This window comes from Corvus moneduloides, chromosome 6 (assembly GCF_009650955.1).
Source record: "Corvus moneduloides isolate bCorMon1 chromosome 6, bCorMon1.pri, whole genome shotgun sequence".
Classification (NCBI taxonomy): Eukaryota; Metazoa; Chordata; class Aves; order Passeriformes; family Corvidae; genus Corvus; species Corvus moneduloides.
The window spans coordinates 23887442-24464157 of record NC_045481.1 but is presented as its reverse complement, the minus strand read 5'-3'; the positions used below and the strand labels follow the sequence as shown (position 1 = coordinate 24464157).

General features: G+C 39.6%; 15 protein-coding genes and 3 long non-coding RNA genes across 43 annotated transcripts; 9 read left to right on the top strand and 9 right to left on the bottom strand.

Annotated features, from left to right (window-relative positions):
* Positions 1–32861: 32861 nt before the first annotated feature.
* On the bottom strand, positions 32862–55347 carry LOC116445646. Its single transcript, XR_004240849.1, has 2 exons — positions 55265–55347; positions 32862–36417 (listed from the first exon to the last, which is right to left on the bottom strand). It is a non-coding gene; the product is annotated as an uncharacterized LOC116445646 (long non-coding RNA).
* A 101-nt stretch (positions 55348–55448) lies between these two features.
* Positions 55449–58872, top strand: SSTR1 (somatostatin receptor 1). Its single transcript, XM_032112498.1, has one exon. The coding sequence runs from the start codon at positions 55513–55515 to the stop codon at positions 56707–56709; it is 1197 nt and encodes a 398-aa protein (XP_031968389.1). The 5' UTR covers positions 55449–55512; the 3' UTR covers positions 56710–58872.
* Positions 58873–67064: 8192 nt separating this feature from the next.
* CLEC14A (C-type lectin domain containing 14A) lies at positions 67065–69226 on the bottom strand. Its single transcript, XM_032112497.1, has one exon. It carries the CDS (start codon positions 69224–69226, stop codon positions 67841–67843), a length of 1386 nt encoding a protein of 461 aa, XP_031968388.1. The 3' UTR covers positions 67065–67840.
* Positions 69227–74788: 5562 nt separating this feature from the next.
* Positions 74789–79125, top strand: LOC116445645. Its single transcript, XR_004240848.1, has 2 exons — positions 74789–77671; positions 77820–79125. It is a non-coding gene; the product is annotated as an uncharacterized LOC116445645 (long non-coding RNA).
* Positions 79126–290401: 211276 nt separating this feature from the next.
* Positions 290402–318909, bottom strand: SEC23A (Sec23 homolog A, COPII coat complex component). 2 transcript variants are annotated; one of them, XM_032110709.1, is made up of 20 exons: positions 318826–318909; positions 315164–315405; positions 313341–313398; positions 312998–313084; positions 311597–311833; positions 311418–311497; positions 310384–310528; positions 309892–310050; positions 308977–309092; positions 307455–307578; positions 306230–306310; positions 304422–304511; positions 303063–303169; positions 301928–302081; positions 301117–301194; positions 299983–300144; positions 298433–298519; positions 296810–296965; positions 296171–296236; positions 290402–291928 (listed from the first exon to the last, which is right to left on the bottom strand). In XM_032110709.1, the coding sequence occupies exons 2-20, from the start codon at positions 315382–315384 to the stop codon at positions 291839–291841; spliced, it is 2298 nt and encodes a 765-aa protein (XP_031966600.1). In that variant the 5' UTR covers positions 315385–315405; positions 318826–318909; the 3' UTR covers positions 290402–291838. The 2 variants fall into 2 exon arrangements, with proteins under 2 accessions (XP_031966600.1, XP_031966601.1); XM_032110710.1 differs by lacking the exons at positions 313341–313398; positions 318826–318909 and having other exon boundaries at positions 315164–315230.
* Positions 318910–320104: 1195 nt separating this feature from the next.
* Positions 320105–330204, top strand: GEMIN2 (gem nuclear organelle associated protein 2). The gene is given in 12 exon segments (XM_032112042.1): positions 320105–320133; positions 321778–321964; positions 321966–322183; positions 322698–322782; positions 323964–324053; positions 326011–326070; positions 326242–326352; positions 326935–326979; positions 327675–327743; positions 329041–329151; positions 329361–329419; positions 329743–330204. Coding segments are annotated over 12 exon segments (1104 nt in total). The 3' UTR covers positions 329783–330204.
* A 2245-nt stretch (positions 330205–332449) lies between these two features.
* TRAPPC6B (trafficking protein particle complex 6B) lies at positions 332450–338137 on the bottom strand. Its single transcript, XM_032110712.1, has 6 exons — positions 337438–338137; positions 337288–337355; positions 336108–336225; positions 334554–334637; positions 333419–333512; positions 332450–332632 (listed from the first exon to the last, which is right to left on the bottom strand). The coding sequence occupies exons 1-6, from the start codon at positions 337516–337518 to the stop codon at positions 332601–332603; spliced, it is 477 nt and encodes a 158-aa protein (XP_031966603.1). The 5' UTR covers positions 337519–338137; the 3' UTR covers positions 332450–332600.
* A 284-nt stretch (positions 338138–338421) lies between these two features.
* Positions 338422–348506, top strand: PNN (pinin, desmosome associated protein). The gene is made up of 9 exons (XM_032112437.1): positions 338422–338587; positions 338881–338952; positions 339621–339689; positions 340824–340896; positions 340980–341074; positions 343026–343107; positions 344728–344883; positions 344966–345104; positions 346118–348506. The coding sequence occupies exons 1-9, from the start codon at positions 338475–338477 to the stop codon at positions 347401–347403; spliced, it is 2085 nt and encodes a 694-aa protein (XP_031968328.1). The 5' UTR covers positions 338422–338474; the 3' UTR covers positions 347404–348506.
* A 6452-nt stretch (positions 348507–354958) lies between these two features.
* On the top strand, positions 354959–391431 carry MIA2 (MIA SH3 domain ER export factor 2). 3 transcript variants are annotated; one of them, XM_032113575.1, is made up of 29 exons: positions 354959–355230; positions 356714–356847; positions 358123–358209; positions 358529–359660; positions 362845–363060; positions 363203–363303; positions 366270–366401; positions 368889–368910; positions 369028–369116; positions 369508–369579; positions 370280–370390; positions 370714–370785; positions 371200–371304; positions 374840–374962; positions 375532–375655; positions 376473–376519; positions 376705–376795; positions 377986–378124; positions 379732–379833; positions 381125–381185; positions 381505–381540; positions 382471–382538; positions 383110–383192; positions 383550–383687; positions 385211–385363; positions 386719–386850; positions 389329–389405; positions 389820–390054; positions 390866–391431. In XM_032113575.1, the coding sequence occupies exons 1-29, from the start codon at positions 355116–355118 to the stop codon at positions 391015–391017; spliced, it is 4149 nt and encodes a 1382-aa protein (XP_031969466.1). In that variant the 5' UTR covers positions 354959–355115; the 3' UTR covers positions 391018–391431. The 3 variants fall into 3 exon arrangements, with proteins under 3 accessions (XP_031969466.1, XP_031969467.1, XP_031969468.1); XM_032113576.1 differs by lacking the exons at positions 354959–355230; positions 356714–356847; positions 358123–358209; ... (1 more) ...; positions 362845–363060; positions 363203–363303 and adding an exon at positions 364632–364778; XM_032113577.1 differs by lacking the exons at positions 354959–355230; positions 356714–356847; positions 358123–358209; ... (1 more) ...; positions 362845–363060; positions 363203–363303 and adding an exon at positions 365155–365242.
* Positions 391432–395029: 3598 nt separating this feature from the next.
* Positions 395030–414126, bottom strand: FBXO33 (F-box protein 33). The gene is made up of 4 exons (XM_032113578.1): positions 413597–414126; positions 407242–407352; positions 401057–401742; positions 395030–397013 (listed from the first exon to the last, which is right to left on the bottom strand). The coding sequence occupies exons 1-4, from the start codon at positions 414109–414111 to the stop codon at positions 396742–396744; spliced, it is 1584 nt and encodes a 527-aa protein (XP_031969469.1). The 5' UTR covers positions 414112–414126; the 3' UTR covers positions 395030–396741.
* A 4410-nt stretch (positions 414127–418536) lies between these two features.
* ZNF410 (zinc finger protein 410) lies at positions 418537–438068 on the top strand. 3 transcript variants are annotated; one of them, XM_032111678.1, is made up of 11 exons: positions 418537–418618; positions 419767–419968; positions 429001–429136; positions 429430–429663; positions 429949–430140; positions 431005–431140; positions 431460–431641; positions 434317–434406; positions 435469–435594; positions 436150–436287; positions 437814–438068. In XM_032111678.1, exons 2-11 carry the CDS (start codon positions 419936–419938, stop codon positions 437885–437887), a joined length of 1341 nt encoding a protein of 446 aa, XP_031967569.1. In that variant the 5' UTR covers positions 418537–418618; positions 419767–419935; the 3' UTR covers positions 437888–438068. The 3 variants fall into 3 exon arrangements, with proteins under 3 accessions (XP_031967569.1, XP_031967567.1, XP_031967568.1); XM_032111676.1 differs by having other exon boundaries at positions 418538–418618; positions 430981–431140; XM_032111677.1 differs by lacking the exon at positions 418537–418618 and adding an exon at positions 419076–419098 and having other exon boundaries at positions 430981–431140.
* On the bottom strand, positions 437257–447166 carry FAM161B (FAM161 centrosomal protein B). 4 transcript variants are annotated; one of them, XM_032111673.1, is made up of 8 exons: positions 446835–447166; positions 445089–445651; positions 442576–442913; positions 442054–442181; positions 441593–441760; positions 440999–441098; positions 439507–439637; positions 437257–439377 (listed from the first exon to the last, which is right to left on the bottom strand). In XM_032111673.1, the coding sequence occupies exons 1-8, from the start codon at positions 446981–446983 to the stop codon at positions 439191–439193; spliced, it is 1764 nt and encodes a 587-aa protein (XP_031967564.1). In that variant the 5' UTR covers positions 446984–447166; the 3' UTR covers positions 437257–439190. The 4 variants fall into 4 exon arrangements, 2 of the variants coding, with proteins under 2 accessions (XP_031967564.1, XP_031967565.1); XM_032111674.1 differs by having other exon boundaries at positions 437257–439281; XR_004240718.1 differs by having other exon boundaries at positions 439191–439281; positions 440961–441098.
* Positions 447167–447307: 141 nt separating this feature from the next.
* On the top strand, positions 447308–456598 carry COQ6 (coenzyme Q6, monooxygenase). The gene is made up of 12 exons (XM_032113404.1): positions 447308–447468; positions 449235–449369; positions 450064–450122; positions 451227–451350; positions 451789–451919; positions 452282–452389; positions 452479–452541; positions 452858–452965; positions 453345–453547; positions 454652–454767; positions 455172–455338; positions 456440–456598. The coding sequence occupies exons 1-12, from the start codon at positions 447309–447311 to the stop codon at positions 456467–456469; spliced, it is 1404 nt and encodes a 467-aa protein (XP_031969295.1). The 5' UTR covers position 447308; the 3' UTR covers positions 456470–456598.
* On the bottom strand, positions 456025–479885 carry ENTPD5 (ectonucleoside triphosphate diphosphohydrolase 5 (inactive)). Of its 5 annotated transcripts, none has more exons than XM_032113409.1 (16): positions 479320–479677; positions 477377–477490; positions 474168–474445; positions 472872–472951; positions 471460–471603; positions 471026–471101; positions 469387–469422; positions 468478–468566; positions 465814–465893; positions 464543–464604; positions 463057–463158; positions 462067–462207; positions 461673–461729; positions 460055–460170; positions 459765–459889; positions 456025–456187 (listed from the first exon to the last, which is right to left on the bottom strand). In XM_032113409.1, the coding sequence occupies exons 3-15, from the start codon at positions 474382–474384 to the stop codon at positions 459803–459805; spliced, it is 1287 nt and encodes a 428-aa protein (XP_031969300.1). In that variant the 5' UTR covers positions 474385–474445; positions 477377–477490; positions 479320–479677; the 3' UTR covers positions 456025–456187; positions 459765–459802. The 5 variants fall into 5 exon arrangements, with proteins under 5 accessions (XP_031969300.1, XP_031969299.1, XP_031969298.1 ...); XM_032113408.1 differs by lacking the exon at positions 456025–456187 and adding an exon at positions 457118–457369; XM_032113407.1 differs by lacking the exons at positions 456025–456187; positions 479320–479677 and adding an exon at positions 479801–479885 and having other exon boundaries at positions 457118–459889.
* Positions 479886–479988: 103 nt separating this feature from the next.
* BBOF1 (basal body orientation factor 1) lies at positions 479989–485053 on the top strand. The gene is given in 5 exon segments (XM_032112037.1): positions 479989–480282; positions 480514–480612; positions 480737–481081; positions 481083–481225; positions 481709–485053. Coding segments are annotated over 5 exon segments (996 nt in total). The 3' UTR covers positions 481824–485053.
* ALDH6A1 (aldehyde dehydrogenase 6 family member A1) lies at positions 484573–495054 on the bottom strand. 2 transcript variants are annotated; one of them, XM_032113402.1, is made up of 12 exons: positions 494983–495054; positions 494743–494799; positions 492582–492656; positions 491045–491206; positions 490383–490461; positions 489528–489830; positions 488695–488816; positions 488261–488450; positions 487376–487557; positions 486785–486964; positions 486495–486593; positions 484573–486091 (listed from the first exon to the last, which is right to left on the bottom strand). In XM_032113402.1, the coding sequence occupies exons 1-12, from the start codon at positions 495034–495036 to the stop codon at positions 485987–485989; spliced, it is 1608 nt and encodes a 535-aa protein (XP_031969293.1). In that variant the 5' UTR covers positions 495037–495054; the 3' UTR covers positions 484573–485986. The 2 variants fall into 2 exon arrangements, with proteins under 2 accessions (XP_031969293.1, XP_031969294.1); XM_032113403.1 differs by lacking the exon at positions 486495–486593.
* Positions 495055–495268: 214 nt separating this feature from the next.
* On the top strand, positions 495269–537002 carry LIN52 (lin-52 DREAM MuvB core complex component). Of its 6 annotated transcripts, none has more exons than XM_032111270.1 (6): positions 495269–495376; positions 495459–495533; positions 495713–495750; positions 496220–496286; positions 497300–497383; positions 516834–516930. In XM_032111270.1, coding segments are annotated over exons 1-6 (285 nt in total). In that variant the 5' UTR covers positions 495269–495357; the 3' UTR covers positions 516836–516930. The 6 variants fall into 6 exon arrangements, with proteins under 6 accessions (XP_031967161.1, XP_031967158.1, XP_031967162.1 ...); XM_032111267.1 differs by lacking the exon at positions 516834–516930 and adding an exon at positions 513314–514345; XM_032111271.1 differs by lacking the exon at positions 516834–516930 and adding an exon at positions 510487–511798.
* On the bottom strand, positions 516998–572675 carry LOC116445116. 8 transcript variants are annotated; one of them, XR_004240656.1, is made up of 7 exons: positions 572573–572675; positions 568621–568776; positions 563387–563978; positions 545179–545237; positions 537553–537733; positions 518168–518356; positions 516998–517981 (listed from the first exon to the last, which is right to left on the bottom strand). It is a non-coding gene; the product is annotated as an uncharacterized LOC116445116 (long non-coding RNA). The 8 variants fall into 8 exon arrangements; XR_004240652.1 differs by lacking the exons at positions 516998–517981; positions 518168–518356 and adding exons at positions 534501–535259; positions 550570–550683; XR_004240654.1 differs by having other exon boundaries at positions 516998–518356.
* Positions 572676–576716: the final 4041 nt, after the last annotated feature.

The following is a 576716-nucleotide window of genomic DNA, read 5'->3' as shown; positions in this document are numbered from 1 at the left end:
AAGGAAGGCCTGACTCTGGGTGCCCACTCAGAGTCAGGCCCAGGTTTCTCAGCACAGGCTGCTAGTTGGACTGCCATGCTGTCTGCTGCTGAAATACACAGATGTGCTCTGATTGTGCCTACCAAAGCATGTCTATCCAGTTGGGAACAACAGGGAGGCAGAAAAGGGACTGCCTCTGACACCTGAAATCCTAGTAAAATAACATTTAATACTGATATTATTTCATATTATATATGTGATATTATATTTCATACAGCAAACTTTAACTTTGTTCCTAATATTTTTATTTTCAAGATTAGTTATACTTCTTGATATATAACCATTCAGGCTCTTGTGTTGATTTAATACTCATCACTGAATATTCAGGAAATTTTATTAACTTGGCATTTTGTTCCAGTGTCTTTACAGAAAATGTTAAAGAGACTCAGTGCCTCCATCTACCCTTGAGGAACATCAAAAGTAACCCCATTTTAACAAGAGTGCTCTCTTTGTGATGCTTTGCTGGTTTTGTCCCGAGTAGTGTGAGGAGCCAATTCAGTTTGAATTCAGCCTCAACTGGTTGGAGTTAAACCACAACAGATGCCTCTCATTATTTCCCAATTAAGTCTTACCTTGCTTTACCTTTTAGTCTTTGCACTAATCTTTCCAGTCCAAGTTTTGCTAAATTAATAACCAGCTTTGTTTTACTTAGCTTAGGTTACTACATATCCCCAATCCAGAAGATCACTGGTGTTAGCAAAAAAAGCTAAAGGTAGTCTCCTTTCTTAGCACCCTTATGAATTACTTTTCCATGAGTGATAAGCTGAGATGGTGGCATAAAGATTACTTACAGCATAGCTCTTAATTCATTTACAGGTCAATGTTCTCTGTAGTTGTGATATTAAGGATATACTGTCTATTAGCTTTACTGACCTCAGACTTAATACTACAGATTTGTTTTCATTAAATTGCATTTTCCATTTCTAAGCCAAATGATATAGGAGATCAAAATCTAGCCACAATATTCCTTAATAGTAGTTGCACCTTCAATTTATTTTTGCTGAATTTGATATATGCTTTAGATAGCTGCATGAAAATAGTTACACATTTTTCATATAGGACAGGTTCTCAAAATGACCTCAAAAAGCTACAGTTAATAACAATGAAAAACTCCCACACCTTTCCAGCGCCATAAGTTAGTCACTGTTATTATACAAGTCCTTTCTTTAAGGTATTTTAACCCTCAGGCAATTTTGCAGTGTTATCATTAGAGCTGAGCATTTTTTCTTTCAGCTAAAACTAAGCTTGTGGCAAAATTTAAGCTGTGCTGTTTAGTTACCCTAACATCATGATATGACGTGGTATTTGCTATGTAAGTTGGAATATATTTTCTGGGCTAGAATTACAAAAATGGTGGAGAAGTTCTCACCTTCCTTTGGTCCAGCAGAAGATGCAATTCATGATTCTGTGCAAGACCTAAACCTTACCTGCAATTCCCCTCCAGGGAACAACAGCTGAGCTGCAAGTATTCTGGTGTTATTAGCAGATGAAATATATGGTTTCTCACTGTTGCTTGTTTGAGCTGTTTTATTTAGTAAATACAATTAAACATTCTCTAGAGTACTTGGGTGTTTTGTCTCCTTGTTGAATGGCCGATCTTTTAGACTTTTGATAAATATTAGAGACAAAGTCAGTATTTTGTACCAATCAGAAAATATGTAGCAGCTGACGCTACCCCTTTCCGCCCAGCTGCTCAGCAGTTAGGGCAATCATTTAGGCAGTAAGAATTGTGTTTGGGTCTCCTCAGCCTGCAACCAGCTCAGAATTTCTCCTCTCTGGTTAATCTTGCTCAGCCTTGAATGATTGTTAACTGCAAAATATGGCATTTCCTTCAACAGTTTTGTGAATGTTAAGCATGATTTCATTTGCTTATTTTTCTCCAAACATATACCTGAAGTGATTCTTGTGCAAAGTGTCAATGAAATGAAATATTTTTTGTTGATTTTTCTCAAAAAACAAAATAAGCTTTGGAATGAAGCTTTCCAGGTTTTTTTTTTTGGTTCATTTGATGCATTGTAAAATCAGTTATGAGTACACTGTTTATTACTTTTTGGTACAGGTCTGTGCAGTGGTGATGCTCATACCATTTGCCATGGGACTAGTAGAACACTTCCCCATTTCTTTACAGGTTAGGTAGATTTCTCTTTGCAGAATATAATTGTATTTCCAGAACTAGATACCACAGAAGGGTGAGGACAAAGCCTATTAAATACTAAGGGATAAATCCAAGTCTTTTCACTGTCTCCATGAATTTGAGGAGGCTTTCAGAAAAGGAACTCACCCTTGTAGATCTGTTTGATCCCCTCACTAGGATGTCTAAAGGCTGGGTAGAAGTGGAGCATGGAAAAACAGAGTGAAAATTACGTCAGAGCCACTGTTTTGCCCACTCTGTGGCTTCCTTGGAGAAACGGAGAATGCCAGGCCATTCTGGAATAAAGGCATTGTCAGTTTGCACACCACTGTCTCTGAGTCATGCCTGAGTTCTTGAAGTTGATCAGTGGGTTGGCACCAAGCAGCTAGAATATTTGTTTTCTATCAATTAATTATCATCTTGCAACACCCTAGATTTTGTATTTATTTAACCAAGGAAAAAACTGTTTAACTGTTCCACAGAATCACCAGAGGTTTGTGATTGTCATGTGTCATGTTGTATGTGTCACTACAACTGTAATATTGTAGTGTAAAATAGATGTCAGAAAAAAAGGAAAATAGTTTTAGAAGAACAATACTCCCCATTTTGAAAGCCTAGTGTAACCTCGACAGAATATGCTAGAAAACAGGCAAAAAAACATTGAAGATGATCATAGTTTTGGAAGACTAAGTCACCATTCATCATGAATAAGGGAGGTAGTATGCTAGACAATGAGTTTTTCTAATTTTGTGATACTTTAGAGACTGTTTAGGGGACCTGTAAATAGGAAAGTATATTAACTGCAATAAGCCTTTCACTGGCTGAGCTCTTACATATATAAATTGAAACCTGAAATTTTCTTTACAAAGAGTTTGGCTAATGGCACACTGTACTAAAGATGTTTTCAAAAGGTAAACAAGTGGCTGCCCACTTTTACTTTCAGCCAGGGAGTGGAAAATCCTCCTTGGCTACTCTTACTTGTCTGGTCTCTAGAAAAAAAAGCAGTTTTAAAAATGTTTCACATAAAATTGCTGTTTGAATGCCACCCAACCCAGGGAATTCACACCACGCAGGTCTCAAAAAAAGGTCCAAGGCAAACCTTTTACCACCAATGAGCAAGGAAATTGCTAACAATCTAAGCCAGGCTCTCTGAGGCTTTGTTCGTTCATGCATTTTCCTGCTGTAAGGCATGGGTAGTGATTTTTCTTTGGCTCCTACAGGAATGCTTTTCTCAGGAAAGTGCAAAGTAGAAAAGGAGGCAACAGATTTGCTGCCTTCTCCTGCTTGAAGAATCCTTGCCTCTTTTCTCTTTTGGGGTTCTTTTCCCTCCCTTTCTCATCTGCGGACTGCATTGGGGGGGTAGCTGCCCCTGTCATGGACCTCTCCTAGCCACCTTCCTCTGCTACTCAGGTTTCAGAGAAAGGAATGAAAGGGAAGAGGGCTGTAACAGAAGTCTGAAGGGGAACCAGGAGTGGGACAGCCGGATGTGATATGAGGGTACATTAGCAAGAATTAGCTGCCAAGGTTAGAGTAGAATTAGTACTTAGGTGGAAGGCACACACATAAAGTTGAGATATTCTTCTCTCTTGTACATAACCCACATACTCCCTCCTACATTTTTAGGTCTCTTCAGTGTTGAGGTAGAATGTTCGGAAACCAAAGTGCATCCATATCTCAAGATGCAGCTCAGAGTGTGGTTCTATCACATGTCTTCTTCAGCTGGAATTCTGGTTCACAGACTTCTCTCCCCTCTCCTCCTCTTCTGCCAGCTGGAACATTTTTTTTTTTCTCTTTTCCTATACTGCTTCTCACTACTGCATTATTTGGATCAATACAGCTATAAACTAAGCCAGGGAGATAACTCAAGATAAAAAAGATAAAACTCATGGTTTGAGCAAGCAATGGAAAAGGGTTTGCATCCTTCATGCTGGCCAAGGCCTGTGACAGTGTAGCTGAAAGGCTGTTACATTTGTTTTAATATTTATTAAAGGTTTCTTCCCCTTTCCCTGTAACTGTTTCATAGGGTTGCTGTTATCCTCAAAGAATAATTAAACTCACTGACAACTAGCTCGCTGTTAACCAGAATGCTGTTTTTAAATTATTTTTGCTTTGGAGTCTTGGCCTGCCATTGCAGGTGGATGATGGGTAACATGTAAATGTATAGATGATTCTGAAATATAATGAGGGACCATACTCAACATTTTAAAGAGGTAGATGGAGATCCTTGATTTATCTGTCCTGAATTTGATAGGGAATTCACTTGCCCCCACCCATACTGCCATTTCACAAAGCTGAGCCAAAGATAAAGGTGATCAGGCAAACCTATAAAGAAATATATCAAAACCCAGAAAGCAGCGTTTTTTGAACATCATGAATTTTCATTCCAAGGAGCACAAACTTCTCTCAATACAAAGCTCAGCAAACCTCAGCACATATGACAGAGCCTTTTGAAATAATTAGCTGAGGTTTGATGTTGCTGCTCCAAGTTATGACTGCAAAACAAAGCAAACAAATGTTTTTATTTTAATTACACCACATTGTATTTCCAAAATTCTTACTTTTTGCTACTGATTATACCTAGATGGTATTTGCACATTCTACAGTTTCCAATATTAACATTTATTTCATTATTCAGGTTTGGAATATATACACCTTATCTTTGGTTTCGTACATTTCAGTGGCATGCTTTGAGCAAATACTTTTAGTATTACTATGAAAATGAATTATAAATCTAAACTCTTCACTGTTTACAAAGGGAAACCTTTGTAAAGCTGCTTAAAGAGCTTTACAGTACACTACCTCCCAATGCAGGAACAACTTGGTTGTTCCCATCCTATTAACCATGTTCATATATTTAACCTGATGAACATAAATTGGTCCTTTGGGACTATTCTGCTACTTGAAAATGTTTCCAGTGCAAGTACTTGTATTGAGGTTAATACATAATGTAAAGGAAAATGAAAAACCTGTGGCTAAGCTACTGATCTAGGAGACAGGCTTTCCTCCTGCTCTTTGATTAGGCTAATTTATGCTAGTTTTAATTTAGAGCTAATTTCTGCTAGTTTTATTTTTGGAGCATTCAGAAAGGCTATATTACTGCAACAGTAATTCTCATCTGTGCAGGGCACATGATAAATAAGATTGTTCTGTGCAGGTAGAGTCTTTTACTCTTTATATACTTTGTATATAGTGCAGATAATGACCCAAAGAGAGCACAGAGTCACAGTTTCTGAGTAGAGCTGACCTTGGCAGTGTTTTGAAGCTTACAAAATCAATATTGTTGAAGTCCTCCAAGAATCTTGGAACAAAAACCCAGTACTCTGAATGATGATCATACTGATTATTTCTGTTAAAGTTTATTTCTTTGGCACCTCAGCTAAAAATACCCTTTGATGTAAGTGTTGGCAATCTGAATAGAATCTAACTTCTTTCTTCAACAGAATGTATTTAACTGAGTATAATTATGCATGTCATCCTTACCATTACCTGTCCAATACAATTCTGTTCTTTCAGAAGAAAGTTCTGTTCTTCTGTTCTTTCAGAAGAATTGGGCAGTTACACCATTGAAGATTTTATAAAGCTAAAATCTTTTGCTATGTTCTTTGATGAAACTGCTAATGAAACTGCAGCCAAGCACTGAGAATATCCTAAAAGACCATTAGAAGTCTATGTGTTCTTTATTAGCTATAGTGGATTTGGGGTTTTTGTTGGGTTTGGGTGGGTTTTTTTTTAATTTTTGTTACCACTGAACACATCTGGGCAGATTGCTGATGCACAGAAACCTGCATGGAGATGGAGGCTAGAGCTAAAGAAAGCTGTATTCCTCAGCACTTCAGAAGCTGCTCTTTGAGACAAAGGTGGACTTGAAGCCCAAAATGGGCTATAGGAACATACAGCCTGAACTGTTATCACATATAGTAATGCATTCCCATACAAACCACTTTATTGAGAACTCCTAATATCTTCCCTGATTCCTCTATCACTCTGAGGTCTCTTCTATTTTGCTCACCTAATGACTTCTGCATAATTTTGGTATCTGTCACATCAATATTTCTTAGCATTAGTTAGCTGTCTTTCTTTCCTTTCTGGTCAAATAGAATCCATATTATCTACCTATGGATATCTGCTATGAAGGCATGTACTTCTAGGCTAACCCTCTCAACCTCTTTTACAGTTGCAGAAAGGAGACATGGAGCTGTTTAGTTACTGTGGTTTTCTTTTAGCATCACATTCAATCTGAATCTGAGTCACAGGGCTTTTCATCCCTTCTGGACCTGCACAAAATTGGAAATGTTCTACTATTCCCAGGGCAGAGAAAACACATTAGCTGAAGTCTAGGAAATGTGTGAAAAAAACACTGAGATGTTTTTGCCATATGAATAACACACTGTTCACAAAATGATTGCAGAATAGATTGCACGGCTGCCAGAATTACAAGATAATTAGAGGCTGAATTGTCAGATTTTGCTTAGCTTGACTGAATGCACTCCATCTCCAAGTACAGATACTGTATACTTAATTGACTCATCATAAACTTTAAGTAAAAGCCACAAAATTATGTAAAAAACTATACTGGTGTGTCCTTTGTACTTAGTGCTTTGAGAGCTCATTATAGTTGAAAAAAAAAAACCCAAATCTATGATTAAAAAACTTAAAGAAGTATCATCTTTTCAGATCCAAAATGCTTACCATATATATGGAAAATTATCTCAGGTACTTATAGAACAAAACATAACTAGCAAATGGTAGCAACACCCTGGAATTAAGCTTCAGTCTTTAAAGTTCATTTTCATGCAAGATGTGATTACAAGAAATGGTGCAATTTGAAATGTGTATTTCAAAGAACAGGGTTGTAAAAACAGAAAGCTGTCAGGCAATTGCATCTTTTGAGTCACAACAAGGATAAAAGAATTGTTATCATAAAGAACTCTCACAGTTATTTGGATGCATTAAATGGTTCAGAGTAACTGAGAATATTTCTTATTGCATGCTGGAGCAGTACAGTAATGCTTTATCAATCCATCTTTTCATGCACAAGGGGTTAAACTCTGGTGTACCAGCAGAGCTTCCTGCTGTGAATGGGTTTGCTGAGTATCATGCAGGAGACAGGTGCTGCTCAAGTGCCAGCAGCTAGTCTAGGTAGGATGTTATGACCGCAGGTGCTTCACAAAGCTGAGGTGCCATTCAGCCTTTTAAAGACACTGTTAGCAGCTGGAGGATTACTCGGAAAGAAGGCTGAATTGTTGCACTGAGTACTGTCACAATTCATCTAGATTTGTTCACCTCTAGCCAAAGGCAGGAGAAAAATCAAACCATGCTTTACATGTATTTTTCACTTTAAGGCAGAAATTATGTGCACATTCTGTATCTAGAAAATTGCACAAGATGAAAACCCATGTAGTTTGATGGTTTCATCTTGCCTTTGGTATTTGTAGCAATCATTCAAAAGAGGTTTTAAATATTTCCAGTAGGATATGTATTTTAATACATAGTACTTGACATTGCAGCATGCTCTGTGCTGAATTCAGTAAGATCTAGACTGTAAGATATAAATAAAATAAATTTGCTGTGCCATTATTCCTGATTCTGTGTGGGTAATGCTCTGAATATAAGAGAGTGTCAGTCTTTCATTTTCATCTGAAATTAAGTGGGGATTTTTTGGTTTGGTTGTTTTGGGTTTTTTTTAATCTATTAAAAAAACATGATTAAGTAATGGGCCTGCAGTTCAGGAAGATTTCTCAGTATTGGGTTGTTCTGCTCATATTGTGATTAAATAATCTACAGACAGATGGAATCTTTGCTATTTGATTATTTTCCAGATTAGTGGACTCCAAATTTTTGGATGGCCATCACAAAAAACAGATCTTACTCATTTCTCTTAATTTCTTGTAAATGTGAAGTAGTTTGAAGATTTTAATTGGAAGAAGATGATAAATTTTCAGCAGTAATTCCTGGTTTAATTTTACAGTTTTTTTCTTTTACACTGTTTATTAATAGCCACTCTATGATTAACTTGCACTGAGACCTAGAGCAGGATATACAAAACCGGGGCAGTAAGGAAATTAAAGTTATGTGAACTGCAGAACCAAATTTTCTGCTCTCTGTAGTTACATAGTTATTTTCCTTTGATATGAGGACTTCTGGCTGTGTTGAATATTTATGCACCAAAGTGTTTCCTAGCAAAACTAGGTGGTCAGAGGTGATATGAGGTCATTTTACAGTATTGTTCTCAAGATCAACATTTGGAGCTGAGTACAGGACTGCACCAGTTGTCAGTGTGGTTATATGCTGGGAGCAATCAAATTCCTCTGAAATCAGAGTAACTGTCAGTGCTAATTAGCAGAGGTGTGAAATAATGATGTCTTTTTAATCAAGAGGTCTCTCTAGGAGCTGAGCTTATGCACATATTTTATAGTATTTACATTGTGTTTAATTGGGACACCTCTAAGGCTTCTCACTGGGTAACTGGGACAGTTGGAATTGTATCTGGTGGCTGATTAACTCCCACTTAGTGGTAATTATGAGAGTAAGGCCCAAGCGTTCAAATAAGCACTGCACCACACTGTGCTGTGATGCGCTTTGCCACACATCTCTCACTGTGCCCTCAAAGCATGCTGCATGTTCCTCAGCCAAAAATGTTGAACTGAAAGCTGAGGGAGCTTTACTGCCCTGGCTGCAGCTGCCAACACTCATGATGTTTTAGGTGCAGTGGTAAAGGATGAAAGTATTTCACTTCTTCACACATCCTACCCCTTCAGAAAGACTTTTTTGTGTGTGTGAAGTCTTTATTTTTACCCTTAGAGTCCTAATTGGTGCTGTGTTAAATGTTGGTCATAGGCTTTTGGCTGTCTACGGGAAGATCTGCTGATCAAGGAAAACCAGGACCAGAACATCTGGGCTGGCAGTTGGCAATGGGAGATGGCAGAAGATACAAGCAGCTAAAAGAAATGTGTGAATGTGTTTGTGATATTAGAAATCTGCAACTATGTGTGGGCAAAGCAGCCGGTGCAGAGAGAGCAGTACAGCAGATGTGCTCACACTGAACTGGGAGGTGGCCACAAACCCTACCTAGGGGTTGTGACTGGTGGAGAAAATCAGAGCTGGTAAAGTGACCCAGGGCAGGTTTTCTTAAAGACAGGGGCTATTCCATCAGAAAAAAATGAAATAGGAAAGGACTTCGGGAATAGATGAAAGAGGTTTTAGTGAGAAGTGTGGACTGCTCTTGGGAGACCCAGAAATTGGATTTGGGAGTGGTGAAATGCTTTTGAGAAGTCTGAGAAGCTCTGGGTGAGCTGGGAGGCACTGAAGAGATCTGTGGTTGTGGTACAGCTTGCTAAGAAGATAAAAGAGTCCATAGAGAGAAATTAGAGGGAAGAGGGAAATTCAAACATCTGGCGTTAGGGGTACACAGGTACCTACCTGTCTGGTACACAGGTACCTGAAGAATCACCATAGGACACCCACCCAGCAATGTATCTGTGAGTGAAATTCCTCTCCTCATAAAGAGCTTAAATCTGTCCCTTTAATGCTTTAATTTAATATGCACCTGAATTTTCATGAACATGTGGTAGGGAGAGAGAAGGTTAAGCTAGACAGAAGATGGAGGATATAACTGTGCCATGCCAACAAAAAAGTAGTCACTTAGAAGTGTTTTTAACAGGAGACTTAAAAGTGTTTTAACTGGCTTAAATAATTCAGAGAAGTAGAGTTTAAGCAGCCAAACAATGCAGGGAAAGCAATAAGGAACGTGAGTGATAGAAAGTCCCTCTATCTGTTTCAGTGGAAAAAGTACTCCTACACAGCTCTCTGGCATGTCTTGTAGGAGCATAAAATGTTAGACAAAGTATGTGTGCCAAAACTGCAGTAGGCAGGATGAACCTCTGCAACCAGCAGAACAGAGAACTGTACAATGCACTTACTCCAAAATAGAAAGTCTTCCTGGAACCTGGCATGACGTCCTGTTACACCACTGCACTGCTGCCTTCATAGAAAGTAACAAGAATGGTAACATTTTACCTCACAGAAAGGGATGGGAAGCAGATTTCCTATGGGGTAAGGCTTTTTATTTCTATTATGTACAGAGCTAATATAGGAAATGTCACTGAATTATCTTTGGCATCATCTACTTATAGCTGATACATTAAACCTATGGCTTTCATTTATGTATATTAATTCCTATCTTTGCGAAATACGTGTGTCTTAAAGTTATTGCTTATAGATGAGTCAGTTCTCCATTTTAAACCAGATTTTTTGTTTTTATTGTGGTTTCCTTTGTCTGTTTTTCAAGGTTTCTCTGAGTTTTGTATATTTTGATCCTAATTAGAGGTTAATATTCCAAAGAATTGTGTACTCCTTGACTTTGGAAAGTAGTGATACTGTCAGTTACTGTCAGTCTTGTAAGTCAGATTCTTCTATGCCATGGATCTGGCTAAGATCCCTACACTTTCTTAAAATTTGAAATATTTTATATTGGAATCAAACTGAATTCCTTGAGGCTTAATCTGTTTCTCTGTACCTCTTCATTCTTATAATTGTGTAGAGTGTTGTGCCGAGAATATTTCTGTACAGTTTTTAAAGGATGGGCTCTCCTGACCCCCAGTCATCTCAGAAGAGTGAAGCTAACTGCTGAGCTGCTGGCCTGACAGAGAGGACAGGCTGAAACACAACCTCTCACTTCGGTATTACAGATATAACTACTGCTGTTACTAAGTATATAACCAATGCAAATGAGTGGGAGCACAAGAACAGGTTAAATACTTTGTGCATGTTGTTGCTTTAGGGTTTTTTCCTTGAAAGACTGTTGAAAAGCTATTCTACTTATCCCCCAATCTGTTGTTTAATATCATTGTATGTGGTTTTATGTTCCATACCCTGTTTAATAGACAAGTGAGCAGCAGATGATGCAGAAACCAAAGCAGTAAATATATGTCCTCTAAATTTCTGAGCTTTCTCAAGGTGTCCCAGACTGCAACAGTAGTCCTAAATGAGGACAGTGGAAAAGTGAGGTTGGGAAAGGTAAAAAGAAAAGTGGATCCAAACCTCAGGTTTTTGTTTCTGTTATTCAGCCAGAACTGTTTGTAGTTAAAACATAACAACAGAAACCTGTTACCAGATCTGGCCTAATAACGCAATGCAGCCAGTACTAGCTGAGGTCTATTTCCAAAGGACAAGATGGAGAGTCCCCTCATGGTGTTCACATCTCCACTGTTCCACAAAACAACTCCAGAGGACTGCCCTGGAAAAGACATTCCAATCCAAAGTTCGCCGCAACCATGCGGGTCTACCATATTGTGCACAGCAGGAAAAGCTCTCCTTCCACTTCTCCCTGCCTCAGGCTTGTTGAAACTGTGACACTACCTCACTGTCCTATACCAGGGATTCTACTGAATGGTTGGTGTTGTATGGCAGTACTTAAAAAAAAAATCAATGGGGGCTGGATCCAGATCTCTCAGGCTTTTGGGACTTCTCTGCAAATTGTCTCTGCATGAACCTCACAGCCTACATACAAGGGACAAAGAGCATCTGTTCCTAAAACACATAGCTAATACTCATAGGACTTTCTCTCAATCACTCCATAAGGCTTGACAGCATGATGGCTTGTTGTCCTTCACCTGTACCATGCTGTTTTCCACAGAAAGGGAACCAACGTGCTCAAGCTGGACATCAAGGGGATAGCACTGCTATCCCCTCCCCCTCTCCCTTCACAGTGAGGCAGATTTACCTTGGCCATGCACTCAGTTTATAAACAGGCCCCACTTCAGCCCATTGTTGGTCTGCAAACAAATGTTTGTTGAGGTAAAAATAAGAAAGGTACTTGTAACTGTGTCATACGTCTCCCTTTCTTTTTCAATCCTGTTTTTGGCCAACTGAGCACTAAACAAAAACCTGTTTTGAATTCTTTGGCCGTATTTTAGCCCATGTCTGTAGCGTGGTGAAGCATAGCTGAGCCAGATTTTCAGATGTATTTAGCCAACTTGGATTCTGTGATGGCACCACTGCCTTGCCTCTGGGCAGTAATTCAGGCACTTTAAGTTACACAGAGCTGTGAGACATAGAACCACCTTTGCTTTCTGAAGACCCCTTCTTGGAGGGAATGACTTTCTTTGAAAGCATTTTTTAAGGTTTAAGTTTGAAAGTATAACTTATTGTATTTATGTATTTAATGTTTACTATTGTAAGCAGAATTTTAGAAAGCCTTCTTTTTACTGTATTTATTTAGTAATTCCTATGAGATTAGTATCTGAAAAAGAAAAATCAATAGCACTTCACTACAGAGAATTAAAGACAATATAATGCTTAACAGTCTTCATACTAAGCCAAAACACCTCTGAAATGCACCTTTGCCTCTAATACAATACCTTCCAGCCTTTTTTAATAACCATATTTTCTGTACTGGGAATGTTGTAGCAAACATTTTAGGATGAATTTAGTAGATGAAAAGATAATAAAAATAATTTTTCTACGTCAGAGCATTTTGAAAAATGTGAAGAACTACAGAGCAAGTGCTGTTTTATGTCTAACCAAGCCCAAAATTTAAACCCCCCTTCTGTTGTATTGACATTTAAAATGGGCTAGAAATAGAACTGGGGGGGGTGGGAGGGGGGGGAAACACACAAACAACAAAAACCACTTCCATAATGCAAGCCCGATCAAAGAGATATTGCATTATAATCTTCTGATGAAGGCAGTTTGGTCTGAGGGTTTGCTGAGGTATTTGAACCATTTAGAAAAGTAGTTCTTTATTTTGAGCATTCTGATTTTTTTTTTAAGAAGTTGGCGCTGAAGTTAGTAATTCACACAAAAAAACTCTCAAGTGATTGTTTAGAAGGCAAAACTTCCCAAAGCAGACAAAAAATTACTCCTTAGGAACAGTAAATTTGCCTATATCAAATGAAAGAAATACATGGAAATCTCCACAAAACAAAACAATACTTAGTACAATGACCTTCTGCATAGGCTTTAATGATCACTTGCACAATTGAAAGTGACCTTTATTTCTCTTGCACTATCCTTTCACTAATGTCTTTGCTCATAGAACTATGCAGTCTGAAATTTTTTCATGTTTCTGACAAAGTGATCACCATAATTTTATTTCCAGTGTCGTATTTCCTTTCTGCTGTGCCTTGTGCTATAGCAATAGGACAGTGCTGCCTGCCATTGTTTGGATGAGAGTCAGCCACCATGCAGTCTGCAGCTGGGCAGAGCCCTATTGTTCAGTGGTGTTCACTTCCATCATCTGATTGTACTTGTAAATTTGGATGCAGCAAAAACTTGTTGTTCCCTTACTGTACTTGGAATTGTACATATCAATTATCTGAAGGGATTTATTGCTTGAATTGTCATCATCTTGAGCTATTCAGTAGGTCCAAGATACAGAGAGATTTTCATGAGGGAGATGAAAAATACATCTCATATAAAAGCAACCCCTGCTAAATTGCATATCTCTGCTTCAACACACAGGATGAGCAGAGCCCTTCAAAGAAAAAAGCGGACAGAATTTGGAGTGTCAAGCACTTTATTTTCACTATCCTTAGTCTCAAAAATAGTATAATAAGGGAAAAATTCTATCACCTCATTTTCTCCTGGTACGTAATTTTCTAGTAAGTAATTTTTTCTTTCTGGGAATAATTAGAAAGAAAGTTAGCTTTGGTCTGTGAAAATGCAGCATTTTTCTTTGCATTGAGAGACTCATTCTAGACTATGAAGAGTCAGAAAGCCTTTTGCTTTTAAATTATAGGAGAAAAGGAAATGACACTGGAAGTCTGAGTGCCGCTCCTTCCTGCAAGCTCTTTGACTTTGCTATGTTGCGCAATCTGAGATCTTGGCTAGCACCTTCACTTCAACCCTCCCTCTAGATCCATACATCTCTGTATATAACACAGTGCAGTTTATTACCATTACCTTACACAATTCAAACATTCAAGATGAGACTGACCTCCCAGCTTAGCATCACTTCTGCACACTCTTAAAAGTCGGTCTGTGCTCAGATAAAAGATCATGAGTTAGCCTCAGTTCTAGTAATTATTGGCCTTACCTAATGCTGTTAAGTCAATGGGAACTTCTAATGAGTTTCAAAGGTCTCCAGGTCAGGATTTTTGTGCATAGTAAATCCAATGATGCATTAAGACACCCCTTAAGTTTTGCTTTAAAACACTGACATTTGGAAAGGTCAGTCTGAACAAACACTTGAACTGGTGATTAAGAGTAAGCAGAGCTAAAATAATATATTATTATCTCACAAGGAGATTGCTGTATGCTTTAACATATTCAAAGTAAGATATTTACATTCTTCAAGGATGGTAAATGGAGAAATAAAATACCTCATTGCTTATGTTATACCTCTATGAGTGTTTTCAGAGTGTTATTATAGTTGTTGAGTTTTCCAAGTAAAAAGCCTTAATAGCTTTTAACCTCAGTGATTTTTGGGAAAGAATGGTTCAGTCCTTCAGCTGGTACTTTCCTCTGACACATTTAAGGAGTTAGCACAGCCAAGAAAATTAGGAAACAAAATAGCTCAGCTAGGGCACTTGCCTAGTCATTGCTTAATGAGAGCCCCAGGCAAAGACAGAGCAGCTCTCACTACCTATGATAAGATTCTCTAACATTTACAATTCACTACTGCAGTTGCTGTTCAGTCAAGACCTCCCATTTCAAGTTTCAGCACTTAGTCCATTAATGTATCATGTTTAATTCTGTAAACTCCAGAAATAAGCTGATTTTGTTATTGTGATACTGGGACATGCAGTTACTCTGCCCTGAGCCAGTCAGCATGTAAAAGCATGTTTAACTGGGTGAAAAAAACAGTTTGTCTTAGGTCAGTAAAAAGCACAGAGGAGTGATAAAATTCAGCCCCTGGAAGAATGCAAAAACTCCTGCAGTGTTTGTACTGAATAAAGTTGGCTTTCTCATATAAATAAACAAATCAAAGGTGCTAGACTCCACACTTACGAACATCACTGTCCAAGACAAACCAGATAAAACAAAACTTAAGTTTTAGTTGATGTTACTATGCAAAGGAGAGTAAAATGACAAGTCTTTACAACTTGCACATGGTGTGATTCTTGAGCTGTCCTGTGCAGGGCCAAGGGTTGGCCTTGTTGATACCTATACGTCCCTTCCAACTTGGGATTCTGTGATTCCAGTTTATACTCACTAGTTAGTCCTTCAATTCCATCTGTAACCAGAGTGAGTTTGCTGTGAGGGAGAACACTTAGTCTCTTCTTCAGCCTCATGGCTGATGAATGCCTGGAAGAGAAGGGATAATGAAGGCATGAAAGTAGACTTAAACTTTTTTGGTAGCCACTAAAACCATATTTAATTAACTTTTAACTCTCTGTACCTTAGTGTCCTGGTTTCAGCTGGGATAAAGCTCATTTTCTTTTTAGTAGCTAGTACAGTGCTGTGTTTGGGATTCAGTATGAGAATAATGTTTGTAACACACTGATGTTTTGGTTATTGCTAATTGGCCCTTACCCTATGTCAAGGATTTTTTCAGTGTCTCATGCTCTGCCAGTGAGGAGGTGCACAAGAAGCTGGGAGGGAGCCTGCCTAGGACAGGTGACCAAACTGGCCAGAATGATGTTCCATACCATAGAACATCATGCTCAGAACATAAACTGGGGGGAGCAGGATGGTGATTGTGGCTCAGGGACAGGCTGGTCATTGGTCAGTAGGTGGTGAACAGTTGTACTGTGCATCACTTGTTCTTTGGTTTTATCGCCCTCTCTCCTTCTGATTTTTATTACAATTAATGTTATGTTTGTTTCAGTTATAAAACTGTTCTTAACTCATTAACTCAATTTCTTTTTCTTTCCTGATTCTCCTCCCCATCTCCTTTGTGGGGGTTGGGCAGGGAAAGGGAAGTGAGTGGGTGGCCGCAAGGTACTTAGGGTACTTATTTGCGAGCTGAAGTTGAACCATGACAATTAATTGCCTATATCATTGTAGAAAGGGTGACCTTCTAGAGCAATAAACTGGATGCATTCCTACAAGTAAGCTCTGTCTGATAATAAGCATGGCCTCTCAGGCTGAAGATTGCTGCACTGCTGTGGGAACAGCGGATTACCACTGCTGGCTCTGGCAGGAGCGGTTACCCAAAATATGTGACAGGGTTGTAAAGAGCTGAGATCTGTATTTTTCATGGAGCTGCAAGAACCAGTTCAAGGACTGATGATGTGAAATGCTGCATATGTGGGGGAAAATTGCCATTGTCAGATGCAATCCAGTGACTTTTGACAAGTGGAAACAAGGGTGTGATATAAAAAGTGTTCTGACACACTCTTACTAGTCACATTCCGGAAAACCACTGTGGTGAGGTAGGAACTAGTTGGAGCAGAATTTTTGATACTTAACATGCTACAGAGTCAGGGACTGTGCTTGACTATGGAAAATAATGAAAAATGTGTATGCTGGCTCATAATACCATGCTAATAATATAATGAAAACTGAACTGAAAGAGAAAAACAGATTTCTGAAGGTTTGTTTGCTGCTTAACCCAAGTATAACTTTCTTCCTGAGAATGCTGTGAAGTTCTTCCCACAGGGAAGTAACTGGAAGTCAAGGTATAGAAAATGGAACATACTGCCATCAAACGAAATTTGAAATCTTAAGCAACTGCATGATGGAAATAAATGTTTAAAATCATCAAAGAAAACATTAAATGAAGAGAGGGTAAATCTTATGAAACCTCAGAAAATAGCTACTCAGAGCTGACCAAAAATGTAAAAAAGCAAACACAGATGCAAGAAAACTGATAATTAACTGCACCTCTGAGTGAATCACACTTACATTGGGTTACAGCACTGCAGAATTATTCACCTGTTACAAAGTTCATTTTCTGCTGTTCTCTTTCATGTAAGCCCTGTTCATCCCTCACATATCATCAGACAGAGGTTGCATCTGACAAAGGAGGTTTCTGTCTAAGAAGGTGCTGCATCTTATGCTAATAAGTCTTGATTTGATCCTTGTAGACCACTGGAAAATTTGCCTGACAACTACTGAGTAGACTCCTGCTTATTTTGACTAATACTTCTTCTTGGAACACCTATGTTCACCATGATTGATGGTCCCTGGCATATCTTTTCTGAAGTTAGTACAGTCAGATGAGATATTTAATTGGGAAAAAAAAAAGTGTCTTTTTGAATCTCCACTGGTTTATGGCTCATGAGATGTCACCTTATTCGCAGACCTATATGTTATAAGAAACAAATTCAGAACTATAATTTTCAACAGTGTAAAAACACGTTTTGGTACAGCTGGTTCAGGCAAACTTGGCATCTAGTGAGCATTTTTATTATGGAGAGAGCATCACTTGTTATCAATGTAACTGAGAGAAGTGTCAGCCTTTACCTCTTAACCAGTGCAATAGTAAAGTTAAATATTTACCATAAAGGCTAATTTGGGTAAAAAACATCTGACTCGCTGTTTTATTTGCCCTTCTACTGTTGTAATTCAGTGGGTCTATCAAGTATGTTGACAGTTTTGCAACATTAGGTGGGAGGTAGTTCATGACAACTGTTTTGTACTTCATCAGATAAAACTCGTAGGTAAAACTCCTGCTTCAGTAAGTGCAGGATGGATCACAGATGGCTTATGAAAGTGCTCAAAAACACATGGTGAGGCTTTGTCCTGTCAGATGATCGCCTCTCCTGCAAGCAACATGACATCCACCTAGGAGGTAACTGGATCCTTGTCTGTGTCACAGCTTACCAACAGATACTCACTCACCATGTGACATGCTCCTCATGCAGTTGCTCTTCCCTAAGATGCCGATGTGACAATGGCACTATATGATCAGGGAGCAAGTAAACATCTGGTCAGATGAGGTGTCTTCCAGTGCCAGAAAAAATCCATATTTTGGTGTAATACAGGGAAGCCCCAAGTCAAGGGAGAGAATGGGCACATACCATCTTTTTATTTACACTACTGATCCTATTTCATACAACCAGTGAGTAAGATCACAGTCTTTGAGAGCCTAAACCAGTGAAGACCCCCCACTTCCAGCTGCAGTTCACATCTAATCTCCCTTCATTAACCAGTGCAGGCCGGTGTGGGTTGAGTTGGATTAATGAAGTTTAATAGCAGAGAACCTTGCTTTTGACATACAATTGTGATTTTAGAATCAGTCAGGCAAATGTAATTCATTTGTTCCCACTAAAGCTAACACAGCTACACAGCAAGACCTGGAAGCATAATTGAGACCATTATCTCTTGTTCTGTCGAATGAAAAAGCAATGCTCTCCAACATAAATTGTGTCTATTCTGCTGTCTTAGAGCCATAATTGTTCCCCGAATATCTACCTGTCCAGCTGGGCACAGCACCTAGTTCTAGAGTGTTGTGGCTACTTTAACTCAGTCGTATAGAAACTGGGCATAGATGGCTTCACCATTTCTGTTTACATAAATCTGTGGGCATTTCTAATGAGTTTATCTTCCAGCTGGTCTGTAAACTAAGTCACACAAGGCCAAGCGAGTTGTCATGACATCAGGCTATATTTGAACACTCAGCATATGAGGGGATCAGACAGACTTTAATTTTAAAAGTCTCGGCACAGAGTCCATTAAAACATCTAATTGGTTATAATGTATTCATTGTTTAATTCCTTTGAAAGGGAGCCTTTATAGCATGTACAAAAAGCCAATTAAAGGATAAAACAAACCCAAAAGTCAAAATTATGATGATGCTGAAATTAATTCTAGTTCAGAAAAACTGCTCAATGTTTTGAGGACTGTCACAAAGCCATTGTGGGGGGGCCATGGAGTTATGCTTGCATGTTCTTTTGACAGCCTACAAACACCAAGCAAGTGATGTATTTTCTCTAGCAGGAAAATACAGAAAAATTTTACCTTAATCCTTCTTGGTTTTGTCCTTCAGATGAAAATTATGAAGTGGACAGTATTCTGAATTTACAAGAAGCATTGAGTCCATTCTGCATGTAAGAAAGTGTAACAAAGGTAAATGTGAAAACTTGTGCGGGGAAAGTAAACATTTATTTTTACGGTATCCAGGTAATTTGATTTTACCAACTTTCATGCATTTGGTCTCAGATTTTATTCCCTCACACTCTCACATCCCTACACCCACAAATACCAGGACATGTGTGCCCAAGTATTCTGGCCAGGAGCACCAGCATAGAGGACATGACCTACTGAGTCCTTATACACCTCTGATGCTCTTCTGACTGGCAGTGGTAAAACACTTTGGCAACAGATTTTTTACACTCTTTATGAGCTATGGGACAGTTTTTTGCTTCAGAATCTTGCTTATTTCAGTCTCTATAAATTGCAAAAAAAGCCATATCTCATTATCTGTTCTTCCTTGTCTGTTTGAAATCTGTGTCTGTTTTTCTGGTGGACTAATAAGGTAAGTGTATGTGATTTGGTGTGAGCTGGCTACAGATGTCCAGTTGACAAGTCTTCCATGCTTTGGTCTTATCAGTGCACAGGCTTTCAGATCTGTGCCTCAATTTTGCTTCTGAGAAAGGTTTTCTGGGAGCAGTGTCCTGTGAACAGTGTCACAGTATAGGTGATTCCCTTAAACCTTTTCCTAATGTTTCTTCTGGAGCTCTCACGCACACATAGAACCATAGAATCACAGAATATTAGGGGAAAGAAATGAACCTCAAAGATCATCTAGTCCCAATCCCCCCTTCCATAGGTAGGGACATCTCTTACTAGACCAGGCTGCTCAAGGCCTTGTCCAACCTGGCTTTGAACACTGGTAGGGATGGGGCATCCACAACCTCCCTGGGCAATCTGTTCCAGTGCCTCACCTCCCTCCCAATAAAGAATTTCTTCCTGATACCTACCTCTCCTCTTTCAATTTGTCCCCATTGCTCCTTTTCCTATCATCCCTCTCTGACTTCCCTGCAGGCCTTCTTCAGATACTCGAAGGTTGCTACAAGATCTCCATGCAAGCTTCTCTTCTCCAGGCTGAACAGCCCCAACTTTCTCAGCCTGTCTTTATTGGGGAGGTACTCCATTCCTCTTATCAACTCTATGGCCCCACGACTGCATGTTTGAACTATGAATGGGCATTTGCATTCCATGTTCATTTATACCATTCTTTTATTTCTGTTACAAAACTTTACAAGATGGTCTTACAATTTTTTTGTGCAGGGTTTTTACATTTTACATTTTTACATTTTCATCTCCAGTTCATTACATTTCCAGTTCATTAACATTTGTAAATGGTGAGTTCTTTTCTTCTCCTTATTTACTTGCTTGCAAAACACATTAGAAAAATATTTTTTCTCACCACTTCTCACTCAGATGCCAGCACTAATGTGTATTACCCTCTGCTATGACTCAGTCATTATACTGAGAAACAGGAAAAACTCCTACATGTCTGCAAGTTTTGCCAGCATGCCAATAGAAACGCTGCCTCCATCTGAACTGTAATCAGCAACTTCAAACAAGCATTGGTGCCAGATGATCAGATGTTAATTTAGAATTTGAACTAGATATGTCAGAAAGTTGGAATAAAAAAATAAAACTATTTAGAAGAGATCTTCAACATGACTTATTTTGAGATCTGTCTTCCTTCCCCCCTTCTACTACCCATTTTACTGTGAGGGTGGTGAGACACTGAAACAGGTCGCATAGGGAGGTTGAGTGTGCTCCAACCCTGGTGATGTTCAAAGCCAGGTTGGATAAGGACTTGAGCAATCTGGTCTAGTGGGAGGTGTCCATGCCCATGGCTGTGAAGGCTGGGACTAGATTATCTTTAATATCCGTTCCAACCCTGTAATAGTCTATGATTTATGGTTCTATGATTTGCCCTCCCAGGCTGATGAATTAAAAAACACAAACTACAAAACAGGCACTTAAATTTAAGCAACAACAACAAAAATGTATAAGTATTCTGTCTACATGGATTAATGGATACTCTCTAATGGTCACTACGTCATTGCCTTTTGTCTTTTTCATGCAAAGGGTTTATTCAGATAAGAAAACTTATCAAAATGTCTTAGAGTGAAATTCACTACCCCATTTAATACCTGTTTGATGATGAAGTTCCACAGTCAATATGCTAGACAAAGAGCAAAATTCAAGGACACATTTTCATATAGTAATGTTAGAAAACTGGCCATGAAACACTTCTCTTTGAACCTGTACTTCTAATGACAGCCTGATTTTCCAGCCCAGTTTGTGCTGCCTTATGCTACTTGTAGGCACCTCTGCATTGAGGTTGCAAGAAAAGCTCATTCTTGGCAGTTCACCAAACTCCATAGCTCAGAGAGGAAAGAGCAGCTGAGAAACATCTATAAGACACCTCTCATTCCTCCCCATGTGGAAACCACATTGTCAATGAAGTACAAAATAAAGAGATGTTGGGATGAGCAAAGGCCAAAGCAGATTGAGCGATGTTCTGCCCAGCCTGGAGCCACTTCAGTGACTTCAGCCATGCCATCTCCTCACAGAGCATGGTCATGGATGCAGTGAGTCATTTAAGTGTTTTTGTGCCAGTGCAGGACAACCTGCACACAAGACCTTTGCCCTAACTAGCAAGAGTAATAACAGGAAAGACTAGGTCAGTGCTGGATTCACTGCAAACTTACACAAGCAGTCCTACATCCCTTAATATATTCTTAGACTGCACCATTCCCTCCATGATTTCTCTCTATTTTTAATGTTAATCTGATGTAGCTGAAGATTGAAATCTTTATTTACCCATCCAGCCAACTGGGACTTATCTATTAGATGATGGTTGGAACTGGGATTTGTATATATCCCAATGAGGGTTAAAAAAATAAAAAACATGCAAGGGTGCGTGAAAGTAATGATTTAAGAATCAAAGAAAATGTTAATTGTAGGTATACTATATAACAACTGCACTGCCTATTTTCCCTTTGCCTTTAGAAAACACATAATAAAGCTATATAATTACTAACATGCTGTACTTTCATTGGATCAAACCCTAGTTGTCACCAATTGTGCCTAATAAGGTGCTTGAAATTATAAGAGTAGGACCGTATAAAATGGAACAAAAGCAAAGTTCATGACAGTCCACAAGCCAATAATACAAAATGGCATTTTCATGTAAAATTTTAGAAGTCCTTGCCTCTTATATAGTCAAATTTGAGAAGATCAGAACTGGGGTCTCAACACCAATGCAACAGATGCACTTGAAGGGATATGTATCAGCATAAGTGAAATCAATCTCTATGGCAAAAACAATTGGAACACATTTTTTGAAAATCTAAGCATAGAAATGCCATATTTTATGATCATTTACATGTGCAAAGAGGCATCTGAGCTCAAAGCAAACAGATGCATGTTTGATTGTTCAGCCTGCCTGCAAAATAAAGTTTCCAGATATGAAAAGCTTGTGTGTAGGAAATTATATTTGTTTAATAAATTTTATTCAGAGTTGTGAAGTCTTTTTAAAAAGTGACTCTTTTAGATTAGCTCCTGCTTCCTTAAAAATCTTTTAGCAGAATGAATTTCAGCCTCACAAATATGACATATAAAATGAAGGAGATACTACTGAACAGAGAAACTCTTTATATCAAGATGCCAAAAATGAATACTGAAATTCTTGTTGCAGTAAAATCAGTGGTGTTTCCCCCAGTGGCTTCTATCCTGATAGAATATAATTTTTAGATCTTCTTTTTCAAATCAGAATATCTGAAAGGATGCTTAGAATGTTCTCCTGGAAGTATCTGTACTATGCCACTCTCAGCTGGGTTGCTAAGAATCAGCTCAATTTTTGCTTTTTTCAGATGGCTGATTAAAGCATTTGTACCTGAAGGGGAGACTGATGACTGTGGTCTGAAGAGAAGTGGGATATTTTTTTTCACAGGCAGCAAGTTCTGCACCGTATGTTTTAAAAGACCAATATGTACATTTCCCTGCAAAGTGACATGCACAGCTTTGCACAAGGAGCTAAAGAATATAAAATGCCTCTTTTCTTTATGTTTGTTATTCTGATTTCCACCTTCTAACAATTTTTTTCATTCCTACAGTGTGAGCAAACCATCATTTACAGGTGACCTCTAACAAACTAGACATAATACACTCCCAATATTCAGATACCTGAAACCATTAAAAATATACTCACAGGAGCTTATTTCTGAAGATTTTGTAGCTATATCCACACAAGATTTTAGTAGTGATAAAAAAAAGTAGACTTTTACATGCCCGACTGCCTAGTACAATCTATAGAATAATGGGCAATGAGGATCCCTATACAGTATTCAAAGTACCTGAAGGAAGGGATCAGCAAAGCCAGTGTCATGGGGGGGGAGGGGGGGGGGTGACAGCTGATAGGAAACACTGAAGAGACAAATAGCTTATCTTTTCACACCATTTTCAGTGATATAAGTTCCTCAGGCAGTGAAAAGGCACTCTTTCTGATATTAAACAGTTATGTTAATTATGTTTTACTTCTTCCAGTTACTTATTTTTGCTAGCAAGGTGTTCATCACTGTCCCTATAGACTGCCTGGGAGCAAATGACACACTCGTCTCCTTTGAGAAATCAGACAGCTTCATTTAGATCATCTTCACTGACTTCACAATCATATTCCTGACTGCATGAAGCAAACACAGCAGTCTTCACAGAGCTGCTTCTAGTGGCAAAGCTGTAAAGACAAGTTTATCCCCTGGAGAGGGAGTACTGGAGTGCTCCTACCTCCATTAGCAGAGCTATTGAAGGAGCTGTTGATTGTACAGTCATTCATCAAACATTATGTCCACTCAGGAAATTATCTATTGCTTCCAATCACATTCTGTCTCAGAGTTTGTTGCATCACACTCCCCTTCAGATGTGGGTTTGGGATTCTGTATAGGCAGACACAGCACGGCTCTCCGTACCTGCTGTGCAGAAGTGCCACTAAACATACGAGGTGATGATTGCCTGAAAATTAAGAGAGTCATCAAATCAGCAATTTTGGCGCTCTCTTCAGATAAGCCTTCGTAATTGGATTTCTCCCAAAAGGGATGGTTAGACAGTATGTGGAACCCTGAGTTAATGGACAAGTCCTTGGTGTGTGTTCAACATTTTTGCACATGGCTTGAGAGGAAGAAATCACATGTATCTTAAGGTTTCCTGCAGGTTTTTAAAATACTGGATGATCTTAATTGTATTATTTGTGATGCATGTTTTGATCAGAGTGAATTCTTTCATAAAAGACTCTTTCTTAAGACTTTTAGGAGGATATGTTGTTGGCATAGAGTGCAAGCTGTTGTTTATCAAAAAACCCCAGAAGGATATTTGTGTGGGATAGAAGGAAATGCTCTTTGTCTCTCAGCCTACTATTTCAGGTCTCTATATCCTTCAGAAGCAGGTGTGAGATGGAAGAATCTTTTCTTCATTTTGGAAAGCAAAAGAACAAAGTTATAGTGTACCATTTACCTAAATGTTATGACTAATGTTATTTACAAATTTATATTGTACCAATATCACAATTTTTTATCATGAAGATAATTGTTCTGAGACAGTCTTTTAGTCATGAATAATTTTATATTTGGCTGACTCATTTTGTCTTGCAATTAAATAAGATATGTGTATGTTTTGATCTTTAAAGATGAACACTGGGTATTATGCCAAGAAGTAATTGAATTATTTTGCATATATTATGTTTTTGTAATTCAGATGTGTTTAGCTAAATAGACTTAGTCTTGTCCTCTAGTGGACTTAATTTTGGTTGTTTTTTAATGATTCTTCTATCTCCTTGATAGTGTGAGGTGTCTCTTTTTAGGAGGCTAAACACAGAGGTAAAAACATTATATTCTGGTTCTTAGGAAACAATCACCTATTGGATTAACAAACATGTAGCTAACCTTCGTTTTGAAGGTTGTTTCTAACATTCTTAATCACTTGTCACTACCACTACTAAAGCTTCAACCAGCATCTGTCAATGCCCTTACAGTCAGGTCATCTGTTGCAGTAACTTGGCATGGTGTATCAGACCAATAAATATGTTCTTTTTCACCGGCAGGTCTGCATCATACCTTGCAGTTTTATCATACTAAATTTTTGCTGCAGCTCATGCATTATTTCTATTGAAGTCAACTACTTAACGCTCAAGTTTTATGTTCTAAACATCCTTCATCTGGATCCATTTTCTAAGCTTTCAGGTGTATTGTGTAGCTGTAGCATCTCTTGATCGCTTCCTCTTTTTAGAGGTATGTTATAACATCCCACAGTGCAGCTCAGTCCAAATCATGATTCATGTGTCCATATTTTGTATAAAAGCAAACACCATATTAGAGTGATCTTTTTCATATTCGTTTTCATTTGTTTCCCAAACCTTTCTTCTCTTTACACTTACCCACTCGTTAATGGGTACTATTGCATAAAAACACACATAGTATTTATGATCTCATGGTGAAATCCTGCTAGACCTTATTGGCTTCTGAAAGAGCCTGACCCTGAGCAAACACCAAGTCAGAACCTCAAAAAGGTAAGCAAATGGTTTAGACCCTCCAGATACTTTACACACAGAAAAAAAAGTGGAAGTGTGTTCTTAGGGAAATTGGGAAGAAACCCAAAGTATTTAGGCACCTTAAATGAAAGGAAGACTGCTGAAAGTCCAGTGAAAACTTAAAATCCACAGTTCCCAAGGGGTTTATTTTTATTTTTCTTTCCTTTTTAATTTGTTTTTTTAAACTGAAGGTACTTCACCTGCTGAAAGTTCAGTCTCCTGGAAGAAAAAACAAAGCTCAAAAGCCAAAACAAAACCCAAAACAGAATCCAAAACAAAGGTTGCCTGATCTGTATGGCTAAGTACCTGTCTACTATCTGAGCAAATATAAAGTACACAATAATTATGTCTGGACACTATTAGGAGGAAACATACAGACAGCAAAAATTCTCCAATCTAGGAAGCCCAGGTAGAGTCAACAGCTGGAAAATGAAGTTGCAAAAATTGAGGTAAAAATAAGGTACACATTTTAACAACAGAGAAAATTAATCTTTGGACTACCTTACAAATCTTATGTAACCTTTACTTGGATACTTTAAAATCATTGTTGGTTTCTCTGGAAGATACATCCATCAAAAAAATATGGGAAGACATATGGCATGAAGGACAGAGTCATCAGAGGCCATCAGTTGCGATAGTCCATGTGTGACTTTTCCTCACAGGCTGTCCTGAAATTGCCAAATGTGAGAAACAGAATATTCTGTGTGAAGTATTTCCCAGCACATGTTCTTTTCCCCTTCTATATTTTATTGGTTACTTTAAGAGATGTGTGTTAACCTATCTAATAGTACTTATGTTCTTAAAGAGATGAAATACAAGAAATTAAGAGAAGAAAAAGGAAATTCTATTGCATGTTTGATAGATTCACTCCACTAATTGCTGTAACAATTACATCTGGGCTTCAAATGTCTGAAGAAAACTTCCTTGTGTTGTATGAAAATTGCAACACTCTTGAGACTCAGAAAATTCGTTCATTAGCCCACTTTTGAAATAGGTCCTGATATAAATTAGATGGTCTGTCTATAACTGTAAAGCGATAGGACAAGAGGTGGTGAGTGATAATTGCAACTCAGAAGAAAGGTAATTTTAAAAGGCTATCTCTTAAGAATATTCACCTGGTTTTAGTGCAGAGTCTGAGAACACACTAGGAATTAAAGCCAATGCAGAAGGGTCACAATGACTTCCCAACAAATCAAAGCACAATCAGCTAGTCCATCAAGTAAGCAGGATTTGGGAAGGAATGACAGTAACACCATTCTTGAGTTAACAGTCTTTGGCAGACAGGCATGTGCAAATTACAATGGTGTGTTGACTCAGGACATATTTCCCCACAGAAGACATGAGTGCTAAGGAGAACACAAAATAGCACTAAGTCACTGAGGTCAAATGTATTCTAAAGATTGATACAGAATCATTACCTTCCTTTTCCACTAACCAAAACAAATAGGATCTGTGGTCATAGCAAATTAGTGCAGGCACATGAAAAAAAGAACTAGGTATTCAGTTCTTTTGTTGAGATGAGACTGTCAACAACTGCACATGAATGTCAGGCATATTCTAACAGCTATTTATTCTATTTGTATTATCTGTAGTGTAGTTACCAAACTAAAAGTGTCCCAACAGCAATTTGTAGCTCCTGTCCAATATGTTGGAACAAATGTGTTTAGTATGAGGTTCAGAAAGATTAAATTTCGACTGTGAGAAATAAAGCAAGAAAGCCATGTGTAAAAATTCAGAATGAAAAATCACTATCCTCAAAATAGTGTGCTGGATTTAGCACAAGTGGCCAACCTGCACATTTTAAGAGCAGCAATACATACCATGCCAATTGGTTTATAAATTAATATGAACTGCGGATGGCAAAAAAGATAATATGAATACATTCATTTCAAAAGAAATTAGGGAAAGATTGGAAGGTGAATGTGTAACCAGCTCTCACCTCCAGTTTTGAAATCCTTAAATGCCTTTCTGCTGCAGGGAAGGTTAGGCTCAAACAGAGACAGATGCTGCAACAAAGAGGCAGCAGTGAGGCTGTACAGCAGGACCCTGCTTGGATACTAAGGCTAGGAACATCCATGGCCAAGCCCAAGCAGGCAGATTGTCCTGTCCTGCTATAAGCACTATGGAAATAATAGGTGAAAGCAAGATCACCAAATAGGAATTATCTTGCTGCATTTTGACTTCAGCTTTCCCCTTTGCCAGGAGGCCCCTTTCCATTTTCTCGTTTGTAGGAATGGTTGTAATCACCTTGTAGGGAAGACTCCTTCTATTTATGGTTATAACTGCATCAATTAATGCACTGTTGTCTGAGACTTGTCTGAAATGCCTTCCTTCCCTGTTACTGCAGAGGAAGTCTGGAAGAAGGTGTTACAGGGCTTAACTATTCTTTCTTTTACTTCAACTTCTGCCTGGCCATTTGTGAATAAAGCACTGACTGGACTACACGCTTAACTAACTCTTCCACCCTTCCTCTCTTCCATTGAGCTCCACCTTTTACAGGTTACAGTGGACATGGAAAGATGAATATCTTGCTCTCCATTAATGCCCCAACCACTGAGGCTGTTTTAGTCAGAGCATGTTTCCAATCTATCTGTAACATTATGAAATGGTTTTCATTTAAAGACAAAGTTGACCATTACTGTTTGAAAAATATTACTTCATGCTGTCAAGAGGATCTCACTAATGCTATAAAATGAAGTAAATAAATAAATGGAATCAATAAACTAAGGAAATGCTTATTTTATAAACTTTGCAGTTACAGAACCCCTTTTCATTTACAGTGATCCCCCTGGATTGCTGATGAACTTTTCACAGCCTTTGAAAATCATCAATTAATGCATGGCACATCAGTATGAGAGGAAAAAATGGCCAGAATGCCTATGGCCATTGTGGGTACAGAATTTTATGTGACTGTTTTTCATCAGTGATAAAGAATTCTGACAGATGGAGAAAGAAAACAGTTGAAAACCAAGGCATTTCCTCAGAAGTGTGCACATGCACATTCACACACACGTTGCTCTTTTATCTTTTCTGGCTTGCTGTGGATTTTGTGCTGCTCCAAACTTCTGAGGAAATACTTCTAAGGGATTTGCACTCTTTTGTTCTTTCTCTTTCTTTACTGATGTCAGCAGTTTTTTAAATCCCACATTATCAGAATGATATTAGAGAGAAGGTCTGGCATAATTAAATGCTCTATAACAAGTTTTCTCATTTTTATTTCACTTGATAATGTTGCTTTTTTGAACTATTCACTGTAACAGAAAGAGAAAAACCCAAACTGCAGAAAAAACCAGACCAGACACATTCTCTTTCTTCACAGATGAACAGAATAATCATCCACTTTGAAGTCATGTAAGTGAAAAAAAAAAAAATTTGCTTAAATATGCTTATCAGTTTTGATTAGCTAATGACTTCTTTCTTTGGACAATATATATTATCCTAAATATGCATCATGTCAGTGCTATAAGTCAGAGGGTAACAAAACACTAATTAAGTATAGAGCTTGAAAGAAGCAGCAGTCTTTTGAATTTGCTGATGAAATATTTTAGAAAATACCAGTGAAAAGTCTTGACAATTTTCCCAGGTTTTTTGTACTTACACATTTGGAAACCAAGTAGAATCCAAGATCTCACAGTGTCCTGAACACCCATGGGAGCTTACAATTCAGTGTCTGATACACTAGAACTGTTAGCAAAGGGTCAGCAAGGACAAGTGGCTTTTTCAAGACATACTGTTTTAAATACCCTGACTTTTCTTTTGGGATGAATAACTTTGCCTGTACTATAATTAAGGTGAAAACTACTCAAATTTTCTAAAAAACTTTGGTGAAAGATCTTACTTTAGACACTGTGAGTTCTCTCACAGCATTTCATAGTTATCTGGAGTAGAAAAAAAGGAAAGAAGAACGACTCTAGACTGTTTTACCTACTAGGAGGAAACAGACTTGATTTTGAAGAGTTTAGAGAATTTCAGACTCATATTCATAGCAATATGTAGGCACAGATAAGATAAAAGTCCCATTTTCAGGAGCTTCAGAATAGCATGAAAACTACCTTTTGGAGGCTCTGGAATAGTTTGTGCTTTTTCTTGCTTTGAAGGGCTTCTTGACAGATTTTTATAAGGTTGTGTTGTTCTTAACTAACTCAGACAGCAACACTAAAACTATGATTTTCTGTGATTGAGATTGCCTGTTTCTTTGAACTCAAATCCCAAGAAATTGTTTGTGCATAAAAGTTCTATACCAATGCCATTGAAAATGTGGCCTAAAAAGAAAGCTCTTTGTAAGTAGGAGTAGCAGACTCCATTTGATCAGCCAAAACCCCAAAATTGAAAAAACAAGAAAAAGAAAAGGTTAAGGATGTACTTTTACCACTCTGCTGCACTGGGCCAGTTCATGTGGATTTTCCACCTTTGCCCTTTTTCAGGGCCGTCTGTAATATGTGGAAGCCTTGGGTACTGGTTGTCTGCAGTCCGGGTGGTGAAACAGAAACATGGAAGAAAACACACTCCACAAGCAATTAAGATTGGCTCAGGAAAATGGATAATATAGGAATGGCACCACTGCTCTTTGTTTTTCTTGACCTCAGGGACAAAGTTCCCTGGTTACATCTGGAAACACGCAGCAGTAAGAGACAAAGAGCCACATCAGATTCTTGTTAGTTCTGCTAGTGTGTGCACGAACCCTTTGGAAGTCTTTGAACAAGTTACAGAGAATTTTCTCTCTTTCCTCTTCATTATAAATAGGTAGAACCATGAGAAACTCTGCAGTGCTAAGTCTGTCCCACACCTCTGTGGATGATGGGCAAAGGATGTACAGCACGGGCAGATCAGAGAGGTGGAAGAGAATTTATCTTCATTGCTGGCACAGGAACTGGGGTGATCAGCATGTAGAGGTGGAGTACAGCCTGTACTGGGGCTGGCTGTTGTCTGAACTCCATGGAGGAGTTGAGGCAACTGACTCTCCATCATATGGAGCCCCTCATTATCCCTTTCCTTGCAAAGCACTAAGGGAACAAGGAGAGAAGACTGCTATGTTCTGTGCACATGTGTGTCCTGTTAGAGGCCACCTTGGTGGCTGCTCCTTGTTTGTACAGTGTCTAAACCACAATCACTTTGCAAAATGAGTTTCAGCTTCCTCACTTAACACAGAATTGAAATTTTGAGTAATGTTTATAAAATGCACATTCTTGCATTTAATATTTGTTAGTTTTATTTAATTTATCTAGATAAAATCTCATGCAATAAATCATATCTAATCAATGCTGAACGGTTCAAATGATTTCTGCAGTAATTTGTGCCTGCTGATAAATGAGTTTGGGGGCATTTGATCTGCAGGTTCCATTAGAGAAAAGGATTCAGCATGGGAGTCCGGTATGCAATCTGTGCTGTGTCTCTTGCTCAGTTTCTGTAGAGGGCTGGGAGCCCTTGGCACAAGAGCCCTCTGCACTCCCTTGGAGGAGGGAGGCCTAAGGGCAAGACAACCTTCCCCAGAGATACACAACCTTGGGTCATGGTGACAAAGTGAACCACCCCCACCATGCCTTGATTCTATATGGTAATAACCTGTACCCAGTTGGCTAATTGGTTTCTACCCCACCCCCTGCCTTTCCCATAAAAAGCCCCTGTTTCTGCCCCTGGTCAGGGAGCTTTTGTCCCTGGCCTCCCCATCCCAGGGGCTGCTGGACAATAAAAGCTACCTTTGTGGAATAGCCAAATGAGGCTCCTGTCTCTCTGTCCCCAAGTTCTCCTTGGGTGATTTCACAAAGGGCTGAATCACAAGAGCTGGAATCACTTGTAGCTGAGAAATTGCTACACTTGCTGAAATCATCTGCTGCCCAGGGAAGCCTGCCATCGTCCCTGGAAGAGTTGTTCCTTGCAGGACACTCTTTCTAGGAAGGTCATGGCACACCAGGTTGTCCACCCTCGTCTCTTTCTGGAACCAACAAGTTTCTTGATTCCTGTATAGTGGGCTCTAAAACTCAAAACTTTAAGTTTTAATTTAATGCAAGCTGAATTTCTTAAAGGGTTTGCAATGTTAATTTAGCATTTTATAAACTGCATTTGCGTTAGCAAGTTCCCTGCAAAATCACTGATGTTTGTGTGGAGCAGGGGAGGTATCTACTCTACATTTATGTTTAATATAGAGAATGGATCCTCCCCAGGACAAGACCTTTCTGCCTGTTTTTTAAACTTCAACATTGTGACAAATCTAGCTTTGGCTAGCAAAGCAGTAGTGTATTGCCTCTGAATTTGTCAAGCTGAGAAACTGAGTGGACTCACAAGCTAAAATATTTGTTTGGTTTACCTCATTCTCCTCTCCAGAGTATCATATTGCAAATAGAGGTGACCTACTAGCTCAGTGGAACAAGAGAAAAGGTGTGGGTTGGATGAAATCTCAAGAAAATACTCTTTTGGCACAGATATTTCCTCATAAATGATAACAACAAAGAAAGCAACAACAACAGAAGTCCTAATTGCCAAAAATAGAAAGGTACAGGCTTTTCCAGGATGAGGTTTAAAGTGCTGGACTGTTTCCTTTTCTGTAACCTTCAGCTGCCAACATGAGAATTTGTACATGCAATTCCAAGGAATGCTGGCAAATGGACTATGTGTGGTTGGACTGATTGGAGTCAAAGTGCCTTGGATAACCAATTTTAACCTTCTATCAAACCAGTCAGCAGGAAATCTGAAGTTAAACACCAAATTTAATCTTGTTTTGCAGATAGACCTTTCTTTCATATTCCCAGGAAATCAGAGAATCCCTTTTTTGATTGGTATTAACTATTAATAACTGTCAGCTGGAGATTAAATGCAATTAATTTGCACCAGTTTAAGAATTTTCTCATGATAACCAGCAAAACATACAGAACTCTCCCTGTACCTAAGTAACTGCCACCCTCATTCTGGCAATTAGGAGTTTCAGAAAAGTCTTTTCCCTGCCTGAAATTCCAGATAGGTCCACTTACGAGAAGTTGTATCTTCATCACTGACACCTACATTGCCAGCTCCCAAACTGCACAGCCACGGTGGTAGTGTGAACCCTCTTGCCCTTATCACTTTCACACGGTTGAAGAGGGAACTGCAGCACCTGCTTCCTGGAAACTGTGCCAGTGCCCTTAACTGTTTACCAGCTGTCTTAGAAACTCCCTGAATGAGACACAAATCAAAGTGAAGTTTTTATTTTTGCAAGCTCAAGGAAGAAAAAAGATCCAGCATGTTTAGAAAAATGTAAACCAAGATAATAACAAAATCACAGCCCTTGAATAGCTTTTACTGGCATTTTTATTCAGTCCAGTGTATTTTTCCTTCTATGCATTGTCATTCTGCACTCATAATTAATTTATTTTTTTTTAATCAAAGCTTTTGTGGTGTCATGTAGACAAGATTTTGCTTTCAATTTAAAAAGCACAGAAACATAATTGAAAGTATTTCAGACTTTTTATTAGATGAAACTGAAATATACTCTGTATATAAGAAAAACACCATTAAATACATTTTATTTAAGAATAAAGGGTTATTCATTGCAATTTGTGAATGGATGAATTTTACCTGACCAGTGATGAAATTTTTAATAGTACCTAGTAGGGCCTTCACATAAAGTTCTACAATTCCTAATTTTAACACAATTAATTAAGTTTTCACAAAATATCTGTTTTTCAGTTACAATTATTTTTATTCACTTTACCCTGCATTTGAGAGCTGTGATGCTATGGTCCTACTGGGGTATTCCAGTGCTGGGGAAACTTTAAAAGGAGCAAGACTCTCTGAATTTTTGATGATCAAAAAATGTATCAATGGTAAAACTTTCATTGTGACAATTTGAAAGTGAAATTGGCATGCGAAACTCAGAGGAAGAAAGAAATAGGACGGATGTTATAAGGAAAAACAGGAGTAGAAATTAATGTGTGGAATTGGGTCTCTACTGGATTTGACAGAACGTTCACATCAGAGCCCTGAGAGCACTGGTGACCCTAATGATGCTGACCAGACTCTCCTGGGACTCCCACCCATGTCTTCTGCCCATGGCCTTGAAGCCCCATTTTAACTCAGGCCTGAGCCCCCAGTCCCTGCTGAAGCTGTGCTGCAGCTGTCTGTTCCCTGTCCCATTTCACACGAGACCTTCGGACCTGCGTTACAGTCATGTGTCCAGTCTTGTCGGCAGCCCCGTCTCCTGCTGCTTCTGATGGAACCCTCTGGATAAGGCTGTGGATGGATCCTGTTTCCAGCACCTGTCACTGCCTTGCTGCGCTCAGGTGCTTCAGGATTGTGTCCTGATCAGTGAGGACACTGTCTGGGCTGGACCTCCCTCAGCTCCTGCCTCACTCTTCCTTAGGATCCTGTCCTTGCTGCTCCCTGACAACCCAGGACAGGAAAATTTTTTTTGCTTTCCTAAATTGCTGTGTGAGCTATACATAATACTCAGAAAAGGATAAAAAGCTGAGTGTAAGTACTTCAAGGATGCCCAATGCTCGAGGGAAAGGCAATCCACTCACTACTTGGAGACTTGGAGTCTGCAAGTGATAATACGGTGTCTGACAAAAAAGAGAGAATCAGGATAATCCTCTCAACTGCTAAGAGAACTTTATCGTGTAACATGAGTACTCCAAACAGCAGGAAATGTTCTTTATTCTTGGTTAATGTTTAAAGGTTTCAAAGTGTGATACTGCTATGGCTGTGATTGAAAAGGACAAATTCTGCTCACAAACTTAGCTCCAGGTTTTCTCTCTTATTTTCTATTCAACACATTTTTTCCTCGAAATACTGAAAAATTGTTATTTTGAGAGACAATGACAGCAGCTGAAAACAGTTTGGTCGACTTCATGAACTCAGGTATAAACTGCCTTGCCCTGTGTGGGTTGTAACACTTATGTGTTTGCCACTTTATCACTACTGGAAAAACACTCACTGGTAGTGTAAAGGTGGGAGCACTCCAGCCTGCACAGTTGTTTCGAATGCCCAATTTCCGTTTCCAGGAAACCCTGATATTAGCAAAACTATAGCTTATTTGGGAACCAAATGCATCAGTTTTAAAAAATTTCACACACACACAAATTTCTGTGAGTGCTCTGTTTTAGAAATAATTTTTTTTTATTAGTTGGGGTATCTCCCTAAGAGAACTGAAATAGCTATACTTATTTTTGGATGCTGTTGGCTGGGAAAATATTTTAGATTGCTTATGATGTTCCTCACTCCTGGAACAGCCCTGGATCTGGTTCTCTACAGAGGAACTAGGAATCTGAGCTTTGCTGTGACACCTCAGGAGCAAGTAAGTTCAGAAACTCCCTGGAATCAGCTTGCATTTCAGCAATGATTTAAGGAGGTAAAGATTATTTGTAAAGCAGCATATCCTTAAAGAAGAAAATAAACCCCAACAACACTGACCAACAACTCTCACTGCACTGTGCTTTCTTCAGTGCTGGCATAATAACCGCTAATTTCTTAGATGTTAAGGAGTAGTTAATTATTTATACAAAGTGGGATGGCTTTAGCAGGATATATTCTGGTGTCAGAATACAAGGTGGGACTTAGTCTGCATTCCAACATAAAGTTTGGAAGGTTTGAAAATGGGTCTCCTGCTTTCCTGTGACACACTTAAATCCTGTGAAACAGGATACTCTGGGGAGGATCGAAACTTTTTTGAAAAGGAGCTTTTCTCCTTCCAAGAAATGTATTTTGTAGGTGGTGCTTGAGCAGAAACAGGTATAACCCACAGGCTTGGAGGCAATGTGTACTTTCATTCCAGAGGCACAACTTGCTGAAATTGTTCTTGAGCATTCCTGGCTGGCAATGCCAGAGTTTCCTCCTCAGCTCCCTGGGTTCTGGAAATCCTCTTCTTTGATTGCATGTGTTTCATTCTCTGTTGTCCAAGGCACATGAACCTTTTCTGAATTCCACTAAACACCACAACAGCAGCTCTATTGGTCTCAAGCACCTCCCTGTGCTATTCTGAGAAACTAAGCCCAGGGCAGAACAGTCTCGGACCAGACCAGCAAAGGAACAGAGAAAATCCCCAGGGGAGTCAGGTTACTCAGTTGAGTCTGGGAGAGCAGTAACTCAATCATTAGACAACCTCCTCTCTTGGGTACAATGCATAAATGGATAATGTGCAATAGGTAGTTGTAGATTAATGAGATTCATCTGGAACATCAAAGAGAGGATTTTCCCTTGAGGATTCTGATTAGAACTTGCATACTTTCAGTGTAGCAAATCTGTACCACTTTACTCTCTTAGTATTGACAAAGTCTAATTTCGGCAATATCGGGTTGTGGTAGCCAACTGGGTAAGAAGTACATCTCTCTCTCTATATATATATATCTGTACAGTTACTTTTCCCGGAAAAAAAAATCTTTCTTGTCCTGTTCCATTTGGTTGTCCTTTTATAGAAGTCTTATTACTCTTATTTGCACTTTTCTCACAAATACAATGAATGCCACCTTCACAGTAAGCTGCTACTGCCATTGTTCACAGTACTTCTTGATATGTGAGAAAAAAGATTCATTATTAAGATAATAAAATAACATCATAATTATAGGATTTAACATCACTGGGTAATATTTCATGCTTCAGAACACTTTATGTTTCTTTAGTTGTCTACTTTCCAGGGTGATTTAGTTCATTTTTGCTCTTGTATTCCAGTAGCAACTGTAGCAGAAAAGCCTTTTACTATCTGGGCAGGCTAAAGGGCTGCAGCTCTCTTCTTAAGATGCAAAGTTACATACACGGATTTATGGTGACGTCTTTGTCACAGGAGGTAGTGATGCCTTCGAGGACCAAGCTTGCAGGATTCCTGGAAACTGTAGCTGATTCAAAATGCAGTGGCCTGCCAGAGAAGATAGAAGAAAAACATTATAGTAATTTCTAAATTGTCCATTTGCTACCCATTGGAGCCCAGTTTTAATTCAGCACACTGGTCCTTATCTCTAAAGCCTTAATATTGGGTTGACTCTGAGGACATCTATTTTTTGCCTGCTTGCATGAAAGCTGCAGCTGATGAATTTTTTAGACTTTTCAGCTTTATACTGAAAGATGAAGGGGGCAGGGGCACAAGGTATCAGTTATTTCTTTCCATTTCCCAAGTTTATATTTTTTCCCTTTCAGACTGCAATATACCAATTCAGATTTCCCCATCACAGGACATGATCAGCAAAATCCTCCTCCATATGTGGTTATGACAGTTTTTTCATTACTTTCCTATCAAAGAAAACCCCGTGTTGGCATTGGTAAATGTATTTAGCTCTTTTCATGAAGGATTGTGCCAGATATGATGCTAAGAAATGTTTTTAAAATATCTCTAATAATAAAGAAGCAGAGATTAAAAAGAAGCATTTTCGTGTGTTTTAGCTGAAGTCACAATAAAGCCTAGTGTTGATGTGTCTGATACATTTATGCCATCCAGCAGCTCTTTTATTTCATAAAAAAAAGTTACCAACTGGATGTAGCAAAAGGGTAAGTGCACCTCAAGATTTTTTTTGGCAGAAAATACACCTCGAATGCCTTACAAATACTATACCTTTTTTCTGCAAGAAATGATAGATACTAATGCAGTTGTGTCATTTCTAGATTTCAGCCTCAGTCCTGAAATTATTATATATGTGATTAAATTTGTTAACAGTTATAATCACAATGAAAACAGTGGACTTATTAAAATAAATTACATGCTTAAATGGTTGCAACAGCAAAGTCTTAAACATCAAGAAGCTGTTTATTATATCTATTTCTTCAGGTTTTTGTCATAAAGTGTCTTCAGATACTGTTTATATGAATAAATCTTTGTTTAGCACAGTTGTTTGTGCATACAAATGCAACAGTATGCTACAGCAGCGACTAAAGAAGCTAAGAGTCTATATAAAATGGATAAGGAAATGGATTGGGGTAGCAGCTCACATTTGTATTTATCAACCATTTACCTTACTAGTTGAACCACATTAATATGCAGAAGAGAGAAGGCTTTGTGTCAGAAATAAAACAAACTGCCGCCCCTCACAGTTCCTTTTCTATAGATTGTGCTGAAATGCACTGAGATTACAGCAGTGATTAACCATTGGCTTCCAGGCATCCTAAAACTGAGTGAACAATCTGAAGTGGAACTTGCCCTATCCACAACAGCAGGTATCCTACACAGGGTGTCTTATTAGAAGATGATGGTTCATATGAGTCGAGACTCAAGATAGAGGATTTCCACTTCTTGTGCAAGAATTTTGTCAGTATGGCCATGTTTTAGAGCAAGGTGGCCTCTCTGAGGAAACTCAGTCTTACAGCACATATTAGATTTTTCTCTCATCATATTGACATGATGTCTGTGTCCTTGCTGGGAGATCTCAGGAGGACAAGGTAGGGGAACTGCTGAGTTGTGGAACCCTGCCAGCCTTGACACTAGGTTGGGCAATGGACTGAATAGGTGGGACATTTCTGTACTTTTGCATGGAAAATGTTCCATGTATCTGGAGAATGTTAATCACTATTTGGATAATACCTACAGATTTTTCATTCCGCTACATAGTTACAGAACAACTGGAGGAACTCAATCCTTAAGTCTGGCCTTGCTGGTATATTTTCTACTTTTAGATTCTGTTTCAGCTTTTGAACCCTTTCCTTTGTCAAGTACTAAATTCAGACAACAAAAGCCCTGCTTGGTTGGTGCCTAACTGTGAAGAAGCCTAGATTTTATGGAAAAGTGAGTTTTTATCATTAAATGTCTCCACTGTATCCCATGAAGCTGAGCACACTCACTCTGTGCTCCCTTTAACTGGTGACATTTGGTGCTAGTCAGGTTTAATTGTAACTGCTTTGGAAAGCTGTAATCTTTCCTATTTCATTTAGCTTGAATTAATCTCCCTTAACAAGCACTCAGAACAGCCCTCTTCCCCCTAAGTATGTTGGCCACAGAGCCATTGTTGTGACTTATTATAGAGAATCCTTTTTCTGCTTAGCAAAATTGAGACAAAGGAATGCCTCATCAAGTTTTTACTGTTCTGCTGCCTCACATTTATAAAGCGCATATGAATGGACTAGATGCAAATGTCCTTCCTGTAGAAGGTCACCCAATTAACAACTAGTGCACAGAACCATTAAATTTTATTAATACAATCCTTTGGCTTAAACTATTTGCATCTAAAAGCTTTTTTAAAATGCTAGTAATATTTTTGAGTACAATTGCAATTAATTTACAGTAATTAGAGAAATTGTGGGTCTGAGTCATATTCCTATGTATATTTAGCTCACCAATATTTCGATGTATAAACATCAAAATATCTTTAAATATACAGTGCTCATTTACTCACTTCTTGAGTAATTTGTAATGCTCTTTTTCTATCTGCTTTCTGTCATTTTGGATTGTAAATTTTTGAGGTTGAGAATTCTGTTTTACCTGTGTGTCTATGCAGGATAGCAGGAAAATGTTTTTTCTCAGGCTCACAGGATGTTAGTATAGTCATTACTAAAATAATTAAGATAAGACCCCAAACAGAGGCTGTAATGAATGGTTGCTCACTTTCTTCTGTCTGGATCATGTGTTACCATGGAAGGTGGAAGGGGATAAGGCTCACCCACTTCCTCCCCTACCTTTTCATCTCTATTATGGTGGGAGCTCAGCACAGGAAGAGAGAGTTGATGCTGTTAGAGATGACAAAGATGTTCTCATAGATTCATACAGATTACACCTCACAGGGATCATGCAGTCAAACCTCCTGTTGAACAAATAAGTTCTCTATACTCAAACCACAACTCATAATTAAAGTGGTGTTTCTTTGCGCAGAAGGGTTAATTGTTGTATGCTATGGGAAGAGAACAGGAGACCACCAAGCACTGCCAGTCCTTGAGTTTACAATAGTTTTGTATCAGGGAGATATTGATGTGATCAAAGAAGGTAAACAACACCTTCAGCATGTAATGCGGAGAAAAGGGAGAATTTTCCTTTTTCCTGCCACTTCTGTGAAAATACTCTATCAATTCATCAGGTATGACCAGAACACAAAAACAAAGCTGATAATCTCAGGTCTTGGGAAAGCCGTGCTCTTCTGCTCCGTGCTCTATGTCTTCATACAGATGGCATAATATTTTACAGAAACATGGGGAAAAAATTGTAGAATGAATGTAGACTCTAATGGGGGAAAAGGTTATAATTTCTGATCTTTGACTAGAGGGACTTGGTAAGAGTTAAGCTTTTCAGGTAATTTAAAAATATATTTAACTTCTTATTTAATTGGCAAGTCATAAAGATCACTTGAATGATCATACAGTGCTTACCTACCCCAACTGCCCTCATATTGATAACACAATAGTAGAATATAGTCAATCTTTGTCAGCATTGAAGCATGCTGTGTTTTATAATCATTATTTATAATTAAGGAATTGGTGAAAGAGTTATAAGGGCATGCTGACAGCAGTTAACTTGGTAGCAAACCTGAAATTGGCCATAATTGCTGTAATAAATCAATTTCACCAGGATTATTGCTACTGTAAAACTAATAGTCTGTAAGAGCAGCATGTGATTAAAGACAGCTCCCTCTCAGATCTTAGTGACTAGAAATTTAGAATGTGAAACTAAATTCCTAATATAGAAATTAAAACTAATAGAACTGCTGATAAAAACTGAGGTTAAAGCTCTCTCAAAGTTTCAACAATCAAGGAACAAATGAAGATGAGTAACAGGAAAGCTTGGTCAAATTTTGGGGCTGACAAGAAAACACAAACCAGTATGCATGCTACCACCCGAATCTGGCAGCCTGAATGCCTAAAGCAGTCTCAGTGTCATTAAGCTCCCTGCCCTGACCGTGCTGTGGGAGCTGTGTTTTTACATCAATAAGGGAAGAACAAGGGAGACTGCTGGAACGATACCACAATGAAACAATAAACATTGCTCTTTCAGCTGTTCCAACCAGAGCACTCGATTAAAACTACCATCAGGATCAATCAGCACAGTAGACAAACTGTATCTTCAAATTTCTGTTTTTTTCCAAACAAACCTTTTCATCACAATATCTGCAATTAGTGCCAGTCATGGCTTCTGCTCTCTAAAGTATCTGTAGGACTTTTGGCCAATTTTGTCATGTGAGTATGCACATCACTCTTGCCTTCAAGAAAACATATTCGAAAGCAAAGGATGGCTCCTCTTGGACCATCCTTGTCATGTTCCTTGCATGTAACCTGACTAAATTGTGAAAATACACAACTGATTCTCTTGCAGACTCTGTTCTGTTTCACATGGCCCAAGCAACACTGGATTTTTTTCTTGTAGTGTAAAGATTTCCAAACTCCAAATATGCCAGGAGATGAGTGATGAACCAGTGACAGATCCATGAAAGTTTACACTACATGTTTCACAGACCTATTTTTACCCTACCCCTTAGAATACAGGGTACACTTCAATGTATTATCAGTTTATAAAGAGAAGAAGGGAAACTTTTTGGTGTGTATTTATTGGTCTCTAAACACCAGTAAGTCTTCCTGCATCCATGTACAAGCCCAGAAGGTCTAGAAGTTCACCAAAGAGTTAAAAATGTTAAGTAAAAATTCTAAAAGTTTTTAAAAAGTAAAAAGGTTAAAAATACCATTTCCTATATATATATATCTTTAAATACTTTAAAAGTATTGACACGTTGGTTTGTAGTGTTTGTTGTATATTCATTTTCAATAAGCTAACCCATAGTAAAGGTTAAATTCCTTTGAGTAAGCCTTTCAGACAAGTACAACAGGAAAATATTAACGGGTTTGTACATATACGTGAATTCAAACTGCACTAAGGAGGATTATTTACTGTCTTTCTTATGAGAAAGAAAATAAATTCATGCAGACTATAAAATCATAAGAGCAAAATCAATGCTAAAATTAGGGGCTGAATGTATAAGAAATACATATAGAACAAAAATTACAGTGAAGCAAGAACTCACTACAACAGTGTTCAGCTGATTCATAACCAACTTCATTAAACTGCTGAAATGAGAAAGAAGGTCAATGGTTGTTGTTGCAAAATCCATCTCCCTTTTACTTTCTCTTCACATTATCAGTTGTTACAGGAGCACATACCTTTCTATCTCACCAGCCCATTTCTGTGCATCTTAAAATTCTGACACTGAGAGCTTACCATCCATTCCAGCTCAGAATAGAGGTCCACAAATAACAAGACTACAGGACTAACACCACACAAGTGCAAGGAATATATTGAGTTTAATTAAAAATTTACAGATGATGAAATAATTTCATTCTTGAGACAGGATAGCAAGTAATGTTGTTGCAGCTACTTCCACCTTGTTTTCTTGAAGGAGTGGCCACAAATGGAAAGGATGGAAAGCCTGCAGTCCACAGGGAAGCTTATGTGAATTATGACTGCTGAAACTTGCTGAGCAGGAAATTTGGACCCTGGCAGAGGAGAGCCTGGGTGTATTCACTGGATATCTGCATAGCTGCAGAAAGAAACAGCATTGCTTCACAATGACTTTTAATTAAACAGATCTGAAACAAAGTGCAATGTGCCTTTTAGTAACTCTCCAGGCCTGTAATCTTAGCAGAGTAGACAAAAATTAGGACCAAACTGGGAAACATAGATAGGTCTGTGAAGTTAAAGATGTTTGATGATGATTTTATCCATTAGGATGTCAAGTACTGGTGTCACTCAGTATTGGGCGGAAATGTGATTCATCAATACATAGCTCACTTTGATGACATTGAAGGTGGTTATTCCTCCACAGAGCTATATGCCTTAAAATAATGATGCTGAAACTTTAGGACTGGTATTTTATTTCTAAAAATACCATCCAAATAACACAGGTTTCAGGCAAAATTTTTGGCAAATTGAGTCTTAGCAGCTTATGAGAAGTTAAAAGATGGGGTAGGCTTCTGTAACAGTCTCCTGCATCTATTTTATATCTCTTTTATAGAAGGGATTTTATTTAAAGGTGGTAAGACAACAGATTTTAAATGATCACGTCATATAAATGTTAGGAGTCTCCAAAGTTTTTTATTTTTCTCTCCACATCAGAAAAGGAGTCTGATAACGCTTTGACTGAAGTCAGGAGAATTGCTCCCATTCAATTACACCCTAAACCTGCAATGGGATTTGCTAATGCATAAAAGTCAAAGCCAATGCAATTGGTATGCAAAGGGTTTTTATGATGCACAGTCAATAATGAACATTTTCCTTTCTTTTTTTCTGGAAGGCCTAATTTCAAAATCAGGGGGAATATCCAATACCAAATACCTATTTGGAAAGGGAAAATTCTGCAACCAGTACTCAAACTAAACAGTCAAAATCTGCTTCAGACCAGCTTCTGTGGCATTAGATGATACCTGAAGTGCATGAAGATTGCAGCATCAGAGCTGATATGAGTAAGGGCCATCAATGACAGAAGGAAACAAATAGAGGCCATTCAGAAGAAAAGCCTTCAGAAAATTCTCCTCTCTCTGGTCTTCTGTAGTTAATATTAAATAAAATCCTCACTTTCTGATCAACTCAAATTCATGTCTGAAAATAATTCTGCCTATCCCACAGCATGACAGAGGTCATGAGACCATGATTACCAAGAACTAAAAACTCAGAACTTTGCTGTCCATCAGACCACCAGGATACTGCCCACTGTTCCTTTAAACTGTTCCAGAAACAAATGCTGAGAGAGAAATGGGAAGGAACTGCAGTCACAGTTGGTTTTTTCACCACTATTAATGGTATACTCTAGTTCAGACTTTTCTCCACACATTCTCCCATATTTACAGATAGCTGTTCAGTCTAGGGAAGCTAGAAAATCTGCAATGTGGTATACAATATCTATATTCTGTCTAGTCTAATTAGAAAACCCCATCTTTGTAGTCATGGTTTTATTACCTGACAATCATGTACTAGCATAGTGTGATGTGTTTATTTCCATCAGTAGAGGGAATACTGAGTTGTTTGTTCATCCTCCACAGTCTGCCTCAGATAAAATATTGGCTTCAGTTAATTAAGTGAAAATTTTACCACAGCTGGACCAGCATATCATATATTGTATTTTTAAGAACTTTAAAATTATAAACATCTTTTAGTCATTCTAGGTTTTATAAGAGAAAAAAATAACGACATCTAGGTTTATTCCTCTCCTCTTGCATGGGAGTCTTTGTGGAAATCCTGAAAAACCACAAAACAAAACAGTGATTCTTATCTGGATATGCCTGTTTGCATTCTTAAAAACAGAGCTGTCTCCCAGTTCTCATCTCCTGTGTAGGTCTTCTGGTGTCTGAGCTGTAGGGTAAAATTTAAGAGCCTTGGCCATGCCTAGAAAACACATAAAGACCTCTGTTCCCACAGTCCAGCCCTGTGGTTTCCCCTAGAACTTAGAGACTGGCAGCAGGATTACCCAGCAGCTAAAAGCAGGAACTGCTGGCTACTAAAATGCACACTGACAAACCAGGCACGCCCACAGCCCCCATGGCTTAGTTCACAGACCCTGCAGTAGTGATTGACATTACTCATTCAGACAGCAAAATATTAGATTACAGAGACTATTCCTAAGGCATCTTGAACACTGCACAGATCTTAATTTCCACAGTTATTCATGTGTTTGATCTCAGAAGCACCAGTAGCAAAGTCATCATTTGGGAGAAAAGAGGGCCTAGCATCCTGTGGACAAGCAGGTTTCACAGGATAAGAAGTACGTTAAATATACACTTTGACCTCTTACCCACTAGATGCAACAGTACAAACCCCACAAACTGTTTGACATGAAAAAGGGAATAATGCAAACTACTGGAGAAGAGATGCACAGCATGATAGCAAAAGAAGAAAAGAGAAAAAATGAAAGTTTCATCTGAATGGTGGTCTAAAAATTTTGTTTCTCAGCACACACTATTTGAAAGATTGAGGGGAGCAGAGAATGTATTCTGTCCCTTCTATAAATGCCAACAAACTTCCTGCTCAAAATAGTGTTCTGTATGTATAAAACCCAGGGTTTGCCTTTAATATCCAGTGGAGCATGACCCACCATACCAAACCTCTCCGGGCATGTCTACATCAGTGGTTCAGTTTGGATCACTTTTCAAGTGTATCTCTTAATATCACTGTTCAGTTCTGTTTTATCCACATGGCGGAGTGGTGCCTGCGTGCAAAAACTGGATACGTGCCCTGCCAGCACAAACAGGCACTAAATCAGTGGACTGTATTTGTGCTAGTCCAGGCTCCATCCCACCACCAAAGGATGAGTTCTGAAAGGAGCCAAAAAATGAGTCATTGTTATTATAGGAGGTAAACATGGATGCTGCCTATAATATTTTTCTACTTTTCATACCTTCTTGCTAATCCAAGAGCTCAAGACTGAACATCTTCTAACAAATGCAAGTATTTAAAAACTGCCTTCTTTTCTGTATTTCATTCACATATTATCACACTCAGCTTGCATTCTGAGGTGATATAAGGCTCATTATTGATTGTGACACAGAGATTAAATGGCCGTTTACCACCCCTGCCTTCTTCGTGACCTTGGCCTAGGCACCTTCTCCTTAGACAATTTTGGAAGCTGCAAAATGCATTTCCTGTTGGAAAATTACAGCAACTGGCTAAATAAGATGGTAACTGGCATGAAGAAAGTGAAAACAACTTGTGTTTTGTATGTCGAAAGAAGATGATATGCATAGATAAGAAATGAAAAACAAATACGTTGAGTTTTAAATAGAGGTGAAAATAAAATTACGGAAAAACATGGACACCTACATTGGGCAAGATGCTTGTGGAAATGACTAATAGTACCTTTACTCAAAACATAGAGATGTCTTCATTCCCTTTGACCCCTGACCACACTATGAGGCAGCAATGTGTATATATATGTTACATACCATGGTACACTTTATTGTTTCACAGTCTGTCATGATTTAACCCCACTCAGCAACTAAGCATCACAGAGCTGCTCACTGACTGCCCATCCCTCCAGTGGGGTGAAGAATTAAGTAAAAAAAAGTTAACCTTGTGGGTTGAGATAAAACCAATAATTGAAACAAAATATAATATAATAATAATAGAAATAATGATAATGATTGTGACAATAATTGCAATGAAAAGGAGAGGGAGAGAAAGGAATAAAACCCAAGAACAAATGATTCACAATGCAACTGCTCACCACCCACTGACTAATGTCCAATGCCTGTCCTCAAGCATGGTTCAGCAGCTCCTGGATAACTTCCCTTTTTATATACTGAGCATGGCATTCTATGGTACAGAATATCCCTTTGGCCAGTTTGGTCACTGTCCTGGCCAGGCTCCCTCCCAGCTTTTCATGCAGCTCCTCACTGGCAGGGCATGAGACACTGAAAATCCTTGACTCAGGGTGAGCAACACTTAGCAACAGCTAAAGCATCAGTGTGTTAACATTATTCTCCTACTGAATCCAAAACACAGCTGTGTACCCTTTTGCAGTAGCATTGGTGGCTACCTAAAGCACAGGACATGAGAATATCAGTAACAGATTAAAAAAAAAAATTTGAAATATTTTCAGTGATTGCTAAACGTATAAAATAATTTTCCCCAAATGCTGAACCATTTACAGAAATGTACAAATAATAGAGATAACCAAAGTTAACTACAGGATCAGGCTTTTCTTTAGTCAGTCTTGTGCAATTGGACTTCAACATCGGGCAGCACAAACTAGACCGGTGCTGTCACTGTGTGACATGTACTGCTACTTCAGTTGTTAGTAGCAATATTTCCCTTTAATTGTGTGTCATCATTTCTATTATAAAAATAGCTTCCCATTACTCTCAAGTTAAAAGAAACAATTACACACCAGAATATGATGAAAATCAAATTTTAACAAGACTAGTGATTTTAATGATTGTTTGCTGTATAAATATGTTTCAGAAGGCTGAGAAGCTATTCATCAGGAAGATCTGTATCATTTATTCATATGACATTTAAATGAAAACTCACACACTGAGGACTCTTTCCACAACCGATATGAAATAGGTGATAAAATTGAATTGGGTGCCATACAACATCTATGGTTATCCTACAAATTTACTTTGCTCTCTTCAGTCATAGAAATATCTATTGATTTGTTTGATGTTATTTTCTTGCAAAGAGCAACCCCCCTTCTCTCCTGCCCACCCCATTTATAATTTATCTCTCCTCATTTTCCTCTTACATTAAGTGCAATGTTTATACTGCCAAAAGAAATACTTAGCACTGGAAAACAGTATCCAGTCAGCATACATTTAAATGTAACAATTACTGTAAAGAGTCTGGTGAAGACTAATAACTGAGCCATTCCAAAATCAGGCTGGATGAAGCAGCAGAGAACAATATCCGCTGTAGGGAAACATCTCACCAAAAGGCAAGGAGCAGAAAACCTAACACCTTTTTCTTCAACAAGCTTTTGCCCTGATCCAGGCACAATTTAGCTAGGCATGATGAAAATCTGCTAAATACAATTTGTCCTTGGCTATGTTTACAGCCAAAACTTGCTCAGTAGCATTTCAGTTGCACCTGCTGCTATTGACACTTGTCACTGAGTAACTTTTTGAAGGGAGACAAGGGATAAAAACTGAGATCCACCACTTACACATTTATACAAACCTAGTTAACCACCAGTAGACAGAATTATGCAGATTTGAAAAAGTGTGTCTGAGATCAGATTCGGGTGCTATGTAATATCTTGTTTGCTGGGGCAGCTACCTTGCTTTTGAGAACTTGGGAGTGTGCTGTCAGCACATGTGTTCGGCTGTCAGCCTTCCTGAAAAAAATAATGACACAAAGCAGTTTGTTGTATGACTTCTACATAATTGAGCTAAATAATGGTACTTTGTGCCAGTTATTGACTACTACAGTACAAAACTGATGAAGTGGGAAGAATTGCAATGTAATACAGGTTTTATCAGCCATCTGATTTGAACTTTTTCAGCAGCTAGGTCTGAAATAGATGCAACTGGATAAAGACACAAAGATTCATTTTTACATTCTCTAAGCAACAGCTTGATTCTTTCTCTGATGAATCTTGTTTAACACATCTGTTTTTACAGAAGAGTTGTTAATTTGTCAGTTAATTGTAAGGTATAAATGACAAAATTTTTCTCTTAGGAGAAAATGCTTTCTAACATACTACTATAAAGAATCACTTCCATCTGTCTATTTGCACTTCATTTTCAATCATAACTAAAATTGATGTAAAGTTTAGGCACCCTGCTAAAAGTAAAATGATAACCAGAATCATGATATCTGAGATACAATATCTCTATTAAAAGGGAAGCTTTTAGAAACATGTTGACATTCTAATGAAAAGTTAAAATCTCTGCTGACTCATAGCAGATCCAATGATATCAGTCAAAAAGTAAGAACAAAATTTACATCTGAGTGAGCACAAAATTTTCCATCTTAATCAAAAGGTCATGAAAAATGTATGACTTCCAAAGATATGCAATTGAAATGGGTACTGAATGATTTTTAACAAAAACTATTACAGGCTATAATTCAATTGATTACCCAGATTATATCATATTTTGCTATTCTGTAGAAATATATGGTTGTAAAAGAGTGTTCACTCATTAATTTCTCAGCAAGATTTATGAAACATTTAGTTTGAGTGGTGCACAGGGCATCCACAATTTGAATAGGAGACTCTTTACTGAATTAGTCAGTGGGACCTCACTGAAATGACTTAGCCCACAAAACCTCTTTTGAATTTACTTAGGGTTCATGGTGTATGCAAATTAAAGCAGTCTCATGCATTACCACATCACTGCTGTGCTCAAAAGTTGAAAGACACTGAAGAAAACTATTTATATATTGTCTCAGGTTTAAATATTTAATGAATTACCATAGGCTTCATTTTAATGACTGTTTCCTTTTTCTTGCCACGATACTCGAGACATAGTGACACTAGGTGAAATGTATCTTGACAGAGAGAAAAGGTACCATGTGCCTTGTGACCTGTTTGTAGGCTTTTTTAAGTGAGAGATTTTGAGTGTCAGCCTTACCCCACCATCAGGAGAAATGTTTGTCAGGAAGCTACTCTAATTGCCACTGGCACTCTTGCCTCAAATACTTCAGATGGAGCTGCTGGGCTAGCACTCAACTGTAGGAAGAAAATAAGGGCTTGAGCTCTGATTATCAATGGGAAGGGCTTCATCATGTGGAGCTCTAGGCTTTGCCTCACCTCAGTCTAATCCTACAATGTGCTTGGAACGGACCTTAACCTGACAGCCTAACCATGTCCTGTAGGATAATGTGGACAAGAGAAAAAAGATTGCAGTCTTCTCCTCACCCTTTGGCAGTCCCTCTTAAAGTTCAACTCCCTTGGAGCTCTTGGCTTTGTCTCTTTTCTTGCCCCAGTTCAAGGGTTAGATAAAAGTAGTCGAAAAATTTACCCTATCCAGAGTCCCCAGCCTATAGCACAGAGGAGAAAATTGTTAGGGGATAGCATCTGGAGTCTTCCCCTACTTTATTCAGCTTTTAAATCCTTTTTCAACCTCTTTCAGCAGGAGCTGTTGGCTTTTTGTCTCTCTCCTGACCTCAACATAAGCCTAGGCATGGGATGAACTGTAGCCTGAGATGTGTAGTGTTATCTCAGTGGGACAAACAAGTGTTCTGATATGAGGTCTTTGCACAGACTACTCCATTGATCCTCTCCCTTGCATCCCCACTGCACCTGGAGCTACGGGCTTCTTGTCTCAACCCTAATTCCAACCTCAGGCATGGCCTAAGCCTTAGTCCTAGACTTCCCAGCATGGCCCAGAATTTCTTTTGGAAAAAAAAACAACCTCTTTTTCCTCCCTCCCATGAGAGGCAAGTGTTGCTACAAAAATGGGCAATTGGAAATTATCTATGTATGTCTCAGGCCAACCTGCAGACTGTGTTGAGCAGGTCAAGCTGCCCTTCCCCACTGAGTGACAGGTGGATTATAAACACAGGTTTAGACCTCTGGTCTACTCCTTACAGATAAAGTCCTTAGGCAAAAGAAAGAACTCTAAAAAAAAATAGTAGTTCTAAGCATGTTCCCTAATTTTAATTGGTTTCTGTTAGAATTTCTGCTTTAAAGGAATCTTTGATTGTTGAAACTATGCCAGTGTTGGTGTTTATAAAGGCAGTATAGCATTATTGGCATAATGGATTGCATTATTTCCAATCAAACATTTATACTTTATCAAATAGTTGAGGTTAGAAATCTTGAGCAACACTGAACATGTGTAAAGATCAGCAGCTATGAATTCTTGGTAAATTAATACCTATAACCTTTTTAGAGGAATCGATCTAAGTGACTAAGCAGGCACTCAAACAATTCCTTTTTGGAAATTGATATTATTCTCTATTGTGAAATTTTCCATATCCAAAGGAAACTTCAGTGAATGGAGATATCAAACCTTCTGAGTGTATGCTACAGCACAGGGTACATTGTTGGGGTCCCTCCCCTGCCATGGAGCCCTGGGAGAGGGGCCCTGAGGGCACAGACACGGGGCTTCCCTGCCCCTGCTCAGCCTCGTTCCCATTGGTTGGTTTGTGTTCCCTGCGCGGGCAGAAGGACCCTCGGGTCCCGTGATTGAACAGTTCCTGGGCAGAGCTCCGGCCATGCGGCTGGAGAAATAAACATCTCTGAAACAGCTAGCAAGAATCTGTCTGTCCATATATATTTCCTTTCCACGGGACTCCTGGTTTGATATATGCGTGTTGCAGTATCCCCACTGCAACAAATGGTGGAGAATGCGGGCAGAACGATCCCTGATCCCTAAGCGACTGATTTGTGTGAGTAAACCCTGGAAACTTTGGATTCCTCTTCTTGGTTTTGCTTTGCTATTCCGTATCTAAACTATGGAGGAACCGTGGGAAGACTCTTGGCTCTCAGAGCCGCATATGGACATTTATCTTAAACTTAAAATGATTCTTGAACAACGATTTGTAAATTTTAGCTTGATTCAAGCTCAGAAAGAACTGAAACACTTCCTGGCATGGTTGTTTAAGAACTTTTTCTATGTTTCTTGGGATTTAATTCTTACCAAGGGCTTTTGGAAAACCGTTTGGACACAGTTAATACTGGAGTCAAAATATATGCCGATGGAAGAATATTTTCGTGAATATTATTTAATTACCGAGACTGTTGAGCAATGTCAGCTGTGTCCTGGCGAAGGGAAGCCTGGCGCAGGGACCGTGCGGCCCAGGCCACGTGCACCGAGCGCTCTGCGAGCAGCAGCGAGGCAGTTCCCGCGCGCGGGCGGAGCCACGCGAGCCGCAATGTCGGCGGCGGAGCGAGGAGCGGCGGGAGCGGCGGGACCCGGCGGTGCCCGCACGGCCGCGCGCAGCGCGTGGTGGAGCGAGCCCCGGGAACGCCCGACTGAGAGGGGCGGCGCGCGGGCGGCGGCGGGCGGCAATGGCGGTGGAACGGAGCCGCGCCCAGCCGAGACGCGCGCTGGAGCAGGGCGCGGGGGCGTCATCGCTCGGGGGCCCGGCCGAGACGTGGATGCAGCGCCCGGCATTGGCAGCGAAGCTGCGACCAGAGGAGGCGACGCGCGGAGAACTGAGCGGCGCGGCCCGGCCCGGCCCGCGCAGCCCCGAACGCGACCCCGGGAAGAGCGCGCAGGCACCAGCAGCCCCGACAATTCCAACATGGGAGCGACCGAAGGAGAGAGCAAAGACGCAGCGAGACAGAAAACAGCAGCCACTCGGAAAAAGGAAAAGATCATAGAAACTAAGACCTTAGGGATAGTAAAATGGTATAATGTTAAGCAAAATTATGGTTTTATAACAAGGTGTGACAACCAGCAAGACATATTCGTGCATAGAACTGCTATTAAAAAGAATAACCCTGAAAAATGCATCCCAAGCTTGGGAGATGGAGAGGTGGTGGAATTTAATATTGTACTAGGGAGAAAAGGGTTACAAGCATCGCAGGTCACTGGGCCTGATGGTGTTTCTGTAAAAGGCAGTATATATGTAAAAAATCGTAGTCATGTTAGACAATATCTCCATTGTAAGCCCCCCCTACAGTTTCCCTTTCCTAATCCCACCTTTCCCTTTTACCCTATGTCCTATTACCCCCAGTGTATTCCCAATCCGTTTTTTCATCCATGGTTTCCCTCACAAAACCATGCTTTTGCCAGTTGTTTCCCCAAAAATCCCTTTCCAATGCCGAGTGGGGGATGAAAAGGGGGAGGGAAGAAGTTAAACCCTCTCCTGCCTCAGTTTCCCCACAAAGCATGCTCAGAGAATTCTGTCTCCCTTCTGTCAGCCCTAAGATGTTCCACAGAATCTGATTGGACATTTAAAGACTCAGGAGGGTGGCTTGTTTTGTTTTGAAACTGTTCTTGTTATGTTTATCCAGTTGTTTTCATTCTCCTCTTATTAAAATAAAACGGGTGAGGTGTTGGGGTCCCTCCCCCGCCGTGTAGCCCTGGGAGAGGGGCCCTGAGGGCACAGACACGGGGCTTCCCTGCCCCTGCTCAGCCTCGTTCCCATTGGTTGGTTTGTGTTCCCTGCGTGGGCAGAAGGACCCTTGGTCCGGTGACTGGAACAGTTCCTCGGCAGAGCTCCGGCCATGCGGCTGGAGAAATAAACATCTCTGAAACATCTAGCAAGAATCTGTCTGTCCATATATATTTCCTTTCCACGGGACTCCTGGTTTGATATATGCGTGTTGCAGTATCCCCACTGCAACAGTACATTATCATAATTATGCCTACAATGGTATTTCTTTTTCCTGGGCACTTTTTTCCTGGGCACTGGTCAAGCAGGTATGTGTGTGATGCCTAACAGGGCTAGTACTGTTGCAGGAATTACAATTTATAAGGAATTTATTTTGACTAAATGCAGTAAGAGAGAACACTATGCCCACATCTACTTCAACAGAAGCATTTTTACTGACCCTTTTGGGTGCAAGGCATGGCCAAATCCAAACATGGCAAAGTAACATGAAATGGGCAATAGCATGAATAAAATGTCTAAATGCCAATTTATAACAATATGAAAGAAGGAAACCCTTTGATTCATGCTCCATAAGTAAATGACCCTTAAAACAAATGCTCATGCAAACAAAAATTGAATTATATCTGAACTATAGGTTTTCAAATGGACTAAAGTGCTGACATCAACCAGATGTTCTTGTTGATGGGTTTGCAGCTATTGACTTATGCTCCTTCTCATATCAATGACTGAAAGCTGATTCATGTTCTCCCAGTACACATATACAAACTTTAAAGAAGGTAATTCTTCAGCTGAATTTATGTAATAGCAGAGATTTGAGCAGTGTCAGATAGCACAATGCAAGAAAAGATTTCCCATGGTGTAGTTAAATATAAATATTTTTTTTCTCTGTATGCTGGAAGCTCTGATGCGAACACATCAGAGTATATAACCTCTAAAACCCCAAATGTAAGGATAAATTTTAATTTGTATAACATCCCCAAGTGCTCAAACATCCAGCTAAAGCCCTCGTACACAAAAACAGTCCTAGGAATGGTAAGATCATTTGCAAAGGCTGCTCAATAAATGCATTTCTATACTAGAATATAAATACAAAAAGTCCTCAAAAGTTACAAAGAGTATCATCCAAATAGAACTTGTGTGCAATTACCAAAAATTGAATAAGGTTATTTTTATAGTGTGTAGGGGTGTATATATACATCTACATGTATTCACAATCTGCTCTTAAACACAGAAGAAAAGGAAACAGCTTGATAAGGGTCGCGCAAAAGTATGCATGTGCTAAATGTAGTACCCTTGACAAGGTGTCAAACAGCACATGCTCATCATATGGGAGTGTCTAGGTGTGTATGACTGGAGGTGATGACTGGTACGAGGAAAGTCATACAGTCAGAGAGGTTACATGCATGTATTTCAATAGATGCTGGTGTTGATGAGGGGTATGAGGATATATATGGTTCTAGAGAGAATAAATTCGTGATGATGGGTTGTAATCAATTAATGGTAATGCTGCATGTATCTGCATATTAAAGTGGTGGGTAGTGATAATATGCATAATTGTGATAGTGGGCAGACAGTGATAACAAGATGTGTGAACAGCAGGAGGTGATGGGTATGCATGGTAAAATGCGTAGGTTGTAAGGATGCATGTGTGATGCTGAGTATAGTGGTGCTGTGGGGAGCATATAGCAGCATAAGCACCGTGCTGATATTTGTGTGATGTGGACCTGCTGTTCTTGACAAAAGTAGGTGGTGCTCTTAGGAGGCAGTTTATGTGAAGAGACAGGTTGTTATCCATACAGGTGCGGTTTGCTCACACAGATGGGGGGCTACAGCCAACAGAATAAATAAGCAATTACTGAGTATTTTGTGTGTATGCCTGAGGGAGTGCTGACACAGTGAGCAAGTGTGAGGGTCTGTGTGTACTAGTGAGTAACCATATCTGATTAATACAGAATGGTCAGGTGGTATATACAGAACGGTGGTGCTGGAATACGAAAATTGATTAAGTGGTTATGTTTAAGTATGTAAGGACAGACTGTATACTCAGAAGAATAACATATAGGGAGATGATACATATTGACCAGAAGGAGAGATGTATGGGAAGGTTTTTTTTAAGAAAAGTTTGCTTGCCAGAGATGCAGTATTAGGACTATCTGCAGTTGTTCATGTGTGTTGTGAACTGGTAGTGTGGATGAGGTGTCTAAGGTGTCAGTGTCTGCCTAGAAATGACAATATGAGGAACTACTGGTATATGTGGGTTCATCTAGGATCAGGATGTGTGTGAAAAATAGCACAGTATAGGTCAATGTATAGAAGTGGTTGGTGGGTATTGCATGGAATAAGTTATGTAGTGACAGCTACATATATGTAGTGTATGAATAGAGATGGTGCCAATGGTTTGTGTATGGGCTCAGGAGGGCTTATAGCATATAGATATGCATCTGGTTTAATTACAAATTAAGGGAGGGGGTTGTAACACTGGTGAGGCAGCACGTGGTGGTTGAGCTTGAAGTGATCCTGTGAGTGGAAGCAGATGTGTGGGAACAGAGGAATGCACAGCATGACATGGTCTTGGCACCACTGTGGTGTAAATAGTCATGGCAAGCTGTAGCGTGCAAACTGGTCACTGCACTTTTGGATGGGACGGACAGAAACAAAACATGCGCAAGGGTGTTAGAATACGATGGCGGGGGGCGGGGCCGGAATCTTTCAGGACAGAGTGTGTGGAGAGGAGCAGGGCTGCTCGTGAGTGGTCTCTAGTGGTGATGGTGGGACAGGACAAGGTAGGGGGCATGGAGCTGCGTGGTGGTAGGAGGCATGGACAGCGCTGTGTGCATAGGGCTGAATGTTGCGTGCTTTGTCAGTCAGTGCCATGCCTGGTGCCAGCTCTGTGGGGTGGGCAATGTACATGGCGCAGTGATAGGAGAGGGTTACAGAAGCTGCGTAGACATGAGGCATGCTTGTCCAGGTAACACTGCCCACCCACGCAAGACTCAGGCTTTTTTCTTAAAGGAGAAAGGATAGTCCCTTTGCCAGGGGTGCCCCTGATCTGGACCCAGGTGCCGTGGAGGGAGAGCAGTGAAGAATAGAGGGGGAGGAGAGGATGGTGGACGGGGAGGGGACCAATGCGATGTGGGGGAAACAATACTGGGTGGGGAGAGAAGTGCGGGATCGGGGGGCACTGGGTAGTGTGGGGCAGCGGGAACAGGGGACAGGCAGCCCTGGAGTTGCCGGATTTGCGAACAGCCGGAGGGCGGGATGGGAGGCGGGCAAGGGGAGTGAGGGGTAGGAAGGGACACCCACTTACGTCTCCTCCTGCATTTTTTTTCTTTCCCTCCTTCTTTCCTTAGCTGGTGACGCGCCGCTGCTATTAATCATTCACCAGCCGGGGAGCAGCAATTGCCGCCGCTCGGAGCGAGCGGCGCCGGCAGCCGCCTCTCTCCCGATGCCCGCGTCTCGCAGCCGCCGCACCGGGATCCCTGACGGGATGATGCCCAGTGCGGCCGGCGGCGGACGCCTGCTGCTCTGAGCCGGGGCGGGGGGTCCGGGCAGAGGATGCTCCCCAATGGCACCTGCCCCAGGCTTCCGGGCGGCGCAGGCAGCGACAGCGGCGACAGCGGCGGCAGCGACAGTGGTGGCTGCGGAGCCCGTGGCGCCTCGGAGGAGGCGGCGGCGGAGGGTATGGACTCAGGCGGCAGGAACTCCTCTGGCGCTCCGAACACCACCCTGAGTGAGTCTCAGGGCAGCGCCATCCTCATTTCATTCATCTACTCCGTGGTGTGCCTGGTGGGGCTGTGCGGCAACTCCATGGTCATCTACGTGATCCTACGTTATGCCAAGATGAAGACAGCCACAAACATCTACATCCTCAACTTGGCCATCGCAGACGAGTTGCTGATGCTTAGCGTCCCCTTTCTGGTTACCTCCACCCTGCTGCACCACTGGCCCTTTGGCTCCCTGCTCTGCCGCCTGGTGCTCAGCGTGGATGCCATCAACATGTTCACCAGCATCTACTGCCTGACTGTGCTCAGTGTGGACCGTTACATCGCTGTGGTGCACCCCATCAAGGCGGCCAGGTACCGCCGGCCCACTGTGGCTAAGATGGTCAATCTGGGTGTCTGGGTGCTTTCCATCCTCATCATCCTGCCCATCATCATCTTCTCCAACACAGCAGCCAACAGTGATGGAACAGTGGCTTGCAACATGCTCATGCCAGAGCCCACCCAGAGATGGCTGGTGGTATTTGTGGTCTACACCTTTCTGATGGGCTTCTTGCTGCCTGTGGTGGCCATCTGCCTCTGCTACATCCTCATCATTGCTAAGATGCGCATGGTGGCCTTGAAGGCTGGCTGGCAGCAGCGCAAACGCTCAGAGCGCAAGATCACCCTCATGGTCATGATGGTGGTGATGGTCTTTGTCATCTGCTGGATGCCCTTCTACATTGTGCAGCTGGTCAATGTCTTTGTAGAGCAGGATGATGCCACCATCAGCCAGCTCTCTGTCATCTTGGGCTACGCCAACAGCTGTGCCAACCCTATCCTCTATGGTTTTCTCTCGGACAATTTCAAGCGGTCCTTCCAGCGGCTGCTCTGCCTCAGCTGGATGGACAATGCTGCCGAGGAACCCATCGACTACTATGCCACTGCCCTCAAGAGCAGGGCATACAGCGTGGAGGACTTTCCCCCAGACAACTTGGAGTCAGGGAGCATGTACAGGAATGGCACTTGCACCTCCAGGATTACCACCCTCTGAGGAAGCATTCCTGTCCCCCAGCTCCCTCACTGCCCCCCAGCTGGAGGGTGAGCAAAGCCAGGGCTGTGGCATGGGGTGGCTGGGAGGGAGAGGTTTTGGTCCTGCCTACTGCCAGCAGTGTTTGGCACAAGAAAGAGCAAAAATAACCCCACATCCTTGATTTGCTGCCCCCCTGCACCCTGGCTGCCCCCCTTGAGAGTGGATGCATTCTCTGATGCTTTGACATCCACTTAGTGAATTGCAGCTCTCATGGGTTAGCTTAGGGTCTGGTAGCCTGGCTCTGCCACTCCTCTCTGTGTCTGACAAGTGGCTGTAAAGGTCCTGCAGTGACTCTCCCTCCACCTTTTGTACAGTTTGCCCTTCCCCTTGGCTCGTGGGACACCCCAGGCCACTGAGTCGAGCCTGCCTCAGTCAAGCCCCAACATTCAGGCTCAGACTCCCCCCAACTGAAAATGACCCTGCTCAACATCTGTCAGTATGCACCTCCCCTTCAGAGATTAGAAATGCTGGAAAAATTCCCCCCAACACTCACCTTGCCCTCCCCCAGGAAGGAGCCAGTAGCCTCTCTCTGCACCTACCCTTCCCTCTCACTGGAATCAAAAAGAAAGTGGAGAGCAAAAGGTCCTTGAGAAAAGAAGCAGCATAGTCACGGAGATGTTTTTTGCTTTGCAGACAGCTTCCAACTCATTGGGGCTTTGGCTGCCTGTGCTACTTGACAGAAGCAGAGCAGAAAATATCTTAGGAAAAAATCTGATTATTGCTGTGCTTTGGAGCTGCACGGCAGGTTGCTGATAATGGGATATAACCAGTCCCGTGACACACAGGGAGCAGAGAGCTGGGACTCACTGAGATGGGAGCCGGGGAGACCACTGAGCTGGGAAATGTTTGAATTTGTCCACACATACAATAAAGTGTGCTGATAATAAAGTTTAAAGGGAGCGCTAGACTGTGAATCTGCTGTCTTGAGCCTGCTCCATCAGCTGTGAAACAGTGATGAAGGGAGCTGAGACAGCTTTTGAATGATCTGGGTGACGGCAAAGTCACTTTAGCCTACATGGAAAAAGGGGTATTCATTTGAAAATCTCCATCCGTCTCTGAAATAACTATTTGACAGAAAAAGTAGCTGTTTGGCAATAGCTATTACCCTAGTTCCAGTTTCTTCTGTTGCACTAAAAAAAAAAAAGAAAATGGATTTCATATGTTGTCAATGTAATATACTGACCCAGAGCTTCTTAATGTTTCATTTCTGAGAATTCTTGTTTTTAATGTGTGCCAGATGTCTTCTTGTTTTGATTTTTTTATTTGATTCTAGTCACTGTGTCGTGAACGTGTTTTTCTGAAGCAATTTATACTGTGTACTTATGTCTGTGATGGCTACTTGCAAGGTTGCATTTAAAATGGGTGATGCTGAAGAAGGCTCCTTTCCAGATAAAAACATTGTCATTTTCTCTCTTTTATTTACATTGTCTCCTCCACAAAAATTCTCTCTTGAATTTTCTCTCTTCTCCTCTTATGACAAAATAATTTTCATATAGACAGATGAAGCTTTCTTTGATAAATGAGAGCTGATTAAATGAAACCTTTTATCCCTACTCCCTCTTATCGCAGACAGAAGAGTCGGTACGAACTGTGTTGAAATAAGCAGCTATGTTTTTTGCTTTCTACCACCTATGCTAACAGTGTCACACAGTGGCAAGTGTCCCTGTAGCTGTGACAAATCACTTCTCTAGCACAATCCTGTGGTTGTATTAATTATAACTACTGGCAATTTGAAGTAAGAGACTGGAAAAAATCTCTAGTAGCAGCATACCCGTAGCATTGTACTCGTAGCTGCAGTGCTAAGTGTAAGGTTGACAGTTAAAGCATCTAGTATTTGTGGTGGTGGACTTATGACAGGTTTTTTGTTAAATTATACCCTTTAACTTTTCTCAGCAGTAAAAAGCAGGATGCTACTTTGTACGTTTCTTTCACCAAAACTTAGGTACTGTTAAATGAATGTATAAATTTAGTATTTCAAAGTTGTCTGGTTCAAAGTCCATCAAAATGGGAGAAAAAATCTTAATTCACTTCAATGGACTGTGAGTCAGCTCCTTTTAGTTTAAAAATTGCTAATGTGGAAACTGTTACATCCTTATTAAAATATTTCATGAAAAGCTTTAACAATTGTACAGTTTCTTTTCTTTTACTTCCTAGTGGACATGATTTAAAGAAAACTTCCAAATATTAAATTTGGTAATATTTTACATGTACGTATGGGGAAATAAGGATGAAATCTCTCTATAAGCTTAATTAACTTTTCACAAAAATCAAACATCTGTCAAAGCAGTAAAATGCCCCATGATATCCATGATGCTATTTCCAGGGCTTCACTTGAATTCTCACTCAAAATATCTTCAAAATGGCATAAATCTCATAATCTTATGTGGTCTTTTTCACCAAGGCATATTCTTATGTATGGTCAGATTAAACAGAATACTTTTCACTGTTGAATTTGTTTAATGTCAGACACGATGACGCAAAAGTGAAAAGCATAAAGATTCATTCTGCATACTCAGCTTTGATGAAAAGTTGAACTGGGTTTTGTTCCGTAATCTTTTTTTTCTCTTTGCCTTGTGAATGTTGTGATGGAAGCCTGCATATGCACTTTAGTTTCAGTTCTCCCAGGCACGTCGCAGAGGCTGGGTTGGGGCCTCAGTAGATGGCAGGCTTGCCTTCGGATGGATGGGCTGATTCACTCCCAGGCAGCACTGCCCCTATCATTACTGGCTAAAACACTCTGTGTAGTTTCAGCTGGAAACAAAATCTGTTTATCCCAAACTAACTTCCTGCTATTTTTCACCCTGGGAGAGGTGATCAACACCAGTAAATCATTCAATTTAGCTAGAAGGAAAGTTAGTTCATTCTGTGTTATTATTCTAAATAGTAGAACTCAACCACCAGGAAGAAAAAAGTTTTCCTCATGAAATAATGTGTACCAGAAAAGAAACAGAACTCTTCTTAATAATGCTTTCCAAATGGCAAATAAGAGTATTCAGATTTCATATGGAAATTATTTTAACTAATGCTTAATTCACTGATTAAAAAAAGAGTACAGCGATGTATTTCTTGGTGACATTTTGACTTTTTATCCAGCTGTGAATTGTAATTTGCAACCAGTAGGGGGTTTTTTTGGGTTTTTGTTTTTGTTTTTGTTTTTTTGCTTCTTCCCCATGAGTTTTGGGTTATATTTTAAAAATACTGCATTCAACTTGTCATGGAAATTGGCCTTGCGGCCACTGAAACCCAGGCAACTGTTGCTCTTTGTTGAGCCTGAGACCTACACCCAGCAGTGGGATAGTGCCAAACAGCATCCAGTCAATGCACTAGGCTGTTTCCTGTGGCAGGTATACCAGAGAACGGTCTTCACCTGGAACACACATCAGGTGTGCAGCACACATCAGCTGCAGCATTTTCCCACTCAAAGAAGGGTGCACAGGAAATCACTTTCCTTCCTCACCAGGCTTCCCAGTGCAGTAGCAAAGACAACACATCTCATAATCCTGAGGCTGACTGCTACCTGCTGTTAGTGGACTTGAACAAGACTGGTCACAGAGGCACATTATATCTGGGCTGTGGATGAAAAGGGTGATGGCTGCATACAGATATTCTGCCTCTTCAGATGGTCTTTACAGCAGAGAACATTACACAGAGTATGGTTTCTTTGCATTCAACACGTAAAGAACACATTTGATTTCTTCACAGAGAATAAGGTTTCTGAATGTGATGTAAGAATTTCCGAAATGCCAGGTTTCCAGTGAATCAGAATTTTGAAAAAGGCTTTCTGGTTGTTTCTGGAAATCTAAAAAGCTGCATTTCTAATGTATGTGGCATGATCTATTAACACTGTGATTATTCACTGTATTTTAACCTGTTTCCAAAATCAGCATCCTAATTCTAAATATTAAACTAAGTCTTACTGAAATAAAATAACCTAGTGATGACATACATTCATGTTATATAAGGTTTGACTTTACTCTGCCATATTTCTAGAACAGTGACAATTTAATTCCTATAATCCTGATTAAAAAAAGATCCAAGAAAAATAATTTTAAAAAATCAGAAGAAATTAGCCAAGAAAGAAACATCAATCTAGTGTTCTAAACTCTGTGATTTCAGCCCCTAGGAACCTTACTTGACACCAGGGCTCTACAGACAAGGATGTGAACTATGACTCTCTAGAGGAGAATAAAATATTTCTACTGAATTGTGTATTCAGTATTTCCATCCTCTTCAACATAGCCTTATTTGGCTGATTACTTCAGGCTAAGCCACAGGAAGAAAGGATGGTTTACTAATTAGATTTCTCTTTAAGTAAAATGCTTTTAGATATTACATTTTGTGGAGAGAAATGGCCAAGAAAAATAGGTGAACCTGAGAGTATTTCAAAGTATATCATTAGACAGGTACAAACCAAGCACAGTTTTGACAAGAAAAATGCTTTTCAATAAAAGCTAACTATGCCCACTCCCTTCCAACTTTGTTTCTCCAAAAGCCTAAAATCTGGTTTTGGCAGAGCAGTAAGCAGCTATGAAGCAGAGATAGCAAGGTGCTGTATCCTGCCTGAGATACATAGGGTTTTGTGTCCAGTCTGCATGGAATACATTTGTCATTATATGATTATCATGTCTATTATGGGTAGAGTCACCTTGAAAACAATATAAAAGTACAGAAAATTCCTTCTACTCTCCATTCCCCTCTCCCCCACACCCCCCCAAAAAAAGTCTTTTCTATACAGGTTCTTACACTGTTTAATATGCCTAAGGGTTGCTCTGTGGGTCCTTGAGCTTCCTAACTAGAAAGGCTCAGATTAAAGTGCCCAAATTCACAGCATAGGGAGGTTGTAGGACAGATAACAATTACCAGATTTCTGACTTGGGATCTGAATTGTATTGTATTTATGACTTGGAACTGCATTGTATTTTCTCCACTTACCTTGTTGGTGACGGTACTGTTGTCAGTGCAGGTGTGGGCCCTACCAACCCAGGGGAAGCTTCTGAAGGGTGCTGGACTGCACTAACTCCTTAAAGCTGAGCAACGCCGGGCAACGCCAGTGCTGCTGACACAGCCTGAGTACAGCACAAGCTCAACTGATTCACACAGCACTTGCCCATGTCAGATCCACAATGGAAAGCCCAAGTGATTGCTGGTTAACTGGAGTGGTCCAAAACGTGGCAAAGGCAGATATTTGGGGGAGAATGGATAGGAAAGAGGGCAAAACTGGTGGATATTTGATACTGAGCAGCCTGAGAGAGAAGGAATCAGAAATGGAGAAAAATCAAGTATGTGATGGCCAGGAGAAGCCATTTTGTTAAGAACAGAGGAAAAGACGTAGAGCCTAGTACAGGCATTGTAAAGCAGGACTTGGCTCTTTCATGTAATTAACTTTCATCATTTAGAGTACAGCAAATACATAAACTCCCAACTCAGCAAAAAAGATGAAGTTCTGCTTTTTATGTCAGCTGCTATTTTCAAGGCTGGCTGATATTTTTGAAGGTTAGAAAGTATCTAGGCATTTTTTCTAAGAACCAAATGATAATTTATGTACTTTATGGAATTACTAGAAACTTGGGAAAACAAGGCAGAAACAGACAGATAACAGATTTTTCTGAATGTTAATTTATTTTGGATTTTTCAGATGCTTTGAATTTCTCAGATTTTTTTTCCTTTTATCATTAAAATAGAGAAAACACCTAACAAATTTTTGCTCAACACAAACCAAGAACTCCATATTGACAAGACAGAAATGGAATACAGAAGAATTTTCACTGCTCCTTCACTGTCATAAAGTAAAATTTACAGAATTTCTTACTTTAAAAGAATCTTCAGTAAAATGTCTGGGAAAATTCCTTTCCATAAGAGGAAGATATACTCTTAAGAATGAAAAGTAATGTTCATGAATTTCTCTCCACAGACATTACAGACTTAGATCACTTATAATCTCACTCAAACTATCTGTACTTAAGCTTTTATGTTATGTTTCAGGGAACAGCGCAAACCATTCTTATCAGTCCAAAACACAAGGCCTGCTGGTTACATTCCAAAAACAAAACCATGCTTTTCTGACAGGTTATAGCCCATGTGCTGTTCCTGGCTTAATGACTGAAAATGTTTATTTGTTTGCAAACCACCACATTTTGAATAACACCTGAAAAAATATGTAGCAAGAGGACGGTAGGAGAGATACATCCTGGTAAAGATGAATGCTTGCCTGTCTTTCTCATCTTTCCCTCCTCAGCTCATCCTCTCCCTGGACCTGCAGTCTTCTTTCTCTTGTATTACCCATAAAATACATAATAGTAGTTATTTTCCCATTTTTATGACTCAGAATGCAAAAGGACTGGCAAGTAGAAGGAGGGGAAGGACATAACAAATGTAGGACCACCACCACATCTTTTCCTTCCCCAGCTCCACTGCTGCCTCCACTCCACCTGGAGTACTGTTTTCTCCTCTGGGGCTCCCAACATAAGAAGGATGTGGACATGCTGGAGGTCAGAGGACGTCACCAAGATGATCAGATGGTTAGAACACCTCTCCTACGAAGACAGGCTGAGAGAGTTGGGGTTTCTCAGCTTGGAAAAGAGAAGGTTTCCAGTACCTACAAACAGCCTTCCAGTACCTACAAGAAAGTTGAAGAGGAACATTTTCCTAGGGCATGTGGTGACAGGCCAAAGGGGAATGGCCTCAAACAAAGAGGGTGGGTGTGGATTAGGTACGAGGAAGAAATTCTTTGCTGTGAGAGTGGTGAGACACCAGATCAGTTTGCCTAGCAAAGTTGTGAATGCCTCATCCCTTGAAGTGTTCAAGGCCAGGCTGAGCAATCTGGTCTGGTGGAAGGTGTCCCTGCACACAGCAGGAGGGTTGGAACTAGATGATCTTTAAGGTCTCTTCCATCACATTCTATGATTCTGTGATTCTAGTCAGCAATATAGCAAAGGGAAAATACTTGCTTGCCAACAGACGACTCCCTTTACACCTCCACTTTCAAGTCTTCTAGTCCCAGACTACAAGCCCAGAAGAGAAAGACAAGGCTACATATTGGGGTAAGAAGGAAAACCACTAAGTTTAATGTTTTGAAGCCCTGGGAATGTGGTTACTTCTGCTGCTGCCCTGCTGTGTCTGCCTTTTGAGTCAGCTATGTATCTTTAGTGAAATACATGAATTGCCACACTACAGCCTTGGTAAGTGTCCACATACTGAAGAAATAGGAAATATTATTTCTAGAAGGAACGACATTGCATCTACCAGTGATTAACCTCCATGTAGTAAATGAGAAAAGGTAACTGGGATTTAAAACATGAAAAAAATTAAGTGACAAGAAATTCCTAGGGGAAGCAGAGAATCCATTCAATTTTTTAATATTCTTTAAGCTATATAGTACACTTAAACAAGGAGAAATATTGTTAGAAGTATTCAAATTTTTCCCATGTCCACTTATAGCACACCTAATTAAGTCCTTAGCAGCATAAATAATTATTTTTTAAAAATGTGGAAATTAAAATTTTATTTCTAATTATTTGATGAAACAAACCATTAAAAATTCATCACTTGTTCATAAATAAAATGTGCAACTGACAAATCATATGCCTACCAGTCAAACTATCTCTGTAGAAATTAAGGAAACCTAAAATTGGCAACATGGGACACTTATTGGATAACTTTGATGGAAAAGATCTGGACATTCCTATTCTTTGCAGGAATCACCATTTTCAAATGTAGACTCACAGGTTCTTGCTATCACCATTTAATTATAAATGTAAGCACTGTAAAACAGATACAAACTTTATATATGATTTATATGGCTTTAATATGGGATGAAATAGTATTTTTTTTCTGTGCTGGAAAAACAGTTGGAATATAATATGCTTATATAATTTTTAGTCAAAGGACATGTATGCAACGTGAGGGAAAAGTCAAGATTTGTCTCCATCTCTGCTATGTTTTGGAAAAATACTTGCATTTGATTGTGTGTTTTATATATGGTGTTACAGAATAATTTTTTTTAAATCCATCCACTTTCATAACAAGACACTTTTATTATCTCAGTACTTTCTATGGCTATCTGTACTCATTATGATCTTACTTATTCTCCTTCTGTAGATGTAAACAGCAAACCCTGCTCTGAATCTGCCTTGCAGACCAGTGAATCATGGTTGAGATATGAGCCAATGGGGGCACAACAGATATGTGTTTGTTTCTTATTCACTAAAGACCCAATTTAATCAAGAGTGGAAAGCAAAGATGTTCTATCCTTTCTCCCAAACCATCTTCTTTTTGGTCTGAACCATTAGAGAATGAGAAATTTATGCATTTCAAACCTGCTCAGGTTCCAAACAAATCCAAATGCTATTTGTTTTGTATTCTACTGACCGCAAAAATAAGGTAAAGAATACCAAGTATACTAAATAAGAATCTCTAACATGTAAAAGTAATAAAAGCTATAATAAAATTATGACCATTTAGCCATGCCTTGAAGAGACAGAAGGCACCATGAGCTTGCTTTTAGAAAAGTGACTTGCACAGCTGATGACTTAAGTGAGCTGATTTTTCTGACTTAAAGGTGTATTTTACAGGCATTTAAATATGAGTAGCCTCCATATGCCTTCTTTACTGCGCATATAGAGAAATGGCACTTTCAGACTGTAATTCATCGGTCCTGTTTTCAGCATCTAATCTAAAATGAGATTAATTGCAAGCACATATTTCTCTCTAGAGACAGTAAGGGAGTCTAGGTGAGTAAAAAAGTCTAGGTGAACTGTTAGAGATGTCTACACATGTTAAGATGGATCCCATCCTTAGATGCAAAGTAGTCTGGTTTCAGATGAGTCAAATTAAAAGCTGGGGGAATATAGTAGAACCCTTGTGTAGGCCTTTAGACAAATGTCTAATGCTTGATCCTGAATTGTATGAGAAAAAGAACTCTCAAATCAAAATATGATTTCACAGGAAAATGGGAATAAATGAAATGGGAATAATGAGACAGGTGAATGGCTTGCAAGGGCATGAACTTGTGTATTTTAACTTAATAGTCTGAGTCACCTACTGAGAGATGCCAAAATAAGTAGTGAGGTGCTTAACTCAGCGCTTAACTGTGTGCTTGGTAAGACTCCTGAAACAGAGAATGAGAGAGTTTCTAGAGCTTATAATAACACACCTGGACAGTTCCATTAAGAGTTCAGCTATTTGATACATGGGAAAGGCTAAAATATTGGAAAAATAATTTAGGGAGGCTCTCATTCATCTTAGTTGCTATTTGCTTATACAGCCCCTGATAGAAGAAGAGAGCTCCATGTACACCACCCCATAAAAGAAATTACTTACAGTGACAGCAACAGGAGTGTTATTAAGAAATAAGGCATTAATGGCTAAGTCATTTTCCAAATCTGTGCACATCTGAATGTAGAATCAAACCTCCTGCCCAAGCTGAAAAATGCCTGCCTTCTGAAATACAAAGGTCAGATAAACAGATTAGAAAAGTATGCAGATTATGAGTCACCTTGTAATGAGTAGCATTCTCACCTAGCTGGATTTAATTCCTGTATGATACAAGAGAATTTATGCTTATAGACAGTCTGATGGCTCACAAATATCAGTGCCTACCATCATTAAAGGGAGAGAGACAGAAAAAGAATAAACTCCTACTAAGTAATTCTTTATCCTTAGCAGATATTTACACCATATTTATCATCAAGTCTTTGCTTGAAAGAAAAATAGGTAATAATAACACACATTATTTTTTGAAACAGAGTTCTTCAAACTCAACAGGAAAGTGTCAAAATTAAAGCAGTAGTCAGAATGTCAGCCCTCAAGAGAGGAAAACAAACAAACAAGCATATTTAAAGAGACATTTCAAAGCTTAAAGTTCTCTTAAGGGAAGAAAATATTTCCCTATTCTCCCTGCACCCCAAAAGGCTTGGATGAGACCAGTTAGTTGTGTATAACTGCACTCAGAAAACCTTGAATCAATATTTAATATTACAACTTTAATTGAAAACCAACACCATAATAAGTGAGCATCAGCACTCCGAACTGCACAGAAAGCAAGTTCTGCAGCCAGGATGAATGCTCCTCTACAGGAAACCCCAAGGGAAATCACAGAGGAAGTGTTTACCTCATTTAGAAAAGGGCACAAATGGTGAATTTTTCCTTACTCTCAAGGGACTCCATGGAAAACAACATATCTGACTAAAGAGAATGAGATTTGCATTACGTATTTGGACTCATGTTAATTCCTCTCGCAGTGTGGTGTGTCAGCACCATGTCTGATTGTAAGGGAGCCGCATACTGCATACAGAAAGCAAGTTTTGTAACAACACACCTTAGGAGAAAAACTGTAACTGAAAAATTTATTCTCTGCTACAATAAAAATGAGCATGAAGTAATGAACAGGGCAGTGATTTACATCATCCTTTATTATTTTCATCAGCTGAAGTATAAAACTGACTCCCCATTAACCTCTCACTTCCTCAGCAGTTTAGTGACTTTCTATGTATAGAAATACACTTTCACTTTTTAAGGTCAGTACGAAAGCATATGGGTCACAGTTTCATTCAAAATTATGGCAGTTCACCTCTCCAAAAGTTCCAGCAATTAGGCTGAAAATGAGAGCCTCCAAGTACCACTCAGGCAAAGAGTGACTTCCAGATTACAAGATTACAATTCTAGATCTACAAATCTAGATTCTAGATTACAAGATGCAAGTGCTCAAAGTGGTCCACTTTATGCTTGCTCCAAGTAAGGCACCCAACGAAGAGTTTCTGAGAGGATAAAAATGCACAATTGTTGCAGCTGCAATCGCTCTGTCAGCCAGGCTGATCTATTTATATTTTACTGAAGTCAGCACCTAAATAACTTTTTCAGACCGACAAAAATTCCTGACTGTCCAAAGGCTTCAATCACCTCAAAAGAACGTCGCTACGCGCTCCTGCACCTGATAATGTGCAAGCCCTGCCCAGCCAAGTCCCGCGGCGCCTCTCCCTCGGCTCCCCCCGGCAGCAGGGCGGGGGGCAGCAGGGACGTGGGGAGCCAAGCTCTGGCCCGGGTGGGAGCTGCCGCTCAGGGCAGCCCCGAGGGACGCGGCCTCGGCCGTCCGGGGCTATTCACCGCCCGCTGCTCCGCTGGGCTCCGCTGAGCCTGCCTCCGCCTTGCTGCCGGCCTCCGGCGGCTCCTTGTCCCCGTGGCCCTCGGATTGCTTGTTGAAGCAGATTTTGAACACCCCAAGGACGGTCATGACCAGGATGACCAGCACCACCACCGCGACTGTCACCAGGATGAAAACGTAGTTGGAAGAGGAGGAGGGCGGCGGAGCAGCCGTCTTCTCTCCGCCGGCGGCGGCCGTGGTGGTGGCGGGAGGCTCCACGGAACCGCCGGGTGCAGGGATGGAAGGACGCCGCCCCTCCGTCCTGGCACCCGACGGCTCCGCGGGGCCGCCTGTAGCGGTGGGGGTCGGCCCCGTGCCCGGGCAGGGAGTCCCGTCCGGGCCACCCGGGCCGTCCGGTGTGCAGGCACAGGCGACGCCGCCGGCGGCATCGCGGCACCCGGCGGCCTCGGCGCACCGCCCGCTGTCGGGGCTCCTGCGGCCGAAGGGGCAGGGGCAGAGGGGCTTCTCTGCCGCCTTCCAGGCGAAGCCGCCCGGCTCGGGCTGGCAGGTGAACCGCACCTCCCCGCCGGGACAAGCCACCGTCAGTACGGTGCCCGGCGGGCTGAAGCCGGGGCCGCTGCTGTGCTCCTCGAAGGGGAGGCGGTAGTTGAGGTCGAGGGCGCCCGCGGGACTGAGGTCGGGGCAGGCACCCTCGTACTGATACCTGCAGAGGTAGCCCGGGCTTTCCAGCTGGCAGACCCGCTCCTTCCAGCCCCATCTGGGGCCATTCCGGGCCAGGTGCAGCCCGGCGCAGCGGGCGGTGAGGCAGGACCGCAGGGGTTCCCGCACCCACCGGCCGAGCGCCGCCGGCACCTCCTGCGGGGCCGTCCCACCCCCAACGTCCTCCCAGGAGAAGCCGCGGAGCGGCTGCTCCTCGTGGGTGCAGGCGGAGGCGTTCCTCTTCAGCCCGACCCAGAACAGCGCGGGCGTGGGGACCCCTGCCTCCGCCAGCAGCCCCAGCAGCAGTCGCAGCTCGGCCTCGCCGCTGACCCAAGCGAGGCCGCCCTGCCGCTGGTCGCAGGCACCGCGGGCCTCGGCGTACGAGACGTTGGCGAGGTGGGCGCTGAAGCAGGCGCCGGCGGGCGGGCAGCGCACGGCGGCCCGCGGGGGTGGCGGGGTCCGGGCCAGGGCGGAGGCAGCGGCCAGGAGCAGGCACCAGGGCCCGGCCCGCCTCATGCCGGCGGCGGGCTGAGGGGCGCGGCGGCTGTGGTGGCGTTCGGACCCGGCTTGGGCTGGCGTCTGCCGCCCGCGCCGTCCCTCTCCAGCGCCGACCCCGTTCCCACGGCCCTCCCCCAGACCTGCCGGAGGAAACGTGTCGGGAGCCGGGGCTGACCTCGGCATCCTCCGTTTGTTGGAGGGCCCGGGGCAAGCAGGTCCTGGCGCCGCCAGGAAGCGCTTGCCCAGCCCGGCGGGCGGGTGTCCAGCCGCGGGGAGGACGGTGCCAGCTGCGCTGTCGAAGGGGCCAGAGGGTGGCGAAGCCCAGAGCCGCAGCTCTGGGACCGGGGTCACGGGCCCTGTGTCAGGCCCGTGTGCCCGAGATGCCCGGGCCCGTCTTGTTAGCTTGTTGCTTAGCGCTTTCCGGAGAAAACTGGTCCAGCTTCAGTTATGTCTTCCTTGAAGGATGGGGGTTTCTTGGTTAGGTGAGGCTGTGCAATCAACCCCCTAGCTCCCGATACAAGGGGCGATTTAACACTCACAAAAACTGATTCAGTTCGCGGTTTTCCAGCAGGCTGGCCTAAATGCATCATACATCAGGTGCCTGCGTTGACTTCAGTCACTGTTCTTGAATGAGTTTAACTGATCCACTGCAACTGTTCCTCCGAATGCAGTCCCCATGTTGCTCATTTTCATACTCCTGTTATTTCTGTGTGCTGTTACCTGACATGTACATTCAGATACAGCACACATATGTGCATTTTGTTTTCCAGATTTTACTTTGGAAAAACCCATGTCAGTATTTTTGGTTTTGTGAATAAAAAATAATACAAATTTCTAGTATTTGAATACCATGGAGGGAAAAAAAAAATATGAGAAAAGAGCAGAAAATAAATAATTGATCTGAGGTTTTTAAAACATAAGGTTTCTCAGTAATTGCAATCCATTTGTGTACCAATAGGCTTGGTTTTATGGAAAATAGATTTTCATAACAAAACAAGAACTTGTTGCTTTAATTCTAGATGAAGTCAGATTTTTAGTTAATCAAGGTGTCGAGGTGCTAACACCACCGAAGTCAAAGTCTACAGTGTTGTAGCAGCTGTGTATTCAGAGCTCTGCTGCCTACTGGAATTGTCACTCCTGCATTCCTTCTTCTCCATGGTGCATCAGGGCAGAGGCATCGAGCCACCTGCCTGTATGGGTCAGTACATGGAGATTCTCACTGCCTGCCTGCATTTTAAGCCAGAAAGATGAAATTCATTTTGCATCAGGAAGCTTTATCACCTGCTGTTCAGACCCCTAGTTTTTCACTGGATCTAGCTTTAAATGTACCCAAACTAAATGAATTGTTCCTTTAGCCCCCTGGGGGTTTTTTTTTTATGATGTACAAAAGCTATGCTTCTGCACATACTTGTCAAGTTAGTATCTTGAGCCATTTTCCCCAAATCTGATTGATAGGTTTGAGAGAGAAGAGAGGTTGCTACAGCTTTGCTATTGCTATCCTACTGAGGAATGCTTACAAGGCTTCGCCTAATATTCCACTGGAATCCTACAGCTTCACTTTGTTTTCTCTTTCAAAATTGAGTTTGTTTATTATAGCTGAATAGAAGATAAACTTTATAAATAGAAGGGATAATCTAGAAGCCCCAAAATTTTCATGTTATTCTTCAAAGCTAAGACTCTGTCCCTGAGGAGGAGAATGCAGCTCAGTCCATGAAAACATTTGCTCCCTTGCTTCTCTTCTCAGCTATTAGCCAAGGGCATGATTTGAGCTATCTGGGCTTGCCTCTCTACCAGGTAATTGATGGTTATTACCGGCTCATTTCACACAGGCCATGACTTTAATTTCCTAGGCTGTATTTGAACCAGCAAACTGGCAAACCAGTTCAGAAAAACAGGTTAGCCACCAGTGCCCTGGGCAGTCCAATCTCATCGGAGGAACTTGTACCGCACAGAAAGATGAAAACACTGTGTGCCAAAACTGAAGGCTTTTGTCAGCTGTAAATAGAGGCAGTTGCTGTACGTCTACTCGACCTACCTGTATATCTGCTCTTTTGTCCTACTGCTGCCTCTAGGAGTCCTGCAAAATATTTAAAAATAACAGGTCTGCTTGATCTCCAGAAAACAGCTCTTCCTCTTTTTTTTATTGTTGTTTCTAGTTCTTTCATTTATATAAATAAGAAATCACTCATGAAGCGTCTTCATGGGGTTTTTCCTGAAGAAGTCCTTTTTGAAAGAGAGGATTAGCTACTCCCACACAAATGCTGGTACCAGTCCACAGGTGAGGCAACTAAACTTCTACATATAAAGAAGTCTTTATTACACAAATGTGGATGTTATAACTGATGAATGTATAAGCTGTAATGTAGCTTTTGCTGTCAATAGTAAAAGCCTTATTTAGGTGTAGTCATTCCTTAGTCTTTTTCCTGTAAGATCTTAGCACTTGAAAAAACAGTGGCTTGCTTCAATGGTATTTTTATTAAGAGCCATTGGGATTTTTTTATTTCATCATGTAACTGTATCTATCTTATAATAATATGTACATTTTTACTAAGGAGTTGTGAGAGGAGTGCTGAATTAATAAAACTACTTTTCTCTTTTAGGGTGGATTCCTTTTGTATTTTCATAAGGTAAATTACAACTATTCTTTTTGCAACTAACCAGGAAATATGTCATCCTTATATCAGCACATACTTTGCTACTGCTAGGGCCTAAGGGGGTGTATTTTCATTAGTAGTAGTCTTGTTGAGAGATACAGTATCCTGATCTTGCTAAGAGCCATATTTTACTTCTCGGAGGTAGATGGATGATGCAGTGAAAAAGATCTGCCTTGCTTCAAAGGGGACAAGTAAAATGATCATGTCAAACTAAAATGTGTAGAGCATAAGGAGCGTAAATTTCTCTTTCCCAAAGGGAATACAGGAAAATGTCTGGAAATAGATCTGTCTACCCCATTATGCCACAAAACCTGGAGACAGTATCTAACATATAGAAGCAGCTATCTTTTCTGCTAATGTAAAGGAGGGCTGCTGATGTGCAAGGCCATTTATCACCTGGCCTGTACAGGTAAAATATCATATTGCGGTTTGTTGCATGATACAGATTTGTTTGGAGTTGGAAACTATGGAGAGGCAGCAAGGAAGGAAGATCTATATTCTGGCAGCACTGCCTGTTTGCACAGCTGCAGCCTTTTAGCTTGGTGCAGCCTCACGGAGTTTACACCAGTTGGCTGTGGTCAGGCTGTACAGCCCCTATGAGCTCTCCCCTTCCCTCTGGTCCCAACTAGGATCTCTACTGGATCCAGACATCTTTCTGCTGAATTTTTTGTGGGTAAAGTCAAAACTTACTCCCCATCTTTCAGTATTTTGCTAAATTATAGGTAATAATTTAAATAACCCAATGTAAACAGGTATTTTAAACAATTGCTGAATTGAGAATTGCTGTCACTTGGCAGTGTGCCTCAAAAATTATGCGCTAAATCCTCCTTTTGTCACTAAGTGCTTCATGAAACAATATCTATATTATATAAATATATGTATGGTATATTGTGGTATAATATATAAATATATATATGGTTTATCAAATAAGGCAGCCCTACATTTCGCATCTAACTTGTGTTTAGACAAAGTATTTTCTCACTAAACAGTTATATTATTCTTTAAGAAAATACCGAAGTTTTAAAAGACTCTCTTGAAGTCAATGAGAACTGTCTCATTTCAACAGTGTGACAAGATTTCTTATTAATTTCTCTATATTCAGTCACACAACTTGCAACAAGGAGTAAAAATGCCAGGGGGAATCCAGCATGCTTTTGTTACTTTTCCAGGGAACAGGATAGGAAACGAAAATAGGAATTTCTGCCCTATTGTAGCAAATTGCGTGATCGTAAGAATTTAATTATTCATCTCTCAAAAGGTCTTTGTAGATTACAAGGTTCAGTTACAGAGTTTGGAAAAGACAACCCAGCAGGGGTCATGCAAGTCCCTGTCTACTATAATAATAATAATTTCCAATGACATTATCACGTAGCTATGGGACTTAGTAACAAGGAATGATATTTAACTGCTGGTATGAACACAGTGGTATATCTGTTACATTTATGACATGGACATAAAATAAAACTAATCCTGACCTGCTAAGGGGACATTTAGTAGATGAACTGCATTGATGTGGCTGTAGCATTACCCCATATGCATATGTTCCCCTTAAAGCCTGATCAGTTTATATGTTCATGTTTCCATTGCTAAGTATGCAAGAAAATAATGTATTCTGTTAACACTTCCACTAATCTTCAATGAGTTATTAAGGAAGATTCCAATTCTGTAATTAGCTAGGGGAAATGATCTCCAGAACTCTCAAATTAAACACACTAAATCTTTTCCAAAAATACCATAGAGTATAAATAATTTTTATTCTCACTCTAGCTCACTCCCTTCCTTTTGTTGACTGGATAATTCATACTAGTTCCATCCCAGCCTCAAAATTCTTCACATCTCCTGTATTATGTAGCACTGTCTGGTTGCCCCATATGAGCCCCTTTGTGTTGAATATACATCGGCATGAGGGGGTCCACAAGAACTAGAGGCAGGTATGGCCATATGCTCTATTTTGCAGCAAACAACGTCAAAAATAGCAAAAGCCCTGAAATGCATCGTGGTATCAAACCACCCTTCATTATCTTCTCTTTTCTCCATACATTGAATAATAGACACCCAGAAGCGGTCAGAGCTTTGACTGGTTTGGCATATCCTATAGGTCCATGTGAAGTGTCTGCATACTGCAAAATCAGAGCTTTCAGTTGTGTTTTTTGTTTATGCCTGTATTTCAATATCTGATTATATATGAAGAGGAGAGAGGAGAGGAGAGCCCCCGCAGCAGCCTGATGCCAGGTGGTGCAGGGCTGTGAGCACAGAGCAAAGGACAGCCACAGCCAAAGTGAGAGGCAATTACCACATAAAGTCAGCACATGGGTCTTCAAGCATGTTCTTTCAGGCAGCTGCAGGAGATGCACTGTGTCCTGAGGGATGTTCGCAGCCTTGAAGCTGCTTTGTGGCTCGAAGGATGTCCTTAAAAAGCATTTCTGTCGTAAGTTCAACACCACCTTTATGCAATTTACTTCCTGGTCCACAAAAGTACTATCAGTAGCCAATGTAAACCATATGTTTTGGAGGCCTGTAAAAGTGTTGAGTTCTGATGTCCTCTCATCCTAGAAAAAAAGCAAACAGAAGAGAAGAATGAGAGACTAATTCATATCTACCCCCAATCCTATTGCAGGTTTCTGGTATTTTATCAGATTTTGACCTAAGTAAAAGCATTTTTGGAAATCGGTGAATTTCCATTTGAAGTGAGAAACACCCACATTTATAGTAACTTCCTATAATATTGTAATTCTACAACAAACTTCTACTACTGGAAGGCTTTTTGGTATGAGACAAAATTTCCTAGGGAAATAAAGTAAAATAGAAGGAAATCCATTGGTAAAGAGTTGATTTCACTTCCTGGCCTTTTGCCCAGATTGACCATTTCAGAGAGAGTCTTGTAGTATTTGCTTGAAAATGGGTAAGGGATACAGACTAGTAAGAATAAAAGCAAGAAGGAGCAGCTGTGAGATGGAGAGGCAGCAGATGCTTGTCTACACAAGCAGCTAATTCAAGATGAAAAAAATAAAAGGAAGGAAGAAAATTCTGAGCCCAGTGAAATAATTGTTGTCATGGAGATTATGGGAGGTAAACATACCTTTTATGGAAATATTTATTGTCATTCTTTTTGTGAGACTAGACAGACTAAAAAGGCTTTAGTTCACTTAATTGATGCATTTTCCTCCTTTCCCTTTTTAAATAACGGCAATTCTTAAAGCATTTCCTTCTCAAGAAAGTCTGTTTTAAATGTTCCTCATTTTTTGCTTGCAAGACATAGAAACAGAGTATCTGTATACTGTTGAAGAGGGAGAAGAGGATCTTGCTGTATGGCACATGGCTTTTTTCCTTTCCTGTTTATCATAGTAAAAAGGCCAACAGTGCCGTCCTTTGCACTTGTGTGTTAAATGTGTGTTCAGCAGTACTTACTCTTGCTATCCTAAATGGTTGTATACTCATCAGATGGTACCTAGGAGCCTGAAATTTTACAGGAAATAAAGACAAGGGAGTTCTTTATGTGCTCTGGAGGAAGTGCATTTTGAATGCAGATAGGCTCAAGAAAAAAAATTAGTGTCTTACTTTGGACTTCCCACACACCAGGATGTGGAATATTTAGGACTGGGGTGTTACTTTGTGTCTAATTAAAATAGGAAAATTAAATTCATATCTCAACTTTATTTTTTAGAAATTATTCATGGTCTAAGTAGTGGATGTGTCTTACCTGCATTTCTTTCATGTGAAGGTTAAAATCCTTGCACCTCTGACAGTTTTTCCCAATTTAAATGAAACAAATATCTCTGTTATGACATATGAGAATGTTATTTTTCAAGGATTGAGGTTTACCAACACTAAAAGCATCAAAGAACGCTCATTTCAGAACACAGTCACATATTCCATACATTAGCAATTACACATTCACAAGGTAGACTTGATCTACGTTTTCATCCACGAGTAGGTTCTGTTATATTAATATAGTTTTTTAATTTTTGTATTATGGTTGCGTGCCATAATACAAATTATGTATTATGGTTGTGTGCCAGGCCCTGGTTTAATTGACTTATTATTTCTATTAAATTATATCATACAGTAGCAGCAATGATACCATTCTTGTACTGCACAAATGAATATCTCAGGGCTGCAGAAAACACGTGAACATCCTGTGTCTCCTGTAGATCTGTGTAGATTGAGTCCCACCTGAGCCTGTCATTAATCTGTTCGGTGGTGGGTGTGTGTTTGTGAAAGGAAAAGTGCTCATCTGCAAACTGTGTACCCAGTGGGTATGTGTATGCCCATTCTGCCCAATTCTGGACACTTGTGGTTATTCTTCCCCTAATATTCTGGGAACCCTTGAGAAAGACATGCATCTATTCATATGATAAAGTAAAGCCCTAACTACTGTTTAGCTGAAGACAAAAAACAACCCTAGAATCCATATAATCATATCTAAAACAAGCCATGAATAATAGGATGTGAAAACAAAAAGTGGCCTCATTTCCTGGCGTCATTTAGAGTGATACCAGCCACAGGCTGCCCTTGAAGATCACCAGGGTTCAGGGATTGTCTGTGAAGGGAGGGACTGTTATCACTGCTCTGCTGGTTTCAGATTTCAGCCATCATACACTTTGTCTACTTCTATGTGGTATGAAAACACAGTGACAGTAATTTGTGCTTGGTGCTCACCAGACACACTGTAATGTAGGGGGATAGGTTAGGGTCTGCAGGAATCTAGTTTAGGTACCGATGAGCTCTACCAACAGGCCAAGTTACCGGGGAGGTTGGTTCACGTTCAGCAGCATTTTCCCAGGTAAGGCACGAATGAGCAGTGAAAAGTTGTTGCTTTAGCTGCCCATTACTCGGGACAATAGATAGTCTGCAATCCAGCTGCACCACTTGGCACTTCAGTTCAAAGGTCCTTGGTTTCATATTAGTTGAATAGAAAAGGTCAATAAGAGGTGAGAGACAATTGAATGTGGATAAATAATACAGGAATGAGAGCTGCAAGTGTTTGACTCATCTCTGCTGATGTGATATTGATCTGAACTAGAAATGTCAAACCCTTCTCCGCCCAGAGGTTTAGAAATGCTTCTGATGTGTGTCAGTAAGAGATAAGAATCAGACCAAGAATATATTAGCAGATGCCAGAGGGAATAAAGCATAAACAACTCAAGAACAATAGTTCCTGTGTGTCAGCTACAAATAAAGTGTTCTTATTTGGCAGAGCACGTTCTGCTTATGCCTGATCCTTCAGGGCAGTCTGGGCATGCCAAAGACATGGGAGGAGAGGTCAGGTACAAGGAGACTGCATAAGGGTGAGGTGGCAGGTTCATGGGACTGCACCTGTGCCCTCACATGCAGAGGTGGAGGAAAGGATTGAAGTCAATGGACTTGCTCTACACTGAATTTCCACCCCATTTATTTTATGACTGGCCTTCATATTTTACCCTGAGAGCACCCAACTGCATTTATAAAGGATTTTAGGCATCATGCTCCAACTTCCAATTAAAGACTGGGTCTTCAAAGCCTCTGCTATGCCATGATTTAACCCTCTAGAGGCATCTCCCCAACACACTAGTTTTCCTTCCTGTAAATTACTTTACATTTTTCCCATTAGACACATGTGCAGCTTGACTTTACACTTGACAAGAATTGTCCCTTCTGTATAATGCTTATTCTTTGATCTCAGATGAATAAAATCAGCTTAATTCGCCTAATACATAAAGCCTTGCACAAAATGCAGTCAGATCACAAAAGGACAGAGAAAGGAAATCCTGTAGCCTGAAGGTTAAGGCATTTTTCATGACAAAGCAGAGTTACTTCTGCTGCAGTGATTATTTCTGTATTTTATATCCACTGAAAAAAAAAATTGTCAGGAGAGACGGATGCAGAAACCCAGCTAAGATTGACTGATCTTCTCCTCAAGCACAGGGTTTTGCTTCACATCCCTGCTCCACCGTCTGACAGAAGAAGGATTTGAACATACATCTCTGACATTCAAGTAAGCATATTAATCACTGAGCTGTCTTACTTTTTTTCTTTTTCTTATTTAGAGAGACTGACTACATACCAGTTTTCTGATGTATTGGAAAGCAACCAATGGAGATTTGGACTAAACAAACCTCTTTTCTTTCCTTCTTCCTTGACAGGAAGGGTGTCAGTATGTCTCCATCTTCAAACAAGCTGGAAACATGGGACATTTGTCACAGATTTTTCCTTTGAAGTCAATACTAAATTGAGGCCTGTCTGCAATGTTCAATCTGTATTCCAAAGGAAAGAGCTCTTACAGAACTATCTAGAGAAACAGGTCTTTTGCTGAAATGTTCTCTGTTCGTCTCTTGCTGCATCAGGACCAAGGTGGCAATGTTTGCTGCTATAAAACCAGTGAGAATCATCCACTTATTTAAATGTACTAGTTTCAGTCTTACCCATGCTTTATACCAGTGTACAAAAAAGGGGATTTGTATTCTTCAGTATTTCAATATTAATGAAAAAAAGTAAAAAATTACTTACTTCAGTAATTCTCAAAGAGTTTCCATGTCAGTGTGAGAAAACTTAGGGGACTGAATGTAGTTAATCTTAGCTAAAATCTCAACACTATGTTTTAATAAAGATTCCCAAGTAATTGTGACTTCAAGTCACTGCTCACGATGGATAACATTTCCAGAGAAACAGGAATGGTGCTGCATCGGTGTTTTTGATTTAGCCAGACTCCTTTGATGGGAGAGAAGCAAGGGAGAGAGAAGATGAAATAAACCTTTAGACTCTGAATTCTCTTGCCACACTGGTCGTATGAGTCACTACAGAGAGAATTTATCCTGTTCTTCTGACAGTGTAAAGATTTTACTAGTTTTATTGTAATTGTTCGTGCAACATACACAAGTTTCTTTCTCTTTTTTTTTTTTCCTTTTTGTTTTTTAATGTGAAGGGACTATGCCATAAGCACAAGAAAAGTCTGTAACAGCCACGAGATTTTCCTTTTCTCTCAGAAAAATGCATTAAACAGGATTAGGGAATCTTAAAATAATTTAAAAGGCTTCTTTCTAACTCAAGAAAATGTTATATGAAACATGCTTCCTTGAAAAGTAGGCTTTATGTAGACGTTTAACTTTAGACTTTAAATTTAGACCTGTATAGTCACACATATTAATACAAGAATCTATGCAATGACAGTTCAGAGGTGTGCTTGAATGCATTCATTGCTGATATGCTGGATTTATGGCAACTGGACCAGAGGTCTGTGAAAATTTGCTTGTCATTCCCAACAGGATTGAAATGCTTCTGCTGTTCAGTAGTCTTGTATGCTTGTCACCATTAATGTTCCCTCTAATTTATTTCTCTGTGTGTGACAAATGACCTCCTGAATACCAATGTGAAACTTGTAGCCCTAATTCACATGATGCTGGAAATGGAACAGCAAAATAAATGAGTTTGCAATCCTCTTTCTTCATTTGATATTCTGGTACTCAGTTCATGGTGTAAGTTTCTACAGATTTATGGCTTCTTCATCATGTTAGAAAGTAAAAATAAGTTATTTTTTGCAGTGCATTTTGTGCAGACCCTCAAATTACACAGTGTCCAAGGAAACACAGCTGTGTCACTGGTAGACATCTCATGTGAAAAAACCTAGAGCAGACTGAAAACATGCCCTCCCAGCCAAGTCTTCACTTCAGGTTCTGTCATTCCAGTAATAGGTAAAGAGAGAGAGAGAAGAGAGGCATTCAGAGTATTCAGAATTGTCCTTTACATGGCTGGGACCAGTAGTGCACCACCTGCTCAGGAGCAAAATCCCCAAGAGAAGCAGTTTGCCAATCTGGATCTATCTCTGTGCTCCAGAGTTCTGGGCAAAAGATACAAAGGAGGCTGATGGAAGTGGGTTTTGGGGCTGTGAGGGCACCAGAGCATCTGGAAGACGTGACACATCTCAACATACCCTGTCCTGGTCCCTAGGTTTGCAAGTTAAGGTTTTGCAGATGGACTTACAGGAATCCTGAACTTGTGTTGACCTGAGGCGTTACCACCCTCCATGCACAGCCTCCCTTTTGCTCACTGCCCAGGGGTGATAAGCTCAGGGGCTGCCACAAATCAAGGGGTGCTGGTCATACCCCTGTCACATCCAGATTTCCTGGCCATTGCAGTGGTCACTAGTAAGCCTGTTTGTGGCTACAGCTGTGCCTGGCTCAGACTGCTTGCTTTCATGGCTCCTCTGTTAGGCACAGCTGCCTGCTCAGAGGGTGGAAGCCCATGGCTGTGTGAAGCGGCTACCCGCAGAGTGTAATACATCTCAAATAGTCAGGCGTGCAAGCACAAAATTAAACTTTCCAGGAGTAAAATTTTATTGCTCCAGCGATGACATTAGGTGAATTCAAAGAGTGAGCAGGCTTGGGTGGAATGGCTTCATTCTGAAGCCTGAATGGAGAAAATCAAATATTTCAGAGCCATGTACCATTCTTTTGCTATAGTGCCATTTTTTCTAAGGTGACTTATTTGACCCCAGTTTGTACTCCAGGGTGTGGTTTCTAGAATATTGTGATGACCCACCCTTAAGGGGAAGGAAATTCTCTGGGCCTCTACAGTTATCCTTACTGTGCCTAAGCAATAGATCGTCTGTCTGATGTCACAGGGTCTCCCTGCGTGTAGATTGTGCCACTTAAAACAACAACCCTCTGTGTCTGAAAAGCAGGGTAAGGGGCTGAGTGAGCAGGGATTCTGGAAAAATGATACTTGAGCACTGAACTGGTCTACTTAAGTGTGTGGCCTTAAGAACATCTGTGTAAATATGCATACATAGAAAAGAAAATCCTTACTCCCATTGAAAGCAGTGGGAATTTTACCACTAGATTCAGAAAGGCTTGAATGCCATCTAGGGCATATTGAAAAGTATAAATTAATGGTTTCTGGAAAAGACATTGAAATGGAAAAGACAAAATTTCCTTCAAAAAGAGAAAACAGCATTTTTATTTTAGAAGAATGCATTTGAAAAAAAAAATCTCTTAAACTGACATTTTCTTGTTACTACTCACATCAGAAATGAAAAGTGGCTATTATCCAGTGACATAGATGTAGGTTACTGAAATTACTGGGGCTTTAGTGTTCCAGCTTGCCTAACACTATGTGTGATGTCTGTTCTTTGGATGAAAAGATTTGATATGGCTCTATAGAGTGACAGGCAACTTTCTTATTATCTTTAGATTATGAGCATATGCAGATTATAAACATTAAAAAACCCCTATCTATACAGTCTGGTGGGAGACTCTTACACAGTATTGATGATAGCCTAAGACTCTTCTGCTTCATTGCCCTAATGTCATAAGTCTAAAATTGGATAATCTCAGGATGTCCCGCCTATGTCCAGGCAGGAAATTGAGCCTAATTGTCATTCCTGCAGTTTTCTGCATGATAATGGCTGGATGAGCATGGAGCACAATGCACTGCAGTTACTTGTGATGTATAAGTTCTGCTGAAAAAAGCACGCACTCATTTTCGCAGCACTATCTGCTTGGCACATACCTTCAAAAAGAAACTATAAAGAGAGGAGACAGACAAGAGTCGCATTTATTGTCTTGACTTTATGTGTATCAGCCCTTGGCAGGACTAAATGACAGTGAAATTAACAGTCATAAACAGATCAAGAACAAAGGTTCATTGTATAAGCTGTTTCTTTTGTTCTTTGTTTGCAATTCTTGTGAATACAAAATTAAAACACTAAGCAGCTGTTACCTCCTGTTTGTGGCTTAGAGCAAAAGCCCAGCAAACCCCAGAATTTTACATAGTTCCACATCAAAATCATGATTCAAGCCCGTTCTGATTCAAACAAAACTCACTCCTTCCTCAAAATACTGATGCAAATGGGACAATTTTTACTTCTGGATTTTCTGTTGTCTTTATAGGTTGGGTGTACTGATAGCACCACAAACATTTTTGGTTATCTCCTCTTTCCCTAGCACAGTCTGAAACCCTTAGCAGAATCCTCATGGGCTATTATTTAATAGTATTACCCTTGAGGAATACATTCTATTGCAACCATGTTGTCCATTTGTCATTCTATCTGTCTTTTAAGTTGAAACAGCAGAATTGCTGTCTAGCTTTCTTCATAGTCTTGAAAAGCACTGTGAATAATTCACAAACCCGTTGAGACCTAAGGCAGCTGTACTGATGGTCTGTGAGGGGTCAGAGAGAAAGCCATGCTTTGCTTTCTATGTTCAGAAAGCAAACCAAAGAGTCAGTCAGGAGGAAATCATTGCTTTAGCATGGTCATGTTGAAAGTTGCTTAAGAGCTCATGTTCTGGTTGGGTCTAAACAACCTTGGTAAATGTTCCTCTAGAGAATGCTGGTAAAAGCTTTAACGAGTAGATCTGCAATCCTTATTCAGCTGGTCTTCACAATCTGCGCCCTTTGAATCCAAGGTTCTGCAGGTATCTAATAGTTTGTTGCTGGGTGATGGTCCAAAACCAGTTTCCTAAACTGTTTCAAATTCTTTTAAAAATACAGTGAAGGAAAATACTGCTTTTTAATGTTAAAATTCAAAAGGCAATATCAGAGAGAGACGAGACAGAGTCTTCTGTCGCCTTAGTAGAGATGTATTGTAATAGAACAGAATTCTGATTGCCAAGTTTAAGTGTCTCAAATACTAATATCAACAGATTTCCCCAGAGATCATAGGCAGATATATTAGCTAAAAGACTCTTTCTGGAAGATGCTGAATTTCCCTCAACTCCCTTTGAACTCAGAGGGAAAGATAAGGGTGTCCAGGGCAGGAGAAATTATAAAGGTATGGGATAATGGTGTTCATCATCTTGCTTCCTAAAATGCCCTTTGGGTTTCTTTTTGTCTCTCATCATTTCTAGATTAAAGCCTAGGGAGAGGGTAGAATATTAAAATATCATCCAATTTATAATTGCTTACTAAAGTCAATTCACAGATGACCTTGAAAAAAATTAATCCAGCAAGCTTATAAAAGAGGATGACCCAGTCATTCTGATTAACATCAGAGCAGGTGATGGAACAGCAATGTGATGGGAGTGAAAGATGATAGTGAGATTAAAGCACCCAGTATAAGAAAGGATTTCTTTAGGAATTTCCTCTTCCCTTGTATCCTGACAAAAATCTACAGATTCAAGTTGACAGTATAAATATATTATAAATTCAGTATCTGGTCAACAGCTCTTGCTACATGTAAAGCAGGCAATTTAAAATTCTGTCAAAGTATTATTAGCTTGGATTTTTCCATATTAGACTCTATGAAAAAGTAAACCAAATTCATAAACGTTCAAGAATCTAGAATTTATTTCTAGGTTTATTTTCCTTGTCTTTTAAAGCAAAATTTTATTGTCACTTTACCTTGGGCAAAGACTGTGAGGAATAACAGACAGACGGTGGATGGTGAGAGAAACAGGTTTCATCAACATTGTTAAAAGCAGGATAAAACTGTGTGTCCTTAAATGATTAATACTATTTTTAAAATATGAAACTTTGGAGTTTTTCTTCGAATCAAACAGTTATGCATCTTCAAAAGTTTCTTTGCTGCATATCTGGAAGGGATTGACTAACATTCATGGGTTTGTACAGTCTAGAAGTTTAGACATTTAAATGGACGGAAAGGAAAGAGAAAAATCTGAAACCAGCTTTATAGGCTGAAACAGAGTCTTGAGGGAACTGAAGACCGAGGGGAGCTGGGGTGGCCAGCTGTTATAGAATAGCTGTAGTGCAGATGCCATGGCAACCTTAGTCAGACACTTTTAAACTTTCTTACACTGAGGGACTTCCTGACAAAACTTTTAAAATAAACAGGGGAAACTTCGGCTGACATGAAATGGTTGTGCTCTGATTTCGTGTATTTGCCAGGTGACTGCAGACAGGGAGTATTTCCAATTCTGAGTTCTACAGCTTCTTACTAGTGGTCCCCAAGGGCAAGAAGACAGCTGTGTTCAAACCCTTAGAAGCTACATACTGAGATTTACCTTCAGGGCAAAACCGTGAAAGTTTAGTGCTGACTTCCATAACCCTCATGTTAGATGTAATAATGTGGTGCTGTATAACAATAAAATCAAAGAACAGGAGCAGTAGGCACACATCTTTTTAAAATGAACAAAACACTGAACCAAACATTCAATTTTTTCCTCAAAGTATGACGAGTGACAAATGATTGTTATGTTTCTTAACGTACTCCTGGTGGTTTTCCCATTAAATATGTAAAATTGGAACAGAACTGACAATAGTCTTGCAGAAGTGAAAACTTTGTTTCAAATTAGAAACAGTATACCTGCTCCAGTGAATTTTAACCTAGTTTTAATCCTCCATGGCCAGACAAAATCTCTATATAGATGCTAGAGCGGGAGAGGCACAGGGAGTTACACCTGTAGCTGAAACACCAGAAGAGAAAATAATCTGTAGACGAAGGTATGTCCAACACTCAAGGCAAAGATTTTGTTAGATAGAGCTGTGAATGCATAAATATGGGTGACTGAGGAAAAGGTTTTAGTCCTGAAATAGTGCCATTTTCACTTAAAATTTTTATGTCAATATTGTCCCTAATTAACAGGAATCATTATAAAAACAAAATTAACAGAGCCAAACATCAGACTGTTGTAATTCTCTGTGACTTTCTCAACTGTTACTTATTAATGTTTATTTAATTACAGCAGTGCATACAGTTGTTACAAAGCTTAACTCGGTTTGCTCTTTACAGGTGCAGCAATCCTTCTCACATTAGTAGATTGAATACGAAAATACAATGTTTAATATTAGATTTGATGTTGTTTTGTAGTTGATGCCCATAAAGAGTTCTGCCTTTGGATTTTGCAGAAATTGTTATTCCATATTTTTAGCTAACATAATAGTTAAGTTTATTATTTGATAGCGAGCCATTTTATTTTGCTCTGTGTCAGTTAATGAAGTGGTTTAATGCTGTGGTTTTAATTTTAGAAAAGATAAGCAACAGGACAATCTTGTCAGATGTATTACTTAAGCAGGCAGATAGTGAAAATTAACTTTATGGTTATTAATTCATTACTGTTCTCATATCCTTCAAAATCAAATCACTTGGAATTGTTTTCTTTCATTAGATACAATCATTGCATTTAACTACACAGAACTACACATTCAGGAGAACCCAAGCAATTTTTCTATGTTACTTTAATTACGTGGTACATAGTAAAAGCAATTTATTACTGGGACAGGTACATCACACTTATTTGAATATAAGTCACACCCACTCCCTTAAACTCCTTTTGTTTTTGCTTTCAAAAAAGGGAACACAGAAACACGTATTATCTTGTTCAATATCCTATTTCCAACAGCAGCCAACACCAAATGCTTCCAAGGGGCAAAAAAGACCCTTCAATTAAAGGCTAGTGAATCTACTGCAGAGATTTCTGCAAAGCCTACCTTGTTGGACTACATGATGTGAGGTTCGACTCAATTATCCCTCAGAGGTGTCTTCCAGTCCAAACGTTTCTATGATTCTATGAATATAAGGAAAGGTAATATCTTCTGACACTATTTCCTTCAAATCTGGAGAGTTTACTTCTTCTTAGATTTTTGGACTGTTCCAGAACAATCAAATACATAATATTTTACATTTATTCATACCTCACTAAGGCTCTATCCACTAGGGATTTGGGATATCATTAACAGTTACAGCTCTTTCTAAGTTTCATATTTGTACAGTACAAAGGAAAAGGAAAAGCAAAACTTAGATTTAATTGTGCCATTGCCTGAGGCATTAAGGAATTTTGTTAAATACCAATTCATCATGCTCTAGTGGTACAGCTGGGGGATAAGGCTCTTCTTCACACTGGTGATGTCTGTCTTTCTTCTCATGCTTGACAAGCTTAGAAACAAGCACTAATGCAAAATTTCAGAAGTGTCAGCTCAGTTACTTTGAGGTAACAAACATGAAAAGTACAATTGGAGAAGCTTAAAGAAAGATCAGCTGAAGTTTCAGAGTAGCTGCTCTGAGGAGAGCTTAAACTCACAGAAAGGTTTGCGATGGTCTGGTCAGATCAGGGAAACACAGCAGCTTCTCTTCAGTGTTATATTATTTTGTATAAGAAATTGTCAGTTTGAATGTCTAACCCACAGTCACCTTGTACTTTCAGCTTATAGTCTCAGGAAAACTGTTACAGTTTGCATACATGCATTTTCACTTCTGAGTCATTGACAGTTCCCTCTACACAACAGGGGTGCTTAGGAGCAGATAAACATGCAGTGCTTTAGGAAGTATATGTTATTAAGAGCTAATTATTATGTTACCACAGGTGCATTATCAAAATTGCTTTATAACAGTCCAAACACACTAGAACAAGAGCTGCTCTGGAGGTTGGGTGGTGGAGCCAGGTAGGCACCAGGCTCTGCTCCCTGACACGGCTTCTGCCCCAGTGGACTCTGCCACCTGTGCTTGGCTTCACAGGCAGCTTTCCCTTCCTCCCACACCTCCCACTGCCCCAGCACAGCCTACCAAGTAAGTTGCTATGAGTTCATAGTACATCTTTAGCTATCTCCCTCTGGAATCCTGAGTGAGCATGTGAAGGAAAGGGGTCTGGCTAGACCTCACAGTCTGTAATTTTCTTGCTGCTTTTGTCATTGCTTTTCCCTTCCTAGTGCCATGTGATAAGGTTAAGAAACCAGGAGGAAGGACACATTGTAGGTTTCATTAATCCTTTCCCTCTGGAAAGCTGGATATCAATTCTTGCTTACATTTCAGTCTCCATTTCCATCCAGGTACAGCAGGATCCCAATGGGTTTAGGCAGAAGTGAGCATTTTCAGCAGTTTCTGAGTCCCAGTCTCAGATTATTGCAATGTTTCATCTGAGAACAACTATCTTGTCTTTGCTTCTGAAATATGGCTGGGCTCTGTTACAAGCTCAGTGTGCTGCTTAGAGATGCCTTGCCAAGGTTTACACACAGGTCTTCTGTTGTTTCTGGTGCAGCTAAATAATTCTCCCTGTTTCTCTAGTTTCTTATCTATGGATGAGCTTGGTGAACAAGAAAATGTGTTGCTGTCTAAAGCCCTGATCCTGATTCCAGGTGAGAAATGCCCTCAATTCTTAATAAATCATCACTCCAACAAATGCTGAGATTGCCGATACGCTGTAGGACCAGAGATAAGCACGTAGCTCCATATTAGTCACTAGGCAGTATTAGACAGGCTGCTGTTCTAAATCCAAATGCTTTCTGGAGCTGCATCAGCAGCTTCCATAGCCCTGGCAGGAGGCTTTCATTTCCATGGTGGAGGTCACTGGCCTTGACCTTATCCTGAAATCAGGCTCCTGGGAAAGAGGTGATTACTTTTCCAGTCCTTGCCTAAAATGAATATTTTGTTTTACCAAATGGCTGTTTAATGTAAAACTCAAACACGTTTAGAAATAAGTTCCCAATGCTATTCCTTCTCTAATAAACATCTGAACTTCCAGCATGATGTCTTGTGTTCAGCTCTTAAATGTTGTCTTCCTCTTTAGTTCTTTGAGTTCTGCAGGGAGGGTATATCAGCTTCAACTGAAAGCAGCAAAAGCACTTTTGTATGTTTTGCTTAATTGGAAGCCAGATGGTTATGAATTCTCTGCTGGGAGAGACACAATAATGAGTGCCCTCCTGAGGGGGAACTGAGCTGATTCCTTTTCCCTGGATGACACAGTGAGTTGTTCCCACAGGGCCTCCTGAGGCACCATTTGTGGCACCATTTGTGGTACAAGCAGAAGCACATGTTTTTGATTCTTTTCTCCTGATCAAATACTTAAGCGATTTAAGCAAAGTGATATACAAGTGATAGGCTCTATGGTATTTTAACACACTGCAACAAATCTCTTTATGATCATAATTTGTATTAAAAATGGAGTGAAATCAGAAACGGACATGTAAGTTTTCAAGTTTGTAGCTTCAAATAGCACTGAAATACTTCATGCAGATTATCTGATTTCAAATCTGTTTGTGGTGATTAATAAAATGTGAGCATAGGCATGAACTGTTTTCAAACTGCCATTTACACTTGCTCATTTGACAGATTTTCTGAGCAAGAGGGTATGAGAACACTGCCACTTGTGCTAAAAATGTCAGAATTTACATTATGTTTAACATTCATGCTATAGCACAAACAATTTATAACATCATGTCCTTTTTACTCAGTAAACACAATCTACTAATATTGTTTTGCCGTAAGTATTTCAAATTCCTTTGCTGTACTAATAACTGCAGGAATATTTAGAAAAGCAATCATCATTATAACACATTTAATTTAAGGAAAACTAGATGTTTTAAACAGCTGCTCTTTTACTCTGTGATTAGACTACATATAAGTCTTATCAGAATTAAGAAGGGAGAATTGAAATGTTCAGAACTTGACACCCTTCAAGCCTCATCACATCCTTTTCTCTGCTGGTTTTAGGGAGAAGCTATGTTGAAAAAAAAAAAAGAGGAATTAAATCATCCTCCTTTTTTTCCTCCTTCACACAAGACATCACACATCTTTGAACTCTTGGGCAGACCACCCAGATCCCAGCCCAGAGATGTGCAAAACAGTTTTGGGGTGTGGTGTTATGTAAAGGGTACTTCTATAGGATTAAGAACTGAAAAGAGGTTTCTTAATTGTCATGTGCTGGTTAGCAGCTGATGAAAATCCTCTTTGCACAGGACTGGCAGGATGACAATTCCAGCTCAGAGAGTCCTGGAGCCAGTGTATAACCCTTCAGTAAACTCTTTCCCCCTTGAAGTGACTGAAATCACAACACTTGCAAGGGGAAGAGGGGGAAGGCAAAGAAGAAAATAGTAAAGTCTTCAAACAAATCTGATTTAAAACCCAGAAGTGCATTTTCCTAGAAATAACAAAAACAACGACAATGGGACTTGAACTCAGCTACCAGGATTTTATAAAGATGAACGATATGGCTGTGGTATCAAGGGTACCAGCTAGCAATAACACTCCTCACTTCCATGCTCTGAATACAAATGAGTATTTCCTCTACTGTTGTCATTACAAATCTCTTTTTTGTCTCAGGTATTACTTTCCCAAGCTCAGATACATTCTTAATTAAAATCAGGTAGAGAAAGCTCCAAGGGCAACCTATAACAAAGACCCAGAACAAATAATAAAGGCTTCAGTAAGTGTAGCACTGAAGATTTTTCCAGTAGGTTTAGTTCAAGGGACTAATCAGCTGTTAAAGACAGAAGACTGTAGCTTAAGACTTTTAGTCCCATAAACTGAATATCTTCAGAGCTTTACCATGGAATTAATTTGGCTTTACTGGTCTTGCTTCAGCCAAATTACCAGTGAAATTAACCACCCTTAGAGATGAGTCCCCATCGACTACAGAATTTTGCCAGTTGTCTGTCAGCTACAAGACACTGCAGGGCAATAAATACTCAGTATTACAACATATCTTTTAGCTAGCTTTATCACTTTAATCTGTCAGACCAATCCTCACTGCATCACTTTGTGAAAAGTCAACTGAGGAGTCTTTTATTTATATCTGGTTTTAGAGCTTCACCCTGCAGACTGCCAATAACATCAGCTCCCAGGGAAGTCCTGGTGAATTGAGTCACTTTGTGCCCTTCAAGACTAGCTCCTAAATTGAATTATTAGCTATACAGTCATGGGCTACCTTACTTTTCTACCTGAAACAAGCTGCAAGAACAAGTTACTTGGCTTGAATCGGTATTTCAGCCCAGGCAGCTTTAAGAAATCATCAGTCAGGGGACAAGCTCTTGGGGCACTGAGCCCTCCTGCTGTTGCTGACCTGGCTGGCTCTAGAGCTGCTCAACCCTTCACTCCCTGGCTCAGCACTAACTGGATTCAGCCTTCGAGGGTCAGCAGCTGCCGTTGCTTTCAAGGTTAAGAGCTGTAAATTGCTGCTGAAACGTAAAAAAGCTGTCAGCCTTTGTCTCCCCATGCAATTGTAAAGCAGCAGTTCTTGCTGTAGAAGTCATGAGTAGATCAGTCATGATTTTTCTCAACATTGTCTTCAAATGCCCTTGAAAACTTGCCAGTAAAGAGAAGAAAGGGGGGAAGCTGGGGGGAAGCTTGGCAAGAACTCAGTGATGAACAGAAGGCAAATATGGGAATGGTGTTTATTTATGGTTAAGGGAAAAGTAAGTGGCAATAATTCTGCTAAACTGGTGAACAATTATGAAATTAATTCAGTCATAGTATCCTGGTGGATGGGAAGCCTCTGACACAGCTGATGGCTTAACAGTAAGAAGATGTGAGTCTTAACGAAACATATAAAAATGTAAATTTTTTCTTGATGGATTCTCCCTTTGAATTCATAGGTGAATTATGAATGGCCTAGACCTTAATCACATAGAAAAGAGGGAATGAGCCTGCTCCCAAGAGTCTTACTTGCTTGGGCTGTGTGGGGTTTAGTGCTGTTGCCTAAATGTAAGTGCCATTCAAGACATCCCAGGGGTGTCTGAGACATCTACATGCAGATATTACACAGGACCCAGGAAATATTTGAAGAGACAACTTACTGCCAGACATCTGTCTGAAATGTTTACATTTCACTGTAAGACTGCAGCCAGAAAGCAATGGGCTGTGGTAGAGCTGGCCTCAGCCAAAAGCACATCATTTGGGATAAAAAAATGACACAGGTATGCAGCAACTATCAACTCCTGGACCTTCCTATTTTTTCCAGTATTTATTCCTAAATGTTACTTTTATTGCCCCAAGAAACTTAAATATGTGTATGAGAGAACATACAACCAATGGCAAGGGAAGGTTTTGTTACTGTAGTTTGATTTCCCTGTGCTGAATGCTTTGATGTCCCACGATTCCAGCTGTGGTGGGTTGAGAATGACTGGCTGCCAGACCCCCTTACCGCCACTATCTCACTTTTCCTCCCCAGCAGGAGGAAGGAAAAAAATGTGATGAAAAAGCTTGTGAGTTAAAGTGGCTGGGGATAAAAACAGGGAGATCACTCAGCAATTACCATCATGGGCAAAACAGGCTCAACTTGGGGAAGATTAATTTAATTTACTGACAATTAGAAATAGAGTAAGATAGTGAGACACAAAGACAAAACTAAAAGACAAAACTAAACCTGCCTTTCCCCACCTCCCCTTTTTCTCAGGCTCAACTTAACTCCTTTGTTTGTGACTCTTCTTCATTCTCCCTCCTGCAAGTGGAACAGCTTTTGAGGAATGGGGGCTGCAGGCAGCTTACAACACTTTGCTGCCCTTCCTCCTCTTAATTTCCCCCAGCTCCAGCATGGGGGATACAGTCCTTCATAAACTGCTCCTTTGTGGAAGCAGGAATAACCTTAGTGCCTAGAAGGCTGTTTCTCTCACATTTTTATCATTCTGTTCTCACAGCTGCTGTGAAGTGGTTTTTACCCTTAAAAAAATGCTTTTACAGAGGTGCCACCAGCCTGACTGAGCTTTGTGGAGCCAAAAGTCTGTTTTGAAGCGAGCAGGAGCTGGTTCTGCCTGGGATGGGGCAGCCAGCTCCTGGTCCCTTCTCACAGAGACCACCCCTGCAGTCCCTCCTAACCCGCACTCCCCTCCCAGTATAACCTTGCCGTGGAACCCGCTTCATCAGCATCCCCCTTAAGGAGTCCCAACGCTGTGTAAAACTCAGAGATAAGGGCGTGGTTGAGCCCAGCTACTCAGGATTATTGTGACAGTATGTGCTTTGCTTGAAGTTCCAGTGAAAAACCCAAATGCACCCAAACCACCCAACATACAACACTAAAAGACCACAATTCATTTCAGGTCCCTGAATAACTGAACTCCTTTCCAACCTTTCAGGTCACCCTGGAAAGAACCTTTTCAGAAATATATGTCAAACTGAAAACACTTCCCTTAAATTATAATAACTGGTTTGGAACTTTGTGTAATGAAAACTTGAGCAAGTATTCAGTTAATGAAATAATTTGTTACTCTGTTAATCTTCCCTTTTACCTCTAAAATGTTAAGCAACAACTTATACATTTTCTCAATTACATATCTGCATTTATCTCTTCATTTTCCACCTTCACTATGACTTGTGAAGATGTCACAAGAAAACTGTTGTCCAAAAGAAACTGGTGAAATAATTCAAAAGTGGAGTATTCTATAGTGTTTCTCACATGTTTAGATCCTCACCAAGGATCTGTTAATAGAATATTAATCTGAATAATTGGGGTCTAGATGACAATTTTTTTCTGTCTGGAGGAGTCACTTTACAATTAAACTCACAGCTGGTTGCTCCAGTAGGTCCTTGCAATCTTCTGGCTGTACACTGGCTCTTCTCCAGTGTCTTATTTCTGTGATGCAGAAGTCTGCTGAGCAGTGCAAAGGAGAGACAATATACCCTGCCTCATTTCCTTGTGTTGAGCTTTTATGGAAGGACAGAACCTAAAAAACTTGTCTCTGCCAGTAGGAATATGTTGAAGGAGTCTCAAGGTGTAAAACCAGGTTTGAACTTTTCCTTCATTCAGAGCAATTACAAGTATCTCTCATCATTAGCATAATGATAATAGAAGCTTAAATATCTCAAGACTTCTGCCAAATGTGAGGGGAATTAGGTGGTGTGTTCAGAAGTTGCTGGCAGAGATGTTCGCTTAGGCCGCTGATGGGACTGCATGGAAAATGGCACTCTTGGAGATTTCAATTACATTGCTAAGTATGAGTTTTATATAAAATAATTTGCTATAAATTTTGCAGTGTGACCTACAAGGCAGGGCTTTGGACTGGGCTTAGAACTGGAGTCTGTTTCCAGTTCTGTTGCAGGTCTGCACAGTGACTATAGCAAAAACGTTGGGTCTCTCAGTTTCTGCATCTGTTAAACATCTTTAGAGAAGATCACTTTCAAGTCGTACTTTGAAATTTGACTTCAAATGTCTAGTGCTATTGAGGACCTTATTATTATAGGGAGGATAGCAGGCAAACTGTTTGCTTCTGAGTTTGACAAGATCTGAGTTACAACAGGTCTCATTAATGTTGTAACAGAGGCTGATCACTAGAAAAAGGACTACAATATTTTTACTCTTTACTAATATCAACCTAAGAAAAAGGCATTTTCTACACTGTTGTCACAAGTGCTGCGTTACTGCAGAAATCTGTAGAATTTATTTCATAGCCATGACATTGTTCTTCTGAAGTATGATTTTTGTAGCCCAAATCAAAGGGATTTTAATTTAAATAAGAAATAACAAGTTTTGTCTAAACATGAGGTTTTACTTTCTGTAAAAGAATTAAAATATAAGAACAAGCTTCACCTGTAAAACACTTAATTGTTTCAAAGTCCTAGTAGCTTATCAGACTTGTTTTCCTTTCAGGTTCTCCCTATTTCTATTAAATTGTTTAATGTTATTTTCTTAATGCCTTCAATACAGTACTGAAAACAACCCTGCACTGTCAAAATGGCAGATGACCAGAAACCAGACAGCTTTCAATGAATATGTATAATTCTGGGCCATATGCACTCTTGATAAGGAAAGTAAGTTTTTCAGATGAGTGCTGAAAAATAAAACATATGTACTGATGTCTACACTGCCCTAAGGACAGGAATAGAACTTGTATCATGTTGTTTCTTAGGCTAAGTTCCTGTGGGAAGGGTTTTAAAAGCCATTTGTTTAGACCTGTATTTTTGAAGATCATTGTCTTGGGGTGTGTCTGACTTTTTCCCACTGACCTCTTATCATGTCCTGCCTAGTTGTTGAAAATTTCTGGAGACAACTGTCTTGTGACATTAAAAATAAATGCCCAGATAGATCCACCGGGGTTCCAGTATACAACCAAAATGAAACAAAACCCCAGAAGTCCATGTTTCAATCTGCTGATGCCATGGCTATTGGCATGTATTACTGATACGTAAAAGCATCTTACTGGGCATGAAACCTAACATTTTCCAAGAACTCTTGTTTGTTTTGTGCAGAATAAGATGGCTCCCAAACTTTCCCACATTGGTGGATTCTCTTCTCATCAGCAAGAGAGGGGCATTTGTGTAATTTCTCTTATTTGGAAGTGGCTGTCCAGGTCAGGTGAAGCAAAATAATTTTTAGTGGTCACAAGGGTGTGTTTTAGCAGCATTTAGTCTTAAAATGGGAATTTATGTTGGTGACACAAGCGTCTCTGTTACAGACTTTCTTCAAATTGACTTGATCTTGGAAAAGTTTTGCTGAGTCTGAGTGCCATTTCTAATCATGCAGATATATTTTAAATTTATAGATGTAGACATGCATTAATATATGGATAAACTACCTGGTTCACATGCACATGTGGTTTTGGTCACCTTTGTTCAGAGACACTGAGTCCAATAGCCTGAGAGAAACTGAGCTGGAGCAGCTCCATGGCCAAGCTTCGTTGGTCAAGCCAGTAGCATGTATTCCTTGTGAGCACACCTGATACACACACATAAGTATGGATAGCCACACAAATTAAGACAGACAGAAGCACTCATGCAAACACAAAGATGTTCTGTACAGGAAGAGATAAACAACATTCTAGGCGCTCAAGACAACAAAGAATTCACTGTACCTTTAAAATGAACCAATTTTTGGTAATTTAGATGTGAACTTTTAGAAAATAATTTCACGTTCTCCACTTTCACAAGGTTAATTTTTTCATGGCTACTTGATCACACAGATATCTAAAAAGCCATATTTAGATTTTGATGACATTTACTCACCCTCTTGTTTCCCTCAGTTATTACAGTGTGTAGTTTAAATCTTCTTTAATCTACTTCAATTCTGGCAGATTGATTAATAAACATTAATTATAAAGGTGCTGCGTCGGCATCATGGAAGAAGAGGATGAAGAGAAGGTAATGGCTGGGGAAGGGAGGATAAAATGTAATGTTCTTTCCAGTCTGATATGTCACTCTATGTGAGTATGTCTTTATGCTCCCTGTTGTACCAAATCTAGCAAGCGTCACACATAACTAAGTCCTGACTTCTGCTGCCACACAGCTGGAGCTTCCTCTCTCGCATTTGCATCCCTGTCTCAGCCTCTACTCTCCAGTGACGGAATTTTACAGACCTTGTCCATCATGGGTTTGCCATCTGGTTATACCTCACGCTCAGCAAGGCCCTGCTCATGAGCACACTCACCTGCTGCACCCCTGAGCTTGGATTTTTCTCCTTACCCGATACACTGGCTGCATCCTTGAGCTCATAAGGCAGCACAGCATTGCTTCATGCATCCGAGATGACATGACCTGAGCATCCTTTGTGCCAGACCCTGGCAGTGAGAATGGGCCTTAGTGGGAACAAACTAGTCTATCCATTTTTGTTTTCTTCTCTGTGAGTTTTTTGACTCTTGGTTGAATAAAATTAAAAACAAGAAAGTTTACTTAACTAAACATAAAACCTCCAAAACCCATAAGTTTGTGTCCCTGAGAGCTCAAGGGATAGCGTCAGCAGTGGAGAGTGATGAGATAGAGCAGGGTCTGCTGTTTTGGCAGAAAAAGCCAGGGAGAGCCCAGAAACTTATGGAACAGGAGAAACTTATTTTCCAAGTCAGAAAAGGGAAATAAAGGTAATATACTCTGGGAGTAGAAGTGGAGAATAAAATTCCTGCTAATAGATCATATTCATTCAGGAAGATATATTTAGATCTGCTGAAAAGTAGTAACAAATATTTATGGGTACAAATTGTGATTAGAAAAAAGCACGTCCCTAATTTCTCTTACTTGATATATTGAACTAATACAGCATACAATTTCCATATTTATTCATTGACACTATGATTGTGTGGATGAGCTGGTGGATTAACTTACTGTTGGTCTGACAAACCCATTAAAATAGGGTACTGTGAGAGACTAATAACTTCAATTTTGGAAGCAAAATCCTGTGCTGTTTCTACTATGATGATCTGCCAGATGGTTTCCATGTCCTTTCTATGGTCACTGTTCCTTTAGTACATCAAAAAAACCCTTCTCTTTGCTATGTGAAGCCATTAAGTTGTTTTTCTAAAGTCTCACTGAGCAGAGTGATATCAGTCACTGAGAAAAGTAGATCTTTCACCAGGCACTATATTTACCATAAAGACCTAAAATCCTGCAAATGGTTACACAGTCATCCCTTGGCTCTGATACTGGAGCAGGCTTAGGAAATCAGATTCTTCTCTTGCTCCTGTCAGGAGTTTAATCTGTTGTGTTGGGCAAGTGGCTTAGGCCAAGAGTTAAAAACATGGCTTCCATTGATATGTCTTAACTTGAAAAATCTTAAACTGGTTTTCCAAGAAAAGGAGCTAAGGATATGCAGAAGGCACCAAATAATTTTTAAAAGCTACATTTTCCTTCCCATCCTTTCTTTTTTTTTTTTTTTTTTTATTTCGATGCCATGGTTATTAGCATTTGTAATGAATGGAGTAGCTACAAGAGCTGAGAATTCGAAGTTTAAAAACAAATCTCTTTCAGGAAGCCCTGATTTAAACCCTTAAGCTTGGTGTTCTCAGCGTTCATTAGTCACTTTTGGACCTCTTAGTATTCATCTTGCTGAGTCTCAGCAGGACAGGCATAGTACAAATATATTTGCATCTGACAGATGTGTGCCGTAGAAAGACTTGGAATGAAACAGACCCCTGAATTTCAGAGATGACTAAGTGGCAAAAGTTTCTGTCATCTTTCCACAAAGGATTTGCTGCAGGGTCATTATCTTTCCCTTTTCTATTATATGCCCTACACATTTTAGAAACAGACTTCACTGTATTTTAATGTCTTCTAATTTGTTTATTTTGTTATGAAAGGACATATCTATAGACAGCTGCAATGACTGATTGCTTTTTCTGTGTTATTACACCGTAGTGTTTTACGTTTGTATTTTCAATTTCATGGTGGATTAGAATATATTTCTAGTTCACTAGCAGAAATTGGCATCTGTTCAATAAACTATCCCACAGATATATTCCTTTTTATGGAGGTGATGTTCCAACAATTCCCTCTATTTTCAAAGCTATATTGAGGCATTCAAAGTCAGCTTTATTAAGCTGATAGATCAAGACTGGGGATTTAGGCACAGAAAAGTTCAGCACTGCTGAACCTAACATATGTGTCTAGCCCTCATAGTGGCATTTACACTGCTGAATTTTGTATCTAAGCATAGTATTTCATAAGGCTCTTAGCTCCTCCTGGCTTCATCCCAAAAACCAGAACTTCTGGAAGACAGTTTTTGTTCTCCCTAGACCCCATTCTATTGTACTCATGGATACAACTCTGTGAAAAAGCTTCTAGTCTTCATGAAATATTACTTTCACATCCTGGCTAAATCTAGATTAATTAAGAGGCACTGTAAAAAATTCACTCCTATTCTTTACCTGACAGAAAATGACTAATGATTGTTTGGCAGTTATGGCATTTAAATATTGATAGTCTTCCTTTAAAGTTCTTTTATTACATTGATATTTGATTGTTTTTACTTTGTATAAATATGCAAGCAATTTGCACCTAGTTATACACTTGTCACTTAACTCCCACTTACAGTTTTCCACACTGCTCTTCCGGATAAGCATGAATTAAAAATTTTTAACTGTGTTAGATCAACTGTTTTTAGTTGAAAATTCTTTGTATCCAGAAATATTGATGCAATAATAATAATGATAATGATGATCATAACAATAACAATAATAATAATAAGAAGAAGTAGTAGTAGTAGTAGTAGTAGTAGTAGTAGTAGTAGTAGTAGTAGCAGCAGCAGTAGAAATAGTCATCTTCTAACTAAATAAGAGTAATAATGCAAACAACTGATGAAAGGTAGTAGCCTCTATTCCAGCTCTTACATCCACATATCCATTGTTTTGGAGGGAAGCTGTGATGTCAGAGTTTCATATGAGCCTTTAAAATATTGGCATTGAAAATGGAAATTAAAAAAGCACCACTGGCTAGACAGGCCTCTGACTGGAAGTTGGAAAAGGATTATCAAAGGCAGGAGTTTGTGAGAAAGCATACAGAAGCTTTTGAATGAGGAAGCATGGTAATAGCATGATAATTACTCCATAGTAGTTCTGGTACACTAAATTTTAATAATACTAATGTATTTTTATAAGGAGTAGGCAAAATAATAACAACATCCTCAGCACAGGAAGGACATTTATTAAGTGAATTAAGTCCAGAGGAGGGCCAACAAGATGGCTGGAGGAATGGAGCAACTCTCCTATGAGGAAGAGCTGAGGGAATTGTTCAGCCTGGAGAAGAGAAGGCTTCCAGCTGACCATATCGCAGCCCTTCAGTACCTAAAGGAGGACTGCAAGAAAAGGGGAAGAGTTTACAAAGGCTTGTGAAGGTATAACAGGAATTAATGTCTTCAAACTGAAAGTTAGGATTAGATTAGCCACTAGGAAGAAAGTAGTTGCTGTGAGGGTGGTAAGGCACTGGAACAGGTTGCCCAGAGGAGTTGTGGATGTCCCTTCCCTGGAAATGTTCAAGGCCAGGCTGGAAAGGGCCTGAGCAACCTGGTCAAGCAGAAGGTGTTCCTGGCCTGTATCAGGAATAGGGTGGCCAGCAGAAGCAGGGAGGTCATTCTTCCCCTAGACTCAGCACTGGTGAGGCTGCACCTTGAGTGCTGTGTCCAGTTCTGGGCCCCTCAGTTCAGGAAGGACATTGAGGCGCTTGAGTGCGTTCAGAGAAGAGCAAAGAGGCTGGTGAAAGGCTTGGAACACAAGCCCTATGAGGAATGACTGAGGGAGCTGGGGTTGTTCAGCCTGGAGAAAAGGAGACTCAGAGGTGACCTTATCGCTCTCTACAACTTCCTGAAGGGTGGTTGTAGTCAGGTGGGGGTTGACCTCTTTCAGCAGGCAGCAACTGACAGAACGAGAGGGCACAGTCGCAGGAAATATAGGTTGGATACTAGGAAAAAGTTTTTTACAGAAAGGGTGATAAAGTGCTGAAATGGACTGCCTGGGGAGGTGGTGGAATCACCATCCCTGGATGTGTTTAAAAAAAGACTGGATATGGCACTCGATGCCATGATCTAGTTGAGGTGCTAGGGCATGGGTTGGACTCGATGATCTTGAAAGTCTCTCCTAACCCAAACATTCTGTGAATTCTGTGAATTCTGTGTCCCTGTCCATGGCAGGTGGAGTTGGAAGTAGATGATCTTTAAGGTCCAAACCATTCTATGATTCTATGATAATAGAGAATGCAATTCCAATTAACCCAAAAAGCATATGAAAGTGAGAGATTGTGTCTAAATTTGTTCGTTAATGAGTTTTCACTGCATATGAAAATATGTGAAGACACAAATGGTACTCAGAGTCACAAGGAATGCCTCAAAAGACACTGCAGTAAAGTATGAATAGCTAACACATGTAATGTTAAGAAATAATAAAGCCAAAGATGATTTAACTTTTGATCCAAAAGCCATTGTGCTCTTTAAGAAGAAAGAATTGCAGGACTCAAGGAACTGTGAATTAGCTGAGACTTGCTAGAGTACAAAAATATTTCTACTGCTGCCTAACCCTGCTTGCTGTACAGCAGCAGGAGAGCCAACATCCCAACCAACTTGCTGAGCAGTTGAAGCTGAGTTCCCTGAAAGGGGAAAGGTGTCTTGGGGTGACTTTATGATGCTGTATCCCCTATTGCCTGCTCTATGCCAGACATGAGTTCTGTACCTTTAAGAGAGGCAGGGTGAGAAGCCTCTGGAATTCCTTGGCAGCTGTGTTCAATGAAAACACAGATAGCTTGCTTGCTTTTCTCCCCAGCTCTCTGCAGCAGGGAAGAGTTGTATTCTCTTGCTTTTTAGCTAGCTTCTTGTTGTGAGCTGAAGCAAGGAGTTTTCCTGGGACGGTGGCTTCTTCTTTTTCCTTCTGGAGCTGTTCAGCAGCACCAGAACATCACCGGGAGGTCTTATACCATGGCCCGGAGGGGCCCACACCACACCCCAGCTCCAGAAAGAGCAGAATCACACCTACAGACAGGACTCTGAATTTACCAGCTTTTCTCCACAGCGAGAGGTTTTATTATTTAATATTATTCATTTGGTTTTTTTCTTCCCTCTCTCGTGCCTGCGTGCACCCTGCTTGTTAAATAAACAGGTTTTTTTCACCACTTTCCTCCGAGAAAAATTCTTTCTGAACCTGTTGGGGGGGGGCGGTGCTGCTGAAACCTGCCTTCTATCACAGGCTGTTCATTTCGGACATTCCTCCAAAATTGTCTCAAACTGGGACAAAAGGGAAACTTCTGAAATGTGAATGATGTTTAATATACTCTATCTGGAAGAAACCATATATCCATTAATAACTCAAACTGCATCTTTCAATATTTATTTTGGGAACTTTAGCTAGGATTACTGCTAGATGTAACTTTTGGGTAAGGTGTATTTATTACACATTTATGAGTGGTCTGACATCCCTCTGTGACTTCTGTATGTCAGAACCACAGGAAGCCTGTGTATGTGGTTGTGCCTAGCATGGGAGTTATTGCTTCCATCCCATTTTGTGTTTCTCAACACAAGAATGAAAGTCCCATTGTGCCCTAGAACTTTATTTAAACTGTGTTTCCCACAAAAGCAACAACTAGCAGTTTGTACAGAAGTGCTTGCAGTTTAGTTGATAATTAGTAATGTGGATGGCTCTTTTGGCTTTTCAGCCTTTTTAGAGCAAAGATGTAAAAGCATTCTTGAAAATATTTTCATGAGCCTAGCCTTTGTTTCAGAATTTGGACTGCAAAGAGCAGAGCAACAACTACTCCCATGGCATTCCCTGATTTCTGTTTTTGGTTGGCATTGGCAAGTTCAGAAATATAAATAGTGCACTTTTGCATGGTCTTCATGATGAGACATGATGTAGCACCTCCGGGGAGGTGATTCCCCATGTGCTGAGTTCAGTACCTGTTGAATTATTCTGCGGCTTTCACCTCAGCTGTGCACCTGAGCTTTCCTCTCATAGAAACCAGGGTAGAGGAGCAAATGTGTGCAGCTGTGCCTTGTCCTGAGGTGGAGGTGGGAGGCCATCTGACCCACAAGCAAACTCACTCAGAAACTGTCCAGGTTCCATGGGCTGATGTTTTTCCTGTTAACTGAAGAGTGTTGGAGCAAAAAGGTGATAATAAAATCATGTAAGCACAGAAATCATAAAGCACTGGGGGGTAAAGAAGAAATAAAACAAACTCAGAGGGATCTAGGAGAAAGAACTATTAAAATGCAAAATGAACTTCATTCAGTATGTAAATCAATTTGAATCTACATTTGGTTTCTGTCTTACAGCAGTCTGTAATTAGAACTGTGCTGACTACTGTTTGTTGCTGGCACAGGAGCCAAGAGAAAATCTAGTTAATTGCCTAACATTGCAAAAGCCTTATGGCTCAGAGAAGAGTTTCATTTAACGAATCAAATTCTGAACTTGGCCCACTGATGCTCCAGGAGCTTTTATTCATTATATTTTTCATACTAGAACATTTCTGACTATCCCAAAATCCAGCTGAAGATTTGAGAAGGGATATTATTAAGTTAAAAGTTTGAGCCTGTCTCAAATTAGAGAAAAAGGTACTTAATAATGCAGTGAATGTATTTGGTATATATCAGTTCAGTTTCTTATAAATCTCCATAATAGCATAATAGTATATTTTTTGGGCTATGGATGCCATTACTGGTTAACATTTAAAAACACCTTCTAAAATAGAATTTACAAGATATGTGGCCTTTAAAGACATTTTCAGCTGAAGGTCTTCTCTGATAGCTGCTAGTCACTTGCATGTCCTTGGCTTATAATATGTCTGGCAGGTTGCAGTGGAATAGCTTATGATAAGTCAGCACATCACTTTAAAGAAGTTACTTAGATTTGCTTTTTCTTTTAAATTAACCCAGCCTAATAAAGACTGTTACCTTAAGGGACAGAAGAGGTCTGAATTACCTAAAAAAATGAAAATATTCAGATCACTCAGAGATACAGAAATTAAGTCTAAAGGACATGAAAAGTGAGGATGTCACACAGCTGGACTGTCACATAAATAGCTTTAGGAAAAGATCTTGAGTCTTTAGTGAGATGTGCAATATTTATAACACAGAAGGCTGTCATGAAGATATCAGGCAGCCCAGATTTTATCAGAATGTGAGTTAAATATTGATGAATCAGATTGTAACCATTCTTTAACACTCAAAACCATGTAATGGCCAGTGCACAAATATGTTGCCCAGTTTAGTTAATGAATTAAATCAGTTAATGTACTAAATAGTTTGTTGGATCTATTTTATTTACTAATTGTGCTTACAATAATTTCCTGATTCCATTCCCTTCAATATTTCTTAGTGAGTTTTAGCTTCCCTCAATGAGCTTCAGGAAATTCAGACTAAGACTTAATTATTGTGGCAAGACTGTTATCCAAGGTGTAAAAAAATTTACCACAGAATTTCTTACCTGCTGTCACAGGGGTGAGATCTGGGTTTATATCCTGTATTTTAAAATAAAAATAAACAAGAAATTTTAAAAATTCCAAATACAAAGATAAAAATTTACATCAAAACAAAATCTGGTATTACATGAAAAAATTAAACATTCCAATCTAACATGGAATCTCTTCGGGACAAATTCACAGGACCTAAATTCTACCAAAACCCATCTAACATGGAATCTGTTTTTGACTGGCTCTTCTTTTGAGAAGCCTAACCATGAAAAATTGTGGCTAATCTCAACAAAATCTTCCTAGAAAAACAAATCAAAATAAGCCAGTGTTTTGGCAACTGGTTTTCAGTCTTATTTTTTTAAGAATTTCCATCCCTCTTAACCAATAAGCTTTCTTACTTCCCTGTCTGGCAAGTTTTTCAACCAAAACTGCCAGAAGTGCAGGGTTCTGTGAGGTGATGCTGTAAGTGACAAAATCCAGGCAAAATTCCCCCTCTCTTGCTAGTGCTCTTCCTGTGAGAACGAGGTGGCACTGGGGTGGTCCTTGAAGCCTCACAATGAATCATTCTGTTGTAATAGCATTTAGAAAAGCAGCATATAACCTGATGTGACTGTGTGCCAGCAATGATTCATTTCTTCTCTTAAGATAATAAAATATTTCAATTATCATATATTATCCCCTCAGGTTATAACAGAGATGCAGCATTCACTGCACAACTATCTATAGATTTCTTCCACAAACATTTACAATAGTGAAGGTGAACGTCACAGTGCTTAACAGCACCTTTGTCAGATAGAAATCAATTCTGTGAGAGGCAAAATTCACAGCTTCCATTGATTTCAATAAAAATTAGATATTCATTTTTTCACAGAATTACATGTAATGAGTGGGTATGTGACATCTCACAGATGCTCTGTTATTAGTCTTGAATAGCTTCAGTTGAAAAACTCATCTTTAGTAACACTGAATTGTTCTAAAATACATTTTAAGCATTGACAGTATGAATGTAAAGTTTTCTCTGCAAAAATCAAATGCCTTCAAACATTCCCTTATTCTGTAATCCCAGCAGCTCATAGTGTAATTGCATTCAGACTTATTGATGCACCTCTAATCATGCTGATTTTCCTCACTTTTACTGACCACAGTGGTATGATGTCCTTTGTGCACATCTCTCTGTCTTCTGAGAATTTTTCTTCTTTCCTTCTTAAATATATGATTGTTAGCCTCACTTTGCTTGCCCTTTCCCACTTGCCCACAGAGCAAGTCACACTTACAGAGGATCTTTCCAAAATTGCTCTAAATGCTTGTGCCAAGACCAAGTATAGAGGATTCACAAAGTAATTTTACTTTCTTCCCTTGAGACCAGATGCATGAGACACCCTAATCTTTGCTTCTTCTGCAGCAATATGTAACTTATGGCTATATTGTTACATGCACTTTTCCCACTCTCCAGTGACATGAATAATTTGTAGCACAATAAGAACGCCATGGCACAAACCCTGCAATGAGTCCATGATGCTTGCTGTGCCTATATAATTAATCTTGGACATCATCCTATGACTGTAGTATAAACTGCTCAGCTAAATAAGATACCAGTATCTCTTATGGGCAAGCCTTTATTGTCATTTGCAAAGAAATCAGTATTTTTTTTTTTTAGATAAATGAAAACTTCACCCACCTTCATTTTATTTTGTACAATGTGCAAACCTGTAACCATCCCTGACTCACATTATCTTAATACTCCAGCTACAGATCCTGAAAATGAGCCATTAACATAACAAGTCTGAAAACATCCACAGTTTTCATAGTTTGGCACAATTGCTGAAGAAGCTAACAAAAAAAAAAAAGTATTTTAATTCTATACTGGCAGAATGCTAATGGCAATTACTGTATCCATCTATTAAAAGTTAGTTTAGTTTTCATGCATGGAGTCCTCCTTGTGTACACAAATATGGATAGGTGAACTAACTGGCACAGAAACTTTGAAAAAACCAAAATAGGTTTTTTTAGATCACCTCTGATACACTTGTTGAGACAAAACAATGCTTTGAATTATATTTGGAAACTGTTGGGCATTACTTATTCATATCCAGAGAATTCAAGGGTAAGTCTGCTCTTTTATTCAAGCAAAATTATCAGCTATATTTACCTAACCAGTGAAAATCTCTCCTCCTGTTACCATGCCAGAAAGGAGAACAAAACTGTCCTTCTGCTTGTTGAGGACTCTGTCACAGAGCTGTGCAGAGCCCTGTGTTGTGTTAAACAATTACCTCCACTCTACCTGTTATTGGCTTTTGTGAGCCTGCAGATGAAATGTTTACCTGTTTCAGAATACGGTTCTAAGGTACTAGGAAGATTTGAGGTAAATACCAGTTTTATGCATACCACTGAGACTTCTATACATACCTCTGAGCAAGATGTGGTATTTAAATTGGACAGCCTTGGGATTTGAGTGGAAGACTGCTACAACTCAAGCACACCTCTGAAGCATAAAGTCTTCCTCCTGATAGTACCAATTCGCTGTCAACCAACCCTGATAGAATTTCATAAATGTTTTCTTCCTAGGTTAGCTACTGGTAGAGAAAGATAACAAGAACACTATTTCTCATCCATTTCCTTCCCTCTAGTCCTGCTTTCTTTCACTCAGACACTATGGGTGTATGCCCACATATTGTATACACTCTCATTTACTCTACAACAGTGTTGGCTCTGAAAACTTTTGTATGTCAGTTGTTAAAGCTGCCTGCATGCTTCAAATGGGAAGCAAGCCAGTCTTGTTCCTGTGTTTCTAGAGTCAATTTCCAGTCTCAGTTTGTTTATAACCTGGCCAGGGTTGTGCCAGCAGCTAAGGTAACTTTCTACTTAATTCCCCATATGTTGTCACTGTCTCTGATGCTGATGAAGCTTCTTCCTTTTTTTGAAAATCAACTGCATTGACTTTCTAATCTCTGTAAACAAGTGAAAAAAAAAGGAGCTGAAGAAGAATTCTATCCCTTGTTCCATTTGCAGATGTATAAATCAAGCCACAAATAGCCAATATCATTCTTATGATGTTCTGCAGCAGAACCTTCTTACATAAAAAAGTACAAAGCTCTTGCATCAATTAAAAAAAGAAAAAATAAAAGCTAGTAATTCTAGGCTGAAAGTAATTTGACAAGCCAGTGAGAAGCATACTGGACTAAATAGTAAAAACAAGCTCTCAATAGCAGATCAACCTTCATGACACTGTGTTTTATTGAAAATATTTTTTGCTTTAGATATTCTCCTTCATTTTTAAAAGTAGATGATTACTGTAGAGGAGATGTGCAGGTTCAGAAACACCAATGCTTCATGCAACATTCAGCCCATCAGTAGCTATCTTGCTCATTAATGGGCCTTTAAAAACCACTTCTTTTATTTCATTTCAGATAGAAATGGTGAATACTCTCCTGCAGAACACATACTAACAAAAAAAAAGAATGCATTGTACTAGACTGGCAAAATGATTTGGATCTTCTTGACCTCTGAACTAGTATGTCCTGTGTGATAATCTGTGATAAGCAGATGGAAGGAAAGAAATTACTCATTCTGCTAATTGTTAAATATAGACTCATAGAACCATGGAATCATAGAATGGTTTGGGATGGAAGGGACCTTAAAGATCATCTACTTCCAAACCACCTGCCATGGACAGAGACACCTTCTGCTTGACCAGGTTGCTCAGGCCCTTTCCAGCCTGGCCTTGAACATTTCCAGGGAAGGGACATCCACAACTCCTCTGGGCAACCTGTTCCAGTGCCTTACCACCCTCACAGCAACTACTTTCTTCCTAGTGGCTAATCTAATCCTAACTTTCAGTTTGAAGACATTAATTCCTGTTATACCTTCACAAGCCTTTGTAAACTCTTCCCCTTTTCTTGCAGTCCTCCTTTAGGTACTGAAGGGCTGCGATATGGTCAGCTGGAAGCCTTCTCTTCTCCAGGCTGAACAATCACAATTCCCTGATAGGAGAGGTCCTCCATCCCTGTGACCATCTTGGTGTCCCTCCTTTGGACCTGCTCCAACAGGTCCCTGTTCTTCCTGTGCTGGGGATCCCAGAGCTGGATGTAACACTGCAGGTGGAGTCTCACTAGAGCAGAGCAGAGCAGAGCAGAGGAATCCCCTCCCTTGTTCTATTGGCCACAATTCTTTGATGCAGCGCAGGATAAATTTGGCTTTTTGGGCTGTGAATGCTTGTGGCTGGCTCATGTCCAGCCTCTCAACCATCAGCACCCCCAAATCCTTCTGGGCAGGGCTGCTCTCCATCTGTTCATCCCCAGCCTGTGTTGATACCAGGGTTGCCCCAACCCAGGTGCAGCACCTTGCTCTTGACCTTGTTAAACCTCATGAAGTTTCCATGTGTTCACTTCTTAAGATCCCTCTGGATGCCTTACTTCTGACAAAGTTAATAGTGAGGTCTTAAACAGAGTTGTGTAGTACCTGCTTGTGTGGCTGAGCACTCAGCCATAAAAATAGTGTTACTGGAGCCAAGAAGTCTCCTCCCAGGGATCAGCCTTCACACAGCTGAACAAAGAGTCTTTATCTGGGTCAAGGGTATTAGAATTGTTTCTATTTGATCTTTTGTTTGAGATTGAAAGAAGCAGTCTCTTGTTCATTCTGAATCTGTTCCCCGTCTGAGGAGAAATGTCCTTCCAAGAAAATGATGCCATGGGAGGGTTTATTCTTTGTATGTGATTTATTGCATTTATGTCAGGTTGTTGTATGATTACCTTGGGAACACTACAAAATTTTCACACACAATTACGTTTCTGTTGTGTACTGTATCAAGAATTCATTAGTTAAATAGAACAAGATGTATATATTTTCCCTCAAAAATATGTACTCTATTCCACCAGCTGTAAGCCCCTCCATTCTCTTTCAGAAAAAGCAGACAGGGTGGGGAAAGGATGGGAAAGCAATGCATTCAGTGACTGATCCTAGAGCAGACTTGTAATCCTGCTTGCCTTTCTGCCTCAAGTCTATTAGTGTGGAAGCTCTTTGGAGCTAGCATTTCTTTTTCTATAACATAATTGATTATTCTTGAAAAAGCAGAGTTGGGATCTGAGTTAGAGATTCTAGAGAGGAAAGGCTGCAGTGGGAAAGTTCGGATTCTCTAAACTGAATCTGAAGTCAGACAGGTTCATCACTCATGAAATAACTTTTATGTTCAAGAGGAAATGTAAAAAGAATAGATACAATAATTCTTCTTAAATTAATTCTTTAAACTTTGAAAGCACACAGTAAGAGGAAGGTAACACTGTGACTTCTGTGTAACATTAGCTGTTCTATTCTTCTTCAAATTCAGAAAAGGCTAAAGAAAAATAATAAAGGTAGATGAGGATTGCCCTTGTTTTATTTATTGCCAAGGAAAAGAAAATTCCAAGCAAAATTTAAATGCTGTTTTCACCCCATGGAGTCCAAATATATTCAAGTACTAAAGATGATTAATAACAATTCAAGTCAAAATTAGGGTAAATTAAACTGAAAATCATTAAATAGTAATGAAAACAATAATGAAATAAAATCAAGCCTATTTGCTTAAGTCAGTGCTAGCTAAAAATGTATCCGAGTGTGCTCTGCCAAATATGAATTAAATCAAATCAATTGTGTGCTGCTGCTCTCTACATTTGTCTTCTCTGTTCACAATGTATTAAGCTATATGGTTAAAAAGAAAAAAAAAAGGCTTGAACTAATAGTTTATTAGCCTTCAGTTAGCACTGGACATGCAAGGGGGGCACTCTGAATGTTCAGTTAGTGCTGCAAGGGGATTAACAGCAATGAGGATTGATGACTTTGACAATGTGGTGGTACAAAGAACAAAAATTACTGCCAGCATTTCCTGTGTACAACTACTAGACAAGTTTAACAGGAGTGTTTTCTTGCATAATAATTGATTTACTTTACATACATAAAGCATTGTAATTTTACAAGGTTCTCCAACATACCTTTGAACTTGAACTGAGCACAAGGCATGAACAGGATGAATATGTTTTGGTAACTTACAGTATAGTAAAAGGGATGCCTTCCAGTTGCTGAAATGTTTTCTTTCTGGCAGTGTCAAACATACACTTACATAATACTATTATCCCTCTCTTTGGCAGAATTCCTGGGTCCATTCTGTTTACGAGTGTCATTCCTGTTTTACTGAAAGTAATTTGTCCTAAGGATGGCTTTAACAACATAAAATCATGAAAATTATTTTAGTTATCCTTTTCCTAAGTTGCCCCCTCCCCATGCATTCAGTATATTAGTATAGCTTTTCCTATTAAACACTTGATTTTATATCAAAACTGTGTCAGCAAGTTTATGTCCATTCTGCCTCTGCCATTGTCTTGTCAGGGACTTTTTTGCCAACATCCTCTATTATGAGTTTCTAGATATACACTACTACACCCCTTGGAAGCTGAAACTTGAGTCAATATTATGCTAATTTAAAGTTTCTCGTAGTCTGCCCTAAGCAGAGTTGTCAATTGGCATCTCAGAGTAACATGACCAAACTGTTCTCTTCTCACATCATTTAGGTTCTGATACCCAAATATATGACAATGTTATCTTACTATTTGACAATAATGAATTAACACCTGGACACTGAGTATGGCTCTTTCCCTGTCCTCTGTGCTCCCCTGGCTCCTTGGAGTTGCATAAATATTGAATAGTTCATGGAGGCAAGCCTCCCAAGACTCATTTCACAGTCAAAGAAGTCCTGTGCAGTATGGCATGGCAGGTTATAGGCACAGCTGCGAATTCATCCCACAAGATCTTTCAGTGCCCTGGAGTCCTACCTACAAACCCATTGGTCAATGACTCATTAGTCAATTGCTCTTCCCATTGCTGCCAGAAAGTGTTGTGGGGTGGTGTGGGGGTATTGTTGTTGTTTATTTTTTTGTTTGTGTTTTTTTTCTTTCAAGGCTGATATATTTCCAGATAACGTTTCTGGTTTTATGAAACATCACTTTTCAAGAAAGAAAAAAAATTCTGCATCATCTCTCATAAACATCTTCCTAAAACCCCATTCCTTTTCCAACAGTTCCATCTTTGTTATCTTCTTGTACCTGCCTCATTCTGAAGCTGCCTATCTCTAAGTGGCTCCATAGAACACAAGTGTCTCCTCTCAGATTGCTGTAACAATGTCTGCTTTCTCTCAAGCTGGCTCTGGGCCAGTCCAGCTCCTCAGTTCAGCAATTCCTGTTCCAGTATAATAGGTAAAATAAGCCACTATCAGTCTCTTCCAGCAAAGTCTCCACAAATTCCCTTACTTTAGAAGGACTCCATCTCCTTGCTGTCTCACATAAAGTTGTGGAGACTAGTTTGGCTAAAAAATATTCCCCAAGCACACATTGCATGGCATATTACACAAAACCACTGCCTGTTTACAAACATTTTAATTAGACATTATGACAAGAAAACCATGCTCCAGAAATGCATATATGCAAATGCACATTTAACACAGTTCATTGTATATGAATTAGTTATTATTAATTATCTTTGTATAGACACAAAAGTATTGCAGCTCTTTCCTATATAAAGGAGGTCATTCAGATCATGGTTACCCTCACCATGCAGCAATAGCTCCTTTTGTATCAAAGCCTCACAAATGCTGAGCAGAATCTACCAAGACAAAGCAATGGGATGATTTCTTATGCAAGTTTCAACACAGTCTCATTTTTCCTTGAATGTAAAGTGATCCAGTCACTGTCTGTCAGGAAACAGTGTCTGATGATGGCTTAAGAATATATGTTCAGGGAAATATATTAACTCTTGTTGAAGTGATAGATACAGTCAAATGAAAAAGTTGGTTTTGGCATAGGGGATATTGTTATGGTCTGAAACAGAAATAGCAAACTCCACGGGATGGAAAAAGGTGTTTGGCAGCTGTGAAGCAGAAAGGGATGTTTTCAAGAGCTGAGAAGGCAGCTAACCCCTGTGTTCAGAAGAAGTAGAAACAAGTATTTATCACCCCCAGATCACTGAAAGTTTGATTGTGGGAAAATTACAGTAGGAGGTAAAACCAGTATATTGATGGATTCCTTGATTTTAATATCTCCTAGACATATTTTAAAATTAAGCCTGGATTGCAACAAGACTTCCTCCATTTGAAACTGGTTTGTTATGATGACAATTTTTTGCTTTAGGAACTCTGTCAGGCTGCATAACCACATCAGGTTTGCCTCCACATATTTCATGAAGGTATACGGTGTACTGAATAAGGAGTGTGTATTCAGTGATATGGGAAATGGATTATGTGAGGGGAAAAGCATGCAAAGGAACCTAGTAACACCATACTCTCTCATTTTGTTCAATTAAAGAAAAAAAAAAAGAAGACAGAACTCTTTTTTCCAATTAAAACTTTTTTTTTCAAAGTGAAAAATTCTTCTTCAATACAGGTGGATTAACTCTATAGAGTGAATGCCTCAGAAACACAATGTCTCACAATCTGTAAACTCCACTGGAATGATTATTTCAGAGTCCTTGGGTTTAGAACTAAAAGTAAAGATTCTAATGGAAAAGCAGCATATATTACGATTTGTTGTTTTCCAGCTATGCTAGTGACAATTCTTCAGTCATTTGAAACAATTTTGCCTGACAGGATTCTCTTTTTTGCAATTGTAAGGAGTGTTTGGGATGAATTCTGCAGGTCTTGTGCTTCTTTCTGCTGAACAGAGCAGGAGGATCAGTGCAACATGATTTTATTCTTTCTGCAGGTCCATCTTTATGGTCCAGTTTGTTATAGTCAAGGTCTTGAATAAAAATATAGTGGGAATTAAAATGATTGGAGTGGGACAAGAGAACAATAGCTATACAAGACTGTGTGCTATCCTTTATAGACTGTAGAGACTAAAAGACATGAAAAGACGAGACATAATTGTTGCATAAGACAATATCCAAAATGACATTGAGCAAACAGGAAAAACTGGGCAGATGTGTAAGAGAGCAGTGCTGGTGTTCTTCCATAAATCCTTATAATACTGTGTTGGGTTTTTAAAATTTATCTTTCCTCACATGCCTTTAACTCTGCCAAATGCTTTCTTTGATTGGACATTTTTGTTATGAATGTTCCATGGCAAAAGTCAGTCACTTCCTATTTTCACAGTTGAGCTTTACCCTGTGATACAGAAAATGGCTAGTTATTTTTGGAACAGACCTGGCTGCTACTGCAAGGTGGAACAGATTAACTTCTGTGATTTTATCCAGTGGAAATCTTTTCACAGGCACAGCTCCAACTAAAGCAAAGCGTCTGACTGTCTCCAGTCCTATTCCAAAGCTGAGAAGCTAGTTCTGACAGTGGAACACTGACTTATAGTATCCAAACCAATAGAATGGCAGGAAAAATGTGCAGCTACGCTATACACATAAAAGATAAACATAATTTGCTATTTAAAGTATGCTCAAACCTTTCTGTCAAAATACCATTTTACCAAGAAGCTCTGTGGTAGATTAAGTGAAACTACAGCGCAGTAAGTAACACGTTTTGTTCTACATGCATCATAAATGTGGTATAAAACCTCTACTAACCTCTTTTTACAAGGGCTCACTGATGTACTCAGCTTGGATGGCTGATAAGACAGTGCAAAGATGCAGAGTTGTGGCCTGTGAAGCTGTGGCCTCAGTATCCAATGCTTATCTGGTGTTGGCAATAATCATGAAACCTTAAGGAAAACTATAAGGGCACTTAAAAACCCCATTATTTTAGTAGAAACTTTCCTAAGGCATAAAGATTAACGCAAATTATTTAGTTGGCTATGAGACTGTAGAATGACTGATTTTCTTTGTATGCTTGAAAAGTTCTTGTCAATGTGAACAAGGGTTCCCCACGAGGATCATGGTTATCAAATGCTCCTTTCCACAGTCTTGAATTGCAAGTTTGCATTTTAAACTGAAATTTTAAAATGCTGTGAATCTATATGCTTATAGCTATATACATTATGGGGCAAAAAAATGCTTGCCACAGATGTATGTTTGATGTTAATTTTGTTTGCTAGATGCTCAGGGGAGGCTATTTCAAAACAGTGCTGTTTTCAATAAAACATCAAAGCTTTTTCATTCCTTCAAAATAACTCTCTTATTGAAAAGCTGTAATAGCTTGGTTAAATTGTGTGTAAATGTGTGTATCCACCTTGCAACACACAAATTACGGACAAGAATCAGTTTGTAGTCCCAGATGTTATATACGTTACCAAATCCCAATCCAAATCACCTTATTTATTCTATTAGCTTATTCTTTATCTGTAAATGTTGCAAACCCCACAAGTTTTCCCATTTTTAGGAATCTAATCAGGTCTTTAAATTATTTGACTGGGGTTTTTTTTCCTTCAGTTTTATGATCTAATCCACAGCATTGTATGCTGGGAAAAATTTTTCAATGTTAAAGAAGAAACTAGTGAAGTATTTATTTTCTAAGATGAAAAAAAATTTTTGACAAATAAATGCCAAGGATATATAGTTTAATACAAAGAGGGTTGGGGTGGGGGGAGGTTTGAGAAAATTTTTCCATGGCACAGTTCTCCAAGTATATAACCTACAAAACACAGACACCAGAAAACTCCACTAATTCAGATACTTCTTTGCCAGGATGAGTTGAGGTGAACATCTACACCTGATCTAGGTATTACTTTTATAGATGTTTAACTGAGGAACAAAATATGATTATCATATTCCCATAGCTACAGCTGATCAATAGATCAAGACTATACCAATACATTTTATTATGTTTCTCAAATTAACGTATTAATCAGAAGATTTCTTTTCTCATTCAGTAGAAAATTCATCCGCAGCCCACAAGCAGACTCCAGCTGGGCCTCAACTCAGTGGGATGAACCGATGGCCATGTTGTTTTGCTTAAAGGTGAAGTTAAGCTGCTTTTTTTCTCTTGTGGAGGGGTTGTGTTATAATCTTACTAACATTGTGTCAGTGACCATGCATTTATGTTGTTAAAAGGTCAGTTCTTAGGATTTCTTTTCAAAATGTTTTCATGAGAGGATTTGGTGTAGTCTTGTAAACCAATCCTGAATTCAAGGGAAGGTATTATCAAAGTAGTAAATCTATTTATTTATATGGAAAATTTAATCCTAATAAGCAGTTGGTTATGCTAGAAATGTCATCTATGACTTTCTTTCTTCCATCCTGATCTGACTGCAATGCTGATCTTCATTTGACAACTAATATGTACAGAGTCACCATTTATGTCAAATACCCATATATACTCAGTAGAGAAATCTCCCTGAAACTTTTAACTGATTGCTGCTAAAAACAGAGGCTTTTAATCCTGCAGTCTCCATCCTGTAAAAGTCAGGATAGCTGATCTGGGTACCAGCTGTCTCTTTTCAATGAGACAACCATTTGGGATACAATTTTCTGTAGTTCTATACAAGTACCAATTATTCAATGCCACAATGGGCCATTAAAGACCCATCAGTCAATGATTCATGTATGCTAGTTATTTTAGAAATCTAAAAATCAAAAAAAGAAAAAAAAATTCTTCATAATTCCTAAATTCAAGGCAAATTCTGCTTATAAAAATAATTATCTCCAGTGAAGGAATGAATTAAACTTTTTGGAAGGTGCCCCAAAGGATATCAGCAGTTAGACCTATAGAGCCAAGCTGGAATGAGAAGGCAAGGTGTCATCTGAAACAGGATCTGAGTCTGCTAGAGGAGAAGAGCACTGAGCCAAGCTGCTGAGCGTTGTTATGTGCCAAGTACAGTCAGGAGTGAACCGCGGCTCAGGAAACTGGTCAAACTGGGATGCACCAAACTGAAGAGCTGAACAGCAGCACTACAAGAGACTGGGTGAAGGCCAGAAAGCTGAAGCCTGAGTAAGACAGGGAGATGTGAGAGAGAGAGCTTGAATGACATTGGACAAGACAGTCACCATCGGTGCTCTGCCAGGAGTAAAGGGATCAGAATTTAAACAGCAAATGGCATGAGGAGCCTTAACCAATGTCAGGAACAAAGACTGTGGAGGAGAAGACTCAAACAAAGCTGCAGATGAGAGGTGCAGAAACAAGAGAGACAAGAACCTGATGCACAGCAGTAACAAAACGAATAACTGGAAGCAACCAATAGGATTGTCTGACCTCCAGTAAATGGGGCAAACCACCAGCCAGACTCAGGATGCCTGCTCTCCCAATCCCCCTGGATCCCCAAGTGAGAGTCACTGTTCCTGGAGCTTGACAGTGTGGCTAAGACTGAGACAGATGGAAATAGCTAGTACTTGGGATTTGTCCGGGCAAGCAAGCAGAATTAGATGTCCATTCATCACAAATTAAGGTAAAAAAAATTAATAAAAACTTTCCTAGTCTGCTTCCAGAAAATAGAAAAAACTTTGGTGAAAAGATGCACTGAAATATCCTAGAAGTCACATAAAGATGGAGCAAAAGGCTGTGACTTGACTAGAACTAATACTGCAATACGGCCAAAAAAACATTTTTTACTCATGAGTGAGATATTTCAGTAGTGGGGGGTTGGAAAAAAGTTTACAAATTTTATAACTTGTCACTAAACATTTCAGGCTGTAGTGGAGTGAAGTTGTGGCAGTACATGTGCCAGCAATGTATGTGTGTATATACGTAAGTATGCAAACTGTTGGGTTTCCCTACCCCCAGCAGGTCTAATCCAAATCATTGCACAATTGTGTCTGATAATATGCTGCCAGTTCTGTCTACACAGAGCCATCAGAGGACATCAGGAACTCTGATATTTTACATAAGCATTTCTCAAGCTATTTTTATGTCATTTACTGCTATCTCAGAGAAATTCAGCTGTTCACATCTCCTGCTTATTAGCATCAACACAGAGCTGTACTGACACAAATATATGGCTAATACTCCTAAAAAAATGTAGCTCAAAGTACTGCCTTTTCCAATTCTCATTTCTTCCATGTAGCTCAAGGGAAACACTTGGAAATGCTGATATCCCCTGCTTTGAAAAGATAATTTGAATAAAGCTGGTACCGTGCACCCCCTGACACAGTCTGGAAAGCAGATTACCTCTCCAAACAGCTACCTGCTATTTATTTTAAATCATTAGCAAATAGGGTTTCAAAGAAAGCTCTTCATTAGGCATGAACTAGTTATGGACATTTTTCTTCTTGTTCTTAAAGGAGTAGGCAATTATTATCCTGATTGCCTTAGAAATAAAAATAAAGAAATAAAAAAAACCCTAGAACCCTAAATCTCAGACTCTGAATAAGTATATTTAATCAACCTTTCTACTGGACCAGATCCAATAATTAATAAGCCTTTTTTTGAAATCAGTAAATTGATTTAAAAACTGCTGCTCTACAGTGATAGCAAATCAGTCTTTTAAGAATACACCAATCTGAGTGACTTGCTAATAAAAAATTGTAATAGTGATGCTAGCTTAAAGTAGATTCCATATGTAAATTTTTGTCTTACATAACATGCTCAAACTATGGAGAAAAAAGATCACAGTTAAAAAATCTCAGAAAAATCTTGTGTGATATCTATGTATGTGAGGGAACATTTCTCCTTCATTTCTTTACAAGGCTATGCAAATCTATCTACAAACTGATACACTTTCACAGGGATCTAAAATAGATAATATTTTTTTGTGGCTAAAATTCATGTGGAATTTAAAGAGCACCTTAGTCACACATGTTCTCTTCAGGAGCTAAGATGTGTTTAAATAGCTGTGTTTTGCAAAATGCCATATATTACGTATATAATATATTACCACCATATTTTTATCTTCACATATATATAAAATAACAACATTCTTTGTTCATTCGATGAGATCATTTAATATTGAGAATAAAAAGCCATCAACCACTATGCAGTTCTTAGTTTTTTGAAATAGACTTGACTAAACTTTCAGGTAAATTTGTTTAGTAAAGTAGATTTGGGAATATAAAATCTTCATGCAGCTCAGAAAGGATCCAAAGATCATTATAAAATCATTTTTACTGGAGAAGTTACTTAGAATGCTCGGCTGTGAGGCTGGTTCAGTTATCTGACAAGTCACTTTTCCTTCTGAGAGCATTAATTGCTTGAGGGCTGTGATAGATAGGGAAAAGTCTGATTGTTAAAATTTAACTGCAAGAGAGCAGGGACATTACATCTGCCAAGGAGCTAATGAATAGCTGAATGATCAGAAAAGGCAGCACTGACATTCATGCAATAAAACCAGAAGAGATGAAGTCGAATTATGAATCCTTCAGAGTAAATATCTTATTTTCCCCAGTGTATTAGAACTAGCAATTAAACAACTGGTATTTCCAATATTAGATTTTATCTTTGACCATATGGTACAGCTTACAGAAGTAATTTGAGCAGAACCTGATGTGGTTTTTTTTATGTGCTTGCTAAGTTTTTTCTTGGTACAAGCAGATGCCAGCATTAAAACCATATCATTGGGTACTATTAGAGTACGTACATTAGCTAGACATTAAAAAAATGAGCCAGTCTATATTTTCCTCAATGAATAAATATGCAATTCAAACTGCTTTAAATTCATAGGTCTAAGCCACTAGCCTTTATATATGATAGTGATAAAGGACGTATGTCTGAACCTGTAGTTTTACCCAAAACTTCTCGTATCATCTGAACAGCAGAAACCTGCTGATTATGTGATTTGTGGGTGCATGAACAGCTCAGGTGGAAAAGCAAGAGGCTGCTTTCAGAGACAAGGACATTTCAGCACTGCCTGAGACACACTGCTGTGAAATGCTGGCAGAAGTATAAATGAGTCGTTGCATAGGGTGATGCCAAAAGAGGATTGATATTTGGATCAGAAAAAAAAATTATTGCATTTTTTTGCAAGATAACATGAATTTCACTACCTTATAACTAGCAATTTCCAGTTTCTGCTAAAAAGCACAACAAATCAGATGTTGTGTTTGGTAGGTTGGAAGTGTTTGCAGCACTTTGTTCGATGCTGCTGTATGCAGTAGTGCTCACTCCTGATCACAGGTAGATTAACTCGGTTTAGCTGATGTGGCCACTGCCCCCCCTGCCTCCCCCAGACTCCTGCCATCCCTCCAGCAGATACTAAATACAGTGTAATGAATTAGAGTCCAGATCCAGAGCCGCTAAATTCAATAGGAGTCATTCCTTTCTCTCCAGAGAAAGTGAACTAGTGCTTCGGGTTTCTGTGCTAACCCCCTCGGGGCATGGGAAGATGCCCTCCTACGCCCCTGGCTCCGGTTGCTTGCCGAACACAGCCCATCAAACCTCAGCATGGGCAGCTACAGAAATCAGCACTTTAGGCAATGGCTGTGGGGAAGAAGATTGCTAGGGACAGCCTCACTTACAGCATTCCAAACCTTAATATCACCAGGCTTTCTTCCGTGCCCAGCTCCGTGCTGGCTGCACATCCACCTGCGCCCTGCTGGGAGCAGCATGAGGGAGCAGCCAGCGAGCAGGCACGCTCCTGCAGAGCTGGAGAGCGGCAGGAGGGGCTGGCTGCTAATTCCTTGCTGCTGGACCAGCTGCTGGGCCAGTGATGAGCTGTTTTGCCCCAACAGTTAAGGTGCCAGCTAAGCATGGATAGCTGCAGCAGTAATGATTAGTTTTGCAGTAGCAACCAGTGTTCAGTTGGCATTGTTCTAATGTGATAGGAAATATATAAACACCTGGGAGGCAAAGATCTTCATTACATCAACTGGCTGCCATTTTGCAATCCCTTGTTATGACAGCTGGAAAAATAGCCCTTTCTTTGGTATATGGAATTAGAGGGTTATATACTATATGCAGTGTCATTTTGTTGTGGTACTTCTAGTAGGTATATTTAGGATATAAAAGGGTAATCGTCAGAGAGAGTTTTAACATATACTGCTCATTTAAAATCTAAATGAAAGATACAATTTTCCATCAAACAGAGAACATTAACCATAATGTAAAAAATATTTCCCTTTTATTACAAGCTAAATGATCTAATCTGTGTGTAAGCCAAGAAATTTTATAGCTGTTTCTCTTCATGCAGGTCATTAATGTCCTGTTTATATAAGCAAATTATGGAGGTATTTATGTAAAAATGGCATCGAAAGCTTTAAAAAAAGACACTGAAAATCTAAAATGTTGTATTACAAATCTGCCTTGATTCCCATTAAAACCAAAAAAGTTACATTGGGAAAAGCAGAGGAAATTAGTTAATTCTAACTCAAAAGTATTAGCCACACAAACTAGCACAAAGTAAAAAGTTACCCTATATCAGCCAATGTGTAAAGACTTCTCATCTGCATGCCCTTAGCAAATTTAAAATACTTCAAATTGGCCAGGTTCTTTGTAACTGAAAGCCAAGGTAACTGAAATTACCTGACATTTTCTGTAGGCTAAACAAGTCACTCCTGCTGAGTCTGAGTTAAGAGCAATGGTTCTGTAGGAGAGTCGAGTAATTCTACAGCCTAATTTCTATTTCTAAAATTAGTTTCTCTGAATACTCCTTTTTGGAGTGCACAGATGGCCATATGTATGCTTTTGCGGGTGGATTTTTTTGTACCTTTTTTGCTTCTGATCTTTAAGTCTGTGTTCTTTACTCAGAATACTCAGCCCTAAGAGCTGAAAGAATTTTTTTTTCCAGTTTACTTTCTCTTTCCAGCTGCATTTCATTACTGTCTCCTATGCCAAAAATGTTTATTGTTCCATTGCATCCTCAAAAAAAGGTCTTAAGAACTTTTCAGCTTCTTGTATGGTTGGCTAGTTTCTCAAGAGAACTGGGATATACATACAAGTTACAATGACAGGATCTCTGTGCAATTGCACAGAATTTACTGGCATAATTGGGTCATAGAAGTCCTTTTCAAAAATAAGAACTAGAATTTGCTACATTCAGACTAGCAACACAGAAATGATGATTCAGATGTGCTATGTTCTTTGTTAATTTCCACAAAGGCAACACTTTCCAAACAAGTTATTTTATATCAACAATTGTAAAAAGAGGATAAACATCACACATTTATGTTAATTGAAAAACACGTCTAGTCCCCAGTTCACAAGTTTGCATTAGAATGATTAGTGTCAGGTGAATTGAACTAAAGGAAGAGTCCAACCGGCTCTAACTGGTCATACTTTGAGCAATGGGGTTAATCTAGACCATCTCTAGAGGTCCCTTCCAACATCAGCAATTTTGTAATTCTCTTAATCTGATAGTGAAATATCTGCCTTGCCATTTAAGTTCTGAAATGCTTCTGAAAGGTGCCAGCTGACAGCAGTTCTTAAGCAGAGACCTAAGTTAGGCTTATTAGCACCTAATATTTTCTTGTAGCCATGGCCATCCTAACTAATCAAGCAGCCTGGGCTCTTCTGAACAACACAGCACTTTTCGGCAGGGATAGTGAACAAATCCTAGAAAGGACTGCGTTGCAGAAAACATTTGTTTTGCCACTGGGGGCAAGCTAGCAAAAGAAATGCAATTGGTTGACCCTGTCTGGATTCCAGGTGCTCTCCAAAGCTGCTCTATCACTCCCCTGCTCAGGTGGGCAGGGGAGAGGAAATACAATGAAAGGCTCATAAGCTCTCTCCCTCATAAGTGTAGGGAGAGATCCCTCACCAGTCATTTTCAGAGGTAGAAAAAACTTGACCTGGGTGAATTAGTTTAATTTATTGCTAATCAAATCAGAGTGGGATAATGAGAGATAAAACCAAATCTTAAAAACACTTTTCTCCCACCCCTCCCTTCTTCCCAGGCTTAACTGTATTCTCTCTACCTCCTCCCCACCCAGACAAACAGGAGGATAGGAAAGGGATTTATGGCCAGTTCATCACACATTGCCACTGCTTCTTCCGCAGGGAGAGGACTCCTCACACTCTTCCTCTTCTCCAGCATAGGGTCCCTCCCACGGGAGACAGTCCTCCATGAATTTCTCCAATGTGAGTCCTTCCCATGGACTAGAGTTCTTCAAAAACTGCTCCAGCTGGGAACCTTCAATGTGGTTCAGTCCTTCAGGAACAGACTGTTCTGGTGTGGGTCCCCCACAGGGTCACAGGTCCTGCCAGTAAACTTGCTCTAGCATGGGTTCCTCTACATGGGACCACACAACCTGCCAGGAGCTTGGTACAGCACAAGGATCACAGCCTCCTTTGGGCACATCCACCTGCTCCAGCGTGGGGTCCTCCATGGGCTGCATGTGGGTATCTCTTCCACTGTGGATGTCCATGGGCTGCAGAGGCTACTGGTTCTCTGACCTCAGCTTTCTCAACTTATGCAGGTAATGTTGAAAATAGATGCAAACTGAAACAGAAAAATAAAGGCATACTTTTCCTGATTAATTTCATTCTACAGGGGTTATGACTTCTCCTCCCTTTTTGTTTTCCTGAGTTCCTTTACAATCTTTACAAGTTTGGGCTGGAGGAAATAGGAGAAGAATGGCTTCTAACGTTATTTCCTGGAGATAAAGCTCATATCTATAATGTGAGACAGATTAAAATGGTGAACTTTAGGACATTGATGGATGATCTTAAGCATGGAGCAGGTTAGGTGTTTTGGATGGAGCCACGGAATTTCATACTAAATCATGCTCAAGGCATATTACTTAGTGCTGTATCAAAGCAAAACACACTTATCTTGCTAACCATGCCATCACTGGAGAGATGACTGAGCTGAAAGCCTTTTAAAATCGTACATCTGAGGCTGGGTTTCACAATACAGCTCTGAGGAGTTTGCAAGGCAGGAGTCGCATAAAAAGCCTTCCTTGCCTAGCCAAACAGGATCTCACCCTGACCAGCACGGAGATTCTCCCCAGCCATTCCCACATCACCTGCACAAAGCTGGTTCCTATAAGAGCTCCACTGAATGGCTGGTACCTAATTTCCTTAAACAGAAGTCAGTAGAAGCTTCAAATCTGGGGTTTTGATAATCAGTCCAAGGCCCTCACAATGCAAACCCCAAACCAGAAACTTGATGTGGAGTGCAACTCCTTTCAGGCAGTAGATGACCCCAGCTACTGTCATCTTGAACAATGTATAAAATGAAATATGTTTTCCACTGAAAATAATTGAAATACTCAAAAATCCCTGCAATGTCTTTTCAAGCTTAGTGAGCTTTCACTATGCACTTTCTTTTAACATTTCTTTCCCTTGAAAAACAAAGTTATAAGACAATGATTTAATGCACTGTACATATTCATGTGTAATATCCCTCTACTGTTGTATGCTATTTTCAGATTGCTCTGCTTCTTCTATAGTTTTTCCACAACACAACAATATTCAGAGCCCCTATCTACATATTTCCATCAGCCCATTGCTCATTAAGTAAGTCACAAACATGTAGAGTTTTGATCAGTTTGAAACAAAACCAGGGATATTTCTAGCTAATTTTCCTGCAAGATTTCCATAACTTCATTGACAAACCAGTTGGCTGCACAAACAAGTGAGAAACTCTTGCTTTAACAGTCAATGAAATCTGGCCCTGCTCTCATTTTTTATTAACTATAAAGCTGGCAAAGATGTATTATTACTGAAATAAAACACAGGTGGAAAATTTAAACATGATTGTAAGTATATCTGTACTGGGATAGATCTTACTTTGTACACCTTAAGAAAAGAATCAAGCTGGTGATATTTATTCCACATGCTTACTCCTAAGGGTTTAGGACAGAGTGATCACTGCAGCATAGAGTAGACAAACCAGCCACATTTAAACTAGTTGTTCGGAGAATAGTAGTAGCTCTGTGCAAACTTGTCTATCGTGTTTCTCCAACATATTTTTCAGCTTATATTTATCTATATTCTATCATGTCTGTATCAATATAAATACTGGTGTTAAACAGTTCAAGGTTAATGGTAGATATATGCTCAATTATTTGTTATAGAATAAATAGTAGGGATAAGAATTTTCTAGTTTAAGTGAAATAGGACTGACTGTAGCACAGATATAGAAACAACACCGCTGGACTCTTCATCTAGAACCACACAGGATTGCTGAGGCAGAGGTTTCAACTTAAACAAAGAATGAAAGATTAATTCATATGCTTTGCATTCAGGATAAATCAGTATTCAAACCCATGTTCTGAAATAGTTTTATGAGTCACATTTCCAGGATGGAACAAAGGCCATACAAGTGAAATATATGGTAACACATAGCTAGGACAAAATATCTTTGGCAAAATACAGGGCAAGGAAAATTAAACAAGTCCATTTGTATTAAGCCACAGGGAATAAACATTGACACAAGATTGCAGAAAGAGAAAAGGATGTTTGTAACAGTGAAATATAATTGCTTCCCTAAGATGAAATTCTGCTTTTGTTTACAAAAGTCAAGTGGGATTCTCTTTTATATAAATGAGAACAAACTATTTGATAATGAGCATTTTGTCTTCATTCCTAATGCATCTCAGGTGAGCCCTGCTCTTGCCAAATACATAATTTGTCATCACAAATCTGTGGATGTTCTGATTTCCTTGGGTGATGAGCAGCGTTCCGGATGAATGTATTCATATGAATATGCTAGTGTAATACATCATAAGAGTACCATTGGCACTGGTAAGATTTATTATTCAGAGAGCAACACTGACCATCAGATCAGTGGGGAACATAGTATATTTTATTTGTGTTAACTTTAAAACTTGACAAGGAAACAGAATATTTTTCATTAGGAAGGAAAATTAAAGAAATGTAAAACGAGCTGCAAATTCTGCTAAGTTTTGTCAACCTTTGGGAAAATTTTTGCATTATTTCTGATTGTTAGGAAATTATATGAGAAGAGGTAAACTATAAAGTGCAGTTACAGTAGTCCAAACCTAAGCAAATTGATATTAATTCATAAAGTATGTTGAAAATAGGAACCCGTTTGATTTGCAGCAATGATAGAGTGAGATAAATGTGCAAAAGGAATAATACTATGATTTAAAAATAATAGGACCCTTTTGTGTTTTGGAAGATTAACTTAAATATCTTACTCAAGGACTATATGTCAAATTTGATAGAATGGATATATTGCTATGAGCAAAGACAATCCTCACACATGAGTTAAATTTCCTTCAATACAGATGGGCACAGGTGCCCTATTATTGAGATGAAATTTGCTGACCTTGCTTTACGCTTGCTATGATAGTCCAGATAAATTTGGTTAGGTGAAGCTATCGTAATATTAGACTGTGGACATTTGTAATAAGTAATTAAATAGTGATTAAATAGTGATTAAAATAAAGCAGGGGCAAAAATAAGGCAAAGAATCTAAAAAGGGAGTGAAAACCTGGAAAAAATTACAAAGTCTTTTTCCTTGGGTGCAGATGCCTGAGTACATGCACCTTCATCACACAGTGCTATTCAGAAAAAAGGCACCACATAAAAGTGCCCTTTATCTCCCTACTCTGCTGGCCCCTGCTACTTATTTGAGCTAAAGGTCCTTCTCTGCAACCAAATGAACAGCAATGAAAAAGTGATGAGAAACATTGCTGGTAAACAGGTGTCACGAAATAAAGAATGGAGAAAAGTACAGGAGCTGAAATACTGCTACAGTCTGAGTTGTTAGAAGCTGAGTGTTTCAACAGAGACACTATTTAAGTGTGTTCTGGCTTACAGCCAGAATATAAAACTTCTGAGTTTCCCCCAAATACTGTATTACTGTTAGCTTTCACTTCTTAATTAGAGGTGAGGAGGATATAACTGATGAGGAAAGCATCACCATCTGCAAAAAACCCTAAACCTGTCTTCCACTTTCACAGATCTCTACTGCTAAATCTGTCAGGGCACCCTTCTGAAGACCTCTCCAGATTTCTATGGGCTGTCTTTCAAGTTACAAGCTTGTAAACCCCACATCTCCTGGTAATGCAATGCCGTATTTCAGTCAGTCTCTGTGCTGCACTAGGTAGCAAAGACCAGCCATCAGTAAACACAATGTCTTGGGCCCTTGCTGGCAATTCCCTTTGGGAGCCTGAGCACATAGCACAGAAATCAACTTCAAAACAGAGCAGAGCTGTTGGGTCAAAGGCTATGCAGTACTCACAGGAATGCATTCAAAACAAGACATATTCTGCACGTTTGATGAGATGTACATTTGGCCTTCACCTCACTCCAGTTTACATCAGTAATGTGTATTTAAAAATCTTCCTACAGCCATGGACAAAGATCTAACAAAGATCGAGGGCAAAACTTAACACCTGAACAAATTTATCCAAGGCTTATTAATTCTAAAAGCAAAACCAGAATTCCAAGAATGGAAAATATGAATCAAAACCTCCAGTTTTGTAGATCTTATTCCACTGCACAAAGGTTTGCCTGTAGGCTTGTGTCAGACATTTCACAGAGCTCTGCTTTCTACTGGAAGCACTTACATTGTATGATTTCCTGGCCAACAAATAAGTTATCTTCTACTTGTTTTAACAAAGTCGTGATACACATAGCATGTCAAAAGAACTGAGAAATACACAGGATGACGTGAAAGTATTTCTTTAACAGGTTATTATTTGTTTTGTCTTCTGAAAAGAATATAGGGAATTGAAGTATTTTTCTTTTGAAATGTAGAAAATTCACCTTTTACTACTGCATTAATGCATTTGTTAACTATAAGCTACTAGAAGTGAAAGAAAAATCTCACCTATAGATTTATAGCGTAAAATGGAAAGATAGAAGGGTGAAGGAGAAAATAAAGATCTGTCATTACTAGTATATCTTGTTCTATATATGCATATTTTTACTAACATAGGACAGTCTTTGTAAATATTCTCTCACATCTTTAATAGTCTGAGAGACAAGCACGTATTTGTAAAGATCTTTCATTTAAAAGGAGTATATAGGTTCTATCAAACTGCATGCTTAAAGCCCACATACCAGACTGTGTGGTATAACACGCAGAGGAGAGCTGGGCCACACAAAAACCCATCAGAAGTGCTACCACAATAAGGAACATTAAAACTTCATACTTTCCTCAAAAAAGACCAGCAGTTTTGTCATTGTATCTTTTCATCTTGATATTTCTTTACAGTGGATTTGACTATGAAATAGATGCAGGTGGTTACATTAAGTTCTTGTGAAAAATTATGAAATCAGATGAGTTTTTGACATCAAGAATAGCTTCTCTGAACCATTGCTTAAATGTGCTGCCACAGATTTATCTCAGAAATTCTCACCATTCTGGTAAAGGCTGGTTTGAAATTTGTCACTAAAATGCTATTTAATAAACATTGTTACTTTCATTTAGGCCAGAACTTACAAGAACCAGTGGTTTTTATGAAGAGTTACATGGAAGATTAAGAATTTTATTTCAAATGTAATTTTGGGGGTATTCTTTTCAGACTATGCTATATATTTATTTCTCGCATGGACATTACTTAATCTTTCTGCTGGATTCTTACAAATATTTTAAGGGCATCTTCTGGTCAGTTCTGCTTGCAAAACATTTTCCGTAGATCAATGTATATCCCCTGTTGTTTACAGAGAAAGAGTTTGCCTATACAAAAGAAAAAAAAGCCTGTTAAATATAAGGATGGAAGCCAATCCGACCACACAGAGAAAAACAATTCCTAACACTTCCCTTCCACTGCCCGTGGCAGATAGAATAGGAACATACCATGGGATAAACAGCTCTCTCTCACTGATTTGTTGTTAGAGTCACAGTTCAACAACTAAACAGATCATTCTAGGAGTAAAAACCCTTAAGTCTGGTTTTATATGAGTATTGCTCAGATTAATGAATGTCTGATAAAGTGCAAGTTCTTCTTGAAGCTTTCCTATGACTGGAATGTTCATAGTGTCTCTCTCCAGGGGAATCTTTTGTTTTTACTAACATAATTGATCTCACTCTGTGGGGTCCCCAAAAGTACAATGCCAATTTGACTCTTCCTCCTCTTCTCAGCAGCCTATTTTCCTGCAGCTTGGAGGAATTTAATATTACTGAGCCCTCCACACCTCTGTCCAGAAGTTTGGTTAAAAGTGTCTGGAAGCCTCAAGGAGATACAGAATTACAGACTGGCAGATACCGAGACAGATACAATGCCATCCCATAGACCTAATTTCCCTTGGAAATCAAGCCAGTGTGGAAGAAAATTCAGCTGCACATTCATAGTAACATTTAATACTAAGCTCTTCTAGCCCCTGCTATTGTGGCTTTACTTTTCAGACCTGTTTCATAGGAGCCATATGTGAAAGGAATGTTTTATATCCTAATTTCTGTAGAAAAAGAAACAATAGGCTTTATCTGAGATTGGGAGTCCTCACCTGTAAAGTACCCTTTTTTTTTTAATCCATAATGCATAATTAACAATTAAATAGAAACTGATCTTTTGATCAGTTTAAACAGAAACTGATCTGTTCTCTGTGTTTATTAATTTTTCCCTGCTGTGTGTTACACATATGTTGTATGAAGACAGTCTGTTACTTTTAACTGTCTCCCCACACAGTAGATTTATATCCTGGTTATGCATCTGACGACTCTGCAGTACCTAAATCATATCTAATAGACAAAGGCACTATAGACCAGTTAGCCCACTTTGCTAACGACCATTTTCTTGTGGCAAGTTTCTGTATCATACAGAAAGTCAGGTTTAACATATTGGTTGTTACCAATTCAATTCCATCTTGGTATAATAGAAAAATATTTTAACAGTGTGTTAACTTTGATTGAGTGTACAGGATTCACAGCCACTAGAGAAAGTTTTTGCATCATAATGATGAAGACAGACCTCACGAAATACTCAGGCACCCTGCTAGGAGGGCAGATGTTCACATTTCCCTCTGGGCAGGAAGGATGTGTTAGGAAAGGATCATTTCATGATAACCTGTAAGTTAATTTCTGCTGTGTCTGCAGTACTCAGATTTTCAGTGCTCAGTCCTTCAGTGAGAACCAAAATTCCAGTGTCCAAGCACCCTAACCAACGCCTCATAGGGACAAGGCAAACAAGCAGCATACTGATCATGGAGAAGACATACCACTAGGAAACAGGGATAACAAAGAGCAAGCAAAAGAATGTCAGCAACCCAGACCTTTCCAGAGATTGTGCTACTAAATCAGGACTGTGAGCAAACACCTACCTCTGTTTAGCACCCCAATCTTCCACAGAGACTAGGCAACTAAAAATGTTTCTGAAAGAATTCTGCAATTCAATCTCTCATGATTTTCTGTAAAAACTCTGGACTGAATAGGAGAGGGTGGGTAAGAGTAGCTGGATAGTCAGTTTTCCTCCTGAAAACAAGACATCTGAATTCTATGTTTAACTGGGAAAATTAAACACATATATTAGATATCTTGGCAACACATCTAGACAAGGCTTAAGATGTGGAAAAAGGCACATATATTATCGGCAACTTGCACACTTGATTACATGGTTTTAATGTTAGATTATTGTGTTCCAAAATACCATATATTTCAACATAATGCATCCTTACAATGCTGCAAGGTCTTTAATGGTTAATTTGTGCTCAATGAACACTTATTAATCTGTAATTGATGGCATGTCAACTTTGTGGGAAGAAAATCCTCTGAAATTATAATGATCAAAAGTATCATATCTAAAATCAGAAAACATTAGCATATGATCTGGAGTCAAAAACTAATGTTGGAAGTTAAATAATTAAAAGTATTTTCCCTTTTTTTTAAGAATTGGTGAGCAGTCTTTGGCCTACATGAATTCTTCCCTCCTTCCTCCTCCATGCATAAAAATTATTTTCTTCCCTGAGGCTTCATACCTATTCTGGAGAAGTAAAGATTAATGTAAATGTTCACATTCATCATTTTGTCTGGCAGAATTCCAAATGGTGGATTTTGATTTTTGGAACCAAAGTAATTCAAGGTTGTTTAGATGCAAGGTTTTGAATCCATCTTTATTAGAAATGAGATTTAATAACAAGATCATTTTCTCCTTTCCACAAACTCTCTTCACAATAGCTTTTTCCTGATGAAATTCAGCATGGATTGGCTTTGGTTGTGCTTCGAAACCTTCTTTTATGCAGCTGCATTGTTAGAGAACTTGTAGTATTTTGAAAGAAGAGTGTTTCCTGTCTTTCCCTTGCCTGCTTGTAAGCTGTTGATCTGATGCTCACAAAGTTCAATTTGACAATATTGAATGTCCTGGAGGATACACAGCATGAGGATCTGAGCATCACTTTTCTTCATTTCATGAAACAAGCAAAGCCTTTTGGATTCAGATTATTAGCTAGCAATTTGGTGATACACATTGATACTATTATTGAATAAAACAGCACTAGAATAATTTTTTTTAAATTAAAGCTATTAAAACTGAATTAAAGCAAAAATCATGTAGACTGATGTCTAAGACTCAGTATATAAAAATATTTGTGGTTCTGTTCTCTTACAGATGTTGCTTCTATTTTCTGCCTTTCAGCAATGGGCTTTCCAAGGGCTTTTCTCACCTAAGTTAAAAGCTGTTGTAGATACACTGCATTAGGGTAAAATATAGTAAATAGCATTGCATGACCTGTTCTGTTTGCTTTGAAAATATAATATTATGCAAATATATGTTGCATCTTGATTTGCTTCTTTTTTTCCAGTTATAAGATTTCTGTTGCCAAGGAAGATAATTATTACGTAGATCTTCATGACAGTGAAACAACATTAAAAAACACCAAAAAAAGTTTCCTTGATCCTGCACTAAATTGCCCACTAAACATTAATGATCATAAATGTTTCCAGATTCTTGTCCTTCTGAAATGCATTAGCCTGGCACACTGCACAAATTCTTCTGTGAGAAGAAATGGCCCCCATGGAGCAGTCTTTACCACCAGTGTTAAACAAGCAAATCTCTACCTGGAACCAACCTCCTGAATGTACTGAGGAAGTATTTTTCAGCTAGCAGCAGTGGCTAATGGGTATTTGGCTTCTTATTCATTTCCCTCTATCCCAGTTTTTTGAAAGATCAGGCAAGATATAAAAGGTGACAAGGTTCTACAAACTCATCTGTATTATCTGTATTTATTTACATCAAGGACAGATAACATGATGTTTGGAGACTGTCTACTCCACAAAGGTGCAGGAAGAGTGTGTTGATACAACTTCTGTAGAATTTTAGTCAAGAGCAGGGGAAATTCTTCATGACTTATCTTCATGGTTCTTATCAGTGTATCCACTAACTCAACATAAAAGGCAGTAGGGAAGGAGCTGAAGATGGCAGCACTTGAGACAATTATGGTAAAGTTAGAAAATCAAGCTTTTCAAGCGCAGCTTTAAGCATTATTGCAAAAAAAAAAAAAAAAGAGAGAGATCATTATAGCTTTCTTAATGTCCCACTTTTGTGTCAGTATCAAGTATATGAGAAAAATTATTTGTATATAGATACAAAAAGATCACTCTATGAAACTCTTTCCCACCCCTGAAGTTTTAAATTGAACAACCTGTCTCTTGGGCTTTGCTTTTCACAGCTCTCTTTCTGAGCCCAGTGAAAATGCCATTTATGATAAAGAAGTACCTTTCTCTCTGCATTATCTCCTTGGCTTTCTGTCTCTTACTGTATGAGATTTGGGGTTTTGTTCTTACCTTCCTGTTCTCACCTCTCCTTTTATTTTCATCCTTATGTAGTGTCACGCAAATGTAGTGTCAATTTATACACAATGGGTTCATTACCATGGTGTAAAACAGGTGTACCTGTTTTAATTTTATTTAAATTTAATTTTAAAACTAATTTTTTTAATAATTTAATAATAGATTAGTAAATATGTAAACCCACTGACAGAACCTACCAATCTAATGTCTTTGTTTAAAAGAAATCCACAACCATAGTGATTATCAAACAGAAGAGCTGTAATGGTCTTGCAATGTTCCTTTTGCTAGTAGGGATTGAAATTAATGAATAAGGTACAAAACTGTATTAATGGATCATATGAAAACATGCAGGGCAAGAAAGAAATCACGTGAATATAAACTGAAATTTCCTAAAAGTTAGGACAATTTAAGATAGAGACAGAATCTGATCATAAACCACAAAACTGTGAGAAAGCAAAAATCCAGTAAGTGAAAAATCATTATTGACGCTCAATGGAGGTGATGCTGCCACCCGTAAAAATAAAATTTCCAACATAAGGACTGCTTATCTCCAGCATCATCTGAAAATCACAGCCACACATTGTGTGATTGCTGGACACGTGGCAAGCAATAAGCTTTAGACTCATTAAACAACTTCTTCAAAACATTTTGTTTCTACTAAGAGTAAATTAGATGTAAAGGAACAAGATTAATTTATAACTGCCATGAAAATCCAGAAAAGAATTAAAAATAAGGAAAAGCATTAAAACAGGCACAAGAGCTCTTCAGGAAACATAGCCATGTGTTTTGCCACTTATCTACTCTACATAAATAATTTAGTTCACAAACTAAATAATTATCCTATAATATGTTGTTGAAATGCCATCATTGACTAGAATGCAGAAATATGCTGTGTTCTTCTAAAGGTAAAGGGTAGCTGACTTTTGCAGATCAAGAAAATCTATGTTTATCAGCTGAAAATGCCAAATTAAAGTATGAAATTATTTCAGTCTAACTTCAGAGACAGAAATTTATGTAGTAATCAGAACTTTTTGAATATGACTCTTCTGAGCAGCAGCACAGATATTGACTTCCCATCCTCATCACAATTTCCAGTATAGCCTGCAGAAATCTTCCTTTTGAGACACAGATTCCGCAAAACTCTGTGCCAATGAATAAGACAGTAGTTATGGAGCAACTGCTAGACAATCCCTCTTCCCCCATATACATATTGTAACTTCTACTGTGGGCTTTGGACCTGAGGAACATAGAGGAAAAGGTGCTTTGGAGGGGAAAAGGTTGGCGTATGAGGCATGGTTTAACATAGAAGAGGACTTGCTTGCAGGCATTTAGCATTTCTTATTGTCTGCCTAACCTGTCTGACTTTCTCCCAGAACTTTCAATCTGTTCCAGTCCTCATCTACTCAGTCTCAGCTTTCATTCCTCAGCCTCCCTCAGCTCTTATCCAGCTCATCCCTATCCCTACTTTGGACTCCTCCCATCTTTTCACCTTGTCCTTAGGGTGTTTTCCTCCACTATCCAGGCACCATTTACTACTAGACTCTTTGATTAAAGACTTTATATGGATATTTTTGTTTTTTCCCCACATCATCCTTACCACTAACTTCTCAAACTTGACCTCAGCAGCAGTGCTATGCTTATGGTGCCTTGTGACACAGTTGTCCCTGCCTCAGCTGATTAGTTATTCCTGTAGCTATGTGCTTCTAAACATGTCCTACTACTTCCTCTCATAATCCTCCTTATTCGCAAATCCTGACCTACACTCATGGTTGTCTCACTCATATTTCAAGTCCCTTTTCCTATGCCTGAAAAAATTAACTTTCTCTCATTCCCTTTCCTTCCTTTATCAATTTGGAAATTAATGAAAAGGCAGGAGGGACAACCCATTGCCCAGCTCCATCCCAGTGATGTCTTTAAGCACAATTCTCGGTCCCTTCCTGTTCTAGTTTTGGCCAGGACAGGGTTAATTTTTTACAGAGCGGGAGGGGAACCTGGCCAGACCCTGGTGTTTTTCAGTATCATCTCATGTCACTTGCCAGGGGCAGGCATTAGGGGCTCTCTCATTTCCCATAGTGGGGGGGCAAAATGGTCTGGTGTTTTACTTTCTGTGTAAATAGTTTCTTTTCCTTTGACCTTTTGTTGTTAGCATTGTTGCTGTTACTGTTAATTTTCTTGTTTCATTGCTGTCTCCAGTAAATTGTGCTTATCTCAAGTCCTGATTTTCACCTTTATGTGCCTCCGATTCTCAACTCCATCCCTGGAGCAGGAAAGGGGAGGGGAGGGAGGGGAAGAGAGCAAACAGCGAGAGTCTCCTCGGGAGAACTAAGTTGGGGAGTACCATTTCTAAACCACAACACTTCCTTTGAGCTCTCTTATAGATGAAAGCTGATGGTATTCTCACCTCTAACCCCTCTTTTGAATGCAAATAGATGCTATCGGGTGTGTTAAGCAGGTGTTGCTTAATACTTATGGAAAGATTTTATATTTTTAGCCCTGCTTGGCAATTGTTTAGGAAGACATGGCTCCAGAGCTGCAGATCATATCTTATTTGGCACACAATCCTGTGTTCTGTGCAGCCTGAGATGAACTTCACTTGAAACTGAGTAGGACTGTTCTGGTTTGGCCAAATTTAGAAATATATCCTCTGAGAGAAAGCACAACTACCCCTCCCCCACCAGGTTCGGGAAAAAATAAATTTTCCTCGAAGGAAAGTGAAAGAGATGAAAACTATTTATTTACCAAACACACAGGAAAAGGAAAATAATGCTAAATAATAAAATCTTTCACTGTGGAGAAAAAACCTGGGAAAGTGTTGGAGTCCTCCCTTTGGTCTCCTCGGAGCTGGGGCTTGGTCCAGGACCAGGCCCTCTGTGCCCGATGGAAAGTCCTCCTGATGTGCTCTGGGTTGAAGCAGTCCAGTAGAAAAGGGAGAAAATCCGAAATTCCAGGGAAGGAAAAGCAAAGTCCGACTGTCAGTCTCTCTCTGGAGAAAAAGAAAACTGAACCACTGGCCAAAAGCTGACTGGGCAGCCGCAAGCCGGGTGCTTCCTCGCTCCCCTGCCACAGCTGGGGAAAAAAAAATTTGCTATCTCTGTGTGACCTTGAACAAGCTGCAAACTGCTTTGAAAAAGTTTTGCTCAGTTTTTCCTTCCCCGTCTCAGGCTCAGTTTAGAGGCATAGAAAAGCACAAAGTTAATTTCTGAGCACAGGGCAGCGATATGGGATACACATCGTAAAGTCACCCCAAGACAAGGACACATCCCCAGATGACCACCAGAGACCCCAAAGAGGCCCACACAGGCACAGTAACACATACTGCATAAGGCTGTGAAAGCTAAATGACTGTGCATTAGGTGGATGGCAACTATGAATTAAGTAGGTGGGTTTATGCAAATTTCAATGTATAAATTCTTTTGCTTTTCACCCCTGGTGTGCTTAATTTGTTGAAAACTTCCACCTTGCACCCTGTGCAGAATAAACAGCATTTCCTCTCTAAACCTGATTCTTCATCTGTGTTTAGAGTTCCTAAAATCTTCCAATGCCTCTTGCAAAAAAGGTCTTCCATGTCATCTGGCTCCTGAAGCCCCTGGCAGTATCATCCTTCATCTCATGTCAACACATGTGAGCTGGATCATTCAGAGCTAGCAAAGGTTTGAGAGCTTCCAGTCAGGATTCTGTCTTCAGAAAATATATCTGTTAAAGTTAAAAAAATATTTGACATACTGAAACAGTAATTTTTTAAAATGCATATAATGAAGCTGAGGTGTTTTCTCCCCAAACCTGCAAGACAACCTTTCCCATGTTCTGGGGACACCAAAGAGGCAGGAAGGCATTCTGGAAAGTTCATGGAACTGATGTAACTCAGAGCTGCTTGAATTTCCTCTTCTCACTAGAAGTGCTGTTCAGCTGCAAATAGAAAAAAACAAACCAACCCCCCCAAAATCACAATTATTACCTTTATGTGATAACGAAAATTTGTTATAATTTAGAAATATTTCTCACTTCAGTTGTTAAAATTGAAAACCAGATGGAACTTGGTTTCGTCAAGTTTGTAGAGGTTTTTGTGACAAATGTATTTTTCCTGTGGAGAATGCCATAATAATAAAAAAAAGGTGTCAAGTTCTAATGTCTATTTTATCTGGTGTGTCTCAGCTTTAGTATTAACAGACTAGGAACACTCTGTCTGTCTGCCAGCACATTACCTTCTGTAGCCATTCAGATTTTCTGTTTTCAGAGAAAAAGGTAGCAAAATGCCTGTCTTCCAGAGGATGAAACTGAATCCGAGAGCTGATTTTTAAAAGACTACACCATTTTTCTGTGGCAAAATCAGTAAAGGAATCCATGTTCCCTCATTCAAGATGAGTACTATAGCCATTGGTCTATGTTATTTCTGGGTGAATTCACTGGAAAAATCATCTAAATAGTTCAGTTACATTTCCTGCACATTTTGCAAACCTTTAATGAAGGTTTAATACAGCTTACTACAGCAGCTTCTTCCCACTGTCATTCACAGTAAATAGAAATCAAGAACTTGAATTCTAATAATTAAAATGTTCAAATAAATCAAGAAAGGTGAAATACAGCCTTCATAGCTGACATTTTTTCATCTCAAGATGTGCAGGTCCCTTCTTTCTCTGTCATTCCAACTTAGTAAACCAAAATGCAGGTAGCTTGATTTAGTTAAGCCAATAGTTACAAAGCCAAATCAAATAAACACAGTAAAGGGAAATAAAAAAACCTGAATCCAAGAAATAAGACCTCTTCTTAAATTAACTGCTTTTTTGGTTTTTTTTTTTTTTCACAGCGCTGTTAATTTGCCAAAAAGGAGAGAAAACCTGAAAAACAGTAGCAAACACTTAGCAAATTCTTCATCCAGATTACACAAAGAAAATGAGCACATTCTGGAAAGACAATGGGTTGAATCTAAAGGCCAGCAACATAGGAGACAATCACAACTGGCTCCTCTCAGGACAGTGTTGACTGACTTCTAGTATTTGAGGAAAAGAATTCTCCTAGGATACAAAATTGTTGAGGCCTGGGCAGATCTTCCTCACCAGGAATGTATCCTGGAACAAGTGGTGGTGTTTCATTGTACTGGCCATGTCATAGCTGAGGAAAGGGCACACATGCTCTGTATTCGCTTCTCACTTTTTGGCATTTAGGAAGGATAAGAACAGGTTACGTTTTAAAAGAAGCTAAGTGGCTAAGGCTGCTGAGGGAGAGAACATCTATTCTTTTATAAGACCATGCTACTCTACCGTGGCCACAGTTACAATAAATCCTCAAATATTACCCTGAAAACTTGCTTTAGATTTAGCCCTTTCACACACTGTTTCTGCACTACTATCTCTCAAGACACGAATCAAACCAAGGGCTAAAACATAATCAAGCTAGCTTGTCAAATTTCCACTTTCTTTTTTAAAGGAGAGAGACTCTTTTGAAACACATGATTTTGTATGCCCTGATTGATCCTCAGACCTTTGCAGTCTTCTAAGCTCTTCTCTGAGATACAGCATAATAACCAGTCAAAAGTCTTGTTATACACAGATATGACACCTGAGTTAAGTACAACAAACAACCTTGTCAATCAAAATTCACATCAAAATGGGAGCGCATGTCAGTTCTGTCTTCCTGACAGCTGAATGCAGACAGAAAATTCTACAGACCTTCAGCACATCTAAGCAATGGACTGTTCTGCTCTCTCTCTCAATTTTCTACATCTGCTAAACCCCCTCAAAAGCCATCAGTCTAAAAGCCTCTCTGGCTTCTTTTTTCCTCCTGTGAGCTGAAATTTTACATGTCTGATATACATCTATGCTCTAGTTCTTTCAGAGGATGTGAACTTTGATTTAAGAATTAGTGCATTGAACTCAAAAAAACCCCCAAAAACACAATGTCTTTTTTGGCCATAAACACTGCAAAAATCTGCCTTCATAGTCATAAAAAGATATTTCACTTCACATGGGAGCTCTTCAACCACTGTCTAATAATAAATCATCACTCACAAATTAGTTTGAGTTATGTATGTTCAGATTAAATCCGTGCAAGTTAGTTTAAATGGAGTTAGAACAAAAAATGGTACTAAGCTACCCATGCTAGTGGTGGTGGGTGGGCAGTTGTGGAGAGGCAATTTCCCACAGACAGATAAACCACTGTATAAGCATTGCTACACTTTAATTAGGCATTTTGGCTTGCAGGGAGCACAGGATTTAGCTGCAACACATACATAGCCACTAGACAAAAAAGTAGGTTTATTCATTTAACCTCTGCGGTGCAGACAAATCCTAAATATACCATAGCATCCACAGAGCTGCACCATGAAGGAATCTTTGCCAGTAAGGCAGAGGAATTACCTTCAGTAGTAGTGAGAAATTCTGGAATGACTAACTCCCATCTTTTCCCTTGTTCCCAATAGAAAATATGCTGACAGGTGAAGTTAGCAAGCAGACCTCTTCTTCCACTAGAGATGTATGGCTCTGTTGTTGTTGCTTTTTTGACATCACCCAGACTGTCATCCATGCTGTCATTCAGCTGGCTCTGGCAAGATGTTTATTGGATGGGAGACCCACAAATCTACTTGCTCAAAGCTTTTCAGTAGAGCTGCAGCAAAGTCAGCATGTGCTTTGAAGGGATGTCACATGTGAACTGTGTTACTGAGGCTCACTGCTCCCTTCACCCACGGTCCCAAAAGCAGAGGCACAGGCATCCAGCTGAGCAGTGGGTGCACATCTGGAGGAGGCTCCATGGAGGGTCGTTACTGTCTAATATGGCTTTGTCTCCAGATGACACTTCAGGACAGCTGCTAGCAAAGGATGATTTTCATTAAGAGGAACTTCATGTCAAGACAAGTGTCATTTTACCAAAAGACAAAATGAAACTTTATACACTCTCACAGCAGAGAAGGAGATTAAAGTTTGAGGAGTCATTTTTTTCTGCTATAATGCCTTTTGTTTGGTCTGCTTCAAAGTGTATGCACCTGTCTGCAAATAGCCATTTGACTATTCTGAACAGAGCTGATTCTCTTCAGAACCTCTTCCTTCTCATTTGTGATCTTGTCTCTAAGGACTGCTCCTGAAACAAGAATTTATGTCCTGTAGCTCAGTAAATCACATCCATAATTGCCAAAAACAGAACTGAAAATTGCATTTACATCCAACGCATGCCTGGATCATTTTGTACACAAGAAATAATTAATTTTCCAGGGAGCTTTTACATCAGCTTAATGGTTGCCTTGAGAATTAAATTCCCCTTATTTTCTTCTAGAAAATCATTAGAGATTAGAGAGATGAGAGAATAAAGTGGACAAGAATCTTGCCTTTCACTTCAGATAACAGTATGTTAGAGCCTTTGAACATCAAAGCCCCCTAAAAGAATTTAGAGACAAAAAGCTGGGTTTCACATGAAATCTGAGTCTTTCGTGATTTGAAGAACTTGAGTGCTTCTTGATTGTGTATTGAATCAACTTTTCTTTTATTAGTTCAAAAGTTATTGTTATGATCATCTGCAGAAAAAAATGCTAAATTAATTCCATAAAATTTTATGAGTGAAATTATACAACATAGTAATGAAATGCAAATATCCTTGTTCATTAGGCTCATCCATTTCAATTGTACCTGCAATACATTTCTCAGCGGGAACTGTTAATCATACAGCAGCATGCAGAAAAGAATATATTATATTAATTAAATAGCCACATTATGCATCTGTGTGCTGAATTGTGCCCATGAAATTCAACGTAGCATGCATTACTATTTTTTTTAGATCAAGAGAATTTTCTGTTTATGGGATTTGGGAGGAAAACACTGTCATTTTGGTGTGTACTACAGGTAGCAAGTGAAGAACAGACCAGTATTTCAATGATAACAGTATTCTCCAAAAAAAACCTCTGCATTAAATTCTCAAAATCATGATCCTTCAAAGAGCTATTTTCAAGCACAGGGAATAGTCCATGCAGACCACACTGAAAGAATGAAGCATGTAGGAAGATTAGAGGGTTGGACAGAGAAAAAAGGATTGGCAGGAATGAGCCATCAAATTCAAATACTCAGCCAACCCCTACTCAAGTTCATCCAACACTGAATACAGTTTATTTGCAAAAGTCGTTTGGCTAACTTACCCACTACCCAGTGCCTTCAAGGACTTTGAGTGATTTAAAGATTAAGCTGCTACGTACACATTAAAAAAACTTGTCATAAAGGCAGTGTATGGCACGTTCACATTCACAGAAAACAACACTGCTTGCTGAAAGGTGTTTAGGAAACTTTTTTCTTCCATCATTACACTGTGCATATCCAGAATGATGTCTCAAAGCTGGTTTCTTACTAGGATTTTGAACATTTAAGGTTAATGGAGGTTTACTTCCAGAATTAGAGGTAATGTCCCCAACACCCTCTTAAGAATGCTGGAATCAATGGCACAAGTGAAGCAGAAAAAATTCTACTTCAAAAAACCTACTCAGTTTAAAATGTCAGTTTTCCTTTACATATAAAATACAGCACTTCACACTTTAGATTATGCTACAGAGAGGAAGGACAGGGCAAATTTATATCTTACAACATGCTGTCAGGTTACTGAAGTCTTTGGCTTCCCTCTAAAACACCATGATGTAAGGCCTGTTAACCAAAAATATTTGAAGAAAAATCAGCATTTGCATTTACAAATGATCAAGGATTTCGGATTCCTTGCAAATTTGTGGCAGTGACATCAGAACACCTAGAAAACAGGCATCTAGCCCTGGCAGGACATTAGGTTTTAGGCTCTTTATCTGATCAATGGACACAGACTCTTCTGGGTCTGGGCAATTCTGTAAGAAATCATGCTTCAGTTCTTGTATTTGGAGGAGATGCTGCAACCTGTGTTTGACAATTCCCAGAAGGCTTTAGCCAGTAACCTCACAAAATTTTTAGCCAGTAGTCTCACAAAATGCTGTTAGCCATACAATTCTATCTCCTTCCTCTATGTTTCTGGTTAAAGTAGCAATGCCTGCTGTTCCTCACGCTGAACCAAAGGCTGACCGTGGACTTTCAGCATCTTCTGGTTATGCCCCAGAAGTCAGGTCCTCTGGGCTACAGAATTGGGTTCTTCTTTATACCTGTTATGCCATGAAACCATTCTTGCTCTGTGAACATCGGGCCACATATGTAACTTCATTTATATGTGGTCTTACTGAACTCAGTCTGTCACTCTGGCCTTGGAAGGATTTACTTTGCACTGAAATTGCATTTATTTTTCCCCGCTGGATGCACAGACGTGCAGCTCCTGTACAGGAAGACACACAGGCATTGGTAAAAGGAAATTAAGTATAGTGTCACTGAGTCCAAGGGAACTGCCTCTCTGCCATTAAGTTATCTGGGACCTTTAGAGACTTCCTGAGCAGGAATGGTGTCAGATTTTGTCCTATTTTTAAATTAATGACAAGACCAAGATGGTGCCATGTATGATACAAGGCAAAACCTTTAAAATTATTTTGAAGCTGCATTTTTTGTTCTTTCCTTGTGTATCAAATTTGCTCCTAAAGTGGCTCTAGTCTTTCACTCTTAATAAACATTTTGATATGCAATGGTTGTAATGCCTTTCACGCTGCAGTGAAGATTTCAGCCATGATAGCCATGTCTAGTTTCTTCACTGATTTATAAGTGAGTTGTAAAGCTTTGTTCTAGTTTCTAAACAAATAGAAAATTTACAGTTGAAAGCAACTGTTTAAAACACAAATTCACATATAAATGTATCAAAACTACATTGTGCCAGTTTGCTGAACTCCCTTTACAGAAAGCATATCTTTTTAACAGCCTTTCCTTTCTTGAGCATTATTGCTCAAGATTGATAATCATCTAAATTAATCAAGAGCTACTCAGACTTGAGGTCTGGATTCACTTGAATAAGATCATTGTTCTGAATAATGTTACCTGCTCAACAGTTAGCAAGATGATTAATTCAATAACTCTTTGCATGCAGGCTCAACACGCTGGTCCTGACAAGCCATAATGATCTCATGATGGATAGAGTATCATTCAGGTCACCACTGTGTGACCCATCTAATCTGACACTTGAATTCAATTCTGATTTTTAACAACAGATCCTCAAAATGAAAAGGACAGACTTTTTGCACACTAGTAAGTCAAAGTAATGTTCTCATATTTTCCCTAGGTTTGTCTTGACATTTGTCTATGAAGAAAACAAGGTACAGCTAAGGATCATTGCAATCACCTGCTCTGAACTTCTACATAAAACAATCCGTAGCATTTAGGGATATTTCCATATCTGTATGTTATAGGACTTGGTAAAGGTTTTTCCCAGACACTGGAGGACAGCTGCTTATCTGTTGTGACAGTCAATCCATTATGATCTCCCTTATCATTTTACTACAGCACCAAGAGCAAATAGAGCAATCATAACAGTAGCAGGGATTGCTACAGGAGGATGAAATTAAACTGCAGAATTCAGATGGGAAGAGGAAAACACACAGCACTATTCCCACAAGCAGCAGCAATTTTCAGTGGAATATCAAAGCACCCCAAAGGACACAAAGGGTCTGCATCTTCAAGACACACAGGTTTCAGAAAACAGAAACTAACATTCTGACATCTGAGAAAGGGATATCTGTTAAACTTTCAACTGCCTACACAAGATTAAAGCTGACCCTTTTGTTCCTACTTCCATAGTCGTAAATCAAACTCAGACAAGGAACTGATTGTCAGCAACTGAAGCCCTTTCGTAATTGTAATAAGTAAACAGATAGATAGATAGATAGATAAATAATCACACAAAACATAACTACATTTCACTGCAATTTTATTAAAGCTGTAAACTAAAACAACTGCCTATAATGTCAGCCAGATTTATTATTCAGTCTGACATGGTCACCCAATATTGGCATGGTCTACTTCAGGGAGGCATTCTCATAATGACAGAGTTGAAAGCCAAGCCATCGATTGTGATTTCTCTTTCTGTGATTCTTCTTTCTATTCCTCTTCTTAGGGCTTTCTTCATATTCTCCCTTGCAGCAGCGGACAGTGTTGTTCAACACACTGCTAAGTAGTCTGGGAAAGGAGCAGACAATGAAGAGGCAGATTTTCCTGAACTACCCATACCAAACAGATCATAGTAGAGCTGAAAATTTTTAGTAAAGACCATAAGGATAAGCAAAGTCAAATACCAGCTTCTGCATCAAAAATAACTAAGTAGAATAGGATTCTTTGGAAGGTAAAAGAAAAGACCGAGGAGAATAAGACAGAGTTTTTTAAGATCAGATGTGTCATGGAGAGCTTGTATAAGAATTGATTTGCCATTAATTCTCCCAAGAAAAAAAAAAAAAAAGGAATGTGAAATTAAACTATGAAGAAGGCAGCCCAGAACAAAGAGAGTTGTTCTTCATACAGTCACTTTAGCTACAGTACTGCTGGCCTCAAGGTGCTGTAGAGTGTAAACATTTACAGGACTTCCAGAAGAGATTAGCAAAGCTCACAGAAGAGATATCTGCTATGCTATAAAATAAAGAGAAACTACAGCTGTCTCCACAAGCCCTTGAGCTGCAAATAACTGGATGCTAGAGGAATAGTTTGGGGAACCATATTTACCTTGTTCTTACACTTTTCCCTCCGCATCTGCTTTTGGTCATTGTCAGAGACGGAATGCTGGGCTATATGGATTGACCTCCAGGCTGACTCTTCATGGGTCCTCTGCCATTCTGAATTCAGCTGGGGTCGACATATTAGATCTACACTTCTGTACAAGGTCCTTACACAAGGTATCCTATCACATGTCCTTCTTTCTGGTCTAAAATTACTTGTCAGATTGTAGCTGCCCTTTCAGCCATTTGAATAGTGGAATATCTAGGTAGCTCCAACATGCAATAGGTAACTCCAAGTGTACTGGCAAAATAAAGAGCCCTTGGTTTGCACTCAGAGTTATTTTCTTCTCTTCAGTGGTAAGAATGCATTGAAAAGCTAGTGAATTGCAGCATGTATTAGGTGTTTTGTATCTTGTGCCTTTTGATATTCTCACATAAAAAAGATTTACCTTAACCCTGAATGGTTGCTGATATACCATACATACAGCACATTGCCAAATACTGAAGCCAGATAAATGCATTTAATAAATAAACTCTTATAAGTCAGAAATTTTGTTTTCATACAAGCTGCAAATTCAAGATTCAATGGAATTGTGCACTCAAAGCAAGATTTTTCAGCATGTACCATTTTCTATGCATACCATTCAAAACTCCTTCCCTCCATAAACATTTTCCAAAGGTCAGAATCACCTGGTAGACTACTCTAGTCTAGTGCAATTATCACAGAAAAGCTTTGAAAGTCTGGGAAAGTAGAACATATTACTTGGGATGTTAAATAGTGAAGAAAATTAAAACATATATGAAAAAATTCAAGGAAAAAAATCATATTCAACAACCTCCACTTATTCAGAACTACAATATCTAAATGTCTATTTATAATCCATAAATTTACATTTCAATATACTACTTTAATATTATCTATTTATCTCTGTTTTGTGATGGACAATGACATTTAAAATAGCAACTGAAAACTGCAAAATCAGATTCTATACCAATTTGCATTGCCAAACCTGTCCTTGGAGATTTCCCCCTTGAAAAGCCATAACAGATGGATAAATTGACAGTGAAAACCTGTAACAAACTTTAGGTCTGTATCTAATTTTCCTGCGCCAGGCTCGATCCTGAATAGTGCAGCTAAGAACAATGTTACTGTTAGAATCATGTGAATGTGTAGCAGCTCTTGTTCATGTCAGGGCAATAGGATATTCTATTAAAAGTGCTGTATGGTTCTAATCAACATGCAGTGTGAGCTCACCTTGGGACTAGAAATCAAAATAAAAATAGAATAAATAGGCAGGTTTCCAACCAACCAACCAACCACACTAAGTTATGGAGTGATTTGTAAGTCATGTTTTTGAAACAGTGATCAGAATTAGTGCTAAGGAAATACTGCATAACACATACAGAACAAAGGAGATTTTAAACTAGCTCATTCTGTTCTAGGTCCATACTGAACTGCTTTTTCATAAATATTCTAATGAATGGTTCACACAGATGAGCATTCAATCAGGCTATTATTGGAAAATTCACCCATTTGAAGACCTTGAACCAGAAAGCTGGCAGGAACACAACATAAAGATATAAACACGAGCATTCCCCTCAGAATTTGAACACTGAGTACCTCTAAATCTTTGCTGTATAGGTATTAATTTCTCATGAGAAATAGAAAGTGGCATTTTATAAACAACGGCTCACAACAGCCGTAAGTGTTTGCAATTCAAACAGATGTCAAATTGCTCATGTTTGCTGGTAATAGGCCTGACAGCAGTGAGACTACATTTGGAAGTGTCATCATGCCTGCTAAAGTCCAGAAGACACTAGAAGTGGTGCATTAGTCTGCTACGACCTTCTAACTAACCCAATAAAATCCTTAGCTCAAAAATCAAAAGTTAATGGAATTAATGGTAAAGGTCTAAAGTCACTATGAGGGACTTGCTCATTCATCTGGCATCTGACAAGACAACAAAAACACACAACAGTTAAAACCTGGCACCATTGAAGCTAACAGTAAAGCTCTGGAGAGCTTTGCTGTTAGGATGGAGATCCCTTTTACATCCAAAAAGAGACATAAAACATAAGATTCCATGAAATTACCTAGTTCTATGCCAAAAAAGTAAATCTACAGAGTGCTTGGTGGTCCTTGCAGATCCAGCTTCTCAGACTGCCAAGGTTGGTTCACTCTGATTCTTTTTTGAGGGTAATCCTTGTTTGGAGACTCATAAATAAAAGCAAAGCATTTGTAAAGAACAGAGGAGAAAATTGGAAGACTAACACCTCATAACTACATACGTATTTATAGTGTTTATAGTATATGTCTTCAATTTTACAGTCAACGCTTTTTAAAATACCTGTTTGCAGTGTTGTTTGACATCCTTACAGACAAAATAATCCAAAATTTCAAAATGCAGTACCAGCTGTAGCTAAAGTTTTGTTATCTCGCTGATTTGAGCTCTATTCAAAAATACGGGACTTGTTCACCTCAGCTGGTAAATTTGCTCTCTGGGACAATTCCCCATAACCCAGGAGACCTAGACTCTCATCTTTCAGCTTTCTCATTAAAACATGTTGTCTCTGTGTGAGAAAATTAGTGGTTAGTTTGTACAAAAGTGGACAACATTTGGCTGCAATTAAGATACCCTTGCTACGATAGTTCTCCACATAATTATTCCCTAGCATAAAATATAAACAAATTTTCACACAGTCCCTCAGACATTTAGTGCTCACATTTTGAAGGTATCGTTTTCATTCCAATGTACCAAAGAACTGCCAAAACCTCACAATTTTTAAAAAAACTGTTTTATTTTCTGGGCAATCCTACTCCAGGGCTGCCATCTGCTAGCTCTGTACTGATTGTCATGTTAATACTTTCCTAGAATGAAGCCACAAATGCTAAACTGCCCCATTAACTGAATCATTCATTCAGCAACTGGATACTGTGCACATTGTGTCAGCCAGGATTATTTTTGGTTTATAAACTATGGATCTCAAGCCACTATCTCTCAGCGAACTATCTCCTTTTTGTATCATTTGTGTTAAATGCAACCTTAAGATAAATCTTCTAAACAGATTTGGAAGAGAAAATTTTGTCAAGAACCTCATCTCAGCTATGAAAACTTGAGGAAACAAGCCAGTTAAAAGAATAGAAGTAGGACTAGTAATGAACAGAACCACACTTTTCCCATCACTGGATCTGACTTTGCCTATTTGTAAACATGTAGAAGTCTTAATTTATTTTCCCTATCCTACACACTTAGGATGTTTTGCCAGCATTATACAGAAAAAAATAATTAGCAACAGGAAAAGAATTCTCAAAAAAAGTCTGACACTGTTCACAGGAAGAAAAGCTCTGTGAGGGAGCTGGTAGTGTGTTGACTTCTATGGAACCAGGATCTTGTCCTCAGTTGTCAGAAGAGACAAGAAAAGCTTCTCTGCTAACACTTCAGATGGCAACAGACCTGTTCTAAAACATGTTGCTGATTCAATTCCTTTACATTCACATTGTCTGTTGCAGTCAAAGGAGAGTTTTTGCAAAAGGTTATGCACAGTGTGTAGAATGTAACTTGTAGAAGATGACAAACAGACCACAGGTGTTTTATTAGCCTGTCAGTGTGGGCCATGAAAATAAAACAGTTCTGCAGAAGAGGCTGTTCTGACTACAGTGCACTGAAAGAACCATTAGTCTTTTAATAAGGCATTGGTTTCTGTACCTCTCCTCTACAGTGCCATCTGTGGCATTAAGATGTGACTAGTTCGGTGATTTTTAATAGGAAGCACTCCATCACCTTCAAGGAATAGGAAACTTCTGGACCTATTAGAAAGGTAGGTGATGAAGTCACCGGCATCAAAACTGCCCTGGAAACTCAGCAAGATACCTTGATCTACTGACAATGTCACCAGACTGTAACATGACCTGGGAGTGGTCAGGGAAAGAGAAATTTAATATTGCTGTTTCTTATTATTCAAAGTACTAAGACTGAAACATGTATCTTAAAGCTTTAATTAAATGAAGCACAGTAAAAAGGGCCAGCACAAGGATTTCTGCATATATAAGTATGCTTTCATTCAAATACTTGTCTGCAGCTTCCCAGAAAGTTCATAAATCCCTCATATATTTCTGCATTAAATCACATGCCAGCATGCACAATGTTTCCATGTTCAGTGAAGAACACTCTGTACTTCAAGCTTTAGAGTTACAGGCAGAGAAGAGAAGTGTTTGTGCTCCTGGCATACTAATACAGTTTGACAAGAAAGAAACAAGAACATTACCAAAAAGTCCTCTCAATCAGCCTCAAGTCCTTACTCCAGGGTCAAATGAACTTTTTCTATGACCCAATTACATGGTTTTTTAAATTTTTCCTAGGTCATTACTCTTTATGTCCAAATCACATCTCTTGACAAACTTAAACTTTGCAGCTAAAGGGAGCAACATTTATTTCTTCCATAATTAGTTACAGAGTTTTTGCTGCCCATTTCTGTGCAAACACAAATTTAACTGGCTTCCTTCCTTTGCTTCCTGTTTCTAATTAGCCAACGCAATAATGCCTTCCCTTTAGAAAATGAGCACTGGACAGTGTTTACTGGAAAAGACTGGTCCTCCTTCCTATTCCCAGTGCAGCTAATTAACCACTTCTTTTCTTGGCCAAAGGTAGGGCATATCTCACACTCATATTCTGTTGTCCAGAATCCTGTTAGGTAAGTTTGCTTGATACTGTAAAATTTCAAGTATCTAGTGCATCGAGCCATTGAGTAAAATCACTCTGAATGCCTTCCCATCTATACTGATAATGAGGTCATTTGCATCTGAAGCAAAGAGAAGCAGGACAGAGAAGAATAGCAAGAAAAACAGGGTTTCTTTAGAAAGAAAATTATCTTGACATGAGATTGTTTGTTATACTTGTGTTATTATCTTGATGGAGCATCTTTTTCATAACTGTTTAAACACTTAAAGTATAATCTTAAAAGGACTGTTCGAGCATTCTCCGTTTTCCATTCACAACAGTGAATACAGGAGGCAATTTTGACCATGATTTGCCTGCATGCTTAGCTTTACACACATATATCCAAAAAGACAGTAGAACCACTCCCAAAGTCCAACTCAATCCTCTTGAAAACAATGAGCAAATTCCTTTACCTCTATTGACATTGTGCTCCATATGTGAAAAAGTAAACTTATGTGTAGGATTTCTGCAAACTTCAACAGCCAAAAAAAACCCCAAATCTTTAACCTAAATTAATCATTGAAGAGTTAGACTATAAACATGCCTGTAAATATCAGGAATTCTTGTCAGCAGTTGCAATCCAGCTACGCAAGATTTTTTGGTACAGTGCTTTGGTTCTTAATACTGAAGCATTATCTAACAATGCCAGAAGACAACCTTTCACTCTAATAATAGGAACAGAAAGAATTTATGTTTTAAGGGCTTTTCTGAGACTTAGAGTACCAGAATGCAGAGCAAAGCTCTGCTAATGGCTTTTCTTGCAAACCAGCTCTTCTGACTCCATTGAAACTATTTGTGGGTCTAATTGGAGCTATCCTTATAGCTCAACAACCTGTTTTATGGTCCATGCAGATACTCTAGGCAATGGTATAGGGCACCCACAGGTGCAACAACAATGGGACTAAGTACCTAGAGACATTATGAGCCACTTTTATCTTTCCCAATTTTTCATCTTTATATGAAGGAATTTCAGAAATATCTGAAATGTCAAATCCAAGTATTTTATCAGTTATCTTTGAAATGATGACAAAACGTTTGTTCCAGATACATTGCCTTATATACTGATATGTAATTGGTCTTTTTTTCATTATTTACAGCCCAGGAGAACATATGTTCAATGTATGAACAGCATTTAAAAAGAAATAATACCTTGAATGAAAACCACCAGAAATACGAACGGTTAATGAACATTTAAACTACTGCTGTACTTTGTTTGTCACTGTATACCAAAAGATCTACAGAGACAATCATCCTGTTTGGGGGCTTGACTACCCTTAGTGTTTCAAAATCCATTTTCTACAGTTAAGCAAGCCCTTTCCCTGGTTCAGTTTAATGAACCTTTTACCTTTTATTACAAGGCAGGGCACCAAGTCTCTGTTGTCTCTTGTTTAGCTGTTAATCTTCTAAAAGCTGCAGATCCTCGTCTTTAGAACTTCAACTTTTCTAGCATTTCCCATCTTGCATGCACATAGCTTATTATAGTCATGTGTAGGAATCTGCCCCTTCTCTGATTGATTTACATTGTGTCTGACTCACCCTATCACTCCAATCAATCAACATTTCACATTCTAATTTTCCCAAGTGCTTATAGTTTTCCTGCTCTTGCTTTTTGGGGTTTTTTTGGTCTGAAAATTTAATAAGGACATTCTCTATTCTGCTGTCCAAACCTTTAATGAAAACAACAAATACTACTTGAGAAACTTTGCTTTGCTCCTCTTTTCAGTTTGTAAACAACAGATAGATACTCTCAGTATGAATTTTCAGCCACTTGCTTACACATTCTACACCAGTTCCCTAAACTTTCTGTATCCGTTATGGAAATGCTGTGCAAGAGAAACAAGTTCTGTTGAAAGTCAAGTTATGTATGCAATTTGCTTCCTTCTCCACAAAGCAGGTCCCTCATATTGTAAGAAGTTAGGTAGCTTGAAGTTCATGAATTCTAAATAGCAGAGATATTTCATTAAATGAAATTAAATTTTTCTTGGAAATGGCCACTCATTATGACTGAGTGAAAACTGGTCTTGAAAATACTACCAGATATATAAACCAAAAGACTTATGTGTTTTCCTTACCTTATCTGAGTTAGATAAAGCCATCTTACCTAGGTACTTAAAAGAGAATTTAAGCATCTGGACAAACTTTGATGGCTAATCTCAGCAGTTGGCATGATTGCCCCATTGATCTGGGGTTATTGAGTAAAATCTTGTCAATAGACAAATGTTGTAGGTGCCTTTGTAATGTAAAAAGTATAAGTCTAGACAGTAATAATTCCAGTCCTTTCATCACACAATTGATTATGTTCCTTTCCTAATAACCATTGACATTTAGAAGGGAGGCATATTGACATATCTAGAGCCATATACTGCAGTAAACTGTTAGAAGAAACAATCAAGTACAATCACACACTTCAGGACTCACTATTAACAAAAATAGTTATCCAACAGATGCCCATGGACATCTGTTTTATCAGCAAAAATACTTGGAACTGCTAAAGTTAGTTTGAGTTGTCTTCTTTTGTCCATTGCAATTTGAAGTTTTTGACTGCTCCTTTCTTCGTCCACAATGTTTTCACAGTTTATCTCTGAAACAGCCATCACTCAAATCTAGGGAATCAGAGAGTTGGCTTCACTTTCTGTCACTGAACTGCTCAGTTTTGTACATCACCCTAAATGAGTTCTGCCAGAGCTTCCTACACATCCATTTGTCCATGAGTGCGTACAACTGCTCCCTCTTTGTGCATGATTCAAGCAATCTCTGAGGCTGCTACTGCCCATTTTTCTTTATCCCAAATTGTGAAAACTCAAGTTCTATTTCTTTAGAGGTCATGGAACTGTTCATCACCTACATCAATCAGTATTATAGGCAGTGAAATAAAGTCTGCATTGTACTGTCCCTGCAAAGAACTGCATATGAAAAGATGAAAGTGGAGGTTCTGTGCAGGGTCAGAACATAGAAATATGGATGAAGCTTTGAAAACTCTTGCTATCAACCTTCAATAAAAAGGATGAAATTTTTTAAAATATTCAATTTCTTGTTTCTAACATGCATAAGGTTAAAAACCTGGTCCCAAGTTTTGAAAGAGTAGCAAACATGAGAAAAGTTTGTCTGTGGAAAGACCCCTCAAACCAGACTTTTTAAAGTCTGAAACTGTTAGACTTTTCTGCCTAGTAATTGTTACAATGCTCACACAGAGAACACTTCATGTGCCTTATCACCTTCACCATGAGGTGCAAACACTTTGTGACATACTGAATTTGGATGACCACTTTAATTACTCATTTTAATAACAGACTGGACACTACAGTGAATAATAATAAACACCTTCCCATCTGCTGGGTTTTTAAGACAAGAAGGCATTTTGTTCCCTCCCAATCTCAACTCTCACCTGCTAATCCATTCATTTTTCTTCTTGTCTTCCACGAGGCAATAATTCCTGTCACTAAAAAGGCAAGATAGGAGCAATAAGGACAGAACAACACTGCTGACAGTGGTGGTAAGAAAGAACCTATCAAACCATCAGCAAAGGATACAAGGTAAGAGAAGGCTCTAGAGACTCACACCTGGTTCAAAGCCAACAGATACGTTTTGATTCTTTCTTCTGCCTGGTTTAACATTAGTTGCACTTCAGTTGAATATGAGTTATAACCCATGTTATACAAAACTTTACAGGTACATACAACAAAATCACCTTGTCTCCAAAGGAGGTAGTTCCCTGCAGTTGTTGCCTATGTTTTTGGCAAGAATTCACTGACCTTGACTGTAACCACCTAGTAGCAAATTGATCACTGCCATAGAAATTTTAATTTTTTTTAAATTTATGTATTGTGGAAGTCTTATGAACTGCCAAGAAAGAATCAAAGTAAATTCATCAAGTTAAATCAATAATATTTACTTTGTCTCTACTACTATACTATAAAAAATAATAGGACTACATATTTAAGAAAAATGGTCTTGAAAGGTCTGAAATCCAATAATTCATACATTATTCAGACTAAGCAAAAGGAAGCCCATTTCAACTTTCATGTATTAAAATAGGATGCAAACATACAACAAGAAAATTGATACTAATTGTGTCAGCCCTTAATCCAAATCCAAGAGGACACACAAAAAAGGTAAAAGAAAAAATACTGAAGATTCAGATTTAAGTATGATTGTTTGTAATCCTAGAATTGTGGGTGTTATGAAGTTATGGTATAAAGTTAGATACATGTAGAAAGATGCTTTTCTCCAAAGATATGGGACTTAACATGATATTGATTTTTTTGGAAGTGCAATCACTTTCTCTTCTCCTTCTGAGAAGATTTGTGAGTTCAATTCTAGTGTTGTATAGCAAGAATTCTGGGTCTATTCAAGCCCTTAGCTAAAGAACTATTAAGCAATAAATCAGATGTCAATCCTGATGTACAATATTGATAATTTAGATCTTCCCTCCTGAAATCCACACATGTTGTTTTTTGATAGGATGCGGATTTTGGGGTTTTTTGTTTGGTTGATTGTTGGAGTTTTTTATTATCCTTGCCCCATCTTCTTAAGTAAAGTAAATGACAAAAAGATTTCATACAAATCCTGCATCTTAAATATTCTGTCTATGAAGTGAAGAAAAAAATCATGTGACGTGTTAACTCTCTTTGGCAAGTGCAACACAAAACATCAAAGTTTAAAAATATTAGATAATTTTCTATACAAAAGATAGGACATGGAACCTTTCATGTCAGGAAATGAGATTAAGATTTTGTCCAAAAACATTACAACCTAACAGCACATCATCTGAAAGTATTTTGAGAGCCTTTGGTGAAGAGTCTTGGTAGCAGCATTGGAAATCACAGCCTCAAACTAGAGAAATTCAGGCCCTGAAGGAAAACATTTTCTTATTTTAACTTTTTCTTTCTTAAGGAAAAAAATCTTTATTTTCTTCACAGGAAAATAGCTTGGGGAAGATGGATCATCAAACAGAGCAGAACTAATGAGCAGAGCAAAAAGGAATCAGGGAGGACTGGAAATACCATGGCAGAGAAATGGAGCAGGTCTCTGTGAGAAAGCAAGATGGAGATTAGGTGGAACATTCTCTGCAGCTGTAACTTGCACAGCATGGGAGAAGCTGGATCAAGAGGGGGAAAAAGAGCTTTTTGCTAATATTAAGTATATAAGTATATACAGGTACATACAACGAAATCACCTTGTCTCCAAAGGAGGTAGTTCCCTGCAGTTGCTGCCTATGTTTTTGGCAAGAATTCACTGACCTTGACTGTAACCACCTAGTAGCAAGTTTGTCTGTGGTCACAACCTGGTCAGCTTGGATGAAGTAAGTGCTCATTTTTTCATCTATCCCTTTAGTACTATTAATATCTTGCTACATGAGTTTTAAAACCAGACTAAAATATCTTCTTTCCTGCACAGACTTTACAGCTGCTGGCTAAGAATCAGACTTCTCAAACTTGCATCTTTCTTCTAATTATTTTATTTATGAACACAGTGTTTCAGCTCTTTCAAATTTCAGATTTCAGGATATTAGGTGGATGAGGGTTGAAGGGTATAAGGTGAGTAGGCATGGACATTTGTTGGTTTTCAGGACTATTATTACCTTACAGACACTTAAAGTGAAGAAGACTGGTGAATTTCTTCTCTACAGTCATGAATTTCTGTCGAAGCTTCAACATAGCAAAACTCACAAAAATGATTGGTTTACTAATGATAGAGAAGTTAAAACAGCATTTTATTCTTCCACATAAATAATTTTTTAATGCAGAAAGTATAAATTCAGTAATAAAGCTAACACAATATTTTGCATTTTTAAACAGAATTGGGGTCACAAGCAAAATCAGGAAGGCTCTAAGTGTCAATACTCCTTCAGCTTTCAGCTTTAATGCAAGGTAGAGCTGACTGCTGTGATGCACTAAGCAGCCCAAAATAGGGGAGGGCCTAGGGCCATTGCTCCTTATTAGCATTTTTTTTCAATGCCATCTGATACGTTTCAATGAACCTCTAACCTCTTGCTGTCAAAGAGTTTGGATATATGTGTTCCTCTAACTTTTATGCAAATTCCTGATCAATTCTAGGAATAGATAACACAGTATGGGGACTGCCATTTCTAGTACTGTATGGCTATCTTTTCAATACTGTTTTACATAATTTAAGGTGAATTATAAGACTGAATAACTATAAAAATCAGAGACAGTCCATGTGATTATTTTTTCCCAAAAAATTACGGAATGAAAATCCTAAGTAATATTTGGCATTATTTATTGGCTCTACCAATCTAAATGCAATACTTGGTTTTAGTTTCAGTCATGTCAGAATTCCTCTTTGAGCTAAGATTGAGATATTTTTATTAAGCGTTAGTGAACCTATCAATATACACAGATATCCATCCGTAGGCAATGTTGTGTCGCACTGTTAGAGAAAAGGGTCCTTTATAAAATGAATCACAGTGATAATATGGGAACATTTAAAACATTACTCTGCAAAAGCTATGTCATAAGCAGCACTATTTCTAGGAGGTGCTTTTGAATTTTCTCATGTGACAGACACCCTGCTCCCAATACCAGAGTGTCTTCCTCTAATTTAAGGTGAGTAGAAATTCGTTGAAGACTTCTGTCGCATATGCAGTAGGTAAAACTGAAACGGCAGTAATGCTGCGAGAATGGCAAGATAAATTCTCTGAATAATAGTTTAAATTGTCTTTTAATGCCATTTGTACAGAATGAGAAAGTCATTAAAGCTCTAATCTTTAATATTGCTGTCACCCTAACTTTTTTCTGATAAATGGTAAGATCCTGGTTCATCTTAAATAAATAGAAATTTTGTGGAATAACTTTTTCATGTATGGTTCTTATAATAGCTTTTTTTTTTGCTGTTTATGTACATTTGTGCATGTGTGCATGCATGTGTAAAGAGAAGAGATATAAAAAGAGATTGCAAATAACTAATTAAATTTCTGAAAAAAACCTATGCATTCTTTCTTGATGGAAGTATCAGATGTCAAAGGTAAATGATCTAATTATCAAATAATTTGGTTGTATATAATGGATAAATTGGGAAACACTAAAATATGAGCTCATTAAAAGCACCATGTTATAAATCAAAAATCATATACTGCCACTACAGACATCTAGTACAAAATAGATAATGTTTTCTTGACATCCATCCAAATATTTTTTATAAAAGTAGAATTCAATTTGTAATTTTAAAAATGCTGATTTTCCTAAAGGCAGTAACAGTAAAAAGAGAAATTTGAAATATTTTTAATTTAACCACTATTTTATGATTAGAAGGAGAAGGAAAAAATCATTTTACATTCAGTAAGAAAACTAGAATTATTCAGATAACAGTGGTGGACAGGAAAAAAATTAATTTCAAATGAAAAATGCTTTAAGTGGTATTTAAAGATCAGAGAGAATGTTTTCTGTTCTAAAGAGTGACATAGATAGAGGAAGTAGTAAATAGGGCATGGAACCATTAATCTGTAGTTTTATGAGCCAATAGTAAGCCAATTCCAATTTTGCACAACTGGAAAGATTTTAACATAAAAATACAGCTTCTACAAAATGAATATTTTATTGTGTCACTAAGCAGAGATGAATACATATTCTAAAATATACTGTATGCTTTAGCTGTGAGAGAGAACTATTCTCCTAATATCATCTGGGGGATTTAAAACACAGTATTATATTTCTAAGATATATAAACAATCAGTAAAGTGAAATTCAATGAAGTTTAAAAAGTGATGGCCATCAAATATAGATTTATCTCCTAAAAGTAATCCATTTGTTCCCTCAGAACAAAAGCCTAAGAACAAAATACTGCCATAGGATGAACTAGTTACTTTTTCAGTCAACTACCATTCACATCACAAACTCCAAACATTTTGGCCAAGTGAGAACAGAGATTTCACCATTCACTTCCCTTCTATGCAGCTGGCTAATTATTCCTTCTGTTTAGATTCAGGAACTGCTCCTCATAAATAGTGAAATGTGCACATCTTTGAGACTCCTGCACCTTTATGAACCAATAGTTAAATTTTTTAACTGTTCCAAATCAGATATTGAGACATGTCTGTCCTGCAGAACTAATTCAATGACAAGTTGGGCTTCCTTTTTTGTACATGTGAATGTTTGAGGAAGCTATACATACTCACAGCCGCATTAAAATGCTTCATTTACTTTCTCAACAAGTTCACAATTTTTCCCCTACAAACTACTTAGAAGAAACATGAAAAATATCATTATTCACTTGCCAAAACTTTTCTCTAATAAAAAAGGATCAATAAGCCACAGTGGCAAATACATGTTAAACCATTATGACAATATCACATAATGACTGTCGTTGCAAAGCCAAAATTTACGAGCAGTAATCACATTGAGGTGTTTGATGACACAAATTGATCTTAAAATTTTAACGATGGGTAGCACTGGTTTGTGTTGACAACTGTTTAAATAGATAATGTTGGCAACTGAAGTAAAATTATTCAATTTTTCATTTTTCTCTCCAGGTAAACTTCTAAACTGACTCAATATTTTCCACCTGTGCATTAGAAATCTTTGAGCAAAACATATACAACAGCAAGGAAGAAGACAGATCAGGGTAACAGAGAGCCAGACTGCCTGACGGCCAAGAGGGAACTGGGAAATCTCATTCATAGGAGCATTGAGCAGAACTGGCACTAAGCTGAGTAACCTGAGCACTTGAACCCATTATCCTAGGTATCCTCTAGTACCAGCGACAAGCAATGGCACCTCTGGAAAATTATCTGCAGTTTGATGACTTTAAGTGTTTGAAATATTCTGATTCCAAAACCCAAAGAATTTGCCAAAAGTGACTAAGACTCTAAAATTAGTTGCGTCAGTGAAATCCCTCAAGCAGACCCACAAGTCCAGCTGATGAAATGGGAGAGGATCTAGCACAGAGCAAATTAAAGGCCTACAGTTTCCAGTTTTGTGCTTTAACTAAGCTAGGCCTGTAAAAATCTGAAAAGTGAACCTTGAATATATCCTAGAATGGCAAAGCCAAATAAAAGGCTATTTTATTTCCACTAAAGAAAAGCTCAAGTTCATCTACCCAAGCTGGTGTCTGGATAGTGGATACTCAGTATTAAGACGAAGGAACTGGCTTTAGGTCAGCCAAGTCACCACAAAGTCAGCAATGTTCTGGATTGCAATCCCTGCTCTAGAGATAGACTTTAGACAGACTAAAATAAACTAAAACAAGCAGCAGTAAAGTGACTCTATTCCACCTAGCAAATAATTTCCTTTTTTTACACAGAATATCTGCACCAATTTGCATCCTAATCACAGTCAATGTAATTTTGGTCCAGTGAGCCACAGAAAGATTTGCACTGCCTGTCCTGAAATGACAGGAATGTCTGGCTGATACATTCTGAAAGAAAAAAACATACAAATAAAACTAAATCAAAATTAAACAAAACAGTTTAATCAAGCTCTGGTCAAATTACAGGGTATGCTATAAATCCACACCATAAAGCTGACGTCCTTTTTGACTGTTAAGATATCAGCCTGGAGCAAAAGAGTTTTAGGACTCAGACATGTGATTCACAAAACCAACATAGTATTTATAGCAGAACAGTAAATAATTGAGAAACAAAATGTGCACCCAGCTAAAACGGTACCCAACCAGCCCCCAGATTTTTTTCGCAGTTAGTTAGAAAATGTTTATGGCTGTGCTTCCTGGTAAAGAGAATTGGTGGGGGGGTGGGGGGGAGAGGAAAGGGCAGGAGGGGAAGGGGGTAAAAAGGGTTTACCATGTAAGTTTAAAAACTTACAAAACCTAGCCACCTCCAGCCAAATTCAGAAATATTCCAGTCCAGGAGGAACCTTGCAGTTCTGTGACATGTACATCTCTTCTAAATAAACAGAGATGGGGATCATGCTGTGATACCTGAGTATCACCTGAACATAAACCTCACTGGTTTAATAGTGTGGATGAGACTGAGACAGCACTTGGCCCCAAGCTCTGCCTTTCTTCTAGTTTTCTGGTACATATTGCCTGACTGATCTGCTGTAGCAAGAACAGATGGAGAAAAAAGCCACACATTTTTCACTAGAAAAATCACTCGAAAACAATGTGTTGACAAGAGACCACAGTCTTCTCCCAGCCCTGTTTGACATCAAAGACCACACCCGATGACACTGGACACTTCTGCCTTGGTGAAGTTATAGGGAAGCAGGTCTTAAAATGCTACTGCAAACCTAATTCTCTTATCCTGGTCTCCCAGCTGATCATTCATGCATGACAAAATGCATCTTAGTGCCATGATTGGCAAAAACTGAGAAGTTCAGAACATGTAAAAGGGGGGATTATTCCAAATAATTATCTTATTCTACAACTAGAGAAAAAAAACCACATATAAACAAGTTTGATTCTAGTTACGGAGTTACACATCAGAGCTTCATCTTATATGATACATGCTCTTTTACTCATGCTGATGGCCCTTCCCTGGACTGACTCCAGTTTGTCCATGTTTCTTGTGCACTGGAAGGCCCAGAAATTATCCCAGCACTTCAGGTAGGGTACAACAAGTGCTACATAGACAGGCATGTTTTCACCTTTCTTGACCTCCTGGGCACATTGTGATGCTATGCCATGTACATCATTCAGTAACAGGCAACTCTGCCAAATTAGTTTTTGGTGCAGCAATTTTCACCATCTCCTTGCATAAGCAATATTTCTATTTCTGCTTTTCTACAGATAGAAATAAAGTATGTTAGGTCATAAAAAAATGGAATAGCTCAGGCAAATAGCTTTTTCCATCTCCCACTTTTCTCCTTTAGTCACCAACATTTTTTAAAGCAACTTCTCTGAGATTCCTAGTCTGTAGCTCTCTGCTGAATGTACAGTTTTAAACACTCAGCTGTTCACAGTTTTTCAGCTCCATGATTATAAAAAGCATATTTAGCTTTGTGAGTCATGTGGAAAGGCTTATCAGCCAAGATTCTTTATTCTTGGGAAGGTGTCTTCAAAATTAAGACTTACCAGATTGCAGGCTGGAGCTTCACTTCTCTGTTGCTCTAGACATGATAATGAAATGCTGATTAGACTTTCCTAGGATTTTGAAAGTGTGGCATTTGAGACCTCCAGAAGATATCCTAAGTTCAAACATAGCGTACCCAGTCATGCAACTTCAAATTAATTATGAGTAATACTACAAAATACGAAGAGATTAGGAGCCCTGGCCTAGACTGCAACTGCAAATCATGAGGACAGCTCTGAGGGTGTAGACAGATGTGCACTCCATGAATAGCTGCGAGGTAGAAGAGGTTGTTGCATACCTCCATATGGTTGCTACTTTCCCCCATCAGATCTACTTATGAGAGTGCTATATTATTTAATTCAAAATGAGCCAACATTTACTTCTTTTAAATAGAATTTCAATTTTAAATATTTCCAATTGAAACAAAAAGAGGAAGCCCCTTCAATTCAAACTTGCCAAGCTAACGCACTTCATAGACAAAAAAGCTTTGGTACCATTTTCATGACCAGCTGATTCAGCAATTTTGCAAGAACAGTAACTTCTCACCCAGTTCCAGCTGCTCCAGCTAATGTGAGAGTAGCAAGTCTACTCACTCCTATTCCTTTGTATCTCACACTTTATATCTCCTGTTCCTTTATATCTAGAAGGCTAGGCATGGGATCCAAGTACATAGATACTGCTTCTAGCAAATGCAGAAGCTCTAGTTCATTTTTTAACCCTTTCCTTCTTCCACTTAGCAGAAAGGATGGACCAGTCTCTGTTAGTGACTTAAATCTAAGCCCTGGCTCAAGATGCTCAAAATTTGTCCTTGTCAGAATAAAGGGGAAGGTGAGGAGGGCTTATGCCCAAACAGAAGCACATGCAATTGAACAACAAAAGATACATTTGGTGACAGTAATATCCCAAGCCAGTCTCAGCATGTCCAGCCCATAGAGGCCAGAAATAGCTCTCTCCCAGGGAAACACCTAGATCTATGAGATATTTTAAAGCATCTGTTCTTCAGAATTTGGTTCAAACCAAGATTCTGTCCATATTAGAAACACTACAGTGCCTGAAGTTCCATGTACACAGTCATAGACTAGCTTTGAGCTATTTGTCTGAGCTATTTGGCACCAGTAGAGTACTACATGATTTAGTACCACGCAACTGGAGAGCAGATACAGAAGGTCTTGAGAATTTGCACATAGACTTGAAATTCTAGGCTAAAGACAATGAAAATCATTGTAATCTAATTCACATAGCAGATTTCCTTCCAGAACCTAGAAACCTGGGCTCTGAGCACTAGGGCGGACACTTGACCTTGCTTCTTTCAGCATCAGCTACCAAAACTGAACAACAAATATATCGTTCTTCAAATATATAATGAGATTGGGGTTTGAGAATTCAGGCTGATTCTAGTCACAAGAATTATAATATTCCTGTGCCATGAACACCTGGTAAATGTAGGTTATGTTCATTTTGCTTTGAGCTGGGATTCTTGCAGCTTTATAGCAGCAGTCTTACAAAATTGCTGAAGAAACTTCATGACTCGACAACTGTAAAGAAGGCCAAATTTCTTAGAAGCAGATCATGTATTGTCAACTTTTGCAAAACTAGTTTGGGGGGGAAAATACTGAAACTCTTAAATTATTACCTGTTACCGTTATTTTGCTTTGAGAAAGTAGATTCTACAGAGTGAGTTAGCTACTGCACAAAGTTTAATCACATTTTCCCTTCTTGTTTTTTTCTTATCTCTCTTTGCTTATTTGTTTGAGGGACTCCTTACATTTTGGTCATCATTTCCTTGCAGCAGGATTTAAAACATCTCTTATAGCTTCAAAATTTTAGTTTGGAATTAAAAGCTATACTGGAGAAGCCAGGAAAAAACAATGCTCAGCAATTGAGATAAAATCATTCAAACGAGTATTCTGTCACCATAGTAACCTTTCTTCCACAAATTTGTGCAGGGAAAAACCTAACATGCTATACAGTCATGAAAGTGCATCTAATTATGATTTATTCGTGATGCCAGTGAGGAGCACTTACACATAAAATGCACTGTACTGATTCTATTTGGGTTTGGTTTTTGAGTAAGGGTCTTATAGACTAATCCTAATATATTAAACATTTTTTAGCAATACAAAGTTTATACCTGTTTTAGAATACATAAAATAAATCATAATATCACATTTGTCACAGTGCATATCTCTATCCTTACAATTACTTTCTTGTAAAAAGCATAAATTTTTCAGCCTAATTGTTCAGTATTATCAAATATTAATTAAGATGACTTCCCTCTCTTACATAATAAATACTGCTACTTTTCCTGAGCCTGCTTCTTTCAGAGCTATTCACTTTCAGCAAGGGTTGTAGAGATAGATTTAGCCTTGATTTGAAACATGGTCTTATAAAGACTTGTGCATATTCTTAATATCATAGATGGATTTATTAAAAAGGTCTGTACCTCCTTGCCACATAGGGCATAAATTAACTAAAGACAAGGTACTTTTCCTCCAGGAAAAAAATGGCAATATGTTCAATGTGCAGAGACAAGTCTTCAAATTAAATTGGACTTTTCAGAGAATTCAACATGTTCTATTAAAAAGGTCATTTGAAAAGGACGTTGCATACTGGCAAAACAGCATTGTTTAAAGAGTATGAAGAAAGATGGCACTGCTTAATATATTATTCAAAGCGCATAAGTACTATATTTCATGGCTAAAACTTTCTAATTCAGCCTGGAAGAAAAACATATTAATTATTATCTTTTAATGTATATTGTTTGCAGGACATCATCACAGCCTAGATTGACACATTTTCGGACTGATCTTTTCCCATGCGAACTGAGAAGTTACAATGAAGAACTATTACAATCTCATAAGAATCACTTATGTCTTTGTGAGCCAAAGTTTTTCTGAACTTTTCATTTGTCAGATTTTTACACTTGCCTTCTGTGCCCATTTAAGAGAAAAGCAGTAAAGTTTCCTACAACATGTCCACAAACTGTATTAAAAAATTCCAAGATTGTTAGAGTCTCATATGGCTTTTAGAAGGAACAAAATGCTTGGAAAACATAAATGAGGTAAATATTTTGAAATGGATCTATAATTTAAATACTGCAGGAGTATAAAACATCAAAAATCTCCAAGCATCGCAGAAATATATTATCTTCTCCCAATGTGCCTAACAAGTCCTTAGACCTGTCAATTATATTTTGCACTTTTCAAAGTGCAACAGAGAGACTGTAGCTCTGTGACATTTTTCTCCCAAGAAATTGGTTAACCACTGCTATATCCAAGTTGGAATGAGAAAAGGAAAAGCCTGGCCAGATTCTAGCACCTGAGCAACTGATATGATTAAGGCTAGCCTCACATCAGAAAACAGAAGGACTGAATAAACAAAAGACAAAAGATAGATCTGTCATGCTCTGAGCTTCAACCAATGACAGTGATAAGAGCTTCTCTGCCATGAGCTTTGTGAAGGGTTGTGGCTGATTTTCCTGTTCTATTTAAAAGAGTGAAAGGACAATTTGGAGGGAAAAAAAAAAACCAAAAGAGCAAGAACAGAAAATGGGTATGAAAGCACAGACAGGATTCTGGAGAGAGGCAAAATGACTACTTTGTGCATAGCTAAGGGAAAAAAAAGCAAGCATTCTGCTGAGATGGAAGATGTGGAATGCTGAACAGTGTGCCTCCAGAGAAGAGAACCTATGTGTAGCCAAAACTTCAGTAAAAATCAAAGAAACTCCATAACACCAGAAGAGAGGAAGCAGGCATTCTTTATTTGGCCAGATGAGCGAGGGGATATCTCTTCCAAAATATTGTGCATGCTGAGTACAGGACAGTTCCTGTTTATATACTGTGCTGTACATACATATTCATTGATTGTCCCAGAATAAACATACATATGATAATTTCCTGAAATCATTAACATATTTTTCCTCACCTTTCAAACACGTTCTTCTGTCCTGGGGGTTTCTTTGAGGGTCTATAGTGGTCAGTCTCTCTGATGAAGTGAGTTCAGACAAAACATGATGAATAGCAAGAAACCTTAGTATCTTAGAAATTTTAACCAAGGAGTTAGGTCAGCAGTTGAAAGAGACTGGATCAACTCCAAAACTAATGATGAAAGCTAGACCATACTGTGAATCAGGTCATTCAGTATGCTAGAAAACAGTGTGGGAGAAAAATGATGCAGTGTAAGTAAGGGTGCAGAACACAGAAGACACCAACCCTTGTGACAGGGATTGGAATATCTGACACAATCCAGATTGTGCCAAGTCGTATCAGCTTGCCACAGCAATGCATTGCATTCCTCCCTAAAAAGAGTCAGTGAAGGTAGTAACACTTCCCAAAGTAAGCATAAAACTGATGACAGTAGGAATGAATGCCACAAGGAGACCAGTGTATCTGCAGATCAATTGAGAGTTATAGCTCTTCGGTAGTAATTTGGCAGTACAGTGTATGTTAGGGAACCTCAAGAATGACATGAAAGCCTACTAAGTGAAAGCCTATAAAGATATTGCAAGGGCATTTGCACATTCATCAGATTGAGAAACAACCCATTGTTAGACAACAAATGACAGCTAATACCTTTAAACTGCATGGTGCCTACTTACAGTCTCTTTGCATGTGCTAAATGACCAAACAGAGCCCCGCAGGAGCAATACTGGCTCCGATGATTACGCACAAGTTCCAAATAGGATGCACGAGGCAGAGGACTGAAGCTCCTGCAGTAAAGTACAAATAAACCGAATGGTAATTGAAATCCAGCCTTGATGGTCCTTTCTAGGAACTATTAGCTAAAATCTTTAACAGGAATTTTAGTTCAAGTCTTTGGTCTTTTGTCTTCATGGGCCAGCTGTTCAAACCCAATTAATTCAAACCCAAGTCTATAGAACTTCAAGAATGGCAAAGAAGAAATGCATTAAATAGGTGAAGATTTCCAATCGTTGAACACCTTCCAGCTGCTCAGCTTTGTACTCTTTTTATTCTACATGAAAGTCTGTTTTCTACAAGGCCGTTTCATTCCAAGTCTTTGTATATAAGAGGTTTCAAATAAGAGTGCTTTAGATAGCCACAGCAAAAACGTACACAGAGCTTTCAGAGGAGGTTCAGTGAAAGCACCAGATGATTTTTCAGAGTCAGTATCTCTTTATTCTAAAGAGCCTGACAAAAAAGTTTATTGTTTTTATTGGCTAAATCAAAAGTGCACAAATTTGAAGTATGCTCTTTACAAAATTTTAAACTGGTGTAAAATCCTTTAATAAAGAGAGCTTTGGATTTCAACAGAAAGCAACAGAAAACTTCTTGAAAATGAATGATACAAAGCACCACAGGTTTTTTGAAACCATTGGATACTATTTACTAGAAACAAAGATTTTTGCGTTGGGTCTATTTGATGAATCAAGGTGCAGTCAAACAAAATGTTAAAGAAGAGATCATCATAGCAGTTTAGGAACTGTTATTTTGAGACAATTAAATTGGGGGGGGGGGTATGAAGTGCTCTAGTTTTATGAAGATTCTGAGATGATACCTTTTTTCCAAAATTAATATTTGTCTGATACCAGCATTTTTATATTTCATGCGCATAAATATTCTAGCAGGACTTGAATGAAACTATAAACAACAGGAAGAATATTGCTACACAATGCAACTACTAACAGCAGTGTCAGCATGCCCTACAGGATGACTGTATCATTAGCAAAATGGTTTTTAAAAAGGCATATATTTTCAAAAAATTTTATTTAAATTATTTTTTCCTAAAATGTTTTCGGAAATCATATTTTTTTGATTTTTTCATGATAAGTTTTATTTTCTCTCTAGACAGGGACAGACAGCAAGAGCAGCTTCCTGAGAAGTAACCATTCTGTCCTTCACTGAGCTCTGGCTGCAAATGCCACTAGAATTACTCCAGGCTCTCTCAGTAACCACCATAAAAAAGGCACTTGGAGCTTCAGAGTCAGAGTGTTAGACCATAAATATCATATTTGAATATGATAAAGAAAAATATCTTATTTGAATATCATCTTCTGTGCCAAAGGGGATAAAGGATGCCTAAGCAGGTGGTATGTAAAAAATTTGAAAGTAAAATTAAAATAATCAGAGACAGTACTGACAGCTTTCTTTCACAGCAGTTAAGTGCTGTGTCTAGTGAGGGAAGATTCCACAGTCTGGCTTTTTTGCAGTTTAGGAATTTCTATTATATTATCATAAATAGTATCCATTTTATGAACTCAGATCTTCATCTCTTTTCTGGAGCAGTGACTGGAAAATCAGGCACTTTTAACATCCATGTTGAAACAGAGGTAGTATGATAGCTTGCTTTTCATCTACCTGAAGAGCATTAGATTCTGTGTCCCCATATTTAAAGGTTATCACCGTCCCTTGTTGAGTTGTTTGAACCAGAGGCTAAGTGCACGCTTTCTGAGCACAAATAGAATTAGGGTGTACTACCTGACACAGTGACTCTTATTGCACTGTTGAAGTCACCAGTCAAAAAAAAAATTACTAGAAATATGGAGACTGGTTAGAAAACAAAAATTTGTTCTGTTCTGAAACAAAAATGAAACCCTTTAAAAATTGAGGAAAAAAATACATTATAATAGCTAACAACACACTGATTAAAAATCACATTCCAGTTCTGCCTGATACATAGCACAAATCTTCTGTGATTTAGCTTCAAAGAACTACTGTTCTAAACATCTCTTGTCCTTGCTCCATCCTGACTTGCAAATTGAAACACATGATTATTCTTCAGCAGTTCTGCTTTATACACTTAAAAATCCCCATATATTCTCTTCTGTTTTACTGTATGCCTCTGATTTTCATTTCATATTAGAACAAAAATTCTGTTTGTCCAGCTAATGTTAATCAGATTTTAACACCTAATACTTGTTAGAATATCCCAAATAATACATAGCAAACAGTGAAATTAAAAAAATTCAAGCTAGTTATTTGCTATACTATAGCAATACTGAGTTTCACTAAGCACTTTTTATTAACACTTTTTCTGCATTTACATAAAAATTTCCCTTCTATTTCCAAATAAATGATAAATGAGGCCTTTAATGTATCTGTATGTACATACCTAATGTTATCATTCCAAGAGGATTTGATTAGAGTCACAGTAACAGAAATCCCTTTATACTTGTGCCAGATGTTACAATGCATCAAAGCCTTCTGATGCTATAAAACATATATATATTATTATGCAAGGTTCTACCATCTTTTCCTACAGCAACATGAGCTCTCTACTGATGGCAAATGAGTACAGCTGAGAGAAAGCTGAAGAGACAGTTTATCTCAGGAGGCAGACAGCACATGCATGTTTACCCATATGATGAGCTGTCTCTGTAGCAAAGCTTGAATTTTTGCTCTTTCAAAAGTGTTCTACTTCCTAAAATATGTACTCTGGCCAAACTGACAACAATCACTTTGCAACCTTGTGTTTGTCTTCCACCAAAGGAACACAAGTTGTCCTCTCTTATTTTTGTTGTTTGTTTTGTTATAACTGCAGAACTGTTTTAAAGCCAGTGCTGGGAGATTCATGTACAGGCATCTGCTGTATTCCTCACATGTCTGACTGACAGCTACAGCTACTTTAGAGTTTGAGATTTTAACATATGTTACATCCAAATATTTAAACCCAACCCTAAAGTCCTAAAAGCATATATTCTTTAATCAATTTTGGCACTCAGATATCATGGTCATTATTAGAGTTTAAAGAAGGACAGTCTTTACAGATAGACTATGGACATTTCAGAAATTTAGAAAAAAAATCAGAAATTCAAGAATAAAAGCTTAATGTTGGGTTGGCAATAATTAAATATGTGTGAGTATGGGATAAGATTCAGAGGTCCTAAAGTAGCAACACAGAACTGAAACATGATGACAAGACCTACTGCTTATTGCTTTCCTAAGCCCTAATTTTGCACCTTGATCCACAGAACAACCTCTTGCACTAGGGTAGATCATAGTTCAAGGACTCTAACTAGAACCTTAACCCCAAGGCCTGCCTTATCCAGTGTTTGTACAACACTTATCATAAAGAGCCTTGAGTTGGGCAAAACCAGCAGAAGTTGTTGCCAGTGTTAATCAGATCTTGAAAAAGAAAAAAAAACCTAGAGACCTCCCAGTAGTCTGTGCTTGTATTGGAGTAGTCTCAGTTACAGATGAGGACTCTGTTGTGCAGACTTAAACTGTTATTACATAATTCTTATCACTTACAAATGTAATTGAATGCATATATGCATTACATGTATGTACATATGTATGTATGTGTGCAGTATGAATATAATTCATAATACATATAAATATGAACCAGGGAAGTTAGAGCTCATAACCCTGAGAGTTTAATCCAAATACAAGTCTTCCTTTCCTCTACTGCATGGAACAGTCACTCCTTATAACATCTTTGGTTTTAGTCACTTGGAGAGCCTGAAATAATATGGGACCAATGTTCAGGCACTATCTGGAGCTACACTCTGGATAAGAGACAAAAATTTACAAAATACAATTTTGATATCCTACGCTTCCCTACTCTGCAATACATGAGTTAAATCTGCAATACTTACTTCATTTGGGAAAGGACCATACCAAAGGTTAGTATGCAGAATATGAGTATAATTTTTAAAGATTTCAAGGAGTTAAAAAAAGAAAAAAAGTGTATTCTTATGGAGCTTTAATGATAACTTCTCTCCAGGCAGTAATTCCCCAGAGGCAGTTCTTTTCAACCTTACAGCTCTGGGTGCAATCTCCCTGATAAGAGTAATTCCTGAAGGGCATCGTACCAAATGTTGCCTGGAAATTTAGAGAGATGGGGGTCATGCCACTGTTTTAGATTAGGAAAAAAAGTCTTTTATCTTTTCAATAAAAAATCAGTTTTTTCTGGCATATATAGAACCTTTCTGCATGTTTGCTTCTCCCACTTGAAGCAAAAGTTGCTTCCCTGCAGTTGCCTTATGATTGTTAACTACCCTTCTCTTTGAAGTTGTCTTTTATTGTCTTTTAAGCCCCTACTTGACTAAACCAAGAGATTGCTATGTCAGCAATTAAAGCTGGTAGTCATTAGAGAGCTGGCCTCACATGTGGAATGTTTTCAATACCTTCTAGGACAAAGTCAATATTCCAGTCTCTTGACATTGAGTACAGCACCTATGGGACTACTGCAGCCCTCATACACAGAATGAAGCAGACATTTTTGCTTTGATAATTTACAAACATTGTCAAGAAGCTTTATGGTTTTTGTATTGTGACAAATCACAAAAGTACAATGAATTTCTTCAGTGTAGTGGCTCCCCGGAGGAAGCTCACAAAGTACTGTATTGTTCAAGAAGGCTCTAACTTTTTTCTTACTGTACAAAAAACCCTACTGTAGTTAAAATACATAATAGCACAACTGGAAATAATAAAATCAAATCACACTCCTAGACGAAACCTCCTATGAACAAACATCATTGAGACTTAGCAAGATTCAATAAAAATAAGCTCTATACGAATGAGGGCTAATTCTCCATTAGAGTATGTACGCTCCTGTAGAATAAATTTGTCATACTTGCCTAAGAAGAAATGTCCTAACCAGTGAGGAAAGCAGGTGAGGAGTCCCCCAGAAGGGACTTTGTTCATTTCTCCTAAGGATATTTCACCAAAATCAGAATTACTTTGTGGTTTGGGGCAGTGGACAGTGTTTCTGACATTATTGCTGTGTACCAGGGGCTATTAATACACAGGATAGGATACAATGAATGAATCTCCATCCTAGCTGAAAAGAAACCATACAACCTTGTTAAAATATGACTGTATTTAAGGTAATATATGCTGTGACTCTGAGGAACACAGTCACAAAACCCAGCCTGAACAGCTAGGTCAGGATCTAATCAGATCCAGGCAGATTAAACATTTCACATGCTGAATAAAATAGAGATGATGAAAATATACATTAAATGTCTAACGACATTAACGATTGAATCTTATTAACACATAGAACTGAAAGTCCTTTCAAGACAAAATGCTGGGAGGAAAGGGTTAAAACCCAAAGATTTTGTGAGGAGGGAATAGTTCTCACTCAAGCTCAAAGTGACCTTGCAGCTGGAAATGCTGAGAATGTTGGTGTGGGAAATCTCCATTTATTATGCCTAGTGTAATCATCCTCTGCCTGTTTTGAGAAGTAGAATTCCTGTGTAGAGATAACACACTCTCACAGACAGGTTTGAGCCTCCTGCTGGGAGAGAGAGAGATCATAAAAGCACAGCCTTATGATAAACTGCATGTGGCAAAGCCCTTTGATATGTTGTGCCCCCCCTGCCACTGCCCACTAGGGTGACCTAAGCCTAACAGAGCCTGTGTCCCTGTGTGTCTCATTTCTCTAGGATGAACTACACCTAACAGAGCCTGTGTCCCTGTGTGTCTCATTTCTCTAGAATGAACTACACCTAACAGAGCCTGTGTCCCTGTATGTCTCATTTCTCCAGGATGAACTACACCTAACAGAGCCTGTGTCCCTGCATGTCTCTTTTCTCTAGGATGAACTACACCTAGCAGAGCCTGTGTCCCTGTGTGTCTCTTTTCTCTAGGATGAACTACACCTAACAGAGCCCGTGTCCCTGCATGTCTCTTTTCTCTAGGATGAACTACACCTAGCAGAGCCTGTGTCCCTGTGTGTCTCTTTTCTCTAGGATGAACTACACCTAACAGAGCCTGTGTCCCTGTGTGTCTTTGCCACCCAGTGCTGTTAGGGAGGTAATGAAATAAATCTTTTTGCATTTCAGCTGTGGTATGGAGGTCACCCCAGTTACCTGTATGTGTTGATTCACCCAAATACCATTACAGTTATGTATCATTTGATAGCATTTGATAGCCCAGATGGAGCACTGTAGTTAGCAAGTGTTATCATTAAGGTCAATTGCTCACATACATAGAAAGAGCAAATTCACTCTAAAAGGATTAAAGCCATCAACAGCTTCAAAAGAACATAAATGTTTAGAAGTTTCCCCTGTATCCTTGGAGAAAATTACTTCTCAATTGTCTCTTTTATAATATTCTAGTATCTCTATATAAAATTTCTTGTTATTTGTGATTTGCCTTTAATATGAAGAAGACTAGCAATGTAGTAGACTCTAGAATGCTTTATTTCACAGCAAAAGATGTTGGCATCAAAAGGAATTATTTACATATTTCTGTGTCATAGTTTATAGCATCCTGTTGCCATCAGCACACAGTTGTTTGTACAGCACAGGCACGTAGGTGTGACCACGTGATTGTGCCAAGTTGTTGTGAAACATAGCATTAGGCCCTGATGATGGAGGAGAGTGCACTCTCAAAAGTGCTGCTGTTAATGCCAAATTGAGAGGGAGAAGTCAGTATGCTGGAGGGCAGGGCTACTATTCAGAGCGACCTGAGCAGACTGGAGAAGCGGGCTGACAGGAAGCTCATGAGGCTCAACGAAGGAAAAATATTGCATCTGGAATATAATAGTCCAGTGCAACAGTACAGGCTGTGGAACCTCTTGGCTGAAATGACCTGGAGGTCTGGGAAAACAAAACCTAAACATGAGTCAGCACTGTGCCCGCACAGCCATTAAGGCAATTGTATCCTGGGCTCTGAGAACAAGTCAAGGAAGTGATTATTCCCTTCTCTGTGGCATTTATGAGACCAGCTCTCCAAAGATTTTCACACAGTGCATCAAGTCCAGGAGTATGTGGCTAGTGAGAAGAGGCTGAGGGAGCTGTGCTTATTCATCCTTAAAAATAAGAAAGCTCGAGGGATATCATATCTCTGTCTACAGCTACCTAGTGGGAAGGTATAGAGAGGATGGAGCCAAACTCTTCTCAGAGATACATTTTGGAAGGAAGAGAGGCAACAGACATGAGATGTGATGGGAAATTCCAATTTGAATAAAGGAAACAGTTATGTTTTGTTGTTTGCTGGGTTATTTTACCATAGGCATTGTCAAAGGAGGCTGGACTAGGTGCCTTCTGGAGACCTCAATGAATCTATGACTAATAATATGCCACCCTTGTCCAAACACTGCTAAAGACATAGTTTGCACTTTATGCAACAGTTTGAGGCTTCAGCCAAGACCACAGCCTGACTCTGATGTCTGCTGAACATACAGAGTCTCCTCACTGCAGCATTGGCCCACTGAAATTAAAGCCCATACAGGCATGACTACAAGGTTCATTAGAGCTCCGAACTCTCAAATCACAGAGAAATTGACTAACCTGTTATTTGCCTTTAGATGTCCCATAAGCAAAAGAATTAGAACTGAAGAAGAATTCTGTTACCACATCAAATAGTTAAATGCATTAGAAACCTGTTTCAAATTATTTCTGATTTAGATTCAACTGTAATATCTTTTTGAATATCTTAACCTTTTAAAATATAGAAATCTGTGAACTGTAAAATATTATTCTTTCATTGTAACAATATTCCCCTTCCACTTTGATTGCATGGAAATATGCATTGATAATGATTCCGTTTTAGGTGCCTTTAATTGGTAAAAAACAGTATCTCTCCTTTTGGATGAAAAAAATATTGAAGTCACTCATACTATTATTTCTGCCTTCCTTTAAAACAATACATAAGTATATAAAAAGGGAGAGAAAGAAAGCAGAAACATAAAAGATGCAACATTTTCTCTTCTGCAAATTTTCATCAACTCCACACTGCTGGAGAAACTTAGATCCATCACAAGCTTTCCATGCTGGGCAAGCGTTATCACTTCCAGACAAAACACATCCTGAAGTGCATCTACTGCCATACTGACTGCTCGAGTGACCTAGACTAGAGCTCCCCACAAGCACCTTCTACCCTCTGTTTTGCCTGTCCAAATACCCAGCTTATGAACCTCTGTACTAATTGTCATTACAAAAAATCTCAGTGGTTAAGACCATGACTTTCTCTGGGACAATCTGATTACCTACAGCCTACCTGTAGATACCTGAAATTAATGAGGTAGCAACTCCTCTCTTGTTATGCAGTTTCATTGCCTTGCTGTCTCTGGTCATAGCTAATCCCTTATTAACTCAACCTTCTGCTGGGGTTTAATGTCTCAGAGGGACTATTGCTATACTCCATAGTTAGATATTTCTTCTGATGAGGAATTTTATAGCCCATGCGTTAAAGGCATTCATTCAGTAAGTTTTCTAGAACTTCAACTCTTTGAAGGTAAGTTGCCAGTGGGAAGAAAACTACCTGTTGAGATTTGGCAGCGGGATTCGGCAATATTGCTCCAAGGTTCTTCACCTAAGAATTGGCTTCTGTTGTTAGCCAGTGAGAACAAGAAAGCTTCAAGGTCTCCATTTTGCACAAATAGGGTTCATGAAACAGATATTACTCAAAGCAGCAATAGTGCCACTGATCTCAGCCTAATCAAGCACTGCACATGCCAGCTAAGTGCATCATCAGTTACCACTAGAAAATCACTTGACATATGACTTCGAGCCAGTGTGATTCGAGTGCACAGGCTGGATGTTCAAAAGTGGCCTGTCATTGTAGAACTTTGTATGTTGTCGGTGCAAACACGGGCACAGTCCCCACCATGGCCTCCTGCTGATTGATCCCTTAAGCAGAAAAGGGCAGCCATTTCATGACTTTTCTTGACTGAAAAGGATTAAGCCAACTGTGACATCCAGGTTCCTCCTCCAACCCTCTACATTAGTTTACTGATCTGAACATGGCAGGTAGGGAGCATTTTCACATTCTGGATCAGTTACAAGCAAAATACCAAAGCAACAGTATAACAAATCCTAAAACAAACCCTAGAGTACATGTACATCTTCTCTGCACTTCAGAGACCATTATCCTAAAATATTCTTATCTAATGCCTCACGGTATTTGCTCTAAGAAAATGAATGCATTAATTGTAATAGGTATGGAATATAACAATGTGTCCTTGGCTTTCAAAGTCACTTCTGATGACTTGTATTAAAACAGTTCATATTCTATTTAATATTTTCATTTCATTTTACTAGCCAAGAAATTAAACTGCCTTCTTCAGAAATATCAATATGATTTAAAGGAAGTTACTTGGGTAAATAAACCCAGATGGTTATTATTAATTTCAAAATTTGCCTTTGCTGCTATAGGCTTTACATTTAAAGAAATCAGTAAGAAATTGAAAAAATTATTTCTGAAATTAATAAAATAATTGTAGATTTTAAAAACAAACAAACAATTAAAAATGCAGTGCATCAGTACTTTCATTTCTAAGAAGGATATACATGAGTACAACACTTCTGAAAGAGTATAATGCGAGATCAAAGAAAGCAGCTCTGGTTTTAGGAGGGCAAAGAGAATTCCTCTTTTAAACAGTTCTGTCTCTTTGGTTGTCAACAGCACTGATTTACAGTGTCCTCTGAAAGATCTTTTAATAGCTATTCAGTTATTGAAGTATGACCTTTTCACATTTTAATAACCTGGAAATTGCATTTTTATCCATAGATTATATACTATCAGATAATGGTCAAATTTCCCCTGCCAGGCACAATGCATTAATGAAAGCTGCTCCAATTACCTAATTTCATATTGGGGTCATTATTGCTTCCTCTTTTAAAATATCTATCAGATTGTAGCCGAGATCTATTTGATGAGAAAATGTTGATAAATCTCCACTGCCATGTCAGAATTGAATTGTCAGGCTTTCTAAGGATACAAGTATGGGGTTTTATCACCCCAGTTTGTGTCCAATTTTAAAAAATGAATCAAAGCATCCAGTAAGAACTGCTGAAAGCAAAAGGAACGTAGAAGAGTTGCACTTCATGATTTACACACCCTATTCAGCATAGGTATGGCAAAGGTCCCAGAACACTGTCTGCATTTCTCAAGGCCAAAGTAAGAGTGAACTATTATAAGGTGAGGAAATAAATTTTTCCTCATGTGATCATTTAAGCATTCTTGAGGGTCAGAGATGATGGAAAGATTATTAACATCAATCTAGAATAAAAATATTTTTAATTGTGGTCAGTGTTTGCCTGCTCATATTGCTGACCTCTATAACCTGCATTCTACTCTCACTCCAACTTTAATGACATGGGGTTTATGTGGATTTCTTTTTTTTCCTTTTAATTATATAGCATATTTTAGCAGGAGGCCTTCGAGGTGATATTTCTCTAGGAGAACTATTATTCGAATCTGAATCTACAAGGATGCTCACTGACATTTTGACTATCTCCTGTCCATTATTAAAATTGCCTCATCTTTGAATATGATAGCATATGGTAATAGAAGCTTAAGAAATCTGATTCTTTTTATACATCAGTATTAGAGTTTCAGAAGTGCACAGTATTTACCCAGTTCTATTGAAATGGATGGCAAAGTGCCCACTCGCTTCAGGTAGAGTAAAGATAGGCCACTGCTGAAGGCCTTCATAAATTCTTCCTTTGAGAACAATACACAGTGCACATCTGTTGAATAAGTGCCAGTCTGAGCCTTTTTTTACCTTATTTTATATACAAGAATGAATCAGAAATGGTAATGCTATGTGAATTTGAAGCCATAAATCCTCTGAATGGCAACTTAGATTTATAAACTAAAGACTTATTCTGTGAATGCTTACAAGCCTAGCTGACTTTACACACATAGGCAAAGCCTATGACTGAGGGTATTTGTAGGATTGTTTTTAATCTCAGGGTTTGCAGTTTTCTTGAGGGTTGTTTGTTTGTTTGTTTGTTTGTTTTACAAGCTAGCAGGCAGAAATAACATTTGATGTGTCCTATTTCCTTGAAAATTTGAATTTATCCATTCCATTGATTTGTCTTATTGTGTCAGATTGCTACAATTATTCTTTGGAAGTGGCAGGACTCAAAAGAGTACCTAGAAGGGAATGAAAAAGAAATAAATTCTGAAAGGCTCATATTGTGCTAAATGGCACAATATAAAACTCCCTATATGGAGAGTAAATTGTGCCATGTTTGTCCATTAGGTACAAATGTCATTAGATGGTGTGATCAATATCTACTTGGCTGTTATACTTTATTTATTTTAACATCTCTATGACTCTTTTGTGGTTTTGCTTTTGATTTTAATGAAGGGGTTTTTTGGGGGGTAGGGGCGGGGATTTTTTATTTAATATGTGTCATAGTAAAAAATAAAAGACTAATTTTGGAAATACCATCAAAAAAAGAGCTAAAAATATGATGGGCAGTAATTTATTTCTTTTCTTTTATTCCTTTTTTTACTATCTAAAACTTAGTAAATAAGTGTACTAATTGCTTCTCCCAAACACATTTGTGGAAGGGCCATTATCCTAGCCCATTTTCACTTGGAGAGTTTAACACAGAGCTTATTTTTACCCTAATATTCAGCAGGCATATTAGAATACCTTTTAATGTCCTTCGGCAAGTAATGTTGCTGAAACTGAGAAATATAGCACTAGTAAAGAAAATACTTTATATGACTGTTTATCTAAGTTTCTGTAAGTGTAAACAGAGATTTCCTTTTGAGGAAGTTTTGGTAGTTACACATATTATGTTAAAAAGTGTAAAAACGCATCGCAATGAATCAAAAATACAGCTGCAAGATTTCAACGTGTAGGAAGAACAAGCAAATGAATCAAAATCCTTTTGAAGATGCCTAAGCTTTCAGACAACAATATTGTTGAAGAATTGTTTTCAAGATGTTGCATGAGAGAGAATACATTTTCCTTTTCAAAATTTTTGAATGCATTTGCACATTTCTTGTCAAATAATGTATTAGTGAAATCTATACATATGGCTTAAACACCTTTATCAACTTTTTTTAACAACTGAATTTCTGATAATCACACTGCATCTTTTCTCAGTAAGGCTTCTTGGGTAAACAGAACTTTCCCTTAGGCTTTGAAAAACAAATTTCCTAGGCTTAGAAACAGCATCTTGTGCATTGTATACGAATAAACACAAGACATACAGCATTGAAAACCTCAAGATTTTGGCTACATTTGGTGTATTTTTCAGTGCTATAAAAGATAACCTGGTGCCAGAGACACTAACTATTAACCAGATGTATAGCAATGCTTCCTAAAATTCCCTACACAAATTCCCTGTTATTTACAGTTCCCCTTTGTTCTGTGCAGTTATTTAATAGCTACATCACAGTATTTGTTTAGAAGGGAAAAAAAAACCCACTTTCAAAGTGTCCAAAGGAGGAACAGAAAATTTTTAGCATTCTCAGTCTCTGAAAAATTCACCTTCTGCCTTTGTGGCTTTTTTAATGTGAGTGTGCAGTAATGATGACAGTGAGTACAGTTAGCAACAGTGAAACTGTGAGTACTCAAACATTCACAGAAGAATCTAAACCTGTAAAAGAATGTATTTTTTGCTGTGTTTGATTGTTTTACATGTTCTATTTCATTCATCTCCAATGTCTACCCAAGGTATGAAGATTCCAGTCTTCTGAGAAAGTGTACATTTGGAATGGCTATCAGTTACTTCTATAAAGAGAATAAAGAAAATAAGTGCTCCATATACCTTCAGGCCAACATTTTTTAAAGACGTGTCTCTATTCCAAGAATGTAGCATAGTGTGATTTTCTGTGCATGTGCTATCTAGGCAAAGAAAATTTTAAGACTGAAGTTGTATCCAACTCTATTATAAGTGAGCTCATAAACATAGTAGAAATCTTTGCAGCAGGATTTGTGATCTTGGAAATTATAATACTATTCTCTCCTCAACAGTGTTATAACCCTTAAAGAGTTTAAGATACAATAAAATGCATCTCTGGCATTCCTTTCTAAATGTCAAGGTCTAGCTGAAAACATTGAACAGTTTTTTTAAAAAATCCAAAGGCCAAAATATCACAACATTTTCTGATTTATCTTTTAAGGAATAATGTTTAGAGCCTTCAGAAAAAAAAAAAAATCAAGGATTTCTTGCATAATTCAGTGAATCTGTGAGGTATTAGACACAGAAAACTGAAGAAAATTAGACTGGTCCATGAGAGCAAATCTGCATGAAGTTTGCTACTCTGGATGGAAAAAGGCTTGCTAGCTGTATGCAGTGAATACAGTTCAAGCAATAAATTATAAAAGCAGCAACTCTGAAGAAAATGTGGGAGAATTTGTGGTTGCAGTTATGTTCTAAAAACAACCTACAGAAGCAGGCACTTGGACAAAGTCTTTCCAAAAAAGTGGTTATTACAAAACTGAATCTGTATTATTGCCTCTTTCAGTAGGATAAATTTGGCAGGCTACAATTAGTAGTTACAGGACTGCCAGCACATCCATAAGCTGTGAGAAGTATACAGGGTAAAAGCCCCACAGCAGTTAAGGCCAATGTGCCTTTCACTCACCTTGTAACAAGCACATCGCTTGGAGTCTGACAACCCTTTCCTCCTAGACTCCTACTAGGATCCTGCCTCCCTTCTGCTCCCAGGTCCTAGTGAAGATCAGAAGCTAGGCCAACATTAATCTGAGAGTTTAGACATCCAAGTGATCTATTGATAACAAAGTGGCTGCCTTGCCCCAAAAGGTTTCTCCCACCATATGTCTTCTTGTGGGGTTTTTCAACTGTGCAACTCAATATGGCAACAGTTTTGTGATCCTTTCTGGAAGATACCTTACTCCTCCCACCACTGAACCGTGGTCCCTGCACTCATCTCTGCTTACAGAGAAAGAGTATGGGCAAACACTTCAATATTTCTCAAGAAAAAGCCAGTAAAAATGTTGCATCCAACTCCTACAGAGAAAGGAGCACCCAAGAGTCATAGGCATCTGTGGTCAAAAAAGAATGGCAAAAGACAAATGAGTCCAAAAAAAAAGCCCCTCAAAAAATACACATTCAACATGGAAAGAAAAAAGCACTCAGGGGTTTTGGGGAGTCTTCATTTTGCTTTTCACTTTTTTTAATCGCTGCAGGCTGCACTTCTGAGCAGAAATTCAGAAGGACGCAGAATTACTGAGTTTACAAGTGACCTCTGGAGATCATCATGTTCAATTCCATGATCAAAGCAGGTCATCTAGAGTAAGCTGCTCTCCAGGAATGTTGGCTCCAGAGCCTCTCTGGGTGCCCTGTTCAAGTGTTAACTACCTTTACAGTAAAAATGGTTGTTTCTTCTCTTTAAAGGGAATTTCTTCAATTATTTTTTCCTCTTTACCTCTTGTCCTTTATCTAGATGCCACTGAGGAGACTCTGGTTCTGTTTACTTTACTTTCCTCCATCAGGTATTTATATAAATTTATAAGATCCCCTCTGAGCTCTCTAGACTAAACAATCCCAGCTCTCTCCTCACATGTCAGCCTCCGCTCAAATGTCAGATGCTCCAATCTCTTAGTCATCAGGTCAGAAATAATCAAAACAGAAGCAGCTGACACAAGTTTCTGAATTGAGAGTAACAGAGAAATGAGAGCAGGGATCCCTATAATACTGCCACCCACATCACATAGCGCAACAGCTTTGTTTTGTTCCTCAGTGTCAGCTTTGAAGACAACAAACACAGAGAGCAACCACGGGATTAGTAGCTTTTCTGAGTGGCCTTAATATGAATGAAACAGTCTGACAAATTTAGAAACTTCACAGCTACTAGGGTTCCTGCCCTGAACTAAAATACTTCTTAGAGGAATTCATTAAGTGACTGTCAATTGGAGTAGGAAACCAACAATGCAAGAGTGAACATGAGCTAAGAGTCCATGGGGAGAGAAGGACCTTATGTTTGATAGGAGAGAGGCACAGTCAGTGAGTGGTTGTGAAGAGATGATCTTTGCAATAACTTTCTGGGTGGATGGGAGAGGACTAGACCACATTTGTCAAGTGTCAAAAGAGAGCAGTACTCAGAACATAAATATTTTGGACAAGAATTTTAGGATGGAGAGTATAAAAGTTGAAATACCTCTGTATTTCAGAAGTAAAAGGCTTATGTCTCAGATGGGCAAATGGACCAAGAAAGAAGACACTCTCAAATAGTGCATCTTCATGACAAGTTTTTTTATTGTTATTAACAATAGTGAGTGAGAAAGGAAGTAGAGAGGGTTTAAGGAAGACATTTAAGAGTTCTGGTTTAGATATTCTGTGTTTATGGCTAGACATCTACAAGAGATCTCTGTCTCACCATCAGCCCAGTTTTCTGCTTGATTTGGATTACTCTGGAGTAAGTCCAGAGCTGAGTGGTAGATCTGTGCAAATATTCAATACAGAGACTGGCACTAAAACTTGGAAAGCATTTCACAGGTAATGGAAGCTATACCCTACAATCTTTACGTAACCATAATTTTGGTAGGAGTTTTATCTGGTTAAAGACCTCTGGGTTGATATCTTGGTTTCGTATGTTTCCATAAAGATACTTCATGTCAAGCACTGCCCTGCAATTTTTATTGAAATTTTTACCTCTGCAAAATGGACATAAACTGTGGATTTTGGCAAACACTTTACAAGGTATAAATTATGAAAACATGTAGAAAGTGCCATGAAATCAGAACAGTAGCTTTCTACATCCATTTTGCAGAGGTATAAATTACAAATGCAATCTGCTACTGAATTGAACCACGAACTAGTACTTATATACAACAACAAACAGTTTCCTGTTTACCTGTACTGCTGTAATAGGCTATGAAAAGAAAGGCAGTGTCCAAGAACCTTCTTACTTTTAGATAAGCATTACGTGTGAGTAAGAAGGGTCACAAACAGCTAATGGGCAGGGCAGAGAGTGAGCCAGGGAGGGGATGGGGTGAGAGGATGAGGAGGGGTAAAAGAGAGAGGGAAAAGCAAATGCCTGTTTAACCAGTAAGTACTTTAAAGGTTTATCTCACTAAACCAGATAATATATGTGCGGTGTGGGTGGGATAGCGGTGAGTGGAAATGTGAGATTTTGCATTACTGAGTGGATATATTTGCAAATATCATGGAAAGAGGTATTAAACCTTCAGAAAATATAGATCATTACCTCCATAGCTCCAAAACTTCACTTAGTGTCTTCTGCCCAGTCAAAGAGTTCTTCATGTATGTGAAATACACAAATGTCTAGCATCAGCAAGTAGCTAAATAAAGAAATCAAAACACCTATTTACAAAAAAAATTATGTTTCAAGGAAAGACCTAAAAATGGCTCATGAACCCAGTAAGTATCTTCTCTGAACGCATAATATAACCTGCACTGGCACTCCACACAAGCCAATCCAAGATTCTTCCTGTTCAAGTGTTGCTAAGCAACATCACTACCCAGCAGCAAGGATGTGGAATGAAGAACTGCCTGGCTTTATAATCATTTATCATCTAATCTATATCTATCTATAAATGCTTTTCTGAAAAATAGACCAGAATTTTTCAGACTTTGGGGGTTGCTATCTGGGTTTGTGGTTTTGCTTTAGAAAAAAAACTATCAGATACAGTTTGGATGCTCTGTCTGCCAGACAGCCTCCCTCTTATACAACTTGCTTTTAAAACTGTCTTCTGTTTATCTTTTCATAATAAAATCTTTCATTATCTTCCCTTAAAATTATGTATTTTACAGTGAATTCTTCATTCTGTTGAACAACTCCTCTTTGTCTGTTTTGTAAAAGAAATGCTGGATAGCAAGTAAATATTTTCAAATTAACTGAGCACTTTCACTAACACAGCACTTTGTATATTTCAGTTGATGTCACACAGAAATTGTGAGGACTCTAAGACACATCAACATGTGAAGAATCTGTTCATCCCAAACAAACAAACGACCTTGCCAAACTCTGTAACCTACTACATGCCAATTATTTCCCAAGGGTTAAAGTACATTTGTTTTACTGAAGTGAATAGCTTTTAAGAAAATTAAAATTCCTAAAATAATTTGCATAAGGAAAATCAGATTTGGAGCCTGGGGTACTTTTACTAGATTAGCATAGAAAGGAACAGAAGGAGCTGGACTTCATCATCTCAGTTCCAGGCAATCCTGCATACAAATAGGTGCACACATCTCGTGATGCACGTGCTGTGAATCTGGACCATTCTATACAGGCGTACTCACATGGCAAACTGACAAGAAATGTGCTCAGAATAGACTGTCACTGCTTACTGAACACAAAGAACTTACTGTGAGGGCAGGTCATCAGTCCATCTCATAAGTTCATTCTATTCCAGATGTACAACACAGACTATACACTTTTGGTCTGCAGGTGAGCAGCAGCTGCCAGATGTATTCCTGGCATTAGGAACACTGAACAGAACCATTGTCCTTGCTTTAATCATATGGCTTATGTCTACTTGCTGTGCCTGTGCTGTGGTTTTACATGCAATAGGTTCCTGCAGGGACAGAAGCCACTTGCCTGTCTTTTTTTCTGGAGACCCTTTGGCTGCATAAGAAGTGCTTCAAATATCTATTTATGTGTGCATATACATTTAGATAGGTTATTATCAATCTCTCAGCCCTCTTACTGAGATAATATTTTGCATTTAAATAAGTATTTTTATTTCTTGCTATTGGATACTTACAGCCATCATCCATAAGAAGACCACATCTACTGAAACCAAAACTGCCGTATTTCTTTACCTGAGATTAAAGACAATGTAACACCATAATGTAAGTGATATCATTCTATGGCTTCTGCTTGGGGCCTTCTATTGCACTATGAGGGCATCCATCTATAGGTAAACCTTGTTTTTCATGATCCAAGGATGTGTGATGTGAAGTTTGCCCCTCAGTTTGATCCGTATGTGTCCATTCTGCAAGCCATATGTATCTCTTGTTTATCCTTGTCTCATCTAGATAGAAGCAAATTCAGGTATGTCAGGTATCTCAGTGTTTTGTGCCAATCAGTGTCTTGGAATTTCAGGACCATCAAGTTTCAAGAAATGGGTAGAGCAGGGTTTGCTCTACCACTGTCCAAGATTTAGGACCTTCCAGATGCAGCAGCTCTAAGCTGTCAGGTTCTCTGTTGTTCCCAGCAGTAGTCAGTTCTACCCAGAACACTGCACAGGCTCTGAAGCTCTGGGGTATGAAAATACCCTTCTTCTCCCTAGTATCTGTGTCCTGCACAACGATATTGTACCAGCCCCTTCTCTCAACACAATCCCCACCTCTCAACACAATCCCCACAAGAACAACTTCAGCTGGAGGGCCGCTATCCTGTGTCTCACAGCTGAAAAGCACAACTTGGCCACCCTGCCAAATCACTCTGCTCTTGCAACCACTTTTCATGGGGTTTAAAGTCTGATATGTAAAAGCACAGTCCTGAAAAAAATTAAACAAAACAAAACAAACAACAACAAAAAAAATCCCACATAAATTCAGCCAACTCAGAAAACACTAAGGAAAACACATTACTTCTATGGACCTACAGAATATGTTGCACGTTTGCACTGCATGACCAACAAAAGAAGCAAAATATGCAGAACAACTGGCTATTTTATTACCATATGCCTTAATGCTCTACTACACTATAAAATATGTGAAATAACTGAACCAGATGTTGTAGGTCTGTGTGTAGATGAAAGCAATATACTGATAACCTTTCTGTAATAATAGGGGAATGGTGCCTGACTACTCTGTCAGCAGTCAACCTTACTGCCTAATGGCTTTAACACCTCACCACTTACTGACCTCAGACTGAGCCTTGTTCCTGAGAAATCAGATTCTCATTCTTGGGGGCTTACATGTAGCTGTAACTTTTGATCCATGCTGTGAGGGTTTCAGGTTTGAGGAATTCTGTACTCTGCATACCAACACACATTTTCTATGCAGAGATTGCTTTGTCATGCTAAGCGTTCAAAGTTAATGGATGTATTGGTTCCATGTTTGAAAATGCTATGTCTACACAGAGTTGACATCAAATTAAAAATTGGCCATGCAAAAGAGTTTGTCTACTGTCCTGGTTACAGAGAAATGGGGAGAGTTTAGTGCTCTGTGTGTGACCGAGTTGTTTATTCTACACCAAGAACATCATCGCTGGGGCTGTGGGTTTCAGCAGGAGGAGACAGGGTGCGGGACCATGAGTGAGTCATAGTGCCTCGCTCTCTCCAGCAAAGGGACTATCACCATCAATTCCTGCAGACTCGGTTCCTCTGCCACCCACCAGCTGGCCCCTCACTTTTCTCCAGCGTGACTACAGACCTTTGGTGCTGAAAGGGACAGTGATGCCACTCCCAGGCATGGTGCTGAAGGGAAAGCTCTGAGACACAGCTGAACCCAGAGAGACCGGGGTGACACGGAGTCAGCACTGGAGCAGGAATATTTCAGAGTGAGAATTAGCAGCTCAAGTAACTGCACGGGTCTGAGCTCAGCAAAGCAGCTGCACGACACCTACTCAGACCACCTTGCTTACAGGGGTTTCTTTGTCCTTGTTTTTCTTGTTTTTATGCTGGGAATGGGGGAAATGTTAGCTGTGGGAGCTCCCCCACCGTGTTGCCTTTGTTTCATGACTACCACACGGGCAGTGCAAGGGAAGAGTCACCATATTGCCTTTTCTTCCCAAATACCACATGCACCAGGGCACGGGAAGGGTTGCCATATTGCCTTTGTCTGGGGAAACCTCATGGATGAATCCTACAGGGAGCATCTGCCATCTTGTTTTTGTTCTCAGTGGAGAATACCTTTTTGTGGATAAAACACCTTCTCATTTTTTGTATACTTTTCCATTAATGTTGCTGTTGTTACTGCATGTGTCTTTTTCCACGGTTTTGTACTTTCAGTAAATTGTTATTTCAAGCCCTTGTATCACCTTGTTTTTTATTTTGTCCCTCACTTACTGAAAGTGTCAGGGAAAGAGAAGTGGCATATTTAGAGTTTAATTCCCTGCTGATCTTAAAACCAGCACATCCACAGAATTCAAATCTGACTCAAGACATCCGTGATTCAGTAGAAATTCCATTAGCTATAACTGTTAGGGAAAGATCACGTATCACCAGCATGCTAAATTTTGCATTATCATATGTGCTGAATAATGCCAAGCTTCTTGGAGACAGACAAAAGTCCTTTCTCCCAAGGGTGCACACAAGAGATATTCAAATTCTGATGGAGGTACTGATTCAGAAACAGTCAATAATAAGCCAGTTTCCCAAGGGGAAAGAGCCTTGTGCAATGTCCATTTTGAAAAGGCCCTGCTCCAGATAACACTTCGACACACATTAATTCCAGGGTTTCTCCTCCCTTATTGTGATTTTTTACCCCCTTCTCCCACTTCACACGTCTGGAAGCATGCTATCACACCTAGGGAACAGCTCAGCTCTGCAAGCAGACCCACACAGGAATCCCTAGCTGCCTTGTTATCGGGACATGCCTGGAAGGACCCTGCAGTCTCTACAAATGTCAGGAATAAATACGGCAGCAAAACCACTATTTTAAGCCTTGTGCAGGTGACATTTAGGGATTCTTGAAGAGGATTTATGAACACATTTTCCCATGTGTCCCCCCAGTTGTTTTTGCTAAGAAGACGCGCAGGCGGCAGGTGCCACAGCCCAGGCCAGCATGGTGTCTAGGCACATCTTCAGAGTCAGCAGAACTTGTTCTTAAACATGACTTAACATGGAGAAGTTGTTACCTCAGCTTCCCAAAGTTGCATCAGCACTTTGGTGAGAGTACAGTTGGATTTAGTGGTGTTTTGTAGAGGTATGCAGAAAACAGTCTGACAGAGCAAGGTACGAGAAAGCTCCCCAGATCCTGTCAGTTACCAGCTATAAAGCCAGCCATGAGCACACTCCCACCTGCTCTCCATAAACCTCCTGTTGCATTATTCATACAACTGGTCCAAGTGCCCTGCTCACAAGTTAAATTTCCAGCTTTGTCTGCCATTTCCTCACAGCCTAGGTCTACACACTTTGGTGCGTTACACTGCGTGTGAGGTGTGAAATGTTTCTCAGGTTATGTAATAGAACTCTGTAGTCCAGATTGAAGCTGCTCCCATCGGGATGATGGGATAACTACAGTCACTTTCATAAGTACAGTCACGGAATCACAGACAAAAACCTGACAATTTTATAGTCCACAGAGCAAGTTCCTGTGTTGCAAACAGAACTGGCAGGAATAACTGAATGTCACTGCCTGCTGGGCAGCCAGGAAAAGCTTTTCATCATGACACACGATGGACAATGTGAGATTATGCCTGTTCAGTCTCTCAAGCCCACTCTCAAGGGTTTTCTTGGAGATGGAAGGCACGCTATTTTTGGTTTTGCAACTTTGAGGACTGTCTCAAGCAGCATCAATCAATTACAGAAATCTTAGCAACAAATTGAAAATCACTAATGGAACACTGCAGTTGATCATCACTATTAGTAGCCAAGAATCATGCATAATTTAGCAGTTATTGTTAATTGCACAGTTACCTGATTATTTAAATAAATAGGTTTTGCAGATATTTAAAATGCATAGCAGGACAGTATAATACACTGAATATTTATCAACACTCTCTCTGAAGTGAATATGTTATGAGGCACTGCAGATTCTTTTTGGGAATGCATCAAAACAAGTCAGAGCTCTATTCTATCCATTCTATTTTTAAAATATATTATATAACATGCCATTTTTAATGGATAAAATAAAGAATCTTTAGAGTGATATACAGCCCTGAAGAAGCATGATGGAAAAAGATCACAGGAAAAGCAGGGGTTTTCTCCTTTTTTTTTTTCTCCTTCAGTTTGCTATCTCTACATTTGACAGTGCTGCAGTTGGTCAGCTTAATTATTTTCTCTTCTGTAGCTAGTCAGTCTGTCAGTTCCCATTCTTGTTTCAAAGGTCATAGCAGCAAAGGAGGGTGGGGGGAAAGGAAGGAAATTGAATAGGGCAAACCCAAAATCTGTCAGAACTCTCAAAGGCAATAATGAATTTACACATTAGATTCATATTTCTATTGGCAAAGACCACACAAGTGTCAAGAAATATAAAGCAAGGTATTTTTCCCTTATTTTGACATGCTTTAATAACATCACCATATATAAATGAGTGGCAGAAACTAATTATTTTTTCAAACCCTGTACTAATGAGGAATGGACCAAGGCGTCAATGAGTTAGTCAAATTATGGAATGAATTAAATCTCACCCTTTATGTTGCATCAAATTATAGCTGATTTAATAATTCTTTTGAAATTCTTGTCTTGCTTTACAACCAAACAGATTTCTTGGACATTAGGCTTCTATTTCATGAGGAGACCCTCATGTCATTAATATATCCAAATAATAGCATGGTCTCTTGATTGAGACCTCACCATGGGTGAACAGATTTTCTCATCAAAACACAAAAAGAAAAGTTGTTTCAAATAGAACACTGACTAGAATCATTTATATTTGAGCACTTCAGGCTACTTTCAAGCACCCTTTCAAGAACTTCATTCCCTTTATAGCTCAAAAGACACCAAGCCTTGGATGGTTCACAGATGTTCATTCTTTAAATTATTGAACACTTCTATTACATGCTCAGGAGTTCCTATTAAGATAAAGCAAAAAAATTCCATCTTTTTAATATTATGCATGTGTTGGATGGAAATGTAATGTTGGCTACATATTTGAGTGGTTATAACATGATGATTATTGAAGTGCTGTGCATAAACATGTTATTGTACTATATTCATTCAGAACCTTATTCCTTTAAATGAACAAGATTATTTGCAGTGAAGACACTGCTACAAAATTAACACATACCTAACTATCATAGCAGTAACTACAGATAAATAAGCAAAAAGTGGGACAGCTGACTTCTCAATAAGAAATAGGCAGCTGGAGTATTAGTCAAGAATAACTAAATGGACAAAGATTCAGTGTAATCCCTAGAAAAGAAAAGAATGGAAAAGAAAGTGTAGCACAGTAACCCAAAACAGAATGAGATGGGAAAAATAGGCAACGAACTTCTAAAAAAAAAGGCAAAAAATGTAACAATTTCTGAATACATTAGAACAAAGCACTTGCTCTTTGGACCTTCACACTCTGAATCAAAGATTACAGCACATCTCATTGAGTCAGTGTCCTGGTTTGGGCTGGGATAGAATTAATTTTATTGATAGTACCTGGTATACAGATACATTTTGGATCTGTGCTGAAAGAAGTGTTGATAATATAGAGATATTTAGCTATTCCTGAGCAGTGCTTACTCTGCACTTTTCTCCTTCTTACAGCACCCCACCAACGAGCAGGTTTGGGGTATCCAAGAAGTTGGAGGGAATCCAGATGGAACAGCCGACCCCAGCTGACCAAAGGGTATTCCATAAGGTATTGTGTCATGCTCAGCTTATAAAACTGGGAAGAGAAAAAAGAGGAAGAAGGGGTGTTCAGAGTTCTGGAGTTTGTATTCCCAAGTAACCACTACACGTGATGAAACCCTTTTTCCTGGGGATGGCTGAACACCTGCCTGCCCATGGGAAGTGGTGAATGAATTCCTCATTTTTCTATGCTTGTGTGTGCGGCTTTTGCTTTACCTATTAAATTGTCTTTACCCCAACACATTCTCTCATTTTTGCACTTCTGATTCGCTCTCCCATCCCACCAGGGGGGAAGTGAGCAAGCACCTGTATTGTGCTTATTTGCCAACTGGGGTTAAACCACGACAGTCAGCTTTCAAAAACAGAATTTTCTGTTCACTGTGGAAAAACAGCAGTAAACATGCCACTTCATATCAGTTTTTTTCCTAAATGCTGCCAGATACCACAGTCTTGCCGCCGAGGTGCATTTAAATAAGTAAAATAACTCTGATATCATATATCTTTATGATAGCCTCCTGGTCCTTCTAGTATATTAGCCCTTTTGCTGAAAATCTGAGTGACTTAGATTCATCTGCTAGAGTTTAAAAAAACTTGCGAGCATTGAAAAATCTCATTCTGTAATTTTTTTTCCCTGATTCCCAGGACACAGCCAACCTAACATCACTTTAGCATGACCCAAGACTTCTAAGCTGCAAAGGGCTTAGTAGAATTAAAGTGCTTGCTGAAGTACTATCTCTTGAGATTTGGGAGCACGCTTTCTAAAACACAGAGCCACCTCTTGCCAGGGTAAATGAATGCAGTTACCCTAATTAAAACTAACAGTTACCTTAAACTAACAGTTAAGCCCTTACTTTATGACAGCTGAGGGCTTAATCTTTGAAGACATTAGAAAATACACTTCCAAATGACTGATATTTTCCAGGTATATAATGATAACTCATGATTTCTTTCTCTGACATTCTGTTAATTTCCATAGTCAAGCTTCCTTTTGTGACTCAGAGTAGTTAAAGGAAAAGGTTGTTACTGATGACTCAGAGTAGCAGAGAAATTGAGCCAGAAATGTCACGTGGAGGCGGTACTGGAAGACACGCTTCCATCAAAGCTACAAGCAACTCCTTTCTGCTTAAATGAACAACCTTACCTTTATTTTAGTTATTTAACAGTAGATTTAGTTATTTAACAGTTCTTTAACAGTAGATCAGTCAGCACATCATCATTTATCTAAAAGTTGTGTCCTCTTAAAGAAGGAAATTACATGCTGTCAGAAAACACAGTAGGAAAAAAAAATTCATAGCAAATCATACATGATCAATAACTATGTTGTCTGGGCCAGCTCATGCACTCCCTCTGATACATCCTTACCTAAACAGAAGGCAAGGTACCAAAGACGGTAGAGTAGCAGTATCACTGAAGTTGGGGAGAATTACCAGTCTTTTATCATCTCTTTCAAGAGGTAATTAGACACAAGGTGTAGAACTATGACATGAGCAAATAATCATCCTTCCTTCAACCGCAGAAATCCTAACATTGTTGGCCACCTCCAGGCAAGTATGAAACACTGAAAGATCAGCTGCAAAATTAATTGTTCTTGGAAGATGGATGTTTTCAGAGTTTATCACCTTTATTTCTCAGGTACTCTGCAAGCCTAATTTCTGTAAATTCATTATTTTTAATAGTGAGAGGAAACTGGTTAGCACTAGCAAGTTCAACAGTACTTAAGCTGGTCTGGATATTCATGTAACAATGCAACAATGTTGACAGCAGTTCTGCCAAAGTAGACCTAATCAACTGTTTCCAGAAACATGTCAGCATAATTTCGAATCTGAAGTATTTAATGCAGATTTGCAATGCCATGAAACTGAGAGAATGGATATTATCTAGTTTGGTTTGTGTAAAGAAATAAAGGCAATTACTTGCTTAGTGTCACTTACTGTCCTAGTTTCAGCCAGGACTTTAGTGTCATTCAGTACCACCTCACATCACTGCCAGGGGCATGGGAAAGGGACTCTCTCTCTCTGGCTTCTGAGAAGAAGGGTCTGGCTTCTGGTCAAAAAAACCAAATGTCAGAATTGTCCACCCCTGTTCACCATCTTGGAGTCCTTGGTGAGCATTTCACATGTAAATCACCCTCTCTTTTGTACACATTTATTAGTAGTATTGTTGTCTGTTTTCTGATCTCATTACTGTTTCCAGTAAATTGTTCTTTTCTCAACCCCTGATCTTTTCCTTTTGTGCCTCCAGTTCTCCTTTCTGGCCACCCTCACAGGGTGGGGAGAGGAGCAGAATGGAGGTGGAGAAAGGGGAGCAAGCAAGCAGCAGCGTGGCTTGGAGTCTTGGTGGGAGAACTAAATTGAGGCAGCGACTTGTGAAATTTCACCAAGGTACTCTGAGCTTTTTATCTACCTAAGTAAAAGAAGGCCTCAGAGCCAATTGGTCCTGAAAGATAAAGAATCAAGAAAGGCCACTACCCCCATTAACAGAAGTTGCAGCCTTAGGGATAAGAGAAGAAACAGCCCAAGTAGAGACAACAAAGGAAACCAGTGGAGATCAACACCCCACACAATAATAGTGTAATTGGACCAATTTCCCATGAGGGGTGGGAAAATTAGATTGTAAGGGTATAATTGCCCAGGGATCCCTCTTCAGAGTCACATGGCTCAAGCTGCTCCTACCACTGTGTCACCCAAATAAATTCTCTTATTGTACTTAAAGACTGAGATTTTGCTGCAGGATACCTGGGGTAGAGAAGCATCATTAACAGTTTGCTTCTTTTAAAGATGAGCAGGCCTAGTGCAATCGTAGTCCTGGCATACCTAAAGAACAAAAATGGCTTTAAATTAAACTGAAAAGTAATCTGGAAAACACTAGTTACGTTTGTTCAAACAAAGTCAGTCAATTCCTCCTCCATTTTATTCCCTATCTCACTTGTAAGAGACATTAGAGACAGGATATAATTTATGACGATGCCCCATAATTGCAATGGGAGTATAAAAGCTGCTTGTTTAAGTGTTAAGAGAGTCAGTCTGGAAGTCTGGAACAGTCTAGGAACAGCTAAAACCTGTGTACTTGAGCAGCTTAAAATCTGCCACAAATCTACAGGATATCATGAAATAAATGAAAGCAATTGCACAGGAGAGTGTTGAGAAATGAAACTTCTTTTTTCATCTAGATTATAGTTTTCTTCTTCTCTTGCCTTTTCCTGCTTCCTTTATTCTTTCTATGCCTTCTTCTCCCTTCCTCACTTAATAGTGGTTTCATGCTCTGTGTGCAAGCTTATTCTGTTTTGTTTCAGCCAACCACTTAGTGTCCATCTGTGTCAAACGGAGCAAATGAAAATGTGAACAGCCCACTCCAGGTTCAGTGGCAGTACATCTTTGCTGCCAGTGGTCTGGAGAGTCTCAATCCAGATTTGTATTGACAGATCATTTAGTAATAAACTCTATTAAAGAGTTTCTTGATTCTAGGACCACAGCACCACAATCACTACCTTCCCTACCTCAAGGGAGCAATTGGCCTCATGTTTTGGCCATTAAACCAGTCAAGGGAGAAAAACAAAGCTGTAGGGCTAGAGCGACCAATCCCATATATCAGTGAGAGCACTAATACTGAACAGCAGATGCAGCCAATAAACACTGTTCACACAAACTGAAATTCATTCTTACGTTATATCCAATCAATAATGAATAGCAAACAAATTAATGAGATCCAAGGTCTGTTTACAAAGCACAAACGAAAAGACTGAAACTGATCATATTAATTATTTGCCTCTTAAGCAAGTTTCTGAACCACTGACTCACCCAATATTCAGGGTTGTGTATCTCCAGTTAGTTTTTGTTATGGAAGAAATGTCAAAAGTTTCAACTGAAAGAAGGAAAAATTAAATCACATAAAACATGAACCTGTTTTCAATCCATTTTTTTTAAATTACTTTTAAAATTTTTTGTACAGTGTTTTGGGATCTGTGGATTAAATATCCTGAATAAGAGTGAGGTATGATTATTAGTGCCTCCTGATTGAAGAAATGTCTTTTATTAGGATTTTTTTATGATGAGTGGAATGACTGGGCTCATATTCAGACTATAAATTCTGGGCATTTCAACACAAGAATGCTAAATGAAAAAAACTGTTAATATGAATATGTCATTCCTTCTCCAAGTCTTAATTTCCTACTACTTCCACATTAATTTATATCTAGGAACTTATTAAGAAAAGACTTTGTGATCACAAGAAGAGATTCCTAAGCATAGCTCTGTTGTCATAAAACAAAAAGGTAGTGATTTCACTACCTTTGATTTGGTTAGAGTCAGCTGCAAAGGACTAAATAAAGTACCCCTCCCTGTAGAGCACAGTGATTTCTAATACAGGTTCACCATTAAATAACATCTTGAGATAGGACTAATCTTTTTTTTTTCTCCAAGGTGCATATATAATATAAAGTGCTTACCTGTATCCTCCCTAATATTTTTCAACGCTAGCCCAGGTGATGTAGACACAGCAGCAAACATATTGGATTTCTGAGCTCCAGTAGAAGTACTTTGTGCTGGTTAAGATCCAGAGATGCTGCTTATCCACCAGAGACGAGCCATCCTCACGTGTCATATAGTGGGCACATTCACCTCTCCCACCACTCTAATTTCCTCTTAGTTCACTGAGGCAAAATAAGTAATAACAGCTACTTGAGTTGACTCAGAGAAAAGTCAAGGAGGGCATCACAAAACCCCCTTCAATTACAGGTGTGCTATGCCACTCAATTTAGCACTCAAATTACGGGTAGCTGAGCTAGAAGAGATGGAACAGTTTAGCCTAAAAAGCAGTGAAAACAGATCCTAAAAATCCACAGATCCTATAAAGTTTTGTCATTGTTCCTTCACAATGCAGCTGTAGTACTCCTGGATCTAGATCAGCTCTCTCTACTACTCAACGGAGTCAGTACATTCTGGAAGAAGCTATGTAGGGAGATAGGATCTGCTTGAGAAATGGTCACATTGTCCTCATATGAAACCCATTACCCAGCCATATCAGGTCAGCATGATCTGAGGGGTGGAAGTTTGTAGACTGATGCCTACCCAGAACCAGCATCCAGATGAAAGAAATTAAATCTCATCCCAAATCTATAGACATGAAGTACTACATAGTAAGTACACCTTCAGAAAACACCAGGTGCCTTTACTTGGAGGGGTAGAATAAGACAAGGGCAAGGGGAATATGAAGATGAAGTTAAGCCTACACTGGAAAATATTAAGATGGTGACTGAAAAGTGGAGACTTGTTATAAAGTATCCAGAACAGGCTAAACTGTGATCTAAGATGTCTGGTTCATTGGCCACATCTTGTTTAATTGCATTACTGCACTTGAAGACTGGGAATTTTGCTGATTACATGGGAGAGATCCCAAGTGAATTTGTTAATCTACACAAACATTGTGAAAGCTATGTTATTATTCTTAGGAAAAATAATAGGATTAATAATAATAGGAATAATAATAATAATAGTAATAGTAATAATAATAATAATATATGTTCAATCAACTATAGCTCCAGAAGTGTTCTTGCAGCTTTCTTGATAAGCTTTCACATCCAAAATTTTATTTTTACCAACAATTATTCTAAGGATTATATTTTATATTATCCCTTTTCCTTGTCACTTTAGCATAAACCTATTAAAAGTATTTCAGAATAGCATCTATCTGTGCAAGTGATAGCCTGCCAGCTTCTAGCTTGAGGTGCACTATGAATCAAAGGTGTATAGAAAAGAAAAAAGATAAAGAGCAAACACCATAGGCACAGTGATAAATCTGCCTGGTTTTATGTAAAATAGATATTAATTTCACTTCAAGCACTAAGATGAATCAAATAGAACTATCATTCATTACAGTGTTGGGAAAAAGAATTTTTAGACCAGCCAATTTCATGGAAATGTGCTGTATGGCTTTTATGTATTTGTATTTCAGTTCCCTCAATAAATTAGACAAACTAAAATGCTAAGTGAAACTCAGCCTCAAACAAGGTCAAGTCTGGTGAAAACATTGTGTTTTCAATGAGCTTTGAATTTCAGATATAATTTAACTCAAATTCACCTATCTTGACTCACTTTCTCTAGCTTGATCCACATGTTTATGCATCAAAACCACAATCTATGACTGTAGGCTGGGAAATGTTGTCAGTGAGCTGGAAACCATTATTAAACAAATCCTGTCTGTGCAAGTGGACAATGAGGTTAAACTGGTCTACTGTGCAAACAAAAATTGCTAGTGATTTTGGCTGTCTTCACTATGGTTACATGATACCAATCATTGGGTATCTACCTTATATACAGAGATCTAATCACTAAATTAGATGTGATACGTAATCTAAACATGATTATCTGAATATCTGGCCTTTTCAGAGAGTCTTAAGATAATATCTCAATTTTAAGATGCTTAAAGTCAACAATCATCTTTGAAAACAATTCAATGTGTTTTATCCAACAAGGTTACAGGGAAAGCTTGCTAAAATGAGAAGCTCACATTTAAATTATTCGTTCCCTGATAGTGTGTGTGATTCTAGATACCACAATAACCATATATTTTCAGGTAGCATTAGCATGCTAACGAATCCTGTCCATCACTGTTTGTGAATTGCTAATGCATTCTTAATATCTGATAAACCAGAACCTTAGGGTGCAAAGTTCTATTAACATGCTAATGTATCTTGTCCCTGCTTGCTTTAGAATTAGAAAGAGTAGGTGTTAGCCAACGAAAGGCTTCATTTTGCTAAAGCCACTAGAACTGAGAACAAGAGAGATGCTGTCTGCCAATCAACATTTCTTATCAACTAAGAGGTAAATATAACAAAAATACTGCCTGTAAAGCAGTACAGGGAAAAGTCAAACTACCATAGCACTTAACTAAATGTCTTTAGAAGCCCCATCAATTATATGTATTTAGCATGTGCATCTGGAAATCTGGCAACTGGCTCTATGTTTCATGGCCCAAAAATCTCGATTATTCTGTCTTAAAACTTCAGTATGATGAATTTAAAAAGGAGTAATGTTGTATCTCTGTTTCAAATTCAGAACTTTCCTTAGCAAATATTACTCCACCCACAGAATTTGCTTTGAATACAATATCTTAGCTCTCCTTCAATTTTCTGGAAAATACAAAGGACTGTTTCTTTCCACTCATTTGAAGGTGAGTTACTCCCTGAAATGACTGAGGCTGCATTGGTTTAAAAACAAGATCAGTTATATTTAAAAGCAGGCAATTGATGAAGAACGAAGTTGCACAGACCATAATTTCAGGCATTTTACAGAGGTAAAAAAGAGTGTCAACACCTTGCTCTATACACATAAGTGGGAAGCCAAAGGAGGAGTAGAATAAAAGGTCTGCACCAACTTATGGATTTGGCTTTGCAAAGGGAAATAAGATAATAGCAACACTGTTCACCAGCTGCCATGTTAATTAAGGGTCATGATACCCTCTGAGTAGTCTTGATGAGCATTGAAAAGCTGTCTGATTTTGGCAATGCATACAGCAAAGAGGTCAAAACTTATGGGGCTAGTGTGTCCCAGTTTCTGCCTGATGAGAGAAATTGTCCTTTCACATACATCCCTTAGGCAAAGAGAGAGACCTGATACACAGCAAGGATTAGAGAAGAATCAGTCCCTGATGCTGGAGACGCACAAAATAGCAAGGCTTTTTACACAGCCTTGCTTATTCTCTGAATCCATTCAAAGAGCCAGCTGCAATCCTGTTTTGGAATTTGTGAGGAGGAAAAGGTTTTGTATATTAAGTAATGATTATAATATTCTCTTCTCATGCGACACATTTCTCTTGTCCCAGTCTTTAACAGAAAACACTGGGAAATGTTTTAGTGAATTGAGTTATGAATCAGCACAGGGCAAAAAGTAGAAAGACACTCTCAGTCAAACCTAAACAAAAGCAAAATTCCTTTTTATTTCTGTTTGTGATCCTCTTGTGAACAGTTTCTCAAGAGCAGTTGAGTATTACCAGTACTTTTGCCATTCAAATTTTCTTGGCTTCAAAACTAAAATCCAGAAATACTTGCCAAACATATACTTTGCACTTCTTATTTGCAGAATTTCCACCTTTCACAGAACTGTTATCTTACCTAAGGCATCAGATAAAAAAGCCATGCATACATTATCTGTCTGTGTTCACTTGCAGTGTTCAAGAAATGACCAATCATTTAAAAATTCACAGATTGGATAAAATTAACAAACCAGTGAAATTCATAATAGGCTAGTGGATAATTCATAAACAGAAGAGGTGACATTGATATCAATTATTCATTGGAAATTATTTGCTTAACTGTACTGCAGTCAAATTTCTACTCAACTTTAGAAAGGAACCATTATACATTCATTCTTGTTTGCATCCTAATTAGTTTTTAAACCTAGCTTAGCAATGCAATATGCCACTACATCATTTATCTTGGTGTAACTTAACAGACATGTGAAAGATAACTGGACATCTTGAGATCATGACAGATGTTGCAACATCTCAGTATATACCAAGATATCAAATAAAAACAGAACTGGTAATTTACAGTTTATAAGGGGAGGAAATATATATCTCCTTTTAAACAGAACATAGATTCTAACATCTATGATCCAATCACTGAGCCTTATAAAATGGCTAGACAGAGTAATACATATTCTCAGGTTTGCATTTGCTTCCTTCACAGATAAGCAATGAGCACAGGCTCAAGCTGTGTTATTAGACTGACAATATCCAATTAAAGTCAGAGTGCAGGGGAAAATTTTCAAGTTATTTTATCATTAGAAAGCCTCAAAGCTTATACATGCATATCTTGCATGTTCAAGTGACAGATACAAAATGGGAGAGTCAATAGCAACAAACACTGTGACTAAAATATAACAGAATATATATGTTGTTTGTAAAGCAGCACATATTCCTAGCCATCTGTCATACTGCACACCTGACCTACCATACACAGGTACAGTTGCTAGCTCTTCCTATCTTATCATAAGCTTCAGAGACCTGGTACTTGTCCAGAGAGTCTTAATCCTCAGAGATTTGTGATGATGTGGGAGTCTCAAGTGAAAGAAAAATACATATGTTCTGCAGTTGAGCAAAGCTTGAAAATAAGCATTTTTTAAAAGCTCAAACAACAGCAGGAAAATATTTTTTTTAAATGAGCATATTGTTTTAAACATCACATGAATTTGTTTTAAACCAAATGCTTGACCTACAGTGGCTCAGATCCAGAAATGCCAGTAGATTATGAAGTGTAGCTCTGGGGCTCTGAGTTGATGCTAGAACCCTGTCTCATCTCACTGTGGTACCTGTCTTCCACACACCCTACAGAGTAAGGGCTTCAAGACAGGAACAAGTTATGCATGGATACTGTGCTGCATCATGGATATAAATAAAATTATAGGTAATTTTTTCAATGTATGACAGGAAAAATATAGTCCATGAAGCATATGCAAGACCAAGTCTTTCAGCCATCTAAATGAGGGACCCAGCCAAGGTCAGCAGGACCAGCCAAGGTCAGCAGTAAATCTTCTCCAGGCCCTGGCCTTGGATTTTCTTCCAGACAAACCAGGGCAGAAGGAGAGGATGATGCAAACATACATCTTACCCCAGCCCAGAATCAAGATGCAACAGGGGTATCTGCCTGGACAACGGAAGGGGAGACTTATCCAGAAACTCACAGTTTGTAAATATCTTACTGAACCTGTAGAATCTTAAGGATTAATGCTGTGTTGAAATCTGTGGTGAGGAATCTAAAGCTTGTCCTTCCCTGTTGACAGAGATATACACACACACAACAAAATCTAAACTGAAGATAACTTTTTCTTGTGTCCTTCATATCCTACACTATCTCTAGATCTCATATGAATCCCACAACAAAATAAGTATTCTTGTCTGTGAAACGATACTACATGGTTTTAAATTATTGCTGGTTTTCTATGCTGATTCTGTTCTAGTGTTCAATATCTCTCATTTAGATAGGATTTTGTAATTTTCTTGTTTGCTTGGTTCTTAGTATGCAATTTTTTTTCACAAACAATTAAATTGAAGAGCAATTTGTATTTTCAATGAAGATTTAAACCCTCATTTCCCTGTTTTTTATCAAAATAGTAATTTCAAATAAATTAAGGTACTTTGTTTATTGATTCATTATGCAATTAATTTGTTTTCGTATTCTGCACACATCCTGATGAAAGATTAACAATCATGTACCACACATACACTAGGGTGGAGGGAGAACATTTCTCCTTCAAATTAGTACACTGAAATATTAATATAAATAAAGCAGGAATGTTTGTAAGTGTTTTCATAAGGTATTATAATGCTGTCTGAGCGACAAGGAATGATTTTACAATGCATGCAGACTATAAGCCACTCAAAGTCTAGAGAAATGGACTGAAAGTCTTTCTGACATCAACAATACAGTTATTTACCTTTTAACTCCGATTTTGTGATATAGTTTCATTCAATTTTCCAGTATTATTACATTGTTTCTGATAAAAGATGAAAATCTTTGCATTTTCAAATACTCTCTTTCCAAAATACATTCAACTGCTGCAGACATGGTTTCTGTTTTATTCCTTTGGTATTATTTTGTGGTACTGACAACACTATCGTAAGATATGATAGTCTAAACTTGAATATTTCCTAACTTTTCTTTCAGTAACCACAGTAAGGAAGTTGTTTTGATACAGGAAACATGAAGTAGAATATTTTTATCAGTTCACTTGTTTCAGATCCAGTCTTTGAAAAGAAAACTCATAGAAGCAGGGCTGGAGATGTCAGACCAGGAATTAAATACCCGTTCATCTCCCAGGAACTGAAATAATAAGAAAACAGTGGTTGGGTTGTGCCAGTCATATTCAAAGAATACAACCTAGGCAAGCTTTGTAGGCAAGGTAGTATCTTCTACCAGATCAATCAAACTTCTTAAGGACTGATCCTGTCAATTGTTAGAAATTATAGGAAGAAGAGACCTGAACCATAAGATTGCTGGCAATTTTTAATTTTTCTAATGGTTATAGAGTTTGACAGTTGTGTAGTCTATATATTATAAAATACTTTAACTGCGGATTCATGCTGAGACTTTGATCAGATTCCCAGATGCTTCTGAGCTTCTGATCTGAAATTCTATTCTATACTCTCAAAAAATGTCATTTTCAGGAAAGGATCTATTTAAGTACCATGATTCAGGCTCAAATAATTCAGGTTTTGGTAAAGAAACCTAAACACCCTTTTTTTGACAGCTTAACTTCTATTATAGTACTGTAATAACACATCCCCTCTGAAGTTTAATTCTTTAGACTCAGGATTTGATAAAGAAACACCAGACACATTTTCACTTTCATCTGCTAAAGGCTTTCATTTTCTCTCCTGTTCTAATACCCAGCTAGGGTGGTGTTCATTCTATTTCCAGTACTGTAGTGTTTGTCTCTATCACTGTGAGCAAAACCATAGGAATTATGATATACAGCTCACTGACTTCAGAGGATGCAGGGGATACTCTTTTGTAACAGCCAAGAGAAGGGTATTTATAGCTATAAATGTCTCTGAAGTAGATCACAACTTTACAACTGAGAGGGCAGACATTTTCAACATGTCCAAAACTAAAATTTTCATGGACTTCAGTGTATAATAAACTAGAGCAAGATACCTCACATATTCTCAGAACTGAATAATCCTTTTTATTCTTAGGTTCTCAGGCTCAAAGTCCTTCCACTGAAAATTGTTTTCTATTTTGGCTCTAGAAAGAAAGAGCAAGTCACACCCCGGATCTGTGTAAATTCCAGTGTAATTTCATGTCAAACTTGACTTTCTACCATTTTAAGAGGCATTGTTGGCATGCAGAAAGGACAGGGAGAACTCTGGACAAGTTTTCTAAATGGAAGCACCATGCTAAGGAATGCAAGAAAAAGTTCCAGCAAGTATAACTTTGCGTTTTCTTATATCTCCCACTAATATTTATTTGTTCTTTAGTCTATCTCCTCAAGAAACACTGCACCCCCAGCCCACAGCCTTTGTCCTCACTGGAGTAAGTAATATGTAGTTACTTACAAACGTGATTTGATACAATTTACTTGTTGAAGCTCATTCAGCGTATTTTGAAGCCAAATGAAGATTTCTATTGACAGTGGTAGTCACTCCATCAATAAGATCAGAGAGAAGAGAGAAGACATTTCATACAAATTACTGTAATACCTGAAAATTAAGGTAACCAGAACTTGGGCTGTTTCAAAGTCCTGAGCAACGTTCTTCATTGCTATGATTGTGGCTAACATGGAGTGAGAAGTGGCTTTCAGAGCTGAAGACAGGGAGTTAAGGAAAGCAAAAATTGTCATGACTGACAAAAATATTCAGGATAAAAATAGACAGCTACTGAAGAGAAACATGTTCTTGCTTTTCAGAGGATTTTAAAACCTCAAGAAACTACACACCTGTTCACTGCTGCAGAAATTGTGTCCATGCTTAAGGACAATAATGATAGTCCCTGTGTTAATTATTAATGTTTTACAATAAAAGTTACTTTTCATAAGTGATTTTTATAGTACCCAAAAAAATTGTCTTCTTCTATAAACTACTACAAATGATGAGAGAACTCTTTATAATAAAATACATCTTAACTTTTTTCTTGCTGAATTGTTTCCCAAGAAAATATGTTAATCAACTGTAGTGCCTTTTCAAGCTTATCAACCACTGTAACTGAAGTAGAAGTAACAACGCAGCTCAACGTAGTTCATTCATGCATATTTTGCTATTTGTTCCTTTAAAAGAGAATGTTTTTAACTAAAAAATAAATAAAAATAAAGAACTGATTTTTCAAAGTTATATCTTTTCACTTATTTCTGCAGTATTTTTCTCTATACGAAACAAGAAATGAGCCAATATTATCAGGTGAACAGATGTAATAGCATATGAAAGGACTAAGCAACTGCCAGTTAAATAGGGGAAATAATGATGAAGCAACAAAATATTTGAAAATATATTTGTTTGTATTATATATCTCACTTCAAGGGACCGAAAGGAAGGAGGGACTAGGAAACTGCTTAGATGATATTCTTCAGCTTTCAGTGCAATATTCCTTTCTATAAAAGGACAACTGCAAAGGGCTATGAATACCATATACCCTGACTTTAAGGGGATCTTTGACATGGTTTTGCATCATATAAGGCAGCAGGGTATAAATGGAATTACTAGGAGACACAGGCAAAGCAATAGTTATCAACTCTCAAACCAGAAAACTCAAGGGCATCTGTCTTTTCTGAGTTTAGAAAAAGTAAAGTAATTCGTTATTAAGTAGTTGGATGAAACAGAGTATACATTTAGAAGATAATGTCAAAAAGGATGTTCTATACATCTGGAAAAGTCAAGGCCTGCAGTTAAGAATAATTTTTAAAAACTAAAGAAAGGTAGGGAAAAGCAACACACAGTTCAGTATTCTGCAGAACAAGATCTGGGTTATGACTTCATGCTGCAATCCACAAACAAGTATTCTGTCAGTATGTTGTAAAAAATAATCTCTCCAGTCTTCAGGCTCCAGAAAGATAATTCTGTTTAATTGCTACCACTGCCCCCAAGAAACGTGTAAAAGACTAGACAGAGCCCAGAAGAGTTCAAGGAGATAATGATCAGATTAGGAGACTTAAACTGTTAGGAAAGAAATTAGAGGATAACTTTTTTAGTTTAGAAAAGGAAAAGCCAGAAGACAATGTAATATGTCCAGGTATGTAAAACATGCGTGCAGATAACTTTTCAAATTAACGGAGAGAAACCTATTTATATGCCCTAAATTAGTAATAAGAAAAAAAAGCTTCAGCAAGTTTAATTATTAAGATAATCTTTGTAGAAGTAAGAATAGAAAAAAAAAATGCTACAATAGGTTGCTTTGGGGAAACTGTGCAGTCTCTATAGTTGAAGCCTTTTTAAAGATTAAAATTCTATGTGGGGTCCGCTAACATTGGTTATATGGACCAACTTTAGTTACATGCTTGTACAGAGTCTTACGAGAGCCTCATTTGCAGAAAAAGATTGGAGCTGCTCCATCATTAAAGGTAAACAGTGATGGATGCCAAGGGGAAAAGGTAGCACATGACTAGGGAGGGTGCGTGAGCTGAACAACAGTTTAGTTTAACAATAAGTTTAGTAAACTTCTGACAGTTTAGTTTAACAATAAGTGATTTCACATCACTGTGAGATATGAAACCATGTGTGTCTCTCTGGTAGTTCATGGATTAAATGGATTGTGTTCTTCTCCAGCGGCTAAGAATTACAAGAAGAAAAGGCCATTTGGGGGAATTCAGAGAAGTTCTTCCAGTGTTCTTCTAGAAGAACACTTCTTCTAGAGAAGCAAGTTTTTTCTAAACTACATCCAGTATAATCTTTTTAAGCCAGAAGTAAAATGGCAGGCAAATGCGTAGTCCGTTAAGTGGCTTGGTAGATCTCAAAAATTTGAGCTGTTCTCTGTCCAGCCACTTCTTCCTCAAAAAAATAGCCCTAAGTTTGGGATCTTTTCCACTCCTTCTCCATTTCCTCATTTGCTCCTCCAACCTTAGAATGCATTGAATCACCTAAATTATGGGAGGCTACTTGCACAATATGACATTGAGGTTGTAATTTAATACACTGGATTTAGCAATAAAAACCAAGGCAAGCCATGCTCCAGAAGACATGGTATAATTGAACGAGAGGACTGTGAGTTGAATGCTGGAATTATTAGGAGAAATACCAAAATATGCTTCACAGAAACAACAGTCAGATCAATTAATTGTCAAAGTCCCTCCTGGTCTCTCCCTGTTAGTTTTTTTGAGCAGCTGTTGCACTCACAACCCCAGATGTTATATCTCAGAAGCAAAATCAGAACTAGTCAGAACCATTTTTCTGCTTTATATCTTTGTACAGCACATTGTCTTTCCTACCACTGACTTCTTAATGGAATATGCTAAATTATTTTCTGGGCCATTGAATTCCCATTGCACAGGTAAGAGTGACATGCTGGTAGTTTAATACCTCATGCAAATCTCCTGTTCCATTTTTTTCTTCTACTGACCATCATACTGCAATGTTGTGAAATATCAAAAGGGGCCTCTAGTTTGGAAAGCAACATGGCAGGAAGCAATAAAAATTGCAAACTACAAACCAAAAAGCAATCCAGCTCCACCTCTATACATACAGAAAAAATTTACTCGATTCTTTATCCCCTTACCTTTGTAGTGTAAAATCATAGAAAGGTTTGAGTTGGAAGGGGCCTTTAAAGACCATCTAGTCCAACCCTCTGCAACGAGCAGGGATGTGTTCAGCTAGACCAGGCTCAGAGCCCCATCCAACCTTAGCTGCTTGTTTCCAGGAATGGGCATCCACCACCTGTCTGGGCAATTTGTGCCAGTGTTTGACAACCTTCATTGTAAAAAAGTCTGCCTTATATCTAGTCTGAATCTGTAAATGTTAATGAGTGAGTTTCATGGGAAAAAAAAAAAAACCAACCTGTCACAATTTGGCTAATTAAATGAAAATTATATCTTGAATAGAAAAGATTGTGGTATCTTTTCAGTTTGAGAAATCAGGGTCAATTTGTAGTTGCTAGAAATGCAGTTCAGTCTTCACCTTTTTATTATGCCATTTACTATGAATAAGCAATGCTAATAGACTTTCCATTTCCTGAAAATTTTTTCTAGACTTTGAAAATAGTAATTCTTATGGCAGAAATTTTGCTTTGCGGGAACAAATCATAGACAGTGAAAGCTACAAGATGATGACAACTTGATTGTAGATTGTATTTCACAACCATCTCCACTCCCCCAAAAGACCGTTTATCTGCAGGTATTTTAAAATCCTATAAGAAATCCTGTAAGTCCATTCTGAGGACTGACTCTTTCACTGCATTCTGAAAGTGAAAGTATGTGAAACGCAGGAACTTCGGAGAGAAAAAAAAATAAGCATAAAAAAGATGAGAAGATAAGCTCTAAACAGAACACCCAAAATCAATATAAGAGTAGTTCACATACCAAGAACATGTGGAAGCACCATCACATACTAAGAGATACTAATGCAAAAGGAGTTTATAAATGAGGAATTTAGATATAGTCAACGATTACAATAGAGATAGTCAGGATTACAAACCTAGATTTCCAAACATACTTAAAAACTGGAAGTTTTCCATCAAGAGCAGTGACAGAGAAGGGTCATCTGAGAGTAACTTTCCTTAAGAAAATTTGAGATATTTTCCTCTGAGACAGGGGTGAAAAATTTAAAAAGCGTTGTGGATTTCGTAACTCTAAAAAAAACTCATCTGATGATCAACTGTCTTGGACTGTAGCAACAGAGGGAAAATAAATAGAAAATCTGTGAATCATTTTCAGGCATTGGATTACTTTTTTCTGAAGTGACAACTTGCAGGAACACACATGAATAACTCATAAAACTGTTAACATAGCAAGGCCAAAATAACAGCATGCACATCTCACTACAAACATGGATAGACAATAAACACTTGAGAAAGCTTAAATAGACACTCCAGTCTGAAAGGCCAGGGTTCATCTTTATGAATATTTCTAGAGGACATAATCTGAGCTCGGAACTCAAAATCCAAACAGTCCCATCCTTAAGGGCACAGTTGAGGGAGGAGACATTTTCAAACCTGAGCTTTAATAGGAAGAGCAGCTAGTTGTATGGTCCTCTCCAGTTCTCTTTTCAATTACGAAGATGAAACAGAAACCAACTAGTGAATGAGTGTGTCATAGCAGCCACTTCTGCATCTGTTGATTGCCAAAGACAGAACACATCTTTCTTCCTCTGGCCTGATGCCTTTCTGCAGGAGATTTTACTACCAAAAGGCTACAGTCTTGGTCTAGCCAGAGTTTATCAAACAGTTGAAAGCCCAATTTTAAAAAGAGTAAACATAAACCTCCACAAAGTCACTAATCTTCCTCTAAAACCACCTTAGCATGGCAGGAAAAGAACATTTAAACAATATAAATTATATTTTAAGGGACGAATGAAGTGAATATTATTGCTTGTTTTCCTTTCTTTAATCAGAAATTGACTATGGAGCTATTGAAAGCATTTGTATTGTACATATGAGTACAACAGGAGTTCTATGTTTAAAATATTTTTCCTTTTTTATGGTAACTGCCCTTCCACCAAGAACTAAGAAAGACAATGATTTAGCACAAAATAGAACAATTATTATTTAATGTTATTTATTGTTGAAAAAGAGAATGTCGAGAGTAAAATAAATGGATTCTAGGGTACACAGTTCTGATGACCTTTATAGTATACTTTCGGTTCTGGAAAAATAGCATAACATATTTTAGATAACGTGACCATTTCTCATTTATCTGATTAGCTTTAGTTATTGCTGTTTCAGGGCTCTTTACTAGAGACGGTTTTTTTTAATGGTGAAAATATGTTTATAATTATTAGCAGTATCGATCCAGTAGGTCAAAGAGTTCCTGCTTCCACATACTTGAAAGAGTAATAAAGAGCTATACAAGCTCAGACAAGCTGTTATTCTCATGACTGCTCTTCAAAGTAAGGATATCCCATAGAGGCTGCAGACTTTGCTACATACATAAATTTTAATGAACCCTCCCATACTCGTACTGGTTAGTGTTTGGTAATAAAAATCCATATAGAGCAGGGACTGTGTTCACAAGGGGAAAGTGAGGTTTAAGGAAGGAGTTAGACACACTTACGTTAACCGTGCACAGGCAAATCAACTTCTAGGAGAAAGCTGTGAGAAAAGGGGGGGCTTTCCTGCCTTTCATCAGAGGCTAGACATGAGCCAGGCTAAAGACATGTCTACCAAGCCTCTTTTAGGTTTGGGGGGAAAAAGGCATGCTAGCAAACAAGAACTCCTATGGTAGCCCTGGTTGTGGCCTTATTCCAGGGTAAATCACAATAGGGAGTATATTAAGTATTTTCTTTCTATGGATAGAGAAGTTGTATTATATCTCAGAGGGCAGGAAAAAAACACATTTCCTCTACAAAATTTTAAGAATTTGCTAATAAACACTTCAGAGTTGTCATTAAGAAAATACAACCACATTTGACTTTCTTTTCACGCTGAGAGACATCTTGTTTGTAACAACTTAAACCAGCCTCTTCTGTTTAATTCATGAAACAGCTTAAACAGCATCTGCCATCTGGACCGAAATTAGATCCCTATGGAAATGGCCCATTATAATCTTAAATCACTATTTCTGTGCTATTTTAAGGAGAATGTTGCCATATTTTTGCCTGTAGTAACATTACTAGAATCTTTAGAGTAGGTAAAAAGACAATTTAAAAGTTTCTAAAGGACAATCACTATACAAGCAAGGCAAAATATGAGCAGAGCACTGTCTTCTTTTATGTCAGCAAAGTTTTAAAGCATAGAATTTCTTTTTCAGTTAAAGAAATCTAATTGCATTTTCGCCAACTGAAAAGTTTTAGCTACAGGAATTTCCATTGTTATCTGAAGACCTCACCTCAAAGTAGATTGTATTTGAAATGACTGCTCACTGATTGCTTTCTTTTTTTTCACTCTAACATTGACTTTGCAGTAAAGCTGTTGCAAGCTAATATAAGACACTGGCCTCCTTGTCTCACCAAGCTCTATATTCTCCATTCAGCATTCATCTTCTTACAGTAAAATAACTCAGATGAAGCCAATGTTTCAAACTGGAGTCCATGATCTGCCCTTGCTCAGAGTATCTCAACTTACAGGACGGAAGGCTTACTAGTAAGTGTTTGTATAAAAGGACCTTATGTCTATATTGCCAGTAACAAACAAAAATAATACAGCTGAATATAAACACAGGTGCAAATGAAGCATGAAAATAATCCATCCTTGCTTCTATATTCAAATGGATTATACCATACACATGCTGTATTTACAGATGGATTACACTAAATATCCTTATTACATGCCTCTAGCTATTGTTTCCTCTGTTAGAAAATAGAAATGTTAAACAATTCAATGAGTTCTGAAATTAATAATTCAGAGAAAGAAAGAGAAGAAATCTTTCATAAATGCTTGTTCATTCCACTTACACTCAATCCAGCAGAAGCTATATTGAGAGCAGCTTCCTCCGCTTTCTGTGCACTGCCAGTTTCACTGGGAGCAGAACCCAAGGTAAACACACCCCATCATCTCCAGGCAAAACTAACATAGTGAGGAGAGGTGGTTTAGTGGGAAAATTGTAGAGATCATGTTGTTTAGGTTAGTGAGCAATATTGCCCATGTCATTTACTGTTACAACAGTGTGGAAACTAATCTTTACCACAGGAAGTAGCATTTTTAGCCTCTGATAGTGCAGCCATATCTAAAATGTCTCCCAAAATAAGTGCTTCAGGAAAAAGATTAGGTATTTAAAAGATTTAATAAAAAGTACAGAGACCATGTGGAGAGTTCAAAAATCCTTGCCAGTCTTTTCTGAAAAGATGAAAATATCTGGGGCAAATACAAAGGACGAAGTCAGAGAATCTGACACAGAAGAAACATGGTGGATCAAGTTGCAGAAAGATGCAAAAAGGGCTGAAAGCATCCTTCTGTCAAATTGCATGTGAATAAGGAAAATATACTAGACTTACTAAAGAGAATTTGAAAAGAGACTGGGCCTGGGTAGGCAGAAATACCTTGTTTATGCACCAGCTCATAAAAGATAGCCTACGATTCAGTAATAATTCAGATACAAATGGGGTTTTGACCTTGCAATAGAGTTCTGAAAATATCTGAAAGCAATTGGATGGGTGATGTAAAAGTGGTATGGCAGAGAGGAAGGAACTAATGATTGAATGTAAGATAATATAAACCACATTTTTTCATTAATGCCTTGTTTCACAACACAGTGATCCCCTTCCCAAACTCCAAGAGAGTTTGGTCTCTGGACTAAGCACTGCCTTACTCTTTCTCTTAAATTCATGCCTGGTATTCATACAGATTTAAGGTATGTGATACCTTTCCACCACCTTTTCAGTGATGGATGGAGTTTTCTCCATTCTAACAGCCTAAAACATTACGGAACTATGTATTTAGGCTAAAATGAAAACAGCTACTTTCTATCCTAATAATAGCCTACTTACTAAGATTCTTTTAGACAATGCAGTGTCCTGTCCCTTTCCTACAGAATTTGGACAATAAATGACAAGACAGAAAAAACATAATATTTAAATTTGATCATTTTAATGCGACAAAAAATAAGTGACTATGAAAAAAAACCACATTGCACTGTGAAACACCAAGAAAAAAATCATATCAGGATTTGATTTTTTCCCCTCTGCTGACCATATATAGAAAGGATTGCTGAGGAGCTATGTTCAGCCCCTGGGTCTTCAGCAAGGCTCTTCATCCAAGGCCTTAAAGTAGAAAGCATTTTGACTTGCTATGGGATACAAACATTGAATTCTTGATATGACGCACCTAATTTCCGTATAATACCTAATACTTTTCACATTAGGTTTTCTTCCTCTAGAAGAAATTACTATTTTGGGATTAGGTGAAACCTCAATGATGGTAAAGGTAAGACAGCCAGTTTTCACTTACCACAGATATCAGCAAAAGTTAAACTCCTTTTTGGAGGTTAGTAGGAACAGCTGACTACGACACAAGCACCACACAGGTCATTTGGAAGCACAGGTATCAGTGATGCAGATTAGGAATGCTGGTACACGGCTGTTTGTTTGTGTCTGTGGCAAGAGGATCACTGATAATGTGACTATGAAGAAAGCCATCAGAGGTTTTTGGCCACTCTGCTAAATGACAAAAGGCTTAGAGCTGGAAGTAAAAGTGCTAATTAGAGGTGTATTCGTGCTTGACTATGGAAATCACAGGCATTATGAGGGCAATTACCTCGGAGTAGGAGAACCTGTTGATGACTAATTATTTCTGTGTGAAAGAACACAAAGAAAAACCAATCAAGGCTCCATATGGCTGCCGATTTCTCTCAGGTGTAAGGACATACAGAATATGAAGCAAGGATGTGCAAAAAGATTATGAACATCCAGCAACTGCAAGCAAAGCAATGATGGAAATAAAAGCAGGTACAAGAAACAATCAAAGTGCAAAATAAGGAGGAAACCATTCTGCTTTCCACACCCCATAGTTTTTCCATTTCTTACCCCTTTCTAATCACATATTTCCCTCACTTTCTGTAGGAAGCTACTTTAGTTATTAAAATACAGTTTTTGGAGAGTGGGATTAAGAATAAGAAACATATGTATCAAATACAGAGCATGTGGAAAGTCCCTCTCCCCGATCATAAATATGTTTACTTTCTCACAGATATTGTGTGCTTTAATTTATAAACTGGGAATGTTGCGAAAAGCATTGTGGAAGTCACTTTCCAATTATGGCAAGGCATAAAGGTGTAATTGAAAAAGTGTACATATACATTACATTTTGTATACACAAGTTGTGCAATATGTTTAATATGCAATCTTCATTCTGGTGGGTAAACAATATTTTGTTTTAAGTCTTCTTACCACAAAAGTACCTGATTAGCAGATATCAAATAAAAATAAATACTCCAGAAAGATTATAAGCTATATCAGATTACTAATAATAATTTCCATGTTTTAAGATTCTCATTCATTTTTGCAACAATTTTCTGTCTTGATACATCAGCTTAATGAGCTGTTGCCATATTTTTACTAATCTAATATTTAACAGCACTTGCAAAGTTTTCTAAATGAATAAGTTAAAAGCAGATCCATGCTAACAGCTAGTTGAAGCTTTTTAATAATTTTAGCAAACCTGAATTTGTATTCTACATCATTTCTTTAGTAGATCAGAAAATAAAAGGGATTAAGGTTCCACCTTGAATATCAATTATTTTAAAACCCAGCTGTCTTATTGTCACTGAATAGTCTGAGATCTGCATATTGGCCATATCTTATTCAAAGTGAGATGAAGGGACATTAAATCTTTCATTAATATATTTTTCTACCATCTCTTTTTCAATAATTTTGGCCAAATTACAAAATAAGCAATTCTATTCTATGCATTTTAACAAGCTTCCATCGAAAATTTTCCATTCCAAAAAAACTACCACAAGCTTTGTTCTATTGCAACTTGTACTGGAATTATTAATACATTCCTTTTCTCTGGCTGTTTCCAGAATCATCCTAGAAAACCACAGTACTTGAGACCTACATTTATTTTCAGTGGTAAGTGAACTTTATGGTAATTTTTGTTCCCTGAATTCATGACTCTACAACTCTGCATGTCATTGTGTTTAATTGTATTAATTATTAACAGAAAGATTGAAGGAAATTTCTACTTCTCAGGCTTTTTCTTTAGAAACCAATAAAGAATTCAAGGACCTTTTTTGAGGACTACAGAAATCTTTGGGAAAGCAATTTTAAAAGCAATAATATTTTTAAGATAAAGGCAGAATGGGAAAATCAATTTCTAAAATGGTAATATTTCCCTTATGGAAAGAATCCAAAATTAGTAAGCTGGTGTAGCCTCAGAAAGTAGGTTAAAAATACTTTCAGGCTTTTCACTCCTTGCATTTATTAATCCCTATGAAGTTAATGCATTTGTACTGAGACTTCTGCAGAAGCTGAAGTGTTTGATTTATGTTGAATAAATGTATTTTATTTGTTGAAAATGAATCCATTAAAAATTTCTCCTTTTATTGCTTAAGGAATTTCTTCTCCCCAGTTTAAAACAGCCATGACAAAAATTAAGTAAAAACAACATGAATACGCTGCCACTGACAGTAAGTACAGAAACAAGAGAACTGACATGGTTTATTTTCTCACTCTGCCACCAGGCCTGCTTATGACACAAACAGTGGTGTATGGACATCAGAAGATTAACCATGAAGGGGTGAATAAGGTGAAGTCGCATGTGTTTGGTTAGAAAAGCTCTCATCTGTGCCATCATGTGAAATTCTGTTGTTAAAGTCAGTCCACTAAACAATTCCAATAGCAGTCCATACCTTCTTTTTTTTTCCTTAATATAGTTCTTATATAGAATGACTCCCTGCTTTGGAGAATCTCCTATTTCACTCCAGTAACATCCTTCATACAGTATATATATTTATGCCTCATTTTTTTATATTACACCAACTTAAGATGAGGTTGAACCCCTTTATGGAAACTCCAGGCATGACACATGACTGGTCATAGATTATATATGTAATAAAACTGACAAAATTATGAGGCAAAACAATTTCCATTTGTATTAAAAAAGCAAATACATCTTTTAGATTTTGCTTCCAAGTATATTGCTTCTCAACATATTGGAACAATGTGGACCTTGAGTTTATCTCATAGCCCAGGCTGGGATTAAGCCAATTTGTGTGATTTAACAAGATGAAGTTAACTACAGAAAAAAACATGGTCTATAACTAGGGTTTGTAGAGCTTATATTTTAATTATAGTTCTTCTAAAGTTTCTAGAGGCTACAGTGGCAGAATTAATTAATTCAAATGCACCTAAAAGTAGCATAATGACAGATTGTGTCTGAAGAATCCTGAATGATCAATCAGAAATCTTTAAACTCTCAGTTACCTTAGCTCTGTTCAGTTAAAGCGATGACAGCTGTAACACCACCACATTAATGCCACCAGACAGAGCACTCAACAACTAAGAGGGGAAAAGGGAAGCAGCAACCCGTCTTTGTCATTTTGAAGGGCTTAGTTGTAGATGGGACGTATAGAAAAATACTAGTACACTGTATACACTCTGACCTCTGTGCAGAATGGACCTGAATTAACATTCACTGTAATTTTCAGGATTTAGTGTTGCTGGCATAATATTTATAACAAATATCACTGCAATAAGGACAACTTGGTTTCTGGAATAGACTCTTTCCAAAGAGACTCAATTCATCCTCTTTTAGGAGGTATTTGGTATACTCCAAGCTTGGGGTATAGTGAGGTCATTCCAGCACTTATATACAAATTTCTGTTACTTCCATTTTGCTTTAATATTTGTGGTTATCAGTGCCACACAGGAAAAAAAAAGTCATTGATTACCTAGGATTAATTCCAAAAAGCAGACAAAGCAGAATAGAAATCATCAGTATTCACAATAATATTCCTTAAATATCTGGCAGGAAAGAGAAGTTCTCTTCACAAGAAAAATGTGGACAGTAATACCTTTCATAAGGAATGTCATAAACTTCCCTGAAACCTCAGGAGACAGAACTAACCTAATATTCACCTTCTGCAATGAGTTTGGAAGTGACAGCCCTATTAGCAAACTAATTAGCAATCCATTTTACATGGCCAAATTAATTTTCATGCCTTAATTATAAACCCTTCATGAACCTAAAACTTTCAGATGCTCCATTTTTAATAAGAAATATTACCTTTAAACCCATCATAGTGAACGACAAATTTAAATTTCTACAGTGAGTGATGCTTTAAAATATATTAATGATTATATTACCATACTCCTTTTAAATAATAAAATACCAACCAAATGCATTCTTCACTGCTTTTATATTACAGTGCAAATACAATTATACTTTAATACAAGTATGCAATTCAATTTTTGCAAGTACACATTGCTCTGGAATCTGCTTGTAATAAGAGGAGACTGGATTGTCAGGATATTACTTTCAGTACTGCAAGCATTGTTCATTCAGCACAGTCTCATGAGGGATATGTCCAGCTAGAAAATAATGTAGACAAGTCAGAGTGGACCTGTAAAGCCAAATAGTTAGTGATAAGGATTTAATGTCCACACTATACTCACTCCAGTAGTGGTGGGGTTTGCTCTTTAAACTTTGGGCTAACTAGTTTGGCCTGAATGAATGATGATTTGCATCTGAAGCTGCTCCTGGACCACATCTCTCAGATCAGTTTCATCCAAAAGAAAGCCGAAAAGGATACTGAAAAGATCAACTGGAACTGCTTCAAAGTGTGAACCAAAGCATAAATCGGGAACGAGCAGATTTGCCTCAAACCAAGCTCTTGATCCAGACATAAATTGGACATACCCTTGAGATCAACAAATTGACATTTTGTCCAGAGACTTTTTGTTGAAATCTGATAATAAAATGGAAATTTCGCACTTGTTACTGCTGAAACCAAAATCTCTGAAACCTCTGAGGACACCAACTGCTCTGTAGAATCAAATAATCAAACCATTCTGATCCATAACCTTTGATCTGGAAAAGAAAAGGATTTGACTTCAAATGGAGGGGGAAGGAGCCCCAACAGACAGACCCCTCAACCTCTTACAGATTCTTAAATGAATGAGCAGTAATAGACTCCCTTTCAAGATAGAAATTCCAACAGTATGGGAGCACAAAATATCCACTGAAATTGCCTCTTGCATATCACTATCATCCTCTGAAGAAAAGTTATCTCTGTGATGGTCTTTCCTAATTCACTCTAAGAGAACAGAGACCTTTGTGATTGGCAATGGACAATTTAGATAAGGTATAGGTCATACTGCCTGGAAGAAGGAAGCAAGAAAAAGCACTGAAATAACAGCACAAAGCGACAAAAGGCACAAGAAAATGCAAAGAAAATAGACCATGGAATGCCCAGGTCAATTGACTCAGTAGGTCGAAGATAAAGATAGATTTGGCCTTGGTCCAGTTCCTCCCTCAGTACTCCAGACTGAGCTAACAAGAAGAGCCCTTAGACTTTCCATTTGTTTCACTACCAGCTTACCACCAGACCCACTTCCTTTGACTGACCCTCACAGCCAAAACAGACAGCTCTATCTACAGCCTCTTCTTGCCTATCTGCTCCTTCCCTGTGGGAGGTTCCTCCAAGCAAACTCATATCAAAGCCTAGGGACTATTTCATTCTTACAGGCAGCATGGTTAGAACCATGATAAATTTGGTATAGTTCTTCACTAGGCCTAATGCCCTAAAGTCTTTGGACAAGTTGGGAAGATGTCTATTTCAAACCTTGTTCATCATTTCCTCTCCTTTGTACATTCTTGGCAAGACTGCCAACACAGTTCAGAAGATTCAGGCAGGGAAGAGCCATTGTTTGCTTACAGTTGTCTAGGAATGTATTAAAGAAAGACATTGGTCCATAGCCTTAAAGGAAATATATGAATGCAATAGATCCTCTGTTCTCAACTCAAATAACAGCCTGATGCTGGGTGAAGAATACTTCTTTAGGACAGTCAACTGTGTTATGACTCAGCCTGTCACCAGTGCAGAGTAAGATGGGCTCTCCCAGCAAGCCCAGGAGACAGCTGTATCACAGACAGCTGCATGTGTGCATATCCCATTCTTCATCCCCAACAGCAGAGTACAGCTGTCCACTCTTTGATCCAGACAGCATTCTTCTGCCCCACGCAGAGCCTTCATCCCCGTTTAGAGAGCTTATTTTACTGTCTTTAGAAGAAAAGCTTTCTTGTTCCTTCTTTTTCTAAGCTGAAAAATGGCCACTTTTTTGCAGGTACACAGAGAAAAACTTGCTTACAAATTTCAGTTGATGATTCCATGAAGTCAGCAAAAGATTTTGAAATTTCAAAACCTGCTGCCTGTGAACTACATGTAAGAAAAATCTGATTTTGTAATCTTAGTCCTCAGAAGTTGTGTCTTGGAAGAATGAGCAATAGAATACAAGTCTTTTTTCACACTTGAAAAATTTTACTTTTCCTTCTCTCAGTCAGCTTCCTCAGTTAGAAATCTGTTAAACATGAAACTGCACATATGAATGTTTTGATATTAATGTTTCTCTTGTGATTTTTCACCTCCTAGCTTATAACTTAGAGAAAGTTAGAATTTTGTAAAATATTTTGCAGTTACTTATTAATTGCTTACCAGGTCAATGTTTCAATCAACAGTTTTGCATTATTTAGCAGCCATAGTTTAGTATGCCTGAAAGGTAGACCTCATATTTCAGAGTGCTAATTCTACATTTTAGTAAACTATAATTATTCATGCAGCCTTAAAGATCTTGACCTTTTCAAGTGGATCTAGGTTTCCTGACTGAGTGACCTCTAGATTTCTCTCTCCCTGGCTTAAGACAAATGACAGAGGTCACTGACATGCAAGTGCATCTTGATGAGCCTGAAAGGCAAAGTTAAGAGCTGGACTTAAACTCTGTCCTAACCAAGGTTTCCCCCTTTGTTGTGAAGAACATGAGAATAGTTTTAATAAAGACCAGTAAAAAAGCAGAAATGTTGATAGTAAAGTTAACTTTGATGTAATTTTGTAGCCCTGTTATTTTCCATCATGTTGTAAAAATATAAAACTGAAAAACTGGTCTGAGAGTCTTACAGCTGCTATGGATACATGGCTGTGGCAATGATGTGTTTCTTTCCTGATGAACAAGCAATATAAATATATCTGTTATTTACAAGTATGTTGCTTCATCTATCAAGGCTGCACAGAACAGACTGTACTAAGTAGGTAAGAGAAGCATGACAGAGAGTGATAAAAATGAAAAATTACTCCCACTTCAGCTATGCTAATTCTGAGCCATGTTTACAATGTTTACAACCCCTTTTAAGGTAATGCCTCCAAGAATACAGCTTTAATGAAAATTGCATCAGAATATTCAAATTAAAGTATGCCTTTTCAGCTTATTTCAATCAAATAAAAGGAATTCAAAAGCCCAACTCAAAACAAAAAATTAAAAGCTCAAAGGATTTTAAATGCTCAACTCAATAATATAAAGTACTAATTTACCTGAGAGGAAAAGGTTTGCATGATTACAAAGCCACAGTTCTGTGACATTAGTTGTATAATGAGAATGACTCTTTGAAGTCAGTACTACAAGTGAAAATCTTTTGATAATTACCCAACAATGGCATGCAATAAGTTTCAGTATTTCCTTGCATTTAGCTCCTTCAGCTCCTTGCAAAGAGATGGGTTCCTCTGGAGGGCAATTTAAAGCAGGAGTCTGATTAAAATGCTTTTAAAAATTGCCTGGAGGAGCTTAAATACCTTCTTTTACAATAAGAACACTAGTCCAACATCTTTCATGCCAGGGTTTGGCAGCATGAATAACCCCAGGCTTTCCCTAGGTATACTTGCACGTTAATTGTTGATAGGCGGAAGCAGCTGCCATCTTAAACATCCTTGATTTAACTAAGGAAGTAGAAACCAAGATTTGTGCCAAAAGCAAACCTTCCAGTAAAATAGGATGTTCTGTCCTGACATTTTATGATGCAATAGGGGGATATTGAAAGGTATTAAAAACTAGGCTACACAGCAAGTCTTCACTGCAAGCACTGGTCCTGTGGTTGCAATAGATTATAGGGTTATAGAAACAGATTACTTCTTGGTCTTTGGTGGATTTTCCCTTCACCAAGAAGACTCGTGTCTGCCCCACCCACTTGGGATTAATGAATGGCATCAGCTTCATGCAGGGAGGAAGAACAGATCTGAAGTTCCCAGTGTGGTCCCCTTCTGCCAAAGACCAGGACAAAATGAGAGCTGGAGGACCTGTGTACTTCTGCTACGATGCAACACACTCAGAAATGGAATTATACTTTTACGTGGAAATTCAGTATCAACCCTATTTTCCCATTGCTGTAATGACAAATATCTGCCTTTTTTTACAAAAGAGAATGTCATGGGTTAGCAAGCATAGTCCCAGAAGTGATGTTCTTGCAAAGGGGTGCTTACAGCTTCCTCTGTAAGCTTCTCTCTGACTGAGAAAAACTTCCTTCAGACAGGCAGACACTGAGGTATGCAGTCTGCTCCAACCCTTTGGTCCAAGAGAGAAGGGTTTCCTCTACTGGAAAAGATGAGAACCTGAGGGAGTGCTTTCTGTGGGGCACGCCTGCCACATGATGAGAAAGGAGTGGGTGGATTTCTGACAAAATTATTGAAAAAGGAACTGCTATACTTGTTAGCTATGTGTACATACTCTGCTCCTGCAATTTTCTCTAACTTTATGATTCTGACTCATTCATGTTAACAAAAATATTTCATTACTATTATTTAGTAAAGATTTTCTGACTCATAAGGAAATACCAGTGGGCTTCACCAACTTTCACACACTTACCAGAAGGGGCTTAAGTTTATAACATTACTTCTTTGTGCAATTCAGAACTATTAAATTCAGGCAGGTTTTCCAAACCCAGCAGATGGGTGACATTTTGGGGAAAGAAAATGTGGATTCAGTGTAGAAGATTTAAAGCGGGGGGAGGGTTCTTGGAGGAGGAGGAAATATTACATCCCTTTTAGTATTTCTTTTATTCATATTAATTTTTAAGGTACAATATATTTTTATTGTTTCCTTATAATATGGGGAGGAAGCAGACTTTACAGAGAGCAAAGCTTTGTGGAATAATCCAAATTCCATTGCAATTTGGGGTGTGGCATGTAGCGTATCTGTCAAATCATACAGAATGTCTTTCAAAGACACTGAAATTTTTATTGTTCTCTATGAGTTCACTCACCTAGGAATTAGGCCTCATGCTTTTACCATTCCTGGGTTCTCTTCTTAAATCAGTCCCTAGGATTCAGTGCATACTGCCAAAACTTTGTTTTTTCTATCCAGAACACAAAAAGTGATAGGCAAGAAAAATTTTATTCTTAGCTAAGAAATTATTTTTATTATTGTTATATTGATTTAAAATCAATTATAAGAGAAAAGAATTATAACAAAATCTGTGTGCATAGTTCCATTTTCTAAAGCATTTACTACAAATGAAGTTTATGTAAGTAACTCTACAGAGATTCTTATCTTGGACAGGTTTCAGCTGAAAAGTTGCCTTTTCTTTAAGCCTATCACTTCTTTTTCAATTGTTGGGTTTGGTCTTTCTATTTAAACCAGATCTGTGGAGGAGATCTAGACAAAATCAGCAGTGTTCATTATCCTTACATTGGTGACTTCTCTGGACAATAGCTCAGAAGACAAAAAGTACTCAAGGTTGTTCCCTAACAATTCTTAGGTACCACTAAACATTTCATAGAGTCTTGAATATCTCCTTCACTATACAAGTATTTCAATCTAGTATTCACTTTGTATCAAGCAGAGGACCCCAGTGACAAATAAAAACAATTCCATAGGGACAAAAAAGAACAAAACCAGGCACTGAAGAAGCAAAAGTGAATGAGTTGTTTTGAAGGTATTTTATATAGATGGTATATTTCATATCAATGCAATCTATAATGATTTGCAAGATCTATTAAGTTTAGTAAATTTAGTGGATTTGTTACTATAAATAAGTTTTCTTTTGGCATATTCCATCCAAACCAATAAAGTTTATTAGAAATGGGCAACTCACTCTGCCTACATAATTTTTTAGACTCTGCCATTACAAACTTTGCTTCAATTACATAAAAAACTAAGATTAAATTATAGCTTATTTCATTGTTTATTTTGTACATAATTAAGACATTAAGCATATTACAGTGGTTGGAGTCATGAAGGCAGTGGTATGTTGTCAAACATTCCCATTCTTCAGAGACATCACATGCTTCAATAACCCCACCTGTACAGACAGACAATGCCTTAAAAAATTGTTGGCCATACACAATGTCAGCACCATCTCTCGGTGAGTTGGCAGTAATTTCTTGTCACCCTCACTTTTCTTGGCTTCATAGACTTAACAACGGCAGATGAGTGGGGCCTGGGATGAGGTCGTCTGCAGAGGTCACAAACAATGAATCACACAATACATAAAAATGAATTAATTGCTGGACTGAAATTTGTGGATATCTAAGAATTGATAACTACAACATGACCTAAATTTTTAAAAGAAGACAGATCTCCATTCCAATGCAAACTAGGTTCTTCAATAGAAGAATTTTCTAAATCTGAGGACCATTATTTTGAAGGAGAATAATCAAGCAAAGATATGACTGCATGTAAGTAGCTACTAAAGAGAGATATTCAATGAAGATAGGAGATTAAAAATATTTTAAATTATATATATTTTGATATAGCAAATGAAAAAGGAGTAAAATGTTTAGGGAACTTAATCTCTGGGAAAAGTCATAGCTAGTAGGTAAAGCAAATGAGAATGAAAGCTTTTTAATGTATACTTAGAGCAAAATATATTGTAATAATCGTATAGTCTCACCATTAGGTTTTGATATTCGCTACAAAGTGGAAAAGTAAAGTGTTTCTTAAGCTTTATGATGTGTGTTTAAAAGGAAAGCAGGATGAGGTATTCTAAAGAAGATCCTGGATGTACATACAGACAGGGGAATGAGATGCTGGAAAGCAGTAATGTGGAACGGGAGCTGGGTGTCCTGAGCAGTAACAAATGGAACATGAGCCAGCAGTGCCCTGGCAGCCAGGAGGGCCAACCCTGTCCTGGGGTGCATCAGGCACAGCATCGCCAGTCAGGCAAGGGAGGGGATTGTCCCACTCTGCTCTGCACTGGGATGACCTCACCTCAAGTCAGGTGTGCAGTTTCAGTCACTGCAATGTAAAAAGGGCATTAAGTAATTAGAGAGTGTCCAAAGGAGGGCAATGAAGATGGTGGTGAAGGGCCTGGAGGGGAAGCAGTATGAGGAGCAGCTGAGGTCACTTAATCTGTTCAGGCTGGAGAAGACTGAGGGGAGACCTCATCACAGTCTACGACTTCCTTGTAAGGGAAGGCACTGAACTCCTCCCTGTGTGACCAGTGACAGGACGCAAGGAAACAGCCTGAAGTTGGGTCAGAGGAGGTTTAAGTTGGATGTTACGAAGGGGTTCTTCACCCAGAGGGTGTTCGGGCACTGGAACAGGCTCCCCAGGGAAGTGGTGACAACACCAGCCTGACAGAGTTCAAGAAGCATTTGGACAATGCTCTCAGGTACATGTGACTCTTGGGGTGTTCTGTGCAGGGCCAGGAGTTGGACTTCAAAGATCCTTGTGGGTCTCTTTCAACTCAGAATATTCTGTCTTTCAGTGAAGTGGTTTACAGTTTGATTTACAGTGCACTAGTAATAGGAAATGTCAAACAGCCCTGTGAAGTTTAGACACTTTTAAAATTGAACCCTTGGTAATTTACACCTCAAAACATCTGGATGAGCATATTTCTGGTTTCAGAATTGCAGGAACATTCAAGAAGCTGGAAAGGATGCTGCTGCTCTGCTGATACTCAACAAGAGTAATGGCAGGTAATTATAGGCTTGGTAGCTTGCCAATAAACCTAAAAAAAAAAAAGTTGATATGAAATTCAATTAATAAATACAGAATAGTAATTTATGACAGCCAAAATAATTTTACAGAATATATGTTTCATCAAACAAATTAATAATTTTTGTGTGAGACTACAAGAATGAAAAAGAAAACTGGATAGATACAGTAGCCTGGAAAGATATTTGAACCTCCATTAACTATCAGTGATCTTTTTTAAGAACTAACACCACAAAAGATCAATCTGTTTTACATGACAGAAACTGAGAACTGTTCAATAGTTACATACCAGAAAGCAGCTGCTTTTGTCCTTCGTCTTATAACTCAATATATTGGCAGCATTCTTCAGGGTTTTTGTTTTCAGGCTTCATGTTATTCACAAGAATAATTAAGATTCAAATGTAGATATACAACTACTTATCATGAAAGTGTGGCTGCCCCCCACTAAATAGCAATAGCATCATTGTCATCAAGCTTCTTTCCTATTTGATCACTCACAAAACAAATGCATTTACAAGTATAGGAAACATTTATGTCAAAAAAATCGCAGAAATGGCAACCATGCTCGGAATAAATAGGATACCAAAACAACTTTTTCCAAATAATGGGTCAGGAATAACTCACCTGGAGTTTCTAATGGGAATGTCAGAGTCTCACAAATAACAGAATAGTGGTCTGTAAAGTTCCTTAGAAATTAGAAAATGAGACAGAAATAAATTGCTAGTTTTTCTCATTAGTCATAAATGAAATTCACAGGGATCTTTACTGAGCCCATTTCCTCTCTTATATATGCATTTTAAAAACTGGAAAAGAAGATGAAGCCTCATGTGAGGCAGTTTGCTGACGAAATGTGTAATCCAGCGTATGAAAGGTGAGGGCTGGCTGCCAAGACCTCACAGTAACAAACATGAGGCCCAATGAAATGTAATGTGTATAAACATAAGGCAAGGTACCAAAGTAGTTAAACCAAAAAACATCAAATTGTTGGGGTGACCCAGCCCACTGCGGGGCTGGGGCTGCGTGATGCCAATCAATCCCAGCCCCTCCCCTGGATCGAGTTTCCCAAAGAGCAGACTCAGAGGGTGGGTTGATGGGCGGCTCAGAAGCCTAAGCTGCACCCTCCCTGGGCAGTGCCCAGGTCCAAGCCACCTCCCCCGGTTCGGGAAAATTCTCGGTTACTCGGTTGTTCATTGGTTCTTTGTTATAACTCCACCTCTCGGTTTCCCCCAGTGGTTCTTGTTAAATTGTATCCTCCCCCTGGCTTGTAACTCATTGGTTGTTTTCCCCTTTCCCTGGGGTTTTCGAATTCCCTATAAAACAGGACAAGCCTCAGGGGATTATCCCATCACATCCCATCCCATTCCATGCCTTCCCAGCTTGTTCGGGCTGCGAAACTTCTAGCAATAAACCTGTTAGAAGCCAGACCAGAACAGCCTCTCTCTTCCTTTGTCTCTGAGCTAACATGAGCCGATACCATTGGCTCCTGCCGTGTTCCCTCTGCCGAGAAGCCAGCGAGCTAGCCCAGCCAGCAGCTCTTTTCCTGATGCAGAAGTTGCTTCTGAGACGGGCAGAAGAACACAGCTGGACTCTCTCTGACCTGGGGCACACCAGAGCTCATGCCTCGAGCAGCAAGAACTGTGTTATCAAATAAAACAGACAACAGGAGCTTTCAACATGAGCAATACTATATACTTTTAATTCTGCCGCCTTAATTTTTTTTCTATGCAGAAAGCTTTGTTTCCAACATTTTCCAAATTCAAGCTGAGACAAGAAAAAAATCCTGAAAACTTTCAGCCAGAAGGATTATTCTATGCTAGAAGTACAAAAACCTGAAAATGGGGAGTGTATCAGGAAGTTCTGAACAGTATGAACAGAAGTTTTCTGGTATTACCTCTGCTCTGTTGAATGTTAGTGATATCTTGCCCATCATCCCAGTATTTCTTGGAGATTGTCTTCTTCTACTAGCTCAGAGTGCCCAAACAGTTTAACAATGTGAGGTGAGCTCTAATTTTTCCACCAACCTCATTCACTTTATTGCATCTTTAAACGGCTGTATAAAGAATGTTCATTCAAACTTTTTAGAAGTTTTCTACAATTCCCATTCACGTTCAGACCTGTTGCTCTGAAGACAGGCTTGTTTTCTTTCCTTTAAATCCTAGCATAGTAATATGAAGTGACAAACATCACCATTTTGAACTACAATTACTATGTCCTGAATCTCCTAGTCAAAAAACTAAATTAAATTTCCTTCATAATAGATATAGTCAGACAGATTGACAAAACAAATGAAGCAGTAAACTGATGCTGAGTATTTAACTTGAACTGCTGGGAGGTACCCACGGTTCTGGAAAAACTGATAATTTACTATGTTGATAGAAAAAAATGGAACACGTGGATTAGAATGTAAGTCACAATACCAGGTCTACTAAAAGGAAAGAATAACTGCAAATGCTTTGGATACTAAAGTGAGAAAGACAATTTGCAATATAACATGAGTCACCTTGGACAGAGTATTAGAACAACTGCAAGAGCTACAGCATGAAGCAAAGCTATCGAATAGCTGTCACCTGAAAAATAATGTTTGGCAAGAGCTACCATGAACAGCATATTAAACCTGAGCTGGCATTGTAAAATGGTAAAGCAAAACACAAGCACAATTGTATAGGAAACATGGAGAAGGCAAAGAATTTATTGTTTCAATATGGGCACATGAACATTAGAAAAACTATCAACACATTAAACTCACAGACCAATTTCTTACCACCCTACCACAGAGGTTGGGCCATAAAAACTTCTGTCACACAAACAAGTCAAACATGATGGTATACAGATATTAACAAGACTTCTGATCAGAAATCTGTGCAAAGACTGCAACTAACAAGCCAATGAGGTCATCAGCACAGGCCCGAAGTGTAGAGACAACTCCATGCAGATATCTCAGCATACTGAACTCATGGAAGAGGAGCAGCCACAGCAGAAACAAGTGAGAGGAAGTTAATGCTAAACTCTGATATGAATAGTCATGTAGCTACAAAATAAATTTGGTTAAGACTAATCTGGATTTCTCTACTTCACTTTGCACTGATTTGCATGAGCTCAACCTTCTGAAGTTGTCGGTCAGCTGAGAAAAAATTTCAGGGTCACATGGAAGGACGGATGCAAATGGAAGGAAATATTTTTTCTCTATTAAGCAAGGAACCCAGCTTAATTCCACCTTCCCAACCTTTCACTACCTGTTAAACCAAATGGAAAATCTTGAGGAAAAGCAACAAAAATGACTGCACCAGCAATTTATAAGGCTGAAGCCCTTTCTCCATAGAAAAGCAGAATCACTGGAATTGTTCAAGCTAAGAAACAGTTAGTATTGATTTCATCACCACATGCTTAGGGAAGAAGAGTGGCTCTGCAGGTTTTCCCCCTATAGATATCCACAGCAGAGAATGAGAGTCAGGTGACAGGAAGAAAAGACCTGTCTCAAGATCCTTGGTGCTTGAAAAAAAATGTGACAGAGGGAAGAAGAATTGAAAATTTTGTGAAAAGTTTAGGTTGCCTCCTGACTGCAATGTTCTGGAGGTACTGAAGCATTAGAAACTGAGAAGGTTCATAAAATCGGGCCTGTAGTCTGCTTTTTTTCCCCACTTACCACAGTTGGCTACACCTGTTTTCCCAGTAAAAATTAATCGCAATTAACATGGCGCAGTGCAAGGATTCAAGAGGGAGCATCTCTCAAGGCAGAGATGGGAGGGAGCAGAAATTAATCAACAGAGCTAGTATTGGTACACATATCTAAGTACACTTCTGTAGCTCTGTAGTTCTCTTTTCATGTGCCTCCCACTGACCCCTCTCTATGCAGGCACCTGTCTGTACAGGTAGCTCTTGCTAATTTAATTGTTGTCTCCAAATAGGTAATACTGTGGGACATGAAACACATGAAACACAACCTGGCTTCGGCTCTGTGTTTCAAAAATGAAAACGTCAATTATAATAAGATATTTAATTCTTTAAAAAAGTGTCATAGCATCTTTTGTGTGGAGATCAAGCATATTTTGTGTTAGTGGTAAGGGATTGTGTTGCAAGGTGCTAGGCAATTTCAGCTCTACCTGTCTTCAATGCTGTAAAAGACCTCAGCACTTACAAGGAAGTTCTTCGCACTTCACAAGGATTGGGACAGAGTGAGAACATGAGGCAATAGTTTGCTTTCTAATATTTTAGGTCTGACTCACCCAGATTTGACATTTACAGCCTTATTAAAATATGAATATCTTCAAGAGTAATTAAGAGAGCCAGTCTAAAAGAGCTATTTATATCAAAGAGAAAAGAAATAACTTTGTGTTGACTGTCTAAAAAAAAGCATGACAAAGCCTAATTACATTTATTCAAAATCTAGCCCAAATAAAATGTCAAGATGATGGCTCTCTTTCAAATTTAAAACTGCATAGGAAACATACAGGGAAACAGACTGTAATAGATATAACCAAATCCAAGTCTGTATTAAACGAAAACCTGTTACAAAAAGAAAGCAAATCACTTTCATAAAAGTAACGTCATGATAAATCAGAAGAAAATAAACATCATCTTCTTGCCTTTAAGAGGACACTTTAATTCAGTTTCACTGGCTAAAGAGGAGTACAGGGACATGAGGAGTGAGGGATAAGGCAGTGGGGAGAATTTCTTAGAAATTATTAACCTTCTTAAACAGCATGGGTTTAAATGGCAGCAGAAGCACATTAACCTAGGTTTTCAGTCAAATTCAGCTTCTCAGGTTCACTCTCAAGATTCCCTGAAGAACCAAAGCTCAAGCTGTTAACTGAAGCAAGAAGCCAAATTGCTGTCTCTTCCCTGAAGTAAAGATTTATTGCCCAAATGATTTCCACTGGTGACGCAAAGAAGAACAAGGGCAAATGAATGAAAAGAGCCCATAAGAAAGTGTTCAGAACAGAAATCTTGAGTGAAGAGAGAGTGATAGCTATAGGAAAAAAAAGCAGAATTTAAGAACAGCTCCTTAACTGGTTCTCAAGTCTCACATATACCTTCGCCTTACTTAACCTCCTACCAGCTAATTTCATCTCTGAATCAATTTCTGCCTGTCCTTATTTCTCTCTCCACTCCCTTCTCCATTGGCAACTGGGTTCAATTTCACAGTTCATAACACTGGCAGTCTCCGAACTCTTTGTGGTTTACCCTTTAGAGGCCCTCAACCATTTCATGTACCACAAATGAACACAGGACCTCCTCAGGGATCAATCCTGCTATCCTTCAGCTGAGAACTCTCCCCATGGAAGAAGTCATGTTGCCTGTTTATCCAGAGAAAGATTACAATGCCAACAAAAATAACTTCAGTGTCATCATTAAAACATGCTCTAATTAGGACTAAAAGAAGTAAATCAAAAGTCATTATAAAGCTGCTTCTTTCTACATACTCTACATGAGTCATCAAAAACATACAAGCATGTTGAATACCAGTATTCAGATAGCATCTCTGCAACATGACATAGTACAGGGAAGTTTTATTAAAACAAGGAACTTGAGATCTCTGTCCAATTCTAATTACAAGCTCACACTTAGTTCTGTAACTGCCAGATGTCAAGTCAGAGCTGCCAAAGTGAAGCAGAACAGATGGCATAGACCCGTTTAAGGCTCTGAGTTTTGAGAATGGGTTTAGGGGATTGCATAGAGGGATTTTTCTTGTGCCAAATAAAGTACTAGGGGATTTTTCAGCATCTATAGGAAAAAGTAATTTCAGGACAAATAAAAGACAATCCAAAGTCTAGAGCAAAATTAGCAGATACTTAAACTCCAATAAATTTTTTCTCTAGTGGGAATTTTTATGATAAATCCTCCTTTCTGAATTATTTGTTGGTTTTATTATAAAAAAAATTTGTAAAACCTCAAGTCATTCCATAATATCTCTTCAATACTACAAAAAGAAAACCATATGAAGAAGTGCTGTAATACTGCAAATGAATCTTGGCTCTGAGTGCAGCTGAGAAATGTCAGACTAAAAACTAAAGAAGTTAAATAAACGAAAATAATTTCCTTTTCCCAGTGCCTGTGGTAGCATTCACATAAAAATCTTACACCTGGTCTTCTATTAGAAAGTTAAAGGATTTTCATCATGGGCAAAGTGACAAAATAAAACTGTTTACCACTGACTCAAGTCCAAAGGAGGAGAAGTTTTAGGTATTTGCCCTCTGAAATCACCAAATTCTTCTTTGCTTAGAAACAAAATCCAGAGTGATACTGAGGATCTAATTCTTCTGTTTTAATGGGAACTGCAGATGATCAACACATCTTAAGGCTGTGTTGTAAGTGACTGTTGAAGAGCCCTTCATACTCTAATTCAGAAGTGACAAGTACTAAGGATGGCTTTTGACACAGGAACAACTTCAGTCCAAGAAACTGCTGTATTGGGTTTGCATGGCAAGGTTTGGGGGCGGGGGTGTGAAAGCTACAGGGATGGCTTCCATAAGAAGCTGCTAGAAGCTTCCTCCATGTCCAGTACAGCCAATGCCAGCCAGCTCCAAAACAGACCCTTCAATGGCCAAGGGCAAGCCCATCAGCAAAGGCAGTAAACCCTCTGTGATAACTTATTTATGAAGGAAAAAAGTTATTGTACAGAAGTAATTGTAGCCAGAGAAGAGAATATGTGGAAGGAACAGGTCTGCAGACACCAAAGTCAGTGAAGAAGGAGCAGATGAAGCTGGAGCGGCAATTCCCCTGCAGATTAATGAAGACCATGGTGGGGCAGGCTGTCCCCCTGCAACCCATGGAGATCTGTGCAGCCTGCGGAAGAGCCCCAGGCTGAAGTAGATAGATGTCCAAAAGAAGGCTGTGACTCTGTGGGAAGCCCACACTGGAGCAGGTTCCTGGTAGGACCTTTGGACCCGTGGAGAAAGGAGTCCACGCTGGAGCAGGTTTGCTGGTAGGACTTGTAATCCTGTTGAGCCCCATGCTGAAGCAGTTGTGAAGAACTATAGCCCATGGGAAGGACTCATGTTGGAGAAGTCTGTGGAGGACTGTATCTCATGGGATGGATCCTATTTTTGAGCAGGGGAAAGACTTCTTTCCCTGAAGAGGAAGAAGCAGCAGAAAAAATGTGATGAACTGACCCACATTCTCATCCCCCCTCCACCACTGAAGGAGAAGAGGGGGAAGGAAATAGAGAATCAGGAATAAAGTTAAGCCTGGAAAGAGGGAGAGATCAGAAAAAGGTGGGTTTAAGATTTGTTTTACTTCTCATTATCCTACTCTCATTTTGATTGGTAATAAATTTAATTAATTTCCTCAAGTTGAGTATGACTTGCTCATGACAGTTTGTGATCTCTCCCTGCCCTAATCTCAACTCATGGGCCTTTTGTTACATTTTCTCTTCCCTTCTCTTCCATCCAGTTGAGGAGGGAAGAGAGACAGTGGGTTTGCTGGACACCTGGCATCCAGCTGGAGTCAACCTACCACCAGTGTGAGAGTAGGAGGCCCATCATGTGCCAGTGTGGTGCTGTTCTAGACAGTGCCTGCTTACAAACATGGTAGCCAACAAGATCATACCATTTTCCCTAAACAGAGTTCCTTCCATTTGAAACTTGTTTCCTTTGAGACCCTTTATATCTTTTCATGTCTGTATCATTGCCATACTGCAGTATTTAACTGCTCAGCCATCTTCCCAGAACAATGCTTGAAAATGGCTGTTTTCCCTTATGAGTCTGTGCAACATCAAGTGCTCAATGTTGCAAACCACACAGCAAGGCTGGGGCAGATGACAAAAAACATACTCCTAAGTGTATTGAAGAATAGGTCAGTAAACTCATATAACATGCTGCGAAAGAATTTAGAGGAAGGATGCACTATATTACTGAAAATAAAACCCTAGGCCTAGTTTTCTCCTGCTCAGCTTTCAATATTTTACTTGGAAACCTGGCTGCCTTATATCCTATTACTATATTTTGCAACCATTCAATCCCTCTGTATAATCCAGTGCAATTCAGAGAACAAGAAGCCATAGAAAGGAAATCCCTCTTCTCAAGAGGGTTTGATTTTAATCCCTTCTTGCAAAGAAGGCATCTATGTACAACTCACATTCTAGGCAAATTCTTCAGCTCTTGCACTCATTCACTTATTCTTTAATAAAACAATTTTAAAACTTCAAACATCCCTTCCACTTTTATTCCCCAACCTCAATCTAATTGTGAGAGAAGGGCACGTGCTCTAGACTGGGAATACAAAAGAATGGGTTGGATCACAAGAAAGAAGTAGAGAGTTATGCAATAGAAATACAAAAAGAGAAAATATTTATTATTATTATTATTGCTGTTGTTATTGTTATTATTATTATTATTATTATTATTATTATTGCCTTTAACAGGGAATAAGTCAGTGAGCCGGGCTGAGGAGCTTCTCAAGCAATCAGCCTCCACTCATGGTTTTCTGCTGTAATTGGTGAAACAGATTTATTTAGGTTCACTAATTTATATCCTCTTCATTATTATTTTAGACCTTGTAGAACTTAGGCCTAAAATGGAGAAGTTTTCCTTTAAAACTGGGGATAGGGAAATCAGGGAGGGTGGTTAACAATGATATATCAAATTGCTGAAACACAGAGATTAAACAATGAAAATACAATCTCTGGAGAAAAAAAGATGAAGGTAGGAGAAGAGGGGAATAAATTAGCTAAATAAATTAGCTCTAAAGGGAGATCTTTTTGCAAAGTAGCTAACTTGTCTGGCATTTTATTTACTAAACTATCAGGCTACAAAGACTATCACACACTTACCAGCTATATACATCTCAATAACACAATCCTTTCTCACTGAGATTTCCAAACCCTTTAAATTTTCCTTTCTTCAATGTCTGAAAGTTATTATTTTTAAACAAGTAAAGCAGCTCAAAAAATATATTTATCTCTGCAAAAATACTGTTTATGAAAATGTGAGATTACTGTTATGAAAATATGATCTTTCAGAGTAGTTACCATTGAAATACGCTTAGACCTGAAACTCAACATCAACTTTCAACCTGTGCATAATGAAGGAACCAAATATACCATCCAGACACCTAGAGGGAAAAAAGAAGAGAGTTGCACAGAAATGCAGGAGGAGAGGAAGTGTACTTCACTAAGATCTGAAGATAATTATTCCCTTTTTTTTTCCTGTCCTACCAATAAATGGAGTTCCAGGAGAAGGAAAAGGTTGTTGGCCTTATGCTCCTTCTCACACCATAAGGAACTTAAGTTTTTTCTCCATAGGTGCTCAACTTCTTCCATGCTGTAGACCAAATTTGCCATGTTTCTGCACTTTAGAGAGCCAATTGCACCATACTGCATCAGCCTAAAAAAAAAAGTCAGTAAGAGGAAAGCCAGTTGCTCTGCACTAGGCTTATGAGCTGTTCCTCTCACTTATGGCAAGACTCATTTACCCCATGTCTTTTCCCATCTGGCGCAACCTAATTGTACCTTATTACCTCATTTTCCTATCTTCTCCCCAAATCTCATTTACAAATCTACTTTGCTCTTGGCCTCTCTTCTTCAGTTTCTCACCTGAATCTTTCAAAGATTTGAATCTGCAGAGCCTTCTACAACAGAGTGGAGTTATTGAAGGAAGGGTGAACAGCATCGAGCAGACTGTTCTCCAAGAGTGTATAGGATCCATTCATAACTCCTGTTTTTAATCTGAGTTCCCCTCAAAGTGGTGTATTTGCACACTGTTCTCATTCTCAGAGCATACATCTAAGGTCTCAGCCCAGTCCTAGACTGAATCTCACAAGAGTCAGCTGGAATATCTCATCTGCCTTAACCATTAAAAACAAAGTTATCAGTAAATAACCAAAAAACCTATTTCATTCTTAAAACCTCTCAGATTTACAGGAGACTTGGATATAATTAGACTCTACTACAACAAGGGGGAAAAAATGTCAAGGCAAAACACGTCATTTTGTAATAACCGTTCAGCATGAAGTTTCTGTTTGTAGAAGATTTTTTCCTTAAATAAAATACATAATGAGGTTGCTGGTAGTTTTCTCCCAGTTTTGCACTGATTAGCTGTCTTGAAGATACTGAAGATATTCCTGATCCAGAAATATTAATCTCTGCATGGGAATAACTTCATCCAAAGTAACAGTTCTTTATTTCTAAAGTCACTTTTATATTCAAGTTTTTGTAACATAGTAGCCAAAACCAGGAGCAATTAGATCCTTAAATGGGAAATTCAGTAAGTAGCTTAAGATTTTACAGATTCTAAAGTAGTCAATACAGTTTCTCCAAAACAAATGTTCACTGAAGGCTAGGATGAATCCCTCAAGATAATGCAAAGTAGTTTAACTAAATCTGCCATTTGCTTTCCTGGTCTCTCACTCAGTTGATGCTTCTGCTGCCAGAACAGTGAAACTGTGAAAAGTCCTCTCTAACACAAAATTTCCAGTCTGCATCCAGAAAAATATCACATTTTGGTTTGTCATGTTATATGATTCCAATAACTGAATATTACGGTGCTTTTTCTTTTTCAGTCAAATTACTTTTTTTTTCATGATGTCAATAGTCAATTACTCTAATTTTGTCAAAAATATGGTAGGAATGATTCAATGAAAGAAAAAATCATACAGAAGTGAAAGTATTAAAAAAATATAAAAATTGTTTAAGAGTTGTCTCGGCCTCCCCTTTTCCTCCACCAATAAGACAAGTGGGTCACAGCAAGTGAAAGTGGAAAAAAACCGTTTATTAACAAAAAAAACCAGGGTAGAACAAAAAAACCCCCTCAAAATACAACAAATTCCTGGAGCGGGAACAGACACACGGCTCGGACCAGCCAGGGCCACCCGCAGGCTCCCCAGACCAGAGAAGAGGGAAGGGAAGCAGTGAGGCAAGGGGAAGGAAAGGGAAAAAAAAGAACAAGAAAAACCAACAGAACCTTCTCCCAGCTAGCCAGAACACTAAAGAAACCCAAAAAAGCAACACAGCGCTCCCGGCGCGCTCCCTCCCGAGCCCTGCCAAGCCCCCAGAGCCGCCGAGCCGTTGGGCGCAGCCGTTCAACCGCCCCGCACTCGGTCCCGTGGCCCCACCCCCAGGGTCCATCTTAAAGAAACAGCATCCTCAGGCATTGAGCAGACAGTTAAGGAATAAAGGGGCTTCATAACGTCACCCCAAGACAAGAGTGATCGTTAAGAAACATGCACTATGATTTTCTAAACTCTAATGAACTTGAAATTAACATTTTCCCTTGAAACTTGATCTAACATATACATGTCTTCCTGCATTAAGCTAGAAGTTGTTGTTCACTTTAAATTACAAAACAGAGGCACTTTCTGCTGAAAACAAAATGTGACCTTTTTCAGTTTTACTGGTTGCCTTGGAAGAGAAATAAAATGTCACTGCGTCTCATGAAATTTGCTGGTAACTCATGTGAATCAGAAAGATATTTCTTTCTCTCAGTGGGAGACTGAGGTCTACGCAACCTGCAGTAGACAAAAAAAACCCCCGACCTTTGTTTTAGTTAGAAAACAAAGTTGTTTGGATGCCGGGTGAAAAAAAAGAAGCGAAGAACTGGTTTTGAGTGCCTTTCAAAAACACCAAAAAAATGAAAGCCTCTCAAAACACCCAACAAAAACCCCCAGAAATAAAATTTACAACTTTCAATTAGCTTCTACAAGTTACAGACTACTTAGTTCAGGGATAAGTTCTACCCCATATCTGCCCAAGTTTTAGCTCATTATTCCAGCATCTCCTGTTGAGGGCTACGTTTGACTCCTGCTTGTTAAAACCTAGCAGGAAGCAGACAGGAGCACAGCAGAAATCAGCATCTCAAAACTGGTTTCAAGCAGGAAAGTCAAATAGATTCATATATTTTCATAAACAAATTCTTTGTTGTGTTTGCAATGAAAATTTCTGACACCACCATATTCTTAATGTAGATTTTACTCTGTGAAAAGATCCACATAAAATCAATAACAATTGCCAGTAGTTACCATCAAGTGACTCTTTCTGGATTTTATTCCTTCATTATTTCCACTAGGTACTCCAAGAAACAAAAGGTCAAGGTATCAATAGCCTCCTGCAACACCAAGATGGAATTAAAGGAAAAAAGCAGAACCATGATCTTGAAGGCATGATCCATAAAGGCTGAAACTCACAAAAAAAATACGTTTATCTCCCTTTCTTTCCTTCAAGAAAATTTTTTATTCAACTATCTTTTCTAGTTATAGGGAAATTGCAAATCTACAGCATTCAATTTATTTAGACTTAAAGTTTTCATCCTGATTCCATTTCTCAAAACTGAAAATTTTCTATCTCCACATTGGATAATTTTTTCCCACCAAGTGGTGGAGTGTATGCTATTCTGTTCAGTGGAGTGTATTCAGCAGTTCCATTCTACTACATTGACATTGCTGTCAAAGTTAAAAAGTTTTACAGTTAAAAAATAAAGAAAAAAGAGAAAATGTGATGATCCTGGATTTTGTCTATTTGATTTAGTGAGGAAGGAAAAAACCAAAATTAATTTTAAAATTACATATAAAGCCCTTTTATTTTCCCTCACAAGGAGTTTCAGAGAGGGAGACACAAGCTCTCTTTAGAAAATGTGATCAGCTCTGAACAGAAAGTTTAGATCCCCTCTCTGGAATATGCTGAGCAAATATTTCTCTGTACCACCTAGGATGCAACAGACACAGTCCTCCTTAGTGATATTTCTATTTAAATTTTCTGGCTGGAGGGTGCACAAAGAGGTTGATTAGTTTTTCAGCTTTTTTTGTTCAGCAATCTTTTTATTCTTCTGCTGACCTATGTCAAGACAGTGCCACATGAAAAATGCTGGAAAAATCCAGTCTTGCCCTAAAAGAGCCCATGTGCCTAATGGCAGAGCACACACCATGCAGAGATGGTCACAAGAGTCCAGTTGCAGCAGCATTCCCTTTTGCAACACACCATGTCTGGTTACAACCTTCTCTTGCTCAGCTTGAAAGCGCACTGCATCCCCATGTGCAGAAACATTATGCTCTCCCTAAGGCTTTACTGTGAAGTTCCTATTGCTGTATGTGGATTTTGGCATGGGAAAAGTATAACAGCCATGGTGAGCCCATACCTGAAATCTAATTCCTTGCACCTCACTTTGCATAAGCTCCACTGACTGTTTGACATGATAAATGTGATGTGTTAAACATTTGTTAAAGGTTTGTAGGACCAAGGACACTGAACTACAACTGAGTGACTAATCCTCTGACACTTAGCCTCTCTTGTATGAGGGTTTATTTAAAAATTTCAGTGTTGCAAAGAAAAATGAAAGGGTTTTGCCAGTCCTTTATTTCTGATTTTTTTCAGAGCTTTGTATTAAGTGGTAAGTGCAGTTCCTACCATAAAAACATGTGTATCATGCTGCTTTATATTACAAGTAAAAGTAATTTTTTCCAATGTAAATTCCATGTGTTCTAGAAAGGCAGGCAATGGGCACACCAGCAAATTATTCTTGACAGATTACAATCCTGGGCAGTCCTAACCACAACCTATACTTACAGATTTGTGAGCATTTCTAGAGAATTAGCAATAAAATAACTAGCATAAATCTTAAACTAATGGTTTACCTACATTGCACACTAGCATATAGCTCGAGATCTCCAAACAAGCTCTCAATAAGCTAGTTTAGTCAGTATCAGATACAGCCTAAGCATCTCGAAGCAGAGTAAATTAGCTCCCAGGAGCTCTGTGCTTCCACTTAGCATGAGCTTTAGTATAGAGATTTACCCTTGGTTTAACACCTGTGCTTGCAGTTTGTACCTGTTTTTTTAAAGGATAATGAATTTTAGGTGTAGGCTTTGTCTTTCTTTAAGATCATGTAGATGGCCAAAATAGCAAACAAAAACGGTTTTAAACCCATCAGACATCTTACCACTGCTGAAGGTCACATTACCAATGAGTAAGAGACAGGAAAAACATCATAAAGTTATGTGTGGTCACATTACTCTTCTGTTGACTTTGATTTGTTTGCAAGAATGATTTACAAAACTGTTAGGAGCTGCATATATTAACCAAACAATCCCATTACAGCTTTCATAATGCTAACTAGTTATCACTAGCAGTAATAACGCAGTTAATGAACAAATCATGATTAAGTATCAATGTGTCACTAGACAATATTAATTCAACCCAATCACTTGTTCTTAAGCATTTTTAGTTCAGAAGCAACATAGCTGGAAATACATTGACTGGTATCATTGTGTTCACCCTTCTCTTCAGATAAATATCTCTGCAAATTTTCTATTTTTCCCATTAGTCTATCAAATCATTCAGTATCAAAAGCTTTTCTCTTACTAGCAATTATATTTCTTATGATAAAATTTGTTTTTATAGTGGAAATGCTTTTGTTCTCTGTAATTTAGAAGACCCATCCCGAAACATCTGCAATGAGAAGGATAATGCAACTAAATTAGTGGCAGCTGTAATCCTTAGCACAGCAAAGATTATCTTAGCCTCTCTGTCAGAATTTCAACCCCTTTTTATCTAATTGTTTGTTCTTCTTGCATTGTCCCTTCAGCATAACAATTGAATGCTGCATTCTCCTAGGCACTCTGCTCAAGAGTTGATTGTGTGCAGATGCTTTATTTGGGAGAAAAAAGGGAATAAACCTTGAGAAATGTGTTGGTTTCACTTATTCGCAGAGTATTACACTAGGATACAGTATGGATCACTTGCCTTCAATAACAATGCCCTTTTATACATTGGTGTGAATCATTACTAGAAGAAGATCAGAATTTATCACCCTCTAGCTGCAGCCCCCCTTTCCCCTTTTTTATTTCCTAAACTGCAGCTAATCAGTTGGGATCAGATCATCCCTTATTTTAAGGCAGTACCCTGAACTACAGATATATTCCTGTGATATTATGAATGTACCCTACCATCTTAACACCTCCTCAGGCGCATTCCTGGCTTCAATTTTAATATGTGGCATGATCCAGTGTTTAGCCTACACACACACCCACTGCACACCTTTCTAAAATAAATGGAAGTTCTATTGGAAAAGAGTAGTTTTCCACTACACTGTGTGGTAAGAGCAACAGACCCCCAGATGAAAGGCTTCTCAGAACCAGACCTGCAAATAAAAGAGGCCTTTTTTACTCTTACAGCTAGTAAGTTTTTCTTAGCTTGTGAGAGCTTAAATCACAAGAACCCACAATTTTTGCTTCACAATTCTCAGTTTATCTGCTTAATACTACTGCCAGAGCCTTCACTGACTGCAGAGAGTCTACATCAAAAAGGGAGCAGAAGCCATAGGACTTACACTACAAACTGGTCTTAAAATTTATAGCCTTTGCTTACAGCCCTTGTGCACTATGTTGTGGAAATACACTTTAATAAATGTTTTTTCTGCTACTGTCTCTCCTTTCGAACAAAATCAGTTAAATTAATAAGTATACAAGCCAAAGAAATGGAAAAATGAGGTGAATGCTATAGATTAGTCCATACTTCCTTTCACTTAGAAGGTATAAAGAGAAAAAGAAATGCAGCACATATTTGAAACTATCTCTTGTAAGTTGTGCTTTACAGGCATATCTGTAACAGCTGTATAATTATACTGTCTGTAAAATTAAGTTCCTTCATGGCATACTTCCCAAACCAGCAATTTTGCATCAACATTTGATGAATTAGCATATGCTGGATCCATACACACTCTCAGAAACAGGTATTGTGCTTCTGCTAGTAAGTAACAAAAGCCAGTTGCCTGGAACACTTACCAGCTACAGGCTGTCCGGTCTGAGGACATCTGTTTTAGACTCACAGCAAAGACCTCAGATTACATCCCCTTCAACATTTTTCCTGGCCACAGATTTCACAAGTACCAGTCAGGTAGTGAGTGTGCTCAGTCCTGAGCTAGAAGCCTTGATCCTCTCAGCCGTACAGCCTGGAACACATGAGACTTGCTACTCAAGCTCTTTGCTGTATCTCACCTTCTGCCCTGCACTAGCCAGCACAGTTGGAGCAAGAATATCACACACCAGTCTCTGGTATTTAACACAATTACCTTCATCTTGGCCTAGCATCTATTTAAGTATGGAAAACATGAGACAAAAACAGCAAGACGCTATTTAACTTTGACATCAAACAGGAAATACTTCTACAAAAACAAGCATATAGGATCTAAAATTTATGTTGAACCAAATGAGAATGAAACAACTCCAAGACAGGGATACAGAAAAGTAGGTAACAAACGAGAAAAACACAAACACAGAGAGTGCTAACACTTGAACAACACCAAAAATCTGTTTCTAGTGAACAGTAAACACATATATATAAATGTGTGCAAGAGCATGTGTGTATTATATGTATATTATAGATATATATGTATATATGTGTACATATAAAAAGATATATGATGTGTGTGTATATATATATACACACATATATATATATAAAAATACAGGAGGGCCACCCTTGCCCTGAGGGAATCAGGCACAGCATCACCTGTTGGTCAAAAGGAGGGGATTTTCCTGCTCTGCTCTGCATTGGTGCAGCCTCATCTCAAGTCCTGTGAGCAGTTTTGGACACCACAAAATAAGAAAGACATTAAGCTATTAGAGAGTGTCCAAAGGAGGGCCAAGAGGATGGTGGAGGGTCTGGAGGAGAGGCTGTATGAGGAGTGGCTGAGGTTACTTGGTTTGTTCAGCCTGGAGGAAAGGCTCACAAGGGGAAGTGGAGGGGCAGGTACCAATCTGTTCACTCTCATGACCAGTTAAAGACTTGAGGGAATGGCACGAAGCTGAGTCTGGAGGTTTACAATGGATATGAGGAAAAAGGTTTTTCACCTGAAGGGTGGCTGAGGACTGGAACAGGCTCTCTAGGGAAGTGGTCACAGCACCAAGCCTGTCAGAGTTCAAAAGGCATTTGGGAATTGCTCTCAGGCACATGATGTGATTTTTGGGGTGTCCTGTGCAGAGCCAGGAGTTGGATATCGATGATCCTGATGGGTCCCTTTCAGCTCAGTATATTCTATGATTCTATGATGTACTTTTGCAGGCAGATGTATTATAGCATGTCTTGGATCTGGTCCATACAAAGTCAGACTTTTGAAGTGTATCTTCACCTGAGAGTTGCTCTTTCTAGTTTTATTCGGTTGTTGTTCTTTACTAGTCTAGTTTTATGGTTCACTTGAGTGCTTGCCAATAAATATATCTTATGGGGCATCTGGTGTCATGGCTTGCATCTGACATAATCAGAACATCTCAAATGCTGGCTTCAAAATGCATTTCTTTTTATTTGGATAAGAATTACAAAAAGGGATAGGCAAGAGCAAGCTTTTTACTTCTGAATTTCTAGTTTCAATTTTCTAGATTACTCCCCAAACCTGTCAGCAAGAGCTGCAGTGATAAATCACAATGAGGAGGGATGGTCTTCAATCTTTGCATGTATTCCTTTTAAAGACTGTATGACTACATCTGGTCAAGAGGATGGACATACTGAAAGCAGTCCTTCATCTGCTCCTGCTTTTTAATGTTGCTTTTATACTGAAAAGAAAGGTAGAAAAATTACTAGGAGGCCTCCTTTTGAAGACTACTATGTTAGCAGATGGAGATATGTAGAAAGGGTCTATTCCCTCTGCCCATATGGGAACACAGCTCGCACACCTGTATGCCAGAAGGGTCATAAGCAGCTGTATCTGCTAACATACCCATAACTGCTGTACACTACCCTAAAACCAAGCCAGCCCAAGGACTAGCAAATTCAGAGCAGTTTAAGACAGTACACTTCAGAAGGATACTGTGGAAGAGCACTGGAGTGTATTTATAGTTTTCACCTCTGTCATCGAACAGAAATTGTACTGAATCAAGTTCTTAGAATCAAACACCCAAAGATTTATCTTTATTTCGTCTTCAAGTGAACTAATACAGATAGAGTGAGACTATTATTTTTGAATAGCAACATCTGCACAGGAATTAAAGGTGATTTTAAGTTGCCCACTTTGAATTAACTTATTTACTTATTCCAAATTAATTTCTATAAATGCTCTGTTGCATAAAAGCCTTTAGACACATGCTTGATGCTGACTGATTTCATCTGGACTCTAGCTGATTTGGCGAAACTGTCTTAATTACTTATCATTGGGTAAGAGTAAGGGAAGGGAACTCAGATTCTCAAGTACAGCAGAGGCATATGAGAAAGGATGTAACAAAAGCAGCAGAGCAGCTCATCCTATAAGAGGTTAAAAGCTACAACTGGTATCATGAAAAAGGGGTCTCACTACACCAAAAGTTTTGTGCGTTCATGGCTTGCCTTGCCCATTCCCTCCACAGCATTGCCATCCACCTCCCTGAAAGGCACAGAGCCATCACAAAAACAAGACCCACTCATCCCTAATCATTACTATATTAGACATGTTTCACATGTTTCACTACAGAAAACAGACTGAATGGATGTTCCTGATAGTTTTTTGCTTAAGTAAAGCCAGGAGACAAGAACTAGACCCTCCTCTTTTTCGGAGATCACATCAGGAAGAATTGAACCACAAATAACATAATAACGTATCTTCTTTCCTGAGTAAAATGGCGAATAAAGCCACACACAAATTTTATTTGACTTGCATTGGGTAAACCAATTTTTGTTATAAGTTTTTGGTGTAGGTTTGTGTTGCATGTTTTATTTAGTACCATGTACATTCTAACAGACAGAAAAATAAGCACAACATTCCCCCCAGAAAACCCCAGAACTTCAAGACAGGATATGCCTCACAACAGCTGGAGTTCCTAGCAACTATTTTGTTTCACCAAGAAATCAGATGGGATATTCTATATTCACGGGGCTTGTAACATCACTGCATGGATGTGCCTATTGTATCCCAGTTGTGTTATACTACTTTTGCCTCCTGTGACAAAAGAGTCAGCAGCACTATACCTTATTATTGCATTTCAAAACAGTCTGAGCATGTCAAAAGTCATGTCTGAAGTAGAACAGCCTTGAAGTATTTGGACAACAAGGAAAATGGAAAGGTCAAAAGTCTTTTACAAAACAGTAAAAGTCAATCATCTTTGGACACAAAGTTGATTGCCCTTGGGCAACACAAAGGAAGCCTAGAAACAGTGTGCTTGGTTTGTTATTCCTCTTCATTGAGCTCTGCTACTGCAGGACTCCAGAGTCAAGTTCAAAAGGAAATAAAATATATTAAAAAAAGCCCCAACAATAAACACCAAAACCACCCACTTTTTATTGACAGTAACCTTCAATTATATTTAAAGCAGAAACAAGAAAGGAGACTGGTGAAAAAAAGCCCTCCCACTACAGAACATAACACTGATAGATCATTTTATTTTCATAGAATCAAAGGATCATTTAGGTTGGAAAACACCTTTAAGATCATTAAATCCATCTGTTAATCTAATACTGCCAGGTCCACCACTAAATCGTGTCCCCAACGGCCTCATCTACATATCTTTTAAATACCTTCAGGACTGGTGACTCAGTCACTTCCTTGGGCAGCAGTTCCAATGCTTGATAACCTTTCTGTGAAAAAATTTTATCCTAATATCCAATCTAAACCTCATCTGGTACAACTTGAGGCCATTTCCTCTCTAGATCTCTTTCCTAACCATTTTCACATAGTTTGTATTCTCAGCATCATGAATCATAACTCGGATAACTAATATTGACGCCAGTAACATTGTTTGAAAACAGTGCAAAAATTCTGATATCAGGGTTCCTTTAAGAAATTCAGAAACTTCTTATTTTTCCCAACCCCTGAGTCAGATGCAGTAATGTAATAGATTTCAGTATTTGTTTCAGTATTACACAGAGATAAACAGCTGTGCTGAAGCTATGCATTTTGGCATGCCCTTCAGATTTTTCATTCAAACTAGGCAACCAGAAAGACGTAATTATGGTAGGTAATTTGTCTTAAAAAAGAACCAGCTAACTTTTATAAGTAGGAGTGTCATGGAGCAAGTTGAAGATCATTAGAAACATGATCCTATTAGAACAACAACAATACAGGTCTCTCTAACAATTCTCTGATGTTACAAGTGGAAGGTGAAAGTGTGATAACCAGAACACATTTATTAGTCATGTTTGAATATTTGCAGTTGCTGAAAGTTTCAGAACCAGTATCTTTAAAAAGATGGGTTTCTCTTTCAGCTTCTCTTTTTTACAGATCTTTAGCTAATCAGAAAAAAATTATGAAAGAAGAGCTTTCAATAAGTTTCAGATCCTGTCCCTTGATCACCTTCTGGCATTTCTGTTCAAGTCTGCTTGTATAATCCTTGGGCACACTGTGTGTGATATACACCAGTCTTGAAAGTTCTGTCCTTCTCATCAAAGCAAGTAATAAGAGGTTAATTGACCTATCACTCCCACCGGCTTCTTTGTTCACTGAAGCTGTATATATATTCTGCCATGTCTAAATTTAACACGGAATTTATGTTTTATTGCTGTTTGTTGTTTGTCTAAGTTGATGAAAATGAAATAAATTGCTCAGTCAGTAAAAATCATGTAGAATTAAAAAAAAAACTCCTCTATGATTTGTAATACAACTTATGTAATGACTGTGGAGTTCTATTAACAGCTATGAAATCCAGGATTTATGCTTTGTTTACAATCTCTATCTCCCATCTAACGTGAGTCAGAACTCATTAAACATTAACCCATTTATTAAATTACATCTTTACTATAAAAGTGACTTTTTTCTCCCAGAAAAATAAACAAACAAAACCAAAACAAAATAAAAAAACCTGTCTAGATATTGCTGTGATTAGCCAGAAGTTAATATGTGAGACAAAAAAGGTTGAACAGTGTTTTCCTCTACGCAGTTAAAACAGAAACTGTCCCATCTAACTCACCAGAGATGAGGATGCCATAAATATCAGGCTTGAGTTCAGAGCATCCAAGGCAGAGTTCACTTCACTCACATATAAAAAGCCCAACACATCTATACAAGGAATAGAGCCAAGATGTAAGAAGTTCCCCCCCAGAAAGCCATCTCCATCTTTTAGTCGGTTAGACTCTGCTTTGGACACAGGAAGATAAAGGTGTAATCAGCTTTTATTGATCCAGACACCTGCAATACAACACGGCAAGCAGCTTGTGACCTACTGCATCTCCTGAGTCACAGCTCAAAGTCCCAGATGTGTAGAAACAATAGAAGTAATGAAAAATAATTATTCTGCAAAAGTCAGTTGCAGGAAGAGTTATGGTATTTCTGTGCCACCCAAACATCCCTTCAGTCCCAAGACTACCCAGATGGTCAGACAGACATGCCTCCATCTTACAGGGCTCCCTTAGTGCATAATCGAGAGCACATAGAGTAACACAAAGACACAAGTCTTGGGAGGCCCAGTGTATATTGTACCAAATCCCAGACAGTGTCATTCATCCACAGATACAGGTGGTTTTGCCAGAAATTTAATTGAGACAGGACAGTTTTCTGTAAACTGGTGATGGTGGTAGCTTTGAACAGGAGAGCTACATGACAGGCTGTGCAGTGACTTGTCTCAAGGAAAAATGTACCCAAAAAAAAAATCAGCGTTCTGGCTTTGGGGCACTAAGGCTCAGAATGGGACATTCTCCCAAGCCTGTGTCCCAACAAAAGTTCACTTTCATCCCCTGGAAGAGCAACTTCCACAGAGTATGTCTTATAGAAATAAGATCTGCCTGTTCATCCCCACTAGCTGCCGCCTACTCTCTCTGGCGGTTTGCCTGTCAGTGAGAGTTTTTTCTTTTCTCCCTGTTGACAGAAAAAAATCTTCTCTATTACTTCATCTGTCTCAGGCAGAGAGACACCTCTGGTGTCTCTGGTCTTGTCTCCTTTCTCTCAGCCTTGGAAAACTATCTCTTACCTTCAGCTATGTGGCATTTGAGAGGTTGATGGATAATTTATCTTCTTGATCATCAGAATATTGTATTTTATCTAACCAAAATGGATAATTTCTTTGAACACCAGAGCTTGCCAGCATCTGCAATAATGAGAACTTTCTAGTTTGCACACTCAGACAGTCAGGTGGGGTAACTGTCATAGTGAGCTCAGGGCATGTTGGATGGCTACTCTCTTAAACTCCATTTCACATTAATGTATATGTAGCCACAGCTTTAAAGAGTACATGGTCAAGGTAAGTATTGATAGTTCTATCAGGAGTGACGTAGATGCTGAAGACAGGCAAACAATTAATAAATTGCATGCAGATCCATTAGTACTAGAGGACACACCTCTGGCCTGTGTCCTCAGTCAGCAAAGTGAAGAAAGTGCCTACCCACAAAATCCAAGTGAATGGATGCAACAGACTGGGCATCTGTGACAGGTTAAGACCAGGAACAGCAAGGGAAAAAATTGTACATGATACTCCCAAGTAAATAAGCAAGACTGAGGTCAGCTACTACAAGTCAGTGAAATGTCCCTCCCCTGACATTCTGAGAAGATAGACAGTGAACATGATAGGAAAGTGAAAGCACCTTGATCTTCAATAGTTAGGGCCGACTCGACCACTTTATGAGTCTAAGAATCTGTTTCTTTAACTCAGAAGCCCCCATTCAATAAATGCTGCTTCTCAGTGAGTGTCCAGCACACTAAATGTTAACAGCGTTAGTGTCTTGTTAAGGAAGATATGCAATTTTCCTATCTGGAGTTTCCTTATTGTTGGAGCATACAATATTACAAAGGCAAGGGTGGGTGGACTTGTACTGATTAATTGAATTAATTTCCGGTTTAATTAAAATACATTATGTACTACATATTTTATTGCAGAACTACAGAATGATATGCCCTCAACAAACACATTTCTATTATAAGATTTCCTTCAATTAGAACCAGCACAGAGAGCTTCTGAACGCAATGTACAGCCAGATAGGACTTGCTGGGAGGAAGAGAGGGAGAAAGCCAGCATGAAAGGCACTGTGCCTGGCACACTATGGATGATCCAGTGTGCCTCTGGCTTCAGGAAGAAAACCAAAGAATGGGTGGTTCTTCATTGTAGGACTGACTTACAGCAGAAGCCAGTACCATGCTGCTTACTGGTCCCTCTGCCAGCCTGCTGGCAGCCTTGTGGGGGACATGGACAAGACATTAGGGTGCTGGCTGCCTCCTGACTACCAGATAATCTGAATCTAAAATCATGACCTCACCCATGGGCCTTGTCTTTATTTTGAGTACCACCTATGCCAAGGTGAAATAGTCACTCTAGCCTTATGCTAAAACTGTACTAATTCCTCATTATCAGATTTGAACCCTTCACTGTTCCAGCTCCCCCAAAAAGCAGATGTCCAGTTTTACTGCAAGGTGGTTTCACATTCATGACTTCTGTCATAACACGTACATGTTGAATTCATGGCTCTGTTCTACATCCACATTAGCAGCATTAGCATCCTCACCATATCTGAACTTTGGAGAACTGCTTCCCCCTCCCAACTCTCTGTCCTCTGGGGATCATTTTTGTTGTTGAACCGGTTGGATGCAGGCAAGAAAACAAGATTTGAAAAGAAAATCATGGTAATTGTACAGATTGCTAGAAGTTGAAAGCAGGAAGAGCTGAACATCATTGCTCCCCAGAATTTAAACACGGGCACAAATGCTCTATCTGTGTAATTGCAGAGCAGTTACAGGCACACAGGTAATAGACCAGGTGGTCTGAGCAACGTGGGAGGGCAAATGGAGACCTGCAAAAGCACCATGCAATGAAGGCAAATATAAACTTGCAATAATAAATCACAAGATGGAGTTAACTGCTACTTCCAAGCAACAGAGTATGGCTTCACTAATGAGTGAATTTCCCAGTGAAGGTAAGATTTTTATATTCAAATAAATTCAGCAGAGGATAAGTTCTACTCTGTAACAAAGCCCTTACACTAGAGGTAGCATGCCAAAGCTAAACAACTGTGAATCTCACCCTGAAATTTTTAGTGGAGAGATTCTACAATCTTTTGACATTCAACATATATTCATTTCTAATTTTAGAGATGTTAAAGAAGTATCTTCTATATATCATAACGTGACAGCTGTGCAGGTGGAAAGATGAGCCATAGAAATATTATTTTTAAATTTTGGATTTCCATCTAAGTACTAAAAGCTTGACCCTCCATAACCTCACATGCTAACCCATGACAATACTGCAATCATGTATATGGGTATTCAACTGAAATGCTACCCAATTCTACCAGATACTCTCTTCCCACAGAGATGCAAACTACTGTTAAAGCAGGAGACAAGGAAGAATTAGGGCCCTGTATACTTGAGTGCCTGTATTGAGAACATATCCAGAACTGTTTCTGCTTTCACAAAATATTTGGGATTTTATTTCCTTTCAAGATCCATTATGTGAGATTTGAAAATCTGAATGTAATTACTGAAGCAATACGCCATCTGAAATTTAAGAACAATAAAATTTGGAAGAGTTGATGCTGGTCTTTCTTTCACCTAAGCTGTTAAAGAAGCAGTAATTAACACCGTGTTGGCATATCTAAATCACAAAAGCACATCCTATAAGAACAGCAAAACTTTGACTTCCTCCCCTTAAATCAGCCCTTGCAGTGCTTATCTTTTAAAGGCAGACTGCCCAGAAGGGAGGACCAACAGAGTAAGTGCTGAGACAACAGGAACAACTGTAAGAACAGTATGCAAATTTGCACAAAGACCTCTTCTTCAGTAGTGGGACAAATTCAATTCAGCTGCTGATTATGTAGCCGAGCAGATCATATTTGATACTTATTATTACATAATGGAATGCACAGGAGAAAATAACTCTGAGGCATATAAAGCATTAGATCTGAATGGTAATCCAGAAGGTGGGTGGATTGCAAACCAGAGCTCTGCACTAGCAGCAGGATATAACATTTCTCTGCTCTTTTTTCTCTTCTTTTTCAGCTTCCATATCCTTAAATGTTTACTTCAATTTGCATTTCTGACCCAAGGCATCTCCCTCAAGCTTGCAAAAAAGTAAACTGCCAGGCAGGCAAAAAAAGACAGTCAGATTTAGGCAAACTTTGCCTTATGAAGCTAGATCTCCTGAAGTTTTGCTTTACGTCTTTCATCCACAAAGCAGCTATTCCACGTAGAGTCCCGTCAGAGAGAGAACAGCTGTCTTCTCTAAAACAAGAGGAGCTTCCTCCAGTATCTACTCATTGCCAACTATCCCATGGTTGCTGCTTTTTGACTGTAACTCAAAACTACCTTTCTAATATTCAGTTTTGGTTCAATTTCAATTCAAAGGGCCATAGCTGTCCTGCAGACTACCATACTGTGTAGGGATCTTGGCAAGCTTGAAATGAGAAAGCCTGAGTATGAGAGTCTGCCCAGACATGGACACATGATGCTCAGCACAGGATAATTTATCCCACTTCCAAGAAAAGTAAATTACCCATGGTAAGCCTTCTGTTGCTGCAGCAAGATTTCTACCGATACCCAAGTTTCCTCATTTAAAGCTAGGGTGGGAATCTATAAATGATACTGAAAGTTGCACAGTCTCAAACTCAGATGCATTTTCCTTGGATGGATATCAACAGTACCTAACTGCCACAGGAAAACAAAAAGGCAGAAGAAATCTTGCATCATTAACTATTCAAATCTTTAGCAATTCTTTGGCATACTTAAGCCAGGTCACTCAAAGAACTCATGCAATGAATTGCAATTTTGCTGTTGAGGTGTTAAACACAAAGCAGCTGTTAAAAACCAAAACCACAAGCAGGTTTCAACACTGCTGTCTTCTTGGGGAAGAAAACTGATGAGAGTACTTAATGAATTTACTTTGTCTTTCAAGATTGAACTCTCCTTCTAAAGTCTGCCCACCTCAATGTGATATTTAAACAGTAAAAGGACTCTCACCAAACATGTTTTTCAATCATACAGCCTTACGATGCTACATGTGGTGGCTGAGGAAGGTATTTTTATGCAACTGCATACATACGCATGCATGTATATCTCTCTATCCCATACAAAAACATATATATTTATACAATGAAAGAGACTGTAGTTGTATCCATAAAGACCAGCTGCCACAGAAGTCAGTGACAAATGCTGCAAATGGCACAAAACCAACTGTAGTGATAAGTGAGCAACTAGCTGCATATTGATGCCAGAATTCAAGAATACCTTTCTATAAAGGTGGTTTCCATTGCATTTTGTATTTTTAAAGACAAAAAGTTATCTTGTCAGTTTGCTCAGATCTTGCAAGTTCTACTATGCATTAGAAAGGATATGTTCTCAAACACTAATCACCCACATTCTCAACAGCAAGACATTTTTCAGAATAAGATAGTGTCATCCTCATTAAAGAAAATACCAGTGACTGCAAAGTTCTGGGGACATTAATCATGTACAGTATTATGCAAGGTACTGTAATGTCTGCATTTTATATTATTTAGAAGTTCTTCAAAAACTGATTGGGATTTTCAGATTTTGCTCAAATCTGATCTCTCCAAACGAAAATAATTATACCACTCACTTTATTCATAAAATAAGTAAAGGATTAGACCTCTTGAAAAATACTGTAGAGCATTTCCTGAATAGAGAAAGTACAATCATGTTGACATTTGTTACTGTCAATGTAGACTGTTATAATACCCACAGCCATTTAATTACATCATAGCTAGAAATAATTTGAAAAACAGATTCCTACTTTCAATATTCTGGTATGGTAAGACAAACATAGGCCACATTTTTTAGGCCTAACATCTCCACTGTTTTGATGATTTCAGTAATCAGGTAGTTAACCAAGAAGAGTTATTCAAGAAGTTGGATCAGCTTGAGTTACTTTTGGAGAACTAGAGCCAAAGACCACTGGTGACTGTAATCATGCAGCAAAATTGAGGCTATGTTTTCTTTTGGTGCTTTTCTACAGCTTCTTCTTCAAGAAGATTAAAAGCATGAAGAAAAACTCCTGAACAGGAAATCTTCAGCAGAAACTTTAAACAGAACTACTGGGAAACAGTTGAAAAGCCACAGCATGGAAAAAAGAGATTTTGCAGAGAAGCAGATTGTAACTGGGCAGCAAGGACCTGCCTAAGCCAAATTTAGATAAGGCTGTGTGCATCTAAGGATTCATTGTTTTAATCTTTTTGCTTGCAAAACTCCTATGGAAAAACAAATAACACGTTGCTCTGTGCAAGCAGTTCCCTGTGACTGTACGTGGTGGTTTGTGACAGCTCTGCATGTAGAGCTATTGTTCTGACCAGTAAAAAGCAGATCAAGCAGCTCAGGAACAAAAGAAGTCAGCCACAGGAACCCCTTGGGCATAAGGGCTTACCTAGGCCTGATGCTAAAAGGACATACTCGGAGAAGAGAGAAAAGGTAGTTTCACCTGATCTGCTTTACTGCTTTACTAAAAGACAGACCCATGAGCACCATGGGAAACTTTATGGGCAGCAAAGGTTAATTAAATTTCTTTTTTCTTTCAGACCATTCCTTATGAAAGTTCCCTTCCACAAAGTAAATCCTTCTTTTGCCCTTAAATGAAGGATCACATTTCTAGTCAACCATGAGATCAGATTTTCTTGCTGTTCTTCTCCCAGTCAATGGCCTGGAGGTACAGAAAGCTCCAACAGCATCACTCTTTTCCCCTGTTTTGAAGACACCAATATCAAGATCAAGAATAAACACAGCAGGACCAGAAATAAAGGCAACCATTGCACAAGTGGCACTTCCCTGGTGGAAGTTTCCATCACACTACACCAGGAGCTCCTTCCTTCATACATAGCCTGCTGCTACATGTGAAACACAAAATTGTGTAGGATTGGAGAGCTGTGGTCTCTTAGTCTTCTTAAATTTGAAGTATTTATTGTCACTACTTGGACTACTTGGACTAAACAGCAGTGATTTGCAAGGTAACAAAAAACACTGAACCATTTGCACTCGTATCTCTCCTGGCAATCACAAGTTTGGATTAATAACTTGACAATTCCAAGTATCGTGTTACAAGCAAGAGCTGTGGGTGTTCATCACTGCTAGCAATGAGGTGAGTTTTAATATCATCTGTTCAAGATCATAACCTTTGGAATATTTGAGAAAATAATTCAGTCCAGAATTGTAACACAGCTAATGCAATGCAAGCAAATCCAAGGGATATGTCTTATGCAGGCAATTCTAAGTGATGTGATGTCTTACTGCTACACCCATGCAACTGACTTATCAGAACTTGGGAGGGACTAACACGTAGCTAGTAATGACACAAACAAGAAATGTCTGTAGTCCAAAGGACTAATTAAAGTCTTGTTTGGTTAATAAGGGAATTACCCAAATATAGGAAATGTACAAATAAAACATTTAAAGATAACATATATATTCATAGCATGAATGCTTCTAGTGCATAATACTACATACAAAAGGCAAAATATCATTGTGTGCTACAAGGAAAGACCTTGGATTCATGCTGCTGCAGCCTATTGCTGCTGTGTGGCCACCACTGTATCAATTGTGACTTTTACTCTCTCCCACACTCCCTCAAGAGGAGGACAAATAGCAACCGGAGTCCTTGCAGTGCAGGAACAGGTCACTGGAGCACAAGAGTCAGCAAGAGAAAAATCCCCGCAGGAGCCACCTGCAAAAAGGAACACTTCATGCTGGGGTGTGGTCAGCATGACCGGCAAGCCACCTCTCCTGTGAACTACTGGAGCAATGGTGGGTTGGGGAGAATAAAAACAGACCAGCAGCCTAAACAATCCCTCTGTGGGGAGACAGGAAGGAATACTCTGCAGCTTTTCAAATGCAGGTCTGTTCCTATAATAGCAGCTGAATTGTGACAAAGAGGTCTCTGCCAGTGCACAACAACATATATTTTCTGCAAATCCTTTGGGGTTTCAAAAACTAGTCTAACATCAATCTGGATATTTTCCTATAGAAATATGAAAAACTTAAAGGAGAGGATGATCAGGATGTAGTTATTTAAATGAACATATAAGAAAGGGGAAAAAAAAAAAACCAATGGTATTGCTTGACATCCTTTTTCTTAAATTAGAAAAAATATATGTAAACCCATCTAAGAACAGCTTAATCTTAGCCTGGAAGGATAGTGCCCTCTGGTGATAAAAATGCCCTAATATTTGAAAGTATGACATGGATTTTTTAATTACAACCCTTCTAAGCAGCTGCACTAGGCTACTCAGTTGCCAAAGATTTGATTTTGAAATACATTTAATTAAGAATCTTTCATCTGTAGCAAATAAATCTGATTCTGTGTGATTGAAAAAATCTAACAAATTAACATTTTCTGACCTAATACAGATAGCTGCTGATCAATTCTGCTGCTCTGCAATTCTCAATATTCATTAAGGTTCACAAAAATTTTATAGACACAAGAGGTACATACTTTCTGGTTGTGCCTTTTAAGAAGAAACAGAGGTTTAACGCTCAGTCATTGAACTGCTCCAGTTCCCTGTAAGTTCATCTAGTTAACTACAGGAAAGAAAATAAGGATGTGTTCATATTTGTTCCTATTTACAAAAAAATATGCTACATCCATAATGTGTTCCACTAAATATCTCACTAGTTCTTTCAAGTACAAGTAAGTATGTAAATTTGAGTAAAAAAAAAAAAAGCAAATATTCATAAATTGAGGAATCTTGTCTATTTCTGACCAAAGTCAACACAGGCAACATTCTACTCACCCATGACAAACTAGCACAGTGCCAAAAGGAAGAGAACGGTAGGGACCTCAGTTTCTCCTTGTAGAGGTTCCTGCAGTCACCTGCTATTCTTTATATTGCTACATCTTATTTCCACATTATAGCAATATTATAAATGGGTGTGCTAAATGAGGTATGTTTAATATCTTTGCTAGGTTGTAGGGTTGAAGTTTAGAAGAATCCTGATTAATCCTTGTTCCCTATTAGCCTTTTTTACCAAGATGAGAAGATTTTTGTGGCCAGGTTTGTTTTACTAGCAATCATTATACTTACAAATATTGGAAAAACTTACATAACCTTCTGGTAAGGCTGAAGATTAAAAACATTAGAAAAAGAAAGAACACGCACAAGTGGAAAGAAGCTAATGAAATTCTTCTTACCGAGTTGATATCTTCAGTCTATAAAGATATTGGAGGGGGAAACTAATTCATCATACTGAGGCTCCCAGATCCTAGTGCCATGGGAGCATCTGCTAGGAAGGCTAGTAAGAAAAACACCATTTGAAGTCTTTATACAAAGAAGCAGCAGCAGTTAAGACACAATTACCTGAATGCTGGTGTGAACCTGCCTGTGCTTACAAAGAGGGAAGCTGTGTGATGGAGAAATCCCATAGTCTCTGCCAGATACATTTCTAATCACTAGCTTTGTCTCATACTGAATATTTCCAGGCATTCAGGCTGAAGTTCCTTAGAGATTATTTTGTTAATGTTTTTCCATAGCTGTGTGCCCAGAACAAGAACCCTCCTTGAGGAAGATATTAAAGTAAGCTAATTCTGCCTTGGAAAAGGGTGGAAGCGTGACAGTGAATAACAGGAAGGCCCTGAAGAGCTGAACCATGCTGCCAAGGCAATTGAAGGAAGTATTATCCACCTTCCCACACACTGCACCAACAGCAGCAGTTGCCCTTAAACTGCTCAAGGACTACATGCTGCCTGCACCAGGAATTTTTGCTTTGCCACATGATTAAGTGACCCAGACAACTCCCTGTGTCTAAACTGTATCACTGTTGCATGTGTCGATGTAACAATGCAATAAATTGTGAAGAATGCCCCCGAAGCCAGAATATATTCGAGGTTTTAAGTAGCTCCCCTCACAACAACATCTGAGAAAAAAAGCCAACTGCATATGACCACTGAAATGAAAGAAGGTTCAGTCTCATTTCCCTTTTCAATACAAGTCTATCCAAATATTTGAGCAGATGTATCTGTCCAATTGCCTTTTAAGAGGTCTATATTTTATCATGGGTTTAGTTTCGAGAATTTGAAAATAGGGGTAGTAAAAAAGCCAATTTGATCTAAATCTATGGTAGGGAACAAGTTTAAAGTGGTATTCATGTTCTATTTATGGTTTATACAAAATTAAACCCTTATTATTTCATTATATGACTTTCTGTACATTGCCTTTCAAAATTTAAGCAGTGATTATGCTGTGGAAGCGCACATAGAATGCAGCTTAGAAGTTAAAAATAAGTTGCCAATAGAAACATTTATATTATCCCCGAGCAGAAAATTATTTAAGTGAAATCTGCTTCCATTTAGTAAGTATTTCTTAAAAGTGATCTTTGTGAAGCAAGACCCAGTTCTACAAATTAGTCTGCAGAACTGTCTTAGATGTTTGCACTTTTTTTCTGACAAAAATAATTGGGTAAGATGCTTATGATGTTGAGCAGTAAGGATCATAATGTTAAAAGCTTTAACTAGGCATTTAAATTTTACATGAGCATTTGAAATTATCAAAATTTGTTAATGTTAAAAAGATCAAGCATTATTTACTGAATTTCTCATTGAAATAACAGCAACTACCAGAAAGAACAGTATTTGAAATTAAAATCAAGTCGGCAAGATCATATACTAAGCACCAGAGCTACCATAAAGATTTTTATGTTGTCTACCAGTCATTTTGCTCTAGAGAGAGTTGCTACATACATGGCACTTCTGAAGATTAGACATCTGCTTGCATATACAGGTCTTAATTTTGGAGTAGTTTGGGCATATGGAGCAGCTGCCATTGCCAGAATCAAGCTAGCTACTCCTAGGAAAAATAACCATCTTTCCTTCCTCCCCCATTTCCAGCAGCAGAAACAAAGCTCTGTGTGGGTCATATCCTTGCTCCTCTTCCCATACCAAGAGTAGCAAGGGTTAGATCAGGCTTCAGCCCTCAGCTTTGCTACATAGTATTATAAAGTCTTCCACTGACCTTGTTATTCCTACTGTCCAACTTCCCTTTCCAGTTTCCAGTTATTCATCAGCCCTTGTATATTCTAAACAGTTAATAGTGAAAAGCTATCAACCTGAAAAGAAGAGCGGATCCCCAAAATTAAGACTCAAGAGTGCACAAGAGAACAAAGCTCATGTACCTTGATCTCACAATGTAGACAACCTATGTAAACAAGAGTTATTAACACTTTAAGTAGCATTGTTGTATATTTTATGAAGAAATTCTTTGAAATGAGGCTTTTAAGGGGAAGAAGAGTGCTGTCAGCAAATAGATGAGAGTACCTCAAGGGTACTTATAGAGACGAGTATTTATAGAGACAAACTTCTTTCTGCGGGATCAGCTTCTGCAAGATTAGGAATAAAGAGCAGAGGAGTACCATACTTGAAGCAGTCCAAGAAGTTTGCTTTGAAAGTGATACATCACTGGCAGGGTTGTTTAAAGTTACTTTTTTATTTGTTACATCATTATCATCATTATTTGTGGTGGAATCACCATCCCTGGAAACGTTTAAAAAAACTTGTGAATGGGGCACTTGCAGACATGGTTTAGTGGTGAACATGGTAGTTCTGGGTTAATGGTTGGGCACAATGATCTCAGAGTTTTTTTCCAAATGTAGCAATTCTATGGTTATTATTCCACTCAATATAACATTTGAATACATTTCAGCTCTTTAGGAATCCAAACACACAGAAATAATGGGGACAGTTGCCTCTGATTTCAACCATCAAAAGAAAATTGCCTCAGATACTGTAAGATTTGCTAAAGTACTAAGCTTCCTATTGACAAGATAGAATAAAAAGGAGTTTCAGGTGAATGGATAGATTATCAGTTAAAACATGGAGCTTCTAAAAATACAGAGGAAAAAAAGATAGTAACAGGTTAAAATGCTTAAAAGACTGCATTGTATGTTGTGTTCTTCAATATTTTATTATCCGTCGCTGCTCCTGCAAAATATATGAATGAAGGACATATAGATTTTTTTCCTCCCATTAAAATCCACTAACAGAGCAGCTCCATTTCTTTTCATATTTGTTATCCTATTTAATATTCTTACTTTAACCGGTATGATTTACCCTGTCTCAGCATATCAAAGATTTCAGCAATATAGGACGCATTCCTTTGGACATGAATGAGATTCCTGGAAAAACTGAAGGCTGGAAATGATCACAGAAATACAGTCTGTCTGATGCGTTAATTTAAAAATTGCTACAATCTGCTACATAGCATAACTCAATAGCAAAGGAGATCAAGGAAGAACTTCCTTCTTTAAAAGTTTTGTTGTTTTGGAGGTGGAGGATGGGGAAGGAACTGCTGTCAAATTGCAGACTACTCTGGTGTAGTCTCCAAGGGTGTCATAAGATACTAATAATAATTCCGGAAGATCAAAAAGTTTTGAAATGTTTATAAGCACTACTTTTGAAAGCTTAGCTGATGCCTCAAACTTTTAGCACCTGTCAACTCAAGCACATTAGAGCAGAAGGTGGCACCGGTGTAATACACAGTAATAACAGTGGGGAGTGGGAGCCTCCAGAATATCACGGAGGAGAACCAAGTGAACAAGGTTACTATCACAAATAGGAACTGAACATGAGAAGAGGGCACCTAGACATTTGTAGCAAAATAAAAACAGTGAATAAGTCGGTTCCACATGAAGGAGACATAATTGAGTGTGACTAATTTTTAGGTGCTCTCTTAATATTTTGTTAATTTGTGTGTGGTTTGTTCGAATTTACAAGTATTGTTTGTTTTGGTCGTTAAGGAGAACAAGTGTTGCAGGAAGAAGCACTGCAAAGTCTTCAAACTGGTCCAAGAGGAAAACACTAGGCTGCATGGCCAAGGAAAACATGACACAGGATGGAGGATAGAAATAAAGGAATTATAATAAATAGAATTGTCAGGGTGATCAACAGCCCAGGACAGAAATGGACAGCATGATGTGGGAGCAGCAAAAGAAGGGCAAAAAAGGGAAAAGGAGGGGAAAAAAGGTATTTTTAATTATAACTAATTACTAATGCAACTAAAATTTTTCTCCACAAATGGAAACATTCTTCAGCATCTCTTGGATGAAACTGCTTCTTTGGGACTGCAAGACTTGTTCTCTCTTTTAAGTGTCTGGCATACAACTCACGTTAGCCCTCTGAATCAATCTTCAAATCTGTAGAATCCATCACAATTGTTAAAAGACTTCTAGATAGAAAGCACTAAGTCAGTGTGTATCATGTGCAGATTACCACCAGCAATCTGTCCACTGTCTTACTACCTTGAACTGCGCCCAGAAAAATATATTTTACCTGGATCAGAGTTACTACACATCATCATCATTCCAATCTGGAGCTTTTTCATGCTTTAGTAACCATACTTGAGGTTAAGGATGTAATCATTTGTTGAGGTTTTATTAAATTTTCACTTTGTTTTGTTTACCTGGCACCAACATTAGGTTGCTTATATCTATGTTGGTTTTTAAATACCATTGAAGATTATCATATCATTACATTGGATAATTTTACTTAGTTTAGCTGGAGTGCAGTGCAGTTTGCATGTAATACTATAACCATTATTGCAACAGTAGTCAACATTAATTTCAAATCTCCTCTTTAAGGGACATTGCATAAGCAAAACTTACACTTCTTTTACAGTAACATGTGAACTTTATCTCAGACAAAGCAGAAAATATTAAATCTTTTTAAAGGCTAAATACTGCTCCAAGCAATTCTGCAGAAACTATTATTATGAATAACTTAAATTAAAAAATAGTATTTTATTATTTCTGACAGTGAAACAGCAAGAAACTTATGCCAGCCTGGTTTTCTTCTCTGAGACTGTTTCATAATAGGCTAGCAATATTTACAAATTCTCTTGTCATAAAAAGAGCATATGAGCAATGATTTAATTGCTGAGAGACAGTATGTTCACATATGCTCTGGACCAAAACTGAGCTGTTTTTCAACAAGAGACTATCACCATCAGTTTTCTGTAGCATACACACACACAAAATGCCAAAGTCTACTCTTCTTAATATGAGGCCAGTGGAAAGAGCTTATTTGTACTTTGCACTACAGCTTTCACTAGTCAAAAGAAATCTTAACTATGTTCTTTTTAGTCACTTACTTGTCTGGACGGCACTAATTGAGAGTATATGTATAGAACAAGAATAGAAAAGCAGATCACTTTTATTAAAAAACATGTTATATTCTTGCAAATATCAAAACTCTCCCTGCATAAATGAATCTCAGTGGCTATGCAAAAAGACACAGATTGCCAAGAAAACTTCAGAAAGGGTCTCTATGCATGGAGATGTACAAAGTCATTGCTCATCTCCTGCATCCACAGCTGCTCAGCAGATGCCTAGCAGGAGGCACTAGGCTGCTATTCTTCAGCTGTAGGAAGCATATGCAGAGAGGACCTGCAACTGATAAAAAGCCAAAAAGCACTTTTTAGACCTAGCCACACTAGTTCTTCCTAGTGACAGCTACCTACATATTTCAAACCTGTCCCTTCCTCTTGCTATGCTTTGTGCAGTTTCCTTCCTTTTGTCTTGTACCCCTACCCTTTCCCAGGACTTTCTCAGTCTTTGTCATAGCAGACCACTTACACACCTTGTGAGTAACCTCAGGGTTTATTGTGTTTTTAATTCAGCAAATAGTCTCCCTCCACATTCAGGAAATCAGATGCTTTGTGTCACAGCGTTCCTCTTGCTCAGTCATATCAGGATGCTCTGACCTCAGCAGCACTATCTGGCTATGTCCAGCATCCAGGGGAAACAAGGAAGTAAGCTTCATTGTCCAGTCTTAGCAGCAACTATTCATTGCCTCAGTGACAGCAAAGGTACCTTCTGTATTTGCCAAGTCCTGATTCAAAAATCCAGACTGCTGAAACTGTCAGAAGTATTAGAGAGCAGGTAACTACTCTTTCCTCCCTCCTGATCCCAAAAGCTATTTCCACCTCTTCCCAACAGCCTAGATCTTTAAAAAGGGCAAGCAGGAAAATCCAGTGGTTTCGGTACCCTTTTTTCCGGCAAGAGGTGTTTCCCCATCTGTTCTGTAAAGAAAGGAGAGAGACCACATGGATGTACTGCCCAAGCCATCTGCACTGCAGGTCTGGGTGCAAGAGTTTCAAGCTGAAGGAGGCTCAAGGTTCTTCTCTCTTGCCCACATACTTTCCTGAAATGCAAATTTCCCCATTTTGGATTTGGGCTCGGAGAATAGGGTCATAATGTAAATTTGGGGCTGTAAGCAAAAAAGGTAAAAGTTTGCTAGCATAAAGCTCAACTTTTCAGGAAGCATTTGATTGATGTACACAGAAAGGTACATGCAGATATAGGCTTTACATATGTTCTGAGGAATTTCTACTATTTTCTTATAGGATAAAGCACACAAAGGATGTAGATTATTAGGAAATACACCACCTGGCTGTAACATCCCCACACTCTGTTTGCCTTAATCTGGAAGACACAATTGTATCTGTGACAGCAGTGTTTAGAAAGAATTTCCTTCTATCACTGGATCTATAAACCAGGATAGGGTGAATTTTGGTAGTTTTTTAACATTTTCCTTCATTTTCTTTCACTTCAATTCATTAAATGGAGACTAATTGAATCACCAAAACCCACCCCTTGCTCCCAGGAGCAAGGGTCTGTAGGAACATAGTAAGTTTAGTGATATCATTTTGGTTCTCAAGCCAGACACTTTAGCACTGTATTTAATAGAATTTGAGAAATCTTTCTAATGTTGATTTTCACAATTGCTCATCTCTTAATTTCTAGAGTCCTGTGGAAAATCTTGATGAGATTTGAAAAACTATGCAAAAATTCTACATTTCTGTTGTTTATTTAAATCTACTGTTGGATAACCCTTATGCTCAACAGTGGATGATTTTTGTTTTTACATCTTCAAAACATTCTGAATTTTTTAATCCCTTTTATGTGTCTACCTCCTCTCTCTTCCACTCTGAATATCTCCACGCTATTTAAACTTTTCTCATGAGAAGAGGGGACTTGAATCGTATGATGGAACAGACACAATTTTACAAAAAAACATAATAGTAACCTCAGATTTTCTGTTTGCTTCTTTCCTACTATTCCCTAGTACTTCATAGTACAAAAAAATAGCGATGGTAAGATCTTTACTGGATAGTAATAGATAGATTAGTAATAGATCACTTTCTGACCCATGCACAGAAAGCGATGATTACACAAAAGCTGAGACTTTTGAGTCGCCTTTCATCTGACTGCTTTGAAAATCTAGAGTCATTGCTAAATTTTGCCACATCATTACTCAGCTCCCAGGATTATATATGAGTAGAATGAAATTATTATGTACATGCACTGATCTTTCCTACACTCTACTTCCATTCTCCTCTACATTGTTAAAAATGTCTCTGTTTCTCCCTTTTCCTCCCTCTTTATTAATTTCGTTCTTTAAAGCTCTTAAATAATCTAAAGACACCGTAGAACAAAAGGGAATTTTTCTCACAGAATAAGAGTTGACTGAAAAACAGGCACAGAAGGACAGGCATAAACAGATGGAGTTTTTGCTACAAGTATCTGGATGTCCTCTGAGTAGTGGGCTTCCAGCAGTTTGCTTTCTTGGGTCTGGCCCGTCCCTCAAAAGTACACTCAAACACTTTAACCCACCAAAACCTTCTGCTGTGCTTCCTTTCTTTTTTTCTGTGAGCCCTCTTTAAGAGCCTCTTCTGTTAATTTGTCTGATTGCTGTACCCCTTCCTGATGAGTTGATGGTATTATTTGGTATTTTTGTCTTCCCCCACCCCCCCATCCCCAACCCCCAAAAATGCAGAGAACTCATTTCCTTTGTGTTTTCATTACTAATCACAATGGAACAATCATCAAGACTAAATTATCTCTATTGTCCTGCCTGATGAGTACACATTTGAACTATTGCTAGTCAGGGGAAGCATATCCATAGTACAGCAATTTTCATAGCAACAACTATGTAAAAACAACAACATTCACAGGAGTAAAGTTTCCTTTTACATTTTAAAAATTGATTGTTTACTTCTACCTAACCCTATTATGTCATTTTTCATCATTGATTTTTTAGGAATCACTGGAGTACAAATAAGTAATTCAGAGTATCTGTTCAACTCACAATTGAAAATCCTAAAACAGATATTGAAAGAAAGTTGTCTTCTGTGGCACACCAACATTGAATTTCTACTTCAAAGCCAAGAGTGGAATAAGAAAAGTATTATTTGTAGCAGTCAATGATATTAAACCAGAACATATCAAGATATATAAAGGTCTCAGAAAGCCCTGAAGCTATTTGTTAATAATATAATTTTCACAGTTTGGAACAGAATAACTACATTTTACTGGCAATATTATTCTTAGATTTGCAATTCATGGGACTCTGAACACCTTAACTGAAACCACACACTCCTATTCTTGTGCGTTTGTTCCCATCTGGGTATTGCAGAGATGGTAACTTCTGGAAAAACTTGCTCAGGGTTTCCAACTGAAGGTCCCATTTTCAATGCTGATAAGCTTCCTGATCTCTAGAAGTCTGGACTAAAATTTCCTGTGCCAAAGTTGCCTTGGAACATAAGGAAGAACTTTTTTACTGCCTAAATGAGTGCACACTGGAACAGGTTGTCAAAGAAGTTGTGAAGTCTCCCTCACTGAAGATATTCAAGAACTGTTTGGAATACACGATCCTGTGCCACGTGCTCTAGGATGACCCTGCTTGAGCAGGGAGGTTGAACCAGATGACCCCCTGTGGTCCCTTCCAACCTTACCCATTCTGTGATTCTGTGATTTACTTTTGTGATTTTCCATTATACTATTAGCTTTTTGGGAAAGCAAAATAAAAAGAAAACGAAAAACACTACAGGATAGCTAGAGTTTCACAATTAAGTTTTCATTAATGCCATTAATGTTACGCTCTTCAAGTTACACATTGCTGTCTTTGCCTAATCTGACTAGCACCATGTGTACACACACAACAATAAACCAGTTTCAACAAACAGACATCCACATGTTTTCTCTCTCATATGATAAAATAGCACTGTCAGTTGCTATGATAAAAAGTCTTTTTCCTTATTATATTAACTTTTTTCATGTGTGCCTCATTATTTCTTCATGTTGATTACTCAGTGGAAGAGTTGGATTCTATTTAAGGCTATGGAAAAGGTCACGGACAAAAGGGAACTCGAGTCTCTGTTTGCCATTTTAAAAGAAAACTACCTCACTTGTGTTAATATTTGCTTTCACTTACAGCAGGTATACTTTGGCTATCTGAATAGCAAATCGTGGTGGGTGGTGTGAATGAAAAAGTACTGAGGTGAAGTTATTGATCTCAGGAGAAAGATGTAGACATGTAACAACTGATTCTTTTTCAACAGAAATCTCTGAAAATATTTGGGATTTTCTTGTTATGGTTAAAAGCTGTTCAGCTACCCAAAATTTTCAGCTACCCACTGCAGAGAAGAGAAACGGCATTATTTGTATCTGATATTCAGAGAAGCAAAATAAGTAATCAGAACATGCAAGTTAAAAGAAAAGACTATTATAATAATTGAAACTGAATACAAAGTAAAAATTACTACAAACAAAATATTTCTTTCTATAAAAACAGAGTTACGTGGGCAGAGGACATGAATGACTTCTGGGTTTGGTCAGCTGGTTGATTACTTTTGGTGGGAGGAGTGAAAACATTGTGAGAAGAATTTTTGTTTTAATTCCACAGTCTTAATTCACCAGACAGACAGTCATTTTTAAATGCAAATATTACCACTGCTTTCAAGGAATGGTGTCAAACCAGGTTTTCTAAGAGATAATAAAGGTCACTCTTTGAGCTTTGCTGCCTGGATCCATTAATAACATTCCAAAAAACAGTACATTTTATATTGTGAAAAATTATTTTTTGAGAGGCAATATTTCATAACTTGCAGAACCGTTTGCTTGCTACTTGCGAGGTTTGTACAGACTGTAAAAAGGATTCAGTCAGGTCAGGATCATCCAAAGTAGGCCCTGACAGATACAGCATTACTTACATTGCCTGTTCGGCCTTGACATCTGCCTTGGTTGTCAGAAGTAACCAATGCAATATATCCCTTCCAGCATGATATTATCTCTTTCCTCAAAATCATTCATCTTTTTGCCATCTTCCCCATCTTGTAAGTGGGAGCCAAAAGAGAAATTAAACACAGGAAAATCAAGACTTTCTCTGCTTCCAGGTAGGAGAAAGGCTGTCAGGGAAAGTGCTCTGACAGAATATGCAAAAGACTATACTAAAAATGCAATTATGCTCCACGTAGCAGAAAAATGGCAGGAAGTTACATTTTGGAAAAGTTGATACAGGATGGCATTTCCTCCCACACAACTTTGGTACCAATATGGTAATGCTGTGTATTTGACAATAGTCTGCTCCAGCTTCTGCATCTGTGACAGCCAAGGCATGAAACAGCATTTAAAATAGCATTTGCTTATTATTTTAAAGTAGTATCTAAGTTCATAGCTGCTATGGTATTAAAATATGACTCAGATAATCATTAGTTACTGTTCAACCCAAAAAAGCAGTTAAACTGGAGTTACTTATATAAAAATGGAATCCTAATGCATACTACATTCTGCTTTTAGATGTGTTGTCTAAACACAGACATCCTGGGAACAATGCTTCATACATGTCAACACATCAGGAATGGTAAGAAAGCTTGCTATGTCTGAAGATTGCAAGTCATGGTCTCTTGATGGGATTAAGGTAGGTGTTATTTTGCTTTCTTTAAATTAGATTAACTTCCATTTTGCTTTTATAAGCTTTTAAATATCTATAAATGCAGCTAGGTTCAGCTGTTCACTGCAGATTGACTTATTCAGTCCAATTACTTCTTCTCTTATGTTATATGAAAGCATTACTCATAAGTTCAATTTTACTGCATGACTGATCTAAATATATACCTGCATCTCCAGTACATTTTACACACTGAATGAACAGATGAACACCACCATCCATTTTCACAAAGGTATTGTCTTTGAGAAAATTGTACAGTTCAGTCCACAGAATTAAAAAATTAAGTTGTACTAAGCAATTAGAAAGTGCATAGACGGTTTGGAACTCTGCAGAGATTGAGAACATAGAAAGCAGTTAACAAAAGTTTCAGACCGGAACTACCAGCCAGGGAACAACATGACACGGGGTGGTAGGGGAAAATTAAGTGTTCAGGATTGTTTCAGAGACTGCTTCCAGTGACTCTTTTGGCAAGAAGAGAATAGTTTCTCTGTATTAGTCCTCAGTGCCTCTGAGTTCACCTGGAACAGGGCACATTTTCTGTAACCTGCCCAGAACACACTCTGTTTCCTTTCCCATGGCCTTCCCCAGAAGCACATCATCAAAATGTGCCCTACCCATTCAGTAGAGTGCTCTGGGGAGCAGGACATGAATGAGGTCAAAGTATCCATACCCAAAGAGAGCAAATAAAATGACCAAGTTTCTGTATTGCCCCTTACTTTCTCCATTCCTGATAACTTTTGAATTGACTGCTTTCACAAGGTATACTTTTCATTATATTCATATCCACATAGGCAAAATGTGCAGGCCTAAGCCACAGAGAGGGAGAAGGGGTACAAAGGGAGAAACATCTTCATGTATTTGTCAGTATCTTCTCTTAGTTGACCATTCTAACAATGAACATCACTGGTTTGAAACATTTCAGGATTATTAGTAGATTAGGGATAAGAATAACCTATTTCCAAGATTCATGGCACAATAGATTGTACAATTCTGCTCCCTTTAATAGCTCACAACTTTTATCACTAAGATTTTTCTTCTTTCTATGACTATTTCCAAAACAGTTTTCAGCTTCCTTACTGTATTGCTGCTTATTTTATTGCTTTCATTTCGATTTTCTCCCTTGCACTAAGATTCCAACACAGAGATTACATAGCCATTCGTATGTTCAGTAGGGCTAAACAATTACTGGACAAATCCCAAACCATCTTACTGCCTGAGGGCTGAGAAAAGGAGTTTTCACATGTCTGCAAGACTCTTCTTGGATTGGAATTACTGACCCTGAGAAAGCTCACATCATCATCTTTTGCTGCTTGCTAATTTCACTGTTCATTTCCAATCAGCATGTTCCATATTGAACTAATTACACTCAAGAAAGATATTAGTTCTACAGTCATCTGTTCAGTCTCAGAAACTTCAATTACTTGCACTCGTCACAAACAACTTTGGCCCATTTTTTATGTCACTGAAAAAAAAATTCTTAAGAGTTTCACTCTCCTTTCAAGAGGAGAAAACAGGAAAGAATGAAAAAGCAACCTTGTAGTACAAACTACTGCAGTACCAAAGCACTGCATTGTGGTGTTCATTGCACCACCCTAGGAAAGGAATAGTGCGGCAAGTGTATAGTAAACAATTGAAGCTTCTTTCTTCTTCAAGCTAAAATTATTTCTTGCCTGACATCTTTATAAAATAAAGTATATAAGTTGAAGTTAGGACTGTGATTTCCCAAGCACAAATCCTGAAGTTGGACAGAACCCCAGTTTCATATTACAGCTGTGTGTTCCAGGTTGCAGGAAGCTCAGATTCATGGCCCCAGGATCACTGCTATTTGTAAAGTTTAAAACAGAAACCAGATCTTCCCACCCTCAGCCCTGAGCTTGCCCTCCAAGAACAGTGTATTCCCAGATGGGTACAGGAAAAGTTTCAATCATGAATACTGCCTGACTCAAGAAGAATTTTGAACATTTGCAGTGTTACCAAGCACCACTTCCTTTTTCAACCAAGTAATTTCATAGAATAATGGAATCATTTAGGTTGGCAAAGAACTTTAAGATCATCAACCATTAACCTAGCACTGCCAAGTCCACCACTGAACCAAGTCCTTAAGTGCTACAACTACAGGGGATGGTGACTCCACTACTTACCTGGGCTACCTGTTCCAGAGGCTGAAAAATCTTTCAGTGAAGAAATTTTTCCTAATATCCAGTCTAAGCTTCCCTTGGTTTAGATATGGAAGGCAGAATGGTAATGTGTCACAGCTAGTAATGATAGATTTACAAACTGGTAAGAAAACTAAACGTATTAAAAACAAACGTAAAGAAGCACTGGGCTGATATTTTGACTACCTGATGATGTGCAGACACAGGAAAAATACATCATATTTTAAAACTGAGTTTTCACCTCTAGATTTATTAATAATTTCTTTTAAAAGCATCCTACAGATTATGCTATTTATAAACCATCATCAATATAAAGAAGAGATTGTTTAGGAGATGCTATCATACTACTGTAGTATTTTTTCTTTCTAAACACATCAATCATAAGCCTTTCTCAGTCTTTTTCAGTGTAAAAGTAGTAACCAAGGATCATCGCATTCTTTCAAAGATTGCTGAAAGGTCTGAACATGAAGAAAATCTTTTGACAACCCTTGTAAAGTGGCCCCAGAATTCCCAAAATATTTCTTTTAACAGGGATCGAACATTGTATCTGTGCAAGTCAATGGATACCTAAGGACACAACCATTCAGCCTGGTACGTGCATTGCAATTCAGACTTCCAACCCTTTTTATGGCCTTCATCTTTCAATACAGTCAATACACTTAAATATTCTATCTGCTGTTGCAGTGTAATTTTTATGTGTTGACTTTCTTGTTCTCTGTGACATTTGCTTTTCCCTTCCTTTATATATTCTTCCTCTGTCAGCCTAAGGCCTCCTTCACATAGCTGCCTCTTTCACTATGCCATTAAACCACTTTTTCCTGTGGTTCATTGATTTTAATTCTTTCCAGCCAGTAACTGCATATTTCTATTTTATATGAGATACTGTCCACAAAATGGATTCCTGATTACATTTTCTGCTGAAAAAGAAAGTAGATTCTCCTTAGTTCTAATCCATTTTTTCTTTTAATATAGCTGAAAATTGGGCCCTATATTCATATTTTCCCCTGAGATAATACTTCAATATTTCATGATGTAGTTGACTTGAATTTTGGGGTTTCTTTGTTTAGATTGGTCACAGTAAATATCATTGTACATAAAATGTTCAGAGACTGAACTGACTACTAGAAGTCACAATGGTTTCTTTTAATGTCTTCCAGCATAACAAGGGGGCACATTGAAATAGTAGAACAAATGCAAGCAAGGAGCTTTACTGAGCAAATATCCATGATTATCGTAACTTATCTGATCCAAACAAACCAAAGTAACGAAGATATGTGGGTTGATTTTACTGAAGATAAGACATAACAAAGTCTGGTATCTTTGTTTAGAAGAAACATACAAAATCCTGTTTCTTCAGAGTGCCAGAGAACTCAAAAGGAAACATAGGAAACATGTCTTCAGCTTTTTTCCATTGGTCAGTACCTAAGCCTTGACATTGAAATCCAATGTTTCTCTCAGAGGTTCTGTATTCTGTAGGTATATTTTAAATTTTATCCTTTCCTTTGTCTTTCCACACTTTCTTACACCTCTACAGCAAGGTTCCTCTGCCTATATGGTCCCACTTTCTGAAGGGGACCACAACTAAGCAGTGGCACATGTAATTTAAGGTGAAACTTGATTCTGTTTAAGGAAAAGTAGGTTTTCCCCATCGTAACTGGCAAAAGATAGCATTTGCATATGCTGAATTTAATATCTTTTGCCCAAAACAAACAAAAAAACCCTCTAATAACAATTTGGGATTTCTAAGTTAGATTTATAAGTGAGGACAACAAAGCTTTTAGACTTAGTATGAAACAGTGCAAGTAGAGGAAGATGAAAAGTTCAGCTGCATCATCTGCCATTTACTCTAGTTCCAAACTCATGACTTAGCTATTATTAGTACCTCAGCGCAGAACAGCTAACCATAAGTCTTATTGCTTGCATTGCAGTAGCAGCATGGACTTTTTGCTGCCACTGTGAAGTAATGGGATCACTGTTGCACTGTATGTTCTGATTCAAGGATGACAAGATTGATATTTAGAAGTACGTTAGCCTAGAGCCACAACCCAACTCTTTCTGAAAAACGTGCATTCCATGTTTGGTACCATGAAGTTTCCTGCAGTTGTAAGCTATTAAAGATCTGTGTAAAAGTTTCTTTTAGCAAAATACCTTGAAGTCACTTGAAAAATGCATATGGTTTCCTTTAATTATTGCAACCATTAGTAAAACATATATGAATTCCCACTTATCAGCTCTACAGCAATAGCAGATGTTTTAGTCATTAAACTGCGAGTCGAATATTTGTCAGTTGTTAAGCTACTGATCCTTGACATTTACCAGGGCCATCCAGGACTCTCTAGTCCTCTTCTATCCAACCATTAGGTTCTGAGAACACTTAAGATCAAGTTTTTCCAATGTATGGCCTTGGGTATAGGGAAGACAGACTAACCCTCAAGCTTTCTGAGTTGAGATCATTGACAAGCACTCTTTGCACCTAAAAAAAAGGGCAGATATAATTAGTTTTTAAAGTAGCATTCTATTTAAGAAAAAATGGTGCACATGCAATCTGAGCAGGTTCTGAAGTTATCAGTTCAAACCAATATCAAGCCAAAATATCCTGTTTCAATGGTAAAATGTTCCATTCATTTATCCTCCCAGACTTTCAGTTATTAATCTTTTAGAATAAAAAATCAATTTCAGGGAGAACTGAGAAGACAATGACACTAATTGTTATATCCTGTAGTTGTTCAGCCTTGTAAATAGTTCTTCTCTGAGAAGGAATCAGAATGACACAACTTGCCGTAACACAGCTAAACTCTTCGACAGATAACTCACCATGCCATAAGAATGAAGAAATTCAAGTCATGCATTTACTAATTTTCCCAGAGTTAAAGAAGCAACAAGAGTGTGAAATAAAAAACTAAAGTAAGGTATCAAAACTCTCCTAGAATATTTTTTCCCTAATACCAAATACTATCACAGATATGATGCAATTTCAGAAGTTCTGTTGCTTTCAGTTCCCATTACGATTTTGGGCAATTTCAGTTATTGCCAACTTCTTTGGTTTAACACATAATTTTCATCATGAGTATCATTGTACAGCTTTGGAAATATGCAATATCACAGTTAGAAATCATCAAGTTTTGTTCCCTCTTTCATATCGATACAAGTTTGGTTTTATTAAAAAAAAAAATGTATCTTCCCCAAGAGAAAGAAAATTGATTTAAGACACAGGCACTCAAGAAAAGAAAAAAAGGTTGTAAGGAATCTAGACTACAGAAATAATGATTTCCTATTTTCATAGTTTCTAACTCATTCAGCAGGATTTTCAAACTTTTCGCAGATCCCTGGCCAATGGAAGCTTATGTTATGAATTTAAGGCATGATCTTACAGACTACTTACTCTCCTAATCATCAGATAAATAAATCTGGCCACACACAAAACCCAACCACAGCTACGAGCACTGAGCAACAGAAAAAAGACGGGAGAGCCAAGCAGGATAGAGATCAGTTGTAAATTGACATAAATGGTTTTTGGGAACTCGGGTTAGAGAATTGACACCTTCCCACCATGTTTTTAGAACACTTCTACTTTAGATAGAAAATGCATTCATTATCTATTTGAATTTCTACCTAGGAAACACTAGCAGTGAATTCAGAACTCGCTTGATTCCAGGAAGGTCACAGGAGAACTACTAGGAACTTATCAGCTTATTAAACATTCTTGTACCAATAAATTCATTTAACTTCTGTTGTAAGCTGAAACCCTCATGGTGCCTCATCGAGCTTCTTCTGCTTCGTTGCACTTTCATTTATAATATGAGGCTATATTTTCATGTCGCAGCTGTGTCTAGAAAGTCCACACAAATGAAAACCTAGCAACGTAAATTTTTTTTTTTTAATTTTTTTTTTTTTAAATAAAAAAGCCACCAGATTTCTTGGGGGAATAATTTAGAAAAAAAAACACTGCAATTTCATAGATGTCCTAGCATATATGAATGACAAGACTCAAAGTAACACATTTCTGCTACAGAGCATGCTATATATTTTGTAGTATTTGTGACTGAATTTTTACAGAGCAAAAACTAAATCATACCCGTGAGAAGATGACCCTCCCATTGGCACCTTAGATCAGTTTTCCAATTTCCCCTTTCTCAGCCACTTGATATTTACTGATATTTTACCAGAACCCTTCTAGGTATAGTAAATGTTTGTTTCTATAAAGAAATACATACGAGCAGCACTCCCCAAAAACTAATCAAATCTTGTATTTCTCAACACAGGCTTAGTTTTTCCAACAACCACTGAGCACTTCTGCACCATTACATAGCTGCTTGATACATCACAGCTGAGATTAAAGCCTCAGGAGCTGTGGACCATTTCCAAAGGCCTGATGTCCTTGCAGAGACGTTTTGCAAGTCTGTTTTGGAAGCAGAGCAGAGGTATAGAGTCCGAAAGAAGTGCACAGGACAAGCTCTTCTACAGGACTGCAGCTTGCTGTCAACTTGGCACAATTCTGGCGTATTGGAGCTAGTGTATTCCAGTGAAGTGCACAAACATATTTCAGAGCTGACACACCAATGCCAAGATCCACTCCCAGCTGGCAATGTGGACAGGTTGCACTAGGTTTGGCTTCCTCCCATCCTCTAAGACTATCCCAGACAGCTTCACACCCTAAAGCATACTTGCATGTCCTTGTGCCAAGTCCCAGGTTTTCATGCTACAAAGACATGTCATTTCACAGGTTTTGAATTCATCACTTCTACCCTGAATTATTTTTGAGTGGGACTGAGGCTCTACATGGGGTTTGCAAGAGATTTATGGCAACTACTACAAGTACACTGTGGTACTTGGCCTAGATTCCCTAACACAGTTCCTGGCTCCATTTCACCTGGAACAGAGAGAGGCTCAGATTTCTTCAGCCTTTTAACAGAAAGGCAAGAAAGTCAGCAAGGTGTCCCCCTCTTTCAGAGATGCTCCCCTCATTCCCCACACCAATTTTCTCCTACACCCTCAACATTCATGAAGGACAACAGACTCTGTTTGCTGTCCCTCGTATTGCCTCCTTCTTCATCTGTGTCATGAATTTCTTTGTCAGGTCTCAGGTGAACTGTTGCAGTTTTGCACTGGCCGGTGCAATTGTCTTTACTGCAGTCGTTAGCTCAGCTAGTCATCCCCTAAAGGAACAAAGATACACTTTTGTTTTGTCCTTCTCTACATCGATTGGGTTTTTAGCTGTTGAAGCGCTCCTAAAGGCACATATAACAAACTGAAGTAATCCTCCAAAGCCCTTAAGGCATAATCTCAGCGTATGAAAGAAACTTGCCCATAAGAGAACAGATTCACCACCTGCAAAACAGGCAGCAACACTGCCAAAACAAAAGGATTTGTTGTACCAAAGAAAAAAACATAGAAAACTCCAGTTATATCCTTCTACTGAGATTAAGTACAGCCACTGGTAAACCAATACTTAAAATGCCAACATGAAAAGTGCATAAAAGGTTAGAGTACTCCTTTTACTATGAGGTTTTAAGAGAAACGTTTTTCTTTTCCTCCCACCAGTACCTGATGTCCCAAAATGAAAGGGGATAAAACCCAAACACTCATGGAAAACAAAACATGTCATCCATCTTAAAAAAAAACCCAAAACATAATAAAGCTTGCAAATTAAAGAAAAATGTATTTGGGCAATATGTATTTAGACAAAAACCTCTTCAGTGTTAGCCTAGAATAGAAGTCTTAGAAGCTCTCCTCCACCCAGCACCAGCTAACAGCATAAGATTTCCTGGACTCCAGACAGATATCTCTGACTGGTCGCAGGGGATGTGGGGGAGATGTACTCACTTCACCACTTCTAGCAGAGCTGACTGAACCTGGCACAGCAGCATTACTGGGGCATTGACTAATTGAAACAAATTAATATTGATTTTATTCCATTTTTCACAGCTCCACTCAAGATCTTGTTTCCCTAGGTTCTGCAAGTACACAACTCTGCTTTCTAAATTAAGCAGCTTTATACCATTGTCCTGTAATAATACAGGTTCTTAACACTGGTCCCTGTAAAAGGCAGAAGGACCAATCACAGAATCATTTAGGTTGGAAAAGATGTCTCAGATCATCAAGTCCAATCTTTGATTACTACCTTGATGGCACTAAGTGCCACATCCAGTCATTTCCTGAACACCTCTGGGGATGGTGATTCCACCACCTGCCTGGCCAGTCCATTCCAATGTTTAACAATTTTTTCCATAAAGAAATTCTTCTTGATTCCAAACTGTACCTCCCCTGGCACAGCTTGAGGCTATGTCCTGTCATCCTGTTGCTAATGTGCAACTAAATGCCAGGAGAGGATTAGGGATGGCCAGAAAACATAAACCAGTCCATTTTAATGGCAAGTCAGAGGGCAGCTGGTAAAGGATGCAAATGGCAGTCATATCTTATACCCTAGAAATTTGAACCCTACAGCTCCCCAGCAGCAGCACAGACACATCACTGCTGAGAAGGCAGAGCAGATAAGCCTACATGCTTGTTCTTACGTGGTGCAAATGAATGAGTAGTTACCTTTCTATGGGTGCTTTGACAGAAGAGACCTACCCGCTTCTGACACAAATCACAGAGCACACAGCCATTGCCAAATGCTTACACAACATTATCAGCCTAGTTACGAACAGAAAGGTCGTTTCTGTTTAACAAAGATAAAACCAAAGCTGGTTTTTAAGCATAAGTGAAGGGGAAAGAAGAAACAAATATACCTTTTCTCTTCATGAAACCAGGAAAATAAAAGACATTTGTAACAGCATGATTTATAGATAACTCTTCCTCGCTTTTCTCAGGGGAAGATCAGAAATAGCCACAAATAGATTTAGAGACAGACTAACCCATTTAAATGTTAAATTGCAATCCAATCTGGCATGAGCTAGAACATTAGTGCCTGGCTTTCCTATCTGTTGACACCCCACACAGCAAAATCTTTCAATTACAATGAAATTGCTTTTCTGCTGGTGATGCAGAAGGGAGTTTGGGTGGAGGTTTCTTCTTATAACTCGGTGCTAAGGTTTTCTATTGGCCTGGGCGTCCCTGAGGAATTAACTTTTCAGTGATCCGCCTCTTCCATTAAGAGTTTTGCTACAGTTGCTACAAAGGCTTGGATAAGCAAGTTTATCACTTGCCTTGCATTGCTCAGGAGTCAGATTCCAGTTCAGAAAGTCTCAAGGGCTTAAGGTAGGTGTGCCTGAGGGAATGGCAGACTACTCAACAGGTCTGTCTCTTACGTATTGTTCATAACATCTCATAATACTTGTCTTCCAGGTACTTCACACCCTCATTCACTTCTGTAGGTCAAACCTTTCTAGCAGGCCCAGTCTCCTGTGATGCACCACAGTGCACTGGAGCACGAGGCGGTGCACAGGTGACAGAGCTCAAGGCTCATCACTCCAAGGGAGAACAGAGATTAGTAAAGAGCACAGGGACATATGTTACCACCCCATAGAAAAACTATGGAATTTGGCGTCATTAACAACTGCATTGCATCTATCCAAAGCCGGTCATTCAATTAAATATGTAATTTCAGGTTTTCCAGAGAGAAGCCTAAATATTTCAGCATAAGTGTCAATGAAGCAAAATTCCTTTAGAGATCATCCCCATACTAATTTTAGAAATTCCTAGCTAGCCAGTGGAGGTCAGGGAAGATAGATTGGTTGTGTTTTCTGGGAGGCTGTAGCTTTCAGCACTAGCTTTCTTAGTAATCTGTGATGAAGCCTCAAATTTAACATTTAATATGGTCTCTAATATTTAGACCACAAGTCATGAATCCTGGCAATGACAAGTGCAGATAAAAATTAGAAAATATAATAAATAATGAGTAGAGCATGTAAGCAAAAACTCTGTCACTATGAAGCCAAGAACCTCAGCACATTCCTTAATAGTTTGCTTAAGCAGTTTTATCAAGTGATCTTTTCTGCTTCCAGGGGATGTACTAACTCAGCAATAAGTGGGTGCACGATCAGATGTGATGAAGAACCTACTAGTAAGCCCTAAAAATATGCTCCAACTCTTCCCAACACCATCTGTATTGAGATGGGATTGGTAGTTTTTCAAATATTCTCCCGCCCACATTTCTTCATCAGTTCTCTTAGTGTTTCATATTAAATTTTCCTCCTGTGGCTCTCAAAGTTTAAGCACTCCCCCACTGTCCTTCTGCTTGCCATTTTGCCTGGTGTCACCAGTCTATTAGAGGAAATCTCTCACTTATGGAAATTCTTCTGCTATCAAGTCCCATACTGGTACTTCCCTTCCACCAAAAAACACAACAAAATATGGCTATATTGCATTGATACTTTGCAGCTACCTTGGAAAATCACCCTTAGAAAGAGGTCATGCTAAAAAGTAAATAAATATTAATTAAAATTTAAAAATAACTAATGACATTTCAACATTTTTATATGAGCAGAGAAAAATGAAACACTTCCATTTCTTTTCCTTCAGTTCAAGAGGTTCATCTATCTCTTCTTGTGCCAGCTGCCTTACTTTGAAGTTATACTTGCACACAGAGATTATTTCCACTCTCTTTCCACTTCCCCCTTGGTATTCACTGCTCCCAAAATATTATTAAAACTTTGTATTGCTAAATGCAAACACCTCCCATCCTGGCAGGAAACAGAATCTGTAACTGTCCCAAAGGTTAATAAGCTAGAAATAAAACATTCACACTTCTCATCCACAGAAAGGTCATTTTTCCTCTTAAGAGGAGGTACTGGAACTGGGTGCAGGAGTTAGGGGGGCAAGCAGGGAGTAACCAGTCATGCAGATAAGCAGGGCCAACTGGCCTCCTTTGATAAGGTGGGTGAGGAAATGCTAATTTAAAAACACAAGGTGAATGACAAAACATCTACAAATAAGTTCAAATGCTGGAGGTGCCAAATCTGACCTCACCATCTGGAAGTCTTCCAGCTTCTGAATCAGTCCACAAGGGCCTGTTCAGAATCCTCCTAATGAGCAGTCAACCATCAAAACACACAGATACCAGTTATATCAGGAATACCATAGCAGCAAGGCTTATTCTTTAGAAAAGTGTGTAATACTCTCTGTTTGAAAACTGATGGAAAAACAATTTTTGATTATTTAACTTGATACTCCACTCCATTATATCTGAAATTAATTTATTAAAATAAAAGTCAATGGAATATTTATGAGCATCAGAGAACACTTCCAAAAACAAAAAGTGTTTCTATTTCACTCCTTGTGAATGTCCTTAACTAGTGCCAGAAAAAACATACCATTGTGTCAGCCAAAATGAAACTAATTGGAGAATTAAAATCCTTCCTATTACTAGAACAGAATTCATTCTAACATACATCATTTGTCAATTAATTAGCATGGATAAGCCATCACTTACAACACCAAATGACTTGACAAAATAACTTTCCAGTGGGCCTGTCACTGAGCCATCTCCCAACAACTGTAATTAGCTCCAACACACTAGCTTCCATTCAATAGCATAGTTTAGAAATGTCTGACTCGGTGTACTTTGTGACCGAAAGCATGTTCCCATTTCTAAGGATACAAAGAAGGGCTGATAGAAAGAGGAAAAAGAGTGAAAAGAACATTATCAAAGCAGTTCAGTCAATATAGTAAACTTAAAACCTAACCCAGTCTGATCAGCACGTGGGAAGATTGCTGTCTTTTTTTTCTGTAGGAACTGGCACACGGGCAACTGCTGTAGACGAGATATCTTGTATGTCTTTTCTGGTAAAGTTGTCTAACATCTAAGAAATGAGATTTTCCCATATTTTCCATGTGAGAGAATCAGTTCAAGCTACCAAGATGGTCAGAAATCTGTCCTGCATAAGCCAACTGAAAGGAAAAAAACAAACAGTAACTTTTGCAGGGACTTGGCTGAAGAATGAAAGAGTTACAAGGAGAGAAATAATAACTTACTGTTATTTATTGTAACAAGATTATCCTAGATGTAGATGCATTTTTATAATGGAAGTTGCATAATACTGCATTTACCTGAAAATTTTACATGGTCCTGAATTTTTCCTATCTTTGTTGCAGTTTATCATAGAATTAGCTAATGAACAGGTCTGCTTCACTAAAGCTTTAGACTGAAAATTCCACAGAACAGCTTATATACCAGAGATGAGGTCATGAAACAGTTACTGTTGCTATTATAAGCAGTTTCAGAATTACTTGAATATTTTAAGTCATAGCCAGAAATTTGGCGTAAAATTTTGGAATCACGCACAGATATCTATTGTCATGTCACTGAAAACCCTTTGTGGATATTGAGCAGTAATAAAAACGTTGAATAGCAAATCATCTAAGCCTGGGTAGGAAAATAATTGAGTCTGGCGAGCTTAAGAAAAGTGGGCTACATTAGAACACAGTAATTACAGCTTTTCATTTTATCTGCATTAGTGAAACTCTTGCATAATACACCAAGAATAAGACCTTGGGAACATGGAAGCAACAGAGTGCTCCTGGAGGATTTGTGGGTATGGATGAAAACACACCTCGCCTTATCTTGCCTTTGATAGCTAGTGAAAGGAAAAGCTCAGGCTGAATCACAGAATCGGTCAGGTTGGTGTGGATCAGAGTGGGTCATCTGGTCCAGCCTCCCCACTCAAGGAATCCCTGCACAAGTTAAAGTAATCTTAGCATTATTTGAGCTAGCACCAGTAGATGGCATTCCAATTCAAGATCCTTGCCCATAGTGTACAGGAACAAATGTGAACTCCCACTCTCACTCGGCAAAGGTCATCTGGAAAGATGAAATTAATGAGCTGAAGATTGAAACATACTTGGATAGAAAATCTGTTACTCTTACATTTAACTTAAATCCCCATGTATTTGAAAGACGATTTCATGTCTGCTGTTGTACAGCTGTATTTGTAATGAATGTTTTTAAACAAACAATTTTGTTTGTGTGTTTTGAAAGCCATTTTTTTTCTCTTTTATCTGTTTTCTGTTCAAGGTCTTATGCTTCTCCAAGCATACAAAAAAATCCCACCATAATGACTGAGTTGTTTAGAACTATTTTTTTTCCTTTAACAGGAATGCCTATACAGGTATGACAGAATATTTTCAAGCTCTAAGAGGAGTATGGAGATTTCACACATGTCCAGTGCTATATATAGCACATATCCAGTGCTATTTCATTTTATACATGGGTAAGAACCATTAAATCTAAGCAATCATTACCACTGAAACAAGCCAGAAAACACTGGGTTAGCAACATGCACACAGAGTGATTTTGCTACTGCAGTTGAGACAGTAGTCTCATAGACCAAATTGTAAGCAAATCAAAAGTTTCTCAAAACAATTTTAGCAATACAGCTGAAAGTTAAAAAAGAAAAAAGGAACCTAAAATAAATATAAAGCTTGAGGCCTGATTTGGCTAAATTATTATCACAAAACCTATTACCACAACACTATTTATGGCCCATGCAAGAGCTACAGACCCATTTTGAGAACAGACAAGTTAACACTTCAAACCTGTACTCAGTTTATGATCAGTACAGTGCCATCATTTGAGATAGACCCTAACTGCAGTGGACCTACTCTAGACTACCACTTCAAGAAGCAGTGGAATTTAGTCCACTGTCCAAAAAACATCAGAAGGCAACCTTAGTTACTGTGGGTCTGAGGAGAGTTGTGTAATAATCCTATGAGAGCACTGAATTTAGACAGGAAGCTCTACAGAGTATGACAATCAGCTTTGGTTTTGTGCATTTGAAGATCATTACTACACTGCCATATGTTTCAGGCCAGAATATTGAGGTGTCACACTTTCCTCTCAAGAAGGTGGGGAGCATTCTTCTGGGATCAGATTATCTTCATCTTGACATTAAAGCTGTAGTGTTGTGGAAAATGGAGTTTAACAGTGCAGTTTAGTTTTTCTGCTACAAGATACCACCATTAAGATGCCCAAAGACTAATAAAGATTTCTCTCCTCTTATCAAGTCAAGCATAAAGACCATGCAGTCACATCAGAAATTCCTCAAGGAAAATTACTTGCCAGCATTAAGTGGCAGCTGCTCCAGTTTTTTTCCTGGCCTGCATCCACACACCGTCCTTTGGTTGACTCAGGAAATACCTACAGTGGCACAGACAAAACTCTCCCTGCATCCTATCACATCATACCATACTCAGAGGAATTTCTTAACAACTGGTCTGCGCAACCAAGCTGGAGGCAGCTTGCCCAAAACACGTGGTGGATTTCTAACCACAGCTGAGATAGTGGACTCTTCATTTCATATGAAATATTATCAGTGTGGTACATTTCCTTAATGAAAAAAGTCACACTATATTTCACTGGGCTATTTCTGTTTCTGCTGCCATCAGCAGCATCTACCACTTGCTATTCCACTTTTTTAGTTGATACGTAATGTTGGTTCCCTTCCACACCGTATGATTATTTTTCACTTGCAGACTTTTTGAGATAGGTAAGGGCTGTTTAAATCTTGCTTAAATCTTGCTTGAAGAGGATTTCAACTAGGATAACACTCCCCAAAAACTTTGGGGAGGGCTGGGGGAAAGAACAAGTAGGGATGCGAATTGTGCAGAAGAGGCAAGAACTTCCCTACCCATCAAAGTTCAGATTTGCAGTTGGACCACCAGAGGCTTCTCATGACATTTCAGTCTGTTCTCTTGGAGGTTTGCTCTAAGTGCAAACAAGGCTGAAAATGTTCACCACTGCTAACTACAGGCTGTACACTGACATGAGCAAAGAAAATGTCTGAGGAGTTTCATGTCCACAGGGTCTTCTGTGCCTCTTTCAGTGTCACAGTGGGGACAATTACTCCATTCACCCCACACGGTGATTTGAATTTGGACTGTTTTCTGGACTTACATGCATACCAGCAAACTCAAGAACTGAAGAGCAACTGTAACTCAAGGTACATAAAACACATATAAACAATGGCCCTTTTTGCCATTAAGAAGCCCTAGACATCAGAGAGTAGCAAAAGCTTGGATGTTTCCAAAAGTCAGAAAATTTCTAACATTCAAGAAATTTTAAGCCAGCCTCTGTTCTCTTATTTTCTCTGTTCTCCATTTTCAAACTCTGTTGCTAATAAAGCACCATCCATCTTCCATTCTACAAAAATAGTTATTAAACAAAAAGGCATCTAAGACAATCAGTTGCTGGTGTTAAAATAGACATTTTCTGATTCTGAACACTAAGGCTGTTTAAACTGGCAAGCCTCCCAGCCTCCCTGGGTAGATGAAATTACTTGACACATATTTCCCATATATTCATGCATATTTCACTAGGTCCACAGATACTTTTGTTCTCTAGATACCTCAGTCTCACTCCTTGTTCTTGCTATACTTCAATTGTGAACCTGTACCTTTTGTTGTACTCTTTGATGGCAGAGGGGAAAAAATCAATTTTATTCACATTCTGCAGAGCCTTATGATTCTTTTTACACCTCCCTCCTTGTCTACAATGTGTATTAGACTAATAGTCACAGGATTTCTGTAATGTTCAGGTAGCATTAAATTAGATAATGAGAAAACCGATTTGTTTTCCAACATTGATGGTAAAAGTTAGAATTGGTTTATGTTGCAACTCAAGGAAAAAGGGTTGTCAAAGGATTAGGACTCCTGTCTCTATATCTGCTGTGAAAAGCATTATGAAAACTGATTACTACACGGAGGATAAAAGGAATTCCAAGTGTTATGGCCTAGATAGTAGGAACACCCAGGATGTCACTTGCCACTCAAAACTCAGGCATACCTGTGTCTTCAGCTATGTGTGTGTCCTGACAGTCTGAAGAAGAAAACCATGCCTTTTCCACATTGAAGTATACATAGTCTTCAACCAGAGATGCATGCACAGTTACAGCAACCAGGACTTTGCCATATCAGTCTCAGACCTGAAACTCATTCTAAAACATTATTAATACTCATCTGCGTAAAGAGTGACAGACCTTACAGGACTGTGTGAATTCTAAATAACTGTGTTCACAGTCTTTAATCCTGCAGGAACTTTATCAGTCTCCTATGAAGCCCAGCAGAAAATAACAGCATGAATTTAGGGAAAAATTTTGATGTTTCTTATTTAATTTTTGCTTTATTGCGTAAATCCAAATGTTTGGAGTAGTCAAATGCCTGCATAAGAGGATCCAGAAGATTCTTGCTGAGGACCAGCAAACACTTGCAGCTCTGTCAATGTCACTACCTTTTAGGAGCCTAGGCCTAAGACACAGATAAACCAAGCATCATCTGAAAAATAGAATAATGAAGGTCATAATATTATAGGAGATTCAGGATCAGGGTAGTCTGGAGCTGCAACTTCACAAAAGACTTTCTGTGGTGCTACATAGCACGACACCAACATCTGCAGTGGGGCAGGGTTTAGGGTGCACTTGGTCAGCTGTAATTACAGATCAAGTGCTTTAGGAGCAGGGATATTTCAGATACAGCAATGAGACACTGTAGCAGCCACAAAGCTAAGGGCTCAGTAGGCATTTTAATTTTGTCAGTTGTGTTCTTTAGTGACACATCAAAGGTTTAAATTCAACGTAAGATCTCATCAGCATAAAGAGGCAGTATGCACTTAAAATCTTTATTTTAAATGTACCAGAAAGTGACAATATATCAATTGGCAAACAGCAGTAGTAGCATCCACAGTCCAAGAAGAAACAATGGAACAACTATTTGAAAATATAAAGTAAAGCTTACCTCTACTGATTTTGTATCTTCAAGCTTCCTCACTTCAGATACATGACTTGATGTACCAACACCTTTTCACCTCAAGTAAGCTATGCTTCTGTTGACAAACCCTTGATCTCACAAGTCCAGTAGGATTTATAGCACTTCACTACATCTATAAACAGATCTCTTATCATGTTTCCAAAAGAAGTCCAAAGAAACCCACTATATATCAACATCACTTTTACTATTGCTATTTTTGTGATTATTATTATTATTATCTCTCTTTATTTGACAGACTACCTCTTCTTCCAAGTTCTTCCTAACAAGCTGATTGCTTGAAGCTTTCCGTCAGCTTTTTGCTATTTGTTAAAGGCCCCTCCACGCATCTTAAATGCATAGAAGATGAAAAAGGTACCATCTCTTACCCTTAGTAGCTAAAAGGATGCCTGAAGGGACATAAAACACAGATTTTGAAAGAGAATAAATGTTCCTGAGCTTCCAGAGACTGCTGAGTACAGCAGCTGAGAGCATACTCTTAACACCGTAAGGAGGTACTCTGTTCTTCAGATGCATTGTCCAAGACACTAGAGTTGATTCCCTTGTATTCCTGAAGTGGTTAGCTACTCAAGAAAGTCAAAATCAACTTATTTTTTCAATCTCTGAGCAATGTAAGAGAAATTGGGTTCGGTACGTCTTCTGTTAGTGTCAGAAGATGGCAAGATTTTGTCCTTTACATCACTGTCTTTTTGCTGTCTGTCTTTAGCATCACACCTTTTATCAAGAGTAGGATAGATTTTCCCAGAAAGCTGTTAAAAATTTTCTTTACAAAATAGATTACAAACCCATTTAGCTAATTCTTATTAATAGGCCATTTATCTGAGTTTGTTCCTCTCTTCTAGTATGAAGATCATTGGATTTGCTAATACTATTACATTACTAAGTTATCACATCATCACAAAGAGTATCAGTGCCTGTTTTATAATCTTTTTTTAAGAATCTAGTGGGAAAAAAGTCTAATAAAAACATATTGATTTAAAATTATAATGGTGAAAGTATAATGGTTATACTCATACAAGTAATTTATTATCATTTATAAAATACTACAAAAAACAGCCCACCTGTATAGATACCCCCATACTCTTATATTTCACTTACAGAAGATTTTTTTTTAAATTTCATGACTTAAAGGAAAAATGTCTATGACAGATTCTTTCATCTTAATATGCTCAGTCAATAGTCTCTGAATAAATCAGGCACAAATCATTGCTAACAGAGAAGAAAAAAGAAAACACATTCAAGGTAGTTCATAAAAGTTGCCTATTAAATAGTTAATAAAGATTCAATGGGTGAAATCACCATGAAGAATACTTGTATAATGGGAAGAAGACAATTAAATCACAGGTTTATATCCTTATCTTTATAAATGAGGCAACCTTTCTTAAAAACCTTACGGGAAGCGATCTATCTATATTGTTTCAAACTAAGAATCTCAGTTATCCACCTGTATTTTTATCCAGTTTTGCCATGAGACTGCTCATATTACAGTGTGTGGAATTCAGGCATTAATAGAGGCTTCTGTCTAGTGCATGCTGAAACTACTGAAACCCAAAGGCCTCACTGAAAGTAGCATCCACTCTCACCTTACAGTGACTGCAAAGGAATCCAGCACACCCTTGAGAAGTTAGTACCTGATGGCTTTTAGCAGCAGATCTTCAGTGGTCTGAAGAAAGATTTTAAAATATTTTCCTTTCCTTATCATTATTTGGAGATGAGATTATTACTCTGTCCTAACCTGAAAGCAAGGTAGCATAACAAGAGCCATATTCCCAAGAAAAAACACAACTGCAGAAATGTATTCATGGTTAGTTCTACTTAGACTGAATGTAGCCAAAGTCAGTGGTGACCCAGAATTAAGCTCAGACACTGAACTTTTTACACTATGGGGGTATGACTTTCCAGATCAACATGTTGAATTGGATTGTTTGCAACCTTCCAACTGGGCCTCAGGAGCATACAAGACAATTCTCTTAAGGAGCCAGATTAATATTCAGGAGATGGAAAAGCCATCTCTGGTGATGCCATGTCTTGACATAGGCTCCTGGTTAAGCCTGTTAACCTCTGTATGACTATCTATAAAATAAGGAAGTCAGAAGGAAGCTGCAACACATATATCAATGTTTGTAGTATCTTCAGATGTTGACGTTATTTTCTCTTCACTGAACCGTAAAGTTCCTTCCAACCCTCTATGATTCTATTATTCTATGATAACTGGAAGCTGTAGTCTCACAATGTCTTTCAGCTGGGAGATGAATCTCTAAGAAAGTTCAGGAGCCTCCCTTTTGTCTTTCCAGTGTCATTTGGTGCCTAAGACACAAACTCTCCCAACACTGTAACTAAATGTCATTTACAAGCGAAAACAAAACAGTAAATAAAAAAATACTGAGCCCTAACAGCCCTGATTTTGTGTGTTTATTCCTCTGGTCCTTTTGCTAATCTTACTATCCTGTAACTTCATTTCACTCAAAAGGATTTCTTAAATGAAAATGGCAATAGTGCAAACAATCTAGCAATCGGTCTCTTGCAAAAGATCTCTTGTTTCTGTGAGGACTCAGGCAGAAAGCAGTAGTAATTACTCAGAAAACAACTGTAGTTTTTCCTAACATCTCTATCTTTTTTATTTTATTTAGCCTCACCTAAACTTACAGCTTTTGCTCTTAAAGCACAGGATTACTGCATTACAGAAATAACTGAGCTACTGCCATTTTGCACAACCTATTGGGAAAAATGAAATGTAAATTAAGCCTCTATATAATCAGCTTTTGTCCTAACCAAATTTAGGGTGGGCTTTTTTCCTTCTGCAACAGCTTTTATTGCACAAAATAACAGAGCTATAACAGAGACACATGTAATGAAGTCTTGTGATAGTATTTAGAATATATATTTACTATGAAAGAAAAAGAAAAAAGAAGACTGATGCAACACAGAGGGCAAGACTGTAAGCCCTACCACTCCCTTGTTTAAGCATATACAGCTACCTACAAGCAGGTAAAAGAATATACTTAATAACTATGTCATACACATTTTAAAGATTAAGACTGTTTCAACTCATAGTGGTAAAACTAAACAAAAACAAACCAAACAATCAAACAAAAACCAACAAAACATAAAAAAAACCAGCAAACCAAAACCACAAAATCCATCCCTTGAGCAGTTATTCCAATATGGAAGCGCTTTAAAACATTCTGCAATTTGAATTTTGTCATAAAAACCCATTTAATTTAAAGAAATAAAATTAGCACAAGTACACAACTTTTGAAATTAACATGTACTCCTTACTAAAACAAAAACTGTGTCATTAGAGCATTCACAGATGCCCAGTGACAATGTAGTCCCCTTGGCTATTCAGCTAGTCTTAACTAAAGGATTGGTGTGGCTCCCTAAATCAGAAACTTTGAATACAAAGCTTCTCCTCCAATAAAGAACATTCATTAGTACTTTCTCCCAAAATATTTCTGACCAACTGTAATTACACAGACAATAAACCAATCCTATAGTGCAGAGCTTTAGTCCTTTCACCATTTCAGTAAAGCAATATAGCACCACAACAAATAAATATCCAGATTAGGCCCAGAGACTGCAATGCTAATCTAGTAAGATATTTAGCATCTACAAGCCATCTACAGATTCAGCATCTACAAGCTTGTTATTCTCAAGATAACAAGTTTTGGCCTGTTAGGAAATAAGAACTCAAACTCATAAGCTTTTTCCAGCTCTGCCTTGAGAAAACAGTTTTATATCTTGTCAGATCACAAAAACAAATTTTGCCCAACAAAATTTTGCAGAATTCTGCTGGAAAATTTACCTGCACAGTGCTACCCAGCAAAGTCAACAATATCTCCAAGGGCTTTTCACCTACAGCAGCCTCTGGTACTTGCACACCTGGAAAAGCAGAAAGAAAAATGCATCACTTCATAGATTATGGCCCCAATTACTTGAAATGCTTGAAAGAAGAAAAGTAATCAAGGAGCAACAGATCAGTTGCCCTGACACATCTCTATCTGAGACCTCATGAGTTTTCAGTTGCCTCTATCTTTTATCATTAAAGAATGTAAAGGCAACATAGCATCATTTACCTCTATATTTTTTGTCCATCTGCGTCTATTTCCCACTCATAGCCTGCTTAGCGCAGTAGCTCTAGGCAGGAAAGATGTCTGTAATCCTAGGTGCTTTTATTTTGTTTTTATATGTTTTTTCCTATTTATTGCAAAAGCATCTTAATTCCTGTCATTTATGACTGGTGTAAACCGTAGATAATGGCAATTCAGACCTCCACTGGATGACTCTGCTTTTTTATTTAATTTAAAGATAGGTCATGCTATGTTCCAAAAGCCGTGTACTGAATACACAAGAAAGTAGATGGGTTTGATTTTAATCAGCACCGCACTTCAAGCACGCTCTCATCTAATCCCATTTGAGGATGCAGTCACACTGAATAATGGAGCTGCACTGAAGGCAGAACAATGCTGCATAAAAATCTGCTCTACTGCTTCAGGCCACAGTTGTGAGCTATTTTACAGCAGTACAAAAACTACAGTGAAGTTAAGCCATTGGGACTTTAGAAAGCAAGAAATTCTCTCCAAATTACTTCCTTTCTTCCTTCTCGGGTTGCAGGATAATGTCAAAAACTGCCCTTGTTTCCAGCAAATAGCAAAATGAGCACTCTTTTCTGTAATAAAAAAATCACTGCTAAGAGTGGAGTTGGGTTCTGTCTGGTGCTTGGGTGAATAATGGTGGCATCAACATGAGGGCGGCACCATATGCAGACCTAGCAGACATGCTCTCTAACCTACCCCTCATTATGAAGTCATGGGGCAGCTTTAAATAAATCCTTCTCAGGTCCTGCTGGTACATTTAAGGGAGTCACCAGGAATGTACAGCCACCCCACGTTTCTTCACACATCTGACATTCACCACATCACCATGCATGTGGCACCTGAGGCCTGGGCGGACTCTCTGGTGACCTCACTCCAGGGGGAAAACAGCTGTGCTGGCCCCTTCCCAGCAAGGAACCCTGTGCCTGGAGATGTGCTCCTAGAGTGCACAGGGTACCATGTTTAGCCCCTGTCATGGCACCCCAATAGCTTTCCAGCAGGGAGAGTGTTTTTGTGCTGGAGGTGTCCACAGTGGAGTTGAGGACTCGCCTCACAGCAGGAGCGAACGCACCGCAGGGTGTGCTGCAGGAACGGGTTTTCCTGCACTTCATAGGAGACTGAAGAAGTCAAATACCTCAGCTTGTGACAGGATGCCCTGACAAATGCTCCTTCCACTTGAAATTGATGCTACAGCAGCCAGGCTGTGCTGCCCTCACAGGAGGGAGGAGGGCGGACGGCGAGGACACAGCCAGGCCAGGTGCAGGGCAGGCTCTTGAACCAATACAATAAGCAGAAATGAGGTCTTACACCAAACAAATGTCTTAGTGCCTGTTCCCAGAGTTCTGTGGGTTCACAGCTCACTCCCTCCAGCAGATACTTCATGCTGTAAGTCAAGCCTGAGCCTCTACATCTGTAGCCACAGCTCAGGAAATGAGCTAATTGAATCACACAGCGAGAACTGCTGCTTCATGGTGCAGCAGCTCCTGTCTGTAGCCTAACCTTTGCATGCAACAGCTGCTTGGGAAGTGAAATCAAATCCTGCCCTTACCAAAGTCATCGTTGGATGGTCCTGTAGTAGAAGGTAGTTTTACATTGCCTGGTTCTGGGTACGTTTTATTATATAATTTTTTCTGTTTTGAATGAAAAGAATAAAAATAAAAAAAAAAGGCAAACAACTTTTCAAGCTATTTACCAAAACACAAGGTCAATATATTCTCACTACTAGTAATGAATCTGAAAAATCATTCAGTGGTCACAAGTTACCACTATAAACTTGTTCCTCTACATTTTTCCTACAGTCAAAACCACCTTTTTTTCACTGCTGAGCCCACTCTCCCTTACTCATGGTATGGAACAAGTCTTGACTTCACACTACTCGATATGCTGACCTTCAATGACTCTTTTTGCCCCCAGAAAAATCTTCAATTCTGTTTGATATGGGAAGAACTTAACAGGGTGTCTATAGTCCTCACATTCATAAAATCTTCTATCCAAATGAAGTTCTTGTGACCTGAGCCTTCCAAGCTAACAATAAAGACTCTGATATTTGTGGAACAAAGGTTTTCTTTTCCCCGATTGTGTACCTCAAGTAATGTGTTCAAAGATAAAAGCATTGTTTTATCAAAAGCTGAGTCCACCAAAAGCCATGGCTTTATACAGTATGCATGTACAATAAACACATTCCATGGTGTATGACATTAAAGACTTAAAAATATTGAAGTGTGCATTAGCAATCTGAATAAAGATAGGTCAGCTGGATCTGAGCTACATTTTCATCTTGCAAAGGTTACAAGTGAATGTCACGTTAACTACATCTGCATTGCATTAAAGTAAAAACTCCCAATTACTGAATGAAGAAACAGAGGGGAATCATTCAGATTTAAAGTGGCTTCTGCAGGGTAGGATTGTCATAAAAACTAGGTCACGAGATCTGTGAGTTGGCCAATGGTAGAACTTAGTCTAAAAATAATAAATGGATAGATGTACAAAAAAAAATACCCTTGAATTCTAATTAAAGGCTAATTTTGTATACAACCAAAAACTTTGGCAGAAGGCCCAATTGTCAAAGCAAGGGGCAGCTAATGCATTAAAATGAAAAAAAAAAAGACTCCAAAAAGCCAGAAACAAGGACAGGCAGCAAAGGAGGAGTATAAAGTATTGCTTAGGCAGTCAGGGATGGTGTCAGTAAAGACAGAGCACAGCTGACGCTCAAGCTGCCCAGGGGCATAAAAGGTAAAAGGAAAAGAATTCTGTAAGCAGCCTGGTAGCAAACTGAGGTTCAAAGGAAATGTGAAACTGGTATTTAACAGGGAAATACTGAAAGATTTTTTTGCCTCAGTCTTCAAAACATTCCAGACCTCCATACACACCTGCAGTTTGAGGAATGAGGAAACACAGAAGTAAGAGAATTAAGGACTATTTAGAGATATTGGGTATATTCATGGCTACAGAGATAGATGGAACACATGGAAGGACAATTAAAACCTGGGTGATACGATTGTGAAGCCACATCATCGTAAGAACATAAGACAATTCAGGGAAGTCCATGGAAAGGGGCTAAATATTACAGTCATCTTTAAGAAGTCTGCAGAGGATCTGAGGAACTAAATGCTGGACAGCTTCAACTCAGTCCCTAGAAAGACCATGCTGCACAACTCTGAGGATCCATTTCCAAACAACTGAAGGACAAGTAGCCAGCAAGGAAAAGTGTGGATTTACAAAGGGCAGATCAGCCCTGACAATCTGGGCTCTATTTCTCTAATGAAATTACTTGCTATGTGGACAAGGAGAAAGTAGTGAATAGGATATGCACCCCGCAGTGACTCCATGCATCAAAGCCACCAGTTTTATCATTGTAAGAACTTCTCCCATAATACCTACAAGTCACAAGTACCATGCCTCAGCTGCAAAAGAACCTGTAGCTGCTCCAGCCTTCCACAATCATTTGCTTCTCTTTCCTGGCACTTCGAACCTCCTGCATCAGGTTTGCCTGTTTTCACAGAACCATAAAATTGATAAGATTGGAAGGGACCACAGTGGGTTATCTGGTCCAAACTCCCTGCTCAAACAGTCATCCTAGAGCACATGGCACAGGGTTGTGTCCACACAGTTCTCGAATATCTCTGGTGAGAGAGACTTCACACCCTCTCTGGAGAACCTGTTACAGTGCTCAGTCACCCACACATTAAAGAAGTTCCTCCTCATGTTCAGGTGGAACTTCCTGTGCATCAGTTTCTGCCTATTGTCTCCTGTCCTATTGCTCAGCACCACCAAGGGCCCGGATCCACCCTCCCAGGGGTACCAGCCACTCCTCCCAACTTTGTGTCGTCAGTGATCTTGCTGAGAAGGCATCTGCCCCTTCATCCAAGTCACAGATGAACAAGTTAAACAGTATAGGGCCCAGTACTGAACCTTGGGGGACACCAAGGTTGGTGACAAGTCTCCAACTAGACTGTAGTTTTACCTGTTTCATGCCAGGGGACAGCCCCCAGGTGAGTATTCTGCAGAACTGCTTAACTGTACGAGACTTAGGACAGTGATTAGGTGTAATGGTCCTCTTGTTCTCTGACCTAATAATTCTTTTTGTATTCCATGGGGGGTTTTTTCCCCACAAATGAACCTGGAGTTATCAGAAGTGTTCAGCCAATCCTAAAAATCCTAACTTAAGAAAATTTAAGAAGTTTTCTTCTGGTCATTTTAGACCTTCTAGATAATTGTCTTCTTATATTAGTTCAAGTTGAGTAAATATTTTGGGAAGACTGCAACCAGCCCATAGACACAACACATTTCCTTTAGTCAATCACAGCCTGTTTTCCTCTTTTCACAGATATAAAAAAGAGAAATATACATGCAAATCAGTGCCTGTGTATTCAGTTTCTTCTTATTTTGTACACTTGTTAGAAGATGAGGATCAAAACAGGATCATTGTGCTGAATTCCCTCTCTTGTGTTTATTTGTGCACATCTTAAAAGTTCACCTTTTTAAAAGAATAGGCTTTGTTACACCTGGGGAAGTTTCAGTTTTAAATCAGTTTTTTGTAGCTCCTTTTATATCATTTCTTAAAACGTCAAAAATGCTTATGACACATTGTTTACTTTAGAGTGTTGTCATTTTTATCATAAAAGTCCAGACTGAAAAAGGAAAGAAAGAAAATATTACTGTGTTTTCCTAACTGAAGGTGAATTTAACTGAAATTCTACACTGATTGGGCCCATACTTTTATGGATGTGTCCTGGTTTCAGCCAGGATAAAATTAGATGTCTTCTTAGTAGCTGGTACAGTGTTGTGTTTTGCATTCAGTATGAGAATAATGTTTGATAGCACACTGATATTTTAGATGTTGCTAAGTAATGCTTAGCCAAAGTCAAGGACATTTCCTGGTGCACAAGAAGCCAGGAAGGAGCATGGCCAGGACAGCTGACTGAACTGGCCAAGGTGATATCCCATACCATAAAATGCCATGCCCAGTATATAAACTTGGGAAGCTGGCCGGGAGCTGCCAGCTGGTGCTCAGGGATGGACTGGTCATCAGGCAGCAGGTGGTGAGCAACTGCACTGTGCATCACCTGTTGCTCTTGGGTTTTATTCCTTTCTCTCCTTCTCCTTTTCATTACTATTATTATTATTGTTGTTACTGGTTAAAGGAAGATGCTGTCTTTTGAGGCAAGTACCAGTACTTAATGCTAGATAAAGAAAGATAAGCCCTGCCATTTGCATTCCATGTTTTTGTAGGACTGCAGGAGCAGGGCAACTTTCATTTAATTTTTTTTTCAATTATTAAACTATTCTTATCTCAAACCATGAGATAAACTACCTTTTTCCAATTCTCCTCCGTATCCCATCAGAGGCAGGGTGGGCAGTGAGCAAGCTGCTGAGTGGTACTTAGTTGTTGACTGGAGTGAAACCACAACAGGCTGTAAAAGAGGAACAATCAAAGACACTCGATTACACCAGTAACTAATTGGAACCAGAATCAGACCAGAAGCTTCATGTATCTACTGCCGTCTGGAGGTTTGCTAAAGGTAATGCAGTGATGAAAATACTCTCACTCACTGGGAAGCTGCAAATCCCTACTATTACTTTCTCTGTGGTTGGCCTGCTACTGCAATCCTACAAAAACATGCAATAGCAGCCAGAGTGTGGTGGAAAGGGCTTATCTGTTAGCATTAAGTACTGATACTCATCTCAGAAGATAACATTTTCTTTTAACCAAAGCTCTGATCCTGCAGGAGATTAGCACACGCATTTGATCCACACACAGAGCAAAGCAACCACTTATTCCATTGGGATCCAAGTTACAAAAGCAAATTATTCCATTTCTTTGTGAGATTGGAGGCAGAAGCTGTAAAAGTATTCTTTGCTTCTTGCAAGGACATGGGAACTGTCAACTGCAATGTGCAACACAGTATTTCAAATATTACATCTTTTTGATATATATTTCTATCAGCAAATGAAATGGTTGCATCTAAGATTAAGAAGTTGCAGAAATCTGACTAAAACAGATGTCCTATTTATTCTGTTCAACATAATTCCAAGTTATTTCAAGCTCTGCTTTGAATGGCATTATGTCATACATTACCAAATATAGCAACTCAAAAAATAAATCCAGATTTATTTATATACATTACTTAACTAGGACAAAGTATAATTTTTCATACAGATGCTACTGGCCTATTCTGAGGACCTGTCACTTCATGTATTTCAGATACACACAGGGAACAATTTAATTTTTTCTTTAATCTGCTTTCAGTCTACTGATTAAGATGGATTAAGCCTTTGAAAGGGTCCTGCCCATGTGTTATCTTTTCAGTTAAAATCATCTCTCAAAAAATACTCCTTGTGTGTTTATACATGTAGTTTTGCACCATGCCAAAAAGAGCACAGGAAGCAGAGAGCTGCTGGTCCACCTCCTGCAGTTTGTGGGACTATTTCCATTTGGGCTACAATTATGCTGGATAACAGGAGCCTGTGCAAGGACCTGTCTTTAAATTTGTAAATTTTCAACTCTTTCTCAAGTCAAAAAAAAGCCCTCTATACAAGATCCTGGGCAACCAGCTGTAGGTGGGCTGGCTTGAACAGGTTAGACAAGGTCTTTTCCAGAGGTGATTTCCAACCTTCACCTTCCTGTGACTCTCTGAAAAGTAGCATATACAGTAAAAGGACTCTCCATCCTGTAGCAGATCACATGTAATTACCAAATCCATCCTTTTTCTACAGTTATCTATCAGGATTGTATTCTTCCTTTCTCAAGGAAAATTCATTCACATCCCTCAGCCAGAAAGAGGATATTAGGTTAGTAAATCACTTAATCACTTTGATCTGGAAGCTGCAGCCATCACTTTGTGCACTTATGATCAAAAGTATCCTGTCAACATGTGACTAACACATCTCATAAGTACAAAGTAAAGCAATTTCAGTTATTCACAAAGGAAAGGAAGTAACAGCAGAACATTTATGCAGTAAAATTTCAGCACAACCATCTTTTCTTTGTAGTCAGCCAAATTATAAAAATAGCAATCACAGTGCACTTGGCTCAATTTGCTTTTGATGGGCCAAAAATCAGAAAACAGAACTGAGTAAAGATCTTTTTGCCATGAACATACTGTATAACCTATTCTGCAAGGGCTGCAGTAGTCTGCTCCACCACCCATTCATGGCACAGCTGTGCTTCTGGGGCCTTTTTGCCTTCCTTGGAAACAGCCACTAACAACTGCTTGCTCTAGGATGCCAAACTGGTGCTCATAATCAAATGAAAGCTCCAGAGTGTCTCGCTAGCATTTCACATTAAATCAGCTTCCCGATTGGAACATAGCAAGGATTTTTCTGCTCTGGTTAGACTGGCAGGGACCTCCAAGGTACTGCATTTCACATGGCTAACTTGTTCTGTCACCAAGGCATTCCACTTAAAATTCTTTGCTATTGCAGAGAACCCCAGACACTGTCACATGCTTTTGATCTCAGCTGCTTTTTCTGCCATATCACAGAGCAAACTTTATCTTACATTTTTGTGAGAAAAGTTAGTTTTTCAATAGATGTTAAAAACATCTTTTGTGGCTGACATCTTATTCACAGAGGAAACAGCAAAACATAGACCCGCCTGAGCAAAGGCTCTGTTACGCAAGTATGGCTGTGGGGACTTAGCTGATGGCAATCCTTTTTTCCAGACCCATCTGCACTCCAGTGAGAAAACACTAGATATTCTGCAAATGGTTTTAATTTCAAGGAGACTGTGATAAAACCCTCAGCTTCTAAATGATGAAATATGCATTCTTCAGAGTTCTGCAGTAAGTTAGTTTTCTCATTTTCTGCTTTTACAGGGCCAAAAATGAAGAACAGTTCCATTGCCTGGTTCAATGCCATCATTTAAAGGGTGTCATCTCCATTTATCTCCTCCTCTAACAAGTGAGTGGGAGCAAGTCTGAAATGAGAAATTATATCCCCTCATGCTCAAGCACTGCTCACACCACATCTGGGCTATTTCCCCATCAGTGCAGGGTGTAAACCTAGAGAGTAGAAGGAAATATTATAGCAATTTGTGTGGGAGGGTCACATTTTGATCCCAACTAGACTGGCAGCATTGCCTGAAACCATGAGCCACACCAACAGCCCCAGCTTGGCCAGCTGTCAGTGTCTCCCCTTGCAGATTGTCCTTCACATCTGCTCTTGGACAAACAGGAGTTTGTCAGCAGCTGGGCTTCCATGCAGACAGCAACTGTGGTAGCAAGAAGAGATCTGAGGGTCATTCACTGCTCTTTTCTTTCTGGCATGCTCTTTTCACAGCATGCCAGAAAAACACAGCCAAGTAGTATTTTGCCCACCTATAAAGTTGCTGTGAGTTTTCTGGAAAAGATTCAATACAAGTCCTTTTAAAAAACAGGGCTAACAAAAGTACACTCAAGGATGAACGAAGACCAGCAGTGCTATAAATTCCTTATAAAACTACTTCATTAGCCAGGTGTGACATGTCTGCAGATTAGGATAGCTCAGTTTAAACTGTTCATGTTTCAATTAGTAATTCAAACTATCCTGCTACGCTGATATATCTAGCAGGAAGAAACACAATAAAAAAGGAAAAAACAACCTGTCCCCCATGGAAGCACTTGCTTCAGATCACACAGGATAGGGCCTTAAAATGTTCACAACAATCCAGAGCCAAGACTCAAACATGTCTGTGCATTTCTGTAGAGAAAACAGCAAAATCCACACCAGCTCATGGTATGCAACTGAAAAGGAGCTCACAGTTGAATGCTAAAAACATAAAATCCTCTTCCCTGGTGCTTATTAAATGCAAGGGCTACTTCATACCAATCTAGTGCCACCTATATCTCTGCCTAGCTTCAATTTGTCACACATGGCTATGTTCCCTTGCTAAACTTTTACTAATAACCCTATAAAAGCAATGCAGTTCCATATGCTATCTGTAGACTATGAACTCTGGTACATGAGTCACTGGCATCTCTCCTGAGGTTGAAAGGTTGGTAACCACAAAGAGGCGAGTTCTAACCCAGAGGGAAGTACATGTTCAGGGAGTTCAGAGGCTGTCCCAGTTTTATTTTGGCCCCACTTCAACAACCATTATGGTTCCAAGTTACCCTGATCACATAATTTATACACATGCTTTGAAAGTTGTTAATCCCTTGAGTGAGTGGTTGTCTGTTCCCAGTATTCAGGAAGAGAGAATAGGACAGGGTTGCCATGCCAGGACTTTGTGAGACACAGGTTCTTTTTCTAGTAAGGTATATTGGTCTTTGGCCATTCTCTAGCCAGAGAACCATTCCCAAAATGTGCACAGTTCCAATGCATTAAGCTGACTGCAGACCATGACACAACATACGTATTTTTTCCCCAGGAAAGCCAAAGAAGAGCCTACTGCTTGTTCCACACACATTAGCTGGCAAGCAAAGTCTTACCCCCCTTCATGGCTAGTGTACCACACAGCTGGATACCTCCAGGCAGTCATAGAAAAGGATGGAAAGACACACAAAATGGACAATCTGCAGGAACTGGAGACAGCCTCCCTTGTTAAAGTATGCAGTGATTATTTTGCTTAATTTTTGCCAAAAATCAATTTATGGACATTGATCCAATTGTTTATCTTTTAGCATCGCAGTTCTTCCTTCAGACAAAAGCTTACACTATTAGGAACAATCTGCTATTTTAACCAAGATTTCAGATTAAATTCAGAGCAGAGAAACAGCTTCATTAATTTTTCCATCTGTTCTGTTCAGGCTTGTTGGCTTTCATGTAACATTTAACTTTTGTATGAACACAAAATGCCAAAAGCTAAACTGAGCTCAATTCTATTGTGTTTCACAATCTGATAGGAGGTAACATAGTCATTTGCCTCAGACCTGGGTGAACAGGATAGGCCTCTCATCACTGTTCACCAACTATTCTATTCAACCAAGGAAAAGAGGGAACACTGGAAAATGCAATTTTCCTAACATTGATGGCAGCCATAGGCCCACTCATTGATGTCACAGTTCCACAGACCAAGATGTGAAGTTCTAGGAATTTGACAGTATTTTTATTTCTAGGCAAATCCACTTGCCTTTACGCAACTTAACTTCAAATTTTGGTTGAGCTTGTTAAATCTGTGCCTAAACCTGGGAGTTATCCCATCCAAGCATGAGAAGACAGTCTACAGTTAACAATCCACTCCTTTTTATCCCAGAAAAAGGAAATAAAATTATTAACGGTTGGTATTAAAAAAAAAAACAGAAAATGTGAAACAGAGTAGCTAAAAAAATCCCAATCCTAGACCCTCCAAAAAAAGAGATCCTGAAGCTGTATTGTAACAGATTAAATTACTGTCAAGTATTTCCAAAGGTTCTTAACACACAGATTGTTCCAGTCACGGTCCTGTAAAGCAGGGGCAGCCTCTTGGACAAGCCAGGCTATTTATCACAACAGCTTAGAGTCAGCAAAAAACCAAACAGCAGAGGCTTGATGTCTTGCTAGTGAAAGAGCAGAGCACTGTCAAGGATGTTCTGACCTTCCTTCCAGCACACTTAAATACCTGTGTGGATGGCAACAATTCTAGTTTTGAGATCCAGTCAGAAATACTTCAGAGTTTAAAGGTTTTTATATATATTAAATTATCATCCACATTTTAGATGATGGCTTCTATTGCTCAAAATGGCTTGTTTCAAAATAATTAACGACCATTTCTCTTCCTGAATGAAGGGCAGCTCTCACACTTAAAAGGTCCAGGAAACTTTAATCTCTTAAGACACTGACCATAGGAGCTTTGTGTTGTGGGCTGATCTAAACCCATCAATGGCATATATATATATAATAAATGGACTCAAGTTCAGGACTTAAGGCACTGGAAAGAGAAGAAAAATTTAGATGGTTTTGTAGAATGTACAGCTTGTAAAGGCGTGCAGAGAAAAAGGCAGCAGGTTAGAACTAAGCACCTTATAAACCAGGCACTGTATAAGCACTGTCAATCACAACGTGCTTTTCTGTATGTCCTAACACCAGACACAAGAATATCAAAGAACACCAACAGCTGTTGCATTGCTATGAGTTCCATCTGATTTTATGATCCTGGCAAACCTTTAACTTCAGAATCTCCCATGTTGCTCTCTGAGACAAACGTATTTCCCATATGGCAATGCTTCAGGCCTATGTATGTCCAGTGAGGAACTTTAGATCAAGAACAGATCTCGCACTGTTCTAATCACAGCCTGCCTAACAAGGTGGAGAAAGCAGCACCTGTCTGCTTGTTCCCCCACCTCTGACTTTCCAAGGGTAATTTTCAGTCTTTAACTTGCCAGTCCTTAACAGAACAGTCAGCAACTCTTTTATCCCTTATTCTGCAAAAGGCTACATCTTCCAAGTCTTTTTCTCAAAAACATTTGACCAACTCTTTCTCTGATTTCCAATCTGTTTCCAGCCAAAAGCAAATATTCAAAGCAATCATAAATAGACCAACCTTGAGTGTCACAGATATTGGAGATTGGTAGAAACTCTTCACCAAGAAACCCAGTAATACAGACATTAGCAAGGACTTCAAATTGTAGCAATTTATCTTTTTTAAACCACTTTCTCCTGTAGCGCAACCCTACAATGCATTATTTTAAATGTTGATCAATTCTCAGTGAACAAAATGGCTTCTGTCCCCTCCTGTAGCTCACCTGACCTATGCCAATGTGCAAGAGATATTAGATTAAATAGATGAATGAGATGTTGCAAGTTACCAGGACTGGATGGCCTTCACTAAGGAGTTCTAAAGGAAGTGAGACATGGAAGGGCAGATGTGCCAGTGAACACTTTTAACTACAATTACAGACAGTCACTGTGCCAGATGACTGGCAGACCACTGGACATTTTGGAAAGGTTTTTCCCTCCTAAGAAGCATGCTGATTCTATCTCACTAACCATAGAGTCTTCAGAATAGGCGAATAAGCAGGAGGATAAAGGTGATACATCAGACATATTTGGATTTCCAAGAAGTCTTCGGCAATGTTAAATACTTGATAAGCTAATGTTGCTAAGAAATTGGATTTTAAAATAGCCATTACAAGGTGAAAGCTGGTTAAAGGGTAGGAATGAAAGCAGAAAAAACCCCATTCATTATCATGACTTGGTGATGACTTGATTTATTAGGCAAACTGTACCTAACTATCAAGTAAACTGGACATATTTGGTGTTACAAGAAAATTTAGGCTGTTTATTAGCTAAAACAAAAGAAAGTCAAAAAGGCTACTGAATTATCACTTTCTAAATTGCCACTAGCATAAACTGTTCAGCACCTCTGGAAGTTAAATTAGTTTGATACCAATTATTACATGAAAAAAAAGGTGAAGTTATTCTAAATTTTATCACTACTACCTTTATTTCCACATTTTATTTCAAGAACTGACATAAACCAGCACAATAAATACAAGAAGTGAGAGAAAAACATGTATTTTATTTGCATTGTGGCAAAAGGAGCTCATCTCATTTAGATCAAAGAAATGGAGAGCAAATGATTCAATCAAGTTTTTAAGAATTTACAGAAAACAGAAAAACCACCCTCATGTCTATCACACCAATAAACAACTGAATTTCGTATGAACTCTCTATTCCTTTAGACTTGGCACAATTTTTTATTGCCCACTACCACACTTCACATCTTTGCTTGTCAAAATGTTGTATTACCTATGTAAACATCTGGTTTATGCGTAAACTTCAACAAGTAAATGGGAAAGCCTACTGATTTATCCACTCCCAAAAAAATCAAGTGTGAACTAAATATCAAATTAATTACATCATATTCTACGTAATACTGTTTCAACAAGAACTACAGCCTGTTGAATTCATAACAAAAAGGATGCAGCAACAAAAAGCAGATGTGCAGTGTCATGCATTAGTGTAATAACATTATAAGGCAACAATAAAAAAGGTAAATTTTATTTTTAAGTATACTCACCAAGACAAAAATCAAGGCTGTACTCTTAGTTCATTTTGGTAGTGTAGGATTTCTTCTTAGCTCAAGCAGAAAGTGTTAACTTTTGAGCATATTCACCTGTTACTGTGTTTGATAATAGATACTTTGGTCACAATACATGTGGATTTAAATTTTGTGCAACAGTGGATTTTATACCTTTTCAGTTCAAATTCTTTATGTTGAAATAAAGAAAAACTCTGTTCCCAAAGAATCAAATAGGGTAAATGGGAAGAAATACTTGAAATTAAATACTCCTAAAATAAACAATACATGAACAATAATATCTCTGCAGGAAATAAAAGTTCATAAGCCTGAATCAAAAGATTGAGTTAATACTATTCTTATATGCTTTTTGTTGGAGCTTTGTTCACTTCATGCTCAAATTGAGTAAGCAAAAGTAATTATATGGCAGTCTGGAAAGCCAGACATCACCAAAGATTTCCTTAATTGTTCAATGGGCCTTTTATGCAGAGCATAATCAACCCCAACCATTTAAACAAGAAACTGAAATCACATCTCGAAGTTGTTGCAAATGATCTCAAAGTAATTTTAGTACCACAGTAACCGAAATGACTGTTTTTTTCCTGAAGTTATTTGCCAATAACTTAATCTACTACCTGTGATTTTTAAAAACTGCAGTTCACATTAAAACATTTGCTGATAACAAAAGCTTTTCTTTGAAAACAACACTGCTTTACATCTAGTCAGGCAGCTTGTGCATATCAGAGCATTCTGTCAAGAGAGACACGGAAAAGGGTAAAGGAGGAAAAAGCTGAAATATGGCCGCAGTTTGTCTGTGCCTTCCACGCACTGCAGAATCTCAGGCAGCACTAGAGACAGCGAGTTTCTTCAGATGATCCATAAATACTTGTAAGCTGACATCATCAGTAAGAATGGGTGCTCCAGACTCCTACGAAATAAGGGAAAAAAGGAGAACTGATTATACACATTGTGAAGAAAAAGCATTTTAAGGCACAGTATGTTCCATTGAATAAACATTTTATAAATTTAGCAAGATCTTAGAAGTGTATCATTGTCGAAATTCTCTGACAAAAAATCCCAGCAGACTGTACATTTACATAAATTTTCATACATTGCATGAATTCCAGCATAAACCACAACTACATTCTCTTACATATTAACACATACAGCAATGACTTGCTGTATCGCAGCATCTTTACATCAGCCATACACAACTCCAGAGTTTTTTGACAGCTGCCAAATACTAACTTACAAACTTTCCATGGGGCAGTTCCTGCATCATTCCTACCTCAGTAGAGCAAAAGGGAGAGAAACAGTAATATGCAAGTGACAACCAACAAATCAGTATCACTCAGTGAAGCTCAGACATATCAAAACGGTGAAAGGAGGAAACAAATCCCCTAAGGGTCTGATTTGTCACCAAGGGAAGGTCATCCAGCTTTCCCAAAGAGAGCTGGGCCTATTCTCTCCTGTAGCTCTGTACCACCTCAGAGAAAGACCAAAAGCATCTGAAAGTCACAAGCAATCAGATCACAAAAGATATGAAAAAACCTTTTGGGTGGATTCTTGCAATTTACTTTTTGACCTCAGAAGTATTTTCACAAATCCAAGAATTTCAAAATGGTCATGTTTTAATTACTATTTTTGAACAAATTTACACTCAAACCAGCAGTTGGCAACTCTGCAAATATTACATAGTAACTCCCTTAAATTTTTTGAGACCAGTCTACCACTACTTCCATTTACAGATGTAAGAAGAATTCCTATAAATCTCAACAATTCAATGTTTTCAAAGGTACTAAGAATCCATATCTCCAAATTAAACCAGAGCTGTCAGAACTCTTGTAAAGTCTTCCAAAAGACAGACATAAAAGTCTTAACAAGGATGCTCAGAACTGGTGCCGTTTCCTGAGAACTGGCCGGAAACAGTTCTCAGTTAACGATCAAGTACAGCAAGATTTCTTGGATCACTACAATACACAGCCACTCTCAGGGAAGGCACACTAAATTATCTATCATCTGATGGCAGCAAGATGAGATTAAAGGATGCTCTACTTCCAAGCCTGCCAAATGCTATGTCTGAGATCTCTTATTTAAGAATCACAGAATCATTTAGGTAGAAAAGACCTCTAAGGTCATTGAGCCCAACCACTAATCCAGCACTGCCAAACCCACTGCTAAACCATGTCCCTAAGTGCCACATCTACACGTCTCTTAAATACTTCCAGGAATGGTGACTCTACCACTTCCCTGGGCAGTCCATTCCAATGCTTGACAATCCTTCCTATGAAGAAATTTTTTCTAAACCCAATCTAAATGTCCTCTGGCATCTTGAGGCCATTTTTTCTTTTCCTATTGCTTGTTACCTGTGAGAAGAGACCAACCCCTATCTGGCTCCTTTGAGGTAGTTGTAGAGAGTGATAAGGTCTCCCCTGAATCTCCTTTTCTCCAAATTAAGCACCCCCAGCTCGCTCACCTGCTCCTCACAAGACTTGTGCTCCAGAGCCTTCACCAGCTCCGTTTCCTTTTGCTGGACACACTCCAGCACCTCAACATCCTTCTTGCAGTGAGAAGCCCAAAACAGAACACAGGACTCAAGGTGTGACCTCACCAGCGCTGAGTACAAGAGGATGATCCCTTCCCTGGTCCTGCTAGACACAATATTCTTGATCCAAGCCAGAGTGCCAGTGGCCTTCTTGGCCACCTGGGCACACACTGGCTCATGTTCAGCAGCTGTCAATCAGCATTCACAGGTCCTTTTTGAAAATTTCAACTGCATCTTCAAACACCAACCACATAATGGAAATGCACAAGAAGTTTATCGTTGTTTTCTGGAAATGCTTTCTACACTAGTAAGGCACCTACCTGCCTGCTAAAGTTTAAAGAAAATCTTTACTTAAAATATTAAAAACCAAACTAGGCAATTCATCACTGCCTGAAATACATTTTCAGTGGTGTGTGGGTGCCCTCTTCAGGTCAATGTGACTTTCAGTTGTTCACAAAATAAAATATGAAACAATCAGGAAGGTCATGAGAAAAAAAGAGCAAGATGCAAAACAGTTTGAAATTTCTCCCAGATATCGCATTTCTCATTTTATAATTAGTACTTGATTCAACTTTTTTCACAAAATCCCTGCAAATACAAGAGTATATTATCTTGAGCACACACACTGCAATGCCCCCGAGTGGTTAATACACCATTTCTTAGGTTACCCTAGAACTGAATTCTTTTCAGCATTAAAACAGACAACTATCTTTTGCAAGATGTATCATCGTCTAGCATGAAAAATTATCTTACAGATCAGTTAAAGAAATTTTTTGTACTTATATTTGGAATACTATTTCATTTGCTTATTAATTAAACAAGCAGCAAACTGTTGTCCTGTACTGCCAGAAATGTGAAAACTTAAAAAAATTCCAGGTAACGTTTAGATTAAAAATAAGATCTTCCAAACTACAAGATTTGTGTGTATGTCAAGGGGAAACATGATGAAGAGAAGCACTAACAAACTGCTGGTTAGATTACCAAGTTTGGAAGCAAAAGAATTCAGGATTTGTGTTCAAATTGTGCTGGACCTGACTCAGTACAGAATTTTCAAGTATTTTCACTCTGGAGCTCAGTGCTGTTCACTGCCAGAAGCTTCATTAAACAAATTCATTCCTATGAAAATGTACCCTGATGAAACTTATTGACAAAGATGACTGCCATAAAACTACTACAGAGCTTTCTCACTCATGACTTCAACACTGTACACCATTTAGCAAAGTACTCTAAGAGCACAGTTAATACATAGCTTCAAATGTCTGATGCCATTACACTTGCATGAGAAGATGACACTGCACTAGCACTTACCCACAGCAGTGTTTCTCTTCCCACTATAGAAGCTGAATGTGGAAGGGGAACATGGAACAGAGATGCAACATTCAAGAATACAAGCTGCTACAGAATGTTTAACTTCTGAACATAACTTCCTTCCTAAAGACAAGGCTTGAAATCTGATTCCTGGTCAAACAGGCCACAGAAATTCTGGAAAATGTCAGTACACTGGCACTGGTGTATTTTCCAGTTCTTGCTTCTAACTACCTTCAACACTTATTTCCCCTATTGCAAGAAAGTCCCTTAGCCTTTATGTGTGGTAAGCAGTCTCATTTCCAGTATTTTGAAGGTATTTACAGGGATAAAGCTGTAAAGCTTTATCTAAAGCTCTGTGAGACAGGAGGACAAGGAGGTAACAATACAAGGCTACAACATGCTGACTTGAAGAGGAGGCCACCAGGCAAAGGTCAAGCAGCCTTACTAATGGCTCAGCCAGGTGGAAGAAGAAGAGACACAGAAGTGTTACAGTTCTCTTCTGCCCTCGAGCAATACACGCACATTTTCATCCACAAGACAGCTCAGCCCGGCCAAAGCTACCTAAGCCCTCACTGTCACTTGTTTATTTAAGAAAAAACACACCCACCAATATGAAAATCTTTTATGGCAGCAACAGGGAACCAATCCCATTTGACTACAGCAGGTATAAAATTGGTATCTGAAGTCCTCCACGGTGTGGACAAGAATATGATTCTACCTCTCAGACAGGTTGATGGGTTTTGTTCCCCTCTCCCTCCAAAGCAGGAACACTCTTTGGTAAGATTTGCTTCTCTGCTACTTAGCAGAATGAAACTAAACTTAATTACTGGTGAAGTTAAGCTTAATGAATTGTAAATTGTAAACTTAGCTTACTCAATCATTGTCTAGCCTTAGTATATTTAGTGCTAAGGCAGTAAGTGCACTTATCAGTGACTATTCCAAATCTTTTTATCTGTTGCCTCAATAAACTCTCTACTTTTGACTTCACAAAACTGTTTCAGTGAAAGTCCTTGGAGGGGCTCTATCAGGCAAACATCAAACCCATAGTCTTAAGATAACACTGTCTAATAAATTAGGCTAGACATGAAAGCAGCCTAACAGAAGCTTAAAATAGTAAACCAGATCATTTCTGTCTGAAGAAATAAAGCCCATTTTTCTTAGCTTTTGTAATTTTGGTCACATCAGACCAAAACTGCGTTTTTTTTTTAGTTTCAAAACTTCACATTATTACTTATATGTACATAATGTGCCACTTGCCTTCTGAAATAGGGGGGAAAAATTCATGCATACAAGCTTGATCAGCAGATTCATACTCACCTGTCCCCACGCATACATATTGTTATGAGTCTGAGAGGGATTTACTTTTGAAAGCAGGAAACGAGCCTTTAAAAAATAAAGACAATAAATTAATCTTCTCAAATAGAATTTTCCTGCACTTAGAAAAAAGTTGCGTATGTATGAAATATGTCATTTCTATTATCTGGAGATACAGACATTGTAAACAAAGCCACTCACTGGACTCCACAGCTGTAATGAAGAACTGCTAGCAACTTTCTGATGCAGCTGAAAACAAGCTTTTGTCTTTTTCAAGCACTAGCAAGCAAATGTGAGTATCAACAAGACATTAATTAGTAAGTTTTAAAAAAATAACACAAAAGAGTAATTCTGGTATTGGTTCAAAGACCCAGACAAGTACTGTATTTTCTGCCCTACACACCTTACTCAAAGAATCAGAGTCCAAGTCAGTACGGTTGAAATAATAATAAATACCAGGATTCATAAATTAGGGGGAAACCTACTCTTAAATATCTTGCTCTATAAAAGCTTTAAAATTCAAAACATTGATTTGCAATTTATGTATATTGTAGCACAGAAATGCATGCTTACTACCAAAAATATCTCCCAATGTAATTAACACATCATTTCCCAGATTATATAATATATACTTCACCATACCTGGCTTCCTCCATGTTCTGTATCAATGTATCTGGGCATTGGAAATCTGGAATGGAGAATTTCTTGGGCATCATCTATTGGAGCTTGTAGCAAGTGGTGGAAATTCTCATATTCTGGCATATCCTGGTACCCCGACTTACGCCACTGCGCTATGGTCTGGGGACAGGGGAAAGACAGAAGCTTAGAACTGATTCGCCCAACTTTCTTAGAGGATACACAGGTCTTTTCAGAGGAGAATGTGCCATTGCTCGCCTCTTTTCTATCACTCATCCCTTTCTGCCCTATAGTAAGTTAATTTTTAAAAGCCAAGATGTGCAAGTAACATGCCAATAGATTTTTTTTTTCAAACTCTTAACAATGTGTGGTCCATTTGTATTTACTCTTTTTTGTCATCTTTTATATGCCAAATATTTTGTTTGGAGGAGGTCAATGATATTATTTACACTTCTCATATATCATAGACATGCATATTAGAGAAGTATTTACACTGGTATCTTTCACAGTCTGTAGCACAACCTCTCCACCCTCTAGGAGTGAAGCTGGCTGCTCAAGGTCAGCTCACGGATACAGGCAGTTGTTAGGAAAGACCTGGAGGGACCCTCAGCAGGGGCTCCTCCCTCCTCTGCTTGGCAGCTGCTTTTAAACTGAAGGTCTCATTCCTGGCTCCTGTCTGAGCCACATGCCTGTACCAGGCCATGTACCTGACTGATGTGGACCCCCACTCAGGGACTTGACCTCATAGCCAGAACTTGGACCTCCCTCATCCCCATCAACTTGTCTGGTGATCTGGACTGAAGGCTTAGTCTGGCTACTGCTCAAAACTGCTCTGCTTGCTTTGCTCAGGTACAGTGGGGACAGGTCCTCAGTGATAAGACCCTGCCTGCCTTGCAATGATGCTTGCTCCCTGTTCCCCTTCCCTCAGGGAGCAGCCCACCACTGCTGCTTACTGATAGCACCTTACAAAAATGAGATAACATTCTGCTACTTAAGAAGTGTTGAAGTTTAGTAAATATTTTTATCAGTGCAGCTACAAGGATATGATCCAGAACAGTATTTTTCAAATTCTCAGCTGCAAACCATTTGCAAAGTAGTAAAAAGCAGTAGCTCAATTCCTCCAGGAAGGCAGAGCACCAGCAAGTCACAAGCACTTTAATTTATATTACTAAGGAATGTCTACCTGCCTAACTGCCAGGTGCAGTTCCACTCCTCCAGGACAGTACAGATAAAGGGTGACTATAGAACTTGCTGTTCTGACTCCCTGTTCCTGAAGAACCAACTTAAACCAATCTAAAATAAAGGAGTGAAAAGTGGGGAGGAGGGCGAGGCAGGGTATAACACTCTAAAGTAGGAAAAATATTGATCTAAACAAATACTCTGCATATTGAAGCTAATTAATCTCAAACTCATCATAAGAAACAGGACCAAAACACCAAGTCATGTCAGGTATTTGCATATAGACGTGTTAAACTACCAAACTACAAACACAAACTGGGACTCTGCTGTCAGCCACGCAGAAGAGAGGTCAAGCACTGAGGTCCATTAGAATTGGAGCCTGACTTCTAGTGACTTCCATAATGTAGCACTCCTACAGAAAAAATTTATGTAAGAAATGACAACTCTTACCTCTCCATGATAAATAAGGATTTGGAAAAAGGTGTCCATAAGGAGAATGCGATCTGGTAAAATGCTGCTGCTATCCAGAAGAACAGGCTAAGATTTAAAAATAAATTTAAAAATTATCAATGGATGAACTGAGCAATTAGATGGCATTGCCAGATTTTTTAATCAGTAACTGAATCTTAGGAACTTTTTCAATCACTTACTAAAGCTCCGTATTTGCTCCTTTTCATGTTCCCCATCTGCAACCCACACAATCTCATTCTGAAGTTATCCTGCCTGATTCTATATATAAAACTTCATGAAAGTAATAAAAAAATGTATTCAAGAGCTGAAACCCCTTTCATTATCATGCACTTTTCTAGTCTTTCAAGTACCTCCCTATTTACCCATACAATGCCATTAATTTGAATTGTATTTCAATGCATAAGGATTCAGCAGTTATTCAAATACAAGATTTGGGGTTTGTGAGCTGTTTGGGATTTTTTTTAGTCTTGTTCTTGCAACATATTATTACTGTGCATATATATCCCCCAATACTGTATATAGTAAATACTCATGATTTATGAAATTTAATGTAATATTTAAGGTTTTAAATCACCTTTTTAAGAGTGGAGACACTGTATTGGTGCTATATGATTTAATTGAATCAGTATTACTAGAGATAACAAAAATATCAACTATTTCAAGAATCAAGAAAAAAATATTATTATTCATTCTACACTGAGACATCAGCTCCTGTTTAATCATATTTCTCTTTCAATCACCAATGGAACTACTTGTTTTTCATACATGGGAGAGTGATCTTACACTTGCAAGCTGCTCTTCACAAACCACCTTATTACTTTCATTTAAACGCCACTTCTAAAAGTCTTTTTTTATACCCTCATAAATATACTAAAAAAAAAAAAAATTCCTATAAAAAAGTTCGAAATCCAACCTGCCAAGATCCTTGACTACTACGTTTGTTTTCACTGCCTCATTCTCTTTTAAGTAACAGACAACTTTTGTTATCTGCTGTCTGACACTTCTTCCAGAAGCTTCTTGGAAGACCAGCTTTTTATTTTAGGTTTATACAGAATGTGCCATGACAAAGTCACCTGGAAGGCTCTGTACTAAATCTACACATAATGGGAACCATATCAAAATTAGAAACTTTGGATTAAGGCATTAAAATAGAGGAAATTTTGTACATTAAAAAAAAAACTCAACTTTTCTTTCAGGCAACAGCAAAAGTACATTTTTAAATAAAACTATTTTTGTTTACATTTACATTCTAGCACCACAAAACCAAAAAATGCTCTCAAAAACTAAAAAAATAGTACCATCCTTTAGTTTAAAACATAACCTCTTTACAAAGTAACTTTTGTTCTCCAGACTGCTACATCAGAATTCTGAGATACGCCTTGTTCATAGCTGTTTTAAATTAAATGAATGTTCTTTCTCATACAATAAATTTTAAACCAATACATTTTGTAACGTAACAGTGAAGACAGCAATCACCTCTTTCTTAACAAAGCACCTTTTAACCCACTATAGAGTTATTTTACTGATACCTCTGGAGGTCCATTGAAAGAGTAGGCATAAAGAATTGGCTGAACCATGATAAGAGACTGGGTTAGATCCTGACGCATAAAATGATGACGATAGTAGGAGCTCTCATCCGGACTGTTGTTAAAAACTTGTAAGAAAGGAGATCTTCTCAAGTGAAACATGAACTGCAAAACAAGAACCATTGGTTTGAACTTTGACAGATAAAAAGGACAGTTCTACAAGGAGAAAATATTTTCCACAAACTACATGAGACCAATGCCACAACAAAACTGAATTCCAACTCCTTTAACATTTCTAATTTGTATATGCACCTTTGCCAGTTTTTACACACTCCCATGACAGTAAGAGAGGCATCAGAATGGGGAACCTACAAAGCAGCTTTGAAATCCTTCCTTTACTATAAGTTCTACTGTTCCTATGAGGGAGGTGGATGTTCTGGAATGAAGTAAGTTGCAGCACGTAAACAGAAAAAGAAACATTAACCATAGCAAAGTCAAACTTTGCTAGTAAAAGCATATGATTTCATTGCTGAAACAAATTCTCCACATGCTGACTCAATCTCTACGCAACACCTAACACCTACAGACAGATCAGTAGGTAACTGAAACAGAAATATCATGGGAGTGTATGAAGAGTCCAAAAGTGAAGTGTCTGGAGCTATCAGAATGGAGAAGTTTATCAGAATGGATTATTAGCAAAGAAACTATTCAAAGTTTGATACTGTCAAGGTCAAGTTCACAAAAAAGTGTTTCTTTTCAGTATCATAAATCACATGGCAGAGAAACAACAAAGCAAACCCATTTGTTTTCCTATGTTTCCTGAATTTCTTCATTAGAATGTCCCTTTAAAAAGTGCCATTAAATGAATTACAAATTCAGGTGAGATAAGGATTGCATTGTAGGAGAAACAAAAAATTTACACAGTTAGACATTTAACTGTAAGGGCAGAGGACAAAGGGGACACAGCAGCACAGATAACAGAAGTGATTTTCCTAATGTCACATGCCAGACAGTAGTTGAGGGCAGGGGTTCTGTTCATCCTGATATGCCTTATTGTACTCAGTGCTACATGGACTCTTTCTTCACTGAGCATTCTCTTTTATCCCTATAGACAAACCTTCCTATAGACAAACTTACCTGTGGATAAAGTGAAAATGTTTCTGAAAATCTGAAAGAGCTTGGATCATCCTTGTGATACTCTCCAAATTTCTGACACTGGAGGAAATGAGAAAGAAAATCTATATTAAGAAATATACTTTGCTTGGTCATGCCATTACTGTAAGTTTGGTTTTAAAAGGCACGTGACTTGTACTGCTTACAACTTTGTAAACAAACAGAAACCTAGCAAAAACACTGACACAAGTTCTCTCTTTAACAAGCAGCCATTTTCTTGAATACAAGGCTTCAACAACTTTGTGTGTTGGTTGTTTTCCCCTCTAAAATCATTAAGCAGAGTTAGATGATTAAACAGCCCAGAAGACATTGTTAAAAATTAAATAATTAATAAATGCTTACTTACAAATAAAAAATAAAATAAATTTTTAAAAAGCCAAGCAGAAAATTGAACTTTTGAAAATAAAAAAAAAATTCCATATGGTTTTTCTAGATACTTTGCCTTTTTTTTCTGCTAAAAATACTTACTCTACAATATCATTATAAGCAGCAGAAAGTAGAGAAAACTTTCATTTCTGCTAATCGCATGTTATAATTTCTCTAAATTCCTCTTAATTATCATGTGCTGAGGAAACATTAAAAAAATCAACCGAAAACACACCTGCTCTTTTTTTAATTTAAAATAGAAAATCTTAGTTAATTCTGTATAGCCTCACGTAGAAATTAAGCATTCCGTTCATTTTTTGCTTTTAAAAGAAACCACCACTGAACAGCAGTCATTTATGTGTCCACAAACAAGAAACCAATCTGACTCTTTCAATACAGCTCGTTTTACCAGTCGTATAAGTTGTCTGTCCAGCCACCTCAGCACATCAGGCCCCTCCTCTGTCTCTGCCCTGTACACTGCCAATCTAGCCATGAGAATTGCAGCAGCTTCCTGGTCAAAAGATGCAGCAATGTTTTGAATCTGGGTCTGTGCATCTGCCCAGCTGCAAAATAAAAATACAAGGATTTGCATCACAGTGAAAGGAAAAAATCCAACCTCAAAATATTCCTTCAAAATTAAGGCAAAGAAAGTTTAACAGTTACCAGTTTAATAAACTCATGCTGAAGCTTCAAAAAATCTATTGGGTAGACTAAACAAGCAGTCTCCCAGTTAACCATTCTTTAATTAGAAATGTTCCTTATTTGTACAGATATCATGCAACCAGTGAAATAAAATATAATGTCACTAATAGAACAGCTATCATATTTTTTAAATAATTAATTGGTTGTTACAGAAAACACCGTCCATGCATCTAATCGCTATTCCCACATAAGCAATTTTCTTGCGCACTTTGCCAGTTCTTTTTAGCTTACAGAGTAAACTATTCATCAGCCGTTTCATCAGTCACCAGGATTTTACTAATACAACTTATTATGTTAACAACACAGCCATATCAACAGTTAGGGCAATGCTTTTTTCAATAAACTGACTTTTCCATCAAATTAACCAAGCAATGATCTCCTTCAATTTAGAGTAAATAAATGTCACTGGACATTGAAAAATGTCTTCAAGATATTAAACATCATTTCCTAAAATTGTGAAGTATATTGAATCAAAGAAACTGCAGGTAAAGGTTATACACAGAATACCAGGTATATACATCCCACTGAACTGCAGTTGGCACTCTCAAGTGAAGTTATGAAGTGATTTTTGCCATTCCAAACATCTCTTCAGTTCAGGCCACAGAATTTCACTCAAAGCTTCCCCTTCGTCTAAAATCACTTGGCTTTCCTCAGAGCACTGCTATAATAACATTATACAGCCACTGTAACCTCTCAGAGAAGAAACAGTCCACAGAACAAAAGAGGCAACTGTCTCAAACAAGAGACTGCTTACAAAATCTACAAAGTAAAAGGCATATCTATCTATATATATATATCTATATCTCCTGACTTTTCAAAAATTATTCACAAGTAAAACATACTTTCTGGCAACTGTGGTCACTCTGATACGTCTCTGTCCACTGGAATGCTGGTACTGAGTCACAAACTGGATTGCACCACGCCCTCCTTGAGGAATGGGAGCATTGTGCTAAGTACAGAAGGAAAATAAATGAAAGGGAATCTCAAGATTTTACAGTACAATTTGAAAACTTGTAACTAATTACTAGAAAATTCTAACATTCTTTGCAATAGGCAGCCCCAGTTATTTAAATGCATTGTCTGGTGTTTTTATTATGCTGAGTACCTTTATTAAACACAGATAATCAACTTGGAGATTGTTAAGGGACGTTAGAAGCAGTTGCTGGCTTCACCAGATATCCTTAAAGCAACCAATGCTCTCTCCTTACAGAGACAACATTTTCCCAAGGGGCCTTGGAATTCCTGGTTCCATCACATTATATTTCAACACCATATGATTCACTGGAATTACAGGATAAGAAAACTGATACTAGTCTAAAATGTTGACTAATGAATCTGCAATAGTATTATCAAAACAAAGATTGGAATCCAGGTATAAACTGAAATTTCAAAACTCTGCTCAGTGAAAATACAGATTTACACACTATGTAAGCAACCCAGAAGAGGAAAAGAGTTGAGATCAACTATTACACACCGTGACTAGGCCGGTTTTAGAGCTACTAATAAAACAAGGCAAACATAAATATGCAAAAAAGTAGAATTGAAACTTGGCTAAGGTAAGTTCCAAGTTTTCAAACCTCTGCATAGATAACAAACTATGAAATACAGCATACCAAACATATAGAAACTACAGTCAGCTCAGTTCCTGAGCTGCTTCTTGGAACAAGAAATGGTGTGAGAATGAGTAGCACACTTGCTCCTCATGTTTTCATCCTCTTTTCTAGTAGCCCCCCAGGGAAACAGGAAACCTCTTTTGCCCCTATGCATTTCAATGAAACCAATCTTTGCTTGCAAATACTGAGCAATACATTAAAATGTAACACTATGTAGTAATTACCTTGTAACTAAACCATCAGAGAAATACTGAAAAGCACTTTTAAATATACCCATTACAGCATTTTCATATAATGCAATTAAAATACATTTAATAAGTAACACACTGAAAGAAAAACTTGGAGTTAGAGACTATAAACTCTATCCAAAATAAGTAGGTTCCTCAGTTCTCATTATCACTTACAAGAAGAAGATTAGCCCATCATTAAGCAGTTAGTGTCCACCTCTAAACTTTGACAACACAAAATGGCAACATCATTTTTATCCCTGCTACTGTGCTTGGGGAAATCATACAAAAACACAAGCTTCAACAGTCACCTAGAATAAAATTACTGTATTTAGAAGACAAGTAGACAAATATTTATTACCTGGTTTACCACCTCAAAGTACAGTGCAAGTGTTGTAGTAGGATTAAGACCACAAATCTTCCACTGACAAGTGCCTCCTGTTCCAATCTCCTGCAGAAAGATTTTGTAATACTTTTATAAACCAGAAGTATTTCCTGGTTTGTGAAATACAGCATCTAGCCATTATAGGTAACTGTTTGCAACTACTCTGTCACAAGCTTTCTCCCTGGTCACTCTGCCATCTTCTCAGACAAACACTCCTGCAGAGCAACTGCAGCGCTGAATGTAGGAATAATAAAAAAAAGAGACTACTGTTTTAAACAATTAATACATTAGAAAGATCAGGAGCTGGCATTAGAAAAAATTTGAAAATGCAAGAAACAGGAAAAAGTACCAGACTTTGCTTATAGAGTCACAAAAGAGGCAAAAAGCACATGTAAGTGGAATGACTCTTTTAAGGTGCAGCAGTAAAACTGTAAGCAAGCTTACACGCTGTATTTCATGTAGTGACACTCTCTCTAGTAACTAACAAGGTAACTACACAGATAGCAATGTATTTCAACTGACAATTCCTTTTTGGCATCAAAGCAACATAAATATCCAGCAAAACCAATTAAAGTAATCCATCATCCATAATGGACACAGTGAAGCCAAATAAAACATTTAAGGAAAACTATGCTGACAATATTGCCACTGCACCTGTATTCACTTGAAAGCATTATAGCTAGAGGAATTGTCCAGTTATCACTGAAATGAGCTACATGCACTCTCATTTTATTCATATTCAAATTTTAATTCAGATAATTTCAACAAAAAGGGGGTTGGAATATAAATCAATCATGATATAACTGCAAAGCAACAGACAATCTCACAACTGAATTTCCTATTACCTTCTATGAAATAGATACGTAGCTTAAATGAGATGTACCTTTAACTTATTTTTGGTGTTTTTAACTTTTATTGAAATATATGCAATCTCTTCAGGCAATGAAATGAGAAAAATCAGTACCAGATCACCAAAAAAAAAAAGGCTGATTATATTGAAATTTTTATATTCACAAAGATCCAAACATAAATAAGTTATGGAATAAATGTGCTTATTAAAGCAGGCCATTTGTGAGCATTTTCAAACTGGGAAGCGCTCTGTTATGCAGATTGTTAGGAACAAAAGTGAGACTTCTCAAACACAAGACATTTTGGTCACTTGCAGGAATTGGGTTTTTTTATTGGTAATCAAAAGTTAATAATACTACCTGATAAGAAAATAAGTGATGATTTAAGTCTAATATAATTTAAAGGCATTACTTCAGGAGCCCACAATGGTTGGATCGTCCAATCAATTAATTAAATGTGCATTTGGTGAAACATCTACAAAAATGGGAAGACAGAGTCAAGATAAAAGGGATGTTTCCAAACTCTTGTGCCTTCCTGTTCTGTCAATTCTTCCTAAAAAATGTATTTTCATGGTTCTCTTTGGATAAAAGGAGACAGCTCTGATTTTAACAATACAGCATGCTAACTCACTATCTACTCAGTTTCTGCTACATCATCATGTAACTTCTGTATAGTAAGTTTAAAGCAATCAAATTTAAACAATCTAAACAAGTGGACATACCTAAACAAGTAACAAGGGATCTGCAAGGTCTAATACAATTGAATCTGACCTAGTAATGAATGCGAGCTTGCACGTATTTAGTTTACAAATCAGTAAAAAGTGAACATTTTGTTCCATTTATGGAAAAGTTTCAGCCTCTCTTCAAGTCCAGAAATCTAAAATCCTATTTTTTCATAGTAGAATATTACCTTCATTTTTAGCGAAGTTTACTTACATTTTCTGAGACACATGGTCCCTTAGAGTTGAGAGAGACGCAGGGTCCAATCGCTCCAGAAATCTTTACTTCTCTTGAAGTCTTCATATTTCAAATAAAAATATACATTAACATGGCATAGCTAAATAATTCGGTCTCATTTTATCATTAGATAATTGAAACTTCAACACAGATTACTGATACCTTTAGGGAAGGTTACACATATAATAAGGCTTGATACATTTGGAGACACTTTTCAGTTTCTACTCTTAATTACGTTTGTTTGCTATACCAATTAGTGTATCTTAAACAACAGCATGAACATAAATTAAAACATCAAGAAAGGCTGCTTTATTCATAAACATAAGAGCCTATAAAGTATACTGGGTAATGTTTCCTTTCTAATGAAAGGATTAAAATATTCAAAGGTAAGATTAAAACTGAAGACTAGTAAAATAAGCTTACACACACCTGACAAGGAATTTATACTCTATGTCCTAAACATATTTAGCTAAAAGGAAGATCCAGTTATTTACATTCTTCCAATGTCACTGTCCTGTTTGAAGTGATCTGTATGTCCCTCTAGAACTGGAGTTCCCTTTTTACATTTTCCAGGATCTTCCAACAAAATCCCCATGAATATGTATACAAAAAGAAGAGGGTTCAACTATTTGTCCTAGTAGTAAAAATTTAAACAGAATTTTACCAAATATGAAAATAGTCTCATATCCTTCTACAAAGTGGGACGGTAATATTTTTCAAGAAACATCAAAGAAGACAGTGCCTGAACCTACAGCATATTCAGCTCTAAGCTTCTCACAATGGGGGAGGTAAAAAACGACACTGTTAAAATGCCAGAGTGGATTTTGATAAGGATAGAAAATGAAAGAAAATTTGTCCTGGACTATGCAGAGAAACTGACCTATCTAAAACCAAGAAACCACAGATACCAAAATCTAAGGTCACAGCATTGTGAGTTTCTAATGGAGACATTTATTTTACTTTAGTCTCTCTTTTGGCTGTCACTGAATGCAAGGTGAGAAGGAACTACCATTATACCTAACTCGCATTTACAGAATCACAGAACTGCAGAAAGATAGTTAGGCAGTAACAGCTATGTACAGGCCAATCTTAATACATCTGTTGAGCATGTTCCTAAAGATTTCCTTAAAAGAGCAAAGATTCCACAGTTTGTAGCAATCCTATTCCACTGTTTCACTAACAGACTGCATTTTTGTATGCTTACCTTTATTTCTAATGTGCCGCCAAATCCCATTTTAAACTGTCCTTGCATATCTTTAGTGAATACTCTCTGAAAAGTTTGTTTGAATAATGATGTATTGAAAGAGTCTCCCATTACCATGTAGCCTCTAGACAACAACAAAAAAACCAAACAAAACTCGTGAGTTAAAATAGATTATTTATACAGCTCATTTTTATTGAAGACTAAAACTGAAGACAGTTCATTGTGAGACATATTTTTACCTTCATAAAACAGACTAATGTTAAATTAGTACTTGCTACAATGTTAAGGATCAAATTTTTAAGTGAGCTTTTTGCCCTATGCATCTTAAGGTCATTATATTATGTAACAAAATCTTTCACTGGGAAAATACTATACTGGACTTTCAACACTAAGGATGTCTCAAGGTCCTGTCACACGGTCAGTTTACTTTTAGTATTTATTATTCCAAACTACAGTATTTTGTGTAGTTCACTCATTATTTCAGGGTTAAATCTGTGCTCAAGAAGCATGATTTATTTTTATGCTTAGCAGTACTCTGTGGATGTAACTGCAACAGTTGCTACTTGTCGTGAAATATCATACCCTGCCTTTAGAAAATAGTAATGCGAGATATTATTTTCAGTCATCAAAAAATGTTAATTGAAACCTTTTAGTAGGTCAAACATTACACCCAAAAGAAGTTTCCAGGTGGATACTCAAAAATAGAAGAAAATAGACATGGATAGAATCAGAAATTCCTCCCCGTATGCAGGATGTAACCAGAACCAAAATAGAACAGCTGTATGAGAAATAAACAAACTATACATTAAGGCTACAGAAACAGGGTGAGTCACACGAGCAGACAGAAAGAGCAAAACAGTATAAACAAAAACATAACTTGAGTTTGATGCAGAAAAGGAAGAGGTGTCAATATGCAGGTGAAATCAGATTTAAACATAAATAGCCTGAACAGTGAAGGCTCCCAAGCTAAGGCTATATATACAACCCTGAAGAGAAGCAGTGATTAGCATGACCAAGCTGGCCTGAAACTCAGGAGCTGTACCTGATAGTCATCTAAACCACTAGCTGAACCTATAAACAACAATATATAAAAGAACAGCATAAACAAGACAGAAAGAATAACAGAGGGTTTTGTACCACTCTGAAGAACAAGAAAAATAAGGATGACAGGTCCTTATCGTTACTGAAACCTGCCACTTACACAAATACACACAGAAAAACAGCAACAGCATATCTGATAAATATTCTGTTTAAAAGATATCCATGTTATTCAAGCCTCAAAAAGATCACATTAAAAGAAAACAGCAAACCTGCTTCTGATTAAACCCAGAATTGTGGTGACAGATCTGCCAGAGGCCAAGATATTCCAAAATTCCAGTATAAATGCAACCATCACAATTTATCAGTGTTTATGCTTTTTTTTTTAAAACAGCAGAAGGTTTTTTGCAAGTGCTTCCTGTTAAACAACTTAAAAAACTAAAAGACTGCTTCATATACTACTAAAAAACAAATGGACACATACCCAGTGTAGTTGGGACAACACTTCATCTCCAGTAGACCAGTCTGATCCAATGCACATGCATATATGTCAATAACATGACCATTTGTTGCAGCTCGATTAGCCAGGGCTTCAAAATGCTAAATGCAAGATGAAAATACAGTTCATAGCAATTTACAATGTGAACTCTCCTCATCTTCATATTAAATCCTAAACTTACAAAATTTTTCTAAAACATTATCAGACTTTATTCACATAAAAGTATATTTTTTTCCTAAAGTTAAAACTAAGACTGGAATTTTCAACACTTGGGGTTTTTTTCTGATCAGCTGAGAGCCTGACTCACACTAAAGAGAACTGTGGTTGCTATTTAAATTAGAAAATTACTTTGATCTTCTTCCTTTTAAACTTTGTAGTTAGTACTAGATCCAGCACAAAACCGAATTTACTATTCTAATCTCAAGTGTCTACAATGAGAGGTGCCTGCAACTGAGCTAATTGTTTAAGATCCCATTATCAGTCAAGATGAATTCAACAGGTTTTGAATGCAGTTCATCAACCCAAATGTACTAAATCAAATTAACTATGACTAAACTCTACAGCCTAATCCTCTCCCAACTAGAGACAGTTTTGAGCACCTGCCTTAAAAGCACCAGCTTACAACACTAGATATACCATTTGGTCACAAAAATTTTTTTCTGAATTAAACCAGAGAAACGCTCCAAAGAACTTTAATGTGATCTAGACAAGTCCTAACTCAATATACTGAAATTTCTGAAGAAATTCTTGAGACATACCACTATTCAGAGCCAGCTAAACAAAACCTCACAATTCTCACCTCTTTACAAACTTGCTATAACTAACAGCATTTTACAGTGCCAAGCAATTTAAATGTTTACTTACTGGGAATATGTATGAAATCCCATGATCATCTCTTACCTTAGTACCCTTTTTAACATATTTTGCATTGTCTTTTTCGATGTCATGCCATGATCTTATAGGCAACTTCAATTCATCCCCAACAACCATGCCAGGTCCCTGCGTAGCTGGTCCTCCAATGAACATCATTATGCGGGCACCAGTATTAGGGAAAGTGCACTGCAGGAATTAAAGACAAATAAAACCCTTGAGTTTTGCTACAAGCTGAACAAAATAAATAGCTATGTGGGTATTTATCACACTGCTAGGATTGTAACGACTGCATTTTTTCACTCCAAAAAGTTAAACCTGCCAATAATTCAATTCTCAATTTTGCCTTATTAAAATGTGTAAATGCCTATGATATTCTATGAACTTAAGGGATGATATCCGTCAGAATCATCCTACAAACCTAATACACATCAGTTAGTAAGGTTTTTACATACTGATTGTGGCAGCTTTTCTGCAAGAAAATTATCTAAGTTTTAGCACAGCTGTAGTTAAAGCTATTACCTCAAGGAGTCCTACAGCTATAGACAGGGCCACTCCAGAAGAACGTAAGGGCCGTTTTCCTTGTGGAACAGGCCAAGGATCCCGCTGCAGTTCACCCAACAGATCAGTAAGATTCATATCAATTTTCTGCACTGGTTGCAAAAATCTAGAAACAAATACGTGGAAGTAGTTTAGATTTAAATTATTAAATAAAAATTTTATCAATTGCTCACTAGCAATATATTAGACATGTATTTGAAATGTCTAATTCTAGATTCTAGTCTGAATTCAGAACAATGTCTCTGCTTCATCAAAATAAAGCAGTTTGGAATTACTACGTACACACTCAGCTTAAGAAGTTCAGCAAAGAGCTTGCAAAATTGAAACTTGCAGACTTAGAGATACCACCACTATCCAGAAAGAACCCTACCTAGTCAAAAGAACAGAGCAGGTGATGACCTATGAATCTCAAAAAGAAACATATTTCACTACTTCAGTGACAATCAATGATCAGTAAGAAAATCAACATGCAAGATCTCTTTCATGCTGTTGAAGGAAGTCTACATATGCAGCTAATTTTTGCAAGGCAGAGATGGCAAAACTGTCTTTCTTTCTCGTAATTTTATAAATTCCTTCTATGTCACAGTGAAATACACAAGAAAATCCTGTAATTTCTGAATGAGAGACCAAAGGGGAGGGAAGAGGACTAGAAGAGGGAGAAAAAGGGAAGGCACAACTGGATATCTGCATAAGAAAGGGGCACTAAAGCATCTATTAACACTTTCCAGCACACCAATCAACAGAATCACCATTATTACTATTTATGTATCTATAACATGCCTCTCAAAACACTTCCAAAAATCATCCAGATAGTATTACTATTACCCATTGAGTATTTTCTTCCCAGTATAAATTGTAGGAAAGAACAGTCTACTAGTAAATTTGTGCCTGACCAAGAACTTTGGCTGTCAGTTTACTGTTTTCATGGTCATAAAACCTAGGTTTTCCAGTACATCAGTGTAGTCAAGGTACATTTTAAGATGTTTAAAGCTTACCTGTTAGAAGGTGGTGGCTGCTGCACTTGAGGACCCCGACCAACTTGTGCAACAGCTACTTTTGTAAGCCCCAGCATTTCCTGTAGTCAAATAAATAAGATTTTATTACAAAATTTGTTTACAGACTATCTCACCATTAGCACCTTAATGATTTATTTTTGTTTGCCTCTGTTCATTACCTGAAGCTGTTTTGCAGAGAGGTCCTTTGTTCCTCTGAAGACATAACTTTTGGAAATTCCTTCACAGCCAAGCTCATGAACTTGCACCATTCGGCCAAAGGTAATGAGACCAACTAATGCCGTTGGTGGCAGAAGACTAAGGGACATTTGCATGGATTCCTTCAGAGCTTGCAAGTCTTCATCTTCCATGCATGTATCCACAACATAAAGAAATATCAACGGCATCTGAGGACCACGCTTTGAGAAACACAATTATAATCACATGAAAAACAGTATTTCTGGAGTACTTAAAGGATCAAAAATGAACAAGTAAGATACATCTCGTAAAAGTTTTAATTTAAATCATACCAGTAATGTGAATGCTCCATCTAATTTAACTCCCTCTCAATTAGTAATCAGGATCCAGAAAAAAAAAACCTACCAAAGGGAACTCTGTACAAAAAGGAAATGCTTACTACAGAAGAAAAGAAAAAGTCCTTTCAGGAGTTGAGATAGTTTTGAAGCATGAGCCAATTATATACCTCTTTTAATATACAACGAGCTTTTATTGCTCCAAGGGAACATAACAATCATAAAGCTATTCACAATTATAAAATATTCTAGCCTGATGACATTCCATGGCATTTCACCTCAGAATTTTTTTCTAGAGACCATCTGTACTTTTTATTCTAGATAAATAATTTTGCTGTACTATGAGCAAACATTCTATTTACTTTGCATTACAAGAGTTGGCAAAAAGTATTCGTTCTTCCTTTGATTAAAATTTGTAAGGCTTCAGTGAGGATTCAGATTACAATTTGTCTCACTGAAGTCTTAAAAATTTTAATCCTCAAAAATGGAATTTGGAGATTAAAAATTTGCAATTGCAAATTTTTGCAATTTAGAGGTTTAGGTCTGTTTTTTATTTCTATAAAAAGCAACCTCTATCCTGAAAAAGGATGAATACTAAAATTCAAACACCTGAATTGAATATGTATTAGCTGTTGTCTCTAAACCAGGCAGCACTAAAACTAACTACTCATCATTCAAATACAAACCTAAATTCAAATGATTAATGAGGGGTGAATGAACAGTCAAATCTGAATGACATTACTTCAGCAAGCAACAGAGGTAAGCAGCCTCCTGACACAAACATCAATTAAACTTATTGTAAAGAAACAGACCTAATAGAAGTATCACCTTTAGAGAACTCTCTTTTTCTTTGTTTTTTAAACCAGTCTTATTAGCCATCCCAATGCTCAAATGTTTTCCTTTTCCAGCTGAGGGCATCAATGTTCAATCTACTAACAAGCACACATATACTCGCAGTCACTAAAGTACAGTGGAGAAGTAAAACCGAAATTTATTCTTTTTATACACTGCAAGGCAATAGATGTTCAAGATTCTATTTAATGATTTTACCTGTACTACATATTCAATGCTGGAGAATTGAGGCAAAAGTTCAGCTGGCTGATTCATTTCAGATATGCCAGCATAAGTAGGGGGAAACTGCAAATAAAAACACAGAAATTAAATATAAATAAAAGATTACAATTTCTACAAAAGCGGAAAAAAAAGGACTTCTTTTCAACAGATATTCACTATTGCTGTGATTAAAAAAATCTCAATGCAGTGTCTGAAGATACAGTTGCACACTCCTGCTCTTGCTGTCAATTTCAGTTTGCAAATATAATTTGAAAAATCAAGATTTTCATTTCACCTTGTGAAAAGTATTTTCTATATGTTGAATGTTTTATTTTCTTACCTGGTTTCTCTGGTAACAAAAGTTGCAAGCCCAGAGTTTTGCTCGATAATCCACTTGGCTATAAAAATACAATAGGAAAAGTTTATATAGCATAATCAATTCATTTTCCTCCACTGCCCCTAGAATACTTTTCTTTAAAATTTTAAAAAACACATTGACTTTGAAAAAGCTTCCTTCTAATATACTGTCTCCTAAACACCCTCATTACAAACTGAAAATAAGTGGAGCATTACACAGATATATCAGCCAAATTACTGTGTTTAGGGAAAAGGAATGGTCTTCAGGAAAAAGATGCAAATAAGAATGTAAAAATACAGGCTTCACGCCTATCTTAGAGCCTTTGGCAAATCTCTTTAACTCTACTTTCGTATTTTTCATCTTTTTCTGCCTCTGTCTATTAGTTGTCATGGTGTGGGACTATCCTGAATATACACTATGCCCTAAAAAACCAGGTTCCAACATAACAGTTATCTCTATAACAAAAACAACATTGTTTTCAATTGATGAGTCTACCTCCTTTTGCCTACATTTTTATTAGTATTCAGTTTAAATAAAAAAATGTAAATTCTATCTTCATGCCACAGAGATATCTTAACAAAGTCCTAATGACATCTTAAGGGAAAGTCAACTTAATAGTTCTCAATATGCACTTCCTGCTATTACATCTTCTCCTGTCTACAAGAGCAAATCTTCAGATAAGTCCCAGCATGCTGTAAACAAAACACAGATCTATTGCTATCTAATTATCTTTACCAGTTATACAGGCTGCAAATTACCTAGCCCAAAGTGCCACAAAGGCTTCAAAAGTCTCCCCAAATTGAGTCTCCAATCACCCTTGCAGGGGGAAATAAAATCCAGTCATGACTTGCATACACAATACAGAAAAAAAGTACACAGTTCCCTGTAATGTTGGCATCTGTCTGACCCTTTACAAGTTTGTCTTCTCACTGGTTTTCTTCCAGCCCTCAATAAAAGATAATGCTTCTGAAAAAGTTAACTGCAACTAGCCACTGCAGCTGTTTAATACTGAAACACAATTATACATCTGCTCTGAAGTTGTTTTTTCTCCCAAGCAGGGACAAGTTATTCGTAACATTAAATTTGCATCTACATCTGATGTTCTCTGACATCATATCTAATCTCTATCATTCAGGACCCTTCCCATGCCTATCAAACTCCAACTTAGAAATCATTCTGTTTCTTTTCCATACTTCTATGACAGGAATGACATATGAAACACCTCCTCTGCTTCCAACCCAAACTTACCCATGACTAGTCCACAATCATTTGAGCTTGTGCCAATATCACTCTTAAGCTTAAACAGCTTTCCATCCTCTTTTGTGCCTACTTCTGATGTTATCTGTCTATCACCTTCTGCTTTGGTAAATTAAACCAGATAACCTGCTTTGGTCCACAAATGAACTAAGGTCAGTAATAAATGTAGTTTATTTCACTTGGAAATTAAACTATATCAGGGTCCAACTGTTCAAAAGATACAGTATTGTAACTTTTTACCCAAGTCATTTTCAAGAGGCAAAATGAAAGAGTATACTAACTCCCAAGATGTATAGTTCCAGAAAAATAACATACCTAATCAATAGTAAGAACATTGAAACTACTCACTAAATGAAAGCTATGTTTTAGGTATATATGTTACATATGCAAATCTATGTGCAGAACCTTCTAAGATCTGTAAGTCTGTGCTGTATAATGATGTGAGGAGTACTTGAATTTCCATACGCCAGATCTTTCACACAGTTCAGCTATCACTGTCCTCAAGATTCTAAGGCCAAGTACTGGAGTAACACATGCATTAGGTTTACCATAAGGGATTCAGAACAGCTCGGCACGTGGTCCTACTGCACAACACTGGCTCATACTGGATAGGAGGCAAGTCTGGCCGTTCCTTCAGTGGCGTGAAGAGGGCAGCCACCGGGACTACCATTCTTGTAGCTTCAAGACGACTTGAAGGCCAAACATTCCAGCTGAATCTAACTCCATCTCTGTCCTCATTCTGCTGGATAAATTCCAGGAAGGTTGTCATGGTCAACTTCTCCCTTTATCACTAAAATAAAATCATAACTGTTAACAGAATGTTGACATGCAAATATTTTTATCCACTAAATGCTGAATGCACTTAATGACAGTCACACATTCAAATACTGTAACTGAGTTACAGTCAATAAAACACTGAGAAACACTGAGAAGAGCTTCTTAAATCCTAAAAGCAATGAGCAGAACTCTAAGGGAAAACAAAATTTGTTTTCTAACTTTATTTTTGGTATCTCATGATGCAGTCTACATGCAAACATAAAGAAATAACAACATGATATTCCTACAGCAAAGCTAGCAAATAACTTTGTAAGAAATACAAGTGCCATATTCCAATACATTATCTACAAAGAAGCACTTTTCAACAATTCTTTGAATTCAAATTTACCATTTTGGGCATTGACCTAAGGCTTTCAAAATTTTCTGCTACGATTATTTACAAGCTGGAGGATGGGGGAGCACAGACACATCTGAAAAGCTCAACAGGTACCTGCGAATATCTGGGAAAGTTAGCAAGGAGCGCTCCCTCCCCCCAATCCCAAACTCCTCAGCTATAGACACACTGTTTCCTGACTATCTGCTGCATGCTAGTACCTTTTACAGTACACATAGCACAGGTTTTTCCAAGAACTACAATATCTAAACTCACACTGCTTAATAATTAAGGATTTAAGCCTCCATGAAACACCTAAGAGGAAGTAGTAATACTCCTTGATCTCAATTTATACTGTACAAAGTTAATGAACAGCTATTAGAAACACTGGAACCCTCCTGAACTGGGATTTAAATCAGGAATTCTCACAAGCACATTAATATTCTTAGTCCTGCCATTACAGACACTACAAGAGACTCCTAGAAACTCTCAATTTATCAAAACCTACCTCTATCAAAATTACACTGGCACTGCACCTTTAGCTTCTATGACAGCTAAAAACTTTCCAAGTTATTTTAAATTACAGGCTAACTTAATGGTTTTATTTTAATCCTGACTTTTAAGAAAACAGATTAACAAAATACACAAAGCAAAGGGAAGTGCTGCATTTCACAGTTAATATCCTTAGGAAATAATCAACTCCCAATATTTTAATGGGCATGTCTTACTGATCTTAGGAGCAAATCTGCTCCTATCTAGACATGTCATGGCAATTACAACACAGGGAGCATGAGGGACTTTGTGCATAAGAGCACTTCCACCATTGCTTTTACTCAAACTTCTGCAAAGCCATTGGGCAGGGGACAAAACTGAGCAAAAGAGAAAATATCTGAAAGTTGTAATTACTACAGAAAAATCAGAGACAGAAATTAACTCAGCTAAGAGAGGAAAGAACAGCCTGGCATTTGAAGAGAATATAGAATTTAAGAAATTTCTCTCCTAATAAATCAAAATCCATCCATGTTTTGTAAAAAATTGGAAGGAACATTATCTCTGAAAAATGGGGTACTGATGGAAGAATCTGCATGAGGCAACTATCTCCACTATAACCACAAACTAAACAATCTGTCCATCTAAAAATTATTTCCTGAGAAGACAGAGAAAATTGCAACTTAAGGCTATTTCACCCATTCTGTAGCATCAGCTACAGAGTTCACCAAATCCAGCTCCAAACACTGCAACGTGTCACACTTTCTGTACTGGACTTCAAAGCATTTTCTCCACATTTTATTCTACGTTTGAAATGGCTGTACCTGGATATTACTTTCACCACTCAGTTACTGCTCCTTAAAGGGCAACGTACAAACACCAGTGTGCACTGAGTAATCATGTGCACACACATACATAAAGGATTTGTTGGATTTACTGAGTTAAATACTGTTATTTTCTAGTAAAGTATGGATTTCCTATTAGGAAGGCAAAAGTGGCTAATAATCAAGTTCTCCTCCACCTTTTCTTCCATTCTTTTCAAGAGTCAATAATGTTTACCTCTTGGTCTGACAAATTACACTCAGTACCATTGTTATAGCTATGCAGACACATTTTCTGGGATGGGTGTGGAGATGCATTATACAAGAACAGCAAACCCTCCTGGCCTACAGGGTACACAACAAATTTCGGACACCTGAATGCCACAAAATACACACTGCTCACCTCAGAAAACCACAGAGAAGGGATTTTCGGAACAGCTGAATAGCAACAGTTCCCACATTGGAGTGGCACTGCTTTACTTTTGCTGTAGATTACGATATCCAGAAAAAAACAGAAGTCCTTTGCTGGCTTGCTTCCTCCCTCCCACTACTAAGGCTGAATGTACCTGCACCACGACAATCTCAACTGTGTCTCACAAAAGAAGCCACTCTTGAATTGCATTGAGAGTCAATTGTTGACTATCAGCACCTTTAAACATTTATACATCACAGGTAAACGTGTCCCAATATAGAATATCCCAGAAATAATATCCCCTAATCTTTGCATGCATATACAAACAAAATCAAAACATTTCTCTCTACGGCATTGTAAGAGTTCCAGCACAGACAGACTGAAGTCCCTCATAGGACCATGTGTTTAAATACCACTAAATGAGTACAGTTCATTGCACACTTTTCTTACAACACACCTATTCTTTCCGTTTATTATGCACTAACAGCCCGGTAAAAGAGATTAATAATAAACCTTTAATTAATTTTTTATGCCCAAATCACATATCAGATACAAACCTATTTCAGTTCCAAGGAGGAACTAAAATATACGAGTAGAATGGTTTAAATAGTTATCTAAAGTAAGGTGCTGACAACATTTTCACCATTCAGACGCAGTCATCCTCCAAATCTGCTTTCCCAGACCTCTCGCTGAGAACTTTTTTTTTTAAACAACCAGGGTGTATCATAACCTACCTAAATTAAAAAATAAACACGTACTCAAAAGAAGCAGGGCCTGCATTTCTTGTAGCTTTATCTACACGGCAAGGCACCCCCGTCAGTGGCACAGCGGCGTAGGTACAGCAGAACTCCGGGACAGGAGCACCACAGGCGCTGCCGGCGAGAGCCGCCCTTTAGCCCCGGCCGTGCAAAGGCCGTGCCGCGCCGGCCCTACCCGAGCGCCGGCAGCCCCGGGGGCTGCTGGCGGCCGCTCGCCCAGCCCCGACCCGGCGGGCGCTCTCCGCCGCACGGGAAGGGCGCTCGCACCCCCGGCCCGGGAGGCCGCGGACAGTGCTAACCAGCCGCCGGCGGTAGCCCCCGACCCTCAGGCCGCCGGGGGCCCCGAGAGCAGTTTCGGGCACCCGGGGACACCCCACTGCCAAGAAGGGGACGCGGGGAGCTCCCACCACGCTCGCTCCAGGCCCGGCAGCCGTGCGGGGCCCCGCGGCCCCGGGTGCCCCCCGTGCCTCCCAGCGCGGGGAGCGGGGCTGCCGCCTCTCCGCGCCGCGGCACCCCAGCTCCGCCGGCTCGGGCTCCCCGCGCCCTGCGCTGCCGCCTCAGCCCTGCCCTGCCCGCTCACCCGCGTCCCGGCCGCCGCCGCCGCTCCCGCTGTGCTCGCTCTCCCCGCCCGCTCGCTCGCAGCCGCCCCGGCGCTGCCGACGCATCAACATGGCTGATGGGAGAGTCCGCGCCACGTCAAGGGGCAGAGAGCGGGGGCGGGCTGAGCTCCGCCGCTCCCCCGCCCCCGGGGCACCCCGCCGGCGCCCCACCGGCCTCCCCGGCCAGCGCGGCGGGGCCGGCCTCAGCCATCGCACAGCTCTGATCGTCGCTTCGCCGCCTTGACGGTTCCTGCTCGCGTGTGTGTGTTCTCTGCCCTGTTTGGCTTTCTTCTAAAGGTCGGTCGTCTGCATCTCGATCCCAAATCCGTTCAGGAAAAAAGGCGTCCTGACCACGGGGAGCAGTTTTGCTTTCTCTCCCCGCCGGCAGCGCTCGGCTCCCCCGTGCTGCGCCTGTGCCCGCGGGTACCGGAGCTGCTCTATCCGCTGCTGCTCTGTCCGGCATGGAATTTCTCCGGGCCGAAACAGCCGCGCTTCCGGGAGTCCTTGAGCTCACCCTGCTTGTTCCCATCTTCCACCATGTGTACTTACGGCAACTTTTTAATCAGGAAGATTGTTTGCGTGTTTCTTCTGAGTGCCTGGGAAAAAAAAATACATTGAAATTATATTCCTGGTGGGTTTTAGCCTGAAACAATCCTATATCTCGTATTTAATAAACATTTAATACATGTTTGTTTACTGTCTGTACAATAACTATCACATAGCCATTACTGTATGGGTTTGTCCGGGTTTTTTGTTAGTGTGGTCAGCTTTTTATCCCAAACGCAAGTTATAGTGACTCTTCGGTTTCAGGAATTATTTTTAATAAGCCGGTCATGAAAGGCCAGAACAGTAACTTCTATCTTTCCTGATACATCTTAGTGCAACTAATTCAGACATGGGGGAGGACTGAAAAACATTCTGCTGACTGACTGCCATATCCTCCTTCAATGCAACTTGGAAAACATTCTGTGACCACCAACCAAATACAAATGACTAAAACAACCTTATTCTCTTTTCTAATATGTCAAATGTGATTATGATAGAATTTCTTTGCCATTACTATCTCCAGTATGGTTTACCAGTCCTCTTCAGTCTAAAAACATGAATAGGTAAACAACAGCGGAATTTATGGGAGGGATTTTTAATTTCCTCATCCACAAATCTCACTGCCGTTTGTGGGAGTGTTAAGCTTGCCAATGACATGTAACATCCTCACTCTGAACACAAAAGAGGAAAAAAAAAGAAGACCAATCCCAGAACATGCCGAACATCAAACAGATGCACAGAAGGTGACTCAGTGTGATAACTTCAAAAGTATTCAAATACCTTGTGAAATATTTTCAGAAAATTACCTTGAAAAGAGGCAAGTCCTGAAGTAGGACTGCAGGATATGAACTGTATAAATGAGAAAAAGATAAAACTGACATGTAAAGACACTCAAAGGGCAAGAAGGGAAAACAGGAAAGTATACTACTCTGAAAGTTCACTACAAATAAAAGATATTCAGTATTTTTAATTAGTCTTTAGCTCTAAGCACAATCCAGGGCTCTAAACTTAAAGAAAAGTCTTGCAGCTGTTACGATGATGCAAACCACAGAGAAAATCAAGGAGAAAGAAAAAAGTAGAACAGAAAATACATATATACTCATTATATGAAAATATTTTGTTAGCTGCCCATACCATATTAGAATGTAGATTGAAAGCATTTTAATTTTTCATAATGCAGAATTTATGTGGGGGGTTTTTGGGTTTGCTTGGGTTTTTTAGCCAACAGGGAATATCCGTTAATGCAGCTCACCCTTTCTTTGGAAAAGTACTCTTCCTTAATACCTAAGCAGTTGAGGAGAAAGAATATACATTTCCAGTTTCATCATCTTCTTTCTCCACTGAGTCATATTTGCTACCATTGCATCAGCATTGTTGGTAAGACATGTTAGGAACAATTTTATTACCTGTTGAAGACTATCTGTAATAATTAAAAATATGTTGCTTTATTTAAAAAGTATCAACAAAAAGTTCCAGAAAAGGTAATCTAAACATAGAAATTATATTTAAAGTGTATTTATATCTGTGCATTCTCTTTCTGTTCATAGTTCTTGACTTTACAACAAATAGGAAAAATAAGTTCTGAATATTACTAAAGTATTAGAAATGAACTTTTTATAGCTGGACTCACCAAAGTTTTTATCTTGATCATCAGTCAGCCTTTCCAGAGTTATCACTGTAGTCTTAAGCAGGTTTTATTTCTAGTGGTGTCTGCAATTGCTGCATACTCAACTCGGACATTAGATCCGGGTTTCAGAAATAAAACTCCCTGGTACACGTAGGTGCTTTTGGAAACACCCTAAAACAAACAAAAGCCATTGGAGAGGAGGAGTTAAGGCAGGTGTTTATTTAGAACTGCTAAAATACAGATGTGCAGGGGATTAAAAAAAAAAGCATTGCTTTTTTTTGAACTTACGTTAGAAGTATCTAAAACTACTGTGATATAGTAGATCTAAACTGACTTTGCTGCAGAATAGGAAAGATAATATACTGATTGACATTTTGCGTAACAGGAATAATACACAGTGTAAATGATTACAGCATCATCCTTCCGCTTTTTTATCCTACGTGAAAAACAATGCCCCTTTGTGGAAATGCTACCTTGCTTTCTGGCATGTGGGTGCTCCCACATAATAGTTTTCAGATAAACCAATACAGCAACAACTCAGACATTGACCCTTCCAGAATCGGAACTCCATGTAAATTTATAACCATTAACTTTTATGTAACTGACTTTAACCACAGATCTCAAAGCATTTCAAGGAAGGGACAAGTATTATGAATACTGGGTATTCACAGGTAAAATAAGAGAGTACTAATGGGTGAGCTTTGAAGAACCTCTTGTATTAGAATAATGGCACAGGGCCTAATGAAAGAAGTCATTAAAGGTTTACACCTCTTCACCACAAAAATAGGCCTAGTTTGATAGGCAGTGAATTGGCAAACCCCTTTCTGCCACTGCTCTTTGGCCAAATTTCTTTTATTCTCCTCCGGTGGTTTCCAGGGCAGCCAAGATGCCCGGAGCAGGTGGCGACTCCTCAGAGCGCAAGGCCAGGGCTCCCGCATCGGGGCGCACGGCTCGCCCGCCGCCCGCGCGCCGCCCGGCCCCGCCCCGCCGCTCTCGCGAGAGCTGCGGCAGCCGGGCGGGCTCTGCCGCCGGGGCGGCGCGGCCATGGATTCGGGTGTGGAGGAGTTGATGCCGCGGCTGCTGCCTGTGGGCGACTGTGACCTGGCCGAGGACTTCGACCCCACCGTGCCTCCCAGGACGCCCCAGGAATATCTGAAGCGCGTCCAGTGAGTGGCGGGGCGGACGTGCCGGGGCCGGCCCGTCACCTCCCCGCGAGAGCGGCGCGGCCGCCGGTGCTGCCCGGGCCGGGCTTCGTGTCGGGGCGCGCCGCGGCGGCCGTGCGGTGCTACCCTCGGCCGGTATAGTCGGTGTTTTACACACCTGCAGGAGGGGCAGGTACCGACCTCTTTCCTCCCGTGACCGGTGACAGGACTCGAGGAAACGGCATGAAGCCGTGTCTGGGGAGGTTTAGGCTGGATGTCAGGAAAAGGTTCTTCACCCAGAGGGTGGTTGAGTACTGGAACAGGCTCCCCAGGGACGTGGTCACAGCACCAAGCCCGACAGTTCGAGAAACATTTGGATAGCGCTCTCGAGCACAGGGTGTGATTTCTGGGGTGTCTTGTGCAAGGATTTGGACTCAATTGGTCCCTCCATGATTTTATGAGTATTTCAGAGACATCCGGCATATATTGACCTGTTACAGGAAAGAAAAAATGCAGCCCACTTGATTCTGTCTTGTAGGATTGAAGCAGCTCGATGTCCTGACGTGGTCGTGGCACAGATAGATCCAAGAAAATTGAAAAAGAAGCAGACAGTAAACATTTCAGTAAGTTTGAGAGCTTTTACACGTTTTGAGATGGAAAAAAAAAGGAGAAAGGTGTTACTATAATGATGTTTGTATTAATTTTGGGGAGTCATTGGCATAACTAAATAGCACTGCTAGATTCTAAAAGCATCTACAGAATTAAATGTCTGTGTTTGAAGAAACCCCTGCTCAGCTGCTGGGTAACAGTAGTCTTTTTAACTGATTAAATTGATAATCCCCATACTATTTGATATACAGCAGACTATTTTACTGTCTGAGGAAATCAAATGTTGCATTGAATTTTACAATTATTTTATCATAAAACCTGCATAAATTTTAGAAGAAAGGTATCTCCATACCTGTGTTTGGGTTTAAGTCTCTATCTAGCATAAGGGTAGTAAGTGCAGCTAAGTTTTACTTAAGTTAGATTAAATTCTAGCACCACTTCTTTCCTTCTGGAAGGAATATTTTATTGGAATTTCCTTACTGTTGAAGCAGATTTTTCTGTTGTTGCATTGCCCTGCCAGCTTGGTTTTTAATCTACTTTCAAATAGTTCAAGAGACCAAGTTTGCCTTTCTCCAATGAAAACGATGTAACCTGAGATTTCACTACTAGATTACTCAAACTTTCTAGTACTGGCATGACCTTGTAACTTCTGTAGCCATTCTCTTCATCTGTCTCATCTGTGTAGTGGTATTCTTAAACACTTGTAGAAATATTTTAATTTGTTTAATAATTCTTTCATGCTAATCTTTAAAGAGGTTATATCTACTTAACTATCAGACTTAATTTCCTAGATGGTTTTGTGGTCTTCTGTCTTCCTCAACTTACTATCTTGACAAGCAGAATGCCTAAGATTGATCCCATCTGTCCCAGATAAGGCAACAGCATCCTGCTTTTTATGAGCAGGGAGATTAAAGCAGATCAATTGCTGAAAGGAAGACCTTAAGTAATTCTTTGACAATGTATTTTGAACATTTAGTTTTTCTTCGTATGTACATATGAGAAGAGTCAAACAGTATGTTTTATCTAAACCAAATTCTTAACTCAATCTTGGATGTGGTCATGAAATTACCTTTCTTAGATGAAGATTTAAAGGATATTGTTTAGCTGACAGTAAACATTTACTGATTCTCTTGTTCTTAAGGATTCTTCTTATAAAGCTCTCTTTACATTATAATTATTGCCAGTGTTTTCTCAGCTTTCCGGATGTCAGCCTGCTCCTGAAGGATACTCTCCAACGCTCAAGTGGCAGCAGCAGCAAGTGGCCAATTTCTCAGCTGTTCGTCAGGTACAAGATAGTCTGTGAGGAGTCTGGCACGGTCTAGATAGAACATACCTGTGCTTTACAGGGGGCAATTTTACGTCTGGTATAGAAATGTTATGATTTTGTAGCAGGATAGATGTTTATAGGCAAGTTTTAAGTTCTTGAAAGCTAATTGAGCATATACTGTGTGGCTTTTAAACCTCTGATAAAACTCTTGAGAGTCATGTTTAAGAAATTATCCTTCAACAAAAATGTGTCAGTATTTAGATTAAATGATATGGCATAGTTGAGGAAGGACAAAAACCCCTATGATGTTATGCAGTTATATTAAAACCTAGTGCTAGCAGGAAATGTTCTGCCAAACTCAACATTAACTGAGAACCAAGTGGATTCTAACCCATCAGGAGATTCATAAAGCCCATTTACACAGTCCATTTAGGAATCTGTTGATAGAGGTGGCAACCCATTATGAAGAGAAATACTGAATTGGTAAAACATATTTGTAAGGTTGTAGAGTTAGCACAGACTTTAATCTTTCATGACACATTTGCACCCTGCTTGAAATAACACAAGAACAGAAAATTAAGCAGTCTCAAAGGGTAAAGGTTGTAAGTTCAGCTAAGACTTACTAAAGTTTTAAACTGAAGAAGGGTCGAATTAGATTAGATATACAGAAGAATTTTTTTACACTGGGGGTGGTGAAACACTGGCACAGGTTGCCTAGAGAGGGGTAGATGCCCCATTGCTCAAAACACTAAAGGTCAGGTTGGATGGGGCTCTGAGCCTGATCTAGTTGAAGATGTCCCTGCCCATGGATGAGGGGTTGGACTAGATGGCCTGTGAAGGTACCTTCCAACCCAAATCTTTTTATGATTCTACTATTCTCTACACGTAGTTCAAACAGGGTGAAATGGAAAATATAAGATGTAGGTAGAGATCATTTGTTATTTCAGTGCTGCAGACAGCATGTTTACAGTGCATTGGTGCTGCACTGTAGGAGTATCTCAAGCACTGAGGTGGGACCAACTGAGCTGGAGCTGCTCTACCACTGAACTCTGCATGAGCTCATATACCATGTGTTTTTCAGGGAGGAAAATTAGTGAAGGAGCAGATCTGTACTACTGCATCTACATTGTAAACAGTAACTGAGCTAGCCCATTTCTGCAAGGGATCACATTGCATCCTGTGTATTAGGCATAATCTAAGGTTTTAGCAAAACTAAGGAGACTGACATCTAAAGGCTTATTCACTGTATAGGTATTCTTTTATGCTCAAATCAATTGTCTTCTCATCTGTGCCAGAATTAACACTGTGAAGATGAGACTATCCTAAAAAGTATTTAAAACCAGAAAAGAGCGTCAGAATTCACTTGTTCAACCACTGCATCAGCTGCTGTTTCTTAGAGCGTTTTTAGTGGTCTTTTATACAGCTACAGTAACAACTGGAGTGGGAGAAAAATTTCTACAGAACAGTTAGAGCTCTCTACAAGTAACTGTCAAGCAGGCCAATCTGTCTTAACACAGGATTCCTGCCAGGTAGAAGAAATGTGCTAAGAAAGCACATTTGCCTTCATTAAAACAATTCTGTAGACCTCTGATACAGATACAGACCACTGCTGGAAATAGGACATTGCCTTTATGTGTGCTTTTGGATTAAATCAAAGTGGGTTTTTTCTTAAGATTGTTCTAACCAGAAAAGTCTAGAAGACTATTAAAGCTTACTACCTCAGCTTAACCTTATGTAATAGACTTCAAAATGCCTTCAGCTTTAACTTCCAAAAACCCAGCATGAGCATCGTAATTACATTTCTGCTAAGAGGCATGGGAAATACTTAGCCAGTTGTGCTGGCTCTAAATCCACTAATTTATAGAAAGTCATAAAATATATTTTTCATACATTTTAAGAATAATGAAAAGCTTTTATGGTTAGGATAAAATAACTGCAGAGTTAACTGTGATTTAGCTTTGTTTTAATTACTCAGAGCCTGAACAAGCACAGGAATCACTGGCGGTCACAACATTTGGACAGCAATGTTACTATGGTGAGTAGAATTCATAACAGCGCTCTGTGGTTTGCTTTCGCAGTTATTAAATCCACGGTTAATCTTGCTTTATAGTTTCATGTAACAATTTATGAGTATTATCAAGTCTTTTCGCCAGTGTCTTCAAGATAACAGTATCACACGGTTTTAATTTATTTTTATTTACTTCAGCCAAAACCAGAGGATGAAGAAGGCTGGAAGAAATTCTGCCTGGGTGAAAGAGTATACTCAGAAATAGATGCACTATCTGATAATGAAAATTTAGGAATTGATTACATGAAGGTGAGTATAGGACTTCTATTTAATTTTCAGCAGCGATTTTCTAGACTAACTGCCAGAAACAATCCTCTGTTTATTACCACTTTGTGCTAAATAGAAAGTAGGAGGCTCTGGTGAGCCCAGCAAGTCCCATTTTACATTCTTTTTAAGCAGACACTAAGTGAAGCAGAAAATAAGTCTATGTCTTCAGTCAAAATTTGAAGCATTTCTTCATCCGTTATCAGCTGAAGTCACTACTTTGTTCTCACTGAACCGAATGGAAGCTTTCTTCGTAGTCTGCTTTAGTGTTTTGTTGCACAGTGATACGTGCTTACCTTCCTCATACGTGTTACCCTACAAACATGTTCTTCACTGCATCATTTTGAAAAAACAAAACTTTAACAAATAACAGTAGAAGCAAGGTGCTCTGATACTTCACTGGACCTTCAACTTTCTTGAAGATACTTTTCTAATAAATTTCAAAGCTCAGAACAGACTTCAAAATCACTGCAAGTGTCTGAACATCAAATTAAAATCTTAGTATGTTCTAAATTAAACAAAAATGTTTGTGATAATGGTTGCATTTTCCAACTTGATTTCTTTCAGGTGGGCTTTCCCCCTTTGTTAAGTATTGTAAGCAGGATGAATCAGGTGAGCCTACCTTTTAGAATCATATCGTGACATTGCCTAAATCATTATTTCTCATATTCTGTCTGTTGCAGAAGGCTTATCTATTTTTCTTTGCCTAGACAATTCTTTATTACAAATTCTATTAACTGTACACTTAGAAAGAAAACATGTATTCATTATCTCACATTCAGCTACAAATAACTTTACTAGCAAAGATTTTTCATGACTAGTTCTGAAAGTATTTTGTTGTTGTAATTTCTCTATAGCACATTTAATGTTTGAATTTTTGCTGAATGCCCCAACAGGTGCTTTACAATGTTTTAAAATTTCTCATTTAGTGTTTTAAGTGCAGTCCTTCAATTTGTTTGTGAAATTCTATGTACATTGCAAAGCTAGAAGAATCACACATTTCCTTTACTACATTTCCTACTTGCCACCATTATATACAACCAACCAGTCAGTGCAATGTCTCTTTCCTAATCTGTAGCTACTTATCCATAACTTTTCACTTACACAGAAACTTAATTCATTTCATAGAAAATTCTTTCCAAAAAGTGGTACTTTAACACTTACTTTACTCTTATATGTAACTTCAACCTGGAATAAATACTGTAGAGTAGAAATACTTTTTCTATAATAAAATCCTTCAGCTAGAAGGGCAGCAAAGCAAAACATTGCAGATACTGTATTGTCTCTTTCTTGTTCCTCTTTTGAAGGCAACAGTAACCAGTGTCTTAGAATACCTGATAAGCTGGTTTGGAGAGAAAAAATTTACTCCAGAACTGGTAATTTTTAATTTATTCTAACTACTTGCACATGAATGCATTAAACAAAGAATAAATTGTTTGCAGTTTTCTATTATTTTAATTTTCTAAAGAGTTCTCTAGATGGTTGTATCATATTCTTATTTTCAAAACATTCTTGATTAGATACTAAAATGAGTATTCACAGTTGTTTTCGGAAGGCTAAAATTACAAAACATAACAGATACAGACATAAAAAGTACTGCCCAAACCCCCTCCCATTTGTATCACTTGCCACACTAACTTAAGCCACGAGACTCAATTAGTACCAACATTTAGGAGAGGAGAAAGACCGCAGCAGCTTTGGTTCTGTCAGGGTGCTGCACACTATTTACCAACACCTCCAATTACAGTGTGCTGGCAAAGACACATGGAATCTTTCCACATGCAGCACAGACCAGAAAGCTTAGCTGCATTCACGTGGTGACAAATGAATCCTACTAAGAACTCCTGAGTAACAGGCTACATTGGCATGGAGTTTGGCCACAACTAGACTGACTATCTGCGTAATGGCATCATATCTACAGAAGACCTTGGTGGATGCAGCTCATCTCCTTCAGTACCACAAAGCAAAAGAGTAATGAAAAATTACATGACGCTTAGCATAGTTTCACTATTTTTTTTCAGTCACTTCAAGGCCTTTCATGTTCTGTCCTTTCCTGTGTAGGACTGTTTTCTTTTTAACCAGTATGTTGCAGAGGATGTGTACGTTGACCTTTAGTTTAGTCCCACAATGAAGGCCACTAGACACTGCAATTAAATTAAGAAATTAGACTGGTAGCAGAAATTAAGTTTGTAAGAACGCAGTAGAATTCAGTGATGTAAAACTCAAAAGGACATGTTTTCACAGTTCAGATCTTAAAGCAGATCTAACCACTAATTCCACAACGATCTGAGTTCACACATTCAGTCTTCAGGAATGTTTCTTCACTGATTGTGAAGTTAAAAATTAATAGCCAAGTAATAATGTTTAGATATTACTAAAATAATCCTTCCTTCGGACTGTAATAGTGGCAGCTGTAATAATTTATACCTTGGCCAGCATTCCAAAAAAATGCCAGGAACCCAGGAGTAGTACTCACAAGAATCTTACCTAGAGACACAAAACTCTCTACCAATTAGTGTCTAATGCGGTTTTCAAAATTCAATTATGGCATATAGCACTTGAATGTAATTTTGTTTTGAGACCTACACTCCAGTCCTGCTCTGTATAACATGAATTGCTTGAATCTTCAAGGAAATGCTCAAAATTAACATTTTGTTACTTGAATCCTCACAGGGTAGATGGCTTTATGCACTGTTGGCATGCCTTGAAAAACCTTTGCTACCTGAAGCTCACTCTCTTATTCGACAGCTGGCAAGACGATGCTCAGAAGTCAGGGTACTGGAGGTAAAGATTTAATATAACTGTGCAAAGAACTTGGTGAGTTTAGCAGGTAAGGAGGATCATTTTTCAGAAGTCTTAATAATTTATTTTTCATGTCCTAAGTTTGCTTGAGAATGAAGGGAAGACTACAAATACATACAACTGGCATCTAATAGCTTCTCTATTTGACACAGGTAACAAAAGAATTGTTGTAATATTAATCTCTTTTCCAGGAGAGCAAGAATGAAGAACAAATATCAGCTCTGAACTTGATAATCTGCTTAGTTAGCAGGTAATACAAATTATACACCTAAACCAGTAATGTATGTCCAGCATAAATGTGTGATTATTTGTACTTAACCTAAATCCTTTTAAAAGTGAAAGTCTAAAAGTACTCTGGGCCAATGCAGCAAATACACTTAGCTAAAATGACTTAAGATAAACCTAAGAGTAAAGTAAGCTTATTCCTTTCTTCAGATGAGCCCCCTGAACCATAAAGCCATAATTATGATAGCGACACTAAAAGATGAGCTAGAAAGCAATGGGTCAGACAACTTGAAGTGAGGAATATGTTGCATACTGGAGATTTCTTACCATATTCCACTTCATTCCTAGGTACTTCGATCAACGGGACCTGGCTGACGAGCCTTCCTAGGCTGTTTTGAGAACATCCAGTATTTTGCATTGCCATAGTACAAACAGCATTATCAGAGTTAGCAGCAAGACACTGCACTGTCCAGACCTGAAGTACTACACAGTCCCTTCAGAACACTCTCATGCTAATGCATTTGGGACAGCTGTGAATAACTTTAGCTGAGTTTTAGCTGAGATTGTCAGTGTCTCCAATACCATCACCACCATCATTGTAAAGTGGTAATTGAGGTGTCCAGCATCATCTCTCAAGCTCTTGTCTTGGTAAACTACATTCTTGGTTAGGAACTTCTACAATCTGAGTAATCTATGCACACTGCTATTAGGTGAAGTCTGAGATTACATTACAAATTATTATTCTTTTTCTAACAGACTTATTGAGGGCTTTTTAAATAAAACTAAAGGATTTTAAAGACTGTTCCTAAACATTGTGTGTTTTCTCACTCTATATTATTTAACAGCAACCTTACTATAGAAATCTGTACAGTTAGGGCTGAATGTGTTTTTTCAAGTTTTGGTGCCTGAGCTCTAGCACTGCTTAGCAGCTCAACTATAGCCAGCACGTTACTGAAACAATTGTTTTAGTAAAATGTAAACATTACTACTTCTTGAGTAGTAATACCATTTTTAGTAAACAGTTGCAGAAACCAGTGAAAATTACATACCTGTATTCAATGCTTTTAGAAGCATTTATTAACAGAATGAACAAATTTATTTTCTCTATGGTTATCTTGTCAAATGCATTGCCTTGCTTATTTATATATAATATGGAGTGCTTTGCCAAGAGGATCAACATCTAACTGGTACATAGATGACCCTCTAGTTCCAATAGTCTTCAACAATTAAAAGAACTATGCATTCAGCTGATAGCAGCAGTATTAACAGTATTAAATGACATCTGATTTCTGTGCATTGTACAATTAAAATCCCCCTCCTCATAATTTAAAATAATAATTAGCCATAACCAGTTATTGATACATCATTAATATGTCTTTGAATGATTGGCATTCTTGCCTGTGGAATGGTAGTCTTAGGCATCAAGTGAACAACCAAAGTGAATGACAATAACAGAATGTTAATTCTGGAGATGCAAGTAACAGATTTTGCACATGTTGAGTGTCTACCCCACTGTAAGTGCCTAAACGGGACGACATTGAAATGTCTATCTACTAGACATACAGTGTGAATTATTTCTAGTCTCTTTAGTAACATTTTCAACATGTTAAAAGCAGGATGAATTGGCAGCTGAAGAACCTATGAAATGCAAGAATACTACCTAGCTACTTCTCCAGTCCTACAACTCCAAACAAAACTTATATAGGTGAATAACCACCATCCTCCTCTGAATTGTCAGGGTAAGAACCCGGGGTTTTCAATCAAACTGCAAATCCCCACTGAGTACCATACTACTGTAGTTACTTTTACCTCTGCTAGTTCTGTAAAAAGCTGGACAGCATTTGGCTGGTTCAAATTTTGCTCTACATGTTTCCAAGAACTGTTAAATTATTCAGCTACAGCTAATCTGAACTAGCATTCACAGTACCTGAAAAGATAAGAACTTAGTCACACCTTAAGATCAAGCATAATAAAACCCTGGTTATCGTATTCATAATCTCTAGCTAGACAGCTTGTGACAGCTTTCTAGAAAAGGCTTGAGCCACGATAAGCTTCAGATTTTTCCTAGAACTTTGGAGAACAGTTCCACTGTTCTTGCCCACCATGCAACTGTACAACATACACTTCTCCAATCATAGAAGGTAAATTTATATCAAAAGTGCTATTTTAACAAACCAGCTTTTCTAATTTTTCAGCCCATTATTTACTGGTCTCAAAAACAGAAACCCAATCTACCACAAGGCATTCTCACACTTCTGAATAAACACTGTTTCTATTATGATGCATTTGAAGATAAGTAAAAGGCCTGAACCTGCCAACAAAAAAGTCTTATGGCAAAACTTACTAGAAGTTTTAACAAGATGCTTTCATGCTTACCTAAAGCAAGATACGTATTGTTATGCAAATCTTGTAACGAGTAGTATCTAGCAAATCCCAGTGTCCTGAGGAGATTCTTTATAGCTTCTTTGAGGCCTAACGATCTTCCTGCACACACTCATTACAGAAGTGAACCGTAGCTAGCAATTAAAAACAACTACATTAATATTGAGTTTATGCGCAACATGGTAGAACAAGCTTCCTTCTTTGGCCAGTATAGACAACCTCAGGCATAAAATCATTCTGACACAAGGAACAGCAGCTAATTTTAGGGACATAGGAGAAACTGTCAAACTATGTAAAAACAAGTTCTCTTGTACTGCCCCAGACTACATTCCTACAAAGATCTCCACCGAACATCTTTAATGAATGCTGTTGGCTCACGTGCTAATGGCTCCATCAAAGAAACACAAAAGCAGTCGCTTCCTCCCAGTTCACAGTGAATGGGGAAAGGTAGAAGTTGGTCATTCATTTTGGGCAACACAACACAACACACATTAGTTTCTTATTCAAATTTAGTCTTGGTCAGGATTTTTCTCTGTTCTCAAACTCCACCTCTGGTCTTCCAGGCTCTCTTGGTAATTGAAATGTTTAGCTGAAAACTTACAGAGCACACAGTTTTTACCATGTGGACATTATTACTTTGGTATAGAATAAAATTCATACCAAGACATAAGCATAGTGTTAAGTTATTTTGATGAGCATTTATTATATATTTTGGAATTGTGCTGCACACTGCTATAATTTACATGTTATATACAAGACTGAGGCAAGATACTGAATCCACACACAAAGGCTTTTTGAAGTAGATAGCCAGATTCGAATGTGCTCTACATCTTCTGTATCATCACCTGAAATTTACCTGCAAGAAAAGCAGCGTAAGATCACATTATTACCATTAGAGTTATTTCTCCAAGTAATTATTCTCTTGTAATAATTTTTTTCAAATAAATGGTAAGGAACATTTCCATCTTACGGTTTAATTGTAAGCCACTGAGCCATTATTTAAATTTAGCATTTAAATTTTAACTCCACACTGAACAGGTTTTCTCTTTTCTTTTTTTTTTGGTAAGTTAACCACGTCCCAGGTCACAGAAGTTTTTTCAGCTAAACGTAAAATTTGTGCAGTCTGTGGAAAATTTTTAATTGAGCAGCTTAGGTAGTTACAATGGTCTTCACTTACTAACATTTTTAATGACTCCTATAGAGAGAGATCTTCACTTGTGCAAATAACCTTCTGGACACACATCCTTATGCATTTGATGCTTCCAAATGTAAGTACAACTTTTTTGTTTTGCTTTCCACTCAACATCATGGAGGCTTATCCTCTGTCAGCATTTTCTAAATACTAAAGGATTTAGTGGCAAGCCATATCCTGAAGTTCACATGGACTCAGCTCTGAACTTGATTATCTGCTTAGTTAGCAGGTAATACAAATTATACACCTAAACCAGTAATGCATGTCCAGCATAAATGTGTGATTATTTTTACTTAACCTAAATCCTTTTAAAAGTGAAAGTCTAAAAGTTCAAACAAATCCCGCCTTGAAAAATGCTTATAACAACAACTCAGTTAGGAAAGTTACCAAGTGAGCTAATAATTGAATATTCCAAGTATTCATTACTTATTATATATATATTATACTTACATGCAGGCATTGATGAAACTTCAGCTGTTACAATACTCTTTATTCCCAGATTTGATAGCCCTCCTCTGATTAGTCCACAGGTGAATGCTAAATACTAAATACAAAGTTGCACTTCAAATAAGTGTCAACAGTGAAGCTTGTTGATAAAGATTAAAACTAAGTACTCAAGAACACAACTTAATACTTGGACCAGAAAACCATGGGGGTTTTGTTACCATGCTTGAGAGACTTTGTCAGGTCTCTAGTAGATGAAAGCTCCAATATTTGGCAGAGTGGAGCTCACTACAAAGATTGTTCTCATTAGAGGCACTATTTTGAGTCACTTTCTATTTCCATTAAACCTGTAGGAACTTAATATCCTTAAAACAATTATTCCCAAGACTTGGCTGAAATTAGCAACTGGTACTAAAGTCAACAAAGGAGAAACAGTCCAAGGCAGCATTCTTGCACAGGCCATCCCTTAGAATAAAAAGGCCCGCAGATATTTAAAATATGTGTTGCAAAACAGAAGGAACATTTCACCAAACACAAAAAAAAAATCCCAAGGACAGTAGCCAATTGTGAGGACTAAGATCAAGAATTAAGAAACCACAAAATAGAACTGAGTCCCATTTCTTAATCCACCTGAACCAAAGTGCTCTATGATAGGTTCTGTAGAGGCACTGATTTTACTTACCTGAACTATTACCCTAACTCAGCATCTGCACTGAAAACTATTTTTAATTGGTGGACTATCTTTCTGAACATTCACATCATCTCAGAAGCTTGTTTTAGGTAACAAATAGCATCTCCCAAATGTGTTTTGGGAATTCTAAACAAAGTTTCTGAAAACACATGCTTTCCCAAGAGAAAGAATTTGTGTGACAGTGGCAAACAAGCTTTTACCGTGAAGTAATTCAAATGTAACAGCAGCAAGTCTCACAACAACCACAACCATTTTTCAAACTATAAATCAAATCCACTGTTCTGAAACAAGGTGCCTTTCTAAAAAGCACACAGGTTTTGAAGACTTATCTTTAGCTGCCCTTTTGAAGAGTTTGTATCTATTAAATTACAAAATTTAAGTTTATTATTAATAGATAAAGGTAATTCAAATCAAACTGGTAGACCCCCCACATATGAAATAGAAGGGTACCTTTGGTGCGTGTTCTAAATACTGCTTTCCTGCAGACATTTGTGTCAAGAGACGAAATTTATTGTCTTGAAGGACATAAATACCCTGTTTAAAAAAAAAAATTGGGGGTTTTAGTTAAACGTGCAGTAATACAGAATCAACATTTTCTGTGAATGAATTTGACTTGTAGATAAAATATATAACGATCTCACGCTGAAAAACAAAATTTTAGATTAAGGCATATGTAATTTAAGTTCAAATTTGATTCTTTACTTACAAGAAATATCAAAAGAAAATATACGTGACTGTGAGTATACAAAAAAAACCCTAGATGATAATATGATCAGCTAACCCTAAAAAATGTTAATGCACATTTCTTCTTGGAAGAGTCCTTCTGGTGATCAGAAAAAATAGTTCCATACTAGAAAGTCTTTAGTAATATATCAAATGCATACTGATTTTTACATTCAAATCTCAATCTTCATAGGGTTTTGCAAGCCTCTATTCTGATTCTGAAATTCAGTGGGAATTATTTTTCTTAATAGCAGTACAGGCAACAACACCCAGCAGACAATCAAAGTAAAAGTCTGGCTTTTTCTACAATACAATTTTGTGCAACAATATGCATCTTAATAAATTAAGTATAAATACAGAATAGCTTTATCTACACCTGCCATTGTAATTTCCCTGCTACTGACTGTGCTACTTTGGAATTTCGTAAGCCTTGAACTTAAATTAAGGCTGTATATACAATTAAGACCTTAAGTTCAACACTGCAGCTTTCTTTGAATCAAAACCCCAGATTTCTACGGTAATTATTATTACTTGATAAACAAGTCATTGAAAAATATAAAAAAAAAATATTTTATTTGGCATAATCCTTGTACAAATTCTCTTCTTCCTAATTTGACACAAGAGACAAATGGCCATAAGAAAACCAAGTCATTCAATAGGAAAAAGATTTTTTACTCTAGTACAATGGCTCCTTAAGTTATTTTGATCTGGCTTTAAGAACTGTGGCTGTTGATATAGGAAAGCACATGGATACAGCGCAATGTCACCAACAAGCAAATTTGAGAAGTTTCTCAGCTGTTTCTTAATACAAGTATTTTCAATAGAGGACAACTGTCTCAACTGCTGAAAACTCTTACTATTCTTCAAAGTAAAAAAATCATGGCAGCCATTCTATTTAGATGTTAAGACAGTAACATCACTTTTTCACCAGTTTTTTAGTAACATTTATTAGGAGATAGGACAGGAATGATTACAGTCGATTAACATTTAAACAAGAACTTTTTAATCTTTCTGTAATTCTGCAACAGTGCATATGAAATTCAAAGCATTTAGTATTTTCAAACAGGGTGGCAATAAAGACATCGCAGGCAATTACTAAATTGTATTCTAAAGCTACATGGTAATATGAATATTGAAAACCACACTTTTTAAACAAAACAAATATGGAATATTTTGGGTTTCTTATCTAGTTATTCTAGACCAAGAAAAACAAAAAATGCGCTAGCAACTCAAAACTCTCACCGATCTTCTAAGTTAAATATTATTCTGCATCATCAGTACCTGGTGATTAGTCCTTAGGTTATCTATTTGTTTTTTGAATACAGTTGTCCAAAAATCTTTGCAAATGAACTTCATAATGTCTAATTCATCCTTGAACCTGGCAGTGTCTTTTGTAAACCTAAGAGATAAGTGAGAAATATATCAATAACATAACCTGACCAATTAAACAGAGAAATAATTTTTAAATGGTACCGTACAACATAATTTTTGAGGTTATTATAGAAATTAGTTTTCCAACCATCATACAGTATCATTCTAGCTTCCCTGTGCATTCATCAAGTATTTTAACTTAAGAGCAACACGGTATTATCTTAGTACCTGCAGTATGATAGCAGAATAAATTGTTTTAATTCCATGATTATTAAACACAATTGACATTCAGAAAGGTGGAAAGTGCTCCATCAGTTTTATCTTCAACAAAATATCTAAATAGAAGATAAACAAAATGCTCACGCCTATACTGCTCCTTGGAAGGAGTCCTTCAAATATGCAAAAGAGCTCTAACATAGGAACAAACATGTAAAACTTGTTCCCATTTTTCAGAAGGGATCCTTTTCTCTTGCTTATTTCAGATTTCTCTCCCTTTATCCCCCTTGAGGGTCTTTATATTTTTGCTCAACAAAAGCATGACTTCAGAAGCTCAAGTTTCCACACGACCTCGGAACGAGGGCGCTGGAGTTGCATCGCGGGTCCCCAAAGGGCCCGAACTGCTCAGTCGCGACGTTGCAAGGACTCAGGGCACTTCACAAAACCGAAACGGAGTAACAGCCAATCATAAAATTATGCTTAAGTAGTAAATCAGAAAGAGAATAAAGTCATAAAATGTACCAGAAGCAAGAAACATGCATAAGCCTACACAAAGCAAAAATTAAAGACAATTTTAAGTATTAAAAGTAACCATACACCCTGACTCGGTTTTCATGACGGGAAGCACTAGGAAAACAACACACTCTAAAACTGTCTCGTGATACGCAAACACAAGTCGCCACAAGAATGAGATACGAAAAGAGGAGATGCCAGAACAACTGATGATAGGAGGAACGCACTCTGTCCACCCAAAGCACCACACTTTGCCCGGGCAGGTCTGCTTTACCGGCGAGGTGAAAGCCCCGAGAACGAGCAGCGCCCGCCGGCTGCGGGAGCGGGACGGGGGCGCTGCCAGGGCCCGGCGGGGACTCACCTCTCGATGAGCCCCTGCCCGACGCGGAAGCCCATGCTCTCCAGCTTGGTGGTGCAGCGCCCGTTCTCCTGCAAGACATAAGGCGCCGCCGCCGCAGCGTCAGCCCCGGCCGCTGCCGGGCGGCCCCGGGGCGGCCCCGGCCCCACTCACCCCTTCGCCCTGCTCTGCGGCGCGGTACAGCCCCGCCACCATCTCGCTGTGCAGCAGCAGGAACAGCGCCTCGTCCGCCATCGCCGGGGCCGCCGCCCCTTGCGGGCGGGACCAGACACCCGCGGAAGCTCCCGGCCGAGGCGCGGCTGCTCAGCAATGCCGGTCGGGCCGGTTCTCCCCTGCCGGGGACGTGCTGGGAAAGGGGCTCGCGCGTTAAGGCTCTGCAGAGTCCGCGAAGCTGGGCGGCTCAGCCAGCCCAGCGTCCTGAGCGAGGGCCAGAGCCGGGGATCAAACGCGCCCCTCCTGCGGAGCTGCCCCGCCCACCCTACTGCTGGAGCGTATGTCACTGCCTTCAAGAGCACCCGTGCCTTCCCCTGCCCGCCGCAGGGAGCCACAGAGCGGCACCGGCTACTGCGGCGGAAGAGCGTGGTTTAAAGCCTCGCCACCGCCCCGGGCGCCATAAATAACGCGCCGTACGGAGCTTCCCTGCCACGCCGCTCCGGGCGGGATGTGAGGGCAGGACCGCCACCCCAGCCGGCGTCAAGTAACGCCCCCGCCTATTGGCTCGCCGAGCACGGCCCCCTCTGGTAGCGTAGCGGTGATTGGCCCCCGCCCGAGGCCCGAGCGTGCCGGCTCCTCGGCCCCATTGAGAGTGGGAAAGCAGGATAGGTCCCAGGTGGGTGGGAACAAGCGGCTTTCTGATTAGGCTACAAGGAAATGACGTTTAAGTTCTTATTAACTCTGTGTCACGTCACTCCGGCGGCCCCTTTCATTGATTCGTCGGCAGAGCCTTCCTCTAGTTGGGCAGCCGGGATGCCAGTCTGCCTCTGGGCCCTGTGATTGGTGAGCGCTTTCGGCGATCCCCCGGGGGGCGTGCCCTTTCCTCTCGTGCCCGATGATTGGCGGTCAGAGGGGGCCGCCAGGCTGCGATTGGCTGCGCCGTCCCGGCCCGCGGCCACCGGAGTGGGCGGGGCCTGACCCCCCAGTTTCCCAGCGGTGCCTCGCGCAGGGCCCGGCCAGGCCGCGCGGCGAGCGGGATGGCGGTGGCGGTGCGCGCGTTGCAGGAGCAGCTGGAGAAAGCCAAGGAAAGCCTCAAGCACGTGGACGAGAATATCCGCAAGCTCACGGGCCGGGACCCCAATGATGTGAGGTGAGGCGGGGAGCGCCAGGCGCGCCGCTGTCCCGCGAAGGAAGGGCCGGCCGGGGGGAGGGGGCGCGCCTCGGGCCTGCAGGGCGGGCGGCGCAGAGCTGGCCGCGGGTCCCCGCGTCCCTCTGCGGGCCGTCCCCGCTCCGCTGGCGCGGCGATGGGGGGAGCTCTGCCTGTGGCGGGGCGCACGGTCGCGGAGCGCGGGGCGGAAGGGCCGCGGGCATGTCGGGCCGGGCGGGCAGCAAAGCCCCGGGGGCCGGGCAGGCGCCACTAACAGCGCCTTCCGTCTCTTTCAGGCCCCCTCAAAACAGGCTGTTAGCCCTCACAGGCCCCGGTGGAGGTAGAGGGCGCGGGAGTTTATTGCTAAGGTAAGAAGAAGAACGGGCAGTGAAGTTTCATCCATCCTTCCTCTGGTAGTGGTTCGTGCTATTGCGCTCGGTGTCGTGTTTCTCGTTTGCCTCCCCTGCTCGCTGCGGTGCTGTTTGAATGAGCATCAGAGCTGCCCTACAGGGCTTTGGGGGTTAAATTTAAAGTGCCTTTTCATTCTGAGTTGCAACAAGTTTAAATGGGTGGCTTTCCCCAACCTTCACAGCTGTTAGGCTGAAAATTAAGGGGTACCGTTAAAATGAAGGGAGATATTGTGTGGTGGCTGGGACCTTGTCTTTGAAATCGGTGAAGATCAGTCTCTTGGTGATTATGAAACGGGTAGGTGCTCCAAGAGGGATTTTAAAATACATGTAGATAAAACCACATCTTGAAAATAACTTCAGATGAGATCATTTGAACATAATGGGATCCTTGTTTCAGTGTAGCTACTGAGTTAAGTAAGTGCAGAAATTCAAGGTGAAATTAGTCGGTTCACAAGCAATATGTTTAAATACTTCACTGCAGTACTAACAGTAAATGGTGATAGAGCTGAGTAAAATTTATGTTTAATCATGACCATAAAGCCAAATTATAGTTCAATTGTGCAAACTTAAGGTGGGCCAGGGACTAACCTACACTTGTTCTAAGACCACAAGCGCTTTCTTTTTAGGCGTGGATTCTCAGATAGTGGAGGAGGACCCCCAGCCAAACAGAGGGATCTTGAAGGTGCATCCAGTAGGTGAGTACAAAAATTGATGCAGCAAACTTGCTTTTCCGAATGAAAATTTGTAACAGTAAACCAGTAACTGCTAATAACTGGTGACTTTCACTGTCTTCTTCGGAGATTTCATATTCAAAACTTGTTGCAAATAATTTGGGAGATAACAAATGACTGTGGTGAAATCTTCTTCATACCTTAGAGTGATATAAAGATGGTAGCAATAATAAAAAGATAATAGCAATACAAAGATACTCAGAATTTTCTGTTTTATTTGGTGTACAATCTGCTATATTACATTCTTCTTAGTAGTCACATTTGTTTGCAGTGAACACAAATTGAATTATGATTGAGATCTCCTGTTCAGTAAATGGAATACAGGCAATGTGACAATGGACTTGGGGTTTGAGCTTTCACATCTGGATGTAAATCCATCAGATGTGACTGATAATAGTGAGCTTAAGTGCTGTGGGCACTTAATGTGCAATGGTAGTTCTTGACCAAAGCAAAGCTTGCTTTGGAATTTTTGAATTAGCGGAAAATGAATCTGGGAAACGGGAAAGTGCTGTGCCACAAAGCTGAAAATGAAGGCTGAAAATAACTTCAACTTAAATTATTTATTGTAGGATTTATTTTATTTAAATTATTTATTTTAAGTTGTTCTTTGTTAAAGCCTTCATTCATCTATGTCTCAAGTGGTAAGCCCTCTGCCTCTCTCCCATAGGTATTCAGTAGGTAACTTAAATAGCATTTCCCGTTTAAGAAATTGTACCAGCCTTTCTGTGTCAATGCATTTAAATCTGTCTAGTGAGCCTTTATACCAGTAGCCATTTTAGAGGTTCTGGAAAAGCGCAAACATTTAAAAGAAGAAATAAATTCCGAATGTATTTTAAAAAGTCAAATAGGTAGTTACACAGATTCTTCTGGTTTTATTACTCTGCAAGTTGTATTAAAATTTAAACTGTTCTGTCTCACTGGTTTTCACCAACAGTAGAGTCTGTCTATAAAATGTTATTTACCAGTTGTTGGAACAGTGGGGAGATTTTTGCTGAAAGTGTTGATTCTTCTGACTAGATATGCTTGTATTTTTCTCATGCTGGAAGAGATTCTCTCCTAAATACATGTTCTCTCATGACCATTAACTTTGTTCCTCAGGCTGGGTGGAGAACGTCGGACAAGAAGAGAATCACGCCAAGAAAGCGACGCAGAGGATGATGATATTAAAAAGGTAACATATAGTAGATGGAGCTGTGCAAGAAGCAGCCTACCTGCAACATGACAAACAAAGTAGTTTGTTTTTCTTTGTTGTAGCCGGCGTTGCCATCTTCTGTTGTTGCTACCTCCAAAGAGCGAACACGTCGAGACCTTATACAAGACCAAAATATGGATGAGAAAGGAAAACAAAGGTATGCAGAAATCTCTTTTACACTAATGTGATACTTTGGAGTTCTACCATAGGAAGTAGCTTTAGATTTAAAAAGTATTGCACACAGGTTGTTGTGTATTAAAGATTATGTTGAAAGTTATCATAATGGTATAAAATTTAATTTAAAAAATACTGTCTCAAAATACTTCACAAGCAGCAACATGTGCATTGTTCTCTTCACATAACTGACAGGGATTCTACCTCTCGGGCCGCCTACAGGAACAGGTTTGCTAGTGCTGTTTTAACATCTTTGGTGTAAGACAGAAATATCTGTAGCTTCATTGGTAGCTTAGTGTCTTGGATTATTACAGCTGTCTTGGCTCATCATTTCTTTTGTTGGTTGAAGGAGGGGTTTGGGTATGGTTCCTCACTCCCTCTGCCTCTTTTTTTAAGCACAATAGTTCCATCGTGTTTCTTTTCTCTTACTACTTTGACTTCATGTTGTGTGTGCAGCCTTACCTTCATTTTGCCTGCTGCTTTTTAGATTCCTCCCATGTATATCTCCTTTTTCCTGTACTTTTATTTGTCTCAGGGGTCACTCATTAAAATTCTAGCTGAAATGCAGCTCTGTTGGTAAGAGGTGTTGGAAAATCGAATTTGCAACTGTGTTTGACCTCTTGGACTCCATTCAGTTCAGACTGCAAGTCACCTGGTGCAATAATAATTATACCTCAAATAAACAGAAGATTGAGAACTGGAATAAGGAACTATAGAAAGCTTCTCTTATAAGTCCCCACAGATCAACTGGCACAGAAAACTGGGACTTTGCTTGCTTCTTTTAGTTATAACCCCACTTACAGTCTGCTCTTGCTTCCATTCCTAGGTTCTAATTGCTTCCCTCACAAGGAGACTTCCAGAATTCTTAATGAACTTCATAGAGCTTCAGGCACTAAACATTTGTTCCTTCAGGATTGTAGTTTTACTGCTTTTTGGTTCAGTAGTCTCTAGGGAGATGAGAAAACCAGTATTTGTCTCTGTGACCTGTGGTGGAAGGAGGTTCTTTAAGAGGACAACATCCACTCACCTGATTTTGCTCAGTGTCTTCTGGGATGTCATTCGTACACAAGTGCACTTTCAGTGATCTCTGGCTTTCAAAATTTTTTGTGTTCCTGTTTCTAGTATTTAATATACTTTTATCTTTCCATGTGAGGTTTGTGCCACTGTCATAGAGTAGTACTTTGGGAAGACAGTAGCATTTCCTTTCTCTCTTAATCCAGTAAAAGTTCAAGGCTAATAAGAGAGTCTGCCTCTTGTTGTAAAGACTTAATTTGGGATTGAATGAAAAGGAAGAAAAAAGTGAAAGTCAAGAAACTAGTTCTTGCTCAGAAGAAGGGAATTTATTGAAGAATTTTACGTACTTTTCTCAAAACAACACCTAATTGGATGAGAGTAGTTCTGGTTTCATCCCACAGTGCAGTGTCCCATTGTTGGGCAACCGTGATAGATAAGCTTTCACTCCCCTGTGGCTCCATTTCTCCTTAATAGTCTAAGCAGATTGTGGAGAGGGAAGTGTATGCTTTTCAGAAAACCCAGTTTGCTGCCTTACTGATAGCTCACACTGTATTTACTTGGCTTTTTTCTTCAGTACTCTCTGCTTTAAGATTTTTTAAAATATTTCCTTAGTGTTACTATTTCCAGATGAGAAATGTGCAGGCTTCCAGTTTTGCCAGTGCTAGCTGTTCTGTGTTATGGATAAGAGCTGTGTCTTACTTGTAAGCAAAATGATATGTCACTGTAAATTATATCCTGGACTGTTGGCACAGTCAGTATGTCTTCTATTGCTAATGGCCTTGGATATTACTGAGCCTTTAAAAATAAGGTGGAATGCTCACTACAACGGTGGAAAGTTTCTCTGATTGTTTATGCAAGTAAAAAACTTAGTAGTTGAATTGAATCTCAAATTTCTTTTTGTTGTATTATTTTTTTTCCAGGAATCGACGTATATTTGGCTTGTTGATGGGCACTCTTCAGAAATTTAAACAGGAGTCCACAGTTGCTATTGCTACTGAGAGGGTACTTATTTTAAATTCTATGAGATTGTAAATAATAAAGCAAAATTGTGTGGTTAAGCTGTTTCAAGTAAGAATGAAAATTCCCTACAGTGTAAGTTGTAGATGTAGCAGATTGGTGAGAGTGCATGTAGGTTTTTGTTTATCTCAGTGCGGGGGAATGAGGGTGGGAGGCAAGAAAGGAGTTCTTACAGTGACTTTGTAACATTATTTCTGATCTTTGTAGAAGCAAAAAGGCAATGTTAAATGGAATTTAATCAGGTAACTATTTAAGAGGTCACAGGCTATTTCTGGAAATAATAGTGATGCAGTATTGTTGAAGCAGTGCCTATCCTGGTGTGTTCCAGATGTTTAAATTATAACCAAATATACAGAAATCTATGGTTGGTTATGCTATCTGTCTAAAAATGCCTTTCCCCTTCCAGTACAGATAACCAGAATTTCTGATTTTAATAAATGAGTGTGTGACTGTACTGAAGCAAAGGCTTTGCATAGCTTAGTAGTGATTACTTAAAAAAACTTGTATATGGGATGGTGGTAACTTTGTTCCTAGTATACCCTTTTAATTTGTGAAGGCTACGGTATTTGTTTACTGTTGCTCTAAATGGGTTATTTAGTTAATACTAATAACCTTTAGATTAAAAACAGTGTTTGAAAGTTGTAATTTCAGCCTTCCAGTTGAAGCAGATAGAAATATTTAAAGCCTTTCTGTATAGTGTCAACAGAGCTGACTCACAGTGCTGGTATTGATTACTTTCAGATTCAGTATTTGAGTGGTTTAGCCAACTTGTCATGCAGTACATAAGACCAAAGTTCACTTTTGCCTGCTTGCTTTAGAACAAAAAACTATTTATCAGGATGGTCTAGAAACATGGAGTCCCTGGCTAATTTATAGTAGTATGTGTTTGCACAAAGAGACTTTGAGGAGTTACTGTCCTTGCAAAATTGTTCTGAGAATCCATATAGAGATTTCCTTCTTCATACATATAAACTTGCTATAAATCAAAGTAGGGGCCTGAGGAGTTTTATGACACAGCCATTTTGTTGTCCTGGCAGTAAATTCTATTTTTTTATTGACAACTGTTGTACAATCTGAGCACATGGCAGTCTAGGACATACAAACAGGGCATTCCTGGATTGTAGTAATATATCTAATTAGCAATTAATATACTGGAAGTATTCACAATCTAATTTTTGTTGGTACAAACACCAGTCAGCAGTCCTTCATTTGTTTCTGGAGGAGTTGACTTTTTTCTCTCTCAAGTGAGAAATTTACCTGATTTCCCTAATACCTCAAATATATTTTTTTTATTTTTCTGCCGTTGGGGAAAAAAACTTAACTTGCTAAAGCTTATACTGACAATTTAAATCCAGACTGGAAGATAGTAAAGCAGACAGAAATTTCACAGGGCCTCATAACTATATAGTTAAACTAACAAAAAATTAGGTGCCAGCAAGCAATGACACTCTTTTCTTCCATTACCTGTAGTTTAGGAGGTATTTCCTAATGTGTTTTTAGGAATGCCTTTAATGGTGTAAATAATTCAAAATTTTTAAGTGGATTGAACTAGAACACTTTCTCTTGATGTAGAAAAAAATTAAGATGCTACTTCATTTATTTCAGCAAAAGAGACGACAAGAAATTGAACAAAAACTTGAAGTGCAGGCAGAGGAGGAGAGAAAGCAAGTTGAAAACGAGAGGCGAGAACTGTTTGAAGAAAGACGTGCTAAACAGACAGAGCTGCGGTTATTGGAGCAAAAGGTTGAGCTTGCTCAGTTGGTGAGTTTTTGTTTTGTTCTTGATCTTTCTCATGTTTAAACTATTCTTGTGTATCTCAGGGTTATTTTCTTTCATTTCTCAGCAAGAAGAATGGAATGAACATAATGCTAAAATAATTAAATACATAAGAACAAAGACAAAACCTCATTTATTCTACATACCTGGCAGAATGTGTCCTGCTACGCAGAAGCTGATGGAAGAGTCACAGAAAAAGATGAATGGTAAGTGGTCTTTGTGATACAGAGGCCCTTGTTCTTGCCTCCCTTTGTTTGGTGTACAAATTTCTTTTAAGTCGCTGCTTAAATACATGAATTTCATGCTTAGGACGAACTATATTCTTACATGGGTGTTAATCATAAGTGGACGTTACTCTTTCAGTGACTTATTTTTATATTGAATGAGATTTGATTCTCTCACAAGAAGTCAAAAGATATGTATGCATAATTTCAGAGCTATGTGTTTAAAACAGTCCTTTATATTATTTAGTACCCAAATGTATCCAAGTGCAGCAACTTATTTGAAGGGGCAGATTCTGTGAAGACCCAAGGAAATGCAGGTGTTTACAAAGCATTTGAGAAATATTTTCTTAAGCATAGCATTAGAACTTTATGATGATTTTTTTACCTCAATGTGTGTTCATTTCTGTTTCACAGGATGACTATATTTTTCTTTTGGAAAACAATTTAAAATACTCCGATTGATGGTAGTCTTACTGTTCTTTTTTTATTAAACTAAGAATGTATTGGTTTGTTTTTTTTCTTAGGAGCTTTTCTTCATTTTGTGGGGTTGGGGGATAAGAGAAGGTAGCTCACCTGTCTGGATAGCCTACAGTAATTAAGCTTTCTTAATACCTAACCAGCTTTTTGCTTATTTTTACTGTCTTTTGTTTACCTTAGGAAGTATAACCTTAATAGATAAATACCAGGAAATGAAGGTATTACTTTGATATACTGTTGGTTGGTTTGATTTTAATGAAGTCAAAAACTTTTTGTTAGCTTAGATTTAGGGCTTTACTGTTCTAATACTCAGCTGAGCTTACTCTCCCCTTTGCTTTTTCTTATGGTAACTAGCAGTCTTTTTCATTATGCATGAATGGCTTGCTACTTCAGAAAGACTAAGGATGCAGTGTTTATAAGTTGAACAATTGGATAATTTACTAGCTCGTAGTTAAAGGGTAAATAGACTTCAGTGTCTGTAGATAATCTTAACTATTATTTATGCATTTATTCCCTAGCGCTCTTTGAAAGCAGGAGAAATGAATTTGCAGAGCAGATTAACAAAATGGAGGCCAGGCCCAGAAGACAATCTGTGAAGGAAAAAGAACATCAGGAGGTGCAGAATGAAGAAAAGAAGGAAGAACAGAACAAGGAGCAGGAAGAGGGTAAGGTGGCTCAGCAGGTGGAAGAGATGGAGACAGGTAATCAGCACAATGATGTAGAAATGGAGGAGGTAGGGGAGGAAAAGGGAAAAATAGGTTCAGGTTCAGGGCATAGTGATGCAGAAAAAGAACAGGAAGAGGATGAACAGAAACATGATGTGGAGATGAAAGTAGAAGAGCCTACTGAGGTGAGGGAGAACGACAAGCAACAGGATGGTCAGCATGAGGAGGTCACAGTTGTAAAAGAAGAAAGTGAAAATGTTCAGCCCATGGATAATGAGCAGGATGTGGCTGAAATGAATGAGGCAGGTAGTGTAGAACGTATAGAAAATGAAAATGGCAGAGAAATAGAACCAGAAACAGAGTGTGATGTTCAGCCAGAAAAAGTGTGTAATGTTCCTTCTCCCAAGAAGGAGAAAGGTATCAAAATAGAAAATAAAGCTGAACTTGAAGAAACACAGGAGAAAACACCTGAAGCTCAGACAGAATCTGTGGCTGAGGCTCTATCTCAGCCACTATCTGTGCCACTAGCACAGTCACCTCAGTTGTCTCAGTCCACTCAGGATACAGAGCCCCAGGCAGACAAGGATGAAAATGCAGCGCTATCTGTAAAGGTGGTTGAAACCCAGGCAGAGCAGAATCAGACACCAAGTGCAGAAAGCAAGAGTAAGACTAGGAGTAGAAGCAGGGGTAGGGCAGGAAACAAAACTGGTCATAACCGTAGCAGCAGCAGTAGTAGCAGTAGTACTTCAAGCAGTACTACCAGTGCAAGTAGTTCCAGTACTGGCAGCAGTACCAGTCGGAGCAGTTCCACCAGCAGCAGCACTACAAGTGGAAGTACCAGCAGGGACAGTAGCAGCAGTAGCTCTAGCAGTAGTGAAAGTAGAAGTCGAAGCCGAGGAAGAGGGCATAACAGAGATAGAAAACGCAGAAGGAGCACAGACAGGAAGCGAAGGGATGCTTCAGGAGTAGACAGAAGTCACAAGTCCTCAAAAGGTGGTAGCAGAGATACCAAAAGCTCAAAGGATAAAAGTTTGAGGTCTGACAGAAAGAGATCTATATCAGAAAGTAGTCGGTCAGGCAAGAGAACTTCACGGAGTGAAAGAGACCGTAAATCAGACAGGAAAGACAAAAGGCGTTAACAGAAGAGACCAAGCTTCCTTAGCCTAATCTTTGCAGCAGAAGATTATTTGAGTGAAAGGATTCCTTGTAAGGAGGAAGAGAAGGCTGCCTTAAGAATTGCATGCTGTAAAAAATCTTTTGGAAAAATGCAGACTGTTTACCAGGCATTCTTGTACTTTTTACATAATTTTGTAAAAGGTTACTTACCAAAATTATGTGAAGTTCCTGAAAATGTAAAAATAAAAGATTAACACTCCTTTGCATCTTTTTTTTAAATATCCTGTACTCATTAAGATCCTCTGTATATTTTAATAGGTAAACCTTTAAAGTAGATGTGATCATTTCTTCTGTATCATACACTTTTTTTTTGTAGAAATAAATGTGCATTTTAAATAAATTGTTTGAGATGTCCTGTTGACAATTAAATTCCCCTTTTTAGATTATATGTAGGAAGGCAGTATTACGGGAAATATAAAATTTTGCCTTTCCCCTCTATTCCTTGCAAGAATGGGAATTTTAAGACCTAGTAAAGCAAGTAATCTCTCCAGTGCTGGGTAGGAAGGAAAAGTAATTGATTTGAATCTATACTTTTTGTTTTCTTCTGTAACCGCAAGCTCTTAGTCAATTCTGTCTATCTTCCAGTTTTATAAAAATTTCCTATCCATAGGCAGGCAGTGATAAAATGGGAATGTTAACACTGGCCAAGATAGCTCAATCAGTCTGGAAAACCACTCTTACCTGCTTTCTGCAGATGCTTTGGTAGTATTTACATCTATGTTCTAGATATAGTTAATCTGTTCAATGACGATCCTTGTTTTGGTGGCCAGTGGAAGTGGCCAGTGGCTTGCTTCTCAACCAGGATTTTTATTTTAGTTGCAGACTAATCTTTGATCCCTTCATACCACCAGGAATAATTACATTGCAGTGTTGGAGTTACCTGGGACTACCTAATACTAATGTTGTGTGCGTGCAAGAATGCTTTCTGAATGTATTTAATAGAACTTAAGGTGGTATAGTGTTATCTATGAAGGTGAATACTGTTTTTATGTAATTTTGTATGGAAAACAGTAACATCTGTTGCTTTGTTCTGTACATGTGCAAATAAATGTGGCTTTGTAGATTACTCTCGATGCCTATGATCTTTTCTATTAACAGGTGTATTACCCTAGTCTTTCTACATTTAAAGTATGAATTGCAATTGCAGGTGGCTGTACCTTACAAGCTCTGTATCCAAAATTATTCTTAAGGGCCTTAATTGTCAATTAACTGAGTATGAAACTATAGTGCTGTAATCCATGCTGTCTTGACAGGAAGAGAATTCTGTTATGTGATATGCCAAATCACAGACCAGGAAATCCTAGAAAGATTTCAATATGGAAGGACACGTAAGCTTTGTTTAGTGTATGAAATGCCATATACACCCCATTTTTCTGGAACATAGTTGCCAAGTTCTAGCTTGGAGTGTGTCAGTTTTCATCTGAACTCAAGAGTAGTGACAGATTTATGTGTTCTGAAATGCTGAATGTCATGACTTCAAGAAATGTGTCTAGTAGGGGATAGAGTGCAGCACAAATAGACAGTGGGAAACGCAGGCTCCCCCTTTCTCAAGGAGTTCAGGTTCTTAAGTCCATTTGCTACTTCAATATCCTATCTGCCCCTGCCTCTACAACAGAGTAATTTTTATTCTTGTCAGGAGTTTCCAACAATGTTTCCTTCCCTTCAGAGAACATGGTTTAATGTGCCGTCTTTTTTGAAGGACAAACGAAAGTTCAAATGCCTTATTGAAGATGTTAAACAATGTTTTAAAAATAACCTCTAATACTGAATAACTGAGTAAATGTTACTGGTTTACACGTTTTGAGTAATTTCAGGTTTCAAAGTGCCTTTGGAAGCCATTTTAGTTTTATCAATTAAATGTTGAGTAGTTCTAATGTTTCTTATTTTGAGCTTGTGTGATTCACTGCTGCAGTGCATTTACTGCACAGGTTTAAATGGCTGATAGTGGAGTCAGTGTGCAAAGCTTCTGACCACTTTCAGAGCAGCATGTTAACAGGGTTTATGAAAACAACAGGATGAAAACAACAGGATGGTGGGTCCTGGTAGCTGAACCAGGGACTGGATCGATTACGTTGTTTCAGATTATATTCCCGGCAGCAAGGTATTTTTTACTGTGAAAATACAGGGGCTTTGTTGCTGAATACAAAGCTGGTGATGTAATTGATAGTTTAATGTTTGTTAGAAGCAACTTACTGCCATGGTTAAGCAGTGCCATTAATTGTTAGCATTCCTAGATCTAAGCAGCAGTGTATCTGCTATAAACATCAGTGTGTGATAACTTTGTAAGACTGAGGTTTTCAAAAAGCTAGATATTCCAACCAATATTCCTCTACAGAAATAGTGCAAGACAGTAGTGTACTATTAGCACCATAAAGCAGTAGTGTTTTTAGTAATTGTTACATTTTCCTTCAAAATTTCCTCCTCTTATCCTGAAACAATATCAGACCTGTGGATAGGAATGAGACCATGAAAATAGCTGACAACTTCAAGACTAAATTTGATGGAACGGTTTGTATTTTCTGAGCATTTAGTGCAGATAGCATAGGAGTAGGAAATTACTGAAACATTTTCTTTTGTCCCTTCCCCACAATGGTGAGTGGGGATCAAAGGAGGAATGCCTTGTTCTCTTTTCACTCAAGTAAAGTGGACAAATGATAGTTTTTCCCTTTTTCCGAGAATGAAGTAGAGATGCTTTATGTGACTAGGGAACAATACCATGTATAGTCTATGCCTGTCTTTTGAAGTGTTTCCATCACATGGTCCCTTCTAGCTTTAAGTATAATTTAAGAAAGCAGAAACCTGAACATAATTTTTCTGCAGGCAGTAGGTATTGGAGAACTGAACACCCTCCTCCAGCAAAGTTAATTTCAAAACCATTAAATTTACAAATAGATTTCTGGGACATCTTTTATTTCTCTGGAAAGTAATGGTCTTGTGGTTAGGTCCCAGATACAAGATTCGGGTTCAGCTGCTGATTTTATAGTAATTACTGTGTTACAACAGGGTAAACATACTCATTTAATGTATGTCCAGGATCTTTAAAATGAGTTTGCCTAGTCAAAGAAGAATTTCTCTGAGACTGTGTATTTGTGATGGGTTCAAATGCTGCAGCAGTGCTGCATTAGTAACATAGAGACATCTGTGTTATGGAGGATATAGTTTTGCTATTTCAGTCTTGGGGGTTTTTTCTCCTGGTTCAGGCAGTTGTTATTAGGTAAGAGTGTTCTATTATATGGCAAAATGTGAGGTCTACAAAGCTTGTAAATGTATCCTCAAGATGCAAAGTAATAAAAGTCACAACTTCATGATTTTTTAGAAATGCACTGTCGGTTGTCATGTTTGTAACTGTTCTTGTAATAGAGAAGCAATAGTGGCTTTTTCTTGCTACTTGTTATCCTGGTTATCCTGGTTGAAAAAGCTGGGTGATGAATGACTGTTCCTGCTTCAATTTGTCTAACTGGAAGAGGAAATTAGTGTTACTTTTCTTCCTTTGACTTATTTCTTAAAAGATGCTTGTTTTTGACATGCATGACATTTGATTCAGTGTAAAAGCTGATCTGTATTTTCATCCAAACATCCAAAGTCAAGAGAACTGTATTGTTAAAAGTGCTTTTGTCAGGGACTATATTCTTCCACATATTGTGCAATATTCTACACTGTAAAACTCTACGTTCTGTGTGGTGCCCTTTGGTGCTTTCAAAAGAGTATGGCCGAAACTGTTCTGTTCTTGCTATGAAATAGATATGAGGAGAACTTTTACCAATTTCTGATTTGCTTTGATCTTTGTTATTAATGCAGATACTGAATGGTCTAGGAAATGCAACATCTTCACTTCTACAAAGCCATGTCTTGAAAGAGCCATCCAGTGTGCCATGCTACTCAGATTATTTCAATTACTACTCAATTAATTCAATTAATTCTGATCCTTCTTTGAATTCTAGTATGCTTTAAGAGATGTCTGCCTTTCTACTTCAGTAGTCACAGTTACTAAGGTGTCATTCAAATAAAAATAGCTTCATTCTAATGAAAGTTACTGGAAATAGATCTTTTTCATTATTGTTTGTCTTTGTAGTAGTCACATTCATTGCTTCAGTTCTGCAGAACAGAAATTAACTGAAGTCTCACTCTATCTGCTATAAAGCTCTCAACTTTGTCCTTTGGAATCTAGCTATAATAAACTCCATGAATCTTTGACTTCAGTTCAAAGGTGATTAGAAGTTATGCTTGTATAGCATATGCTATGTATAGGATTTGCACCCAAAGGAAAAGAGTATTTGGTATGAATATGATTTATTATTGAAGTTACTGGAGGAACAAATAACATAGAGATCAGAGCAGTGTTTGTCAGCACTTAAGCCTTGAAGAATGCTTGTTGAGACTAAGCAACACAATGAGCAGTGCCCAGAATAACTTGAAAATTTCAAATGCAGTTTCAACTGAGTAACTGAGATATTTATTTTACCTACATGTAAAGACTTGGACTGTTTGGTATATATATGAAACTGAAGTCAGAGCCATTTTCAGAGCTATTTTCAGAAATACAAGTAATAATGTACAGACCTCAAGATGTGGGTCTGATTGTTTCTCCCCCACAAACCTACATAAGTACATAAACTTAGATGTCAGAATAGCTCACTTTTCATTTTTAGGTGAATGGGCTCCATATTGCCAGGCTCAAAAAGGGACTGTTAACCTTTATAGGCCCATTGTTGGGTTTTGTCTCATTTCTGTGGTTGGTGTGCAACACTCTGAAGCTTCTAAATAGTTGGATAAAAATGTCCTTTTTTTCCTTTATTTTCTTTTCTTTTTCATTTTGTACAACATTTAGTATATAGAGTGTCCTTCTGATATAAATTACCTGTATATTCCTTCTCACCAATCTGTTTTGTGGAGACTTGGGAATGAAAAAAAATGGGGCAGCGTTAGTCAGGAGTGACGGGGGTGCCGATCTGTAGTGTATTCCTTGGTGCTCTGCAGTGGATTACCTAACAGCAGAGACAGCTGGTGTAACAGGTCATAGGATAGGCTGCCTGACTATCAGGTCATGTGGCAAAGGAAGGGGCCAAAGCGTTAGATTGCAACTGGGGGACGTGTCGTCTCTGTGAAGTTTTCGTTTGCAGGCCCTGCTGGCTAAGGTGACCCTGGTGCACTTTGTGCCCTTTCTTTGCTGGCTCTGTAGGTCAGGCTAAGCACCAGTGTCTGGTAGGTTTGAGTTGTGGAGCAGAAAGAAGGGGAAACTGCTGCACGTAGGATACAGCTTAGGTTTGTGGAAAGAGAATACAGTGACTTCTGCATGAGTCATACTCAGGACTGAAGGAGGGGCAGGCTTACTAGGAACCATATGACTGCAAAGATCAGGTTGGGAAGGAATGCAGATTCTTGGGGTGCTGTCAAGAAGGCAGGGAGAAGAGGCTCCCTCACGCAGGACAGTGGGAAAGGAAAAGTGAAGCTTTTTTTATAGGTTAGTAAGATATATTGCATTTAGGTCACCAAAGAAGTGTGGGACAATGATGTGAAACCTTTGAAGCAAAGCCTGCTTCTAATGCAAACACAGAAGATGGAGACTTTGTTTTACAAATAGTCACATGTAAAAGACAGTGAGTACAAGTTAATCCAGAGGAGATTCTGATTAGACAGAAGAGGAAAATATTTCACAATGAGAGCAATTGGCCATTGGAACAATCTCCGCATAAAGTGGCGGATGCCCAAATGTTTTGACTTGCTTCTAAGATTCATGTGGACCATTTTGTCTAGACTATGCTTTTACCAAGAAAAGTTGGACCAGATGAACTTTAAGGTCCCCTCCCAAGCTGGTATTCTGATTCTCTGCAGGTTTTCATTTATAGCACAACTTCATGCCTGTATAACTATTGTACATCTCCCTGCATAACTTTACTACTTCAAAGCATAACATATTTGAGAAAAAATTATTTATAACTACATATTGGATAATAGGTTGCTACGAAACGGTATCCTTTAAAAAAGCAGGGCATGGTCATTTGCTTAGCTTTGCTATACTGCTCTGTGATATATGATGCAGAGATAGCATATGGATTTTCTAGTTGTCTTACAAGCCTGAAAACTGCCAGGCACATTTAAGACATTGGAGCCAAGTAAGCATTCCCCACACTAAAGGATAGATTGTACTTAGATCTAGTGCATGAGAGAGCTCCAAAATAATATGTGGAAAAAATTTCTGGTCTAAGTTCCCAATGACCAGCTGTAAATTATCTAAAACATATCAGTGCACAGAAAAAAAATAGTTTTTTAAAGAGACAACAAAAAAAAAAGCTGGAAAACTCAGTAGCTATGTTAGCATTAATGCAAATCAATATAAGCATAAAATTGATAGTTCATCTATCAATTTGACAGAAAATAACATCCCATCCCTTCCAGCTGGTCCTTAGAGATCACAGGGTCTGAATGTGGCTGGGCTTGATTTATGATTATAATCAATTTGGCACTATAGGTCTGGTTGTGTTCAATAAGAACTTTCACAACCACAGATTCACAAATAGTGCTATTTACCAATCCAAAACTACAGGTCAAGCTGTGCTCAGTAAGAACCGTCACTGTCCCAGATTCACACATAGCACACATAGTTTGGTGTATTGAAACAACAGAAACACAGACTTGGAATTGCTGTTGATAAACAGCACTAGATGTGACAGAGCTCTAACAATAACAATAATATTGTGTCAGCCTGGATAATAATAATAATCCCATGCAGAAGCTAACCAAGCAGGCATCCCTGCTTGTGAAGAGAGGAGAGTAACCCACCAACAGACTCCAAGACCTTTTTGGGTCTTTTGCTAAGTACATGAAAATTCTACCTGGCTTATATACAGCTCAATCTTATTCTCCTCCTCCTTCTTTACATGTAGCATAATCTTAAGTGGAGGATAAGTAATATAGTCATGTATGTGGTAGCATGTGCTTCATTAATCTTATTAGCATTCTCAGGGTTTGTGCTTTAATATTTAAATATTTAAACCCTTATTCAGGCAAAAGTTACTTTTTTGGCCATGGTGTCCTTCAAAGTTCTAGTTATATGACTTTGTTTTGTTCTGTTCAGTCCTTCAGAGCCAAAACAGGACCATCCTATCTCCACAGGGCCTCCTTCTTCAGCCCACTCATCCTTTCTTGACGTCAACTATGCAGAACTCAATCTGCAAAGATAGTGTACAAGGAATGTGGTATAGGCTGTAGACAGTAGGCTGTCTTAGACCTTGCCAGGCTTCTTGGCCATCACCCTACACCACCTTAAAATCAGATGAAAGAGGTACATTAAAAATGCATTCATAATCTAGAAATAATCCTAATACAACTCCTGTTGAATTTTCCCAGGCACAGTCTTCTGCAAACTCAGTACAGAAGAATCGGATAGAGGCTAGATTTTGATTTGACCAGAACTACTTCCTTTGTATTCAAAACATCAGCCTAGCTATCAGAACATAGTTAATTATTAATGCATGTGTACAATCAGGACAGCTGACTCTGCAGATTGTTAGCAGGTTAGCATAGTGTACTTCTGTTTAAGCAGATCAGAGAAGGAAAATAGGATTGAAAGTTTACTTGCAATGTTTTGTTAGGCTAAGAAAAATGTAGAATATTCTCGCTAACCACACATCAATGCCGTTTCCACAGTTTCAGTGCATTCCGGATTTACTCTAAGATGTCAAGGATCTTGGATCAGAGAATTCTGTTGTTAGTAATTTCATTTTTAGCAAGTGTGCAGAGTACAAAGGTACTTTCAGAATGGAAGAAGTGTGGTGATCCAGAATGTGAGAGTAAGTAAAAATTTGTTTTTTTCAAAGGGAGTCTGTGGTGTATATGCAGCTATTAGGAATCATAATCTCAAATTATCAATGAAACAGACTGAAAATGAGTAGCCATAGCAAATGTTTGTTGTTAATATACTAAATTTATGAGCAATAGGCTTAAACTTTTAAAACAAAAAGAGAAAAAAAATACTTGCTGGATTGTTGTGTAAGAATATACAGATCAAAGTTCAGTAAAAATACTTTTGAATAGCTAGTTTTTCTCAGGTGTCCCCAAGTGGGCAGTAGAAAACAGATTTAAAGTATTTTTAACTCATTCTTTACAGGCATGAAATAAAATAAAATATAAGTAAAGTAAAAATTATAGGTTATAAACTGAGAAAGAAGACTCTTTATCATCTGTTTATAGTACAATCTAGCCCATTCTGCAGAACTCTGTTTTTTTCTACTGTAAGCAAACTGGTTTGCGATGATTTTTGTAATCCTTCTTACAAAACACTCTGTTAGTATTTCCTCTTTACTTATTTTTTCTTCTTTAACGTGAAGTGTGTGCTGTAACTAATTATGTAGTTCTCAAAGAGTAAATAACTCTGCAGGAGGCAGAGCCCCTGAATCACAAGTGGGCAAATAATGTTCCATTTATTATCCACCGATTACCGTTGTGAAACCTGTCATAATCATACTTGAAGCAGTTTCTAAGCTGTTTCCATTGGTTTGGCAGACTTAAGTGTTATATTTTCAATGTGAATAGCTTCTCCTGAAGTGGAAGAGACCTTAGATTTTCTCTGCTGATGGATTTCTATTTTCTTGTGGAGCCATAACAACTCCAGTAGGTTCTGGGTGTTCAGAGATGTCTATCTTTGTGAACAGCATGAGAAATGGGCTCCAAACTGACCAGAGCATATCAGTAGTGGTTTCTGTGGGGAAAAAGAAAACTTTGGAGACAAAGAAGACTTAAATAATTCAAACTGAATTGGAAGCTTTCATTTTAACAAGAGGTTTAAGGTTTATATTGCTTAAATTTAAATTTATTTTAGTCATAAGAGAAATGTAGTCAAAATACAGAACAAAATCCCTGAAATAAATACTAGGTTTAACTTAGAATTTCTAAAATATAAAATTATAAATATGCTTGGGAAATACTTTTTAGCTGTTTAGGTCTGACTTTAGTAATTGAATTTGCTAATCCTGCAAACACACTTAAGCATTAAAACCTTGGCTAGTGGAAGCCAAGCACTGGAAAATGTCCATATAGGACAAGAGCTTTTCCCCTTGATGTCTGCAGTACATAGGAAAGAAAGCAAGATAGGGCTGCTTTTTGCATTAGTTGATTTCCACTTGATGATAGAAATGGATAAGTATCATAACAAAGTACATACATTAAAATGTTTGCTAATACATCCGTATTTGATATATATCAGATTTCTTCAGTAACTGACTTCAGACAAAATGGATGCTGTATTTGTTTATTTCTTTCCACTTATTATTCCAGAGGCAATGAGCCGAGTTCAAGCCACTACAGACTACTTAGGACCTGATTGCCGGTATCTTAACTTCAAAACAGGGGAGGAGATCATGGTATACTCCAAACTTTCAAGGAAAAATGAAAACTTGTGGACAGGAAGTGTAAGTACTTCAACCTGAAAGACTTTCCCCATAAATATTTGAGATATAATAATAGCATAACAACTGCAGTCTACTTGCTTCTAAGGGTCTTCTATCTCTTTTGGGATATTAACCAGTTATGGATCAATATAGTATTTGGGAGATGGGTCATTGTTACTACCTTTATATAGAAAGAGAAAATCAAATCTTGGCAAAGATCACTCATAGAGAAACAAAGTCAAGATCAGAATACAAGTTTTCTGTTTCCTTCATCTTATCATTTGACTGTAATGATTTCATCTGGTTCCCTTTAAAACACTCAGGTCTATCAGGTCAGGTTCCTACCTACAGGTCTGTGGGTAAGACATCCAGTACTGGGACTTGACTTCACAATTCAGTGCTTAAGGAAAGCTCCCAGAGAAGGTATCATGCATATTTAATGACTTGGAACAAGTGTCAATGAAGTTAGAACAGTCATTTAAGAAGGAATGGATGCATTGATCCAAATAAAGTTTTACTGCTAGTAAAACTGTGTAAGTGCTTCAAAACCACAAGATATTAGTAAATTTTTGGGTTGGTTTTTTTTTTTTTCTGCAAATAAACTGTCACATTTATTGTTTAACAGTGAAATTCTGTCTTCCTTTCTTTCATCCAGGAGTATCTTTGCAGGTACCTCACTATTCCTTGCTTTCCAAGAAGTATCCCTCCATTAAAAGCTCTCTGCAATGGTTTGATGTAAAGCCAGCAGTGGTTTCTCGGCCAGAGGGACTTGATTCTTTTGGACACTATGATTAACTTATTTTCTGTAGTGTTGCCATCTTCATTGTCATTTTCTCTTGAGCTGCTGCTGGCCTCATATCTGAATTTCATATCCTACTTTCCTCGTAACTTACTATGGGTCAACAGTTATTAAGGCATGACTTTTTTCCCATTTGAGGCAATAGGAAATTTGCAGCCAATTTTAGAAGGAACTGGCTGCAACCATCAGTGCACACAGCACTGTCTTCAGCTGAAGCAGTTTTAAGGCTACTGCCTTGGTTCTGCACAAACACATGTTCATAGAAATAATACAAATAATAGTATGGAGTAATATACTTCCCCTTGCTTTCTGAAATGGCAAGTGCAACACTTCTGTAAAGGAAAAACAAACCAATCTTTTGACAAAACAGAATGAAGGAGATAGGGGGCAGTTCTATAAACTTATTGTTAATCCATAATTTTCCAGCACATATGCAAGTACCTAACATATATATCCCTGAAGTTTAAATGCTCTTATTAGTTTTTTATTTTTTACAGAAAGGAAAGGATTTTGGGTATTTCCCAAGAGATGCTGTGAAGGTTGAGGAAGTTTTAATTGGAGAAGAAGTTGAAGTGCTTACTAAGGTAAACCAACATCACCAGATTTTCCAATGTAGTTTACAGCAATCAAAAATCTAATAGCCAGTTAGAAATTCAACTGTCGATGAATATTTTATTTCAGATAATTCAAAATGTGTTTTTATTATTTTTCCATTTGCGTGTTTATTCTCCTCTAAAGTAATTTCTATATAATTAAAGATACAGAACCTTTAGGAATAATATAATTAAATACAGTTCTTTGTGTAAAGTTATAACAGAGAGTGACAATATATATTGCTGTGGGACATGGTGATATAGAAAATTACACACTAGAACATTTTAAAAGTTAATATTATTCTTCTAGGAAACGGATTTCCTTTGTCTTCATGAAGATAAGTACACTTTTGAAAATGAAGACAACACATTATACGATTACAACAAAGAAAGTGAATATTCATTGTCTGATGCAGAACCAAAGCTGCATGAAAATGAACTCTTAAAACATACAAGAGACTCCATACAAAGTGAAGAAAGAACTGAATCAGTTTCTGAAAATGACTCAGAGGAATCTCACACTCAAGAATCTGTAAACAGAAAGTTGATTAGAAAAGACGATACTGAAGAGCCACAAATGCAAAACAGTCTCCCACTAGAACCTGCTCAAACTCAGTCCAGTTGGATTTCAGGATGGTTTACCACAGAAAGTGAAAATTATGAAGAGCCCTTAAAAGTCATTACTGAATCTGCAGAAGAAAATAAATACCAAGGCAGAAAAATAGAGGTAACAGCTGAAAATTATTTACAGGAGTCAAATTATAAGGAGGAACAAGAACCCCCTGCATCTGGTTGGTTTCAAGGTGGACTGACAAACTTTCTGTATTACAGTGAAGAGAAAGAAGATGCTGATTTGGTATCAGAAAAAAATGATCCACAAATCCATAAAGTTCCTGGTGTGCCTGAGCATTCTAATACTGAACAGGAAACAACAGTCACTGAGGTATTGCTAGAAAAAGAAAAGAGCGAAAGCCAAGAATCCGAATCAAACTGGTTTAATTTGGGTTTAAGTAATGTTCTTAATTTTGGCCATGCTGAGGAAGCTACAATTGCTACAGAGGACCAGAGGAGCAGACAAACAACGGATCAAGCAAATAAGTATGAGGAAGAGCAGACTTTAGACCAGAAAGAATTACATATGGACAAAGAATCAAAGGAAACAGTTAAGGCAGCGACAGATGAGGAGAATTATGCACAAGTAACAGATTCAAACAGTAACAGGCCAAGTCCTGGGGAGATACCAGCAAGTGTACATATTCTTAATGACACCAAAAACACCTCAATTAGCACAGAATCACCTTTTGATATATTAACATGTGACAAAGATAAACCAATTGACCCTTACAATTCAGAAGAAGACTTGGTATCAGAAAGCCAAGTGCTGAAAAACACTGAAGCTGAAAAGAAAAATCAGGAGTCAGAAAGAAGACATGGCCAATCAGGTTGGTATACAAATATCTATAATCGTTTTATTAATTATAATATGGACAAACATGATAATCAACAGGGACATGAATCAATTGCATCAAATTTATTCTTCTCATAACCCAACTCTGAATTGTGATCCCTCAGACACAAGAAATACAGGAAGAAAGCCTGACATATCTGAATTCATATCTGAAGAGCCATTGCCTCTCTTTTAGTCATTCTGCGGACATACTGAAGCTTCAGAGTTCAACAGCCAAAGAAGGGCAAGTGCAGAGTTATGGGGAACTACCAGGAACTGCACATAATCGTCTGGGCATCAAGAAGACCTCATGTGACAGTGAACCGAGTCTTAGTCTGGAAACACCCAAGAAAGACAAACTAGTCAAAGGCTGTGATGCAGAAAAAAATTCAGCATCTAAAAGCCATTTCAAAATGGATAGTAATATAAAAGATGAAATTCAGAAATCAGAGAATAAAAATGTCCAACAGGGTTTTTATGAAAATAGCATCAGATATTTCAGTCAGGATATTTTTAATGATGGACATCATCAGAAATCTGGGGAGTCCCAAGAACTGACTCCAGACCAACCTTTCTCTCCTCATTCCTCATCCAATGGCCTCAGTTTAATAGGTATCAAATTTCCAAAGAAACTGGCCATTTGGAAGACATATGGAGTTTCAGAATGGAAGGTAAAAACTGCTAGCTGAGAAGAACTAAGTTTCCATAATAAAAAAAAGCCTTGGTAAGCCTTGATAAAATACCACAGGGAAAAGAAACTGAAGGCACTTCAAATGAGAAGGTTAAACATAACATATCAGGTAACAGTAATGCAAATACCTCCAAAAAGAATGATCTTTCCTTGTCAGCTGGCAGTGCAAAGTAACAAATAGGGCAGAGGAGAAAAAAACTACAACAAAATCTACCAAACAAGTAGAAGATTGGATAACTCTTGATGCTCTTGCTTATAGCTTGTCAGAGAGGAGCAACAAACTGAATGAATTCCTATAAATGTGCATCACCAGGAAGGTGGAGGAGAACTAACATGGGAAGATTCAAGTTCCCAGCATCAGCTTCTGGTACCAGAGAATGGACAGTCTTAATTTAGATCTCAGAAAGAAATATAAAAATCACCTGTGATACAGTAAAACAAAATACAAATCTGCATCCTCAGATTTCGGCCTATCAATTCAAACCACCGTGACAGTGCAAGATACAAAAGCATAGAAAATTAATCTGAGTTTTGAAAGGCATCATCAAACACTACTTCAAAAGACTAAGTAATACCAGTCTTCAGATGAATCCAAGTCCAAAAAAGTATTTATAAAGAAAATTTCTTGAGAATAAAAGCAAGAGTCATGTGATATTAGTCTGACCAAGAGTAAACTTTTACCCTGGGAGCCCTCTAAAATAGAAAATATTTTTAAAGAGAAAAAAAAAGACAGTTAGTGTCTCCTAAAGCCATCTAACTAAAAAGCCAGACTTCTATTTTAAAAAGTTGATTAATTAAATCCTGGCAACCTGGGATTGCTCAGAAACCTGGCTGATAGAGTAGATGTTGAAAAAGAAGATACTGTTGTAACTGAAAGGATGAATAATGCTGAACAAAAAAAATGCTGCTACTAAAATTATCTAGGAGAAGAAAAAAAAGAAAGATTCTGAAAATAAGAGTCAAAATCCAGAAATACAAATAATAGCAATTATACTCTAACAAAAAGGGTTTCAGTAGTATTTTTACCAGACCATCATGGTCCTTTGCAAATATATTTAGTAAAACTAACAGTTAAGCCTGTCAAAAAAAAGTCTAAGCATATATGTTTGGTCAAAAAAACCCAAAGGAAAATTGAAGTAACATTAGGACTAGTACACTTGAATACTGCACAGAAGAATGAGAGGGAATTAAAAGGAAAAGAATCCGAACAATTTAAGATACTACTAAATATAGAGAAGGTGCAGAAAAAAGAAAAACCAGGCAAATATTGTATGACAAACAGATTTACCAAACCCATTAATTGCATTTCAACAATTTTATTTCAATTAAAACAAGATATTAAGCAACCCTTAGAGCATCTCTGTGATGCCAGCAAACTGCTGCAGCAGCACGAGCCATTTGAAAAGATTCATCATGAAATCACAGCTTACTCAACTAAAGATAATGCTGTGTGGAGGCAACAGGTCATTGTATCTGCACAAAAGGGGCACAATTTGGACACTGAGCAGGGAAAATATACAGAAAAAAGAAATGTTCTTCTAGAGCTGCCAGAGGTTTTGTCTGCTATAACAATTAAGTGTGCTGCCCAAACTGCAGCTAAAGTTACTAGAGCAATGTTTCACTAACAGAGATTTAGCAAGAACAAAATATCCTTTGTTTGCAGAAAAAAAATACAACAGATACAACACTGTCTCTTCCTGGTGATTTAAAATGAAGATGTAGTGAGCCTAACTCGTACCAGTTAATGACTGATTTATGATATTTCGAGGATCCGATAATACAAGTTAATATAATGGTAACAGTTTAAGAGCAAATTACTTGTCTTGAATTTGGACCACTGGACTATTTGTGATGTGTATCTTTGGCCAGTACTGTCTTGAAGCATATAATTAAATTAAACAATTTGTAATTTTTTTTTCCTTGTGGGTAAGCACAGTGTGGGTTTTTTTTGAAAGCAGTATTTTATTGGCTCCAGGCAATTTACTCCAAGTCACTAAAACTGGGGCAGCCAGGTGCCTTCAGTCATACTTCTGCATGAACATGCCTGTGGTTTCTTGTATTTTGCAGTGAAACTTGATATCTTGAGGGAATTTGTTAATCTTTAATCCTACATGGCATTTTAACTGTTCTCCCTCTAAAGCTTACCCCCGTTGTATCTGGATATAAGAAAGAGATCTCCCTGACCAGGGAACCTGTAGACTATCAAAACCAAACATATTTTTTCCTGAACATTTATTTTTAACTACTTTACTACAACACAAGTTTTGCTTAAAGCTCTATCCTTCAAATTCTGACATCATTATTTGTATAGTGTTTCTTAAATCATAAATCTGTAGCACATTTACTCTAATGTGATACTCTAGTGTTTGGCTTTAAGTTGAGGAAAATAAAAATTAAAAAATTAAAATCTCTGTAGAGGTTAATATCTTACAGGAGTAAGTTGAATCCTCTAAAAATAACCATAATTTCTCTTCACAATTATGTGCAGGAGTAGGCAGAAGAAAGCTACTAGAAGAAACACCAGAGAAGGAACATGAAATGATTGTAGCTGTAGACAGTGGACGTGACAGTGATCAAGATTCAAAAGCAACAGCCATAACTTCAGTAAATTCTGAAATAAAAATGGACAGTTCAGTAGCTGACTCTGAAGCTGATGTCAAAAAGTCTTTCTCTGATGCCATCCAGAACTATGTTCCAAATAATGGTAAGTGCTAAGTTTCTTTATTTTAAGGAAAATAAATTTTCAATCTTAAAAAACAACCCCAAAAAACAAAAAAACCAGTTGGAATTATATGAAGTTGACAATAGTAATGTAAAACTTGTTTTATTCCTTATGATCAAACCAGAAGGAGGCTGGATATATCAGATACTTCTGTGCTTGAATGCACTTGAGATCAGAGAAACAATAAAATCTGCATCGTCAGCAGTGATGATTATCATCAAAACGGTAAGAATTCTTTCTTGTGATATAACATTAACATCAGTGCAAATTTAAGCCAGCTACAAGTTATGTTCTGCAATGGAACTCCTAAAAAAAACCCCCAACCTTTTAAATAAACCCTCTGCAGTTCCCTTGCTTCCAGGGTAATCTAATGCCAAATGAGACAGCACAAGAAAATGTCAGGTCAGCTGCTCTTCATCTGCCTCTTTGCAGTACAGAATCTGATGAACTTAGGGTGTGAGGATTTGGGGTTTTGTTTTGTGGGCTTTTTTAACAGCCAGGAAACACCTGAGTGGCATTTTAAAATTTTTGTTTGGTTTTGTTTCTTTGTGGTTTTCTGAGTGAAACTAATAGCTTCCTTTAGTTCTCAGAACAGTGCTCATTAAATTTGCTTGGACTTAAAGAACTTGGGTTATGATGAGTAAAATAACCAGAATACTTCCATTGTTTTTAAAGAGTATTTTCAAAGCTTTGATTCACAAATCTTCCCCTAGTTCATAACTGCCTTAAAAATATTTTTGTAAGCAAATGTATAAAATAGAAAATGGGCTTATTATTGCTATGAGGGTGTCTTAAACATCAAAACGTAGTGCAGAGTAAAGGTGAACCTTAAGGGGCACAACTGCACAAGAAACAGCGCTGCCAGAGCAACGCAAGAAAAGGTAGATGTTGTTGCACTGTCTCCTCCAAATAAAACAGTAGTAGCAGGTAAAGTGCCATATGGTAAACTTCAGTTCGGTGCTTTGGCTGAATTTTGTTTAGATTGGGTAATTGAAGTTTACGAACCGCATAAATTTGTTGCTAATTTCCATGTACGTATATAGAATATGGTTAAATGGTAGTCTAGGACAATGAAAACTGAAGGGCTTTGTCCCTCGTGACCCAGACTGGATTACAACTCACTGATAGTTCACTGCTACGGCCAAACTCGTTCTTGTACTGTTTGATACAGCTAAAAAAGCTAAAAAAGGCACTTCCGCCTTCTACCTATGCCGGTCCCTTAGGTGCTTTGCAGGCAAGTCACTCACCTTGCGTTGTGAAAGTTGTTAGCACACGTTAATTTAAAAAAAAAAAATTAAATATTAATAAAAAAATAGTTAAATAACAAAACTCAAACCAAACAAAATTAGAGTTAATCTTAGTGAATGAGAAGAGGAAGAATCCCTTGCTGTGTGGCATTGCATCTGCCCTTGCATCGGGATCAGCGGCCCGGCAGGACCATTTTTAGCACAGGCACTTGGCAGCGCTCCGGCCCCCACAGCCCTGCGCAGCCGGGCTCGCACCGGGACCCACCTGCGGCCCGGCCCGGCCCTCCCCTCCCCGCCCCGCCCCGCCCCGCCGGGCACCGCCGGCCCCGCCGCCCGGGCCGGGACACGCCTGGCGGGCGTCCCACCGGGAGCCAGGCCTTGCCGGGGAGTTTTATTTCTGTGCCACCCGCTGCCGCCCGGGCGCACATGGAGGCGGCCGGCGCCGCACGGGAGGTGAGTTTCTCTGAGCGTAACTTTGGGGAGGAACAGGAGCGGGTTCCGCGGGGCCACGTCGGTGCCGGAGGACGGGGACGGGACGGTGGGCGCACGCCGAGGGGAGCTGTCGGTCCTTCCCGCCTGCGGTCCCCCTGCCCAGGGGCGGCTCTGCCGCACGGGCCGGGAGCCGCCAGGGAACCGCGCTGGGCGGGCGGGGAGAGCCGGCCCCGGCGGCTCCCACCTGTGCCGCGCGCCCCCCCGTTACCCGCGGCAGCAGTGGTTCTTCCCCCGCCCCCCGCGCGGGCAGTGGTACGGGCCGGTTGTCAGGCGGCGGGCCGGAAGGGGCGCGCGCCGCCCGCGGGAAGATGGCGGCGGGTGGGCGCGGGGGGCCCGGCGGCGGCGGCGGCACGGCCGGGCTGTGGCCGGGGCTGCGGGACAGCGCCCGGCGCTACTGCGGGCTGGCCTGGGAAGGGCTGCGCTGCGTGAGTGAGGGAGTGACGCGGGGCTCGGCGCAGCCCCCACGAGGGCCGGGGTCTTGTGCAGCGCTGCTGTCGAGAGGCTTGGGCAGGGGAGAAATCGAAATTAAGACTTAACTGCACAGTAGCCTGTTTTTAAGCACGGGTCACATGTAGTAAATTTGAACTGCATTGAGCATGTCGTATCTTTGAGCAAATAGACAGATCCGTTTACAAATGAGATGTGATTGTATCGAAGTGTTTAAAATGTGTTAAATCACCGGTGCGTTCAGTATGTTATTTTAGCATGAGGTTGGTTGAACAGGTATTTCTACCAAACAATCAAGAAATACTGCTATTGGTTCTTCCAGCAGTGAACTGGGTAGACTACTCAAAGGAGAATTTTCCATAGTAAGTTCTCCGTACCTAAAGGGGCCTATAAAAAGGCTGGAGAGGCACTTTTTACAAGGGCATGTAGAGATAGGATAAGGGAGAATGACTTTAAACTGGAAGAGGCTAAGTTTAGATTAGATAAGAGAATTAAATTCTTTACTATAGGGGTGAGAAGGCACTGGAACAAGTTGTCCAGAGAAGCTGTGGATGCCCCATCCCTGGAAGTGTTCAAGGGCAGGCTGGACGGCTTTGAGGAAATAGGTCCAGTGGAAAGTGTTCTTGCCAATGGCAGAGGGATTGAAACTAGATGATCTTTTAGGTCCCTTTCAACCCAAATCATTCTATGATTCTGTAATTATTGGTAGACTCAGAAAGAGAAGGTTTCAGAGCTTTATCTGTTGATCTTCATATCTTGTTGGAACTTCTTTCTTCTTTTTTTTCCTTCACTTGGTAAATCTATCATTTAAAAAGCAAATGCTTCTGTTAACCATTTTTCTCAGAATTTTGGAAAAAAAATAGATATACAAGTTTATATATATCTATAAAATAGATATACGTAGTTTACTTATTAGAAGTAAACTATGTCAACATGTAATGTCTGTTTCTGTTGAAAATATTAACCTCTTTTCCTTTAGCTGAAGCTTTTTACTTTACTTTTCAGGCTGTGGCTTCACTGCCTGAAGATATGAGACCTGGCCCTGATCTGTATGGTTTCCCATGGGAAATAGTGATTTGTGGTGGCATTGTTGGAGCCTTGACAATTTTCTTGTTCCTGTACAGAAGTTACCAATCAGTAAGTGTTTTGGTTTAACCCTGGACAGCAGCTGAGCACCACACAGCCACTCTCTCGCTCCCTCTCTCACGTTGGAATGAGGGAGAGAATCAGAGGACTAAAAGCTAGAAAACTGGTGGGTTGAGATGAAGACAGTTTAATAGGGAAAGCAAAAGCTGTGCATGCAACAAACCAAAACAGGGAATTGATTCACGACTTCCCATGGGCAGGCAGGTGTTCAGCTGTCTCCAGGAAAGCAGGGCTCCATTACATGTCGCAGTTACTTGGGAAGACAAACTCCATCACTCCAAACACCGCCCCCCCCCCCTCCTTCCCTTCACCTTTATGTCCTGAGCATGAAGTCACACGGTGTGGGTTATCCCTCTGGTCAGTCGAGGTCAGCTGTCCTGTGTCCCCTTCCAGCTTCTTGTGAATCCGAAGCCTCCTTGTGGGTGAGGTGGGGCGGGAAGCAGAAGAGGTCTTGACTCTGTGTGAACACTGCTCACCAATAACTAAAACATCCGAGTGTTATCAGTGCTTTTCAGCACAAATCCAAAATAAAGCCCCGTACCAGCTACTATGAAGAAAATTAACTCTATCGCAGAAAAAACCATCACAGGAAGTGTTCAAGTTACTTGCAGACATGTAGAGTGCGTTAATAGTTTGCATTGAAGTTGTTATCCTTCCTGTTCAAGATATATAATGCTTCCGAGTTTTAAATCTATTGTGATTGAATTTAGAATTCCTCTAAAAGAGAAATTGAAAAGTCTGTTTTGTCAAGATAATAAGTGTTTGGACATGTAGTGACTGACTGTTGTAAGAGGAAATGCAGTGAAACTCGCTGTAGTAAGGCTTCCTTTTTTGTTTTTAATTTCTACACCGGACTTTCAAAGTCAGCCCTTAAATTATTTTCACAGGAGACAGATGTCTAGGGTATATGTATTGCTGTGTGTATTGATATCTCTGTGACTAGCCTAGCCATAGCCAGAGCAGCTTGGGTCTTTCCAGGTAATTGTAAGCAAAAGCAATCCACATGGTTTCCTGTCAAGAGAGGCATTTTAAAATTGTTTGGACAGTGACACCTGGATTCTGTTTACTGCAACACTGAAACCCTGAAACAATTTAACTGCATGCTCTTTGTAAGCACTGATCTGATGACTTTGAGAATTGCAGTGCTGAAACCTTTTAAGGCACTAATCAGATTGTATTTCTGAGATAATGCCTGTCTTCTCTTTTGAGTAAGTAAAGATCTGATTATTAAAGGTTGCCTACCGTACTTTCCCTGCTAAGGAAATGGGGTCAGTATCTGTAATTCAGTATTCTTTTCACATCCTCTCATACAGACAGTGTGATTTTGGTACTAGGTGTAATGATACTCATGTTTGAAGATTGGTTGCATAGCTGTTTAGTTTTTCAGATATGAGCAACTGCATTTTTAGGGTTTTAACATCAACTAACCTTGTCTGTAAGGGGATCTGTGTTTGTGTAAGTTAATGTAACTATAATTTAGTCATACCTTTTGTTCTCTAGAGGCATCCCTCTAGAGAGGATACAAAAAGCATTTGAACTGAAATCATGCAAACAGCTAATCTGGTATTGTTTTGCTCTTGCACGTCACTTAAGGCGTGAAATATTACAAAAGTTATTGATAGCTTTTTCAGTCATCCATACTTAGAACTGCACTGACTGCTCCTTGAAGAATTGATGGTTACTTAGAAGTAATGGAGTTTAGTTTTGGGGATGATAGGATAAAAGTATACTTATGACTTTCTTACCCTTTTTCTGTTATTTGGTCTCCTTGGCTTTAAGTGAGGAGGAAACAGGGAAGACCTGAGGGACCCATTGTTGCATTAGGCACATGACCCATGTCCAGCCCTAAGAGAAACGTTGTTTCAGTGAGCTGTGTTGTAACAGTTTTGTGGGTTCAGCCAAGTTCTGCATCTCTCGTACCGGCCATTTTTGACAGATTTTGCCTTGCAGTTTGTTAGATTTTGATTCTAGGGCACTAGACCCCACGTGGCAGCTGCTCACTTGGTACTTGCAGGATGCCCATCGGGTAGTAGCTTACTGCAGCTTTAGCTATCATATGTTATATTGTGTGGGAGATTTTTCCCAATGGGAAATCTGAGCTTGTGTGTGGAGCTTCCCCCTCCCTTCCCTTTCCTACTCTTCTGACTGTGCATGTCCACTATGACTTTGCATAGGCAATTGTGGTTATGTAATGAATATACAGAGGTGTGTTATTAAAGTGATCCAGGTGAAAACTAATCTCCTTTCCCCTCTTTTGTCTGATAAGAGTGGAAGAAGGACAGGGCAAACACGCAGACATGGAGGGGGTAAGAGCAGAAGATATGATTGCCTCTGTTTAATAGCAGCCTGTACTTATATTCCTTTTTTAAGTTCCATGGTTAAACGTGGCAACAAATCACAGCTTAAAAGATTAGTTTTCAGATAGTATGTGAGAGTAATTGATCAGACATTTTCAGTATTTATTCTCTTTCTTTTCAGGTTAGAAGTCGACTTTATGTAGGTAAGCTTATTTTTGATGCTTCATTTTCCATATTTCTTTGGAGTATGACTTTATTCTTTCTTTTTTCAGCTTTAATTGTTTGGATGATGCAACATATGCTTGTCTTTCACTTTTTAGGAAGGGAAAAACAGCTTGCCAATAAAATTGCTGAACTAGTTGAAGAAAAATGCAAAATTCTTGAAAAACTCAGTATCTGCAAAAAAGAGGTAACGGTCTTCATTTATTGCTTTCAGATGTGTCGTAGAAATGGATTCAATCTAGCAAAGTATTAACTTTTCTAGAAGATGTTTTAAAGCTTTTAAAGGGATTCTTCAAATGCTTTTTTCTGTCAGTGCCTTTAAGAGCAATCAAGGTGTTAACAAGTTCTGCCTTTAACTATTAATACAGTGTATTTCACTGGAAGCAACTTCAAAATGTCTTTCTTTGGTTTATGTCACTGGGATAATCTAGTTAGGGCTAAGGCTTTCCTGATTTCCAGCAAGGTGCATTTGTGAATATTTAGGTGATGTCTGTGTTTCAGACTAGAGCATCGCAAATTAACACTAGTATTTAATCAATTATTTACATATATTCTGACATAAAGTAATTCCTTTTCAGTTTGAAGATTTACAGTTGTCTCTGAAGGATGGTAACATTATGAAAGAATCAACAGACACATCTTTTTTTGAGGTAAAAAGAGAAATGGAAATTGTTATTTCTAAAATATAAGGCAGTATTTTAGGAAAATGCAGCCCATATTAAAAAACACCCAAGCAAACCAAATAAAAACAACAGCAAAAAAAGACAAACCCAAAAAACTCCCAACTCAATTGTTTTAATTGGGTTACTGAAAATGACATAAAATCAAAGCATTTAAATTAAGATGCTAATGTTAAGATGTTAAGTCTTTTTTAAAAATTGCATTGAGAATGAGTGATACTAGAACAAATGGCATATTGGACAACACTTAATTGTAAGAAGTAAATTGTTCCCATTTCTAGGAAGGAGGGTACTGCGTGAAGTATTTTTTTCTCACACCTTATCTAGTTCAAATACTTTTCATAGGCTACAGGTGCACAGATTAAAGAAAGATTAACACTACATTGTTTATATCCCCCAAACTGAGAATACATTCATAAAAGAGTTCCAGATAAGTGAATCAAATACCTAACAGGCTCTATAAAATTCATGTAAAAAAAAGGCAAGTAGATTTATTTCATTCTGTACCTCAGATCCTATAGAGCTAATTCTTACAGCTTTGGTAACATGCAAGAGTCTGTAGAATATTTGAGTGAAACATACTTTGCTTTCATATTTAAAACATACTTGTTGTCTTCAATATGTAATTAGTATCAGATGTTTTATTAACTCACAAACCAACTTGATTTAGGAAATACATGAAAAACTGAACAAGTCAAACTTGAAACTCAATGAGGAAATAGAGAATCTAGAAAAAGAACTGGAAGAAGAAAAATCTAAGCAGTCAGAAAATGACGCCTTGGTAAGAATAAATAGAATCCTGTCTTTGTTTCCATTCATTTAAAAAAATACTCTCACAGGAAAAAATCTCTGTGAAGAAGACAAACTATTTTCTTTGTGTGTTTTGAAATAAAAACTACATTTTCCATTTCGTCTTCCCTTTAACATTAGAAAAATTATAAAGGAAAATACTCAAAAGAAGAAAAGCTGGTTTTACTGATTTTTTTACTGGTTTTTCAGCAGTAGAACTTTTTCGGTTGGAAAATTAAAATAATTTTATTAATTGCCTAGACATTTTCAGGCAAATATGTGAAAGAAGCTATAATAACAACTAATGATTTTCAGGTGGCTGAAATTCAGGAGAAAGTGGAGTCTTTAGAGAATGAAGAAAAATCTATCCAGTCACAAATTGATGAGGTATGTCTAACTTTTATAGTTTCTGTTTTCAAATCTTTGCAATTTCTCTATTCCCCATGTAGTTACTGTTTTAATTTTTTTTCTATTAAGGGTGCAGAGATCATATGCTGTGTAAACCAAAAAACTTTACAAGGCTTCGTACTTTTGTGTGCCTTGATTGAGCAACTTTTAATTTCATATAATGACTGGCATTTATTGAGAAGTAGTTACCTTGTCTTTTCTTCTCCTTACTTGAGAATCTTACATAGTATTGCAAAACTACAGTCAGCAAAAACTGTTGACATTTTAGAGAAAATGTGAGAATGTGGCTGTGTAGCACAGCCAGAAAACCGAAGACAAGTCCAGTAATACCATCATGACCCCACTTATCTTCACCAATACCGTTTAAACAACACACTTTTTTATTTCACTTAGGCCAAATCTACCCTAAAAGTGTATCAGATTAATACTGAGAGACTCAAGACATCCGTTCAAGATGCAGTAGATGAAAACAGCCATCTCCAGGAAAGTGAGAAACAGGTAGGCTCTTCCTAGTTATCCCTAGAAATACTATGGTACTAATAAATATGATTTCTCCAAAGAGCTCATCCTCAACAAGTTTGTTAATACTTCTTGTGTGTTTTAGTAAATGGAATGAGGAAGAGGACATTTTTAAAACAACTTTACGTTGGAGTAACTTCATCTAATATAATCCTGTTTTAAAAGAAATACAGTAGTTACAGTTTGTGGGGAATCATGAATAAAGTTCAGTGGAAGGAGAGCATGTGGTAATGTAAGACTAATAAGAACTTTGCTGAGACCTGGAGGAAAGCAGAAATATCCATACAACTCCACAGCTAGGATTCTCTACAGAGGCAGAGAGAAAATTCTTTTACTTGATCTAGAAAACCAAAGAAATGGAGAAATTGCAGAGTATTCAGAAGGCAGGTAAAAAACATACTCTAGTACCACTGTGGATGTATTAATTGAAAGTCAGGTACGTAACAGAGGAACAGAAACGACTGTTACTTCCCAAGTTTTAGTTGTCTTTTTTCCTCTGAGCTGTAGCCAGATCACAAAGAAAACTGATTATTTTAAAATATTCAGCATATGCAATAGTTGTCCTGTGCAGTAGGTAGCTTTACAGTGAAGCTATTTTTTTTTAATAACAAATAGATATTTTCTCTGAACGTTTAATATTCTGTGTAATATTTTTGGGGTTTGAGGTGGTTTGTTGTGGTTTTAATGGATATGTGCTTATTTTCCTGACTGACTGATGATCTCCTTGTTGCCTGAGGAATAACCTGATAGGTATTTGCAGAGGGGAAAGAGTAGTGGTAGGAGTGGAAGTACAGGCCTATTACTTTTTAGCAGTCTTATAAGAAGCTGCTTTAGTCCTCTCTGTCAAAACATGGTGTATATCAAACTTAGTGGTTCAGGAAAAAAAAGGGATACTGGAAATAAAAAATTTTCTGCAGAACGAATATTTCAGTTCTGCACAACTCTGTTAGTAGAGCTTGATCTTTTTCCCTAATTCTAAAAGGGGTCCACGTTTGTGATTACTGAAAAAAGGAAGACAATTTTATTGAGAGCTGTGGGTGGAGAAGCAGTGGATTTGACTGTTACCATTGTGAGATGAAGTTGCTCAAGAATTATTTTCTTTCAAGAGTGTTTTTTTGTCTAATGTCTACATCCTCTTTGGTTTTGTGAGGAGGAAGGGTCTGGTCTTGGTGCTTTGTTTCAAATGTGACAGTATTCTTATGTAATAAATTTTGAGAAGCAATGCATAAAGTTTTAATAGAGAGGAATTTTCTTTTCTTTCCCCCCCCCCCCCCCCCCGTAGTCATTTCTTGGGTTCAAACAGAAATAATCCAATTATTTGTGTGTGTGTGGCAAAAATCTTCACTTCCCTTCCTTTTTGATAAAGTAAAAAAGTAGTGCTTAGAGAAGGATAATACTAAGTGCTGGCAATTGCCCTATATTTCATAGGCAATTGTTTTATGTCAAGGAAAACCATGGAAAAAAAATAAGTAAAAACAATTCCCAGGGTTTAATTGCCATGTTCCTAGATGGAAAAAAAAGTTCTTTTGCATTTCTTCCAGGTAAAACCTGGGTATAAGTAGTTCCTTAACCACATTATTTAGGATTAATTACTACCCTTTGTTGTTAACTGAGCTTTGTTGCAATTTTTAGTAGTTTGAGAACATTTGTGCATCTTGTAGTTTGCTGTGCTTTTTAGTAGATAAATAACTTAATGTTATTTGTTGCTGGAACCTGATAAGTAAAGAAGAGAAAGCATCTGCCTTGCTTATTTGTGTTCTCATTTCTGAGGTACTTTCTAAGTGTGAGACTTAGTTTACTGTATCAAAATATCCATATCCTTCTTTTATGTTTCTTTCTTACTTTTTTTTAAAGATGGAATTTCACGTATGCTCAAAAGGTAACAAAGGTGTTATTTGTTCACAGAAACTAGAGTCCTTTCTTCCTCTGCCCATTTGTATAAATGGGTCATAATCTTCTAGCACATCATAGCTTAAACTTTATAAGAGGTGTGCTGTTTCAGGTTTATGATGTGTCAGAGAGAGGATTGGGCCTTTTAGGTTGAACAGGGGGAACAGTTAATGAACTTCGGTGCTTTGTTGGTTTTTTGTTTTGTTTTGTTTTCTTCAGGAACATTAGAAATATATATTGCTTTAGCTCATTGCAAATCCTTGCTGTTTCTCTTTGTTGTAATTCTTATAGGTGTATAAAGTCATATAAATTTATTTTCTCTTTGGCTTCATGAAGAAGGAGTCTTAAAAGTCATCCTTTGATGATGACAATTAATGATAAAAATAGTTGTCTATGTATGTCTTCTAATCCCTAGTATGTCATTTGTATGATGCTGCAAATTCATACGTGGCTTTTACTGCTTGGAAAGTGCAGTTGTGTGCCAAGGGGCAATGTGTGTTAATCCAATTCTAGTCACATACTTTTTGTTCTTTGCCTTCTAGTTTATCTTTGATAAGTAGTGTTCAGGCTTGCTTGTCTATTTGCATGGCAGTTCTCCTTTTTAATTACTGTTTTCTGGTTTTATTTTTAGTATAACTGGCTGTTGTGTTCTCATTGCTCAACCTGGTTATTCTTTTCTGTACATTCAGTGCCCTTATATTGATTGCCTGTTGTGCAACTTCAAGCAGTATTTTTTGACAGACTCTTAAGACGATTTGTTTGTACTTTACCCCATGTTGCTGTAGCGCATGTTTTGTCTTAACAGACATTTACATCTGTTCAATTTTGTTCTCACAATATAATTAGTTAATATGTTGCAGTGGTTATTTTTAATAGCTGGTGATGAAGTGTTCTAATCCCTTTACTCCTGTAAAATATTTTTGCAAAATGAGGAATTTTACTAGGGAATATCTGTAAATGTAACCTTGGAACCTCCCTATCATTTTAGTTAAGCACAGTTAATTGCAAAGATACATACTAGTAGGTGTTGATTACATGCAGCTGTGGCTTTCATTAACAAGAAAGCTTTTTTAAAATAAAATTTTAAAATTACTTTAAGAAGTATGGAGAAGGGTAGGAGAAATAACACCGTTTTGCAAGTCACATGAATATAAATAACTGCCTAAAAGCTTCCTCTTTTCCCTTACTTCTCTGACCACTTCTAAGTTGAAAAGACACAGGCACCGTTTCAGAAGTGTGTGTGCATATTTCCATCCATTCCCCAGTGTATGTAGCTGTTACATAAATTATCACTATTTTATACTCATTGCTGTTGTCACATCAAGGTTTTTAAACTGAGTGGAATATTAACTGAACACTTCTTATAAATGCTTAAAAATATCTTAACAACTAATTACAAGGGACAGCTATAGTAGCTAAAGCAACTGAACTATTAACACAGAAGTCTTAATTTTCAACTCTTGAGGTAACTTTCTTGTAGTCTTATCTCAGTTAATTCTTACTGATGGGTGAGAGGTTTAAATTCCACTTATGTATAGATAATACATGTAACAGGCTCAGTACTATTCATCCTTGATTCTTGGTTTCGTAGACAATCACACTAATCTGGTATCTTCCTTTTTAGCTTTTACAGGAAGCTGAAGGATGGGGTGAACGATTTAGTGAACTAAATGAACAAACAAAGATGTTTGAATCATCTAAAGCAGATGTAGAAGAAGTTTTAAAAAATAAGGAGAGCCAAATCAAGGTAAATTATGACATTTACGATTGAGTCAAATTATTCAGACTAATGCTAATCATGGAGTTCCAAGAAAGCCTGACAACCTCTCCTATGCTTTATGCTCTTTTGGGCTTTTGTTTGCTGTCTCTATTCTCTAATGTTATGTTTCTGGCTAAGCAAAGAAAAGGTTGCTTAGCAGCACAATGGAGCAGTCTGGTAAAGACAACTAAGGAAAAATTCTTTCAATTTTGATAGAGCACTGGCTTTCCCCCCTGCTGCCCCCCAGTTTAGAGTGTGGAAGTTGGGTGTGTGTTCTTATAGTTGTGTACCTTACATACACAAGCCATGCTAAAAGCATGCATGCTTATAGCTATCTGAAAATTCTTCACGAGGATTTGCCCACTGACCTGCAGATACTTGCTTTGATAGAAAAAGTATTATCAGACATCTAGAATCTTGTATGTGGGGCTGACTTAATCTGCTAAGGGAACTAAATAAAGGACAGAAATGCTGGAAAGTAATTGTAATGATAACTCCCATTTTCATTGCTTGTATTTGTTTTATTGTTTGTGGGGGTTTTGTGTGCTTTTTCATAGTCGCTGACACAATATATACTGAATATGAAAGACTGGAGTTCAGCAATACGAGAAGATGGTGACACTGAAGACAATCACTGGGACACAGATATAAAGGGTGAAACAGAGAATGGAGAGCACTTAGGTATGGTTTGTGTCGTTTCCCTATTTAAATATTTAACAGATGTTTTAGAAATAGGGAATTGACTGACTTCCAGAAAAGTTGAAAGATTAGCTTTAAAGAAGTCAGATTTCTAAATCTCACCCGATGTCATTCATGTCGGACAGTTAACTGACACGTGGACATCTCTGGAATAGCAGCCTATTCTCCTGTTTAGCAGTGTGTGGCATATATGCTGTTACAGAGCAATGTAAAGACTCAGTGTTCAGTCTCTTGCAGAATGACATTAGCCTGTGTGAGTATTAAGCAGTGATTCTGTGGCATTTCTAGGTGGAAATCTTGCTTGTATATCTTCTTCAAGCTCTTCCCAGCAGTAGTACTGAGGGTCCTTAGAGCCTAATTTCTGCTTCCTTGTCATTACAGAGGTGTTACTTGTTGCAGGCAGTGTGGTAGCACTGTCATCGAATGGGTGTAGATGTGGGTCCCCTTAAACAGCAACACAGAAAATCCCTTCTTCCTCCGCTTTCCTGCTGCGGCTTCTTTTTATGCTGGTGCTTATGATACCATAGGGCACGTGCCCGTGAATCCTGCAGTGTGCGTTCAGCATCTCACTTTTAACGTGACCAGTCTGAGTTGTGATTGATTGGCAAACAAAGCACTACAATATAGACATATCTTCTACCCACACCCCCGCTTTTTTTTGCTCCTTTATTCTCCAAATATGCTGTGCCTATTGTGGTATATTGGCATTGCTCTTGTATAAAAACAAAATAATAGCAGTAAGCTCTCACCAATCTTTTTGTGCTTTTTATGTGACTTATTGTTCTATTCCTTCAACCAGATGATAAGCAAAAAAGAACTGTAAAGAAATTGATCTATGCTGCAAAGGTATGTGATTTTAAGAAACTTGTGGGTGGAAGAGGGGAAACTTGAGGGAATACATGTAATTATTCTGGTAATACCAGTATTAGAGTTCAGCATCTTTTAATGTTTAATCAGATATTTTTGCATGCAAACAGTTTCTTAATCTGGTAATATTAAAGTGCTGTCTTTTTTTTCAATTTTGATTGTAGTTAAATGCTTGTTTAAAGACCATGGAAGCAGAAAGAGACCAAATGTATTCAAAACTGTCTGATGAAAATAAAGCTAAAGGAGAACTTACAGGTAATTAATGTTGGTTTGCCTTTAATAAGATGCTGCTTTGGTAAAATGGTTTTACAGGCTGCAAATATTAATTCCAGTAAAAACTGAATTAAGTTTACATTAACAACTACTTGATTTTTAAAATTCATGTTTCAAGTTGCTTAGCTATTTTAAATACATGATTTTAGACGTAGAGTAATCGAAGTTGCAAGTTTGGTTGTACTCTGTTGGAATATTCTGTAGCTATTAAGATATAGAATCTTAAAATACAAGAGCAAAGTTATGTTAATAAATAGCTAATACCTCCTTTACATAATTTCTGGACATGAAACAGTGGAGTTTTAATCTAAATTTTAAAACCATCTATTAAAAGGGTAGCTTAATTATAGTTAGTTTGTAATGGGTACAAGATCAATCCTTAAAATATAAAGTACTGCATTTAGAGAATTGAACCTAAAAGCATCTTGCTCTGTTTTTTTTCCATTGTTGTGTAGGACATAGTGAATTAAACCTTATGAAATGAAAGCCACTTTAATTCAAATTAAAACCTGTAATTAGCTATTGCTTTCATAATCATAGCTGGCAGAGTAGGCATCACATATGAACATACTGCTTTGATATTTGGGTGGTGAAATGCTCTGTAAGACTGTTTTTTTGGTTTCTTACAGTCCTTTAAACATATTCCTTGTGCAAGTGTGTTCTCCAAATTGACTGTAGCTCTGTCCCATAAAGGTATTCAAACTTAGTTGAAGCTTTGTTTTATTTCTTGAAAAGAGGCACAGGAATAGTAAACAGGAAAAGAAACATGACTTTGAGGTCAGTTTGGAAAGATGAAGGTAGTTTGATGAATCTGAGTTACCCATTCAGGCTGTTGGGGAAGACCTTGTGTGGGTAAATCTGCAAGAGCATATGATGGTACTAGTTTTACTTTTTTAGTCGAACAATTACAATAATAAGAGCCCTAAATGAAAATTTAGATTCTGAATTACAAAACTGCACTGGTTTGGAGCAAAGGCCTGATACGCGTGCGGGGCTGCACTTTGGGGCAGGTGGAGAGTATAGTTGCTGGTTTCTCATTTTGTGTCATATGTTGAATTACAATAACATTATTTCTTATGTTACTAAATCAACATTTAGGTTTTTACAGAGTTTTTGTGTACTAAAATATTGCCAATGTGTTATCTCAATATAATTATTTCTAAATTTGTCAGAACGCATAGAAAACCTTCAAAGTCAACAAGCTTCCTTGCGGTCTGAAAATGAACGTTTTGAAAGTGAAGTTCAAAAGCTTCAGCAGAAACTTAAAGTAATGACTGAGCTTTATCAAGAAAATGAAATGAAACTACACAGGTGCTGGTTCCTCTTCTTAAGTTCAATGCTTGCTGTTTGATTTGAATGTAACTCTGATTTGGGGGACTGAAAATTATTGAAAGTGTGAATACTACTCTCCAGAATTTTCTGAATTGTGAAGACAATTTATTACACTTCCATGTGCATTTGTAATTCCAGTAGTTTATAGAAGCTGTTTCCATGAAACAATTCATTTTAGGGCTTTTCCACAATCAAGTATAGAAACAAAGAAGTAACAGATTTTTAATCTATGAAACAAGGCAATTAAAGTAGGAAAGCTTTATTATTTTTTCTTTATTTAAATTATTTTATGATGTAATACGTGTCAAAGTGAAAGAAAATCAGTAGGTGCTTTAACTGTGAGATATATTTTATGTAATAGAGAGAGCAAGGAATGTCAGAGGAATTATGAGATATATATAAAACTAAACGTAAAATGTAGGCAAGCTCTTGTTGATAAGCAACATAAAACCCTTGTGAATCAGGCTTTCCTCACCAAGAAAACCAGAATATGAAGGCTGTACTATCTGCCTCACAGTCGGGGTGTTGGTAGGGATTATGACCTGAGTGATTGAAATCAGAAATATGTTTAGGACTAGAAATTAAAGTTGATTGGTCCAGAGCATGTACTAACCTTCAGAAGTGTGTGTGGCAGCAGGGCACATCATTTTAGGGCATGATGGTAAAATTACAGTTTCACTAGTCGGAAATTATTTCTTTGAAGAGTGGGCATAATCTTGAAGGCAGGAAGAGAATCAGCACAAGACTAGATCCTGTACTGAGCAGTATGCAGGACCTTTTTAAAGTATTACTTTCAGTAATCTGCTCTGTAACATATATATTTGTGTAGATATTTAGCCTCTTTGTAGATGCAACAAACCCTAGAAATCACTACATTAACATTTTGATTTTTAAAAAAGAGCAAGGAGGGAGTGGGAAGGAACCTGTTAAAAAGAAGATACGATAAGCAGGCAGAAAGAAGACTGTGGATGATATTTAAAAATGCCTCACTAAAACTCAGAAAATGTATGCTGCTAGTCAAAGAGTTTTAGAAAAGCCAAAAAGGAGTGGGGAGAAGCTGGTGTGGTGATGTAGCAGCACAAAAAAGATTTAGAATTAATTAAGGCATCTTCTGAAAACTGGGTCTGTTCAAACAGGGGAAATGAAAAAGTAGGAAATGATTGAGTAGAAAAGAAATTTAAATCATGTTCACGAAATCCATGATTTAGACAACTTGATTGCTAAGGACTGCTGTTCCCAGGAAAATGACCAGTTTATCCATTCAGGGGTGTATGCAGCACTATTATTCACGTGTGTTCTGCAGAACTACCTTGTCCATAATTTATGGACTGGAGTATATGAGTTTTCTCTTCTGTAGTGCCCAATAAGGCATAAAGATAAAAAGAGGGACCTGGAAAGACTTTTTTTTAAAAAACAGCTAGTAACAATCTTTTTTTCCTCTAGAAAATTATTTTTAGAAAATACCAGAACAAATCATTGACCATTAGTGTAGTTGGGGTTTTAGTTCGTTTGATATGATTTCTGGCTGCTTTCAAAATTGTTGTCTTGAAACACAGTTAACCATAGTTTTTGAATTTTGTTTAAAGGAGGTTGACAGTAGAAGAGAGGGAACGTCTACAGAAGGAAGAAAAGCTTTCTAAAGTAGATGAAAAAATTATTCATGCTGCTGAAGAACTTAACAGCTACAGGTAATTGCAGACTGTAGTTGCTGTAATCACTTGTTCCAAAGTGGAGAAAGAGCAATAGAGATTTAAAAAAACCACAGCATAAGCAAATGTATTTTCTTCCAGTTTCTTTGTAGTGCGTGTGTGTTAGATGCTAGTTTGTGTGTAATAATACAGACTAAGGGTGGTTTTACTTCGTTAAAGCATCTGAGTGTTGAAGATTATGGCAACTTCTCTTCCATTAGAATGCTAATTGTACTGATACATTAGCTTTAATGGTGTGGTAGAAGTGGGTCTCTAATCTAGTTCCCCTTACTGAACAAAGGTAAAAACACATAGTTAAGAGAATGTTGTGAAATAAATGGAATGTTCAGTTTTCCTGCAGAGCTAACATTTATGCTGTATAGTTATAGTATTCTATTTCTGTATCTCAAAGCTTGTCAAACAGTCCTGTTGCTTAGAAATTCTTTACTAAAATATTGTCATGGGTGAATATTTGCTGTAGCTGTTTTTTAACTGCTTTGCTCTGGGTTTGTTTCACCAGCTGTGCACCTCTGGGTTTTTTCTGCATTTTCTCTAGCTGTGGCATAATTTTTCAATATGTAACGTGTATTTGCCATCTTACTTCACTGTTTGTGGGAGTATTAGGTCTAACTGAATAGCTATCAATGCTTCCTGAGGAGTTAATTAGATGAATTCTTTCTTTTGGACATTCTTCAGTATTCATAAGGAAGGCATAATTCACCCTTCCTGATTTATTCAGAACATGGACTTTGTAGGCATCCTAATTGCAAATTGAGTATAACTAAGCAATGTCTGTGTCTTTGGCCCACCTGCTGAGAGAGTGTAGAACCTAGAGAGACTGTGCACAGGGCAGCTGGCAGCAAAGGTGGCATCATACATGTGGTCTTGAAGTAACTTCGGTGCAGGTGACTGTCCCTCAGGACTGACTGGTAGCCTGTGACAATGTGGTGCTCCAGCCACATCAGTTCCTGTGCTGAGCTGGGTGAGGCTGGCTGGTAGGGCATGTGAGGAAGGATAGCCTTTATATTGGAAACATCACCAATCATGAAAAGTTGGGGCTCTGTTGGGGTTTGGGTTCTGCTCTCTTGTTTACATTCCTGGGTGCAGTAATGTAAGGCCTAGAATTTCCACTGTTAGAATAATTTTTATGTATCCCATGGGCCTAAGTGACAATATTGTCTTTTGGATAAAGAAAATCTTAATTACACCTTGTGGCTACCGTTGAGTTTATTGTATTCAAAACTTCCCTGCACATTTTATTGCAATATCATAAATCCTCATTTTGTAACAGGGAGCGAGCAAAGGATCTTGAAGAAGAGCTGGAGAGAACCATTCGTTCTTATGAGAATCAGGTACTTCGTGCATTGTGACAACATCTATGCCAGTAGGAGGGATGTTACTGCAACTGGAATACCACTTGCTGTTAGCTTGTGAACTCTATTTGGCTTGGCTTTGTTGGGTGTCTAGTTTTGCCTCCCCCTCCTCTTCTTAATGTCATCTGGTTTTGACTGACACAATTTCATAGCAGAGATCACCAGATAACTTTATTGAAAAGTTGAATTTTCAGTTTAGGTGTCTCATTATAAATTATCCACACATATTAAATTTATAAAAAAGAGCATATAATCATAAGTTAGGGGTTTTAGATGAATAATGAATCTTCTCTTTCAGATTACTTCACATGAGAAAAAAGCTCATGATAATTGGGTAAGTTCTAAATACTTAATTTTCTGAGTTTTGTGTGTCTTCATTTTTCATTATTTGAAAAGCTTGCTTTATCACTTTTTGTTTTTTACTAAAAACAGCTTATCAAAATTATCTCTAACCTTTCACTTTTGAACATATGGATTTCTTGCAGAAATACACAAAAGCCTGTTAAAAATACTTCTGTTGTATAAAATAGTTGGAAAAATTAAGCTGGATACTTACGAACACAGTAGAATGATAATCTTACATCATTTTTTACAGCAATAAATCCACTGGAAGAACATGACACTATATAACAAATGTGTGACATTTTGCTAATGGAAGCTTTTGGCCTTGTTTCAATGCCATTTTGATATTTTCTTTGGGCGTACGTTCCTTCTTTTATCTCCAAGTAGAAGATGTTATGTCCTGTGAGAACAGTATGTTCCATTCACAACTTCCTAAGAGTGTTTCTACAAAATCCATTTTTGCCTTTTTTTTCCCAAACAGGAAAATTTAAAATATCTCCTGACTAATACATTCTTCACTTTCCCAGAATATCTGAGATAAATTCCTGCTAAAAGCTATGGTGCTTTGTAGTCATAATTCCAGAGATTTTATGTATCTGATTTTAAAATAAAACTTTCTTACATAGAATTTAAGACTTTAAATCTTCTGTAGGTGCTTCAAAGCAGCTATAGCCAGAGAATTTAATTTCTGGAGTTTTAGGAACCTGCAGGAAAGCCTTATCATCCCTCAAAAATTTGGGTTGTAGAGCTGCTAATGTCATTTGCTGATGTACATGAGGCTCCATACACGAGTCATATCTTGTGAAAATGCAGTCCATACACTTCACACAGAATGTCTTGGGTCTAGGAACTGTCATATTTATGGAGCACTTAATCAATAAATAGCATTATCTAAGCATCTGATTTTTGTCCTTCCCCAAAGCTGACAGCCCGAGCAGCTGAAAGACACCTCAATGATATAAAAAAAGAAAATGCACATAACAGACAAAAGTAAGTGCAGTCCTCATCTACTCCTAAAGAAATGCAGTTTGGTATGTTTTGGATTTAAGCAGTTCGATGTTTTCTGTTAATGAATTGTGGCCCGAACAGGGCAGAGAGATCAGTGTCCAATTCGAGTTCTGAAAGGGAGTCTCTTGAGCTTTCCTGTGATTATGACATGCAAGAAAGTAAGAACTTAGGAACTATGTGAAGTATTGAAATACTTCAGGAAAGAAGCAGAATGTACTACTAGAACACAAATGCTGGGGGGGGGTATTGTTTGTTTATTTGTTTGTTTCAAGTAAGAATATATCACCCAGATGTCATGATTACCTTATGATTTTACAGCTTATCTCAGAAGTTGATGCTGAATTAACAGTTGGTCATAGTTGAGAGGAACTTCAGGTGTGAGGTTAACTAATACTTGTACTGTGACATCCTCTCTCTTATTTATTTAGGGAATAAAATAAAATACCATGCTTCATTTAACCAGTTAGGTAGAAAGCCTGGCAGTAAACAATGTAGTCTGGTAAAGCTTTTGCATTTCTTGGTCACGTACTACTTACTTGTTGTCTCTTTGCAGATTAACTGAAGCAGAATTTAAACTTGAACTTTTAGAAAAAGACCCTTATGCTCTCGATGTTCCAATGAGACCATTTGGCAGAGGTACAGTACTGAATTGTAAAATAGAGCCTAATTATTTTGGTTTATGGTTTTGTTTCCCAAGACCACACCTATGTCATTGTTTGAAACTATCTTGGCCATGTGTATGTACAAATACCAGTCATTTATAAAAAAAAAATTGGGTCATAAGTGACTCTAGGTCACGTCAAGTATTTTGTTGAAACTAAGAGCATCTGTAATATTGATGAGAGTAGACTGGGAATATGTTACACATGGTAATTAGAGCACAATTTTCATTTCAGTTACACAGTTTGGTTTTTAAGTTCACCTGAGAAGTTATTTATACAGTTTGCTAAACTAAGTATTGTGAACTTGAGCATTTTGTTTTAACTGTTCCAGAGCATTCCCCATATGGACCCTCACCAATGGGCCGGCCTTCATCTGAAACAAGAACTTTTCTTTCCCCTCCAACTTTATTGGAGGGTCCTTTAAGGCTTTCACCTATGCTTCCAGGTGGAGGAGGAGGAGGAGGAAGAGGTACAATTCTTAAACTTGAAAATTTATCTATTCTGGATTTCTCTCTCCTCTCCTACAAACCTGTCACACCTTTTCCTCTTGCTGGTGACAAAAAGTATTAAAACAACCAATTCAACATAAATAGTTAATTGGAAAAACTCTTCCTGTTTTTCAGCTTCCTTCTAAAGCTGTTTAATGTGTAACAGTACAGTTGAAAATCTAGTTGTTTTTGATAGGTTGGTCAGTGGATTCACTTTAAAAACATAAATTAAGAAAAGTGAAAAGCTAGACTTATCAGTTGTCTTCTATTTCTTGGACAGATGGGGTTCTGCTGAAATAAACATGATTTTAAAGTAAAAGAGAGTCAGTTAGTTTTCTGAAGAAAGAATACTGCCCCTTCCATTTCATTGGTCTACAGTCAGTGAGAGAATGTTGTCAAAAATATAAGGTAGTTTTATTGGGAGTTGTGGTACTAGAAAGTTACTGGTTCAGTAAATTGTTTCCCTTCCCTTTGTTCTAAATTTGAAGCAGCAGAATCAGCAGAGAGTATTTCTTCCCTGCTGATAGAAGGGACCAGGAAGTTTGTGTGTAAGGAGTACAATTCAGAGATTCAGAAGTAGGTGAAAGTAAGCTGGGGTGGAATGGGTTGTAAGGGAAAAAAATACTCTCCATTCATATTTTTGATGTTGGTGGAAGCAGTGTAGAAAAATGCTTGAATGAAGTTCAGCATCTGTTACAGGTAACAAAGAAGCTACTGTTTAATTTATTTTTACCATTACACCTATTGAAGCCTGTATTAATTAGTGGGAAATATGTCCAAATGTCTCTCCTATAAGGGTTTCTATAAGCGCAATTATAGTACTTATCTCACAGTGCACAAGACACACAATGGCTTCAAGTTGTAAGTTGAATTTTAGCACGGAGAATTAGAGTATGATAGCAGAATTCAGTATTTCTGTAATTTTTCAGACCCAGTCTGTTTTAAAGGAAGCTTGCAATCTAAAATCACTCATTTTTACAGTTTTTCTTGCACTTGATTACGTGTTGACCTGGCCTTAGCGGGGTTTTTTTGTTTGGTTTAGTTTTATTCTTCTTCTTGAATAAAGAATTAGAAAGAACCAGAAGAGTGCTGAATCCAGATGGGTGTTTTATGATACCGGTATTAACTCTCAGCATGGTAATTTTCAGTTTGATTAGCAGCAGGATTTTATCCCTGAGAAGATTATTTATCATGGAGGTACTAGTTTCTGATTCAAATTAACTGAAACTTGCGAAACTACGAGTTTTTTAGAAAGCATTGCAGGTCCTCTCTGTTGTGCTGTTGTTGAACTAAGAGCTTTTCATTGCACACCTTTAAACACCTCTCGTGGACATAACTGGTCATCAGCACACAGCTGGAGAGCCTTGTGGAGCCGCACGCCTCTTTGTGTCCTGACAGTGTTGGCACTCCATGATTTGTTTCACTATTTCCAGACTTAATGAGGAAAGCCATAGCAGAGGATTTAAAATACAAGAGTGAATAACTACCTGATTTCTTTGATTAGGATCCAGAGGACCAACTGCCGTGTACGAAGCTGGTAGTGAAAGAGGAGAGCTGAATTCTGATACATTGACTGATCCCCACAGACCACCATCAGATACTGGATCCCTGTCTCCTCCTTGGGAAAGAGAACGCAGGATAATTCTGCCTCCACCAGGTATAAAACTCTGCTTAGCTACTGTATCCATGGAAAAGGGGAGCTACTGACTTGCAGTGTACATATGTAAGTATTTTGGGTTTAAAAATATTAGGTGTTTTCTTGGACCTGCACATGCAACCAAACTGGGTTTTTCTAACAGCAGTTTTTTTCCTCTTCTTTAACAGTGGGGTTCACTTGCACTTCTCTGCTATCTTTTAAATACACGTTGGTATTACCAGGGGAAAATCAACTGTTTGGGTTCATCATTTTACTGGGAGTCTGTGTAGTGTATCAAAAGGCCTGTCTGGGCTGGATAGTTAATAAAAGATCTGAGAAGTAAAAAGTTTTAATTTATTTAAATAAAAACTAGGTAATGTTGAAAAATACTGTTTTACAAAAAGACCCCATTTATATTAATAGTACAGGAGTACCATGGTACATTCATCCTGTCTGGCACATGTTTTCCTGTTGATACTGTCTCTTCAATGATTAACAGCAGCAAAATCAGTCTTCACTCTCACTTCTTTAGCTAAACATCTGTATTGCACATTACCATTCAGGGAAGGCAGAGATGAGTTAAAGAGGATTCTGCTGATATTTCTGAAGTAAAAACTTGGGGGGATGGACAACCTTCCTGGATACCTGTAATGAAAAAGAAAAAATGTTAAAAGTTTAGAGAAAATAAAAATTCTGGTAATGTACACAGATGAAGGTACCTTGCAGTACCTCAGTTATTACTGCAGCAAGCAATACCAGATCTGTGTGAAAGCCTGGTGGTAGAACTCAGGGTCCTCTCAGGATGTAGTTTCTCATTTGGCAGGTCTGGTCTGATGACGGGATACTGCAGAGGGGTAGTCTTGTTTTCTTGGCCTTTCCTTGGTGTTCTTAGCCCACCTTTGCACTTGGATCTCACAGATACAGTTTGTCTTGTAGCTGCATGATGGATTGCTAGATCTGATGCCAGCAAGTTGGTGGGAACATATTGCAGCAGTAATGGAAAACAGCATTCTTACCTAAGAATGGCTTAAAACATACAGTACCTTATTTTGTCTTCAATCTTCTTTGCTGGACCTTTGTTTCAAGGGAACACTGTTTATAACTTAGGCAATCTTAGCTTTCAAAATTCTGCTGTATGTTAAACCAAAAACCAGTGAACTTTCTCTTTTGCAGCTCTTTAGAAACATAAGATATTGGATATACTTGGTGGGATTCTTCTGTTTGGGTTATTTAAGGTTTGTTTGCTCACCCTGATTAATAGATACTTTGTATATTTACAAGAGCGTAAGATACCAGAGAATCTTTCTGGTCTAAAATTATGTGGAATGTGAGGAATAAACCTTCACAGACCTGTTTTGTGATTTCTTCAATGTTAGGTGAGCCTTATGCTGATCCAGTTCTTCCTGCTCGAAGACAAGAGAGATTTTTCCCTAATCCTCCAAATACTGGAAGACTTTCTGGACCAGCAGAACTACGAACTTACAATGTGCAGTCTTTTGATAAAACAGGTGGGAACTGCTTCCATGATACTCTAAAATGGAAAATCTCAGTGTAAACTGACTGTGCACAGTAAGCTGTGGCAAGAGGACAGGTTTATAGCTACCACAGATCTGAGGTTCCATTGTGTAGAAAACATTTTAACACCTGCTGCCCTTGCTGCAGCCATTCCCTATTGGAGCAACAGCCCTCCCTGCTGACAGGTGGGTGGGATTCCATGAATGGCAGTCATGAGGTATTTTTTTGGTCTGCCCTCACTGTTCTGTGTGTTGACCACTCATAATTGGTTTAGAGTCTGTTTGATCCCTCCCATGAGGCTCATCACAGCATTAAAACATCACAAACCCATACTTGAATTTCCATGCCACACTCGGTAAAGTTAGAAAGGGTTAGACTCACAAAGAGTGAAACAGAAACAGCCAACTGTTCAAGTGTCCACTGGCTTGGTGCATGGAGGTGGAAGGTCCTGAGACCTCTTCCTTCAAACTGTTGACTATACTGGCAGCTTTTTGTAGTTCACAGTGCAGTTGCCTCCAATTTAATCACACCTTTCACTGACCCACTAGTTTTGAATAGGCCAATTACATATATTTTAGTTTGTGACACCTAGAAACTGCCAGAAGCTCATAGGCAAAGTTTTGGTCACTGAGACCTTATCACTGACAGCTTAAAAGCTTATTACTTATTAAGCATTTTTTGTCTTTATGTAATGCCCTGGTAAGTCACATGTGTCTGATTCATCAGCGAGGTGAAGCCATTAAATTCCCAATAGAAACTTCACCACCCAGGACTCAGTTACTGACAGTAGAAGTTACCATCTCCCTTGCACCATTTCTGGCACCTTTGCTGCTTGGTGTCACAGTTGTGAGAACAGGGAATGCTGAATCTAGTTTCAGGTTGAAGGTTCAGGTTTCAAAGTGGATCGTTCTTTACTGGAAGATAGTTCTTCCCTGTGCAGCTACTGACCTTCCCTTTTTCCCAAGCCTTCTGTCTGTTTCACTTCTGCTTTCTAATACTTCATGTTCCACAGAGGCCTTTCTTCTAGAATCTGGCTGCTGACTGAAGGACAGGAGAGGTGCACTGGTCTTTGCACTTGCTTACTGCGTCCCTTTTTACCCCTTTCTTCAGGCACTGCCAAGCAACAATTAATTTATTTTTTTAAATGTTGTATTCAGTTCTTGGGCGATTCTAAACCGCAGTAATGGCACCAGGGTTTTGGATAACCCTGTTGCCAGTGTTTAACAGGTCATTAAGCATGTGTGAATGTTGCTCTTTACAGGCACATAATTTCACTAAACTTGGGTGAGTATTTGTAAAAAAAACCCTTCAATTAAAAAACCAACCACACAAAAACCAGCCCATCCAGCATATCTGATTTAAGAACACCAGAGTATCTCACAGTACTGAAATCAAGGCTCCCACTCATTAAGAGTGAACAAGTTACACTTCTTAGGAAGATGATCAAAATGTTATTTAAAGTGAACAAAATAATACGGATTTTCCTAAGCTGGGGTGGCAAATTATAAAAACTTTTCACTTGAGGAGGTACCTGGGGCAGGAAGCTTCTTGTCAGAAAGAAGAGTTAAAGGCTGGCAGAGTTCGTGAGCAACTTCACAAGGACCTAAAATGGAAAGTGTTATGCAACCTAAATACCAAGGCATGAATATTCTCTGTGTGACATAGGAGTTGAACTGTTTTAGATTAAGTAACAATATCATCAGTGAGGCAGGGCCTGCTTGAAATGACAAGTAATTTAGAGTTTTGAAAAGACCTATCTGTTCATTGAGAAAAAAGCTTTGTTTGCTTTCAAGAAGTAGAAATACAATATGCACATAAAAATTCAGTCACTAGTTAGAAGTCTTGTTTTGGTCTGGTGGTTTTTAGTATATCTATTCAAGCTGAAGTGTAAGAAAGCAATATACTTCAAATCCCAGGTTTGGGGGGTTGTTTGTTTGTTAAAAGAAAGTGGTTTTAGTGTATATATTTAGTATATTTATATCCAGTCAGATTCTACTCTCTGACAATTTCCTTTAATAATTTTCTCCAGTTGTTATAGAAAATACTTGTTCCCAGTAAAGTTTAAAAGTAAAAACACTGAAGTTTCTATTTCTCTCTTTACTTATAAAGTAAGGCAAATGAGAGGATTATTATTATTATTATTATTACTACTATTAATTCCTGACTGCTTGTCCAAAACTGAGGTAGTTCTGGAAGTCTTCTTGAAATTTGTCAGCCAAGGAGGGAATTGGTTTTTGTCATACTTGATCTGGATTTGTGTCAAGCTCTGTGCCAAGAGTCTATGATAGCACAGCCATTCCCAGCGTGGGGTTTACCAAAGAAATAAACTATTAGTCAGAGGGAGGGGGAAAATTGAACTGCTACTTGCTGTTGGTTTTGTTGCCTATCTATCCTGATGTCAAAAAAACTTACTGAAATTGGTGGAGAGAAAGAGATCAGCACTGAATAATTTCTTTAACTTTTACATACAGATGGACAGACATCTTCAGAACATAGTCCACAAACAGAACCAAGTGGAGATGGGATGAAGGATCATTCTAACTTTAGTGTAAGTAGCTAAAGAGCTAAAGTAGCTAAAGAGCAGCTTGATTTAAAGAAGCTTTAATTTTCTGCAAAAACCAGAAACATTTGTCTGTAGTCCATTGGTCACATTATATTGCACTCTGCAGTGCAAATTATAAAATTATATGTATACTTTATCACAGCACTTACTGCCTTGTGAATTAATTTTGATGTATTACTAATATAGTCCCTGTTGAAAATTAATTATGTCCCAAAATATGAAGCTATGGTCAAGTGGATGGTCAGTACACATAGATAGCCTTGCTCGGGATTATGCTGCAGCTAAGGCAGAGCTGGAACTAGCCCTGAGCTAGTGTCACACCTACATGAAAGCAGGCCTGATGGGACTGGAGAGGTTCCCTTTCCCTCCACTAACTTCCCTGGTTTCCTTGTGTTGCAGAACTCGCTCCCCGATCAGTCGCTGGCACCTGAAAGTGAAGCTGTCATTTCAGGGTTTGCACCCCTGCCTTTCCCTCCAGTCAGACCTCCATTGATGCCTGTGGATCCTAGAGCACCACCAGTACCTTTCATGAGACGAGGACCTCCTTTTCCTCCCCCTCCTCCTGCTGGCATGTACGGGCCACGGGAATGCTTTCCAGTACGAGACTTTGGGCCTCCGCGCCCTTCGCTGCCAAGTACGTGGCTTTTGCCAGCATTTGTTTCAAATTGATGCATGGGAGTGCTTTGTGCAGGTAGTGAGTTACCACACTGGGTGGATGTGCACATATTTGCACACACTACTTCTTAATTCAGCTAGCAGGGAGCATCTTTTCTGATTAAGGTTCGTTGTGTTGTACACTTCCTTTTTCATAACAGCTCGTCTTGATGTTTTTACAAACACTAGCTTTTGCTGGAAAATACACCTACATGTACTGTTCAGCATTTAAAGGATTCTTTTTGTGGGGTAGGAAAGCAAGTAGGTGGTTACCTTAATCCTTTTCTTCCTGTGAAGTTGCACCTTACATAAATCTTAAAAGTTTCATCCTCTGGCTCTGAGGTGTGGTGGTGCCCTGCAAAGGCACAGTCCCAAAACAACTGTTCTCCCTTTGAGTTTGCATGACTGGAGCAAGATGTCAGTGTCAGACTGCAGGGCTTCTTTCTGACGCCTGCTGTTCTCCGAGTATGTGTGAAGAACTAAGCCATTTATCCGCCAAAATATCTGTAAGGTGTGGCAGGTAAGGGCTGCTGTGGCAGACTGAAGGGGATGTTGGCAGCGGCAGCCCAGGAGCTGGCAGTGGCTGGCTGCTGCTTTGAGGCTGTTGTGGGTAAATACTGAGAAAAGTGATGGTTTTGCCCTCATCCTTCCTGGCATCTCTGTCTCTTTGGATCCTGACATGTGACTCCTAGTTAGATAGGCCTAGCTGAGCAGTAAGACAGCAAGAGAAGCAGGTGTATATGTTTCCTGTTGTGATTGATATTAACTGGACTACTCTGATTCTCTCACAGTAAGAAACCCATTTCCAATGAGACCTTATCCTCACTATCCACCTCAACGACCTGGATTTTTGCCTCCACCACCTCCTCCTGAAAATAGAGTTGAACCATCTCAGTCAAATCCATCAGCTGTAGAACAACCAGAACCACAGCAGGAGACTTGACAGTCATTTGGGGAATGTCCTGAACCAGCTTTGTGCTCTCCTACTGGCATTTTTCCTTATGTTAAGTAACCATTGTTACTTAGGTCTATACAAACTACTTTGCTCAAATTGGAGCTTAATAGAGAAAATTCTCAGGATAGTATTTTGTAAATAAAGAATTAAATAACTATGAATATTGTGAATAAGTGATTTCCACTGTACAATAGTCATTTTAAATTAAGTATTTCTAACTTGAATAATATCTTCAAAGGTGTATAAAATTAGATCACGTGAACCTTATTGTGAAAGTCCAGCTGCTTTGTCCTGGTTGAGCTGTACAGGGAGGCTCCTGCATGCCAAAAGTGATGCTTGCTGCTTTATGAATAGGATGTGAAAACAAATCAAACGGTTAATAAAAAGCTACAAAAAATGAAAGCAATGTCACTGGTAACCTGGTACAATAGAAGTAGGTGAAGATGAATGACCATGATTCTCCACTCCAGTCCCCTCTGTCAGTGACCTTGTTGGTGACCTTTCAGCTCTCAAGCTCTACAACATGGCAGTTCTCCTGCCACGACACTGAGGGGGAAGGGGCAGCACAAAAGCTGAGCGACTCTCCCCTCACTCTTCAAAAGCTGGAGTGGAGTAGTGTTTGTTATTGAAGATGTGTACAGGGAGGAAGGAGTCATAGCTAGGAGATGCTCAAGCACAGCCCAGCCCTTGCCTTTGAAGATATATGTGTGCAGCAAACTAATAGGAGGGGTGCTTTTTACGGTCTCAACATGAATTTATTAGGCTTCAGATTTTAACATCAGCATTTGGAAAATGCAGGGCAGGATAAAAGCAGAATTAAAAAGTACAAGAAGGACGTGGCAGACTGCAGCATTAATAACTTTGTGTCTGTAAAAGCATTTGCTGTGGTACCTCGTTCACCTCTTCAGGCGCGGTTCCCATGTGGTGCTTCCCTGGCGGGAACGGCTGTCCCAGCAGGCACAGTGCCCCCACCTGCAGCCAGGGCACGCCTGACCAGTGCCAGGCTGGGTCTGGACAGAGCCAAGCTCTGCTTTTACTGACAACTGTACAATCTAAAGACTTCTGCTAGGAGCTGGTGGCTGTTCTGACAGTTTGGCTTCAACTTGGAAAGGTGTAAGGACTCAGTGCAGTCATTTGGTAAGGGACTCAGATAAAAAAGCAAACTGGTTTTGGCAAGCCCCAACTCCCAGCAGCAGTCCAACCACCAGTCTCCATTCTCTGCATGCAGGCACACATAACACACAGTTTCAGGCTTTAATGTAAATGCAGCTGCCACCACACCCCATAATTAGAAGTTACCAAAGAAAAAACTCCAGCCCACTTTTTTTTGTAATTGCTTAGGTTGAGTTTGCCAAGGGAGCATTTTCTCCTGTAGCTCAGTACTCCTGCTCCTACCATTACCCCCAGATTGGCTTCTTTCAGCTGTAGAACTCTTCCATGGCTCATTCCTACAATTTCTTTATCCTTTCTGCTTCTAGTTTAGCCCTCGAAGCATTTCGATAAGCCTTTGTACTGCAGCGATTCAATGACAGATTCTGACGAGACATTTTAAAGCATCATCAGTCTTAAATTAACCATGTAGTTCGATGTGGCTGTTGCATTACTTTAGCCAATTAGTTGGTGGCTATGAGTTTGCCTGAGAGACTTCACAAGGATTCTCAAAGGAATTACTGCATTTTACCCTTACCCTTGTCATCAGCCATAGGAAGAACCAAACTGCCAAATACAGCCTTGCCCCTGCACAGAAATCCTGGGCTGATAACACTCCCAGAAACCTTTTTCATTCCTTGCCCAACTGACCCGAGAGGCTGCAAAAACTATTCATGAATGTATCTATGTTTTCTGAGCAAACACAGTATTTCCCCCGTGTGAGTTAAATATTTGTTCTAAGTTAACTGAAAAATTCTTCCTCCACCAAAACAGTCTACTCTATGCCCACAATGGTACCAGAAGCTGCAGGCAAGAGAAAAGACAGCTGGACTAAGATAATGTAGGAAAAGCATGGATTGGATCATCCTGCAGAGAGAATGGCATAATTGCAGGCTTTTTTCTTCCTCCCTCCCCAGTAGTAGTCCAAAATTTTATTTGCAAATTTGGAAACAAGCTCCGGTTTATGCAATAGGAAGCAGGTAGATGGTAACCTGTAAAATGTGGAAAGGTCACACAAAGTGTATGTGGGGAAGTCCCTGTTCTGCCCACCCCCCAAAAGAATAAGCAACCCAGTTTTGACAGATGAAGTCTTGTGTTCCAAGCTCCTGCAGCTGACCCTAGAACGCAAAAGACTAACTTGACATTGCCATCTCTTCAGGAAATACAAAGAAACAAGAAGTAAAATTCCTTTTGGGATTATGCAAGTTCAAAGTAATTTCACAATAGTTTGTAAGGTCCCACTCCAAATGCAAGAGAATATTAAGACTATCTTAATTTCCTAATGATTACAGATCACTTCAACTTGAATCCCTTCATCCTGGTATCACTAATAAAGATTCCTGCTGAAAATACAGGCAGGTGACAAACCCCACTTTTATCTATTCCTCAGACAGGAGAAAAATCAGGGGTGCATTTCTCCAGCACTGCTCAAGGTAAGGCTTTCACCACACTCCTGCTTTACTGGACTCCCTACAATTGCCAAGATAGAAAGATTCTAGCCATCTTTTAAGTACACCGACTTCTTCCCTGAACACAAGCCAAACCCAGTGAGAAGACTTCAGACTGTATGAAAAAAATCAGACTTGGAGCACTAACAATGGACAGCCACTGGTAAGAGCCAGCTCGGGCTGCAACTGCAGCGAGTGAAAGGGCTGCACATCTCTCTACTGTAGGTAGTCAAGTGGGCTGCTGCTCCTCCTCCTCATCTTATCTTTCAAGATTAAATTAATTAAAGCAGAAAACAGGTTAGACCAAACAGATTAAAAACACATTTATATAAGAGAAAGGCAAACAGGTTACTTTCCAACTCCATTTAGTAAGGAGTAACCTAAATGCAGTAGCGTGCAGAGATAAAGTTACCATTCTGCAACTGTTTAAACCAGAGCATGCAGAATTTGCTTTGTTTGTTTCTGGCTTTTTCTGTGTGACTTCCTGAAATCTTGAACCCTTCAAGATCACACTTCAGGTTCAGACGCTGCTGAACAATCACCATCAGATTTAACTGCTACATAAACCTTCCTCCTGAGGCTGAGCCCTGAAAGGCACCACAAGTACCAGTATTTCACTTTACTGGAACATGAAAAGCTGTAACAGTATTTACCTTATCTTTATTACCCACAGCATCTCTTCGGTGTGTTGGCAAATGATCTTGCTTACCAAATCTGGAGGATCTAGGAAACTGCTTGAACAAGCAGTGCAATTTTCACACTTGGCAGCAGTTTGGGCTGCCATGTAGCAACATGAAGTTCAGAAGCTCGAATGAAGTCCGTGCTTGGCACGCACACACTGACCAGCCACTCTGACAAGCCTCACAGCACAGTCAGCCACTGCAGGCCACAGCAGCTCTCCAACAGCTGACCAGACATCTGCAGTTTCCATTCAGAAGGCACAGCTGTGTACTCTGAGTACGGATAAAATGTCAAACTGAAGCATTGCAGGTATTCATAATCTATTTAATAGTGGGACACCAAAGAAGTACTACACATTTTTCTTGAGCACATTAGATTTTGATTTAAGCAATTGCAATTGATGCAGTAGTTTCTCAAAAATAGTCTTCTATATTCTACAGTCCACAGTTTACCGTATCAGTCTAATAGGTCATATAATAATATACTGTTTGTGCTAACTGGTCTGATCTTTAGTAAAGCATCCTTCCCATTCCTCCACCACCCCAAAAAATGTTGACAAAATTCAGCCAAATTAAAAAAAAAAATTCAGTGTGACTTATTTTAGATTTTTCTGCTGACCTAGACACAATGGGAGCTACTAGTTATACACATCTTATGAACGATGTTGCATTTTAATTCTAAAAATCTTCATGCTGATAACAATAAAGTATTTTGTACAGCAATCAATTTTTTATGCTTTATTCATTGATTAAAAGAATATAACATTTAACATAAACCATACAACATCAGTCATCAATTCAAACATTCAGCTGGTTTCCTTACATTTTCTGTCAGGAGTTTTTTTTTTAATCTGATCACATTTATAAGATAAAATCTCACCACATCTGGCATATACACACACTGTGCCAGTGGATTCACTCTACTGATGTACATATAAAATCCGCATGGTATGTGCTCACTGGAGACAAAACAGCGCACACCTGTCAAAAGGTCATTTTAATATAAGATGGTAAAACCATTTGTAAAACACATATAAACTTTTTCCATAAATAGAATCATATCTGGACATCTGTTGCATAAATTGTGTTTTCCAAAGCTTACAATATAGCAGCCAGGTCTCAGCACTGCTGGGCACCCACGTTGGCCACTTACTTTATTATTGCAGACTGTCCTTTAAACATTAAATGCACAACATTCGTACCACTTAAAACTGGGGTCAGGTGGAAGTCTCACAGAGACCACGTCTGTACCGCGGTTGCCCTGAAACAGTTACATCGGCTTCTAAAGCCTCTCAGATATAACAAGATTTTAAAACATACTTCATGGAATGTTCTTCATGCATCATAGCAGCTCATACCTGTGATAGAACAAGCTTTGTATTTGTTTCCTTTCCTTCCTTTACATTCACTATTCACAGTGAAACAGGTGCATGTTTGTTAAGAGTTCTGAGGTTGCTGACTGAGCCACAGCACAGCTGTGTACCACAGGTCGAAATTCGACCTTATATATTACAATCTAGCAGTATCTGGCTGGCCAAAAGTTGGCCTGCCCCTGCCAGCATGTGGGCACTTCTTCGTTTTTAATCTATTCTTTGGCAGCTGACACAGGCGCTGACAGAGAAAATCCAGTGACTTGGTTGTTAGGGATTTCACGACTAATGTTTGTTTGCAGGTGTAGACCTTTGTATTGAAATCTTCACTGTTATGCGTTTACCTCACCGGAGCGCACATTCTTGCTTTTTCCTTTTAAACTTTGGCCCAAAGCTAACTTTTAAGGAAGATGACAGAACATGAGAACAAACAAGGAGGAGTTTGCAAAGAATCCAAAAGACTACAGCTTATGGAGTGAATCTGTAAGTGCAGGAACCTGAACGCTCGTGTTTCACACCGCCGCTTAGCAGCTAAGGAAAGCCGAGAATGGAGTTAAGCCATGCTGCAGAATCCGCACGTGAAATCAAGCAAGGTAAGAGTCTTACAGTGAACAGCCCTGGATAGACTTCTCGTCCCTTAAGCCTATTAAGTAGCATGCTACCAGATTAAGCACACAATGACAGCATAGAAATCCACTGGGCTATGGATATGGGTATTAAAAACAGTTGGCTCCCGAGCACAGGACTCCAATATAACAGCAAAATAATTCAAAATGCAGTTACTCAATTAAAGTAAAGTTAGCCGGCAACCTCAGACAGCCTTTGGCTGTATCTTGCAAGGTTTGGTAGACAAGTCCATTAACCGTGAAAACCCTAAACACTGCCACTTTCAGCTTCTAAACCAATACCCGACTACGTTCTTTGATCAAGAAGTAGAATACACATATATAATTCTATATAGCTAATACTGATTAAACACAGCACAAAAGGGGTTAATTCACACTACCGAAAAAACATAATAGGACCCTACTTGCATATGTAACCACAGGAATTGTAAATAAGGAGCTAAATGCCTTCACTGAAGCTTTGCATCTCTCTGTAAAAGTGACGGGTTGGCTCAGTGAAGACACTGAGCAGCTCTATGTCCATGACGGCGTGCCAAGGTCGACCCAATCCGAGAGATACTTGCTCAATGAAATTGTGTACTGGATCCACATCCTGATCAGCCAGTTCTCCTTGGTCGAATTCAATGCTTTCTTCTGTGACTTCCAGTACTTTCAGGTCAGAGCCACGAAGACGAGCAATTGCTATAAGATTATGAGCCCAGACTGTGTAACCTATGGGGAAAAGAAAAAGTCACTCTGTCATTTTCCTGCAAGGTATTTTCTTACTGTACTATTTAATACCAGACCATCCCAGTATCTCTCCCAACCTATGCTGTCATGTTCCATCTGGCAGAATTCCCCTAGGGCATGGTGGGGGCTTTCTGGTTTCAAGAAGTGAAGCCCCCATTTTTTATTCTGAATAAGAAAGTATAAAAATATTTCAGATAGTTTCACCAAGCTTTTCTAGATCTTTTTTCCCCCACTTGCTCCACTTACAGTGGACTACTGTAAGTTATATATATACACACCATTTCAAACCTCCTGTAATCTACTTTGTAGTAAAATTAGAATGAAAAAAGGGAGTTATCAATTAAGTGAAGGCATAAAAGGATTGCTTTAAAACTCTGCTTATGCTAGAAAAAAAAAAAGATTTGCTTTTGTTGCTTTAGAAAGTAGACTTACTTTAAAAGAAAAAAAACACCACCAAACAGAGAGTCAGCACACACAAACCAGAAGCCTCTCCAGCCTCTTCAGGTCACCCCAGTGTGTGTGTGTCTATATATAATCTAAAAATATAAAATAAACTACATGTATCTTGTTATTCCGTCTGAGATAAAACATAATTACAAAGCTTCCCTCTCTTCACATTATATATTGGCATTCCTCTTTAAAAACTCCTATTCCCCAGTTACCTGGAAGCTTTCTGTGCCCTGGCTAAGGGAAAGGCAGAGAGCTCCTCCCTATTCAGATGCAAACCACAGATGGTCTGGGAGCTTCCCTTTCGGGGAGCTTTGCCAAATCAGCACTACCACTGCAAAAGGAAAGGCTCATTTCTGCCTTCATCATCATTCTCACAGGTGCTAAGCTTCTTGGTGAGACACCCAAGTAGATTCCAAGTAAAGCTTCAGTCTGCACAATATTTGAACTGGAAAAGCTAAACAGCTGAAAAGTAAAAGCTAACTGTGGTTTGGTCTTCCAACAATACAGTTAACATGCTCTACATCATAATGTATCAAAATAAAATGGAGAATAAAGAAAAGATGTCAAAGTAATAAAGAAAAGAGATTTCTATTCTGTTTTCTTTTACTTTTATCTATTGTGTCTCTGTAAGTACGTATGGGCAGGTTTTCAACAAAGAAGCCTGCACACATCTGTAAGGCTCATTTCTGGTATATAAGCCATTAGGAATGCATGAATTCCCACAATCTTCATCTGCTGGATACTTCACCTCCAACACAACTGTCCACAGAAGATGAAGCTGTCTTAATTCAGGCAGCTTAATTCAATGTCCCTTCCTTAACAGGGGCATTAAACTCAATGGAGAATTCCTCCCTGTATGATGACAGTCTCCTACCAGGACATGAAGGAGTTCACACCACCTTCCCGTTATCCTGACTGTAAAGGAACTTACCAAAGAAATCCTTGAAAGCAAGTGCAAGAATAAAAGAAAATAAAAGCCCTGCACACAAAACCCCTTTACCATCCTGTGGTCAGGTATATGGCTTTTGCTGTAACTTTTTCCAGTGCATAGATCCTCTATGCACTGGAACAACCATCTTATTCCCAAATAAGTCTCGTTTTAAATTAACTCTCCTTTCAAAAGTTTTCCTTGAAATTTCTTAGTGACCTCCCAGCTGCCAAAAAGTCTCTGTCCAGCTAAGTATTCAGAGGTAAGAGGAAACAATCATTTTACTACTGGTATCACTGAACAACAAATTTACCACGAGCACACTGTAATTGCTAGCAAAAATTTCAACTTTAGTTTTGGACAGTTTTATTCATGAAATGAATTTTATAACACAAAATCATAAAAGTCCACGTGGAAGTATCCTTCCCTTAAGGGAGAAGAAAAAATAATAAAAGGCCTCTGCTCTCACAGATGGACCATGGTTTTTATTCACAGTGGCAGATCATACCACTACAAGTATCCTACTGTCTCCATCCCATCCCAAATGGCCACACACTCTTTACATCCTTTCTTCATTCTGCAAGAATGCATTTAACATCTGCCTTCCTCTGGCTCCTGGACCTGCTGCCTTGGTGGAAAGATGACAACTTCCCACAAAAGACAACCTCGAGGCACCCCATATCAAGAGTCCTTAGCATATGTTTTCCCCTCCCTGTTTTGGTCAGTGACAAGTGGCAGCCAAAACTAGATGTAAACCAAAGCTTTTTCAAAAGCAAACTAGTACCAGAAGAGGAAACATACACATAAACACACACACACAAAAACCTAAGAAGCACTGGAAACTGAAGAATAACCACTTCAGGAGACAGAAGAAGAAACTTGAGCACTTTAAGCGAATTATGGCACCTTGAACAAAACCACCTTCTTTTCTTGAAGGAAACTTGACAGTATAGTATGACAAGTGCAGCCAGAAAACATTATATGGTAAACCTCAGAGAATCCAAGCATGAGGCTAAGATGCTGTACTGAGGCATCACAGCATTCTAGGTATTTCTTCTAACAGTGTTCTTCCTAGAGTTACTACTCTCCAAGAAAGATGCTTACGTTACAGTAGAGTAACGTAATAGAGTTCTCTATAACTAGAGAAGTTATGTTCACAGCTTAGAAAAGATCAGAAGGCATTTATAAGCAGCTTAGCTAGCTTCTGCTGCAAGGAGGGGGAAAAGAAGGGAAAAGAATCTGAATCCCAATGTAACAGCAAGGGGATACTTGGCTGTTTTCTCACACAGGCAGACACAGCACCTCTCCAAAGAAAGGTGATGTAGCAACAACCGTTTGCTAGACAGAAGCATAAAAGACTTTGCTTCCCCAATGCTCTGCACAGACTAATACCTTCTACTGAATAGACACGTGTTGGTATTAAATGATACTTACACTAGCTTACGTTTAGATGTTTCACAAGCTTTTAAAGTTAGATAATATATTAGAGGACTTTTCTGTAGCAGGAGGATAATTTAAGATAACACACTATTTTTACTCTTTTTTTAAAGGCCCTCAAACATGTATCCAAATTTTAGAAGAAACTGCTAAAATCCACACCTAGACTGGTGCAGTCATGTGCCAGTATCCAAAATCTGTCTCACCTGGAAACTATTAAGGAGAGACAGCTGAATTGTTCACACCTTCCCTGCCCCCAGCAATGACAATTCAGTAAAGGACCACAAAAAAAAAAAAAAAAGGGGGCAAATACAGCAGGACCTTCTGGCTTTAACCGATAAAAATCTGAATGTACACCTCCTGCTGCTGAAGGCCTTCTGTTTGTACTGAACAACTGGAGATTTACTCCCCCAAGCAGTCTGAGGAAACACATTCATTCTTATGCAACACAATACAGTCATCGCTTAACTCCTTCATGCACCAGCAAACTTGGTCTTGGTAAGCTGATTCCAGCACAAACAAAAAAGTATTATTCTGCATTATTTCAGTTTCAGGTGCCTTAAAATTTGCCAGACTGCTGTAACTTCTACCACCAAGTGCTCTACTGATGATAGAGCTGAATAAATTCTAAAAGTTATTTGCTACTATATGGCAAATAGATAGCTGGGATAAATCTAGCTCTGGTATTACTGGTAAAACCAATACACTCAGTGAAGCAACCTCCTTCACATATTTTTCAGCCTTCATCTGGTGGCAGTCTGACCAAACTGGTAACAAACTTTTTCCTCTCAGTTTTGAGGCACTTAACTCACGTTATTTACAAACAGGAAGCAAAATAATCTAATCTTGCCAGCATATAAACTCACAGAAAAATAGCAAATGTTTTCAGTTCACATGCACATAACCAGTCACTTAATGGAACTTGCACAGTGCAGACCACTTGTAGGATAAGCCTCCTGGAATGCACACTTCTTAAGTTATCCTCATTTCTGTGAGGAGTTTAATAACATCCTATGTGACTTCTCAAGAAAAGCTAGTAAGATGCATGTTTAAAACTCATATACAATGAACACTTTCAACAATAGCATATATAGCAACGGTGCAGCAGCCTTTTGAATAACATGCCACTAAAATACACCATGATTAGAAAGGCTGAAGGGTTGTAAGCATTTAAAAATCACATACTATGCCCGTGCCATGTGTTACCTACCATGAACAGCTAGGAGAGACAGTCTTGTGCACCTCCAGGCTAATAAGACAAGTGGATCCTCATTCCGGTTGTCACTGAGATCTGGGAAGGCAGACATATCTATCACATCATTCATTAGTATAAAATGAGTGAGGAACTTGTCATACTGCCTGGATATGAGGTCAACAACAGCTCCTGAAACACAAGTGACATAGCTGTCAAAGTGAATCCTCTCTAAGGGGATACTGGGCTTAAGAATCCTTAACATATCATCACTCTTGACATCAAAAGCCATTATATAGACCCGAAGATTAGTGCTGTTGCGAGTCAGCGCCTGCCAATTCTCATCTTTTGGCATATTGTCCAATGACTTGTGCATTATGGAAACACTGTGGACCAGGAGAGACAGTCGATGCAAAGGCACGTGGTTGCTGTCAGCCAGGACTCTTGCCATTTCAGCTGTAAAATCACAGAAATCCAAAGCGAGCGAACGCAGATTCACAAAGCGCTCCAATTCAACCGCAGTGATAAGAGTGGTATTACCAGGGATGTGGTTGTCCAATAAGCTCAGATGTTCCATGGTGTTGGCTATAGGGTTTGATAAGGAGGACAGTGATGTGGGAGTAACTATTTGCAGCATTAACCCACAAGACAGCCATTTCAATTGCCTGCTATTGCCTAATATCTCTTCAAACAGCTGTTGGATTCTGCAAGTAAACAAAACAGACAATGATCCTATTAAACATGGTTTAGTCTTACCAACTGCATACCATTCAATTTTTTTATTCAAGAATTATTCTTCCTTCATTTATAGCCTTATTCTGCAGGAAGGTGCTATTATTATAGTTCTTGTGAACTGCAACCCGACTGCAGACCTCCCAGAGCATTTTAACATCCACTGCCCTTAAAAGGTTAAAATTGTAAACTAAAAGAAATATGTACTTTGTCTTTCAAAAATGGAGGCACACTATGAACCTTCACTTCATGTATTTTCCAGCATGTATTTAACACCCTCCCACATACATTTTAAGGTTATGCAAATAAGAAAACCTGTAATGCTTTTCAAATGAGGCTCTTGTTTTTAAAAACAGCCTTTTGTATTTCCTAGCTTCTCCAGAACTGCACATTTAGTATGGAAAAAAAAGTCAATTTCAGTGAAAGGTGGCAGAAACTTGACTTTGAGCATAAATTAGAATGATGTGAATTATCTACTTGATTTTTTCATTAAAGGGTAAAGAACAAACATGCAAGAAGATTCTTTAAATAATTCCAAATGTACAACTAACTGGATTTTCAAGTGCCAACAGGTTCATGTTTTACCAAAACAACTTGGACCCAGTAACATTTCAATCTCAAACTATCAGTGCCAGATTATGAATTTATTCTGATGCACCCCACCTCTCCTACCCCTTTTTTTCAGTGAATCGATGTTCTTTACATTGAGATATTTTGTTCAAGAAGGCAACAGAAGTATTTTAAATTTTCAATATTAAATTCAAATAGTACAGTCACACTCTAAAATACTTTCTCCATATAAGTCTTTTTCCAGTCTTCATTCCACAGCTGTAAGGCCCAAAGAGTCCTCCTGCCCAAATGACAAGTGTTCTTTTAGTGTATTAGACACAGGTGTAGGTCAGTATTTGATCTCAAGCCCTGGTCAGCATTAGAGAGAAGCAGTTGAGCCAGGCTATGAAAGTCCCATAAAACATCACGAAATAAGATCCAGTACAAAATTAGCAGAAATTTTTGTTCCTCAAATCAGGTAATGGTTTTGCACAGAACACTTTTTCCTTTATTGCTGTGAGGATCTGTATACTTTATACATCTAAGCAAAAAACCATTATGAAGTTATTATTCTCACCCACATAACTTTAATAGATAATGTCCAGGCAAGATTAAAGGTTTAGCCCAGTATCCTGACAGACAGCAAAGAAACACTAATACCTTAAGGTGACAGAACAAGGAAAGCACACAGGGATATTTCTCAAATATCTCTCTAGTTTCCAAAACTTTGAAATTCAGACCTTCTGAGCAGAGCTGTATTTTGCAACTCTCAGAGACTTCACTTCTACAAATTCATCCAGTTTCCTCCCTTAGCTAAGTAAGCTTTTAGCAACCATAACATCCAATAATAAAGAACTTTGGATGTGATTCCCCCCCTCTTCTTGCTTGCTCTGAACCTGTCACCTACTACCTTTGATGCCCCACAATCCTTCCGCTGTAATCAAGTTAAAACATCAGCCCTCATTCATCCTCTCCCTCAGCAAATCCTTATTCATCCCTTCCCTTGCCTACATGCACTTTCTTCCTTCTCCTATGAAGGTACTAGGTTTGCAAGGCCTGACTTCACCCAAGTGGAAAAGTTGGTGTGGTTATTGTATTTATTTCACACCTCAGTTCCCAAGGTTTTGCCTAGAATAGTCATCAAGTAAAAAGACTTCAATATTTCCAGATTTGTCCAAACATTTTATTTTAAATTAACGACTGGCAACTGTGACACAAAGGAAACAGTTTCAAACAATAGATAAGACCCACAGACAGTGTAGTTTTTCTATTTTATTCCTAAATTCATTTAAAGTTCAGATGAACCTTATTTGATTGTGGCAATGCTTATTTCATAATTATTCTTGCCAATGAATAATCAGATTATCTCACAATCCCCCAAAGAAAATGATTTACCACAGCAATCGCAAATTTCTTCCAAAGACTCTTCCCTCCCCCCATATACACCTGCAAAAGGTACTGTAATGGTTGCAGCAATGGTAGAATTTATTTTGTAATAGCCCAGGTAATCAATCTTAATAGTGCTTTTAGTGTTTTACAGAACTATTGAAGACAAATCAATTTTGAGATGTTCAGTAGAATACTACCATCTATATGCCTCACTGCACTTAAAAATCAGTTTAAATTGTGGTTCTCATACAACTTAAACATCTGAGCTTAGAAGAATACTGTTTTAGTACCTGCAAAATTTAATGAAATATGACATAGAACTCTGCAGCTCTAGGGTGGGTTTTCTCCCCAGAAGGAACTGCAGTAAGAAACTTTTAAAAGAGAGAGAATGATTTACTGCAATCTGCACAGCAACTTTTTAGTGCAAGCACCGAAGTTATTTATACAAGTATTTAGATTTGTGCTGCTAGTCTAATGACATGTAGGTCCTAAGAAAACTTTCTCCAGTTCTTAGCCAGTAAGAGATCAAACATGTCAATAAAGAATATTTAACAGCAATAATTTCTGAACTGTTTTTAGTACCTGCTTTATAAAAGGCAAGACAGAAAGCACTATGTAAGATAGAGGCCATTCATTTTAACATATTTCAAATAAATTTTTTAAACACCCTAGCAGGTTTGGTTTTTTCCTCCCCTGCAAATTTTTATGCACATTCTATTTTTCATAAACAGATTGCATCTAACTGGAGCTTGCAAAAATAGTCTGAACTGCGTTCCAGAAAATTAGACACGTGAATTGTTGGAAATTAACACCTACTTGATTACCATATTAATTTTACTTCAACTGCCTAGCATGTAGTACAACATTTATCCTAACTTAACACAGCTATTTCAAAGCTCACTTATAAAACTGAAGTTTGAGCATATATCAGAAAATACAAGCAGAACTCAGCACATGCCAAAAAGCAATGCAACCTACTGATGTCACAACAAGTGTCATCAGTCCCCTTTGCTCCCTGTAGGCAGCAATTATGGGATGGTCACCACTGACCTGTAACCTACAAATTATTATACTGAAGCAAACAATTGAAAAAATAAAAACCTCATTAAAAAGTACTTTCACAATTAATGCCCCAGACGGTGTTTTCATCCAGAGGACAGACTAAAGCCTGACTAGACAGGCAGAGTTATTGTTTAATCCCCCAAACCAGTTCTAACCAGGACTGAAACACATCCATGGCCCTGGACAGGAAGTAAACATATTACTAAGGCCCATATGGAGGCCACTTGTTTCATTAAATACTATCAATCAAAATATTTTGTTTAGTAACAGAGGCTAAACTGGTTCTTTTGGAAACCAAACTACCTGAACCACACAGATCAATCATGAGAAGCAGATTTCAGAAAGCCAAAATTTTAAACAACTACCCTTTGTTCAACTCAAGACAAATGTACTGTTTACACTGAGCTTCCCAACACTAAGAAACAGAGTTGTAAAGAGAGTTTTAGAAAGTAACCAGGGACACAAATGCTGTACAGAAAAGGAATAAGCATTACAAACTCATGCTGATGCCTGCGAAAGTATATTTTTGAAAACATGCTCCAAAGCCTCCTCTGCCCTAGGACAATCCTCAGCCTTAACCTGAGGAAGCATCCTAATGGCTCCGTGATAGCTGAGATTTCACCCACAGTCTGCTACATCCAGCTCAAGGCCAGCTTTCAGGAAACATAACATTTTTTTCCCTGACTGCTTTAATTGCAGGAAGTTTCTGAAACAGCTAGTAAAGTTTATCACCACAGAGGTTCCAAAAATCCTCAACTACCAGTAACACTGTCTCCCAAAGGTTGCTTATACCTTTCACTGTTAGTTATCAGCATCCACGTTTTGCAACTTACTGATGCAAACCCAAGTGCAAAAAACATGGCTAAGAAGCCATAAAGATTTACTTTCTGAACTAAGTCTGCTACTAGTTCTCAAACTTCAGACAACTGAATAAAACACTGTCAGCTTTCCTTTAATTTAGACAAGGACTAGCAGGTCCCAAATACATTGTTTTATTCTAGAAAGAAAATCAAACAAACAACAACAACAAAAATAACCCAAACAAAAACCCCCAAAATCCCCCACCCCCCCCCCGGCCCCCCCGCAAAACCCAAAACAAAAAACCAAACAAGCAAAAAACCACAACAAACAAACACAAAAACCCAACAACAAAATGAACTAAACTAAAAAGAGGTAGCATTTATTTGCTCATTCCAAAACGTGCAAAGGTCAATATTCATCTAAAAGACTAACATCAAGTTAGATAATGAGTTTTGAATGGTTTATGGCTCCAAAATGTGAATACCCGCTTGAAGAAACATTTAACCATACACTCAGCTGAGTAGACATCTGCTTTGATGACTCCCTTCAAGGCCCTTTCCAAAGATTTGATTATATATTTCTATTTTCACAAAGGATAGCAAATAAAGAGCTTTTACCAAATGAGCCTTTTACCTGCACACAGCACTACAGTACATACATTAGACAGAATCACAAATTGCTCCAAGTTCTGCATTCTAAACATAACAGATGACAAAGACACAGTATGTGACTCAGAGCTGTATCTGCTGTGATTTGCAAATCCAGGTCAGGACCAAACATTCAGTTTGATGACTGTGTTCACGTACATACATTGATCTGATAATATACCTATACTGGTTCTAAAAACCACTCAAAACAAAAAATAGTAAAGATCTAGAGCGGCTGTACTTATTCCACTCCCAAGCTACTGGAAGAAAGATATTTAAATTGACACAAAATTATGGTATTCAGGTTTTATTGTATCAAAAGTTATAGCAATACTGCTAAAATAGTTAAGTCAGCATCGCTCCCTCTGCGGTAATTTATTCCAGAAGTCAGTAGCTGTTTATACTGTATTTAACCTTTTCCAAAGAACAAATAACCATTTTGATTATAAGCATTCAAGGACTGTCCTGTAATGTAATTATGGCAAGCTAAAATATACCTCTGAACTAAACAAGCACATTGAGAGCTGCAATATTTCAGGAATTCTGCAAATACATAACCTAGTTTTCAGATGTAATTTGAAATAAGTTGTAGCAGTAAACTTGAAAGAGAACATAAACACAAACATGTTTTCAACTCTTGTGAAATACAACTGATTACTTCCTTTTCTAATTTTTTTTCATGTACAGAAATAGTAAGGGGTGCTGGTATCAAGGCCGCATCCCTCCTCCCCTTTTGAGGCATTAACATAATATTGAACACAACGAAAAGAGGAAAGACAGGATTCTCACCCTGCTCAGAAAGGATGGAAAAAAAAAACCCCAAACAAACAAACAAACAAAAAAACAACAAAAAAAAACAGCCACAAAACCAGACTACTTCATGTAAATAGCAGGAACAAGAATTTAGATTTTCATCCCATTAAAAAACTTAAAGCTTCTTAGTAGTGTATTTCAGGATTTCCTGTGTTCCATTATCTATTTTTATTATTTTACTGTATTTGATAGTTTACAAATACAACTTACTGCTTAATCTTCTTGCCATCAGGGTCAACCTTTCCAAGGTAGGTATTTGATATAGTTCCATGTTGCTGCAGAATGCTTATATCCCCAAAGAGACTTAACTTCTGGAGGTTCCTAGGAAACAACAAAAGAAAAAGGAATCTGTACACAAAACTAAAATGGTGTCAGAAATCATTCTGGATAAGACAAATACAAGCAATAAACCCCCATTATTACATGGAGCACACAGTCTGTGTTGGGAAACTTACTACTGTCCTGGAATACAGGCTCATATGGAACTATAGAAAATGAGACTGAAGTATAAAGGGGAAGAGGACTACACAAACTGCTGAAACCAGCTGTAATAGCAAATACCGCTTTTCAGTCAGCACAGGAGTATTTTCAGCAGGCCTGTACCACTACAAAGAAAACTTAGGAGTGATTTTATGCAATTTTTAATCACTGGAACATGCGTGTTAAGTGTCACTGATGAAAACATCAGATACTTATTCCTTTTAACATTTAACACTGCATTTAATGTCCAAGTAGGACACAACCACAAACAACCGTGTCTGAGCACCTGCATACATCAGCTGGGTTATAAACAGGAGCCCAAACCACCTGCCTCAATCAAGGCATCACAAACCTCAGCCAGGAAAAGCAAGAGCTCCCCACACCCTAATCAGTGTCTAATTTCTGTTATATCAAAGTAGGGGAAGCTTTTCTAATATTCCCCATCAGTGAGGGATAGTGGCCCACCACGACACACAATTTTAACTTTTAGAAGGGATACCTAAAAAGAAGTGAAAGAAGAACCTCTAAGTTGATGCTGGACATGACACGGTCCACTAGACAGTCACTTTTCCTTTCCCTAGTAGTTTTCTAACTTGCATCTTTTCTATTCCTCTAACAGATCAAGCAAGGGGTATGCAAACGACTGCAGTTTTAAAGTAGCTGTGTAGCCATTTACTATTAAGATTCTTATTTTTGTAGCTGACTAAGTTTTGGGTCAGCATTTCTTTTATTTGTATATGCTGTAAATTAGATTTACTCCTAACATGCAAGGGCTAGTTGCAATTGATAATTAACAAGGCAGAAACTCCAGTTTCACTACAAATGGACATATAAATTAATCCTGAACAGTAGATGCCAATTAACCTGTAGCTGACAATTAAGTGAGTTACCATAAATCCTTATTTCTTCTGGCTTACAAATCATATGCTAGTATTTCAAATCAGCTTTGAGGAAAATGTAGTATGTTTTACATTTTTTAGTAGGTATGAATTGCATTCTATAATTGTTATCTACCATAAATCATAATTTACCTGTTTTGAAGTTCCTGTATTCAAAAACAGCACACTGATTGCCTGAAATCTATCCACTGTAGCACCTGCTACTTTTTTTCTATAGGAGAACAACGACTGAATAGCAAGAACCACGAGCTTCATATAAAGTCTGACAAATACTGGAGCCAAATACCTAGAATTTACAACAGTGTCTGAAATTTTAACAATTTAATATTTTGCATTTTAAATACAGGACTATTGTACTGATGATACACAAAAATAAATGGAGCCTTAGAATATGATCAATATTCTACAAATCTCACTAAGACACTGCCTGATCATACTGAAGAATAAGCTTGGCAGAGAAACCTAAAAACACTGGCACAAGCAACCAAGAGTATTTTGGGCTCTTTTTTTTCCTCAAAAGCTGTCAGAGATAGTCTGGTATGACAGGGAAGTAGTAGAAACCTCCACCTGGTGTGAAAAGCAGTGCTCACAGCCAATGCCATAATTAAGCATTTATCTTTTGATCTCGGTGATTTCTGCGAGCCAAGAGCCAAAATGCAATCTTCAGAACAGTTCTGAATCACCTGCATATTCACATCAAACGCAGGTCTCGGTTTGTGCCACTCACAACCGCCAGCCAATGCTACCATAGGCACGTAGGCAGGTATTAAGAGGACCACCAAACTACAGTGCACATGGAACACTAATCACTAGCACCCCACACATTTTTACTTTATCGATGTGACTGCCATTTCATGCAGTACAGAGACAAATGAAAAAGTTCTCTGCCTGAAAACTTAACCAATGACAACATCTGATTATTTTTCCATTCACAACACAGTTATTAACATCAACAGATCCGATCACAGTTCAACACAATGTTAGATTTTTGCTACTATTTGCAGTGTTATTCAACTCCGTGACATTCAGCTCACCGCTCATCTTTATTTCAGACAGTCAGTAAAGTGATTGCTATTTAAATAAAATTATTTCAAAGTTAATTGTCATCTTTTGCTAAAAGTTATAATGGCATCTTAATCCTGCGTAGTATCCATACATACAGCTGGGGAAAAACTTGTGGTTTGGAGGGATTTCTAAAACATTTATTTTCCACTCACTCAAAAAGTGCACTAGCAGTAATAAGCTTCTGACTAGGCTCCATCTTTGGTGTTGTTTGGTCTTTTTTAACACCCAATTTTAAAAAGCACAAAATGTCCTTGCTTACATTCAAGGCAAACAAAGTGGTAAGGCACATATTGTATTACTATACTAGTTTCTGCCAGTTTCAGCTGCCTGTTCAGACCAATAGAAAACAGTCATTAGAAAACATCAAAACCAGATGCAGCCTACTGTTTTGAGCGATTCACCACTTTTTGGCAACTCCATGAGATACCATCCTTCACCAAGACACCAGTTTTATAGAAATCTGCATTTTTGTATCCATAGCAAAGATCAAACAAGTCACACAATTTAACATGATGCACAGGAGTAGGCGGGGGGGAAGGGGGGAGTGTCACTACCTTCCTCTCTTCCTTTGTAAGCAAGAAAGGAGTAGTAGAGGAGACTATACTTTGGTATTTTAGAGTTACATAAAAGAACAGGATTTTCCTACTGCATGATCACCAGGGGCTTATTAGCTGTTGTACGCACGTAAGCGCAAACAGAAAGTTTGTTGCACTCCCACCCTGCCTCCTAGAACTTAGTTTTGAAAGATCAGTTTGAGAAGCTTCAGATCATGAGGATTTAAGAAACATCATACCCACCCACACCCTTTTTCTTAGTATTAAGTAGAACATCAGCTTTTAAACAGTTATACGCTTTGTAATTTTGCTTCATTTGCTGTCATAAACATAGAAGCTTATGGAAAAGTTACAGATGACTATAAACACTACTGTAGTACCTTTTAATTAAATAAATGATAGATTTTTAGAGCTCATCAAGGTCCCAATGCTATTAAAGCAATAATTTGGGAGTAATATGCTGCCACCCACAAAACAACTTGAGCTCTCCTTCAAATACAAGACAGACCTCGAACATACCTTTCTGGATGGTAGACAGTTGGCAGCAGGAATATTTGTCAGAAAATTTTCTATTGTTTTTAAAACAAGTTGCAGACAAGTTTCTATGTCCTTAATATAATCAGAACTAGCAAAGGTCACTCCAAAATATTTTTGTAGAGACTTAACACACAGATTTGCTTAGAAACTAGCAATTTTATGTTGTACAGAAAATGCTCTAAGTAGCAAAACCACACATCATTCCCCTCTAGCCAAGAGAGCATTTAGAAATTTCATTACTTTTAGTAATTACTTTTCTTAGGTCCTGCAGTATCGTAAATCCTCAAGGAAATCTGTAGCCATCTAAAGCACATGATTTTTCTTGCAGAGAGGGGGGTTGCTACTGCATTGCTTAATAATAAATTTAAAACCCCAAAACAACATTACCCAGTTAAGAAACAGCATCACAAAGGCAGATTTCTTCCTTTTCAGTTCTGAAGTAAAAGACAACATTTTTTTAACTTATCTGCCAAAAAGCTATCATAAGGGCTGACAGGAGCTTTGAAAGACTGTCCTGTTCTAAACTTAATTCCAAAAGGAATGCATTTACAGTGATTCAGCCACTGGAGAAGTTAAAAATTTCCATTTCCATTATTTTGTAAATTACAATAGTTATCTTGTGTACAGTGAAAAGAAGGAATTATTAATAATCCTTGAGTTACAGATAAATAAAGAGAAGCAGAGAAATTAATTAATTATGGACTGCAGTCCCTCCTTTGACAAAACTAAGCATCAGGCAGGTGACAATGCCTCTGGTTTAGACATTAGGTGGTCACAGTAAAAACTAAGCAGCAATTTGGCATATGTTAATACTCCTTCCCAACTCTTTTCAATCTCAAAAATCTACTTAAAGAACTAAACCCCAGTGTTCTACCTGAAAACTAATCAGTTATAGGTAGTTACTTTGCAAGGAGAAAAAACCTCAAACATCAAAATAAACTAAAAACCTAGTCTGTTCAAGGGAAAAAATGAGTCTATTCTCAAAGCAAAACTGAAAAAAGGTTAAGTGTTTAATGTAAATCATGCCCCTCTCCCTACTCATTAAAAAAAGTGTGCTGTAATAACCAGGTACCCTGTGTTCACCAGTCATGCATTATTGATGTCAAACCAAAAGAGCAGCATATAAACGATTTAGAGACAGCAAGAAAGTACAGCAATGCAAAATCCTATCAAAGTTGGTAACTTTTAATCCCTGTCTTACCACCAAAATTATACTAATCTACCAGAAAACAGGTACTGGAGAAACAACTACTTCTGTACAGTATTTTACTGCAGTCCTGAGTCACACTGTGCATACAGAATTTTTCAAAAGAAAAAGTGTATCAAAAGCCTTATCATATTGCAGTTAATTCTGACAGACTCGTATTTCAGTGAGGAAAAAAAAGAAACAATTTAGTTTTCTAACAACACGCTCATGCAACATCTCCTGAAGATACTATTTCTTTTAAAATTCCAAGCCCATGTCACGGTATTTGTCTCAGATCAGACAACCACCACAATCACTTCAACATTTTTTCCTCTTATAGTACTAGCTGGATTTCCCAAAGATTTAACAGTTAAGTGAAAGCTCCTGAAAGGCAAGAGAAGACCAATCAAGACAGATGATCATGATTTGCACACCAAGGATTCACAGGGCAAGAAATAAATTAAGATAAAGGTGAGTTGGAACTAGAGCTGTTTTCTGAAGTGAGGTCTGTAACTCTCCACCATCGCAGCTGCACCACAGGAAATACCTGCTGGGAGCCACAGCGCAGAGGAACTGAAAGCGAGACTTCACACACCACATTTGCATTCATGTCAAACCAACGAGGAATTGCATTTAAAGTTCTCTTGCTACAATTCAAAATAAAGACGCAAGGAAGGCCTAAAGCTACTCTCCCATACCTGCGGAATCAAAGGGGGCGGTAACAAGATCATGACTCAGTCGCAGTTTTCTAAAGGCCATCCACAAGCTTTAATTCATCCTAAAGATGCCCTGAAACACTTGCAGCTTTTTTTTTTTCCCTTGATAGGTGAGGTAATATGCGCACAGAGGGGAAAAATTATTAACCATTTCCTATCCTAAAATCTATGTGGCTTTCCAGACTCATCATAACCTAGCTGTAATATCCTTGCTTTCCTATCTTATGTGCTGACTAGAGGCCATATATTAGGATATCTGATTATTATCTTATTATCTCTATCACACCCACACGCAGTAAAGAGAACGCAAGTATTTTTGTGTTAAAGACCTCACATCTGAGCAGCTATCTAACCTGCCAAAGTGTGTGAAAAACACATCTTAAAATCAAACCACAGGAAAATATTTCTATCATTTAAATTCAATTTGGCAAAGAAAGTCCTACATGTGAACCGTTTTTTTTCAATGAACAAAAGAACATTAAAACTTCCTCAAACCTCAGAGTACCAGGTAACACGAGAGCTGGCATGAAAGCTCAGCTTTCCTACAGCGGAAGACCTCATAGCTGGAAAGGTGAAGGTATTTTATTGGGACAGTAATTTAGCGCACCAGAGCTGTAATTTTAACTCCCCCTTACTAATTTCTCATAACATTTTTTTTTCCAAGCATACACAAGGTCTAAAGTCTGTCCGTAGTAAGGCTTACATTTTTTGAGTGAGAAAGGCGCCTTGTTATGCAGTCAATTCAAACTCCTGGTTCTCACTTGTTCCGTTTGAGCTGCATTCCCCGCTTCCATCCAGAAGACGGAGAACTTTTTATTACTGCAGCTGTATTTGTTTTTCGTATAGACCAGCCGCTCGACAACTGGACGTCTGAGCGTTTATACTCCTCATCAAGATACACCATATGATAAAAATTTGGTACTTTGAAGCAGCGCGTTCCCGTTTCTGCCCAACTCACAGACTCACACACAGAACGGCTCCGAGCGCAGCCCCAGCACGAACCGGCCGGCGCCAGCTCGGGCGTTGTTTCCGCCCGCAGAAACCGGCGGGACGGCGGAACCCGGCCCTGCGCGGCTCGGGGGGCTCCGCCTGCCCCCACGCCCGGCACCGCCGCTTCCCCGGTGGTACCTGTTGTTGCGGACGCTGCTCAGGACGCACAGCACCAGCTCCAGGTAAGTCCTCAGCAGGTCGAGCCAGCGCGGGCTCAGCGGCGGCGGCGCCTCCCCGTCCCCCGCCACCGCGGCGCCCTCGCCCGCCGCCGCCGCCGCCCCGCCGCCGCCGGTGGGGTAGTTATCGGCGGCGAACTGTACGCGGAGCTCACGGACGAACCAGCCGCACTTGCGCATGAGGAACTCGAGGCGCGGGCGCTCGGCGGGCGAGACGCGGAGGCTGAGGCGGAGGCGCGGCCAGAGCGCCGGGTAGAAGAGGCACTCCCGCCAGTGCGAGCAGGCGGCCGAGGCCCGCAGCCGGTCGGGGGCCGCCAGGAAGGAGAAAATGTGGACCACCAGCTCGCTGGGCAGGGAGCCGGCGCCCACCGCCTCCCCGCACACCGACATCCCTGGCGCCGGCCCCAGCCCCGCGGCGGCGGCCCCGGGCGGCGGCCCCGGCCTGGCCTGCGGCTCCTGCGACACAAACAACAACATCAATGACACGACGCGGGGGGGGCGGGCGCCGGCCGGGACGCGCCTGCTGCCGGGACGCACCACCCGAGCGGCCGCCGGGGGGGAGGTGGAGAGACGGAGCGGATGCTACCACTGCCCAGCACGGCGGGGAGAGGTGGGCCGGACCACCTGGCCCTGAGAGACCCGTGTGAAGGAAAACACCGCCGGCGCCGCGCTCTGTTTCTGCGGGGCGACGAGAGCCGCCACGGCGGAGGGGGGATGGTTCACCCCGCGGGGAAAATGGGACGTGCCGGCGGTGGACTGGGAGGCGGAGCCGGCGCGCCCGCCCCGCGGGGGACGTTGGCCGTTCACCCCCCCGTGCTGCCGGCGCCGCTCCCCCGCTCCCCGCCCCTCCGGCGGTTCCCAACGCAGTGCGGCGGAGGCTCCTGCCCGGGGCGCGGCCCCGGGACCACATTCCCTGCGGGCTCCACAGTGGGAGCGCCGGCCGCTGCCGGGGGCAGGCGCGGGACGGCCCCCGCCGGGCGCGCCTGCCCCGCGCACCCGGTGTTTAGGAAAACTTGGGAAGGGTGTCTGGTGGCGGCGGCGCGGAGGCCCGTATGGGACCGCACGTACGCCTTTGAGCCAGCAAAATTACCTCAGTAGCATTCCTGCTGCTGCCGCGGGAAACGCGCTGACTAGGCAGGAAAGGTGGAGCGCGGCAGAGTCCGACATGTGACAGAACCGGGTGCGAGCCTGGGGGCATACAGGAGAAGATGCTCCAAATCTTAGTGCTCTCAGTTTCTTGAATCTCACCCGCTTTCATAATACCCCTGCCAACATCCGCTGTAGGTGTGTAAAGGTGACTTCTGTGCATAGAGAGTTTTGAGAGAATTCAAAAGTCTGTTACATGCTGATGCTGTAAAGACTGAACAACAGAGTGATGATGATTGCATGCATTTTTATAATAATAAAAAGAAAAAACTTACCGAAATAAAATTGAGTAGTGCCAGTATCTTAGAATAATGGACACAGTTTCTATAACAACTTTATATCTGAGTATTCAGAGATGTACACACAAAAGAATGAAAGATATGCTAACAGAAATAAAGTCTAGACTCTTCTTTGTATACAGAGTAGGCACACATTGTAACCAGATTTATCAACAACCAAATCTAAACCACCACTCCATTTACTCCGTGACTAGCCGTTTTTGCTGTCTCACAGCAGGGGTGAAAAAATAGTATCACTTATTTTGTTTTCAATCTGGTCATAAGGGGAATGAGTCTTCCATTTCTCCTTGATTAGAGAGAAGGATCCTGTAGAGGCAGATGTAATTGTGAAAGTAAGACTATGGGAAATTCCCAGCCAGCCAGTTCTCTCATCAGAGACCAGTGCTTCTTCACACACCTGCACAAGTGATTTGAACCAGCATAAACAACTCAGGTAAGTGCTGTGCTACTCCCACTGCAGATTCCACCAAAATTCCCCAGGCAGTCAAGATGCAAGTTCTGAAGCAGCCAAACTCATCTGGCCTAGAAGGATGCAAATGAAAGGAACTTATGCGCCTACATGTCTCCATATTTTAATATCTACTCAACGATTCCCCATTGTTGAGCTGATGATGAGTCAAAGGACTTCCGAGATTACTGAGTATCTTAAAGTAAAACAGAATCAAGCTTTATGATTCAGTTCCCTTGGATTACCAAAGCAGCATCAAGAAAAAGTGGTTTTTGAAATTAGTGGTTCTGCATTTATGGTTACCTTTGTTGGATTGTATTGGATCAGGAAACATGGCATGCTGCATCAAGAAAACTTTCTTGTCCAATCATCCAGGAGCTACTCTGGCAGTCACACTCTCACCACCTAAGCTGGGACCAAAACCCCTTCCCTGTGGGCAGCTCCAGTGAGCCTGACTCCCCACACACCCCATCACACTGTCAGACAAGGTTTCCTTACCATCTCAACCACAGGTTTCCCATATCAGAGTCGCAGTGGTCCCAGTCCTTAAAATAATTTAATATTAGTGAAGTAACTAAATAACAGCTTGAGCTGAAACCCTGGGTTTTTATACCCTCACAGTCTAAACATGGGAACGTTTGGGGGTCCTTGGCTCCTGCCATGCCTCTGAGTGTCTGGTCACCTGGCTGGGCCACAGGTCCCTGAGCTTGTCAAAGGGTCAGCAGTTCACAGCCTCCTGCCTTGGACTCCAGCCACCCAGAGTGCTCAATCTGCATCTTACACTGCAGCTGCAAACTGAGCCACCTGCACTGAATATATTCCTCAATCGTACAGTGAAATGGTCTATTACTGTTACTGTTGCACAGCCATTTAATCAGCTTTTTGGGATTGTGTTAAAAAATTCAGTCTTATGAGCTATTACTTTCAGTTTTGTAGGCTTGAATAAATGAATCTGTCTAAAGCTTCAGGCCACCACAACTATGGCCAAGTGGTCTGATATGATAAATTCCAGACTTTCTAGGTTCCCTGATACAATGCATCTGCAGGGCCAATATGGCGCTGAGGCAGCCCAGCCTCCAAGGCTGCTGATTCTGGGTGTTGAATCACAGTTTTCCCTGCCTTGTACAACAGAAATGTGCTTCAGCTTGACTGAAAACTGATTTCGACATGCAGGCTTTTGTTAATATGAATGCAGTGCTTGCAAGTTGATGGGATAATTACCTCAGAAAGAGACATGCATCTAACTTGCTTGCAGACTTTATGGAGTTACCAGGTGGCTCCAGCAGGTAGCTGGTCAATAGTCTTTTTGCTGAAGCACTAGGCCGTCAGTATGACTCCAATGCATTGCCCTCCATGAGGCCCTTCATTGCACATTTAAAGCTGAGGAAGATAACTATTGTTATAAACATATATTATAGTATTGGCTTATCGCAAAGTATTAAGGTAGATACTATATAATGTTAGAAATGCTTTTTGCTGTGTGGATGTAGTTTTCTCTCGTTTTAGCAAGAATGTTAGCAAGTGTGAGCAAGTAAGATAACCTCCAAGCGAGCAGAGGATGAGGCCCAAGGAGCTGCTAATCAACACTTTGTCCAGAGAACAAAAGGGCCCAAAGGCTGCTCCGCTGGAGAACGGGCGGCCAGGAGGGTCCGAGAGCCGCTATCACCGCTCTGCCCGGGGGGCAAAGAGGCCCAAAGCTGCAATCAGCCCTGACTGTCTGGAGAATTAAGAGATCCACGCCACCATCGACTCTTACCTAGCGGGCCCACCCCCAAGAATCAAAAGAAATAAAACCGCAAGGCCGAAGACTGCGCATGCTCTAAAAAGGCGGACCCAGAACAGTTCCTGGAAAAGTTTTAATATGAATAGAGAACAGACAGTAAAAATGGTATAAAAAGGACTCGCCTCGAGCATCAGGTGTGCTCTTGGCAGAGCGCCAAGGCACCCGGCCGTTATCCCTTTGCTTTATTTTATGTGTCTCTTATTGTCTTTATATTAAACTCTTTAAATTCGAACAGGAGAGTGAACCTCGTTTTTCACACTATGAATCTTTATGTTGCAGATCAAATTTTTCAAATTTTCTGAAAGGCAGGGAAGCCATATTGCCCATCTTGGAGGGGCTGGAAAAAATAAACCATTCCAAAGTAGCTGAAGGCAGGAGATGACAGCCATTTACCAGGAAGTTACCACAGGTTTTTGCACAGTCCATCGTGGATCAGTGCTCCAAGCACACCATGGCTGTGCTCGAAGGGAGCCTCAAGAAACCTGGTTTTGTCAGCTTTGACAGCCACTGTTGGGTTACTTCCATATCACTGGGGTTCTCGTTGCCAACCAGCATCAGCACCAGCAGTGTACCATGAGCAGCTGTGCTGGCATGGGAGTCAGGAATCACATGTGGCTCCAAAGCTACCTGCTGGCCGTAACTGAGTTAAACTTTACTGGACCTGAAGGTCACTGGTTCTGCTGCTAATGTCAAAACCAGAGGCTGCCAGCTTCTTGAGGTGCTCTGTCCTGGTTACCTACAGATAACAAGCTAAAACCAATGAGCAAGTTTTTAAAATTAGTTAGTCCTTTCTTGGTTTTTTAGGTACATTGCAAAGACGTGTATGTCTCTGGAATTACTAACTTGGTATGTCATTGGTGAGGTAGTGTGAACTCTGGAGTTTTCCATCACAGACAGAACAGACAGAGCAGCAAGTCAGAGCAAAGCAGAAACAGAAACAAAATATTAGTAGGAAACCGGTGCTTCCACGTGTGCTGTAACAAACTGGGATAATGCGTCTTCCGTGTTGAAAAGAGAAGTTTAGCACATTGAACGGGACCATAAGCTTCCGGCATAATCTTCACCTGTACGGTAACAATCCATGTAAAAAAAGGTTACTTGAAGAGGAATCAGGCTGCAGCTGAAGACTGCAGGCCTGGTAGCGATCCCAACGGAACCGGGGAAAGCCCCAAGCACCGAGCTGTGCTGTTTCTGGCGGTGGTGGAAACAGGCGGCCGCGGCCGGTAGCGTTGCCCCGCCCCGCGCTCGCCCCGAGCCCGCGCGGTATTTCCGGCCGGGGCCCGTCACGTCCGGGCGGTGGAGATGCCGGTAAGGCGGGTGGTGAGGGGCGGTCCGGCTGCTCCTGCGGGACTCGCCGACCCCCGTGGGGTGCGGGAGCCCAGCCAGCCGCGGAGTCTCGCGGCCCTCCCGTCCCTCCTGCCGGGACTGCCCCTCACGGCTGCGGCCGGACCCGCGCGCGGGGGCGGGTGGCACCTGCCCCGCCAGGCCTCGGCGCTCCGTCTTGCCCCCGTTCCTCCCCAGGCCTCGCCGGGCTCCTCCCGGCCGGAGCGTGGGCAGCCGGGCCTGGCAGCTCTGGCTCTTGTCGCCGGGGGTTGCTCGGGGCCCGCCCTGTCGGTACGGGCTGACAGGGGCAGCGGGTGGACACGGGAGTATCGCCGGGCCCTGGCTCGCTGCGTGCGGTGGGCTGAGTTACTCTGCGCTCGCTGTGTGTGGCGTCTTGCCCCTTCACGGCAAGTGAAGTTCCGTGCTGCAGTGCTGCTGTCAGGAGTGTGAGAGGAAGGCTTTTAGGTTCTCTTTTTAGCTGATCCAGTATTCTTGTTATTTTTTAATATAGTCGATAGATTGGTAGTTGTGATGGAAGGGGAAAGAACTGTATGTAGTTCACTTTTTTCTCCCATCAGCAGTGTCTGAGTGTTTTCCCGGTAGGCAAGAAAAGCTTGTTCTCTTGTTCCCCTCCTTCTAGCACAAATATCATATGGGTATTTGTGAAATAATTTCTATTTATCTGGGCTCATCAAGAAACTAAATTTCTGATTCTGTGAAATATCTCTGACTGACAGTTCCTGCTGACAGGTTGTTTGTATATGGTTCCATTTTATCAATAATTTGGATAATTCCACTGTGTTGTGGGCTGGGAATTCAGCTTCTTCATCTCTTGCATGCTTTACGTGATTTGCAGTTAATCCCGTAAGTTTCCAAAGCAAACAAGGCAATTTTCCATTGAAAATTAGTAATTGGAAAGAAAATATGGTAAATAACATCCTAACACTGTGAAATTAATTATTAAAGGCTATTTTGTTGATTCAGTTAAAACAGAAATTCAGGACTTCAGTAAATGAGTTTTACTAATACTTCAAAGTATATTTTACAGTTGCATCAACACATGTTTACTTCTGTTTGCTTTGCTCTTGCTTTTCAGCTCCTCTTTCTTTGTATTTCCTTTTTTGTTGTTTTAGGTTAAATTAATTATTTGTGCAGCAGAGCTTCTTGCAGAAGGACCACCACACTGGTTTGCACTTAGGAAAATATGAAAATAATCAGGGAGTGTTGTTCTCTCTGAACTGAAAAAAAAAAAAAAATCTGTGCCTTGCTGAGAACAGCTGCAGGAGTTGGACACTTGAATCAATGTTATCGGATGAGTTAGAATCCAAACCTGAGGTGAGCAATTATGAACTGCGTTTGGTTCCCAGGAACATTTGTGGGTAACATTTAGAGTTGAATGAGTTTACTCAGATTGCTGCTTACGTACTAATCTTCCAAATGTTTTCAGTGGCATCTTCTAATGCTTCCATGCTTTGATTTGAATGGTAAAAAATTAGAAAGTATTGCAGGTTTTTTTTACCTCCTTTCAGCCAGTATTCTTTCCTGTTCTCAGGTTACCTTTTTTTTCCCACTGTTATAGCATTCTTTCTGTTACGAGAATAAAATAAAACAATCTGACTATTTCTTTCCTGCAAACCAAATTGACTTTACTTGGTTTTGGACAATCTGAATTATTCTGTTAGCATCAGTCAGTCCTGTTTTTCAAAGTACTCGTGTTTCCATTAAGCAGTTGGCAGAAGTGGTAGGCAGCAGCACACAGGGGATCCTGGTTGCTCGGTGTGAGGCTGCTGGACTGTTCTGGGTTCAGCTGGTAGCACAGCTGGGCATAAATTGCAAGGATGTGTGCATGCACAGCTGGCCACAAACACAGATGAAGCATGAACATACACATTATCACATGCACAGGTAAGGCATGAAGAACAATGGTTGGCCAGTGGGCTATGGCCGTGCCCTCATCACTTGACTCTCATTCACACTCACATTCACACGTCTCTGCCAGGCCTTCTGCCCGAACCCAGGGCTTTTTAGCCAGTTTCTGGCTGGAGTATTTTTGGGTTTTTTCCAGTCTCTGGTAGCTTCCTACTTGCATTAGTCAACTAGAAGCTCACTAGCAGTGGACTCACTTGTGAGTAGAATATTTAGGAATATAAGTTAAGTAGATAGGTGGGACTGCAGCGATCAGGCATAGCAGTGTACTGACTAGCAGCCAGCAAACATATCATTTGAGTCTCTTCTCTCCTCCTTACCCCTGGTTTGTCATTTATCCGCCTTGATTCCTCCTTTGATCCTCCCCCTAAACATAGTACAATAAGATTAACACACCCTGCAGTCCTTTTTATACTGGGTAGTGAGTTTGGCCTGTTGTATAAGACCCATTCTGATAAGCTGTAATAGCTTTGTTTTCTTACCAGTTAAAATTTCTGGTTGAAGCTTTTCAAGGTGTCACTGTAGCAGTGGCTCACTAATCAGTTGCTGTGGAGTTCTGAGTTGTGTTACCTGTAATGTGCTACATACAAGTGTCTGCAATGTGTTACATTCAACACCACCACCACCTGCTGCCTCTCCTTGCCTTATTTTTCAGGTTGAATGGCCATCTCTGCATTTCCCCACTTAAAGATACAGGGGTTGTATCACTTAGTGACCTTGCTTTTCCTGGTTTTCAGCTTTACCTCTGCAGACAGCTAAAGTCCTAGAGCAGAGGACATAGTACAACTATGAAGTTCCTTTTTGGGGAGTTTACAAGTCTTAATTGAATTGTTTTTATTGAGTCTTGTTTCTAGCTCTTTTTCAGTCCATAAGCAATACAGCATGTATCTTAAACTAGTACTCTGAGAAGAATGATGATTACGTGCTGGTAATTCATTACAGCCCATGTGATGTGTTAAGGTATTTGTTTCTTAACAGAGCAGCCAAAGCCCTTCCAGTCACACTGTTCAGGAAAAGTAGCTGCAAGTTTGTAGCAGCCCTGAGTAGTCTCAGCATGATCTGCAAAGAATTCCTCTCTTGACTTGTCATTGACATCTCATATATTCTATAAAATGTTTTCTGAGTTCTGAACAATAAGGTAATTGTTACTTTTGTCTGTGAATGGGTGGATTCCCTTGGATTACTTCTGGCAGCCAAGGATCAGGACAGTTGGGATACTCGTTTCCTCATTCCTCAAATAGGAGCTCTAACTGGGTCTTGTCTTTTGTCAACTTGAGTAAGGTATTTGTTAATTAGGCTTGTTTACATAATAGTCCTATTTCCTCATGGCAGAGTTGCATTTCCTTCCCAGCAAACCCACAATAAGAGTTGGCTGTTTATTCTCCATAAGAAACAGGCCTGGTACATAAAAGCTACAGTGGCAGTTGCAGAGGGCATCCTTTCTGTAGATGCTGTCTTCTAAACCATGTTCCTCTATCTTGATTGAGGCTATTTTATACTAAAAATTTTCATTTATTTCTATATATGCATACCCTCTTTATCTAGTTCTGATTATGGAACTTGAATGTTAAGTTAGTACTATTTTCTACTCCTTTGATGTGAACCTGGTAGATACCCTTTTTACACTTTTCTCAAATAGCAGTTCAAATATCTCTGAAAGTAAATCATGATTTTATATCCTCTGGTGAGCCATGGCACGACAATTCTTATAGCCACAGATGTTTCTTCATATACCCTACCATGTGAGAAATGTATTATGTAAGAGCTAGCTGTATTTGTGTGACATCTAGATAATAACAGTCAAAGCACTATGTCTCTGTTGCATAGACTACTTTGCTACTGGTTTTTGTCCCTAAAGAAGCAACCAACATACCATTAAATATTTAATGCTTGAGTAGAGGTGAATCCTCCTTTCATAGAAAGTTAGAGTTGCTTGGAGACAGTTTGTATGGACAGATGGATCTGCTCTTTTTTCTGGACTCCCTGCCCCCAAAGCTATGTAACTATCATTCTTCAGGGAACTGCTAAGATTTGCATTTTGCATGCTTTAAGGCTTCAAGGTGATTTAATACAATTGCAAGTATTTCCAGTCACCTCCACCATACTGGTCCAGTGCAGGGTGCTTTCTGCTCTTGGGGTAACTCTTAGCACAATCAAATGAATTACAGCTCTGTTCTGTAAGTTGCGTTAGTTACTGGAAAGAGGGTGAAGGGAGGTATTTTAGCCTCTCCTGTCTCTCTTCCTCAATGCTTCACAAGGAGAGATGCTTGTGATTTAATTAGTTCCCCAGAGGCTGTATGGGAGGAGGACATCCCAGTTTCTAGGTAACCAGCCTTCTGCCCTGCACCCTTCAGCTCCAGCCCCTCCTTTCTCCTCCCCCTCTGCTAAATTTTCTTTTGACCTCTTTATTTTGTTGTGGTTCACTGGTTAAATTTAGAACAGGAATGGTTTTGATTAAAGACATGGTCCCTGCTGCTCTGAGAATCTAGTCTAGCTGCCCAGCTGTCTAGTGGGAGGATAGGTTTGAGGTTCTGGAGAACGTTCTTGCTCTGGCCCTCTCAGCCACCTCTATTTCAGCCAAAGCAGCTGCCTGACACTTCTTGGCTTTTGAATTATCTATTATGGGACACAAACATAAGACAATCCATCCCAGGTGGCCATATTATCATTTGTTTCTGGTTTTGTTGTTTTGTTTGTTTGTTTGTTTTTTAAAGGATCTCTAGTAGAGATTCTCAGTTCTATAAACAGTTTTTTGGGTGTTTGTTGTGTTTTTTTTTTCCTCTCAGGTCAGGGATGTTATTCAAGTCTCTTGGTAACACAAACGTTCTGCACTGTTTGCAGTGATAGACCCTGAGATCATCCTGTCCAACTATTTCTTAACCAGCAGGGATAACAGTTATTTACTTAGTGACAACAGCCAAGAAATATTTTACATTTTTTAATATATTCACTGTCTGCATTATTTACAGAATTTTCAGTTATGTGGCATTTCAGCAGAAGTAGTTAAAGGAGGGTGTATTCAAGAAGATGATACGGCAAAGCAAAAATCAAGTTCTTTATATCAAGATGCAGCTGAACTTTGCCCTCCAAGGATTATATGTTCTCTTTGTATGATTCCCTGTTGTCCCATAAAAATTCAACCAGATTTGTCTGTCCCATGAAGTTTGAATCTCTTAAGTCAAAGGTGTCCTTTTGCAATATTAAAATCTATTTCAAATTCCAAGGCATGTCTTAGCTGTAGAGTAAAGCCACCTTGCATCTCTTATTGTTCCTTTGGTATTCTGCTAATATTCTGTACATTCAGTTCCCCTAACTATTCCTATTCTGGTGTCCCAAGATGACCTATCTGTTTTGGTTACAAATTCTAGCACTTTGGCCATATTGGATCAATCTCCCCTCCCTATGTAGGGATTCTACAGTCACCATCTCAGGAACATTTACCGCCCATCTGGGGCCTGTTTGTGATGCCAAATGTTATTTGGTTATGGGATCTGTCAAACTGTATCAGCTAGAATGTTCCTCCCTTCCTGGTCTTTCAGACATGAGACCACTGGACTATTCCCAGGTGGACGCAGAAGTGCACCTGGACCTGAACTGCAGAAATGTGCCTGTGCACGCACAGACAGTACAGACATTACGGCTGTGTGGCAGGATAGGGCTTTTACCAGCACACTCAAACACAAACGGCATTCCCGTGGAAAAGAAGTGCCACAAATGGCCTAATCCTGTCCCTACTTATCAGGTAATGAGACTTGAAATTTGCTAGCATATCACACGTGTCCTCCCTTGGCTGACATGCATACTTGTGGTCACACATCTGTCCAGTCTTTGCCAAACCTTGAGTCCTTCCAGTATCCATCTCCAGGCCCTGGGCTTTTTAATTCAGCCTCTGGCCAGGATCTTGTGTTTCCAGATTGTGGTTTTCTCTATTTCACAGGCTACGCCAGTGAATTTAATCAATGAATGTACTCAGAAACCATTTAGGAGCAAAAAGCATTAGAAAAGATGAGATAGACTCCAGTGGTGATGCAGGGCAGCAACCTGCAGCCTGTTAATGTGGTCAACCCTTATTATCCCCAGTCCATTTTCTGTTCCCAATAGTTGCTTCTCTCCTATCTACCTTGATCCCTCCCTTTCCTTGCCTGTGGTCCTTCGCCTAAACATCCATGAGTTTTTCACAGTCCCACTGTCTCCACTCAAGATATCTTAATACATTTTACCCAGTCCCAGAATTTCTCCTGTATTCCATAAGAAGTTTGCTCTTGCTGATGAGATATGTTCTGGTAACCCATGATAACATTGTTCTATTCCTTACAAAGTTTCTGGTTAAATTTTTTTCAAGGTCACACTCAAGTTATTTCTGTACTGGCCCATCCATCAGTGTCCCAGGAGTTCTGGGTCTTTTTACTCTCTCTTATCTGCAGTTTGCTAGAGTTTGTTAGTGTTTGTGTATCTGTGCATTTAATTTATCACCTGTCCTGTTCCTAGATTTCTGTGCTGAATAGCCAATTACCAGATAGCCTTATAATTTCCTATTTACTTTCAGCTGCAAAACCATATTACGAGAACCTTAAGAAAGCATGACACAATGTTTGTAATGAGTTCTTTCCTGTATTCCAGTTGCTGTAGTTGTCCACAAAGGTACTTGATTTTGAACAGGAAGGTTTAGGTAAAATCTGTCAAGATAAAACTAACATGAAAACTTTTTATTTTCTCTGAATTATTTGAGTTGGTGATTAGTTTGCTTTAGCTTATGTGAAGGGTGGTTTTTTTTTATTCCAGATTTTAATAATGAGCATGATTCATCTTTGTTTGTTTCCTTCTGCTTTTTTTGCCCTCTCATAATTCTCTGTGCTAGTTTGTCATTACTTTACAAAGCAAATTAAAAGGATCTCTTTTCTTCTGAGCATCTGTTTGTGGTTGCTGCGTTTTGCTTTTCCCTAGTGGCTTGATGTTGCTAGTAGAAGCAGCTTGAAGTAGAAGGTTTAAAGCAAAGCTTTCTTCTTGTAGGAGGCAAGTTTCATTTAGGTCTTTTTGTATAAAAATAGATGAGTCCGTAAAACAAGTATTTTATGGTGAAGTAAGCAGCAGTAGGGCTCATCAACATGAAAGACAATCCAGTAATTTAGAACTATCTTAATGCTCACAGTTTTTAGGCCCAACTTCTTTTTTCTAGTTGCCTTGCTCGTTATTCTTAACTTCCTTTTTACTTCTCTTTCTCCTATTTTTTTTAATCCTGAATTAGAATGCATGGCCCTGGGGGAGGGACTGTCTCTTACTGCCTGTGTATTTTTTTGACAACATAAAATAGTTCCATCTTCTTACTAGGTCCTCTGGGTAATCTTAGATATAAGATGAAACAATTCTAACCTTTTAAACTGCCATCTGGCTTGTGGCCTAGTTCAAATGGCACATTGCCGTCTGAATGACTTCAGGACTTAATTTGTAGCTTCATAATTGTCAGTGATGACAGGCTGCTCCTAAGGGAGGGTGAGCAGGGAGTCAAGGGTGATCCCAGCCCAGGCAGTGCCCTCATTTACCAGGGCACAATCCTGCAGCACCTGAGCATGGAAGGCAGAGACAGGTGCTGGAATCCACAGCCCTCAGCCCTGGATAAGGCAAAGTGATGATCCAGGTCCAGGGTGTATCCAGAGTCCAGGCAGGAGCAGTAGGAGATGGGGCTGGAGACACAGATGCAGTAAAAATCTGAGGTTCATCCAGTGGACAGAGCTTGAGACAGGTAAACATACAGCACAACTCAGGAAGGGAACTGAGATTAAAAGGAGAGAGTGTGGGTGGGGGGTCCCAGAGGAGACCAATCAGGGCTGTTAAAGCTTCAGGGTTCCTACAGCAGCAACTTTTTGAGGTAAAAGTGTTTGAGAAAGCATCTGTATTTCTAGTATTTTTGTGAGAGGATATAGCGTAGAGAAATCAAAGCACAAAGTACTAAATTTTCTTTACTGTTTCTTTGATTTAACAGACTTTCTCTTGATGTAAGAGAGGCTCAAAAGGCTGGTGTGTGCCACAGGAATAATTTGGAACTGGATGCCAGTAGTTCTGAAAATTAAGTACTAAGACAACCACAGCATACAAATAAGAACAAAATTATCTGTAACTGTTGGGTTTTAATCACAAATATACGATGGGCATATCATGATTTTTTAGTCTCTTTCTTCTGACACTGATGAACCATCTCACTGCACAGACAATTCCATCTGGGCTCTGTGTGAATGCATGCTAAAATGTGTCACAATGAGGGTAGTAGCTTTCGAATAACTATCTTGTACAGTTTCCTTCTAAATGCCAAAGATAAAGGAAGTTTGCTACATACAGTTGTTTGCTAGACAGCAGCAGAATCAGCAGAATGCAGGATCTTTGTCAAGGAGTTTCTTAGAGATAAGGAGCTTGAGGTTTAACTTCTTGGTGTATTGTTATTTTCCATATTTCTTTATTCTGTGTTTAAAAAAATCCCTGAGAATGTGAGTAAAGGAGTTAATTTATTTTACAGAACTTAAAGGCAAATAAATAGAACCTACATGTGGGTTTTGAGCAGCATTTTGTCTGAAATGTGGAGTATGTGTCTTGGTGTGTTACAACTGGCCTCTTTCCATCTTTCTGAAGTTTAAATCCATACAGGGGAGGGATTTGAGACTGTTTAAAGAAGTTTGTGCAGTTCACAGAATTTGTTCAGTCCATTGCAAAAGTTGGACTGTGTTATCTCCTAACTCCCAGCAGCACTTCCTTTGTTAAATCAGAATATTTTAATATGGAGTGCTGTGGCACTGGTAACAGAAAAAAGAGAGTCTCATTTCTGGGTCTGCCTTGGAGGCGAAGAGGAGTCCAGCATTATACCTGGTATCAGACAAAAACTTGAGATGTTGTAAAAGGGATAGAATGAGTAAACAAGGCACATGCTTTGTTGCTCTGAACTAGATTAAAAATATGGGAAGACTTTCAGGGGTGAAAAAAGTAATTTCTCTGACTTCCTGTTCCTTTTGAAATGTCAGGTTCCTTTTTTATAACTCAAGTTTTTAGGAGTTAGCCAGAAGTAATTTTTGCCAGAGCTGACTGATGTCAAGGATGGCTAGATCTGCTAGACTGAATGACCTCTCACCTCCTGAGCTCATCAAGAAACATGAGGACAGCTCTTTAATTCTGATATTAGATCCAGCCACTTGTGAGGTTTAGTACCTGTTTGAAAATATGTGCGTGCACACACACTATACAGATGTGACTGGCAACAAACAGATGAACACAGGCTGAGTGCTTGTAGCTTTACCCTCATAAACAGGGGCAGCACGAAGTGCCTGATTCTGTGTTCGAGGGTTGCTGCCTGTGGAAAACCTTCATGGATTTTTTTTGGGATATATCCCCACACTTCTCATTTTGCTTGCTAACTAGGCTGGCTTGGAGTTCATTAGCATATGACACACACTAGAAACTGGTGTGTGCCACTGGAGACCCACTGTAGAGAGAAGGATCACATGGGAAGTAGGTAAGAATGGAGTTTAATGAGAAGACAGGATGGAGTGTGAGTTAGGCTGTGCCAGACAACTGAATTGACCAACTTCCTGCTTATATGCAATGGGCCTCTTTTATCCTTCCCTCTCCATTTTCCTGTCTTTGTTCTGCCCTGATCCATCTTGATCCTTTCCTTTTCCTTACTTTGGCTTTTCCCTTAAACAACACCTATTAACTCCTGTACAATCCCCCCAGATCTTTTGTCCAGTCCCAAATTCCTCCCCAGGGAATGCATCTCAGTTTAAGTCCTACACTTGTTAGTGCAATAGGCCCCCTTGTTTTGTGTAGTATTTTGGAGAGGGTTCCTTCTGTTAATCCCGTTAGTGGGTGGGTTGGTTGTCTATCTTTGATGGTTTTAGGAGTAGCTGATTTGGATGGGTAAGGCTGTCTCTGTTCTCCCCCTTGTCATCCCAACATTGTTTCTCTGATTGTTATCTGATTATTTTGAGTAGCCATATGATAGACATCTTTGTAACTAGTCTTTTGATTACTTTTTTTAATTTAGAAAAGGCCAACTGTCAGTTAAGTATTTAAAGACAATGATTTAAAAAAATACCTGTACCAAAGGCTGAGCATGGAAAACATTTACTTGAAAGGTTAGACCATAGTAAAGTATCAAGCAGTAAAACATTAATTAAAAAGAAATGTAGCCTAACTAGACTTACTCTGCAACAATCTAGAGCTGTTTATTAAATGCTAAAGAAATGAGAATTTTATAGGTATTTCAGAGATGACAAAGACAAACAATTCTTTCCTTGTATTAATGTAAATTGAAAAGCTTTCATTTATATCTGTGTATATTTGTGGTATTATATTCAATGTCTCCTACAAGACAGTCGTGGCTACTGGATTGACTGGATTTAGCACCTTTTTAAGTGATTTGTGCTGCTTTTGACCTAATCTTCAGTATGTTTTTTCAGCTGCTGGTTCAGTTTGTTCAAAATACTTCTATTCCACTGGGACAAGGACTGGTGGAATCAGAACCAAAAGACATCACCTGTCTGTCTCTGCTTCCTGTTACTGAGACCTCAGAATGCAACAGACTCATGTTGCCAGGTAAAATCTGTGTGACAGATCTTTGTGATCCTGCCCTTCATACAGCTGTCTTTACTTCACCACTCTGATCCCACTGTCTCTTGCTGATAAGACATTGCAGGGATGGAGGAGCAAGTTCAGCAGAGTGACTGAATCTTCTCATTTAATAGTGAAGTCTGACTAGTTAGAAACTTCCTTCTCCCTTCTCTCTCAAGTTCTGGGGTTTTTTTCCTAGAAAAATAACTTCATAGGTATCTTTTAGTCTATAGTGTATTTATACTTTTATTTACTCTGGTTTCACTTTTCCTCATTAGATGATGAAAGAGATCTCACTTCTCCAAGTCACACTAATTCTTCCAAAGATGTTTCTTCATCTGCTGTCTTGAGAAGTCTCCAGGTAAATGTAGGCCCTGATGGAGAGGAAACAAGGGCACAGAATGTACAGAAACCAGCTGAACTTCTGTCAACTCCAGAAACTTCTAGCTTATTGCAAGACCTCCAGCCCAGCGACAGCACTTCATTCATTCTTCTCAACCTAACAAGAGCAGGTAATTGTCCTTCTGTTTGTCATCTGGCTGGATATGTCTCAGCAGAATGCAGGAAATACAAGTACAACTCTGTCCCTGCTGCTTATGAAGAGGAAAGGTCATGAAATTAGCTGGGCATTATTGGATATTTTAGGAGTGTTTAGTCATCAACATCTTTCTACAATGTAGAGGTCAGTGGAGACTTTTTCAGGGCAGCTATTTCATCCATGCTATGAACACTAATCTCTGAGAAGCAAAAGAAATTTCCCTCTGTTACATTATTGTTCACAAATTTGTCTTTTCTAGGGCTGGGGTCTCCTGCAGAGCACTTGGTGTTTGTTCAAGATGAAGCAGAAGATTCTAGCAATGACTTTCTCTCTCACGATAGCACAGACAGCAGTACCCCATGGTTCCTACGAGTGCAAGAATTGGCCCATGACAGTTTAATTGCTGCCACTCGGGCACAGCTCGCAAAGAATGCCAAAGCAAGCAATAATGGTAGGAGAACCCCAGATTGTGTCTCAAAAGTTGAATGTTCCATACAAGACCCCTAGTTTCATGTTGTTTTTTCCTCTAATTCTCTTTTGCTTTGTATCAGTTATGACATCTTCAAATCATCAGTGACAGAATTATACAGGACAATTATGCTTCTTTTCTTCAATATAAATAGGCTTCTCATTTTTTCTCAGGGAATGAGCTCTAGTGGAACCATCTGTTCATTGTAGCCTACTAGTTCTCCAGGACATGTAAAGAATATCTTTTTTCTGACTGCAGCTGCTTGGTTTTCAGCTTTCATTTTAACTTTTAAGAGCCTATTCTTAATACGTACTGTAAGTTATACTTTTTTTTAGCTCCACTGAGTTTGGAGATCAGTTTTCTGGAGAATACATAATTGGATTTAGTCACATGCTTTCCAACTTAATTATTTTAATAAATAATTACAAGCAAATGCAGTATCTTATTTTAGCTAAGGTGTTTTTAGCTAATAGGTGATGGTTGGCTGATAATTAAAATTGATTATTTGATATTGTATAGAGACCATTTTTGCAATTTCTGGTGCATTGGCTTTCTATTCTTTGTGATAAGCCTTGTCTGGTGGCAGCTGATCTGATCCAGATGGCTCGTTTGGAATAGTTTATGGGCCTGGTAAGGTTTCAAGTCTGTGTCTGATCCCTGTTACAGGCTAGGCAGCAGCATGTTGGACATGCTAAACAGTTAGTAGCCAGATACCTGATTTACAATCCTGTGTCATACATGATGCTGTTTTTTCTATTAAATTTGACACATTATAGTAATCTGTATATTTTTTAGATTTTGGTGGGCTTTTTTTTTTCCCAGGTGAAAATGTTCATCTTTGCACAGGAGATGGGCAGCCAAAAGATTCAAGCCCCGTTCCTCATTTATCTCGTGTGGAAAGGAAGCTGAAGTGCACAGTTGAGGGCTGTGATCGGACATTTGTATGGCCAGCTCACTTCAAGTATCATCTGAAAACACACCGGTGAGCAGAGTGAAGCTATTTGTTGTTAGGGCCTTGAAAAAATGTGTTCTGTATTTGAAATAATGTTACATTTTGACATTGACAAGCTGTGAAAACCTGGCATTATTCTTATAAATACTGCATCTGTTGAGTGCTTTAAGTCTATTATGCTGAAAAACTTGGATTAGATTTAGATAATTTTTGCAGGTCCTTGTTGTGTTTGGTTTAGAATTTTTGTATTTTAACAGATACTCATATTTAATAAAAGAAACAAGTCAACTGTTCACTAAAAAAAGCGTTACAGTAGCTGGTAATGAAACAGCTTTTTGTTGCTTTCCAGAAATGACCGCTCCTTCACCTGCCCAGCAGAAGGTTGTGGAAAAAGTTTCTACGTCTTGCAGAGGCTGAAGGTGCACATGAGAATTCACAATGGTGAAAAACCCTTTGTGTGCACAGAACTGGGCTGTGGTAAACAGTTCACAACAGCTGGAAATCTGAAGAACCACCTACGAATTCACACTGGTGTGTTTTAGACCTCACCTATTTGTGGTCTGCTGAGGTGGGGTCTTTCCTGAGGAATAAACCACTTCCTCCTCTGTCCTCAAACTATTGAAAGTCTTATGTTGTTTACCTCTGCCCTCCATTAATGTCCATTTTCTGTCAATTCACATTGATCTATAAGTCAGGTAAATCAAGTGCTAATCTCTTTTACTACCCTGTATAATTTCACACAGGTTTTACCCTTCAAATACTGTGTGGGGATGCTGTACTCTGCTCAGACACATACTCTGAAGATTCCCTTCCAGTTGTGTGATGGAGGGAGGGGTGTGTGGAGCTAGACTGTTACCAACAGAATAGTTAGTGAACATGACTTCTGTAATTGTGTTCTGTAAAGAGGTTATTTGACATTCCTGAAAGGCTCAATAGCTTAGATAGTAGGAGCTGTACTGACATCTGCATGACTGACTAGCTTGTGTTACCTACGCTGCTTGTAGAATGACTACATTTGGGACGTCTAGGGAAATGAGGAATGCAGTGGAATGAGTAGCAAAGAAAAGTAGAAAAAAGCATTAATTAGAAGACAGCATTTTGGTGTACAAACTGCTCTGTTTGTGCTAATGCTAATTTGGGATGTTACTGTATGCTGGAGCCTGTGTACTCTCAATTCATGCTCAGCTTTTTATAGTAAATAAAACAAGAACCTTTATTTCATAGTGCTGTATTTTATACATGGTTTGTTTATGATATCTCCTCTGGAGAATATGATCCTGCCTTGTCAGTATTTTTAGAAGTTGGTGTAGCAGCCAAAGTGCTTTAGGTGTTTTTGTACTAGAAAGTTGTTTGAGAGAGGCACACAAGTTACTGCTGAAATGCCTAGCAATTTAATAGTGACCAGCAATTTAATTAATGACCAGCAAAGTTCATACTGAATATTCTGGTGGTTTTGTTTGTTTAGTTTTTTAAGCCTCAGGGTTATCACAACACTCAAACAAATGGCCCAGTTCAAGCTTCTTGGAATATTGTTAGAGATTCCCTGATGGCCTCGGAAGTAGCATTGTATTACAGTTGATTAATGTTTCAAAATAACCTTGACAAGTGTGAGAGAACAAGGCCTCCTTGATAAAATGAAGTTACAGATTATGTGGGTCACCAGCAGCTGTTTGTGCCTTCTGCCTTACTTAAACACGACCGTATGGTATGTGGTTTGTAGATACACATGGGAAAAGGCTGCTATTTTAAAGTATGTGCAGTCTAGCTAGAACACATGGTTTGGGGGCAGATGTTGGGATGTAGTTAAAAATTGTATATACCAATAATAAAATTTTGAATGTGTAGTAACAGCAGCCTTTTTTTTTTTTTTTTTGCATTTTTCTTTTGCACTTAAAGCTCCCAGCCAAGGTGCAGATAAAGTTAATAGGCCCAGCTGATACATGCACAATCCTCCCTGATAGAGTGAGCATTCTGCAACCAACAGAGTAGTAGCTTCTGGAAGAGTAAATAATAACTTTCTAAGCTGCAAATGGATCATGTGCAATTAAGAGTTTGATCAGACCAAAGGTGTTATGAAACTGTGGGTGTAAATAGATCTAGGGTGTCTTACAGATGGAACTGTGGGCTGTTACTTAGGTCAATGGTAGTTTTCCAAAATTTTAAAGATTTGTAGCAAGCCAGAAAGTACAATCAGGGTTTGAGACTCTGCTACATATTTCAGCTTTGTAACACCAACTGGAACATGCTGTGTTGATCCTTTTTGCTCACAGCTGTCAAATGCTATTGTAGATAAGACGCTAATAAATGAGCTGTAGGGAGAAGACTTCTAAAGGCAAAGTCACAGTAGAAACACCTTTAAAAACAGGTTTACTGTGAAAGAACTATGTATGTGTTGTACAATAAAATAGTTAAAACAGCTTGCTTAACCTCCTGTGGTCTTGCTATTACTCTTGTACAGGGGTCCAGTTAAGGACTTGAAATCATAATGTTAAACATGGTATATTGAGTACTTTAGTGGATGTTGTAGGCAAAAGTTATGTCTAGCTTTATTAAGAGAGTATTCAGAACAGATTAATTTTATTACACTGCTTGAGTGTAGTAACCTCCCAGTTTATCATAATTTAAATAAATCAAAAATAGCTGTGATACAGATTTCAGTCCATGAGTACAATCTGAGCCTTAAATTACAGTTCCTCCACACATAAATATAATTGACTGACCTCTCTCACAGGATTTTGGCAAGTTCAGCCTGATCTGAAATAAAGTATAGAATCTGATAGGAAGGGAAATACAGTTAATGGGATTTTTGGCACTGAGAGGCAGAAAGGGAGCAGGACCCTGGGCGTATGTGGAACAGAGCTGGTTGTTGAAAACTGCAAATAGAAGATACATCATAGATCAAGTGGTTTTATATTACTCTGTTAGTATGTACATACTTGGAATATTATCTAGAAACAGTGGTCCCTTGCTTCATTTTCAGTGAATGATAGTCTAAGAATATTTAAAAATAATCCCACTGTTTCCTGTAGTGAAGAGAATGCTGCTAAAAGCCTTAGAAAGCTTAGGAAGGATGTGTAATTTCCATGGAACTCTGATACACATAAGGCTGAAAGGGAGAATGGAGTAGAGATGTCCAAGCTGTTCTCAAGGACTTGGGCAATCAGATTTGTGATCCCAAAATCTAAGAACTTACTTTTCCCTTGTAGGGGAAAAACCCTTTCTGTGTCAGGCACAGGGATGTGGTCGCTCCTTTGCTGAGTACTCCAGCCTTCGGAAACATTTGGTTGTCCACTCAGGTAAGAGTATTCATCTGACATTCTGTGATCTGTCTGAGACCTTTATTGTAGCACTTTAATTTGATTTCCTTAAGGAAAATCCTGGTTTCTACAGAACTTATGGTCATAGTGTTTTGTGGTGTCCATAGTCTGTACTCTTTAATCTTTTAGGTTGTTTCTATTTCTAAATTCAAATTACATTTTAAAAATTATTTTAAAAATTGTTTCTAAAATGTCATGAGGTTGAATATCTTTTTCATAGCTGCCATTTGCTTATTTAAAAGAGAGACTCTAGCGTCTCTGTATATTAGCCACAGCCATTTGAATCTGAAATCTTGCAAGTGGGTTTGTGCCATAGGTAGGGTTTTCCTTTATTTTTTTCCTACTATGTACTTGTAATTGCACTAAGGTTTAGGTCGAAATGTATTTCACAAGTGTTTCAAAGGTTCTGCCTTCTGTTTTGATTGATTTATCTTAAATATCATCAGCACAATGAAAATGGTATGTTTGGGGAATGGGAGATTTTATTTGGGTAATAACATTTGGGATTGAATTCTTCAAGCTTGGCTTTTATGCCATTGAGCCAAGAAGTATGGACAGCATGCTTGTATTTTGAAAATGGTGAACTGCTCTGTAAAATGGAAATCCTTCCACAGTGAGAAGTCATCATCAAGTCTCTCCTCAGTAATGTAAACCAGATGCTGCAATTCATTGTGTGATGGCAGGAGAGAGCTTCCTTGCCTCTGGTCGTTTTATTCTATGTGTGGGACATCAAGTATTTCCATATTAATGAGTAAATGATTTCAAATAACTTGTTCCCTCTCATCAATCCAACTTGAAGACTTTGTTACTCTTCAGACTTGAGTTTTCCAACAACTGCCAATACTGATATCTAAACCCCTTCTGTTCTAGAATCTTATGGCCCTCCAGGAGATGAAAATATTTCTCATTTGGTTTCTACAGATAAGTTAGGACCAGTGGTGTTAACAGCCATTTCAAAACTGTTGTTAGTTTCTTAGTTGATGAGGTCTTTTTTCCCGATTTAGTAATTCTTGGGATATTTCTTCCCCCTTTGACTCCAAGGAGTGAAGCCCCATCAGTGCCAAATTTGTGGCAAGACATTTTCCCAGAGTGGTAGCAGAAATGTGCATATGAGGAAACACCACTCCCGAATTGGAACAGCTGGCAGCAGGGAGCGAGAACAGCCAGGTAAAGAAGGGAGCACACTCACTCTGGGGGAAAAGTGCAGGAAAAAATTAGTGGATGGTCAAAGAAAAGGAAATATGTTTGTCCTGAAAATATGAGACCACAAGTCAGTAAGAAACAAAAGTCTGTTCCTCTTGGAGATGGGGACTGGTTACCCTCCTCCTTTCTAGGACAGAAGACAAAGGTCTATTCTTGTATTGCAGTCAAGGGGCAGATATGTTTATTGCTTTCAAAATTAATATGAATCTAATTGGGGGGGTTTTATGTGGATTTTTTTCCCCTTGATTATGTATTCTTGTTGCAAGCAGCCTGGGTTTTTACACAATGTGAATTATTTAAAGAGAAAGCCAATCCTGCATAATAGAACTTACCATAGTAAGGTTCAAAATATAAATATTTTCCATCCATTAGAGCACTGGCTGCCCAAAGAGTAGGAATAGATAAAGTAGGTGTCTAGGGAAGAAGTCAATATGACTTGATTTGGGGCAGGGATTGTATCTTATATTGCAGCGTCATTGCATCATGAGAATTTTCTTTTACCCTTTTTTTTCACAATAGAGTCACTGATGGGCAGCAGTTTGCTGGAAGAATCGACAGTGCATAGTAAGAATCTCATCTCCATTAACTCTCAGCCCAGCCTTGGTGTTGAGTCTCTGCACCTGCCAGACACTGAGTCTATTATTGGAGTAGAAGAGGGTGAGACCAGCTGCTCTTTTTTCCGCCCTCTTATATGTGGTGACTGAGATGGGATTGATCATTCGTCCTTGAAGCTCACCATATTGCAGTGGGATGAATGAACATTGCTTTAACTGTGCACAGAGGGGTGGGTAGATAGTGGATGAATCCTAAAACTGGAGTTGGAGAAGATCTGCTGGACCAAGTTTCTCGCTTGCAGAGCTTAAAAGGTGAAGTCTGCTGCTTAGGTGTCACTTAGCCCATGTTGTGGAACGCCATTTCAAAACTGCTTATGCAGTCCATCTCCTAAAGCCTAAAAGTGTTTGTTTTGCTGGAGCACCTAGGAGCCCCAGCTAAGGACCAGGACCTCATTGTGCTAGGCACTGTTCAAATATTCAGTATCTTGAGCAACAGGCCTTCCTTCCACCCTTTACCTTCAGAGACTATATTCTAATACATCTCACTGTCAGAAGCTGACTTACTATATGAAATAAATGTACTACTTGATATCATTTGGTTATATTTGCTGTGTTCTGTTCCTGCTTTTCCCAGTCATTTTTCTCCAAAATCTGTTTGGTATATCAAACTCTTTAAATGAGTCTACCACATGGTGTTTTGAATTTTTTGTTAACTTAAAGGCTTTCTTCAGAACTGGCATTACTGAGAATGCAGAGTTTTGCTAAGGTACCACGTGTCTGTGATAGCCTCTATGCAAAGAGAATGCCTAGAGTTTATATTGCTCCCTAGCTGAATGGAAAGGTAGTGCTGCTGCTGGTACAGGTATTGTAACCTGGAGGTTTCTGCAGAAGCTCCACCAGGTACCTAGGAATCAAAGTCTGATGCAGTTTGGCTGCCACCTTGGCAATTCATGGGAGATGCTCCAGTGAGGTGTCTTCTTTTCTACAGTATTTTTGTAGGTTAGCTGAACAGCCTGTAGATCCTGTAACTGAATATAACCAAATATTTTCATAAAATGCAAAAATCCAGAACCACAGTTGAAACTCTTTATTTCCATACCACTTTTGAGACATATTAAGAGATTACAGATCTCTTTTAGGATTACAGAAATGTAATCTTCCTTTCAGAACAAAACTTTGTTTAGCAAGAGAGATGTGAGTTTCAGTTACTTAGTTTGATGCTTTTACTTTCATCACATTTCAGCAATTTCTGTTTAGGGACCAATATGAAGACTTTAATTTATTTGTTATTATATTCATGCATGTCACCTTAGTATTTGTTAAAAGAATATGGCATAATAATTTAAAGTCAAAACTTTTGTTCCTCCTTTCTTAGGGTTTCCCCTTACACTTCACATACTTGGAAATGTCTTTTTTCAGCACCATTAACTATTATTATGGAAATTAGCAACCAGTTTTAGTAAATACGCCTTAAAATGTATGTATTAAAATTTCAGTCCCACTGCTCCAAATATATCCATACAAAGAGGCTTTAAACCACAGACTTCGAGCATGGAAGTAATCTTTCTTTCCTCTTTCAATGTGGGCAAGGCATGGTGACAATATGGTTACATCACTGCTCTTTTCCAGGGGGTACCCAGAGAAAGAACAGCCTCTGTATGTCCTATGCAATTAAACCTATGCAGGAACTGCTACACTGGTAAGAGGCTTCCTGGAACCCTCCGAGGTGCTTACGCCCGCTCTCAGTGCAGAAACTGAGTCGCAAACGAGGACTGCTGCAGTCCAGTGCATTCAGCCTGTAACGTAGCAGTGTGAAACCTCTGGGCCACAAATTCTTGGATTTAATACTTTGTTATGATTAAAAATGTGATTATTTCAGTTTTATATCTTTGTCTAATGTGGTAGCTCTTACAGATACTGTATTTCTGATTTTGATGATAAGGCTGTGTTGTTACAGTGTAAGGAAAAAAGGATTGAGGTGACAAAAAGAGACACAGATTCTATTTAAGTAAGTGAGGAAAAGAAGATAGATAAGAAAAATTGAGCAATACAGAAACATGGTATCAATTTTAAAATATTTTAATGTCAAAGTGCAAAATTCTCAGAAAACATTCCAGGTGGCAAGGATTTTTGTTTTTGAAATGGCTATTAGTGTCAGCTAAAGGGAGATCACTAAAGTGTGAAATACACCATTCAAGATGCACTGGGCATTTGAGTATGACATGCTGGCAGGTAATACACAATCTTTTTTTCCTCCAAAATCCATCTTTGATATCACAGTAATCATACAATTAGGACAACAATAATTTGAAGTGATGCACTGTTTAATTACAACCTTCTTCATAACTTTGGTTGTTTTTGGGCCAAATTAATGAGCTCAATTGGTAAGATGTTGAAACACTTTCAAATCACGAAACATAAGAGATTTTTAATATAGGAAGACTATTGCTTCTTACCAGTGGGAGGAAGGAGCAAAGCTGGTAGCGAGTGAATGAAAACACCAGAGAAAGACTTACTTCCCTTTGAGTCTTCTCCCAAGGTAGGTCAAATCCTGATATTGTTTTTGTAGAAACATCTTGTTTGAAAGCATTCTACTAGATGTGTGTCTAAAACAAGGTTTAGGACAGTGGAAGGCGTTCTCCCTTTCCTGTGTGCTTCTGTGGCATGAATGCAAGGAGCTGATACTAGAGAATGCACCTCTTCAATCTTTCATATCTGCTTTTATCCAAAGATAGTGCTTCAACCTCTTTAACTTGTCTTGTTGCTCATTAAAGGGAAACAGCTCACGCAAGGGACAGTTTCAAAGACTAAGGGAGGCTGCAGGGTTTGCTGGGCTGAACAAGACATGCTCTAAACAACAGCTGCTTTACTAAATTCTCCCGTCTCACCCCACAGCACTTCTTAGGTGTCAGCTTAAACTATTAAGTTCCTGAGGCTTAACCTGGAGAATCTTGAACAAAAAAAGGTCAAGATTCAAAAAGAATTGATGGATTCTTCTGTGAGCTTTTATGTTGCCACTTCCTTTCCACTCTGTTCCTCTTGAGGTACTCCTTCCTGTTCCATACAGTCGTCCTTTTCGCCCCGAGCCTCAGGCAGTCTGCAGAAACAGTGATTGTCTAATACCAGAAATGGTTTGCCCCGTGCATATGAAATAGGGTGCAGCCATAGGAATTCAGAGAGAGAAGCCACAATGCTTTAAATAAGAGCAGTGAAGTTAATTTAATTTTTCCTACATTAGATTATAGAAACTGGAATGCATTCATGAACAAGGAAAGTATTTTTAGTGACAGACAAAAGAGCTGTGCTGCATTGTTTTTATTACCTGTGAACACCAGATTCTTCTTGCAGCAGGTCAGTGGCATCTTTCCCTTTTTTCTTTACAAATTCTTCACTTAGGCCAACCTGCTGGAGGGTGCGTCTGTAGCGACGCTCTGCTCCTCGACGAGCACCATGCTGTGAAATCAAAACTTAAACAGTAAATACATAGAGCTGGGGATTCCTTGTAACAGTCAACTTGTTTTAAAGTGCATATCTGACACTCCTAATGGGGACAAGATAACAACAAAACCTCCTGTCCAAAATTTTTGTAATCCCTACAGTATCAAAACTGAATACTAGGACAATGTCTAACATCTCTCAAAGCCAGAGCTCACCCTTTCCTGCTTCAGTTCTCTTTTCTCTTCCTTCTTCTGTTCTCTTCCTTCTACCACATTCCAGTCTTACCAGACTAGTATACTTGTGTCTGAGTCCTAACTCTGACACTCAAATCAAACACATGTGCAAAAAAAGAGTTGTGGGAAATCCTGGAAGCATGTTTGCTCGTAATTGGTAAGAACTAACAACAGTGGAGTTAATAAATGGAGAGTGCCTGTGAAATAGCTTCATATCAGCTCAATTAAAAAACAAGCATCTTGGGTCCTATATCCTCACTGCTTCCAAATGAACCTTGCAAATCTATGTAGTCTGAGATGAGGGTTTTCCAGAAGGACCGGCCAGTTCATAAAGACTAAGGAGTTCTACATGGAAGGATAGAAACCTAGTATCAACATGAGTGAACACAATTGAAAATTCTTACCAATCTGGTACAGAGAAATGTTACCAATATTTATCACACGTGTGTTCTCTGCCTCCATTATCAGAACAGACAGCCTGACCGAGGAGGCTACTTGCTGTTGAGAAATTTTAAATCAGCATATTGTCAATGTATTGTCACTATGTCTCTAACCAGCTGTAATTCCTGCAAGGACAGCGAACTGAAAGAGAAAACCCAGGGAAAATGATACAGTACAGATTGTATCTACAGCTCAGGTGCAATACAGATTTGTAGCTGGTACTGCGTGATGGATGAGATGTGCTGAATGCACGTGATAAAAATGATGTAACCATCATTAATGTTCTTCCACAGCAGTAGAGGTACAAAGAAAAGGTGTTTAACTGGAGAGGGTTTTAAGAAAAAAGTTTTGCATCTCTAGACTCTAGTCTATGGTATTCAGGTGCAGAATAGGTATTTATTTAATTTCTGGTGTGATAAGGCCTTGATTTTGATCAGACCATATACTGTGATTGCAGTACATACTAGGAATGGGCAAGTCCCTAGAAATAAGCCTGAATGTTTTTTTCAAGTGGTAGGAAGGAATTTAAGTTATACTTTGGTGGCTTTTCCATGTGTTATTTTGAGTGCAGTCCAGAGACTATGCAACCATTTGTACCTTCATACCCACAAATTAATTTGAGACTAGATTTCTTAATGGCTGTCTTAAATGAAAGACAATTTACCTATTGCCCAGAAACACTCTGGGACTTTGATCAGTTACCTTGGTGACCTGTTCAAAGAGGTATGGTCTGTTCTTGACTCGCAGCTGCATTTCTTCCAGCTCCTTTCTGTATTCTTTTGTTCTGTCTTGCATATTTTGCCTGAAATGGAAAAATTGCCTGTCTACTATAGGTTCCCTCTGACTATAGTTGATCAGGAATGATGAATTCTCAGTGACTATTTCATTCTTTAAATCACTTTGGTAATTCTCTTGATTCTGAATGCTGGGAGAAAAACCTCAATTACTGACAAGTTATGGACCTATTAGCAAAGCTCTTCTACTAGACTGTAAGCAAGGAAACAGTGTTCACATTTTTAGAAAACCTTGTCTCTTATGTGCTCTTTACCAAGTTACACCTTACAGTTGACTGGTTTGTACAAATTAGTTTCTACAAATGTTAATCTAAAGGAAATGGCTCTGTATGGAAGGAGTAGTGTGGAATTCTCAAGAAATCCAAATGAATGTAGAATGGATATAACAGCCAAAAAAGGTTAGACTAGGAATGTTTTTACACCCATTTTGTCCTAAAGAATTATCTGATGATCCTCAGTTAGTGGAGCAAACAGTTATTTCTGTGCAGAGTAGGATACTGACCGATTCTGTTTTGACTTCTCCTTTTGTGTTTCCTCCAAACTTTTATGAGGATCCAGTGCTTTTGCTCGGCTGTTCACAGACTTTTGCATAGCTTGACATTTCATTTTCTGTTTCTCCAGCCAATAAATTCCTTCTTTGTCCCCTTCCTTTTTGTTATCTTGGGCATATCTATATAGAAAAAAAAGTTACTGATAAGCCCACTGTGGAATGCCAGACCACATGCTAGCTGGGAATTTCACTTTTGTAGTCCTCTAAGGAGAAAAAGCAAAATTTCAGCCATACAAGTGTGCAGTTCCCAAAGCAACTGGGAGACAGAGGAAGACTTAGCAAAGAAAGAAGACAGAGAAACATTTAGGAAATGTGTTGTTGATGTAGTTGATGTGATGAGCAAAAACACTGATGTTTTTTCCTCCATTTTGGTCAGTAGTTGTATGGTCTTGTAGACAAACTTTTCTACCTACCTGATAGCTGATTCCCTCTTTCTAGCTGCATCTGTAATATGCACAGGAAGGGTGTTGGAAGAGAGAGAGGAAAGTCCAGGCAGAGACTGACTTTTTTGCACTGAAACCTTGGAAAGCTTCTGAGAATCCTGAAAAAAATCAAACTTCATTCAGTGTGTGTGTTCACAGACAGCTGCTAGTACAGAATCTCCTCTGTTATTCGCCTACCAAAGAGAACAGATGGGGTATGAGAATGCACTCATTCTTCTCTCTTCCATCAGCAGAGATTTACATGTGGGTGGGCTGAGGGACAAGGGGAAGGAGACATGATTAGAGCTATGAAAGGGTGTCTGAGCCTTAGCTGTCATAGCTCATCTCTTTGTGTAGAATTTTGTTCTCTTGTTTTGCCTAGACTTTTGCAGTACTCTCAATACAAGGCAGAGGTCACAGGATGTTAAGCATTCATAATTAAATGCTATAAACTTAAGAAGTTGGTATCTTGACAGGAGAAAGCAGTACCACAGAAATATCCAGGTATCTCACCTTTGTCTTTTCATTAGCCTGCCTCTGCCTGGCATGGAGATTGGAGGTTCTTAGCTTGAATGGCTTATTACGAGTTGGCTCTTTGATTTCTTGTCTCCTTACTGTTTTCCTCTGAAATGCCCAGTAAAGTTCTTCAAAATCTGGTATTGTTGGATTAATCTTTGGCTTGAAGCTGAAACTTTTGTCCTGTAAGAAGCCAAGTCTTTCCTGCTTAGTTCTGGTGGCAGTTCGGGACTGAGGCTCTCTCCGACAGTTGCTGGTATCTATAGGAGCTACGGAGCTCTTGAGCAAATCATTTGCTCTCATTTGAATACGGATTTCCCTGTAGAGTTCAGCTTCTAAAGGATCAAAAGGAAAGCAATGAGAAGATTATGACTGACAAAAAAGGCTGTGAAACTGCCACTGCCCCAGTCTACACTTTCCATTATGATGGCAGCTACACATACAGGAAAGACCAAACATCCTGTGTTCTCCTTCCCCCCCTTTTCAGCCCCTCTCTCCTCTGCCTCCCAGGGAAAAATAATTCAAAGATACTGATGCCATGAAGATTTTTTGCCTTTTATACCCGTTATACCTTTTTACAACTTCTGTATTCCTGGTGCTTTTTGCCTACATTCTTGGACTTGTTTGTCAAGCTAAGAGACTAAACATTTTAGAAGCTTCGTAGCTAGGGATCAGTGTGCCCCAGACCCCAAGGTCCTCTCCAGAACACATTCTGTAAACCAAGATAGAACCATCCAGGGGAAGGCTCGTTGGGGAGGGGGGGCTCACTTGAGCCTCTCATTGGGGAATCTTTGATAGATATGCTAATTAGTAAAACCTATAATGTTATACCCGATCTTTGGGGGCACACTCGGCGGGGTGCATCTCGATGCATATGACCTGGACATGTGCACCTAAGGATCCTTAAAATAAATACCAAGGTAAAATCCCTTTTCCCCTTCTAACCGTGTATGACTCTTGATTTTAAGACCGGGAAAAGGCATCAATACCACTAAAACCATGGTAGGGTCTCTTTCTTAGGCATTAATTTTTAGATATCTCTTTTACTTATTGGAGCAATAACTAGACAGGTCTTCTTCTATTCTGACGGGTACCAGGTAACTTGTGCCCTTTGTCTTGCAGAAGTGTTAATCAAGGTTCTACTTTTTATATGGGACTTACAGTCATTATGTTGACTGTGTGGTACAAACAAGTTGTTCAACTATACTTGTAACAGATGATGGCTTTTCTATGTAATCTCCAGCAGTAATTGTCTATATTGGAAAACCTTTTAAGTAAGGAACATCTGATGGATGGATCACGTTTTGTGACTTTCATGACAAACTTTCCATAGGAAGACTATGTTTCAGATTATAGCATCAAAGTGAAGTCCTTCCCTGTGCAGGACTAAATATTTGTGAAAATGCAGACAGTGGGCTGGGGGTTGTTTTTTTGCTTTTAGGAAAAAAAATTCAATACTGCTGTTTGCAAAATAAGATGGTTTTGCATCTATAGGTTTTCATTGACTGAAGTACGAAATGTTCATTTCTCCTCCCTTCTCATATACCAGATAGAAATGGAACAATGGTTTGTCCTTTGCCGCCTTTTACCTTTCTAGTCTATTTAGGTTAGTACACCCCAACAGAATGTTTTCTGATGAAAACTGAACTGGTGTATCCTCAAGAAGAAATCACTGGGAAACAGTAAAAAAAGAGAAAAGGATGAGAAAAGCCATGAGAATCATTAACCACTGGCTTAGTTCCCACATTCAAGTATGAAGTCTGTATTGCTTACTTCAAAGTTTCAACTGTGGGCTTAAACTATCTGAAAGCAAGCAAACATCAGTAACATTTCCTTGGCTGTCCTTCTGACTAGAATGGTCCTGGCACATACTTCCCCTGTTGTAGCACTTAAGCCAGTGCAAGTGAGAAGGCAACTGGAAACATCAGAGAATGGCAGGAGAGACGACTACTACACTATCACTTAGAACCAAACTAATTGCCTGATGTGGGCTCAGGAGATATTGTTCTCCTCTCCTAAGGGTTCTGTGCAGAATGGATCACTTGGGTAGGAGTAAAACTGTCAGATCTAAGATACTGCATGGACCTTGGAGACCTATGGCACTACATCTGTCTTTGTGTTTGTGCCATCTCAGTCCCTTTAGTGTAACCAAAGGTATGGAATCCAGTGCAGGGAAAGATTCCCAAACTGTCATGACCTGCAGCAAAACAGGTATGGAAATCTGTCTGAAGAGCTCAATGTGCCCATGTTTTCTGGGGAGTAGAACAGAACTGCTGCTGCTGACACTGATACAGGACTACTAAACTTAGGGCACTCTACTGCAAGGGTATCTATACAAAATGTAAGGACGAGAGACACACAGGAGACTCAACAACACCAGGGGATGTAATGACACTGGCCTTATGCTCCAAGTGATGCCCTATAGGCCATGATCTTACCTCCCAGCATGGAGGAGACAGCAGGGGGACAGGCAGGAAGGTGCTTTTACAGAAAGAGCCCTGGCATGTTACCTTTGAGTTTATCTCCAAGAAGTGAGTCATAAGTAGATTTAGGAACTTTTTTACTGGCTTGCTTCTGTTTGGAGCTCTCATTTGGGGTTGCTGCTGCCAGGAATTTTTGTCTGATAGCTTCTTTCTTTTTCTCTTCCTTCTCCAGAAAACTGAAGGGCCGCTGTGTTGAAAGTAGCAGCTCCTTTCTTTTCTGTGTTGCTGCTTTCCTGCGAATCTCATTCTGCTCCATTATTTCCTGATAAAGGGGCAGAAACACATGGGCAGGTACAGGCTGTGCCCGGAATTGTTTCTGACATTCAGCTTCATCCTGGCTTTGCCTTTTGTCTCTCTCTTTGTCTAGTTCAAGAAACATGTATGACTTCATCAACTCGGACTTTTTGCGAGCTTCCCGCAGTGTCATTTTGAAAGGCTGAGGGATGGTGATGGAAGGAATCCAGGGAGATGAAGCGCTTTTTGGCCTCAAGCGGGATTTAGGAAACAAGTGAGGCTTTTGCTGATCCCAGGTACTGTCCGAGGTGAGGTCGGTCAAAGAACTGGACTGCCTTATGTTACCAGATGTATGACTGAGACAAAGACATTATGAAGGGGAAATAAGTTGAAATTATTAAAAAACAGAGTTAAAAGAAGGGAGACACTATTAGAGAAAGACACCATAGCCTGAGCTGGTTGTTAAAAGACAGGCCTAGGGTTTGTCATTCTCAGGCTTCATATTTTGCTTTGCTACCAAAGTTTGTGAGCACAGCTGTGCTTGTTTTGTTTTCCATGTATAAAATGGAAGTTAGGCCTACTTAGCTTTGTCATGCAATTTATTATGCTGCTAGCACTCTATTGCCAAAAAGGCCACAAGCAAACCAAAAAGTTCCAACTTTAAGGTTATCTTGCTAATAGCTACTCAACATAACAGACAAACGCAGGAGAGGCAATCAGTTAGGCACACAGATGCACAAATCCTAACAAACAGTATCAAACACTAGCATTCCCAGGATGCTGATGGGAATGTCATTACAAGAAGCTGCTTTAGTGTGATGCTTGAGAGGTTCAGCTGGAAACTTTGTACCTGAGAAGACGACCATATTATTGATAATAAGAAAAAAAACCCACCTGAGGCTATACTGGGTCTCATTAAAATAGCGAACTTCTCATAGGATGTCTGAGGGTAATTGTGAAAGTGAGTGCAACTTAGGAGATTTATGGGAAGGAATAAATGCAGGCAAAAGGAAGGATCAAGGTGAACCAGAGTGGACCAAGAACAGGAAAGGGGAAAAAAAAGCGGGGAAACAGAAGGTGCGGATCATGTGTGAACAGACTCCTGGTCAGTACACTTACTGATGATTGCTGCAGCCTCTTCTTCTTCATAAACTATTTCCTTTGTGAGAGCATGCATGTATGACCTGCTAGTGAATGTCAAACTAGACTAACCACAAGGAAAGACATCTGGGAGCTCGACCTTGAAAAGACCATAGCTCTGAAGACTGGATGCTGGATAGAAATGTGTGTGATCTGCTGGCACATGTTAAGCGTGATTAGCTGATGAGTGAGACGGGGATTTGTGCTGTTCATGTTTTATATGAATGCTGCTTATGTGGGCACCTATTGACCCCTTCCTCCCTGCTGTGACTACACTTGTGGCCAGTGTTTTGGCACTAAACACGTGCATTTTGGGACTTCATGTTCCGCCTCCTCCCTGGCCAGAAGGAGAAGGAATCCTGCACCCCATCCTGCTATCCTTACCAGGTACCATCCTACCTGAGAGCCTCCCTCAGCTTCTCACGCAGAACTTCCGCCTCCCTTCTGAAACCCTCCAGCTCCTCATCTTCTTCGAACACCCCGAGGTCAGCCCATAACTTTGCCTGGCACGGTACGCCCGGTTCTAACGGAGACCGCCGGCCCCCCATCCCGAGAGGATGCTCCCAGCTCCTTGCCCGGCGGCGGGAAATTCAGGAGTCGGCGTGTTACAGCCTGAAGGGATGTCGCGGCAGCTGGAAGAAATGAAATAAATCGGGAAGTGCTCGTTTCGGGGTTCGACCCCAACCTGCCCGCCCGGGAGCGCCGCGGCCGGGCCCCCGCCTCGCCCGCCCGCCCCGGCCCCGGACCTGCGCCAATCGGCGCGGCCAGCGGCGCTCGGCCCGCCCACTCGGCCTCAGGCAGCCAATCAGACGCGCGCCCCGCCGTTGTCATGGTGCCGCGGCGCCATTTCCGCCCGCCGTCAGTTCCGCGGCGATGGCGGCGCTGCGCGGGCGGGCGCTGCTGGTCCCGCTCGGAGCGCGGCTGCGGGCAGGGCCCCGCGCCCCGCTCAGCTCCGCCCCCTCCGCCCCGCCGCTCTACGATGTGGTGGTGTCGGGCGGGGGCATGGTCGGGAGCGCCATGGCCGCCGTGCTGGGTAAGGCTGTGACCCACTCGCCCGCAGTGTGAGATAACCGTGTATAGGATCTCAATGTCCAGGATCCTGCTGTGGGATCTCCTTGATCCTGCGTCATCGTATGACGACGCTCTAAAGTTGACTTAAAGTTGTTTGGTGAGCTAATCAGTGATGAGCCTAGCCCTGTCCGTGTGTGTGCATAGCTGTTAATGGAGCCATTACTGTAGTGTTTCTGTCAAACATGCTCATCCTTAAATAGCTGATGGATAATGTCACCCATAGCTGAAAATGCTTTTCTGATTATAGAATCATAGAATGGGTTGGAAGGGACCTTAAATGTCATCTAGTTCCAGCCCCCTGCTGTGTGCAGGAACACCTTCCATAGACCAGGTTGCTCTGAGTCCAGTCCAGCCTGGCCTTGAACACGTCCAGGGTTGCGGCATTTACAACTTCTCTAGGCAACATGTTCCAGGGTCTCACCACCCTCACAGCAAAGAACTTCCTCCTAATATCTAATCTAAACCTACTCTCTTTCAGTTTGAATCCATTCTCCCCTTGTCTTGTCACCACATGATCTTGTAAAGAAAGTCACTTTTTGTCTTTCTTGTGGGCTCCCTTCAGGTATTGGAAGGCCACAATTCAGTCACCCCTAAGCCATCTCTTTTCCAGGCTGAACAAACCCAATTCTGTCAGCCTTTACTTGTAGGAGAGGTGCCCCATCCCTCTAATCTGATCCCAAGTTTCATTCTCTAACCCTGAATTTTAAACGCTGGAATACCAAGTTAAAATGTATTTCTGCTTGCTTTGTATCATTAGAGATCCTGAGGGTACTGGCTGCTTCTTTATTTGCAACATGGATTCAGAAGGGTGCAGTAGTGAGAGAAACATAAAGAAAATAGTGCACAGAAGATCAAAGATCCTGAGCAATAAGTGTTTTGCAAATATAAGGGTTTACCTTGCAAACTTATGTTCTGCTTGTATTGTTAAACAAGAGCACAGTGCATTTGAGACAGCGTAAGGGTCCCTTCCAGCTGTGATACCTAAGGCTGACAAGCAGGTCTGGGACCTTTCAGGACATGAGGTTATTACTGCACATAATCTAGAAAATATGCCCAGAACACTGCTGTCTTTAGGGCTGCTGTAGTAGTAAACTCTAGATGTTGCAAGGACATGACTTCTCCCCTCAGTACCTCCTGCATCTGTAGTGGCTGGGATGCTGCAAGCATGGCCAGCTCTGCTGCAGTGTTTTACACTTTACTTGAGTCTTCATTTTTTTCAGTTCTCTTTAACTGGAAGTTTAAAGTCTAACCTGCCTGTGCTATTCCATTGCCAGAATGCAAGGACAGAGAAAACATTAATGTAATTGCTACATATCACAGAAGTTTTATTTTGATCTCCTAAAAGGGGAATTTATGTTTAGGCTCTGGAAGATGTGTTCTGTGCATGGAGTAAACATTGCAGATTTCATTTGTTAATACTCCAGTAATGAATTTTCATTTAAAAATGGCACAAATTAGTACAAAAATGTAAGCTTTATATAAAAGGAAAATATGTAATCCTTGCTTTAACTGCAAAACTTCCTTTAACTGTTGTCCATCGCAGTAACTGGACTGTAGTCATAAAGCTTTAAAATATGCAAGTTTGCCTGCCTGGTCAAAACCTGTATTGTAAATGTATTTCTTTATTAAGTGTTGCATTTATTCTGTCTTATTACAAAAACTCAGGTGTTTTGTTTTTGAGATTTTTGGCAGGAGCATTGTAACAAAGCCTGTATTTGGTTATTTTAGGGCATGATATCCACTTCCATGATAAGAAGATTGCTTTGCTGGAGGCTGGTCCCAGGAAAGAATATGATTACATGCCAGATAGTTACAGTAACAGGGTCAGTTCCATCTCACCAGGATCAGCAACCCTCCTAAGCAGTAAGTATGATTTTGTTGTTTGCATTTTTAACATTTATATTTGAGCTGGTTTTTTTTAAACGAAAACACTTTTGACCATGTGCTGCCTTCATCCTAAACTCCATAGAATTATTTGCCTTTGTCGCTACATGCTGAGTTGTGGTTATTAAATCAGAATTCTCTTAATAACAGGGATCTGTGTTCTGGTATCTTGGTCTGATTTGTTATTATATAAATATTTGTGACATTAGGCTAGTGAAAGGTTGTAAGGTGTTCTCTGCAGCACCTGGAATGTTCTATTCACAAAAGAAGCTTAGTGCTTTGTAGTCCAATAACTCAGTCCTCAATTAATGAGGATTAATTGTCATTTTAAAGAGATATTTGAGCCTTGATTCCTTATGGAGAAAGAAATGTTCTATCCGGTAATTTCTGTGTCTGTTTTATTACCCAGTGAGGGGATAGTGAGAGTTGTCTGTTAGGTCAGAGGTTCATGGAGAGCTCTTGTTTCTTTCCTGCTGGCTTATGTTAACAGCAAAACAATGTGATTCTGGAGCTGTGAGGCAGACCTGGTCCTGTCTAGGGATGGTGCAAGCGAAGCCTGAGCATAGTCAGGGAAGGGTGGAGGAGAGTGTGGAGCGAGCTTCAGTTTTGTTTTGGTCTCAGTGTCACATGTGAACCTGTATCTCCATGTATTTGTGTCCTTTTTCTGTTTCAGGTTGTGGCGCCTGGGATCATGTCTGCAGCCTGAGATTCAAACCGTTCCGGCGAATGCAGGTGCCTGACTTAGGGCTGCAAATACACCACGTGTCTGTCTACTCTGAATTCTCAAAAGTACTTACATCAATGATACAAAGGTTTTTCTTCCTGTGGTAAAGGGCAGGTCATGCTTACGTTCATTCCTGTCCCTTTTTTGTGGGTAGCAGTCAGAAATACCTGTCCTCAGGGTCTTGATGCTACAGGCTGAGAGGTGGATTCCTAATGGAAGCTGTAGATACTGAGGCATGGGAATTAGCCAGGAAATAACGGTAAAGGATGTATTGGTTGGGCTGGGATAGAGTTACTTCTCTTCACAGTAGCTTGTGTGGGGCCGTGTTTTGGATTTGTCATCAGTGTTGATAACACAGGGATGTTTTAGTTACTGCTGAGCAGCACTTACACAGTGCCAAGGCTGTCTCTGTTGCTCACACTGCCCTGCCAGTGAGCAGGCTGGGGGTGCACAAGAAGCTGGGAGGGTACACAGCTGGACAGCTGACCCTGACTGATATTCCATACCCATATGATGTCATGCTCAGCCATAAAAGCTGAGGAAAAGAAGAAGGAAAGAAGGGAAGTTTGGAGTGATGGCGTTCGTCTTTCCAAGTAACCATTGTGCTTGATGGGGCCCTGCTCTCCTGAGATGGCTGAACACCTGCTTGCCCTTGGGAAGCAGTGAATTGATTCCTTGGTTTGCTTTGCTTGCACATGTGGCTTTTGATTTTCCTATTAAACTGCATTTACCTCAACCCATGAGTTTTGTACTTTCACCCTTCCAGTTTTCTTCCCCATCCCAGTGCAGGGGAGTAAGGAAGCAGTTGCGTGGGGCTGAGCTGCCTGCTGGGGTTAACCTACAGCAAGGTTGTAGGGTAGCTTTATATGTCAATTATATAACAGGAAAGTAGGGATAAAAAACTTGACTTGGAATTACTTTTTGAGCTTAAGCTAAATCATTTAATGAAATTAGTTATGTGATGCACTTTAGTAGCTGGGAATGGACAGTAATACAGGATGTTTCCTCTAGTTCTGTATTTCTAAATCACTGTGTCTTTTTGCTGTTAAGTCCCTGAAATTAACAGCACTTCTTTATCACAAAGTTTCATGTAATGTATTTTTTCTTTGTAGGTATGGGATGCTTGTTCAGAAGGCATGATCGTTTTTGAGAAAGATGACTTAGATGACATGGGTTACATAGTGGAGAACGATGTCATTATGTCTGCTCTCACAAAACAGTTAGATGCAGTAGCAGGTAGTGGACAATTTCTTTAATGTTTTACTTCCTGCAGATAGCTTTCAGTTACTTGCCCTCTATTGTGTGTACTAAGTCTTGAGAGGGAGAAATTCATCTAACAAGTACTTCTTGAGAAATTGGCAGCTTCTGGAATTGGGAAGGGAGGGAGAAATCTGACTTCCAAAGGCTACAGAGCAGGAAAGCACTTGCATATATAGTTCTCCAGAACACAGTCTCTCCAAAATTGGACTTAATTAAAAGATCTGTAGCTCCTTGTCCAGAGCAGGCCTGGCAGTGACAAGGGGTTGTCCAGATCTGTTCTTCCCGGGTGCCTTGAGAATTGTAGGGTGAGCTCCAAGGGTGCTGTTAAGACATGCATGGCCGTGGCTGTTGTAGCGGTTTCCTTTTTTCCTGTCTGTGTCATGCTGTGACCATGGTACTTTGTGTTCCCATCAGACCGGGTGGAGGTTTTCTACAGGAGCAGAGCAGTCGGGTACACCTGGCCCCTTCCTTCCCACAGCGGTGACACAAGCCCTTGGGTGCAAGTTGAGTTAGTTGATGGACGCAGACTTCAGACCAAGCTGCTGGTAACTAAGCTCTTTATTTCTGTTGATAAGGCGTCATCTCTAACCCAAATCCTTTCCACTGGATTTGGTTCTGATTCCATGGGTGCTGCTCCACCCATGTGGAGTGCTAGAGTGAGGTGAGTGGCTAACCCTGTCAGAGAGGGTGTGGGACACTGGACACAGCCTTCTCTCTATGTGGTGCAAGGAGATGCTGCTGAGTTCGAGAAGAGCAGAAGGGGCCACCTCTTCTGTTTTTTGGGGAATTTTATTTTCTGAATGAACAGACAATGTATAGATGCAGGCTGAGGTTTGTAGAGTGAAATACTAGCTCCTAGTCTTTCTAGGAGCTGCTGAAGAAGTTGCTTTGCATCTCTGTTTTACAGATTGGTGCGGATGGTCATAATTCTGTGGTCCGGAAGAAAGCTGAAATTAAGAACATTGAACATCAGTATGACCAGTCAGCTGTGGTGGCAACTCTCCATTTATCTGAGGTAAAATTCTGCTAAACTGACTCTTCCATAAGCAGCAGAACCTAAGAGGGTGATCTGGCTTGCAGTCCACTTGCTTCTTTCCACTGTAGGCCACAGACAACAATGTAGCATGGCAGCGGTTCCTTCCCACCGGGCCAATTGCGCTTCTTCCGGTAAGGTGACTCTGTATTTTTTTTAATGCTTTAAAAAATTTTTGTAGTCTAGTAACTTTACTTCTGTCCACACCTTTCTGTGTTGGTTCTGTCTCTTAAGAATTTGCACATCTGCCCTTTACTCTTCATTTATTGCATTTTCCCCTCCTGCTGTCTCACTTTATCCTTGGTATTTCCCACTTGTAACAAGCTGGGCTGGAACCGTAATTTTCAGAGGGACTGGTGTGAGGCAGGGCAGTGGGGAAGTCTTTGCACTGAATATTCATTTTTGCTTCTTTTTCTCTTGATATTTACCCTTGACATTCTCTTAAACTAGCTGTCTGACACTGCCAGCTCTCTGGTCTGGTCTACATCTCATGACCATGCATCAGAGCTTCTTGCTATGGATGAGGAAAGCTTTGTGGATAGCATCAACTCTGCCTTTGTGAGTATCAGCCTCGTGGCAGGTAAAAGGCTTAAAAAACAGTAATGGGAGAAGTGGATTCTGAAGTTCCTTCCTCTGGTCTGAATTATATTAAAAAGGCACTTAGCAAAGAAAAGATGACCCCTTGGGACTGAATTGGGTTAGTTCTGAAAGTCACAGAAGATGACCTAAATTTCCAAAAGGTAGGAAGAGTAGGCTCATCCCTAGTTGGAAATTTGTATGTCCTAAAATGGTGAAGATAGGGGGTTTTTTTACTGTATAGTTTTGTCCAAGTGGTTAAAATTCAGTATTTGGAACTCAGATTTTTTTTTTTTTTCAGCTGAGTTCTTCTATAGGTCTAGTTTGGGTCAACTTCCAAAGATTTGTTTGTCTGTTTCAGTGGAGCAACATAAACCACTCTGACTTCATTGACACTGCTGGGGCCATGTTTCGTTCTGCCATTTCACTCCTGAAGCCCTCTGGCACTGCAGTCCGTCAGCTGCCCCCAAGTGTTGCTAAAGTCGATCCAGAGAGCCGAGCCATGTTCCCTCTTGGAATGGGGCACGCGACAGAGTATGTCCAGCATCGTGTGGCTCTTATCGGGTAAGGTCCTCAGTAGTAGCCCTTGGGTGAGTGGGTGGCATGTGGTTAGAAATGACGTGAGGATAGCAACTCCCAGTCAACAAATTAGATGTTAGAAATAATATACTCTTCCAGTTTGACTTTATCCAGGTCCAGTTTGTTCTGTGTGCCCTCATGTTCTTTTGTATGAGTAGCTTTCTGCCCATTACCTGTGCTTTCTGTGTAAATTGAAAGATAATTATTTCCCTTTTGTGGTTTGTACAGTCCAGTGAAACAATCCAGTATCTCATGCTGGATCTGTACTCTCCTTACATTGTACAAGCCATTTTATGCACCAGTTTGAGTTTTAAACTCACCTTTCTTGAACAAAATGACAAAAATTATTCCATGTGGGATGTCAGAGACTTTTGTATGGTGGCCTGTTCAAATAGGAAAATACCTCATTTCTTAGGTCTAAGGTCGCATGTACTTTCTTCTCTGCCCCGGCTGCAGTATGGTGGTAGCTTTTAGTAATTCTTGGATGCTACACTTCTGTGTGGTGCACTTTTCATCTTTCCAACCTGCGAGCCACTCTATGCTTGGGAGCACTCTGTGCTTTATAGCTTGGTAAAGTACATGATCTTGCATTTCATATCAAAACTTCATTTAATTTCTTTAACTTTGTGACTCCCATATCAATATGTCTGTCTTTGTGCTTTACAGGTAAATCTGTTCATAGAAGAACCCAATTTTGTTTCTATTCAATGACATCCCACTTCTCCTTTACACTCATGTCTGTCCACTTTGTGCAATGTGCCATTGACAGAGCTCCTGTTGTGCTGAGGTCACTTACAAAAACATTAAGGCCTGTTCCATGCGTGATCTGAGAGGACTTTGGCTAGTCACCTCTTTATAATTTTTCCTTTCAGACCTGCTTTTTGTTACCTCCCCTTTGTCTTGCTTCTTACAACTGGAGAGGCAGTCAGGTAGTTCAGCATAGCATGCATGGAGGTACTGGATAAAGCACATATGCTGCTCTAAGGTGGTTCATTGCAAAGAGGTGAGGAGTGCTACCCCCCTTCTGGGGTTTGTCAGCCATTGTGGCTTTCTTCAAGGGAAATAAGTTTCTGTCTTCTCTTGCTCCAGGGATGCAGCACACAGAGTCCACCCACTTGCAGGACAAGGAGTAAACCTGGGTTTTGGTGATATTGCGTGTTTAGCTCATCACCTCAGTGCAGCAGCCTTCAATGGGAGCGACCTGGGTAAGGCTCCAAGACAACACAGTGGCAGTAAGAGGATTAGTCTTACAGGCCTTCGCTGCTCCACCAGGACAAGCAGTACCTCTGGTTAAGCATGCTGCTGTCTTGTGTTTGAAAGCTTTGTTGAAGCAAAGCTGTTCTGATGTCCACTGGCTGTGGAGCAGTTTAAGGTTCTTGGATGCAGTTTCCATCCCACAAATCTTAAAGCCGCTTTAAAAAAAATAAAGCTCTGCAGGATGGCAATTAAAGACATGGTGAGATGAAGAGCACTAGCTGGTGGAAGGAGGTCTTTATTGAGATGGACCATTTCTTTGTTCTCTTTCAGTTGCCAGAGGAAACTGCTCTATAGATAAGATGCACAGTTGTTTGTGGCAAGTGTAATAGAAGCATTCAATTATCTCTTCCAGGCTCCTTAAAACACCTCCTCAAGTTTGAAACAGAACGTCAGAGGCATAATGTCTCCTTGATAGCTGCTACTGATGTGCTAAAAAGGCTTTACTCCACCACACTGGCTCCTCTGGTGTTGCTGAGGACATGGGGATTACAAGCAACAAATGCCCTGCCTCCTGTCAAAGTAAGGATCTCACTTCAGTAAGGGCTGTAGGAATTGTCCAAAACTATTTGTGAAATATGCACAAAATGTAAAGATTTGTTTGTTTGTTTTAAATGAAACATTTTTTGTTTATATACTACTTGTTTAAACTGGGGGGTTTGTGTCCTGAATGGGTCTGAGGAGTTCCTAAATAACTGATGGCTCAGTAGTGACTGGTTTTTTTTTCCTGCAGCACAAGGGAACACAAAGGATCTCAGTGTCTTATACTCTGTATCAGTAATTAGGAGTTAGAGGTCATCAGAAGTCTTTGGCTTTATTTTGCTATGGAATTAAAATGTCAAACCTTGAATAGTAGTCCAGCAATGCACAGAAAAAACAGCCCTATGAAGACACCTCTTCACTAAGACATTGGGTGGCTTCACAGATGCAGTGTGCAGCCCACGCTTACCTGTTCCTGTGCTGTTTTGCCTTGTGAATTGTTCCCTCATGGCAGAATTTCAAGTCTCTAAGATGGAAATTACCTGAGGAAGACAGTGGTGAGGAGCTTTTGTCTTACACTGCAAACAGAGGGTCTGTGTTTATCTGCCTAAACTCCTCACCCTCTTGACCTAGTTGCTGCATTTTTGTGAGGTTCCTTAAGTCCTCTGCTCTCAAAGCTCCCAAGCACCACCACATTAGATTCTCATTTCTGGATATTAATTTTTTTTCATTTATTCTTCATATTAAACACAGGTGCCCTGTTTCCTTTGTGTTATGGTCACAGTTGAGACACTTCCTGAGTTGAGAATCAGTACATTCCTACGGCACAGTGTCTTCATTAAGGAAGACTATGCTGGGGCTTCAGTGCTCAGAATTTTTTTTCCTCTTTCTCTGTTTAAAAGAAAAAAACAAAGATCTCTTTTCTGAGCACAGAACCTGTTGGTAACACCAGTTTTGTGCTAATCGGGAAGGAAAGGAATGCTACAATTTTGTTAATTTTGCTAGGACAGAGGGAGAGGTTCTCTGCACGTGGCTAGAAAGACTGGCCAAGAACTGTTGTTCATTTATATAAAAGGGAAGGTACCTAAAGCTTCTTTCTAGAACACATGCTTATGAATTACTTCTCTTTTTCTTCTCTTTCAGGAGCAAATCATGGCTTTTGCCAGCAAGTGATCCATTGTCAGTCTGTCAGCAGCTTGCCTGTGAATGCATTGCCCTTAAAAGGGCTGTGACTAACTTGAACCTTTGAATTGTTATTTTAATTTGCAATAAAACGGAGGGATTGAGCTGTGTATTACCTCATCCACTGGTTTATGCAAAAGCCGTCTCATCTGCCCTCCTCAAGAGGATTTAGGGTTTCTTTCCATAGTACCACGATGTCTTCAGACACAGAACTGAATGTACAATGTGCTTTTAATTTGGGCCTCCTGAATGGAAGACTGAGGTGGAAACAGCTGTCTGTCTTGTGGCAAACACAGTGCTGAATTTTGCCGACTACTGGTTAATTTTTAACAGCTTTTGGTGCTCAATTACTTTCAGTTTCTTCTGATGTGATTTCTAGAGCTGTAAAGTCACTCCTTGGTTCAGCTCAGCTGAACACCTCAGCTCAGATAGGAGGGGTAGTTTGCAGCAGAGGGAGACAACTCATTGTGACAGATATATTTTAAAACTGTCCCTCATTCTTTCACCCTCTTCCCTGCCTTTCTCTTGGTGCTTTATTTAATAATGGTGTTTCTCGTGGAACTGGCTAGTCTTAAAGGCTCCTTGGAAAAGATACAAGGCAACAATAATATCTGAGAAAGAAAACAATACCACAACATCTTGAATATTGTTAAAAATGCTTTAATTACTAAAATAGACAATTCAAGATATTCTGTCTTAGGTTCCAAACACCAGCCTTTCTCGCATTAGACACTTGCCACTCACAAAATTAAAGCACTGTCCATGGGTCAGATTTACACATATGGTTGACCAGTATCAGAAATTAACATCAGAAAGAATGAGTTCTGAACTGAAAGCCATGACTTGTGCTTCTGTAGTCACTCATATTAGGCAGTTCCTGTTAGTGGCTGGCTAAAAGACATTACAAAGGAAGAGATAAAAATCAGGACAGCAAGTAGAGCTCTTCTCTTAAAAGGCTGCTTACTCTTTACTTTAGCTAATAAATAATCTCATTGCACTAGGGTAAGCGTGAGGACTTGACTGGGTTGTCCAGATCCCCCCACCCACTTGGGTAGTTCAGATGTAAACAGCAGGGGCTCAATTCTGCAATTTCTTGCAAAACTTAACTTTTTAACAGAGTTTTTGTTTCTCCCATAACTGAAGGATCATGCCAGTAATAGCAGCAGTTTTGCTTCAGTTAATGAATTGTGCCACTGACAAATGAAGGCCCTGAGCATTCAGATTAAATTCAACTTTGGTATTGGGAAGCAGATGCTCCCCCCTAGCATTTGTAGTACCAGAGTCTGAGGAAAAGAATGCAGAAAAAACATCTTCCTCTGCATGGTACCCTTCTAGCCCCTCCTTGCTTCAGACAAAACCCAGCTCTCGAGCACTCCTCAGGGTTAGTGTGTGTTCAGGGGGGCAGATAATGCTGCTGCTTCTCCCTTAGGTAGAGCATCCCACCTACCCTTCCTCTTCAAAACACAGCCTCACTGCTGACAGCTCTTAGCCTCAAGATCCAGGAGTTTGTCATAGCACTGGCTCAGACTGAAAGATGACTTTTGGATTATTAAATTAGCTCGTTCTCAGGATAATGCAGCCTGGCCAGTAACCACTGCATCCTACTTCATGTTTTTTGAGAATACAAAAGTGTTCACTGAAGACAAAATGAAATGCACTTGCAGTCACCTTGTTCTGCAGACCAAAAGCATGCCTTGCACCCTTGTGCTGTAAAACCTGAGATATGAGAAGGGGTAGCTTAATCAGCCACAGGAAAACTTGCACTGCTAACTAGAAGAAAAGGACTAATGTTCACAGGCAGATTTCTAAGTCTCCAAACTGTTTGGCAAGACCATTGAAGACATGAGTGCACTACTTCCTCCCCTTGCTGGGAATTACCAATTATTTTCAAATCCAGTTTGCAGAGAAGGGAGTGTGAGGGTAGTCTTTGGTTTGACAGAAGCAGGAAGGGTGTTTTAGAGCAAACAGGTAACTGCAACTGCCCAACAGGAAAGCATTCATCTCAAGAGATCAGTGGATTAAAGTTTCTGTTAGTCACACGAGTAATACCTCTTTGTTGTGATGGGTAAATTCACCTGTACCTTATACATTCCTTGGGGAAGAGACGACAGTAGCAAGCTGCCAATTACTTCATGGGGTGGAAAAAGTCTCTACAGCTGTTCTTACTTAGGGCAATGGATGGGTTTCAAATGGGAAATCACACCTTAGAGCTCACTCCAACAAAATGGGCTGTGGTGCTTGGACAGCTCGATGGCCCAGCAGGTCTCGCTGTGCTGTGCTGTGCCTGCTTCCCTTGGGATAGCACTAGACTTTTGAGTGAGCACCACCTCAAGTTTGGTGTCCTGAATCAGTTCACCCAAGAACCTGAGGAGCACCAGCAGCAGAGGGAAGAAGACTGTGGAGTGCCTTGCTGAGAGCAGAGAAACAGAACTGGCTCTCAAAGCAAAGTGAGCTGTCAGATCAGCCATTTCATCTGACTGCAATCCCCTTGTGGGTGGAATGTGACAAGCACATCTTCTGGCAGTTGAGTTTCAGTAGCTGGCACTGCTGCCTCGTTGTGCCAGCACAGCTATGTGTTATGACTACATGCTAAATGAATAAATTTATCAAGTCGTAGTTGGATGTACAGTGTAGCTGCACAGACTTGTGAAGGGCAGCAAAGCTGAAACACAGTCAGGCACACATTCTGCTTAGGAAATGACTACTGCCTAAAAAAAAAAAGGCTTGGTAAATTACTATGTTTTAGCCAACACCTTTCCCAAAATCATGTCCAAAGTGTACTTATAGCAGGCCTTTCTTGAAACACTGGAATATTTGTGCCATGTATCAGCTAAGCTAGCATCTGGATTCTTGGAACACTGAGGTTGGCAGCAGCCAGAGTTGTTCACTTTTCTATGAATGACTGTTGATGCTATTTTTAATTTTTGTATTTAACATCTCACAAGCAAACTTAAGTTACGTATGTTTAAATAGAAGGGGGTAGGGGAGTCACGTGTCTGTAGTCTGCCACCACATCCAGGAACTCTGTGCTTCTAACAAACTTGCTGGTGAAAGCTGGTTTTGAGCCCCTTGCGTATCCTCTGCTGGAGTTTAGACCTTTTGACTTTCTTAAGGCAGATTCTGGATCATTTATGGCAATCACAGTTATAAATCATACTGTGGCAACTCTCATTAGGCAAAATGCCAATCCGGGATAAAGATCAGTCGTGTATCTTTGGTCCATGTTCTGCTCTGTGACCAGTCCCAGCTGAACAACATACCCGGAGACTGCAATTTACTTTCTCACCCTTTCAGACATGCTGAAGTCCACAGCAGCATCACAGGTCAATAGGTCATCCCCAGAGACTGCAGCAGGTAAAAAGTAGCACCCAAAGTCCAGCTTGTCTCTATGTTGTTTACTTTTTTTGTCAACTATAAAGGAAGAAAAACAAGTTGTTCCTGACAGTTCTCTAGATTTGTATGTTGCACGAATGACAGCAACCACATGTTACAAATCTGGAAAGATTCAGTAGATAATTAGCCAGAAAAATGAACTACTGCATGTTGATTGACAGGGATTTAACTGCTTTTGCTCACCTGTAAGACTGTGTTGTCCCTAAATCCAAAACCTTCCTTTAATAAAGCAGTGATGTAAGTGAGATCCATGCAGAGGAAAGGACTGGCTGAGTTGTACCTCTCCATGTTATCACAGACTAGAAAAGGACAAAAGAAAAAAAAGGGGATCTCAGCAAAATAAGAGCTTTAATCCACATTGTACATTTGAACTGAACTCAAGCCAAAGCTTACTAAAACAAGCCACCCTCTTCTATTAGTGGGTATATATGACACGTGGTACATGCTACAGAGCTGTTCTACAATGTTGGAGAATAAACCATATAGTACATCCAGTTTCTCTTGACTCCATCATAAGTACATCTCTTATTACAGTAACATAATCCACACAGCTCTTTTGAAGAACCTCTGCTCAACTGATAACTAGCAGGGTGTTGGTAGGCTACTTATTTTTCGGGAACATAGCATCACTTGTTTTCCTCATCTATTCTCCATGGATGGCTCCAGCAATGGATTCCACCTTCTAGGATGGCAGTTTACTTTATTTTCTCCAACCACACATATCCAAGGAAATGGAAGAAGCCATTGCCCAACCAACCGCTCCCTTGCTGCAGCTAATCAAGGTTCCATAGTCAGGGTGACAGTGACTGGGAAATGTATTTACACTAAGCATCATTTTCTAGACCTACTGTTACTGCCCTGTTCTACCGGCAGCAAGAGCGGAGTTCACTTCCTTCTAAGAAAAGATGAGCAGCATGCTTCTACTATTGAAAGGAGGTAGAGAAGAATTAATTCAGGATCACAGAATTGATCTCCTGATGCTCCTGAAAGCTAAGTAAGTGGTTTGATAATGTTAGGTAACGTCTTAGCCATGACTTTGGAAATAAAATCTCTTTCTATCCAGGGAAAAAATAACAACCAACCCACACTCAAACTTTAGAGCCTAATCCCCCTATTCAAAATCATCCAAGTTTCCAGGGAGATTAAATTTAACTGAAAAATCATTAAAATTTAGATCTTATTTTAGAAAAAAAAGTCAGTCCTGAACTACATAATTAAGTATCTTCTGCTGAAAAATAACGTCTACTAATTCTCACAAGAATGATCACAGTTCAGAGGTAACTTGCTTTTAGACATCAGTAGCCAGGCAAGATGGGAGCTCTTTATCCACAGGACGTACAAAACCAGAACAAGCATTCAGGAAAAAAGACAGGGAGGTAAAGGAAAGCAGAAGAGGCCGTCTGACTTAAAAATCCTTTACTCTCTCCCTCCATTTTGTTAGAGATTAAATAGGATTTAAGGTGACAGACTTACAGAAGTCAGCGCTCTCTTAGACTCAGAGAGCTGCAGTTTGACAGAAGGAGCTCTTGATACAGCAAATTCACTTTCTTTTGTACTGACACAAACTATCTCCTTCTCCTCAACAGAGCTGTAAAGCCACCAACCCCTCACTGCTCTATCAGTATTGTCTTCTGCATCAGTTAGAGGTTTTGACTAATAAAAGCAACATGACAGGTGTAAGCAAAATAAAGATTAAATAAATTTGCTTTTCTTCCCAGTCAAACTCACATTATATACTGCCTACACATTCATATTTCTGTTATTTCTTGTCCAAACCGGTTTCCCAAATCATGACAATTACCTTCTTTGGCTTTTCTTTCAAAATCTCTCACTTCCAAAACACCTCCTTGTTCATAATCTGAAAAAGATGTGAGAAAACGTCGTCATAGACCTGATAGCATCTGAGTTCTTTATCTCAGTGGACCCTAGAGTGCAACTCAGTGATGCTGCACTAGGAGTGAGACCTCTTTGGAACAGAAGTCAGAGCTGCAGGCGTAACTGAAGCCCTGAGCATGTTTCATGTGCTGAACTCTGAACACCAAACTGTAGTGACAGATAAATGTCATTCCCTTGAGGCATTTTGTGTATCTCCTCTTTCTCAATAACATTCCTTTCCTCTCCTCTCCATGGTTCCAGCCTCCAGGGTTCCTCTGTCTGCCTTCTGGTTGACACATAGTAGATTATCCCAAATTTACCGATTAGGTTCGTGTCAGCTGCTCGATCATAGTAATAGGAGAAAGCATAGAAGGAACTTCCACGAATCTCATCTGGTTGGTGAAGTTTCCCTTTGACAACCTTGAGTACTTCTAAGTAGCAAGGCTTGAATCCTGTTTCTCCTGTCAGGAAAAACACAGATGGGGTGAGCCAAAGAGCATATGCATGAGATGGAAGAAATAGTGGCAACAGGAGGAAAAATGAAAGAAGCAGAGATTAAAGCATCAGAAGGAGAGCTTAGATATCCCTTCTGCAATCCAACATGGCACCTGCACGCAGGCAAGGACTCTAGAACACCATCATCAAATAGAACTGGTTAGAGCAGATCACTGCTGTGTCTGAAAGAAACACCACGCAAACTACTTCCATATCAGACAAAATTCCCATTGACGTGTTCTGTAGTCAGCAGAATCTTCTACATTTGCTGCCACCTGTTAGGTAAAACCTTGCTTTCCCTCCCCATCACACAGTAATTTTACCAACCCACTCCACACACACCAAATCTGCAACTCAGCTCTCATGTTCCCTGATCTGTTCAAGCCTATGATGGTAGCAGACTCACCCTCTCTATGCAGCATTACAGACTTATTATTATTAGAGACTCTTAAGAAATAGTTCCACAAGTGAGATTAACTGGTAGGCCGAAATGTTTGTACCCTAACACAGACAGAATTTGTGCACTTTGCTCAAAGCTTGAGAAAAACCGGCCTTATTTGCACAAGTAATTCTTAACATTTCCTATAAAAGGTATAACTTGTAGTAAGAGCTCACAGTCAGAGGACAGGGTACAGGTCAGCTACTCTTACAGCTTCAAATTTTAATTTGGATTTCTCAGAAGTCAACCTCTACAAGTGGGCAGGTATCCTTCGTATCCCAATCATCATCAATTAACTGGTGAAATATTTGACAAGGAAAAACTCAGATTCTGGAGATAAGACTTATTGTAAAAGAAACAAGTCTCCTCAATTTACCTTCTTTGTTGCCACCATACCGGTATTTCACTCCCCCAAAGTGCCACTCTGCCTCCAACTGCCTCGGCAAACAAGAACTGTGGAACATTTGTCCATCCACAACTGGAATGAGAGCAGAGAAGAGTCAGAACGCACAGAATTTAACACAGATATTGATCAATATGCAGAATCAGAAAAGGTTGAAAGATCTTTAATAAAAAGTCTTTAAGAAAAAGTACAAAAATCTGAACTGATGGATGTGGCACTAACTGATTACGAATTAAGGACCTGTCTCAAGTCTGGAAAAGCTGTGTCCGTTTTGTCCTGCAAACAGCAGAGCAGCTGGCCTTGTCATTTCTTAATGAGATAAATGATACAAGGATATCTGGATAATGGTTCTTCCCCCCCAGAAGACAAGAAATTAGGTAATAAACACAGATACACGAATCCTAATGACAGCAGATAACCAAGACAAACAGCAACTGAGCAATGAAGACGAACTCCTAAGGCGGAGATCAATGGCCACTACAGGATCCACGGAATGTACCTTTGAAGGGTTCGACCAGAAATACTGTAACTGAGAACATGCTTATTGCCACACACAGGTCTCACATAAAAAGCAAACTTCTAACAGAATGCTTGAGGCAGACTGTGGGACAGCAAAATTTACCATGTGATGGTTAGGGAAAGGCTCAAAGGCTGGGAAAGGGGGGAATCAAGGGATCAGTGAAGTGCAAGTATGGCAAACCAGAGGGGTCTATAAAAGAAGACAAGCACAAGTATGCAGGCAGCTGGTCAGTGTGCTTTTCTGTGTGAGCCTCGTGACCAATCACTGCAGTCTGTCCTATCTTCTTCTTAATCACTATTCCCAACTATTTTTGATTTGAGTACACTCCAGTAATTATCACAAGTCCAGCTAGCTGTCAAGTAAGAATCCAGAAGGTGGAAAGACCCCATGTTCTGGCCAGACTAGACAAAAGGCCCAAGCTCTGGGTGAGAGACTGGAAAGACTCAGGAATGTGAGTATGCACTCAGGTTAGTGAGCGAGAGCATGTGATGTGCTTGTGGGCTTCCATCTAGACTAGGTGGTGCACACAACAGCTCTGGGGAACACCACAGGCCAGGCAGATCCCAGAGGGGCCTACGAAGAGGGTTCGGCCTAAGCAGCAACCCTCAGGAAAAGGATCTATTCATGCTGTTTTATGCTTCTGTGGAAGCTTGTAAAGCTGTGTTTGTGGCTGGCCATGGTGTTTGTATGTTCCCACATGTGCATTTCTGGAATTTGCACTCAGGTGTCACTGCTGGCTGAACTTAAAAATAGGGAAAAGCAGCTGTCTCACAAGACAACTCCTTAACAAGTGGTAGCTATTTTCAGACAAATATATACCATCAGAAACATAGAAAAGCACAAGATACAGAAGTGAAGACACACAGGAAATGGGCTGCGGACACAAAGAAGTCTAAGCATCTCTTCAAAAATCTTGGATGTTTTATCATATGAACATACCTTCCATATTCAAAGCTCCAAGAGTTGCCAGTCTTGCAGCTTTTAGTCCAAACCCCAAATAGCTGTGAACATCAAAGACAGACATTATAGTCTTAATTCCTGCACATCTGGTATGCTTTACCCATACCCCTCTTCCTAAGTCCTGGAACACCCAAACCAAATTTCCTTCCTCTGTTTCCCACAAGGCTCCCCTCTCTAAAACAGAGTTCCCTTTGCCAGAACAACCCCAAGGGCCAAAACAGTGACACAAACCCAAGAAATACAAGGGGTTGTAAAATAGGTAAATCTAAAACTGCAGAAAGTGGTTAGAACTGATGTGGTATTTATGCAAGATGATCATGAAAAGCAAAAATGCACCACCAAGGTGCATTTACAAGGGAGAAAGAAGGTATGTGCTGAGTGCATAAGGAATAGGGCAGCCACTCTTATGTAACACACACAAGACTATGTGCTCTTAGGGCAGAGTGCAGAACCTCCCACTAAAAGGGAACTGTGGCTTTATGTGAAATTCACCTGTTCGACTCCACAAGTAACTGCTACATTCATTATAAGCTAGAATGTGAACAATGTTATGGGAATGTCATCACACATTGTAGCAACACAGATTAAAATCCTGTTGACCCTTTCATTCCCACCTCTGGCCACTTACCACTTTTGTCATGTAATTTTAAATGTCTGCAAAATATTCAGAGTTAAACTAACCTCCAGCTCTCTCTCAATTTTTAGGAGATGATTTTTCAATCCCAATTATTTTAGGTGATCTAATAGACTGTATGGATGACTACAGCACTTATTATATCAGCAAATGTAAGGACTAGGAGAGGATGACTATTAGACCAGCTCTGCTGTCAAGTAAACAGATTCTATAACTGACTGAGATGGTAATGTTCACTCCACTAAGGAAAAAGTCTCAGGCAAGTCCTCCTTCCAAATCTCTGATCATGCTTAGTTCTGACTACTGGCACAACATCTACCTTTCTGCTTGTTTCAGAATATTTGGCTTGAATCCAGTAATAAGAATTCTTCTCCTTAAATATGGACTCATAATGCTTTCTCTTTGTTTGACAGACTGCCTAATATTCCATTGTAGTGACATTAACCATAAATCTGGAATGTTTCCAGCCAACTAATGCCATGTTCCACTTCTACTGTTACATGCAGGTAAGTAGTAAAAATGTCATTATCTGTGCTGCTGGTACCAGGATGTTAGCTCAGGGGCTGCAAAAAAAGACTTATTTCCCCAGCAGAAATAGTAATCTTTTGCTCCTCACCTGTGGGTGTAGAGCTTGTAGGTGCTATTAAACATTTCAAATGAGGTAAGAAAATCCCCAGGGGTTTCCTTCAGAGTTTCCTAAAAGTTAAGAAAAAAATATTTTAGTTTATATTATGCAATAAAGAATCACCAATTTTAATGTAATATCACAGATATACCCATAGAGTTTACTGCACACTCATCTGATCTGCTTTGAAAACAAAGAACAGTTTTTCAATGGTGCCACTGCTGTAACATCTGCAGCTTTTAACACTGATTTATTTATATGCATCTTTGTGTTACTTCAATGTATAACAGGGAAGCACAACAGATCAGGATGAAAACACTTCCTAATTCAGGCAACCTGAATTTTTCTAGAGTACTTACATGCTACTCTACATGTACAGAGTCCCCAAAAAAATCAGCTGCACTAGAAGTGCTATGAACTTTTGCAAGTCACGCTAGGCACCTAAACTGAGGTACTCAGAAGAATTAAAAATACAAAGTATAAGGCCCCATTTTCACCATGTCAAATGTCTTGCCAGTACTCAAGGAAACACTGTGACCACTCACTCCCAGTCTTAGGGCTGCTTCACCTAAATTAGCCTCTTGTCTCACCACCTCGAGTTTTCTCCCTCTCACAGTCTTCCTTCTGTGCACACCTCCATCCCACTGGTACCCTGACCTATCTTCTTGACAGACTAACTCACACTCTTGTAAGGCTGAACCACTTTAGCGACCATTTACTGTTTCTTCATGTCCAGTCCCCAAACTCTGAATCCCAGTTTCTGTCGCTCCTCATGGCCTCATTCTCCCATCCCTTCTTGGCTCTGTGCACTTCCATCAGACACTGTTATTCTGGGCCAAGCAGCAGAATCTCCGAAAGAATTGAAGCTGCACAGTCCTGTAGTTACCATTCAAGTAAGGAGATCCAGATCTGGGTTATTTTTTCTAGAGTCCAAGCCAGAAGCCTGCTCAAAGCTGAAAGGAATGTGGCAGTACTCAGTTTGAGCTTCTCCTGACCAAATACATATCAAAATTTGTTTTGGGTCTCAAACTGATTATCACTGAAATGACAGTCACATCCTTGGCCTCATACACACAGACTCTGCCATATTTTGAGTTCTGTTTCTAAACCTTACATCACAAAAACTTTTTAAAAGGAGAGATCCTAAAAAAAAATTAGTTTGGGGAAAACAACTGTCTTTTTTCATGCCCTACTTTCACAAAAAGGAGGCAGACACCAGACAGACAATTTCATAATTATTATGATTATTTTTCAGTTGCTTTTAACTTTGGCAATAATGCCATGAAACTAAAATCACCTCCATGCAGTTATCATTATATGTTCTCTACTTGCTTGTAATTCATATTTAATTAATGAATCTCTTACTATTACAGTATTTTCTTCAAAACTAATACAAGAGCAAACATGTGTCTGCCTCAGACTGCAGGAAGGAAAAATCCCCACTGCAAATCAAAGGGAGGCATACCCGCCAATTCTGTCAGATGGGAAAAACTCCCAAAAACATGCTGAGCTTATTTATTTGAACTTGACAACACAGGGGAGAAGCAGACATAGTACACAAGCAGGCAACATGAACCTTGACTCCACACTGCCCTAAAAATTCACACCATTAGTCCTGGTCAGCAGCAAACACTCAAGGCTTTTTACTGCAAGGCTCGAAGGGGAAATTTTAATCCTAAATTGCAGCTCAGCCTATTACACAGTTCTATTTATTCTCCGAAACCCTGACATGCAACACCCTTTCCTGTTGGTCCAGTGCCCACTTCAGCAGGTGTTATCAACACAAAACAGAGGACAAACCCAGCGTATACTTGACGTTTTGCTGAACAGGATAAGGTTGTATGTCATGTTTCAACATAACACACGACTGCAGAATTAAAATATCCTGATGTGAAAGCCATGTGTTTCGTGGTCACCAAACATCCTTTGAGAAGCTCAAGTTCTATGAACAAAAAATGTTAAAGAAATGATTCCTTCAGAAAGAGCAACATGAAGGTCCAGAATGCTATAGTGCCTTTCCATTACTCATGTAATTTTCTCATGCAAACTGCAGACTTGGGTCCCAGTTCAAACCGTTTCTAAAGAGCTATAGAACTACTAAAAAATCCAGCAGAGATGTCTGAGGAACAGAGAGGGGAGTTCTCAGAAGGAATGAGAAGAAATTGATAAGAAAACAGAGAACTGACTGTGCTACTATTAAAGACATTTACCCCATACAACACTCCCGCCGCCCTCCAAAACTTAGTGAAGATCTGTTATCAGACTGGAATGGGGAAGAAAAATAAAAGATAGAACAGCCCCTACATTTCTTCTAATATTCAAGAATACTGCCTAGAAATGTTCTACATTTGTTGAATACACAGTCATATCAATATTAATAAGGTTTTCCCAGCCTGAGTCTAGAAAACAAAAGCTGTGTCGTTTTGGTTTTACTCATTTGTTTTCTTTTTATTTCCTCGTTTTTCAGGCTCCTTTGTTTGCAAGTGCCTATCAGCCAACACTGATCTCAAAGGGAACAGAAATACAGATGTTCTGTAAACCACAGATGTTCTGCTTGTGCCACTGATGACAAAGCGATATGACAGGATGCAGCTGTGCTCAGGTCTCTCCACCAGCCTTGCAGTCCCAACCCACGCACTTTTAACCACTCCTCACCTCAAACCGCGGCAGGAATGTGATTTGGGTTGAGGCTCCTCCCAAGTCCAGAGTCCCAACAGTTTGCTGGTTCTGGCCAGACAGCTGCCCTGCAAACAACACCATGCTCAGAACAGCCCCAAGTTCACAAATGCTAAAATGCAGACACTGTGTGATGTTCAGGCAGCCACCAGGTAATCACAGTATCACAACAATACAGGAGCTGCCCTCTAAAGAAAAAACCTCAGAGAGAGCAGATAGGCAAACAGAAGGTATTATGGAAAGATTCATAGACTTTCTTCCTTGATTCCAATCTCTCTTCCAAAGAGACAAAAGCAGATAAATCTCTAGGTATCAAGCAAAAGATGAAAGTAAGAGACAAAGTATCTCCTGCAGAAGGCTCTCAGGGAGAGTACACAAATTTTGTAACCATCATACAGCTGTTAAAAAGCAGTGGGGGAGGAAGTGCAGTAAGAGCCAAATCATCCAGAGCAGCTTTTTTGCTTGGTCACGTATCTCCCAGAGTGCTGATTTTCTTATCACTAGATTGCATTCCCAGAAGCTCTTAGGGCCCATAGTGCTAAGGCACCATGCCCTGCAACACCACTGTAGTGGCACAGCTCACACTGGGATGAAGAACACTGCAAGCCCTTGTTTCCCACACATCAGCAGTACCACTCTCCAAGACGTTAGAGAAACCAGCCTGCCAGTGCCTCCCAGCCCTGTGTAAATTCTGGCACCTTAGTGGTTCAGATGTCTCCTTCTTACTACAGACTCTGGAACACAGTCTGCCCAAGACAATCCACTGCTTTAGCACTGGTCACAGAGTGGGGAGGAAAAGCATGGCCAAGGCAGAGGAACTTAGGGTGATCACCTCCACAGAAGAGACTCGAGTTCAAGCTTAGAGAGTAGTTACACAGAATTAACTACCTGTCAAAAAGTTCACAGTGATCCAGGCTAAAATTCCTGCGAAGAATGGAAAAAAAAAAAAAAAAAAGTCACCACTGAATACTCCCATAATCTCCTGCCCACTGTTACCAGCCCTCCACATGTTATTTATTTATCTGGAAGTCATTACAAACTTAATCTAACCACCCCAGACTTCAGAGACTATTTCAAACTCATAATTAAATTTTATTATGCATTAGTCATTCACACAAGCCTCATGAGTTGGAATAGGTAGGACTTTGTAATATCCATGCAACTCCAGCATGCACAAATCATATCTATTATCCAAGCAACATACAAAGAAGTAATAAGCTGACACAATGCACAAGCTTCCTTGGGCCCATTTTTGCAGTCCAGCATTTCAATTCCTAATCTGAAAACTGCATTCACACCACTCTGTGTTTTAATCTTGAGGTTTCTATAATTACACTATAGACAGAGCAGCAACCAGTAAAATGCAAACAGTTCCTTTGACTCCAGTGGCTTGCTTGACACTGGCATGATTCTCACCCAAACACAGGCAAACATACGGCAGTAGAAGAGGTAGGGATTTTAAATAAACTTGGCAAGCTACCCTGTGCTCTATTATGCCTCATTGGTCCTGCCCCCTGTCAATACAACAGTTCTCCTGACTGTACAGTTCACCCATTAATCCTAGTGACAAACTACACACTGCACCATACTTATCAAATACTTGAAGACTTTATGATACTTCTCCTTTTCTCTCGGCCCACGTGGACAGATTTTGGTCTTTAATCTTCCTCAATTTATTAGTTGTTTAAGCACTGTGATAATTCTTCTTGGTTTCCTTCAACACTTTCCAAATGGGCAATTTATCTGCCATAAGGAAGTGTTCTGAACTGAACATAACATGACAGGATGGCTCTTTTCATCAGGCATCCACACAGATGATTATTACTTGCCTATTCTCCAAGGTAGTATGTCTGGATATGTAGCCAGAATGTTAGAGTGTTTTTTTCTGCACTGCAAAATCATTGTTCATTCCAAACCTACAACATATTTTACCTTTTCTTGTATTTTACAGTACTTCCTTGCTACTTTACTAGCTGTATTTTTCCCAACAGAGTATTTTAAAAATTATAATTTACTTATCTATTTTTGATACTTGCCAATTATCCTTCATTGTCCTCTAATAGTCACAATCCTTCCAATTTTAGATTGAAAATTGATGAGCTAATCATAACAGGTTATTTTTAATTCTGATATTGCAGAACTTACAAGGCACTTTCCATAAGCTTCCCAGCTTGCTATATATTGTCATGTAGCCTTTCAGAGGCTACACAATCTTTTTAGCACTATTTCCCAAGAGCAGGCTTCAGCTGGTCAGCCTGCATCAGCCTGAATACTTATTGTTGAGACAAGGTTTTGTTCCAAAGCATGCGAAATCTCTTTGTGTATCTGTGTTTGTAGCCTAACAGCTGACCAAGTAACAAACACCACCTTGGAAGGGCAGGATTGCATTGTTTCAAACAGGGCAAGAAACCTTTTATTTTTTTCCCCTTAGTTTAGGGACCATTTCTCTTTCCCTCTCATGTTCCTAAGATACCTCTCTTTTTCCCGTTTCTCTTTGCTTTTACCTTTTACTCCTCCTAAAACATACCTTCATGAGATCCGTCCATGATGCCAACACTGTCCTCTGGAACAAGAAATGGTGATTCCTCAAAGACTTCTTTCACCTGAGGGAAGAAATAGTGTTTAGATTTCTTGGTCTTTAAAGTCTTGTTCTGCTCTGAGGTGCTCTGAGGGTGACAAAGTTTTGTTTTACACAGCAGTAGAAAATAAGACAAGTGTGTGTAGAGACTAGGAAAGAAAGAAAAAAAGTTTTGTAGGTCTCTCTCCATGCCTTCCACCACAGCAAGACAGAGGATTTCAGGAACAGACAAGACATTCTGTGAGTTTCATGCTATCATGGGATTACAGTCTCTTTTCATAGATGACATTCTCTTAGCTAAACAAAATAGAGAACTGAATGACAAAAAAGAAAGATGAAACAGGGAGAACAATACAAGTGCATCCACAACAACTTAGTACTACCTCTGAAAGCAGAGCCTGAGCTTTCTCCTCTGACAGCAAGCGAAGTCCAGCCGTGGCTTTTAACACTACTGGGGTCTTCTTCCAGAGATGAGGTGGCACTGCATCTATGGCCATGTCCAGCAATTTTTTGACAGTTTCAGCACCCTGAAAGGAAAAATTCATTTTTCTTAACACTTTCCTCCTACAGGCCATCAGAAAATAGGCCTCTCAGTTTCTCCTCAAAACTTGTGAAAACAGTATTCAATAGCAAGAAGATACCCACACTCAAGATAAGTACAAAAACCATGCTAGACATCTCATTAGAACATTAAAGAGAGTGTCTGCATTGGAAGGAAAGGTTTATTCATAAATTTTAGGGAAGATAAGTATCATTGTTTGCGGAAGGTATTTTTTGGAAAGGATGGAGGGAGGTGAGGGAACCGATTACCTGACAAACCTAAATATCTTGCAGTATGATGAAACTAAATGGTGCAATTACTGACTGAGGCTACCAAGGCAAAGGGAAGTACCTGTAGATTTCCCTAAATGCAACATAAGAATTCCAACTGTGTCCATAGCAAATATTGTAATTAAAATGCCAGCTGTGCAATGGTTACCACACAAGGTACAGACATCACTGCTGGCTCTCAATTATTTTCACTGCTCTAACAATTACAGTTTGGCACTAGCAATAAACATTCTCCTGTGAAATGCCTAGAAATTTCTTTTGGGGTGAGTTCTCCTCTCCTATCCAACAAATAATGTTTACTGAAATCATAGGTGATCTTATTAAAATTTTTTAAAAATCAAAAATCCATTCACTCTTCCATAAAGTGTCACACTCAAATTCCTGTAGTATGGAATCCAACTGAGCAAAATGCGAAACCTGAAACCCCCATTATGTTAACCCCCCCCCCCCCCCCAACTTCAAGGCTGCTAAAGCACACAAGATAGCGTATCTAATCTATCATTTCTCTGGCACCTCCTTTAGTTTGTGAAAGAGCTTCCTGTCAGTGCAGGGTGGCTGGAAAATGGCAGCTTACTTCAGAACTGAGAAAATTATTTGTAAATGAGAGAGTATGCATTTACTCATATTTGGGGTAGCTGTAGGGGAAATAAACATTGATGCTGCTGGAGACAAAAATCACTTTGTCTTTGAAATTCTCAAAGGCGTACAGTCTAGTTATATAAACATTTAAGCAATTAATTAAGTCACTGTTCCACTGACGAAACATGTAGAACACCAAGCTCCTATTTCGCTGTGTAAAATTAACTCACAAAAGTAGAGGAACAGGTTTAGAGACACAGTGGTAGAACTTTTACATTTCTTCTTGACTTTTTGCGATGGCAACCAGTAATACTTGAACTGCTTGGTGGAATCTAAGTGATATTAACAGCAAGACCAACTCCCAGGGAATGAAGGATAGTATTACCTTTTCAGGCTGATCAGCATATGCAGACAGACCTGGCTTCACAGACTCAAAGATTTCCCCTTCCAACTCTGGAAGGTTTTCTGCACAAACAAAACATTACATGATACAGTCAACAACTCAAATCTTTTTCTTTAAAAGAAAGGCTGCCCTCAACTCCTGTAAAGTGATTATCCTTGATTCCCCTTGCAAACAAGATTATTCCCCTCCTAAAATAAGTCTTGCTCCTTCACTTCAGGAACATATTTAGCAGAACGTTGCCCTTGTATCCACCAAGTTCACAAACAATTTACGAATAACATGTTGTTATAATTAAAGTTATCTTCATTTAGCATTTGTGACCTATAGTAAGTTACAACAATGCAACATAACTGTTGCCTATTCTTAATAAAAATTCTTTCCCTTTCTGTCCCCAAGCTAATTGTGAAATATTAGTGCAGATTAAGACACACAATCAACTCCCAATTATCCTTAGGTGATTCATCCAACTCACAAAGACAGAAAAGACTTGACTGTGCTCAAGTACTTGGCTGAGAAGCCAAACAAGTTTGACCACTGCTGCCAGAGCAGCCTGGGTGTAGAAGCTATCCCTGAGTATCAGGTATTACAAGCCAGGCTGAGTCCAACAGAACTGGACCTTGTACCAGTCCTTCCAAACAATGGATGAAGTCATGCAAAGACACATCAGTACTATGTGACACGTAAGTCCCAGCAACCAGCCTTTAACCTTTGCAAACCTGCTGGCTCACTGTACCCAAGCTAATTCATCCCCCTGAATCCTGTCGCATGTGCAGCCAAAACCGGGCACCTCTGCACCATGTGAGCAGCAGATACACTGGAGTGTGGTGCATCTGAACACAGCTCTCCTGGAAATGGCTCAGACCTTCAGTACTTAATAATGCTCTAATTTACTGATTTTAGTTTGCTACAACATGTGACAAACATATGCAGAATTCAAGTATCTCTTGTGAAAATTTAAGCTAACATGCAACCTGACAAAAATAGCATAAGTATCTTTTCATCTCAGTGAGATATTCCTTTTAAACAGTTGCAGAGATGAAAATGTTTGAAAATTCAGAACTCTCCAGTATACCCAGAATTGTATCTCAGACTCAAAAGACCTACAGAAAAGATATTTACACAGCAAAACACCAAGACAAATAGACAATAAACACCTGCAGGAGGACCATTTGAAAGACAAACTGTAGAAATCTTCAGCTCCCCTCAAATGCTGAGCTGGCAAAAAACAAAACTGTTTTGAGAAGTTGAAACCTAAGTCAATGTACATGGGGGTCTTACCTGGGCTCTTCTGCACAAAGGTGTAAATATGAATACGGGTTCCAGTGCTTCCTGCATCAAACATGATGCCATAAAAAGTGTTTGCTTTGGCATTTATAGGGCACACATTAGGTGGAAAGAAATCCTGAAACCACATTACCCTGTTTGAATGTGAAAGAACAAAAGGCAAAGAGGAAAATGCCAATGCTATAAGGATGGGAAGTCTAGAAGATGCCATCTTGCCAGGACCCTTTGAGGCTGTCAAGCATGTATCAGCAATCACAGAGCTGCAGAAGGTCCTGAAGAGAGAAAAAAAAAGCAGGAATGGAAATTACCAAGAGCTCTCTCCTTTAAAACTCTGTCAAAAAAAGAAAATAAATAAATAATTCTGTACACATATATTCTCCCTTTAGGTGCTTTTCAACACTCCAACCAAAAAGAGTTGTTTTATTGCACTTAGTGCTACAACTACATCTAACTGATTTGTTCTTTCAGAGTAAAGGTTTCTCCATCTCCCAAGCACAGAAGAGACAAAGTGGTTTGCTTTCCAGTATTTCTAGTTTTGACTTTTAGACTATTTCCTTCTCTTATCTGTCCTGCAGATTTTCAACACTCAGAGTCCCCAGAACCTCCCAAAAGCCCAAATATTATCTGAAAAGAAGCATCGCCAGAGGGGAACTCTGGGCAGAACCACTTTACTCTAACATTTACACACTTGAGATGCTGTGGCAGAACACAAGTGTTATTCAGAGTCACAAACAAAGAGAATTTCATCTCAGGCTAAGAACAGCTGCTGGGAGAGATTAGCACACAGAGAGAATGAAGGCATATCCTTCCAGCACCATCTCCATCTCCGAGAAAAGCTTGTGCTGCTCAAGAGGGGCTGAACTGAAGTGCACCTGGGCTCTGCCTCTCAGTATTTTTTCATATTTTATTTTTATGTATTTTTGGTTTGGTTTTTATTTTTAGAATTACGAACAACAACAACAAAAAAACCTGCTAGCAAAACCCACACACCCTCACAAACCTAAAGCAGTTGCCCTGAACACTCAGGTTGCTTACACAGCTTCTAACACTTTCCCAGGCCAAAGGCCCAAAGCTGTGTTACACAGTATTGGACATCAAGATACAACTGCATCTCCCCTTTAAGACCCATCTCTTTGCATGTATTTTTTCCTAAGAAATGCTAATAAAAGACGTGGGCACAGAAATTATGGGGTGCCCAGGCAAAAAGGAGGAGAAAATATAGGCATCTTTAACAGCAGAAAAGAGCATGTGGCCAGATGTCCCACCATACGCAGTATTGCCTGCACCAACCTACACACAGAACACTCAGCATACAGAAGGTGCAAACAGCTCCTTATCACTTTCCAGACACATGGTAACACATCCCTCCACCCACAGCACTGAACGTTCTACTTTATATGGCTGTTCATCAGCTCTGCCCAAGACCCTCACCCACGGCTTGCTCTTACATTTGACTGTCTTTTAGCAATCTGCCCAGCTCCACCATGTTCATTCTCTTGAAATATTTACTTCCTGTCTCTATCCCACATTTATTCATTCCTAAACCCTCTCCTTTCTATGTGAGCCTGCTACAGCCTCTATTTCCACACACCTTTCTCCCACACCCAAAGAGCTCACTTATACTCCACTACCTTTTATCCCAGATTCAGCCCTTGTAAGACACTTCCTATTTCCATCCTTCACCTTTGTCCCTAGTGAGATTAACTTTTACCCATTCTCAGCAAAAAATGTCACATTCCTCGGGCATCTAACTCACTCCAGCATTCTGCTATGTCTAGGCCCAACGAAGTGCACAGCCCACTGCAGATGGGTAACCTCACCTGTCTGCTGTGACCTTTATTTTTATCCTCCTATTCCACACAAATGCAGAGAGATGCAGGCAGAAAGAAACACAGACTCCTGATCCTCTCTGCTTTAGAAGCACACTCTTGAAAAGAACTGACCACAATTCCACTGGCAGACAACAGCCCTGGCCACTGTCTGTGACAGATCAACTCCAATTACAGTAATTTCTAAAGTATCCACATTTTATGTTGAAAGGAGTAAATACCTGGTTCTGTAACAAAGCCCTCTCCTGAAGAGAGTTGATGAGAAGCGCCCAGCAGTTTGGCAGTTTTGTAGCTATGGATTTGTACTAAGATGCAGCTGGCATTACCCAGGTTTGCTTCATCACAGCAAGGAGGGCTACTGAAAATCCAAACAGCTGCACTGTTTTTACAGAACATAAGGAGGAAGGGGGGGGGGGGGGGGCATTAGTGAGAGCCACCTTCCAGCAGGTTCGAAGAGGTGTTCTTATTCTCATGCAATGTAAGGATTTTGTTTGATGAACTATCACAAATACAACCCAAGCACCTGCCTTAAGAACAAACTCCAGAGTCCTATTACAAACAGCACATGTGACACTTATGTAAGCCTCAGAATCTCAGATGATCCGAAAATATCTGAGCAACTGCCATCATTAACTCATACTTTTCTTGCCAGGCCTACAAGAACCTTTGCCTCCCATGAAACTCCCTCACAAAGTTTCTCTTCTCTATCCTTTTCAGATATCCACCACTATTTCACACTTTCTGTTTTTTACATTTCCCCTGACTTTTTTTCTTTCCACTTTTATACTTCTAAGGACAAATAAAACCCCAACGAAACAATGAACTCACAACCAATCACCTTGGAATTTTATTTTTCTTCTCCCTCGTTAAGAACGAAAAAAGCACACTGAACCTCTTCAATGAATGGTGAAGTCCATTCAATCAAGTACACTAGCAAAACAATGTCCACAAGAAGAATGAAAATAGATGAGAGCAAGAAATCAGAGACAAGAGAGAGAAATCAGCAGAGCATAACAGAAACGGCAATAGAAAAAGAATTTGGAAAGACAGAAGCAAAAAGAAAAAAAAGTACGGAAAAAAATTTAGGGTAGAGATAGACAAGAGATAAGTTACTGAGAAGAAAAAATATTTTCAAAACACTTCCTCTCAAACAATTTAAAAGTCCTAGCTGGTATCAGAATACAACAGGGTGGAGAAAATGAACAACAAACAGAAAAGAGAAAGCAGGTAATTGTAACTCGAGCACAAGCTCATTAATGCAATCAAGCAGTTCAGCAAGGTAAAACTTACAGATCCCCATCAGTAGGCTCAGTTACTGTCTTTCAAAATGAGCAGCAATAATCAGCATTGATTATGAACATGGTAGGCACACACCTGAAGCAGGATGGAAGCAACAGCTGTTCCACTCCAGAGGTTCCTAATGAAAACCACCTTCAGAGCACCACGGCAAGAGACACTGCGTCTGCACTTCTTCACCTTTGCTGTCAGCTAAAAGGAGTGGACTATGTATCAGGCAAGTTATAAGGTCATGAAGGCACACCAAACATCAATTGAGTTGCTTTATTCAAATTTGAGCTTATCATTGCTCAATACAAGCAGTGAAACATGCTCATACAACCACGCAGGATGAATTTCACAAAGTTGAAAGTTAACTGAGTTCAAGTTAGTAAAACATTTACACAAATGCTACAGGTGACCTCAACATCCCTGAGGCCTGAGCCAGCAAAACAGGACAGAACACTCATTTCCCAACATAGAGGAACACATGCAGATGTCATCTGTATACAGCAGATTTTATGTACTAAATGAAAAAGCTGCACTACCTCCAATATAAAAATTTGGGAGCTACACAAACCGTATGACCCAAAAGTACTGGGATGTTGCATAGAGACTTCGAAGACTGAAAGCATGAATAGGAAGAAAAAAAACCCCAACACACCACAACCAAACTCTCCTTAAACAACAGAAGTAAAACAATACCATAATAACAATTAACCTTAAGACAGCAAAACACAACCTTACTTGGAGTTCACCATACACAGAAACACTGGTATCTCTGTTTTCAAGACAAGAAATATTCAATACTTGACTATTTCTGACAAAATAACATGCAAAACACTAACCACACAACAGAAGCATCTCCCTGTAAAAGGGAATGTGGTCTGAGGGAAGGGAAAAGCAGTTTACCGAAGATACACAAGAATTTCCATTCTGTTTCCTAACATAATATTGGGAAATATTTGGGGATACACAAAAATATTCAAAACTAATTATAAATAGTAATGATACATAAAGAGATAGGCAAATATTTTAGGAAACAAGCAAAATTACATAATTACATAAATTAATATTGTTCTTCCATGCTGAAGCACACCAAAAATCATTCAGAATGGAAAGTCCCCTGTGCTAAAAGAGTAACAAAATCTATTTTCCAGATGAGCAGCTCTTGTGGTCACAAGATCCATCTCCCAGATGAGAGCTTTAACACTTAACACTCATGGCTAAGTAAGTACTTTTCAACCTTTCTTTTTTTTCCAGAAAATAAAAAGTTATTACACTTTTTCTGGACTTATTTTTATCTATTGAAAAAAATAGCTTTCTTGGATTGTTGTGACAAAAATTTAAGCTTCTTAAAAGTACACTGTTTAGAGGACACAATAGAAGGAATAACTGAATTCAATGGCAGAATTTCCCAGTATTTACATAAAAATAATGGCACAGTATTCTTTGCGCACATACATTTTCGGTAAAATTCTGACTCTAGAGCTTTAAACCGCAGGGACAAAAAGTAGAACCAACTCACAAACATGCGTTATCAGAAGTTTTAATCTTTTTTCCCCCGTACTGAGGCTCCAAATACACACTATTTATTTATTCACATTTCTGGCCAAGTGGGTTTTCAATTCTACTCTTTAATTAGACCAAGGCATCTTTTCCAGGAGACCGCTGCACTTCCTTCCTGCGGTGTGGGCACCCCTTCAGAGCCGCGAAGGCGCACACCTGGGGGCGGATCTAACGGCACCTTTTCCTGGGACAACCGGTATTCCTGGAAAACCGACCTTGGGTGCGCACAGCTTTGGGGCGCTGAGGGCTTTGCTTCCATGCCAGGCTGGGACGGCTCCGGTGCTGACTCCCGCAGCCGCTCCCCGGGAATGCCCGGGAGACGGCGCCTCAGGGCCCCGCTCGACCCCGCCGCCGCTGGGGCTGTCGGCTCTGTCCCTGCCGCACATCCCGGCGCCAGCGCGTCCTGCCTTGCTCCATTTCCCACAGCTGCGAGCTAAACCCTCGCCCTGAACGCGCCTAAAAACCTTCCCTACCTTCCTTTCCTCTCCCCTGGCAAAAGCCTCCGGTCCTCCCTGTGCCCCGCCGGCGGCGGGGAGCGCGGCCCGGGACTCCGCGGCTCTTCCCGGAGTCGGCACCGGTGGCGCTCGGCAGGAACACCCGCAGAAACGCCCGTCCCTCCTCACCGGCCGGCCCGCGCTGTCACTTGACCGGGACGGAGCGTCCTCCCGCCCGCTCCCAGGAGTAACGGAGACGCCGGCGCAGCTTTCGCGTGTCTCCCGCCGCCTGCCCGGCCTCGCACCCAGCGGAGCGCCCTCCCGGGGCGCCGGGAGCGAGGACGGCTCGGGGGGGCTCACCCAGCCCGGGAGCGGCGGGACGGCGGCCGCCCCGCGCGCGCTCCCGATCCCGGCGCCGTTGGCACCGGGCGGGGGGGGAGCGGCGGGCGCGCGGTGTCCACGGCAGCGCGCGGACGCTGCCGCGCCCCTCCCCCCGCCCCCGCCGGCTGCGCGCGCTCACCGGCCGCTCGCGGCGCCGCATCCCGCCGGCCTCGCGTGCCGCGTCACAGCTCGCCCACGTGACGCGCCGCCCGTCGCGGGAGTTGCGCGTGGCGGGCGCGCGCCGTGCGGCCTCCGCGGGAACGGGCGTCTCTCCCGCCGGGCCCCGACACCGCTCCCGGCGCGCAGCCATCGGCGGCACGGCTCCCGATGGCGGGGCCGGCGCTGTCGCCGCCGGCGGGCGTGGGCGGGACGGCACGAGCTCCCCCCTGGCACGAGCCCGTCCCGCCGGGGCCGTGTGGGGCGGCAGCGCCCCCCGCGGGCGGGAAGGCGCGTGGCGGGCCGGGCTGCCGGGACGAACGCTCGTGCCCTCCCTGCCTGCCGCTCGCGCCCTCCCGCGGGAATTCGGCGGCCGGTGTTGGCGCCTCGACCCCTTCGCGAGGGACAGCTGAACACCGAGCGAGCCCGGCGGAGAGGCGCGGCAGTGGCCGGGGTCTTCAGCACGTGACAGCACGGAGAGGCTGAAGCGCTTGTTCAGCTCGAAAAAAGGGAAAGCTGGTAGGGAATCTGCTGGGTTTGGCTGCATAGAGAAAACGGAGCCAAACTCTACTCGGAACACAATGAAAAAGGAGCCCTATGCTGTGGCTCCCATTTGCTCTATCACAAATTCTTTCATTTCACCCCTATTCCTACTCTTCGAAATCTAAGTACCAAGCAAACCCCTTTTACAGTTAGAAAAAAAACCCTGAAAATGGAAGTGAAAGTTCAATTACTTTAGCATCGTATTTATTGAATAAAAAGATACAAAGCTCTGATCCCCAGGACATTGATGAGGTCAGTTGGTAGGAGACTATTTTCTTGCTTATGTCCCAGTGCTTGCTTTCAGCTTATCTAGTGTAAAAGATCTTACTTGGGCATTTTTCCAGCTGGCGTATTTTCTTTCTTTCGTATTTTCCAGCTGGCGTATCTATCTGTTATTTTTTCTCCTTTTCTGAACTTCCTCAGCACTGCACCACCATCTGTAACCAGACATCTGCAGTATAAAGTGGAAACACTGGAAATGGCCCTACGGCACGTGACCAGAAAATCTGTGAGAGAAACTGTGAAAACACAGCGCCAACCAAGTATGATGGAGATCGAAAAACTGCAGCAACTACTAGAAATGAAGGATTGAGAAATGCACTGAGTAAAGAACGTAGCCCAGAATATCTTAAATGACGGGATTGAGGTGGAAAGGTTCTATATAGATGCTCTGTAACATGTGAATCTGGAGATCATATCCAGTAGAAAGCATTAAAAGGAAAAAGGCCCAAACTGTCTGTAACAGAAAAACTGTGGAGGCATGTGCAGGGAAAGAAAAATTTCTTCAAACCAACACATTGAAAAGCAACATAAATAGCACAAATAATGTGCACAGAGACCTAGAGGAAGCAAATAAATGCTATTGGTATGGAAACATTGAAAACTAGTCGCTATCTTCCTAGATAGACACCTAAAAAATCCTTTGCATGATAATATTTTTTGGATTTGGAATACTTATGGAGACTTCTCTAGTGAGAACAACTGTATGAGTTGCAGTATCCTATAAATTAGTAATGACTTTGTGGGCACCTAATTTCAACGAGATTATAACTTTTGGGTCATTATTTCTATGGATTAAACTAAAGGTAAACTCAAAAGAGTTCTTTGCATATTCTGCCATGTCCTATGGAATTTGATAGAGAACTTCCAGTATAGATGTGCTTCTGTAGTTTTATTTTAATAATTATTATTGCTTCTTTTTTATTTTATAGGCTTTGCTTTTTCTGGCATTGCTCTTTCGCTTTTTACTCATTCCACTGAGCTAACACTGTTTTACATATACAGAATCCATGAGTGATATGTCTTTGAAATTTTCTTCTAATACACTGATCTTTTCCATGTTTTTCAGGAGAAAATAAAAAAAACATTTTGAAAAACTGGATATCAGTAAGTTGACATGGGAACAAAAAGAATGTGTTCTGCAATTGCTTTTTGTCCAAATGAATGGCACAAATCCATGGTAATCTTTTATTTCTTCAGTAGGTGGATGCTGAACAGGGCTGGTTACTCCAGGCCAGGGGATTCCAATAAGTTCTGAATCTAACAAAAGAATCTAGCTGTGGCTTGGTGTGAGGTACTTTAAGTTTTTGAAAAAGTTGATATACTATATACTGATTTTGTACATGCACTAGACTATACTGCTAGATCTTTGTGTACTGTGTCAGAAGAAAAACCTGTGGAAGTAAATTTTGGCATTGCTAAGGTCAAGAGTAGAAGTCAGGAGAATTAACTTTGCTCAGTGCAGTGGGATTTATTTTGTTCAGTCATTAATGGATCTCTATCCATCTTTACCAAACGAGTAAATAATGTCTGTTGTGACAATAGCACTCCCCATGCATATTTCCTTATAGTAAGAGTATTGTAAAGCAAACTTCCCAGTATTAGGAAGTACAAATATCCACAGCCAGATTATGAAAAGTTTACTTACTCTATGGTTCATTGCTCTCTGCATAAGAAATGTGGGAGCATGACTTTAGAGATATCTAAAATATAGCTTACACTGGAAATTCAAAGTTCAAGCAGAATTAAGTAGATTATAAGCTGTGAACTGGGACATAAGATCTATAATAGTGTATCTATATGCACATGAATGTTTGTGTCACAAGAGTGAGGAATTTTTTATTTATTTTAAAATCTGTTGTGTTGATCTTTCAGCAGCAGGCATTTAGACTCAGTTTTCATGGGAAAAAAAAAGTCTCATGACCCCCTAAAGCCTTCTCTTATTGAAAAGCAGCTTTATATTTTCTGGAGGATGCTCTTGTGAAAGTCCATTATCATACAGGGAGACACATTTTCAGCTAGCCACAGTGAGTTTTGATTAAAAAGGCAAAATCTATGCAGCTGATGTTGCGTTCAGTATAGAATCAGGGAGGGCGGACCATGATGAAGACTCATATGCCTGATTTTCAGATACCAACTCAGATACAACTTTATTGCTAATTATAACACTCCAAGGCAAGCAATGTCAGCTTACCCTGGAGGAATACACAGGGTGGGGTTCTGGCATGCACGGCTTGTCAGATGTGAGGCAGTCAAGCACACAAGCCAAAATGTAATACTCAGACATCAAATTACCAGATAAAGTTCATAAGCAGGAGCCCTGGAGGCATTTATACATAAAGATATAGAAAGATGTGAGACACTTCCTTCGGAAAGGTAGGCTGCCACTTTCCAAAATGGAAGTGGAAGTGGATTGGAGCCTTTTTTTGACACAGACAGAAAAAAAACCCCTAGGAGTGGAAGTCACAGGGCCCAATTGTTAGAGGTGGTTAAGCCATTTTAAAACAATTTTTGGTCTTAAGAGTATTAAATAGCTTTTAGAATCTACATTTCAGTGCCTTCTAGGCAAGAAACTATTTTTAATAGTATTCAAAGGGTTGACTATGAAATTGTATTTTAATAGTCTAAAGAAATTTATTATGAGATACTTTAGATTATACTTTTGTATAACATAGAAGATACATTATTTAGCTTATTTTTATGTCAAATATTAAATAATAAAGGAGAATAAGCAGATGAGTGGAAAGCAGTAACAGCAGTGAGATGAGGCAGGTAAATCACAATCAAATAGCATCTGCAGCTTGATATAAAAAGGTAGTTCATTATTAAAAAAGGAATGTACAAGATTTGTATTTCTAGTACAATTATTTAAAACTATTCACGTAAAAATGTTGTTGGAAATATGGATAATTAGAAAAGATGTTTGCACAAAAAGATCATGCAGGTGTCTAAAATATATCTGGAGAAAGTGCAGGGGTAGTCCTGCAATTCTTCAGGGATCAGGTAACCTTGATAATAGACTGCTTTTGTTACAGGAGAGGATGGATTTTAGAATTTCTAAAGGAAAGATATAATGGGTTTTAATAGGACAACAGAAAAGTCAGAATAGCAATACTGATTAGGGAGAAAATTAAGGCATTTTGAAAGTAAATTACTGTAGACAGTATTAGAGGCTGTTAATTAGTATTTCTTTCCTAGGTGCTTGAGTGAATGCCAATGTCTTAATGGTAATTTACCTAGAATATTTTACCTTTGCAACACAGAAAATACTTCTCCCAACCTAATATTTATTACACAGCAGGCCACATTATCGGATTCATCATCTTCTGCAGTGATCCTTCCACATATTCAGATGTTAACACCATAGGGCAAATAAGGCAGCTGTACACTTCCCATGAACAGCAGCCAGCAATTAGCAACTCATCTGCACTATTTATTTTGAAAGTTAGCTTCTGACTAAGGCTGTGAGTTCGAGATCCCCTGTCTGCTGCACTGCTGCTTTGACTGTGTGTTTGAAATCCATCTGAAATATACTTATTTTTCTCCTTCTTAAAGAACTTATTCTTGCCCAAGCCAGGACCTTGCAAGACCCTGTAAAAAACACTAGGATTTGGACTAGTGGTTAGAACCCTGTGTATAAAGAGTTGGTACAACTTGGTGAAGATATATTTTCATTTTGTAATAAAACCATTCACGTGAAGCTGAAGAGATTCTGTGATCAACTTATGTGTACATGGAAACAGAAACAAGGCATTCCTTGAAATGCTGTGTGAGGAAATCGATACAGACATCCCTGAAATACTGAAAAAGGAAGATGTATACGTGGGTTACAAGAGTTGCAGACTCTTGTAACCCCTCCCTGTGAAGAGGGGAATAAAATCAACATCACACCTACATAAGGTCTTGCCAAGGAACAGTCATAGTCTGCAGAAATATATTAGAATGTTTTTAATTCACAATCAAATTGCAAGGTGAGAATTTCCCTCTAGTGTATAAGATGAAAAAACAAGATACAAACATTAGTGAATGCACAGCAATTGCACTGATACAGAGCTGTCAGGTACAAGGCATCTTTACCAGAAGGCAGGATACGAAGTGTTCACATTCAGATTGTTTAATTAGAACAAGTAATGGTTACAATCATTAGAAGAATATTATTTTCCATGAGTGCTTGAGTGAGATCCCTGCAGATCCTTCATGGCTGCATCATCTTTCAAGAACCAGAAATAAAAATATAGGTTCTCCAGCTCCAAATGCACAGATTCCTAAAACCAGGGTACATATGCTAAGCCTTACTCTTCTTTAGCAATAGGAACTTGCAGTCCCAAGAGTACATGACTGTGTTTCAGCAAATGTGACAAGGAGTCAATCAATCAACATAAGAAATACAGCTACAATCAGGAAAGGAAAACAACAGACAAGGCCTGGCTACTTTGTGATTAAAAAATGTTTCTTTCTTCCTACTGACCTCTACTTGCGCTTCATTTTATTCAGACCTACATGATGCTGTGACACAAAGATACATATACATGGTTATGTTTCTGCTTCCCCAGTTTCATAATGTTACAGGACGTGTAGGCTTGTATCTGTTAGCACAGTGAAAAGGCACCAAACAACTTTCAGGTATAATGGAATTGCTGGCAAGCTTGAGCACACAAGCCACAGACAGAACAGGAACAGAAGTTTTCAAGCTGTCAGAGGCACAGTGAAGGTCACTGTACCATACAGAAATTTCTTTCATCCTCAGACAAGCAATCAAATATGCCTTCCTGAAAAACCTGTACAAAGCTATTTCCCAGTGTTTTGGAAACTGCTCGACAGGTGAAAGACTGACAACTTGCTGTCTTCATCATATGTAAAGTCACTTCTATGAGACACCCAAGGTGTCCCAGTTATGTCACTCAAAATGACGACACATCTTTGAGTAAGGTGAATTCAGAATCTTAATATGCAAGATAAAGAGGTAAATAAACCTGCTACAAGATGTAGCCAGGAGTGAGTCACTAAGGCTAAAGATACTGAAGTGAAAACCAGAGTAATGTTCAAGTTCATAGGGTCTGGAAAGAAACACAAATTAGAGCCAATCTCACTGGCTGCCCTTTCAGTTAGATAAGGCTGTTTAGCCTGTGATAGGTTGTAGGGAAAAATTAGTTCAGCTAGCCAGAAGAACACTGATAGAAACAGAAAATCCAGACTGTGAGTCACATGAGCCTGCCTGATCTGCACAGAAACAGATCCTTGAGACAAAGGAGCTTTCTATTCATTCCCAACTAAAGGGTGATAGTCAGGACAAAGCTGGAAAGTGCAGCATAGAAGGGCACCAGGAACAGCATCTGCAAAGGCTGATTTAGTTTCCCATAGTTGGCATAATCACAGCAGGCTTGGCAATGGTGGCATCTTCCTCTTTCCATTGAGAAATGATAGTTTTCAGCTGTGTATAGAACTGCACTCCCTGGAGGAAAGCAGAGATCCACAGATAAGATATTTGGCCTCAGGTTTACGCTAGCGGTATATCAAACAGTTTCTGCTTTATCTACACAGGATTGAGTTTTCTTCTGTGGGAACAATTCTTGTCAGCCTGTTCTTTTTACCAGTTCCACAAAGATTCTGATTCTGTGAGAAAGCTTGCTAGTTATTGCTCTCTTCTCAAATCTCCTAAAAAGAGTTGCATTTTTATACTGAAGGGAAAAAGAATGAGGACTTGGCTATCTATGATTGTGACATGCATCTAGTTTTCAGTTTCCTGGTTGTAATGACATCCTCACTAATGAGGTCTAATGACCGTCTCCCCATTGCCATTTATAACATGATTTATCACAATTCAACCCAATAGAGTACTCTAATCAGAAAGTTACCTGTTTGCCATAGAAATTGGTGTCCCCTCTGAAAGAAGCACGAGAGCCAGTGAAAGAGAACATGGGCAGAGGTACTGGGATTGGAACATTGACACCCACCTACACCAAAGGAAAGCCACCATATTAGTCACAAGAAGTAGCAGATTGCACAGCACTCTCCAAAAGCTTCTGATTTTGTTTCCTTATATCTGAGGCTGGGTACTGCTGGCTGAGAGGGCAGTGATTACAGCTGAATGGTTACCCACTGTAAATGGTGAAGGCTAAAAGCAACAATTCTAGCTGGAACATACCTGCCCCACATCTACTAAGTGAGAATACTTCCGAGCTGTGGCTCCATTGGTGGTGAAGATTGCAGTTCCATTCCCATAGGGGTTATTGTTCACCATCTCAATGGCATCATCCAAAGTGTCTGCTTCCAGCACCACTAGGACAGGCCCAAAGATTTCCTCCTTATAGCAAGTCATGTTTGGCTGCCAATACAAACAGCAGAAAAAGCAGCTTGTATAAAGGATATCATAAAAATATTCTAGTAAATAGGATGTAAGAAACACACATGCTATTAGTACTCATGATATTCCTAGGATTATTGATCATACTGCATCGCCACAGGCCATCCTTCAGTCCTGCTTACCTCTTCACCATTTCCCAAGCCCTGTCCTCTATCTAGTCCACTAAAGCAGGCACCACTTTTCATCTCCAGAGTGCTTTCTGCTTTTACTGCCTGCATTACAATGAGTACTTCATTGATACTGTGCAAGGGAAGGCTGAGCCATTTATGGCCTTTCTACCTGGTGCTCATTGATTACTGACTGATTTGGCTAACCCATTTTTCAGCTGACCCTGCAATATACACTAACAAGCACTGGTTTTGGTCATCTTACCTTGACTTTGGCAAGGATCGTTGGCCCAACAAAATTGCCATTTTCATAACCCTTCACTTTGACATTACGTCCATCCAGGAGAAGGCTGGCACCTTCTTTTACTCCTTTCTCAATCAGATTGCAAACCCGTTCCTTAGCTTGGGGACTGATTAGAGGCCCAAGATCTGCTCCAGGCTGGTCTCCTGTGAAGAGGGAGAGACACCAAGTTTTTAACTCTTGACAGCTTCCTCTTCATAGACATCTGGGAGATAACTGCACTGGCAGGAAAAATCTGAAAATCCTGATGTTTCTGAGACACAGAACAAAGATTTGAGACATTGATGAACAGGAATAATAGCCTGCAGCTTTCATAATCAACAAATAAGAGGAGTCATAAGCATAATTTTAGATCACCAGGAAGCCAAAATTCAACAACAGATTCTTCTCAGGAAGGAAGCTTTTCCCCTTTGCAGCACTTTATTGAATAGAAACAAAAGATAATTCCCCTAGAATTAATAACAGTCTAGCTTTTCCAAAGTACTTGTTTCCATTTTTCTTTTTTTATTGTATGCTTACTGCAAACTGGAAGGATCTTAAAATGAAGTTGCTATATAAATGGCAGATTTGAGTTAAACACAGGATATAACCTCAAATCTCCAGTTAAAACAAGACTGATCCTGTAAACATTGCATCACAGTCCCACCAGCAAGCTGAAAACATATTCCTACCTCTGAGTCTAGGGCTGGGTTTCCCAATCCAGACAATCTGCTAGGTCCAACCCCTACACATTAAACCTATGGTGCCAATAGCTCCAAGGGTCACAACACAGTATGGCAGATAAGCTGACCTAGAAAGCTGTGGTTGCACAGAAGTGAAGTACCTTGTAAAAATGATCACGGTCTGTACCTGCATTTACACGTAGATTTTTGGCTCTGTCCACAAGCTCTGGCAGCCATTTCTGAGCTTCTCCCACTAGAATTGCTGCAGACAGGGCCATGCAGCGTTGGCCAGCTGCTCCAAAAGCAGCTCCAACCAGCTGGTTCAAGGTGTTCTCTTTATTGGCATCAGGCATCACCACACCATGGTTCTTGGCTCCCTGAAATACAACACACACAGTCTCCCATTATTAACCACCCCAGACTGCTTCTTCTCTAGCCCTCTGGCAGTGACTTCTTATAGTAGCTATGACTGTTACCAACAGGCCGGCAAGAGAGCAGCCTTATCACTTAACTGTCAGCAGCAAAGTCAGCTTCTGCTGCTGAATGGCGTGGTCTCTCTTAACATTCACAGGCAACAGAGGCAGTCTATGTGCTGAAGTGTGCTCCATTCAGAGACATTACCATGTTGGCCTGGACTCTCTTGCCATTCCGGGATCCTCTCTCATAGATGTACTCGCCAGCCTGATTAGATCCCACAAAGCTGATTGCTCTGATATCCGGATGGTCACAAATGAAATTCACAGCTTCGAATAGGAAATAATACATTATAAATGTGGTGCACAACTGCTTCCTTCTGTTCCCATCCCCACAGCGCTAAATCTCTGTATCTTTCTTCTTATCAAAATTCTTGCCTCTGTTCTGCCTCTGTACATCTGAGTTCCCTGAAAGCCTGTCTGTGCATCTCTTCACTCACTTCTTAGCACACATACTCCTGCCCTGTCTCCATAGTCCTGGCTCTCTGACATCTCTTCATGCTTTGGGTATCTCCCAGGGTGTCTGAGCAATGCCAAAGTGAAGTTACTGTTCTCTATTTGTATCATCATGTCCTGAAGCTACTCGTGTGCTGTAAAAAATAGCAAGTTAGGAGCCAGAAAACTGGCATCCATTGTACATTCAGTGAGGCACTTAATTCTTGTTTAGGCTTCCTTGCGAAACCAAGATGATTTATCTACTTATTTCAGTTGCAGTTTAGGTTGCTAAACAGAGTTTGAGCACTTCCATGCCTTGGGAACTCTGACCCCAAGCCCCAAAATTTTGTCCACCATATCTCCTGAAAGATCTGGTGCAAGGTGTCAAGAGAATCTCCCACTCACCTTTCAGCTTCATCAATAGAGCTGAAGCATCTGTCCAAACCTATCTAACAGCAGCAGTCTCAGACTCTCCAAATGGTACCTCCCACTGAGCACACACCACAACACATGCACTCATCATCTCCCAGGAGGGGTTGTTATTACCTTCATGTTGTCCATGGATAATATTCAGGGTTCCATCGGGGGCACCAGCATCCTGAAACAGCTTGGCAAGGAACATTAGTGCTCCTGGTACACGCTCAGATGGTTTCATCAAGAAGGTGTTTCCACAAACCATAGCCATGGGGAACATCCAAAGAGGAATCATGGCTGGGAAGTTGAACGGTGCAATTCCAGCACACACGCCCAGAGGCAGGCGGTAGGTGTAAGTGTCCATGTCTTTAGTGATGGAGGGCATGGTCTCTCCAAGGATGAGGGATGTCACACTGCAAGCATGTTCAACCACCTCTGCGGCAGAAAGGGCAATACGCTGCTGGATGATCCGTTAACAATTAGTCCCCAAACTCTCTTTTCACTGCTACCTTGACCCACCTCTTTCTTCCAGCCTCTTCTCCCACAACTTAAAACTCACTGTGCTCCAGAAAATCCCTTTGCTCTGCCAAGCATTGTGAGCAAATTATGAATGGATTCTCTCTTGACCACACTATACATCACTGTGATAGGAGCACAGACACAACAGCCCCAGTACAAAATGCACAGGTATAGTATTATTGTACCTCCTGGGACTCAACCTCAGACAGAGGGGAGAAGTCCTTATTCCTTTTTAGTAATTTGTAGTCACTCCTAGAAAAACAACTAACAACTCTAACAACTTGGAAGTGATTTAATGATACTCTATCTAAGGAAATTCTTCAGCTTAGAGTTACAATTGATGCTTTTCTTTGAGTAGGGGGCTATAAAGGGAGCAACATGTACAGAGCAATCAGTTGCTCAGGAGACCTCATCCCTTCCTGTGGGTTCTCAAACCCTCTTTTTTAACAGGAGGAGCCAGTAGCTTACGGAGGCCTCGAAACACATCTCCCTCAGCATCAGCCAGGGTCTTCCCTTGCTCAAAGGTGATGAGTTTGGAAATTTCTTTCTGAAAATGGAAAACACAGAGTTTATGAATGTTAGAAAAGTGCCCACCCATGAAATAGAGTGCAAGGATAAGACAGAATTAACAGGGAGTTGAACATCACAGTGAATAGACTGGACAGAACCCAGAAAAGCCTATACTGACTGATTTGCTCCTTGTAGACAAGAAGCCAATAACCCACACAGGTGACATTTTAGAAGAAATCATCCTAGGATTGGCTTGTACTCTTAATGCTTTCAGGTGTGACACCACATACACACCAAAAAAGCAATCAAGCAAACCCAAAAACATAGTAACATACTTGTTTTCATCAACTGGCACATGTTCTATCAAGGCTCAAAGTTCCTTTTGCGGTCTCTTGGTAAAGTGACTAATTCAGAATAATATTCCCTAAGAAGCGCTGCCTCTCTGTTACCATTTGATGGGAAGTGTTTTGCTGCACCTCTCGACACTGTCTCAGTTGGCTCCTCGATCATGGCAATGTCTCATCAAGAACTCTGTCAACCCCAAGTCTCTTAATTTAGTTCCTAAAGTCAGCTGCAATGCAATCAGCCACAGCCATTCACACGCAGCCACGGTGTCTCACCAGATTGTCTTTGATGAGTTGTTGATAACGCAGAAAGATTTGCTGGCGACTCAAAACAGATGTTTCTGACCAGTTCCAAAAAGCCTTTTTGCAAGAAGCCACAGCTGCCTCCATCTCACTGGCTGTGGCTTTCGGTACACGGCCAACCACCTCATTTGTGGCCTGAAAGAAAAAACAAATTGCATCAAAACTCAACTTTTCCCATCTGTCCCCACCAACCATTCAAGAGTCCTTTCACAGCACACACCTAATATTCTTGTTCTACAAGGAGTTGTACTTCTGAGGGCAGAGCACAAAGGAGACACCTTCCTTGATTGCACACAAAAGGCCTGAGCTACAACTGGAGTAGTTCTGAAAACCTGCACTCCAAATATCTCAAATTAGGCACTCAGAAAACTGCAAATGCAGTACCTATTTCCAAGCTGAAGTAACTTGTCTACCTTGAAACTTCTAGAGAGTATAAGGCAAAAGTTTCTGTGGGCTGTGGTCTTTTCCCTCTCCATCGTCTTGGTTCATCTGGCTGTCCCTCTTGCACATTAAATGAAGCAATATTCCTTTGGGAAAAGCAGTACATGAGTGTGCAATTGGCATTGATGTTAGCTTACCTATACCCCTAGGCCAAAGTATTATATTTACAAGCAACCTTAGTTCTACAGTATTTTAACTTCAAGCTTGTTGCCAGTTTAACATCCTTCTAATGTTGTCTTAAAAATTAAATCTGCTTTGACAAGACAAAAATTAAAGATATATCACTAAGAGAAAAACTATTCAAAACAAGAGGAAGAAAATTAAACAAGAACACGGGTTGCTATGTAGAGACCAAATGAGCTTCATGAACATGGCTTGCTGCTCTGATCATTTCCACAAAGCAAATGAAAATAGAGCTTTACAGAGAAGATTTAGAAAATGCTGTTTAAATGCTTACTAGGGAGGTCAGGAGGGTCAGACTTCTGAGTGCAACCTCATTTCCATTTGTCTTTGCTGGAGTACATAGACAAGTACAAGTGCTACTAAGCTACGATATTTTGCACTGCATAGCATCCAACTTCTGACTTCTCTGTGATTATTTTGGACCACAGATAGAAGCTCTCTGAAAGGAGAGGAGCTTCAGCTGTCAGAGTTTTTCACCTTTGTACTCTGAGAGTAATATCAGTCTCTATCAGGATTTCACATTCAGCTGGCATCAAATCACACCCAGTTCATTTCATATACAGGGTGAAAGACACCCTTCGGAAATTTGACATACTCATCACAGAGCCTTTCTTTGAGAGAAAAAAAAAAGTAACCAGAGTTTAAGCTTCCTTTCTGGAGATCAAAGATTTCCTATATGAGGGAGGTAAAGGAGATAGTAACTTTTCTGAGACTGACATTTCATGGGAAAAGGAAGCTGAGAAGCTGTAGTCTACCTTAAGATCCAAGTCTAAACCTTTCTCAAGCAACATATGTACACTTCCCTTCTGCCACATCCCTGAAGAGAGGCACGGACCTTTGTGGCACAGTGATCACTATTTATATAAACTGAGACCATTTCACTTACCGGATTGTGGATATCAATCCATTCAGTAGTTTTGGACTCAATAAACTTCCCATCAATGAAGAGTTTGGTTGTTGGCTGTGGAGGTCAAAACACTGGACAGTGAGTTATTTTTGTCTCAATGTTCCTAAATACCAGTGTGCCTTCATCATTTACTGCTATGTGAACCATTAGAGAGTCTAGATCCAGTCTTCACGGCAAGACCTAGTTAACTGCTCTCTGCCCCATTTTTCCCTCACTTTACACCAAAATAGCCAAAATTCATTCTAAAAGCAGTTGTAGAAAAAATACATTCCTATGCTTGTGTTCAGAGTTATTTCAATCTATTTAATCAAAACCTGAAAAACTGCCACTCTTAAATGTTCAGAAGAAACACTTAATAATTCACCTAGTGGGAATTCTGTGAACCCAGTGCAGATTGTGCCACTGTCCTATGTGCCTCCTTCCCATCAAGCCACTAAGCAGGTTCATCTTTCCAGTTCAAGCAGAAAATTGGACTTTCCCCACCCCCCTGCTTGGTCTTGCAACTAAGAGCAAGGAACCTGCATCTGTGGAGTTCACCATGACTGTCCTGGCTGGCAGCATACAGTCACAATCAAACAAAACCTTCCCACTCAGATGCAGAGGAGGGACGAGGAAAGTTTGGAATATGGGGTTCAGGCAAACATTGAACAGAACAGAAAGCAGAGGTAGAAGCTATCATTAGCACTAGATAGGCAACAAAACTGTACCATGCAGGAAAACAGATTGTGACTGTATAATATAAATTAAGAAACTAGAAAAGAGGAATTGACATTGGGAGGTAAGGAGAGAACTAGGAGCAATCAAGAACCAGTTAATCATGACACATGACTTGGGGAGAACAGGTAGGAGAAAGGGGAAATAGATCTGTTGTATGAATAACAGAATGGGACAGATCAATAGAACTGGGATATAAACCCAAATATATTGGAAAACTGAAGAAATTATGATGTGGAATTATGAAAGGGAGATGAGGACTTGGATGCTATCCAAGGTGTAATGAAGGGAAAGAGATCAGAGGAAGAATTAGGAATATAAATGGTATTGGGTAGACAAGTAATGACAGTGAAAAGTGGATGAAAATGAAAAAAAATGAACAGCAATGTTAGTTGGAACAAACTGAGAAAGCTTGGAGATGAGAAAGCTAGGACAAGAACTGTAAAATAAGTCTGTTAATGGACAAGCAAGACCTACTGATTTGGAAAGCAACACTAGGAGAGAATTAAAAAGTTGCAGATGATTATGTAGCTGGAATCACACTTGGGGAAGCGAGGCAGAAATCTGTGCCTACGAAAACACAATCTCCTCTAGAACCCGGAAGGAAGCACAGGAAATCTGAGTCCCTTGACTGAGTTCCTTGACTGTCAGAAAAGCTGCTGGTCTAAAGAATGACAAACTCCTACGGCTATCAATCACTCCATTAGCCCCAGTGCCGCGTATCTGCAATGGAGCTACAGGCTCCAGTGCTTTCTTACCCACATGGACTTCGGCACAATGGAGTTCATGTTTTTTTCAAATTGCTTCAAAAGGGTATCTCAAAAATTGCACATGCAACAAAAAATATTTTAAGCAAGCCAGGAAATGCTGAATTAAGATTAACTACACTTTTTCCCCAAGATCGCCACCTTTTTTTCTGTAGAGAATGCACCTGCTGTGAAAACATGGACGGTAGTAAAGCAGACTCTTTGTGGAATCCTGCTTTGGAGTTTGGAGAACGTGCAGCCATGGACAGCGGAGGAAAAAAGGCAGTACAGCAACTAAAGCTGTTCGATATTGTCCGAAGGAAACCAGATCCTCTCTCTGTCGCAAACAGATGCCATGAGGCCAGTCCGGAGCCACCAGGAGTAACGCGAGGTGACTCCCGGACCGGCCACACCGCGAGCCGCGGCAGGAGCTGCCCGGGCTCAGCTCCGGAGTCTGACAAATCGGACATGGAACTATTTTCCGTCCCTCCCGTCGAACACGGGGGCAGTGCCGATGTTTGTTCCACCGGACCCACCGGGGTTCCAGCCGAGCCGGCGGGAACGGCTTTAGCAGAGCAGACCCGAGGGCAGTGTCGGGCGGGCAGCGGCGGCAGCGCCCGGGGCTCTCCCGCGCCTCCCTCCCCCGCCCACCGGCTCCGCTCCGCGGGACGGGCACTCACCACCGAGGAAGAGAAGGACGCGGCGACTGACGTGATCCAAGGGGCTGTCCGCGGCAGCTGGACGGGGGGGAAGCACAGACCACCTCAGGGCGGGTCAGGCGGCACCTCCCCCCGACCCCCCTTCGGCCGCTCCCCGCCCGGGACCGGCCTCCCCGCGGGGTCCCGGGGCCAGGTGAGCCGCGACCCCCCTGTTCCCCCCGAGCCGCGGGAGCCGCCGCGGGCCAGGGGAAGCCGCCTCACCCTGAGCGCCACGCGGCGCCGCCCGCCCCACGCTCCGCGCACCGCCGCCGCCATCCCGGCCGAGGGTCGCTGCTCCGCGGCCCCCGACGGCGCCCCCCGCCCCGCCCCACCTCAGGCCCCGCCCCCGCGCGGCTCGCGGCCAATCGCCGCCAGCAACCGCTCCGGCCACGCCCGCTTCTGCCCCCGCCCCCCGTGCCGGGCCGCGGATTGGCGCAGAGAGCCCAGCCGCCCTCCGAGCGCCACCGCCCGGCCCGGCCCGGCCCCGCCCGGCGGCGGCCGCGGGAGAGGCACGTGGGGCTCGGGGGCGGGGTTTGTTTTTCCGCTCGCTCTCGGCAGCGGCGGCGAAGGCGCGGGCAGTCACGTGAGGCTTGTGCGATGGCGGCTCCCGCGGACGGTGAGGCGGGAGGGCCGGGCGGCACTGCCGCTCCCCCGCGCCGCTCCCCCGCCCTCCTCCCCTCACCCCCTCTTTGTTGCAGGCGCCGACCTGGAGGCCTCGCTGCTGAGCTTCGAGAAGCTGGACCGCGCCTCCCCGGACCTGTGGCCCGAGCAGCGTAAGTCCGGCGGGCCCTCGGCCCCGAGTCTGACACCTCGGGGTGGGGTGGGGAGAGCTCGGGCCGGGTCCACCGGGGGCAGCTGCACCGGCTAGGCCGGGCCCGCCGGGGCCGGGCGGGGTGGCGGTGCTGCCCGCAGAAGCACGAAGCCCCCGCCAACCTCCGCTTTCTCTTCCCAGTGCCCGGGGTTGCCGAGTTCGCCGCCTCCTTCAAAAGCGTGAGTGAGCGCTGCTTTGCCTTTCGCGTTTCCGCCTTCCGTGTGATGGTAGACCTGCGGGTTCTCTTGCGGGCTTTACATCTTCGTTCTATGAACCGTATCTCAGTTATAACTCCAGTATATACTACAATAAACCTTTTGGTTTTAATGTGTCTTTTATATATGTGTTTCTTTTTTATACCTTATGCAGTTTACTGTGAATGAGAATTATACTTTGGAAGAAATAAAAGGTTTTGAACTTCAGAAAATCCTATTTTTCATACTGATTTTTGGCTTGTGGATGGTAGTATGCTGTTTTTAACTCTAAAATGTCCAGGAAAAAACAAGATTAAACATGAAAGTATCTTAATGGAGCACACTCATGTTTTTGCTGTCAGTGTAACTTGATTTCAATACAGATCGTACTTCATTATACAATTCTAAAAATAGGCTTTTCTGAATATGAACTTTTTATTTTTTTTTATAACAGCCCATTACAAGTTCTCCTCCCAAGTGGATGGCTGAATTAGAAAATGATGATATTGATATGTTGAAGGGTGAGTATGAGTATTGCGGGCATGAATTGAGGTTGCCAAAGCAGATGGGAATTCAGTACTTACTTAAGAGGCTTAAAACACTTGTTCTTTAAATGTTCTGGTGGTGGCCCTGTGGCCTGAGATCTCTAGCCATCATATCTGCAGAATCTCCAACTCAGAAGTCTCTTTATCTTGTTAATGATAGACATTTTCATTAAACCGGTTATTGCCAAGAGCCTATCCAGGTGTCAGTGGCAGGCTGATTTTTCAAAACAAGCAGTGTAACATTGTATATATTTCAGTCACCTCAGTTAGCCATTTTTATCACTGTATTAGTATAGGGAGTGTCTCCTGTGTTTTGAGAAGTAGCATGAATTTTTTGGAGGAGCTCGGCTGATCAGTTGGTGAGTAGCTTAGACTTGTTGATTGACTTGTTCAAAGATGCTCTATGTGGGTGTCTTCCATCACAGATCCAGGAGCTCTAATGCAATGGTGAGGCTGTATAGGCAAGTTACAGAAGGATTAGCTAGCATGTCCACTTTTTGTATGTTGCAGCTGTTAGTTTGCAGTAAACATCCTTCAGCATGCTCTGCCTCTCATGAATTCCACATGGTGATGTGTGATTGTGTCACAGTGATGTCACAGTTACAAAGTGAAAGTGAGATGGATTAACTCTGACTTGCTGCAAGAAATGTGCTTAACCTTAGATTATTAATGTAAAATAAGTCCATTCCCTTGCATACTTTTTAATAGCTTGTTCATGTTGCAATGTGAACTTAAAAGAACTTCCAAAGTATGGGTCAAATTACTCTTTGCAATGATGGCAAATTAAAGCATGAACTGGAGTCATGGCTGTCTTTCTCCTTATGTTAAAATTAGGAGTGGAGTCAGCTTGAATTTGAACATACGTTGTTCACTGAAATAGATCCTGACAGAAGTATAGCTTGAAAGTCCTCTGTGAAGTACTAAACAGGTGAACTGTCACTGGAGGACTACAGACAGTGTTAAAATTCACCTTCTTCTCTCTTTTTAAGAGCTGGGGAGCCTCACTACAGCTAACCTGATGGAAAAAGTTCGTGGCCTGCAGAACCTGGCTTATCAGCTGGGACTGGATGAATGTAAGTGCAGTACACAGATGTGACTAACTACACTGCAAATCTTTCCACTAAAGCATGTGCTTGTGCATTTGTAGCTGGAAAAGTGTGTTGGCAGATTTGGCAAGTGTTTGACAGTTGGTGACCTCCTGCACCAAGATGAGAGAACGAGCTTACATCTCCAACTTACAGCCTACCTGCGTGGGGGAAGCATGTATGCCAGTCTGGTGTTGCACAGTGGCAACAGGCTTCTGTTCCTGAGTTTAATGTTGTCTTACGTAAATCAGGTTACTTTGCTTAATTTCCCACTCAGATACTAAACCTGTTTCTCAGAATACTTGTGGCAGTACTTCTCTCAAATTTCATGCACTGCTGCCACAGTGAAACTTGCACTTGTGTATAGGATTCTCCTGTCACTTTGTGTTCATACTGTTTTCTGCTTCTGTAGCTGTTACTTTTTCTACACTCAGTTGTGGCGGGAGGTGATGTCATTGAGTCATAAAGTTGACCTTCATCCCAATTGCAAACAGCCAACTCTTACTGTGGTTTTTTGAAGAAAGAGTTCCTTTCATTGTGTCGTTTAGGACTCTCTTGTTAACAGGTTGATCCAGCTTTGAGGATTTCAAAAGTATTGTGGAGTTGTTTTTAATGCTACCCATACATACCAACACATTTATTTTTTTTCTGTTTAGTTTTGCTTGAACAGAGACCTTGGTTGCAATTACTCTTGGGCTACACAAAGCACCAAAAATTTTAAGTCTTTCAACCTTCCTTTCAGTGGATAACACAGTAATAAAGCTTTAGAGTCTTTCTGACTGCAAACTTAGGATAGCCTAATGCATTCTTAATAACAAATCATTACGCTTGTTTTAACATACCAAGTTTATTTTACTTTCAGTGCTAACATCTCTTAAGACTGTGTAAAGCATTTGGTGGAGTAAAAGTTAAAGTATAACAGTGTAAAACTGAGTCAAATGCAAAGATTGGCTGATGATTGGCTTTCTTAGTCAAGTTGTCAGCTCTGATGTCAGATCATGTTGTTCTGCTAAATGGACTTTAAGCAGAGCCTGAGTTGCAGTAAAGCTAGGGAGGTGTTTGTTTCCTTATTGCACGTGCAATAATTGTTGCATCTGTTTCCATTTATTTTTACTGAGAACAAGTGCATATATAAAGAAGACAAAGTGAGGGAAAATTGAAATATGTGAGGCTCAACAGTTATAACTTAAGTCTTGAATTTTCAAGCTTTATGAAAGGTTTCCATACTTGTAACTTCTTGTCACTGAATACAGTTTTTCTTTACACTGTAATCCATTGAATACTTTTTGTGTCATAATATACATTTATCTTTGGAAAATTTTTACCAAAAATTAGTCACAGAATTTGAACAGAAGCTGCTCAGGACTGTTTTTCCCAATACTGTCGTTAGGTTATTTTCTCTTACCGACTTGGATAAGTGAGAGAACAAGAAAAAAAATCCAAAAGATCTGTTGGTTAAAGTTAAGGGAACTGTGGATTTGTCTTGGAGGTATTGGATGTGGTTATATCTTTGTGTATTGAAGTTTAGTAGTCCCCTCTTGACTTGGCTGGTTAATTGAAACTGGCTGTCAAAAGCAGGACGAAACCCGCTGCTGATCAGTCTCCTCTAGATGGCAGCATGAGGCTTCCCACTGAAGTCTTGCTGCTTTTCGTTTCATCAAACTCTTGACATTTCAGTCATGGTTTGAAGCTGTTCTTGCCAAGATTGTTTTTTGTGATGTATTTTCTCTTCAGAATGTGCACTGTCTTTTTTTATTTAGAGATAAAAATTGGATAGATATAGATATTTATTATGTATTAGATAGATATAGATATTTATTATGTATTTTCAGGTGTTTCATTGGTGCTGAGTATGAAAGATAATTCTGCTTCATTGTATTAGCAACTTACTTTTCCTTACAACTCTTCTAGATCCCACCTCAAATCCTTTATATTTTCAAAGACTTTTATTTTCATCCAAGTTATTAATAAAATGCTGTGCAGGACCAGGGTGATTCCTGCAGCACTCCATGAAAAATGTATCTATTGAGTGACACTGCAATCATGTTGTGAGATGTGTTATTGCTATACCCTGTTCACAACATACTTTATGTCAATTTTGTATTAGAATTCATTAGGCAAAGTGCTGTGGGACTGGGTACCTTTTGAAAAGTTTGTTTATTGAGGTACTATTGCAACAATAGCATTGAAATCTGAATAATTGATTTGACATGATGTAGTTTGATAAATTAATAATTGCTGGATTATATGCCTTGTTTCTTGAGTTCGTATGAACTCTCTTAGTATTTTGTCTATGTAAGTGAGCTTTCTTGACAAGTTTGGAAGAGGTGTATTGAATGTTTTGTCCATCTTCCTGGGACATCTGGATGGCTTTCATTTAGGAACAACTGAATACTGTTATCTGAATTCCACATTTTTATTATCTACAATTCCAGCTGTCCCTAACTTTTTGGCCATGGATTTCTCAGTTCCTCTTTTGGTTGTGCGCTTTTCACAGATTTCCTTTCTCTACAACTAACTTCCTCCCCTCTTTTTCCCATAGGGTTACCTTTACTTTCTGTAACCCTGGCTAGTTTGTTGACTGCCCATGCTTCTCTGAATCAATTTAGTTTGTCAACTTATAATTTAGCTTTTCTTTCCAGCTTGTTCTTCCTGGCATGCTAGTAGGTGGATTCTTGCTCAGAATATTCCTTGAAGAATATTCTTTCCCTCCTTGGCACAGAATTCACATCAAAGTATGACTTTCCTTGAATGAAACAGGATTTTTGTAGCATGAATTTTTTTTAATGTGTTTTTTTTTGTTTGTTTGGGGTTTTTTTGGGTTTTTTTAGTTTTTACTTTCCTCTTAAAGGATAGACTATCCTTTGGTCTCTTTTGTGTATTTATTCTTTGCTAAAAGGTGATTCTGGAGTTCTCTAGAAACTTCCAGGATCAGGACCTTGTTTCAATAAAGTCTTTTAAAAATAAATTATTTTTCAGCACTTCTTCTCAGGTTTCATCTTGTGTTTCCTTGCCTGCTTTTTAAGCTCTGTAAAATTCTACCTCATCCTTTTGCTTGTAGCTGCTTTCCTCTTTTTGCTTTGGTTCTTAGAATCACAGAAATATTTAGGCTGGAAAAGACCTCCAAGATCATGAAGTCCAACCTTGTCGCATTAGAGCTTCTATTTTCCTTCTGTTAATGAATTATTTTATTGGTTAGAATAATTGAAACCATTTTTAGTTTTGAAAGTCCTGCTTTGTGTCAATTTTACTCTTCCCGTTAACGTGGGTGTTTTAAGGGAGGAGGAGTTGGGCTCAATGAATACAGTGACTTCTAGTTGTTCATGTAGTTAGGGTGACTTTGGGAGGCATAGTAGCTCTTCTGAATGTGAGCTGCAGCCACTCAGTGAGTCTCATTTCTGAGTTTGGGGGGAAAAAAGTATAAAAGCCTTGTTATGAGCTTTCTTCCTCCCCTTTGTGTCCCTTAATTTTTCCACTTGCAAGCTTTGCTTGGAGTGGAGTAGTGAGCACTGCAGAGTGAGCAGACCCCAGTGAATGTGGCAAGCAAGAGGGAAATAGTTCTTTTTTGGGAACTCAGTCACAGACCCTGACTCAGTGTTTGTGGCCCACAAAGCAGCAAGTTTCAAAACACTTAATGTAAATAACTGCAAATTTAGATGTTGAAAGCATCTAAACATAAATTTACATCTAGATGTGAATTTAATGTAAAAAACTGCAAGCTCTGTTTTTGCACTGTATGACCCATTGCACCTTTTGGAGCCTCTGAGTCAAAGCTGACTTTAGAAGAATGTTGAAGTCTTGGTTTCATGAACTGGGAGCTCTGAGAAGTCCATGCATTTAAAGATATACCCTGTCATCCTTTGGGATATATGCATACAGAGAGATGCATCTGAGAAGTACATATACAGAAAAAAATGTTTTTCTTATAAAAAACTAAAAGTTTAGTTTTTTCCAAACTTCCAAAAAAACCCCTTATGTATAAAAGTAACCGATATGTAGGGTGGGAAAATGGGAAAAGCATTAAGTCGCTGAAGGAATGTGGTTGTCCAGGGACTTTGAAGGCCCTGCTATTGTTTCCCTGCAAATCTCTGATATTTTTTTAGATAACACCTGCTATACTTGTTCAGAAGTCCTGAAATGTAAATATTTATAGCTGGTATCACAGCCATGTTTATGAAATCTCACTGATGCCAGAGAGGTTATCTGGCTACTATGGTATCACAGTACAGCTTCAGTGATACTGTCAGTGCAAGACTTCCTGCAAAGTCTGTTATTTTGAAGCCCCAATATCTTTGTGAAGGTAATGGTGCCTTGGTGTTGTGTGTGCTTTAAATATTAGAAAATGTGAGATAACTGACCAAACAGATATTAATATAATTTATAATTTCCCTGTCAGTAATTTTTGCTAGTCTAATCTCTTGTGTTCGATTAAATTTTTATTTGGAGTTAAAGCTAGTTTGTGATTTCTTGCTGTAAAATTAGGAGTGACTGTATTCAATGTCAAATCCTCATACTCTTTCAGGAGCAATGAGACAGTTCCCAAACATGCTCAACCAAGTCTCCTTATTTTTAGTTTCCCATGGTTTTGTGCATTCTGGCTTTCACTAGGTTCTAGCAACTTTGCTCCTATTTTCTTTGTAACGCTGATTTATTTTCCATATATGTTCAAGCAAATTAAGTACCAAGGGTGCAGTGGAAGAGCTGTTTAATCAAGGGCCCACAGATTAGACCTGGATGACCTGGGAGATTGCAGGTGAACAGCAAAAGGTTGGTCATCTTGTAGCACCAGACTGATAGAGGAAAAGCCAGCCCAGGTTTAGTCAGTGAGTGATGGTTTTCTTTCCTGTGAAGAATAAGTAAATGGCTAGGGTTTTTTGGTCTGGAGAGAAACAGCTGATGTAGTATGTGAAAAAGATCTGTAAAACATTAATGCAGAGGTAGTGTGAATGGGGAATGACTCTTCACTGTTTCTTATAGTGCAGGAGCCAGAGAGAATGAAAGAGACATGAAGAGATGCTTGTGTTGTGCATTAAAGTCAGAACACACCACCACTGGAGCTTGTGGGCATGGAATGTCTCACTATCCCAATAATGAGATAAATTATTGGAAGATAAATCCTTCAAGGGTGTCTGACTGCTGAGAAGTCCCCAGTGGCTTGGATACCTTGGGGATGCAGAAAGCAGAGAGAGAGATTACTATGCAGGTATAGCTATTACACTCTTCTATAAGTGTTTGCCATTGGCATGTGAGTCAGGGTGGTGGGTTGGAAAGACCTTTCATTTGACAATGGATATTTTTGTTTATTTATTTTAGTAATAGGCTAAACTGCCTGGTAGTTAAGCAACCACTACCAGAAGTCACTGAGGGGTCCCTGTAATGGACGGACTCTTCCAGAGACAGCAAGAGATGGATGGGCACATGAATGAGGAACAACTACCTTGCTCCCAAGTTAAACTGTCCTTGGTTGTGAATTGTAGTCCTCAGCAGCCTCTGAGATTTCTGGAAAATCATAAAGGAGTCCTTCTGAACTCCAAGCTGTGTACAGATCACTACTTTTCCTTAGATTGGTAGTCTTCAGTTTTTCATTTCTCATTTCAGATAAATGCTGTCTGTTGTGATCTCTTGCTTGCAAGTTCAGCTTTTTTTGGAAGTTTGGAGGGGCAGAGCAGTTCATCAGGATTTAACTGTAGCATATTTTGAACATACACCCTTAGTTCTGCCAGTGATCCTTGCACGCTACTCTTGTGATTGAGTTTTGGGTGGTGTTTATTTTTTTTACCTCATTTAGATGCTGATCATTGGTAGGATATGCTTAAATTGGACTCCATCCTTGGTGGACTGAATTTATCTATTAAACTACACGACAGGGCATGACAGTTGCTACACTTGAACTTTGTGTATACAAAGTTGCTGAATTAGAATTAAAATGAGGAAAGGAAGGAAGATAATGTATCATTTTACTGAAACTTCTTTTTCCTTTTGTGGAATGGATTGTCTTTCCTAGGAGTGTTTCCATGTAGCATGAACATGCAGCCTTTTTAGGCTCCATGCAAAACACCTGGCCTTTATACCCCAACAGGCTTCTATCAATGATGTAATTGATCAGATAAAAATATCCTCTGATCATAACCACTTTTTCTTTAGTCCTGGCAACACAAAGGCTTTTTAAGCTCAGAAGCCTTACTTTACATTTGTGAACATGGCCTCACTTCTGCATTACAGTTGCCTGGTGCTCTTTCTGGTGTGGATGTACAGTTGTTTCCAACAAAATGTTTCAGGTTTTTACATTTGTAGGAAACCAACATATGAACAGATGTGTAAGTAAAGGGTACTTTAATATGTCTCATGACATCTTCTGAAATCTCTTGTTGGTCCATTTTAGTAAAAGCTGTATGTCCACTCTCTGTAGTCTGGAGAGTTGCGTGGAAAAGTGAATTGGACTGTTATAGTTTCTTACTAGTCAAAATGAGGTTTTGGAACTGTGTAGAAGAGCAGACTCTTTCTTTAACATGAACTCTTTCCCTGTTCCCTTGGAGAAATAAGACTATCTAAAGTGTGGTGAAGCTGGAGAACTGCCTTTTGGAGAGACAAGAAGGAAATAAAGTGAAAGAGTAGCATGCGATTTGGATCTATATCCCACAGCAGTCTCAGTGCCAGTTATTAGAAAGATACAGCAGTGTTCTTACCATCTTGACTGTTGACAAAAGAGTGAGGAGGATGCTCACTTTTTCTTTGTTAAAAGCTGGCAGCTCCAGAAGTCTTGTGCTTCTAGCACTTGTGTGCCTGTATTAATCTGAAACACGATGGAAGAAGATATGTTTTGGATTGCCTACATTGTTCTGAATATGTTGGACTTGGAAGAGAGCAATGTCTGCCAGGTCTAGTGCTTGTTATGTTCTTAAACAAAATACACTGTTTGCTTGCAAGGTGAACTGTACTGCATAAGAGGAAGCAGTCTGAGGTGTGTGCGCTTCAGTTATTTCTGCTCTGCTTAGAATTTTCTTTGTAGCAACTATTTTTTTTTCTTGGTTAGTTTTCTACATTCCCTGCCTTGCTGAGTGAATCTTCATCGTGTTTCAGTTTTGCTTGAAAGCATATTTCTCACTTATTTTGTTATTTAGTACTGTGTTTGGCAAGGACTTTATGTGAAATAGTATACTTCATGTGCTTCAAAGCTCAAAGGCAGAGTTTTATAGCTGGACAACAAAATTATGCTCTTTGGACACTGGGTTTCTGTAACACAGTTAGCTTGAGGAGTTACTTAGCAGAGTTAGTAGACTTCTCCCAGAGAATGTATCACATTTTGGATGGTTCATTTTTGGGTTAGGAGATGATCACAGAGAATTTCAGGAGCTCACAATCAGCTGAAATGGTTGGTTTAGTTTTTCACAGTAGGAAAAATATGGAGGCTGTTTTCAGTTTACATTCATAGTGGTTCTTGGTCCTTATTTGATTGTTTCAGAGAGGTGAAAAGAACACTTAAATTGTCCGTTAAGATGTTTATATTGCCCTGTCACCACAATATCCAAGATGCTATGATTTCCATGTGAAACCTTGGCCTTTCTCCTGATTCTTTTTACACTCTCCTCCCACACTGTAGATCTACCACTTCATTTTAATGCACAATGCTGTGGTAAGAGATACTCTGCATCTGCAGGGGGATAAGGAAATCACCTTTCCTTATACTGTTCACTGGCTGGCTTATTTACAGGCAGGATTTTTCTGGGGCACCTCCTGTTGGAAGAGCAAGACATCAGAATGCTAGCTTGAAATTGCCATTCGTACATGATCTGTGAATTGGCTAATTCTGACATGTAGGTAGTTAAGAAATGATTACAGTCAGAGGAGTCATGACCTCAACTTTTCATCATCTCCATTGGCTTGTGCCCCAGTTTGGAAGTGAAGGAGGCATAGGAAGTTTTAATTGTACCTGTGTGATTTATCCTCAGTCAGCTCTTTAATTTCTTCTGGCTGTCTGAGGTTTCCGACACGCTGTAAATTTCTCCAACTTTTTCATTATCTGCAATTTCTTTATGACTCATGAATCGGAGTGGAGAGAGAGTGTGGATTTACAGCAGAGATAAACATGTCCATAAAGTCTGTATCTGTGTCAGTAATTGTACTGCTGTCAGTGACTGTCCTGTTTTACAGGTCTCTCTTGGGAGAGGAACACGCTTTGCTACCAGTGTCAGAGAAGTGTTCACTTTGATTTGCATTAACGTGCCAGGAGATTAGGTTGCAATGGTGAGGATGGAAATTGAGTTTGGACCATGGCTGCTATTGTTTTTTTAAATAAATGGGTGTGTAGTTGAGTTGCCCTCTGTCTGCAGAAAAGAAGAAAAAAAGGAGACAGGTTCAGGTTGTTCTTAAATATAAAATCAGGGAGAGACAGTATACTGATGATATCAGATGTGATTCTACCCATATGCATAAATTGTGCATTCTTACCATAAAACAAATGCTGTGTCTAGGTAACTGTCATATATGGAAAAAAATACTGCATGGATCCTTAGGGTGTTCTCTGTCTGCTGGTAAAGTAGAATGAATATTTCTTTAAGTTTCAAGAAATTTCTGCTTCTATGCCTTCTTGCCCCTCCCTTACTCCTAGGAAAAGATGCTATTGTGGACATTGATGGTGAGTACTAATGCATCATCATAGTCTCCACGCACTGATGATTCTGATTGCTGCAGAAGGAGGTGTATACTCTTGAAGTTTGAGAAAAGGAGAAAAAGTCCCTAAAACTCTCCTCAGTGTGTTAGAAGTTCAAACTTCTACAATTTCTCTTTCTGTGCTTCTATTTTCTGTTTGATGCCTGTTGTAGATACGTGTCTATGTGGAATCTTCTTTTGTTAGGTTCTACAGTTTGGGTTGGATTTTTTGGCTGTGACTTAATTTTTTTCACAGTAAGGCAATTATTTTACCCCAGAATTATTTTCAAATATCCAAACTGACTGTAAAACCCCAAATTTCCATTATGTCAGGTATGCATTGAGACTCCCAAATGCAGTTGATTGTATTTTTCTAATTCTGATGGACACCTCTTACCAAAGAGAGATAGATTATCATCAACAATATAAACTCTGTGTGTAGATAGCTTTAAAAGGTGGTTAGGTGTAGAAGTGTTAGAAATGCTAAAATGACACCTGCCATTGCGTGGTTAATTCCGGAGCCTGAAGCTGGAAGTAAAATGGGGAGTTTTTCCAGTGGTAGACAGTGTCCCATCTAGCTCTGATAACTGAGTTGCCAAAGCTAGATATATAAGGATCACATGCTAAGTGGTCAAAAGCTGGCAGATAACTGCTGTTGAAGTGAGTGATGCTCAATGCAAAAGCAAACTTCTAAATAAAAGCTGTGTTGATGAGATGCTTTTTACCTGATCTTTACTGAAATGTCTTTTTTCCTTTTCTCTCATCCTCCTCCTCACCTCTTCTACATGCCCATACCTAGTTTGCAAATCTGATTTTGTTAAAACAAAGGTTACCTCTGAAAGGTACTTCAGCTAGGATGTATTACTTGCTTTATTGAAACAAGACAAAAACAACACCCCACACCAAAAAGAAACCCAGGACAACAAATACCAACAAACAACAAGAACAACAAAATAAAAACACCAAAACAATGCCCCCCTCCCCTCCCCCGCCAACATTTCTTATATGCTGGTATTCATTTCCAAGAATGTCTCTTCTGAAAGTCCCCTTAGTCTCCTATAGTTTGTTCAATAGTAGGAAGAAATTCTGCAATGCTTTGATCCTTTCTAGAAAAGACTTTCTGAATTTATGTTGATAGAGTGAAGGTTGATCTAGGTACTTCCTGTTGTTAAGAAAAGGGAGCTTTTTCAGTGTTAGTGGGGAAAAACAGAAAGACATCTGATTAATCTGAAAACTAACTGACCAAACAGCTCTGAAGACTGTGAAATCATTCATCTGATCCATCACCGTTAACTTCTGCAGGATTTTTGGTATGCTACTCAAAGCACCAGTTTGTGCTTTGTGAAGACATCTGGAATATTAGCAGTGGTCAGTCAAGCAGTGGAACACATTGTGCAGTCACTGGTTCTGCATTCTCTGTTCTTGAAGGTTTTCCAGACCTGATTCAATAAAGCCTTAAACAGCATGATCTGACCTCATGATTGACCCTACTTTGACCAGGAGACCTCCTGAGCCCTTGTAACCCTGATCATCCAGTGACTCCATGTTTCTGTGATCTAAGATCCTTTCTAGAACTAGAAATGCATTCAAAGTCTGCATTTCCCACAGCGCCAAACAGTTCAGCTTATGAGCTTTAGACAGGTGCAACTCTCTGATCTGCCTCTATGGGAGCAGCTGATTAGGAGCAAGAAACCTAAGAATTCCTGTATCACAGTGATAGCTTTTTGACTTTGGGGGGATGATGAATGGACTTTCAGATACTTCCATTGATAGAGGTGATTACAAGTCTGTGCAGTATGGGCTGCAGAGTCCATTTTTGAGCATAGGGAGATACAGTCCATTCAGTACAATTCTTTAGGCAGAGGAGGAGAATGGTCCTCAGCATACACAGAGGTTCTTGCGGGTCTTGGCTGAAATGAACAGTGAAACCGTGTTCATCTGTCTAGACAAGTAAGAGGGTCAATGGGGCTTGACTGAAGAGCTTTTAGCCACAAAAGTAAAGGAATGGGCTGTCACATTAAAGCATTTCTACCTGCCGTATGCTTGGCACAGAAAGAAACATGACTACAAACAAAAGGTTCTTACATTATACTGTCAGAGGCCTATTTTTTGCTACTCTCATTCTGACAGGATAACTTGTAGACTACTGTCAGTGGAGGAATTGAGGATGGGGAAAAGTTTGATCAAGCATAAGGTTATGTGCATTTTTTCATTATCTTTTAAAAACACAGAAGTGCTAAACAAATCTCAGGAGTCATTCTAGCAGGGACTCTCGAACTTTACAACTGGTCTGTATTTATTGTTTAAAAATCTTTTGCAGTCTGTGCCTTTATTCAATTAAAACTTTCCATTTCTTCTGTGTTACTAGAACATTTACTCTGTATTTATAGATATTGGAAAGATTATCCCTGTACCATCTCTGTCTGAAATGTTTTCCTGTAAGTTTTGGCTACTGGCAGGAGTGAAGAGAGAATTTTCTTCTACAGTGGGGGTTGCTGGACCTATTTGCAGAGCAGCTGCTGATCCTAGTGAAAAATCTCACTAGAGTGTGACTTTGAAGACTTGGTTCAGTTTCTGGCACTACCCCTCTTCTGCTTGGTTGGTTTATTTGCCTTCTTACATGGCCCTTCCTATTGCCCCACCTGTAAGGTGGAGTTCATGTTAGCTTTGTTTTGCAAGGCACTGGAAAAATCATGTATTTTGAAAAAAAGCATATGAAGCATTTATTTAAGTATCCTTTACTGTGTGGTGCTGTTTGTTGTTTCCCCCTGCTTGCTGCTATTATATGCCACAGGAAGGTATCATTAGAATACTGTGTCAGTCATCAGAAGTAAAATGAGAATATAATGATAAAACAGATCCTAGCATCAAGTGGTCTTCAGACTGGGGCTCAAGCAGGGTAACTAAGAAAAGTGAGGCTATTCTCAGCCATTTGCAGACATTATATGTATGAAAGGATTTCTATTTGCAAGCAGCATAAAGGTTAGAAATTATTAGTCTGTATCCATTCTAACGCCAGAGATTATTTACCTGGTTCATTTGCTATGTTGCTTTTCAGTTTTCTCCATTTTGGATCCAGTGATAATGCATACAAAGCTATGTGAAAATTTGCCAAGCATTTTGTCACTTTATTGAATGCTTTCAGTTGTTCTGAGCATGAAGTCTTCTGTAAGATCAATAATGAACTTGCCACCGTACCTCTTGCATCTGCAGTAAATGCAACTTTGAACATCCTGTCTGTATAATGTTGCTAGACCGAGTCTGATAGTATCCATCTCTTATTGCCTCATTAACTTGTGAGCATTAGAACAAGATAAAAATGCCCTAAAGCCTCTTATCTGATGATTGTTGTAACCTTCTGAGTGCCATTAGTTTAAGTTTGCAATCAAATGCTTCCCCTGAGTATAAGGAGCACTGATTAAACCTGAAGTGTCCCCAGAGGCTTTTACAGCTGTCATGGGGGCGGTGGCTGCCCTGTCCAAAAGGAAAAGGGGGGCTGGAGGTCCCGGGGGGGGAGGCCACTCTGCAGACATCCACGTGGCTGCCCCAGCTGTTCTGCTTTGCCTAATGAATCGTTTTACAAGGAGAGGCTGGATATTGTCATCACAAGCTGCCTTCCCCAGGGACTGAAGCCAGCCTGATAATGACTAATGTTGGTGATAGTAATTGAAGTGTGATGGCTCTCCAGGGACTTTCACACACGCAGAGCTGTCAGGCACTTGTGGCTGGTACAGTCCCATGAATACCTCAGAAATGCTTTTTAATTGCTTGACTTTCATTAACTAGTTCCTGTATGTATCCTGCAGAAATATACATTTTAAGGAGATAGAGAAAAGGAGCCAAGGACTCTGCTATGACCCTTGGTGTACACATGTAGTTACTGTCCTGGCATGTTTCCAGTGAGGATGGCTGGGTGTTCTTGTTCCCCTTAGTCTTGGTGTGGACCTGCTCGGTGTCTGCACAGGCACGTACAACAGATTACACCTGAATGTACCTTTTCTGTTATGTCTAAGCCTTGTCTTCTTGATGCACAAAGATTGTACTTGATTCTAAAAGGAGACAATAACTATTTAAGAATATCAAAGGATTGCTGCTGTTAATAATGTAGAAGCAATGACAGCTATTTGCATTTTGTTAGGCATTGAAAACTGAATATAAGATAGAATAAAAATCTTGTAAAAACATACCATATCATGTGTCCCAATATGACTGGAGTTTATGGGCATGAGATTTTGGGAGTTTAGGGCAGAGGAGTAACCAATTTATGTAAAACAGAGTGATTTTTGTTCTGAATATATTCTCACTTAGAAGTGCATCGTTGAATATAGCAGTGGGCCTGAGATAAAAATAGCCCCAATGGGGTACTGTACTCTGGACTTCCAGGATCCTAACATGAATTTGTCAGGGTGCTGAGATATTTTAAATTGTCTCTGTCTCTACAGGAAGGTTTTGCTGTGGCTTTTTGAGTTCTAGCTGGAGATCAAAAAAGGATGCTTGGTGCTGTTGCCAGCAGAGTAGACATACTACCTCTTCTCATCATATTCATTGCAAGTTTGTTCTTCACCTCCCCCCTCCAGCGAAGTGTTGGCTCTTAGAAATTTATTTTGGTAATAAAACATTACTTTATACTTGCCCATGAAAGCATGTTTGAAGGCTGTGTGTGGATTCTTTAAAGTGTCCAAGAGATTGTTGTTCCCTAAGCACACTGCAAACCCATATCATAATGAAGTCTGATGAATTAACATGCAGAAAGTTCAGCTCATAACTTTAAGTGGTTAACTTAGACTCTTAAAATGTGGACCCAAACCTGTGGTTCGTGTGCTGTAATTTAGTTGCCAGTCCCAAAATTATATGTTTCGATGGGTTTTGGTTCTGAGAAAATGGGTGAGTTTATTCTTGCTATTTTTGTTTGCAATGAGGAGATAATAATAAAGTTATGCTTACTGCTTTTCACAGTTATAAGTCTTGACAGTAAAGCTGAAGGATATAGTTTAGTTATTTTCTTGTAATTTATCTTATGACTTGTACTGTAATTGAGGAGGTGGGAATAGGAAACTCCATGCTGTGTAAGTAGAGATTTTCAGTTTGTAATTTAATTTTACTGATTGGTTGCTACAGCACAAGCACAAGAGTGGAGGTAATTGAAAGACCTCTAATAACTGATTAAGTAGATTCCATTTATGTGTTGTTTTGAGCACTGTTTTAGTGAAAGCTTGTAAACTTTATTATAATAAGTTCAGTAGAATATATTTTCTGTGTAGAAATTATTTTACATTGATAGGGCATTTTCATATGGAGAGCTTTTTGTGCTGTGAGGCATATATCCACATATTGTTTAAACTTCAAAAAGTGACAATTATTTTGGTGTTACTATGCACTGTTACATAAAATTTTGCTTTTCAGGTATTTGGTGATGTTTTACAAACATATGTATTATAAATAAGTATCTCTAAGTCTTTGCACAACTCCCCCCAAATGTATTATTACATTTTAAAGCTTTCCAAGTTTACTGGCAATTCAATAAATATTAGCTCCCATATTCTTCAAATTAAAATGTGACTTCTGTTTTCTCACTGTGGAGTTTGATCTGTTCTACTGAACCAGGTGAAATCTTGTTTGGTCAGTAGCTGGGGGGGAATATGAAGAGCCCGGGTGTTGCATTAAGCAGCACTGGTGCCCTTCTCCTGGAGGGCTGCTGAACTGTTATCCCTTGGTAGCTCTAGAGGGCTCTCTGCTGTTGGAAATGTCACATTTCTAATGACTTATGTGACAAAGGTCTTAATAACCTGTTGGTCGTTAAGGAACTCATAACACTTTTTTTCAAATGCTAGCCTCATTGTCATCAGCAAAATATAGCATATGCAGTTAGAATCTAATTTTCTCCAGTGTCAATTAAAGGGTCTCATTTTTATTCTGAACTGTGTTATACTCTGCCTGTAAATGCCTGTCACTTAAGTTACAGCACTTAAGTAGTGTAGGAAGTAATTTTTGTGTGTGCAGTTTGTGACGTTCCTTGTTAAATCGGTAAAAGTATGATGTTGCTGGCACTGACTGTGCAAGAAAGAGAGAAGATCATCATCCCAGGCTTTATTGTAATCATGCAGTTTGTTACTGTAGTAGCCTTAAAAGTAAATGGGCATTGTTTCAGGAGAATTGGAAATAAATGTGTAAGATGCAGGACAAGATGGGACAGGATGAAAGTATGAAGAGTAATTTTCAACGGAGTAATAGGTAGATGTTTGTCATCAAGTTCTATTAAGTGGCATTAGAAAGGAAGGAGCACCTATATAATACTTCTGCTTTTTATTTTAAAACCCTTTGGGTGTTATACAGGGATATGAATTCCAGTTCTGCTTGGTGGGTGCGCAGTGGTGTGCTGGGTTTGACTGGGTATCTATATCAGACTTGGTTGCATTAAAATGGACTTTAAACAGGTTAGTTTGAAAATCAGTCAAGCAGTTAAAGATTGTAATATTGTGTAATAGTAAATTCTATTATCTTACAGTTTTGTAGGGTTTTTTTCCATATATGTGCCAGTGCTACATTGCTTTCACTCAGTTGTGTTTCAAAAGCAATGAAAACTAGAAATAACCAGAAGTAACATCTGTGAAAACTACAAGACTAGAAATAACATCTGTTTAGACTAGAAATAACTGCAACATGATTGCAGCTTCCATTTTCCAGCACTTTTGGACATCATGGGTTAGATGTCTATTATGGACAGTGCTGCAGTGTTCTGTATGATAAGGACCTTACATATTGAGGGAGTGAAAATAACATGGAGTTTGATGCTCATTGAGCTTCCCAGTGAAAACATGCATCATGAGTGTGCTATTTTACATGCTCTGTGGTGAGTTCTATCTTGTGTATTCTGGAAAGCCCTCGTTTGAAATTACCTTTGTGAATTTACTGCTGAAGGGGGAGAAAGTGAAGTATGGATAGACTCAGGAAAGGAAGAGGTTGTTTTATTTTCATTGGTAGCATTTGCAGTTCCCCAAGCAATGAGGGCTGCAGAAACTGGCTGTTGAGAGCCACAACTTGATTAGACGTTTGGGTCTGTTGTAAAATCCTGTAGTGTCTGTCTCTTGTGTCATCGTGAAAATCCTCCTTATGCAGTGGAGGAAAGGTATTGAGAAATCTTTCTTGTAAATTCTGGGTCTTTTTCCTTCTTCTAGGAACTACATTTCATAGTAGGAAAAATACGCTGAATCACCCTTATCTGCGGAAAACACAAACTAATTACAGTTAAGCTATTGATTACTTTTTCAGGCAGCAAAAAAATGCTTCTTCCAGGATTCGTTTCCCCATGCTATCCTTGACTTCAAACACCTGCAACATACGAGTTCTGGTTCTGGATGAATTCAAATGCTCAGTCCTCCTAGCATTTTGGATGTATTTATTGCACGTACTACATCTTTTCATGTCTAACCACTGTAATTTGAGAGGAAATAATATATTTTGTATTTAGGGTTATGGATTGTATTAGTTCAGTTGAAGTGGGGATTTTATATCAGTTTTAATGCACTACTGCATTTTTTGTATAATGGAACCTTAAACAAATTAATGTAACTATGGAGCTTGTACTTGTAAAATCACAGGATACAGGTGTAGCCAGTTTTAAACTACATAAGATTTTGGAATGTTTTTTGAAATATATTTCCAAGTAATTGTGATTGAACTGAAATAATTTTTGTGAGATACAGTATTGTGGAGTGGCATCTGCATGCTCTTTATTTATGCTTGTTACTTTTGAATACTTTTGTAGTTAATAATCAGATCAGAATACTGAAGTCACTAAACAAAATGTCTCGTAACAGTATCTCAGCATTAGTGTTAACAGAAATGCTCTCAGTATGTTTGAACATACCTCCATCTATATTTCATATAACACTGTATATTGTTAAATCCTGTCAGTTTTGAGATCTAAAGATATTAGAAAAAAATTAGGCAAAAATATCCTTTTGGCTACTGCATCTGTGTGAGGGACATCCTCCTCATTCGGAGCATTTGAAAATACAATCCCTATATTTACTGTGTTTACCTATATTTACTTCCCTGTAGAGCTGTTCAGGAAAGTCACCAAAGGCAGAGGGGGACACATTGAAATGTACTTGGTACAAATTTGTATTGAGAAGAAAAAGGAAATAAACATTTTCTATAGTCTTCCATTCCTAGTTGTTTTCTGATTAAGTAACTAAGGTGGGTAAAATTCAGGTACACATGAGTTTTGGAGATCACTACACAGCTGACAGGGATAAAAAGAGTTTTTCACCAGTGGTAACCTTGAACCTTTAGAGGCCTGTGTTTATAAGCTTTATGTTATATGAAGCTGTATTCTAACTGCCTTAAGGTGTATCCAGTGCACCTGTAAGTCTTTTCACTTCAGGGTCTGCTTTTTACTTAGTACTCCACATTTCTTTTTAAAACAATAGAGAAGTGATCTTTTTTATTGTTTTTAGCCATTTTCACTTTTTGGTAATCAGCAGCATCACTGACCTTCTGTATCTGAGTTTGAATGTACAGTAGTGGCATTCCATTTTAAAATCAGTTTAGTTGAAATTATTATAGCAGAAATAATGTAAAGGTTGTAACTGTCTGCAGTTTTCAAAAAGCTGAACTTTATGTGTAGATGTGTATATTAATGTTACCTGGCAGTTGTTTTCAGCACTGTTCTGAATGTTTTATTCAAACTTTTAAAAATGCTTCTTTTTTTCTTTATTATTTTGACCTAGTTTTGTTGCATTGATGGCTGTTTAGTGAACTTTTTCCAGCCATTCCACACACTGATAGTAATAGGACAGTAATTCTCTAGTGGATGGCAATGCCCACTCTCTGAAGAGCTAGCTTGTGAATCCATGTCTGAGGTTCTGGTCTAAATCTCTTGGTCATGCTGGGGTCACCACAGTGTGTTTACTAGGCTGAAGTTGCAAAGTCCTCAGTGTCCAGGTTGCCTGGTGCTTCCCTGTTAGAATTCAGTGTGCCAGACCCGTGGCACCCCTGTCTTTCATGAATGGAATTCAAAAAGACACTTAGATTTCCATAAATAAATTAGGAATTCAGTGGCTTCTTCTGGCTAATCAGGGCAGGCTGATAAACCTTGCTAGCTGTTTAATAAATGAATTGTGACTGATTACCTATTAATATGGACGCCTCAGGAATTCACCCTGGGGGAAGCAGAGCAGTGAAATAGAGAGGGGCATGGCCCCCTGGGAAATCAGGGCTTCATGTTTGCAGCTTAAATATCTCTGTGAAGTATCAATAAGGAGGTAATTGAATTTTGAACACAAACATGAGCGCCGGATGGATGAAGGAGAGGGGGGCACTGATCATCTCTTCATGCCCCTTCATACTCCCCTCCCCTTCCCCTTAGAGACCACTCTAGTGAAGATAGATGCTAAATCCATTAAATAAAGATTAGACTGTATCGTGGTAGAAAATGGCAGCTTAGCTAGATCCCTGGGCAAATTGGGACCTTTAGCAATACAGAAAATTAAAATATACATTTTTAACAAGTGTGCTTTCGACACAGTAATAATGACTCTGTGGCTTGTGGGGTTTGCTCACCTTTCAGATCTGCTTTTGTTTGGTTATATCACTTGCTCTTGTTTTGAAACCAGCCTGCTTGGTCTCTCTGAAGCAGAGAAGACTTAGGGGAAGAAAGGTTATTTTCCCACCTTGCTTTCTGTCTTTGGCACTTTTTATTGGCTCTTATGCTTGTTATAATATAGAAGATCAGTACTCTTGTATTTGAATATGCAAATAATTAACTTCGGCTCCAACACGCTCAGTCACATGTTCTGAAAAGTAGTTGTCAATAGTCTAGAGGAAGCATGTAGATGTAAATGTGATCAAACTTTTTATAAATGGTTTTTATTTTCTAAAAACATGGCTTTGTTTTTTATTTTCTCCAGATCAATTTTTCTGAATGCTACTCTTATGGAAAAGATTAGTATAGGGGTGTACATTGTAAAAGATCAATATTTTTTTTGTTACACAGTGAATTGTAGAAGCACAGCCGAAGTGGCATTCAAGGGGTGACAGTGTTTCTTTATAATACTGTGCTAGACATAGAACACAACCGGGCTTTCTTCACAGTCCCACATGCTCTACTGTCTGTTGCAGCAAGTCAACAGATCCTCCTGGGTTTTGCAGGCAGAATCTCATCTGTCTGTACAAGTACAGGACCAATTGCCATACTGGAGAGACTACTCCTGTTTTTCCAAGATGATCATTCTACAGAACAAAATCCAAAATTTTTTCTGTTTAATGATTTGGAGCAAAAAATGAGCCTAAGCCAATGTTTTCCTAGAGATAACTGCTGTTCCTTCCATTTAGAATTTTTTTTCTTTACTCTAGATAGTTTTGAGAATGGAAAGAGAAAAAAAAGGTTTTATGCTTTGCTGAAATACAGTGGACTGAGACAATAGTAACATGGGGGCTTCTGTCTGTTCTTCCACAACATCTCCCTGATAATACCACTTCCCTTTTTTCAGACTCCTCTCAAATATTAGCAGTTGTGCCCAGAAAACCCTTGATGCTGCATCCTCAGCTTTAACTGCTGAGAAGTGAACCCAGCATCTTCATTTTTTTGTTAAGAAGAAAAGTAAATGTTATTAAGTATAAGAAAGTATTAACATACACAGGTCGTTCTGGAGGCAGTAGTGAACGTACTGGGAATGTTTTGGCTTCCATTAACTTAGAGCTGCATCAGACATGGTTTTCTATTTGTTTTCCAAACTATCATCTGCTTCCACATCCTAGCAGTTTACTCTCTTGTTTTTTGTGACAGGATTTTGCATTGGGAACATCTGTTTCTTTCATCCAGCCATGCTTCTAGGAAGAAAAAACTTTCTAAGCTGCCTTAGCCTCAAAGATTCTCGTTTGTTGTGTTGACACCAAATTGAAAATGAGCAGGTACCACCTCCTAGCTAAATTGCAGTAATTGATTGTGTATGTGTTGGAGCCTGTCTCAACTGAAGAAGCCAGGTCTCAAGCCTCCCTTGGTAAGGAGAGATTACACCATTGGGATTACCTTTGGCCAAGCATGTTGATCATGGGCCTTCTTCATTCTTGTGCCTTCCTGGCCTTTGTTCTCTTCGCAAGGGGACAGTTCCTTTCCTGAACCCCACCCCTCTCTCTCCAGTTCTCAGTCTGCTCTTTGTAACACGTCTAGTTTCTTTTAACCTTAGCTGGCCTTTTTCAAAAAAGTCACCTATACCTTGACAGCCTGTGTCCTTTTTTTCTTATGCTACAGGCATTCCTTAGGCTTATTGTATTACCTGTCCCTCTGCCTGTTTTGGCGATTTTTCTGCTCTCTTCTTCGTGCTTGTACACTTAGACTGATTTTCTAGCTCAGGAGTCTTCCTTTGTAGATCCCAAATTTAAAAGGAGACTCTTGCTAATTTGTGCTGTAACATCTTCTGAAGGCAGGCATGTGTCAGGAACTTCACAAGCTTATGGCTTTCCATATTAAGGCACTTAGTGATGCAACATTTTAATTAAATTAACCAGAATTCCTAAATTGTAGATAGACAGATTTTCCAGATCATCTCAATATGAGCTTTTAGAGTGATCAACACTCTGCTGGTGTTTAATCCATCAGACTGCCATATGGAGTGTTGAAGAGTAGAATATCTGTTTATTAACAATTGTTTTTTCACGTCAGCATGTACGATTTTTGTATTTGAGGACCTAGGAGTGCAATCTGTTCCTGCATCTCTTACATGAGTTATATCAGCCTCATGCCAGACCTCATTTCATGCCAATCCCTCTTTTTTTACTGAATTTAGGTGAGCAGTAGGCTGTCTAAATGGCGTAATAGAGCAAGGGGGTCATTCTATCACAGTCTTCAGAAGTTCTTTGGTTACACTCTCACAAGGGGAATGTGCTCAGATGTCCTTTATGAGGAATTGCAGATATCCGTAGTGTCAGTGATTTCTGTGAACAGTTGAAACATGTTTAATGAAGCTTTGCAATTTGATTGACCATAATGTAAGTCATAATTCACAAAAGTCAGAAAATTGTTCAAGATCAAGCCAACATTTTATTCACCCTGAATTAATAAATATCTATTCTTAAATCCTAGGATATCTGGTGTTAGACTTCTCTAGGAATAGAATTTACCTGTCTCTCTAGAGTAGTTGTCTGTTCCATTTTATTGTGAAATACAAGTCTGTTTCTACTCGTTTAGCTGAGTGAATGCTTTCCATTGTTGGTCTTTCCAATGGGAAAAATACTCTTCAGGGAAGAGGAGAAAACCTTCTTGTATTGTGACTTTTTCATTGCTCTCTTCAGAAAGAAGTATTAGCCCTCCTAGAATGAGAGATGAGATTGGTGCAGTACAGGAATATGTTTTGCAGCACAGGCATCAGGCTCTTCTCATCAAATCTATTTTAAGATATTTTTCACTGTCAGAACCCCCTGAATTCTCAGCTGGAGTAAAATGCAGTCATTTTTGCAAACTCAAACATGTTCATAAAGCTTATTTGCTTTCTTAGATGCATTAACAGAGTGGGGAATAAGATGTGCTTATTAAGACAACTTCAAATTTGATACTTGTTTAGGTAAGGTACAAAGAGGAGGGAGCTGTTGGTATGAGTTGATGGTGATAGATGGAAAACAGTGGGAGTTTGCCTTTATTAGAGCTGTCTGTCTTACCCAGCAGATGGCATTGAAAATGTACCTGCTGCCCTCTCTTCTTGCTAAGCACTGCCTTAAATGAAATCCAAAATCCTTCAAGCTGGACTCTTCCCTTTGGTGCATAGCTGCAGATCACTTCCTCATGAGGAATTTGGAGTGCCCCCTGCCTGCTGGATAAAACAAAAGACCTGCTGCTGGATTCCCAGAGGGCACAAGTTCTTCAAGCCAGTGGCAACATCTGTCCCAGCGAAGGGCACATCTTAGGCTGGTGACTGTAGGAGTTTATAGGCCCTTTACATGTGTGCCAATGAGAGGAGGAGAAATGGTGAATGTTGATGATTTTTAGAGTGGGTATCACATAGTTTCCAATTAAATGATGAGGAAAGTGGGATGTAGATCTGTTGTAATGATTCAAATTGTAAGTGGTTATGGCAGTGAAACTGAGAAGTGAAAAATGTTTACTATGAATGAAGAGAACATCAGTTCTGTAACATTTTGTTTCCTGTCTATTCAGTACTCTTTTATCTTTATTCTCTTTTCAGTAAATAATTCTGATAATATAATTTTGTGCAAACACTACAGTGCTCATGCAAGGTAGTGGTTTAATACTCCTAAGAAGCCAGATAATTTGAAAAAAATTATAAAATTTATGTACATGAAACACAGCTATCTTGTAGAGCTAGTGTGAATGCATGTGTCAGACTATGTAGCATGGCTTTGTTTGTCTCATATCATTTGTATTTTGTTCTATATTGTGACTGTAAGTTAGTAACATACCTATTTCAGAGTATTTAGAGCACAGTGGGAGCTAATGAACGTTGCTACCTTTCTAGAACCTATGGGATTAAAAATGCTTCCTTGCAGCACCTTCATTTCCCTTATATCTGAGGGACCTGAGTACTTGTTGAAACTGGAGTTTTTTACTCCTCCTCCAGTGCCAAACAGATTGTCTGTGATCTCTCTTTCAATGACTGCTGCTCTATTGCTCATTTAACCTTGTGACCAAGTATAATGTTTGACTCTCCAGTAAGTCCAGGCATCCAAGCCATAATCTAAATCTTCTTCCATTTTTTGATATAACACCTCTGGAATAAAACCTTTCCTATCTATCCACACAGCGCTTATCCAAGTTCTTATAGTATTATCCCTTTCTCAGAATCTTTTACTCTGATCTTACCAAATCCTGTTCCACTCACAAAGATGAGCTCCTTATTTTGATTGTGATCAAGATCTCCATACATTTCTACATACACTTCAGTATGGTATCAGACCATTTCTCCATTTCTCTTTATGTTTTTTCTTTGTTGTTCTGATGTTCTGTATGTTGTGGGTTTTTACATGACTTTTGTGTTTCTGAATGAAAACCTTGCTGTTTGGCAGAATTTTCTTGAGAAATCTGTCTGAACTTGCTGGAGAATTTAGTCAAAGTAATTGGATTTTGTGCACAGTTGATGAATGTGGCAGCACCTCAAACCTCCTGAGCTCCTGGGATCATCCAAAACAGCCAGGTCCGGAATAGCCAGGTCCCCAGTATGGTGAAGCTGAGCAGATTGTTCTTCTCCTCTAGATCTTCAGGCTTGAGTGTATCTCCAAGTCACAGCAAATTATTATCCTATCTCCCACCTCTTCTGCTTGAATTTAATAATTGTTTATGCTTTACAACCTATGTTTCTGCGTAAGGTCTAATTATCTTCTCCCAGGAAGGAAATAAGTCTCATTCTCTATTTTGTAACTTTGGATACCCTGTCAGGCAGTATTTTGGTAGGAATAATTTTGAGATAGTGTGAAATACACTATTCACTACTAGAGAGCTTCTTATAAATCAAGAGTTTTCTTAATGAGAATGTGAGGGGGGGGGGAGAAGAGGATCTCTTTGATTTTGAAAGGTTGTGCAGTTGTTATTTTACATCTCTGCAATTGAAAAGATAAATTGAAAATTCCAATTGACTCCCAACCCTGAAAAGAATGAGCAGGGAGAAGATCAGAAAACAAGTAATGGAAGCCGGTCAGATTAAAATTAGCAAAAGAAATGCTTTTTACAAAATGAGTAATTTGATGTGGAACTTTCTGCCACACTGGGATTATTTTTTTTTTAAACCAAGTACTTAGCAACAATTGAAAGGGAATCAGGCAATTAAATGGATGATAACATTTTTAGTTAGAGCAGAATAAAATCTAAAATGAAGTAGGAAATATCAGCCGTTTCAGGATATAAAACAAGTACTTAGGAAAAGGAGGAATCTTTCAGTAATAATTACTCCATATGTCTTCATAATGTGGCTTCCTAATTTATCTTTTCCTGTGATGCTTCTGATCTTGGGTGCAGTCAGACAGGATACCTGACTGGGTAGATTACTGATCCGCCCTGCTCTATCAATTTCTGTGCTCATTTACAGTTTTTATGACCACAGAGCAGACAGATTCTAGTTTAATAGGAAATAACATTCCTACAATTTTTTTAGCAACTAGTCATAGATCCTACTTATAGATAGGATTTTGTATACAAGATTTTAGTCAGTGATACAGAAGTGTAAATTCTGAGCATGCTCTGAGTTACACCTCTAGAGAGAACACCATTATTAAACCTTTTTGAGGGTGTCCCTGGTGGCAGCTCCGTAGAGCAGGTGGCCTGCATGGCACAAGCATACAGGGAGTCAGGAGCCTGTGTCTTATCAGACCATATAATCTAAAAATCACTCAGCCTGTTTAGGTCTCCTGGGGAGATGATGACGATGACACAGGACTCTTATGCTAAAAACTAATTGTTGACCTGCAGAGGACGTCATTCAACACAAATCCCAACAGAAAAGGGCTGGGTGATGGATGTTTCTGGGTAGCAGGCCAAGCTCTCATTTGGTTTGCAACAGATATTTCTCTGGGTTGCCTCAAGATTTTCATGTCTAATACCTGGCTTACCTGAAAATAGAGAGCAAATTAATTAAAAAAAAAGAAAAGCTTACAATTTATGTTTACTAACGTATGTATATAAACCTGAAAGGAGCAAACAGTTCCTCCCCTGTCTCAGAGCATAAAATGCCCTCACTCTTCACTATGGTGCTTGGGTTTCCTGGAACATTAAGCTAAGCAGTGGGTAGGTGGAAGGTTAAAGGCAAGGAAACAGTGTTGAAAAGGAATACAGTAAGTAGAATATGGGAAAGGGATGTGGGAATGCATATCCATCTGTTGATTGAAACATGGCCAGTAGATCCAGGGAAGTGACGCATCTGCATCTGCAATGCCACATCCAGTGGTGTCCTCCATGCCCCAGCATGAAGAAGACATTGGTAAACTGGAGTGACTTCAGTGGAGAGCCACCAAGATGATCAGGGGCTGGAACACTTGCCCTGTGAACAGAGGCCAATGGAATGGGGCTCATTTAGCATGGAGAAGAGGTGACCACAGGGACCTGATAGCTGCCTGCTAGAACGTGCAGGGAGGTTGAGAAGATGGAGTCAGTCTGTGCATGGTGCCGCATGGTGGGAGGACAAGAGACAATAATCGTAAATTGAAGCAAGAATGTTTCTGACTGGAATCAAAAGAAAACTTTTCCAGCATGGAACAGTCAAGTATTGGAAGGGTTGTCAAGAGAGGTTGTGCAGTCTGCATCTATGGATGTTTTTATGACTTGACTGGAGAAAGCCCTGAGCAGCCTATCTGTTCTGAACAGAACATTAACTGGAGACCTGCCAAGGTTCTATCAAGTCAGAATGAATCTCTGATTCTGTGCAATTTTCCTCATATGATATTGTACTGTACACCTTATTCTGTCTGTTCTCTTCTGGTAGATTAAATTTTCTTCACTAACCACTTTTTCCTTGTATTCTCCTTTTACTTCTTCTGCTCTGCTGTACCTTTCTAACTCTAAATAGTTCTGATAGTTCCATTGCCACTGGACTATGGAGTCTTCAGACTTCTCCAGACTTCCAGAATTTCTTCAGTACCTCTCAACCCTCAGAGCAGCATTCCTACTCACCAAATCCATGGACAGTCCGCATGGCCATCGCTGCCTTCTGTTTTCCTTTCTGAGCTGTCTTGTAGATGGTTTGCCATCTGCTTTGCTGCAGTGCCTGTGTTCTTTCTTCTAGTAATGGATGAAGAATTCTTCTGTTCTCATTAAAAGACAGTGGTGTCGCTGCATTCAGCTTTCATAAGAGAAGCACCTAATGGTAGACATGGCCTCTGACCAGTGGTATGCATGGACTGTAAATAAACATGAAGAGATTTTTGGAAGCAAAAGAGTACCAAAGCTTACTGGGCTACTCTCAGTAGACCTTCTGGAGCAAAAAAAAAAAGGGGGGGGGGTTTGTTTGTTTTGGCTTTATTGCTGGGTTTCAGAAAACTGGAGTTTCTTCTGGCCTCTACTCTCAGGACATATCTTCAGACTCCGATACCCTCCATATTTCTTGTATTCTTAATATCTTCTTTAAAACTCATCAATATTAGAAGTGTGAAGGTCTTTATGAAAAATGTTCTCACATTTCCCTGTGGGTCTGGGAGGGTGTATTTTTGGGTGTATCTTTTACATCTTTTTTTACAGCTGAGCCTTGCCCAGTTGCCTTTAATCTCGTTAGCAGCTAAATTGTATTAATTGTAGCAGAACCTGCATTGTTTGTACTTTAATACCTATTCCAAACGGCCTTGAGTGGCATTGCAATTTTGTTATGAAGTAGGTCAGATTAACACTAGTCATAGATTCTCTGAGTAACTACAGTTTTTTCCTATTCATTCGAACTTGACTCTACTAGCATTTGGATGCTATAAAAACTGTAACATTTCTAAATCAGTGCATTTTCTCAGATGTCTTGTGAACAACTTGGAGTTGGTAAAGATGGTTTTGAATTTCCCAAATTTTCTTCTGGTCTCTCAGATACTCCTCAGCTCAGGGTATTGCTGCTGGAAGAGTTTTGTAGTGGGCAGCACACCTGAAACGTACGAAGTTATAATTTAAAATGCTGGAATAAAGCAAGCAGTGAATATACTAGGAAGGATGAGGATAGGGATAAGGGTAATTGTTACATAAAGTACCTTTGATTCACATGGAGGAAAGAATAAAATTATGGAGGCAGTTGTGAAGGTTTTCTTCTGCAGCCCACAAACTGCATATTGCTGCTCTTCCATAATTCTGTCTTAACAAAGCCTGAGACTTTGACCTTGGAACACTGAGATTTCAGTCATTTGCATATATTTGGCCATACAGACCTTGTCTGATTTTTGGAAATTTTGGAAGTCTTCTATGTAATTTGATGTATTGTATCATACTAATTGCAAAAGGAATCTTGGTTTAATTCATGTGTAAATCAAATAATATTTTTCAGTCAAAACCCATGAATCTTCTTTTCATAGAGGCCTACAATACTGATAATTCATTGTTGTGTCAAGGGCTGCAGTCATCTAAATGGAAAGATGTTTCAATAAGAAATCTTGGGATTAGAAAACATTTTAAAGATTTAGTCTGCTTTTTAAAGTAAAGACATACTTCTGGACAAATAAATACAGACTACCATATTACGAGCTTCTTCCATCTAGATATCTCTTTCCATTAAGTTTGTTGACAGAAGTTAAATTTAAAAATTCAGTTCTTCTTCACAGTTCAGGCCATTAGCTAACCTATTGACAAAGGCTAGTTTCTGCCTTTTGGAGGTCAAGGAAGCTGTACTGCTCTTCATCCAGCGCTGCAAGCCTCCCCGTAAACAAGCCTTGATGTCTTCGGATTGGATTTGTGTGCCCTGGCTTGCATAACCATACAGCTTGTATCCCAGTGTTATTAGCCAAAAGGAATATAGGGACTTACATAATCATTACACGATTATTTTTCAGTAACTGTACTGTAAATATGTAATTCTCTCTGCTCCTAATAACTCTTAATCCCTTTGTTTCTATTGGCTCCTGGGCTCAGATTTGGCCGTGGCCTCCATGCCCTGGCCACTGATAAAACTTGAAAAAATTGTTACTTTCAGGGTTCACCTGCTTTGCTCCCAGCAGTAAATATGTGCTCCCCAGCGCAGGCAGGGGCACTGCATCTGGGTGCAGTGTGTTGTGGTAGTGTGGGCAGCACTTCTGCCCCTGTGCCTTCTGAGAAGGGTCCATTCACCTCCAGAATGCTTTCATACCTGGCTGTATGTGTGTGTTCAGCGCTGACCTCTTTGCTGAGCTTCTTTGTGTGTTTTATGCCCAGGAGTTATTGAAGAAACAGTTTTGATCTCATTTCTCCATGGTGTTTGGTAAAGAAGATTCTTCCTTGAGATACTGTGGTGAGAAAATCTAAATTATCAAGAACTCTTGATCCACTGCAGGTGTTGGAAGCCAGAAAGATTATTTTCCTTTTGGTACAAGCAAGTAGAAAAAGGCCCTTTAGAGTGCTTCTTGTAAAAACATCACCCTATTGTGCTGTTTGGCTGCAACATCTGTGGGATTTGGTGGTCAGAGCTCTCCCAAGCTGTAGCTCTTCCAGTGATAACTTATGTTAGTAAAGTACCTTTCAGGTATATTTGAAAATATCCTCAACTTTGATGCAAAATTGCTTTTCTTACTGCTTTTAATATTAGAAGTATAACTCAATTTTTTTTATTTCAGCCTTACGAGATACTTGAACATAATTTTTCTGTGTTTAATTAGCTTCCTGAGTCAGTGCCTGGTTTTAGGTCTTGACATTTTTGGCGTGTGAAATTTTCTTGTGTATTTGACCTTGGCTTTATTCCAGAATAAATATTTTAAGCTGCTAGTTGTGTGTAGTTTTTTTTGTCTTTGGTCTGAGATTAGGGGGCAGACATAAGGAGCACTGAGAGAAGTGAACTGTATAAACCACAATTAGAATTGCAGTGCACAGGTGTCTGTAGATCTTACACAATTGCCAAGCTTATTTGTTTCTCAAATGATAGGGGCTTTGGGAGTGTATTTTGGAGAATAAAGGGAGCAGAAGGCCTTCCGTTTGTATGTTAGGGTTGTGGGTTTGGCTGTTTGGGGTTTTTTGGTTTTCTTTTTTTTTGAAATCCTGCTTTAAATTCTTCCAGACTTGATACATTTGATATCTTTACAGAACCAGCATATTGAATGGTTGAAAGTGATCTACTGTGGCTGGAGATGCAGTTTGTAACTGCCTTCAGAGAGGAATCAGCATTGAAGAATAAAAATTTCTTGCATAATAGCTTTTCTTTGAGCATCAAATTAGGTCTTGTGGTTCAAAAATCTGAATGCCAGCATTGAAAATAAGAAGACTTGTAATAATATTAAAAGAGAATGACTTTAGCATCAAGGTTATGGGTGAGTTCTGCTGCAGGGCCTTGAGGATCTTTTTGGGAAAAGAGGCATCTTAAATCTCTATGCTAGTCATGCAAAATATTATTGCAATGAAAAAATAGTGAAGCGAATAAACAGCAGCTCACAGTACAGGATGCTTGATGCATCAGGAGTCCTAGTGTTCACTGTATTTTGCAATTTAATGCACAATATTTTTTTAGTTCTGTATTTCTGTATGCTCCACTCACTATGTTGGAGCTGTATTCTTGGGATGTGAGGTTCCATTAAAAAATAAATAATAATCGCAGCCCCCGCTCCCCCCACATACACTCATTTTCTGTAATATGGTAATGATATCACCGTAGCAGTAATTACGGGTCATCTTCATTTCTTTCATCTCTGCTGGTTCTGATGGCTTCATTCCTTTGACGGAGAAGATTTGGCTCTGGGTGCTGTGATTATTTTGTTAAGCATTATTCGAATAGACAGGAGTGAGAGAAATTAATCAATCCAAATGCAATTAGCATCATGTTTAACCCAGTGATGGACGTCTCAAGGTGAAACAGCCAGGGGAGTTTCAGACATTATTATTCAATCCAGTGGCTCTTATCTAAATTATAATCAAGAGGTTTTTATTGGCTTTGCAGAGAGAAGATGTAACTCTTTCCCTGCTTTGGGGGTCAAAGGGATCAGATCTTTGGCCCTACAGGATATTGGCTGCAGGCAGCTACTAGAATTGGGAGGTACTGTAAGAGTTTACTGTAATATGTGGGTCACTCAGGGCAAAATACCTGCACATCCTAATATCTGTGGCCTGGGATATAAGTTTAGCAGCTCCCTAGTCATTGGCAGGGTCGTCTTTGCACCTTGCTTTGAGCCTTTTCATTGACTGACTTTGCCCATCTGTACGTGAATGAATACTGTTGGGAGTTTTGGCATTCGAAGCTCTGTGAACATCACAGTTTGCAACGGAATGCAAACAGAATGGTAACCTCCTTGCAAGGTAGGGAAATCTGGTTAGGAGAACAAGGTAAACTATTCTGCAGAGAAGGAATCTAATTTTTCTTAGAGCAGATATAATTTTATTATTTATTGATAGCAACAATAACATTTTTGAGGATTTATTAATCTGAAGCAGATCTGCTATCACTGCTGGATAATCCTGAATGATCTCTGAGATCTCTTACAGGCATAAGATAAACCATGACTACTATGTGTGGAGAAACCAAGGTGGAAAGAGGTCACGTAAGGATTTCATAATTCAGGAAAGCGTTAGGTATTTGATTACAATTCTTAAGGCTCTAGCCTTAAGACACTCACTAAACTGTTTCAGTGGTTTAAAACTTTATCAGTCTCAGCTATTTACCACTTCTCTATCAGAGAGGACTGTTCTTATAGCACACTGGGAGGAGCAGTCCTTGTGCCTCACCTGCTCCAACTCACAGCCTGGCTTTGTGCAAGCTTTCACCTTCTCTGGCATTTCAAAACAAGCCATGCCAGACGGTAAAGTACAGCTGACATAAAGTGCACATTCTGCTGTCTCATTCACCAAGGGAAGGATGGTGATGTTTTGTACCAAGGGGGTGTTATTATTTAAAAATGCTGCAGCAAGACTTGACAGAGCTCATCTTTCAGAGCCTGAATTCTAGCACAGTTGCTGACTCCTTTAGCATACATCTTGTGCTGGTTTTGGCTGGGGTAGAGTTAATTTTCTTCACAGTGGCTGGTATGGGGCTGTGTTTTGGATTTGTGCTGAACACAGGTTGATAACAGGGATGTTTTTGTTATTGCTGAGCAGGGCTTACACAGAGCCAAGGCCTTTTTCTGCTTTCCGTACTGCCACACTGGCACGAGGTATATGCTGGGAGGAGACACAGCTGGGACAGGTGACTCAAACTGACCAAAGGGATATTCCAGACCCTGTGACATCATGCTCAGAGTAGAAAGTCGGAGGAAAAAGGAGGAGGGGAGGATGTTCAGAGTGATGGTGTTTGTCTTCCCAAGTCACCATTATGTGTGATGGGACCCTGCTCTCCTGGAGATGGCCGAACACCTGCCTGCCCATGGGGAGCAGTGAATCAATTCCTTGTTTTGCTTTGCTTTCTCTGTTAAACTGTCTATGTCAACCCACAAGTTTCCCAGCATTTACCGTTCTGATTCTCTCCCCAGTTCTGCTGGTGAGGGAGTGAGTGAATGGCTGCGCGGGGCTTGGTTGCTGGCTGGGACGAAAGCACAACAGTCTGTACTGAGGCTGTAACCCCATCTGTAAGGTGGGAATTAAACCACTGTATGTTTCAAGAATGTTCTAAAGCTTGATAAACTCTGCAAGTGCTTTGATATTGATTAGTGAGAGATGCCATGGTAATGCAAGCTTATTCCACCTGGAGGTTTATGCTGATTCTGTCATCTTACCTGAGGAATGTGTTTCATGAGTGTTAGGTGATTGCAGTAGTCTTCAGTGTCAGTGTAACTGTTCCTGAGGCACAGCTTGGAGTCTCTGCATGTGCCAGTTGTGCCTCCAGTGAAGGTGACTGACCTTGTTTTCACTAGCCACTGCTCTCCTGAGATGGTTGTTCAGCTCTCGCTGAAATTGGGCATGGGGTAGCATTCACTGGTAAGTATTCGTCAAAGGCCAACAGTCATCAAGTAGCAGCTCATTTGACACTTATATTAGGAAGTACACAGCAGATAGCAGAGTAATTGGACCTCTTTCTGTGAAGAAAGAGGAGTGAGCTGGTGCCAGGTATTGATAGGATTTTGGGGGTCTGGTTTGAGATAGATCTGCATGGCCCAGTTTCTCTTTCTCTGACAGAAGTTCAGATTATGTTGTCTGGGTAATAATATTCTCCTGGTCTTGTCTGTCATATGCCTCTTTTTTCTTTGAGGGCTGTTCAGTAATATTGTCAATCTTAAATATTTTTGCTGATTTTAAATTATGTTTTTGCCTTCAACCCTCATCCCCTGACTTATTTTTTTATTTTTTGTCTGCATGCAATATAAGTTGAGCCCAACTAAAAGATGTGACTTTGCAATTGGCTTTCATAAATTCAGTCACTCCCACAGTTGCTCACAGGCAAATTCCTCTAGGCCTTTTTTATGCCCTGCCAACTAAGAAAAAGAATCATTGTGTCTTCTTATCCTAACATTGTATCTTAGCACATAAGAAATCATTTCTGATGCAACAGACTTGTGATAAAAGGTTAAAAACCAGAGAAGTGTTCTGCTGTCTTTCTGTAATTCATATTCTTTGCCCTAAAATGGCAATTTCCATTGACAGTGCTTCAGAAATAAACCTTTCCAGTTTTGTTTTCTGTGTAGTCCAAGGACACAGCTGTAGTTTGAGAGTGCATGATTAGTACTTTAAAAGAATCCTTCCATGCTGAAAAACAAGTTCTTTAGTTACCATAAATATAACTGAATGGGAGGAATAACTGATAAGCTAACAAAGTATAACAGTGCCTAAGATAACCTTTTTGTAGGCAAGAATGTGGCATTCAAAATGTGACACTGCAAGACATTTCAGAGCTAAAAACATTGATTGTATTTCTGGGTTTTATTAGTAGCAAGACCTTTAGATTTCAGCAAAGCTATATTTTCAGGTCAGAGAAGGATCACAGTCAAATTTTTCCCATAAGTTGTACATCTGGGAGAGAAGCTAAGAAGTGCTTCTCAAGCAAGTGACTTTGTATTAAAGTATCTATAATTTGAAGATACTTGCAAGCTTTGTTTTGAGATTTTTAGATAAGCCTAGAAGTAGTAAGCAGTGAAGATATAATGTTCATGATGAATGTGTGATAAATACAGTTTGTCACATATATCTTATCCCCAAGTGTGTCGTGGATATATTTAAGTGTATATTGTGTTTAAAAAGTGTGCACGTATGTGTGTTGCTTAGGGATTCTCCTGGATGAAAGTTGCTTATGTAAGTATAAATCACTGTTTTCCTTGCTGATTTTAAAGCAGTAAATCCTTCCATTATTTCCTGGCTATCCAGACCTTATGACACAGTGTGTCCTGTGCTGCCGTATGTGTGAGAAGGCTTTTTATGGGGAGCAATCAGGCTGGACCCCAATCTCCAGTGCAGTGGTTTTTTCTAATTAAATTGTCACTGGAAGGAATATCCGGAACAGCAGTTTTCATTTTCAATCGAGGAAAAAACATTATGAGTCTTTGTCATTTGATTAAAAGTTACTTAACCTTTAAATTGCTACAGATGTAAAGATAGCTCTGAGTTTCCAATGTAATCGCCTCCAAGTTAAAATCAGGAAAATCTTTATGTAATGAAACCCATATGTCATAGTGAAAGGATGCAAAGCACTGGCAGAGTGGGCTGCTCTAGCAGGAGATTCTGCACCCAATCTTGTTAACCAGGACTGCTTTTGGTAATCCCTCATCTCCTCACTTGTAGGAAATCAATCTGTACTACTGAATCTTTTCAACCAGCAACTACAAAATTTACTGCAGAGAGGCAGCTTGGGGACAATTGTAGTAAAAACGGAGCCTGAGGCAACAAGGCTAAATGTGGGATTGAGGGATTGAAGTTCTAAAGAGGAGATTATATTAAACCTTATTCTGCTCCCCTATTGAGTAGAAATGTCTCCTCCTCTTTTCAGCCCCAGCCTTTCCTACCCAGTACCTGTTCTTGAGATCTGCTTGTCAGATCTTGCCAGGCAGCAAACTTAATTCCTACAGTACAGCATTCTCTGTTAATTATAATAGCCTGATACCATTTTTCAATACATTTATCTGAAAGGGTTTATTCAAGCACTACTTCCAGTGCAAGCAGTGCTGATATCATCTTAAAGTGTTTTTTTCTGTGGAGTTCAGTGTCTTCCTCCTCCCTAGTAGGTGAGGTTAATTTGTACCCAAGCTATTGCGATGGTATCCATTGTTGATTTTTCTATTGTAGTAGATGCACAGCATAGGCAAGGTTGTAAATTGTGACTTGTCATGCAGATTCATGTTTCTGTTTCGTGCTGCGCAGCCTCTGTAGTGTGTGTTTGCTGGTACAATGAAACCTGTGCTCAAACCTTCTCTTCCCTTGAAGTCCATGGTTTAAACAACCATTGTAAAGAAAAAATCCCTGAGGTTTTCACTATAGTTTTGTCCAACCTTTTAATTAAAAAAATCTACCTCTGTCTACTATTCAAATGGCTTCTGCTGATCCCTTGGGTAGTTGCTTAAAGCTGGTTTTACCCTCTCTCTTAGCCTTCAATCGTATTTGGAATGTGGGTGATGGTTTCTTCATTCACGAGCTCTTCCCTCACTCCAACAAGCTCCATAAGACCCCAGTGGAAATGATATTCCTATTATTAAGAATTCATTTCTCAGCAGCAATACTGAGCAGAGAAGTCAGTTTAATATTAGAGCCTTTTACTGTGCAAAATCCATCAAATCATACTCCAGTGCAGATTAAAGAGAAACAAAGGTGAAGGAATAGCCAAGATGTTTGAACACAGTACCATGTAATAAAAATTTGGCTTGTGTTTACCAGGAATACACTGAACTGTGGTTCTTGGGCAGATAAGGGAAGCAGCTGAAGCAGGGGAGACAAGATTGTTAATGTTGTGGAAACTTGCCCTCAGTTTGGCTGTGATTTTTCTGTCAAATGAGGATGTTTCTTCCCGGCCATTTTCATACATATACAAAGATATAAGATCCTTTTTCTTTCTCAGTTTGGCATCATATCTTTAAAGATAAAGCCCTGGTGCAAGCCTGAGTCTGTGAGGAGACGAGGAATACAGAATAGCAGAAGGCTGTCTCCTGCTCCTAATGGGATTTTGTAGCAGCATGTGCGAGTTTGTTTCAGAAGTCAGAAATGAACAGATGTTGGTATAAATTACCTCTGTGTCTGATGTCTTGCAAATTAAAAGCGCGGTTGGCATCACTAAACAATTTCACCAGGTTGGGGGGGGAGCGGGTGATGATTATTGTAGCAGGTCGGTAAGAATCTTTAAGCTGCAGCAGAACAGGATAGCAAGGATAAAGGAATGAAGAATAAAATGAGAGGTCTGTGAATTAATCAGAAATGTTAACATCTCCGATGATAAGTGAACAGGCAGGCACGTGCTCTGGAGCAACCTCCAACCCACAGTAATTTCACTCAGCGCACAGAAGGAGTCTATGCTCTGCCTGATTTATAGGGTGCAGCCCTCTTTGGGGGAACAGAATTGACATGCATTCGTATATCTCCTGTATGGGACTTGCACTCTGGAAAACTTTCCACTTTATCAACTACAGTTCAGCTTTGTGCTTCTCTCAGTTAAGAGTGTTTTAAAACCATGCACTATTGTGGCAGCAAGGCAGGGAGGTGTCAAAGAACTCAGTGCTAAGAATCTATTCCAAGCTGAAATTTTAAAAATCTTTCAGCTTTATTTAGTCATGTTCTTTGTGCATAACAACTTAGTTCCTGGCAAAATAGCAATTCACTCTGTTCTTCTGCAGTACCCTCTATCCCTGTGTCACTTCAGCAGCAGTTAAAACATACAAGTTATCTTGGGGCTGGGGAGGTAGAGGTACAAATGAGTACTTTTGTGATAATTCATGCTGTGAATCAGAAGCAGGATCCCAGGTGATATAACTCACAGCTGGAGGCATGAGGCAAATAGTGCAGTGATCTGCTTGAACCTGCAGCCAGTCTGAAGCATGTTCCACTCAGGACAATGGACTTTGCAGCCTACAAGTATCAGTATGTAACAGGTTACATACTTTTACATACAATTAATTGTTTTGCAATTTTACACCTCGTGATAAAATTTTGTGTAAACAAATTAGAATGTAATAATTTAAAGAAGAGGCTTTAAAAGACACAAATTCTGACTTTTATGTAAACAATAACAAAATGTCTTTATCTGAGTGCACACTGAGTATTGTAAGCTGAACATTTTTATTATATTTTAGTCCTGTTCTGACAGATAATCAATAATGTCAAAAGAAAACTCAACATCAACAACAAACCCATCTCCAGTTTTTATGCTAATTTTGATTTCTGATGTTTGTCTCAGTAGGAAGTCAGGAATTGAATGGATAAAACAGAAAATTAATTCCTATCTCCTTCTAGACTGTCTTGGAGGCTAGGTGTGGGAAACATGCATGCTTTCAGCATTCCTGTGAATAAAACCCTCCATGTTTTGATGCCTGCCAGTCCAGCACAAAGCTTACACCTTTATTCAAAGGAATTGGAGGGGCACCATTGGGAAGATTGTCTTTCTCCAAGCCTCAGTTGCTAATGGTGGTGTCTTTGATGCATTGTATTGTTATTGCAAGGCACAAATAGTATTAGGGCTGCTCTGCCAGCTTGTGAGCTTATGGATTCTCAAGTCAGAAATGTCTCATGCAGAAAAGTGGCTGTGTAAACCCTGCTGTAGTACAGCTACCAGAGATTGATGGTACCAAGAGTGAGAGAGAGACATATAAGCCTTGCCTTGCCTTGCCGTATTAAACATCAAAGGACTGACAATGCAGAGAGAAAGAGAAGACCAAAGCTCTATAAACTTTACTTAATTACCCTATCCATAGATGAACTGCATTGAAGGAATATAAACCCCATTATATTACAGCATCCAGGGACTGACACTGCTGCGAGAGAGAAAATGCTGCCTAATTTCTGTTGAAGACCACATCATCCAGGGACCAATAATCTTGAAATGGAGAAAAAAAGAATTCCAGAATCTCTGACAGATTGTAACATACAGGAACAATTGTGCTGAGATAGAGTGATGGAGATTTGGATTTCACCATTCAGAGACAGATAGTACAGAGAAAAGGAGGTGCTGCAAGAGCATAATGCAGTAGGAATAGAAAGCATAGATTGTATGTAATGAGACAGCCTGTGGGAATTACTGCTGAGTTTAGAAGATTCCAGACCCTGCCTGCATTTGTAGGATGTCAGGAATTCAAGCTGAAATGCAGTTTTATTTACTTTCCACTTTAATAGATAAAAAATAATTCTTAGTTTTGGTACAAGCACAAATCTAAAGGAATTTCTTTTCCTATGGTTAAATTATGTTATACAGTTATACAAATTATACAATTGTTTGAGTTTCTTGGCTTTTTAAAAAAATACTGATTTCTTTTTCCTCCGTTGTGATTTCAGCTAGAGAAATGACTCGAGGGAAATTCCTGAACATCCTAGAGAAACCCAAAAAGTAGCTGCATCTAGCGTTTGGATGAAAATACCCCAACCAGGTCATTTTATGTACTGCGGATCCAGATGAAGCCCAGAACATCTAAGAAGAACAAAGCTCTTGCTCTAGACCTTCAGAAGCAAACATCTCCTTTTGCTTCCACAGCTCATCTCTTTATGGGGGAAAACGTACGATATGCACAGGTCACAAGGACTGCAGTTGGTTGCATTGGAATTCAGACTTCATCTGACCATAGGATGTCCAACAGGAGGACTTGACCCTGACACGCTGTGACACAGTTACCTGTTTCAACCAGCAGTTCAAAGTGAAGTCAGTGTCCTTATTCAGCTGCTCTCAGGGGCAGCCTGTTTGAGGTACACAGCAGATCTGACACTGGCCAGTGTCCATCACGAGGCCTCGACCCTTTTGTGTGTCTTTTGTCTTAGATGCATTGATTTCCTGTGTGCAACTCCTGTGCTGAAGGATTTGAGCACAGTTTGGGGTGTGGATTGACCAAGAGCGCCAGTTCAGCAGGAGCATGTGCTTTTAGTGTAGAAGCCAAGTGCAGTCTCTGCATTAGATTCCAGCTGCTCACTGCCTTCAGAGAAGCACGTCTGGTACTCTGAGGAAGACCTCCAGACCTTTGGTATGCCAGGAGCTTCATTTCACTGCTAAGTGGTTCTCTAAGTGAAATTGAAACTAACAGACCGCAGGGAGTAAGGCATGTTACTGTGTCCTCAAGGAAGATGTCCTCACAGAAGCTTTGGCCAGTACACAAAGAAACAGCTTTGTCAGCCCTCTGCAATTCTTTGCTTCTTTGCAGAGCTAGAAACTGGAAAGAGTTATAAAGTTGAAAGATGGTAATGTTTTCAGTTATCACTCCAAGAAGTGGCAACAGGGTTGTCAGCCACATTGTGAGGATGGTCTGCCTATACAGGATCTCAACATTTCTAGAAATAATGTTTTGTGGTATTTTTAATTGCTTATAAACCAACACTTCCAAATTTTCTTCTCCTACAAAACCAGAATTTTTAAGAGAAAATTCTGTGAGCTGCTCTCTTTCAGCTTCAGCACACTGTTCTTACAGTTTAATGCCTTTTTCTTCTGTTCATACACTTCTACATATTCAGCCCTTGGAAGAAGTATAGAGCATGTTCAGACTTTTTGTTTTATGCAAGAGAATAATGTTTTTCATTCCATCCTCTTTCCTTTTCCTAGAAAACAACATTTTAAGCATTAGTAAGTATGTTCTTTTTTAGGGTACCACATAATGTTGAAACATTAGATGAAGAGCATAGGGGGTTTTCTATTTAGAAATGTTATTTTTACCTTGCAGGCTTTTCAAAACTTGTCATTTCTCAGGCTGTAGTCACATATGAGAGGAGAAATTATTTGGAAATAGTACATGTAACAGGCTCTCCTTACAGCACTGCATTTTTCTGGCTTTGCAGAGAGAGGAGACTCTTTTTGGGTGCATGTGCAATAAGGAGGGGGAGATTTTTTTAATCAAATAGACTTCTGACAATTTTTACTAAATTGTTGGTGACCTTTTGGTTTGCAGTCTGTGGCTTTGGTTATTGCCAGCCAGAATTAGGCTTGTTTTGGACAGCTCCTGTTAACTAAGTAGTTAAACCCCATATCCTGAAAAAGACCCTGCACAAATTTAGGAATATCAGGAGCCTGATTTAAAACTTAACAGAGTTATTTGTGTCCTTCACAGTTTATGCAGGACTGAGCTTAACAGGAACTCCGTCCCTTGAGAAAGAATTAAGACAGATGAATGAGAAGAGAAGCTGAAAGTGGTAGTTCAGGAACAGAAAAAAACCCGATGGTGCAAACTGATGTTGATGCAGCTTTAAGCATTGAATTATACATTTGAAATGCAAATTTAAGTTTGTATACTATATATGTAATATATGTACACGTATGTGACAAAATGGGATACTTCATCTGCACCACCAGGGTGAGTTTGTGCATTTTATAGAGGTTTCTTGGTCCAACACATTAAGGAATTGAGATCTGAAAGGAGGATATAGGAAAATATATGAAAGCCTGTCCTGGAAGTGTATGTGTATTTTCTGATATCTGCAGAATTTTGAACTCTAGGTAGTTTTTAGTAACATATGTATGTTTAAAAAAAAAAAAAAAAAAGAAGAAAAATCTCCTTTTATCATACACAGTACTTACCTTCTATAAGGCAGCCATTAACATATGCTTCAGAATTGTGGTATTTTTTGGTTTTGTACTTACCATCTGTAGAGATGAGTCAGTGATGTTATTTTTTTATTGGCAATATTTATATGTATTTTTGTGTGTTAGCCAGAGAATTTTTTTCTGTCTGTTATTGCTTTTGGGTTTAATAAAATGCAAATGAAAACCTCAGAGGTTTGCCTGGGTTTCCAAAATAGCCCTCTGAGATGCTAAAGCTTTTGCTTGGCCACTTAGGCAATATTATTCCTCAGGCTCTTCTTCGCTTATCTGCATGCCACCACCTCAGGGTTTGGCCTGTGGATGTTCCATTCCCATCAGTAAATAAATATTTGTCAATATCCAAATGCTGCTAAGGGTTTTCATATCCTTTTGAACTCTATTTTTTCTTTCAATGCTATCCTTCCTGACATCCACGCAGTTATCTATACAGGAAAATCCGAGTGACTTTTTGTTACTGATGGGAATGAAGAGTGTAAAAAAATCAAGATTTGGTAATATTAATCAAGCTGATGCGCTGTTTTATAAAGTGTTTTCATTGGTATATTAGATGTTACTATGAGTTTCTTGGAAGTAAACTCAATATTTATTTGGTTCCTTTTAAATGCCACTGTTACGTACATTCAGTTATAAAGGCCATTCATTTCAGTCTTGGACTATCAAATGCTTTGCTATCTAATCCAACTGAGAAGAAATTTTTGTTTGTTTTGTTAATTATTATCAAAATAAAAGTCTATGTGCGCTGGCAATTGAATAACGTTATTCCATTTAACTCAGAGTTTTGCCATTACAAAATTACAATTTTGTAACAGTCTTGTAACTCACAGTTCTCAACTTGCTTCATATTTCCCTCAACAAGACACCTAGAAATGACAGATTAGTGAAAACTGACTAATCCATCTTGGAGGTAGTGTTTGAACCTTATTCTGGTTTTACTGATTTTTATGTTATGTAAAAATGTTAGGTGCTATCACAAGTCAAATCACAAGCCCGTCTTATCTGTAGTCTTCTCTTTGCTTATAAACAGTTGTAGAAGGATAGGGAAGGATATAAACAAAAGGCTTACACAGTGATTTTGTGTTAGGGTAACTTACATAGCATCTAGCAATCTGTTTTATTTGAATCTGGTCCACAGTAGACCCTACCCTCCATAAATTTTTTTTAGTCCCAATTTGTGTGTTCTTCTGACCTGAAAAATGCCCCAGGACAGTGAGTTCCATAATTCAGTTATACAAAGAAAGGTTAAAAATAATAATAAAAAAAAAAGTTAGAGAGGGAAGTTGATTTAAATCTGCTTACCTGATAATTCCATTTTGAACCTTTCATTTCTTTTATTGTCAGGAACAGTTGTTTGAATTTTTTCTTCTTTGCTGTCTGTGCACTACTCATGATTTTTCAGCTTCTACTATGGTTTTTGTTCCATGGTTATGTTCACCTTCCTTGTGTTCACAATGTTCAGTTGTCTGTCTTCTATGCCAGCCTGAGCAAACAACAATTCTTCCAAGTCACAATGACAGTGATGCCAACCATTCCATGCTGATGAATGGACACCTGGCAATTCCATCATCAGCCTATGCAGTATGTGAAAAAGGTAAATTTCATCTTGGTCACATCATCTGAAATCCTGGATTCCTGGCCTCCCACAAGTTCAGTAACTTCTCATAAACATTTCTGTAGTACTTCTAAACTAATAGAAATTTTTAGATATATGCAATCAAAAGAAAAAGACAACTTGCAAATTACTGTTGCAGAAAGTCCACAGTAATGCATACACTCCCCTAGAACCAGCAGTCATTCAAAAACACCAGAGATACAATCTCAAGAGAAGCACTTCAAGCATGCTCACATTTGAGTTTCTCCTAAGTAAGAACCTCAAGCAACAAGGATACTTGTAGTAGGGAAATGTGTCACATCTTTGAGTGAACCATCTGAAAACTGCATGCAAACTTGATACAGCATGAAAATAATCCTCACTTCTTAGTGTTGTACCCCCATCTTCATATGCCAGTCTGTACTGACACTTTTGAAGAAGTCATTAAATAATCCTTAGTAGAGGATGATAATTCATTGAAAGACAATTTTCTAGAAGGTTGTCTCTGTATCTTCAGCCCAAAATTTTATTGTTGGACAGAAACTTCCCATGGAGCAACAACTCTGAGCAGATAAAAACGATTAGAAGAACAGATGCAAATGTTGTAAACACATTTCTGTTATCACTATAGCAAAACCTTCCCACCACAGAATACCAAAACCTGCATCCACTCCTATGTGCACATCCCAGCATATACATCATCCAGGGTGCCAGATACATCCAGAGGGTATTGCATGTGTGATGCCAAATATGCATTGCCCTGATAAGAGATGCACCTCGATATTTTTAGAAGGCAAGAAAAGAGGAAAAAAATCTAAAAAGAGAGACAACGAAAATCGGGGATAAGGAAATGAAGAAGACTGGATCCTTTTGGTTTTACATAATGCTATGATTCTTGGAACACATTATTTCTGCAAGCCAATCTTTACATCGCTGTTTTGAGTTTCTTTCAGGAAATGTGAATGTGAAATGCAATATCCTGAATTCAAATAATTGTGGCCAATCATAAAGTCCACAGGAAGACAGCTAAAAGGTTAAGTAGCCAGAGATCCAGACTGATCCAGTTGCTATAGAGTGTAATCCACATTCAGCATAGAGTATGTGCAACACTGCCAGTTTTATTTAGAGATTGTGCTAGATTTTCAGCATGGCGGGATCCCTTCACATTTTGACTTCATCATCCACTGAAACTGTCAGTTTTTAGACTTGACCTTTTCCATCGTGTCTCTGAGGAGGATGACTGACTCCAGGCAGCTGATGAGTGTACAGAATAGGCGTTTTCTTGTTGGGTTTGTGTGGTTGACCTCTGCCCTGCCTGCTGATTCCTATAGTACAGATCAGTGACCAGTGAAGCCCGAATGCTCCCTGCCTGTCTCTGTTATAGATACCTCAGTAAGGAACAGAAAAGAGGAAGAGGGCTGAGCTTGAAAGCCCTTACTTAATTGCTAGTAGAAAAAATGGGTAATAAGAATGACCTTGCACCTTATTTATTGACCAGATCTCTGTGAGGACAAAGTACTTGCCTTGGTTCTGTATCACTTGAAAGGCTGGCTCTGTGGCCCATAGCTGGTGAGTAGGCATAATAATATAGGGTAATTAAATTTTGTGCTTGTAGACACTTACATGCGAGGGAGGATTTCCCTTTCAAAAATACCAGGCACCATTTTCTTCATAATCACAGAATTTTAAGCTAATTTTGAAGCAGCAGAAATTTGCCATTTGCTATCTTCCACTTACTACGATAGGCCTAAATGCGGCAGGCTGCTTATGAAAAGGCAGGAAGAGAACTCACCAGCTACATGAGAATGAGGGACAAGAGACCAGCAGAACGACCCAAGTGGGCACAGATGCTCTGGCTGCCTGGTTCTGTGGCCTTCAGTTTGTTTTCCTCTCTCTGTATTAAAGTAACTTGTTAGTTATAGCTAATTTTAATTTATTTTTATATAAATATATAGATATGTATGTATATTGATTATCCCAAATTACCTTTCAGGGAAAGCAATGGCACCTTTCTTTCTCTTGTACACTGCATGGATCAGTTTGTCATCCCGTCTCAGGATTTTCCCCCTGCTTTGAGCACTGAAGCCAAATAGCACTTGTAAAAACGGGAGAAATTGCTTCTGTTGAGGCCCGTTGTGGGAGGAATCAAGGTGAGCCCTGATTTGCCGAAGGGATCAGTTTGTAATCAGCTGCACAGGAGTCAAATGGATCTGCAGGCCACGAGTATCCTTAACAGGATCAGCTGTGATATTTTGCTCAATATGAGCTTGTATTCAAAAATTAGGGAAAATGTTTTGCTGAAAAATATTTGGTTGATGGTTTATGCAGAAAGTGTCAGGTTGGAAATTAGAGGGACTATGTGTCTTTCTTTGCCTTGTTTTGATAAGAGAGCTTGAGCTGCAGTCTCCTACCCACCTCACAACTCATGTTTTTAATAATTTTGTGAGAATCTTAGGAAACCTGTCCTGTGAGACCCAGCACGTGTTCCCTTACACGAGAACTGCAATGGTCTTGTTTACACACATGCTCCTTCCCAGCCCGAACTCTGGGGCCGACCCATGGCAGGGCCTCGCTGGAGAAAAGCACATGCCAGGTGCAGCACTTCTCTAAGGGCAGCCCCCAGCAAGCCTTAGCAGAGACTCGAGCCAAATCTTTGCAGTCAGATGTTTGGTTTTGATGGTGCATTTCTGCGTGGAAGCGCAAGTACCTGTGTACCGCTGGACATGACAGAGGATAAGACTGGAGTTTAGAGAGCTGAACTCAGGTTTCCACCATGCAGGTGGACAGTGGAGATGGAGAAAGGATGGAGAAGGCCCATGTTCCTAGCAGCATGTGGCTGATGCCCAGCCACCGGCCCCATGCTACATAGCTGAGCCCCAGTGCCTGGATTGCTTTTCTGGCTGTTTCTCCCTGTCCCCCTTCTCCTGCCGGTGCCCGAGAGGCGGCTCCCTGTCCGTCTGTGGCGCAGGGAGTGCTGGCTGCCGCTTGTTAGAAGAATTCCCCCGAGTCAGACCTATGGTACGAGCCGTGTGAAGCGGAAGACAATTAGGGGCTTATTAGTGTCCTGGGGAGACGTGTAACTTGTGTTGCTGGGACTTACCAAAACAGCGAGAGTCTTACCGGCAAGCTCCAGCCGAGAAAAGACTGAGGGATTGTCTCACCTAATTACAGGGAATGGGCCTCTTTGTGTTTGTGATTCGGTACGGTTGTCCGATCGCTTTTCTCTGGCTGCTGGCTCAGGCCGAGCTGGAAGTGTGCTAATTAGAAGAGAAATGGACGTAGTGATCCTGTCAGCTCTCGTTACCGGCGTGGACAAAGCCGAATATTATTCTGAGGCAGTGTTTTGTGAGTGTCCCCCTTCCAGCTCTCATTAAGGGCAAGGTTGGTGGACGGAGAGGGGACTTGACCACATGGGTTGGCTAATGGAGCACAGTTACCGTTACTGTGCTAATTAACGGGCTCAGGAGGCAAATGTTTCTCCAACCAGCAGTCCCAACAGCTGCACCTGGTGCTTCCAAAACCCAACCATCTCGCTGGGCAAGCCAGGCAAACACTGTGTGTACAAGCAGAAAGCAGGTTACATATGATGCATCCATCAGCCATCCAAAGGTGCAGAAGAACCAGTAAAATGGTCAACACAGAGATGGAAAGAACATAGTGCTGCAGTAGCAGCACGTCAAGCTCCAGCAATCCCTTCTCCCCAGTGGCTCTTCACATAGAGGACAATGTGTCAGCTTCTGCCCCTGGAAAGCGGATAGCAAAGGGAGAGCTAGGAATTGCCAGGACCTCCAGGTGCCATCAAGAAATAAACTTCCTGTGAATTGTTGTGATCATCACAGCTCTTTGCGTGGCCAGGAAGAAGAAAGCTGGAAAGATGAGGTGACATGGAGATGAATCAGACTATCCCTCTCTGTGTTGATGATGGGATGCTTATGGTCTGAGGCGAAAAGCAAGATGTACATACATACCAGGATGATTGTTCTGCTCCAAAAGGCAGTTAGGCAACATTGAAATGATGCACAAAGGTTAAGGTAGGTGAAGATGATGACCAAAGGAGCCATAGAAAATGCTAAAACCAAAATGTGTACTTTTGTGCCATTAGCCTGAAACTACAGTAAGAGTAAAGAGAGTGACAGCAGAGTGACCTACTACAGAGGGAGTAGAGAGAGACAGAAGACAAAGCAGGAGCCAGAGCAGGTCTGTCGTGTCACAGCAGCTGAGATGGCCTCAGCAGAAGGGAAGACTAGTGTGTGTTGAGGAGGCTCAGTGGAAGTAAGTAGTTTTATTAACTTGTCACACAGACTTTCATTTAAAAATATATGTAGCTGTTTTGTAAACAGAGTAACTTGTACAAGTTAATTGCTGGTTGATGTTTCCAAAGTTAGGGGAATGCATTAGTGATTAAGTCTGATTTGGATGTTACGATCATTCTAAAGGTCCTTTGTATCTTTGGGCTAAATGTAGTAAAACATATAACCATGTCTTAAAGCTTTTAATTTGCTTCCTCTCTTTTAACAGCGTACTCATTGCATGCACTCATGCATGCTTGGGTACTGTTTTCAGACATACTTTATCAAGGGTTAAAGTTGCAAGAGGTTCCCTCTCTAGTTTGTTGGGTTATTTGTCCCTGGTGGTGAACCTGTTTCAGCAGGAGGGTTTGTGTCCTCCCAAGTCTCCAGCAACAGTCTCCTGTCATCTTGGATGGAGATGAACTCTGCCCTGTGCTTGTGCCTCCTTATTTTTTCTGTCTCCAATAGCTGTGAACCAAACAAGGATCCTTTTGCCATGGCAGCATGTACAGTATGTCCAAGCCCTGCACTCCTTCAGAGCTGTAAAAGCCTTTCCCTTTTAACTGGGGTTCATTTCCCACTGGCTGCTGTGATGGCTTGAATCTTAGGAGTCTTGATCTTAGGAGCCTGATCTCCAAAGAGGGCTTGAGAAGTATCTTCTCTGCAAAGAGGTTTATTCTAGAAGGAGGAGACGTATAATCCTCTTACTAAAACCCAGAGAGGAAAGGAGAAAATCTTTATTGCTCCTGCCTTACCTGAGTGAGCTGGCAGCTTTTATGCTGCCTCACGAATAGAAAGAGGCAGAGAGAAATGTCTGAACACAAACTCTACCTGAGCTGAGGCTCAGTGAAACCCACATCTGCACTGCTTTCCAGTGCCACAGCAGAACAATTTCTGAAAAGGAAAAACTACTGCCTGTTACACTGTGTGGCCACTTGTCTTCCAGACCCTTCAGTCTTGCTCTAAGGAGGAGTCACAAATCACTGGCAGAAAACTAATGACCATCACACCCACCTCCATTTTTGTGCTCTGGAAGCTCAGGAGTTGAGTGGCCTCTCTGTGTAAGGGTTGGTGACACTTCCCATGTCAGGCCTTCCTCAAGAGATTGGGCCTTACTGGCAGACACCAGGAGAAAAGACACACTGCTGGTTTTGCCAATTTATTTCTTTGCCCAAGGAAGTATTGGTGTCCCTGCTTGTTACACCTCTATTTGACTGGCCTGCCATCTTGCTGTATTGATAATAGCATGTCAAATTTCTGACCTCCAAATGCAGATAAGGATCATCTGAGCATAAGTGTTGGTTTTGTGTCCTTGTGAGGATGCCATTCTGATAAACATCCATCATACAGACTAGCAGTACTCAAGAACAATGTGAAGACAGGTGAAAATATGCAGATGGAGGGAAAGGATGCAATGGCTTCTTGTGGCCTTCACTGAGCTCTCCTGGCATTCATGTAACACTCACTAGTTGTACGGTACCTGGCCCATGGGCTGGAGTGGTGTTTGGAGGACATCTCTTCAGCAGTTTGAGTTAACAAGTGCACTACCAAAGTCATTTAATTCATGGTGACCTCACCAAATATCAAAACTATTGTGCTGTGCATCATGGGAACACACAGTGAAGGTCTCTGTCCTCACGTGGTTGTAAGCAGATGAAACAGTAAAAGAGTGGAAGGAGAAAAGGTGACATCAAGATGTAAAGAGGCTTGTTAGAGGTTATCCAGCACAGTTCAAAGCCTGTAACTTCTTAGCCACAGTCGAGTGGCCCTTCCACTACTTCCCATCTGCTTTGTTGTTTCATTAAATAGATGTGGGTTTTAAAGTAAGGAAATAAATAGAAATGAAAATGCCTAAGCAACCAAAAGGCATAAGAAATTTAAATAACAATAAATTACAGTGCAATACCAGAAATTTTAATCTCCATTTTAAAGACCTGTAAGAACTATTATATGAATTTAATTTTTAAGTGACTTTATGTAGTGTTAAAGATTTGAGAATTTAAAACTAGAACACTAAAAATGAAGGTTTCTCACAGTGCTGTTAGCTGCACTGTGCACAGTGTGCACATGTATTTAGGAGAAAGCTTTGAGCATTACAGAGATCCTACTAATAATTGTAACATCTTCACTGATGTAGAACATTCTGACCTTGCCGAGCCTTTTACATTTATGCGCGGAGGGTGTAAGTGCTACATTGCAGATTTCATGTAATTCTACACTTGCTCAGTCCAAATGTTTGTCAACAGACCAGGATAGGAAAAATGTAATTTTCCTAATTTTGCCATGTTGAAAATCTTACTATTGCTCTGATGATCTGTGAGTCTGATCCTGCTTTAACACAGAACATTATTAAAATGATCACTGCAGTTCTCTAGGGAGCTTAAAACTGTTTTCTCTAGCAAAAGAGAGATCATTTCTGTTATTCATTTCAATACTTTGGAGAGGGAGGAATTTGCTGCAATAAATATTAGTGTACCCCATTTGTGTATGCATCTGGGTAAGGTTTACAGGAGTTTTACTAACAAGTATCAAAATAGTATTAGCAAGGTTTTTTTGGTGGGAGAAAACTGTGGAAATAAAGTGATATGGAAGACTGAAAGAAAAATACAGGTAAGTGAGAAGAATCAAGGACTTAGAAATAGGAACTTAGAGGACAGGAGACCAAGATAGGTAAAGAAGTACATTTTGAAAGACAGCAAGGCATGGGCAGGAGGCTGGAGCAAATGCAAAGGAGGGGAGGAGGCAGACTGTTATAAATGCAGTATAAGAAGAGAAATAGTGAAAAAATCGAAACATGAGGGAAGCAAATAGGAAGAGGTGGTGGTTTTCAGCAAGAAGGAGGTCAGAGAAAAGCAGAAGTTTCATGAGCAGTGGCACCAGCCAAGGAAGTGTGGTTTTCCTTGTGGATGTATCTCTCAAGACTGCATCATGTGTGCATTCTCTGATGCCTTACAGGAGATAACGCTCACACTTCAGTGAGGGCAGTCATTGGATTTCTTTCTTGGCCAATTAATGTAATAAAATGTACAGAAAAGTACTACCTACCTGAAAGTTCTCTGGAATTGGCCTACAGGTTCAAAAGTCATTGGGACACTCATGTACACCTGTGGATGGATGCTAAGATTAGATGATTAATAGCTGGAATTGCAAATGGACAGAGTGAGTGATAGAGAATGGGAAAACATTAGGAAAATGGGGATTTATGTCTGCTATTAATGCATTTAATTTGCTTTATAGCCATTTCCTTTCATGGTTTTACAATTTCTAAAAAATGAACAAGGATCTGTTTAAAGGCTTCCTCCCAAATCAGGCTGACCTCACTCTGTCCACACTGGTTGTTTCTGGGGAGAAAAATCTCTTACAGCGGTTTTGTCTCCAGCATGCAGTAAGAGAGATTCCAGGAGCTGCCCTCCCAGCTACACCATCAAAACCTGCCTGGGACCTCACTGAAGGCATATGTGGAATGAAGATACTCCAAAAGCCTTCTGGTCTTTCCATACTGGGGTGAATTGCAGCTCTATTACTGAAACACACAGCTAATTCCTATCTCATTGGTTCCTGCTGCAGTTATTCTCATCTGATGTTTTCTAGGGACCTCCTCATGACTATATACTGTGGGTTGGACAATACTTGTATTTTTACAGGGATGCCATTTTATTTTCAGCTGGTCTATCCCTCATGTCCTTCCATATTTCACTCTCTTAACAAAATTTCCTGATTTTCAGGTAGAAGGTGTCATGTCAAGAGGTGTTAAATAGGACAGAGCTGACTGCTGATCTCTGGGAGGGAGATCTCTCCATCTAACACAATACCTTTTAATGCATCATTATCCTTTATTTGTGGGTCTCCAGCCAATTTTTCAGTCCATCTAGTGGTGTAGCCAAACCCATTTGCATTAATTTTGAGTAGGATTTATGTATCAAATCTTTACTAAAATCCAAATGTATCAAATCCATCATGTTCCCATCATCCACTAATTTTGTAATTCTATTTTAAAAAGCAATCAGGTTTCTCTGGCACAATTTGTTCTTTAGAAATCCCTAGTACCTATGCTTGTTTTCTTATCTCTAGGTGGTTAGTAATTTTTTCCCCTTTTTAAAAATTCTATTATTTTACTGGAATAAATTCTATTATTTTACAGGAATAGCTGTTCCTGGGAACTACAAATTTGCTTCTTTTTGTCTTGTTTTAATGATCAATAGCACAATTGCTTTTATTTAGGCAGCTTCCTAGTTTTTGTAACTTAACAAAATTATTGTCCATGACAAAAAAGTAACATTCGTCATTTTCCTTGCAGCAAGTGGATAGATGTCTCTTTTGTCCTGAAAACTTGAGTGTACAGGCAGGGCGTTACATAGCTGATGAGCCAAATGTGCTGTCAGTGAAACAAACGTGTGGAAATCATTGACTTCTTAAGCGAATCCAGTCAGGCTTTTTGCCTGGTAATATCCATTCTGGTCAATTGTTATTGCCTACTGAAGAAGTATCAGGAGGGCATTTGTACATGATTTTATTATAATGTTCATAAAAGTCTTAAACTAAGATGAAATAAAAACAGCATCCAAATAAGCTACATACATATTTGGATACATATGTAAGCTATAAGTATTATTGAGGGAAGCTAACAAAAAGAACACTGTATTATCAGAGCAGTAAATTAATCTTGGCTCAGCATTGGACTGAAGATTGGTCATCAAAATAGTGCCTAAATAGTCAGCCCCTATAAATTCTGAGAAGCTGTCCTACCACACTGGTTATAAATCCCAGCTTGGAGCTATACCAAGTAAACAGAGTCTGTACTTTCAAGGTCTGAGTATCTGATGTCTTCTAATGTCTAGCACTTACACAACTTCAAAACACCTTTAGGTGGGAGAAGGTATGGATAGATGCTCAGAATCAGCTGTCCCTGTACTTCTTCCCTCAGAGTCACTTCTCCAGCTCTGCAGGAGGTTCTGTCAGTGCCTTAGTCAGAAGACAGTGCAGGGGCAAACCTTTTGCTGCTTGTGCCTGACTTGTGCTGTTGGACAGCCCTTCATCCAATACCCCCATGCCAGTCCCACATTTGCCAAAGTGCCCTCTTCACTCCAGACTTCCAGTCCTTACTTGGATGTACAAAGAGATGGATTCTAGGAAGGAGGAATTCACTTGGTGTCTTACTCTTTTCAAGGTGACCAACAGCTGTGGGGCACTCCAGGAGAGTAATACTCCTGGAGACTTGCTGATCTAATAACAGAAAGGTTTCCTTCTCTTTCATTCTTGTGATTCACACTGCCTTGCAGCATCTTCAAACAAATTAGATATAAGATCCCCCTTGGGACTCTTCAGTTTAATTCAAACAAGTTTGCAACAGATCAGCACTGCTTTGCATGAACATAGTGTAACATAAGCTAAATGTTCAAAAATATTCTTTATTTTCTAGAGCATGGAAACTGATGGCTTCTGGTTCTCTCACCTCAAAATGTTAAAATGCAGGACACATAACGTGGTTTGTTCTTATTTGGGTCAGTCAAATGTCTTGAAAAATTCCAGCATTTAATGGAAAATTTAATATAAAATTCCTACGGAAACAACAGGAGCAATACTAGCACAGAGGTCGGTCATTCAACATTTATTCATCAGCAAAATAAAAATACACTTGAGCTAATGATAAATTTCACAATTGCTATTTCTTCTGCTAACCTAAAATGAGATAAATGTTCTTTTTTTTCTGGCAAACAAGATAATTACAGTAACCCTCCTACTCCTGAGCAAGGCAATCGATGAGGCAGCTTCTCTTCTGAAACCCAGATACTGATAGAGAAGAGTTACTTAACAGCTCTTTAAGGTGAAAGATGTTTGAAATTATATAAAAAGTCTGTGCACCTGCGTACACTCTTCTGCTAACCAGCTTCTCAGGCACATGAGGTTAAGCATGTGAATCAGAAACCTGTGCATCATGTACTGCATTTGGGTTGGAACTGTAGAATTTTGATCCCGAGGTCTCATTTAAGTTTAAAATACAAGCTGGTTTTCTGGTGACTGGGAGCTATGTTACTTACATAGGCAGCACCAGAAAAATAACTTTCCTTGAACTTCAGAACTGGGAGGTTGACCTGCTTGGTGTAACCAAGGCCTATGGATATTTGTTAAGTTTTGAAGCTGTTTAGCAGGATCTTGACCTAAAATTCAGCTTTCTAATTGCTTTGGGAGAGTTGTCACCCAGCCTTGCAGAGTAGGTGCCAGTATAGAGATGTACAAACACGGGCATATACATAGTAGTTATGACATGGATTTTAAAGCAACATTTCATCAAGCTTCTGTTGTTGGCATCATAACCTTGAGCTACTTCACACAGGCTCCGTGTATGTGGAAAAAAAATTGTTTCTGGAGCCAGACTCAATAGAAAGAGCTTATTTTTAAACCTCTCCCTCCATATGTTGCAGAAAAAAATCTTAGGTAAGAAAAAGAACTGGAAACATTTCAGAAAACTCAGGCCTAAGAAGCTCTTCCTCCAGCCATTCCCACTCCTCAGGCTCAGAGTAGTCCTCTCAGGCTGTTGTATTATCTCATGCTGCAGAGATACCCAAATTAAATGGAGACATTGGAGAATCAGCAGGTAGCTCTTTTAGAAGTCACTGATTATAGATGGTGGTCTGGACAGGTTCAGACACAGCTTCAGCTGCAAAGGCAGTTGTGAGGTAGGCCTTTGTGGCTGGACATGTTGTGCAGGGATGTTAGTGCTGAACAACCACTTGTATCTGCCAAATTGAACAAGAACAGATGTAGTCAAGAAAATCTTAGTGGTTTAGATCTAGCGCTCTTCCTCCTGAAATGGCCTGAGCTATGTCCAAAGAGGAGAGCAACGGAAAGGGTGTCAAAGAAAGAACAAGCCATGTTGCCATCTGAGCACAGTTCTCATCCAGTGACACAAGTGACTGCTTCACACAATGGCTGATGCAGCATCTTGTGCTGGCCCAGGTGTCAGCAACAGGACCCTTGCCACTGCTTAGGTAATCATCTTTCTAAAACACTCCAACCTGCTGGAAGTCCAGATTGCTTTCCAAAATGGTAGTCATGCCTCCCTTGGACAAACAATTTGCTGAGACCTCCTCCTCTTTTTTGGATTCCCAAGAACAAGAGGATTCCAAAGCCAAAACTTCTGAGATAAAAAGTAAATTAAATCCAAACCGGTTACCCTGTCATTGATCACAGCAATAATTTCCATTCTGCTAACTTACTTAGAAAGCTTATGTGTGGTTTGTGTAGGGATTACTTGCACTTTTACTGCTGTAAAACATACTACTGGTATTACACACTTTTCCATTTTTTTTTTCTCCAGCATGCACAGACTTAGTAAAGAAAGGAGTATGCCTAAATTTAATGGAATTCTGGATGTCCAAGAGACCTGTATTTAAATACCAATAGCTTGACATGAACATATACCAATAACCAGTCTCCCTGGCTGAAGTGATATCAGCCTAAGTCAAAATATACTGTTATAGGGTGGATTTCTCTGAGGAAATACCTCTCAGAGAAATGATTCTGTGCTATCCTGATTCTTACATCAGCATGGCAATCCTAGTGAGGCTATTTATCACTCCCTCAAAGATCATATCTGTTTGTTGCTTACTCAGAGCTTTACAGCTGTGTAAAATTTCCTGCTACTAGAACTAACCCCCTAAGACAGGACTCAGAAATTTCCTTACAGACAGAAGGAGCTCTTGACTCAGTTACCAAGAATCATGAACATTGGAAAAGACTCTAAGAATGAATTCAACCATTAAGGTAACTCTGACAGGTCTACCACCATATCCCTAAGCACCACATCTACATGCTTTTGGAAAACTTCCAGGGATGGTGAGTAGGACTTCTGGCTCCCAGATATATATTCTTGGGAATTTAGGCAAATATTCAGTATCAAACAGGAAGTTTTCTTAAAGCTCAGACCTCAGAAGAGTCATGGACCCTATGAAACATTCCTTCTTCTGAAAGGAACTCAGCATCACAGTCTGGTGTTTGGTGGGTGAGGCTTTCCATAGCAAGAGGGAGCTCTAAAGGTTCAGTAAGTTAAAACATGCAGAATGCACTTTTCCTATCTGGATCTGCCTCAGACATCCTGTTAAATGGGGGCAACCACTCAATCTACCTGGGTCCTAGTACTCCATCTGTGAGCTGATGATAACATTATGCGAGCTCATAGAAAATGTATATGGTTAAATGTATCCCTGTTTATGAGATTCTTTCATCACTGTTGATGAAATCTCTGTCAACACAGGAAAGAGGAAGAAATTCATGAGGAGGTAACCCAGTGCTATGCCTAATGCTTAATATTATTGCACCAACATACAGTCTTTGTATTTACACTAGAAGGCAACAGCCGTGTAATAGTCAAGATGAGAAATGGCCAAGGTTTAGCCAATTTCAACAATGGATTTAGAGAGAAAAAGAGGAAACTACCTGTCTGGGCTCCTCCAAATAATTCTTCTCCCAGGTTCTAAATGATAAATGCCACTATAAAAGTTGTTGGGGTGTTCTCCTCTCAAATGCAACTTAAACTATGGACACCTTCTCCTGAAAGAGACAGACACAGGAGAGGTTCTAAGCAAGTGAGCAAAATTTATTTGTCACATGGGTCCATTTGGCCTCCATACCATGAATCATCACCCAGTCTGGGTGTGTTTAGGGTAGAAAGAAGGAACAACAAATGGGAGAAGGGTATTAAATAATGATTGCTATAGAGACCAGTCAGCTTTACCCAACTCCATGAAATTTAAACAAGAAAGCTTAGAAAATGAAACATCAGTACATTTCAAAGGGATAAAGGGCAGTGTACAAGTTAGCTGTGGAATGTAATAACAGGGTATCAAAGCAAGTTGTTTAGACACGTTTCTAGAAGCCACTGTCAGCAGTATGAAGGTGAGACACCCATATTTTTCATCCTTTCTGGTCACACCAAGAATGTGAGGATGGCATAGCACTTTCAGAGGAGCCAGAGGCAGAAGTAAGGCCAAAATAAGGCAGAGGAATGATGCCAGTGGGTGAAGGGAGGTGTCTGAGAAGTCTTCAGTTGCAATGCAGCTTCCTCTGGCTAAAGAGCCCCAGTGGTCAGGTCAAACTGTGATTTATGATGATTTTTTAGATTCTTCACCAGACTTCCATATGCTCACAGAAGAAGAGTTATCTGCAATTCTGCCAGGAGATCCCATTCCTTTGATTTCTGTTATCCAAGCCTTCACTGCCCGTAGCAGTGCCAAGTACCTTGCTATGAAGCCTGTGTCTGCTCAGACAGTCCAGCTATTACTGTGTCCTGTAGTCATTCTGCTCACCAGCATGGCTTACTTCTCATTCCTCCTCTCAGCCACTTTCTATACTGGCTTACCACTGAATCCCTGATCCCAGCTTACTAATCAGGCATTACATCCATCACATCTGGGGCAAGACTTCCTGAAGATGAAATGGAGTCTAAGGGTGGTGAGCTCTCCCACAGCAACAAGAAGCCATTACAAACCTTTGTGACCTTTCAAGTACATTTCTCCAGCCACATCCTCTCTGACATAATTAGATGGCAGCCTTTTAAAAAGGCATCCTCTGCCCCTCTCCTCAGCATTGCCAGGAACATCCCAGACCTCTGAGCTGCCAGTCCCCCAGGAGAAGACTAGCCATAAGGCCAGACCTCTGGCAGTCATCTTCACGTAACCTGCCTTGTGTTGGAAGAAAATGGTGAAGATTGTTTTATGGTCAAGGCCCAGGGGGTAGGGCTCAAAAAGCTGGATCCAGCTTAGTTTTTCAATGTTGGTTATGTCATTTAGCCTCTCTCTGTGCAGTGATCCCACCAGTTCTACAAAGGTGAGATAAGGATACATTTGTAAATCCAGAGGACATGCCTGAATTCTCCACTGAGGGAGATCAATAAGATGTTAGGTAAACAACTCTCCTGCTGTCCTGTGGTTTGCATGCAGTAAAGAGCAACTGAGAAAAGTCTTATTGAAAAAAGATTCCCTTTTTTCAATCAGTAGTTGTATTGTCTGATGTAAACATGAAGTGACTAATGATGCCTTGCAGTACAGCAAGCGTGAGTGCTTGCAGCCTGCCGGCAGCTGCTCTGGACTCCTGTTGAAGTGATGGACCTGTGGCATCCCTCTATCAACCCAGACACCCTGCTGGGGCCATGGGCATGGTGGGGGGCTGCTGGTCCAGCCCACAGGGAGCTGCAGCCTTGGGAGCCTTCATCCCACGCACATCCCTCCCCCCTCCTACCTGCATGCTTGACTTCTTGTCTTCAAGCCCCCAGCCCATCACCAACCTCCAAACTCCTCTCCTCCTGCTTTATCACCACGGGGAACCCTCCGGCCCTGCAGCATCCCTCAGGCTGCAACCCCTCTGGGGGTGTCTGTCCTCCCGAAGCTCTGTGGCCATGGCCCCCAGCATCCCATCTCCCACAGGGCAGCCTCACTTGTCCCCACCCTGGGCTGCCCAGGTGAGTGGGCAGCAAGTGCGCACCAGAGGGGGGCTGCACATCACCTGACCCCCTCCAGCTGATTCCCTCAGACAGGACGTCAAGTTAATGAGCCCTCAGGCCTGTAATTAGCTGTCAATTACCTCAAATTAATCAACTCCTCGCCTAATTAAGCATAATCGGCAGGTGGGCAGAAAACGGGCCATTGTGCGGGAGCCATGAGAAAAGCATGGCTGGCAAACTTGTTTAGGATCAGCGGCGCATTCCCGGACGCCGCGCCACCGACACCCGGGCGCCCGCCCCGTTCGCAGGCGCCCCGGCCCCGGCCCCGGCCCCGGCCCGCCGTGATGGGGCAGCGCGGACGGGGCCCCGCCGGGCCGAGGGGCGGCGGCGCTCCCGCCCTGCCGGCGTGGGGCGGCCCTGGTGCTGCCTGGGGGCCCGGGCCTGCAAAAAGCCATGGCCTGGGCTTAGGGGGGGCGTTTCTTCTTCCAAAATATCCGCACCACCAAGCCTTAATGCACCATCTCGCCCTCCGCATTTTCTCTCCCTGGCTTGCCGTGCTTTCTGCACTCGGACCCTTCTCATGTCTCTCTGAGAAAGGGACTGAAACACACGCCCCGTTCCCTGACCCAGGCCTTCCTCAGTTCTGAGCACACCAACTTAACGGCGTGAAGACATATCTGGGTGGAAAACAGGGTTTCAACAGGCACTAATTACTACCTATAAAAATGAGTCCTACTGAATTAATTTTTGCATGGAATTTACACAGTCCAAGTAAGTCCCCATCCATCCTCCAGAGCTCTGTTTGGCGAAGGGGAGACATTCCCTGCCGAGGCCAGGGAAGGAGCAGGGCTCCTGCCAACTCTTGGATGTCACTGGAGCGGAGGACCTGAACTGCTCTTCACTGTGCCGGGGGCTGGATCCTGCACCCTACCCACTAAATCCCAGTAAGCACCCTCTTTATCTAAAGGCAAACAGAGCATGGTATCCTTCTGAGCTGCAGAGAAGAGCTGGGGGAAATGCAATTTCATAGTAAAAGTATTGTGCTCAATATTAAAGTGAAAGGTTTTGATTATGCCTAGAAAGTCCTTTTTTTTTTTTTTTTTTTTTTTTTTATGTAGCCAGATTATCACCCAGCGTGCTGGATTTACACTGCATTAGCGATTGTCAAGATTAGAGCAGAATCCCCAGATAACAAACAGGAACACAAGACGTCAATTTATGACATAATAGCAATAATCATAGTCAAAAGAAGGATGCAGTGGAGGGCAAGTTGAATATCTTGGCTCTGAAGAGAGAAACTCCCTGCATTGGAGTGGCTTTGATTAAAAATCCCCGTTATGTCCAAAAGTATAATTTTATACTTCTTTTTCCTGACAGAGAGGAAAAACAACAGCTCAGCACAGATCTGGCAAAGTTGGTGCATCAAATCATCAGCAATTAGAGGGACAAGTTAGGCGATGCAACCTTCCCCCTGGACCCTGCTAAGTGTCTATACAGGTCACAATAGCTTCCTGGACCTCCCAAAAGAAGGCGTACGTAAAACTTGGCATTTCTGTGCCTGCAGCTATTTGGAGCACAAGCTCCAACTGTCCTGGGTTGCAGTGTATTCTATTACCATCCTCATGAGCTGTTGAAGAGAGGCTGAAGAGAGCCCCTGCCCTGCAAAGGGTGTCATGGGCTGGTGTGAGAGAGGCTGTGGAGTTGCCATGCTGGGGTACGAGCTGGATCCTGGCAGCTGGCCTGACCCTGAGGGATTAGAGACTCCCCCACCTTCCCAGCTCACATGGTGGCACACGCTGCAGCTGGGCCCACGAGGCCCTTTTTTTTTCCTGCCTGCCCTGTTCTCAGTCAAGCGCTTGTTGTCACAGCAGGAGGCTTGGGCAGGGACCCCTCTGCACACATAATGCAAGAGCCATGAGATGCTGGGGGACTCAGTGTCCCCTCTGTCCCCTTGCCAAAGCCACCATTTTCCGGAGCTTCTCCTGTACCTGCCATCTCAGTAGACCTTTCTGGGGGAAAAACCTCTGTTTTTTGGGAATCAGGAACCACTCCAGTATCATCACTTCCCTCATTTATGAGTGTCTTTTTTCCAGACCCATTTCTCCATCATGTGTCTTCCTTTGGCTGAAGCACTGATCCCACTCCTTGGGGTCCATCAGCACATTCATGAGGACCAGGCTGGGAGGAATGCACTGTATGATGGTGTCACGGGGTTGCAGTGTATTCTATTACCATCCTCATGAGCTGTTGAAACCAGGTGGGGCAGTGTTTCCTTGCCTCCTCCCTCGGGACTATCTTCTGTTAATGAGCCCATCAACACCTGGCCTCATGACTCATCCTCCCATTGTGAGATGCTCCACCCAGAAGGAGGAACCAAGCATTCCATCCTGGATATAATCTGAGATTCCCAGAGGACAGGAGCTACATAGCCATCACTGAGCTTTCCAAGGAAGAGCAGACCCCTCTACAGGACCACCGCTTTGACAGAACCACATCCACCACCTCAGGAGGATTGCAGCCACCATCTTATCAGACTGCTACCACACCCTGACTAGCAGGGTGTCAGGTTGTATCCTGACTCTGTCAGTTTGAACCAGTGTTTTCTGCCTTTTTTTTTAAATTTCCCGATTAAATTGTTATTCTGACTCAGTGCCTCCCACTGGTTTGTTTTCAAACTAGTACACATGAGCTGCAGGCAAACGGCACTCTCCAGCAGTTCCCTGTTTATTTGTGGGCATGTTGCATATGCACACTGATTTCACCTGCTCATTCCCATTTAGAGCTGGAGCACTCAGATGACTCACATCAAGGCTGACTAACCATTTCTACTATTAGCGGCCTTCTTAATCACTCATAACTCTTTTGGATGGGGAGTGTGAAGTCCTCCAGATCTGATCTCTAGTCAGGGAAGCAGTGGTTGCTTTGACTGTGCTGTGTTTGGGCAAAAATGGCCCAGGGACTTACGAGTTTAAGTGCCCAAGCCACAGAACCTTTATCCCATTATAAACCAAAACTCTGTGGAAATTAAAGACAAAGACCAAAACAAGAGAGAAACAGGCAATAGAAATCTGTTGGGATCAGACTGATGGAGCAACTTTCAATGATCCACTGAAAATCAATTGCAACAAGGGCTGAGTTGTTACAGGTAAAGAAATGGTGCTGAGAGGGGCTGGGGTGCTGCTTCTGCTGCCTGGAGACCTCCCTGCCGAAGGGACTGCATGATGAATGAGCATGCAAGGGACTGTACAGCTGAGTGCTGCCTCGCTAGGGAAGCCAGGGCCCTGCCTGGGACTGCACATGGTCACATCTTATGGGAGCACACCTGGAGCCCAGCTGCTGGCTACAGAGGTACCTCTTGGAGAGAAAGAGGAGGGGGGCAGGGTCAGATCAGAGGAATCCAGCAGCCATTCAAGTTCAAGATGGAAAAATGTATCTGTTCCTGTGTCTGACATTGGTTGAACTTGACTGGCCACTCCAGCTGTTTCAGACTATGCTGTTGTGCAGGTAGTGCCCTAGCCGGGAAAATGCTCTTCTCCTCCTTGGCACTGTCATAACAAACGCTCAAAAAAAGCTGGGTAAGCAGTGAAGCTGTGCCATTCTCTGAGTTTGAAAAAGCAAAAGCTATAACTATTTCATTAATTATTTTGGCCAATGAGTTGGAAACAACAGCAGGGAATTCACAATCACTCGCCTGTCATTCTGTCTGTACTGTTTGCAAGGATCATGGCCACCGTCTCATTTACTTTGTGCAATGCCGTAACATTGAGGCTGGCCGTGTTCTGGTTTGGTTGTTCCTTACTGCACTGCCCTGGCAAGCAGCAGAAGTAGTTTGAGGGGAAAGCACTGCAGCTCTAAACAGTTATTTCTACAAAAGCCATGAGCTTCTCTAACAGTTAAGTGGAGCAAGGTGGAGAGTGAGATCTTCCTGACCAATCCCTCTGTGCAGCTCTACTCCATGATTATAAAAATAAAGGACTCAGGTTAGAAAGTACTTACAACGTGCATAAGTGTTTTAAATGTTGTGATTCTCCTACATGTGTTCATTACAATGCAATCTGCAGTCACGTATCTGTAGTGTTGCAGTCTCTCCCCGGCCATGCATGAAATTGACTTCAGTAAGAGCTGGGTAACCACTGAAAACAACAGCCAGTCCCTAGGACCAAGAGTTTTGGGCTAGCCTAGAGCAGGCTGCCTTTCCTCCAAGCTCCTGCTTGCCCTGGGCCCCATGGAAAGGTGCACAGCAGCCTGTCAACATCAGGATTTAATAAAACCATTAAGGAAAGTCACAAATTTCAGAACTGTTCAATGTCGCACCTGGTGAACAGCCTCATCCTGGCACTGAGGGTATGTGTACATGAGCACATGTAAGTCTGCTTAACAAGGTGCAAGCATACGATGTACCTGGGTGGGAATCACCCTGGGCCCAGGAGCAGCTGTGCCCAAGCCAGGAGCCTTGAGAGTGACCAAGACAAGAGGCTGTGTGTGGAGATGCTCTGGCACAGCTCCATGCTGCCAGGCAGGAGTCAGCTGCCAGGCAGAGCAAGCCACATCTGTCCCTGCATGTCTGTGTAGACACACACTGAGTAACTATGGCTGCTTCCCAGAGCAAGTTTCTAGGCTTCACTATGTTTTTATTTGTCTTGCAAGGGAGAGAGCAAGAGTTCTGATAAATGAAGAGAAAGGGCAGCTTGCTTTGCAGGAGATTTATGTGACAGTCTCTCTCTCTCTCCCAAGAAATCCTTTGTGCTGTTGCTCACGGTTGTCATCCTAGACAGCTGTAGACAGGGTGCACTGACTTGGGGAGCCAGCGGATGAGCACATTGTCACCGCCCCTGCGCTCAAACCAGCAGCGTTCACCAGCTGAGTCTGGGTGCTACTGAAAGACACACTGTGCTGGTTTGTTCCCCGTGTTGCTCCAGTGACCTGAGCTACCCTTTGCAACTCAGGTGGCTTTGGGAGACCCTTGTATGTATTCAGGAAACCCTATGCATCACTGTCAGTGCCTGTGAGCATGGCTGCTACACAATCCCTGTGTGTCTCAGTCCCTCACCCACTGTGGGTGCTGAAAAATCTGCCAGGTCTGTTGGTAGGGTCACAATGCTGGATGGGGACAACACTGCTAAGGGAACAGAGGGCACAGACGGCCCTGGGCCAGCGGCTGTGCACATGAAGGCAGCAGTGGGTGCAGGACGTGCTGCCCAGTGTGCCGAGGCTGTGGTGGGCAGCAAGCAGGGACCATATGGAAGGTGCTGCCAAATGAGGCCATTGAAGCAAAGGCTGCAAATGAGTTTAGTAGACAGACATTTTGAGGAGGGGGAAGCAGAGGGAGTGGAGAAGAGCAGGAGAAAGGGAGAGCTCAACATCACAACCAAGAGGGGCCTGCCAGGGCCACACAGGCTTGGTGGACAGTGCTCCATTTCTCCTCACACCACACCTTCTCCCAGTGCCTTAACTTTTAAGATCCCTCAAAGGAAAGAGGGGACCAAGGTGTCATGGCCCCTTCTTTGTTTTTAATTACTTCCCATTTTAATCTCGATTTGCATGTCGATCTCTCAGAACTGGGCCAGGGACTCTACAAAGCCCTTGTCAGCAACTCCCCCAATAATAAACAGGAAAAGGCTTAAGGGCAAAATCACTTGCATGTTAATGAGACTGTTTGCTGGAGTCAAGAGAGAAAACAGCAAACAAACAAATGGACTGAATTCCAGCGGCAGCTGTTTGCTCCTTAATCTCGGCTTGTCAGAGCTGCCCTTTGATGGGACACAATCTACACAAACGATTGTGCTAAATCTTCTAATCTACGTCCTCATTATTACATCCCTTCTTACGCATGTAAATCAGGGACAAACTCATTTTAATATTTAGATAGATTATGGAAGGGAAGGGGAGGGGATTGGAGGGGAAAGGAGCTGCTGGTGGTGTCTGCTCCTGCCGGTTAGGAGGGGTGTTAATGAGGAGCACAGGGAAGGGAGCTGTCTGCATAGATCCCAGGGCAGCAGCAGGAGGAGGAGCACCTGTTGTCAAGGCAAAATGGGGAGTCTAAAGGGGCGAGGACCCTGACACTGGGATTCTGGAGAAGACCATGGGCATGGGGAAGCATTGGCAAGGTGATGGAACAGGGCATTGAGGAGGACCTCACCCTGGCATTCCCCAAGCCCTCTACCCATGCACTCAGCCTCTGGCTTTGTTGAAGTGGGATGCTGGAGGAAAGTTTGGTGTTGTACATGGGGGCTTGGTGGTGGCATAGTGAGAGATGACAGGGCCTCACTGTGGGGGCACACCAGGGCCCTGACATTGTCCCTGGGTACCTTGCAGTGCAGGGCCTCCTTACAGCACAGCATTGTGGTCTCCCACCCCTCTTCAACCTGCCCTCACTGTTAGTGAGCTGAGGATCAGATCAACCACCAGGCTGGAGAAGCAGGCTAACACCTAACTGTAGAATTCAAGGATGCAGCCTCACTGCCTCCACACAAATGTCATTAGAGCTGTGGTTATGGTCTTTAATAATGCTAAAAATAATTGCTTTTGCAACAAACACAGCTGTGGGGAAAAGGGCTCTCCTGCATTTCCCTGCCTCTCGCATCTCCTAATCCAATTGTCAACCTACAACCTGCCCCTTAACCTTCTTCTTCAACTGCAGCAAAGGCGTGATACACCAGCCTTATTTCTCTGAGCCCCTCATCCTCTTCTGCTCCAGGAGGGGCAGTCTTACTATAAAATAGGGAAAAAAAAGTTTAAAACAACCTGGTTAATTCACAAATTTGCCATTGACCTCACACCTTTGAAGGAAAGGTGCAGAAGGTGAGAAGCTTGGTGCACAAAAGGTGAGTACAAAGAACAGCAGAGGCAAGCAGGAATATAATCAAAAAGGCCAAGCATAAAATAAGTTTGTAAGTAGCAGGATAATCAAAGGGAACAAGAAATCATTCTGTAAATTCATTAGTAGCAAGAGGAAGACTAAGCAAAATATTGGATCTCTGCTCAACAGGGAGTGAAAATTATTGACGGAGGATAATATTAGAGAAACTAATAACAGTGATAAAGAAGTAAAATCTTGGCATAGAATAAAAAAAGTGTATGGGAGAGGTAATGTTATTGAGTTAGATGCATTCAGATTTATTTGGCATAACGAGCTTCATTGAAGGTGCTTAGAAATCTGGCTACAGCAGAGTCAGTAGTGGCTGTCTTCCAGAACCTGTAGAGATGTGGTGGAGTACAGGAAAATCACAGGCATTGCTCTTACAAAAGTGAAGGAAAGGGTGATGTGTAATTATAGACCAATCAGCTTAATTCCCTTTCCCATTAAAATTCTGGAATAAATCACCTAGTTATCTCTAAATATCAAAGGCTAAAATGAGACAGTCAATTGTTTTCAGTGTAAATTTGTCAAGGATCAGTCCCTTCCAGTCAATCTAATTTCTTGCTGTAGCAAGGCAACAGGTCTTGTAGATAAAGAAGGAACAGAAGACATTGAGTATCTTTACTTCCATAAGTTGTTTAGGCTCCATTTCAAAAGCTATCCTTATGAGTAAACTAGGGAAAAATAAATTAGCAGAAACTAACGTTAGATAGATGAAAAACTAGTTGAAAAACTGTGCTCAGCAAATAGTCCTCGGTGGTTTACTATCAAAATAAAGGATGTATTGAGAATAGCTCCATGAAGATCTGTTCTGGGTCTCGTTCTGCTCACTGATTAAACTAACAACATGGATGACAAAAGAGGGAGTGGGGACATCAGGAAGACACAGACCTGGAAGGCTCTTTAAGTACACTGAAGGACAGACTTAGCATTCAAAATCATCTTGGCAATTTCGGAAAGTGGTTGAAAAAATGTAGCTGCAAATCAGTAAGAAACCATGCAAAGAATCTCAGTGATGCAGAAAGAATGAAATGCATAAATAGGGGTTGGAAAACAACTTGTTATGCAGCAATTCTTCCAAAAAAGCAGTAGGGGTTAGAAGGGATTACAAGCACTGTCAAAAACAGTATAGTGTTGCAAATAAATCAAACCTCCTACTGTAAGGAATGGATAAGACTACAGCTGTCGAGACGTCTGGAAATTACCTTTCCTTGTATTCAGCATGGGTGAGACTTTAGTTGTATTGAGCCCAGTTTTGGAATTGCCCTTCTAAGTGGACTCATTGCAGAGTGCCTAATGAAGGACACTAATGATCACAGATCTGACACATGTCCTGCAAGGAAAACCTGGAAGAAGTGGTGCTGTGTAACTTGAAGAGGGAAGACAGGGAGACGATAAAAGAAAATCCCCAGGCAAGAAAGTTGTATAGGAAGAAGGAAAAAAGCTGCCCTCTGTGCCCATGGCATAGGAAGTTGTAGTAAGAAAGATCTGTTAGACATCAGGAGAAAAATTAAGAAAAATGAGCAGGGGGAGCAAAACAGACTGCAAGGGAGATACTGGAAGAGATTGCTTAGATGCTTGTCCCTCTGTCAAGAATGAGATGGGTATAACTGGTCATGACACAGGGCAGAACGGAGGAAGAGATGGCTTCTCTGGGTTCCCACTAGTCCTAATTTTCTAACAATCCATCTCCTCATTTCTGACATCCACAATCTAACCTTCAGCGGTGTTTGAGATGCAAGTACGCAGAGAGAGATGAGACATAAGGAAGTGACACTGGTTCACAGAACACATCACTGCTCTCCTCGCTCACACCCCACTGTATTCTTACTAACCAGGAATGATGACAGGATGGAGACCTGAAAAATGATGGAAACCCAAGAGCTGACCGAACTCTGGACATGGACAAAGTATTGGCCCTTACCATCTTCTGGGGTCTGGCTGAAGGAAAAGGGCAGGGGTGTGCCACCCAGATCACTGCCATGTGAGCCCATGACTGACTGAGCATTGCTGTGAGAGTTAAAGGAGTGGTGTGAGCATCTGCTTCCCTATCGCCACCAGAAAACCAACCTGACTGCTGGGACCGCTCCTCCCTGCTAGGAAAGCTAGATCAAGTGATGCCTTGAAGACTTAGAATAAACTGTCTATATACCCTAATAGAAATATCTATTTCTGCAACATTTCCTTGGGGAAATCTGGGGAGGTTGTAAATGTATGAGGTTGGCATGAGTATCTACCACAAGTAATGGAATTTCAAGTAAAGGCTGGAAATTTTTTCCTTTACCCTTTCTCTCTATTCCCAGCTATTTTCAGTCTGTATTATTGTACTTCATCACCTTCTTTCCTTGACCCCATGCATTCTTAATAACAGAATAGAAATATAGGACCATTTATGTTGGAAAAGACCTTTAATAACATTGAGTCCAACCATTTACCCAGAACTAAACCATGCCCCTAAAACCCACATCTACATGTCTTATAAATACCTCCAGGGGTATACTCAACCCCTTCCCTGGGCACCCTGTTCCAATGCTTGACAACCCTTTCCATGAAGAAATTTTTACTAACATCCAATCTAAACCTTCCCTGGCACAACCTGAGGCCATTTCCCCTTGTTACTTCGGAGAAGAGACTGAACATCACCTGGCTACAACCTCCTTTCAGGTAGTTGTAGAGGAGTAAGTTCCCTCCCGAGTCGCTTTTTCCCCAGGCTAAACACCCCCAGTTCCCTCAGGTGCTCCTCACAAGACTTGTGCTCCAGACCCTTCATGAGCTCCACCACCCTCCTCTGGACATGCTCCAGCCCTTCAATGTCTTTCTTGTAGTGAGGGGCCCAGAACTGAATACAAGATTCAAGGTGTAGCCTCACCAGTGCCACGACCAGGAGACGATCACTGCCCTGGTCCTGCTGGACACACTATTTCTGATACAAACCAGGATGCTTGTATCGTACACTTGTATCACACTTCATGCTCCCCACACCCTTGTCTGTCTGAGGAGCACAAACCCTTTTATTTGAGATCAGGGACAGACCATGAGAGGATAATGGTCCCTTGGCCAGATGGGCCTTGGACTTATATCCACTATATCTGAGATTAAAGGTGGACACATTCTCAGGATCCATCTTTTGAGTCACTACGAGCAGCTCGCCATTGTGTTCTAGACATCGTGCTGATTCTCATGTTGCATTGTCTGCCAAGCCAGGATATTAGGTCTGGTCTTCAAAGCTCTCTCAGAGTCGATTATGTCTGAGTCTGCATTTTCATCACAGCCCACCTGCTCCATTGGGAAAATACAGTTGACTAAGTCTATGATGAAGTGAGGGAAACTGGAGATGAAATGGAGATAAATGTCAATGAGGTTTGGCTACTGAATAAGTTTGCAAAGGAAATACACTACCCCAGACTGGATAAGTTTAGGACACACAGCAGCGCTCCCTTTCTTATGAAGCTTTTCTACCATAACAGAAAAGAGGGCTTAATATTATAAAATATGATTAAAACAAACAAGAAAATGCAATAGTCTCTTCTTAACAGACTGTATCACCAGTTACCAAACTAGTTTAATGGTCATAAGGAAAACTGGTTTGAAACCCTAAGACATTTAGCAGCCCCCAATATACTTAAGGGAAGGCAACATCAGAAAAGACACAGAACATGCAGAAGATTGCAGGAAAAAATGTCACAGAGGTTGAGATGGGACATGGTACGTTACATAGGAGTTTCCTGCCTTCACTGGGATTTATATGAGCCAAGCAGGCAGGATGCAAGGAGTCAGCAGCATTGCACAGCTCCTGTGTCTGGCCGTGGTGGCTACCACCAGCAAGAGGGCAAATGTCTGAGAGTGAAAACGTCTAATCTATTAAATGTTCCCCATGAAAGGGCTCCTACAGTCCTACCAGTTACTCTGGGGAAATGTCTACAGTTTAAAGTCATCCATCCCCTCTCAATACTCACCTTTATCCTGTGTATAGGTGATCTGTGATCTGCCTTTCACTTAGTAACTAGTACTCCTCTTCCTGGTGCTAGCCCAAGTCTTAGTCTTCCTCATCAGATTTTGCGCCTTTCTGGTAGCTGAAGGATTACTACTCCTCTTTCTTCTGTTATCACTTAAGTCAGACACATCTCTGCATGGCTCACAGACCAAAAGCACAAGTTCCCAGGCATTTTCTTTCCTCTTTTCTACACTCTGTTCCATTTATCAGTATTTCCTCAAAAAACAAAAGTGCAAAACCGCTCAGAAAATTTGAGTTTTAACATTGGAGAAATACGACATTAACAGGCTGCTCCACAATGTCGTGTTTCTGATCGTGGAGCTGTCTCAATCCTTTTTAGAGCTTTGTCATATTGCAAATATACATTGTGATCATACCAAACTATTATGCTCAGCTGTTCTCACTGTCCTACTGTCTGTCTCTGAGGCACATTTTTTGGCTCTGGGATTTTTCCCTTATAACAGTTTGCTGAGTTGACTCCCACCTATGTTCTCCATGCTCCAGCTCTCTGGTTCTCTTCCACTGATGGGCAGAAATTCTCCCAAATCAGTATCCTGCAAATGGCATTAATAGACACCTTGATCAGCTTTCTTCATTTTTTATGACGACTTGAAGAAGGACCGATTTAAATCCTCCTTGCTGGAAACTTTTGTCCCAACCTTATGGTTGCAGTCAGTCATATGGCTGCATTCTCATTATCACTGATAACTCCTATCTGAAAATTCACAATAATTCTTCCAGTGGCAGTTTCATATTTTGCTAATTAGAGCCTCAAGAACAGACCTGAAAAGGGAATTTTTTAATCAACAAAAAACCCCCTGCAGAGCTGAACAAAGCCCAGTGTATTTCTGACACTGGGCAAGAAGGTCACTTGAACCAGTTTAATTTCATTTGCATTGTATTCTTGGCAATTCGACCTGAATTTATTTTGACAAACAAATCTTGTGAGTAGTCTTCCCACACACTGAATGCATCTGTGGTGTTCCCTTCCTCCAACAGTTCCATAATACTAAGACAATTCAGTATGCACAGCAAAATTCCTCCTGTTATGATAAAGTGATGGAAATTAGATTTGTGCTATAGCAATTGAGTTTAGCATTCTTTCCCCCTTTGGAAGATAAATTTATCTATCATGTTTCTTTCTTCAGCACCTAGGTCTGTGGCATCCAAATGCAGTAGAAAAGTAATATAGCCACAGCCCAGAACAAGAACTTCATTTTAATATTCCCTTGTTCTGAGGCAGAGGAATATGCAGTTGTGCTGTTCCATTACTGCAAAAGCAGAGTAATGCCTCTCCTCCCTTATAGTGGGATCCATCTTACTTAACTTTAGATGCCCACAGCTGAGCTAGTCCTGGGCTACTTTTGTAGTCAGTATCTCATCAACAAAGTCAATGGAGATGCAATTCCCCTAATCCAGTTTATTTTACCTGTATCAAGTTACGGTAAACCATGTCATAGGCTCTACTGATCCTATTGATCAGAGTCCTCTGGCTACAATGGGAACATGCCCAAAGTAGACTCCCTACCCTGTAGGTATTCATGCTGGATCTGATGTATCCCACTGCCACATTGTGTTCTCTCTGGACAGTATTTGACTCCATTTCTCCATTTGCTCATTCTGACAGTTCCCATATAGATGACAATAAGCCAGAATCTTGGGGCTGTTCTTTCATATTGTTGCTACCACAATGCTTTAGTCCAGTTCCTCTCTGGTACTTGGCTACTGCCTTTGATCATGGAACCTCTCTTTGAAGTTTACCTACATAAGTTTTTCCTGATTCCAAAACTCAGAGTTTGGGACAAGCAATGAAAGACTGGACTACGTCTGTCAAAGACCAGAGAGGCATTTTTGAGTAGCCTCCAGGGCTCCAATCAGGCCTGCACAAGTACTAGGCTTGGCAGCTAGCTGATGTTCTGAGTTGGAGTAGCTCTTTTACTGCTGCACTCACCCTATGGTCAGGTCAGTGCAGCTCTGGGGTATCCCACTGTAAATCATGAAAAGATGTGGGTTGGAAACAACCTTTCCCTGGGAGGCAAAGGGCACCTTTGGGTGCTGATTTGGTCACTGTTTTCAGCCTTCGGAGAAATGATGTTCAATACAGGTTGGTCCCTCAGGTAAAGTGAGACAGGTCAGGCTTGATGGCCTCTTGTATGTGTGTTAATATCCAACACACAATACCCAAATATTCCTAGCATCCTCCCTCACACCTGAGTCCTCCCAGGGAGCAAGGGCAGCTTTTGGAGACTCCTCATTAGGTCACCGGCCTTGGGAGCTGAAATCTCCCCTCCCCCACCTTTGTACACAACTGTTCCTCATTTACATAAATTATCTCTATTCAATTAACTGTCCAGATGTCCGAATTGTGCCACCAATGATCTGTGAATGAATTAAAAATGGAATATAATTTAATAATAACTGATTAGAAGGAGATTAGTTGTTATATAAAAAGCAAAAACCAAGAGACAGCTAGTTGCCCTTAATCCGAGCCAATCCACAGTAATTATAGAAATACAGTCTCGCTTGCTCTCCTTCCCATTTCTCTTCTTCTCCCCCCACATTTTCTCTTTTTCTCCTTTTCCCTTTTCCCTCTGTCCTTTCTTTCCTCTCTCTCTCTCTCTCCCCCCTTTTCCTTTTTTGTTTCTTGGTCTCCATCCCTCCTGTGCCTTCTCTCCACTTTCTCCTCCTGATTATAACTACCTACGTCAACAGAGTCAAAGCCCCTCCGGCTGCTGATACACCCATGTAGCTGGGGATGTCCTGGCAGGTCCAACCAGCAATAGCTTTCAGCTGCATTAACATCCTGCCTTTCAAGCCATGTTAATGATGGTGTCTTTATGCTCTCACTTTTCTGTTAAACATTTCTGAAATCACTGCTTTTTCCCTAGGTTCCTAAGGCAGGCTCTTTAAAGGTTTCCCTCTTGTCTTTTGAAGTTGTGCAGAGCAATTTCTACACTGTCCTGGGTGTTTTAAAATCATATGCAGCACAGAGGCTCTGCTCCTCCTCTTGCACCAGGAAGAACCAGCAGCAAGTCCCTGAGCCCCTGTGGTGTCTCTTCTGAAAAAGAGCACCCAGACTTTTCCAGGAAATTTGCCATGGGTTTTTTTTAGTGCTGTTTTCTCCTCGCGCAAGCATACAGCCAAAATACCCCCGAGCCAGGCTGAGATAGTGCCAAACTTAGTTTTGGAGGCAGAAAAAACTGGAGAGAAAAATACAGCACCTTGTTACCTGAATGCTCCATGGGGATACCCCACCTTTTCTAACAGAGCTCCCTCCCTCCCTCCTAGCTGCCACCCACCTATGTCAGCTGGGACTCCTGGTGCAAACCTCCACCACTCCCTGTGATTTGCAATGCCATGAAGCTGAATAACTAAAAACTATTATTAGTTTATTTTTATTCCTCTTGTAAATTAAAACAAGAAAAAAGATAATTTGTTGATGTTAGTGGACAATTGATTTCAGGTAATTTCATAACATGATTTGGAAACTTTCAGCCAGTAACAACCTAAGTCAGATTTACCCACTAGTTCAACATGGGGCTTGCAGACGTGGACAGTGATGATTAGGGATATTGCTTACAGACACACTCTTACAAGAAAAATGAAGCTGAAAACAGACATATTCACTGTCATAGACTCATCTCCCTGTACTAAGATACCAGATATTTAAAACCTCCAATGTCTTGGCTTGCTATGTGAATGCAGTCTTTCTGAATTAAAAGCTCTGCTCTCCCTTCATACATCACCCTTAAGAGCAGTGCTCACAGCAGCCCTTTTTGCCTCTTCTAAGCACTAAGCCATCTGCAGTTGGTTGGCTCTACCAAGGTGGAGCAGAAATCAGAGAGACTGAATGTCTAAGACCCAGAGAGCAAACCTACATGATGTAATACTACACAGACCATTTTGATGAGCTCACTGATAACACTGTGATGGTAGCTGGTAGTTATTTTACCCTTTAATGCACCTTTTAGTTCATTAAAATGGAAGGGTATTTGTAGACATAAAGGATGTAGTTCATGCTACAGCTTCACCAAGAACCAGCAAATGTTTCCCAAAATAAGTTTTGAGAATGTTAGCGTCAAAAACCCAACCATTTCAAAAGCAGTAGAAATTAATTACTACAAAATGTGTAAAGTTTTGAATTCCCAATCATTCAACCCTTTTCATTAGCACAAATTAAAATGTGAAGATTTATTTCATCATTCCAGTAACATGCTGTTTGGGTCAACTTCTTGTTTTTACTGTGGAAACACCATCCTGACCTTCAAAAATATTTATGAAGGTTTATTCTTGTAAACAAGTTTGTGTAAGTGCTGGAAGCACACAGTATTTTCTCCCTGTTTAGTTGGTCACTCCAGAATGGACCGCCAGTTCCAAAGGAATCTGATCAAGAGCTAATTAAGGTAACGTCTCATTTACAGGTCACTGCAACTAAAATTGTTCATTAACTGTAATTTCTGTGTTGTTGCTAAACGTTATGATGCTGCCTTGCAGCTCACTATATTTGTGCTTTTCACAAAGACCTCTAAGAATCGTGAGAGTACATGAAAATTCCAGCTTTTATTAAAAAGCACTGCTGGTGCAAAAGGTTTGACAACACCAACTGGAGCCATTTCAATGCAGAAAAAACTGAAAGAAGTTTAATACATTATTGAAAGCCTTTTACAATTTTCAACCTAATGTATTTATTTTTTATGGACTTAATTAAAAAACTTTGTACTCTTGGGCTTCTGCAGTGAGCATTTTTATATTTTGATAATTAAAATGTTATTGCTCTGTGGCTAGAAGATGCATTCAGCAGACTTTGAAGACTTTTTACATATGATTTGACTTTGATAGTCCTATTTTTCTGAGTAACATTTTACTCACAAGTAGTTAAATTGGCTTCTATGAGTATTATTCAATATGATAATGTGAGGAGAGGTAGCAAATCTGTCCCCTAGGTTAATGCAAGACAAGCCATCGTTACTGAAGGTATATTAATGATTTCTGGTTTGAAAAAAGTGTTTTGTTCTGTTTTATAAATCCATCTCTGAAGCCCACATGAAAACATTTTGCGCTTTGGTATTTCTGTTGCAGAGATTCAGAGCTAAAGGGATTACTGAAATGCTTTTTTACTGTTAATTTTCCCAGGTTTAGATTTATGTTAGAGGATGTGTCAGCTGGAAGCATGATCAAACCCTTAACACACATTACCTTTTTATTCTTCCTCTTTTTGCACTATTTCCATCAGGGGTTTGGTATCTGCTTTTCTAGTGGTCATTATCCTCTGGAACAGCCTTAGTTTGAAGTTGGTTTTCTTGATGATCGTTATGGAGATCTTCAGGAAAAGGATATGCATTTACAACCAACCTAAGAACAAATTGCAATGTTTAGTTTCATCTTTTAGTCTGGGTTTTGTTAAGAGTCTGAAAACAAAGGGCAGTGCCATGGCATGAGCAGAAGGACCAGGAGCACTGCAGCCCAGTCCTAAAGTAATCAGATGGCAGTGGGTTTTATCACACCAAAGCCAAGTGACTTCTCCAGACCACCCCATGTGCAGGATCTTCTCCAGCTGATACTCCTGCATGCCACCTGTGAGGGGCAGTGGCACCACCCTGTGCCACTGGCTTTTCCCAACCTCATCCCTGGGCAGCAAGCACTGCTTTCTTTCCAGGGCCTGTAAACACCACAGTTCAGTTCAGAGTGCTTCCTTATCTCTTTAACCTGTTCACATCTAACAAATGTGCATGGCTCATTTCCCTGGGCTCCACCTCTGCAAGGCAAACCAAGCCCCTGGCAGGTGGCTGAGAGTCAGCTTTGCCCGTGCTGTACCACACAAAACCAGCAGCATTGACAGAGGCTTCTCCCATTCCAGACTGTCAAAATGCTCTTTAAAGTCACCTAAGTTCAACTGTAAAGTGCTTGGGGAGTGAGACTGTGGCATTTTCAGGACTCTGTGCTGATCTGAAGGTAGGCTCCTCAGCTCCACACAAAGATGAAGGCAGAGACGTGTTGCTAAACAGAGGCTATTTTGCAACAGAACAGGACAAGTCTTCCAACAAAATGGGATGAATATTGGAAAATATGCAAGGATGCAAGATGAGAAAGAGGCCCAGGAGAGTTCATAAACAATGGACCTATCGCAAGAAACCCAAAGCTGGGATACACATGAGATATCACAGCTACTAATACAGACTCCGAGGAAACAAAGGGCACCCTGGGCTCATTTTGCTTCCTCTGTCCTTTGGTTCACCAAGGGGGAAGCAAAAGAATGATGGATTCCAGTGGTTCAAACCAAAGTGGTGTAAGTGACACCTGCTGGCAGATGCCTGGCCACCAGAGCACAGTCTTCCTCCTTGCTGTGGGAGCAAGGGTGGCATGGGATTACCATGGGTCACACTGAGCCTCCACACAGCCCCAGACTCATAGAGTACCCTGAGTTGGAAGGGACCCACAAGGATCACCACAGTCCAACTCCTGGGTTGGGAATGTCATCTGTTTAGATCCAACTAGGGTCTCCCAGAGAGGAGAACCTTTTGCCTCCATCCCTTCACCCTGATTCCCCATTACTGCATTCAGTGGTGGCTCCATGGATTTTTTTTAGACATTTCATGACTCTGACTGCCCTGCAGTTAGGTTATTAATTCATTAGGGCACACCGGGAGGCACTAAAAACAAGTGCTGAAGACTTGGCACCTCTACTGTAGATGTTTGGGGCAATTTCTTTGGCTTAGCTCTTCTCTGGAGTGAGGATCCATCAGCAGCTGGAGAGTGTTGGGAGTGGGGGCATGAACCACATCATCTTGCAATCCTGTTTCATCTGCAAGGACACCCGGTTGAGCCTCCTGTGACCCCCGTGCAACACAGAGAGCAGCAACTGAGGTGAGTGGAATTTGCATCTGGAGGGCACCCTGGATCCAAAAGCCACATTCAGTGTAGACAGACTCATCAGTCATCAATCCTAACCTGAGCCAAGACTGCAAGGTTTGTCCGTGGGGAAGTATGTATTTTAGAAGGTCTAAGTGGGAAAGACCATTCCTCAGGTAAACAGTTTTAATGCTGGAATATTAGACATGGCTGTAAGTCAGATTCTCTCATACTGTGGGAAATTCTAGTATTTTAAAGCATTTTCTCTCCATGGAGAATTAACGTTGTAATCTTAAAATGCTGTTCTTGCAACTGATTCTTTTTTTTTAACTAGTCTTACAGGTCATCAGCAACAGCTGACAGCAAACAATGCCTGCACTATACAGACACTGTGATTGACAATGGAGGTAGTGATTCCTATTTTATATTTTTAAATCATTAAGGTCATCAGAAACTTCATGGCACATGAAATATTTCACACTCTTGGCAGCATGAAGATTCTCTGCTGTGTTATAACAAAAGGATTTTCCATTAATTTAGTATTTACTCAGTACTATGTAGCAAATGTACTTAACAGTTTGAAAATTAAAATGAAAATAGATTTAAACAATTTTTCATGCTATAATGTGATAGTAGTAGAATAATATAAAATGAAAATGCATAAATTAACATAAGAAAATATATTTCAGAACAATTTTGTAAAACAAACTGTTTCAAAATATATTGCTCTAGGGATTTCTGTAAGCGACTATATATTTTTCTGTCAAAAGCCCAAATACTTCCATCCAAAGAGGTTTTTTTTCAACAAGAAGCTGTTTTAAAAATGTCTTGCCTAGTCTACTAATTATCCTCACTGTGAAAAATTCAGGCCTTATATTAATACTTATATTTAATTAAATTAATTATGAATTAGTTAGCTTGACCTTCTAGTGCTAAATCCTGTTATGCCTTTGTCTAACAAATTAAAGAACCTTCCATCCTTTGAAAGTGTCTCTCCTAACTGCTTTCAGAGGGTGACCGAGCCACCTTTAGATTTTCCCTCCTGAAGCTGAATAGATCAAGCTTCTTAATTCTCACTGTATGACAGGTTTTCCAGCTCATGGGTTGTTCATGAAGCTCTTATCTGAGTAATTTCCAGTTCTTTGGTGTTTTGGGTTTTTTTTAAATGTAGATACCAGAAGTGGATACAGTATGAATCTGTTATGGTCTTGAGCTGCCAAGACCATCCTCATCCTGCTAGGTAGTATTTTCTTGCCGATAGATCCAGAAATGGCATAGCTCTGATAGAGCAGATTACACCAAAAATCCATGCTTAGTTTTTATTATCTGTTACATCTCCTCCATCCTCCTCAGAGCCACTGCTTCCCATGACAGCAGCGTGTGACCTTCATTTTCTGTTCTGAGATATACAGTCTTGCATTTGGCTATATTAAAATCACATATTGTTCAAATGAGCAGAGCCTGCCAAGTGATCCAGATTGCTCAGTATAACTGACCTACTCCCATCATTATTTATCACTCCACCAATTTTTATGTCAACTAGAAATCATTACCAGCATTGATTCCATATTTTCTTCTGAGTCACCACAAAGATATTGCACGGTATGGACCAAGAACTGATCTCTAGACAGCACATCTTCAAAATTTCTCAGGCAGTGGGTGATTCCCCAGTGAATTTGTCAGAACCACTAATTAGTCAGCTTTTAATTCATTTAACACGTGTAATTCCGATTCCACCTCAAGGTAATTTTTTACCAAGAAAGTGACGGGGTGCCAAGTGAAGTGCTAGCCCGGCACCCAAACGCACTGTGACAGCGGCGGCCTCCACACTGCTCTATTTTTCCCTCCCCCGCAAACCAAGTCACACTCCAAATGACGTTCCCCATTGAGCACCCATCCCCTGGAATTATTGGAGCCGTGGATTTGGGCACTTCATACGGCGCCGTGCGCAGCGGCCCCCGGCGCTGGTGCGGCTCGGCCGGGGCTGCCCCCGCGGGAAGGCGCTGGCCCGGGGCGGCGGGAGCCCGGCTGCGCGGGGCGGCCCCGGGCCACCGGGGGTCCCCGTGCCTGCGAGCCCTCCGCGGCCGGCGGCGGAGCTGCCGCCTGTAATTAGCGGCATTAGCGGAAGGAAAGTTGCCTGCTCTGATCTCCCATCCCGAGGCCACAAGGTCCCCGGGCTCCTCCATCCCTCCCCAGCCCTTCCCTTTCCTTTGCTCATTGCTCTATTGCAGGCCAGGGCGGCCGCCCCCTTCTCCCCTTCCCTCCCTGCCAGCCGGGGGAGGCTCGCGCTTGTATTTACCAGCAAATGATTAATTGTTGCTCGGCGCTGGCTGCTAATGCTGCTAATCCGGGCGGCTGCGTGTTCGGCCGCTCGCCCGGTGCCAGGCCCCGCGGGCGGAGGGGGCCGGGCTGCGCCCCCGCCTGTAATTACTCCCCAGACAAATCTCTGCAAACAGAGGAGCGGGGAAATCTCTGCCCATATTGCAAGGGGCTGCGGCCCCCACCCGCGGAATAATTTTGAGACTCAAATCCCAGCAAAGACCTGCTACAAATTGCTGCAAATTAAGCTGATTTTGCCCCGAATGAGGGATTTTCTGCTGCAGATCAGCCCTTCCCGGAGCTGATGAGGTGGGGATTAGAGAAGGGACTGAAATCAAAGGGACAGGATGGTGCGGGAGGGGGGAGCCCGAGAGGGGAGCCCAGCAGTGAAAGTCCTGGAGCATTAACACTTATTGATTTCTACTTTGCTGACATTTTATTCTATTACCAAGTTTACGATTAGCCTAAACTAGGATCCGTGACAGCCGAGGCAGGGTGCGGAGCCCCCGAGGGGTGAGGGGCACTCACTTCTTGGGTTTGCACCCCGCTAGCCCCGCAAGCATCTGCTCTGAGCAAAGGCCACCTTCCAGAGGCTGCCCCAGCTCCTGGCACTGGAAGGGTTCTGAGGTGAATTGAGTTTGCAACGCTGGGCAGGCTGCACTCTCTTTTTGCTCACCAAGAAGATGCTGGTGATTTTGAGGAGATGGAGCTTTCTCCAAATTCTGTATCCTTATAAACACCCAAGTCTTTAATATTACATTTGATGGGGATAGTCAGCTCACCCCCTTTTCAACATCCGTCTGTCCATCTCTCCATCCCTTCTTCTCTTCCTCTCCCTTCCCTCTGGATCCTCATTTCCATCTGTTTAAACAGCAACAGCAATGTATGTTGCAGGTATTTCAAATTGCACCATTAAAGATTTTATGTTGTGGATGTTAAAATTAAAAAGATATATGTGCAAATAGTCACTATGAATTTAATCAACTTGATTTAATACTAATAGGAAACAGCAAATGGAATTTATGACTCAAAAAGAAGTGAATTTTTTTAAATAAATACAAGTACTTTGTGAAAAACAGAAAAAAATCCCAATCTGAAGAGTTTATTAGAGTCTAATCCCCCAACAACAACCGAAACCGGGGCTGCCCACCCAATAATCCTGGCTGCCATTAAAATATTAAAGATAAATCTAATCGTCTCTTTATCCAAAATAAGCGACTTTTATGTGGAGAGAAAATGTCTAACCCTTTGGGAAGAGAATTACTCCTAATGCATCAAATGGAATTCAGTCAGGATGGCAAAACTAGGTTTAAAAGCAAATGAGATGGTAATAGAGATAAAGGCCAGTATAACAAATTAAAAATACTCATTTACACGAATTAAAATCACTCCTAAAAGGGTTCTGAGTAAGGAGGCCACTGGATGGTCTTGGTCCTTCTTGGTATGCATGGGTTTATGCAGCCTCTCAGGAGACAGGGCAAGGCAGGATGTGGTGCTGAGTATCTGTGGGGGAGAAGTTCTGTTCTTGACCCCATCTGTCTGAGGCGGTTTTTACCCATGTCCTGCAACGGCCCCAAACCCATGTGCAGCGTGAGTTACACCAGTCCACAGCCTCCAAACAATTGCTTCTGGCCCCAGCATTCTTTCCCCAGCTGATGCCATGTGCCCAGGATGTCTCTATGGATTCCCCTGTGCTCCAGGGTTTGTAACACATTGTGGCAGCTCCCAGTGACACCAAGTTCATGCTGGGCATGACAAGGTGCCCAGCCTGGGATTTGGGTGATGTCTGTCCATGGGAACACTCTGTTGAGGATGACAGTTCCCAGGGACCTCACCCAGCTGGGGCAAAATCACCTCAGGGACCTGGAAACTGAGCTTGCTGCATGCCAGGAGGAGCTGCACCTGAGTGGTGGTTGAGCACAGCACCCTGCGCAGAGGTCTGGGAGCTGTGAGTTTCCTCTCCTTTCCTACTACCTGAGGAGCTTAAAGGGAGTGGGGCAAGGCAGAGAGGAGACCCGTCAGCACTGCTGCCTTCCCAAGCCCCGTGCCTGGACAGACCCAGTGTCCCAGTCACAGCACCCCTTCCCTTCCCTTCCCTTCCCTTCCCTTCCCTTCCCTTCCCTTCCCTCCCCTCCCCTTCCCTTCCCTCCCCTCCCCTTCCCTTCCCTTCCCTTCCCTTCCCTTCCCTTCCCTTCCCTTCCCTTCCCTTCCCTTCCCTTCCCTTCCCTTCCCTTCCCTTCCCTTCCCTTCCCTTCCCTTCCCTTCCCTTCCCTTCCCTTCCCTTCCCTTCCCTTCCCTTCCCTTCCCTTCCCTTCCCTTCCCTTCCCTTCCCTTCCCTTCCCTTCCCTTCCCTTCCCTTCCCTTCCCTTCCCTTCCCTTCCCTTCCCTTCCCTTCCCTTCCCTTCCCTTCCCTTCCCTTCCCTTCCCTTCCCTTCCCTTCCCTTCCCTTCCCTTCCCTTCCCTTCCCTTCCCTTCCCTTCCCTTCCCTTCCCTTCCCTTCCCTTCCTTTCCCACAGCTTCACACCCTGCACATGGAAACAGCTTCCAGGCACAATCTGTGCTGTGGACTTCCAGGAGGGTCAGGCCCCCATGGCAAGGGCATGGGTGTGGGCAAGGGCAGAACCACAGCTGCTGATGGGTGCTGGGTGGGGACTGCTGCAGCATCCCGCCTCCTCACACATCCCCATACGCACTGGTGTGGTGAAGAAGGTTGTAGCTGGTCCCACTACCTTGTTAGATCATTTTGAGATTGTCTGTGTGCCCCACTTTTGGAAACCCAAACTAATCTGTGGGTGCACTGGAGGAAAAATCCCACTGGAATGCTTCTTCCAAGATACAGCCCATGGCACACTCACAGGCAAGGTGCCATTTGCAGTGGGTTATAGGCAGGTACGTTTGCCAAAACTGGGAAGATGCTGAGTTCCCTCACAACCAACTTCATGAAAGACATCTGGTAAATCGACAGAGCACACCTTTACCAGCTGAGACTTCTCCTTTCATGCATGAAACACAAACATGTTTCCAAAGGGAGAAACAGTGAAATTGGAAATGTCCTCACTAGCAATATGTGGCATGAGTAAGAGCAGTTCTTTACAGCATCAGAGCTTCAGGCTGCTTAGATTCCCTAGCATCATTTTAGGTTCACTTTGCAATTTTAAGATTATAGATGCAATTTTATAGGCAAAATAGTTTTTTCTTTAGTTAATGATTAGGATCTGGAAAACAAGATTGCTTCCTCTGGCAAAAAAAGCCACTTGTCTTCCCAAATTTGATTGTTAGACTTCACCTTTAGTGGAAGACTTCTGTCTTCTGAATGGCAGTGGAATCAGTGATGTTCTTGGCATCTTGGCTTCTTATTTGTACAGACACAGCAATTTCAGCTCACAAGGACCTTGGCAGGCCCTCCAGTCCTTTCCCCACCTGTAAGTGGGATCCACCATACGCAAACCAATCATGTGAGATGTGTGTAACCTGTCCTTAAACCTACCCCATGAAGTTTCTCCAAGATAGGCATCCTATCCTAATGCCTGCCCTAAAGAAGATCAGCATCTTGTCCTAACATTTTCCTAACTGTTAAAGAGTTTCTCCTACTGCCTTGCTGCAGACAAAGCCATCTGCCATAATGCTTCCAGTGTATCTGCTATGCTCAGTAGATACAGTGGACAATTTCGGAAGACCACCACTGCTACATTTTCTAAAATATATTTGAAGACTTGTTGTCATCTCACTTCAGTCATCTTCGCTGTAGACCTAGGAAATGTAAGCTTTCTAGATATCTCATTATTTCTCTGCCATCCCTCACCAATCAGCCCAGATCGGTCCTGAAGCTCAGTATGCAGAACGGGCAGAGCAGAGTGCAACCGGGGCCGTGGACTGGCTGGAAATCTGCTTTAGGTACTTTATCTTGTATATTGTCCCCAGGACAGGTACTCATCTATGGGCAGAAGCTGAATCTAGTAATATTTTCCTATATATTTATTTTGCTTAAAGACTCCATACCTTGTAATAAAACTAGATCTCCCTGGGATTTCCCCCCAACACAAACACACACTTTTCTTTAAACAAGGCAGCGTGTTTTGTTATCTGATGATGAAAAGGACATCAAATTGTTTCCCGAATATCCT

Excerpts from the sequence above, each read along its gene's own strand:
- ENTPD5 (XM_032113407.1), bottom strand. The coding sequence starts at position 474,384 with ATGGCATCTTCTAGACTTCCCATCCTTATAGCATTGGCATTTTCCTCT. Across the intron at positions 471,102-471,459 it reads CTCAGGCTCTGCTTTCAGAG|GTGAAAGAAGTCTTTGAGGA; the intron begins GTAGTACTAAGT and ends TTCTTCCCTCAG. Across the intron at positions 462,208-463,056 it reads GTATGGTGGCAACAAAGAAG|GAGAAACAGGATTCAAGCCT; the intron begins GTAAATTGAGGA and ends TTTTCCTGACAG.
- TRAPPC6B (XM_032110712.1), bottom strand. The coding sequence starts at position 337,518 with ATGGCGGACGAGGCGCTGTTCCTGCTGCTGCACAGCGAGATGGTGGCG. Across the intron at positions 336,226-337,287 it reads GGGCAGGGGCTCATCGAGAG|GTTTACAAAAGACACTGCCA; the intron begins GTGAGTCCCCGC and ends CTTATCTCTTAG. Across the intron at positions 334,638-336,107 it reads ACCTAAGGACTAATCACCAG|GGTATTTATGTCCTTCAAGA; the intron begins GTACTGATGATG and ends TTTTTTAAACAG.
- MIA2 (XM_032113575.1), top strand. The coding sequence starts at position 355,116 with ATGTCAAGGATCTTGGATCAGAGAATTCTGTTGTTAGTAATTTCATTT. Across the intron at positions 355,231-356,713 it reads TGGTGATCCAGAATGTGAGA|AGGCAATGAGCCGAGTTCAA; the intron begins GTAAGTAAAAAT and ends TTATTATTCCAG. Across the intron at positions 363,304-366,269 it reads TGATGATTATCATCAAAACG|GCTGTGGCTTCACTGCCTGA; the intron begins GTAAGAATTCTT and ends TTTACTTTTCAG.
- CLEC14A (XM_032112497.1), bottom strand. The coding sequence starts at position 69,226 with ATGCCGAGGTCAGCCCCGGCTCCCGACACGTTTCCTCCGGCAGGTCTG.
- ALDH6A1 (XM_032113402.1), bottom strand. The coding sequence starts at position 495,036 with ATGGCGGCGGCGGTGCGCGGAGCGTGGGGCGGGCGGCGCCGCGTGGCG. Across the intron at positions 489,831-490,382 it reads AGATGTGTTTCGAGGCCTCC|AGGTGGTTGAACATGCTTGC; the intron begins GTAAGCTACTGG and ends TTTCTGCCGCAG. Across the intron at positions 486,594-486,784 it reads ACTTAGTAGATGTGGGGCAG|GTGGGTGTCAATGTTCCAAT; the intron begins GTATGTTCCAGC and ends CCTTTGGTGTAG.
- LIN52 (XM_032111266.1), top strand. Across the intron at positions 495,534-495,712 it reads GGACCTGTGGCCCGAGCAGC|TGCCCGGGGTTGCCGAGTTC; the intron begins GTAAGTCCGGCG and ends TTCTCTTCCCAG. Across the intron at positions 497,384-534,014 it reads TCAGCTGGGACTGGATGAAT|CTAGAGAAATGACTCGAGGG; the intron begins GTAAGTGCAGTA and ends TTGTGATTTCAG.
- FAM161B (XM_032111673.1), bottom strand. The coding sequence starts at position 446,983 with ATGGGGGGCCGGCGGTCTCCGTTAGAACCGGGCGTACCGTGCCAGGCA. Across the intron at positions 442,182-442,575 it reads AGGCTAATGAAAAGACAAAG|GATTCTCAGAAGCTTTCCAA; the intron begins GTGAGATACCTG and ends GATTTTTTTCAG. Across the intron at positions 439,638-440,998 it reads TCTTTGAACAGGTCACCAAG|CATGGTGCTCGTCGAGGAGC; the intron begins GTAACTGATCAA and ends TTGATTTCACAG.
- FBXO33 (XM_032113578.1), bottom strand. The coding sequence starts at position 414,111 with ATGTTGTTGTTTGTGTCGCAGGAGCCGCAGGCCAGGCCGGGGCCGCCG. Across the intron at positions 401,743-407,241 it reads GATGGCAAGAAGATTAAGCA|AATCCAACAGCTGTTTGAAG; the intron begins GTAAGTTGTATT and ends GTTTACTTGCAG. Across the intron at positions 397,014-401,056 it reads GTCTCTCCTAGCTGTTCATG|GTTACACAGTCTGGGCTCAT; the intron begins GTAGGTAACACA and ends TTTTCCCCATAG.
- COQ6 (XM_032113404.1), top strand. The coding sequence starts at position 447,309 with ATGGCGGCGCTGCGCGGGCGGGCGCTGCTGGTCCCGCTCGGAGCGCGG. Across the intron at positions 449,370-450,063 it reads ATCAGCAACCCTCCTAAGCA|GTTGTGGCGCCTGGGATCAT; the intron begins GTAAGTATGATT and ends TTTCTGTTTCAG. Across the intron at positions 453,548-454,651 it reads CATCGTGTGGCTCTTATCGG|GGATGCAGCACACAGAGTCC; the intron begins GTAAGGTCCTCA and ends CTCTTGCTCCAG.
- SEC23A (XM_032110709.1), bottom strand. The coding sequence starts at position 315,384 with ATGACAACCTTCCTGGAATTTATCCAGCAGAATGAGGACAGAGATGGA. Across the intron at positions 310,529-311,417 it reads CAGCCACCACCTTCTAACAG|ATTTTTGCAACCAGTGCAGA; the intron begins GTAAGCTTTAAA and ends ATTTGTTTCTAG. Across the intron at positions 303,170-304,421 it reads ACTTTGAGGTGGTAAACCAG|CACAATGCTCCCATTCCTCA; the intron begins GTAATAAATATT and ends TTCTGTACTTAG.
- ZNF410 (XM_032111676.1), top strand. The coding sequence starts at position 419,936 with ATGTTATCGGATGAGTTAGAATCCAAACCTGAG. Across the intron at positions 431,642-434,316 it reads CCACCTACGAATTCACACTG|GGGAAAAACCCTTTCTGTGT; the intron begins GTGTGTTTTAGA and ends TTTCCCTTGTAG. Across the intron at positions 434,407-435,468 it reads ACATTTGGTTGTCCACTCAG|GAGTGAAGCCCCATCAGTGC; the intron begins GTAAGAGTATTC and ends TTTGACTCCAAG.
- PNN (XM_032112437.1), top strand. The coding sequence starts at position 338,475 with ATGGCGGTGGCGGTGCGCGCGTTGCAGGAGCAGCTGGAGAAAGCCAAG. Across the intron at positions 338,953-339,620 it reads CGCGGGAGTTTATTGCTAAG|GCGTGGATTCTCAGATAGTG; the intron begins GTAAGAAGAAGA and ends CTTTCTTTTTAG. Across the intron at positions 340,897-340,979 it reads AGGATGATGATATTAAAAAG|CCGGCGTTGCCATCTTCTGT; the intron begins GTAACATATAGT and ends TCTTTGTTGTAG.
- SSTR1 (XM_032112498.1), top strand. The coding sequence starts at position 55,513 with ATGCTCCCCAATGGCACCTGCCCCAGGCTTCCGGGCGGCGCAGGCAGC.